At 45.0% G+C, this 461,071-nt stretch overlaps 2 protein-coding genes and 1 long non-coding RNA gene across 8 annotated transcripts; 2 read left to right on the top strand and 1 right to left on the bottom strand.

Annotated features, from left to right (window-relative positions):
* The first annotated feature begins 284 nt into the window (after positions 1-284).
* Positions 285-9,410, top strand: LOC122395515 (sodium-coupled monocarboxylate transporter 1-like). Of its 3 annotated transcripts, none has more exons than XM_043393133.1 (16): positions 286-407; positions 1,306-1,463; positions 3,069-3,271; positions 3,452-3,611; positions 3,712-3,777; positions 5,163-5,214; positions 5,287-5,354; positions 6,897-7,048; positions 7,254-7,394; positions 7,551-7,775; positions 7,846-8,029; positions 8,104-8,190; positions 8,277-8,446; positions 8,581-8,739; positions 8,803-8,914; positions 9,022-9,410. In XM_043393133.1, the coding sequence occupies exons 3-16, from the start codon at positions 3,084-3,086 to the stop codon at positions 9,073-9,075; spliced, it is 1,818 nt and encodes a 605-aa protein (XP_043249068.1). In that variant the 5' UTR covers positions 286-407; positions 1,306-1,463; positions 3,069-3,083; the 3' UTR covers positions 9,076-9,410. The 3 variants fall into 3 exon arrangements, with proteins under 3 accessions (XP_043249069.1, XP_043249068.1, XP_043249067.1); XM_043393132.1 differs by having other exon boundaries at positions 360-407; positions 1,018-1,463; XM_043393134.1 differs by lacking the exon at positions 1,306-1,463 and having other exon boundaries at positions 285-407.
* A 7,188-nt stretch (positions 9,411-16,598) lies between these two features.
* LOC122396021 (LIM/homeobox protein Lhx9) lies at positions 16,599-458,436 on the top strand. Of its 4 annotated transcripts, XM_043394097.1 has the most exons (10): positions 16,599-16,663; positions 95,300-95,352; positions 156,979-157,031; positions 195,762-195,935; positions 270,831-270,900; positions 321,920-321,978; positions 377,617-378,156; positions 388,736-388,944; positions 456,106-456,249; positions 458,274-458,436. In XM_043394097.1, exons 7-10 carry the CDS (start codon positions 377,788-377,790, stop codon positions 458,431-458,433), a joined length of 882 nt encoding a protein of 293 aa, XP_043250032.1. In that variant the 5' UTR covers positions 16,599-16,663; positions 95,300-95,352; positions 156,979-157,031; positions 195,762-195,935; positions 270,831-270,900; positions 321,920-321,978; positions 377,617-377,787; the 3' UTR covers positions 458,434-458,436. The 4 variants fall into 4 exon arrangements, with proteins under 4 accessions (XP_043250032.1, XP_043250033.1, XP_043250034.1 ...); XM_043394098.1 differs by lacking the exons at positions 16,599-16,663; positions 95,300-95,352; positions 156,979-157,031 and adding an exon at positions 241,959-241,987 and having other exon boundaries at positions 195,857-195,935; XM_043394099.1 differs by lacking the exons at positions 16,599-16,663; positions 95,300-95,352; positions 156,979-157,031; positions 195,762-195,935; positions 270,831-270,900 and adding an exon at positions 285,677-286,428.
* On the bottom strand, positions 283,567-285,255 carry LOC122396022. Its single transcript, XR_006259005.1, has 3 exons — positions 285,133-285,255; positions 284,077-284,316; positions 283,567-283,861 (listed from the first exon to the last, which is right to left on the bottom strand). It is a non-coding gene; the product is annotated as an uncharacterized LOC122396022 (long non-coding RNA).
* Positions 458,437-461,071: the final 2,635 nt, after the last annotated feature.

The raw sequence follows: 461,071 nt of genomic DNA, 5'->3' as shown, positions 1-461,071 counted from the left end.
CCGATTTAATTGGCGCATCCGGATATTCCATACTTTAACCAATAATGAATGTTTTTTTTCTTGATTGTTTGCTACTTTAATTCGTTTCCAGGCAAATTTCTCCAAGAGGAATGCGTGTCCTAGTTGCGTGAAATTAAAAATTTGCGTAACGATTGATTGAGTAAACTGTCGTTTAAATTTTGCTGAGTGTTTGAATCGAACTGGAGCTACGCTTACAATTAGTCAGATCGAGGAAACCGGTTAGCTCTGTGTCGAGCCTCGAACTTCACGACAGTCCGTTACTGGTCACGGTAGACAGTTGCTCGTGACTTTTATTGACTCTTCGTTCGACTATGTTTATTCGTTTGTGCCGTTAAAATGTTTTAAAAATAATCTGATCGTGCACGGTCACCGTGTTGTATTCGACGGTAAGAACGTTTACAGCGATTGTGTATCTCCTTTTTACGATTACCATATTCGACGTCCACGTTCCGTGTCACCCTGCGTACTTACAAGTCAAGATCGCGTTCGATAGTTTAATCGATATATGCGAAATCTTATATCGTATTGTGAATCGAGACGTGAATACACAAAGGGACCAGTGGCGGTTTTAACGATTGTTTCAAATTAATTGTTTCAATAAATTCTTATGTGATAAAAAGAATACCACCTGATAAGTATTAATTGTAAAACTTTTCGAATATACAGGCGCTGAGTATTGCGACGATTCAATTACATTGTGTCGTTAAATGGAATTATTTAAATTATATTCGTATGTTCATAAATTATTATTTACGGTCGTTTCAATATTCTTTTAGGATCCATTAAAAACTAATTATTTCCTTCGTATTCTGTGGATAATCTTTGCTATCACAGTGAATTTATATTGTTTGCTAATTCAGTTCTAATAATAAAAAGCATGCGTGAAGTTATGCTTATATTTTTTCTACTTGCTTTAAAATTATAATTAGTTATTTTATTCAATAGGTATCAATATAAGATTCGTAATATAAATACATGCAAATAATGGCAATACAGTTTTTCATTGATTAATGAGTGAATAAAAGAACAGTCTGCGTATGTACTACGATACAGAAAAAGTAGAACATTTTTATTGAAAACAACCAAGAGCATTATAAACGAATCACTTTCTAGAAGTGAACTGCTTTCCGGACAGTATCTGTTGAAACTACGAACTGCGAGGAAGGTGACTGTTAGAGAGGAAATAAAGAGAAGCAAAAGGAACAGTGATGTCGTAGAGTATACGTAATTGAAGAAAGTATATACCTTGTTTCTATTCTCTTACCGATCGTCGATCAAGATTAGCGTGATCTTAGAGAAACAATTAACAATTAACAATCGTAGCCGTGATATTCTTATATGGTGTTCGTGCAGAGAAGACAAAAATTTTGATGCAAAACGCGACTAGCAGTGGGCCACTCATCGTTACTAAATATAAAGAATCCTATTTATAAAACTGAACAGTAAGTATTTATCAGCAGTCGGTATTTATTATCCTAATCATTTTACTGATTATCAGTTGGTAATATCATTCAACAATCATTTGTGTTTTTTTTGTTCATAAATTGTGCTACATGAAGCTATATATAAATAAACAATGAAAGAGTATAACGAAACATACTTACAAAGTATGCTAGTAAATAACAGTATTACTATTACTAGAATTTTGACTATGTTTGAAAATCATAAATGATTGATTAAATTTGTGATTTATATTCTTGCGAAGATCAATGGAAATTGTTGGGAAACAAAATATCGTGTAAAGAATTTTAGGAAACTTGTGGAAGAAAATCTAATTTTTACGTATTACCATAGATAATTAGAAAAGACTTCTATGAAAAATGTTTGTCAAAAATATTCTCAAATTCGATGAAATTTCTTGCGTAATATATTTGTGAATTTGGAGGTGGAGTGATGTCATCGTCGGACAAAAGAATGTTGGCGAATAACTGGAATTCTATTTCCAGGACAAGGAGAAGTATAAAAAAAACTTACGACGCTAACGTGTCGTGTTTTCTTGAGATTCCTGTGTTATGGTTGTGTTGCAATTATTGTTTGCATTCTTGGAATTGTCTTTCATTAAATCCTTCTACGTCTTTCACTTTGTTCAACTCGAACGGTCTACTGAACTCGTGACCATTTGTCTTATTCCATGTATGGTGTTTATTCTACTTTGTCAAGTTGTAATTGATTTCTGCATAGTGCTGACATCTGCGACACATTAGACGGTACTAATGTAAATGACGTCACGCGTAATCATTTATTTAATTTTAAAACTTTTGCTCAGCATTTCTTCCAAGTTCTATGAAGGCTTTATCGAGCAAAGAATAAAGAATCTCTTTCTGTTTATAACGAAATAAAACTACAGATTACGATCGTTGTTTTATATGAATAGTTTTATATACAGTTTTTGTAGCACTGCATTTAAAATATTCGATCTTTCATAATCTTCTTTCCTTTGTATATTAGAGCAATAGGAAAACTCGATAGCTTTTTGTTGCGTTATCCTCAGAAAGTGTTAACATTTATCAAGTTAACAAGCTGTATTGGAATACTAACAGCTGCGAACCGCATTAAGGTCGAGTGTCAAGTACCAATTAGATGTGTATATGTATTATGTGTGCAGACACGTACTATGAACTGAGAAGACTTATAGTTTGTTCTCTTGATCAACAAACAGTAGTCATGTTACGATTTATTGCGCAAAACGATTGCCATTGTTCAGTTTATACATTTTTAGAATCTTGATCATTTTAAATAGCTTCATAAAATGCAGCTGTACGTTTCAAATAACAAATATGTAGACATCGGTACTATTATTTGCCTTTGCAACGATTCAGTTCTGTTTTGGCAAGGACTATGTTCAGATTTATTTCGACGGACACAATTTTTCCGCCCTCGTATGCTCAGTAATAACAGTAATAGCTAAGTACTCGTTGAAGATCCATTATGCGTATCATCGCGAGAGCCATTAAGCTTTCATCCGTGTTACTTGACTTCCATTACCGCTATTATCGGTGTTATCAAGCAAATCTGGCTTCGTAAATCAAGTTTTCGCTCGCTTCCAGTTTCTCGGAGTCAGAATGGAGGAAATGCCGGAGAGAGGATACTTTCATTGGGCAGATTGGCTGGTGTTCGGGCTGATGCTCGCCGTGTCAGCCGCCGCAGGATTATGGCATTACAGAAAAGCGCAGAAGTCGAGCACGGAAGATTATCTCCTCGGTGGAACGGGCATGAGTCTCTTCCCTGTGTCCGCTTCTCTCGTCGCCAGGTACTCATAAGTCAGATCTTTGTAATCGTCGATTAATTAAATCGGTACAAATTCTGCCGCGGTTCTGGATTTTTCTCGCTATTTACGATGACAAACCTTCGATTCTTGAAACCAAAAGAACCCAGTTTTCTAAGTTCTTGAAGGCTAGAGAAGACCTCATAATTTTCATGAATGATGTAGTTTCATATCTGGCGTAACGATTCTTGGAACTCCGGCTGAAATATACAATTATGGGACTCAATATTGGATCACCATTATTTCCATATTTTTCTCGGGACTAGTGGTGGCCACTATCTACGCTCCTGTTTTCGTCACGCTGGGGCTTAATTCTGTTTACGAGGTACAGTTTGTTTTAATACGAAAGCCATAAAAGTGAAAAAGTCCTGGTAACACGAAACTGATCTACCATTCAGTACTCTGTTTTCATAATTCTGTTTTAGTATTTAGAGATAAGGTTCAATCGCGGCGTAAGGATCCTTATATCGCTGATCTTCGTTATTGATGTGGTAAGCACTATAAGCGTGTCAACGAACTTTAAATACGGCGTGGGCTTATCTGGATTTCGTGTAACACTAAGCTCGCGACGCGATATACGCGGTAAATACATTAGAAACTTCGGGAAAAGTAATTCATCATTGACTTTAATTTCTGGGGAACTCGTTTACAATGAAGTCATGTCACGCTACGTTACGCGACAGAAACACGAAACTTTAATCAACGCGGCTTATCGAAACACTTAAAAAAGCTTAACTTTAAATATATAGTACGTAACAAAAGTAAATAAACCCTCCGGTTTTAAACAACGAATATTACAATTAATCATCGACCAAGCTGAATAACAGATATTCACAGAAGTCGATTATGCAAAGAAAGCGTATACTTTTTACAATGACTTAATTTAACTTTGTGATAGCAATCCCAGTCATTCAAGTAATTTATTACAATTGTTGGCTTATAAATGGGGACGCTATCTTGTTGGAAGATAAAATCTCTTACAAAATGTTTTCCTTCTGGAATAGTAACTTTCTTCGATAAGTTTAGGCGAACAGCAGAGTTTATTTTTCCAGATAGGATAACGATTTGCCCTAGTTACTCCGGACGACGAAATGCGTCGCCAGACCGTAACACTTTGCTCTGACGATTTTAATATCGGTTTGGCACACTTACACGATAGATACTCGTCGCGTTTTCACCAGGCGTGCATTCTACCACGACTATGCGTTACACGGATCATTGAAATTCAATGTTTTCTTACGTGGATCTTACTTATGTACCTACAACGCTGTCATACAGTGTTTAGTTTCTTTCGTTACGTACTGTACATAATTCAATAGCTTTTTCTGGCTTCTAAATACTGAATAATAACGATAACTATGGAGTCATCTTGAAAGTTTCTGTAGTTTTGATACCTAGCTGAAATCATCTCCGAGAGGTCATTGCCCTGTCTTCTGGATGTTGCATTTGCAGCTTTTGTCTTCCCCGTTGCAAGTAAGCGACTCCGCACAGCATTAGGTGAAACATTAAGCTCTTTTGGGATTTGCTTCCATTAATTCCTTCAGGGCATCGTTTATCGAATTTGTAGACCGCCCACTACATGGAGCATCTTCGAGGTTCAAGTTTCCACGCCTGAACTTATCAAATTGTTGCAAGAGCCATATTACTCGATGATCAAGTTTAAACTCACAAAGCGCTGCAAGATCGGCTATTCTTCATTTTGCTAAAAGCAAATTCGATTCACGGATAGCGTAACGACATATAACGCTATCAACCGCGTTTGTGTAATAGTGAAAATATGTTGCACCAAGCTCAGATACCACAAAAACCGCAGAAACATTCAGGATGACCAAAATATTTTCACTATCCATCCATTGTAGTAACAAACCAATTTCAGGTCCTCTATCAATCGATCGTGGTTTACGTTCCAGCGTTAGCGTTAAATCAAGGTATTACGCAGCCATATTACTCGTAGTGGAGCATTAACCGAGCACTATTAAAATCTTTATGATTGATTACAGTGAGCGGCATCGATGTACATTTGATCGGCGTCATTGTGTGCTCCGTGTGCGTGTTCTACACCGTTCTGGTAAGTTTACGGTCGAATAATAAAATATAAATAAAAGGGAACGACTACCCTTCGAAATGTTGCTTCTTCGTTCGTCCGGAGTTGCACGTTATTTTGCTTTACGACGCGCTATTTACGGCGGCACAGTCTCGTTTCGTTTGCTTCGACAGCTTAATTGGGTTTACATAGTGGGTTTACATTACGTACATTGTTCCCCCGAAACTCAATAACTCGCGTTACATATATATTAACAGCAATTTGAAGTCGTTCCCGACCGCTAGCCGGACATTCTCGTCCGCATCTAACTAAAGCGTTTAATATTTAGAAAACGATATATGTATGCTGCTGCATAAAGTCTTGCATTATTGTCGAAATTCGTACAGGGTGTACCATTTTGTTTTTAAATAATTTTAAAACAGGTACCAACGAAGATCCTCTTTCTTGAAGTATGCATTCGAATTTCTGCCGATTCTAATATTTGCAAAATCTGTGATCGAAGCGTGCGTTCCTATATGTAGCTTTATCCCCCAACAGAGTAACTTGGACTTATAACTCGAGAAACATAATTTTCAAGATATATTCCTAAAATTTGAAGTTTATCGAACGTGCGAAGAAAACAATCAAGTTTTTGACTCGTCTAGGTATACGTAGACCTTTGAGGGGTTAACGTGGTATCATAGAAAACAAGACGGATGATCCCAGAGTTTTGACGGACAGTGTATGGTAATCGCGGCGATGAACAGACAACATCGTAGCCGCTAAGCGTTTAACGCGTATCATTACGAACGTCGTTGTGTTCAGCGACGATGACGAGGCGGATTCATTGTCGGCGCTTAAGGAGTTAACAAGACGTATCAACGCTGAAATGTATGGAAAGCGGGGGAGAGGGTTCGAGCCGAACGACAGGTTAGGTGTACGCGAGCTAATTTTCCAAGGTCCCTCGTTCGGCGAATTCTCCCTGGGATAGCTCGAGTTCCTCGGGCCGGAGGACGCCGGGTAGCTCGTAGGAAACAATTTTCGGTGGACAATGCCGCGAAGAATCTCTCGCGCGGACCCGGCTACTGGAAATGTTTATGGACGGAAACTGAAAGCTCGACAATGGCCCGCCGGAAACAATGGCGTGGAGCACGTCGAGTGCTCGTTGCCGTAGTAGCAGATCACAAAGCCAGCGCCGAAGTGATTAATCGCATGCTCGCGCGCCTGTAATTATCCAAGCAATTTGTTGTACCTCCGAATTAATGAAAATTTATCGCGGCTGAGTGACTCTTTGTAAATTCGTTTATTATCGGTGTCGGGGCCCTCTGCTCCCGTACCCTCAACGATCTCGATGGCTGTGCCGCCTTTTCGAACCTAACGAATGCTATTCCAACACCTACGATATGCCTCCCTTCAGGTCCAAGACATTTTTAATATTTTGTTCCAACCCATGGCTTACGTATCTTTCGATTCTTAGTAATATATTTGATATAAGTTAAATAATAACTCACTGCGCGTGTCGCCATTATCCGCAATTTGAACTTGATCATCCCGTGATATCTTTTGATTGGGGAATTTAATTATCAGGGCGGCATCAAAGCGGTAGTTTGGACGGATGCGCTGCAGGTTGGAATCATGGTTTCCGGTGTTCTAACTGTCTGCATTTTGGGCACCTATAAGCTGGGCGCTGCAAAAATATGGAAGGAGGCATTAGCAACCAAGAGAATCGAGTTTCTGAAGTAAGAAACATTTACGAGTATTTGAGGTTTTTAATGTAAGTTGTATTCTGTATTCTGTTCTGCTATCTAACAGCATGCCATAGTTATTTTTATCCCAAAGCAATTTACAGTTTATATCATTTTAACATAGTCAGAGATCGATAAAGAAATGTTACTATTTGTTTAATTCTCGACGATATTCAGTATTGAATTGCCTTTCACGTAGCTTCGACCCATCTCCTTACACGAGGCATACAGTATGGACGGTGTTAATTGGTTCATGGCTCTACAGCACCGCTTACATTGCTGTGAATCAAACCATGGTACAGCGATACAGATCGTTGAAAGATTTGGCAACATCCAAACTGTAAGTGAGTACGCTAATACGTTCATTTGTTTCGTACCAGGTTCACTGAACGGTGAGTCGATACTTCGATAATTAATGGGTGTTCGTATTTAAGTTGCAAGTGACGTAATAAGATCACCGGTAATCATCTTCGAATAATAATCTGTGTGATTTCAGATCGTTAGCGATATTCACGATCAGTATTATGTTGTTCATTTCGTTGTGCTGCTGGTGCGGCCTTATCCTTTTAGCTTGGTGGTCGCCACCGAAGTGCGACCCTAGAGCCCTTGGCCAGATCACTGTCGACGATCAATTACTGCCTGCTTATGTTATGGAAGTCGCAGGACATTTGCACGGAGTGCCAGGCCTTTTTGTCGCTGCGATTTTTGGAGCTGCTCTTAGGTAAACATAACATAATATAAGTTTGTGTATTTATGTATGTATGCTTGACAATAGGTTCATTCTGTTTTAGTACACTTTCCGTGGGTTTCAATTCAACGTCCGTCGTTGTCTTGGAAGACTTCGTAAAGGGTTGCTTCGGTATGAAACTGAGCGACCGATGTTCCTTCATCTTCGTGAAGATTGTAGTTGTTTTCCTCGGGTCAACAGCATTGGGACTGTTGTTCTTGGTTGAAAAGTTGGGAGGAGTTTTAGTCGTGAGTAGCTTTTCAAATAGATCTCTTTGGATATCAAATATTCAGCAGCTTTTTATTACGTCGTCTCGATGCAGATTACCGGAAGTCTGGCAGCAATTGCTGCAGGTACTTCTTTTGGAGTGTTCACACTGGGTATCCTCTTTCCATGGACAAACTCTAAGGTACATTAGTTTTCTTAGTATTCCCCTGTAAATGTTAACACTTATTTTGATGGATTAATTTTAATTCATCTTTTTCTGTCGGCCAGGGTGCATTTGTGGGTGCTATTGTAGGATTTGCGGTCGCTGGCTGGGCAAGTTTAGGTGCAAATTGGTCTATCGGTGCTGGGCTACTAGTCTCTAAGAAACTTCCGGTACCCCTTTCTCATTGCCCAGCGAATGTCTCCGAAAGTTTCCTGAAGCAGTTTGAGCATCCTGAGTAAGTCGACCTTAGACTTGATTGTAATTATCAAGACCCTCATAATTCAATTTTATGTGGCCGTTCAGAGTTAATTCATCGCTATTCAAAATTTATATGTACCGCTATGGTATTTATACAATGGATTATTTCAGCGAAGAAGATATATTTCCGCTTTATCGATTATCCTACCATTGGTTCACCGGATTGGGCACGATAATTGTAATCGTCGTAGGTAGTCTCGTTAGTTGGTGCACTGGCCCCATAGACCCTTCCTCTATCGATAAGAAATTACTATCGCCAATAATTCATCCGTAAGTACATAACATTGTATAATTATCTGGAAGGAACATATTGCACAAATTTATGTATCTTAGGTTTTTACCGAAACCAAAGTATCAGAATGGAGTTAATGCGGCAACTGTAACTGGCCCTACTGACTTCCACGCAACGGCGAGTCTTTTATTAGCTGATTTGAAAAAGAAACGTGTGGGTATTCCATTTAATTTCAGCTTTACTACTTAAGAATCACCAAAGCTTAAATAGCTTTAATTTCAGTAAGTAGTTGTAATTCAGTAATTGCATTTTTATTACAGAGAGATCAAAATTTTCCCAACGGCGTTACAACGCAGACCACGTTTAGAAGCTGAGTATTCATCAAACGTTTAAAACAACCGTGTTAAACATTACCGTTACTGATATGACATTTCCATCCATGATTCCGCTCGAGATTTTAAATCTATGATGCGATCACGAAGTTTTACTTCAACTCACCTCTTTTGCAGTATTCACATAGACACTAGATAGACAATAATGAAGCGTTGCGATCAACAGGAGTCTTATAAAACGACCGATAAGTCGTGACTCTACTTAGGTAAATGCATAAACAAAGGCAACTACGTCCTTGTAAGGTTCGCTGCTAAGGCAGTTGCTACAAATATTTGTGTGCTGTTTTATAATTTGTAGAAATAAATTTTTTATATCAAATTACACGAAACACTCCCTTGACGTTGTTATACACTGCTCAAAGATTTTTTGGTATAATGTATAGCTTGTATATAACTAGCCCTTCGTTCTTAAACGACTTAAATACGTTTATCTGTTATCTAATCGCGATTCGTTGCGCAATACAAACGATTGTGGTGTCATTACTCGAAACATGGTGATTAATAATGCTAGAGACTGACGCGAGGCTACATCGAAGACGATGTACAAGGGAATCGGTAGACGACAAGGGCGAGTTTTGGCGTTTCTGTCCCCGGTTGGTTCTCACACCGAGTTCTCTAACTGAGTTTGTTCGGTTTTCAAGCTTTGGTGATTCTCGACGGTGTCCGTCGCGCGGAAGGTGAGCGACTCGAGGTAGAAAGAGAGAAGAGAGAGTACATCGAGGAGCCAAGGCCCCGGGATATTAGCTGGCTTGTTAAGGGAAAGCCAACGCCGTCAAACGTCCTTATTAAGGCCACGCAAATAGCTGGTACGCTTCTCCTCGCTTACCTCTTGACTTGGCTCCCTGGAAATTCAATTTTCGCCTGCCCGAAATGCGGTCGGTCAAAAGCACCGCCCTCAGGTTCGATATTGTTCACGCCGCCGATCGTCAGATCGATCCATACGCTTCGACAGTTATTGCGCTGACGCTTCAATGTGCGCAGATGCGATTGGACGGCACGCAGATTTCCTGGACGAAGGGTCGCTGAAGTGAGTCAGAACGGTTCAATCGGCAATACAAACAATTCGAATGTGTACCTTCTGCTGTATCCGTAAATGTCGAAACTATTAGGTCGAGTTGCGAGTCCGTTTCGATTTTTGAAGCTGCCCACCTTTCCAGGTGAATTTCCCTACAATTTTCCCAGCGCGAGTTGGATCTACGCGAGGTGCAGCGGTCGGATTTGATGCTACATCGAACAGACTCAATATATACAACAAAATTATTCCTATGCATTGGATATTTATTAAAATATTTTTGAAACGATTCTGGATCAAATTGGCCCTCGAATCAAAATGAGTTTGACATGCCTGGTTTAATAGCTCGAACCCTTCCCACTCGTCTCGGTCTCGCGAGCGGATTCCCTTCCGCGAGGGAATTAAAATCGCCTCTCTCCCTCTCTTCCCGCCGGAGCTTAACGATCTCGACCAAGACACGGGGTGTTTTCTTTTCCTTTTTTTTTATCCGTTTCGAGGGACGAAGTGCGTTCAATGCGGGTGCAGCCGCGAATTGCACGAGGTGCATGCGAAGGTTTCATTAAGAGGAGCGCGCGACACGTAGCGTCGGAAAGAAAATTGCGAGTTGCGGGCCGCGTGCGGGGCTTTATTAAGCGCGTTTCATGCGCGATTTGCATTCGTCTGGGTCGGTGATAGATTTGAAATTCCCACGTAGAACGTGCACCGGTTATATAGGGTCGAGAATTCGAATCGGGACGAATACCGGCGACGCCTAGTGGAACGTACCTATGTAACCGCGCGTGATTGTGTCGATGGGAGGGTCGAACGGAGAGGGCGAACAGGAATAAGGGATCGCGACGGAGATGGCTGCTGAAAGAGAGGGGCTCATACGGCCGTAAGGGAACGGACGGAGAGAAAAACACGGCGATGAGAGAGGGAGAAAGTAGATCGAAGAAGAGCGAAAACGAAGCGTTGCCGCGCGGCTGAAGGAGGACAGAGAAAATCAAACGGGTGAAGAGCGGTAACGATGGGGAAAGAGGCGGCGAACTGGGGAAGGGTGGCATCGAAACGAAAATAGTGGGAGCAACGCGGAAATGTATGAATGTACAAACCGAAGAACGATGGGAACCGGGTTAAACGGGATGCAGCGCCGAGAAAGAGGGCGGAAGGAAAGAAATCGTTGAAAACCTCGAAAAGCAACGCGGTCGAAAAATTGAATAGACCGAGCGAGATAAAGGATGTTAAATGGAAAGCAAAAACACTCGTTTGGTACCTCGTGGGGGGAGGGGGGGATAGCGGGGCCCGGCGGAACGAGGGATCGCGCGTCAGAAAGGATGAAGCGAATAAAATGGAAGATTACGTGTGCCGCGAAAGAGCTGGTTGAAAATTAGAGCAGGACACGACGCGCGGAAGAAACGTGCGGCAAGAAATACATCGAGCCAGAACGACGGAGGTGGGGAGAGCTTACCGAGCGGGAGGGAAAATCGCTGGGAAGTCGGTGGAAACGGGACGCGTGTTAGGAGGAAGCGAGATACGTACCAGGTGGAGGTGGAGGTGGGTGGCTGTGAACGAGGTGCGGAGGGTTAGAACGAGAGAGACACAGAGGTATGGTGGCGGATAGAGATGGATAGAGAGAGGTCGTGGCAGCTTGAATGGGGCTAGTTTGAGATAGTTAGCGGGCCTTCAGAGGCACAATCGGCCGCGATTGGCGGGCCTACAATCACACGTCGCATTATATGTCCATCAGCGCAGCGGATCTTGCAAATACGTTAGCGCGCGAGCCAACGAGTTACCATCCGCAAAAGTCTTCAATTCAAAACCGTCGTCGCTGCGGATAGAGGCCTGCGGTCAGGATAGTTCCTCAGACGCGATGCGTTTAGCGTAGGATGCTGCTAGTTCGAAAGTATTCCGGAGAAGGTGCGAACTTCGAATGAGAATCGCAGATGACACGAATCTTGGCTGTAGAAGATATCGAAAGAAAGTTTTAGCAGGTTGCAACTGCACAAGAAACTACGTATGGGTAGTAAATAAATTAGCTAAACCAATCGTTATACATGTATTGAAATAAAACGAAATTGATGATCCACCTACTTCCCAACGTGGTATCTATTATAAGGCATTTATCGAGACATGCATCGAAATGGACGGAAATTTGGAAAATGTCCATTTTTAAGCATACGTTTACTAACCGTGTTTTGTTTATGCCAAATTATTCTTTCTAATAAAATTCTCCTATCAAACGCTTAATACGTTAGTTGCGACTGAACAGTCTCAAGGAGCTTTCGGGATTTCTGGGCCTCCCGTATTCAATTCCAAGGGAGGACAAATAGTAACCGATATTAAGTGAAGGCACATCTGCGAGGCAATACGCGATTAGACTCAGAAGCACCGAAGCAAATATTGTCTTTTCTAATCTGCCGTTGGAGTCGCGCTATCTTGGAATTACCATGGGATAGGATCGAATTCTTAGGGAGTTAATTGGGTCCTGGCGAGGGATTTCGTGCGAAGATTCCGGATGCAAAGACAAACGGGAATGGTCATAACCCTTAGTCCTGTTTACCCAGGGGTAGAGTTACATTCAAAGGATGTACTCCGGAACTGTTATCCGATGATAAATGAGCCAGGTGTGCCTTCCATTAAAGCTTTTCCGAGTTAATGTGCGCCATTTACAACGTATGGCAATCTCTAACGAGCGATAAATAACGAATGACGTTTAAAATATATTTTTCCCTCGCTGATGTGATATGAAATTGCTGGAAAATCGTTGAGCATACTGTTCTCTAGCTTTTAAATATCAATATGTAGTAACTTTTCATCTCTGACACGGGAAATACTGTGAAAGTTTAATGTTTTTATAAAAGTTACAAATATTTTAGCGGGTAATCGCGGAAAGAGAATTGTATACATTCACGTAGACGGATGCGGAGCAACCTCCAAAGGTAGCCAATATAAATAGGCATGATTATTCGAAACCTCAGATCAAACGTACCTAGAGAAACAGCAGCAGACGACTGACGGAATAACTAATTTATCAATTCTTCGCTTCGGTTGGCTCCGATACCTATGGCTATATTTGCGAACTCGTGTAAACAGACCTTCGAACTCCCATGGCATGTTGTCGAATCGTCGTCCTTGTATTTGGCTACGGAAGACCTCTGGAAAGCTCGGGGGTCCTGACAGTAACCTGCAAAATTATATATTCTTGCACTTATTTGTTCGAATTATTTATAACGGGCCACTTTTAACCGCGATGAGATCGATGCCATTAACGAAATCAATCAGTAATATTTTACACGGTTCAAATGTCGAAGCAATAATGTACAGTGTGATATACAAGATAGGCGTCGAAATTTCATTTCATTTTATAACTTATGTTTTTAATAAAAAAGTATATTGAGGTATAATTCAGTAGCGAATACTGTTAAAGTGTCGTATATAAAAGCACTTTTAAGAAATGCCTTTTGAAACAAAACAATCAACAATGTACAAGTTAGAGTACAATATACATACCTATAGTGAGAGACGGGAAAGCGATTTAACTCTAAAAAACTGAAACACTACTGAACAGTGCAGTAATGACGCCAATCTGTGTACATCGACTAGCACCATCATCGTTTGTAACGGATTCCATACAGAAATATTGTTCGCGATATACGAGATCGTTAGAATAAAAATTTGGCGTGCAAACGTGACGTATAGCTACGCGAATAAGCAATAAAAGCGTATAATTACCATATCAATAAATTGCAACGGGTAAAACCCAGATTCTTTTTCACAGCTGTAGAAATTGTACGCACAAAGTGGCTTTTATTGAAATTTAACGATTCGGAAAATGATTTTAATTTGTCTACAATTTTTATAACCGTCAAAGTTACTACCTTGTGATTGGCTGTACGTTGGCAACGAATAGAAGCGCTGACTTTTTGAACACGCATAGATAGATGGCGACAATAACATTGTTGCAGTTTTCTATGGAAATTATTCCAAATTTCTTTTTTCGAATTTTAGTATTAACTACGTAATGTTCAATTGTTAAACAAAAAGCGTTTTGTACTAACAATTAAAATTTATCAGCGACATTTTTCGTACACACTCTCAAAGTTGCGTAAACTCGCGACACGTCGAAAATTATAATTCACGCATGTGGAAGCATACACGCATACTTCTGATCACTGCTCGTATGAATTTTAAAATCACGGTTCAATTTCAAATGTTTTAGCACGTAAACCCGATCAGTTCTGAACGTGACTATTATTAATAAGAATAGAAAAAACCAGCAGTTCGTGCGGATTGTACCGGTGATTTTATCGTCTGTCAAGACGAAATTTATAACAGCCATTCTCATTAATCGAACGTTTCCCTTTCACGATTATTTCACTGTTAATGCGCCCATAAGTTCGAATGAAAATGTATTTACTTACCTCACTTTTTACTCACAATAATTAATAGTACTCGTGTATTAGCAGGCAATAGATGACAATGAGAAAGGACGCTGACAAGTGGTACGTGAATCTATCTATTAATGGTTAATGACGTGAATGTATCTACTAACCGCAGGCAAAAAAGTGCGATGGTGCTGCTCATCTAGATTCCCATTAGTCTATGGCGTGACGTCACATAAGGAAAACGCGCGAGCACATTTCTTTCGGGACACGATCTGCGCGGGAGCGTCCTTTCGTTCTTTTCTTTTAGTGAAAATATTCAAAAGTTAGAGTAATTTAGTTGCTCGAAGTATGAAAACAGAGAAACTAATGAAGCAGAAATCCACATCTGTATTGAACTTAACGATGGACACGAGATTTTAGTATTCAAGTAAGAAATTCGAAACTAACTTTTTAACACGATGTATCGAAGTCAAAGTACGTCATTTCAATTTGTTAATACATTAAATGTGTAACAAAATTGTACGACTTATAAAAATTACACGATTTAACTTCAACATTATGAAAAATAAAACATATCTGAAATTTAATATTGATTGCTCGCGAAATAATTAAATTCTGCCAATATTTAGTCTTAAATCATAACGGTAGGAGTGCTAAATTCGTGTCCAATCAGAAAAGAGTATTAAATGCAACGGTTATTCTATGCTACAGATGAGATGTACGAATCAGTGTTTGAGATCGTAATGCGAAACTACGGTATGTAGCTCAAGTCGCGAAAATATAACGATATTAAGACGTTAAGTAAATAGTTTGTCTAGTACCTTTGTGTATTCAGTTTACAGCCGTAGTTTCTACGAAGGGCATTCTCAAAAACAACTTTACTCGAGATACAAGGCCTCTTTTCGGAAGATAACATCGAGAGTCGAGGCATTGGCCTACGTGACTACCTCACTTCGCCCCCCACCCCTCGCCCATTAATTCGCGAGCGTGTCAGGACCTGTTCGTCATTCCTTCTCTGGAAAATGGTGGGACGAGGTTCATTGACAGACTTCGCGTGTAACGCGGTATGTACTTTTTAATTATTGTCACCTTATGTTCCGATTCGTTCATACTAACCTCCTTTACTCTCTTGTTGGTATTTTCCTTTAATATTAACACGTTTATATAATAAAGTCAGACGGAATCGTAAAAAAAGTTGTATCAATTTCGTGCTTCTTTTCCCATATATAATCGATATCAATTATCATACCTCTGAACGAAATTACCATTTCGTAGAACATATTTCGTGTTCAATTTATATTTAATTAAGATATACGTACATTTATATTAACGCGTTGAATCGAAATGTTTGTTTTATTGCTGTTATAGACATTGCTGCAATTCGACTGGAAGGGACGCCATTATGCATGCAAACCGCAAATCGAAGAAATTGAAAATGGAGTCTTGGTAAAATTAATTTAATTATAACAAGTGAATATGTACCTATATATGTTTAGTTTTGTCTTTTTATCGATTAAATTTAATACTAAATCGATAAATAGACAGAACCGTGTGCTTATTTAATTATTTCTTATTTCTAATCCGAATTTACAGTTTTTCTTTCAGATATTTTGGTGATCGCGCGCAATGCGATCAATAGAGTCATTGTTGCGTAGATTAGTCGATTGTTTTTCGAAGCACAGCTGCTTCGAGTAGAGTTGCGTTCACATTTTAAGTACATACACGCGAAGGTCGAGTCAGTTTATATTGCGCAGTTGTAAATTTCATCCAGAGCGTCGTGGCTCTTGCTTTCTAACACGCGACAGTAGAGTCCTTTGCTCGCCGATTTTGATTTTCGGTCGCGTTAGTTTACCATTTCCTTTAATATTTTTTTAAATTATTCCTTTCAAAAGTAGAATTGCTCGTTACCGGTATTAGAATCAGTGCATCACTGAAGAGGAGTTTTGGGCGATGCTCCACGAGTAAACAATGTAAGTATTGCTCAGTTTTGAGCATGTAGATACTTTTATATTAATTTATGAAATGTTTTTAATTTTTACGGTAGATTATAATTGTTTCCTTATTCTTTATAGTTTCTAGATATCATCCCTACATCCTGGCAACCAGCAGGAACATGCAGACGATTTCGCTGATGACTACACTGGGAAACAGCTTCGCAGAGATCTACCTAGAGGTTCATCGTAGTCAACGGTTGGTGAGTCGCATGTGTTTTTGTTCCTCCGATGCCAATCATGTTGTAGATTCACAGGACGAGTTCATTATTTGCAGGATACCATTCCGTGTTCATTGTTTGAACTCGCCTAGGTGGCCAGGTGCTACCTGTATTATTACATAGTTATTTGTATTATTACTGACGAGATTGCCATGTTCAAGTTAATATTTAATGGCAGTATATATGGGAGGAAAATGTTTTTGGAATGATTTAAATGCAAAGAAACATAGACATATTTCTATACATGGTTGCTTCAATAAACTATGTACGAGTTAATATTTGTTGGGCTGATTGTTTGCGTATTATAGTAGAGTCGGGAAAGCTGCTTTGCTACCAGAAGCTGTTCTGAGCGAAGCTGCTTCAAACAGTAGCATCGCTTTTAAAGTACTCAAAAATATTTGTGTAATGTACTAATTCTGACTATGATACGCAACATTACTCGAACAAACTTTAAACATACAACACACGCCCAACCAACAAAAAACAGAACAGATATTCTTTTCTATGCGGAATCACCGCACCGCGTGTTGTGCACCTATGGAGATCGGGTATTGTTTCGAAAAACCGTGTATCGTGCAATTGAGAATTCAGATAACCGTAGTTCCTGCAATCGGCTACACATACTGTTCTGTCGATTCGGTGGGTTTTTATATTTTTCTCCCCGTTATCACAAAAATTGTTTACGTTTATTCGTCGAACGAATATTAATCCCTGAAAATTTGACATTTCCGTCTTGCGAATGATCGCTTTTGTAACTCGTGCACGCTGCCAATTTCAGGGTTAATTTGTATATGGTTTTGATTTCGTGTCCATTGTAAATAATCATGAACGTAATTAGCGCGGTGGTCACACGACTGAAAGTGTATGGTTCCGTTGATATTTAGTTTTCGGTAGAGCGATCAAACGAGTGCCATACAGCGGTGCGATTTGAATTTACGCGCGGGCAGAAAAAGAATCGATCGATTTAAAAAATATTCAAACAATATTAGCAATATCGTCAACAAATTTTAAATAAGTTCATCGCTTGTTTTCACGCCTATTTTTGCTCAGGCTATTGGTATTTAATTTGAGATTTTAAAGAAAATGAAAAGAAACTATTCCCCCGACATATCTGAACTCTTTCCCGCTGTATAGCGATCGAGTTATCCAGATCATCGTCGGATTCTTTCTCCCTCGGTTTAATATTCGATAATGGTTGAGCCTCGTTGATCGGATAAAAATCCACGCGTGTCGATTACGATTCTTTTCCGCGGAATTTTCTTTCCTCGGGCGCGAACGTTGTTGTTCTAAATGTTCAGTTGAGACTTACGCTTTCTCTTCCTACGCATTCTCCGCGCAACACGGTCCGTCGTATGCAGATCGCGGATGAGGCAATTAATCACAATAATGCTGTAATTACTTAATGCACGAGGCAACAAATGCGCCGTCGTCGTTAGCAAAGCGCGCGAGGTTCGTAAAGAGCAGGCGTTTTGAAAAGACCCGGAGGGGGTGTACGGTTTCACGGTAATTTTTTAACCCACTGGAAATCGCCTGGGACCGTGAGGCAGAGAAGTTCGCGCCATATCGAGATTACGAGGAAACGGCGCGCGTTGGGCATCCGCCAATCTGCATGTAAACTTTCAATGAGAGTCCATTGGGGATTTTATGACTTCGAGTTGGACGCAATAACGGGAATATCTTTTGCAGATTGTCGCGGGGACATTCTACGCGTTACCCTTGCCGTGCAAACATTCGACTTCGTCGTGTCATTCATGACGCGATGTCTTTCAAACAGCGTTTCTTTCACGCCTGTAAATGGAGCGGGCGACGACGATATTGCAATGTATCTTATATATTTCTTGATTAGTTGAAACGGTCCTTAATGAAATTAGTTCAGAGTGAACAGAACGATATGATTTCAAATACTTTCTTCGATGAAAATTGTTAGTCTTCATCTTTGAATATTCTGAACAGCATCAGATGGGGTGAAAGATGGTGGATCGAAATACTTTGAATATACCTTACTCTCGATTCTTTCGTTTAAATTTTTCAAACGATCCTCGTACGAGGATTTAGACAAGTTTACCTTGCAGGAACGTCCCATTCTCGTTTTCATTGGGTATAATATAACATGCACGGAACAATCGACGTCAATTAATCGTACAATTATTCGCGTCGTCCAATAAAATAAACGTCCGGGGAACGGCATTTCGAGGATCAAACAGCATTCCCGGGGACGATCGTCTGGCGAGGATCTGCTTTGTTAGAGAAAGCAATGATTCTCGACGGTGGGGCGTAGCTTCGAAGTTCGTAGTGGTCGTAGCCACGGCCGTGGTCGTGGTCGTGGTCGTGGTCGGTAATATTTCACGGTAACGGTATTTAGCGGAACCGTCGCGACTGTCATCCGCGATGAAACGGTGGAGGCAGGGAAGACATTAAGCGTAATGAATTACCAGCCGGGAGGAGTAATGTGTCTTAATTACGGGCCCGCGGCACAATAATTATGTAATTAGGCATTGTTTGCCGACCGGCCCCTAATCACAATCCCGATGTCGCAGCCTCGTCACGGCTCGAGGTGCTGCATCGCGTTATCGACCGGCTCCGTTTCAATGTCGTTCGTCCGCGTCTAGACTACGACTGACTTCCCTGGCCTTTGACCAGTCAAGATGCCACACTCCAGATATTAATTTTCCACGAAACAAAACACGCATGCCTCTATTTTTCAATTTTTTAAAACGATTTCAATTTCATTAATTTTACACCGATTATTTGCGTTGCGTAGGATCAGAAGCTACGTTTGGGTTACGGAAGCTTATTATGCTGTACAGCACGCTAATTATATTTCTCTGCTTTCCTTTTCACTTATGGTTGTCAGATCCATGTTCGGTTGTAAACGATTATGTCGAGTTCAGGTGTCCTTTCTCCCTCGTCAGAATCAGCCAGTCTGCATAACTCATCCCCGACTACCGGATTTGCTGTCGTAACTTACACTGTAATCACGAGGGGTTACCGTCGAGGTGTCCGTCGATTTTGTTCACCCTTTAATATATTGAGCACACAAATAAAAAAGGAACGTATCTTTAAATCGTGGAATTTTTAAATAGCAGTCATCAAGACCGAAGTTCCTTAAATTTCACCCCTTACAATTGAGATTGGACTTTAGATTTTGTGGTTATCGTATTAAAATCTTTCTTCGATCTTCTTCGACGGTGTGGCTCCTTAACGCAAACGTCGATTCGTGGTAGATAGAATCGGAATTCTTAAAATTTTACCAATGCTTTCGTCACGCCAGGACTTCCTGTTCGCGGAGGTCGGGTGATCACGAAGCATTAATATTTATGCGGGAAATCAAATTCCTAAGCCGCGAGGTCTCGGCCTGGCGGAAACGTAAGCAGAGGAATCGAGTCACCTAAAACGCAAGACAAACACGATGGTGTGTCATGGCCTCTACAGATTTCCTGCAAGCATTCGGGGTACCCCCGTCGCGCGTAGCGCAAACCGTTCCTCGCTATTCCAAAATTTACATCGTTCGCCATACTCTGCGCTTCCTGAGAGTATCGTAGGATTCGGGACGGCCGGATTAAGGTTCGGCTTTGTATCAAGCGCGTGGAAGACGCGCGCAAAACGCTATGTTTGCCTATCCGTAAAATAACATTGCTTTGCAGGCGACACTCGTTCCGGCTTAGCGGCGCGTTCGCGTCTCGAAAATAAACTTGGGGTCGAGTTCATAAACAAATTAATAACCGAGGCTGTCGTCCGGCCGTTCCGATAATCGTAAATAAAAGGAGAAAACGTTCGAGTTAATTGGCATCGATTACGTAATGGAGTCTCGGACGGAGCGCCGAAGAGAAATTACTCTCGCGAGGAAAGATAACGTCCTTACGCGAAATTTAGCGAAACGCTAGGCGGAACGAGGGGCATTCCGTTTTCTAATTTATTTCCTTATCTCATTTGGTGTAAACCGAGAGGCCTACACGCTCAATTATTCCTCGAGGAATAACTGCGTAAACTGGTTTGCGGAGTTAAGGCTACAGGGGAGGCAGCCCGTGCAAACCAGTTTGTGCAGTTCAGTACGCACGGGCAACACGGCGTATTTAGACGGTCCTACATGCTCGGCCTAATCCGTGCACACCAGTTTCCCCGGTTAAATACGCGCGAGCAACACTCTTGATTATGTTTCGGTACAAGGCTACCGAAAGAACAATGCTCCGGACGTTATCTTTCCACATCTTCTTTCGATCGTCGATGTCGTCTTAGCGTTAAATATCTTCTCCTTCCGCCTTCCGAATTATCAATCAACGGTGCACGATGTAAAAGCGTACTTCTGTACTCGGAACGCATAAATCAACCATGAATCTCGATGCCGTACTTGCCGTTCCAGCTGGAACTTTTACATTGGTCTTCTTATGGCTGATTCATGAAGTCCGTTACCCGTACTATAACTCTATTACGTTGGACCTGCAGCTCAAACGACAGCGGCCTCCTTAACGACGACGTGAGATCGACCATGAGCTCGCGTGGTCGTTACGCTCGGGCCATTTCTATTGCTTTTGGCCCGCGTGGTTCTTGACCAATGCTCGGCTATTATAGATTCGCGTAGAGTCGGTGAATAATCGATGACGGAGAATTATCGGGCACGTGGAAGTTGGTACGGTCGCTGGGAGACATATACGCGTCGTTCGCAAGGGCCAGGGAATTAATCTTGAACTCGGTGGACTTTGATCCTTTCACGGGGCGCCTAATGTGCTGGAATATTTTGCCGCCCGACCGGTGCAGAATAGTTCGTTTGCCCCTGCACGCGCGTCACGATGACTTAACGATTACCGAAGTATTGAATATCCCGTAATGAAACTCGAGTCCTCGGTGACGTCTTCATTTTCTTCATAGTTGGACTATTATGTCGGGCCGCGAAGGGATGGAACGGGACGGTTCGTTTACCACGGCTCGTCGCGAAGCCGAAACGGAAGGTACAGCACCATCGCGGAATGACACAATAGCTCGGAATTATTCATAATTTTAGCAAGTTAGTTTAATAAACTTAAAGCGAAGGTGAGCATTCATCAGAACGCGCGGAGAAAGCGCGGCTCGAGGGAGGGAAGGAAGGAAGGGGTTATAAATACGTCGCGAAGACACTCTTTAGCCGACGAGAAAGGAAGAATGAAGAAGATGGGAGGAAGGGGTTAGTTACACACACCTCTCGCAGCCCTGATTTGCATGTCTAAAGCTCGAGTTTAACATCCACTGAGTGTCGTGGTCTCTAGCGGGGACGGCTCATTTAATCGCAAAAAGAAACGCCAGAAAAAGAAACGAGTAGACCTTGAGTGTTTCGCGTTTATGGTGACGAGTCCCTTTTCATTTATGTTTGAACGATCAATGACGGTGGCTCAAGAATATTTTTCAAACAGTCTGGCCTTTAGAATTCCCATGGGAACGGAATCTCAGACCGCGGTTTTAATTTTACGTTTAAGACACGAAACGAGGAAATGAAACAAACTATACATTTCCACAAAAAATCATTATTACTGCGTGAGATCTTTATTACCTCGTTACGAGATCGTTTGCACATCGTTGTAGAGAGTTATTACAGAAATTCTAAGTTTAAAACGATCCTAAAACTTGTTATTTAGTTTGTATGACTTTTACGACATGTTTTGATTTGGAAATAACAGTATTTTACATTATTAAATTTGACAAAAACTGTTAACTCTCAAGATAGATTTTTCTCCGCTCTTGTTCCGGTCCAGTTGCGCAGTCAATATTATTGAATATGTATACTGGTGATCCCAGGTTAACCGAAAACAGAGATTTTGAGGGATAAAGCGGTATTGATTTATGAAAGGTCCCAAGCGTCTATCAGAGCGAAATAGGTTGCGCGAATCACAGGTTGCGGGGTAATAGATATAGCTGTGATATGAAAACGATATTTTTGCGCGTAGATCCTTTCTTTGTTTAGTTCTGGAATTTATGTCTACGTTCGAATGAATCAATAAGCGCGAACATCATTCATCCTTTTCATCTACTGAACAATATATCGCAGAATTCTCATATACGTTCAGAAACTGATTAAATATTGGATAAATTGGCTCTTGCGATTTTAATAAAACATTGTTGTACAGATCCTTAGGAAAAATTGGAACTTTGAATCACTGTTAACTTTAAAATCAAAACCGAAATAATAGACACGGAACAAATTTTCGTTATTTCTTGCTCGCGGCGTGTCTGAGAGTGTGGTTGGATTACCCGATGAAACGAAATTCACTTTATAGAACAACTCGGCAACTTTCGCGTTGGATTTGGTCGTCGCAAATGGATGTAGGGAGTCCCGTCGATCGGTCGAAGAGACTTTTGTAACTTTTACTTGGTTCAAGAGATCTAACTTTTGTTTCCATAATGTATTAACGCAAACGTTTTAACGCGATCGAAGATAGAGGACAGTTTGAAATGTGTATCTTTCTGGAACGCGTTATATTGGCTCCTCTTCAAATGTGCCCACCGAATGAGGCGAGAGATGAAATTGAATGCTTCTACTATTAGCCGTATAACGGAATTGTAAAGCGATCCCTCTCTTCTATAATATTATACATCGACGGCCATACATTTCGCCGTACAGTGACGCATGAAAGTACTCGAGAGCTCTTTAACTAAAGTTTAGTTATCGAGAAATACTTACTTTCAAAATACTTTTAATGTACTACGCCAGATACATAATAACAACAATTTAGCACGAAACTACTTTCAACGGGGTTCGAGGAGTTGGCAAAAAAGCGAAAATAACTCAATGTTGTCGAATAGGTCCGGTACACGTTTAAAAAAAATGCGACGCGGCGAACGTTTTAGTACTTGCAGCGAGTACTTTAGTAGTTCCAAAGTACACGTACGCTACAGTTTCACCGGGCTGAAATTTACTTTACGATCGGTATTAACATAACTTACCGAATGCCCGCCGCAATTTACAGTCCAATAATTATCCATTTTCTGTTTGCATTGTTCTCCGCAGAGGCAACCGACAATTTAAGGAAATTTCCATAATAAGCTACGGTTAAGAGTAATATTACTCGAGACATAAATCCCTGGCGCCCCCTTTTCTCCACCTTCGTTCTGCCTCATCGGGAACCTACGAACGGCTCCTCTCGACCCTTTCCACCTTCGGCCCCGCGACAGAACTTCGACCCACGTAGCGGATGTAAACGATAAGGAACACTTTTTATTTCCACACAATTACATCGATGATATCGCTCGTCGTGTCGGTTACACGCGATTCGTCTCCGCGTTCCCGGATTCGGTATCCCACGGAGCCTTAGGCAAATCTGAATTTATTCCGGCGCCCTTGCACGCCCTCCGCGCTTAGATTTATCGCATCGCGTTACATCGGGACTAGCTACGCTTTATTTATGAACGTTAAGTGGTTTTCTGCCGATGCGTGTAGTTACGACACTGTTGCATGTTGTAAACACCGATAACGCGAGTTTCGTGGGAGCTTTCTACCTAAGTACGTACAGGGAGAAACTTCTACGGTAGAACCGTCGTTATCCGCGCTAATAGGGAGACAAGACTGTTTGGTTAAGGAAATTTTCAAATAACAGAACGCTTTCCTGACGTTATCACGTTCGCGGGATGGAGATAAATTATTTAAAGAAATTCTTCTCTGGAATGGAGCAAGATTGTTGGTGTATGATCGGTAGGCAATTAGGAGGGCGAGATTACTAGTTTGTTGCGGAGCTCGTTGCGTGCTCGGGGAACAGGAATTCCAGGTGTTGTCGTAATCATCATAAAACGTCGTGCCTATCAGTTTTAAAAGCGAAACGATTCGCGTAGAAGCTGTCGCTATCGAAGGCTCTTGACGGGGGCAGCCTGTTACGTCGATCGCAGCCGACAATCGCAATTATCCAGTAGATAACGATTCCCGGAGGGCCGCCGCTAATTAATATAACCGGCGACGACTCGTTCGCGATTGACAGGAAAATGCACGGAGGCCCAGCTTCGTGGCCGCTAGCGTTCGTTCGCTCGCTTCGTGTCGTGCCAGCATGGCGTAGAGGGAGCTCCGCCATCGGGCGGAAGGGTAACTGGGGGGGCTCGCAATTTGTCAGGTGACAGCCGAGAGACTGGAATAAATGGACAATTACACAAATACAATGTTTGACGTCATTTCAATGACGCGAGAGACACCTGTGATTGATTGTTAATTGCCTCGGTTTGTTACCCCGACCGGCGATGGAATGGGGTGGGGGGCAGGTTGAGGGGGTGAGTGGGTGGCTACGTGGGAGTTTGGGTGACGCTGGGTGACGGCCGGGAGGCGAGAGAGGTAACACAGGGTGGGTGCGAATAATTTAATTGAACCGATCGATGCGCTGAGTGTTTTCACCGCTTTTTCCGTTACTTTGCCTCTTTCTTTTTATTCAAATCGAGCTCATTCGTCTTTGCCAGTGACCGATACCGCTTTCAAATCTCGCGTTTCCATTGTTCTGCCCCGATTGGGAACCCTTCGTCGCGAGATTCGGTCGACGAAACGCATCTTGACTAGAGACGCTCCTTAACCCTTGCATCGATAATCAGATACTATGCTTTTTTTGTAATATTGCAATTTTCTAGTTTACTGAAACCTCAATGCTCTTTTGAATCCATACATTACGTTAGAAGTATCCTAAAAGATAGTACTATTACAGAAAATTTTGCTCGAGTCTTGAAAGATCCTGTTAAAGTTAATTTAGTCCGATAATCGTTTTTTGATTCCGACACGTGCTACGCAATCATCTCGTCGCGACTCCGTAGTTTTTCTTTTTTCCGGAAGTTACGAGCAAAGAAACGAGCACGGAAATTTCGCGAGCGACGTTGGGCTGAATGTTTAAGAGGAACATAACTTGGCAGCTAAGAAGTAAATAATAGAAACGTCGTAAAACGAGCGGGTGGATTTAAAAGATGCCACGAGAATTATTCGGGTCCCGTAGGGGAGGACAATATTATCGCGACATACGTACAACAACGATCAAAATATGGCGACGTCCGCGAAACAAATGTTTCATTTCCGAACTACGTTATTAATATCCGTGTTTTCAATAGCAGTGGAATTTATTAGCAGACTCTTTGTTTGTTTCTCTGTAGATTCGTGTGTATGAATATTTCTGCCACGAGTAATTACGAGACACGCGAATAAATTATACGGTTATATTCCTTGCTTGGATTTTCCAGTATAAAATGTGCTTCCGCCAAGTGTTATTATAAATCTCTCGCATTCCACGATTATGAAATTTCTGATAATTAATTTAATCCCAACATAGTGATTTTGCTTGTTCGAATCGTCCAGTCGGTTCGCGGATGTTATTTCTATTCAGTTTTAAAGGCACGTTCAATAATTTCGGAGCGTTAAAATTTTTCCAAATTTGTTATACAGTGTTTCTTTTCTGCGAAACCGATTAACGTAGGGCATTTGTTGAATGAATTCTACGTACTCGTGAATTATATAATACGGTTCAATTTAGGGAATTGCACCTACGTTATTTATGAATAATTGAATTACAAAACGGCGGACGTGAAACGCGCAGACCCGTTGTCCGAATATTTTCGTTGCCCTACCGTAATTCGCGCAATCTTTAAGTCCGATCGCTGCACGCGAAGGAGTAATGAAAAGTTCGTTTCACGCGCGATTACGCCCGCAATTTGTACGCGTACGAACCGACGCTTTTTTTCTTTTTTTCTTCCCTTCGTCGATCTGATACGGGGGAATTGTTTCCCGCGTCACGTCGCGTCCGATCGAACGTTAAAATTTGCGACGCCCGATGATTCGGGCAAATTAATTCGTCGGCGGATCGCGTTAGAACGCATTCGTCGGGTTAACTTTGTTAAGAACGCGTCGACTTGTTCTACCCGCTCGTATCGGAACAGCGCAGCTGCTCGATTAAAACTGCCAAACACACGTTGCTGCCTGCCCACGGGCTATCTTTTCAGAACCTTCGTATCCGACGCTTATAACCGCGCAAATTAAAAGTTTCCATCGCGCAATGGAAACTTTTTCCCGACCGAATGCACGCAACGTAAACCACTGCTCAGATTGCGATCTGTTTACTTCGGAGCGATGGATGTTTCCACGGTTCCACGAACATTTCCCATTTCTTCGAGTCGTCTCTTCGAAAGGCACTTGTTACGAATAATTATAAACAAAATTGGCAGGAATTTGTTTGGTGGATAATTGCGATAAATTAAAATTTTAATTACATTTCAACTGACTTCGTGCTCTGATTATTTAATGAAGATTTATTTGCTTAAGATAAATAAACACATTAATTAGGTACACGAGCGCAAGCACGAAATTATATTATTACAGCGAATAATAAACATCAACCATGCACATACAAACTCTATCCCATTCGTCTGACTATAACCGGTCTAATCTACTTGATACTTGCCCGCAGAGTATTCAATCGCAAATAGGAACCGATCCAACAGGATATTCATTACTCTCTACGCGTATTAATTAATTAACATTAGTTCGCGAATACTCGCGTATTTCCAAAGCTAATATTTTCATTTTTGTTCTCGCCTCTCGGCAAAGATTGTCGCAGACCGACCGTAGAAACTGGAGCAGTCCGTTAAAAAGTCTGTAGTGTTCTCGAGACGGGATTCCCGGAGCACAATCGCTATTTCTGTACGTTTATCCACGATGAAACCTCTTTAATTCGCGCGTCGTCAATTTTCACCGGGCGAATAAAATCACGCGAACCGATAAATTGTACACGCTGGAGGGGAGGGAGTCGCCGGTACACCGGTATACATTTAATTTCCCATTAAAATGCATGCACATGGCCACGTTTATTTACCGGTCGATTACAATTTCGACTTCTTCCGCGTTATTACGTGTAAGCAGTGCTCGCAATTGGCCGCACGGTAGACCGTGAACGAGTGCGGACGAGTGTGGATGGGCGTTGTGGAAGGCGAATAGGGGAGCGTAGGTTCGCGTACATCAGAGATTCCTAGGCACGCCGGCAAACACAGATAGTGCGTCAGCGTGTTAATGGAGCTATCAGTCAACATACACGGTTGAGCGACGTCTCAATCAAACACCGATGCACTCCTGACCTACGTTACATCAACGGCCCTGTTTTCGCATCGCGTTCGATTCAGCATCGACCAGATTTCTCCGTCCCACCTCTTACCTCATTATACACGGTGATTACGGCTTCCCCCGGCCCGGTAATTAATGCCGGGTTCTCCTAAGTTTTAATTGGTTGATTTCGACCCAAACGGCGGGGTAACGATTGTAATTCCGAACGCGCTCGAGTGGAAACGAATCTTTTGCTGCGATATTCCTGCCGCGAGGCTAGGTCGCGATCGTCGTAAGCAACCGGATGCAACGAAATCGCTAAAATCGAGCATCGTCCAAGAGTTTTTATCGCAATTGTAAGGACGTTTTTGGTCAAACGTAAAAAGTTACTGATCGCCTCATGACATACACTCACCTAGAAAGCACAGAAAAAAATTGTTTGTGATTTTATGATTTCAACATTTACTCTTCAAACAGAATATTTGTTTCCTCATTTAATTTTTTAACAACGCAGCAACAGTATTTGAGAGCCGAGATTTTACAACTGGGAAATCAGGCGATGCAAAATGCAGCATTCACTTTTGCAAATTTATCCCTTTGTCAGGGCTCAACATTGTTGCAGAACCCATCTTGCGACCAACTGAAGTTTTACCTGTTTCTTTTTTTGCCAATTAGTGTAGTACGTGGAACCTTGTAGAGTTTAGCAACTCGTTCTACTTATGTTTTTTGATACAGCTACTTTCTTACTTAATTAGTGACGCATGTAGCAATCTTTGATATATTATAAATATAAAAAGTTCTACTATTGTTCTACTAGTTAGTAAAAGTTCTACTAGGTAACTATAGCAATAAAGCTGTTGCTCTTTGCTTGTTTTAATCACGTATCGTGTCGCGTCAAAGGCGAGTGAGGAAAAGGGTTAAATTTAATCAAAAGTGTGGGAAGTGTCGATCAGTGGGTCATCGTCGATTACCAGTACGTTTATCCTGCGCGACGTTATTAAAGGGTGATGTGTCGTTTTATCCTCGCACGTCCGACACGAGGCGTTTTAATGAAGCGCGGCGATAAAGCTTTTGCAAAAAATATTAATCAACGTGGCGTACTGCTCAAACGACATAGGTTACCGAGAAGTTTACGGACAAACGATAACGAATGCGTTATCGTACCGTCGACCGGTCGACGAAACAAGCGGAACGAAAATCGACGCGTCCATCGTCGGCGGACGAGGGAGCGCGAAAAAGACGGGAGCACAGGGACGAGAAAATTAATTTTCCGCTGTCTGTATTTTACGCCGGACAGTCTACATTGGGAAATCCCATTTAATCGGTCGTATTTCAACGTCACCCTTATTACCCGATTTTATAAATTTTCCGAGAATTTTCTCTGTAAAATTAATTAATGTACATTCTTGATTCGTCGAGCCGAGCCCCGACGGTCGGTTTTAACTCGTCCCTTGCCAATTTTCTTTCCACGTTTTCCGCCGATGATTTCGACCGGTCGCCATCTATCCGTGGAAAATCCTCTCTTTCGTTCCGACGCGCAGAGGAAGCGAGAGGACATCCGTCCGGGGACGGGTTGTCCAGTATGCAAATTCGTTTTATTGTCGCGGCACAGAGAGTCGACCAGACGCGGACCCGTGTAAACGGCCATCTTCGCTACCCGCCTTAATTTCATTCATGCCCTCTGTACCCTCAGGGTGGCCCCCGCCCACCCTCTTCCCCACTTTAATTACTGCCAATTGCCCTTGCCGCACGCGAATTATGTCATTTCCACATGAGCAGCACTTTAGCGAAATTTTCGCTAGCTAGTCAGAAACGAGACGACTGCACCCGGCTTTTCTAGCCCTCATTCTACTTTTCCGGGAACCCCTTGCTCCCTCGTCCCACCCCCTCTTGCGTGCCCTGTCGTAATAAGGGAATAATTAATTAACTGCACTTCCGTATTTCGTTTTTGCGCTTCAACCTTCCCAGGTATAAAATTTATGTGTATCCGGGACCTTAATTAAATGGTACAATTTGACGGAACTACCGTATGGAAGTTTATGTTAATTTGCGAACGTACTTGCCCGTCGGGGTACAGCCAGCACTATGAATGTCGCTAGACTACATTCTCCTTTATCCATGCTCTTAATTAACGTTCGAATGGCACCTGCTTACGTACAGCGATATTACACCGAGTAATAAGTCCAACGGTATAAGGTTGATTGGAATTTTTGGTGAAATTACAATTAATGTTACGCTTACGTATCTTCTTCGCTGAATAATCAACCTTAACAACCTGTTTTTCATTTTAATAAACAGTAGAAAACATTCCTACACTCGCGACGCTTACTCTCCACTCTCATTTTGAAAGTAAAATATTTTAGTAGGCTAAATTCATTACGAATACACGGGAAATGGCCTGCAAAAATCGTTGTAGAATCGTTATTACTTAATTTAACATCTCCTTCCTTCCCAGTTTAATTAGTGCTTCGATTCGTGTTATTCCAAACAATGGTTGGTCAGGGGCTGAGAATCCCGGCGCGAAATATTCTCCGAACGCTCGATTCTTTTCACTTTTTGTTTCCTGTTCATTGAAAAACGTATTTTACGAGCTTTATCACGGTAACGCGGCATTTCGAAACTCGGTAGATGAAATAAGGCGCGGACTTGTACTTTTTATTTGCGCGCTGGCTACAAATCAGTACCGTGCGACCCGTGTAGTCTGACTAACAGAATGCACGCACGAGAATAACACCACTAATGGAGAAAAATCACCCAGGTATGATAACATGCCTCCGAACTAATGCCATACACGATGCTACAACTACCGTTGCTGTAACACCGAAAATTTTCCCGTTGCGCTCCTTGTTTTCCCCGAAAAAAAACCTGCAGACACGTCGCGCGCAGAAAAACCGTGTTGAATTTAGAAACGTCGCGTGGCCCGTGTTCGATTTTACTCAAAATCTATGTGGACGAGGAAGTAAACCATCCTTCAACGCGCGACAGTAATTTGTAATTCTCGAAACGATGCTCCGCAGCCAGATAATTTCTTTTCCGCCGAATTTTAATAATAAATTTTAATATTACGAACCGTGTATCATAAATTTTCGTTCCCGAATATCCCACGGGATCATAAAAATGTAGACTTAACCAAGGAATATAAAAATGGAAAGACTGTTTTTACGGAAATTTAAATTCAATTGATTAATCTGCAATTAGGATTCATTTAACAAGAGTAAGATAATTTAATAAACTTGCATTCCTTGTTCGAGACTCTTAAATACTAAAAAAGGATGGATGGACTTTGACAAGCATTCGCCCGGTTCGTTTACCCTTCTTTTCCGTCCCATTGGGGTTAATACGACTGATTGATCTAGAATTACAAGTGCGCGGTGACCATCCACCTAGGAAGACGAATCGAGCGTCCCGGTTTTCTGCGAAATTAGCTCGGAATTCACTTTCAAATTTGCTCTTACGCCGGAATTTGATAGCCATGCTTATTTTAGCGGTGAAAAAGGACGAGGTTCCTTCTTCGATTAAACATACGCGGGGTTAAACAGGGTTGAATCGACACGAGGCTGAGGGAACTCGGGGATCTTTCGAATTGGTCCAAATCGAGAGACGTGAAAGTTTTATGGAGCTTCCCTTCGGGGTAGTTGGAAATGTCGAAACGTCGGTACTGACCGTTCGACGGGAACCCACCCTTCCGTGCATCCTCGTTTAATAACTCGAACGAGGGGGCGACTTCTACTCGTGGACGTCAGTAACAAGGGTTAATTGTATCAGCGAACGAATTACGTGTTTTTCGGGCATCTTTCAGTTTTTATCAACTTTGCGTTTAATTTACAACACAATAAATACAAATATTTTCACTTGACAATTTAACGATGAAAGAGGTCAAACGAGTTCACGCCGGTTGGTAATCAGAGCCACGGATAACGCGATTATTCAACAAACATTTCGTTCGAAAAAAAGCCACAAATGTATTTTAGTTTTTCCCTTCGATTCTTTGCGAGCTCTGTACGCCCATAATTTGCATAATTGACGTCACTCAGGGCAATCAAAATGAAATGTCTAATGTCTTTTCCGGGAACCTTTCAGTCAATCACGTCCACCAATTTTATTCTGCTAATTAAATCCGTATTTGAGTTCATTTTTTACGCCCGGTTAAAAGCCAGACGGTATAAATTTTCGGAAACGAAGTTAGTCTAGCCTTTAAATAGGTTCGTAATTTCCGCTCGATCGTGTTTGCAGCATAGTTATGCGTAGTCTAAGCTTTCGTACAGTCGCTGAAATGCAGATTGATACGTTAAATACAAAATTCATTTGAAATAAAGGAAAGCTTCTGTATTTAAAATTCCGAGGCGACCATCCCTTTGAAGTTCTCGTTATTTTATTTATCAGTTTCCTTCGGTGATTACATTTTATTGCGAGGTTTATTTAAACCGTCGAGTTCATAGTTTTATCGACGTAATTAAAAGTCGGATGTTCACCAAACAATATGCATCGACATAAAGGGCTCGTGTTGGTCGATAAAACTGAACAATCGTCGCATTTGAATACCAATACTTATCGGGGAGGGGCGGGAATTGCGTAAATCGGCAACATAACCCCGGAAAAGTTCGACGACAGTTCCTGATGACTGTATCCGTCGTCGTACCCGATCCATTAGTGTAATTGCAATTTATTTAGTAATTACTTTAATTAGTGAGCACCCAGCCGTGCTCGAAGAGGTTCGCGGGAGTTTCACGGAGGAGGCGGGCGGGCGTAGAACACGAAGAAGCGGCGGTACGGGGACTAACGGAATTAATTAATGAATTAGCCTTAAGGGATAAGGCGTAAAAACAAGTGGAAATCGGGTTGAAGCGGCGCAGAACGAGCGCCCGATTAAAGTAAGTGGTCTAAGGAACGTAAGTAAGCGAGTAACTAACTAAGTGACGACTAAACTGCTGCCGCGTCGGAAAAGAACGAGGGTGGGTGCCGCGATCGGTAGGGTCCGAAGATGAGAATTAATGGGGACCTTCCCAAATCCCTTCTTATCCACCTTGCAGTGATACAACGGCTCCGATTCGATGCAAATTAAACGGATCAGTTCGCCTCGCCCTTTTTCCGCAATCCTTTACCGCTTCGATCCTTTTTCCAACGAGTCGCCTCGCCATAGTTCTGTTCATAAAAGTTAATACAGATCTTGGCTTCCTGTGCCAATGATTATGTGAATAGTTTACATTTAGAATACGATAGGAGACCATAGTTGTCGGTTGTCGAATGAACGTACCTCGGTCTCTTCTTTCGTTTCGTCTAAAAATCTCCCGAATGGAACGAATCACTTGATTAACTGACAGATGAAATTCCATTATTGGGCAACGAAATATTTCAACCGAACGTGAACAGTAAAGGCAATCCGTTTTAAAAACGTCACCTGTCGCGTGCGCAGGGTCTTTTCCAAATCTCTTAACAGCCGAAATTTTTCTATGACGCGTAAAAAAAAAACATGTACGCGTACACGCAACAGAGTTTCACGCATCAGATTTTGCCCCTCGGTGATCAGTTTTTCAATTATTGGCCTGTACACGAAGGCTAGCGAGGCCTTTGATCGTGTCGTGTTGATTTCAGCCCTCCGCGGTAGGTAGAGGATGAAGAGGGGAAAAAATGGAGAACCGAAACAAAGAGGAATAAATCGTCACTCTACGGTTTGTTCGAGTCGGACTAAACAATAATGATCGGTAATATCGACTTGTTTATTGTTTCGGTCCACGGTAACGCAGTGCGTCGACGTTATTGGGAATTTTTCGCCGGACCAGACTTCATAAAAATGAATAACCATTCTCCTCTGTTACCATTTCTACGTTCACTTTGATGGATTTTGTTACAGAGGTAGTAGACTTTCTTTACAGCGATATTGGTATCAAGTTTTAGAACACGACGGGTTTATTTGTTCCTTCTCTTTGCAATTAAAGAACCTCGCGGTCAATATTTAATCTCGAAATTATATCGATCGCAGACGGTTTATTATTCGAGCGAATCACGGTCAGAAACCATTATTGCACTTTAATATTTTAATTCTTCTCCTCGTCAAATATCGCCGTGCAGTGCTAAACACTCGCAGACGGGCGAACGCATAGTTGACAATTCCGATTTAGTTTTAATATACGTTTCGATCGAATTTTCCGGTCCAGTTTATTGAACAAAAATTGCGGAAAAGTATCGTTCCGACGCTATACGTTTCATAGAGTTCGCAGCGAGCAATACGGTATTTTTTAATCGCATCCGTCGCGCATAGGTACTGTCGCACAAAGACAGAATTTTGTTATTATTTTCAGTGGGTTTCCGTTTGTTTTCGCTGATTCTTTTATATCGAATCGCGCATACCCGCTGGGTCGAAAATGCGATCGCCGGATATTTCATGGATGCTTAAAATTCAATAAAAAACATATTTCGACGTTACTTGGTGTAGTTTCCCGCCGTTCGTGGCGATCGGTAGCGCGACGATCGCGACAACGATCGCGTTTGCATTTTGCGTGCCCGCGTATGCATTATCCGTGGCCGGTTCCGCGCTTTGTGACGGCAAATGAACTGGAAATCAGGAAATATGCCGGGTGTCGGGTGCCGGCCGATTTTACCGGTGCGAAAGGTCATGAAACCAATCCCCCTGCCCGGAAGGAAGACGATCGATTTGTATGTATCGTGGTTTCGCGACCGTTTTCGAAACGTTTTTGCATTTGCGCCGCTGCACTCTGTTCCGCTATATTTCGCGCGGGCCATTTTATTTTATTACGTGCTCCGTAATCGGTATCCTGCAGCGCGATCAAACCGTCAACCGTCCGAGTGCGTTCGACCGTTCAAATCGATTAGAAATATTTTTAAATTTAAACATCGATCGTTCAGCCTACGGATAATCAGCACGCGAGCCGACGTAACGTCTTCTTAAATTTCGAAGGAATATTTTATTCAGTTTAGCGTGATTTAACAACAGAACATAAACTTCCTCGCTGCTCGCTCCGTTCGCGGAATTTTTAGCTCCGCATGAATTATTTAGTGGCAAGCTGGATATTCTTCTTGTGTTCAGCAGTACTTACCTTTCCGTTAATTGCCACTACTTTGCATTCAAGTTTAGGAACAAAATAAACGCTACAGCAAATTACAAATTCTCTTTCGCGAATTAAAAACTCAGCGTTCGATACTCGCTTCAAGTAACGGTAACACGTTCGTAGATCGCGATGATTTTCTATCGAAGAGAAATATTCCAAATATTCTTCGACATCGTTAATACCTTCGACCATATTTTCGCGTACCAGAACGGGACGTGGTATATTTACGCAACAGCTCAAGAGTGCTATCTGCATTTTTCTACCGTGGTCGGTATTCAGTTTCGTTAGACCCTCGCCGCGCCACGGTACGTTTGTCGCAAACGCGATCGTGTTTACCTCGTTTATCTCTCAAAGGGACGAAAAAGGGAAACATCCCCGTCGCGTTGAAAAACGGTACCGTTACCTCGTCGCCGTTGACCCCGTTGAAAAGATTGCTGTCTAACTCCGGCATCGCTCAAAAACTTACTTTACCGTCGTCTTGGAATCGATCTCTTCTGGCGAGGGTGGTCCCTTTCGCGTGGAATCGAAGGTGCAGACGGATGTATTGAAGAAGCATTTGCGTTCTGACACGCTCGGCTGCCATAAGCCAACTTCAATTGAAAGGTACCGTGGGTGGGAAGGTGAACGAGGACGGACGATGTGAAATGAATCGGGCAAACGGACAGACGTGACAGACATAATTCCTCGGTAAGCAGTACTTAGGGGGGTACCTACCCAGGGACACCTGTCGATTCCCACTGGGAAATATTGCCGAGCTTTGCGAACTGTCTTCTCGCGTTTGTATGATATTGTTGCAGGCCGAATGCACATGCGTCTCTACCGATAGGCCCTTCTCGCCGAGCAGGTTTTGCTCGACCGCATTATTCAGTTATCGCCCGAACGCGCCGACCTTTCAGTTTCTCTGCAGTTTCGTACGCTCCGGAGGAAACCTCCAACCATCGCGATAATTGGCTTATTATACAGGGTGGCCCGCGAGACGTATACCAACTACTTCTTAATTGTCGCCGAACGACACTGCTCGCTTACGATTATTCGACGAAAGTATAGAGAAGCTTTTCTCTTATACACAATTTAGTAAATTAATGTAACGAAGTGCTGAATACTTTTTAGCGTGGTCTAATGAATACGGCGATTCAGAAATTTATTGGCGCAAGTATCAACGACGTCGCAGGATCGTTTAAATTTTTCAAAGGAAAAGCTGCGCCTTTTTCTTGCTTAATTCGGCCAGTAAAAGTAAATTTCTCCTTAATTAAATGGCCGTGTTAACGAAGCCTGCAATTTGTTCGCATTTCGAATGGACGCCTATTGGTCGAAGCAGTTACGACAGACGCTAATTAATGTACTAGCTACAAATTACAGCTAGAAATACGATACGGCGATGCAGTTTTCGCTAATTAAGCAGTAAGAGCTGCTACGTTTAGTGTTAAATAATAAAGCGTGGAAACTTGCGGCAGATTGAGGCGTCGTTAATGGGGCATTATTAAATATCGCTAAGATAGATTTATTACCCCGCGAAAGCGCGAGGAGCCCGCCGGAGCGTTTAATTTTACGCGAAATAATTGGAAAGAACTTCGGAATCGCTGAACGCGGTGAAATCCTAGGATTACGTGATTTATATCGCGCCTTGGTTGCGAGCATCGGGATATAAATCTCTTTCCTGTTCTTCGATTAAACGCGCCATCTTCTTGTACGTGAACAGAGGAACATATTCAGCGTTATCGACACGAACGATACACGCGGGGCCGTTTTCACGACGGTAGAAGAGAAGGTAATTGAGTGTCCTTTGGTCGCCCGATGTCTGCCGGTTAAGCCGCCTCTTGTATGAATAATGTCGCGAGAAAAGGTGAAACGAGCACGGAATAAAACGCGAAACTCATGTTCTTCTCTATAATAAATGTCAAAGTTTTACTTTATGCCGGCGATTAATATTTCTCCCCCTCAGTCGTACGACTCAGATCGGTGGGCGTAATATTTGTCATATTTCGCTCTCACAAATCTAACGCGAGTCCGTTTAAATCACGCCGATCTTGATCGTTCTTCCGGTCGACATAAGTTACTTTAATATTCCAACCACACGGTACTTCGAACTTTCTCGCATTGTATCTTGGCGAATTACTAAAATATTCCTTGACGGACACTACCAGAGAAAATTATAATTGAAAAATCCAGGCTTGTATAACTTAGCGATGAACAAGTTACGATTTTCGAGAATAGATTGACGAGTAGCGAATTAAACGGATAAATCCGAGTTTTTGAAACAAAGATCCTGTAAACAAGGTAACAGAGAGAATCAAAAACTGTACTTTGATTACTAAGAAAACTTTTATAACCGGTTCACGTTTCTTCGAAGAGAAAGAAAGGGTCTACGTTACTTCTTCTACAGATCATTCTTGAAGGCTACGTTGCACTGCATTATACAATTTCTCTCGACCCGTGACTGTTCTAAGTTTGGGCAAACATTTTCCCGGTGCGGTCTTGGTCCTTTTTTTTCCCCGGGTCGTGTTTGCTTTTGAATAATAAAAATATGTTTGCCCCGGCGAGTCTTGGCGCGTACGTTATCTACAAGAGGGAAGGGACCACGAATATATTTTAAGTACACAAAATGGAAGATACGGTGCATACGGCGAACTCAACCCGGATCTCGCCACAAATGGATGTAGCTCTATGTTCTTGGGGGAATATTATATGTCAATAGCAGTATAAGCGGCTTACACCCTCGCGTCGTCGTCGTCGTGGCTGTTGCGCGAAAGGAACTCCACAATTTCTGCGTGACATCACGATTTAGACGATAGTTTGAAAAATTCGGCTAAAAATTTCCTTAGGATTCGACGCGGCAATTCTTTTCTCCTTTTTTGGTCTCTTCGTACGGTAAGAAAGTTAAGATAACGTATAGCAGGTACGTTAAACACATTTTGTCCCGAGGGCCGGTTTGCAGGTGTACAGTTATTTTATGACGGACAAGAATATTTTACTGGCCATTTTTCAGCCATTGCACAGTTGCATTAAAAGCAAAGATATGCAGTACTCGAATGAAAACAATAATTCGATGATGATACAATCTTGATACGACTTACAAAATTGGAGTAAGTAATGTCTTCGTGGTCTACGGTAGTGACGGGCAGAAATGTATACGGTGAACAGATAATAATCGTGAAATATATTTTATTCGTATAATTTGGATGGCAACTGTCCGACTCTAGAACAAAGGGGTTGTCTTCTCTTGGCCGTGTCGAATAAATTTAATTAAAATTAGCACAAGAGTTTATTTCTTGGTGTACAACAATATCTACATAGACATTTCTCCACTCGTTGCAGGCGTTCAGCCGTTGTGAAATGAACAAAGCGTAGGTAAATGGTGGCCGACTAATGTGTCTACCTCCACCTTTCACTCTCACGTACAAACACACACTTGCAAATGGTCTTTTTCTCCCTCGTTCATTGTCGATCTCCCGCGTGTTCCTCTCTATCTCCCTCTTGCGCTCGCGGCTCCGTCGTCGTCTCTCTTGTTCTTCGTAACCCTCTTCATTCCTCGGCCACGACCACTTAGAGGCACTTAACCTGTTTGCTGAAAATATTAAGCGCCGACAAATATCGTAAAATAGAACAAATTCGTGTCGAGTGCTTTCGCGTGTGACTGGCTGGCGCGAGTCTCTTTGTGGAAAGAGATTTTTTTAAGCGATATGCTGCCTTCCTTCCACACTTTTAAACTTTCGACCTAGCCCAACCACCGGCATGATTATATAGAGACGCGCCCAGACGGGTATAATATACACGTTAAATCGCTCTAAAAGAGACAACATTGTGAATTAATTTCAAGACGGAACCGTTTTGGAAATTTGGTTAAGTGGCCGCTTCGTCCCGTCTGAATATTCGACGCACGGTAGACACTTTATCAAAATTTGTATTGCTCACTCACATGTCCATCGAACCTAAAAACTGTAAAAATTGGAATTGACTTCTCGTTAACACGCGTATTCAAATCTATTTTTTTAATTAACATCTTTCCGTAAAATATTAGAGTCTACTTTCATTTCCTTGCTCTTCGTACACGGAAGTTGGGCGAGGTTCGGTCGGTCTTTGTTTTATTCCAAGCAAAGTATTATCAGAGAGTTTGAAAGCATCGAGAACCAACTGGCGCGAGAGAAACGAAGCGAACTTTGAATTTTCCGCGTAACAGCGAATCAAAGGAATCTTATATCATTCTTTACATATCGGCGGTGTGTAATATCCGCGAGAACCGAAGGCACATCATATTCCACGATTACTTTAAATCCCTCTAAGGTAACCGAACGATTAAAATATTTTCTTACAATCAATATTATACTTACAGGGAGTGGTAAAGCATACAGCGATCCTTTGATCTGCAATGCAATTTGAAAGTTCGGCGTCCGAGATTTTCTCGGATAAATACATCCTCTCTTCGGATAGATGCTAATGGGACACCAGGTATCCCACGTAGGCGGTTACGTTCTGTCAATGTTTGCCTACCCTTATGGCGTTCTGCTTGCATGGAGTGTCTTTTTAAACATAATTTTCCTTCTCGTCTAGGGCTTCGCGCGACCGTAGAAATTACGAACGTATGAATTACTTTGGAACCTTCGTGCGTTGTAAAATTCCACCGGTATGTCTGAATTTTCCGTCGCGTCCGCGTTATGAAGTTTACGTCCGTTACTTTTGTTAATCAACATAATGGTACATGCGAAGAATGTCAATAATAACATAAAATAAGTTCCTGGTTCCAAGAAAAATGATTTTAGGGGCGAGTGTCGTCTCTGATTAACCGTGTTTCGATCGTGGTTTATCAGCGACGTTCCTTTGACATTATTTGTCGTTTAGCTGGTCATTGTTTCACGGAGCAGAGCTAGTCGGAACTTGTAATTTCGCGAAGGAAAGCGCGGAGCGCCGTGAAGGGAGGGAACGTGTTTCCGGCGTGGCTGCTGCTTACAGCGGTAAGCGTTCGCAATCAATGTCCATAATTCAATCGTAATACATAACGCTGCCCGGAATACAATCCGGCTAATTAACTCCGAGACGTGCGTACATAAACGTACGCACGCTTGAGGGACTAATTACTTACTTACTTGCCCGCCATACTTGCTTAATTCGAGACACAATGGGGGTCGGCTCTCATTTGCAATCGTAAACTGGAATTCGTGCGCGAGACATTAAGCTGGGAGGGTGGGTCGACTCTCGGTCTTTCTCTCCCTCTCTCTCGCGTTCGTTAAATCTCTTTCTCCTCGTCTTTCGTTCGTTCCTTCTATCCCTGTTCCTCCTGCTCCCTCCGAGGCGCACGCTCCGGGGTTAATTGCAAATATAATTAGCGGCTCGAGTCATAAGCGCGGGCGTTCGTATTTGAATGACTGCCTCGGTGTTCTCACGGCCCCGATTGTCTATGAAGTGGATCTCGGGGCCGCACGCGGCAAAAGTAGCGAAACTCATTGCTAATTATCCGTGGAACGCCGTTTAATTAAGGCTGCGGCAATGACGGAGGGTATCCAGATGTATAGAGGTGTAGGTACGTGGCTGCATGTGGAGGTAAGGCGCGCGCTCAAATTAGGTTTCCATGGAACGAATAGCTCGTTCGTTCGTTCCTACGACTGAGACTCGAACGTCGCGTTTCGAAATTTCTCTCGTTATTTTCTTCCCCTCGACCGCTCTCCGCTCCTCTCTTACCCTGTGCATCTCTTTTCTGTTTAAATTTTCCACCGCGTTTCTATGCGCCCGCTCGCCCCTTCTAACTTATTCTTTCTTGTCCCCCTGACCTTCCGTTCGCGTCATATTTTACCCCCCGCGGGCCCCGTGCTTCTCTAACCCCCCAGTCGATATCGTTAACCTAATTTCCTGCCGCGGCGCGAATAAAATCTCGCTCGAACCGAAAAATTTAGAATCCGTATAGCCATCTGTCACCGGCTATTAGACGTCTATCCGGCTGTCTAGCTCGTTTGTCTTTTCGCGCGAGCTCCACGCTCGTTTCTCATCCGTGCGCGTTTCTTTCTCTCGTCCCGACTCGACCATTCTCTTTTATACTCTTTTATACTCTTCTTGCCCGTCGCGAATTACCTCTGTATTATTTCGTTCGATCGCTGTGACGCTTGTAGAAAATTTCCCGCGCGTTAAGCGTTCCACATTTCTATCCGTCACGGAGAAAGCCAAATCGATCACTTTTTTCCTCTGGGATTATGTTCAAATTGAAATATGTTGCAGTTCGTGCGACATTGCTAGGGGTTTAAATCATTGTTTCATTCGTTTTGAAATTATTTTGGAATTATTTATCATCTTCCTAGTCGGACAGAAAAGTGCTTTTAAATAATTTTATATACTGGGCTTTTTCCTTTCCCGATTGCGCATTTTTAATTCACCGATGCTTTAAAATTGTGATGAAGGCAAACCAAAAAAGGCCGCGGTGTTTGGCAATTCAGGTTGGCGCGCCGCGGTATGGGCCAAAGTGATACAGTTTATATAAAAATTGTAGATAGTAAGTTAAAAAGGGCGGAAGGAATGGAAACGTTGGAAAATGAAAGAGCTGCGAAAAGACAAAAGTAAACGGGGAAAAAGGAGAATATTTGGAAAGTAAAGACAGAGGAGATGGTGTTGAAAAAAGTCAAGAAAACGTTATTTTATGTTGAGCGTCCAAATTTTGACTTTGAATATTTTCAACTTCAGTGTTGCTTCCCTGCAGTTAAAAATATTACGTTAATAATACATGGTTAGATTCATAATTCTAGAAGAGATCTCAGTGAAAAAATAAACAAGATGTTACTGTCATAAGTGTAACGCGGAATCACATAAATCAACGCGAACAACGAGACAAGGCGCGTGCAAAGCATGTTTCTCGTTCCTCAGTTTCTTATCACGAATGAAAATAATTCAGAGCATAAAAAATGCACATTCTTTAAATCGTTTCTCACAATGTTCCACCGCGAGGGTTAATGGTTCTAGTGCAGAGCTAAACGTTGGAAATTAAATTTCCATCTTCGGTTTGATCGCGTCGAGGGATAGGTTTGTACATGTGGATTCTCGTTCGCGAGAAACCAAAGGTCCAACGAAGGAAAAGAACCGGGGAAGCGTCTTCGGCGAATTTAATCGCCCGGATAATTTCATAGGGATGTTATCTCACCCCCCAAGATCCTCCGAGAGTTTATGGCGATCTTCTTTTTGCTAATTAATTAGCAATTACTTAATTCGCAAAAATTCCGCGATCGCGCGGGGTAAACTCGCGAGGAAGAAGCCCCTGCGGACCGAGGATTGTAATTGACTGGTAATTAAGAATTGCTAATTATTCTTGGTCGGCGAGCGGCGTCAGCCCTCCCCACCCCGTGCACCCTGTGCACCCTTGGTCTTTCTACGTTTCCGAGCCTCCTTTGTGAGGCATCATAATGAGAGGCCGCACACCACTCGAGACTCGCAACTCTAACTCAGAGTCGTGGCACGGGAAGAGACGTATTATTATTTCCTAATTGGGCCATTATTCACGAAACTAAGACCACGTGACTGCGGCGCATTGTGCGCTGCGGGATGGCGCCGCCGGTTATGGTATTACCATTCACTGTGTTTACACGTTACTTTTACCACGATTACCTATTTTTTTTGCTCATTTTCTCGGTCGCGTTACAGTCAGCCCCGCGATCACCATTTTCATCTTCCTCTCGCGATAGTTTTCCGCCCTTCGACTTTCAACGGAGCCAACGTTCATGTTCGAATGCAAATTAGAACGATTTCTGCTATTTAAATGTTAGGAAGATGAATAAATTCCGGTTTTTAGATTTTTTTGTTTGAAAAATATTGATTTAATGGCTTAGCGAATCAAAACATGGACCAAGGTTTGCAGTGAGCCAAACAAAGCACAAAGCCCTGTACATTGAATAGCCGGTGAAAGCTGTTGGTTCGTTCTCACGGGCGCGGGCGATGAATTTACGATAGGAGCAATAGAAAATCACAAACAGGCCGCAGATGGGAACGATTAAAAAGCTTCAAATGGAATTTACAATTATTGCATCGGCAACTTTCGCTACGGTTTGGTCGTGAGCATTGTTCTCTCGTTTCCTCTTCGTCTTCGGCGAACAATTACCGGTTTCCACGAGCTCCGGGACGAATTTAGTCGTAGCGCAGGCTTAGTTTTAATAAATAGTCGCAGCGCGGCTCGACTTATAGTTCCAATTAATAATTCATACGACGACGTTGTGGGTGGGCCCGCGGGCTGCACTCTCGTATTAGCATACGCGTAAATTAAGAGACCAGTCAATTATAGTAATTGTGTAATTACGATAATTGCCGGTCCAGACTTTCTCGAGTGTGCTTCCCACCCTTCAGCTACGCTCCGTCCTATCGGCGCATAACCCTTCTTCGTATCGTAACGAGAACGTTTCGATAAACTTTCCGAATTTCCGCCAAGTTTCGACTCGGAATTTTGTCAGATTGCTCTTTTGAAAATTCAATCTAGCAGAAACACTAGAAATTTCGAGCTATTTGTCTTCCGTTTTGTCGAGTTCTTGGGGCCGCGTTGGAACGTACCTCGACGGTGGCTCGTCAAGGGCTGATTCGCAGAAAAATTTCAGGGCGGAACGGTAATGGTTAGAAATCGAATAGGAACCGGTGAACGCGTCATTGGAAATCGGGAAGGATCGTAATCAGCCACATAGAGCGCGAACGAAATATAGGCGCTGATAGATCAAACAAACGTCGGATTGGATTATTTTTATCGTTGTTAATGGGGATGGCTCGGCCAGGTTTCATTTCACAAAGCCCGGTGCTAAAATCAATTCCCCTTGCTGCGATCCCCTCTCTCTTTGAATCTCCTGCTCGATCAGCCTCACTAGGCTACACTCGCGCTTCATACCTATACATCACGTTTATATTTATATCTCTCTCTTTCTATCCACGTATGTGTGAACGTACATGCACACCTCAAAACTTCCACATGCTAGCCCGAACATTGGTAGCCATTCGTTTGTGCGATTCGACGGAATCATTTGAGCGAGCCGTTTCGCTATTAATATCGGCTTCACGCACCATCACGAACCGCATGTACTATGTAAACCGACAAATAATCGACGTTGTACAATTCCAGGAAACTATTCGCGGTGTTGTAGGATAAAAGGAAGCAAACAAGCTTGATTAACGGAATATTATAAAGACGTATATTTAAATAGCAAATATAAGAGACAATGGATATCGAAATAAAATTATTTTCTCAAGTCGTCTTAACAATGTTCACTCCTACGTAACGTTTGCGATTGTCTGTTTCCTTAATATCAAGAATCTAAACGTTTTTCCAATGCAGCTCAAAATTCTGTTGGTACGTGTTCTGTAACTCGTCTCATTTCCAAGCTTTTGGTGTTAAAATTGTATGGCATAAGCCCGCGGATATTCCTGCGTCTGCAGCAATTTCTCGTGCTGTCAACCGTCGATCTGACATGATCAAACCCCTTCGCTGCTTTGATGCGAACATCGTCCTTTGATATGGACAGATATCCTGAAGGCGGGATCGTCTTCTCAATTCAAATAGTTTATACCGTTCAAGATCAAGTAATTTTGATAAATAATTCTTCACAAAGGTTTTCTGTTGGATTGTCGTAGCCATATCTTTCTAGTTAGATAAAATTTATGGAATACGAATAGAACATGAGTTCTTATTTTGAACTATGGAAGGGGATCGAGGCAGAGATGACTGAATCATTGAAACGATGAAGCGAGAAAACGGTAAAGAATTTTATAGATGCTCGATGTCTCGCGCGAAGACGAGCATTTCTGTTTGAACGTTTTATCGGCACGGAACATCAAATAATACATCCACGGACCGTGGCCGTTTATTTTTCGGAATGGCCCTAGGGAGAATGGAATCGGCGCGTTCGTATCTGTTCCGAAAATCGATACATCGATCTCGAACGACGTCGAATAGCGTCGTGAATAATTTCGCGAAAGACAAAACTGACACCGCGATCGGGACCGCGCCGTGTCAACAGGAATCTTGGCAATGGAAGGCACACAGTCAAATATTTGAGGCGAACTGTCGAATTTCAAAAATATTGGCCGGCAGTCTGCCGCGATTCGATGGAATGTTTAATTCGCGGGGACGGGACCCGGTGACAGTCCCATGGAATTCCGCATAAATCTCTTTTCACTATTCGACCTCTCGTCCTTCTTTCGTGTTTGCACTACTCGTATCTTCCTGACTGGTCAGAGAGGCCAAAATCGGCTCTCGATTCTCATTGAGTCGAGGGCGGAGCTCGACGGGTGCTTTTGTTCGATGGCCGTTTCGGTTTACAGGCTTCCACGGCTCGTTCCCTTTTGGTCTTCTATTACGCAAATTTATAGCGGATTCGAGACCGAACAGAACTTGCGCATTTGTTTTTACTCTGCACCTTGTTGCTACATTTTGTCCACGATCTAGTTTAACGAACTGTTATTCGGTATCCGGCGTTAGATTACTATCGGATGATACAGTACCGTCTTTGTGGATTCAGCTCGGATCCCTCCTGTTATCTGCTCTCTGCTATTTACCGAGTTTCGATTGGTATAGAAAATGATACTAATTTTTTTCTACACATCCTTCATGAAACACCTAGGATCAACAATGAAGTAAAACGTTATTTAGAACTCGGAACGTAGTGGAGCACAGATAGGAAACACGTATTCCAGGTATTAATCGTTGATATTACTAGATTTGTAGAAGAGCCAATTTATTTTTAAGACTTTGCAGCAAGTTGGAGCTCTTACTGGATCTTTAAGATAACTGCGTGGTTCGGTGATTCCGAAGCGTACGCGAGCAAGAAGAAACAACAGAGTGTCGGGGGCTTTTGTTTTTAACGGTCAGTTTCGCGCGGCTGCAGACGGCACCGGCATCCTGGCGGTATCCGTGCGTCTGTTCCCGCCTAATCGGAAGTTTATGCCTTCATTCGAGGGAATAAAGGGGTCCTGGCTCCCTGGCGTGCAAGCGCCGCGAAATATTCGGCGGTATGGAACATTTAACGCCGCGGTCCCTCACACCGCGCGGAACAGTAAAAAGCGCCGACGAGGAGAGCGATAGGAAGGGAATCGGCGAAATGGAGACAGAAGTGGAAGAGCCTCCCGTATTTGTACTCTCTATACCAAACCTGGTATATTCCCTGTGAAATTCACCTGGTTTATATTTTCTGTCGTTTCCGGCGCATCGCGTAATTTTCGCTCCCTCTTCCTCCGACCGTTTTCCCTCTCGCGGTGGCTCCCTCGTCGCCAGCCCCCCTCGTTCCATAGTTCCCAGCACCGGGATTTTTATGGGGGATAATCCACCCACTCGCGGGTACGGCACTGACACTTGTTTTATCCGTCGGTGAACGACGTTCCATGCTTTCCCGTGTCCTGCCACTTTTGATACGAGAACACCCCCGGTTCGAGGGCGCTGCCACGAGGGCGACTGGCGCGTAAACGGTTTTTTTATTTTCTCGCTTTATCTCCGCGACTCGCCAAGTCCTGCAGCTGCACGCGATGCGCCATGTAATCGTTTATTAATTGCCGCGGAAAGTTTTAAGGGACATTTGCTCGTCGAAGGGGTCGCGCTCGATGGCGCGTGCTCCCGCTACGGGAACCTCGCCATTCGCGGACAATCGAATCTTATTTTCTCACTACAGGCCCATAAATCGCTTTACCGTTTCAAGATATGGAGTGAGGAATCGCGTAAACATAAAGGTTTTTGAGTTTCATCTTAGGCTCGTCAGAGAATTCTTAGTGATAGCTAACCCTTCCTTAGACGTAGTTATAATAGGAGTAGAGTCTTTATTTGGATTTATATTCTTATTATTGGTAGTAAACGATATACTATCAGTTAGCAGCCAGTCACTTTACACGAATTATCCAACGCTTTTCACGAGAAATACGATACCCTCTGTCCGGAAATTTTTCTATTCGATTTCGCAGGCTTGTAAAGTTTTGCGCGACAAGCTGCAAGATTTTCCCTGCGTCGTATTTCCTCCATTTTCCTGCCAGTGTGATGCCAGACTAAGGTGGATAATGCCTCGCGAAACCAGATTCGTGAATGGCAAATTTCCCTTCGTTCGCTATCCGGGAGAACTTTATTGTTGGCGTATTTTTAAAAATTCACGATCGCTTCTAAGCCGTCGTTTCGCGGGCACTAAACGTTCCGCAAACGGCCCCGGCGAATGTAATTCCTACTTGGCTTTAGGTGCGTTTTACTGGCCCGCCGAAACCTGTGGATATTTCACCGTTTCGTGGAACGATCGAAACGGTACGTACGAACGTTTATCGCAGGGAATTTTCTAAAAGTCTTCGGAACGAAATTTTCTGTGATAAAACGCGCCTACGTCTAATATTTGCATCAGTTTTCTCCCTTTTTTCTCTGTAAAAGAGCTTACAAATTCAGTTAACGTGGAAGGAGGGGATTCAACTTTTAAAATAATCCTAGGAAGATCTCCTTGGAGTTATAATAATCCAACTATTCATCCGTTAGAAAAAGAAGGAAAGTCTATTGGAAGCGTAAATTTCACGAAACGAATTGGGGCAAACATTGACAGTATACCGGTCAAAACGAAATAAAACTGCACTAGTTATTAGTTCCATGCACTCCAACGTTGAAGTAGAACGGCAAAATAAACAAAAAACCGGAGACGGTTCTGTTTTATAATAAAAATAAAGTTAGTGTCGATGTAGTTGACAGTACGTGTAGAAAATATTCAATTCGCGCTGGTACAAGGAGATGACCTATTTACGTATTTCACAATATTTTATATTTAATCGAAGTGGATGCTTCAATTCTGTACACAGAAAGCTACCAAAGTAAATACGGGCCAAAGATTAATTCAAACCATTCTAAATGAAAATTCGAGTATTAATCGAAGAATGGATATGGATGGTAACATTTTATTCAAAAATTGGGGTATTCGGGGTTATATAGGGTAGGTCGTACAGGCTGAGAGATCGATCAAATTTCGCTTTGTTGAAAGATTCAGTTACGTTTAATTCGGAACATTTGGCATCGCCTTATCTTATTCCATCCTTGAATCATTTATCGGTCCCAGCTCCCGTCGGAAACGTTCGTCTAGACTCTTGACTTGTTTATGATGGCGGCCTTCGTGCAGTTTCATTTCAGCTTCGCGCCTCATATGGACAGAGCAAATAAGTTTTCCCGATAGTCGGGGCTCGGTTTCTCGAAGGCGAGCAAACACAGGGGTCTGGGGGAAAAAAACGAGACAGAGACAGAGGGATCGAAAAGAGCAGCAACAGCAGGAGGAGATTCATTCGTAATTCATGAGTATCGGGCCGACGTCCCCGTCAAAACTTTGGATATTCGTCCGTCAAGCGTTTCTCCCGTCAACTTTCCGAGTGTCTAAAACCACCTATCCCCCTGGTCCTCGTCCAGCTGACGGCTCTACCCGGAGAAAATGATAACCTTGTTTCCGTCCACTTTGCGCCCGCTATGCCGCCACGTACGAGTTTCGCCAACTACCAACCTTCGCGCCGGGTACGATCCTCCTCTGTGTACCTGACGTAATTGCGTTACCTTCTACGCTTTCTTTCTCCCTCCCTGTGTTTTTTATCTCGGGGTTTTTCCCGAGCGAAACAGCGCGTCGGGATAACATCGAAATTGTTCTACGTGACCGCTAATCCGCGACAGTTCGATGATCACGTACCGTATTCCCGTCAATTTGTGCCTGTCAGACGATTTGCGGGAACGAATTGTTTCGAGATGGAAAGGAACTACGCCGTGATCGCGACAACCATCGAGCCGGGTCGCTATTTTAATGATACCAGGGGACGGGCACTAAAATTAACAGTTTTTTGCATTCGGACAGTCGATGATCAATCTGATGCAATAGGTATCGATAATACTCGAGTGTAAAACGAATATTGATCGATAGCAATATCGAGTACCATCGCGTAGATATCGATATCTTGTTAATGGAATTGGCATCGATACTTTAGTAATCCGATCGATACTAAACGTTACCTTAGCAATGAAACCAATACCGTATCGATACGTTGATCGTTTAATCGTATAAAAGAGATCGATTAGTCGCGGATTCTCGGTCGTTTCCTGGTGTCGATTCGTACGCGTGATTGCAGCGGGAACGCATCGACGGACCCGTGTGTAACTCGGGCCAATATTTGAACGAACTTCGTGGAACTCGGGCAAACGACAAGCGAGGTCTTAAACAACAATCGGGCCCGCGCCGGGAACGAGTTTGAACGACGACGGCGCGAACGTTAGCCTCGAAGATTCCCGACGAAACGCAACAGTAAAATACTCGGTGCCGCGTTCGGCGTTCCTCTCCGTCCGGGCGATGAAATCCAAACAAAAAGACCGCGAAAATGTGCGTTTGCCGAAGTGAGAATGAGATAGCAGGTATTCCGGGGGAGGCAAAGAAGTCGAACTCGGTGCCCGAGGCGTCGTTGCCCGGTCCGCTTCGGCGCGCTCTGTACTTACCGCGAAATGAATCAAGTCTCTGGTTCCAAAGCGGGCAGGTGCTTATTACTCACTCGCTGAGGCCCCACGTACCAGCCCTCTTTCTTCCACGTATCTGCCTCTGACTCCTTCTTTCCCTCCATATATTCTTACGCGGAAACCTCCCCCGCCCTCCGGCTTCGCTTCGAAAACCCCTCCCTTTATCGTTCGCGCCTCGAATGCCTCCGAAGCAGACTCTCCGCTCCGCGACGCGACGCTCTCGACGTCGCAGTTTGCACCGATTATCGGGCACGAGAGTAATGTTCCCAGCTCGGTTACCTAAAGTTACCGCGGAAACTCCGGGTCCCCAGTTTCGATGTTTCCGCTGATACTCGGAACTTCCATGCCGCCCGGTTGCATTCGTTTAACCTTCCCCCGGCGAGCCTAATGAAGCCCGTTATCTTTGTTCTTCAATTAATACGTTCCTCAGGGAGCAACGTTCCCAAAAATTCTCCGCTCTCACACGTGTTACGATTAGATACATTAATTTCAAACGTAGACCTTTAAAAGGTAGGATGAACCAACAAGCTGAGTCCCAATAATCTTGATGGTCTGTAAAAATGTATAGTTACTAATCGTTTAGGTGAAAATGAAGGATCAACGCGTAAGGAGTGAAATCTTTTCGGTTCGAATTTAAGGGAGACAGCGTAGGAGCAAAGTATATCGCGTTGCGTTCTTGCCGGACAGCGCAAAGTGTTTACGTGTTACGGGGGACTAGCGCGAAATTTGGTCGTCGGGGAGTTTGTCGTTTGTACGCTGTAAGGGAGGCACAAACGAGGAGAACAGAATGAGGGAGATGAGGGACGCGCTCCTAATGGCGGTCATCTCGAATGCCCTAAGGCGGCTATTGTCTCGGTTTATGCCCTCCTTGCGCATACCGGTCCGTACACGCCTGGAAGACCTACGACAACTACCCTTCCGTTTCAAAGGACGGTCTGACATGCACGGTGCTTACCTACACTTCAACGCCCGATCGTGTGCGCTGCCTTATATTCTCTCCAAGGCACTGCTTCGTTACATTAATACGCGCGATAATAATCGGACGGTTTGTAATATTTCGAAGGCTCCTCGAACCCTTAACAACGCGTAGTCAGGTAATTCGACGTTGCGTCTCCCGGATTATACGCTCTCCGTGATCTTCAGCGAGCTCTCTTTCTCCCTGATATTATGGACAATGTATCAGCGATCGAGATAGCATTGTGAATGAACGCGATGTTATTTGCGTCGTCAATGGAGCCTGCAATTTTATTAATTGCGATAACCATGCGGAAAGAGGAAAAAATAAAAATTGAATGGTACCGGAAGAATTAGGATTATTGGTCGATGTCGAAATTAAATTAGGTACTAATAAATCCCACGATTTGGAGTTTCTCACGCTTCGTAAGAGCGGAACGACGGTACGTGTAATTGCAGTCGGCCACTTGTACCAGAAATTCGGGGAGAGGGTGTAGCGCAGAGAGAAGTTTGAACCCCACGCGCCCGGGGGGACGATTTCGATCTCTTGAACTATCATCCGCGGTGTACCCATAATGCTAGTTTGTGTACGTATCACGTGGTACCTGCCGGGGTGCTTTCTATCGACGATGTAGTCGCGCGTAATAACCGCGAATGGTTCGTTCCTGGCATTCCGTGGATCAGATTAGAACGACCCCGGTGCGCGTCCGCGTATTAGATCCTCCTGAGCGCGCCCGGCCGAGATTTTATCGCGACGACGGTAAAGAGGAAGCCTGCTCCTGCTAGGGGCCGTAGACCCTCCGATCGGACACTTTCGGCTGTCCTATAAAACGGCTCGATTAACAGCTTACACCTATGCTACGGGATAAGACAGATAATCTCGATGTCGTCGCCGTTTCGCCGCGATCCCTTTAGTCTCGGGGACGGTTCCGGCGATAGTAAAAGTCTTGGCAATTTGTACCAGTGGCTCGGGTGTCCGAGATCCGATCTCCTTTGGATCGTTGTCGATCCAATTCGGAGGGATCGAAATTTACAAGGGTGCCTCTGGCCAGAGAAATTTTAAGGGATGATTTTACGCAAGAAAATAATTAGTAGGTTGCTGTCGGATCCAGACACGGCCGAGTCGGATTATTTTGTAGGGCAGTATTTTAACAGATTGCGAGGGAAATTTAGATCGAGTAAAGAATTAACCAGGAACATCGCGAAAGTGCTGGAGGGGCTCACTTTGACGCCCCGTGGCCGCCGAAGGGCGAATGACACGAACAAACTCGCACGGTATTATATTTCAATCACGTTTGTGCCGGCTTTGATTACTCGCGATTCGAGTGGCAACGGTAACTGGGAGACTAACGAACGATCTCTGTGATATTATTGATCGAGTTGTCTAATAATTTTACACATTTCTCTGCTTCGTTCGTGTCCTTTTTTTACGTTGCTCGGGCTACCGATCTTTTGTAATATCAACGTGGTCAAAGTATTGCGCATTTTAATCGTTTTTACTTCCTGTTGCGTAACATTAGAACAACTATTATGGAGGAACGATATAATAGTCCTCTTTCGTTTATATTATATCATTCGTTCGTTTATTGAAAATTGTCGAAAGTCGGGGTATTCTCCGCATACATTTTCCGCGCAGTTTGTTATTTCTTTTTTTTCTACTAACTATGCCAGACGAAAGCGGGATATTAAAAGCCGACTTATTTTCACGAGCACGGTACTTCATCGCAGCGCGGATAAATTCAGGAGCTCGGATATTGCAAGCATTAAGTACTTGCTAAATCTTTCCGTATCGTCGAGTGCGATAATTGTGCCTACGGTTCCCTGCAACTCTTCCTTTGTTAAGGGAAGAAGAATAGGGTAAATTTTACACGACTCCGGTACTAGAATTTACGTACAGCGCGGGGAATTTAACCAAAAAACGAAAAAAGAATTACGAACATTTATGTGCAGTTGTATCTGCACTTGACACTTCCATGCACGACGAGTGAAACAAGAGTGCAGGAAATACAACGGAAACAACACGAAGTTGAAATTTTAACACATAGTTATTTCACGAAATGACGTAGCTTGTAATTTTCTCGTTGGCAACATTGGAAGTCCGCCATGGGCTATTAAAATTTCTATCAATAAAAATGTAACTTCACAATCATAAAATATTCAGGCCAATTTTTCCTAACAAAGACGTGTAGCTTGTAAAGTTGATGATTTACTCCAAAGTTTTGCTGAAAAACTTTTACAAATCGAAGTTTATGTACTCTGCAGATTGAGTCGGAAGTGTGCTCTGGAGAATAACTAAACAAATAAAGAGAGTTTGTTCTTTATGCTTAATTTCGCATAGTGCATCCGTGGCGCCGCAGCTACCCTCGTCGATGTATCAAAGCCCCGGTTGGTTAGTGAAAAACATTTTACAAGTCCGTTGTTACGAGCCAGGGCCGTGCAGCGCGCGTGGCCTGCGAGTGCAAGAGAGAGTATGGAATATGGTATCAATTTGTTAGTGAGGTGCACGGACGAACCCGATGCAAGATCGGGGAGCCGCTAGGATAGTTGATAACGAGGACGAACCTGATGCGTAATCAGGGAGCCTCTAGGATGGAGTCACGTACGGACGAACCTGGTGCGAAACCAGGGAGCCGTAGGAGGGTGTAATGTCGTGAACGAACCCGATGCGTAATCGGGGAGTCACTAGGATGGTTAATAACAACGCAGACGAACCCAATACGAAATTGGGGAGCTGCTAGGAGGTTGGAACAAACGCAGACGAACTCGATGCGTAATCGAGGAGCTGCTGGGAGGTTGGATAAATCACAGACGAACTGACTCTACATTCCAAAGGGTAGATAAGTAGCAGGGCGTTTTCTTAATGCACGCAAGTGGTATAGAAAAATTGGGGAACGAAACGTTCGGCATACGTAACACCGTTGCCGAACCACGCTTATCAAGAAGCAACGTTTAAAAAGGACTTCTGAATAGCCCCGATGGAAAAATCTCGCGTCTTCTGTTACCTTTTTGCGCGGCCCTTCGTTCTCGCTAATTTACAGGTGAGAATGCTCGAGGAGGCAACATCCGCGGAACGGGGTATTAAGGAGGTAACCGTTGAACGTTTTTCTCCATCTCCGGGAGCATTTACCAGGCGTAGCCGCGGCATCGACGCAAAAGAAACGTTTCCCAAAACTCAGCCAGAGCCAGGCCGACTAAGAGGTAAGCCGATAGTCCTTCCTTTTCGCCGAGGCCGGAACAATAGGGGTAGATTTTCCGAGATCTGTTTTACGTTCGCGTGTAGGTACGCGTGGCCCCGAATGGGGTAGCTCGCCGGTTAGCTTCCCCGAGAATAAAATGAAGTAGAACGGTTCCGCCGACCTCGCTTTCGCTTTTTGCTCGTAATGGCGCACCCCCACATTCACCTGTATCTCTTCATGCACCCACTTTCATCGTTGTACCTGTACCCGAGATCAGAACGTCGGCTTTCGGGCCGAACATTTTCGTAGTTAAATACTGTCTCTCGCCCCCACCATCCCTCGTCCCTCCACGCACCCTTTCTTTATTTTTATCTCATCCTCCGTGTCTCCGGTTCCCTGTTTCTTTCGTCTCCTCCCTCTTATTCCCTCGCGTTTCCACGTACCTCCAGCTACCTTCGTCGCTCTCTTTCACCAGGGTTTCTCTTTTCCACGGGATGGTCCCGCTTACGGACGCACTTGTACGCTTACGCGAGCGAGAGACAGAGGGTTAGAGGGGGAGGGAAAACAGCAAGATCTGCGAGTATAGATTCGACATGGAGTACGCGAGCGAGTTTTTTAATCTTTCAATGGGCCTTCTACGCTCTGGAAAGCTCGCTCGCTTTCTCCCGATTCTGCAAACCCCTCTCGAAACTTCATCCCACTTCTACCCTACCTACGACCGCCCTGGCTGCCTGTCTCTCGATATATTTACATATTTTCGTGATATTTCGCGACGTTAATCCCTGAGCCGGCCTCCGCCCCCTCTTCACTCCGGCGAGCGCGAATTAAATGTGAAAACTCGCCTCCGGCTCTCTTTTTTTCTCTTTCTCTCTTCAACGGAGGTTTATTGTTAAATTCGCGCTCGGCTACGGCTTCCTCGCTCGACGATTTTATCTCTGATTCTCTCTCTCTCTCACTTTTTTTATTTTTATTTTTGTTTTTTACTTGGGAAGGCACGCCGGGTACCGTTATTGTCGCGTTGTTGTTGTTGCCGCTACTACTGTCGTCGTCGTCGTTGTTGCTATTGTTGTTCTTCTTGTCGTTCTTGTCGATCCTCTTTGTTTCCGTACCAGTGCCACTTTCGAAGGAGCTCATTCGCCCTGACGGTTTATCGGCGTTTATTTTACCCGCTCAGACTTAAACGTTTACGGGGAATTACTTTCCAATTGATAAGCACTAGTAGTGCAAACCGGGCGCGATAATCTTTAAAATAGGAATTTTAAATCCTACATTATTCTCAAGAAATTGAGGATAGCACACGTGTATTATTATTTCATCCAAGACTGTGTCAACGATCGTTCGAATTACTTTGCTTTACCTGTCGTAGACTCGCTAATGTAGTCTACACCGGAAGGTAAAGAACATCGCACGCCGGAACTCGCCTCGTGATAAGATCTTTTCCATGAAATATGAGGTCTCAGCGGGACGGGTTCCTAAAATATCGAGCACATGTTCTTAAGGTGTCTGCGTCTAATTTTCTTGTCGTTCATTTAGAAATTGCTAACAAATTTTCGAATATTAAAGTATTATATTATTGCACAATCACGGTTTCCGCGAGTACTGTTTATCGTCGAACGTTGGGGTTTATCTTCTTCGTCGAACAGATTTATGAAACGCTTCTCCGTTCTTCTGCTTAATTCCCTTTCATGGGACTGGCTTTTTTTTTATTATCATCCTTTTTCGTCTGGTTTTTACTTAAATAGCTGCAGATTAATTAGCTGTAGGCCGACGAGCAGAACGAGCGAAAGGCTTCATAAAGCGAGATACATAAAGCGCGGAGCAAAAACAATGCGTATCGCTGTTACCGGGGTGAATAAGAACGAAAGATTTACGTACTTATTGCTCAGAGTTTCTCAAATTTCGAGTGCGGTCGGAGGAGCGGGAACGCGGTCGGCTGAACGAGCGCAATTTCGAAGATTAAAAACACGCTGTACGGAAACTAAATGCGCTCTCTTTCCTATCCCAATACTTGGTTCGATTGTGTGTGTACTTTCGACGTAATTATGCCGACGATTGTTCGCGGGTAATTGAATCACGAACGGGGGCGAACAATAAGCAAATTATATTTTCCAAAGTACTTTTCCGTTTAGAAAATTAACCGGCCGTGGAGCGAATTGAAAGAGGTCGTTGAGCGGAATCGGCGGTAATTCGCGTCTTTCGATGGAAAAACGGTACAACAATAACGAAACGTATGCAAGAGGCTCGAAAACTTGTATTTTCCTACAGCTTTCTATCGATCTCATTCTATGTCGTTCAAAGTGAAAAAAGAAAAAAAAACGGGGGAAACAGGTTCTTTTCGAACTCGGCTTTGTTCCGCGTCATTCAACCGCTTCCGAGTTGCCGCTGTTTCACTTCCGGGCGATGATTGCACACCGGATGAACATTTTGTCCCTTGCAATTCATAAACTGAAAACTCTACTACGTAGACGGCGGAAAAGCACCCTTCGTCCGTTTGTTTCACGAAACTATCAGCCACTTACCGCTGCAAGTAGGATAGTAGCACGGAAAAAATTACGGATAATGGTGCGCTTAACTCCTCAACGAGAAATAACGCGAACGTATGTTCAAGCATTAATAAATTAAATGGAAAATAATGACAATACGATATCAAAACTAACGAGAATCAAAAATAGAAAAAGAAAAGAGTATTCTCCATGACGGACCCTATTTTTACCAACCTTATAGAAAGCAATGATGGTACCAAGGTAGCTACGATTAGGTGTCCAAAAATTAACGCGAGTCGTAACCTAGACCTTGATCGATATCGCGATGCTCGACAATGGCTTTTTTCTCGACGACGCGAAAACACGAGCGTCATCGCGACGCTCGTTATAAGTTGGTACGAAATCGAAATTGCCCTTTACACGATTACGCGACACGTACTACAGGTGGCGGAGTTTTACCAAGCCACCCTCATCCATCCCTTCCCTGGCGTAGTAAACCCGTCGGGCTTGTAGTAATCTCGTTAGCGAAGTCTCTTCAGGTACTAGGATGGCTCTCGTGCATCTCATCTTATCTCGTTGTCTTCTCCATTCGTCTCCTCGTTATCGTCGAATCGCTCGTAAATCGAGCGTGCTCGTAGAGGTCCCGTTCAGGTTGTTCGCTTCGGGGGAATCGATATCGCTCGTGTTTGCGGGACGGCGATCTCAACCTGATCTTGCCGACCGGCGGGCCTCGGGATCGCTCTTTGACTCCGCAGTCTCTTGAATCCTCCCTCTCCTAACCATTTATCAGATCGCATCACAGGACGAAAGCCAAAAGAATAGGCAGACCGATCGCTCTAGTTCGATCGCTGTCGAACTCTGCGAAAAACCGTCGTCCTGGATTATCCTCGTGTTCTCCTTATCAAAACCTAGCTTTTGCGATTAACTAGGCGGCCATCTTTCACATTTAGGCGGTCATTGGAGTTGGCCATCGAATTCCACCGAGTTAAACAGGTTCACTGCCGGATCAAAACCGTATAATATCATGCAACACTAACATTTTATCATGGCGGTCAAAGTGTCAAAAGTAAAAATCTAAGGCAGATCGCGTTAATCCGAACAAAGGCACGCTGTAGTGAAAAACAATGGCCGCGACGTATTAACTAAATCGGTCCCCGAGAACGGTTCTGTTCGCGGATATCGTGTCCCGCTGGGCGATTCAAAAATGAAAAAGGGAATAACTTTGGTCTACGTATATCCCCCGTGCAAGCGGGTATCATTGTTGGATAGGATGGCTCGGCTTATTAGAATAATACGGTCGCAGTTGGTCCTGGAGAGGGACGATGGCCGGCTAAATACGGAGGTAATTGTTCGAGGGATTGTTGTTCCAGGTTATTCTTATGTAAATCTTGACCAAACCTTCCATGAAGAGATAGAAAGGAAGAGGTAAAGGGTTCGGAGGGATGGTCCGTGGGCGCCTACGAATATTTGCACGAGGTAATTATTTCGTCCCCGGAGGAAAGCCGGATTTCCGCCGGGGAGTTTTCCACGTGTTATTTTGCGCCGCGGCGCTCGCCCTCATTATATGAGCCATTGTTCTTTCCCTTAGCGCCTCGCCGACTTAACTATGCCCCGTCAGCCGATCCAGCGGGCTGGTTTTCGTTTTGGGGGGCCATTTTATGCGTTTCAAGTGCCTTTTAACTCCTCCCGGAACGTGCATGTAAGCCCGATGACAAGATAACGTTGTAACGCATGATCAAACTTTAACACTTCTGAATAGTTACGAAATAACGATCTCTAAGAAACGACGAGACAAGAGGGATCTTTTGACATTGTATATGTTAATACGGTCCTGTATTGCTAAAAAAATTTCAAATATTTTCTTTAGTGCTATTAAAAGAATTGCGTCATAAATTCTATTTAACACTTTTTTCGATATTTTTATACGTACCTAAAAAAATGTAGTGTTTGCGTTGTTACAGTATTGAACTGATACAACGGTGTAGTAGATTGGATGACGCGATGAATGGAAAATATGGTCAATATACAATAGACCAGAGATATCCAAACCATCGCTCGCGGCAATGAATTTAGTTGCACGTGTTAACTTAAAATGACAAAGAAAAATTGAGTTTATTGCCCAATCCATTTCGTTTCCTTTCACGGACTTCGATATTGGAAACGTATCTAGTTTCGTTCGAAAATCAGATCTTATAAATAATTTTACGTCGAGAGATTAGGATCGTTGCAAAAAGGATGGTGCTTTAGTTATTTGTTTGCAATACTCCCTGTGTAATGTACCGTCCACAGAATAGATCATACGGACAAGATTACATGTCCCTGAGGCTGAGAAACATCCCCAGACTTGAATAGATCCGCCTCCCATGCTTCACTGTGGCTTGTAGCATCATTTCGCCAGTAGAACAGCGAACGTAAACTCGATGTTTTGATCTAAATAGTTGAAACGTAGATTCTGCGATCCAGGTTACTTCGCTCCAATCTTCCACGATTCCTGGTTGAATCCCATTGTTGGTTGGTCGAAGTAAAAAGCATTCTTATCGTAATTCTTCTATAACTTTATTATAGAGGATATTTCATCGCTTTGCAGTCATTGTATCATGGTAGGAATTCGCGGCTCAGTGTTCATGGTAGGAATTCACGTACCATAAATATTTGTCTACGGAGGATAATGTTTATTACTTTCTAAGGGCCAGATAACCGATAGCTTAGATGTTGATAACATTATTCGGACGTGTTGCGTGCTTTCTCGAAGTAGTCGGTGGCGGTCTGTCTGTCACGTAGGTTATCCACTGCCGTAGGTGGTTAGCTACGACTTGCGCTCAAACGAGCAAAGTCGATTACCTTGGCTCTTGCGTGGGTCGCCGGAAGCCAGTCGGACATCAAAGTGCCGCGTCTGGCTTCCTGGGTAATTAATTCCTCTTGCTGCCTGCCAACTTTCATCGTAAGCATCGTAACTGCTTTTCGACGGGGCATCATCGAATCATCTATCGGAGACAGAAAGCCAAGATTATCAATCGGCGAATCTTTTCTTCGCGCGACAAATCCAACGTCTCGATGTTTAACCGTCTTCTGCTTATTAGGACGATGAAGGGTGGACATTTTCAATTTGTGCAATTAAACGACAGACGATAAATATATTTTTATTGGGCAAATAAACGTTTTTCACTGCGCGTCTTCGGATATCCTTAATTCGACGGCGAATGGGAGGTCGTCGTTAATGAGAAGCAACAGAATAATGAAAGGTGGTTGGCGGTACCGGTTGAAAAAAGTATTAGAACACGGTCCCCAGGAACTCTATAGCGCAATCAATTAAAACTTCCTGAATGGCGCAACGGTGAATCGCGGTTCCTTCAATGCCTTCCCTCGGGGCATCAAAATATTCCTGGGATTGGCGGGAAATAGGTCGGCACATTAGGAGCCTGAATGTCTGATTATTACCGGCGAATCGATGCGCGGCGCCGTACGTGCACGCGTCATAAATTCATCAGGCCGCTGTCGTCGTGGCTTATTATTCCGCGAGCGAGTCCTCAAGACGATATGTGCCGCGCCTCGTCGGTCCAGAACCGATGCGACCGGGAGAAGGAAGATCAGCGAGGGGTATGGCGGGGAAAGGTGATTACTAACATCATGCAGGTGCATTAATAGATTCCGTTCTGGGCGCAGGAGGGGGAGTTCTGGGCACAGAGGGGGATGGATCAGGGGAATGGAGTGCAGACGGCAAGGACATGGGACCAAGCAGGTGAACAGAGTCGCCAATCACGAACGGCTCTCCAGATGGTCTTGCGTCTCGCTCCTCCCTGGCCGAGCTTGCGGAGGTGTGGTTTGCACCTGCGCTTGCGCTGCACGCCCCGCCTCCCGCACCTGCGGCTTTTCCGCGCTTCCGCGTACGCTTTCCGCGTTTGTTGGTGGGGCACCACGAGGTTTCGACCGCCAGTGTCGTCTGAACCGTACGGTCCGAATCTACTTTGATGCTCCAAGCTACTCTAGGGGCACCGTGCACCAATTCTTCAGACCTTTCGACCTTTCTCGATAGCAACAACATTTTTTAACGATCGCCAGCTGCATATGCGCGTTCCATTTAGTAAAATATTTTTAAAATAAAATACAGATTACAGAATTGTAGAATAGTATGGTAAAAGTCCCATAGCTCTCTTTGTTATAAAATAGAGAAGACGATTCAATGAAACGATTGATACAATTTTAGTTGGTATAAGAATGTTATGGATGGACACTATGGTACTATAAATCCACTGACGTAGGCATTTTTGCTACGATCGTATCACACAGTATAGATACGCGAAGAATTTAATACTGAAATTGGAATGCGGACGTATAGTAATCGCACTTTCACGTACGAAAGTTCCTGTTGTACAGCCTAGCATGAATAAAATAATCATACAATCTAGAGACCTTTATTTTGCATACGTAACACCATAGATAGTAGGGGTGGCATCTTTTCTGCAAAGAAAACAAAATCTTTTTCATATTTATCTACCCCTACTCGCGATAAAAATTGCAATCAAACTGTGTTCGTTTTAGTGTGTCGTTTCTTCCTTGTTTCGTAATTAACGATTAATGGGGAATCGAATGAAAACGCAAACAGGATCGCGACGCGTCGCGTACGGAACGATTCCGAAGATCTTCGTCATTGTCTGAAATCACACGAAAGTTTCACCGTGGCATTTAGGGAGCACAATAGCTCGGGCATTCGGAACTATTCCCCGAAGTAACAGTGGAAATGGATCGTCTTCCCCTCTATCGTTGCCCCCTCCAGCACGGCGCGGGAGAAGGGTCGCGTTTTCCAGCGGTTACCGCTAGATGGCACGTAGGCATCCTTAGGCGATCCCTCGCAGTCGCTCCGCGCTGGTCAGACCGTGCGGTTGTTCGTTTCTGCTTGAAAAAGGCCCGCCACGAGCAGCCCCTGGAATCGACGTGTTTCTTCGTTCCGAAGAACCGATAGAGCCCTTAAAATTTGCCTTGCGTCTACAGCCTGCCCTCTAACTGTCGCGCTGAAACACCCTTCGCAGAGCCGGGCCGCCGAAAATTCGGCTCGGTCGCGTTCTCGCGGGCGAAATCAGTCGGGTTTCTGGAGATTCGGAAGCGCACGCCCGACGATCCTGCTTTCGCCGTTCAGTCAGCCGCGGGCAGGCGTCGCGGTGTCACGTGCTGTTGTCGGCCGTGATGTATTTTGTATTTTGGGTCGGTGGCGCGCGTAAAAACCATCCCGGTTAGCGTTCCCGAGCTCACAGACCCTCGGAACGGTCGTTCCAAATAGAAAGAGACAGTCGAATGACGAATGCCGTTTAACGGATTCAAAGAAACCGATTTCTTTTTTTAATTCACCCGGGGCGATCGAGGCCTCGTGCACGATCGTTCGCGTTTACTCTCCCTTTCTTCGCGCTCTCGCTCCCCATTGGACGGCTCGCTCGTGATCGCCACGTGGTCGTGTCGCGATCGATGAGTGGTGCATCCTGTAACCGGCCGAGAAAGAACGAACCCACCACCACGCATTGGCGCGAAGGAGGTAAGGAGAACTGGTGCTGCTAGGAAACGTCCTGTCAGCCAGAGTGAGTACCCTTGTCACAATGAACAAACTTGTAGCATATTGCCTCGCATCTCCCTCCGCTACCCGTCCCTCCCATTTGCGGCTATTGTCGATGGTCCTTGAACTTGCTTTGCCAAGGGAATGCGTAGGGTAGGTCTTCTTTGTTGCATTAGGCTCGACACCCGTATCAGCGCACCTTCATTTTGCTGTTTGGGTAGTTCTGTTAAATTAGCCGTATTATTATCGAAGACTCTATCACGGTACCATGTCGTACCGTGACACTTTTACTCGCGGGTTTGAAAATCTTCATTTATTCGCGAGACCAGGACGTCTGAGTTCTGTACATATCAATGTCAATTTTGAGTATTTTAAGTGTACATTTTCTTCTTAAATTATTTTAAATACTCATGGAAAACGTGTCGAAAGATAGAATACAATATTTCCATGCTCTGTTTATAAGGAAATCGAGTTTGCAAATACATGGATCGCATGTAATAGCGATAGAGCTAGACGTCAATATAAGTAGAAACAGTGAGTAATGAACAGACGCGCCAGCCAAGATTCAATCGTACACGTATGCGACAAATTTTCAAATTACCTCGAAAACGAAGCACAATATAACAAAATCGTATATTACATTTTTACCTTATTTTGCTACGAGGAATTATTATAAATAAAATACCAGTAAGATTGATCTACCCATCTGGGAACGTTACAAAATAAAATTACATCCAATTAGACGAATGTTAGGATTATTAGTATCTTTTCGTAGCTTAAAAAATTTGTCGCAATCGCGAGTCATAGGTAAACGCTTCGGCAATCGCCGGTTCGTCGCTGCGAAAACACTTTCGTCGTACATGTAATCAGACGTCAGTCCAGAAACAGCCACAATTTCCAGGAACTTTCCGAACTAATTGAATCAAACTTTCCGCATATACGGGCCGAAATTTCGCAGCCTTATCGTCCCTTCAGCGGTACGCCATCGATCTAATTGCATCGATTGTCAGCAAACCGCGTGAAGAGACTAGAGCAACCTCTGCGCGCAGGCTTAGCCCTTTAAATGACTTAGCAGACAATTTGCCCATTAACTCAGCCAGTCTCTACCCGTAATGGAAGCCATTGTTCGACCTATCTTGTCAGTAATACACGGCCTCTTGTTCGTGTGTGGGTGTTCGCGCGCGCATGTTACAGGTAGCTGCCGTGTGCACGCACGGGGACATCGGGACACTCGTGATATCGGGTAGCCTACATTGTGCGTCAAGATGAGATCGTCTCATTATGATTACGTTAATTAATCTAACCCATTATGGTCTGATAGCCCCTTAAGAAGGCTTTCCTGGAGAGGCATCGGGGAACTTGAGCGAGCTGAATCTTTCCAGAACATCCGATGCAGGGGGAGGGAGGGGGAACGACGAAAGTAAGAAAGAGAGAGAAGATTCGTTGGGAAATATCGCGAGGCGAAGTAATTGCACGCTACATTGAGTTCTGGCAAGATCGTGTGTCAAAAGATACTGGTTGTGCATCAAGCGCCCGGTGTCGGGATCGATGTATTTCAAGCTGGAGTGTTTTGCAACGAAACTCCGGTTTCTATTCGTCGCTCTTTCACGCTCTTGTCGAGGGGGAAGCTTACACGGGTAGGTGTTTGCATTAGCGCGAACCACGATGGATACGAGGTACCATTTTATTGGCAAAACGTCAGTAGGAAGCAACGGCGAACCTTTAACGACATTCCGATGAATTTTTTCCATTCGTTCCAATTTTTTGTTTACCGCGGAGGATAGAGGCCGATGTGATTTATTTAGAGAAAAATATACAGAGGGATAAAACAGATTTCGCAATCCATTCGAGTGCGTTCAATAGCAAATGCATTCTTTTTGCTTTCATTCCGCGTCCATTTTCGAATCGCTTTTTTTTTTTCTTTCTCTAGGAAAAACCGTTTTTGTGGCTGTTGATGCATCGCAACGTTTCGCGTCAAATTTTACAGAAAAATCCCCGAGTAGCCGGACGTTCAATTCAATTCCGCCACCGGTGCCGTTCAAAACGATAGCCAATTGCGTCAGTACTTTAAAGAATATCAAAATCGCGTTAAAAGTCATGCGTATCCGATCTTCCTAGTTAAACATTAGTAACCGTTTCGCGCGTAGATTTACCTAATGGCTCGTCGCAATGCTACCCTTTTTTTATCGCGTTCAATTAATCGATCCGCGAATAATATTACCGACGACGATGTCAAAGTTTGATGCTATCGTTCTGTTTGTTACGATGGTCGTGGCAGGTCGCAGTAAGCCAATTACTCAACCCTTCTCTCGTGATGCATTTGAGTGCAAAACAGACGTTCCCAGTGAATATGGGAAACGCCGGAACAACAAACCGATCGATAATGTTTTAAGCGGATACGGTTATCGACTATAATTCGTAATACAAATAATTAGAATAGAGAATATAGTACAAGGGTTAAATTATACCTTTCACTCGATATTTTAAAAGAGTGTGATACAATTTCGAGTGCTTAAAATACTTGTTGGAACGTGCGAAATAAAATTCGGGACGAATCGTTTAAAGGAAAGTTGCAAAAATTGCATAATTAGTCCGCTTCCTGATCGGGGATTCCCCCCCTCGGAGGCACTGAGAGAACCGGAATCTCCGAGACGGGCCAAAGAAAGAGTCGTCGAGCGACTTTCGCGCGTATCCTTCGCCACGAGGATTCACGGGCGACAAAACTCTCGCTGGACTGGAAGTTAGGAGTTGCGGGTGGTGGGGGTGGTGCCGGCGCCACCGGCGGGCGCAGAAGGCGCGAAAACGTCCTGTCGCGATTAGGCTGGCAGCTGGTGCCAGGAGGTGGCACAGGACTAAGCTAGATGGCGGCGCCGATCACCGAGAACACGAAGCACGAGGATATGGAGAGAAGGAAAGAGAGGGAGGATGTTGCGAGCATAGTCCGCCACGGTCTTTGGACGACCGTGGAACAAAGACGCAGGATGCGCCAGGAGCGCCGATGCAGGACATCGACTTCGTGGCAAAAGAATTTTAGGAGTTTAGAGTCCTTTCGGGAACGGAAGGAATCAAAGTATAATTGATCGACAGGAACAACTACTGTACCAATCTGGTATTTTAGGGTTGCTGTAGGTCACTGTTCTTGAATGAACATTTTCTATTTGATTTCTCAAGTAGACAAGAATCGTTCGAAGGATCTAGGCTCTAAAATTGTGCCCATTCTGGGCTCCAGGTTTCCTTCTTCTTCCAGTTCAAAACTCCATTCGCACCGATGTATCGAGTATTTTTAAAGTTCGGCGAATTATGCAGAGATACTATGAATCGTTTGTCGAGTGGTAGATAGATGGAAACTCTGAGGATTCAATGGGTTACCGGTCTAATTTCACTCCCTTTAAAATGCGAGTGGCGGGTCCATTGTCCGAGGTCGTTTAAGAATTTAATAGAACGTAACTAGAAAATTATACGAGTCTGATTTTTGAGCCACGGCCGGCCGCCGGATCCTGTCACGAACGAAGATGGCGCGAGGGAAAACGAGAAGTTCGCGAATCAAGATTCTTCGTACAGCGTTTATTGGATCGTGACAAGTGGGGAATGGGATGAGGGCACGAGAGCGATGAAACGCTCGGGCGAGAGGCTGGGAAGGGCAGAGGGCACCGGCACTCCATAAGAGAAAAGATGAGCAGCTCTCATTAAAAGTCGAGTATTAATATTTTAACGGACGCTCGTCGCTTGGACGAGGGTTGCGGTGCCCAACCGAATTTTTCTTCCGATAGCTTCGCTTACCGCCTGCCCGGAGTCGGGCCAATTTTATTCACGGACAACAAATACAAATTTTGGGCTCGTTCGATTCAATTTGTGTCGTTGTTCGCTAACGAAACTGGCCCAACTTCCGTGGAAACGTTCGAGACACCGCGAACTGGTTTTCGTAGATCGATTAAACGTGCACGCACACGCGATTACCATCTGAAATGAAATAATACTTAATAAATTAGTTCACACGCGATAGTCTGAGGTCAGGGGGTGATTGTTTTAACATTTCACTGGGTCACGACCCAGAGATCGTGCATACTCGTTCGTTTGGTAGGCCAACGATACTTACGGTCGTTTGATCTTACGCTGTTCGGCCGGAAGCCACGTGGTTAGTCGTTAGAAGGAAGATTCGATGGCTGAATCGAGGGAAAATTGGCAAACAATGGGAAGCTTTCGCGGGGAAAGAAGCAAAAGAGCGTAATGGTGAACAAATTGCAGCGGGTGCAATCGCGAGATGAAATGATGCGATAATCGTTTTACGGATCGTCGGCAGAGCAACGCGACGGTTGTGCGAAAGCGTGTCGCATCGATGCGCCGCCGTCGATCCTTTGGGAGCTTGCGAAAGCGACGCTTGTGTTTCCGTGACGCTTGAGCACCGCTGCGTCCGCTCATATTACATCCGGGATTAATATTAAATTTCACACGATGAGTGCAATTTCATTACTCCCCTCCGACGGCTTTCCGTCGTCCCGCCAGCATCGCTTCTCGGCCTTTCAGCCGAACCCGTACTTGTCGTCGCTCGTAACAAATTGCTTCCTTAGAAAAATTGCGGTATAGTCGAAGAAAAGGGCTTCCGTTGTATTCCAGCCGAGGACAGGTTCTCGTTACAATACGCTAAAAGGCGGAGTCGAATTTCGACGCGACACGTTTCCGTAATATCAAGAATTATCGAGAGACATTTAACCTTTACCACTATAGCGACTTCCCCTTTGTTGACACTTGTTTATCTCGCGTTCAACCAACTACGGTATTTATATATAGTATTTACATTTTTCAAGTAACAGAATCATCTAATTCGGATACTCATCGCTTTGAATCGGATCAATTAAATGAAAAAAATCAAAGATGACCAGGATCGATAGAAAGGGTGTCATTTTCCAGCCTGATCAAACCTTTTACTGTATTCGCTTTACTCATCGGGCGTAGCTTTGTCCGATTACCACATATTTCGGTCGAAGCAAAATTTTTTTAATGGAAAAAAATTAAATTCGATAGGGGATTGCAATTGACAGAGTGGTTCGTCGCTCGGGGGGAAAAAAATCAAAAGTTCTTTGAGGAAGGGATTACGAAGCCATGCGATAGAAATAGCGCGTGTAATGCTGGATAAAAATTCCCTACGAATTTTCCAAACAATCCAACGCGTCGACAGTTTTGAAAAAAATTCGCGAATCGTGTTGAATCTTGTCGATTGTGTACGATTTTTTGAAGAATCGATCTTCCCGGATCAGGCGTGTTTTTCAGTTACGAACAAAATCCAACCGTTGGGATTTTGTCTGGCAGAAAAAAAAGGAAAGAGTCGCCGTGTTTCCATGACACGAAGCGGCAGAAAAAAGGCGCGGGGCTAATTACGCGAATTAAACAAGAGAAATGACCTTGCCATATTCATCCGGGAGGCTCGAAACGGTGCCGAAGGGGGGGATAGCGGCACTCGCCGTCGGTCTCCATGGTTCGAACCAGTTCGAGAGTGTCTTTCGAAGGGTTGTAGAACATTCCCACTAAAATATAAAGTGGCTTTCGGGGTGGCATAGCAATGGGGTGCCTATCGCATGCATTCACCCAGGGACGCAAACGTGGGGGTGCTATTGATCGACTGGAGAGCCAGTCAACCCTCTCGGCCCTACACGTACGTAAACCTTGCACGTAAAATCATATACGTGCACGCACCTGCACACGGCTCGTCGCATCCGTGCCTGTAGGTCACGCAAACGAACGCGAAAGGTGGAAGGTTTAACGTCTAACTTTCGGCTCTTCGTGTGTTTTAAGCCTCGCGAGACCTTTACGCTCGTCAGAAATTCCGGCCGATACGGTTCGCGCGAACGAAAGAATTTCCCGCCTCGATCCGACGATGAAGAGCGCTCTCGAGCGTTTAGCGTCGAGCTTCTCGCCTGGCTGAGGATTTCCGAGCGTTAAAGGGGTCTTCTAGTACCGAATGCTAAGAAGCGAGGATTTTTCATTAATTTTTTTCTCAAATATCGCCCGTAATAGCTCCTCGAAACTTCGCACATTTATTTACACATTATTCGAGAGAACGTATGTATTTTTTTTTTTACAAAGAAATATTTCATCGAAAAAATGTGCGAACCGAGAGGGGCTTCCGTGAAAAAATACGCGTTCCTGGTATTTTTATGTTCTATTAATCTGAAAAACAGAAACGATATTGCGGGGACTATAGCAGAAATACTGAAATTTGATTTTATTTTTAATTTTATGGAACCTAAACCAACAACCTATTAAGTGCGCGAAGTATTTCATATTTTTACGATTTGTCTGCTGTTTGGCTTTGTAACTTTTGATTGGTTTTATTCTTTATAGGATTCGTTGCCTCTCGTTTTTGCTTCTGTACTCGAGTTTCCGAGTCTTTTTGTTTCCACCGTGGTTATACTAGTAATAAACACGAAACTATGTGGTTTTTTATGAACATAAAAAGTTAGGGATGTCAGGTGCACATGTCTTTTTTATCGAGATCTTTCGGACGACATGTTTCTTTGATATATTAGTGCAATACAGGCGATTAAAAATCTCGCCTTATCTCACGGATTCATCGATATTTAATATATAATATGTAAAGTGTTCGAAAACATCATTTCTGACAAGTTATCGACTTTATGCGAAAGTATGATAACAAATGAGCAACATGTGTTCGTACCTGGGTGGTCTGCTTTAACAAACTTGATGGTCCACTATCCAGTTCAACAGCATTGAGGATGGCTTTTAAGTAGATGCTGTATACAGGGTGTTCGGCCACCTCTGGGAAAAATTTGAATGGAAAATTCTATAGGCCTTCGTTAAAAATTTTTCGACAAAATTAAAAAATTTCAAATCGTTAAAAAAAAATTATTTTTAGTTACAGAGGACAATTACAATCATTTTTGGTCAACAGATATACCCCCGAAATCCTACTCACTTTCGAGAAAAAAATTCATTACTGATAATATAATGTCTGACCATAACTGTCTGGTTACCCTGAAAAAAAAAAATTTCAAATCGTTCTGAAAAAATTATTTTTAGTTGCAGGGGTTAATTATATTCATTTTTGGTCAACAGACACTCCCCAAAATCCTACCAATTTTCGAGAAAAAAATTCATTATCGAAAATATAATATGTGGTCAAAAATGTTTCCTCGAAATTTCATACGAAGCAGCATTTTTCGAACTATTCCACTCTTTTAGAACTGCACAACTCTTTGCTTCATCAAGAATTGGAATCTGGTACTATCAGGGTGACCAAAAAGAAAAAATAATACGCATTTCGAAAGCTTAATTCATTAACTGTCAACTACAACGAAACATAATGTCAAGCATGATGATATATGGCTTTCTACCATCGTTCCGAAAGCAATTGCATTCCTCTGCAATGCCATTCTGGTTCGTTGGTTACAAAAAACTACGCGCATCCACGTTTGATGGCATTATAATTCTTCAATCGCTTCCCTCTCAAAATGTGCGCCACATAAAAAGAGGGTGATTCAAAGTTTGGACCATGCACAGGGCGAATTCTAGATTTATTTCCGATAGTGGCGAAAAGACATCACAAAATTGATTTTTCGTACAGTTCGTTCTAAAAGCGAACGAAATAAATAATGGAAACGCGGTCGCCAACGTTGCTTTTTGTTCGTAACGAACTGACTTGTCCAGGTTCCGTTTAGATGGAAATAAAACGATCATTAACGGCAAACGGTAGTGCATTTTAAATAAAAAATTGCTCAGAATATATACGCGATTAAATATTGGAACCAAACAACATTCAGTGACAGCAAGCAGCGGAGGTAAACTTTCATTAGCCAATGTGAACTGAAAACATTAAAGTACACATTCACTAGCCTAATTAGTAAAGGTAAACGTTCACTTGTAAGCGTATACATTTACTGACCTTCCACTTTTACGGTAATACACGTATACTACTCTTGCTCGACAAAGTTGGAGCAAGTCAATAGTGGGATACAAATTGCAAGGCTAGTTAACAAACTTAAGTTCAATAATTAACTGAAACGGGAACATTGGAGCTGCAATAACGAGTCGATGGATGGGTTTTCGGAAAAGTGGCAAAATACGTTAGAAAATTAGAGTTTACGTGGCTGCAAATATGCATTCTGACGGAATGATTTCCAAATGAAAAAGAAGGGTATCGTCGCCAGGTCATGAACAACGAAGGAACAGAAGCTCGCGCGTAATTATTCAACATCAGGAAGTCTACATACCACATCGTCGCGAATCAGTACTCTGATCGTAGAAAGCGAGATGAAGCGAACGAGATAAGTTATATCCGTGGAACATGCGACGGAGAATTGGACTACATGCTGGACAGTGTTTTAAAAGCTACCATGATGCCATTAATTATAAATTACAAACATTAAACCATATTGCATGCATTAATACTTCATTCGATACGAATATATCACTGTCAATGCGCTGTTAGATGCTGAAATATTAAAACAAAGATAAATTACACGATACCGGCAAAGGTGGCCATGTTAATGCGCACCAGCTGGAACGAAACGCTGAAAATAATTCAAACCGCAAAAGGGTTAAACCGTGCCATATGCAAGCGATTAATATTTACCGACGCGAGGAAGAATTTACCATTTCGGGTCAGCGAATAATATCGATCGACGAATTCCATCGAAACATGCATTTCGTAACGAACTCGTTGGACGTTCGCGTCGGCACGATAACCGAACTGCTTAAAAAGGTGGCCGAGTGAGGTCGAAGTAGCGTCGCTTTAGCGATGAATTAAGGTCGCAACATTAATCCTGACCGGGGTACTGGCATGCTATCACGACATGTCGTAAATAACGACGAGGACAGGGTGGGGGACAAAAGGATCTCTGAAGAAATGTAAATCAAGGAATAAATTGATCCGTGCTACTTGGTACCAGCGATAGTTAGCCCTAACTGGCCGCGAGGAGTGGCTTCTCGCCACCCGCGTACTTCTTCCACGCAATACGATCGAAGTCACGCAATAAAGTTCGCTGCACGCTTCCAGATTACGTCGTCTGACGTAATTACACGAATCTTCGAGATTCTACGCTCCCGTCCGGATAATAGCGATCGCTGACGCGACGATTTATCATGCAAGATGCAACGATAGTTAGTCTGTCGCAGCAAGAACGTGGATACCCGGAGCAGTGGTTTCCAAATTTCTTGGCAGGTGTTTCTCCTGAAAGCAGAAGCTATTCGATAATTAATGTATTAACATATGCGGGTGACAAAACCTTTGAAACAACGATGGTTTTACAAATCATGGAGAAATTGTTACATAGCGCTACAAGGCCACTAAACAGATATTGAAAAATTCATCGAAGCGTTACCGCGAGTACGCCCACGGGCCCAAGCGGGTCATAAGCAAAGCGATAAAAAAGTTATCGTCCATTGGGCGAAAGCAGAGGAAGCAGACGGGGCGAACAACACCCGGGGAATCCCAGGGCGTCTTTCTGAACGTTGACGAGAAACACGGCCGGTAGGACAGGTATCTGCCACGAGAATCATACTGGGTCACGTTTTCATCAAGACCTGGAGGCGCAGACCCGAGACGAGGTCCCAGTGATCCGGGAAGAAAAGGGGAACCAAAGAAGGACGAGGAAGAAAGAGCTAGTACAGCGGGAGAGCAAGCAGGGTGCGGTGCCATTGTTTTTCGACACAGTTTCTCTCACCCTGGTCCTCGCGAAGACAATGCTCGCTCGCTCCTAAACTTTTCTATCGCGCTTAGTCGAAACGGCTACCGACACCGTACGCTCCATCTCGCTCCACGATCTCTCACTCTGCTCATTAAGTAAATCACCGTCGTCGTCGCGGCTCGTTCCTCGGCCAAAGTGAAAATTCACCCGTGGACACGGCTGGGAAACCCTCCCGCGGCTGTGGAGACTCGCGCCGATGGGATTCCTTCGGCGCTCTTTGTGCCAGCCGGAAATCCGAGCCGGAAAAATGAAAACATCCGGACGCCGACCGACGACCGGGATATTCTCTGTGCTCCGTGAGTTATTTTTGTTTGTCCGAGCGGCCGACTTTCGTTCGCGAAACCTTCAATTACGTCCAGCCGCGTGCTAACCAACCTAGACACGCGTGCTCCGATCTTGGAATCATTTTGATTTTGTTCAAATTGAAATATGAACTTGTACGCATATTATTATAATATCGATCGGAGAGTTATTTTTGCGCGTTCGAGCGGCCAATTTTCGTTGGCGAAACCTTCAATTACGTAAGGAGAATGACGCTCGAGGGATGGAGGATACGAGATCTCGTAACGAGACGGAGCGAGCGCGTTAACGAGGTAATGAGAATAGCCGCGCATCGTCCGCTAGCGATATTAAATGGCCGTCCGGGAATCTCGTGCGCGATCTGTCCGGTTTCGAAGAAAGTATCACTCGCGGCGAGAGAACTCGTGAGAAATAATGAGCCGCCGTTGATCGATACTCTGCGCCGCTAACGATGCAATTTCGGCCAAGTTATAAACGACCGTTCGATCGATCAATGAGATCGAGTCTCGCAACCGGCGCACAGTGGGATGAAACGAGTAAATACGCGGTATTAGGTTTTCTTATAAACGAATCATCGTAGTTTTCGTGCAAAATTGGTACACGCAGACCGAAAGATCGAAAATCATTGTTACCTGTGCGATCAACTCTGAGATCATTACATTTTTAATTTAAGAAAAGAATACGCAATTCACAAAGTAATATAATAAAATGCTTCTAGCATAAGTAAATGTTAAACGAAAGCATGTAAAGTTTTGACAAATTGCGATTTCCTAGTTTTCGTATAAAATTGATCCTTCGAGCTTTTTTCATTGCACACTCATCGACGATATCGGAAATATCTGCGAGAGTTGGTTGAAAAGTTTGATGAATTTCCATGAGATGGTGCCACGATTCATTAACTTGCATCACTATTGGTAAGCATCGCTCTTCAAACGACTTCTGACAAAGTATCAGACAGATGCGACGCTTAGTTAACGTTCGATAGCCATTCGAATCGACTGTTTTCGCATTTGCCACAAAACGGTGCTCTTTCACCGGGGCAACGCGCCGTCCCACAAATCAAATCCCGCAAAATTGCACGAATTGTGCATCGAATTGATTCCTCATCCATCCTGTTCGCCGAACTTGGTCGCACACGACCCTTTCCTCTTCCTAAACATACAAATTTCATCAGGTTAACCAAGAATTACTTACAATTTCACAAGTATCAGGGTTGTCTTATCGTAAACAATGTTGCAACACGTAAGTTTAAAGTGGTTCAGCCAAAGTACGGTCAGACATGGCTCCCAAAAACAATTAATATCTCTGTTATTTTTTCGAGTTTCTGCATGTCACTAGATGGAAAATGTTTGTGTTAACATCCAGTTAAGCGAAAGAAACTTTTTTTTAAAACTTGATTTGTTCAACCTCCTATAGTGGAGTAATCCCTTAAGTACTCGCACGGATGATATTTTGCTTGAAGATCTTTCGGCGCTTTTCTTCCCCGTTCTTTCTTCTTCGTTCGGTCTCTGTTTCCCAGCCAGCGTTTGCGTGTTCGCGTCTCGCCTCTCTGTCTCTCTCACTTTCCTTCCTCTCACCTTCTGGATTTGATTGAATTTTTTCCCGAGGAAGAAATGTTTCCACCAAATGAATCCGTCGAAATATTGCATTCCGACAAGCACGATCCAATTTTTCGTTTAATAAAAGAGAGCCTTTCTCTTCGCAGACCTTTCATTTCTTTCTCGCGCCTTTTTCGTAACCTTCCGGCTAACCCTCGCATTCCCTTCGATTCCCGATTTATCGATCGCGCCTTCGACTCGGCCGTGCAAACTCCGTTCGCCCTTTTTACAGGTTTGCTAATTTCGTTTCCGATTATCTCTGACCGAAGAAGTTCATCTCCGAATTCGATGCGCGGAGGGAAGTTCTGCTCCGTTTTTATTTAGTACCTCGTGTCGATCACGCGTAAAAAACCCAAGGAACGGATATGCAAGATTCGTTTCCCTTAAATCGCGTCAATTTTTTTCACCAGTCCGGGTAATAGCGTTAATTGTAACGGTTCTTTATATCTACGTTTCGTTTTTCTCAGGATAAAAATCGGAGTTCGTATGTTTTCTAACAAACATATTAAACGTTGTTGAAAGCGTAACTCGTTTGATCCGAAAGGAATGTTTGTCTCGATCTAAACGACTCGCTGCCCTTAAAGGCCTTCTACGAAATCCGGATCGGCGAACGATGTTCAATCGCGACCAAACCTGACCGACGACGGAGTAATTTTTTATTAGTCGATGCGGCTTCTACTTTTCATCTACCCAACATTTTAATATTGCATATCGTTGCTTTCGCCAGTTTGTAAACACAGCTCTGTCTCGCTTCGTTCCTATCCTGCGGCGCGGCGGCAAATATGAGAGAGAACCGGGCTCGATAGTACTGAATAAATATAAACGATAACCAATAATACCTGTAAAGTTAATAATAATCACGATCGTATCGCGGAGGTTTGTCCTTGCGGCCCTCTTCGCCGCCCATCAATCGCATCAAAAACTCCTGGTTGGTCGATAACGTCGGGCTGGGCACGATGCGTGCGGGCCGAGGCGGGAGCGGAACTCATTTCGATGAGTTTGTAATTAAAAAATTAATTAAACGAAATCGCAGTCGCGGGGTGATTTTTTCCCTATATATTGCCGTCGTCATTGTGTACACTCACACTGCATATCGCGGGGTCATTATGGCGACTGGATTTTAACGATCCCCACCCCTTCGTCGCCCTTCTGCCCTCTGAAACGCTCCTCTTCCACCCTTCTGTCGACCAATATACACGCATAATTGCCTGTGGACGATATATTCGGGCTTCTGGGCTCGCGATTCGAACAATATTTTTCTCGGTGATAGTTTTAATCGATTTAATGTTACGAATTATTTTCTGCCCGTCCGCGAGCCGGGTTTAGCATACTGCAAAATAGATATTTTACTCTGGTCTGCAAGTTCTCCGGGCTTAAACGTGATAGAAAAGTCAGAGGATGCTAGGGAAACAATTCGATAGAAGAAAAACACCGATTATTCGCGACTTTATAACCGCGTGGGGGGCTCGCGGTATTCGGAGTTTCGGATTCATCGAAATTACAAAATGATTCGAGCGTGTCTGTCCCTAAATATTAAATTATTGGAACAGTTCCAGCCCCACGCTCGATTGATTAAACAGTGTTTGCTCGAACCTAATACGATTCGACATTCTGCCCAGAAATTGGAACGAATTTACTCCCCTACGAATACATCGAATAATTAGACGACGAAATCACCGGTGTGCTCGCGGCACGAACGGACAAAAGGGGATCTCTCTCGTCCAGCGGTCCTGGCAATTCCTGGACGGCGTAACCGTCCGGCGACATAAATTTCCAGAAGCAAGAGGGGGGCAGGTAGGGCCGACCGAAAAAGTCTGAACTCTAGCAGCGCTCTAGGATCTGAGAATCGCTTCGAAATTAAATAACTTCCCGGGGGGATTCGTCGACAGAAAATTTACGTCGGCCAAATAAATTCTACGCGGTCCGGCATTCCACGACCCGCTACTATTTTAACTATGTGTATAGAGAGTCGCGGCGGGGCGTGCCGAAGAGGGGGTCGGAGGAGTTCCGACTTATATCGCGTGAAATAGAAAAAAAAGGGAAATAAAACGGGAACAGAGGGACGCATATATCGGGGCCATTTAGAGCGCGGGTCGACAGTTCGAATTGTTAGCACCCTGTAGTAGCAGGGTGTTTAATTTACTCTTATTGGCCCCGAATGGGATTGCTCGACGAACGCTGGGAACTTATACCGGTGTTCTTTTTCCCCGCACGGAGACGAAGCCAGCCCGGATTACACGGGGACGTCTCGTTGCCTTCGATCTTCGGGAACGGCCCGTATGAGAAATTAGAGTACAACCGATACACGTCCACTTCTGACCACATTTTCGCTTTTTCCGTCGAGTCGCAATAAGGAGGATAGCGGCTGATTCTGCTCGCTTTCCCGCTACCTTACCCTTCATCATACTTCTTTTTTCTGTTTTCATTTATCCCCTGTCTTCCTATCTACTTTCTTCGTCTTTCTCCCTCCGGAACAACCACCCTCTATTTCCACCCGGTGGTTCCTTTTCCTTCTTCCAGCTCGCGTGCTCCCTTCCTATCCCCTCTCTCTTGCCAGCCTTCTGTTCGTCTCTGTCTCGTTTCTTCGTGGCCAGGAGTGAGCCAGAGGTCGTGTGGATCGAGGGGGTAGGAGGTTCGGATTCAATTATCCGATATTAAACTGCCCCTAACCACGTTCGTGTCGACCCCTTTGGCTGTGTGCGTTGAAATGGTTGTTGCTAGCCTCCACCGTCCCTCTCTTCCTCGCAGAAGTATTAGATCGAATGGACTCGGTGTTGTAGTCGCTGTTACCCGCCCAAAGATACGCCTATAGGTGGTAGTTATAGAATCGCGTTGGATTCGTTCATGTACATCGCTTTTCTTTTCGCCCGACGCTGTTCCTCTTCCACCCTCGCTTCGATTCGTTTGTTATCGCGCGACCCGGTAATGGCACGTTCCCTGTAAGCGGAACTCTATTCAATTTTGTGGCAGTTTAAAGGGTGTAACATCGGCGCAGGAATTATTACGCGAATCAACCGGTCCCGGGCGAAAACGGAGATTCGTTGTTTCGGGGCTAAATATCTGATCGGGTTTACCAGCCTCGTCGACAGACTCTTTCTTCCCGAAGCTGCACTCTTTAGCTCCGAGAGAAACAAAAATAGTAGGTGGTTCTTCAGAAAAATTTTATTTCCGTTTCGTAGCCCGAACGGTGTTATTTATTCGCCTATGAGCGAAACGGGTAAATAGAGTAGGATCTCCTTTATCCGTTTTCCATATTAGCATGCGCCGGTATAATTCTACCGTATCTCAAGTATAATACCATAAACGTTAATAACAGAAATGGAAGTATAAGTAATGGGAACGATTTTCTTATCAATTTACGAGTCTGGTATCTTCCTCGCTATTAAGTATTTCAAGTTTTCGCGCGTTTAACGACGCGAAATTACATATCTTCCAAGTTATTATTACACCATCTCTTGTTCTAATACCGTGAAGAAATTCGAGGAAGAATAGATGGAACAAAGAACGCGTGACAAAATTAATATTATTATTGTGGAAACAGCTTCTGGCGGAAGAGAGGATATTTCGAAAAGGAATAGGAGCATGGGTAATATAGTATTCGGATAATGGAGGTTCTGTACCGTGTATGCATAAGACAGTGGTGTCAACCGAACGAACTAATCGAAGCGAATTACGTGTCCCCTTGCGCCGTATTAACAACATAATGTCTTCGTACGAACCGATTGGCTTCCTCGTGTAACTCGTCGAGGCACTTGCGGCACGATGAAGCAGCCCGGAGACCACTGATCTTGCAGCTCGATGATAATTAAATTGCCCCGCGGAGCCAGCAGTGACTAAACAGTCATTACAACGACTACGTCATAATTGCTGGGGCTAGCAAACGAACATACTGGCAAGATAATCGCCGGCTGTGATATATCTATCTACCCACCTAGGTCAGCCGTTAATTTACCATTATAATTGATTTGCATATAGATTGAATCAGATAAATTCGCGAGGCGAAGCGCCGGTGCTTTCGAACGAAACAAGCTTGAAAACGTGGCCACGCTCGCGGGAACTTGAATTTCTACTCGTTTAACAGGCAACGGGGATCGAGGGTCGATGTTTTTCTGGATAATCTTCACACTCGGAGACGTCGAAAGGAATGTACAGGGTGTGCCGCGATTTACGATGCCATTGGATGACTGTTATTACTATCGTTAAATGTTTTAAACAGTCTACGTATAATCTGTATAGTGGGATCAATCGAATCGAGTATTTCAGAATTGGAAATAAATATCGTTTTTAATTTAGATCTTATTTTGATTATTCTGAAGGATCGCTAGCAGGGACACACCTTGTACATTGCGATTCGATAAATATCGAATTAATTGGAGAAACCGAGGATGGAGATTCGAGAAAGATCGCGCGCGACAGTTCGTAATGAAGACATTCGCGGACATTAATCGAGAAGTATTCTGAAAACGGACCAGTAATTGTCACGCAATCGACGCGATGCGTGTTAACAGTTAGGGTATAAATATTCAAGAGCGGAATAATCGAGACGACAAACGGCGTCGCGAGGAAGAAGCAAACACATCCCGGTTGCAAGTCGATCTTTTAATACGGGCCGAGTACACAGACCGATCTCGTTGGCCGATTAAAAGCAACGCCAAGTGTCGTCCGTACGAACGATAAATAACGCCTCGTCGTTAGAGACCTTTCGATCTATCGAATGGAAAAGAATGGCCGCTCTTAATCGCTCTTCCAATCGGTTAATGCACCGTTCGCGGCGGCGTGGTAAGCTAAATAAATGGTCTCGTTCTCTTTCCCGCTCTTTCCTCCATTGCGCGCGATACCTCGTCGTTTCAGCGTTCTCTGTGCTCCTTTCAAAGACATCGCAGAGATTCGAATCGATGCTGAAATTAAAGTTTGCATCGCCGATACGCGTCTAAAAGCCCATTGTAATTCGAATAACAGTTACCGCTATTCACGGACCAAGGTTCGCTTGCTCGCTTAAATAATCCACCGACTTTATCGGATTTTGAATATTGCTCTTCCGTCTCGCGCTGAAATAATGGCTACGATTTTTGATCGTCGTGCCAGAGAAACGGCAACTGAAACGCTTAGATACCATAATTGCAAAAGTCCAAAAATCGGAGAGATTTAGATTATTCTGTAATTAGATGTTACCCACCACCGTGTGTGTGTGTGTGTGTGTGTGTGTGTGTGTGTGTGTGACAAGCACCTTTGGTACTTCCACTTTACAGCTTTCGTTTCGCCTGGTTCTCAATTATATTGTCTTCTCTCGTTACGACTCTGGTTAATAGCGCGCGATAAATTATATTCTCTATGGCGGACATGTCAAACTCGCGGTCCGATCAATTAAATTCTGCGGCCTGCTGCGCCTTTTTATTATAAGCATTACTGCCTCCTCGAAGCACTAATCTTTTAACGATGCGGTGCATTAATAATATTGTACTTTTAACCCTCGTGCATCCGATTCCCAGCCATTTTTATTCGCCCTTTATAACTTCGAATTAGACATTTATATCTTTGCTAGTAGTATGCACTATTTAAAACTGTATTTACCAGTAAAAATATTTAAAATATTTACATACGATATTTCGAGATAAATTGGGAAATTGAATAAAGATTAAGGAAAGTGTAAATTGATCCATAGATCAAAAATGGGTTTGACATGCTCTAGATCGTGTATACAGCACTGAATACAGTGATTTATCGACGAAACATTATTAAGAAACGTGGAATAAAATTGTTCGTGGAGCGTCGAAATGTGTATTCTGTTATTAAACGCGCCGATGGGGATTTCAAATTACGGAGAGATTAAAGTCGCGAAAAAGGAGGCCGCGGCGTGATTAATTCCACGATAGGCGTTAACAAGCCATCGACCTGGGGCGTTTCACGTTTCGTCGAACCATTTAAATTTCAGCCTTGTGCCGGACCTCGTTCGACTACGATGCGTAGAGAGATTCAGAACAAAAGGTCGGCCACTATGATTTCGTGGTGCTTTCGGATCTATTAGCATCGATTAGCCTTCTTGCCTTCGGGATATCTGATCTTCCGGTACCGTTGCGTCGCCATCCACTACTCGTGAATGCTGGAAATCTCGAGTCGTATTAATTATATCATCGAGTTCATCTTTCGGACCGTTCCACGAACGGTTCCGACCCTTTGGGGACGGAGGGCTGTCGAAAATCATTATTAGTCCGGGCCCGAAAGTTTTGGACTGTCGGCGTGAAAATAAAAATCAAGAAGGACGAATTTGCATTTGCTTCTAATTTTAATTTAAACACCGACGAAGGTCTGTATTGAGTCACACACGCTCGCAGTCGCATTTAAACGTTTCTATAAATTCAATCAACAGTTAACAAACAGAATATTTTGCCGACTGTTCAAAAAAAGTTACATTGAAGTTCTGTTATTTTCCTTTGAGCTTTGATTCTCGATTATTTTTGTGTCCGCGCTGAAAACCTGCACAAAGGTATGTTTTGCGATTATTCGAATTTCGTTTCGCGCGAGCGCCCGAGCCAAAGTAACAAAAGATTAAAAAACGGTGTCCTGTGCAATAAACCATCGGGCGCGTAATATTTCATGCCATTAACCATAATTTGTCAGTAAAAGATTATCGGCTTCCGATATCGACGGGCTTTTAGCTGGATGCATTGATATGTCGTATTTCAATAGAGCAATAGCACTCGGGGTGTCGCGTTAACGAGAAAACATTTGTAGAACTAATTGATGATTGTGACACTCGACCGAAATAAATCGATCCGCGAGCACCGCGTCATTCCAACGCGAGTTTTATATCAATCGGGGCGCCGATGATCGAGCGTTATCTCGATCTTAATCCCCCGATTAATGTCCCGAGAAAAGTGACATCGATCGGTGCCTTGCATTGTTTATCTGCAATGCATTGAGATTTATTAGCGTTTCTATGTATTCTATAATGTTTGGACTTTACTTTTTGCACGCGATGGTTTAAGTTAATTGGACTCTCTGTTTGCAAGGTAATAATTATTACAGGAGGAGCTTAAGAACGAATTAACCGTTCAAGTTCGAATTGCCTGTACTTAAAACTTGAAGAAAATGTTAACCGGGAAACCAGTTTTTCGGAAGTTGTAAACTAGACTACCCCCTTAAATTCAGGGGGGAAGAATGACGACGAACCAACCGGCACGAAACACTGTTAATCGATAGCGGCGTTTGTCCCACTCTCTTCGTGAAAGCTATTACGGGTATTAAATGGCATTAATTGAAAAGCTCCATGTAAAAAGGCTCTTCTCGCTTGTGAATCAATTAATTTCAGCTACGATCGCGACAAATTCATCTTCTATTTTGTTATTTTCGGTTTCTTGCGTCTGTTTTTAACGGCACATAAAATCGCCCTTCCATCGGGCACCGAGTGTTACAAACAGCCACGCCGTCGAATGCAATGAATCGGATAATTAATCTGTGCTCCTCTCTCGCATACTCGCAATATTTGTTCGCGAGTTCGTTGGCGAAAGCCACTTTAGCGATTATTTTCCACTCAAAAAAGCCCATAGAATAAACCCGGGAGATAGGACGGCTATGCGAGAGAGATGGCCCCGGTTTAATATTTTTTAATTGCGTCGCTGGCCGTGCCGGCCGGCTTTATCACTAGCACGTAATTAAACTTTATGTTCACCTGTCATATTTGCGTTCTATCTGAACTAGCCATTTGAAAATTAAAAACGCGTCGGCGAACCTGGAGAGGAAACGAGTCAGAGGGGGCTGAGGGGCAAAAGGGGGGGGGGAGGGAAGAGGCGCGGGAGGGAACGATGCTTTAATTTCGTGCCCCGCGGTTCAGCTCGCCGGGATTGTTTACGGGGAATTTACATAAAGTTGTTCCGTGGCTATTCGCCGATATATAAACTTAACGAATGAATATTCTGTTACGGACCAACGGACCCGCGGTTAAACTGATTTTTTATTAGACGCGTTTGCGTGACGCGCGCGTGCTCAAATTGTTCACTCGCGGGGGCGGTCGAAGGAACGAACGCGTCCTCGCAAATTGCAAAAGTTAACCCGACCGGCTGAAATTTCAGATCTCCCCGCGAACGGGTTGAAAAGGGCGCGGGAAATTATGGGAGACGCCCCTGTAGCCAAATGTAATTCTCAATAAGCTTACAGACGTTCTCGAAACTCAAGAAATAGATCGTTGAATAAGATAATTATCCCGTGTTCTAAATGTAAGATTCGTTTTGTAGCCACGAATTAATGACGAAACGAACGTTGTTTCATCCCATCGCTATTCGATAGATTCGTGAAAATTCCATAAAAGTATGAACAGGTATTAGTTTACGAATGAAAATATATTTTTGAAACTATTACTGCCTCGATCATACGTTTCTTAATACTTCCTCGTTCGATTCTGTTTTATCAACCCCTACGGTTCATAGTTTAGTTACGATCCGTGCAATGCTGTTTGTACTTTTTTTATTTGCGCGAGTGCTCGTTTTAATACCCGTTTAATTTTAGTCCGATATGAACCGAGCCGATTGTCCTGCCCCTCCCGACAATTTAATATTAAAACAAATGTACAGGGAAATCACTTGAATCGCGCGGTAATTAGAGATAGAAAGTTGCTGTTGACGCTTATTTTGGTTGCACGGAACGCGAACAACTTTTAATGAGATATGTCTGAATTATAGAAAGCCGTTACCGAAACGTGGAAGACGGAAAGATTAAAGCAGCTGTAATTACTTCATGTTCATTAATTGCTTTTCCAAACCTTCGTGAATTAAATTATTGCGAACTTAGGTCACGCTACCTAGACGCTCGCTCGAAATCTATTGCGAGAGCCCTACGCCATGCATGAAACAATTTCCAGGTTAAAAACGACCGATTCCCTCTCGAATTTGAATCGTCCATGTAGTCAATTTTACACAGTCTATCTTGTAGATATTATTTATATCCAACTTCGAAAAAATATGGATTTATCTTTTAAGATACGGATATGCGTTTAGCTAATTCCTAGAGAACACATTGTAAAGAGTTGCGAATTATGGTCCGATCGTTAATTCCTAAAGTACAGTTTGACGTTTCCTTCGTTTCGAACGACCAGCATTAAACGCACCTGCGTAAATTATATGAATTATCAAACAGTTTGATGGCGATAGTAATTAAGGATCATCGTCGACTGTAATCGACCACTTAATGTAAGGAGCAAGCCAGGGATTGCTGATCGTTGTCAGAGTGGACGTCGACTGGCGTTAGCATCAACTTCTCGAAGAAGGACGAGAAAACGGAAGGGAGTCGCAGCTGCGGGACGCGTTTTATCGTGAATGTGCTAAAAGCAAAATCTCCTTGATACACCATAGAACCTTTTAGCGTCTCCTCGAGTGAAAGTCAAACGAGGTTCGAACGTCTGCAAAAGGCCAGTCACGACTAACGCGGCCGTAGACGAATGCTCTTTGCGAGTGCTTCGCTGCCGCGTCGCGTCCGCCTTTATTTTGATTCGCGCGCCATTCTTCAAAGATTCACTCGTCGAACCCCGCACGATCGCTCCGGAAAAGAAACTAGTGCATTCGAACGTTCAGCGTTCCATTAAAGTCCCTATTTCTTGCACACGTTCGCAGAGAGATGCCAGAGACTAAGCAAACGATTTCGGCCACCTTTCTTTTCCCAAATTTCGAATACAAATACTCTGTACGACTTTGAGCTCCTTCTACAATTAGTCAAATTCTTAAATCTAGGTTTTTAGACAATCCTAATAGCGTTAATTTGCCTCTGTATAGTTTCTATTTAACTTTAATAATAATCAAGAAAAATTTGATTCTACTTTTCTCGAACTTCACTGTACTGTTCCATGATCGACGATGGCGCGATATTAAACGTGCATTCGCTTTTTCAATAATGTCCGCGGATATTCGATGGAATTCATATCTGAGCTTCCTGCTGGTCATTCTAGTACAAAAAATGTTTGGGCGCTGAACCAATTTTGAACATTTTTGGCAGTGTGATTGGATCCTGGATCGTATTGGAAAGTAATATTTCCTTCAACAAACGATGTATTTTTCATAGTTTGCAGTAGATTTTGCTACATAATATTTTTGCAGACATACCGGCTCGCAATACTTTTTGTACTGAGTCGTGTTTAATAGTTTGCTGTATATTTTAATCGTAACAAATCATTCTAACATTAAGGTTTATTAATTTACGAAAATAAATGAATTAATACGTAAATATTGTAGGCATGGCCGTGCTTTCAGAATTTCTCCGAAAACTTTCGGAGTTCTGATTGTATTTCAAATATAAAGTGCTCCCCTAGCCGATACTCCCTTAATTTGGATTTAGCATTAATGAGATTGAATAATTTCTGACGGTGCTCTATTCATTTAAATAATGGACTATCTATATATCGATTTTCGTCTCCCATTGGCTTCAAGGTTGGGCAAATTTGCCGCGTTCTGTATAAACTTTAGATGAGACTTCAATGTCTATTTTTTTTTTTTGTTAGTTACTGTCAATTTGCGATGTCACGATTTCACTAGAAAGTTTCGTTCGCTGTCGTTTCGTTCTATTTTAAAAACTAATTCTCGTCGTCGGTATTACGGTTTTATAAACGAGAGGAGGTTCAACCTTCAAATATCTGGGAATACGATTCCGAATAATTTCTCGATGGATCCGTGAAAGTCAACGCGTAAAAAATCGTCGCGGGGACGGTGTTGAAAAATGGGGTAGCTACGTTCTGCTTACGTAATTTGAGAAAGGAAAGGTTGATTATTGGTCCCGGTGACAGGAGTTCGTTTCGAAAACGAGAATCCCAAACGCGAGACATCCCGGAGGCACGGCCGGCGCTTCTCTCCTTTTAATTAAAATAAATTCCGTTGCGTGGAATAGTGGCAGCGCCACGGAATCAGAAACCGAGAACGGCAACCCGGGGACAAAGGTGAGGGGGTGCGCCCTACGAGAAGACAACGCTCTCATCGATGAGACGAACGCTCAATTATCAAGCCATCTCGTTCGAGGTTCCCGGGAACTCCCGGTTGCTTTTTTCTTCTTCTTCCTTTTTTTTTTTTCTTTCTTTCTTTTTTTTTTTTACCCTTTTACCCACGAGATTCCGCTTCGCGCATTTCGCGAATGGCCGATCGCTATTAAACGGAACGAAACAGAGTAGGAGAAGGAGAGCGAACTGAAAGAGAAACAGACAGAGTGGAAGGACAAAGAGGGAAGGAGGCTACTCTGAGCGGCGAGAGAAAGAAAGGGGTAGCATAGAAAAGGAGTGGAGCGACGCGTGGTAAAGGGTGGGGAGCGGTGGAGCGAGCAAGAGGGTCGAAAAGAGAGGGAGGGAGGAAGCTCGCGCATCGTGCCGGCACTTAGGCCTGGCTTTTAATCTTCGAGCCTCGAGAAGAGCTCTAATTAGAGCTGGCTCTAGCTCTAGCTACGAGCCCGGGCTCCGTTATAAGCAGGAGTTAGAGTAGGTACCACGGGGCAGGAGGAGGTGGAGGTATGTTTAGTTTTTAGCCGAGCGCGCAGTTACACGCGGTGGTAATTAAAATCTTGATTAATGCACGTGTCCATCAGGGCTGCCTCTAATGAACTTTCACGTCGCCTGTACTCGTAAGTCCACACGAAACCGTGATCGTCTTCCCGGATGATCCTAATCGTTCTAGACGAGAAACCGTCGGCAGGAGGGCCCCGGAGAGGGAGAAACGAGAGTAGGTACCGCGAGGGAGAGCGAGAGGGAACTCGCTTCGGCTATTGTTTCTCGTCTTTTTAACTCTCGAACGCGGTATTTCACGTGTAACGATTTTTACGAGAAACGGGAAACGCGCTACAGAGACGAGCATGAATGGAACCTTGCAAACACGCGGCTGCAAGCTTCGCTTCGGTTTGTTTCGTCAGTTAAATGTCTGGGATACTCTTTGGGTAACGAGACTGGTTATGGATAAACATGATTTACAAATGTCGCCTGCAGAACGCGATAGCTTGGCTCGTAGTCGGGCAAAACGTAATCTGATTACGTTTATCACGATACGATTACACGTTATCACGCTGTAATTGGACTATAGACGCGCTGCAATTACACTAGATAGTTATTATTCGCTTTAAAGATTTATGATTATGACTACACCGCGATTAGACGGTAACTGCTGCGTGATTACAGTGTAATTACATGTAATCAGATTACGTTTCCTGGGATTCTGGTTTGAAAGCAGTACCAATGGTAAATGTATTTTAACAAGTGCTCGAGACGATGCCCGAAAGGAACACGTTATTTAGTATGTTGATACATACACAATGTACGTAAGAACATAAGTAGAAATACAACCACCGTAACTCAAGGACTCGTTGCATTTTAATTTTCAGTCTGCGTATATTTTCCTAGGCAGCTCGGAATGGCTCCGAAATTACATTTTCAAGCGAATCTCTACCCCCGTTTCGTATCAGCGATTACAGTTGTTATTTATTCCAAGGGATACTAATCATGCATTTCTGAAATGAAAAAATTCAGATCTTAACGAAACATCATATTTAATCTCCTTTCGGTACAACGTTTCGTTCTAAGTCGAGCGGCGAGTTTTGGCTAGGTTTTTCTCGATTTCAACCCACCGTGCGACGGTTCGTAATGGAAAAATGACGAGCCTATTATATGAAACGCGCAATATCGGAATGGTGTTTTAAACATCGTTTTTAATGAAATATCGTTTTAATTACCGCGCCAGGCTTTGTCGATGCTCGATGAAATTTCCCGTCGCGGGGAAGAACAATGCGCCGGAGCGTTTTAAATAATTTCAGCAAGCGATTCTTACGGCGGCGAAACGATTTATCGGATGCAAATTGATTCGAGTTAGGAACGGATTTAAATGGAATTCAAAGGAGCGGCCGTTTCGTTTATTAAACTTTTGTATGGCCGATTAAACTGTCGGCCGATCGAACAATTATTGTAACAAAATAAAATGCCGGCGTGTCGTTTGTTCTCCAGAGCTCGTTCCGCGGCCGGATCAAATAAATAATGAGCCAGAATTCGAAAAATGAGGCGATATTTAGTTCCCGTATCCCGTGGACCGTAGTTAATTAAGCCGGGTTGTTGAACAATATGCGTTCGCCCGGGGTCCGCGCAGATGAAACGAGTTTGATGGAAGTCGCGGCAAAAAGTGGACGACAATCGGTCGAGTTCTATAGTGAAAGTGGCGTTTAATAACTTCGGTGTAATTGAAATACGCGCCGTTTCGAATTCAACGAAATCGTTACTACGCCTTCTCCGCCAACTCGTTCCGCTTTCCACGATCAATTTTTAACTTCCTTTAGTACCGTGATTCAACTTTAACGGGCACTCGATACCTCATTGTTAGTGCAACCTGAATGTTCCAATTTCTAATCATTTAAGCGTTTACCCGTCGCAAAAGAAACTGATTATTTCTTTAATCATTCGTAATACGTTCATAATAAATACGGTTCGTATTTCTACTCATTATTTGTACTATCGAGTATAGTGGTAAAACTTATACGAAAACATTGTTCGACAACTTGTACAATAGCCTCGAAACAGTTTACAAATGTCGTTCAAACGCACCACGGTTCTCCAACTTACAGCGCGATAAATCGTTGCATCCGTGACCCCTGTAAGGTAGTTTCGTTCAGTCGAAGGATGAGCGCGAGAAGAAGCGGAGAATAGCGCGTTAATTAAACCCTTAGTCGGGGGTTCGTTCTGAAATCGCTAAACTAAGAGAGCATTCTCTCGAGGATCGACGCGTTCGTCGCCTTTTCAGCTGAAAAGTGAAAACAGGCAAACAGTCCGGCGGCATGAACGTTGGACGCGGAGGCAGATATCATTAAATCACAGAAACAGCCTCTGTTATTGACTCCGCGGACAAATTTATCGTCAGCCGGGTACGCGTTTCGTTGTATAGTGGTCCTCAACGGCCCTCCCTCCGCTCTACAACGTTCGCGTACGTTCCTGGTAACCAGTCGTCTCTCTTCACCCCTTCGTAACGCTCAACCCCTTCCGGTCCTTTCGTTCTACCCCCTTTCCAGAATCACCGTGCCCGCGCTACGTCATTGTTCTGGTTTATTCGGTGATTTGTGGATTTTACTGCCTCCTACTCGCCGTCTCGCCCCTCCAACCCCCTCTAGCTCTCACGGTCCTCTTTCTTCCCTCTAGTCAAGCTCCAACCGCGTTCTCGCACCCTCGATCGCTGGCTTCTTTGCTGCACGAGTCCTCGTCTACCATTCCTTTGTAAACGGCTCGTCCACATTCCAGAACAAAACGATACCACGCTTGCGTAACATTCTTGCTGTTACGCCCTATTATTTTCGAAAGAAGGATTAATAATTTATCGACTAATGTGCTATCGTTTTGTAAAACGTTCCCCCGTCAGCGGGTGACATTTCTTTTCACCCTAAATGGGAATCTGCTTTTCTCCTTTGCGACCGGGCGTCGCGAATAATTGGTACCCGACGATGGACGAATGCGTCGAGATGCTTCAGAGGAAACGACGAGGGTTCGTGATACTGTAAGCAGATTTTTATCGTTTGTATGACCCTCGGCGAGAACGCGACGTGTGATCTTGTCTCGTGAAATGGTCTTATGTGCCTTTCATTTCTTTATACTCGGAAAAGGACCTAATATCTGAGACGTAAAATTGTATTTTATGCGAACGTTTAATGACTCGAAATTCATCACGAAACTGTAAAACGGAAATATCTGCGAAGATCTGTGTGCACAGGCTGTTTAATCGCATTCTGCTTTCTGTCTTTGTCGCGATTCCGGGGATGGCGTTTCCTCCATTATCGCGCGTCACAGGTCGAAGTTTATTTTTGAGGAATGGAGGGGGTGTATGAGACAGGCTCGTCGAGAGGTGCCGTTAAAATGAAAGCATGGGGGGTGGAAGCCAGGGAGCGAGCTTTCCGAAAATCCGCCTTAGTATGGTAATTGATTTAATTTGGGGGATGAATCCGCCCTTAACGAACGCACCGCGGCGGTGGGGTTGGAAGGCTAAAGGGACCGTAAAAGCACTGCGACGTCTATTTGAGGCGAGACGAGCGAGATTTAGAGACGGAGGAACGTCCACGCGAGAAGACGAGCGCCTGATTACTAACGATCTGATTAATTCATGATTTTTAATTAAGGGGAAAAGCGGGAAAGGGTGGGGAGGGGCGCGGGCACCGTCGAAGCACTGGGTTATTTAACACTCCGCGCTAGGCGAACTTGTACGAGTAATCATTACGAACATAATTACGGAAAGTGTCGCGTAATGATTACAACCTTTTATAAGGACGCCCTTTCCCTCCCATCCACGCTTCCTCTTTACCTTATTCCTGAAAAAAGGAAGCGCAAGTGAAAATTCGAAATTAAGACCGACAGGGAAAAAGTAATAGAAGATGTCAACTGCTTTCAATGTCCCTTTGACTGATGGAATGGTTCCAGCCATCAATTTACTTTAGATCGAATTAATACTAACTCGTTCAAAAATAATTGTCAAACTTTAGGATGCATGTTCAAACAATGATAGCGAAGATGGTCTAAGCCTTGAGTAGTGACATAACTACAGTCACAATAAAACGTGGATTTAACAGATGACACAAAACTGTGCATCATTTATATGCTGTCGTCGCAATGTCGTCCTCTAAAGAGGTACAATGCAATTAGGTCGTTGACAACCGTGCCATAACTCGGATTATATGAAACAGGGATAAATTTCGAGCTGCTGATCGTAGTGGTTGGTGTTCTAGTAGCAATGTTTATGGCTCGCACCTAACATAGTAATGGGAATAGTGACGGATTTCTAACCGAGAACCGGAAAGGACCACTACATCGTCCTCATCCGTATCAAACCGCAGCTCTACGAGGAGCGTATACATCGGCACTAGTAGCGTTGTTATCTATGTGATAAGGACCTGCCAACCCTTTTATGAATGCTCCATTATACCCCTACCGCGTCTTCCTTCCCCTCCATATTGTGCATCGACATTTTCCACTTCTCCGAACGACTGCCATGGCTGATAACATCGAATGTCATCGGGCAAAATTAGTTCGAGTATTTCATCGAGAAACGACAATAGTTGGTGCAATGAATCTCGGTTAGAAATCCGATTAATTCCGACGACAAAACAGTCTGCGTTTCGCTGATACGGATGTGTATAATTTATATAAAATAATGGAGTAATTAATTTATTTCTAATGCAAGGTAAAAGCTTCTTGCCTCTATCGAACAAAGGACAGTTCATAAAGAACGATTGCAATAAACACATTTGATATTACGTGTATTACTAAATTATATAAACACGCTCATACATAATCATTTAATGGCATACCCCCTATAGCAACATGGCACATACAAAATTAAGCACTTCAAATTGTTGGATTGGAATACACGACATTTTGTTTTAGGGGCGTGAGTTGATGGTTAATCAGCCGAATAACTAATTAGGCAAAGATTAAACGCTCAACGAGTTTGACTCGTTAATCAACGTAATGGCGCGGACCGGATTATTTCGGCTAAATGATTTAGTCATTTAAATGGGAACCCGTTAATAATCCAAGTGTTTTCTTAACTAGTAACACCCTCGTTGGTTGAATTTACTGTTATTTGTAAATGTGTTACGATCCTGTCAGAGTCCTGTGGGCGTATAGCTATTCATTAGAGACGGAATTAACTTCGCTGTAAACGACAATTTAGCCTTTTCTTTACTTAACAAATTGCCACGAGATTGTGTTGATTTAAAGAGAAATTTCTGTATTCCCTGGAACGTAGGAACAGAATATACAGACGTCGGTATAAGTAGAAATAGCAAGTAATGGACAGACGCGTCAGACAAGTTGCACACAACTGTATTTTTTATCCTATTTTTCTTAAAACTTAATCAGTTGCGAAGGGCATATTCAGAAAATAACGTCTGTATTTATTGTCGGGTCTTTTGACAATCAGAAAGCGCACTACTGCGCGTACTTTGCAAATTGGCGCTGGTTTCAATGGCAACTTCATCTTGATTGATCGCTACTGTACATGTGGTCGATGGTTGACGTAGGAAACTATGCATCGTTGTCATGTCGACGTCGTAATAAAGTATCTTGATGTCGATTTTCGCGCAACGCATTGTAGGAGGCCATAAACTTACTTTTTTAGTATCTTTAGTAATTTTAGCAACAGTGTGTGCATCTCCTCGCGATGACTCGAACGAGGGAATAACAAATGGCAATCGAAAGTTGCATCGTTCTTACCGGAAAACTCGATATAATAAGCGAATAAATAATATGAGGAAGTTGTGCAGCAATGTTAGCAGTCTTCTTAAAATACATTTTGCTCATCCCTGGCCATAAGTGAAAGGATCGTGGCGTCCCTGCGCTGAGCGTCGGCATTATGCAGCCTTTTCGTTACTCTCCCGCCGTGGCGTTATCGCGTAAATGGCCGTCGTAAGTGTATTGTGCATCGAGGTATCTGCCGACGTACCAAACGATTCATATCGAGACGGTAGTCGCAGTTTTATCGGCGAGGTGCCAAGCGCGGAGTATAATTGGGCCATTGTTGGCTGGCAGGTGGTAACTAGTACCCGGCGCTGGTACCAACCTTGACAAGAGAAAGATCGATCTCAGATTAGACTACGAGCGGCCAAACCTTTCTTCATAGGAGCAAGATTTATACGCGGGAAGCATCTCGCGTCAATGGCCGGGTCGCCAACGCGATCGATAATCTTGCCGGAACAATGAGAAAGATCGTTGCTGCATCTGAAAATCTAATAAACCCGCAACCAAGACGCAAGTTGATTTATGCGGTTTATCCATTAATCGGTCGAAAGATCTGGAAACTACGGTGTAGCCTGAGCAGGATTAATGAAGTGTCCAGAGTAAATTGGACTTTAGACGGGGTGAAACCGGTAACGCGATCACCTTAGGTTATTCTGTTGTTACCGGATCGATCGAAATTTTGTCTGATAGAAAATTATTTCACCCTCTTACGATCAGGGTTAGGCCTGGGTTACTTGTACACGTCTCAGAACTATTACTATTTATTATTAAGTTACACGGTACTCGAACTGTCATTACTGTGTAAATTTACTCGAAGACCCTGCAGTTACTCAAACTTAGTATGTTGTCCAAAGTCGCGTCTCAGTACGGTTAGGATTAAAGATGTCCAATATATCACAGTGTCCTAACTAATCTCTGGTTTCCCCTAGATGCAAATTAATTTCTATAATTATGATTAGCCTATATCACAGGTGCTTCCAGCCACTTCATTTAGCTTCGTATTTACGGGGCCTTGGGTTTACGTACAAAATTAGACCGTTTCAAGTACATTAATAATTTTATCTTGTCTTTTTGGGAGTTCAGAAGTCTATTCTCTGTCTCTCTATCGCCGGAACAGCATCTCTTCGACACGTACGCACAGTTCGCCAATAAACGCGAACAAGCGACAAACTCGTCGCGTCTCCGGCTCGTGTGTATTCGACGGCTGATTTGTATTCAATGTTTCGAGCGATTAATCTCACGACTTTTGACCCTGTCGGGCTGTCGCTGTCTCAAGAGATCGGTACGCAGACTTGCCGTCGTTGTCGTGCGTCTGACCCAGTGATCGATCGCGCCGTTCGATCCGTTATACCTACTGTCAGATACAGATCTTCCGCTGCTATCGATATGGATCTCGTCTGTATGCCAATGTTCTACATTTATACTGACGTGAGAGAATGCGCGGTTGTCGATCAACCAGCCATCGACGAAAGAAACCTGGAAGGAGAATATTTACGAGAAAACAATTCCTAGTATCTGACGGTTTCATCGACGCTTAGTATATTTCTCCCTTAGTCGTGATTGGCACTTTCATCGGTTAACGTTTCGCGAGAACGATCGACTGCTTTGTTTCCCATGGTGTGTGAACCAGAGTCGTTCCTCGTTCCTTTTACGTTTAGACACTGTTGAATTTTTAAGAATATTTTAAGGAGGTTTAAAATGGCGAAGAAATCGCAGGGGTGGTAAAAGGTGAACGTAGGTGAGAGGTAGCAGGAGAAACGGGTGTCTTTGTGTCGTCGATGGGGGTGGCGAGTTGCATATGTAGTCCGAAATCGGGATATTGAATTCACGCCATTTCTGTTTTGACGTATCGCGGCCGGCGATACGATCCGTCGGGGTTTATCAGCGCCCAGGCACGAGGAAGTGATTTTTTCATTCTAACAAATAGCCTTTTGCGGTTTATCGGATTTCACTGGGATATCCACCGGCGCGAAATCAAGCGCGCGCTGCGAGCCAATCGAAAAGCAAAGCGGAATCATTGAAAGGTACACTGGTTTTCGTTCCGCTTATAATGGACCGACTTGAAGCTTTTTTCCTTTTGGATTTCGATTTACGTAGCCGCCAGCGCGTTTCCCCGACGTTTCTCGTTTCGAAATCGAAGCCCCGTTTTTACGAGCTCGCCTAGGGGATGAATATCAATCGATCGCAGTTTTAATTCGAGGATCGCGTTCGATTTTTCTACGGTGTGGTTCGAAACGTCTTTGTCAGAGTGTCGAAAGTAAATCAAGTACCGTGTATGCAGCTGTTGCGCGCAGGTATCGTCGTTCCTCACCGCTTCTCTGTAATCGTACCCTAAGATATCCTTATTTTGTACGCTTTGCTTCTGCAAAACACGCCCCGGCCGGTGAACAAGGGAAGAGAACAACGCTCGATCGCGAAACGTCGGATGAAGCTTGATTTATATCGCGTGGGAAGTCAACAAACCGGAACGAATCGTGATTGCCGCGTCGCGATACATTGTAATATATTTAAACATAATGTTTCCGTAACGGATAGAACGAATAATTGTGTTTGCACACATTACACCCGTATTACGAGTCCGCGTTCGAGTTCTGGCACATGATCCGCTGGTTTCGCTTAACACGGCTACCGACGCGAAGTGACGAGAATTTATTTCTTCGCTTGTTCGTTTATTCGACCATGTGCGCATCCTTTGGCGCAAAAGGAGAACAATAATTAATTGGATTATAATTTGCTCGATTAAGTCGTTTCTTACTAACCTTTTTGTAGTTCCCTTCTATTAATACTAATTTCAATTTTTATCTTTTACTCGCGCATAAATCAAGAACCATTTTCACGCGAAAAATTAATTCCATTGTTCAAATTTTAATTCAGAGTCTTAATCGCCAGAAATGACGTACATCTAGTCGTAGGTGGCTCGGTTAATCGTCGTGAAAAAATGAGGTATTTCGATTCCTTGGCGAGCTTTATCGCCTTCGAATTTTTCCGATTTTTCGCCACTCGGCTCGAAACGCATCGACGCGAGTTCGCGTGCAACCAATTTTCGTCGCGATTTCCGTCGCGGCGTGTCCCGCACTTCCGTTACCCGCGTTGCTCGTTCCTAGTCGTGCAGGGGGAAATTGCAGGGGAAATTCGAAAGTTCTCGCGATACCCTATGAATTCCAATCGACCCAACGACGAGGCTTCTCTCGATCGGAGAGCATCGTGCTGCTCGCATCAATTTTGTGCTAATAAAACAGAACTTTCCACGCCGGTCGTAGCGTTAAGGATACCGTTGCGGTCGAGCAAAAGCCTAACCGATGAATCGCGCGAATAATCGAGTGACAGTGATTTATGGTACAATCGACGGGAGGATAGTTAGGGTTTATTAATAGGCGAACAGACGGGCGTATCTTGCGTGTCCCGCCGTTAATTTTCATTATCATAAGCACACAACGCTCAAGTATTGTGTAATTTTATCGAAGTGGGCAGCAGTCGATGCCAATCTTGGTCCGCCATTTTTCAGGAAGTGTTCGATCAAAGGTTAACGAACCACCGAGACGAAGTATCAAAGATTTACACAGAGGAAAAGCATCGCTGAGACTTCGATCCCACCCAGATTGTTGCATTTCTCGCTGCTACTCCCTTGTGTTTCTGGAATGGTTTATCAAAAAGTTGCGATATTTGTTAAATGTTCGAGAAAGTGGGAAGATGTTGGCACACATATTTCGTATACACATAATCGGTGATAATGATTTAATAATCGTTGGAAAGCTGGCTCGTTAAGTACACCGAATAATGGCGAGGTAGCCGTTCAGTTTCTCGTAGAAAATTTCTGGCATATAGCGCGGTTGAAATTTACGCGTCGTTTCTCCGGCAACTACAATGATCGTCCGACACGTGATAGCTTTGTCCTCCTTCCGTGCGTCCTAAATCACCCGTAACGATTATTACTTGTATTAGCCGCGGTAATTGTAGCTTTACACTCGGGACGCAATTACGCGAACGGATGGGTACGAGCGATCGAAACTCGTTAAAAATTGTTCCCCTTTAATTCCCTCCCACCCAGCCGTGATTTTCTCGTTCATCAAGGGAGATTAAGAACGAGGATCGACGGAAAGCCGAAGCCGTGTTTCTTTTCCATCGGACACACGCCGACGCGAGCGTTGCCCAATCGTACTCGCTGCATCATTTGCCACGCCGCTCCTAGACATTAGTCAGTTCCACGGACTGACATTTGTTGAGGCAATCGTCTCTCATTTAAGCACGCTTTCCTCTTAAGCTGATTGCCTGGCTGTAAACAGGGCGCACCGGAGCTATAGTTTTCGATTACCTCCTTCTAAAATACATCCCGGGGTCGTTTTTACAAATTAACTTCCGAGTCGTAAACGAGTCTCCGAAAACAGTCACGACCATATTTATGTGTGCTAACGATATTGACTAACTTGCAAAAAATATCCAGACGTAGAAAATAAACATGCATAAACGAACACAAGATTGTCCAAGTTGTCACGCTCCCAGGGTGGAGATGCGACAGCTTCTCGGACAAATGGGTAAAACTGTGTCGCTGCTGTCTCTCCAACTCGTGCGCCCCCGAATATGTATTAGGGACGAGAGTGGAGGGCAGTGAGAGCAAGTAAGATACAATTATCACGGTACAAGTTGCAGGAAGTAGCGAGGATAACTTTGCAACAATTACTCGGGCAAATCTGTATGTACTTGGTCTAGATATACGCAATGCTTTATATCGCTATCAACGTTTTTGTCCTATTTTGGAATATATATTTCGTTTGTTTGGCTGTAAAATCTTGCAACAATTAGACTACATCCTTTAATAAATTTCGCAATTTCAATTTCCCGTGAATTTCGCCACTAGAAATTAATCTGCAGAAATTGCAAAAGTAAACAATTATGTACGAAGCAGTTAACGAGGGAAAGTTACTTTGGCGAGAAGCGGTTTTACTCGAGAGTCTTGTGAAACAGTGGATATATTGTATTTCAACGACGACAGTTTTATTCAATTACTCACTATTTCACTTAGGCTTGATAATCGCGTTCTGCGTAGACCGTGAAATCCGATTATTAAAATTGATCCGATAATTTACGATGAGCGTTCGCCTGTTCAACAATTATAAACCGTGTTATCTTGTTTCAGTTTCAGAGGACAGCTACTAGCCGGCACAGAGAGGGCCTCCCCGTCAAAGATCGGTGAGTAACCTTCGCTCTATAGGGCTAGACCGATAGGAAGAGGCAAAACAATTAGAAAGGAGAGGATGTATTTCCCATGAGGGAAAACAAAGGGTACTGCGACGGGTAAAGGTAAAAGAGGGACTGATACCGTAGTACGTTGGTACGCTAATGGAAAGGGCCTCGATACACATTTACCGTCTACGTACTCGTGCCGATCGATCGATACATCGATGGACCCTCTGTCCGTGTATCTGCGCTGCATGCTTGCAGGGGTAGTTAATTACGTTTAATACCCTCGATTATGTGTTTGCACCGAATACACACTCTCGACGAATCCGTTATACTTCCCGTGGTCTCCGCGTTTCGTATGTTTCTAGCTTCTCTGGTCTATCTTGCTAGTAGGCCAGTCTCCAATGGCAAACAATCGACTCGCAAAACCAGTAATTAGAAATATTTTATCACGCTAATGGGAATATTTGAAAATCAGTCAAGCTTCTTTTGTTGAGTTTGAGGTAGACTTAGGTATCTTACTCGGGAATAATAGTTTTCAAGCATTTATTATATTTTGACAAAGAGCAGGTTCAGTCTAACCCACCACAGTGTATTGTAATTACGTTCGTCATTTTCTGAACAAGATACATAGTCCACCTTTAAGATTAAAATTCTCAAGCAATAAGAATCTCGCCTTTGATCGTCGGACGACGACGGAGCGGCGTCCTCGACGATCGAGTACGCCTCCCGAAAAAATTCATATCTCCCTCATTTTGTCGAGCTTTTTCACGGGATCGGGTGCAAAACAGTCTTCAAAACGTTTACTTAAGATAAATTTATATTTCATAAATAATAGCTACTGTAGCTATAAATATAGCTATTGTGCATAGTTCAATAGTCGTCCCCTTGGTCATCTTCCAAACCCTGCACAGTACAGTTCTGTCTTTGGATGGAAACGTTCTGGTTGGTTCAACGAACGTTTTAAAATTGGAACTTCCCCCGAACGGTCTGCGAATAACGACACGACGATCCTTCGGGGAACCTTTTCATCCGCAATTAGGAGCAATCCGACGCTTGTTTGCGCGCGCGGTAAACTCGAAGACGTTGCTACGACGAGGCGAGGGAACGGGCATGCTGGGAGTAAAAGGGAAATGAGAATGAATGTAATAATATATTTAATATTCGCCGGGTCCCTGCCTTCTCCACTCTCGGTATTACAAGTCAACCAATATTCTCGCCCCCGTTCCGAGTGCTCCCTCCCACAGCCTGTCTCCTCCCTCTTTCTTTCTCGAACCGATCTCTCCCTCTAGCTCCTGCTCCTTTACCTTTTGCCATACCCCGTCGCCTTCCCGTTATTCCGCGAACCCCAGTCCCGCCTTCCCTCCCCCGACTTTCAAAATGCACCGACATTATTTCCGTTGTAACCAACACGCGGGGGGTTGGAGCGCCAGACCAGAGGAAAGATAGTGGTTTGCGCGAAACGCTCCCGATCGCCCGAAATCGAAGCGAACTCCGTTGTTTGTATCAACGGGTCCGCCTTCGAAAATTAGGTAGTGGTAATCGGGGCTGGACAATCGTCGCTCGAATTTAGTTCCGTGAAAATAATCAAACAATTTCTATACTGAGTTTCAAAAGCAACCTTCGATAAAAATCTTTCGCTGACAATGTAGTTTATTTTAGTATACGAGATGTTTGTTGCGTAGAGGGGTGTCTTTGAAATTGATGGAATACGCGACGAGATATTCTGACCCATTACGTGCCCCCCGGGAATAATAGTCGAAGAAATAGAAACCGCGCGACGCGTTAATAAAACACGTCCAAGAATACGGCGGCGTCTTCGATCCTCAGCGTTTCGCAATAGAGAAGAGAGCCCGGACGAATAAGGGTGCGGGGGTTGGCGCGCACGAGTGGCGCTGCGTTGGCATCACGTGCCACGTGATATTAGTTCATATATATCGCGGGGGTAAACATGCAGCGACGCAGAGACAGGTCTGCGGGGGTGGGTTTTGAAGGAAAGAGTGTGTGTAAAAGTAGCTGGTCCCGCGAGGCCCTGCGGAGGAAGGGCACGTATTCGATGTAAACTATAAAACGTACCCCGTTTGCGGCCTTCCCCTCCGCTTCCCGCCTTGCCCGACCACCACCAACTCCCCGCAAGCATCGTCGCAGAGTCCTCCCCATCCCAGCCTGGCAACCTGCTCGCTCGCGTAGCATATTGAATCTTATGAATTTGTGGCTCGTGTGGTCGGGGCACCTCCGGGGAAAAATTTAATTTCCAACGATTTCGGGCTTTACGCTGACGTGGGCAGCGCCTCTGCCTGGATCGGCTCGAGCATCTTGTTCGCAGGATCCTCCAATGCCACGCGAAACACGCCTTTCATTATCGATGCTGCTTATTTTTATACCGTCTGCTCGATTTTGGTAATTTGCTATGGGGTTTGTTTTAACGGGGTGGTAGAGATTTGTTTTTACTTTTATAGGGTAACTGTTGCTTTTATTTCCCGGAGGAGAAAATTTACGCACTTAAAAAAATTGAGGTTTATAGCGACAGGGGGAAAATACAGCGCTAGCTTCTATCGCGTCGACAAAGAAATTCAATTTGGGTTGCGATGAAATTTTGATTTGCGGGACGCTTGATAATAATACGCAGCGTTTTACGAGGCATTAGCATAGCCCCGATCGCATCGCGTTTTAACGTCTCTCAGAAAATATGAGCCGTTCTGCGTGACGTTCGCCGCGAGTTCTCGAAAACGCTTCATGAATATAAACACCAGCTGACCACTTGAATTCGATTATATCGCGCGATAAGGCGACACGCGATAGTAAATATCCGGCGGAGTATGCACTTTCTTCGATCGGGTCCATGCTTATGCATCGAAATATTGAATTTCACGTGTCCCGTGAAAATCACCGTGCTCGCGTCCAATTAGACGAAATACGTCCACCTTTGCGCGTGCACGCGATCATTACGTAGCATTACGCTCGCCAGTTTTCGCTCCGTAATTCGAAATTACGAGAAACTTTCTTGTATCGGTGTCGTGGATCGGGAGCATAATGCAAGGCTATCGATAGTTGATCAAGACGCTTCGAAACTCGGCTGGGCAGATTCTATTCACGAATTACGAATGCAAACTTTGGATTCGTTCGTCAATTAGATCTTATTAACTCTGCTTCGGAGTTACGTTTCTAACAACCAATTTTTTTTATAAATAATAATGACTAAGCTAGGTAATTTAGTTTCAACTTTTGAAGACTGTCTTGCCCCTGTTTTGTCACAGCTTTAAGTATACGCGAACCCACCCCCGCGAACTTCCATCGAACGAGACTAGTTTAAACGATCGACGCGCTTAATATTTTCGCAACAAGCGTCGTGCTTTCGGCGCAAATAATAAAATGATCCAACGTAACCTTATTCCGGGCGAAATCGTAATTTTTTACGTTCGCCGGTGTGCTGTTACATATTTAAAGCCGATATATGATCTAATATCGCGCTGTGCGCGATACGCCAGCGACGAGGCTGCATCGCAGGCACGCGCGCCATCCCCTCCGGTTATAAAACAAATCTGTCAAACGCAAAAGCCAGGTGAACCGTTTTATCGTTATCTTCGACGGGGACCGTCGGATGATTTTCCAATTAATTTTTTTTTTTCGCCCGATTGATATCCTTTTCGTCGGATTTTACCAGCGATCGTATTGTTCGCGCCTGTCCAGGGAAATTACCATAGAAATTGGATGAACTTCTCCTGTTTAACAAGAAAGAGCGACACCCGCCTTTTTTCCACGGCGATCGAAATTATATTACGCGGGTAAGCAATAAAGTAAACGGAGTGCCGCGAGACGGATGGCGTTTAGGGAGTGGAAACCAGTCTCCATCTGATATAACTGTAATTGCACGGCCGTTTAGACACGTAGGTAGATATACACCCAATACGTATTCGATGAGCAATAAATCACGGCCTGGCGTGGCTTATTATGACCGCTCGTTTATGTTCGTAAGTTATCGTCGGCGGAAAGATTGTAGAAATTATTGACTTTACTCGTACACCGTGTAACGACCCACCAACACCACCGAATACAACGCAAGCTGGGATTTTCGTTCTCAGCGTGTTCGATTTAATTTCTAAATTACGAGCCTAAAACCATTCGCTGTCGAGGACAGTGTTTAGTGCACTATCAACCTTGCTCCGACCCTCTTTGTCCAGCGATCTCACAATCTTTAGGTTCAGATCGTTTAGTTTTGTACCAAAGATCAATCATTCTTTATTTCTTAATTGCGAATATCAATTTTCTCTTTTAACGATGGAGTTTAAAACACTTGTTGTCGAGAAAAGAAATAAAAACGTGGAGCGGTCCGTAAAGTAAATGCACTTTATATATTTATCTTCGGGAGATATTCTAATAGCGATATTTATAGCGGTTCGCCGAGGTCCACATTTCAATAACGCCATTTCCTTATACGCGTGCAGAGCGTGTCGTAAACTCGGTATAACTTCGACGGTGACCTCAGCACGCAAAAGTAGTAAAAAACGATCGTGTAAACATTAATCCAATATGATTACAATGATCCTCTTACGGGCTGAAATATAGTATAACCGTAAGTGATTCCACCCACGCGTTTGCAACAAACATTTCGAATCTAAAGTACGATCTTGCCAACATTTCATAATCTTTACTATAACACCGTAGAATATCGTTTTGCAATGTTCTTTCTCGCAAACCATTTTTCCCAATTCTATTTTTTGAAACGCAAATAATTCTCCGCGGATTATTACCGAGGTAGACTTTCGTTACGAGGGTTTCGCTATTCACGAAGCTCGTTTCCCCAAATACCGAAACTTTTATCGTTCCTCCCCTGGACTTTTAAACGCACACCATCCTCTCCACTAAACATTGTAAAACACTTTTGTAAGTTTCTGCATTTAGAGAAGGTTCTTTTGCAAATTGAGTGACTATCCCAGCGTGGTCGCGCGAGTATCGTATCGCCGGTCGCCGAGGTCCAGCGGGATGAACTCTCATTTGCGTCGCGTCCCGCGTAATTATATAAATACGAACGATTAAACGGGCCCGCGGGTACGTCGTCCGCAACTTACCATTTATTCAGCGTCGTCTTCCTCGTTACGGATCACAATTTACATGCGCGGCGCAGCGGCGCTCGTAAAATTATTCAGGATTTGTAAATCTTTGAAATTACATTATTACGAGTTCTTATGCGAGCGAAGCATGATGGAAACGAGGTAGCGCGCGCGCGCGTATAAATATTTCACACGTGACACGTAATGAGTGAGCGAGAGTAAAGCTTAAAGTCCTCTTCTGCCCACCCCCTCCCCTTGGCTCTTCGTCGTTCCGGACGTTCATCGCGACGGCATGTCTTGATTTACGCGAGAGAGGCGTGCCTCCACGGAAGCCGCAATTAGTTTATTAATAATTAGTGAACGAGCTGCCGCTCGAATACACGCCGCGGGACTGTGACGCCTGCCGTGAATACGAAGGAACGCGCGACAACGCGTAAAAAAGAAGAAAACCGGCCAGCCACCGGGCCCTGGGGTAAAAACCGCCGCCGAGGCTTGGACCTGTATCGGTTTTTGCGGAATTAGGCGCACGTAGTTAATGAAGATATTATCCGAGATCATTCTACGAGAACCAAACGACTGGATAATTGTTCGATCGCGATATCGTGGATGGGAATCGTTTGGTACAGTATTCCCTCGCTTATTGCATCGATGGGCGCTCGGGGAACAGTAGTGTCGCGTTAGTTGACCGTAGCGCGGGATCGTGTTAAGGGCGGACTTATATTTCTTTCGTGTTTGGTACTATAGTCCGAAGAAAGTAAATCCATCATGTTCAGGGTGAGCTCTAGACTCTGGTCCCCAGGGAATCATCAAAGGGTTAAAACCCTCGCTTGCAAAAATTATTTTAGATAGTCTCCACTGCCCGTGAACTTAGGGAAGCAGTGAAAAAAAAATGGAGGAAGCGTATCTCGAGGATCGCCTCCACGATTACCCTTAGCAGCCAGCGATGACAACCGCCTTCGCCTCTTCCGTTGAGTTTTATTCATAGCGTCGTCCTGCTAATAAAAAACTGCGCATAGGGACATTAAAGTCTCGGTGGATGGCAATCCTAGCCAGCTGGCTGTGGTGTCGACCGGGCGTTTCAGCGCTGACGAGTCGCCGGAAGACAGTTCATCGTCGTACGACCGCGATACTTTGTGCATTCGCGTTAACAAGGTGTGGATTATATTGCTAAAACATACGGGAATATTTACTTGTGTACACGCGCGCGTGACCCCGCGATAGCGGTCGTAAAAAGGGTCGACTCCGGTGCTTCCTTTTCTTTTTTTTTCGCACGTCAGTTTCATACCCCGTCCCTTCTGCTACCTTCTTCTTTCCGAGGCTGTTTTCGTCCCGTTTTATCGTTTACGTACGAGAGCCGGTACCATCCGTACGACCGGGAAAGTACTCGCGTTATGTACCGACAAACTCGAATCGAGTGCGGTTTACGATCGGTTTATTCGCCCGGTGCTCGCAGGATGCGCGTTTCGGGGCTGGCGACAAGGTGTCTCTTTCGGCGATTCTTTATTTCAGCTCGTTCGCTTTATCGCCTCGGAAGTCCTTCGTCTTAATAATTGCCCGACGTCTCGTTCGCTTAACCGAGGAGCAGGGAAGCGGTTGGCATTAGGAGGACCCGTGTACCGCTTCGTGGTCGCACGTTTATCATAGCAATCAAATTATAAAGTTTAATGAGAAGTAGAAAAAGTCAGCGATGGACAGACGCGCCAGTGAAATCAGTCGCGTTGTCGGAAGCAGTGTTTATCGAGGGTCGTGCACGAGGCGTCCGCGCTCATCGATTTTATATTTAACGGGACTTAATTAAACGTAATCGCGGCGAGAAGTTATCGTCCTTTATAAAAGTTGCAAAGTAGTTTTAATAACACGGCGAATATTAATTTAACGGTCAAGTAATTCTTATCGGACGGTCCGCCAGGGTAAACTGCTTACGTCTTCAGACACGAAAGAAGGACCAGGCGGCGGGATATGCAGATGAAAGAAAACTCGTTACAGAGCGACAAGTGCCCGGCATCTTCATAATTATCACATCCAAAGTAATTACAGAGAACGTGCCTTATCCTAACCTAACTAACTCCCCAGGACTATAAACGACTTCTGCGCGCACCCGGATATCTCTTCTTTTGTGTACCCAAGAGAATATTTCAACATCCGACGCCCGTCGAAGAAAGTATTTCGCGAATTAATTGTCCTTGAAAACCCCAGAACCTTTATCACCGAAGTAAATTTTTTTTTTTAAATTGGAGACTCCCGGTGTCAGAATTGCGTTTGGTAGAACTTCTCGTTTCGATTTTGTATGCACAAAAGGAGCACGGTGACTTTTATCATTGAAAGTCTGATCAGTTTCATTATTTTTCGAACGTTCTTCCAATAGCGTCGTCTTTGATATACATTCAATAGTTTTTTTCAGCAGGACGACGCGAATTGGACGTTCAATAGCTGTTTGTACGCGCGTGAAAGTGTCTTATCGTTCTCGTTTAAATAGATGGAAATCTTTTCAACCTGGTATTTGTGACACCTGAATCGGAACGAGGATTAATGGTCAGACGACGCTGGCACGAGAACGGCACGCTTACTGTCGCCCACAGCTCACTTTTGTACAGTCGAGGATTCGTTTCTCGAGCATGTGGTTCGACGATCTCTTTGAAATCGAATTAGTTCCGATCTGCCCGACAGATACCGCGAACGATATCTTCTCTCTAGTACACGATACAATGCTGGACCGAACAGCTTCGTCATTCCGTGCTTATAATACTGCGTCATTAGGCTCCGTTGGTTCTCAATCGGCCAATTTAACCAACAAACGAGAGCTTAACAGTTTGTCCTTTCATCCCTCCACACTGGCGTCCTTTATGTTGCAAGACAGTTTTTTCTAGCTTCGAGAACCTGTACAGAAATCGAAGGGGGTTAAATTTTAGGAAAGTGAATCTCCTTGAAGCTAGCAAAATCGATTGAAATCATTTTTAAAGAGTTACTCCGCCTGTCTTGGAAACCATCCCCTATTTGTCGCGCCTGGCGAGGGATTAATTGTTAATCGGGGGGTAGAAAGTGCAAAATCTGGCACGGAGAATCGCGAATGCCACCAAAGTCGAGTGTCAATCAAATATGGCGACAATCATCTTCGCGACGGAGTGAAAGAGGGGGGGTTAAAAATACACAGCATCAGTGTCAGGCGAGGGTCTGGTTGCTTTGCAAATAATTGATATTCAGATATCAACATCCGATACGGGCTGCGCAGGCAATTCGTTCCCGACGGGTTTTCCAATTATCGTGGACGAGATGTCATTTCGTCATCCGCCAGGCTGCCGCGCCCAAATTCCCGTCAACGAATTTATTCCCAACGCGCTCCTGGACCGCGAACGCATCGATACGTCTTACGGTCGCGTTTCGATCGATATGCAAGGTCGATCACGGGTGAATCTCATACGCAAATTGCGCGCACCAAGTGTGGAACGCGTTCTTATATTCCAGTCATCGTCGGCCAATGTTGCTCGCGCCTTTCGATATCGTAAATTCCGCGCGTGTGTACGGGTTAGTTCCCCGCGATCGGTTTGTTATGAGCAATGAGACTGTCGGAAGGTTCAACGACGATAGGATATTGATGTGTAAGAAACAGGTATATGCTGGGCGTTTCGCGATATTTCAGTCTTGATAACCGGGTACAATTCGAAAGGAGTAAATAGAAGAGGGCAGTATCTTCGAAGACACCTTAAACCGTAAAAAGACTAACAAGGAAAGTCACTTAAGAGTCTTCTATTTCGATAAGCTTGGCAGAAATCATCAATTTTTCTGTTTCGGTAGATGCAGAAATTCGATCGATCTTTTTACGAAGGGTCGAACCGTTCGATGATATCGCGGCTCTCTCTTTCTCTCTTGTTCGTCGCAGTAAACCCTCTTTCTCCACTATTCTCCTTCTATCCGCCTTTCTATTTCTCCCTGTACGAGGCAGACGTTAATTTTCTGGTTTAATAACCAGGCTGCGTTTATTAACGACGCCGCTCCGAAAGCGGGCCAACCGTGAACTCTGGTTATTTGTTTCTTAATTAGAAAGAAAACTTTGACTCGCTCCGAGGCGACGATTATCGTTCCCAACTCCCATTAGAACTCGTTAACGCGGTATTGGAACGATACGTCTCGTGGGATGGCGACTCGATGGCCTTCCGTTTAATAACGGTCGGGGATACGTCGTTTTCGGATACGGCGACTTGCACCGGGAGAAGAAAAAAAAAATCACGAATGATTAACCTGGGTGGCCTAAGTTTCGTTTAATCGGGGACGCGGGACTGAATTTTCCATGCGGCTGATTCAATTAAAGCGGGATCCTTACAGTGCGCGAAAATATGGCTCCATAAAGCTGACCCGGGACTTTCGTGGATTACGGCTTAAATGCAACAATTCGTAAACTTTCTCGTTTACCTGCTGTCATTCTAAATTGAAATATTGTAACGGAACGACGCGCGTTGCTTCGGCCTCCGCTCCACATTATCGAAACAGAAGTTTTAATTGCAAGGAACGGATCGACGAAAGCACGCGCGTCTCGTTCCAAGTTTCGGGAGCAATTTTTGTCCAACAGTTTGTAGGCTGCTTATCTTTATTCATTAACATAGAGTAGTGCCTTGCTTGTTGCAAGAAAATTAGTTCTATTCCGTCTTTCGAGTTGCCAAGTTAATAATACCACGGACCTATGGGTTAGCCTTAGAAAAGTGGGCCGAAAAGATACATTGGATGCAAGGTCTACTCGTGTAGCACGTCTGTGATAAGACTTCCGCTTAGGAATCGGCTGCTCCGCCGGTCTCGTCGCACTCCCACGCTCTGTCGTCGTCCAATAACACGAGCTATTTCGCAGCAACGAAAGGGGACGCGAAAAATGATAACGCGATTGGACGTAAAGCGCCGCGTGGCTGCAAATTGCGAGAGCACAACCTGGACGTGCCCTGGCCCGGGACAGATAACGGCGTTCGATCAGTGTTTGCGAGCTGAGAAAATGCAAAGATCGTCGGGCGTGGAAGGAATCGCGGCGACTTATTCGCGGCGAATATCGCGGTTATGGCTTAATATCGTTCGCTCGTACGTTCTCGTTCCGGGCGGAAGGTGTACCTCGCCCGCGTAAATACGAGCCCGGGAATATAAATAGTGCGAAATGCGCCAGGCGGATTCCATCAGGCCCGATCCGCGCTCGATACGGGGCGAATACACCCGCGAGCAGCGAAAGTTACTTTCCCGTTTCGATTGTTGTCTATGGTCTCGGCAACTGGGCGACCATTTCCCGTCTGTCAACGCTGTTAGGCGCCGAAGGTGAACTTTCGGTAAGGGAAGGTGGTCCACGATGGTAGTTAGATTTTAAAGTCACGTTCATTTTTGAGACATCGATCAGTTTATATTTTCTCATCAGGCGCCAACTCCTGTTTAGAAAACAACGATGCTAGAAAAATTCTGCTAGCCTTTTTTTCATGGTCGGAGGCACGCATGGCGTTGTTGGGTTCATCAGAAATTCGGGCGTCGTACAAATTTCATTATAATCCATTCGAGCGAGCCCGGCCCGTTACGGTTTTTACAGTCGCGCGCGCGTCGATCCGCTTGATTTTGTTTGCCGGTGTAACACTCCGTTGATGGACCACCGTTGATGGGAGCACATCAAACTATGATTTGGTATTTAGTCACCATTAGGGACGCATTAGCACTGATTACACGCGCAGCTACTACCTACGGTGAATCCAGCGTGTACACGTGCATCGCGCACGCACGCGTGTATATACATTAACCCAGATACATCGGAGCTACAGGTCCCGCGTACACTCTCGGCGAGACGCACAAATGTTTGCGCGGCCATAATCGACCGATCCCCCCGTACAGATTTCGCATGAATTCTTCATCCGGCGCGTACTATCTTCCACGGACGTTTCGAGCACTCCCACCGCCCGTAAATCTTCTCAACGCATTCGCGGCGGCTCGTGTAATTTCACGCCACTTTTTTTCACGCGTAACTCGTTACCGTAATTTCTAAATCTAATGTCGCTGCAGTTACGAAATTTTCCATCGTTATAGCGGGGTGTAAATAAATGTCGAAATTCTATCACGCAGAAAACCGAACAATTTCTGATTCGACGCGGTTCGTCTTTATTCAGCTCCTCGAGAATTGAAACGTTTAACGAGCAACTCGGCGCCTCGCGCGAGAAGGAAGCGTCAACGTAGATTGATTAGGATGTCTATCGCGCGCGATTGCGTTCGAAGCGTTCACGCGGTATTTGCTCGCCCGAACGGCAGAATAATTCGAGTGTCATCGCGTCGGGATCCGCGCGTCCATTAACGTCTTTACGGTTCTATCGCTGAACCGACGCGCGTCTACGCGCGAAAGCACCGCGAACCGATGAATCGGCCGAGCGGATCGCGATCCACGCGGTTACAACCAGCCGGTTGACTTGTAAATCACCGATAATATCTCTGTTTGCCGGTTGGAGGGGCAACGGGTAATTATTCCTATTAACATCGCGATATAATTGCCGGTCGTTCGCGGCATGGAAACGCGCTTGTTACCGACAACCGCGCCTACGAGATGATTTTCGGGATTTATTTTCATTAATACTTCTTACAAATTCGGTGAATAATCTACTATAATCGTGGGCCTTCTTTCTGTACGGTCTGTGACTTTCGACCTATGGTCGAACTCCTTAAAATTAGTTATTTATGATTATATGCTCGCGACATTTCGCGCGTATGCAAATAACATTCTGGAGAAACGAGTTTCAATTACACGCCGCGAGGGATCTGCAGATTCGCTTTTTCGAAACACGAACACGTGAAACATGTACACCGCAGGAAACGATTAATTAAGTCGATTATCGGAGAACGGCGCGCGATGCATTTAATTAGGCACGTATAAAGTGGAGGATTTCTCGGCTTCGTTTTCGACGCGATCCGATGGCGAGAATCAAGCGACCGATTAAAAGAATATCAGGATTGAACGTGTACTTGGAAGAATCGCGTAAAAATTGTACGAACGAAACCGATAAACGCTCTGCTCCGCAATCATTGAATATTGTCAGGACTGAATCGAACACGCGTCGCTTTTATTGGGTCTATCTTATTGTTGCATACCGCGGAGAAAGTTCGAACATCGTTCGTGAAAGTCGGAAGAAACTCATTCGACAATCCCCGTAGAATGATTTACTCTAGTGTTGCAATAAACCGCATAATTTTAACGAAAGGTACAAGCCCAGGTAAAGAGGTCATGCGTTGTCTGCTCGAATAAGTTTGTTACCCGTGTCAGCCTTTAACCTTTGCTCGCCGACCGTTCGTAACAGTCGGTTTCTTTGTTGAATGTTGCTCGGTTTGAAAAATTTCGAGTCGATTTGCATGGCAACGCGAACAATGCGAAACGCGTGTAACTGTTAGGATAATTCTCGATTACGTGGAACTCCGCTAGTCGTTTCGCAGGCCGAGCAACGCTTTACGGAGATCCTCGAAAGCCGTTTCAAGATTTCATCGGATACTGTTCCCGAGTTTATCGACGTCGTTGAGCCATCGAGTAGATCGCGACGATTCGCGGCGTTACCGTTGTTATACGCAGTACGGGTAGATTTTATTCCAGAATAACGGATACACACTTTAGATTCGTTCGTAAACTAGCTCGCTGGTTTGCTCGTCTAGATATCGATTTAAAAAAACCGTTAACACGAGAGAAGAGTTATTCACATATGAAAGTTACAAGGTTTTGCGTGGCGTTAGTTATGCACGAGCAAATGTTGGAACGTTTTAAAATGAAACGTGACATTTGAGCGTTTCTATTGTCGGTTCGAAGCTGAATGTTCGGTTTTCGGAATACACGGATCCTAGTACAATGATGTATCGAAGGGGTCAAAGGTGGGTTCGCGCGCAATTCCACGGATCAGCACGTAAAACACACGCGAGCGTATAAGTGCACCCTGCGAGATGCATCTCGCACGCGACTCCAGTATTCGGATCTTCCTCATCATCCACCGCGTTCTCTCGTTCCGTCCTTTTTTTCCCTGTTGGCCGACGGAGGTCACGGGCCACGACTCAACGCTATACTTACCGGCCTCCGAGCTCATCATCTCACAGACATTTCATTATACGAATCAGACAACGGCATCCCACCACCGCCACCTCCCTCGTCCCGCGAGTACACCGACATTTTTATTCTACGACGCGTTGTTGCCGTACCAAAGTCGAAAGACTCGAAGACGGATATAGTAAGACCAGTTTATAATAATTTTCTACGTTTATAACAAGTCTTACAATAGCGTCAGTCGATGAGACTATTCAAACGACTCATCTGGTTTAGTTTGCGGAGGAAAGATTACGCTATGAATAGAAGTAACAGATAAGCGGATTGGCTCTTCTAGAAAAAAAATTCTAAATAACCGACTGTGTCGGAAGATTAACCCTAATCCCACCAGGCTGTGGCTTCGAATCGCGTATCAAGTTTGAATAACTATAGGCTCTGCGAGCGAAGGAGGCTGGGGTCAAAAGGGGTCAAATCTGTAATTCTGTAGACACCTAACATTTTAGAAAGCCATCGTTTCATGAATCCCAGAGTATCGAGAAAAGCACAATTATTTATTGCAATTGCGACGAGAGATAAAATGATCAGTCTATGCCCAGTGCAGAAGGTCTGTAGGATTAGGGTTAAATCGTACAGCGAATCGAAGGAGGTTAAGAACCACTGGTCTAGACAGAAAGAGACGGAGGGAAGAAGAGAACGTTATCCATCTCGCAATCTCCGATAGGCCCGAACTTAATTTCTGATTGGAATTGCTTCACATGACCACCGCGGCTCGCGATCATTATAGCAGGAGAGAAGGCAGCGCCGTGAGATTGGCGTCACGCGTTTTTTCGCACGCGGCGAAAGCCTAGTCCGACGATTCTGGCCCCGATAATTTCGATCGATCGATCGATCCCCGGGGGTTGCCGGGTCGTCGAAAGAATTTCGGAATCGGCACCGCGCGTTTCGATCCAACCATTGCCTCCAGAGCTCTTCGACCATTCGAGATCCTCTGATATTCCGGTCCATGTTGTTGTAATCTACTCTCTCCTTGTTCGAGGTTAAGAAGTTTCTCTCGGTCGAACGATCCCGCGTATGAAAGTTAATTTCCTATTTTCTTTTGCCTCGCACCGCCATCGTTATTAGCTGACGTTTTTAAATCAGTCTATTCCAAATTGTGAACGGTGACCAAAGAAACCTTTACTGTTACCGGTAGTGAAAGAAAAGGGGAACGAAAAATATAATTTCGATCAAGACTGTCAGAGATTCGAAGGCATCCAAGCGATGAATGATTTCAATTAACTTAATTAAAAAACTCATTCTCCATCGTGCAGACGGTACAAAGGAGAAAGAGATGCATCGACAGCTTAGAAAGCTTAATCGGTTGGATGCCCCGTGGACGTAAGATCCGGGATCGAATGCCGATCGATCGGATCCGATCGTCCGATTCCTTTGGCTCCCACGTTATTACGCAACCATTTTTTTTTTCCTTCCCGCAATCAAATAAAGAGCAACCACGTGGTCGACGGGAACGGCCTAACCCACGTAGCCCCGTAATACAAGAAAGGTTTTATCGCCGGCGAGTTGCGTTTCCCTCGTTCGCATTATTCATTCAATTAACTTGCCGGCAGTCGAGGAGTCGCATTTGTCTTCCGCTCTTTCGACTTTCTCATCTCCTCGGCACACTTTCCCGGCCATCCGAGGCGTCCCGCCGTCGAGTTTCCCGTGTAGCCCCCGTCGTCGTCGGGGTGGGAGGCTACCGCCATCAGTCGATCACCACCGATTCAACGATCCCGCCACAAATCAATCGTTAATCAAACTAGAACCGGAGCCCCGAACGAGGACCGAACGACCGCGCGTTCCAGCCGGAGAATCGCAGAGCGCAGCACGACGAGCTGCTGCTGCTCCCCGTTGTTCTCGTTTACTTTTTTTTCTTATCCCAGCGACCCACCCCTCCCGCCGACTACCGTGGCTCGTTCCTCCCCCTCCGCCACACACAGTTTCGTCGTCAAATTGTCGTCGCGTGCGGATTCCCTTCGGGTTTTGGGAAAGACCCTTCCCCCGAGGAAGGCGGTCTCGAATTTCCATACACGCACCGCAGACCGCCGCTGAATATACTCACTTCCGGCAATAGATTTCCTCCCCCCGTCGCCCTCCACGGGCCAACGGTTCGCCCTTCTCTTGGCCGTGTGCGTCGGAACTACAGCGGGATAGTTAGTTAGGGGCTGGAGGGTCGGGGGCGACCGGAGGGGTCGCGCAGTAGCGTACACAATCGGGGCCATTGTGCGCCGTGATTTGTGGGGGTGATTTTTTGACTTCCGCCCCCGGCGGGGGATGGCGCGGCCCATCAACCCTCTTCCTACTCCTCCTCGTCGGTGGTAGCCGAGTCAGGAGATACAGCTAAATTATCGGAAGGCACCGGGTTAAAGGTCGATCGCCGGATTTATTCTCCCCGATGGAAGAAGAAGACTTTTACGGGGGAGCATCGAATTCGGCGACGGAGGTGTGGCACGCCCGAAATTCCCTAGATCGTTTCGTTCCTCCGCGTTCTACGGTTAGAGACGCGGAGGGGGCGGGATTGTTTGCTATTTTACCGGTGGAATATTCTTAAGTCTATTCGTCGAAATCCTCGACGTAGCTGCAACGAGCAACTTTTTGTAACGACTTGCTCAAACTCTAGAACATTGAATGGTCAGTCGAGGAGTGTGTATATATTTTTTTTTGCCTCTTTCTAAAGGTTTTCAATAAACAGGAACTTATAAAAACATTCTTCGCGAAGGTATATCACGATACTCCTTTAACATAAATATTCCTTGTTGTCATGGACAAGTCTCCAGAATAAGGAAAGTGGCCTTTCCATTAAAATTTTACGTTTATTCTAGCTCAGTAGCAGCGACAAGGCTGCATTTCGTATAATTTCACGAGACCATATTACGTCTATTAATAAAGTCTGTTGTTTTCACAAAATACATGTGCGTCGGTGCCGCGGACGAGCGAATGTTTCTGTCCATCTCGCGCGTAATTATGACGGCATAGCTACAAATTTTAATCCCATTTTTGAAAGTGCTCTCTGTCTTTGCGCCGTGCACATAAGCAATATCGTAATTAAGGGAAATGAGCGTCGCGCGTCAGCATAACTCAACGTTACATGGCCCTCTGCACTCCGCGCCTGTGCAGACAAAAGCTTAATATAAATTTATATGCATTATTAACGTGGACTCCTGTCGAGGCACCGTCGCAAAAACACGGGCCATGAGCTCCGCAATTATGCCAAATATTCGGTTCGTAATTATCCGTCAGTGATTCGCTTCTGTTATAATTTTAGCGCGAATTAGCGGAATCCCCGGATATCATTTACATATGTTCACCGATAGAAATTCACCTTTGTACCTGTCAATTTTGTTTAATTATTTCTTAACTGTTTTTTATTGTTTATTTACGAGACGGGAGGACCCCCTTAGTTATGCAATGATATTTTGTTTTCCATCGAATTTTCTTTAGAATCGGAGCGGGTTGCTCAGCTTTACCCTAACAGAATACTATCGAGGGGTAAAGGGAACTCGTGAACCCTCGGTGGAAACGTGGAAAGTCGTTTCTAATTCGATCGGTAGGGCTCGTTTCCACAATTTTCCGCCTAAATATCGTTTCGCGTTTTTCGTTTTCCGGTAGGCGCAATCGTTCAAACAGGAAGTGTCAGTAGCGCGCAACGTGCGATTTCCATGGAAACAGAAGCGACGGCACCGAGCTGTTTTACGAGCCTGTTTTTCGTCTATGCTAATGTACGACTGTGACGATCGTAATCATCTCATCCTCCCACGCTACCCCTCGTCCCCTCATTGCGATATAATCCCACCGCTTCATAGATACTTTCGAGTTCGCAGGCCCCGCTACAAAGTAAGTTTGCACAGATTTAACGAGCCCTCAGCCAGCCACGATTCGTTCGTAATGTTATTATTGTTTTTCCCCGATCGTAAAAACAGAAACTCTTATCAATTCTCCATTCAGATTCCCCTTCTCGCTATGCTCGTTCGGGAATAGTTGACGCGAGGGGCGATCGAGACTAATGGACTCTCTAATGGAATTTTAAATCGTATTCTCTGTACTAATTCTGTCATTATTTGCAAGCAAAGGCTCGTAGTCTGAATTTATCCTTTGGCCACTCGGTAGGTAGAACTATCAGATACACGTGGATATAATAAAATTTGTTGGTTTCGAGGGGGAATGGCATTCGCTGGAGAAAGTTGGCCATTTATTTGCCCGTATAAGAAACACCCTACGCATATTACCGGAGTGGTTTAGATCAGCATCGGGACAACGCCGCGGTTACACCCAAATCGAGGGAAAAATGGGAACGTTCGAAGCCAGGGAAATCGCCAGGGGGAAATGTATCTCTTCGGCGATCTCAGATTTCTTTCACGAGTGTTTTAGATCGATTTATAAGTCAAGTTCCCGAGTCGCGTGGACACGCCTGTTTCGTGCCACGATTCTCGATTTGGTATTCGAGCAGGTCTCCGGGCGGCGACCCCTATTTATTCAAGAACGTTTCGACACCTTCGAGGTACTTAAGAGTCTCTCACGGCCGAGAGTCGAGAGCTCAACGTGGATCCCGAGGGGACACGGATCGTCTTCGAAGAAATAAATCTCGTCCGTTCGATCGCGAAATTACAAACGCGTTCTTTCTTCGTTCATGATTCCGCGCGCTACAGGAGCGCAATATTTTCTTGGGGGATGAGCAAAAAGTTGTAATAAGGAAAGCATCGCGTCACGTATTCTTACGAGGTAGCCCAGATTTTTATGAGGAAATTTCATTCGCCTATAAAGAACTGCAATAAAGAATTTACGAAAACGCAGGAAATATAAACAGGAGCGCGCCGCTAAAGTCTTCCATCCATTTTTTTATCGTTGCAGATATCGTGCACTCTGTTCGAATAATTGCTACAAATTTTTCGGATCAAATCATATCTAAATAAATTTGATCTCTGTTTAAAACTATTTCTATTTGAGAACGCAAACAGCGTAGGCGTAGTATTATTTGAAAAATGATTCGAAACCACCCGGTTCGACGGCGAGACGAAAGATAATGGCGCATGAGCGGGGCGACAAAAGAAGGTTACAAGGATTGCGAGCGGGTCACGCGAGTCGTCGGTTAAATAATGCGGAACTAATGACGGGGGCCGATTGAACGTACAACGAATTAGTTATTCTACATGCAAATCCGTGATCTTTTTGTCGCGGCGGCCGGGCTAAAGCGACGATCATGATCGAAATCCGAATCGGGCGAGGGCGTTAACGCTGGAAGCTATCCGGCCGGGTCACGAATTTACGATCGTTGCGCACCTCCATGGATGATGGAAAAAAAATACACGCACCGGGCGGGTGGGGGATGAGACACAGAAACAAAAGGGCGACGGCGTTGACGGACGAGAGACGAAGAGTGCCAGAGTGACAGAAGAAGAGGCGGGAAAACGTAAAAGCTGACAGAGTGGGTTGGAAAACAGAGGCAGAGGGTGGGGAAAAAAGTATTTGTGCGCGCGACACCCGGTGGGGAAAAAAATCCTGACAATGTGGTCGAAGAACGACTCCGGTTTTGGCGATTTTTTATATCGATTCGATCGAGCGGTAATTTTTGCTTATATTATTTTATCGGATTATCGGGTCTGGGACCTGTACACGCATGTGTGTTTTTACTCGTGTAATAAATAGACAGTTTATCACATAATCCGAAACTCTGGTAAAGTGAAATTTGTTTGCGAGACATTTCATATTTATATGGGGTAGAAGGAAATTGCTGAAATTCACAAGTTTCTTTTCCTCGTCGTTTCAACTCGAGCTACATTTTGTTTTAGATCTTTGCGATCAAGACTGCTCGATTTTCTAGTTGAAAACGCGGAAAAAAATGCAAACAATCCGGGGGTTGAAATTTTGACCGATAGCAATACTTCCCCTTGGTCGTGTTCCGGTGGCGGGGGATGTAAAAATGCCAGAGACACGCGCGAAAATAAAAATGATTACGTACCCCGTGCGACGGACGTACATACGTGCGCCGCGTGATAGCGTCGCGTACGCGTACACGGCGTTTATGCTCGCGCGTACAGATATTGGCCGGGAGAGGCGGAAGGGCGACGGACGGGCTGGGCTCGAATGGGGGTCGAGGGTGAACGCGGGGAGCCGTTACCGCGATGTTTTGTAATTTAAATTAATTGAAAAATATGCACTGTGTGCGTTGTCCGATCGCGCTCGTGTCGCCGGAGCGAAACGGCGAACGAGACCCGCGAAAGCCGGGCGAAAAAAAGAGCGAGAGAAGAGCAGACTCAGGGTGGAAGGAGAAAGTGGCGCGGGGGTTGAACGGGGATGGCGAACGCGCAGAAACGCGGGCAGCTCGACCTGCATCGCGGAATCGAGAGGCGTGCAGGTACACCGCGGGGCCAATCATTCGCGCCGCTCGGCCAATAACTTATTGGTTTTTCACGTGCGATTTGATTCATTATCATTCCGTTATTTATATTTGCTCGGCCTGCTGCGGATTTCGGGGATTTGCCGGCCGGCGGGGGCCAGCAACGCGAACCAGAGACGAATCGGGGGAGGGAAAAAAATGTGTACGCGTCGCCCCGAATGGAAAGGGTGACGCCACCCCCGCACGCGGATCGTCCATTATTTTTTACTTGATCTTTTTCCGCCCTAGAGTTTCCTTCCTCTTTCGAAGAAATTATCATTACTCTGTTACAATATTTCATGTAAATATTTTGAAGCGTCCAACTTCGAACTTGTCAATTAGGATGCATTTCTGATGCACCGTATCTTGGAAGATACCTACACAGCACGTTTCACGATTCTTCTCCGAGAAGTGGACTCGCGAGACTGAAATTTACGAGCGAAAGTAATTCAGAATCGTTTCCCTCGACGTTGGTGTTAATTATACTTCATAATCCATTCTCTTTGTTGCCGGCTGAATTTGTTCTCTCCGCGATGGCGAGGCTCGCTGGGCGTTCGGTATTATCCGAACGTCGACTGGTAACAACATTCAGCAAAGCGTTGGTTAGGTGGGACTTTTTGCTTACGACCAGAGGAAGTTCTCGAGTTACGATTATTGTTTCGTCTAAGACTTCCGAGGCCCCTTATAAATATTCATCGGTTCGCTTTCAAGCAGCAATTGTTTCCAGCGTACATAATTCCGCGATTTGTGGACAGAGTCGAATTACTGAAAGGGGTCCATTGTTGGTCAGGCCTCTCTCCTCTGATAATGCTGCCCATTCACCAATGGACCCCATACGGTTCGCGAGTATTCTCGTTTTCTCTTGTCCGCTAGTTATTCCTTTTTGTACGCCTCGTTTCTTGTTCGCGAATCGTGCTGGCATTATACGCGCTAAAAGCGAACTTCGCGAAAGTCGTAAAACGTCTCACGGAGGAAAGGTTTCCCAATTATGCTTTGCGAAAACCTAATTTTTTTCGTATCATCTTTGCGTATGATCGATAGTATAAAACCAAGGCACCGGTGTACGATGGTAGAAATCCACAATGACGAGCAAAATCTTCCCCGAAGTATATGTTTTCGCGTTATTATTCATCGTGCTGTGTTTGTCCAACGAAAACGTTTATCGAAGTTTGTGCATAAATTAATTACGGTGTTTTAGTACAAGCGATGTTATCAAACATCGCGGGAACGATGAATAATATAACTCATTTATATGTGTTTTTAATATGCGTTAACGAGCTATAAGTAAGTTAAACATTTGAGAGAAAATTAGAATTAATAATTAACGCTTCACTGCTGTTTAATATGTTGATTATCAGCGGCTTTGTACTCTATTGGAGGTTTCGATCGTTGGAAATTCATAATGTACTGATGGTAATTTGAAGCGTTTCCGCATCTTGTTCTATCAGCGTCATTAACGAACTTGATTCTTTGTTATATGCTTGAAAGGTGTTATGGGTAAATATTATAAACAAATCGTCGACCGATGAGGATTAATAATCCACCGGTCCAGTCTCCGTTACAACCGAATCTATGGACAAGAGGGATGAAAACATCCCTCGTTCGATGGTCGTTGCAAAAAAAAAAAATCAATTTTACATTCGCGGTTTGGTTGCACAATCGTTGGGGCGGAAATTATTAATGAAGACGTTTCGAGGGTGGTTGGTGCTCCGCATTCGCGTCCGCCCTGGCAAGTACAAGTGTTATTCGCTCGGTGTTTCGCACACATAGTTTGCTACGTGCGCGGAAGTCATCTCCTTCTGGGGGGCTACACATCGCCAGCCGCCGCGAGATAGACGCCGCGCAGTCGTAAGATCGGACTTCCACGAAGCCGCGTTTCCTAATTAATTAAAGTAATTAAGACCCGGCCGAGTTATTGCTCGGACGTCCGCGCGATGCCGCGTCACGAGCGTATTACGAACCGCGGAACGAGCATAGCAAGCTCGTCTTCGAGCGGTGCACCGGGTGTCCCTGGAGTTTTCCACTACCGAAACGATGTTTAATTTATTTTAATTTGTCATTCAAGAACACCCCTTGAATTTTTTCATTCGCGATCGAATAATTTTTTACTCTAACTCTACTTTAAATCCCCAAGACTGGCACGAATTATGGAAATAAATATTCCCAGCAAACTGGACGAAAACGGCTGACAGACTAACGGGGGACAACGGATATTTGCTCGAAACGACGTCGTTCATCGACAGTCATGATCAAAAACACACGGGGACACGCCGTCCAGCCGTATTTCCTTCCGGTGCTCGATCTTTAATCCCTACTTGAACAAAAACGGTCCGACCGTGCTTGTCCATCCTCGATCTCCGCGGCGGTAAAATATATGTTTTTCTCTCGTTCCTCCTCCCACGCGTCGCCCCCCTCCACGTCCCCCCGAATAATTCCTACGTTATTATATCCGCTTTTCGTCGTAGCAGCGTACCAGGGATTCGTCGACCAGATACAAACCGTTCCATCCGCTGGTCGAGTGGGTTTAAACAGTTCGTCGGTGAAAACAGAGCCCGGTTCTGTACAGATATACGAGCACGGGACGTAAAGGAAAGAAGTTACGGTGGCTGGGAGGTCGGCGGTGGGGGTTTATGTAGGTGAGCACACGTACATACGTGCCGGATGCACGTTCAATATTTGAGAGGATTTAAATTCGGACGTTGGACGTCCGGACGAATTTCAGTTGGATCGTTTAAAGGTACGCCCGCCGTCGGGCCCTCGTGAATGATTAAAACGGCTTCGTCCTGGAAAGGAGCACGCGGAGTCTGCGTCTTGGCGAGACTTTTTCCGGAATTGTCTACGTGCAAACCGTACATCCAGACGAAATATCGGTGCCAGGCCATGCTCGCGTATAAATAGAGAATTTTTTTCGGCCGGGAACGGGGATGAAGCCAACGACGATCGTCCAGCTTCAGTTTACCGCTAGCGGCCGTTGTAAATTCGACGCGCGAGCTTGACCAACCATCGACGCTCGCGAATTAATTTTTATTCTAAAACTAACTAGTCCGTACGACGTACTGTTTAGCCTACGTGGCTGGTGGACCAAGATAAAACGTTTCATCGAACAAAATGTCCTGTGTCGGGTTTAGTCGTTCGATCACATCGTCCAATTTGCGTGTAGCGAAGAAACTCGTAGTCGTCAACAGCACCCTATCGCGACGAGTGTTTTCTAAGGTAACCGTGTTCCCAGGTGACGTCACCGGTTGAATCGAAACGCGGCTCTGGTTAACCCGGCTCCAGGGGACAAGCTGCGCAAAAGAAACAACGGCCGGGCCGCGTGCCGGCGGCCGCAATTGAATTAACCTTAAAGAAATACGCAGTCGGGGCAAGGAATTTTATCACGACCGAAAATACTCCGGGAGAAAATCCCGACGCCGAGGTTACGTTAGGTTAATGCTTGCCCGAGGAGAAGGAGGAGGAACGAGGCAAAAGGGCACAAGAGTTAACAGAGTCGTTTCTGTAATTGTGTGGTGGCACACACGAAGGAACAAGGAAGAACCATGGAAACTTGGGCGCGGGAGGGTGAGAAGCACGAAGAAGGGACATACGCCTCCGTGAATCTCAGGGTGTCTCCTACCGCGAGAAGGATAAAATGTCGTCGTCGAAAGGAGTCGGTGAAAGGGCAGAGAAGGACGAGAGAGGACACCAAGGAAGAAAGAAAGACGCTGTGCAGACGACGGAGGAGCCGCGGCCGGTGGAACCGGAGGAAGAGGATCCGAGCCCAGGCCAGGAGGAGACAGGAGGAAAGACGATGTCGCGCGACGAGGACGGAGAAAATGTGGATGGAATGGAAACGAGGGAAGGTGGAGGTGTGGTGAACCGGCGAGGAACGAAGAGAGACAGCGAGTGGAACGACTCGATGGCATCCCAATAAGAGCAAAGTCGGTGGAACATTATACCGGCAGTGTTGGTATTGCAACGTCTTAAACGATCCTTCGCGTGAAGAAAATGTTAGACCCGCGCAAATATTTCGAGGCGCGCGCTCGTTCGGTCCTCGAAGGCCGATGATCCTTTTCAATGGACGCCCGTTATGTACCGAGACCAAAGTCGAAGGATCGGTCGCGATACCACCGACTACTATTTAAATACATAGATTTGCTAACATGGGATCCTCGAGGACGCAGGACAGATTATTTTATTTAATATTTTATGAACGGTTTAACAATTAAGGGTAGCAATATTTTAGAGAGTAGGGAGTAGGAAATGTTAAATATTAAGCAAAGCGATGGTAGATATGAAAATTAATAGAGACGAAAATATCTTCTGTGGATTCGATTGTTCCCGCGTCTCACCTTCGATACGTTTTGCCAGAATCGTTCTCCCCGTTAATGAAACGTTCGTCAAAAATATCGACGAATCGCGTGACTTTATAGACGCTGTCTTCGTGAACGCGAAATTAATTGGTGGCCTTTCACTCCGAACCGGTATCGTATGAAATTATTTAATCAGAAATTTACTTCATTTAAATTAACAGGAATCACGGCGACCGGGTTCAATTCAGGATGCTCCGCGATGCAATATCAGCGGCGGCAGTAATAATTCTGATATAATAACGTAACGTTTACGAAGGGTAATGCTGTTCCAATTTCTTGCAATATCGCGGGCGTATCTCATCCGGCATTATAACCTGAATTCCTCTCTGAGGCGTTGTATCTTCCTCCGGCTCGAGATTTTATTGCCACTTTTATTGTGAACGGTATATATGTAGGATTAATCACGTTTCTCTTTATAACATCGTTGGTTCGACCGAAGGAAACTTTTACGCAGTTAAAATCTCGATGGCGGAATTTCCAAGAAACCTTGTTTTATATTCAATCTAAAATAGAAGGAACCTTATCAGGATCGACGAAAAAAATCAAACATTGAATTATGAGAATTAAAGATGTCCATGCTGATTGTTTAATAATTTTGAACATGATTTTCGATCTTTGGAGGCCAGATTATCGTTCCATATTGAAAGCTCGTACTCGAACGTGCAAGTGGGCATATTCGAAGGACCCGAGCAATCGATCTCCGAAGGATCTCTGCGCGAGAATCTAGAATGTCGTCATTTTTAGCGGTTTAATACCTTTATGGCACGACAAGAACGTTATTAGCATCGACCACCGCCGTTCTTTCCCTTCCGTCGTGCCCCGTTCACTTTTGCGTTCCTAAATTTAATTAAATTTCACGGTTTTTCGCGATTAAGGGACCGCGGTGGCGTAGGAGAGGCGTTACAAAATTAGTTTCGACCAGGGATAATGAATTTCGTTAATTATGCCTTGCGAATCGCCAGTCCTCGGCGTAGCGTCACTAAGCGTCCGAATCCCTGAAGTCGCTGGCCAACAGCGTTCCCATTTTCGGGTCAAACTTTCCGCCAGATTTCGAGTTTAAATCGGTTTTATTCAAAATTCAGAACTTGGGCTCCGACTGCGTCACTTAATTCAAGACAAGTCCACCTTGCCTCTGACAATCTCTGTCGAAATCAACGTAAAACACCTCCAATAAATTTTAAAATTCGACGTATTTTTCTACGATTGATTTTAATTTGAACGGCAATGTTTGCGTGTGAAATTGAAAGGAGTTCGAATCGATCGTCTTTCTTTCGTTTTTCACAACACGGAAGGGAAAAGTTTTCTCCAGGCAGTCGCGCTCTGCTCATTAAATATAGCGCGATGATAACTTTAATTCCCCTCTGCGCGAATCGGTTTCGCGAGTCGTACACGGCAATACGCCGAGCGAGAACAAGTTCCGTACTCCACTTATGTGCACGGAGAGGCAGATTGACGTCTTGGTGCTGATTAGTTGGGAGCACCGATGGGGTTTCTCTTCCCTATGGGGAAGCCCTTACGACACCGCGTACCCTCGACCAACTGAAGGCCTTTAAGTTCTGATTAACACAGTCTGAACTCTCCGCCAATGTCATAATCTCTTTGATAAGGCCATTCTACGATTATTACGGTCCCGCAACGCGCGTTCTCCTCTTCACGATATCGATCATGAAACTGCTCTCTCTCTCTACATCGATGTACGATGTCAATTGCTCGTTACTGGCCCATGACCATCGTCGTTTATTAACCCTTTGATAAGTTGTGACTTTGCATTATTTTCTGATTGCTTTCGTTCCAAACTAAAAATGGGGGCTTTCTTAATGCCCAACCGTGTGACACAGAAAGTCCTGTAACTCGATGGAGTTATTTTGCCAATTGAGTCGTTCGTCCCGTCGCGAGTCACCGTTGAAGATGGGGTAGCGATTCCTAACGTTCAAGGCGAACGGTTTTACCGTGTTTATGTTCGTCGCAGGTACGTCTAAAATTGAATCGCGTCTTCGACCATACAGGTAGTTGGGGCAGACTCCGACAAAGACTCGCCCTTAGACGATCGCAATTAATTCGCGACTGGAGAGTAGATGGGGGTGGGAGGGTGGCCGTGGAAGGGGTGAGGGGGTGGGGGACGGAGGAGGAGGAGGAGGAGACGGTGGCGGGGGAGGTTAATGGATTTCCACGCCGCCATCCGTACGGTCGTTCCCTGGAAGCTCGTCAGAGGTTCCATAATGCAGCACTGTGTGCAATTTTAAGCAACCCTTTATCCTGGCAGCCTCTTCCCTCCCCCCTCTCTCCACCCTCCAGCGGAGCTCCACACGTATAAGACTCCGGTCCAATTACCTCCTTGCTACGCCGGCTGCTGCTGTTGGGAAGGGGTTGCATGATAGTTAATTACACCCCCTCTACACTCCCCCGCATCGCCACCGCCAGCATTACCACCACCACCGTCTCCGCCGCCGCCGCTACCTACTCTCCTTCCAACCCCTCTCGCCCCACCACCAGCCACGGTCGCCCCCTTCTCTTCGTCTACCTCCTCTTCTCTACCCTCCCGCCACCGTCTCTTCATACATCTCCACCTCCTCCTCCTCCTGTTCGAGCTTCTCTACAACCACCAACCCTCTCTCCCCCCCTCGTCCCCCCTGTTCCACCGCTCCTCCGCCTCTCCTCGTCCTCGTCCTCATCCTCCTCCTCCACCTTCTTCTTCTCTTGCCGCCACTGCTAATTACTATTTTTAAAACATTAAAAGTAAAGTTTGTTAAATGAGTGGGAGTTAATTATGAAGCTACCGGGAGAGGCCGGAGGTAATTGGAGCGAACGACAAACAAAGGCTCGTACCTACGGCCGCGGACTATACCTATACCGCCAACCCAGCTACCTACTTTATTTTCGCGGAGAATTTCTGATCCATTCGCCATCGTTAATCCCGACCACTCGTCCTCGTCCGCGGGGCTCTTTCATTCGTCCTGCCAATTACGAGCTCGAGGCGAATGTCGAACCGGTTAAATTGCGAGGCTCCTCCGCAGCCCGAGGCGAGGGCTGCACGCGAGTGTGTCCTCGTGTGCGTGCGACTACGACGCAGCCCCGAGCGTTCCCGCACCCCCGCTGCCCCGACAGCCAAGCCACCCCCTCGATCTACCACCCCAACGCGCGCCCTTCTACACCCTGCCTCGCTCCTCCGCCGTCTCCTGTTCCACCCTCGCCACCCTAGCCGCCCTAGCCGCCCGCGACACCCTCCGCCCGCTCCCCCAGCCCGCGCCGCGTTTGATTCTCTTTGCCGGCGTTCTGTGTTTCTTTCTGCAATTTTCCGGTTATTAACGCGTCCGCTCGTTAATGGAACCTGATCGATAAATTAGGTTAAACGCGCACATCGACCATTGTTCCATCTTTTCTTCCCTCACGGACCACCGGTCATTTCCGACCCACTCTTAGGAGTGTTACAAAACTTTCTCGGTATTAAACAAATAGCTTTTCTAAAGTATGGACTTTTTCAAAATTATCCCCAGAGTTCAAAAAGCGGAGCACATAATTTTATCAATTTTTTGAAATTTAAGCTCCACAGTATTATTCTTCAAACTTCTAGTTTCAAGACATTAACAGGAAGATCGGTCTTTTTAAACAGTCAAGATGATGGTAATTCTTAAATGCGCAATCGTGGAAAATCGCGCTCGTCCAGAAGTTCAGAGTGAACATCTTGCGGGATTATGGCGCGGGACCATAGTGTGCGTAGCTATTGTCGATGCGCGCGAGTGTCTCCGTATCGGGTGCATCCATCTGCCGCGAAAAGGACACGCATTATCCGAGTACTTGTATTCCGTGCATTAGCGGGGACAGAGTGCTAATGCAGAAATCTGGTATCGGTTAATTAATAACCGTAAAACTCAAACCCTCTGCCCCGGCTCGTGCACCGCGGCGCGTTATTTGATTTCCTCGAGATACAGGCGCTCTCTCTCCCACTCTTTCTCTCTTTCTCTCTTTCATCCCGTGCACACAAATGGCATGAAACGCGATGCTTTAAAAACTTGCAGGAATAATAAGTTCCTTTCGCGGCTTTTTTAACCTAATGCTTTTTCTCATTAATATAACGTTACTTACCGCAGCCTTTGTTCCCCTGCTTCAGCGAAACGTTTCCATGAATTATACGCGTCTACCAGCTGGCCTTAATTAGCGAATTATTTAATGAAAACAGATCCGTGGGTTTTTTCTGCCGACGTCTGACGTCGGACGGGCGCCTCGATCGTCCGAGAGAGACGCTGCTTTTTCCCTTCCGCGGATTTCTGACGTGTTAACGGCTTCTTTCCAAATATAATTTCGATATACATATTTCGACTCATTTTTCGGTAGCAATCAAATCTCAGTCACCTTTTATCGATCTTGTTACGCAAATTAATCTTGAAAGTAATTTTCAACAAGGTACTTGCGAAACGATAGTTAGTCGTTGATTATCAGTTATTATGCACTTATTGCATTCGTTGCACAGTGCAATTGTACTAGTGACCCAGTGAAAATCCCCGTACGTTCATTCTTCCCAGTCCCAGAGACTTGTCAGTGACTAAGTATTGTTGGCTGGTTGAATTACGATGATTTCGAGACACCTATCGTAGTTAAACCAGAGGAAGGTAATTAGAAAGTTTCGCGGGCTGTCGAGGAGCAGCGATGCACCGTCTACGGGACTCTCAATTTTAACCGGGAACAGCAGCCGTTATTAGAATACTTTGCGACTGGGACGTTCGATTACTGAAGAATAAATTTGGTGATCCGAAACTTTAACCCGCAAGTTATTATCAAGTTGTCGAACGTATTACGCGTCGTTTGCTATACCGATATGCTTACCGAGATCGATATTCTCGAAATACGTGTGCGTGGACCTCGATGTAACTCGCTGTACGAGTTCTACGTAGGCAGTAAGTGTTCAAATTTTTGGGCGAAATTAAAAAATTTGAAATCGTTCTGAAAAAATTATATTTAGTTGGAGGGGTCAATTACAATCATTTTTGGTCAATAGAGATACCCCCAAAATCCTACTCACTTTAGAGAAAAAAATTCATTGTTGAACATAATGTCTGACCATGACTGTCTGGTTACCCTGAAAAAAAAAAATTTCTAATCGTTCTGAAAAAATTATTTTTAGTTGCAAGGGTCAATTACAATCATTTTTGGTCGATAGATATACCCTCGAAATCCTACCCACTTTTGAGAAAAAAATTCCTTACCAAATTTTATATTTCCAATGAAATTAATCGTTCGATGCCCAATTCTGGGCCAGTAAAATGGATCAAAAAGTATTTTGGATGTAAGGTCTACTCGTATACCTCGTGAGTGCTTCAACGGTCGCAACAGGTAACGTTTATCGAGAATTGCCAATCGTCCGTGGGGGGAAAAGGTGAAGTCGAGGTACACGAGGTGGTTCGGAGCCACGCGACATGGCAGACGCATCATCCGCGGGGACGGTCGGATTCCCAGACGGCTCGACACCTAACCTTCGGCGATGCTTTACGTTCACGGTTCTTGCGGCGCACGGTTTCACGATATCTCGCCGCGCGGCCGTCCTTTTCGCTATTTCCGGCGCTATCCGTCAGACCCGGTTACGAAGACACCGGCGACGCCCCTCTACGAGGGCTATGCGTCTTTCACAGACGGTGTGCACCGAGTTATGCCCCTAAAGAGGTTTCTATTTAGATCGCCACTTCCCGCCGACACGTACACTCTTGGTCGTTTTCCTTTTCTTCTGGCTTTCTCCCTCCGCCTCTATTTGGCTCCTCTTCCTCGTGGTTGTCGGCTTTGTCGTCGTTCTCCCTTTCTTCGCTGACGCTACTTAGCTGCGTGAGAAAAGTCTGGGCTAACGAAGCTAACCCGGCGTCCTGTTTGGCCCGCACGTGGCACCGGGTTTAACGAGAAATTTCGTAAATCTTCGCTATGCTTCCCGGAAGGCATTCGGACGGACGAGTCGCGCGGCGCCTGTCATGGCCGGTTGCCGATGAATTACGCGTCACACAATGTTTCTATTCGTACCGACGACGCCGCGCTTCAACCTGCACTTTGGCACCGATGAATCAACACCGACTAGGCGTTTCTAATATATGACGCGTGCTACTTTACTTTGGAACGACCATACGTTTCGCGATTATTTTAAACAAAATTTAAACCAATCTTAATCGTGCATGTTCTCAGAAAATGCAAAAGTGTTCGATTTTTTTTAACTCGTTCCTCAGAGAGTCGGAGTAGACGGAATCGCAAACAGACCGCGTTAATTTTAACCGATAATTAAATGTGAAGAATTCATTTCTCGCGGGCCTTGCACGACGTTATGCGTTATGCGTCCGAAGAGGTTTCTATTTACGCTGCGGCCCCGTCGACTCGCGTATACGTGTCATCTCTCGCTTTTGATTCTCTGACAGGTGAACAACGTGAGAAAAGTCTTATTAACGAGGCGTCTGTACCGGCGACTGTTTCAGCCTCGAATGCCAGTTGACAGTTAATGACAACGACCGAACAAATTCTTCATCGCGCGGTAGTTCCAAACGCCTGAAAAACGATTAAAAAATCGGTGATCGCGTCGAACAAACTTTTCATACGATATTTGATAATTTTGTAGGGTATTTGGAGCCATTATATTCGTGGTAGTCGACCATTTTGACTCACGTGGCCTCGATCAGCGATCAGTTGATCCATAATTATCTGATTACATATTTTATTGTTGCGCGAACACTGTCTCCATTTACCGGCCGCATTTCGAATTATTTACTTACCAATTACATTAATTATATCGTCAATAATTAATCCAATTACTCCGATGAATATTGTCGTTGTCTATTCCATTAATAGCTTTGTTTCGCCACTGGTAGCGCGGTCTCGACCATCGCGATTCTGTTATTGTTTGGTATTGTTGTTAACTCTCCGAGCGAGCATTTATTTCCTATTGTGTGTATCATCGGGCTCGTTTAATTAGTCGATTTTACTTGTTGTCCCGGTTTATCACGCTGATCCCTCATCATGCCCACGGTTCGCTGTTTTTCCCCAGGCGGTATCGATCGATCGTTCTCGAAAATCAGCAAATTCGATCGAGCTTTATCTCAAACTCTAAGACGAAAAGAAGGAGGATCTCGCAGGGGAGGTTGAATAAGAGATATTTGTTTATCACTGATATTAAGAGTATTTCCCTGGAATAAAATAATTTTTTCACTGATTTTCGTAAAAATAAATACCGGAAGCCATTGTGGCGGCTACCTGGTTCTCTGATGGTTAATTTAGTTAACAAATGGTTAACGCAAAAACAGTTCGTGAGTTACCAGTCGCGACCCACGCTTTGAAAATCTGTAGTATAGTCTGTCTAATGAGAACGTGGTCGGGCAAACTTTTGTTTGAATTTACATCGAGAACTTTTGAACGAGTAGAAAAGCTCTTCCCCTATGATGCATCATACAAGGGATCTGATTTATTGTCTGACTTTCGTTAGAGACGAGTCTGTTCAACCACGACTAACTTCAAATCGTTATTTTTTTTTTTTTTTTTTTTTAATTAATTAATCTTCCGGGTGATTTCCTTCAAAAATAGACGAACAGACTTCTCCACTTGTCGTCTCCATCGACTTTCTTTTCTCGCTTCTGGGAATCTTTCGTGCTGAGTAAATCAGTGAATACCTCGGCGTTCTTTTCGTCCGGGAAACGATAGCTCACGATTCTTCTTATATTCGATTTGCCTATAGGTACTTCCATTCCATCCAGTTTACCCTTTTTCCCTGCCGGTACACAATTTTATTTACGATACACATTGAATACGGTACAAAATAAATGCACGTCGGTCGCTCCGGCGAGCATTTTCCATGTAACGTAAAAATAATACGGAGATAAAGTAATATATTACGAATTATGTAAAAGTAGAATTTGAATTTTAATTAATTGGAGGGAAAAACGTTCGGCGCACGGTATCCAGTAATTACGCGGCGGGGCGGGAAAAATTCCATACCATCGTCCGCGAAATGCACCGTGATAAATATATTTGATTTCCGCGATGTTTCGCTGCATATTTCAAAATTTTGCTTTTATTTTTTATCGGGTCCCGTTAATTGATTCATATGCGCAGCGTTTCTAATTAAAATTGTAACGATTTGCGAATCAACGCGACTTTCTGCCAATATTTAACGTTCCTCTTTTTAAAATAATAATATTTTTGCCCGACGGTCTGGAAATCCCGTCGACGACGAACCGTATTTTAATTTCCGATGAAAAAGCGAATTGTCCGTTTCATTATGGCCGTTTTTACGAACGTCTGTGATCGCCGTCAGCGCGAATTTGTTTCCATTAAAACGCTTTAATAGTCTCGCGCTTATTTAGAGACTCCGCTAACGGTTTATTCACCTTCCTCCCAACGTGACAATTCCTAATACAATTTTGCAAAGGTCTACAAAAATCTGACGATATTCATTATCGCGTATCTTTAAAATGCTAATCGAGTAGGAAAGTAAACAAATCCTCGATTCAGCGATATTATTAAAGTCTGGAGAGTGTTCGCTGCTAGTGTTCTCGCTTTATTAGCTGATAAAACAATACGAATTATCGGAACGCTGGGCGTGCCCGGGATAATTTGCCCGCCGCTCCAGGGGGGAATTTCTAATTGCGCATTGCCGAGTTAAACAAGGCTTAAACCTCTTCATATGTCGCTGTTGACGAGACGACACAAACACTATGAAATGCGCGGGCTAAAAGCCCGTGCGAGGTTGGTAGGGGCTTGGGAGGGGCGCTAGGTTTACTGCTAATTGCCGTTGTATTACGACGACCAGTCAAAGGCAGCTCTCGACTTGCAGAGTGCCAACCAAGCCTTCCTTCTGCGTCCTGAGTCCCGGTAGTTGCCTCGTATTATACTCAAAACTCTAACAGATACTCGACAATAGGTATAACAACGGCAATAGAGCAACAATGGACGTCCCTTTATTCGATTTTGATCGCCGAGCACTTACGTATAATGATTCGTCGCAAAGCATCGAGACGCACTTCGCTACCAACGTCGACAATCACCAGAAATTTTGAAAAATTCTTCCAACTCATTGGAAAATAATCGTGGCGTTTAACGCTAAGCATCGTCGTCACGTAAGTTTGATCTCGTTCGTTCAGTGTTTGTTATTTTCTTAAATTCAAACTGGTGGTCAGGTATCATCTCTCGATAGTTTAACACCGACGTAAAGAGCAGTCTAATTATTATATAAATTTATTTCACGGGATAGACCGCGCGTAATTCTACGTTTCGTTAAATCGACAGTGGAATAGCTCGCGCGTAGTCAGTTCGAATCCATCACACTCAACGTCGAACCACGGCTGTCGTTCGCAAATAATTTAGTCCCGGCGTGTTTGCAAAATGAAATTTCCTTTTTCAGCAAACCTTCCCGCCGGACAGCGTCTCGGCGGGTTTCGCGTACAAATAAACAACCAACTAACAACTATTTCGCCAACTGGTGGACGCTGAACGGCCGCCAAGATGCCGTCATCCGATAGCCGCGTGGCAGTAATTTATTGAATCTGCCAATAACATTCTTCACCTTAATCAGCCGGTGCATTACGTCTGTTCGCGTGGATGCGGCCGTCGCGGGATATTTCTTTAAATACACTGCGAAAAGCGTCCCAGGCAGGATTGCGGAATGTGGCCGAACGTTACCAGTCCGCCGGCGCAATTTATCACGGGCACGTCTTAGGCATTATGCGCCGCATGGCCGGTGACCGGGGTAACTCGAGGTCGACGGACATTAGGTTCTGACGGACACTCGATTACTTTATACGACGCACGCTAAAAATGTCGTTCAGGCCCACACGTTCGCTACAAACGACATCAAACTCGCCTCAAATTTCGGTTTTGAAACTTTCACTGCCAAGAAACACTCCCAATAGTTATCGTTTTAAAGGATCCAAGGATCCACGATTGTACAGAGCGATTAGCAATTATTTCTCTATCTTTAGGGGGAAATTGGGACAGCTGTCGGGGCGTAGCGTTAACGAGACATGCGCGATGGGGCAGTTATCGAGGCATTGAGCGTAACGTCGAAGAGCGAAATCTTAATCATCGTAAACGCTCGATGGCACGACGGGCCGAAATGAAGCTTTCAAACAAACGCCGCAATGATTCTGCAATAAAGGCTCGTCAACGGACCGGTGCCCTCGCGAGGCTTATCTCTTTATTCTCGTCGTAATTTATAACTTCGTTACACGAACCCGCGCGACTCCTGATCGAAATCTGAAACGAACCGCTTTCGGAGTCACCTGTTCCCGGCCATTGTGTTTCCGCCGTGACTTCATTGTTCCGGGGGGGCAGAGGGAGGGAAAATATTTAGGGGCCACGTCGCCGATGTCCCGGCAATTAAGCACTGATACGTTTGTCCGATCGAAGCCAAGATCGAGGCTGCCCCCGATCGAGATCTTAAAAGCGTTTGAAGGCTCACCTGCCCAATCTGCATAATGAGAAGCGTCCATTAGCCACCGCGGATTCGACGTCCAAGAGATCAGAAGTGGGAGCTATTAGCTCCGAGCTATAAGGCGTTTTAAATAATAACTATCCATTACTTTCATCGATCGCGTGGGTAGCCGGCCCGGACTTTCTTCGACTTTGTCAAAAATATGAACACTTGCTTTATTTTTACACTCGGTCTTGGGAAAATCTATTGGGGCTACAGAAAAAAATATGTTTTTTAATCTTTTTTATATCTCGTTAAACTATATTAGACTAGGTATGTGTCTACAAATTTTGATTCCAACTCGATTGTTCTTTCTCACAAAATAAATGCAGTTTTTCCCCCCAAGGTAGAAATCCATCCCCTTGATATTCGAAATCTCGTACGATTCGTACGTTTGAAATTTATATAATATCGTGTAACGCGTCGTCGTATCAGCGATATGACTTACTACCGGCACTTAGATTTAGCCATTGATCTTGTTCCAGGTACTCCCAGCCCATCTGTCCCTCCCACTTCGTACATGTTCCCCTCGCGTGCGTTTTTGTCTGTAAATCAACCGACGCGAGACGTTGTATTACACCTCAAGTGGATGACCTCATTATTTCTTTACACGGGCCCGCCCGATGCTCCCCCGTTGCATGCAAGCCAGTCCAAAACCTTATTTATAATGCAGCGGTCGGTCCCTTAAATGTTTGAAAAAGTTTCTGTCGTACGCGCGTCCTTGCGTTTCTTCGTCGTCCCCAGAAATTTATTGCGATGTAAATTTGCACGAACGAGGATGCAATTCGTGAATTGCATTTCTATTGCGGGCCGATGCACAGGTGTCGCGATTCGCGACGTTAACGACAGAATAAATTTATTCCTGAACTGTACAACGTTTCCTTGAAACACGTAAAAATGCAAATTTTTTGAGAATCGATGCAGTAACAGAATTTAAGTGTACATGACACTCAAAAGCGTATACATTGTAGTTGGAGAATGTTGCAACCATTTTTGTTAAGGTACAGGTTCTTGCAACAAGTGTAGTGGGTAGGAATAATTGCCAATAATCTAATCTGTCTTTCTTGGTAAATGATTTTATTATTTAATCAAGGCAACAATTTAGTCTGAATGTATGGGCAGGAATAATTGACAGTAATCTAATCCAACTTGTTTTTCTTGGTAACTGACTCGTTGAAAGAAGTTCCCATTTTGATAGTTGTTTAAATGTCTCTAGTCGAGCAAAGAAGTGGAAATCAATGATTCTTCGTGTAACGTATGTTGTCGTTGATGCATCTTATAGTGGAGTTTGACAGAGCGCGCAGGGATTCTTCCAACAGAGTACGAACACGTAGAACCGTGTCGGTCCCTAGTCAGACAGTAGATTCCGACTTGTGGCATTACCATAATCCAGCTTAATCTACTTGCTTCCATAAAGTAGCCATTCCGAGGCCGTCCACTTGCACCGTATTCGCCGGGCATCGGTAAAAATCCGGAAACAGAAAAGCACTTTACTCGATGTCGCTCGAGGCGAACGCGCGTTTTGTATAATTTTTCCGCACAAGCAGCCTTTGACGACAGAATTAATACATACGGAAGGATAACTTACCGTCTTGTTTCCTATCTTCGATACAATTATTGCTATTTCGTGGATAGAGATGTTCTTTATACGTGACAAGTATGGCAGGAGTAAGCGATCCGCAAAAAGAAGGTTCACACAAATATCTCCTTCTAATATCGTTCATATCGTGTTGCCTGACGGGAATCATTTTCGAGAATTTATTACTTGCCCGTGCGATTAACCGAAGCATATTACTCCAATTTTTCAAAAAGGTATGAATATTAGATGAAGTCTTTCACGTTACAGCGATCCATCAAAATTATCAGCTTTAGTTATGCGCTATCGAAGTTGGACAGTATTCAAACAGGATCGAAAAAATGTAAATGATAGCCTGTATCTGCATGCAGACGGGGATTAGGGAGCTCCGGGGTCCAATTTGGAACATTTTTTACGGGACCCCCAGGCTCACGGTCAGGGTTTGGAAATGATTTATGAAAAGTTAATTTTATTTTCTACATACCTATCCCAGCCACAAGCAAGATCGAGCTCGGAGTTTACCGGTTATTAAGAGATAATAAAATAATAAGAAATGAACGGTGAATTTTGTATTTGCTGTCCAAGAATTATTTCATAGGGTGTTCGAGCGTCGAAAGGCGAGGCAGCCGCTGTAGCACACGTCTCTCGGAGAGTGCATGCGAAAGTGCCTTAAAAGCCGAGGCATTGCCGCATTCTGGGAGTTGGGATCGATCGATCGTCGATCGGGGAACAGAGGAGGTCGCAGACAGTAGGCCTTGCGCCTTCCATTAGCTTTCATTTGTTTGGACAGCCGGTCCCGTGTCTCGATCTTAAGAGGGATAGGCGGCTACGGGGCGCGGGACGGGTTTGTTTTCTATCGATACCGTGGCCGATCGAAGTCAGCCGGAAGTCCCGATTAGCATCGTGGACTCGCTTTGAATCGTTCGACCCTGCCTTTGGGTTCTTCTATTTAGTCGATTGGCTGTCTCGCGACCACTTCGCCTATTATTCCGTACTGGCTAAATGGTTTGTTTGCGCCGAGACGACGCAGTTTTGTATTACGTTGATTGAAAACATTCCCTTGTCTCGACGAACATTGTACGAGAAACGTCTCGCCGTATAATTAAAATTTTAACTCTCACGTAACGGATTAAGAATTGTTTAATATAGAGAAAACGAATTCAATTCGCAAGTTACGTACCATCGTATAATAAGTGTCAAACGTTTCGAAATAATTGGCAAAATAAAGCGCGTAATGATCGTATTAAAATAATAATATATATCTGGGTCTTCCGACCTGAACGATCGGTAATCATCGTTTACGTCGTTATTAGACGGTCATTCTGTATTATTTTTGCCCGAATGCACCGAAATTACCGAGATCATTTGCAGTATAAAGTATAAGCTCATTTGACTCATTTGCTGCGAGGGAACCTTGCCAAAAAGCATTCTCATTGCACGGGCACGCTGTAATGCTGATTACACCTCGCATGGGCAGAGTTTCTGCACGTTTCTATTATATCTACCGCATGCATCTTATTGCATTTACACTGTATAATTACTCGATTGCGATCATTTCTTGGTGAACGGGAGGACGGGACTGTATCCACAAACATTTGTAACGAAATTGTGATTCGGGACCAACTATCGATAAGAATCCTTTTCACCAATATTTTATAAAAAATGTGTACTAAAAGACTAATTTGTGACTTCTGTATTTTAAATGGTTGGAAATTGAGAACCAGCCGATCATTATTTTTTATTTCCACGCGTTCCTCGTGAATGTTTCTCACGAGTTGAAGGAGATGCCGTGGAACGATCGCTTCGAATCCTATTTTGAGCGATCGATATCCACCACGGTATCGCCGAGCGTTTGTATGTACAAGAATAAAATGGTCCCACCGGAAGGAGCCACAGCCGGGGATAGAAAGTGGCTGCTAGAAGAGGAGTTTGTCAATCGGTTAGAGCGTCGCGGTTAAGTGGTTAACATAGGTTTAAGATTAGAGAGCAGAAGCGGCGATTTAAGAGCTGTCGTTTGCCGCTAAGATGTTTTCATTAGCAGAGGCCGGTTCGCGCCGGCGAGTGTTCGTAAATTCGATGTTAACGCTCGCGAGGAGATTGGAGGAACGGGTCACCTCGCGTGACGGAAACGTGCTCTTAATCCTTTTTTAAATATTCCTTTTTGCCCATCGGACAGATCCTTAACTAAATTCTTTTACAATATTTTTAACACGAAGCGCGATACAAAAATGTGCCATACCCAAAGTTTTATCTCTTCTGTTTAAAAGAAAAAATATTACGAGCAAAAGGCAGATATTTGAGAAGATTTCGGAATAAAATGTCCGGTGCCGCGATCGTCGAACGAGATCGAAGGGCGTGTTTGAGAAGTTAATCGATCCCTTAATCGATCGGATGAAAACGCTTCCGGCGGTGCGAGCGGCCGATTGAATTTAACGATCGCAATTAATTAGCTAAAACCGGCGATGAAACAGGATCGATTATATTGTTTCCACTTTTTTCGACACGCACACACGGAAGAACGTCACGCGTAATCGCGCGTTGTCGTTTCCCGGCGGCCTCGTCGCGAGATATAAAGCATGCTCGATTAAATCGCAGAAATACGTTCGTTTTTCATCGGGCCGCAATATTACAATTAATCGCGCGGCACATCGTTTCGCCGCGCGTTCGGGCCAATGCGTCATAAACGGAATCGATGAATAAAACCGGACGCGCCTGCCAGCTATAAAGAATTTTTACCGGTTAGGGTTATTTTTATCCTCCGCTACTGTTCAAGAATTTTCGCACGTTCCTTCGACCGAGACAACTGTTCAAAATTTATCTATTTTCGCAAGAAAATTTCAAGGCAGCCGAAGGACCCGTGCCAGCCACGAGACGAACGTCCCTTATCTTAATTCATGGATCGGCACGCTTTATCGCGGAACTTAATAATCCAACGGAACCGAATTATCTCCAAATTCATTGAGAATCCTAAGCCACCGATCTTCTCCCCGCAACAGCCTCTGACGCGTCCCCGGCTGCGGGATTAAAATTCCCGGCCATTAATTCCGTCCCGTAAAGTAAGCTTCTTACGAGCGCGTTATCTAGAAGCGGTGCAAATACACCAAAGGATAATAGAAACATCCTTCGCTTAATAACAACGGCGATAGCGCCGGAGACAGGGGCCATTTTCGCGCAAACGCTGCCGAAGGTTAGGCCTCTCGACCGGACTCCCTTCCTCCCCCACTATCGCCGTATTCCCAAGGATGAACACGCCAGGTAGACACGGCCCTGAGGCAACACCGGCGGACCTTGATAAGCATTCAGATTAGCGTGACGCCTCGAATGTGTTTACGTTTAATTACGCTAAGAGTCTCCATTAGGCTGGACCGCTGCCAGCTTCAATTCGGAGACCGGTCTGTTTTACCGAGCGTAGGTGCACCCACTTAACTTCTTTCTTGTCTCTCTTCCTCTCTCTTTCTCTCTTCGACCAACCGTGTGTCCCTCCGTGTTCGTTTTCTGCCCCCTTTTGCCAACGTCCCTCTGCTTTCTTTTTCACCGTTAGATTTCTATTCCCCCTTTCAGCCTCTGTCACGAGAATCCCGCGGCTTTCATTCCTCCCGATCCTCCGAGCATCGTCGTCGTCTCTTTCTCTTTCTCTTTCTCGATACAGGTTGCAAATTGCACCGTCGCGTTGGACGATGATTCCCGAAGCGCGTCCAATTGGACATCAGATTTCCTGCGGAACGACACACCGAGACTCTTCACGCCAAAATCGGCTACTTTGTTGCTATGCTAATCCTTTGCGGTCCGGGACTCTCTCGATGTTTCGTTCCAACAGGTTCATGAACGATTAATGCTTCCACTTAACCCTCGGCATACCAAGACGAAGACCCTCGGGGATTCCAATACAGGGGTTTATTAACCCCTTGATGAATCTTTATGATTCTCTAAAAGCGCAGAAATTCGAGGTCTGAAATGATACGAACGTAAATCATGATAATATCAAATACAAAAGGACGTGAAAACTGGGAGGAGCAAATATGTTTTTGCGTTAATTTGTAAAGAAATCGGAATTGTGTAATCCGTGGCGAGCCCGCGCCGTTGCATTTTCAAGCCAAGGTGGCCGATGGTGGGGGACAGATGGCCTAGTGGGAGCATAGCAAAGTCCAGAGGGTCGGCGCAGAGTTGGCGGAATTTAAAAGCGCTTTTAGCTTTTAGCCCGGGCGATACCGCTAAGAAAACGTTTTAGCGGATTTCATTTGCCCGTCGTCGCGCTCTTCGCAGTAGAGCCCTGAGACGATGGATCTCGAAAGACGTCGACGAGAGGGGTTGGGGGTATTGGGGTTGGGAGAAGCGCGGCAAAAGGGTGAGAAAAAGAGGCGGCGGCGGTTGCTCCGAGGGACGTCGGCAACACCGGTTATTAAGTAGATGCTACATCGGCGGATGAATATTTAAGACGTTCAACAAGTTGCGGATTTTTCTTTAATCAGCCTTTGACCCCAGCCACCCTTGCACCCCGTCCCCGCCACTTGCTCGAATTATTTTTGTCAGCCACTTTTTACACCGGTGTATACCTATTCACTGCCATAAATTGGAAAACCAAACAATACTCGTTGGAATATTTATGGTGGACGTTTAATGCGATTGTTAACATACATTCATGTAATTTTTCTTAAGTATTGGTTTGGAAGTAACTCGTGTTGCTTACGAACCTCTCCGTCGAGATGGCAGTTTCATTTCGCGCCGGACGATCCGCCCAGCGTATTTATTTATCGGCCATTTATTATTCGTCTAACTACGGGGATCATCGCGATTAATTTGCCGTTTCTCGTCCCGCGATCGAAGAAATTAATATCGCGAGTCCGCGGGCGGGGCTTTTAATGATTTCAGTAATGGAAATGGAACCGTATTTTTACTCGACGATTGTTATTGGAAAATTCTGCGCGCTCGAGAACGTTTCGCGTCGACTTTTTGAACGTACGGGGTGTCTCGAAACGAATGCCACTTTGAACAATAAATAAAGAATTTCTCTTCGTTTAGCATGGTCTGGATCACGCGTACTCCCCTTTTGTGGTTCGATATTCTCATTAGCGAAATCTCACCCCCTCGTAGCACAACCCCAATGACGTAATCCAATTCCACCGTTCAAGATGCTTTGGCTTGAGAACAAAACCGATGTTCTGCGGAAACAAATTCGTCTTCTAAACGAGATTACGTTCTACGCGAATCTGCGATGCCTACACGAGGTCTGATACACCAGATTGGTCCATAATATGGATAGGTATTGTTGTTTAATAATTTTACAAATTTTGTGGCACTTTTGAAAGAAGCAACTGGCTCTGGGTTAGGTTTATCTAAACCCTTTAGATAAGATTGATTTTTTATATAATCGCAGAACAAATTGACTCAGCATTCTTAAACAATTCTATAAAAATAATCCAAGGTCCAGTTCAATTCGTATTTTAGTTTGCCCGATCCTTTCCTTCTTAGAAGCTACAACAGGCTCGAAACCAAAGTTCCGTACTCTATTTCATACCGTACTCTCATGTTCAACTCCTTCAAACACCAAGCTAAACCCTCAACGTCTACGCACGAGACTCGGCTACCATCCCTGTCGTAACAGATTTTAGCCCTGGCTTCACCGATCCACCACTCCTTAGAAGCTATTAGCAGACTTTACGGAAACGTGATTTTAAGTACTCCGTTTCATACTCTCGTTTCCAATTTCGGCTCTGCACCGTTTAAAACTCGTATTCGATAAAAACACATAAAGCAAGGACTGGTGGATGGTAGTTTTAAAGGTACTCCTCGCAGGACAACGTTGTACGTACACCCAACGAGAAGCTCGGAGATTTTCCGAGCGCCTGCTTCTGCGCTTGGTCTTGCAGTGATTTAAATGTGGCTCGCGGCGGCCGGATCGATCCCTCGTTTCCTGTCCATCTGCCGGATTGGTTCGTAGCAGCGGATAGGTCGATGGACAATCGGCAAGAATGAAGTTTTATTTGCCCCGTGTATTACTCTTCGTGAGATGGCGTTCCGCTAGGAACGCAGCTACCCCAAACCACCCCCTCGCCGGTGGCGTGTCCCGGTGGTGGTAGCCGATTCGGCGTCGGTGATGCCGCGACCGACGCTGGTGGTGGTAGACGGTTCGCGAAACACTCTAAATCCCCAAGGCAAATAGTTTTTCTTCGATATCCGTGGGCCAGAAACAAACAAGATTCTTTATAGACGAAGCAAACCACTCTTCCATAAGTACACCCTCTCTACCCTCGTTCGACGTGCCTCCCTTTCCCTCTCCCATCGAGTGGTCCATCTCTGCCTATGCGATTGCTCGAGCTCGCAAACTTTCCTTATGTGTTGCCGCCCCCGCAGCCACCTTGGCGGGGGGTGGCACGCGTACACCGATTTCCCACGTCGATGTACCTCATACCGGGCCTCGGGATAGTCGTTAGGCTGCTCGGGACGCGTACAGGGTGTTCCTCGAACCAACTATCGATCTTCGAGTGTGTTTTATTGGCTGATTTAGGGACCATCGAATCGTCGTTATCAGCTGACGATCGCTTGGGGAATCACTGTATCGTGAAAAGAGCTTTTTTAACCTTAAATGATATGTAAGTCGCCCTGTGTTGCACCTGGATTTATATAGTCAACGATACGAGTACGACGATTGCATAACTTTCAATACACCGGTACATTGTTGGTATTATTGTTCCGAAACGATTACCGAGTGTACTTTTTATTGATCTTACTCTCACGCGAAGCGAAGAAGTCAGAAGTGAAGCTGTTGATGTTTGCTCCATACGGTTGACTTACGCTTCGAGCTTCCCCCGCCGTCGAGGGGGTTGAAGAACGTTGCCTGAAAGTGTCTTTCTGGAATAAGTATATTGATTGCCTAGCTGGCAAAAAGGAACCAACTACATTTCAAGTACATTCTACCGATTGAAGTTTTATTGATTTATCCTGCATAAATATTTGAAGTCTCTACGGTATCTTTTTATACAGTGTTTCCTTTAACGCGAGTATAGACGATATGTACGTTTCCTTCGAAGACATAAAAAAAAAAGAAAGGTATCGCGTAGTTCCTACAAAACAAATTTAACCAGACACGATACGTTGGCTTTCAAATGACTTCGAACAACAAGATACATATAGGAGGGAGAAGAAACCGTATGATATTCGCACGTTTCGGAACAAATATTTATCTATTTTATTCCAGAAAGTGTTCAGAACGATTATCGTCAACTAGCGTTGTTGGATTAATGACAGTGCAAGTTCTAATTTTGCCTCTGATATCCACTGGTGTTGTAGATTGTTTGAAACAAATATCCCGTTTTAGTTTTCCTCGCGAAAGGATCATTAGCGAGAGGTCTGAGTTAGATAAGCGACTTGGCCATGCTAAGGTACCATTAGATCAAATCCAGTAACTTGGAAACAAGTTTCACGTTTAGCTTTAAATTTAGAAATTAAAGATTATTTTCAAGCCACGTCGTACGTCTTCGGTGACTTTTGACACCATTTAAATTAATTATAAGAGATTCGAATCTATGCTATTTTGAATCGTCCACCGAACTTATCTTTAGTTAAAGTTCAGCCACTCGTTTGAGAAACACCCTGTACACTCGCATGTCCCTCCACCGCTATCCCACAGTATTCGCCGTCTTGTGTGTGTAGGTGATCGATGCGTTCGTGTGTACACTGTGTGGTTGTCGGCGCTGAATGCACGCACACAGGCGCGCGTTGTTTGCGCGCGGCCGCAACAGCTAGCCAAAGTAAAGTAAGCTTTTAGCGGAGTGGCTGATTTATCAATGTATTTATTCCGAGATATTGAATTCATCTAGTTAAGTAGCGCTACCGGTGCCTGGCAGGCGCGTTTTCTATAGCTATTTTCACCTACCGATGACTGGGGATTCCTCCACTTCCTCCCCTTCTTCGCCCCACTCTAATTTTTCAGATTCAATTATTCACCATTTATCCAGTCTCTTTCGAATCGAACCTCCTTCACATTTTTACTTCTCGACCTATTGCAAAGAAATTTTCTTTATAGAAAATTTGTCTCTGTTAATTGTCTCCCTGTTTCATCGTTTCGAAGTTTCGGTATAGCTGTTCTCCGCGATTCGAAGTCACTTTGAAACGGCACGAATCCCTCGTAGGCGTTTCTTTTACGAGGGGGCTGGCAACTTATTGGAATTTTTGTCCGTGAAACTGGGACAAAACTGGCAGTACAGTTTACAAATAAGCCCGAATGGCTTTGCAGGCGTCTCGTCTCTCGCGTTCGATTTCTTCCGAGCGTCTCCAACGCCACGGGACGCACCGTCTGCGTCGTTTATTCGATTTCTTGCCACGGTAATAGATACGTACCTAGATAGTACATCGAGTTATTTTAGATGATTGTGTCGAATCACTCGTAACGAAGATTCGCGATTCCTCTCTCTTCAAGAATAAGGAGAAGTACCAGAGAAGAAGTTTGAATTATATTTTCCTGTGACCACGTTTTTCTCTTAAGTGCACCGGGTGAGTACAATTGTACATTGTTCGCAATCTCTACGTGACTCGATTCTTCCGAATATTCTGCCTATAAGCTTTAATCAAATAATTTAGATTATCGTCGCCATGTTTCACTGCCTCTGAAGTTTTAGAACGTGTAACCTTAGAATAATTTATTGAATCTAGAGGGCCACGTATTTGCAGACCAAACAGTCAATGTTTGATTTGACGCAGTAATAAAATTGAAGCTAACGAATCGTAATTTTTAACGAGAAATCAAGTTTAATAGAGAGTAGCGGCCAGTAAACAAAAGTAAACCCCAAAGTTTGATCTTCTGGTCGGCTGGAACGAAACCCCCGACTCGCGATCGCGACGGTAATTAACTTTCCACTCGTTATCGCGACAAACGGAGCAACAAAAAGCTGCTCCGGAAAGCCGAGCGCGAAACAAGACGTGGCGGTAATCGAATCACGGATATCCGTCGTGCCCTCGGTGTCTTCGCGGAGGATCGATAAGGGGGTGGGAGCGTCCTCGAAGTTTCCCCTTGCAACCGTCTTCTTTATCCCAGGTGTGGATAATTGGTAGGCACGATTGTCAGTCGGTTACATCGGGACGGTTCATCGTAATTGTTTCGAGGAAAAGCGAAAACGCGGTTTCAGGGACGTGTCATTAAACCTGAGGTTGACGACCTTCTTCCCTGCAGGCGTCAATCACCACGTCTAATGGTTAACCCTTTCATTTGCAAGTTATTAAAATAAAAATGACAACTGCATTCTGTTATTATAATACTTCCCCGGTACGCAAGAAATAATTCTTCAAACTTTCACGGTTTTTCTCTCGTAGCAAGTCTTCGATCGTATTCGATTAATCTCGTTCGTGATCCCGGGAATACTCATCGATTCCACAGAACTTTACCGACCACTTTACCCTAATCTTCCTCTCCGCCATGGAAACCCTTCCTCGCAGGGATCTGCGTCTGAATTTAATAGTCTCTTTACATTCAGGAACACTTTATTCCCTTGCTCTTGCGCAGCAGAAATTTCTAAAATATCTTCTAAAATTAATCTAGCTCTGTGTTTAACATTGAACGACTCGTTTACGAGTGACGAAAAGTCCACCGTGCTTCTGATTGCTAGTTTCGTCGAACTCTTTGTTTTTGAGCGACGCTTTCGCGGTAAATTAGGTATGATTTTTCGTTCTGGGGACCACGCAGCACGCCGACCCTCATATTAAACGATCCCCGGGCATCGGTGGTCATCCTTGTCATTATCGCGACGCACGAAGGCATCCGTTCGACGGATAATTGCAAGGCAGCCGCGGGTTCCTGACACCTGTGCGCGGCAACTTTGTTACAATACACCTTTCGACTACGCCCGAGCGAATTATTTACATAATTTTTAAGCAGTCGGCGATCGGGATCATTAATTGCCGGCCACGTCTCAATTGGTGAGCCTGGCGTAGGGCGTACGGGCGCGAACGAGTCCTTTCGTACGCAAAATTGATGGCTAGCCGCTTCTCGAGACACGTTTGCGCATTGGCCTTAAGCTGTCGCGGAATAATTGGGTTAAACAACCGATCTGTATCTCCACGATGGCTCTTTTTCGCTCGTCCCCTATCCCTCCGTCCTTACACCTACTCCAGACACCCATGTCATTGTTATTCTTTCCCGGATAATTACGCCGAGCAATAATCAACGCCCTATCCGACGATCTCCCTCTCCGGGATCTACCAGCAGCTGATCCACGAAACACGCGAAGAACAGTCGAGTCATATCGTCGACGAGCTGAATTATTGTCATTAACCGAGACACATTCTGCAACGTCTCGGGCAGCTATCGTTTAATCGTCTCCCGTTGGCCGCGAGCAGTCGATCTCCTCGTTTCTCGGTTCGTTGGCATTTCGTGAGCGGCATGTGTCACGGCATACCTGTCGTCTAGCGGCCAACAGCTGCTTAATGGCTGTCCTTAGGGTAAAACCGACTGCACACGAGCCACCGTTTTCGCGGCTAATTTCGAACCGTACGCGCCTTTCTTCTACTTTTGTACGCCTCTTCTTTTTTCCCCCCACGATTATCTACTTATATACTTATACTTATGCGCTCTCGTTCTCCCATCGTGCAACCGGCTACGCTTCGGTTTTTATTTAGCGAACAGAATCGCGAAACGGATAAATGGAAAATCACGCTTTTGGAATTTTGGAGTTTTTCCCCGCCGTCGATGATATTTTTCCCGCCATCGAGTATGCTCACCCCCGACGGCTATCGAACGCGCGGCTACACCTGGCCTTCATCGAGATAACGAGAATGGTCCCTTACGAGCGGCCTTAGAGCCACGTTAATTCACCGGCGCGCTATCGGTCGCTCGATTAATTGAAATATACGTTTTAAAAGTCGCGGACGAGATAGCTCCGCGAAGAGGTACGGGACGGACCTGTTCTCCACCCATAAAAATCGAGTCACCGACCGACCAGCCTCCCTAAGTGAACTGTAAAACAGAGATGAACAAAAGTTGTATCCAGATAACAATTTCTGACGACGAATAAAAGACGAACGACCGTTGAATCAAAATTGGAATATTTCGCGCGGGGCAATTACGAATTTAATCAGGAATTTTCCATACGTATCATTGACAATATAAAATGAAATTTTTTCCCATCGGTGTTGTAGACTGTTGATTCCATCGATTTATTAATAAATAAAAGCGCTATCCAATTTTCACGCACGAAATATTTTTAGCCGCGCGGTGGCGCGATAATAAAGACGCGAAAGCGTCGCTAAATCGTCGGGCAATTACCACTCGTTTCTCTCATTAAAAGACGAGGCCCCCGTCCGTCGTATATCAATTAAATTAATAACGATCGATAATTAGACCGCTTTGCCGATAACTTGGCCCGCTTTCCGCGAAGATATTGCCTTACACTCGAAGCAACGGTGCCGTTCGACCCCCTTCTCTACCCCCTCCTCCGGATAATCGATAATGTACAATTATTATCCTCCGCCGCTGTAATTACACCCGGCTCCGATTTAGGGAATTAAGCCGGCCGTGTTGCCACGACTCACGGACCCGTCGAATTCCTAAGTCTTGTTATTATTTCACCGGGGATATTTAAAAAGTCATAATCTCCTTTGCTTTTAATCCGATTACGGCCGAGCAGCACGATAAAAAGGAGGACTGGCAATCTGCGGTCGCAGCCGAGACAATGGACCGCCCGCTTGTAAAGTCGAGTTCATTGTGAGCCCCACGGAAACGCGTTTTACTTTCGCGCTGCGTGCGTGTCCCGATGATTTTTCTAGAGAACGTACACCATCGTTTAGCAATAATCCGAGTTCAACAAGAATTTATATAAATGAAACTGAAATTTTGCTTCGACTTAGACGTAGAGTTTAAAGAGTATTTACACATGGATCTTTGCACCCTCCCCTCACCATTCGCTTAAAATAATTTATAAACGAAGAGTCATAATTTTAGACGAATATGATATTCTGCACGTATGAAATTTTAACACAATGCACGAAAGCAGCTTATTCCTGGATATTTTTGGACCTGTCGAGGCGACGAACCCTCTTAATCAGAAAAACTTGTGAAAAACGACAGCCTCGGCTCCTCGAGTTCTTTTTCGAGCCCGTCGCGACGTTCCGTTTCGCGGTATCGATCTGTCAAGTGACTTATTTCATGACTGTACGTCGTTTTGACGTAAAAACCTTTTGCATGTCCGCGCGGTGCACAACGTAGGAGAGTCGGTATGAATAAATGACACGCAGTCTGGTCTTTATAGCATCCGAGCGTACCACTATCCATTAGTAACGAGTCTATGTACAGTTTGATTAAGTAAAACTCGGACGACAAAAGAAATTCATTCCAGTTCGAATCGGTTGTTTGTAACATTGTTGTTGGAGAAGAAACTTTGCGACGATTAGGGATCTATAGGGTAGAAAGTAACTCTAGCACTGTTAATAATCCATTAGCTTAGGTAACATGGGGTTATGAAGTGGAAACTATTGTTTCTCGGAACCAACAAAGTAGTAAGTGTTCAGAAACTATTTAGTGGATATTAGAAAAATTAATCAAAAAGTCGTGGCATTAAATTATGGCCTTGTACCGGAGGGAAATTTATTCTCAGAAGATTTTTTTACAGCGTCCGAGGATTTTCCCTTTGCTTTCGTACGAACGAAACTTTAACGTTTGCGGAATCTTTGAGAATAAAAAATGTTAGGATCCAGGAAGCAACTACATGTTGATCCTAGATCCGACGAGCGCAAGAAAATTATTCGCTCTATGAAAGAAGCGTTCTAGAGTCATATAGTAAAAGGCGAATAAAAAACGTCTAGTTACCATAAGACTCTAAATCAACCCAGTCGGAATAATTTACGACTTTCTGTTCGAGTAACGCGAGTGACCTGTTTTTCCTTGCATCATTTTTACGAGTACTACGTAATCCGAAATTCTAAAGAGAAAGTTTCTTCGCGTCGTTCTGTATAATGCGAGGTTTGGTTTGAAAACGGCACATTTAAAACAGCTGCGCCTCGTCTCTTTGCGCGCTGCATTTTCTCCGGTATCTCGTTTCTTACAGTAAATGTTTAATATGTAACTTAATACGTATAATTGGCATTGGTTTGCGCAATAAAGTCATTAAAAAAGAAAAGTATATCGCGAGGTGAAAAAAGCGGTGTTCAAGAAATTTTCGAAATTGATCATAACTTGTTCCTTTTTCTTTTGTCATAATTGGGGGTCTCTATGCTGTCAGGTCCACTCGTGAAACGTCTCGATCACACCGACTCGCGAAAAAACTGGTGTATGCGCCACGAACACTCATAATTATTATAAATGCTGCGAGTCAAATCTTTGCGAAACGAAAAACATTCTCGATACATAGAGGACTGATTGATTAAAACAGTTTGTTATTAGAGTAATCTGTAATGCTCGGTGTCTCCAATTTAGAATATCTTTTTTCTCTAATGGGTATTGAAATAAAAAATCCATGTTAAGTGGTTCTGCAAGATACTCGAGCTTGCATATAAATTAATAATTAAAGGTTGCGATCACGCATATCGTGCCATGATACTTAGTTGGTTGTGGTGGAAATACGTGTGAAGTATTCCTCTGTTATCCAGAGAGGGAAACGAGTTGTAGCAAACGTCGATTTTTATCATTCGTCATTACTGATATTGCGACCTGCTTTTATCTTCGTTCGGTTAATTAGAGTAATTGTGGCGGTATCGTTGCGCGCCGAGACACGAGTTGCCTCGATAAATGTCACTGTATGGCTTTTTAAGAAGAAAAGTCTTCGAACGCATGATAGATCGTCGAACGAGCGAAACAGAGAAATCGAACAGTTTCATTTCAGTTTCAGCCATTAATAGAACGAGGTTGCATTTTTGGTACTTTTCTTTTTTTCTTTCTGTAACGTAAATAGGATTTTTCTGCAAAAGAATTTTATTTTAGAGGGTGTATAATATCGTCAATATTGTTCTTGCTCGGATGTTTTATCTCGGTTGCTTTCAGACACGGTCTGGTCTAATCTCAAGGTCGGGAGGGTTCGATTCGTTGAAAAATTCCTTGGAATCCGATGTCTCCGGCTTTCTGCGAGCTCTCCCTCGGTCAGCCATTGCCTGGTCCCGTTTCCCCGCGTCAGCCGGTCGACCACCCCAAACCAGCCCACCCCCGAGCCACCTCGCTTGGCCTCACCTCTCGCTTCGCCACCAACCCCCGTCCGCCCTCTCGTCTCTCTGTTTAATGCAGTCCATTAGAGTGCATTTAGATCGAGGGATAGTTAAAGCGCGGAGCAGGTACGGCATCGTGCGACCGCCGCGTCGCCGCCACAGAAAATAGTGTGTTGTGCCGCGTCGATAGCCCCGCGTGTGTACTTAGAAATGAAATTAGCCGCATGATCGATCCCGTTCTTTCGCTACCAATCGTTCTCTATCCTCTCGCGTCCATATCCGTTCCTCTGTCTCTTTATTCGCCCTGCATATCGAACACGAGCGATTCTGGGAGTCGATAAACAAACAACGTTCTATGAAGGGGTAAAAATAAATTCGCTTTAATGCTAGAAAATAACAGAAAAAGAAATGCGTCGAAAATTTTGTGGATACTCGACGACTTTACGATCTTTGCACGATACTGTATGTACTCTCGAAGTTTTCTTTTTATTAGCGATTAAATTTACAATGTTTCTTAAAATGAACACCAGACGCGATTCGTTCCTGGAAGCAGAGCGTGAACGAATAAACAGACGATCCCTGGCGCCGATAAAGAACGAATCGAGCGATGATCGCCGGGCTCTCTGCACACGGGGGTGCCAGGGGTGGCTCGAGTGGCTCGTTGATGATGTGGCTGAGCAGTTACCGCTTCGGGTATTAATTCGTACCAGAACGCCGGCGTTAAAGCCGTCGAGAGTCGTTTCCCGGATCGCGCGGTCGCGTTCAGGAGACTCCGGCTTTTTCCTCGATTAATTACGGTCTCCTCGGAAGGGGTGGGAAGCGTTGTCGATGGCCGAACAGATTCAGAACATCGTTAGGGCGACGGTAATGCGAGCTCGTTGTTACTGCTGATAGGGAGAAGAGTCTTTCCATCGTAGTTGCGCAATCTCGACTTTGTTCCATTAAGAACTAGCCATACGTATTTGGAAATATGGGTGTAAAGATGGAGGAAGTTTCCAAGCTTCCGAAACCTGAATTTCGTGAGAAAAATTTACGATCAATCGTGTTAGTCGTTCCTAGTGGAAGGGATTAGTATTTCCGCTGGAATCGTACAAAGTTAACCGGTGGATTGCAATTTGTAGACCAATGGAGGGGCGTGAAAGCAGGTGGCAGTCGGGAGAACGAAGTGTAGCTCAACAAGTTAGCTAAGATCCCTGGATTTAGTTCGACATCGGTCCTTGTCATCCTTCCATAGTCTTGTTTTAAACAGTATCAGATGACGTTAGCTAGGCGATAGTCTAATCGCCTGATCTCACTCCTGCCACTCACTTAACCACGCTCAAGCAACCATCTCGGGGCTCTTATTAACCATCAACGAACATTTATTGACGGTTCTTTTGGCTGAAATATACAAATAAAAGAATAGTAATTTTGGGCAATTTATAAACATTATAACAATGTTTTAACATTGAAAACAATTCTGATAGATTAATTTTACGACGGTGATCTCAAAATATCAAAACGTCAAGAATTAATTATTTTTTTACCGTGTTCAGTTATAATTAGATGGTTATTCGCGTTCGTAAATAAGCCGTTGGATTCATTTTGCAATAAAATCGATCCACGGAATGCAAGATTTTACACCGAGCGTTGTATCGACGCTTCTCGTCGTCTCGCGGCCTTTCCCATTACCATCGTCCTTGGGTCATTACGCTGAATAATTTCAACGCACTACATAAATCACTTTAATTTTATGGTACGCCAAAGTAGTGCTCGTAAACTGTTCTCTCGCGAAAGAAGCGGATAGTGGTTTCGCTCGGTCATTGGCGGGACGTCTTTACTTTAAAGAGCAATGTGCCCTCAAATTACGACGATAGTTATAAATATCTCGTAACCTCATCGAATCGATGTATCTGTCAAAGTAATAGCTCAAATCTCTCTATTTAATATCAAAGTCGTTGATTTACGCGATCGTACAGTCGGAAAACAAGGATTTAAGAAGCCTAGACATTGTTAGGTATACTTGAAAATTTTTCAGAGTCGCAAGCGTAGCAGAATTAACTGGATTTCATTGATACAACTCTTTGCGAACACTCGGGAACAAATTGGGTCAATCTTTATCTTGAAGAGATTGCAATTACGAGACCAATCGCGGCGAGATTCAATACGAAATCTGCAGAAGGGAGAAGAATCTCAAGCTCGATGGTTCTTAAAATTATTAATCTCGGATAGCACATTTTAAATGGAATTAATTTAATCTTGATCAGTGTTTTAAAAGCATTCCGTACCGCTTCGTTCTTGATACCTTTATCAGATTTCTCGAGTAATAATTTTTTCACTGCTCGCGCGTATGAATTAATTTTTGATTTTAATATTCCCTGAACTCATCAGGGCGTAGTACGCGCCTCGCCTAAATGATCCTCGGGGCGACGATTCGCGAGAAACGAAAACACAACTATTTACGCGATCGATAGATTCGAAAACGATCAGAGAAATTTTTATCCAAGAATTTTGCTCGACTCCGTTCGATGCTCGCGTCTCGTTGGATCGGCGATACTTGGTTTATTTCTTTTAATTAGGATCGAGGCGAGGATCGAGGCTCGCGAGGAAGTCGGGTCATCGATTGCCAGCCCCGTTGCACGCGCGCGTCCTCCCGCGGGATCGATGATCCATCCACGGGCACGGTATCGTTGGATTCGGCTCGGCGCACTCGAGGACGATACGGTTTGATTACGCCGACAACGGCGGGGCATTAATTAGCGTGCATAATTGTTTACCGGCGCTAAACGGAGCTGGATCAATATTTAATTGAATGCCTGCTAAATGCCAGCTGCATCGCCGCGGCTCTCAAATCGAGCTAGCTCCTCTGAATAACGGCCTTCGGGATACAATGGCCGGGACGGGAGGCCTGCTGGGTACCTGGGGGTGTCCCCTTGTCGTACACGATGTTCCGCGTCGTACACGCCATACCCTCTCGTCCGTCGACTTCGTTAGCGTCAGACTTCGACTCGAACCGCGTCCCAGTAATGGTTTTGCACCGGCTGTACCGTTCTTCCGGTTCTAGGAAAATCCCAATGTCCGATTTTTACGAAACTTTGCAGAATTTTTCAGTGGACCCACCCTGGGAAAGTTCCCATATTTGGTTTAGCGCTGCTTCTCTAACTTACAAAAGTGTCTTGTATTTTATTGGGTATAGAAATATTTTCCAAGTACGAAAAATCCGTTCGTAAAAATGTTAGAATTGAGACACGTAGTCGAAACAAAAAGAATGACTAAATATGACCCACCCTTTCGACCAACGGGGCAGGAACCATCCCTTTTATCCGATTCCCCCTTTTATTTATGCGCCCGTAAGTCGTACATTTGGAATGATATCGGAAAACAGATTTAACAAATGTTATATCGCTTCTAAAGCCCTACGATGTATCCGCGAAAGAATTTCCGAAAAATATTTTTATCACGAAAATTGAATTTCCCGTTCCGTTTCGAACATTTCTGCACGAAGCAAAAATTTCTGAAATTAGAGAAAGAAGATCCGCGGAGCGCGCGGGATTATTTCAAGATTACTTTAGCGCTGGAATTGTAAGAAAAGCAATTACGGTAGAATTCATCTTCCGGTTGTAATGCGTAAGGACCTCATCCTCGAGGAAAACAGTTTCCCGCGTTCGTTCAGAAATGGAGCGTTTCATCCCTTCCCCGTGTCGGGTCGTAGCGTCTCGCAGAAAATTCAACCACCGTCCGGACGCCCGTGACTCGATCGCGCGAAACTTGCTAACCCAGACTTAACCCTTTATACCCAACGGCTCACGCTCCCCTGTATTGTCTGTTTCGCGCGTAGATTCGCCCGCCATCTTCGGCTTTAATTCTCCAGAATGCAGCGAGCGAGTTACGCGTCGGAAGCTGCAACTTCATCCACGAACGAAATCTCCGCAGTTCCATTTCAATTCCGCGAATCCGCGAGCCTCGTCGAATAGCTGCCAGGGTTCCTTGGAAAATGAGGAGCGCGCAAAATATTGCCAAGATCGGTCGTTGAACTTCTATTCCACTGCAGATGGTTGCTAAATTTTGTTACACTCTGATTTCTCATTTAGGGAAATATAATTTGGTCTCGATTGGTATCGAAAATATTTTTTCACGCTCTGTAAATAGGGCACCGGTAGTTGAGGGGGTTGAAAGCAAAATTGGCTCGTTAAAATAAATATTAAATAGTTCCGATCGAGGAGGAGGAAGGAAAGAAAGAAGTCGAGAAAGGGAAAGTATCGCGGCACGCGCCTCCTTTGCACCCTCGGTTTTCACAACTCGGTGGCCGCTCGAAGGACGCAACAGGGGTGGGAAACGATCCTCGGGAGCGCGGGCGGCGCGGCACTCTTATTTCAGCCGCGCGATAGAACCGCGACCATAATCTCGGTGCAGGGTAGGCTAACTCGTTGCAACGAGGTTAATCACCGTATATGTATACGCAGACAGAGGGGTCGCGCGCGTGCGGCGAAGGGTTTGGTTGCGCGCGGGGGGGTTAGTCGCGGGCACCTGTGCATATCCGCCAGTTCGCCTTCCGCGCCGTCGGGCGGCGCACTCTTCGCGGGCTCGAGGGTTGATTTAAAATTGATTTATGCAAATTGGCGCTGCACGAGCAATTAACAATTCCTTGTAGACCGGCTCGAGTACCTATAGCTTTTCAAGGGTGTGGAAGAGCGACGGAGGCGATGGGCGTCCGTGGGCCAGGGTTGGCGACGAAGGGGAACCTCCGTCGCGGGAGAGGGGGGGTTTGGTAAGGCACCGAGCCAGAACTCGAGGCACCGGGGATGGCGGATGGGAAACGGAGACGCGGAGGAGCGAGTAGACCAAGGGAAAAGGGGTAGCTGCGCATAGCCGAGCTGATGAAGGGCGAAACACAGAGAATGCGCGATGCTCCGAGAAAATGGAATTAATTTGCTAGGATTAAATCCGCCTAGCGCCGCTACAGAACGCTGAATGTTTCTCGCGTACGTGTGCGGACTTATATCAAGAGCACACGCGCGGAAGGGGGCGAGTCGGGGAGGGAGGGTAGTTGGGTGCTCGAGTGTGCTTTGCGCCAGCCACGAGTCCGCTTTCGCCGCGTTAACGTCGCGGCCTCCGCCGCGGCCCTCGGGCTCAAGAAAATGCTCCTCGGATACAAGCGGGGATGAAGAGCGCGGTATCCTTTTCAAACATTAATTTAATACGGAAAACTGGAGGAAAAACGAGCAACGGCCGGGGTAGGGACGTTAAACCGTGCTTCGCGGTTTATTAACGTCGCTATTATTAAGTTCGTCCGGAAAGATGCGTTGAATTATTTTCATCGGCGGCTGTTCGCTCTCCACGGGCGCTTTGCTTAAAGTGCGTTGCATTTTTCACGCGCTTAACGCGTTGAATGCCGCGCGGGTCAACGCCGGCGCGGGGTATTTATAGGGAACACAACTTGTTCGAACTGTATTTTTACCCTCCCGTTTTCAAATATAAAAAACAAAAGGTAGTACGTTCGAGACTATATTAAAACGTAGAACATTGCACGGTCTTGTATCGTGGGAACGGAAGTGCTAGAAAAATTCGGGATCCGCGTGGCCAGGAGTGGATGAACAGTATCTTTTACAAAAATTAATTAAGTACGGAAACGCGAGGAAACCAAAAAAAAGAATACATACGAAGGTTGGGATTAAGCTCGTTACATGGTGTATGAACGGAAAAAGTTTCCAGCGCGGAGAATTGAAGCTTCTGTCGGAAGATTCGCATTTTTCGCGAAAAGCAATCGTATCTCGTGGCTGATAAAAACTCCGGGCGCAACGAAGCAGCCTTTTAATCGACTTTAACAAGCGCCACAAGACAGATCCCAAAAGTCAAAGGTCCTGACGAGCCTCGGGGACACGCTTATTTTGGCTGTCTGCGCGGCCCGCTCTCACCCTTAAACTTTTCTGCTCCGCTGCCGTCTACGTCGATGATCGGTTGCTCCTTTGCTTCATGCTTGCACGCTCGCGCTTGTGTCCCGACATTATTCTACATTATTCTAACCTCGTGAAGGAGAATCCTCCGGATGGAGTTAGCCAGCTGTCTGGCCGGAAAAAGTCGCCAATCCCGGGCTCAATATAAAGTCGATAGCTCCGAAACCTCTCGATTCTATCAGAGAGATCACGGGCTCTCGTTTCTTGCCACAGAACACCAAACGACAGGTGTTGAACTCAATTTGCAGTATGCAATTCGCGATCCACTGGTCAAACATATTTTAAAGATACTTGGATTCTTTATAAACGATCGGATAACTGCTAGGTAACACAGACCTACCCCATGCTTCCCTTTTCCCAAAAGTTTACAGACACATTAGAGTTTGTATTGCACGTACCATCGCGTAGGAATTTTATTAAAATCGGCTCGCGCCACCCTCCCGGCGTCACGCGTAAAATTTTCATCGTGAAATAAAATTTTCGTCGTCGAGGAACGAAACAACAGGCCGTGTCCTGAACCGAGCGAGGACCGGGTCTGCGTTGAGGTAAGACATTTAATGAAATCAGCACGGTGTCTGTCTCCTCTCGCAGACTCTCCTCGGCGCTGTTTTAATTATACCAGGGCTCTCTCGCTAGTTGCACATCTTCCCTCCGTTTCAGCCCTCCTCGGGCCCCTCCACACACCCCTCTCTCTCTTGTCTCGCCCATTCCGGGTGTCTGTTTGGTGTGGGTGCAGGATAGAACCGGGGAATACACACGGACTGGTCCGCACACCGCGGGATCTTTAGGATGATTAGACGAAGACGTTACGAAATTAGTATCCCCGCAGACAAAATTGTCGAAGGAAGGCGGCTGTTAGGCGCGTGTACGTGCACGACCGACGGATCGGGGTGTGCGTGGGGCTCGCCGTCAGCCGTTATTGCGAAATACTCGCTGGAGACGTTTGCCAAGGCTCCCGGTCGCCGCGTAAACCCCCTCGTCTCTTAAACAGACGCTCCGCCGAGGCTCGCCACGAGAATTCCCGATTAAAACATTGTCCTTTCGTACTTCTTCCTCCCGTATCTTGCTTTTGCTTTTATTCCGCGCCGATGGCCCGCGCTATACCCGCCATTTTGGCCCCCAAGCGTTGGGCCTCTCAACGATATCATTTTTCATCCACGAGTCCCGCTCAGATTTATTCTCTTTAACACCTTACTTTGAGAATTTTTTAATACTTTTACAATGTACTAAGTTTAAACAGTAAAATAGGAAACTCGAAACGAAGGGGTTGATATGCTTTGTCTTCCAATCGCAAATAAAATAACGAATAATTTAATTCACGCTTTATTTCGCTAACGCTGAACCCTGCAAAGGGTTAAAGTGATGTCTTTGGGGTATGAACGTGGACAGGGGATCATCGTCGTTTCCGTGGAAATTGTAAAGAACGATTCCCATCGAAGTTCTCTAGCCCCGTCGTCCCGTCTGGGATTGCACCCGATTCTCGTTGGTTTCTTTTTCACCCCCTCGGGTTTCGGCGGGCAACGAGATCAGTGCCGTCGTTGACTCCGCTCGTCGGCAGCAATAAAAGCGTACAAAGCAACGCCTTGTCTTCCCTCTGAGCGTCGATTCTCCGGGGGTCACCAAGAATGTAATACGGGACCAATTACTCGGGGTACCTAACCTGACCCACACCTAACGTTTCGCCACGACTCTTCGGTATACTGTATCGCCAGAGACAACAGGTTCCAATTTTCCGTCGGGGACTGCGGAGTGATTTCAGTTCTTCCGGGGAATGTCAATCCTACGGTCTTCCTATACGTTACTTCTATCCACTTGCCTCGCGAAGATGATTTCGTTCCAAACTTTTAACAAGATAACCGCCAGAGGTTGCAATTCTTCCATTTAGAACCGAATCTGGTGAACGAAGATCTAACAGAAAAAATGGTGAATATTTACGCAATATCGATCACACGACGATTGAATTCTAGTAAACTTTTGTGAAGGGCTGTACAATGCGCTGCTCACAAGTGATTTTACGCGACCGTTTGAAAAATTCATCTCATAATCCGGCGCTATTTCGTTCGACGGCGTGCTATTTTGCAGAATAATCGAATCCCGTTGTAACACTGTCTCTTTCGTCGCGAATTTCCCGCGCATTTTTATCCATTCATCGTATATTGAATCCCGCCTGGTCCCGGATTTATTGCATCTTTAGATTTTTCTAATACCGATACTTCTCGCTCACAAGGCCTCCCCCAGGGGGTCGGAGTTGCGTAGTGAAAAGATTGCATGACTCAGGAATCATAGTGCATCCAACTTTGATATTGAATTCTTCATGCATTCTTCTTCGTTAAATTTGAATTCTTCGAGTCCTCTTTGTTCGACGCGATCTTCGTAAAGAGTGCATTCGTACTCGCCTGCACCCTTTGCATTTCCCTCCCCTAATCTACGAAACAATTTAACGTCTCATCGTCGATGCCAGTTTTCGGAATTATGAATCAGAGACAAGTTACTCGATAATATTCGTAATTTCCTCCTACCCGAACCTTTTTATTTCCTAAATCATATTTTCTACCATCATCATTTAATAATTAGTATTTTTGCCCAGTGCAGTGGTCGGATAATTGTTTCCATAGCGAAGCTATCGATTTTTTCGCGTATTTTCCGCGCACTGCAGTCGCGGAGTGACCGACTTACAGTTAGAAGGGATATTCAAATAATTGAGACGCAAACGCAGAAGCGCCAAGCGCGTAATTTTTCATGTTTGCCTTGCATTTGCAGGATAGTCGCGCAAAATACATTAAAATTTATGCCTTCCCGGTAAAATGTAGTCGCGAACCCCGTAACTGTACGCGCACGTCCCGTCCACCTGTATTATATCCACTCGATCGGGAGCCAATGGCGGAATGGAAAAATGTTTCAGATAAAAGTTGCATGATTTAGAGCTCGCCCCGTACCCCCGGCAGGTCTCCTTTTTTTCGCAAATTCGCTTTCGACCGAAGTTTCGTGTGAAATATTATTTTTTTAACAGACGGCTACACACTCGCAACCCCACTGCGTTCCCGTTGCGTGTAAGATTTACGGGAATCCGATGACGTACGATTACGTAACGTTTCGATAACTAAATTGTAAGTTACGACTACGACTTAGAACGGATTACTCCGGTTGGCGTTCGTCGATACGAATTTTCACTCTCTCGATGGGAGTTTAGGTCAGATTTATGATGTCGAATACTCCAAAATGGATTTGATGCGTTCGAAATACTTCGTATTTTTAGTCATTTATTTATAATTGACGTCGGTCTATGGATTTCATTTTGTGACTGTTATTTACATCTCTCGCTATGTTGGGAATGATCCCTAATTTGGGGTGGTAACTTTAATCAATTCATGAAACATAACAATTCGAAGAGATTGAACATTCGCTGTTTCCAACGATAGGGTTGAAGGCAGAACGCGTTGCCATCGAAAAGTTTCGAGCAGAAGTTAAGGGGGGGTTGGTGAAGCTGGGAGCGTTCGTTAAGGCGCCTAAGCAGCAGATTATTTACATGACAGTGAAGTCGTCGTCCCGAAGAGTTTCGGAGGGGTAAGGCCGAGTTCGGTTGACACATGGCGAGGCCGGTCGGCCAGGAATGTGCTAATGAGATCATTTAGCTGCCCCTGCCCTCCCCCTTTACACTCTTTAGTCCGCCTTCGCGTTTACACCGGAGTCCAGGACCAGCTTGCTACCGGCTTGATTTACACTGGCTCCCTCTCTCGCTCGCCCCGGGAGCGGGACTTCTCTCGGAGGTTGTTAAAGAAGGCTCTCGGGGCCAACGGTGTTTCTCCTCTCCTCTCTCGCTCCTGCCCCACCCCCTCCTTTTTAGCCCTTTCTTACTTGCGTTTTTAACGAGTCGATGCCTCGCGAAATGACTTTATGCCTTCGACTTCGTAACGACCACGGGGGATCGCGCTCGCGTATATAAATTAGCATCACGTATACGCGATATTAATGTCAGGTGGTGCGGGATAATTATATTGTCTATTCTTCCGGCGGACAGCCGGCGCCGGTGTTAGTTTTCCCGATAAGATAAGCCGAAGTTGGAGTGCATAGAACCGGAGGATTTTAATTAACGGGCGTCGCATATTATATCGCGGAGATATTTAGACCGGTCGGGGGTATAATGGCACCCCGCTTGAGAAATTAATTGGCCCCGCGGTATAATGTAACGACAAATCTCGCACGCTGTAATTCCGCCACACGACGGACCGTGTCTCGGGTAAATTATCGCGGCGCGACACACTTTTCCGACGCCTTCGCCTTCGAACGTTACCCCGCCAGCTGTCATGGTCGCCATCAGATCCACGGTACTTAAGCATCACGTTCTAGGTCAGCTAATTCTGATCGGAAATTCGAGCGTTTCAAGTTCAGTGTTATTTCTAGCCTTTGTAACGCGTCTGTCCATTACTGGCTGTTTCTACTTATATTGGTATTTATAAGCACCGATACGAAAGCCTCGTACCGCGATCTGAGTACGCCTAAGTAGAAATAGCGAGCAATAGACAGACACGTTGACCAGGTCAAACTTTTAAATTCAATTTTCTCGAAGACAAAGAGTCCTGTTGGAAAAATGTACTCTACATTTTCCATTTATTTTTTCACATAGAATATTATACAGGTATTTCATGGATCGACGAACTTTGGCTCGACCGGAGAGTCGGACATATGCGTACTTGGAACGTTTCGGCCGTTCCACGAATCATCTGGTTCCACCCCGAAGCGTTTACTGTCCTCGAGGACCCCACGGCGGACCGTGGATGCAAATCTCGTCCAATAAATTGACGGGAACGCGTTATTGGCCGGGCACAATGACGGAGCGCAACGGGCACGTGTCCACGCGGCCCCGCGAACCGAGAAACTTATAAATTTTCCGCCGCGAGGGCGCCATTAACGAGGGACCCTTAATGAATTTCTCAGCGGGCAATCCGAGGACCAGATCCTTTGAACCCCGCTCTCGAAGGTCTCATCGACGTTCTGATTTACGCCCGGTGATCCCTGAACTTCGACTGACGGCGCGGGATAAAAATCTCTCCTTCTCCCTCTCTCGTCCACGGGTTTCCATCCGCCTCCTCCGTCCCGTACCTTTTGTCCCGGCGCTCTTTATACGCAGCCGGCATAAATAATCCGAACAAATTTATAATGACAATTACCATAAAAATTGTCACACAATAAAATATTCGGAGAAATTTATGACGCGAGCCCCGAGCAGGATTTTCTGCAGGCACCGCGGAAGGAACGAAAAGGGAGGAACTACGCTCGATCCTCCCCCTAGCCCTCTTCTACCCACGGCTTCCCTCCACCAGCGCCCTTCGTCCCCCGTGCAACTTTACAGCCAATTATTTTATACGTCGCTTTATTGTACCCATATCTTGTCCGTCGAAGGTTCCAGGCCGCTCTCGGCCGTGCACTTTTTTCCTGGTCGCCGAATTGGCCCGTCGATCGGTCGGAGAAGTCGATACGGCGACGCAGAAACGCACGGATTGGCGCGTTTCGAGGATTCGACCGATCGACGATTTCACCATCGAGTTGGGGCTCGAGTGGCTGCGACCAACTTCAGATTTCTGCCTCGAATCCGAGGGTCTCTTTTGTTCAGCTTTAGGATTTTTTATAGAATCGTTAACCCTTGAGTCAGAATTCCTGAACCGTGAATTTTTACTTTAAGGGTGGGAGGGGATTATAAGATATTTATAAACGATATCGTAACTAACGAATACACTTTTTTTCTGTTTCAGGAATAACCGGAAGGTACCATAGAATTGCCAGGAATAAGCGGACAATGCCATAGGTGAACTACATGTTTTGTTCTTAACTTATATTTAAAAGTACATGTCTTATTCTACCTTTTCACATCTCAACTTCCTTAATTTCCAGACTTAAACACATACATCGTACTAGCGAGTGCACCAGATGAAGTTTCTTTGCTCGTGACTCCCTTTGGCAAGACGAAATTATTAACGACCCCTAATTTTATAAAATCTATAGGTACTGTACATTCAACCATCGTATGCAACGGCAATATTAGGAAATGATACATCATTCTTGACGCGCGGAGTAATTTGGTCTATAATATTCGAATATTCCGATGGTTGGGGTGCAATGAAAATTCGATGAACGTTCGAGGCCAGAGGGCTCGAAACTGCAACAACGTGATTAGAAACAACGTGAGTTTTAATTTTCAAACGGGTTTTTACGGATATTAAGTGTCCGCGGAAACACCTTTGGCCGATTACGATCGATGCTCGCCAGCGCGCCAATTTCAAAGGTCCTCGGTTACGTCGCGGAGACACTTAAACGAGAATTAAATAGTTTAGGACCAACGATCTTCAGCCCGCGAGCTGCGCCTGGATCGTAGCGATTTTACGAGCGGGTGAAATTTATCGTCGGTATCGTCCGACGGATTATTAGAATTTGTAAACCGATCGTATCGTAGGACGCGTAGTCGTCGTGCCACCCTCTACGGCGTTATTCGCGTTAGTCCTGTACTCGACAGCTTGTAATTGGACGCACCACACATGGACGTTTGATATGTCAGTTACTGTGATATCATTGATGAGTATAACACGCTAGAACCTCGATAAATGCAGCGTACGCAGCGTGGGAACCTCGTTCCTTGCGTTGTGTCGACAAGTAGAAAGTAAGGCCACTTAGCAACATGTGAAATTGCTAGTGGACACCTTCTATTTCACGCAATAGCAAATGGTTAAATATTAATTTCAGAGCTCGTGGCATAACTGTCTCGATTTAGAATTATCTTCTACCTTAAAACGAACGTATTATTATTCAGAGTAAAAAGCAAATATAAATGATTACAATTTTGAAAAACTAAAAGTGGTCTATGCGAAAATGACCGGAACAAAAGCTCCCCAGCAGAACACACCGAATATTATACTTATTTCCTTGGAACGGGGAAACGACCGTTGCATCGGAACTAATTAAAAATTTGACGCAACCCGCGCAAAAATCGCGCACAGATGTTTGAACCTTTCCCCTCCCCTCAAGCAGACGGAATGTATCGGAAAATTGTACACCCGCGGAACTAGCAATTCGTTAATTTTTGGTGGATACGAGACGTGGGCGGTTTTTATACCGAAATGCGGAACGCTGGGAAATTACATTCGGAAATTGCGACGTTTAACGAAATCCAAACGCGCGGAGCGCATTGCGGCATGTAAAACACCGTCCCGAATAACCGGGATCGATGGTATTTCAAATAATAAGCGAAACAGAAATAATGTTTTCAATTTTTATCATCGGATCGGTGAACGCGGAATGGAAAGCGCGGCGGCGCGCGGTCCGCCGACGCATCGAGTAATTTCAAAAAATACGGGAAAAAGTGGAATGTAAATTTCCGGGGATGCGCTTTGCATGAAATGAGCCGCCTCATAAATATTGGAATTTTATTCAGTAGGTACATTTCGGGAACCGGACGGTCCGACGCTCGTTATAGATCGCCTCTTTCACAAGATTGCCAAGCATCTGTTGTGTTTCCGCTTTTTCTTTTCGTCGCGCGAAATCCATCGACCGTTTCGCTGCCCCTTTTAACGGCACGACCCTCGCTTTCCAATTTCGTCGTTCTTCCCGACATCGTTCGTGTTTTAAGTCTATCGATTTCTTATTCACGATATGCTGGTGTCGCGAGAATTCTTGAATGGTCCGAGGCAATGGTTTTAAAACTTTTTATACATTTTGACGCCGGGCTCCTTTCCCCCCGCGAACGAACAAAAAAAAAAAAGAAAAATCATACAACATCCGGCACTTTGGATAAACCGTAAAATAACACGTCTTTTTTACGAGTTTCACCCCGGTCTAAAATATCCCCGCAGTTTATCTTAACATTTATCTTAAAAATGTACGGGCTGTTCTAGTAACAGCTGCAACCGGAAGTGTGCTTTCATTTTCCGGGTAGCTCTTATATTCTCGGTCGATTGGACGCGTCGTTTAATAAATTTCAACGAGGTTTCAAATCATGTGGATATAACCCCTTGGATAATCGCGCGGGATCCATCAGGGACCCTAACCTCATTATTCCGTTAATAACTCATTGACTTAATTGAATTAATAATTGCCATTTTCCTCCCTTTTAACCTCTTTAATATCCCATGGTTACGTGTTTCAAAGTTATCTTAAATTCCCTGAAATTAAATAATTTAGGCCTGAGGTCGGTTAAGGGCGCCACGTGGTGCTTTATGTGTTATCGCGTCGTATGTCATTTAAAACCACCGCAATTACGAGTTGCAATTTGATAAACGAAGCATTTAAAAAGTTTCATCCCCTAATTCAAATAGGAATTCTCGTTCGGTGGGTGTAAACAGTTTGTTTATTCGAGACTTTTATCCGGATAAGAAGTTTGCCCATCTCTGGTTCGACGAGGACTCCGGAAATCGTTCGCGTCTCTTTATGGAGAACCTTGCATCCGTCGTAAGGGTAGGTGATATTCGCTCTTACGCGAATGATCAGCGACGCAGCGGAGCCCGGGGGTGTCGTTTCATTTTAGAGTATGTTTGTTTAAAGAAGTCACACGTTCAGGGCACCGTGCATCCGGCAGCGAGTTCGCCAGTTTAGTGTCGTTCCATTTTGCATGCGAACAGACCTTCCGACCGAACGTGATGACGGTGACAGCGTTCCGTTCGTTTCGAGTTTTGACGTCATAAAAAGTCGCCGTTTTATGCGACGACGAGGACCGTTGGCGTCGCGACGCGCGTCTCCCACGAGGTATTAAAGACCTTAATAGTTATTTCGTGAATATTCACGCGAGCTTTTGCGGTCTCGCGGCTCCTACGCAAGATCGTCGCGCTCGGAATTGCGGTTCCTCGGACCCCTCGGTTACGGAGCCATCGACCAATTTATTGATTACGCCAGTTCGAAGGAATTATTTAGCTATTCGTACCGAACAAAATATTCTTATTCCTGTTGCACGTGGTTGCATTTTAGAGTCGATCGTCGTGCGGCGTAAAAAACGGCTCGATGGAAGAAGGGAAAATAACGTTGGATAACGGTACGCGATACGATCGTGATAAGTAACCGCGCTAGAGCTGACAGAGACATAATTGAACGCAATTCTTTCGGGCTGGAAGATTGCACGTAGTCTCCCGGTCCTGCTCGGCGATCAATCAGTAAGATGACTTCGCGTTTTCGACTTTAATTAGAACACTTCCGCGCTATCGGCCCGGTCCATAAATAATGCTCGCGTTTTTGCACCGCGTTTGAACGCGGTAATCAAACGCGGATAAATTCGACGACGATTAAAAATCGACCACGAAATTGGTAATATTTGCAAACGCAACGGAACTATTAATTATAGATAGGAGATAAAAGAATTCAAATCAACTTCTTATGTACGTATATAATCTAGAAGATATTTGTTTGGTTAATATCTTCGTGCAGTAAACCTACTCAGAAGAAAGTGTAAATGAGAGTATATGTTTTATTGCTCAAAATAAGACGAAAATCAAGGCTTCGTTAAAAAGTTATAGAAACATTTCCGGCCACACAGTATATCTTCGATAAAGAATTTTTTTCTCGAAAGTGGGTAGGATTTCGAGGGTATGTCTATTCACCAAAAATGATTGCAATCGGCCCCTGCAAATGAAAATAATTTTTTCAGAAAGATTTGAATTTTTTTTTTTCGTCAAAAAATTTAGGCACCCCCTGTCGATTTTTCTTAAAAATTCGTTTTTGATTTTTAATAAATTTGGTTGGCGCTGTATGGAAAAGTTGTTTAGCACTTTTTTGTAGGTATCCATGAGCTCTATTTCAGAAAAAAATTGGTGTCTCGATACAAGAATCTCTGTTTTTCTCGTGGAATGAATATCTAAGTGGGCTAGATCGTGGAGTGGAAAATATTCTGCGCTACAATGGGACGTTGGTTACAATAGATTCGATTCGACCGTGGCATCCGAGGCACTTCCAAAGTTCGGTCAGTTATTAACGGGGGCCCTTTGTGTAGCAGTTAAGATTTATCGCGGGGATTAATAAGTGGAATTGAAGAGAAAATCGAGCAAAGGTCGGTAGATTTGATCGTCCTTTCTTCCGTGGAGGCGATCGTAGCAACATACTAGCACAGGGAGGTTACGCAGTATTGCTGGCGTGTAAAGGTGGAACGTTCCACGTCTTGAGATGCGCATACATTACGGACACGCAATCCCTCGTACGGAGGCTCGTACTGAAAATTACAATTTAAATGGCCGCCGTCCGTTCCCTCGTGCTCGCTTATCTCCTTGTTTTCATCTAAACATCTCATTTTTATGCGCCATTCAAATTCCGCGTCCCTTCTTTCGTCGGGCACATCGTTCCACGGTCACGCGATACACGTCGTTGTCACTTTGCGAAACTTTTTCGCCCTCTGTTCGGCCGCCATTTTCCCCGTCTTCGACCCCTTACTTTCCCGAAGTAACGTCCTCGCGACTGTCGAGCACCCTTTATCGTCCAGAATTCAGGAAATGAATAATAATACCAATTTAGTTAGATAACACATCGTCGCAGAAATTTCAAAAATTTAAAGCAATATTTTAATCATTCTTGTTCACAATTCCAATTCATTAGATTCGTTGAAAGTTTGGAACATCGAACGAATTGGGGTAGAAAAATAAGAATGGCGTTTCGTTCGGGTTTTACTCGCGGACTCTTAGTGAAATTGACTCAGCGAACCTAACCTTCGACGCAACCCGTTCTGGCTTCAAGAGTTGGGCAAAGTTTCCTGTTTCATACATTCGTCGCCAGATAGTTTGTTGATAAGGTCTTTACCTAGCTGATGAAGTTTTGAATTAAGTACTCTAAAGCCCGGAGTCAGTCAAAATCTACTTGCATCTAAGGCAGTGGTTTACGAACTTTCTGGTACCACCCTTTAAAAAAAAGAAGGAAATTTCTGTGGTCGAAATAAATGATTCTATATTAAAAATTATCTTTCATTCCACCCCAAGTTTGGAATGCTTCTTTCTTCGTTCTGCAGTCCGGGAAAATGTAGAAAATTATTTATGTTTACGTACGTGTACCGCATAGGTTATGCTCTGCCAGTGATTATAATTAGAGATAATTTTCTGTAATGCTGCCTTATTTATTAATTAGTTGATAATATAATTCCAAGTTTATCCGTACGTTTCGACCATTAGGTTTTACGGTATTCCTCATTGATAAGAAATTATTCATTTTTGTAGAGCTTTTTATAGAACACTTATCAAAAGTAAGTAGTATATCCCTGACCATGTCAGCCATCCATTACTTCTTTGTATTTCAATTATACCATAGACGAATCAATACCTAATTTTCGAGGAACTATGATATAAATAAACGAACAAGTAAAACAATATTCATAAATAATAAAGAAAATAATAATCGAGGAATATTATTATTATTATCTTAGGCAGAAATGGAACTGTCTCGGTGATACGGGTAGCAACGAACAGCTGTTTGAAATTAGTTTCTAAGAACGCTCTGTCCGTCATTATCGCGTATCTGCGAGTAAATAATATATATTTTTTCCCTACTTCTTGTAATTTTCAACCGATTACACGGCGGCTCAAATTCATTGTAACGCGTCACAGTTACTTGCCTCCCGGAACTGTAATTTTTGAGATAATTACGCATGATATACAGCTCTTGAACACGCGATCTTGCCGTACATGTTACGCCACGCAATTACCAGTATTGACGGCGAATCACGCGGCGTTCTAGCGTTATCAAATTGTAGCTTTATTGCGACCGATAGCGGATAACCCAATATGTCGATTAGAGATAGTTAGCCATAATTAATAACGCTTATCGATATCCGTGGCCGTAAAACCCGACGACGGAACGAGGCACGATTTTAATATCCGTGTAGCCTAATCGATTGATATGCCAGCGCGAAGTTATGTTCCGTGGATAATGCGTTTCTATTATCGTCTATCGCCTCGCCCGAATTGTTCTCGTTCGGGTCGCTGAAACCGCGAAAAAATGCAATCGGAGAAATGGGTTGTTAATAGGTTCGATAAGCAATTAAATTCCACGTTCGTAAGTTACGCGAAATCCAACCCGGAGAATACGAAATTATTTCATTTCGGAATCAAATAACGAAATAATGCAAAAGGCGATTTGACTGTTCAAACAAACCGACGCGAGATTGTTATTTTAACGATCGTCTCTATAATGTCTTGCGTGAAACTATCGCCACTTCTGCTCCCAGTCCTCGTTCCGACGGGGTTAGAAGGGTTAATGGATGTTTAATCGAACGAAATTAAGAGACGTCGTTCAGTTTTTCTAGAATAACTCCCATTCGGGGTCGATCGACAATTACTCGAGAAACGAATGGCGGTTTCGCGTCGCGTTCCCATCGTCGTGTGTGTCCTGGCACGAACGACTTCTGCGATCCGTCGGGGAAGCGCATGTTTGTACCCGTAACGGTAATTACCAGCGAATAGATTCTCTCCGGGATTAATCGCGCTAGTATTGATCGATCCACGCGGAACACCGGGTCGCTCGAGGAACGAGACCCGCTTTCTTTTCGTTGGGAACCGCCGCGTTTCGAAACGAGCTTAACGAAACAGTGGAAATCGGTTGACGGAACGGGTAGACTTAGGAAACGCACCGAGCTCGATTAATCGACGCCTTCGATAGGACAGAGGAATCGAATCGCTGAGCTTAGGGGTACACTTTGTAAATTCGGAGAAACCTCCAAAACCGTTCTAAGTTTCCAGCATCTTTTTATTATTATATTACCCTGATGTTTTAATAGTCGAAGGATCGTTACTTTTTCGCAATTTGGATCTCCGGTATTATTTGGCAGGACGACTAAGCAGCTTCTACCGATTAAACAGCCGATATGTACTTTCCATTTCCAGGTACATTCCGAATCCTTCGGTAAACATCGATATCGAATAGACAGTTCCGTTCACTCGGACCGAAAGCGTCCACTCGACGTGGACGTTTAACGCTAAAAGGACGAAATTCCGCGTGAATTTCCTCGGTGTACTTGCACTCGCGGTGAAACGTTCATTAAGTCAGTTCGCGTAATTGACGAGGGAGAACGATAGAAGCGTTTTCGATTCACGGGCCGCGAATAAATGTTACGACCAAGAACGGAAATATTCAGGAACTGGTAACTGCGAGATAATAAATTTTTCGACGATGAAAGTAGTTTCGGTTTTGCAGAACGTAAAAGTAAATCGAGTGACTACGTACCTTGGAGTTATCCAAATTTGATTACACGCGTTATTAGGTATCTCTAAACGGTCTCTATGGTCGTTCGCAAATTGTTCGGGTCAATCATTCTCTAGAATAATTAATCTGTTGCCTGGTATACCGCAAAGTTTTCATTTAGGTCCCTTATTATTCATAATGTTCATTAACACGTTCGTTGCGGTCCGGGGGCATGTATGACTCGTATTGTATGTCGGTTCGTGTGAGACACATTACATTAAATCTTCATTACGCGCTAAAACGATATCTTCGTAATTTTTCCATTATTTTCGTTGTAATATGCGAATGGTAACTAAACCTACCTGGTACGGAGCGTGAGATTGAAAGAATATTTTTCACTTATACGATCATTTGACTTCCTCCTTATATAAAATAAATTGGATTAGGTAGTCAGTTGGAAATAGAAATATGATTAGTTATTAGTTCTTGTTTCGTATAGTTGTTCGACGCCGATCAGCCGAGAAACGCAACGGTTAGTAAATATTTTCGAACGCGCGGGATAATTTTTGGGAATCTAATATAATAACAGGAGCGATAAATCGAAGGAAAATATTTATTTCATTCGATTGTCGCGGCTGTCACCGCAGAAAGAGGAATATCGATGGACGAAAGAGACGAAACAATCTCTCGCGAACGACAATAACGCAGTTGGATTAAACGTAATCGGATGGACAATCGTCAGCTCGGCAAACCTGGCCGGCCGACGAAGAGTGGACATTGCGGCCGCGTTGTTCCGCATAATTAATTTTATACAATTCCCGATTGTCCCCTGGCGGCGACGTTTCGTCGCGACAGGAGAGCCGCCGGGGCGAAACTTCCGCGATTGTTTTGAAACGAAAGTAAATTTAATTTACCGGCTAATTATCGCCGGTGGAAAGTTCCGAATTAAACTTGTAATTGGCTTTCGCTTGATTCGAAGAAATTGTACTAAGCTCCGCCACCTGGCTGCGACCCGGGGACTTTTCGCGTAATCCCGCGTGCAGACGTCGACCTGTGTTTCTGCACACACGCTCGTCACTTTTCTCCGATGGATCAACTTCGTAACCCATAAATTCCTACGTTCGAGTATCGCTGAGAATAATTACTAAAATATTAATATCAATCGATGTTTAATGGTCTTTTTAGCTTCTGTGACTTCAAAGCATGGGTAGAAACGTTACTAGGAATTAATGATATCATTTTATTACCGAAGTTCGATTCTCGCGTGCGATCCCATTGTCTGAGATCGATCGAGACGCTCTGTCGTGCGTTTACATCCGTTTCCACGTAAACCTGTCAAGCGTTCGCAAGGTGCGTCAATAGGCAGACGCGTAATGGGTTGAAATGGCTGAAAGATTATTACTCGAAGGCATCCTCCGCGACCGGGAAGGTGGAGAATCGGTTCTTTTGGTTGTACTCGAAGCATAAGACCGTGCCACCGGCAATCTTCTATCTTCTGGTAATTAACCGCTTCCTTAAACCGAACCGTATCTCCTCTTATCTGTCCCGACGCATCTACCTTGTGGGTGCGTGCACGCACATGCCGCCCAACACGTACAACACACACACGGACAAACGTTAGAGTCTCAAAACAAAGAGTTATTTTCCCAGAACGGGGTCCCTGTTCGTACGAATCTGAACTCGCGTTCGATGCGTGAAAAATTTACTTCGATGGTACTGCTGGGACCAGAAGAGATGGGACCCGAGAGGAATGTGCCTCCTATTGGTCAGAACTCTTGCACTGCCTTTGAGACAACAGTCTCTCTCGATAGGCTTTAAATAGGAAATCGTGTAAAGAATTTTTGAAACGCCACGGATGAAATGTGGAAAATTCGATATACTAATCATCACCATCCACATTTTCCTTAATCCTGATCCGATCTATCTTCTTGCAATACCTCACGGTACCCCTTGGGACGCGTTTCTTCAGCTCTCAACACTACATTCGAATCGTTCGACAGTTATCGGTGCGAAAATTCGCGATTCCCCCGAAATGGAGATCGACGTGTCCTCAACCGGCTTCGAGCATATCCTCCTGGTACCCTTTCCCGCGGGAAAAGCTTGCCCCAGATGTGAGTAAACGCAAATCGACCAATCGTGTGTCGGATTCGCCGAGGAAGTTGAGGATCCATGGATTCGTTTGCTCGCTAAAAGCAGGAATAGAAGAAGTATCATGAGATAAAGCGAAATATTATTAGGTCTATTGGAAAGTTTTAGCCTTAGAAAGTGTTCGTATCTGGAGTCTCATCTTGCCTGGTTAGTTATAAAAAATGGATATTTATAGTGGAGATGGGGTGCAATTGCTCCGTTGCAGCCCCCTGGGTGCGTTACTGCCTAATAGGTTAATAAAAAGAGAGACTGCGAACGGTTGCTACTTCTTCGAGTATGCTTGTAGCGTTAAACAATAAAAGAGAACGGGAATAATTATTGCATATGATATATTCTGGGTTTCGGGTACCAAAATGCGATTGTTATCGATACGTATCTTCAACTTTCAATGTATCCAGTAATAAAAAGGTCGACGACGGCAATATTTCGACCGGTCCATCGATAATAATCGCGATTATTTATATCGACGTTCGAATATCCTTGATAATTATCGGGACCAATGGATCGTGAATGCCAGAGGTGCGTGCAACCTTTTCTTTTCATCGTTTCATTCAACCTACGACTTCGACACGAGGGTTTATTACATTGATAAGCGAATGGATAATGGATGTTATTCTCGTTTTTTTCTTTACGCTACTAATGCACCCATTCCGTTATACCTTTGCCCGAACCTTCACCGGTATTGTTTCCCAAGTCATTTATATTTTACGACGGCATTAGCCGAGCACATAGAAAACAGATAGAGGCCATACCTCAACTCGCGACACAAGTAGATTTCCATTCGTTCGCGAATAAAACCAGGGTCTCGATGTAGGTGTGTTACGGTAGCTCGTTACATGTATCGCCTTCCTCAATAGTTCGTTTCCAACGTCTCATAAATTTGCAAGTATAGATTTACAATTCGAATACGGTGGACCGTTCTCTGCTTAAAATTCACACGCGCCGGAAAATTAGAACGGCCCTTTCTTCCTCGACGTTTATTCTAAAATTGGTAGATTCTCGAGGATCCATCGAAATGTTCGCTTTTGTAATTAGCATCGCCAGAAGAGTATATTTCAAGAGATTTGTGTCAACATAAATTCCGACAACTTTGATAGTTTCTCCAACTTCAACTTGAAGTATATTTCAAACGCTTTCTGTGCCAGCAGGCGTTCTCGTTTCTGTCTTTAGAAAAATCGTACAAGCTTCCAGGCGTGATATACTCCATTAGAGGTTGGTGAACACTGTTCTAGAGTCACCCTGTATGGTTTCGTATTGCTGGTCAGCACGTGTCCGTGCAGCAATCGTTGTCGCGTCACACGCGTCGCATGCGCGGGATTATTAATTTCATTTCGGCGAACAACGAATTACAAATGCAGTAACAAGTGTTCGGCAATAAGTAGAAAATTAGGCAAATTTGCGCCATTACGGTCCCCACGCTGAATGGACGAGTAGATTCCGGAATTTAGACTGAATTACCATCAGAAATTCCGGACGCCTGCCGCTGCGACTCCGGTTAGTTGATGTGAATGCGGCGTATGCTGGAGATTTGAGGTCTACCGTTTTAATCGATACTGCGGTTATTATATTTTCGTCACGCCATTAGCCAATTAAAGCGCATATTACTTCTGATTATTATCAATCCGGTTAAAGCGGCAAGGATAATAGCCGACGGTCCTTTCGCTGTTTTAATCGATTATTCTGTTTGCGCCTAGGCCGTTGGAAAATTTATCCGACCGTTCCCGTTGTTTTATCTCGCGATCGTTTTCACGGTATCATTGCTTGTCGACGCGTTCCTTCGAATAATCGGAATACAAAAAAATTTGTAACTCGTACAACTCTTTCGTCCAGCTTTTATTATGGATTTATGAAAAAAAAATTATACCCGTTTAACTGATCGATAACAGAGTATACTTGGTGGAACACTGACCCTTGGAAAGTGATATACCGAGCGTGGAACGTCGCACGATAAATGTTTCCAAGTTTAAGATACTATTATAAGATTCTTGTGGGCTAAAAATTATTCCCGGCATGCAATTCATAGAGAATTGGTTTCTGCACAGCGTAAAAATTCCCCGGGCAGCCATAAAAAACGAACGACCCGAGAAACTAAGGAGGAACGTGGCCCTCCTCCGCGACAATGCTCCTCCACATTCTGCGGTTACAACACAGGAAATGTTGCGTAAATTTCAGTGGGAACAATGGGAACATCCACGTTTATAATTCATGCCTGTCACCGTGCGTTTTTCCGAATGAGAAAAAATATCACTCAAATCCTTTGGAGACGCAATCTACAAAAATGACTACTTTTTCTTTTGCAATGTACTGTGCGGAGCAGAAATGTCGGCACTTTGTTATTTTCCTTGTTTGCCACGCTTTTCAATCTATAAAGACAACACGTGTGTTAAAAATAGGTCTACAGTGACGAGTTCGTATCAGAACCAATCAGGTTGTCAATTTTTTCAGCAACATTTCAGCTCTGCACGGTATTTATGGCTCATGATAACGTCTCGATGGAAAGCCAACCAGCAACAGGCAAATATTAACTTCTCCCGCCAGTTTTCATTATTACCCGGGCTGTTGCTCTTAAACCTTTCATGAAAACAGGCAAAGACTCCGGGGTTTTCTTTTTTTATTATTATTTCCACCCCGATAACATAAAGGAGAACGAACGAAGAACGCATAAAAGCCCAATTACGCGGCAGCTCGAAAAGCGAAAGCTTGGAAAATTTGTGATTATTTAACGTTTCGCGTATGAAGAAAAAACGGCACGGGGTGGGGGGCACGGAGGGGCGGGGGGCAGAGAAAAAAGTCGAACGGTGAGCGAGCGAAGCCCATTAACCGGCGGCACAATTTTAAAGTCATTTGGCACTGTTAAAAGACCGACCAAAGAACTCATTACCGGAAAATGAATGGCCGTTGAAATTGTCATTGTCTTCGAGACTTGCTTCGAAATGTGCAATTCGCGCGCGAGCGAACGAAACCGGTGGATAGAGAGAGCGATGAAGAGCGCTAAAAGAGGGGTGGGACACGGGGGGAGGGGGTGGGGCGGAGGGGAAATTGGAACGAATTCACGGCGAGCGAGTGTTGCCGCGAAAGATATTTCCAACCACTTGACTTCGATGGCGATTCGGTTGTTTTATTTACCTTAACCCTTTTAAAATTCCGTCGATAAATTATTCCCGGAGAGGACCTCCGCTTTTAGAACATTCTCGCTACGAAATTTATCGTTTTCCAATGTGACGCGACTAACGTTGCCTTTCGCGAAAAACATTTGTTAACCCTGTAAAGACTGATCTACGAGCTCCTACGTTGAAGACCAAAGGGGGGATGGAAGCTTTCCACTTGTACAATAAAACGCATCTCCTTCCTCATCGAATCAAAAAATTTAAACACAACACGAGGGAATCTCGATTTAAATATCGATCAAAAATAGAATGTTTTAAGGACTTGCTGGCTTGTGTGCTCCGTGGCTTCTTCCTCCACGCCCCCAACCTGTTAGTCTCCCTGTGGTTAATGGACCGTGGTCTGGATGGCGATAATTTCGCCAGTCAATTCGATTCGAATCGAAGCGTAGGGTCCTTCGATTGTTGTTGAAATCCGTAACGCGACTCGGTGTCCGTAAAACAGAGGATCGTGTTGTGCTGACGTCACAGGACACGTCGCTCAAAGCCCGAGAATGGCCGGAAGTCGTGAAATGGGATTACCTGTTCCTACGTATGCAGCCGTTCCAAGGTGATAATTGAATAGATAGCCGCGTCGTCGTTCCTTCCACCGTCTCTTCTTCGATTTTCCTTCGTTAGCGGGCCCCGTGGCTGTCCGTCCTCGCTTTTTGCAGCTGCTTCGGAAGAAACAATGGAAAATCTTGTCGTTTCGTCCGCGACAGTGACTCTCAACGAAAACCCCACGAATCCCTCCGTCTCTCACACTTTATTTCAAATCGATGCTCGGTCAGTTCGATTGCGAACCCTTTTATTCCCGAAATTGTTAGCCTCGGAGTTTATAATTGGATGCACAATATTGCGTATAGCTTTCAAACGATTCGCTCTGACAATAGCCACTATGGACCGAACTCGTCCGCAGATTTCATGAACTTCTGCAGTCCACTTGACGCTAATCTAATACGAGGATGCTGGGAAATATTTTCCGTGTGCTTGTCTGATTTAATTTCGTCGTCGATCGAACTGCCCTGCAGCGAAACTCAATTACATACACCGGAAAAGTAACTCGAAATTCCGTGGAGTTCGTCTTATTCGTGGTACTACAATCTGCACTTCGAAGTAATTAGAGGTCGATTTAATTGATCGGTTATGACATTTTGTTGGATGTGAAACCGGTTACAAAATTCAAAGTATTGGAAAAGAAGCCTTTTGAAGTTCTGCAATTCGGTTAGTCATGTTTGGGCCAGGTCGCTCTCGACGCTTACCGACCGTGAAAGTGTTAGATGCATAAAATCTGCAACCTACTAAATACCTTACAGGTACAGCCTCTGGTCCCCGACGAATCCGACTGTAATTCCGAGCAAATGGTAAACGTCAAATTGAATTCCCACCTAAACGCGGGAACGCAGGTCAGCAGGAATCGAGACCAGCAGGCGTAGCGGACGACAGGGTATGCATCTATCTTCGTCCGTTCGCCTACGACGCCGCGTTATCAAATATTCAACCGCCACACTGTCCGTTGGCCGCAATGTCCGCCCCTCCCGGTCCGCGGCGGCCTTACACCTGTGAGTTTCGATTAAACGACCCTCCCGTCATTAGAATCTCGTCACCGAGGACCAGCCACGTCCAAATTGGCGTTGGCTACGGTTTTTCTGTATGCCGAATTCATTACCATCCTCGACGACCGCCCCAAGGACGGAGGATGACGCTCGTCCCGACTAATGCTACGAGCACTCCAGTCTTCCACCCTCCCAGACTCCCTATCCAGAATCAGTGTTATTTCGCGCGAGAAAACGGAATCCATGCCCTCTTCCCCGGTTACAGCTCCTCCATTCCTTTTAATTTTGGCGTACAAAATTTATTCTTGCTCTGTCGATTTAACAGAAGAGTACAACAGTGGTTTCCAAACTCTTTGGACGATGTTACGTCCAAAGATAAAGTAGAGAGCTTCCGAGCTACCGAACTTTCAGCGACTTTGGAAGATCGCAATCCAAAGGGGTGCAACGAGGTGGCTCGAAAGTTGCGAACCATCGAAGAAGGTATTCGCCATTACTGTATCAAATGCAACCTCTACGCATCGTCTGAGCAAATCCATCGCGGAAAAATAAGGGATGCTCGGTCGTTCCGCGTCATTTGCAAAAACCGCGCTCGTCCCGACCCTAACCGCGGCGTTTTCGTTTCCCCCGGTTAGGATCCGATTAACGAGGATGGTTTAACACGCGTCTCCTGGCTGCAGACTTCCCCGATCTCCGTGGAGGCGCGTGTGCGTGGGCGGGCGGCGGTACGTGTGTCTACGTAGACCTTCTCCGTCGCACCAGCGCGCGTAGATATTTCTTGCGAACGCGGGAGGCTCCTTTTGATCTCTTTTTAGCCGTCGAGTGCAATCGAGACACCCGTTTCCGCGGGTTTCAAGCACCACCGGCGGCTCGAGAGGGAAACGGAGGGGCAGAGCAAAGAGATGGCCGCGGGGGGCGGGGGGCGGGGGACTCGGGACGTTTTGCGTGTGTTTCGACTAATTAACATACGTGAAAATCCTCTTAATTGGGTGATTAAATGTCTGCGGAGACACTCTAATGGGAAACAGGGCACCCTCGTCCACCCGCTGCTCCCCGTCGTCCCTCTTTCTTTCTGCTTGCTCTCCCTACGCCGAACTTCCTTTTATTTGCGCGACTTTCGCAGTTCGAACGCCCCTGGGGACGACTTCCACCGGATAGAGGACGCAGAAGAAGTCGCTGATGCGCTCCTGCGGGCAGGATCTTGGGCTCTGAACGAGCCTACTCGAGGTGAAGGATCATTCGAGTCTGTGCTTCCGTATCGTGAACACTTGGCAGCCGAGATAGGCCGATTGTGGAATTCATATGTATAAATTGCTGATAGCAGTTATTCGATAAGAAGCTACGTTCGCTCCTTGGTTAAATTAAAATTATAGGGGTAGTGGTTCTAGGAACATTTTGGGAGCATAAATCTTATGGATGTAATATTTCTCTAGCTAGATTTAATTAAATGGCATTATATTTTTTAAAGTTTTTAGTAAATCGATTTTGTTATTTTTGGAGCGAATAAGTACCAGCGTTGAGTCGAAGCAAGTTTCGTCCATCAAACCATTCGTTTCTGTAAATCTGCGCGAGTCTTGCCGAGATTGTCTGAAACAGTTCCACCAAGACCGATAATTTCCGGTAGTCTTCTGTTTTTCTAATTAAATTGCCGCATCGGTAAATAAAGTTGAGGTGGAATTTACGTCCGCTCGCAATTACCGGTACAAAGTTACCGGGAACGAAATCAGCCCGATGCGGGGAGACTTTCTTTCTCTTTCATCCGATTGGGATGGTTCCTTTTTTCGGATTAAATAATCAACTCCCTATCGCGTACAGCGATACGAACGCGTTTACAATAAGCAAGCAATTTTATCGAACCAATGAACATTTCATTTCACCGCAGAGCTAAAACTTCTAAGGTCTATTTCAGAATCGATTAAATAATTTCTCGGCTAAAATTACAAAATAAAAATTGTGGAGAACGTTAACAATTAAGGTTGTAGGTTATATTAATTTTATAGTTATATTATCGGTAATATATAGTTGGATTCTATGATAATTAAACATTCATTACATAGAATAGCCTGCAGAAGTTTTCAGGTCTCTTTCACTAGCCAAAACAAAGATGAATTTTGAATTACATAGAATTGAAGTATAATGAGGTGGAGTACAATGAGCTACATGGTAGAAGTATGTTACAGAAACATTTGGTTCATTTTCAAGGGATACACTCCGTACAGAATGGGATAATAATTGTCCAGGAACTTTCGTGCGCCATTGTGTAATTCTTCTTGGGTCCCTAGTTCTATTTAGTCAAGTTCGTAATTAGCTCGAAATAGATTAATAGGCATTTAACATTTATTATACAGAACGGTTTGTTTAATTAAGTAAATATTAATATTGCTCGATGCAATCATTACAAAAAAAAAAAACGGAAATTAAAAGGGATATATAAGTTTTTGCGACAATGTTCTGCGAAATGGTCAACTGCTGGTACACTTAGCCTGTAACGAAGTATTTGCGCAGCTCGGTTTACTTGGCTCGCGAGGCGGCGTAATTAGTAGAGTTGAAGAGACTTCTGATGGGACTTCGGCTATCCGAAGTATTTACGGAACGAAGACAAATGGAGATTATGATTTCTTGTTCGCGAGACGAGACGGGGACGGAGGGCGGGCGCGGAGGGCGCGGAGACAGAAGCGACTTTCCGGGCGATTTAATCGCGAAATAAAATATTTACGGTCGTCTTCGTTAATTTCCACTTTCGAAAAGTTTCCCCCGTGGGGTTTTTGCAGGGAACATTCAATTAAACCGGTTTTGTTTACCAGTTTACTTTACAGCCGGCCGCCGCGTTACAACGACCGTGTGTGTTCCTTTGTTAATTGCATTCCCGTTTTAATTTTCTTACTTCTGTTAATTACCGCCGCCTCCTTCGCCGTCGTATCGCGTGATTTCGCTCCGAGGAGCCTTCGCGCGGCAGTCAATTTTCGATTCCGCGATTTCGAAGCGAGATTAATCGGGACGCTCGAGTATTTGCCGCAATAATGAGGGAGGAAGTTTTGTTCCGCTTTTTAATTTGCAGAACTCGTTCCTCGTTCCCCGAATCCCCGCCACTTGTAATTATTACCGTATAAAATTAATGCGTCGCCCCCCCCCTCTCCCCTTCTCTCTAATGGTTTGATAATATTTCCGGAAATCAATTTCAAGATAATTCGATTCGGCTCGAAATTGTAATTCTTTTTAACGATTACCAGTCCCTCTTTATCTCACCCTACGTACGGGGTGTTCTGTTTACTTCGATCGTTTCAACCCTTAAGTGCATCGCGTTGGCAACGTTCCAGCATCTCCTAATTTAATTAGTCATTTATTCCGTCCAAAGCAAATCGATAATCGTGTTCGAGACAAAATGACGATTTTCTGCGCGAGTCGACGTAACGAATTAATGGAGGAAGCATTGATCCTCGATCAGAAGCATTCCGTCGCTTTATTCTACGATTACAATCACCCCCGCGAGTTCGAGGGAAGTCAGGGTTCGATCGATCCGACGTCGCGGAAAGTTCTCGCGAGCTTCTCCAAACAAAACGCATAGTTCGATTTGTAATCTAAGCCCGGGCGTTCTTTTAAAGCAAGTTCCTTCGTTGTTCGGATTCCTCGCCCGTGTCTTTGAGCTCTCTAATTTAAACTGCCTCGACGCCGCGGGCCTGTGCGCCGTTCCGAAGTATTCTCTGCAATTAAATTGACATCTCGTATATCAACCGAAACTATGATTCGCCTCCTGGACGCACCGTTCGGTATCTAAATTGGCCGCTACGCGAAATTCGTGGAATTTTGGCAGCAACGATCGCCCGGACGGTATTCCCGTGGCTCGTCAATCTTTTGTCGTTTCGGTTTGCGCCGCAGATTCGAAGAATACGCTCATCCAGACGGGCAAAATGAGGCATTTGTACGCGGAAGATTCACAGGCGGAAACTCGATTCGACTTTTCCTTCGTCGTTTTAAATTCGGGATCCGATACTGTCGAAGATCGAGTTTCCACTTTACGCATTTTTGATTAGACTGATTCATCCACGCGATCGATGGCTCGGAAATATTTGGGAAAGGGTTGTATGAAAATGTGAAACGAAACTTATATATTTCCAATTTTATATATTAACTACAGTGAGTAACAGAAATATTCAGTTTAATTGAAATAGAATAGAGGAACGATTTCCAAGATTCGAAGTTGAATTCCTAAGTGTAAAATTCGACGCCTCTGTCCGGGCATCGTAGGAGCAGTCTGTCGAAAAATTACGTTGCAGAATGCATTAATTTCGAGCGCGACGCAATTGTTATCACGGTATGATCACGGTCGTCGGAAATCGGGGTTGGTTTGGAATGCTCGGGAATTACAATGAAAAAGCAACCGGGCTTTGATGTGCAGAATCGATACGATATCGGGTCAGAACGTCGCAGAGGGACGGTATTAATTATGATTTAATTAGACGAGCTTGATATCGAGAGCGTTCAAAGGAACAGCGCGACTGAAAAACTCTTTATTCATAATTATACTGTTGGCAGTTTTAACGATACAACAAACATATCGTATTACCAATTATGCTCCCGCATCGCGGAGCTGGTACGAATAAAAAGGCTGGCTTTGATTTCGTTCGAACGAGACCCGACAATCCAATCGAACCTTTTCCTTCCGATACGTTTGTGATCACCGAATTTAAATGAATTATTCCGCCGCTACGGGTGCGAATCTCGTCGCTTTCATTCTCGCCCTTGCAAACTATAATCGAGTGAAGTGTAGGAACGGTGGAAAACATTTAGAAAATTTGAGAAATACTGTAATTGTGAAACAATCTGGTGTAGAGGAAGACAGGAATGCAGAGAAGGGGTGAAAGTGTTGATAAAATGAAATTCAGAGTTGAAGTGGAAGATCCATCTTTGTGACATGTTGAGCCAGCTGGAAGAATATTCGTGTACATGCTCGGTGTTCCAATTATTCAAATTTCTAAATTTCACGAATGAGACAAATCCTCAACAACTAAAATTTAATAGTATATACCCAATTGCTTACATTTTGAAGAATTTATTTCTCAAAAACCAGAAGATGGGTGCTCCTACTGCTTTCCAGGATTATTCCAGATACCTTACCTTACCTCGAACTATAATTTGTAGATCTTGCAAGGGAATCAAGTTAAATGAAATAAAATCGTACGTTTCTCGCGATCAATTTCGTCTGGTTCCCAAGGAACCAGTGCATGGGTTCTCGGTGTACAAGTACGTAATAAGAACGGTGATTCCGTACGTAGAAAGCTAGCGCAACGACGTACACGTTGTTCCCGGTTCGTCAGGACGAGGATCGAGCCAGAGGACAAGGGGCCGTCGATCTTCCCGTATCATCGGGATCATCGTTATCATTATCGACGGGTCCGTTGTATCGGTGGTCCGAGGTCGCTCTGGTTTTCGAGGCCAGGATGCTCAGACCACTCGTGCGCCCGTATATTTGACCACTTGTTAAATCGGCCTTCGTCCCTTGTCGGAGAATCGTATCGCGTTCGTGGCCCGAGGTCCTGCGGTAATAACTGGACGCCATTATAAAATCTCCTGAGGGAAACCAGCTAAGGGTACCGTTCCCTTTCCCTCCACCCTGCTCGTTCCTCCCCGTCTCTCTCGCTCTAGAGTCCGCTCTTCCTCCTCCCCGTCGCCCCCGTTCCACGATTTCTTTCTCTCTGGCTAGCTTCGCAGGCTCCTCGGGTCCCGTTCGTCCATCCCGGTCGTTACTGCCAGGATACGGATTTTCTCCGTTGACCGACGATATTTCTTTGCCGCGATTCGACTCTCGTTTTGCTCCATACGTGTATGGCCGCCTCGTTCGACCTTACGATATTCTCAGATTCCGCCCCGTGTTTCCTCGATGGGGGTTTTTTCTCTCGTCGGGCCGCCATGACTTCACCAGTGAAGTCCAAACCCCCGTGGCTCGGCACCCAGTTCCGCAATCACAGTTGTTTCTAACCAAGTCCAAGTAAAGACGTTTTGAGTCACCAGTAGTTTCGAACTATTCTTAAATTCTTGTGTCAGTGATGGAAAGGTTTTACAGTTTAATGACTATTCGATCATCGTCCGCAGCCCTTTCTCGCGCCGTTCGGAAGGAAGTCGGGATTTCCTGTCGCGCGACAAGAGGGAAACGTAGAATGATAAAGGAGGGTGCAGGTGGCGGGGGTGGGTCGGAGGGAGAGTACGGGGGATGCGATTCCGCCCAATTTATAGCGGACCGGATTAAGCCGTAATCCCCTGGTACGGCGCGCGTGCGGTGCCGCGTAATAATGATTCGAGCGAAAATATAACAAATATACCCGCCGGCCGAAAATGTCTAAATTAGAGTGGACTCGAGCTGATCCGCGAACGAGTCGATCAGCGCGGGTTTCAGCCAAATCGAACGGATTTTCCCGAGCCGTTCCGCTGCTACGGAGGCGGGGACTCGTCAGGTCACTCGCGTAATTGTATTCCCGATTTACGCACCCTGGGGATCTTCGAGCGTCTCGTTTTAATGAGACCCCGAACGAAATTCTGACTTCGATGCTCCGTTGCGGCGCTTGCTAGGACCGAGGTACAGAAAAGGCGTTTGAGCCTTCTCCATATGTTATTGCTTCGAGATTTTTGGATTAATTTTAACTCCATCAAATACTAACATTCGTTCAGATTTGTATTTGATATTTTACGATTTAAAAACACAGTTGATAGACCAATTGTTTTCTAAGAAACCCATATGATGTCTGACGTAATCACAGGAAGTATCGAGCATAGAATAAATAGAAAATGGAAAAATGTTTACGTCACAACAAAGGTGATATTCAATACCATAGGCATAACTCATGACTTATCAATCGCGCGCAAACGAGCCTTTATAAGATTACATTCTTTCGGATTGATACTCCAAAGGGTTCTCGGAATTGATACGGAGGCCTTTCTCCGTAACATAGTTTTTAATCGAGGGTCCTCAACATCCGCATACCGTTGACGTTACGTAACGCGCGGGCTATTTATCTTTCGATCCGTATTCGGTGTACGTGTTTGCGAGCCCTTGGTTCGCGTGTAGCTTACAAGTTTGATTAACTGTATTTATTTAATAAAGAGGATTACACGGTATCGCGACAGGTGAAAAAAAGGAAGCTTAAAAAAGGATTACAAAACGACACGGATGTAAAATTGACGGGAAATTCGTTCGGAGATTAAGCACGAGATTTGTCGCCTCATTTTTTACGTCGCCGTTAAACCGTAGCAGTTGTCGCGTCGGATAGAACCCGGCCAATTAGAGTTCCCATTGAGACGAACAGTTATCACCTGCTATTTATTACACAATAATCGTATTTATCGCGAACCCCTGGGACTATCGTGATATCCGTTATTTAGGCCCGGACGATTCCTATCCAACGAAACAGTTCCACCAACGCGCGGGACTCGCGTTTCAAGACGCGTTCCCTCGACTTCCCCGACATAAAGAAGTTAATTATCGCGACGTTTAATTATGTATTTATTTTTAGAGTCCTTTGTCGAGCTTCGAGTCCTTTACCGAGAAAAGAGTTACGCCGATTCTCGGTAACCCTTCCCCCGTCGTCCATTGCTAGCTGACTGCTAATGAATTTTCACCTTTTTTTCGACTTATTTGCTCATTAGTGCCTTACCTTCGCCTCGTTCTTATTCACCCTACCACTTTCGCTGTTTCTCCGCGCACCGCGTCCACTTTCCGTCTTCCTCCCCCGCCACTTAATCCCGGCCAGAAGGAGCTCTTTTCTTCGTCCACGAACCAGAATGGGAATTCACGTACGCGTGGCTGTTTTACGTCGATCTGTCGTTTACGAGCAAAGCAACCCTAACCGATCGCCTTCGATTTTAAAATTACTTTATACAATCGAAAGTCTAATCGTTCGAACGAGAAAAGGCGAGGACAAGTGATCGAGATTAGAGACGAAGCTTCGATAAACCGACCGTAACGAAATATCGCGATAAAGGCAAGGCATTCCAGGATGTGTTAAACTCACAATCTATACCGAAAGCACAGATAGCTCGATCGGTTAGGATAGTAGTTCGATAACTGAAATATCCGAATCCGTATACTGGTCCAGCAAATCTACCATGCCAATTGCAGATCGCTAATTAACATGTTCGTCCCTGTATCCAATTTAACTCGGATAAGCGAGTCTATACGCTGTGGACCGTATCCAAGTTATCTCGTTGTAACACGATAAGTAAAATGTAATTTAATATACGCTCAGACTATCTCGACGTTATACATCACATTTAACGCAATAATCACTGTTGCTTTATTTCCAAACTAAATATTCTTTCTGAATAATTTTGCTCCGAGAAGTGTCTCGTTGAAAAATTCTGAAACCACGATTCGATGATGCACGCTCCGAAATTAAAGGGACGACGGTTAAAAAGAGTCGACGCACCGAGGACCATTTTACATGGTCTCCAGATTTCCCAACAGTGTATCACGAAAAACACGAAATACAAGTTTCGAGCATCAAAGGCTACACTGTACCGCGTCTCGAGTGTATTCTAAATTTAAACAAAGTCTCCCGAAACGCGGCCACGGTTGACCCGCGTCTCCGTGCTTCCATTTTCACCGCGACGAACTTGGCTACAACGACGGGGCTCATACTATCTACTATCTGTCGCGCGACAGTTTAATTCAAGAATACCAAATAAGAATTAATCGGGGTACAAGACAAGACTGTTAGTAGACGATATAACTAAATATATATTTATATTTATACACTCGCCAGTTCCTTTAAAAAGTACGTTTCGTATTAATACGTTCGCCGGGGTCCTTTAAAAAAAACAATTCTCGAAGGTTTCATAATTTTTAGCGTTACAAGACCAGAATCCTCCCTTAACGAGGGAGTTGCGTAACCCTGTGCGACGGCCGTCCGTGAAAAGAGCCGCGAAGAGGCGAATCAGGGGCTTTGCAGAGGGTACGACATTATTAACAGTCTCTCGTTATTTATTCCTCGTTAATCCCATGCATTTATTACGCGACCGTACTCTGCTTTCTCTCTAAGTATTCGAACTCCTTTCCCTCCCTGTTCTCGCCCTCCACCTTTGGCTCTACGTTTGAACCTTCCCGCGCCATCGAGGAAGCATAATTACTCGGCCGTTAAGATACGCTCGTCTCGCATGACCCACACGTAAGCTCGGACCTGGTAATGAACGGTTAGGAACAACGACTTCTAATGGCCGAATGAAAGCCAAGAGAGAGAGAGAGAGAGAGAGAGAAGGGGGGAGGGAGAGGGAGAGAGAGAAGATGGCGCGTCGTTTCTAGCTTAAAGGTAATTTATTATCGATCGCGTTTGTAATCGCGTGTTACCTTCGCAATGCGCCGTCTCCCTCTCCACCGGCGCTCTCTTTGTCCTTCTCTCTCTCTCCCTCTCTCGCCCAACGGCTGACCCCTCCGGGCGAGCGCGATGAACGCGCTTAATTAGTGTGCTTAATTAATAATTCCAGCGGCGGGGCCACTCCTCTACGCGGAGATGCGTGAAAACGCTCGTTATGCCTTCCTGAATTCCTCGGTCTCCGGCGCGCGGCTCTTTGTCAGAGAATTCGCGGGGATTCTCGGGGATCTGGTTCTCGATCTTCGAGGAGGCTCGCGCGTTGACGCAGAACCGATGATTCTTCCTCTCTCCCCCTCCGATGCCAAAAAAGGTAGATCCCCCTTTCCCCCGATACACTCGTCTCTTGCTACGAACACCGATACTCTAATTAGCGTACCTTTTATTTCCCACGAACCCTTCTTTAAATAATTTAAATTCCTAAATCTCGAGAATTTTAAGTCGTTGATAAAATTTCTTCGCGGTGGGAACCGTTGGCCGCAAAGCGGAGCCTTGAATTTTCGACCGATCGTATCAGTCGCCTCCCAACTTAGACAATGTTATTCACGACGCCGAGACAAGGTTTGGAACGGTCTTCCGGAAGCGCACGATTTATACCTCGGAAGCTCGGAACGTTATTAGTTCGTTGACTCCTTGTTTCTCGGCCTAATATTCGAAAACGGCTATCGCCTGCGGAACATCCTGACCCTTGCCTCGTTTCCTTACCATCGTGTTAATACTAACAGCAAGACTTCGGTAGCCAATAGTTTTGCCAGGAAGCACCGGGCTCTCGTTTGATAACCAAAGTTAGACCGCGTTGGACACGGCTGGTGCTCACTGGGGGCTGTTGGTATCGGTTGATCAAAGCCCACCTGAAACTGTGGTTCACCGGCCAACCGATTACTCTTCAAATTCCTTCCCTTTTTCCTTTAAAAAATTAATTTCATACGGATCTATTGCCCCGTTTAATTTCAACCACAAACGTACTTCTCCTTAATTCTTTCATTTATTCGCCTCGGGAGCGATATCCGACGTTGGTATCATCCCTTCCGAACGACGAGACATCGGATTGATCTAAACTTTATTCGCCAGTAAAAAATAAATAAAGAATAATGGGCGTTTCGGGTTAGTGTGTTTGACGTACCTGGTTCGGATGCATTGCCTGGCATCTCGGGGCCGCGTCCCGGCCGTTTCCTGGGTCGTTCGCGACGAGTAAAGGAAAGGGAGAAATGTAAATGGTGAATTGTGGCCCTGATAGCCCGCGCGGCTACTTCTGCTACGGCAAACAAAGTCTTTGTTTCGAGAAGACAGCGCGGCTGGAATTCTGCCACAGAACATTAACCAACCAGCCAGCATAACACGGGAACATCGTAATGTTCCGGCGAGCGGACTAGGCGCATAATGTGACGTAACGTAATATAATGCGACGAGACCGTTCTATTCGGGTTGTTGCATGGAGCACCGAAAGACCAAAAGCAGAAACCACGTGGAAAGACGCAGCTCGAGGGGAACGACACCGGGGATCATACGCCCGACGAGCAATTCCATGGTTACAGGTCAAAGGGACCTCCCGCTTGAAACAGTAGTCTATCATTTTTTTAAAAGCTCCGACACGGTCGGAAATCACGATGCTCCCTTTTCGTTTCCGGCAACTCGTAGAGCAACGCGGAATTCCGAACGTGGGACTCGATCTGGGCACAAGTTGGAACAAAATTTCATTTCAATTTTTAGTTAGCTGAAATATCAACATATCCTTGTACTGTATCAGTACCATAATTCGAAGATCAGAGATTGCGAGCTATTTTGTTTAAAAGTGTCGTTTGGGATTTTTTGGGTTGCTGCAAGTGTGGCATAATTCGAAGGGCGGGAGTAAATCGTAGGACGATAGAAATCACTTTCCATTCAATTACGGAACGTAACCCGGATTCGAGGCGAATAACACCCGGGAGCTTTTCTGACACAACATTCCTCCGACCCCAATAATCGTTCTTCCGGTTCGTCTTGGAGGTTGCGTAGGCGGTCGGGCGCACCGATGCTCGTCGTTCTCGCCCCGGTTAGGGGGGATCGTTTTCTGTTATTTCCATATTTCAAATTTCAATCTCGAAATTCCCCCGTCCCCCTTCCATCGCCGGGGCTTCCGCACACGGACACACACGGAGGCCAGCGCACGGATGCGCGAAATTTAACTCGCGAGCGAGCCCGGCGACCAGCGTGTGCGTCCAACCGAACTCGGGCATCGGGCGTACGTGTACCAGACACACTAACTCGATAGACCGTACAACTTGGACCAGCATCGTGTATAAACGAATCAAGGGGAGTTCAGAGCCCTGTACACGCGTCTTACCGCCGTTCGCGCGGAACCGCCGCGTAGAAACATTGGAAACGCGCCGGCTAAGTGGACCATGTAACTTGTTTGCCGCGAGTGTACAGAGTGATTCGTGGCTGACCTGTTTTCCGCGCATTCAACAATTGTTTCGCGGGGAGTCGGGTGATTTTTAGTCACAGGCGTTTTTTCAGATTTATTAGCGGTGTTGTTTCGAAGTATCCACGAGCGCCTGCTTCCTATTTAATTGGAGACCGACCCTCTGGAAAAAAATCATTCGATCGCGATCGTTTTGCAAACTGGCCAGAATCCTCCAAGCTACCTGAGCCCTCGATTCGCCCTATAACACACGCACGCGGTCGCAAAAGGGGGTTGTAGCCGCGAAGAAAGAGCGGGACGTATGTTTGCGCGTCCGGGTAGTAGAGCCAAGGGTTGCGGGAACGTGGAGGGGTAGGCGAAGCGGTAATCCATATATGCAGATCCAAGATTCGCAGCCCGTCGGATTCGATTCCCCGGCTGGAAGTTATTATCACATATATTAGACAACTGACCCTCCCATCCCTTCCTGCCACCTTTCTCGTATCACCGTGCGTCTCTCGTGCCCGCCCCTCGCCCTCCAACCACCCCGGAGCGGTTCTCCGGCCTCTGGCAGATACAATATCGCGCCGGCTCAACCGCGCCGGTTATGGTAAGAACCCTTTATTGTTTTATATTGTTTCCGGGCTGCCTTTATTATATGGCCGAGCCAGCCTCCACTCCGCGGCTCGGGGAATCGAAATAAAATTGCCGCGAACGCGCGCCCGGCATTATACGAAGGATTACGTGGGTGGGGAATGCGCGTGGTACCTGGGACCTGGGGCAAGGAAAACGTTTCTTTCCAAAATTGCAACACGCACGGAGTGGAAATATCATTCTAACGTAACACCTTGCTGTTATAGAAAAATGTGGGAAAGGGGTGGCTTTTTGAGCCTGCTGTAATAAGCACAGATCGAATGTATTCCTCTGATATAAATAAAAACAACAGATATAAATTGATATCCCGGCAGAAAGAGATTGTAGTGCCCCCTCGATGGATGGTCGAAAATTCGGGACAGCCGCTTTAAGCAACGCGTTGCAACGGGTTGCATTAAATGTGGGCGAATTTCGCTAACGGCCGTGAAATTTGTCACGGAGAATTAATACGGGAAAGCGTACGGTCATCGTACGTATCAGGTTCGACGATTAATTCTTAAGTAGCCGCGCGCGATGCAATTTGTATTTATTAACCGGGTTTCGATTTTACGCGCCGGGCGCGAAAGCAGCGGCCGATAAAGGGACGCCGGAACACGAAATTGACAATAACGGCCGACGGGTATTGCGCTCATTGTTTGCTTGATGCGCTGCCATAACGTAACGTAAACTCATGAAGTGGTTCCTCGAAAAATGACAATGATTATCGAACATTTTAATTACAATATTTACACACCTATCAACGCGGACAAAGCTGTTTGTTCGCGGCACGCTTGTTCGAGCAAATGGACGATTACACGTCGATTATCACTCGCTCGTTGCAGCGGTCGTTGATTGAACGCGAACACTCTGTACCCCTCTCGTGACGTCGAATACTATGCAGTTGTTAATGGAATAAGATAGCGTGTCCCGTAACAATAGTTGCAAATTCGACGATGGAAATGGTCTTTCGACGATTATAATCGAATCGTTACATTAAATACTGTGGAGACGGAATAGGAAGGTTGACAAGTTTGTGGTGTGGCGTATACTCTTTCACAAGTGCTCCACTTATATAGTATACTTTCTTCGTGCTAATCGAAATTCGAGCGTGATACCAAAATCCTAAACTTTCCAAACGTCATGGTACTCCATTCAAGCGCTCCAGACGACTCAGGTCTCTGGAGGAATTCAAAAGTCTGGGCAGTCTTGTCCGTTTCATAGTCTCTGGTGGTTCCTGAAGGCCTCAAGGTTCCTCAGAGGATTCTAGCAGACTCTGAGCTCTCGAGGATACTCGAAATCTAGACAGAAAGGGATCCTTTGAACGTCCCGAAATCTTTGAGGCCCCCAAGCCATTTCTGAGACATTGATTCCTACGGATTTTATCGTCCGGATAAAATCCGTTCCTATCGGATTTTTGGTTTTGAAAATTAGTATAGATTTGCTGATTTGGGAATCAATTTCCAAAATGTCTAAGGTTCGATCGATATCCCGGGCATTCCTTCCGGCAGAGATCGATCGTTCAGCGTCTCCCGATGATCGAGGATCGAGCGTCTCTTCCGCCGCTAACCACAACGCGATCGAATGTAACTGCGATACCACGCGAAAATCGCACGCACACGCATCCTCGTATTTACCTTGTGGTTTCGATCGCGGCTTATTTAAATATAAATTATACGCGCGCGCAGCGGGCCGCGGCGATTATCGCCGGCGATCCAGCGCGCATGCGCCCCGCGGACGTTCGATCGTCGGTCGAAAAGGGGGGGCCCCCGATCCCGGGTATCGTTCGGATCATAATTGCGGCCGAAGTGTGATCGTCGCGTTTCGAACGGCTGCCACGAAGACGCGATAAATCGACCTTCTTCGCTGAGCACCACTGTTGAACCCTTTGTGCTCGCGGATAACGATCATTATGCGATCGTAATGGCGCGAGATTGTCGGTCTACTCGGTCCAGTCGTGTAAAGGCACCACACCCGATCTCTGTAAGTGTGTATCCACCTCCAGTGTACCGATGTATCAATTTCTCAGAAGACACGATCAGCGGACATAATAATCTGCGGGCAACGTCGATCGATATCGACTGGATATTGCACGGTGACGTGGCGAAAAGATGATTACTGCCGGCCATCCTCCGCCATTCTTGACGTGTCTCGTGAAAACCCCTGCATTATATTCTCGTAAATTTTCCGAGTCGGTCGAGTCGCGATTTCGGAAAACACCGAATCGACGATGTCTCGAAACGGAAGGTACGCTCGCGGTACTGTAATAACCTTTCGTTAATATCCGAGGCGAAACCGAAACATCATCTTGCTTCTAATGACGGTTAATTTACTTCCAGTGAATCCAAATCGTCGCAAATTATACGGGATTGTAGCTGTACGTTGCTCGCGGTCTAAAACAGCATTCCAGTCTAAATCTACGAGCGTGTTCTAATACAACCGTAGGCTCAAAGATCCACTTCCGCCGTGGATGCGATCGATAATTCCGCGAATGCACAACAGCCGCGGAAATTTCCACGCAAACGATAAAATTCTTAGAAATGCAAACCGTTTATCCGAACGGATAACTTCGGCTCCCTTTGTGCTCGTACGTCGTGGAATCATTTCTTCCCCTATCAAACCGTGGGCGTTCCGAATTAAACTTTGCGTTGTAAATTCCATACGTTATCTTAACCTTTTAATTCCTCGTTTATCTCTGCTTTTTAATACACTGATATTTTCAAATTTGTTAAAAATATATTATAATTGTGCCACTTGTTGTTTCTTCATTTACGTGGATGGCTGAGGAACATTTAATTGCCCTACTTTCAGGTCGCCATAAAATTCTCTGTTTAAACACGAGTATAAAGCAATTATTTTCCTAATATGTCCACTCATTTTCCTTGTATGCCAAGTGTGTCTAACTCTACTTACTTTAGCCCTCTTTCGTAACACAACTATTTCAAGTCTGTAATTACATCCGAGGTAATAGAAAACCTCGCTGGAAAACATTATTTCCCGGTTGGAAAATACTGCCTTGAAACTTTCTTGGAGGAGTTGCCACAAACTTCTCATTTATCATGTAAAATGGTTGTCAGAGATTATGTACACACGAGTCGGTGATGCAATACAAAGCTCCGCTAACGATAACCAGTGTTCCCGCGTTTCTTATTTCCAGGACCATTAGCGTGACAATGTCGTCGGCGATTCTGGATAGTTGAGCGAAAGGGTGTTTCTATCGCGGAAAATTGAAATATCGCGGAGCAGACGGAAAACACAGGGCGAACGGGGCACAACGGCGTGGGCGTGAATTCTATTTCGCGATACCCGGGGACGCGATGACGAATCGTCGTGCTTTTCGCGAACGAGCGTAAGAAGCAAAAGTTTCTTCGAGGCGCGACCTCGATTAAGGCCGCAACGAGTCGAGGGGACTCTCCTTTCGCGCGGGCAATCTTCTCGAGGTCAGGCCCGATGTCCATCGAGGGAGTGCAGCTAGTTAATTCGCGATGTCGGGGCATCATGGGACCCCCACGTGACACGGCGCACAATGCCTCAGAATGTGACTCGAGCGCTCTGGCGGTCGCTGTCCGGGCCCCGCGGCAAAAAGTTAATTCATTTTCAGCGTTTTTACCTCGATACCAGAATAGTACTAAGCAGGGGCTCTCAGTCCCCTCACGACGAACGCAATTACACTGTCGGGTCTCACTTTCTCTCCTTAGACCTTTGAATTTCTTAACAGGAATACGTCTTATGTACATTGAGTATAAATTTATTTGGTTACCTTTGACAATCGTCAAAGTGTCATATAAAATAAGATATTCTAAATAGTATTCTACAATTGAGTCGTTCTAATATTCTAAAGAATATTTGACTTCTTTGAAAAATCCTGACACGTTCGAGGATGGTCGCTAATCTTGTTTCAAAATAACCGTAGAGATTGGGTGCTTAGAGAGCTGATAGGGATTCGCCTGGGTAGGGGATCGAGGTTGAGCAACGCGATTCGAGTGCTATTGTATTCGAGAAGAAAATTATATCAGAAATGCTCGGGAAACCGAGTTCCGGAACAGTCGAGTAGATTCGGAGCTGTGGAGTAGAGTTAGAACAAATCGAGCCTCTTGCGAACAAGTGGATATATCGCTGTTTAGCCTCCCGAGCCTTCGAAACGTTATAGCTCGACGATCGACGGGAACGATTCCTCGGTTATTGCGATCAATCTGTTTCGATCGATCGCGTACGAATTCATCCGCATTTGGCGGGGATCCTTTTTCAATCGGTACTTGCGTTCGCTGAAAAATCGATTACCAATTTTTCAGCCCTAAATAAGTGACATTTTGATGTTCTTTCTCGTTCTGGTTCTCCATCGTGGTTTGAGAAACTCTGGTCTATAGTATAATGCGCCAGTGCGGAGGCAATCTTTATCGTTCCCGCGCAATACAATGTCGTTCTTGCCGAGCCACTGTGTCGCGGGAACAATAACAAAATCCATTGTCGTGTTTAGCCGTGCCATCGACGTATTTCGCGTGGCACAAAAGCTAAGTAAGACATATTATAGATCTGATTCGTTTTTAGCGTCCCGTCGAAGCTCACGGCGCGGTCGTTTCGCCATTGGAAAGGTTCGCATTTTAAGGAGCTTAATGCGTACCGTGCAACCCGGGTAATATAGGTAATAGCTTTTTAATTGTTTTGGGGTCGGCGGCTATCATTTCGTAAATTAAATTTCGTCAGGGCTCGCGGAACGCACGATGCGTCATAGTTTCGAGTTTCGTGCGCCATAAGGTGCAAGGGACCGAAAGCGCAGGTGTAGCGAACAGATGGTATCAGTTCCTGTCGGTCGATTGAAGTTTATGGGAAATTGTTAATTCCATTAAACGCGGCGTCGTCGATGTCTTAATGAAGTATGATAATTGAATCGATAGAAGTACATCGCTGAAAACTATTTTCGGTCGCGTCCCACGGGGTGTTTCGAAGCTGCTGGAAAAATACTAATTAACGGCTTCAGTACGGCACAATAGCAACGAGTCACGGCGCAACTTTTGCAAAATTTTTTATTCCCGACTTCCTTTCGCGCGTTAATTAATACGACACAATGGAAGTTTAATGTTAATTAATATCGGTTAGTGGCATTGTCTGTGTGTTTGTATCGTACGTCGGAACAGTTTTAAATTGTCGCACGCATCAATCCGGCTATTGTTCGGTTTATACATAATTGGGAAACGTAGGTATAATTAATAATTAACTTAGGACGCCATTTAACGTTTCATTCTGTGGGTTCTGTACGCGTTTCAGAAGCAATTTTTTTCTTGCGCGAGGGTTTGTAGTGTATGTAATTTTATGGGGACCGACTGTTCGGTTTAACATTGTCTATTTTATGGTAGGAGGGGCAGACAAACGGTTCGATGGCGGAATATCGGGGACGATTATCGCGAACGGTTGCGCCGGGGCGAAATCACGCGATGAATGGAATAATAAACAGAGAAATGCCGGCGCGCGGAAGGAAACGCGGCTCCTTCTGGCTGCTTAAAAATCCCAAAGAGTAAAACAAACCGTAAACAGCCACATTAATTCAACGATATGGCCCTTAAAATGCGCCCGCGTGGGAATGGAGTGCGGTACTAATTAAAATCTCGAGCATAAACTCGCGATTCAAACGCGTACAACGAAGAAGGCGGGAAAAGACTTTTGATCGGCTCCCTTCGTCCTTCGTTACGCGAAATGAGGGGCAAGCATACAGCGCGGCCCACACCCTTTGTTTTCCGAATGCAAATAAGTAGCCCTCCGCCACTCGTCTCCCTCGTTCGCCGTCTCTCTCGTTTCCTACCCTCCCTCTGTCTCTCGTTCTGGAACACCCTCTCGTTTCCTGCCACCCTCTCTTCCCGATCCTCTCTCTCTCCCTCTCTCCCTCTGGCTCCCTCTTTCACTCCGTTTCCCCATAGTTTCTCCACCGTCCTCTTCCTCTCCCCCTTCGTGAATACACTCGGCACTCTCACACCGCGAAACGCACAACAGGCCGCATGCATATTCATACGTGGGCCACGGCTATGTGTGCACGAGAGGTTATTAATTAACCGGAAGCCTAATCAAGGCTCGTAGTCGAAGAGGGTAGCAGTCGCTCCGCATCGTTGAAACCCCTTCGAAATTGCGAAGCCACCGTGCAGGTGACGCTCTGGTGTTTGATCGACTCGGCCGAATAGATATGCGGCGAACGCTTTCCTGGTCGATCGCTGCTGCATCCAACAATCTCGATCTACGATTTTTCGTCCTCCAAATCTTCCAACAAACTCGCTAACTGGTCACGAAAGAACATTAGACGCGTACGTTTTCTTTGCTCGTTCAGATTCATGCTCGAGGAGTCAAAACTACCCTCAAAGTTGTGGATCTAGATTTTCTTAACATCTTAGGGACTATTTCCAAAGGAACTTTTCATTGCTTTGGATCTTGAAAGTAACTTTGTACAAAAATTGGGCGTCCTTAACGTGTTGTGTATTTTTGAGAGTGTCGTCATCGACAAGACTTCAGTTTTAATGAGAAATTTGATCCCAGATAGGCGTCATGGACTTCTCCACGGACGATAAACCGTGACGAATCTATCACCATACCGAAACTATTTGTCTCAGGAGATAGACAATGGCCACCGAGTGGAAACAATATACGTCGACTTCCATAACCACCGGCTTTTGATACCATTAATCATAAACATCTGATTAGGAAGTTAAATGCCTTGGGCTTTGGAGGTAGCATCATTGCGTGGCCAGTTATCTTTGTAATAGGTCACTCTTTGTCAAATATAACAGCCATTTATCCAAACCGGTATCTGTTGTATCTGGTGTGCCACGAGGATCTCAATTAGGCTCAGTTTTATTCAACTTCTTTATCAACAACGTCTGCAACACTTTTTAACAATGCAGATTTTTACTTTACTGGGAGATCCGTTCATCTCCAAGTGAAATGTATAATTAAATTTTCACATCCCATCAATAACACCGAGCTAAAAAAAAGTATGCGAGTTTGCGATCGTCTTTATCCGCGTTCTCTTCTTTGCAACGCGTCCAGTACATAAAGAATGCTGCTTCCGAAGCTCGGGGCTTTATTATTCGACACTCTGTCGACTTTAAACGCCATCAGACTTTCAAAATTCTACGTGGCTCGTTAGTTCCTTCGCATCTTGAATATGCATCCCAAATTTGTAACCCTTTGCAACTTTGTCATACTAAATTGCTACAGAGTGTTCGACATAAATTCTTAAGATACGTCTCCTGTGATATTGATAGAGATTAAAAGGGTTGCATCGTTTCCTTAAGTACCAACAAATTATTTTCCCCAAAAATTCACTTTTCTTATATTTAAATTGCAATTTTAAATATCCCTCTATGATTGTATCGAAAAAGAAAGTAAGCGTGCCTCGACCGAGTTAAAATCGCGCTATAATCGATATCTAGGGTTCCCACCCCCGGGTGAATGATTATTATTATTCTATAACGCGTAAGTTTTCCCTAATAAATTATCCCCCGGGGTCGCACGAACCATCCAATTAAGAGAGAACCGTTGCCGCCATATCCGGACGGCATCATTCGATTGGGATCGGGCAACGGATGAATCAGAGAACCCGAATTCCTGCTTTCCAATCGGGCCAATTGGCCGTGGCATTATTTCGATCGATTAGAAAGCGGGAGGGGGGGGGGCGGAGGTTTCGTCGTAGTCTGGCACAGGGTAGTGTTCGGGGGTGGAAGTAGGGGTAGAGGCTCTTTCCCGTGTAATCCGATGGATTAGTCAATTATGTATACCCGGTGCGTCTCCGTACATTTGGACAGGTCACTGTGGGACAGGAGAATAGGGGGAGGTGGTGGGTGGGTTGGGTGGGGGGTGCAAACACACGAGAAGAAGAGCAGAATGCCACGGGAAAGGATCGTCGATCCGCGGGACGACGGCGTGCGGGGGTGAATCGGCGTGCCGTGACGACGACTAAAGGAGGGGGTTGGTGAGTAAGGGGTTAGGGGCACGGGGGGAAGAAAAACCAAATGAAAAAGAGCCTTTGTGTTTGGGATTCCTGCGCAGCGAGAGTCGAGGGACCGGGAGCGAACGGGGGATGCAACTGCAATTTGTACCTCTTACTGTCCGCGGGAAGAATAGGTATTGTCTTGCAGGAGAGAAACGAATTGAGCTTCTATGAAGCCCGGCGTGCGAATGGGAATCGATATTTTTAATTTCAGTAGAAGCCAAACATCTACCGACTCCTACCTGCCGCCGACGCGCCATCTTCCTTCGCCAACCATCGCGCTCCTTCGTTTAAGTCACCCCTTTGTACACACTCGCCCGTTTAAATACCTGCAGTGCTTGGCCTGTGCCTGACCCATCGGCCGACATCCGTTAACACGCCCTACGCCACGCTTAATTCACGCTCAAGTCCCTGTATCCGTTCTTCCAAGCCGGGATAATAATTTTAAAAACATGAAATATATAATTAAATGTCAACGAAGCCTCGCGGAATTTTTAACGAATTTTAAATCCCTTAAACGATCCTGAAAACACCCCCTCCGGAGGAATTGCGAGCTTTCACGTTGGTTGCGAATATCTGGGAAACCATAGAAGATATCGAAAAACATTTTATTCAAAACTTTATGGTTTCTGATACCTGCAATGCGTTTAAAAAGGAAATGAATTGTTTCCACCAGCCTCCCTTTTCTGAATCCACCCCTGTCTCTCGCGGACGAGACTCGGATGTAAACGCGTCGTTTTGAAAATTGATAGATCGAACCCTGACGGAGGTGGATCGAATCGTTGCGATTAAAAATACCTGACGACTCTCTACGGGGGGTGATTCTCTTTCCGCGTCTCGTAAACGCGACGCTCGTAGCGCGCGGCATCGTCCTGATTGCTCGCCAGCTCTCGCCGGGGAAAGTTAAGCAAATTGCGAATGAATGTTCGCAATTTAAGGTCAATTGGAGTTCCAGCTTCATTGAAATATGGGACAATTCCGTCTCGTTTCGCAGCAGCTCCCGATATTAAGAAACTTGGGAAAACGCGTTTCCCTTTCTTCGCCGCTTCATAATGGAATTACTCGCGGCGGAATTGCGCTTATTGCAGTAACTCGTTTCATCCGCGCGCTCGAGTGTAGATTAAGCAATTGTGTCCCCGTGAATTACACCGAAACGTTTCTGTTAATCGAGTCTCGTAATGAGCGTCTAATGCATCCCGGTGCTAGGCGCGAATTTTCCTCCGCCCTTTCACCCTTGTTTGTTACCCTCGTCCAAGCGTTCCGCGATGGTTCGTATGCAACGGTCTGATAAATAAACATGGCATCGTGTTATCGAGAGGCTCGTTGGAACGGTCGAGGAACACGGGAATTATTCGTTTCGTTTCGAATCTAAGCCATAGAGAGAGAGAAGGATTCGGCGTGGGCAAAGACAAGGAATACACGGTTTCAATAGGGCGAGCACGAACGGTGCCAGGCTGATTTCATTCCCCATAACTGACCGTTCCCCCGGGATTATTATTTTTTCATCAAGCCACGGAAGGAGCGAGAAGGACGAGGGTCCGGACGAGCAACGGACCACCCCAAGAAATTGCATCTCTAGGGCCGGGCTGCCGCCCCTCTCGCCTCCCACCCTCCGTTGGCCGACCTTCGCGAAATATATACGAGCCGGCAAATTGAAAACTAGCGATCGGCCCGCCTGAATAAAATATCGTTTAAATTTATCGTAACACCTGGTATATCGGGACTCGACCGCGCCACAGGCTGAGTGCCTACGTTATATCGACGCTTTTCCAGCTACGATTGCACTCTAAACGTGACGGCGGCCCGGCGATCCCCGGACTCGTTTGAGGATACTTGCGAAATTTTATTCGAGCCCGGGCATCGATCCCGTTAAAAGATGCAGCCCCCGAATCGATCGTCCCGCGGTCGGAACGAAACAACGCGTCCTCGATCGAGGACGTCCGGACATCAAGGCCTTGACCGCCAAGGCGATTTTATCAAAATTTCCCTCGAGATCGCTCTCCGGGCTCGCTCATTATTTATTTCGATCTTACGCCGCCTTGGATAGCATCGGATCATTTTTGTACTTCGATGCTTTCGATCCTCAAGAATTAAATAATCTGTCTACCTTTAGAAGAAATAAATTTTTTAAACGACGGTTTCAGCCGTCAACTACTATTAATCGCATTAACTCTGTGTTTATTTTGTTTTTATCGAGAAATATTGGAAAAAGAAATAATCGACTCTTGACCATTCGTGAAGCTCGATGATGACGTGTCTGTCCATTACTCGCCATTTCTACTTGTACTTGCATTCCCCAGTGTTGACACTATGTTTTTCATTGTTTTTAACGTCTAAAGTTTTGAGGCAGAGGGAGGGTTCTTCCCTAGACTCGAGTACGAACCAGTAGATTAGGAACAAGAGTACCTTTGAATAGACGATTCATCAAAAAGTGCAAGTATATTCTTGGTTCTCGACACTGAAATTGTTAGAGAAGGAACGAGGCTAATGGATACCCGGGACTAAGTAAATCATTAAACGATATTACGCCAGATACCCAACCATTAAGCCTTTAAACGGCGAACCCACATAATACCATTCTTATTTCCGTTACTACCTGCAATTTGATACTGATCTTTCCATCAGCTTGCATATTGCACGCACTTAAGGGCATTTGCTTCAAGGCTGCCACTCCGAGTCGCGAACGATGCCATCGTTAACTAGCAACACTATTCGGTCGATGGTGAAATCCCACGTATATTTTTATTATTACTATCTCCACTGTCGCTTTTCACTTTTAAACATGGGCAGAAACCTCATTATATTACACATGTAGAATACCGAGAAGATTTTGCAATAGATGCACGTAAAAAAAATCGTCAAAGTGGACAAATCGTTATTTATTTTCGAATGCACAAGTGCAACGCACGTTGTTAAAAAATACTCGCGACTCCCGACGAATATTCAATACGCTCGCGAGCCTGAGCATTCGCGAAAAGTTGTCCTGACAATGATTATGATCGTTAATTGCGCCGGACGGGGTTTTATTAACGGGCGCGGGCGAACCTTAATATACGCGATCCATTCGCGCGGCCTCTCGCCGGTGTCTTTTCTTCTTTTTCGCTCTGGCAGAAGAAGAAAATTACACGGGGAACGGCCGCACGATGAATTAAATCAGATTTTCAATCTTACGGCACACGCGTGTCCTGACCTCGGCTCGCGGTCGCGAACGAGAAGACCGTGAACAAAAACGCGGTGCTCAACGAGGTCGAGCCACGCTGAATTACTGGCATTAACTGCGTTGTACCTATGCCGTATAATATAACACGCTCATTAAGAAAATACATATCGTTTAAGCGAAACATATTACAAATTACTCGAAATCGAGCAATTGTCTAGCGCCCTCAATACGGCCTCGAGGCTGGACAACATCATTTCAAGTGAACGAAAAATTAACGATTGCATGGTCGTCAATTTTTACTGAATTTATTTGTACATTCAATGTTTTGAAGTCTCGAGGATTTTTATATCGTCCTCGCTGTATAACGTTTCTCAATTCTAGAATTTTGAGCTGTTCTAGGTAGAAATAAGGCTAACACAAGTTTAGACATTCAGAAAATTGGGTGAGATAAGGGTGAGAGGGTGAATGATATATGTGGCTTTCTTTATAAGAAAATTGAGGCTTTTGATATCGTTCAAGGCTTCCTGATGTGACGTTTCGCTTCTTCAGAAGGTCCAATCGCCAGCTAATATCTGTATGTGTCGTGTGATTCAAGTCTATTTCGACTGAACAATTAAAACAGCTCCGATTGGTGATCAGCGACCCATGACACGAGCTCGGCGATTGGTAACCAATGATCCATGACGTGGCCACAGGCAGCTTAAACAGACTTAAACCACACGACACGCGCCAATATCAGGTGTCATTTGACCTCTAAAGAAGCTATGATACTGATGGAATATCGGAACATTTTCCTCAAAGAACACACACACACTTTACCTATATAAATGCAACGATTTATTTTAAATACATTTACATTTTTGATACAGTCTATATTTCCGGTTTACATATTGCATATTATACCTATTATGCACCCTTATGATCTTAAGATAGAATCAACTTGCATACGATGTTGTTCACTAAAACTCTCGAGCAAACAATTCTCCCAACTATTTATGTTTAATGTCGTCTATATTCTGGTTAAGACTGTCTACAATTCCAACGGGGTTTTCTGTTCCAGATCCTTGGACCCTGAAAGAAGCATCGTCGAGTGTCTTGAGCGAGTTGGGCACCGCTTCAAGGAGTATGTGTCGAGGGTGGTTATTTTAATTACTGTCCGGCGGCTTTAAATTAAAGAGCTGGGTTATTCCGGTGCCGACCAACCCCTCTACTCTTCCTTCTGCTTCGGTAACTGGTAAGCACACAGCCTCCCTCGGCGGGCTGGAACACCTATCTTTCTCCCTCGCGAGCCCTCTTCTGCTCCGTGCGTGGACCGACATTACGGCCGCCATTCTTTACACCCGGCCAAGTGGCGAGGTTATGTTTGACGCTAACCGGGTAACCGCGCTAAATTGTCTAAACTGCGTCAGATTAAGCGAGGCTGCCACCCGTTCAAACACTCCGCCCTCGGCCCACCTCGGTGTCCAGAAATTAACCGACCCTCGGCCCTTGGCCCCCGTCCGTACGGAAGTCACGAAGAATTCCAGGAATTGTTTCATTTAACTGCGAACGACGCGGAGAGTCCTCCCATAGAGCACGCTTTTCAAGGAAACTGCCCTGTAACCGTGTTTTACGCGTTACCGTTCTTCCTGCCGATTGGAAACGTTCGACCGTTTAGGCAAACTGCTCGTGGAGCCACATCTGGGAGGGGGAGTATATCTAAAAGTATACTTTCGAACCTTCTGACGCATACACTGGACCCACTGATAGGAGTTTGTCCAAACGAAAAGTCTCTATACAGATTTAGCTATTTTTTTAGCTATTCTCGTGGCTCGAGAATAGTCCAGGCTAATTTTTTTAGGATCCTCCGATTTTAAATTGCCGTTTCTGTGGAGTGCATACCGCGACCGATCGGGGAATAAATTTTTAGGGCCGTGACCTCGACAGGGTTAATAGATCGCTGGATATACAAAGGCGCGAGGACAGTTTTCTGTGGCAGTAAGCAAATCACCGTGGCCGTGCCGCCTTTACCGTTCCATGCACGAAGTCAGACGACCACGGCGATATTCTAATGTATTGTAATAAGGCTCGAGGGGAAAGCTCCTCGCGCGAGAAGCCATTGGCCCATTTTCGCTTAAGACCGTCGCCGATTGGTCGTCCGCAGAAGAAACACTGCATTATGTATGTTCCCGTTATCTCCGGCCCAGAACGCTTCAACACGCAGATTACCAGCACCTTTCGTCCCTCTCTTGCGTTTTGCTTCTTTCTCTTGCGTTGTTCACGTTCCCCGTCCTTCTCTCATCGACTTTCAATCAGGGCTGCCAAAGTTGGTAACGTCGTATCTGATACTTATTACGCCTCTTGGCACTTTTGGCACCGCGACGTCGAGCGTAATAAAGCGAATCGCGTCGGGGGGACTGCCCAAACATTTTCTTATTTTATTATTATTCATTCGTCTCGAAAATTTCCCGTCGAGATCTCCGGTTCACGATATTCTTGCAAAATGGTCCGTTTAATTAATAGTTCTGTTATAATTAACGTATGAGCTCGGAGAAGCGTGGGTTGCCGAGGAGAAAGCAACATTCGCTTACGTAGCAATTAATAACGATCTCAAAGATGCCGTGTTTGCTCTCATTTTCATTAGAAAAATTTCTAGAATCAGTAGGTAAAACTGTTATGAATAAATAATATTAATTAACGGTTATTCTACTTTGGTTATTTTAGAATCGTCCAAAAACAGAGAAAGAAGCGTTAACATATATTATTTACACTCTTCTTTAGTAATCAATGAACTCCCTAAAACTGTCGAATATATAAAAATACATTTAGTAGAATTATCACAAATTAAATGATCAAAATAATTTACTACTTATTGTAAAAAGACTCTATCAACGCGTATTGAAAGTACATAAACTTTACACACGTGCAGTTCCGAAGCCACTCATGTTTTCTGCATAATTGAACCACTATTAGAAGCGGCAAAGCTTCCCCTTTAAAATGGTTTTTGGTTTTTGTCGATCTGACTTTCCGTTTTCGAGATATCATCGTGTAAAGACAAGCGTAATTTTTAAAGTTCCGCTCTCCGTCTTACGAAAGCCTATTAAAGCGTATTAAAAATACTAAAACTTTGGACGCGTGCAGTTCCGAAACTACTAGTACTTTATTAATTTTTAAGCCACTATTAGAAGCGGTAAAGCTTCCCCTTTAAAATGGTTTTTTGTTTTTGACGATCCGACTTTCCGTTCTGGAGATATCGTAATTTATGTAAAAGGTAATTTTTTTAATTCGACTATCTCTGTCTCCGTCTGACGCGTCGCGTCGTACCTCTTTGTCGCACGCGCGTGGTGCTGACCTAGCCCGCGTACGTGACTGTCGTGACCTAGTTTCGAGCGTAGTATTTCCAAGAATTTACTACGCACTGTTTACTATTGACGCGCGCGCGAGTTCATTGATCTCAATGAAACGTAAACAAACTTCGAAGCTCCGTATCTCCGTAACTAGCCACCGCGTCGACTTGAAACTAAAATCGCCATATCTCCGGAACTAATTACGCTATCGACTCGTACAAACGCTCATTTTAAAGGGCATTTCATCCTCTATCCAATGACTATACTAACTACTATAATTTAATCTCCCTTCTATGTTTATTTTGAGATTTACTTATTGAATTTTATTTAATTTCAAAAGTAACTTTACTCTAATATCCAAATTCTAATTTTCATTTAACTTTTCATGCAGAAAACGTTGTTCACGTTTTACATATTAGTAAAATTTATACTTTAGGAGATATTATTAAACTGACCAGGAAATCATAATATGACGACCTAGTATTATTCATTGATTACTAAAATCTGAATATAGTCGGCTACATTGATCTTCTTAAAATACCACCGTCATTTCCATTATTAAACAGTAACTGAATAAATGAAATATGATGGGAAATATAAGTTACTAACTATAGTATGATGGATCTTCGAATAAATTGCTTCCCGTTGGTATCATTAGTCATCTATAATTCGTACAAAGTTTCCCCGTTTCTATTTTCTCGTCATTCTCGTCGCCCGTTTTAAGGGGAAACTTACCGAGCCGGGGAGTGGTTCCACGCTAATTTTAACCCATTCCCGTAGCAACCGGAAGCGCGTTACTCCCGCGACGCCCAGTACCCGCGTTTCCTTTTCCCTCGGAATCGAATGGAGCCTCCAGAGATTCCCGATACGGTTGGTAAACACGTTCGGGATTAGTATCGTCGATTCCATTGTCCGATTGCGTTCCTTGGCTCGGATGAACCGGGATTTACGATTCGGGCTTCGAGCTGGGACGGGATAAGTGTTCTTTATTCTATCAAAGAACTTCTGGCGAGGCACTCTCCACGGTCACTAGATGTTTTCTCTGGGACGATGGCGTCGGGGTTGCAGCGAGGATTTCCTGTAACACGGGTCCTGTTAGTTAATTGTTCATTACGAAATCTAAGTCGATTTTTCAAGAAAAACGAAATTTCTGCTACGCATGTTTGAAAGCCATGTTGAACTCGTCCATAAGTATTTCACTGTGAAAGTTCTAGGTCTCTGAGAGCGTTGCAAAAATAATATTGACTCTATTCGGAAAGGAACACTCAAGAGAAAGAATTAAATATACTTGAAGTCAAGCAGAGTTATTTCAGTACCTTTCTTCCGTGATTCGGAAAAACACGGAAGATAGCTGTTTTGAATTCTCGTTCTGATTTTCTCGTTTCACTTAAAATGTGTCTCGAAGCTACTGCATGGTAATATTTTATTTAGTAAATTGGTAGGAGGAGGATTGGCAGTTCGGGGAGCGATCAAAAATTTCGAGAGTGTAAAAATGATTATAACTCCGACGGAGGGTCAAATGGAGCACGTGTTTGCACGAAGTTCGTCCATTGTTTTCGTGGCCCCAATCCACAGCCAAAGTGGGTTTCACGCGTAACGGTACGGCCTGTATATCGCTCGCTTTTGTCGACGAAGGGTTACTTTAACGTGGTCGAAGTCCGTCCGAGAGAGATTTCACGAGAGGGGCGGCTGGCTCGCTGGCAGCCACCCCCGTGAAGGAGGGGTGGGCACTCGATGTTTAATACATAGGATAGCGGCGATATTGCAACACATAGAGGGTCTCGCAGCGGCTCCGTGTCTCGGTGACAGGGTGCGAAGTCGTAGCGGCCTCCTAGCGGGACGCGGCACTCAACCAGGGAAGTGTTGTCGGGCTTTTCAGGAGCTTTCAAGTGCTTTCGCAGTTGCCTCGAGTGCCGTAAGAGGCTTTCAGAAACGGAGGCAGAAACGGGCTTTTTAATAGGGCCGAGAAGGGGCCCTCACCTCCACCTCCACCTCCTCCCCCTCCTTCTTCTCCTCGTTCCTTCCGTTTTTCTCTCTCATTTTTCCCTTCTATCTTGTCCTCCAGCTTCTACGGCTGTTCCTCCGCCACCCCTTCGCCTCTCCGACTCCCGCTACACCTCGAGCACGCGGCCGAACGATTTCGAGGTTATCGCTTGATACGAAACAGAGCGTGATCTCGAATCCCACGGGAACGCCGATGAACCCGATAGGCGTTTCGTTCACGTTCCTCGAAATTTTCTCGCGACGTTGTCCATTTTCTTCCAAGACCATCGAAAGTCTACGCGTTTAGCGATAAAATAATCTCAATTTATATTTGCAAACTGCTAGCTTCTGCCAGCAGCTTGAGTGGATTTTATTTATAAGCCCTGGCCACCGGTGACTGCCACGACAGACGAGAGGAAAGACTGACAAAAATAATCGACTAATTTTAGCGTAAACCGTAGGTGATATTAGACGAGTGCAATCGGTGAATTTGTTGTTCTCTTCGCAGATAAATACGCGGGTGTATCTTGCATCATTCGTTGCCCGATCTATTTTTCTCCCGCCTATAAATCTAGCGAATTCTTTGATCGCGAGATTTACGAGATTCCTTAAAATACGTTGTTTATTAGACACCCATTGACAACACTGTAACACCTTGCTATTTTATGAAACAAGATTCGCAGTAAATCCGCGAAGCATTCGGTATTCTAAAACAGACTAGGAGATTTACGAGGAGACATTTTCTGGCTTGCATTCAAACGCAAAGTGAGAATTTTAATGAGCTCTTGTAATGGAACACAAAAATATACTTGGTAGCACGATGAGGAGTTAGGGTATTATAAAATATTACGAAACGCATAGGAGGCGTTTCTGTTTGTTCTTGGACAATATAACGCGAATAAAATGACCCAATCTTGCGACGCCTAAGCAAGCAACTCGTTCGACTTCTTCGAGGACTCGATTGCTCCTTCCTGTTAGCGAGCATTTACATAATGGCACCATCCGTTCGAAATCAGAAATCAAAAAGTGTGCAATCACTTTTACGACTCGCTGCGCGTATTTTATAGCGACTCGCGGAACCTCATAAACCCCCGGATGACCTTTCCAAACCGCGATTTATCGACGCGCGAAGGACAAAATTATAGTTCGGATACAATTTTCCGGTTTCATATCTTCTCGACGAAACCGTCGTTCATTTTTTCGCGGGTGCAGAATTCGCGAACCCCTCTTCAAACAAAATTCATGCGCGAGAACAGGGAATATTTCTTAATTACGTTACGTGGCGGAACAGCGCTCCGCGTTTATTATTTAAAAGTACTTCCCTAGGCACCCTCCGGCCCAGAATAAAATTATTGGACTCTCGATGCAATTATTCCATCGAATATTATTAACAATTATTTCACGAATCCAATGCCAGAACTGTTTTTTGCTAGGTCATTTTATACTCGTGCATAGTTTCGATCATAAAAATAATTATCACGTTTGCGTTTTAGCTAAAAAAATTGCCACCTCCTCGAAAGAAAATTAATAAATTCAGGCTGCAACAATCTTTTTCAAGGTTAAAAGCAAACGAATATCCCGGGTTGGCTGTCTCAGACGACCCACCCCGCCTGTTTCAAAGGTAATTGCGCAATATATAGCAGACGGCGCGTAAAATGCGCACTACCGACCTATAATTGTACGGAATATGGAAATGTATAAAGTGTCGTATCGTTTTTCCCCCGGCTCGCGGTAAATTCGCGCGAAACTTGGGACCGAGTGGCGAGAAAACGTTCGCCATTCTTCGCCGGGGCGCGCGTTACGATAAAACGGCGGCCGGAAATGTAACGCATTGTTTGACACGGCAGCCAGCCGGGGAATACAGAAGCTTCGTTCTTTCTTTAATTAATTACGATCTCGACGCCGGCGCCAGTGCATTGCGAAAAATTATAATTAATCGCAATTTTCATTAACGCGCCGGCGCGGAATTCACCGGCGGAACAAGAGAGGAGACGAGCAAATATCAAGAATGGCCGACTGCTTGCTTGCCTGCTTGCTCGCGAAACGGTTTCGACGAAGAAAAGGCATTCCTTCGCGGGGGGGGGAGGAAAAAAAAACATTCTCGTTGCGCGAAAGACGTGATTAAAAATGCTGTGTAATGGCGAACGAGAGATTTTTTTACGCGGTTCCCGTCGAGGCCAGGGCCCCTCTCGTCAAGCGTATTCGACGGATAAAAGCTCCGCGGGCACTTCGTCGTGTTTGCCGCGCTCCATTCCGCTGGTTTATGTAACTGCGTCACGTGGAGTGAATTTAACGTTATGGTTCAATATTCTTGCGGAAATTTCTCAGAAAGTAAAACGCTCGTGAACGTACCCCTTCCAGTCCGCGTGTCTTCTTTATATTCGGCGCTCCGGAACAGTCGATGGGACTTTGCAACTTTTTTTCAAAGAAATTAGTTTAATATCGGCGTTGTATTTCGCGCGGAATTCCCGGCGAGCCGGGCACTTTTAATATTCTGTGCGGAAAAGAGTATACTTGGGAGTCTCCGTGGAACAATATCGTAGCGAATTTTATAAACTTTCGTTTGGTCACTCGTATACAATGGAATTTATTCAGATTTCTCTATCAGAACACGTGGTATCGTTCTCTAGGTCTCCTACTCTGCGCTACTGTCGGCCATTTTGTCCAGGTTGCTGGCAACTCTGTGCTCAAACTTGCTATGGAAGTATTCTCTAGTTTATTGGCTTGAAATCAACCATTATAGAGCTCCATATTTAATATCGATGCAGTTTAGATTGAGAAATATTGGTGAATGCATACATTAGAATATTTTGTATGATTTCATATACATTTATGGCGTGAAATCCATTTCAGCGAAAGAACGATCGTTATGGAATAGTCCCAGGGAACAAATTCGAAACGTTTCTAAAAATCTGCGCACACCTAATTGGGACCAGGTGTATCGTTTCTGTTCGGTTGGAAATGTGATAAAGTTGAACGAAATAACAAGGCTTATTTCACCGCGACTTTGTCACTTTTTTCAAAAAATGTAACCACCGCACGATGCACCGGCCAGGGTACTGTTACACGTTTTTTACTAATTGGAATTATTTTTCTTTGATCAAGCACAATAATTCTACCAAATGTATTACGTATACAAATTAATTCGGTGCCTCTGCGTTGAATTAATTACAACTCTGTGACAAATTTAAAAAATATTCTATTACAAAATGGTGTCTCAGGCCTTTAAACCACTGGGCCAACTTGTTAGCAATATTTCTTGATCTATATTATTTGCACGACACTCGGAGTTGGATAGACAACAAAAATCCTTAAAAAATCAGCGTGCAGCAGGACCGAATCGACGCAAAAAAAAAAAAAAAATACAAAAAAAATGAAAAAACAAAAAAAAATTGTATCCATTCTCGACGAGGAGGTTCCAACCGGGACGAGGAAGCGGCTGCGCGGTGGAAACTTTCCTTTCCGTCCAAATCTGGTACCGTCCAGCCACCATCGGAAGCTCGTTTTGATGGTACACGTTGTCGCATCGCGAGGCTTCAAACCCTCCGCCACCCCCTCGCAGGGCTCTCGCCGGGATAAAGTTAGGGCTCAAGCCAGTGAAATGCGAGTTTAAAATGTTACCGGCGGACGTGCACGCCGAATCCCTGGTCCTAATACTCTGCTTGGCCAGGCAACTTTATTCGAATTTCGCGGAAAATTAAAAGAGAGTTTCCGCCGGCACGCCTGCCGACCAAAACGTGCGCGAAATGCCGAAAATCGGGAAAAGTCGCCCCTTTGTCGCGACAGCCGTCGAGAGTCTCGGGAGTTTCCGCTTCTGGGATTTTCGATTTTCGGCCTGACTTCGCCCGCCCATGGTTTTTACGGTTTTGATGCAGTGGACGCAGAGGGAGGAACGATATCCCCTAACAATAACCAGTGCTCGTTGCTAGTTGCATCGTAGACTTAGTCCCTTCCACGGAATCCTCGCGTGTTCGTTCCACTCGAGTTTAACGTCAGAGAACAGATTTTCTATGGTTTCGAACGCTCAACGAGTGCTCGTTAACGGATAGTTTGACGGAGCGATTTTCTTCGGTATTCCACGTGACATTTACTCTTCTTTATACTAAAAATCGAAACCTCAATTTGCGTAACGAAGTACCTCGGCAGCGAACCAATTGTCAACAAAATTCTACTTCAAATTAATACAAAGAAAAGTTCCACCAAATTGGACTCCGTTTAATTTACTCTGGTTTGCAGCAGAGAGGACCGAAATTGTTGAGACTTACACGCGACAGCCAGAGAAATCCTATATTGATAATGAATCCAATTTTACTGTGTTCGATAAATAGAACGACACTCTACCAGAGGCACCACTGCAGTTTTCATGTAATCGTATAATGTTCGCGGTGAGATTTAAAGTTTTCCCAACATCCGCGATAGCTTATTACAACTTGAATAGACGAGGTCTCGTTTGGAAGATACTAAAGACATTAATGCAGATAGAAAATTATGCTTTTCGTTTCGAACTCCGCGCGGATGATGTATATTATAATTCACGTGTTGAAACTGTACTTCGTATTATTTAGAAGAATAATAATTTCGCTCCCCTATAATTATACTCGAAATATTATTACGACGTGGCGGAGAATTACCTTTGAATTTCTCGTTTATTACTTTGACCATATTTGTCAGATAAATATCCCTAGAATATCACAATTACAATTTTTATATCATACATATAGTCTCGATTTAAGGGGATTTAATTAATATCAATCGTATAATTCGTATAACTCTCATTAATTTACATTTTTTCAAAAGCAACAGGGCTGCAAATTGTCAATCGTCGGGGTCGTTGACCGTAGGACTCCTGCAATCAATTTTTTATTCATAATTCCGTTCTAATTCCGCGTTTCACGAGTCGCGAGAAACGACGTGGAGCGGTGTTCCGTCCGGTGGGAGTTTTTTGCGATAGATCAGGATAGCCGTGCCAAATTTTTATAGGCCGTTTACGATGCCGCGAAGCGATTTGTAACACGAGAAGCGCTAGCGTTAGCACGATACCCGTCGGGCAAAAGAAATGGACGCTCGTATTTACCGAATTGTTTTCGACTCCATTAACTGCCGCCACTCTTTCGAACGTAAGAATGGGAACGAACCGATTAGTTCTGTTGAATGCACCTGCCTTCGAGCTTCCCTCCGTACACGCAATGCTAATTACATTTCCGCCGTGGCGTAATGTAATTCGAAAAAACGTTCGTTGATATTCGACTCGATTGGGAGTTAAATTTGGGAGATAATTTCCACGGTTTTCGAGGAAAATTCATCCGTGCGATTTCAGTTTGGGCGACGAATAATTTTCATTGCTTTTCTACGTGCGATCGATCGTTGAGGTAGCACCCACGCGTTTAGGTGCGCTCTGTATCGCAGGTGCAAATTGTTAATGGCTCCGGCCGGTCTATCGTGGCGCGATAACGCGCGGACGCGGACGGTGTTCGTCGAGAAAAGATCGCTCTTCGAATTCTCATTGACGAGCGCGTAAGGAGGTTCGTCCGGCAATGAATCGGCGGTATCTGACCGCCACTCGCCAGATGCTATAATAAACGGACGTGTGAACGGTGCCTTAAAACGTCGGGTTATCTGGCACGCTGGAAACCGAAAAGCTTTCGAGTGTCCGCGGAGATAGTCGGTTAAGTGGCACGGCAGGAGAATGGTTGTACCGCTAATTGCCTTAATTCGATAAACTACTAACCCGTTCCCGTGGGCCACCTTCATCTTTCAATCTTTCCTCGACCTCCTCTTCCTGACGTCTCCTTCCCCCCTTCCCGCCAATTCACGCTTTCCCTCTATCTCTCTCTCTTTATTATACACGGCAAAGGTCAGCTAGTTATTCAACGTCCCCCCTTTGTATCTAGTATTCTTCGCGTCCACTTTCTCGTTATATTTCTTCCTCCGCGTGACTAATCTCCCTCGTGCCCCGAGGGGCCAAATACCCCTGGGGAGGGTCGATCCTAGGTCAATATTAGACCAACGCTTGTAATTCCGTTCCAACGATTACATTTATTAATTTAAGACTTCGTTTATGAATAATTCGAGAATAGCCCAGTACTAGCCTAGTTTACGAATGACCGAGACTTGTATCTTCCACAAAAGTGTTACAATCTAGTAAAGAACACCAAAATAAATCGAGACAAATATCTCGAAATAATCGAGAATATTTCAAATTAAAAATAGGAAAGTTTGCCCCATATAAAACAGTGATGTATACAACGTCATTACTATTTCCAATGAATGTACTTAACAGGGTTCGCGAAAAGCATACAAGGATCCAATTAACCCTCATCAAGATTTTCCCCGATCGATCGAAACGCGAAACGCATAACGAATGGCTCAATTATAAATTCAATCCCGATCGGGGGTACGAAGCGTCGGTGGAACGCGACCCCTGGTTGGCGTCGCGGCGCGGCGGCGGTCACGATCGTCCCCGATTAATCTCCCGTTAAAGGCTAGAAGTAAGATTACACGTTTCTCCTGGGAAACAGAAAATTTCAGCGTCGTTTAATCACTCCCGGAAGCGTGCAAAAATCGAGTCGGGGGGCTCGTTTCTCTCGCTGGCCGCCGGGACGGCGCAGGGCGTCCTCCGACAGGGTTAGAAGTGGGAGGAAGGGGGGCAGCAGGATATAAACACGTACACGAACGCCAATTTAATTCCGCCTCGTCGGTCCCCCCTCGGTTCCCTATCCAATTACACATAAAGCACTAATCACGCAATTAATCTCAATCTATTTAATAACACCTTCATTACCAGCCACTATAGGTACCGACCCAACCGGAGGATCTTTCTTGGCTCTTTTTTCTCTCCTCCACCGGCTCGTGCTTTCTTCGTTTCTTAATTCCTTTCGCTCTTTCCGCTCCGTCCAGACGCGTTCCGCCGCGTAATTTGTTTGTCCGTCGTTGTTTCTCCCGCCCCGATTCGCGTTCACATATTCTCGAGACTCTCCCTCTCGTCTCTGCCATCTTTACGTCGCGTCCACACTGTCCGCGACCAACGAATCGCTCAACGAACCAGAGTAAAAAACGTTATCTGATCAAATCTTTCCTTAGCTACAATTCTTATTCAAGAATTTACACTCTTCTTCGATTGTTGTGCCAAGTAATTGCTTAATTTTACATTTAGACAAGTAAATTTCAATCCTTCTGTCTACCTTATTGTCAGGGACTCGTCGTAAGGAGTTAAATCGTTGTATTGTGCTCGCTCGAAAAGAAGGCTAGCCGTCTTCTCGAGTAAACACAATACAAGAGTGTAACAATGTTTGAGGTGAATATCAGTGATGAATGATCAAATTAACAAATTTTATTGAAGAAGAATCAAAGGTGGGCGACGACTAAGAAACGTGGAAGGGGATGAGGGGTACCTAATTTATTTTTTGAAGACTTTTGCTGTCACGTCGAATCTCTCAGCAACCCTTTACGCGAATATTTCCGATCAATGTGGACGTGGCATTACGCGGCGTTTCTCTCGATCCTTGGCCGCAAATCGTCGACACGCCCCTGCTATTCGCATTCCTGTAGAACGCGAGTTAGCTCGCACCGGGGCCCCCGATGTACCCGCGGCTGAACGCGAGCCGGATTACACGATTCCGGTTAATTGAAACGGCCTAAGAAGCGCATCGGCCGGGACGGCGATTACACGTCTAGATATCTTTGCCCCGCCGCGAACGGGGCTCGAATATAGTTGTCACTTCGCCTCAACCTCCGCTGGAACACTTTTCGCCCGAGAAATTAAACTGGTCGATAACGGGGAAGCTCCACGTTATGACCTAACGACGACGAAATTGCGAAAAGAACTGCGACGGGGAAAAAGGAAACTTTCTGCTTTGAATTTGTTGCGAACGACTAATTGGAAATTAAAAAAGTCTCTGGTGACGATCTTCCTTCTTGCAGACGATGAGTGATATAATTAATATCTAAAAATATAAATTGTACATCCTTCGGAAAGACCTACAAAATTCTGAGTAATCGGAGGAACAAGGGAACTGAAATCGCCATTAATTTTAACGGAAGGAATTCCAGATTAGCTTGATCAGGTAGTAGGGTCTCAGCGTGGAGGTCATTCGGTCGGAACTGGCCGTGATTGCTTTTGAAAGAAACTGGAGGAAACGGACCCGATCCTGAAAAACGCAACAACGCGACCAATCAGAATTATCCGTGTAACTTGGGAAAAAATTCTCGGGATTATCGTGCGTTCCAGATCGTTAGGAACAAACGCGCGAGAGCAGAGATAGACAGAGAGAGAGAGAGGAAAGAAACAGAATAATGTTGCATCGTTTCGAGCGCGGATCTTGCGACACCTGTTGGCCTCAGGTTTTTTCGGCGCGGTGGTTCAACGCTCAATTTGATCGAAACCCACGAAATTTTTCCCGACGGCCGCCTTCCCTCTTCCCTCCTCTTCGCCGCGGCGGCCACTTCCGGTCGGCGATCTCGTGGCCGCGCGGCGAATCCAGCCTGGGAGACTTGCGCCGCGGCCACAAAAGTGGCGTCGGTGTCCAGCGAGGCGCAAAACTGTTATTGAAGAAGAAATTAATTCCTCGTCGATTTTGTCCCGGCGTCCTTGTTTCTCGTCTCACGCCACCCTTCCGTTACGGATTCCCCGCGATTTCGATTTTCCGGTCGTGCATCGACCGGAACACCGATTAGAACGACTCGAAACTTCTTAGAATCACTCGTACATTTGGTGGATCGAAACTCACGAAGCAGACATGGGTGAAATTCTTATCTAAATTATTTTACTTTTATAGGAAAAGAATTTGTTTGGAGATCTCGAAAATATTTTAATCAGCGTTGCATGCAATAATGTATGGAACTTCTTGGAACGAATGTTTCAGAACTTGCAATAGCGCTTGATGTTACCGTTTCCTCGCCAAATGTATTACAGGGTAAGAAACGTATCGCGAGTGGCACGATAATCAGTATTTGTTAGTATGATAATTTTCTCCATTAACGACTCAGCCTGAATCGCGTAGTTTCACCCGAAATTACAGTTATTTTAAGGGACTGTATAATATCCCCCGGCGAGGTTGAGAAACACAGAAACGGGGCATGTTATGATTGCATCATACGTGTGTTGTAGCTGCAGTAATAACAAAATTAATACTTGGCTGCTGCGCCCGTATTAAACAGACGTTAGCGTCTGCAAATGAAAGTCAAATAATTTCGCCCCCATGAATTACATCCGCAAGTTCTAATGGCCCTTCCAATTTCGTCCACGAGAATCGACCGAGTTTTTCTGCCAAATCAAATATTACCATGTTTACGTTAATTAAAATATCAATCGATCGCTTCGTCGAGCGTCCAAGATTCGCTGAATCATCCATTACGGCGTCTCCGACGATTTAAAAGTTGATAAACACCCGGCGAAAAAGATCACCGTCGCTAAAAACAGCATCGAGCATGGCCACATCAGTTTCCGAATTTCAATTACCGAGGGTAAATGGAATTAGAATTAAAATTCGCAACGCGTCGATCGCATTGTTCGTCAGCCAGCTTATTACCGGTGGGGGAGAGTGGGGGCTTGTCGTTAATCAATTAACAGGGATCGTTAATAAAGAGAAAATAATCAATCAGCGCCGCGTCGATTCCGTAGTTTGATTGATTGTTCTACGAACGCAAATGCGGTTTTCCTTTTAGTATTCGACCGGCGAATGTGTTTAAATAAAACGTCATTAACGGGAAACTGGGTTAGCGGGCTGCGACAGTAATGGCCGTTCGATGTAACCGAACGAGTTAATAGGAAATCGAATCAACTTATTTCCGCGTATTGTTTCGCGCCATTGAATGGTCCGCGTGGAAACGAGCGGCCCGCTATTTTCCGCCAGGTGAAAATCTAGCCCCGTCGGTTCTCCCGGGCCGAAAGTTTATTTGTTCAAATTTCCGAACGCGGGCGAAAAAAATCATTTCCCGGCCACTTCGATAAATTCGTGCCCCGAACCTGGGGGCAGAGGAAAAAAGTCCGCAACTTTCTCGGCCGGCGTTAATTTTATAATGGCGAAACTTCGTTCGTTGTTTTCGACGAAACTGACTGGCTGTCGGAAATCGCGAAGCCGCGAACAAAAGTTTCCTTGTAACGCGTTCTATGGTATAATCGCGACGGGCAAGTGTTAACGAAAGCCAACGATCAGATTAAGGGATTCCCATTACGAAGTCGATCATTCGTGTGATTATTGGAATTTTTTTCCCCCCCCGTGGAAAAGTTTAAGGAAGCCTGAACTTTCATAGACCGATTTATTTACCTTTAAACGCACCGTTTGAACCCTTCCGGCCCTCGTCAGGACGCCGGGTCGCTTCTGACCGACGATAGAATTTGTTCAAGTGTTGGGAAAAATCTAAATCTCGTTCCGAAGCCCGGTACATCGATCTGTTTTCAGAGTATCCGGCGAAAAGAAGCCTGCACACGTTGCGTGAACTGGAATATGCACTTAAAACCCGAAATGCCACTTTTCCATTAATGAAACCGTGTGCAACCCTTCGTACGTAGAAACGCTCGGCACACCCTCTCGCGCTTTGCACGCCGCCAGAGTTACCAGAATGGAAAAACGCGTGTGTGCGACTCCTGTACGTGTACAGAGGCTCTATCGCGAATCAATCGATTCGATCGGCTTGCAATTTGCCAGAGCAAGGAGCGTCGACGCGGATTTCCTAGACTTTTTTTTAATTCGCGCGGATCCCTATAATTACAGCGGAACCGTCTTTATCCGAACCTCTGCCCCCCTAAAACGCTCCCCCATCGAAACACCTTACTATCCGAAAATTCGATTATTCCAACGATACGTACCCCTGTGTTGGACATCCTCGAAACAGTCTTTTATAATAGTTAACAGTGCAGCATAAAATTAAAAGAACATTGATAGTAGTGGATAGGTACAAGAAATTATGCACAAGGAAATATCATAAATATTGTATGTCTTGTGCAATGTTACAATTATTTATTCATATAGACATCATGCTCGAAGTCTTTCAACAAGTGAAAAATCGTTTCATACAATTCTGTACGTGAACAATATTAATATGTCGATAATGTTAGGGAAACGTAGAACTCTGATGCGAGAGGGACGAGGGAATCCTTTTGAAGCACCCTGTACATGCCAGTCCGTTCCCAAGAGCGAGATTAAACGACGCGATCTTTCGATGCGAAGATCCGCCGGGTCAAAAATAATTCTTGAAAACTCGTCGTCGCATCAAGAACCATGCCGCGCGCCGGCTCGAAACATATCCCATTAACACCCCGCTATCCCCCATAGATCTGTCTTCGTGGCGCTCATAGCTACACCGGCGCGCGTGTGTCCACCCACCCACTCGCGCTCACCCACACGATTCGATCCCGTGCTGGTTTCCACGCACGAAACCGTCGTCGGTGATGGTACACACGGGGAAAACGCGCGCGCAGGTACGCGTGTGCGCCATCCGAAGCTTGAGTGGTACGAAGCGAAGTCGTGGAGGGGGGGTTGCCGCGTAGCTGGAACGGGGCAACATATCAGAACGACTATCTATCGCTGCCTTTTACGCTAATTGATAAATCGTGTTACGTTAATGAATGCAGCGGACGAGGCGACCGGCCGGGGAGGGTTCGATATACTCGTGGACCTCGGGGAGGCCACGTAAGGATAACGAGGAAATTGAAAATCTTTGCGGTTATGCGACTACGCTATCTAGAAGGTGCCGCTCGCGATGACGCGATTATACCAGCGCTAGACGATGATACAGCTCTTTTTCTTTTCTGGTTCGATGAACGCTTCCTGTCTGGAAGACGTCCTACGCACGTCACACAACGAGCTTATAGATTACATTGATCGTAACTTACAGCATTGAAATGGCGGGAAATTAAAAAAAGAAATAAAACTGCAGTGTCTACTGTGTGCGTGCGAGAAGTTGGCTAGTGAAAGTGGGGATAGGGTAGAGCAAGCGAAATACTTCCACTTGTCAACTTGTCAACTTCTCACAGTATATATCGTTGCTGTATCATGTGACCTTAATATTAATTTTTGAGAAAGCTATATCCTAGTGTCCTCGAGCCGAGTTGAAAAGGGAGTTAAGCTCTCTCGAACGCGGAAAAGGTCAGAGCGTCGATCGGTTCGATTCGAGCAACACCTTTTCTCGGGCTGCTTTGTTTCGAGCACGTGGCGATCTTTTTCCCCAGGTACCCGGGGCGGTGGCCACGATTACCCGTTGACAGCAGCGAAACGAAAGGCAGAAGGCAGAGTCTGCTTTGTGCCGGACGGCGGACGTGTAATTTAATGTACTTTCGCCGATTTTGCAGATAACCGGTGACGGGCGTAATGTTGCGCCGGGTAAAATGTTTCCGATGTCCCGGGAAGTGGCTTTGATAGTCTTCGTCGTTTTAATAAGGCCGACAGTTTCGGGGGTGTGGGCGTGCGTTGACTTCGGCCGCTCTGACGCGTTCTGAAGTTAATCGCGTCGTAAATTTAAGTCACGACACCGCGGCACCGACGGTGCGTTCCAAATTTGGTCGCTATTGCGTTCGTAACCGCGTGTAAAAGTTCATTTTCTACGGACAAATTTGGTGCTCCGATCTGAAGAATGTCTTCTGCGTCTCTTTCGTGCCGCTGTCTACAAAGATTGATTATTTATTTCTCTTGTCCCCCTCCGGTAAATATTTCTATTCGTTATAACTTTCACGGAAGTAATTTAGTTTTCGAATATTCTGCCCAAAATTTCGTGGAACACGTCCCGTTCTATATACTGTGAATTTTATTGACGCACGCGTAATAAAATTAAAGGAAATCGCTGTTTGCAAGTTAATCTACCGACATAAATCCAACGCCGCGCATTTACGTTAATTGATCCAATATAATGAAACATGATCGTTGCATTTATAATGTTAATAGACACCCTTTCTATCCAGATGCGGGTCAGAAAAAACGTTCGAGAACCATGCTAATCATTCGCTATTACTCTTGTTTTATGCATTGAAATTACTTGCTTAATTTCCTATGTCCTCTTCTCATCGTGACTACTGCTGTAAAGTTGAATTAAAAGATTTTTGAATGACTAATGAATCGAGTAACATTAACATTTCCTATATTTTAAAATATTGCCGTGTATTATACTTGGTGCGAGTGGTTGTAAATGTATTCGTCGGTGGAAAATAAAGTTATCAAACGAATTAATAATCACACGATTATAATATGGTTAGAATTCGTTATCGTTCGGGTAATGACGAGTTACGGCGGCGAATTTAATGGAATACGGATTTAATGCAGCAGTAAAATCGTTAGGAGAACAACGTCGCGGGAAAAATATTTACAAGTAATAACAGGTATCGCGGTGAACGCGGGTAAGGTCTGGGTTCGATGTTTTCATAGATTGCACGGTGAAGGTACGTAATAGTACGCGGGTCATAGTCGTCGAAGGGGAACGTTTATGCGAGCTTCAATCGGGCCGCATTAAGTGGTTCGCGTGAGAGCACGCACTATATAAAAATGGCTGGTCGCACTCAACTAAGATTAAACCACCGGTACGCTTCTTATGGGGTTTAATCGAATTAATAAATCAACCGTGCTCACCGACCAATTCACAGCGTGATATTTTTATTTCGCCGCGGTGGGGGCAGATACCGGTGTCTTTACAAGCCCCGTCGATCTCGTCATTCCCTTCTTTTTACACGTAATCAACCGAAAAAATCTCGAACCGTTCACGGAACGTTCATTAGCACGACAAGACGAAATTTGAATTTTTAAACCCCGTGTCCGGAGACCCAATTAATTTTCATTTCGTTCGGATTCAACGATCGACCGAATCTCGGCCTGTCCGGATCCAACACGCGATAAAATCTGGAGACGTATGTGTCGTTGCTCCTCCAGAAACGAATATCCGAACGGACGTGATTCTCCTACGATCTACTGGGTGCTCCGAATATGTTAATCTCGATTTAATTCGTACCGAAACTTTATTAAACCAAATCAAAATAAGGTATTTTTATTTTCTCTCGAGCAGAATAATCTCTTGAAACGAAGCCCCAGCATCGGGCTATGAAAGTTGTTCGACGCAGGAGCGCGATCCCTCAACGAAACAAAAGTCAGACCCAACACATGTCGTTCGACTTGGAGCATAATTCTCGTCCCATCGCGTACACGGGCTAGCAAGGAAACGGCTTATAATTCACGACCGCGGCGCCCATTCCTCAAATCAACAATGCCCCTGGAACAACGCAAAAAAATGCGATCGAGGCCGTGGAACAGACCCGGAGAGCGTGCAACGACGGGGATCGTCCTCCCCCCGACTGCGATGTTAACCCCCGTTGAAAACGCGCGCATTTGTTTAAGCCAGGACGTCGAAAAATACTCGGTCCTGGCGGCTCTGGGAGCTCCACCTACGCCCACGCGCGAGACTTGCTCGCGATCGGCCGAATATCGAGCGAGGTCCGTCAAGCCGAAACGTATTAACAGCGTACGAAACTTCTGTCGGTTCATGCTCCAAAAATCCCCCATTATTTCTAGCTTAAAATTCCTCGCGTACCGGTAAGAATTTTTTTCGACGCGTTACGAACAGTTTTCAATTTTTTTAAAATACATGAAAGAGGAAGACTACCTTTTCGAACGCGAGACGAGGGATTGGGAAGATTGAAAAGTTTATTTGAGATTGCTCGAGTATGAGGCGATCAACGTGGAAAAAATTGGTATCTGTCGTACGCCCACGCGATCGTCGAGGTTGTCGTCTTATACTAATACCCGATCGGTCACCGCGATTCCCAATGGTCCGCGAGATCTCTTCCACTTCCGAACTTGTGCCCTCCCCCACCCGTTTAGCCTCTTCGAGCGCGGCCATCCACGAGCGTTATGCCCAATCCATTCATCAACCCCGTACCATCGCATGTCGGTGCGCCCAGCGGGGGAGAGTTAACGCGCAGCAAGGGCGCTGCCCTCTGAACTCGAAGAGATTCCTCACCGAGCGAGTAAATCGCTCGATCTCGGACTTCCACGTCGAGTTATCGTTATTGGCCGCGATTGTGTTCGGATCCGTGGCCCGGGAGATACGTTCTCCTCTCGTTTACTCCCTCGTACGGTCTCTCCTCGTCTCTATCCAAAGCACCCCGAGAACAGAGATATACACCGCTTTCACGACTTCGCGTCGAACGTTCGCCGCTTGCTTTTTTATCGCGGCCGGGAATCTCTGGTCCGCGCATCGCACGGGGATTTCTCCGGCTTTTCGCGTGAATCACGCGGACTTGTCCTTCGACTTTTTCCTCCTCTAGTTATCTCCCCGAACCTCAATTATCGAGATTTCGCGGCTAGATTCGGTTCCATCAGGGACCCACCGGTATCCGATCACTCGCGCTTGATCTCCTTCTTCCAGGTTCGGGGGATTTTTATGGGGTTAGCTTTCCACTCTCTGACCACTCCCTTTTTGCGGGAACACTTTGACAAATACACTTTTGGATACAGATTTTAATAATGAAATGATTTTTCTTCAAACGTTTCTTCGCTGTTAACCCTTTGCACTCCGAATTATATTTCAATTTTGTTTACGTTAACTAAAATATAGAGCAATTTAAACAAACAGAGGAACAAATAAATTCAATTGAATATCTGTTTTATTTACACTATTGCTGTATTTTGTAATTTTTAATGTATGTCTTTGGTTTGGACTTGATAAAAGGTCAGGTGGGACTCGACAAAGGAGAAAGGATGTCGAGTTATATTCGACATAGGAGTGCAAAGGGTTAACTGATAAGGATGATGGAATCCAACGGCTTAAATTTGATAAAAATTTCGGATAACAAATTGGCAATGATCGAAGGGGATTTTGCTCCTTAGGCGACGACTTGAATGAAATCTGCCAAAGGGATCAACAAGTAAGAGTTTCCAACTTTAATTTAGTTTCTGTCGCAACAGTTTTGGATAAACTTCAACACAGTTACCGGAGTTTGATGTATGACAACTTTTCAGCGGTATTCAAGTAAAATTTGACAAGTTCTCGGTTAGAGTTCCATGGAATCGTATAATTCATCATTAGAAAAAGCGAAAACTGGTAAAATTTGCACATTGTCTAGAATTTTTAAAATCTTGCAACGAAGTATTCCATAATGTATTAATTTGACCGTTCTTCCGAACGAACCGAATTGTTTTTATTGGTTGTCCGTTAGTCGAATAAAATTTCACGGGTATCTGTCAACGGGGAAGTATCGGGCGGGAGAGAAATTCTCTCGTCACGAAGGGAACAACGCGTCTAACTATTTTGGTCGGTGACAATGGGGAACTCTAACAAACGCTCGCTGTCTGCGAAAACAATCCGCGCCAACACCTTGTTATCCCGACGCCGATCGCTCGAACGATTACTATTCTCGTTGTACCGGGAGCAAAATTTTTTCTCAAATCCAGGCTCCGGCCGCGTTCGTTCCCGCTGTTCGAGCGCATTCACCGTTGCTCGAACTGTTCGAGTAGCTCGTTATCGACGGGCTGAAATCACTTGCTTGCTCGAAACACCTCGAATTTGGCGCAGACCGTGAAAAAATTTCCACTCCGAGTCTCTCGATGCCCCGTAAACAGAGTTTCCTAAACTTTATTGAAACTAAATTACAAATTGGTGCATAGGCATTTTTAGACTAATAACATATATATTCGTTTAATATTTCGTGCTTTACTGGCTCCGAGGGGGATCCCCCACAATTGTAAGGCATAGAAACGTTAATTTTACTTGGAAAGACAACCGCGACGTGCAGTAGTATTTTGAAGGGGGAATCGTGGTCCTTTCAGCTACTTGACCCCCATTTATTGTTCTATCGGGCGTAGATTGGAAAAGGTCGCGTCGAGGGGGCGGATGGTCGCGGCGGGGCCAAAAGTCCGGATCCAGGCGACCTTGGATACCCGACGAACCGCGCGTTGTTCAGGACAAACGGACGTGCACCGAACCGAGAGAGACTGTGGACCGCTAACAGAGAGGCTGTATGGCGTCTCTGATTGCCCATTGTCCGACTAATAAGATATTCTATCATCTGTGTTCGTGGCGGCGGTGGCCGGCCGGCCGTTTCGTGAGACGAACTCTCCGACCGGCACCCACGGCCAATCACCTTCGAGATTTACCAGAGATCGGCCAATGGTATCGCCGACCGCGCCGTAAGTGCTCCCCGTCGTTTTTCTCCGGCTGGTCGTTTTGTCGGGCAAATGAGCCCGGCGTAAGTCAACCGATAAATAATATCCGACTTCGCGACCAGCTGCGAGCTTTAATGCGGCCCCGTGTAAAAGTGTAATGGGGGCTTAATTGAACCCACCCAGGACATCCACGGACGTCTACGTAGGTAGCCGTCTATTTATATTCGTCCGTGCATACGTCTGATACCCCGCGTACGGTTCATTTCGTACCCCGAGGATTCCTCGTCTTTCCACGAAGAAATTAAATACCGATCCGGACAAACTGTTCCCCGCTAAGAGCAACGTTTTATCCCCAATTTTTCCCTTTTGTTCTCGTCCCCCTCCCCTCCAGGTTCGGTGTTCAATCGCGTTTTAATTGCCATCTACGGCGACCGTATAGCAGCAATAGCACTAATGCCCGGGATATCGATAATTAGAGTTAATTGGTTTTCGCGATAGAAAATGGCCGGCAGTGAGAACCGGGCAGGCCAGGCTCGAGTAGTCGAACCTCGCTGATTCTCCGATCTCTCGATGTTTACCGTTCCCGCGTGCACGTAACGTTCGCCTCTCTCTCTCACTCTCTCTCTCTCTCGCCCCGTGATACGGAACAAGAATTACAGCCGAATGATAAATTAATTCGATAAAGATGTTCATTAGGGAGCCGGCAATATCTCATTTTAGAGGCTGCGTCTATCTGGACGCGCGTATCTACCGAATTCCCGTTCTCGTTACCGGGCGCGTTTTAAACGCTCGTCTATGCCTTTCCACGCGCTCCGCTCGTAAATATTACGACACTCGGCGAAAAACAATTCTTCTCGATTCATTCCACCATCTACTTTCGTATCTCAAATAAAAAGGTAACATTTCAAAGTCGTATTGAAAATATTTCCCAACTCCGTGAAACGATTTATTAAATTTATAGCGGTAGCTTATTACTCGTTGCTATGACTCGATAGGACACGAAGGCCAGGGTCGTCGGTGTTCCCATTTACCGTTCGAATTTCTAACAATAATAAAGTCGCCGGTGAAAAAAAGGAAGCCAAGACAGATTTCATTTACATACCGGTCCGATCGCGGCCACTATAAATTCACAGCGACATAAGGGTTAAACCACCTGCAACGACGTCCACGCATTCTGGGAACGACGCCCCGTCTTCCCCGCGAAGGATCCTGCTCGACGTCGCGCTACGCCGCGTCGTGCAAATGATTAACGACTATGATAATCTCGCGTCACTTGAGGATTTTTCCGGCTCCGGACCGGCTGGCCGAATGGTCATTTTGCAACGTCCATTTCGCTTCATCGTGGCCGGCCAATGAGTGCACTAGAACGCGAAATAAATGCTACTTTCTCTGGCAACCGTCGACTCGCCACCCGGAGACTTGATATATTGCTTCTGAATTCCAGTTCGAGATTTTCCCCACCCTCCGACGTACGCGTCTGCATCGCGACCGGTCCGCCATTGTTCGCGGAATATTTTGGACAATGTCCGAGGGAAATCCATCTTGACCGCGGAGAAGGGCTGACTCTAAATCGAAGAATAATGTTCTCGTTGCTCTCGACAACTTTGCAATCTTTCAGACGATTTCCAACAGAATGAAAATCCCCAAAAACAATTGCAATTGTCATCGATCGAGTCTACTTAACGAAAACAAGACGAAGTGGACCAGGTGGCAAGACACACTGGTTTCGTACGCCAATAAAGGTACGCACACCCCGTGTATCGAGAGCGATCTTCGCCCTGTGCTCGACAACGCCGCGGTACAAGAATAAATTTCGATTAATCTGGAGGCAATGGAACAAACACGGATCCGGTTTTGTAACTGAAACCTTTAACAACCGACTCGTAAAACACGTCATTCCGTGCTCTCGGGGATTAAACGCGTCTCGTACAGGAAGCTACATTCAACGAATCCTTAATTCGCGAACAGGGGCCCGCCGCGATTCGCGTGCGTTCCGAGATAACCGCCGGATACCCCGTGCTAATTGAGCGATAGTCTTCGCCGATATTTATAATCCTCTTAATGCCCTCCTTCTTTCTCCTTTCTCTTCGCGTTACCCACCTCTCGTGCCCGAAACGAGAACGCATTCAGAGAGGGTTTCTCCGAACTGTCTGCCAGGGTATTAGTCAATCTCGCGAGTACAATAGAGCAAAATTATTATTTTGACGTTTCCATTCCTGGCGCGTTGGACGCTGGCGGGAATTTATTTCGAAGCGTGCCACGAACTGACTAATATGCTCTAACGCGTTGATCGCTGTAGCGAGATCCACGCTTTGATTTCAGACAATTGCAGGCTGCTAGATCTTTTACCGGATATACCTTGCCTCCGAGAATTAATTCGCTTAGCATCTTCGCGAAAAGCCATCCGCGTACAGGCGATATTGCAGTCGACGCGTTAAGTGCTAGTTACTACTCGACCGTGTAATATGCAATATGCACTTACGCTTGTTTTTTTTTTAAATCGAACCCCGTGCAGTTTTTATCGCATAAATCTGCATTCTAAGTGCGCGGTTACGCGCGTAAAAGTATCGAGGCACGATCATTGAAAACGCATTTCACATTACGATTAACCTGTTACTATAAATACTGCGCGAGATATTTCATAGTTTATGTTAGGATATTGCTTCATCCCAGCAGGTGTTCAAACGTACCGACCATAAACGCTCAAACATTTTATTACCCCGCTTTCTTACATTTTTCGCCGTTCCCGAGTCGCGTTGCAATTACTCTCGCTCAATTAGTTTTAGCTTTAACTTTCGTGTCGTCCGTTTAAACGAACTCATTAGAATATAGTTCAAGCAAATATTAATTCTGCTTAAAAATGATAGAAACGATTGTTTCGTTTCGTATTTGGGGGTTAGACCACTTCACTTGCTTATTTAATAACGAAATTAAATTTCAACGGTCTCGAAGGACGTAGCAGCGACAAAATTAACACCGTTTCCCCGTTATTTTTCAATGCTTTCGGTTGAATTTTCTCTGTTCGAAGTTTGGCAAGTTTAAAATTCGCCGCGCGACGAATCGCGTTCCGCGAAACGTTACAATAACCGATGCAAATAAGAGGAACTTTCCCCATCGGGAGGATTTCGTTCAGGGAGGCGTAATAATACGTCGTCGGGTAAAGGAACGGGGTTTCGTTATTTACACCGGACGATGTAAACGTTTAACGCGAACGAACTTTAATAGCGTTGTAAATAATATTTGTTCCAGGAATTATTCCGCGGTTTCGAGCGTTTCATTGTTACCCTCCGCTCGTGTCTCGTTTCGAAACCCATTTCCCCCGTGAACGGGGTTCATCGGAAAAGGAAGAAAAACACGAAAACGGGCGAGAAGAACGCGGAGAATGAATTCAAACATTTACGAATTCCAACTTCCTTGTATTACGCGCGCGAACAATCGGAAAACCGAATTGCATTAACGGGAACCGATGGAGGGGGCTGGAAAAAAATATACGTGCGCGTCGTTGTGGATGCTGGGACCCCGGGAATTATAAATTCTAATTTCGATCGGTCGCGACGATGTATTTATATTCCTACGGAACGTTTTAATGAAAGCAAACAGCGATTTTTGTCGCCGCGCGTCGATGGAAATTTGTCAGCTGTACGTTGTAAATAATAACGGTACGCAGCGTTGCAACAAATTCGTGAAAAATATGGATCGAAAGGAATTCCCTGGGCCTGGATATCCGTTCATAAATATTAATCTTCACGGGGGGGAGTCTGGACAACCCTTTTAATGTATCGAGTAGTCTGTAAAGTAATTACACGAGATTGTTTATTTTATTATTTAGAACTATGGAGTAGATTGACAAGGGTTGAAAAGATTGTTTTCGTATCGAGAGGCAAAGAAACGTACGTGTTGGAAATATTATCGATAAGTGGACGGGGAAGGTGATGTTTGTCAACATGTCGGGGGCCATAATCGTTGGTAGCAAGGCCCGTGCGCGAGAGCCAGTCGGAGGCCAGGGTAATGAAATTGATGAAACGCAATAAGAAAAGGAGGAAAATGAGGAGACTCGAATCCGAAACCGTTCGGAACGGTGAATCCCGGGTTCTCGAAGGGAGAAAATCTCCCGTAGTGGCAGTTTCTGGCTCACACGGAAAGGGTTGTCGCATTTACGGGCTGCTCTGTCGGCGTCGGTTGCCCGGGAAAAACGTACCGGACCCGGTATATAAAGGCAGAGATCGTTCGGGAAAAGAAAGAGGGAACCGAATCGACGGAACGTCGAATTGAGTACCGCCCTAATCGTGTCGAGATCTGGTCCTATGGTGTGATGCACGTGGGTATATGGCGTACTTAGTCGACAGCGACGAGAGATCAACGCAGAGGCAGAGGGGATCAACGGAGATATAGAGAGGCAGGGTTAGGACGGCCAGAGAGGAAACAGGGAAAGCGCCACAGAGAGTAACAGAGAGAGAGAAAGAAACGTGGAACGAGGTAGGGAGGGTCGAGTTGGAGTGAATGAGAGTTCTGATGGTAGAAGGAGTATCGCAGGAGGGTAATATCGGCGAGGGAAGGAGAGAGGGCGAGAGAGACTGCTGACGGTGGTCGAGAGAGTCGATCGAGCGTGGGTTGCGGGGCTGGCTAATGCGAATATGCTGTCGTCCAGATAGAAAGAGATACCCGATAGCGAATCTGTGTCCGACACGGATGTCGAATTAGCTTGGATTTAGGTTGCCCGGGGAACTGACAAATAGTTATTGCTTGATTAGGTGCTGGTACTACCGGCACCTACCATACCGACGGGCCAAGGGAACCCCACCCCCCAACCCCACGGGTTCCGGACCAGGCCGTGAGCACGATTTTTCGGCTAAGGAGGGTGCCTCGGGGTAGTTTATCACCCAAGTCTTTATCGTTCAAAGAATACGGCCGAGGGATTTTCGAGCGAAACTACCCAGAGATACGTCGAGCTGCGACTTCCAACCAACGCTTCCACTCATCGGCGAGATCTTTCCTCCACTCCCCACGCGAGAGATTCACGTACTTTTTTTCCATGGGTTTCTTTCGTTCGGTTCAGTTTCTTACGATCGTTATAAATTTTGTGAAATTCAAGTATAAATGTGTGCACAGTCAAAGTACGGTCAAGTAGCTGCAAAATTGATTATTTCAACAAGATTCCACTTCATCGATCTCGAGAAATGGTCAAGCGTGTTATTCAGCCATGTGTCTGTCTATGGCTGACTATTTCTACTTACGCCAGTGCGCCCAAACATTACTTATAACATAATATCCTTTACTTTTCATTGATATTACTGCCCCACCTTCAGTTAGAAGTCAACACACATTTAGGAACACGTTTAATCCGTCGAATAATCATTTGGACAAACCAAATCTGTTCCACAGTTTAGAATTTTGTCTCGACGCGACGCCAAGCTAGTTTTCTCTTGGGGAATTTTAATTATGTAATTTACGCGATCGGTAGAACGGTGAAATTTTAAAAAATAACCAGAATGGCGGCGATACGCGCCCGCGCGCGTACCGTTAATGCGTTTTAATTTCGCCCGACGCGTTTAGCCCGCGTATCGAACGTCCATGGTTCCGGGAGTATCGTTAAACGTGCGTCGAAAACAACTTTAAAAAATATTAATAAACTGATAAAAAGCGGCGCGGCAGCCCGCGGAAAAATAATCAACGCTAATTGAAGCGCGACGCCGCGACGACGGCGGGAAAACAATGCACCGACACGCTCGCGTCCCCGTGGCTGGTGCGTGGGCGTCGATTAAAAATTAATCATCCCAATTACAACGGGCATTTTTTTCTGTCGCGAGACGGCGTGCAATTTGCCGTGCTGTAATTGAATCTCGAAAAATTCAATGCATCGAATATCACTGTCTGTAATACAAGCCCCCCCTCCCCCCTCCCCCCATGGTGGCCCGTGCGCTCGGCCGTGATTTACAATATTTACGCCGCCATTATTATTACACATTTTCATTTCTACGAGTCGCCGTATAACTCTATTCCGCGCGCGTATTGTGTCGCGGGAATTACATCGAAAACGCGCGAATAAAAAAAGAAAGTATCTTTATTACCCGTTGGCCGTGTATAATGCTTCGAGATTTTCGCCTCTATTTACTTCCTTTATAATTTATCTGCGAAAAACGCGAGCCACGAGGGCCGCCCCCCCGTTGGAATCCCGGCGTCGCTACTTCTTTCCAGTTAATTAGCAGAATTACGCCAATTTGAATTTCATCGTCTAGGAGGAGCATTCAGCCCGCTCGTTTTCGATTCTTTTTACTCGCCGATGTTCTTTTCCCCTTTTGCCTTCGCAAAACTCCGGGACTCGTTCCGGAATTTTTTTCTTGGCTTCGTTTCGCGGTCCGTTCCCTCCCTTTCTCGCCATTTTAATTCGCCCACGAATTTGACGCGTTCTGGCGTTCACTTTTTAGAAAATATTTCTTAAGACTCTTACTAAAGCATATGCAATTTATTTTGGCAGAACGAACGACAATCGACGGCTCGTAGACGTAATATCGTAATACCTTAACCGAACGTAAACATTTTAATTTTCACGTTGCGACGGATAAATGCAACGAACGCGGGTGTTATAATAAAAACGTGAATTTAACAAAAAATCGGGATATGCGTGCCGCGAGCCATCGATTTAGAACGAAACGGGCGTCGAGTCACGTACGAAGGGAACAATAAAAATTAATGGTAATAACTCTTTCCCGTGTCGCGTGTTACGATCGGCAGAAACAACTGCTAAACCCGAATGTCGTTCTCATCAGCGATCCGCGACTGTGCCAGTCAGCGCGTAATAGGCCCTTCTGAAACAGTGGCCGACATGAGGAATGGATCGTACGTGCGCAATTGGGAATACAATCTGGCCGGGGAACCGTACAGGATTAAGAATAATTCGTCCTCGACGAATAATTCGTCGTCTCGAGGCCGCGCTTAACGACCGCCTAACAGCGCCCGGCCGATTTAACGATTTTATTCGTTAAATTGCGCGTGATTAATGATTAATTCCCTCGTTAATGGCGAACGCGGGTGTAATTGCCAATTACGAATTAATTTAGTCCGATCCGGCGCACAGTATAGCAACCGTAATTCGAAATTAATTACTATATGATCCGTGATTTAAATTTATAATCCTATTCGGGCCGCCATTCTAATTTCCGAGTTATTACCGTTGCTGTCCGATCATTAATATGTTCATCCTTTTGTGCGCCCGATCGAGCGAAATTAGGGATTTCCTTGCGTCAGAAGCTGTTTAAACAGAAGTCGATAATCCTGTAACGTTCCGTCGGTTTCGATGCCGTAAGTCCCTTGCGGTTCGTTTTCGCTACCCTCAAAAACTCCCACGATTCTTACTGGTTGATCGTTCGAATTATTTTCTAATGAGTGTTTCATTCGTTAGTCTGATTTCTACCCACATTTCCAGTCTCCCCACTCCGTGTCCCTAACACTGGCGGATATCGAGGATGAATCTATACGGGATTCGATCGAGCAAACAATGAAATGTTGACAGTCGTTTGTTTTCCTCGCTCCCTACCGGGGTCTTCAAACATTCGGCGATAGAACGAATTTCAGTCGACAGCATAACAAAGAAACGATCAAGGAATTGCAATAAAATTTCGTTATTCGTTACTTGAATAAAGACTTTGCGACTGTTTTAATTCGATGGTCACTCGAATACGCGTGAGAAAGATAGAGATCGAGTGTATTCGAAACATGTTCCGAGTAATTGCTCGAAAAATATAAACGTAGAGCCTTGCAAAGGGTTAATTCACAACGGGTCCAATACATCGAGACCCGTCTCGAAAATATACACCGTTTCCCAAGCGTCCCCTGCAGCGTTCGGGGCGGGTGCGTTAAGATCGGATTTTCGGAACGACGTGTGGCAAACAACAACAGCAACATCAACAACAAAAAACACGAAACAGAGAAAAGGGACAAATATCCGCACGGAAAGCCGGAACGAGCGTACGGGCGAGCGGCGCGAAATCCGCCGTTATAAAACAACATCCGGAAAATTTGTTTCCAGTGTAGCAAAACTCCGGCAGCGAGTGCCGGCGACATCAAAGCATCATCCTATTCTTTTCTGGCCCCCCCCCCCCTCCCCCCTCCCTCGATCGCGGTGACGTGTAACGAAAATAAAACGAGAGGGGAAAAAGTGAGAGAGGAAGAAAAAAAAAGAATTTTTTTCGAATAACCGATCCTGGACGCGAAAAATCGAGACGCGTCGTATTACCGAGTCGGAGTATCCTGGAGGCTCGTCATTTTTCCCTCGATCGGGCGTTCCATGCATGTCTGAGTGGCGTCCTACAAGTAATGATTACCGGATTACCAGAATTTCCCATGTGCACGCCGCGGCAGGATCGTGTACGTGTATCTCATCAGTCCGCGGCGGAACTTCTCGCGGAGATCGATAACGAAGGGCGGACGAGAAAACGAACGAGATCGAGTCCGATCCCGTATTACCTGAAGCCATTCCGGGAATCGTTTCGTTCGCGGAATTAACATATAAATTAGGCCTCGACGGCCATCGCGGACCGCGTCGTTCCCCGCGACGACGCGCCGGATATTTTCAATTACTTCCACCGTCCTGTTGACCGATCCTCCCGATTGTATCAAATAATCGTGGGAAATCGATGGATCAACGCTACCTTTACTAAGTGTCGCGCGATCATGCTCGTTAACCAATCTGGTATACAAGATCGTAATAAAACTTGATATGCCGGATAATTGGACTGTATCTACATACGAAGTGATAAAAACGAGGAATGTAATCATAGATCTCTGGCCACACGTTATATTTGCGGTAAAGAATTTTTTTCTCAAAAGTGCGTAGGATTTCGAGGATATGTGTATTCACCAAAAATGATTATAATTAACCCCTGCAACTGAAAATATTTTTTTCAGAACGAATTGAAATTTTTTTTCTTCAGGGTAACCAAACAGTTATGGTCAGACATCATATCTTCGGTAATGAATTTTTTTCTCGAAAGTGAGTGGAAATTCGGGGTTATGTCTAATGACCAAAAATGATTGTAATCGAACCTCCTAACTAAAAATAATTTTTTTAAAAGGATTTGAAATTTTTTAATTTTGTCCAAAAATTTCACCCCTACTCGAATTTTTTTCTCGAAACTGGTTAGGATTTCGAGGGTATGTCTATTCACCAAAAATTATTGTAATTAACTCCCCCAACTAAAAATAATTTTTTTAGAACGATTTGAAATTTTTTTTTTTCGTCGAAAAATTTGTCCACCTTCTAGTATAGTTATTCAAATAATCTGAACACTATTATACCAGTTTTCTTGATTTCAAGGAACGTGAAACATATCGTGTTGTCACGTAACAAAGTGTTTGTTTCACTTGTTTGTTTATCACGAAGATCAAGAGGATCGCGTGCAAATATTTAACAAATCGTTCGATTGGTGTACATATTTATATTTTGCGCGAGTTTAACTGTTACCCCGACCGGAACAATATTTCCTTTCGATGTGTATTTTTATATTCAGGTGTTGAGTAAGCGTCAAGTGGTGCGTATTAAAAACACGTGTGCCCATTTTTATTAATTTAAACGCAACAAAATGTTTGTACCTCTCTCGAAATAACAGGGCGTAAACGCGTATTTATTTTGTTACAGCGTTACGAATATTTAGCGCGGAGAGCAAAGACGACCGTGTTTGATCGTTCAATAAACGGTAAAAATATGACCCACACACGGCGGTATTTAAATTCAACGCCAATTTGACGTGTTTCGATGGAATTTTCGAAATTCTCGAAATTTCTGATTTCGTCGTCGGGAAGGCACACGGCGCCAGTGCATTATAGCGTCGCTATTTTCATTAGCATCGTTTGATCACTGCCCCGAAATTTACAATTTAAATTTAACTCGAAACGCTTCGACTCTAGCTCGAGTCATTTTTACTCTTAATTTCCTGTATTGTACAATTTTAAATATCAAACGATCGGAACGTTTCGGGCGAAATTTAAATTTTAAATTTAATTTGATTCGCTTGTGACGGGAATAAAAAAAAATTTAATTTCTCCTCGACCGTGAAATTTCGATATTTTGCAAATCTACTACAACGAGGATACTTTATTATTTCTGCTCGGCTGTCACCGCAAAACGTTACATTCAAAACACGTTACACCGCCAGTTCGCAATACCTTGCATTTTCATAGTTCAGCGAAGAATGTAATTTGTTGATATTAATTCAGGAAAGTTAGATTACCGAAATGATGCGCTCCGTGTGACGTCGTGGATCGTTGATACTTTTTAGCCGCTTCAAAGAGACCGCGGTTCCAGTAAATCTTTGTATCGCGTCTAATCAGATTACCGGTCGCTGGTTTTTGTAACCTTTGATTCGGCTCGCGATCCAGAAACACGGGCACATGAATTACACTCGTGCAATTTCGCGTTTTTTTATATTTTATGAGCCGGGTTTGTGGCTTTATAACCGAGCCCGCGTTCCTGCCGACCCCGTGATTTAATATGGAACTGCCTGAACATGCCGTAAAACCGATCTTCTATTACTTCGCTCTCATTTTGATGCTCTGTATAAAACTCCGAACAGTGCCGCGCGCTGACACTTTCTATCGAACGTTTCCACGAGTCTTAAAAAACACGGCGCGTCCCGTTTTTATTCGTTCGTACCCCCCGTCGGAGGGGGTGTTTGCCGATAAAATTCTAATTAACCACATTACCCGGGAACGAACGCGTGCAACGTCTTTTTATTAAACTCTTGAGCCGTTCGACGGAACGCCCGGGAACTAGAATTTCATTTTCGCCAGGGTGTATGGTAACGTTTCCTTTTTTCTGTTCGCTCGTACGCAAACATTGCTTACTGTTTAAACCTTTGCTTGCTGGTACGTGCAACGTACCACCTCCTCGCGCTCAGTTTTTAATTATTTTAACGAATTTCTTGACGTTAAGTACCGGGGCGTTTTTTTTTTTTAATTTTCGCGGCGCCGTACATGCAGGAATGCGAAGAAACGGTAAGCGTACGTTTCTGTTTGCACTATTGCAGCAGATAAACATGGAGGCAGAATTTTATGGAGAAGACATTACTTCTGAATCGATGCTAATGTTACAATGGGAATTTAGGCACTGGGTTGTCAATTATTGACAAGTGCAATAGATTTATGTAATCTAATGTTAAGTACCGATGAAACATTGTACAGAGAGTAGTTTAAAAAGAATTTCTGATGCCTCGTGCGATGATCTAGAAACGAATGGTGTACTGGACGGTATCGTTTGGAAATATTCTGATCGATATATTCTCTGCAACGAACGTCGATAGTCCGATTTCGGGGAATCACAGCGCCACTAATAAATCTCTAATGTTCCCTATTACGATCAAACCGGGTTCAACGTTCACCGGCGAACCGTCAGTTCATTTAGTTTGCCCGGGCATCAATAGGCAGTGTGTAACGAACGTGTAACGTAAAGTTTCCATCATGTTGCACAAAGCACACGCGCGTACGCGGAACCGCCGTTGCGGTGAAGCAGTGCGGTTCGTATCCCTATATGTCATATTAGCCTGAAAGGTTAACCCCGACTGTTTTACGAGGTCTACGTTCCGGTCTGGTCGTCGATAAATAAATCGTCGTGATTGCCCCGGTTAATTGTAAATAGCAACTCCGTCGCGATATTATATTGTCGTCGCGTTGGCAAAAGCGCGCGAAGCGGCCGAAACGCCCCCGTAATTAAAACTCACCTACGTCGAATATTGTGATTTCTCGCGAATTAGCGGTCGCTTTACCCTCCCCGGCCAGCCAGTTGCCAATCGAACGATTATGCGAAGTGGAGAAACCCTACCCTCTGTTCGCTGTTCTCGCGTCGAATGTAGCGTGCAATTAACTCAGACGATTAAATCGCAACATTTTATGGGCGCCTCGCTTCGTTGCCGTTTTAATCGAGGATAATAATCCTGGGAACCGATGAATATTTTTCTGAATATTCTAATCACAACGTTCATTTAATTTTTTACTCGAAATCTAACTCTCATTTTTGTAAATAACGAGATGCTTGCAGCCAGCCAGCTATAATAAATCTAACATAGTTTCATTCGCGGACCAACGATACAAACATTAGAAATACTTAATTTGAACGACGTGACGCTTTGTCACGAACGATGGTTTCAATTGTGGCAATAATCGAACGTAAATTCCGGAAATATCTGGCGATCTGTCCGTATTCTCCCGTGGATCGAACGATGATACATATTTGTGGTCCTCCGACCCCCTCCGTCCCCTCCCAGTTTGGTCCGTGTAATAAGGTTATGTCGACGTGAACTTGTAAAAGTGGAACGGTAGGATACGAATACTTTTAGTAGTTCAATTTATTCCCGTTTTTACGGCCGGTCGGAAAAATGAAATTTTGAATAGATCCAATTTACGTTTTCAGAGCTATCGCGTCGCGATAAGATCGAGCGTGTTCCCTGCCCGGATCGATGTATGAAAATTTTTACGTTCCATCAGCTTTGTTGGCATTTACTTTCGAAACTGCCCCCGACTCCGTTGCCGATGCTGAATTAATATTATTTTTCATTTTCGTATCCGATCGATCGATAAATCTTTCCCAAAGCTCGGTTTTGTTCGTTCCAAAATCTTAGAAACTCTGAATTTACATATTTTTAAACAAAGGGGGTCATCGAATCAAAATTCTCGCTTTATTACTGTTAAATCAATATTTGGGAAAATGACAAAAATATAAATATAAATGTATCAAATAGTGTTTTCTAATTCCCTTATATTTGCATAGTTTCGGTGTCCCCGAAGTCTAGAGGCGTTTAGAATCCGCCAGATCCAAACTCGTTTGGTTTTCTCGTCTTTTTGCGTTCGGTGACGTTTCGCAAGGTGTGAAACAGGCTCCCTGAAAAATGCGCGGCCCGGTATCCTTGCTCTTTTTACCGTCGTGTTCGCGTTCGCGTATCGTCTCATTAACGACGTATTGGTTTGCTGGTATTTAACAAACAAGTGCCTAACGAAGGCTCCAGTTGCGGTCGGTATTCCGTCGTGTATCTAATTTAGAAGGTATTCACGTCCATGGTCCGGCGCGGCGAGATCGCGATGATTAGGCAACGCGCGCGGTAACGTGTCTATTCTGCGATTCTATTTCGATTCGAAACTCGACTCTTACGTCACGGCCACGCAGCGCGTAAAACCAAAAATCTAGCCAATTAGATCCAGAGGGGGGAAAAAATGATCGATCTAGTTAAAGCTCGTTGGAAACCGTATCGATGATAGAAACGTTTCGCGCCGATGAAACGGAGCCTCGTCAAAGCTGACCTGCGTTTCGCAAGAGATGTTGCTCGAATCAAGGATAACGGGTCTTTATTGGATACTGCACTTTGAATACGACTTCTAGAAATATATACGGAACTGTGTTCCGATGTAGGACGCCGGACTTAATGGAACATGCAACGTGACGTTTCTCGAGTTTGCCAATCACGCGGGGAATCTAATCCTTGGGATGCTTAGTTTTTATTTCGTTCGTTCAAAATTCAGATTGCGTGTACTATGGATGATTCTCAACTTCTTTGCGTACTTGACAACTGAACAGAGGCCCCCAATAATCCACTTAAAGGATAAAATAAATCTAAAAGATTGCTCCAATCTCGGTATTTTGAAAGTTCACTACAACTCAAAGTGCAAGTCCTCTATCAAAGGAGACGCTTACGTTAAACAATAGCAAACACTCGGAATATCTAGTTTCACCGGATATAATCTAGTTTACCGGTGCAGCCTCCAGCGTGGGTGAGAGGAACGGTGAGCGATCTGGTGGGTCTCTAAACGGCTGTAGCGGGCCAGTTGGTGACGGAGGTGTCCGCGGGGCACCGGTGGAAAGGTGAGAAAAGCGCGAGGTGGATGAGTGGGGGGTATGGGGCGGGGGTGGCCGGGGTAACGCCATTAATCGCGATATATTCTCGCGAAAACGCGCGTGATTTGGGCAGGGGGTGCGGTGGCAGCGATGCGGGCACACGGAATCGATGGAGCGCGGAATCGGTCGCGGAGTACCGACCAATTAGTTGGCCGATGATTGGCGCGTGTAAACCGAAACGATGACGTCGCTGGCGAACCAACGACCGACGCCCTCCGCCGTTCGTAAACCGGCCGGGACCGTTCGGCTACCTATCGGTCTCCACCAGCTGCCAGCGCACCCACACCCTCTCTTGCCCGTAGGAGCGAGCACGCGCACCCAAACAGCCCCGGCACACTCGGTCTACCATCACGAGCACCGTCAAATATCCGTGTGGACGGTTACAGGCCGGACTAATGGAATTGATTAAAATGTGTTCGATCAACCGAACCGCGGGCCCACTCCCGACGACCATCCACCCACCGTGTTCACCTACCTAGCCTCCTCCCGCCTCCATCCATCGCCTCTATCTCTCTGTGTCCTCGGCTCTGATCCGCCCCCGCTTCGGCGCTCTCCTCTCGCTCGCGTCCTGTCGCAAGCCCTGACCCTAGAACCAGCCGGGCGCAATCGAATATTTGCGTTTAGGCGGGCACGTCGACGCGGAAAATGCTATCTTTGTCAATTAATTCAACCTGTTGTCGCTCGTCGCCCCGACCTCGCTTCTCTCTGCCCGGACCCGGACGGACGACGATCGGGAAAATTGGCGGTTTCGCGGTCGTCGTCCGCCGGGGAAGGACTGCGCCTGGGAAATTTGTTTTTCACGAGGCAACTCTTCCTCTCTGCTCTCCCGATCGTGCTCTTTTCCACTTCCTTCGCACCCCTCCGGGGTCTCGATGCCTCCTTCGTACGCTATATTCTCCGCTCCACGCTTGTGACACGCATCTGGGGCTCTAACTCGATCGTTGTCTACTCGATTATGATGGCTACCTATTGTGGGAAGAAACGAGTGTCTAGTGACTGCCTCGGTCGAGCATTTGCTGGAGACTTAAGAACACAAAAATATTACTTTGTGTAATTATTAAAATTGTAACTTTGAGTATCAAGAAAGATCGACGCCTCTAAGGTATATACAGAATAGAGAACCCGTTCTTACCACGAATGTTCAGGAAGTTGTGATCAATGTTGCGGTTGCAAACGAGCGTTTATTTGTTGAATAATCGACGAATCCCGTTGGCTGTCAACGTCGTCCAAGTTGTACTTGTTTCGAACAAGTTTCACGATTATCGTAGACGGTGCTCGGATGACGGTGGCAGAGGGATGATCGAAAAGCGTGAAACTAACGCAGCCGGCTGAAAGGCGAAGGTGGTCGGGGACCGGAGGAGGTGAAAAATAAAGGAATAAATAAAACAGATGTCTCCGAGGCAGGCCGTGAGTGTCGCTAATGAACTGGTCTCTCTCGTCTCTGTTCAGCCGACATGGCAACCTACTGTTCACCTTCGTTCGCAGCTGTTCCTGGACAGTACTCGACCGGTCTTCATTATACTCGGCCCTCTGTCGTTAATTGCGTACGCACCTACGTAAGCATGGCGCCGCGTCGTTCCGCCAGGAATTAACCGATATCGCGTGGACGCGTTCTCGATAAATTTATGGTTGTTCCGCGTACTTTGCGACCGGCCAACAGCTCCGGGCTTGCTCGCATGTACCGCGACTTGTCCGTGTTCGACCCGTTGGATCTACTTTCTTCTGCGACGAGAATTATCCGTCAATGGTATCGAACCTAACGGGCTGTAATAGCGATCGAGTCGCTCGACGCTTCTTTGCAACCTGGTTTACAGTATAATCCTTCAGGGCACACAACTCGTTTTTTATCAACTAACGGATATAGAAAAGAAAAAGAGAAAGGTGGTAAATATAAAGCAATTGGAAATGAAAGGAACTGAGATTTAGTTAAATTTCTTCTTTATTGAAGGAGATAAAGTTCATTTAGCTTTGTTATAAACTCAGACTGGGCGAAACGGAAATGAACGTTTCTGAAGAGTTCGTATAATTGCACTGACTATTTTGATACTAAATTTGGTTTTCCAACTCGCAAATATTGACTTTAATTTGTTCATCTAGTAATGAGGTCCTGCCGCCATTAACATTATACGTAGCAGAATCTGCAGCAATTCCGACGAATTTTACGCCACTCGAAAATGTTTTCTGCGCTAATAAAACTCTAGTCCGATTTTAATGCCCGTAATCGTCGTAATATGTAGTAACGAGGTCCCGCCATCATTAACGATAACAGTGCGTGTGACGATATCTCTAGCAATTTCAACGATTTTTACGCCACTCGAAAACTTTCAGTCCTACCTGCCGCGCAAGGGAATTAACAACTTTTATTACTGTTTTCGCTGTATGCACCGATTTCACAAAGTTCTTATCCCAGTTTTATCAATACTTCGTACCGTTTCTAATTCCCAAACGAATCGGACGCATAATTTGGCGAACCCACGTAGAATCCTGTATCTTTCGTTTACCGAAACGCCGCTGTAGCGAATCGAATCTATCTAGGCCATTCATAGATCCTCTTCGATCCTAATACTGAAATGGCTACAATTGCGGATTCGCGCTTATCAATGTATAACGGTGTAATCACTTGCAAACTGCTCACCTCTCGGCATAAATCGCATAAGAGGATTACGCGCCACTACAACATCGACAGCTTCAAGTTTTTTTTGCGAATAGAAACGCGCGAAACTGTGTAAACGATCCACGTATGTATCGATCGTGCAGAAACATCAACGATCAAACGGAATAATTCTAAAATCGTGATTTCTTTTGCAATAAAATTATTGTATTCTACATTCTCGGTTTTCCATATTCACTATTCGGGTTAATGTCATTCAACATCCTTACATCTACCATCTTTTGACAAAGATGGCGTCTTGGAAACTTTCAAGCATCGGCTAGTGTTTTTCCAAGACGCAGTCGAGATTCAGATTGAGAAGGGCTTGAGAGCAACTGGAAATCGACGAAACGAGACATCGTGAGGTGGTGGGGGGACTAAGTTAGCGACAATCTGACGGGGATCGTCGCGTAGTATGCATAGAGAAGCGATGGGGGGGCCAAGCGACGCTACAGTCGTCACCATTCCCACACGTACGTCGCTCGGAGGAGGATTTATCGTCGTATCCGTGGATAAGAACCGCCAAGAGCGTCTCTGGTCCAGTCATAGCGACGAGTACGGAGGGCCGCGGGCCGAAGCGCGCGGATTACAAATCGTCGCGAAGTTTCCAGTGCCAACCTGTTACAGACGGTGAAAAATCTGGCAGGTACTCGCGCTGCAGGAATTTCCTATCAATTAGGGACAGGTTTCCACGGTACGCCGGCGTCGGAGGACGTCTTTTTCCCCCCTTCGTTCTTCGTTCGCCTCCACCTCCTTCTCAGCCTATCCCCACTGTCTTGTTTCTCTCATTTGTACAGTTAGCCGGTTAAACAGTCCCAGCCACGAATAAAAGCGTCCATCTTACGGGTCGCTCTTCTTATTTACATTCCCACGAGCGCGGCAACTTCTGCACCGGCGAATTAATTTACCGTTGGGAAAACCGCCGGCGCCGCGAATTAATTTCTATCGTTCGTCCGCCCGGGCCCACCGGCCTCTCGATTTATGGAAATTGATTTTCCGTTAGAAAGTGCCGCGTGGCCGGACAATCGAGCGTTAGAAAGCGTTCCTAATGGAATACTTGTGCCATTGATCCTAAACGGTAGACGGGGTTACCTATATGGAGGATTCCGTAGGATTGGCAACCGTCAAGGATCGAAAGGAATAGGCTGCGTTTCGAGAAGCATTGCGGTGTTCGATGTTGGTTAATGCTTGCGTTTGAATAAATCTTGTTGGTCGTTTGCGAGCATTTCGGTCGAGGTTAGGTTAATCGCCGCGTGTAGCTGTACCTCGCGTTTCTATCCAACGTAGGCGAACCGTCGTGTTCTCTGGAAATTAATTAATCCTTTTTAGAGTCGTTTCTGCAACGTCTATTTAAAAAAATTGTCTTTTATTCAACGCAATTCGAGACTCGTTTATATTTTGTTCGAGAGCGATGCAAGATTTCCCGAAACCGGCGAAATTAATTGCAAAGTACGAGATTCTCTCTGCGCGGCGGTGTAAAATTGAACCCCGTGTGGAAATATTGTTTAACTCAATGTAGAAACTCCGCGCGGCGGCTTTTCTATAACGAACGAACAATAATTCCTTACCGCGCCGCCTCGAATCAACGAAATCGCGTTTACACGACGGCGGCGTAATAACGTAACCCTCGTATCGCGCGAAGTGGTCGCGTTTGTGGCGCGAATTTGCAATTCGAATCCGTCGTTATTTATCGCCGCGCAGTTTTACATTGCCGCAATTTAATTATTCCCCTCTCCGCGCCTCCCTCCGCCGGAACTTTTTGTATCCCCGTTATTAAATACAACGGAGGGAAAGGGTGTTCCTGTCGATCAAAATTTAACCTTTCTCGCAAACTTCGAGGAACGATAACCTGTTTTCCAGTTAGCAGTTTCGACGGTTCGGGATCGAGGAAACTTGATACGTTCAGAACCAATACCGGTGGGGGGGTTGAAGTTCCGCAACAACGTTGTCAGCGTTCGTTTTATTCCCTTTTATTCCCCGGGTCAGCGAAATTCGCGCGTGTATAAATATTCGAGGGCGAGAGAGACGGTGCCCGTTGCCGAAGAAACGACGAGGTTGTTCAACGACGACGCGGAGAGAAAGAAAAAAAAGCAAGAAACGAACGACGTATTTACATAGTAACAAGGCCGGCGCGGGATAATTTTTTTAAAAGGTCGACATCAAAGCGTTCACCGGTTGACGGTGTCCCAGAAGGGCGAACACGCACGCCATTTTATGGCGTACCCTCGGCGAACGAAACGCTTCGTATCTAATTGGCCTTTAATTGGCCGAATGTAAATTATACATTAATGTCCCTTTAACATTAAACGGACGTAGCGTGGCCGTCGGGTTTCTGCGGCGCAGCGGGAGCCGCGGGCACGAATTTTTCGAAAAGCCCTCGTAAATGCCACACGCGGTTCCAGTACCTTTTGATAGTTCCCCGATGCTCGTTCCCCTCTTTTCTCATCGTAATTGCGGACCGTCCGGCCGCTCAAGATTTACGCTTCCAATTAGCTATACTTTACGGTTATAATGAATTTACATTCGTCGCCGGGCATAAATTAATCGCGACCGTTTGATTCCGCATTGAGTGATTTAAACGCTGCGACTGAATGGACAAGAACCGCGCTCGTACGCCTTCCTCTCGCGCCGTCGCTCCTTTCTTTACTCTTCGTGGAAACGCCTGAGGCTACCTCGACGCCAAATCGATCAGTTTTCTTTATCTTTTAGTCTGTATTAAAACTTTAGGACAGTTGAAATCTTTCGCTTCTCTAGTTTCGTGATTTAAAAAATATCTATCCTCAAAGTTTACTTCTTCAAATATAAAATTTCACCTATTGAGTGATTCATTCGGTTTTACATTCATATGTAAATAGGAAATGTATAGAAAAGATGAAAGGAGAGGATCTTCAGTTTCCACTATCTTAGAACAGTCTAACAACGCGTATTAAAAATAGTTAAACTTTACACACGTGCAGTTCCGAAACTACTAGTGTTTTATTAATTATTGAGGTATCGTTAGCAGCGTCAAGGCTTCCCCTTTAAAGTGGTTTTTGGTTTTTGTCGATCCGCCTTTCCGTTTTCGAGATATCGTAATTTATGTAAGGGGGTAATTTTTTTAATTCGACTATCTCTGTCTCCGTCTGACGCGTCGCGCCGGACTTCTTTGTCTCGCACGTGACTCGCGACCGAGTGACCGAGTTACGTCACGTTTACTACTTACTACGATCACGTGCGGTCAACGACCTTATAAGGCCGTAGTGGAGTTCATTGATCTCGCGACGTAAACAAACGCTTCGGTCTCATCCGATCGACTTGAAACTAAAATCGCTATATCTCCGGAACTAATAAAGCTATCGACTCGTACAAACGCTCATTTTAAAGGGCATTTCATCCTCTATCCAATGACTATACTAGCTACTATAATTTATGTTTCCTTCTATGTTTATTTTGCCATTTAATTTGACGTTACACACCCAATGAAATTTCAGTAATTCCTATAGACTGGTGTGCGATAAAACTGGATTATAAATTGTTTATTTAATTGAAAATATGAAAGAAAAAAGGAAAGACCGATCATTTGACCGGTCATGGTAGGAATTGGTGTACATGAAGTGTCCATAGATTTAGTGCTAGTACAGAATGCATGAAAATTTAAATTGAGAATTATATAACTCTTTAAGAATCAGATAAGGATGCTCAAAACCTAAATACACATTTCTTAAATTACAATTACAAAAATATAATTGTACCCTGAAAGGTCAGCAGAATATTTCCAAGGACTAGGGGACGAAGCTAGAGAAGTTCTGGGCCATTATCGGGGCCAGAAAGAAGTATCGTCGAATCGATGAAAATACGGATAGTGGTAGTTGGACGATTCGTAAGAAGCTAAATGCCAAGGTTACAAGTTTCCATCGCGGTCGCATTATAGCCCCACCGAGATGATTTTCGTATTTGGACCCGGTCCAAAGTGAAAGAGGACGAGTGGCGGCCGTCTAATGTGCTTTTTCGAATAAAGCTACTCGCATGAAAGACGGAAATATAAATGGGCGAATACGCGTCTAGCCGAATGCCGCCGGAACGTACGACCGAGGAAGGCCTTACGATGCAGAAACGCTCGTCGTTCCAAAGACACTATTCGCGATTTACGCGACAATACGCGGCTGTTACGTTACGAATTTAGGGTGCGTCGATTCTGCCCGTTTAACCCCTTCGCTGGCAACAGCTCACCCCCTCCGAAAGACGCGTTCGCGAATTGTAAAAAGTGTACTCGCGAATATTATGAGCCGAGCATACCGCATGTACCGTTTCTCACGTAGAACCTGGCCTGGGCGAGTAACTTTACTGCGCTCGTTTTCCCCCGGAAGTAAATTGGACACGAAACAGCTGCTTCGTATGCACCGCTCGTGCCGTATCTGACACTTTTCAGTGTTTTCTTGCGGCAATCGCACCGAAGGAACAACGCGTATGTTCTCTGCGTGGAAAATTTAATTGACGTGCACGATGTATGATATCTTTTCGAGCATACCTTTCGCAGAACACGACGTTGCGTCCCTTCTTCGGGCGTGAAAACTGAGTAACATTTAGGGAAAATTGCCCCAAATATAAATTTAATCTATGACAATTTGAATTTTATATTTAAAGCTAAAGAAAAGAGAGAGTTTGATAGTTACTCGTTTTAGAAAGGAAGATCGAGGTACGAGCTAGCGAGAATGGCTATTTAGCCTTATCAATTCACGGTGGATTTTTCATGGTGAACGTTGAATCGGTCCCGGCGAAGAATCGAGACAAAAAGACGGTTTTCAATGGATTATTTGTATCTGCGGAAACGGGAGCGACGAGTGAATACGAGAAAGCGGACGATCGCGGCCGTGTTGCGTTAATTATCATGGTACCAAGTCGCGTTTCAATTTTCCTACGCTTTCTCAATGGGCCGCGAAGGAAAAAAGGGTGAAAGAATTCAGTCGTTGATTGGATCGTAATTATCTGCTTTATTATTGCACTTTGTTCCAGCTAAACTGATCGTATTATCGTCGGAAGTGCCTCGTTTTATATTTACAAGTAGCATTATTAACGTTTCCGTTATCTTCGGTACAAGTTTTTTTCAGGAAACATGAGTACGAACACAGTTTATCTTCCGTTCTATCGTTCGTACTATCATTATTCTATTTTTACTCGTAGCATGTCCTTCTAAAACAATGCCACTTTTTAAAGCAGAAGAAAAGGTTAGTTTCAGGTTGTTCAATAACTCAAAGTCACTCGAGTCTTCGGAAAATATTAATGTCATATTTAAAAAATTTTTAAAGTCACTCCATCGAATTAATGGCGAACAAGTGAAGTTTCATCCTTTCGTTCGGTCAACTACTGGCTTGTCGTCAGCGATTAGATCGCTATATTTCGCCGCTAATTAAATTCAATTAAACTGACCTCGATAAAACGATCCTTTCGAGTAATACGAAAAAGTTCCCGGAAGCATTCGTCAACGAGAATGTTTGTTACGCGATGCTAATTCGTATAACATTATACGATTCTTTACTCTTCCCGTAGTCTCTAATTCCCAGAAACCTTTTTATCCATATCCTTATCCATATCCTTCTTACCATTCGCCATTTTCTTCCGCACCCCTATTTCGTAAAACACTGTGCTAATTGCTTCTTCTTCCTGGCCGTAATTTTTTGCTCATTAAATTCAACGCTACCTTGTTTCAGCAAAATGATACAACTTTCGCGTTGTCTTCCAATCCTCTATGCAACTTGAAAAACTGCATAATGTAGAGGACTCGGTTTCTAGGAAAACCATGATTACATTTACACTACGTTGCATGTAAAAAGACATTTCTCGTGCGCTACAGGTTGCACATTCTCGCCATAACGTTTCAGAATGCGGGCAATAAACAAACTGCTACATTTAGTATTTATTTATATGCATAACTTTGTCATCTAAAGATCAAGGAAGACCTACGCTATTAAGATCGAACGTTTATTTATTACAAACGAGATAATTCTTCTTCGACGGGAATTAATATTTGCAAGGCACGGCGAGAAACTTTCGTGTCAGTGTTACAAACACGCCAGGCAGTTTCCAGACTATATAATTCCCAGCTTTTCGCGACACAGAACGCCAATAAATATCTCTCTCAGGGCAAAATCGATGCGCGGGAGAAGGACCGTAAAAAGTGACCGCGTCGATTTTTATTCCCGACGCGTGCACCAAAATTTATATTGAAATCTCAGCGATCGTGCCGTGTTGCGTACTCCGTTTCATTGAATATCGACGAAGTAGCGAACGCAACAAAATCCGCAGGGAAGTGATTTTGCCGTTTCGTTTCGCCGCTCCACGGTTGTTTCCAGCCATTGGCTCTGGACGCTCGAAAGCGAAAAACGATGGGATTCGAAGCATCTCAAAACCGTCGCCAGTTAAGTAACGAAACCCAAAACATCCTGCAAAACGACTCGAAAGTCCTAAGAGATCTCGTAGAATTTGGAATTTGTTTTAGAATTCTTTTGGCTACGAAATGAAGTCTCGCGGTAGGAGTAATACGAATCGTCGATTTAAGCAGAAAATATGTCCCCGAAAAATTCTAATTATCGAATCTGAATTCCATCCAATCTCTTTGGCTGGCCAGTGCGCACGGAGAAGCGTAATAGGGAGGACGTTTGGCCGATTAGCATTTGTTTGGGCTGCGGCCGGATGGGGGATAATGACGCAATTAATAATGTCGCGAAACGACGAGACAAACGTTTTGCCCTGTGTATAGGAGGTTGGCCCGGCGTGCAGCCGTTGCACGAGCGTGTTAACACACGGACGGTCGCGCGTACGCGTCGTCGTCGCCTATTTGCGACCGGCGCACAAAGTGCATCTCCAGATTTATCGATGGTTATCGATGCACGGCTCGTTTAACGGTAAGTGGGAAGCTGGCTCTCGCAAGACGAACACTTAAGCGATCCGAGAGTTGCATAACGATTGTTTCTTTATGGCCAATTAAATTTCGACGGCCTCCCTGGCCTCCGCGCTCGTTCGAACCAACGAAATAATTAATGGCGTTTCGCGGCCGTTCCCCCGGCTAATTACACCAACATTTTTCCCGGGGCTCTTCCAAACTGACGCCTTTTCTTTTTTCAAACTCTTTTCTGTCGCCAGCCAGACGCATCATAATAGAATTTTAGTCACAGAGTTTACCAGATCATCCAAAAATAGGAGCAGTCTTTTGTTGCAAGGTAACAGTACGTAAGAATAAGAATCATAGCAAAGTTTGATATCGTTGTAGCTGGTTGAGATTAGTAAAAACATCGAATCAGATCCTTTCAAAGAATTCAATGGCTTCGTAATTTTCATTGTAGACGATATGATTTGTACCCCACCTGAAAAGTATGGAGTTTCATACTAGACCCGTAGATATGGATTACTATGATATAAACGACGCCGGTGAGTGCTTTAATCTTCGAAATGCGCGCGCGCGCAGGGGGTGAGTTTGTACCGTGCAGGATCGCCGGACGAAAAATTTGGTTTCACGATCCTTTTTGCTGTTTACGTTGATTGCGCCGGTCCGTTACGGCATTTATGCTCGTTAATGTGATCCAATAAGCAATGAAATTCCCGCGACGTTGTCCAAACGCATGGATATTTCGGTTTCCCGTAATGGTACGTAATCTCATTGCCCGTGTCTGCGCGAGGAAACCTATTTACAGAGAGTGTTTCGGGATTATGATCACGAACACAAGTGATTATATCATAGGGGGCATTTAATAGCGTCTTCGACATCGTTTTTCCTTCAGGTAACGCTGGAACAGCTTTATCTTGGGAACGCCGATATTTCCACCCTCTGGCCTGGAGTTTCTCAAACTGTGGCACACGATGTTCTGGGTCGAAACTTCTTGAAAATTATTTATTAATCGAATAGAATTCTAATATCATTCGGATGCTTTATATTTCAACTTTATTCGTACTGAATATTGGACGAACGTTTCCAACTCTGCTCCCATCAGAGTCATGTATAGTCAGGCATTGTAAATCAAAATTACTAGTCAACAATGTTTAAAAAGAACAAACAGTCTTTTTAATGAACACCAATTTATTTCGAAACAATTATTGCAATTATTATCCACGAAATTAGATTTTACCGCGCAACAAATCAAGTATTCCCGAATATCAAAGCCAACCACGCGCCGTAATATCATAACAACGTTGAAAACACATTAATGCGCTAATAATTCCATTAATGTACTAATGTCAACTATTTATCGGTACGGTCCAATTTGTACGACGTTCCAAACAAACCAATATTGATCCACCCGAATCTCCCTGCATATTTACCAAATTTAAACTCCACGATTTTTTACGAATTTTTCAAATTTTGTTGCAGATCCAGACCCAGGTCGAGAAACAACTTTGGTGAGTGAAGGAACCAAATTTAAACCTTACAGCCTATAAATACATTTTGCTCTGCTTCCAAAGACTTAGTATCGAATCATATTTAAAAATGGACGATTCGCGAGCCTCCAGAAGCCATGGAAGCTCGCTACGGTCATTTCTAGCGTGTATTCCGACGGAACACAGCCCGGTTTCCGCAAACGTTTCGTTTCGACATCGCGAAAAGCGCGCGAAGTTGCATCTAGAAAGCGGCGCACGCAGATAAAGGAAATTTATGCGGAAGATAAGGCGACTGTTCCACTTCTCCGCGCGCCGAGAACCAGTCAAATCGACCGTTTGATATCAAATACGTGTATTCGTTCGATACGATCATCGTGAATTATTACCGGGTCGAGGTAGCTTGTCACCGGGTCCCTGACTCGACGCTTCTTGCGTGCGGTTATCCTCGACCTTGATGCCTGCGAGACACCGTCCAGGAACGAGGCTCGTTTTTCACCGAGCAAAACGCGTAATCGCGGCGCGAATCGCATCCTTGCTCGCCCCGCGACTCTTACGGTACTCGATACAATGTCTCGCGAGATGCTCGATAAGAGACATTTCTGAATTCGTTCGCTCTCGCTTCGAGCGTCGTCCCTTTTCATTTTTAGTTCGACGCTTGATTTTCGCGATAATTGCAACGTTGGTGTTTCACTGACTAATTCGCAGCCCGAGTGAACCTTCGTTTCCGGTAAATCAGTGAACCTTGCGTCGCCAATGGGGCACCCCTTTCCCCGGTCAGACGGACAGCTAATCTGAAATGCATGTAACGAACGTAAGTGCGCGTTTAAATAGCGGAACCTCGTAAATACGAAACCAGGGATCGCTAACCTGAAACTACTTACGAGCTCTGTTCTACCGCCTGTGTAACGCGTTACTCGCGCTTTCTTATCGAACACCCGATACCGGAAAAATTGTGTGCTTCCGGTGCCCTGGCGCGACAGGTCTTCGCCTCCGATTTGTCAACACCATGATCGATGCTCGACCACTAAACTTTCGCTCGTATCTATCTTGAAATTAAATTTATTTCCGAAAGATAATCGTCAACTCCACGATCGTTGCTCTAAACAGAAAATAATCATCATCTCTTTGCTCGAATTGGTTCTATTCTTAATCATTTCTAGAAAGAGTAATTGCAAGCCTGATTCGATGAATCTACATTTAGATTAACAGCGGGTTAAATATTAATGAACGAATGCTTCGGAGGGTGTGCAATTAGAAGAAGCAATTATTAATTCCCTTAATCGTACTCGATTGCATTAATTTCGAAAAGAAAATTAGTTCTCGGTCGCTTACGTATTCATGAATTGATTACTGCACCGGTAATTAATGTCCACGTAAGGAAGCATCGTGCATTAATCCTGTGGAACTCGATCGGTGAATTTTGCAGGTGTTGTTCCGATTAGGTACGTCATTCGACAGAAGATTACAGATAACATTAAAGAACCTTATTAAATTAAGTGCTTTTACAAATCTGTTAAGGATCCTCACTTCGTTTATTTCTTGCCCAGGCTCATGGGAGATTTATGTATCTTGATCGTTAAATGTAGAAATACCATATACATACAATGTATCGAAGTTAAGTTTTAATAGCAGCATTTTATTTACACCTCGTTTCTTACGTACCTGCGTACCTTGCTTCTTGTTTTATTCATTTTTCTATCGTGCATTCGTACCCTTAGTCCTGCGTAATGAAGACGTTGAATTAAAACTGGAGGAGGAAATAACTTAACGAACCGTTTCAGCCAGAAGCAATGGTACATGCTAATTAAAAAATCGCAACGGAATTCTATCGACGTCTTCGTTGATATTTAATACACAGGACAGAGTTTCCCTTCGTTTCCTTCAGTTTACGCGCCCGTAACCAATTTTTATTCATAAAATATTATTACCCGTTCGCGGAAAAATATTTCTTCTGGCAACGCGTGCATGCACGTAACTTTCGCAACGGCGGGATCGATTAATCGATCATTTTGCACGTTTTTTAACGAAACCGATATTGTAAACGATTTGCAGAGTGGTCACGGTGAATTTCAGGCGAACGCGTACGAAAACAATTCCGCGGATGCATGCGAAAGTATCAGGTTAAAATGAAACTTCTGCTGGTTCGATTTGTTTTCCTTTCATATTCCGGGAGCTACAAGATTTCGACAAACATCGAATCGAAAAAATCGCGGAAACGAGAAAGCTGCTCCCGGGTAATTAATCAACCGTCCGCGATGTAAATTGAACGTATCGAAAATTTCGTAACAAAATACCGATGATTGTCAGGCAAAATTTCGATTAGCGATTGAAAGCTGATCGTTCGCATTTTCTATTTTCAATCACTTTTTGTACGGTCTGTTATTACCAATTAATTTTAATTACAGTCGAAACACGTTCTTCGTTCACCGTTGAATCGAAGTTGTCGGGATCGAATCGACGGAATTAAAAGCCAGACGATCCCGAGGTATTTCGGTCGCCCTCGAGTATCGCGCGTTCGTTAATAAGTTTGGTCGTGAAATTAATTCGAAGTGCCTAATCAGGAGGGGGGGGGGAGTTAGGCACAAAATAAATAATCGAACGGGTGGAAATCGGCTCACGGTAAACGCGGAATTCTGACGAGTCGGAATCGTAGACACTACGAATGCCAAGCGAGAATCGAGTGGCCATCGGGCCGGGCTGGGCTCATTTTCATAAATTATATTAATTCGCCACGCCAGGGGCGACCGGTTGATTGGGTGACACGTAGTGGGATCATCAGCTTTCTTCTGTCCCGTCTTTCCGGCTGTCTTTCTGCCTCCGCCGTCTCTCTCCTCTTCCCAGAAAATTCTTCGGGGCGTCCGCGACGGGTCCAAGTTTTTACGGCGTCGTTAAAACCGTGAAATATGGAGTGTCAGCGGTATCGTGATTATTACAAGTGGCCTAATCGGCATAAAAAGGCGTTAATTAAGAGCGACGCGTCGCGCGGATACGAAAAAAAAAAACAGGCCGCGTCCGCGGGACCCCGACGATCCGAGGAAATTTCAGCGCGAACGGAATCTGTTTACGACCGCCGCGGCGTAGAGACGCGATTTTATTAAACGCGCCCATCGCGGAATTTATCGCTTAATTGTTTCCGAATCGGTCGAGCGGCCCCGCCACTACCGGCAAATTGAAAATTGTTTCCGCGCGTGTACATACCCGTCTATAAGTATTAGGTCACGCGGTATCTTTTTTAAAAAAAAAAAACGCTTCGAACGGATTACACCGAAATCAGATCTGATAATTTACTAAACTTTGCAACAAAACATTAAAGCTTGTTAAATTAATCTGGGAAATCAGAGTTCCTTTGCAAGTATCCAGACCACAAATTTGTCCAAGTAGCGAGGCAATACTGTAGGTCAACTTATGACAGAGATTTCAGAGTAGAAAAATGGCTACGACTCTAGAAAAAGATATTTTTTTGTCAATTTTCTCTGTCTCTTTGGTGCATTTAAACACGAGTCTAAATCATCACAAATTCTTTACGCCAACCAAGAATTCTTTTCTCGTGGTATTCTCACAACAATCCTGCTCTTTTTCGCAAGCATGTACGAAAAATAGCTCGTGTCTAAATCGCGTATCAAAGGGTAAACGTGGAGAATATTTCTTCCAGCGGTCGAGTAATTTCGTAAGTAGTTTTTGAATGCGTTTCGCTTTGGATAAGAGCGGTGATAATTATGAAGTAGGGTGTACGGGTCCCCCTGCACGGCTGGTTGACGCGGTTCGGAAAAATGGGAGGCCTCGCGCTAACCACCGGTACAACGCTATTTAGATAAAACCGGTTATTTTCGCTTAGATACCTCCTAGGCTTACGCTTTCGGGTAATATATGGCCGCCGGTATAAAAATGTTGTAACGCGACAACGGTGACGCCTGTTTCGCGTGTAAACCGGGAACGTTAACTTAATTTATACCGTTTTATCTGCGCCCGACTCCGGGCCCGAGTAACGCGAAAAAGAAGCGAGGGTCGTTTGTCAATTCCGAAGTTTATTTCCTCGCTGTCTGAAATATTAATTAACTCGATGCAGCGCGCTTGAACGTAATTAACGTTCCATTGACTGGCCTTCTTCTTCTGGTAGTTGCCACGATGATACTATTCTGGCCAGTATTCCCAACCTGGAATCTTTCGTACGGAACTTTCGCGCAAAGTTGCCGCGTAAGTACTGCCCGCCCCTTCCTACGACCATAATCTATCGGCGTTCTCGTTTTTGAGAAACTGTCGTCAGGAAACCCAACTAACATTCCCTTTAAAAAAAACAAAATCTTCCATCTGAATTGCAGTGACTGAGAAAACGATATAAAATATGCAATATTAAAAAGTAAAATACTTCGATAATTCTGGAGGTATTAAATTGTCAATTAAAATTCGCCAAAAATTAACCCAGGCTTATATTTAACGTGGCGTATATTTATATTTAAAGCAAGTTTGCTCTCGATCGAAAACAATGCCAAGAAGGGATCGATAGCAAGATCCAGTTATTACCAATTGCTTCCTCGAAGGGTAAAGTAAAAAATCTAACGATCGAGAACGATCGACCATCGCCGCGGCAGGTCCTGCCTAAGAGACTTTTCTTCGACGTCCATCACGGCGTCAAAAAGCGATATCGAAAAACCGAAGACAAATCGAAGTACGAGCACAGAAGGATTCTCCGATCGGACGATACGCGTGCGTTTTTTCGGGGCCCTGTCCGTGATCAGTTTTTTTTTGTTTTTCTCGTACCAGTTACAGCTCATCGACGTACTTACGAGTCGCGGGGACACCGTGACGTACATATACGTCGCGCAATGCCGCGCGAGTCGTCCGTCTTACGGAGGGGAGCCAGAGGCTCCCTTTCCACGGTTTTTTCGACGCGCTTCTGTCGGCCCCCGAAGGTGGCGGGGTGGGAGACAACGATTTTTATTTCACATCGCGAGAAACCAGTTTGTAAATAATGTAAATCCATAAAAAACGACCATCTGGAATCTCCACGGGCCCCCGCGCGAGTCTTTAAAAGCGGAATGGCTGGTGGGGGGGCATCCACGAACGGTCGCGGAGGAAGAAGAAGAAGAAGACGAAGAACTCGCGATTGCTGGCGAGCAACTGTGGGAATCCTCCGCGTATGAAACGCTGAATCATTTCTGCAAAAGGGATCCTCCGTGTCGCGAACGATTTCTCCTAAAATTTCCATCGATCGTAATTGCCCCGGGGTTGAAAAATATTTTTCTATTCCATCCCTCGATACCTCGACCCCTCTGTTTTAGTAATTCTTGCGACTTTTAGATTCGGATAAGTTGATTAAACGGGCGTAAATCAGTCTGCGCCAGATGCTCGCGAAAATGTTCTCGAACGAGAGGAAATCTCTCGGATCGATGGCGAGGGGCAAACGCGACTGCATCGAAATATATAAATAAGCTTGACCCCCTTTTCTGGAGTATTTGCATATGCTAATCGAGTAAACGTTCAAGGAGCAAACTGAAAGGTCGAAAACGGAACGACTGTTCTCGACTGTTACGGTGCCCGTTTACTGCAGTCGTCTAAGCTCACGGAGCACTTGATGCCGTCCATTGTACTTCGCGTCAACGTTCAACATGGTTTTACGTTTGGCTCCTTGAAAATCGTCCTTCGTGAGCATTCCTCCCCTGCGACCGACAACAGGAATTTGATAGGAGAGTACAACGATGATTTCTAAACTCTTTGGACGATTCTTGGGTCAATGACCGAGTCGGAAGCTTCCAGAAACTTTAAATCAAAGATTGCAACAAGGTAGCTCGAAAATTTTGAAAATGAACACTTCTATCTCTCTCAACTGGGGGGAATGATCGCTGTACTCGATTCGACAGTTTCCAGAGTCCTCGATCATCTCTGCTCAAAGTCTAAGATTAACAGGTGTTCCTCGAAGTAGAACTCGTTTTATCCACTCGACTCGATTCGAATGCCCGGATGGCCGACATGTTGGAACCGTCAAAAGTCCCAGATACTCGGGATCGCGGGAAGAATAATGTCGAAGTGTCGCGGGTAGGAAAGCCCGTAGATTTTCAGCCCGCAAAAAGACCGGTTTCTTGTCGGCGCACGACACGGCCATTGTAACCTTCCTCGTTCTCTTCATCTCCTTCGACGGTATCTTAGCCGTTCGAGGCCCACTCTCCCCCGCCACGGGCCGCCTCTCTCTATTTGCTCTGCTTTCCGTTAACGGAGGTTAGTGTTTCGAGGAGCGGCGAACAGGCGAAAGCGGGCGTCGAGGGGGCTGGAGAAGAAGGGGGTGGCTGGTGGACGTGGACGGGGAGAAGGGAACCAGAGTGGCTCTCGACACGATCGCGAGATTATACCTACACCCACGCCAGGAGATAATAGATAGTAATTGCAGGGTTGTCCGGTCCGGCTCGGAATCGGCTCGACAGATCGATCGCTTCGGAGAGAAAAGAGGGAGATAATGATGCGCCCAGGAAGAAATCGTTCTCACATTATTTTCTCGCCGCGCAAGCATCGCCGCCATTATTATTATACATATGCATGTGTACGTGCCGGAGGAACGGGTACGTGTGTGCCACGGTTCTCGCGATGCCAGTCGATCGAAAATCGAAGCCGGAATTCGCGCCACGGGGATTGGGAACTCGCGTGCGCGTCTACGAAGTTTCGATCCACCGAGGTCGCGGGGATCCTCGATCCCCGGGGAATTCGTGATCTCTCGTCATCGGTGAAACGCTTCCTGGGTCCTTTGCTTCGACGAACCCAACCATGTATCTTGGAGCGACTGTTTCGTCTTGGTTTGGTGCAGATCCGTGGCTGACTTGTGGTTTCGTAATTTCATTGTTTTTTGTTACGAATTCGAAAGTGATAGATTATTGTTCAGTTTGGTTTAGTGCGTGGTATATATACAATAGTTTCGATCAGTTGGATTACTTTTGGAAAATTTTGATTTACAAGGTGTGATCCACGAGACTAAAAAATAATCTACCAGTGGAAAGTCTGTTTCTTTGAAGACTAGTAAAAGATACTGGAATAGGTCGAAACGTTATTAAAGTAAACATTTGTAAGTGGAGTGCAGTTGTGTCTATTGGTAAAATTCGTCGGAGCGGGGGTTCGCGATTATTTCGTATCGCGGTTCGTAAACACGCGATTCCACGTCGACGGGATGGCAAATTATTATTTATCGGGCGATTCTAAGGCGCAGAGCCTAATCGACTAACGGAACGAATGCGCCGCGGCCAATAAATTTCGGTTTTGGCCGGCGATCTCGTTCTGCCTGCGATTGTGGATCGCCCACGCCGCCCGTTCCCCGATCGATCCAGACGATTAAAGATACTCCAACCAAATACGGGTAAGACATTTTTAGTGTTATCGCTCGAGAAGCATTGTGTTACCTTCTATATTTTCCCATTGGGACGTTCGCGGTCGCTATTCCTAATGCACATGCAAATGACGTTGATTCGCGCGTCGCTAATTCTCCAGTCTCCTTGAAATTCAACGATGCATTCTTACTTGCAAAAGAAACACTCGTTCTTTGCTCGTTGTGTCGTTTGCGATCATTGTCACTTGAATTTTTTCAACACATCAACGCGTTTATAATTAATTGGTACCAAACAGGAAACAGAAGATAAAATAACTCAGGTAAAAAATGTGAAGTATCTCTATGTCTACTCTGAAGACGTTCATTCTTTCTTGCAAAGATCCTATTCCTCTAAATTCACTCAGAACTTTTCTCAGATGGAAATAAAAATCTACGTTAAAATATATGTCTACCCTAATATTACCATACTAGAATATTGTTAATGAATCGAATAATTTAACCCGTCAGCCTGGTTGCAATAAAGGTTGCAGTCTCGAGAACAGTGTGTCGATTGTGAATCGTCTAATTCGTACGGACGAGGGTGTCGTATCGAAGGGACGCCAGAGGCGTCGCTACGCGATTGTCACCGGACGAAATACACGGGTCCCTTTTCCTTTTTCCCGTGGACCTATCGAACTGTGGAACCACTACTTGACGCTCGTACGCGTTTCCCGCTCGTCGAGCCCTTGGATGTCGTCGTCCCGCGTCCCCCGTCGCGTTTCCGCGGCGTGTCGCGTCGCCGTCTCTTTATCACTCCACCCTTGCGGCACGAACGACGTTACGAGGGCGATACCGAGCAACACGCCGCGATACCTGCACGAGCGGCTCTTTGTTCCAGCGTGTCCGCCATTGTGCCGCTTCCCGTTCGCCAGACTATCGCGATAAACAGCCGGAAAAGCCACGATGAATGACGCGCCGTGCTGTAACCGTCGCGCCTCGCGACTTTCGCGTGTCGATACGCTCGGACTCGAGGAATTTTTGCCCGAGCGTCGCGGCGGCCACTCGACGACCCGTGGAACCGATTTTCCGAAACTCCAACGATCTGTAGCGGCTACAAAAGTAACATTTGGCGTGCAAACGGCTAGCATGGTTTACGACAAGCAGAGTCGAAAAGGCCACTTTCGAGAAAGCCGTTCTCTCCGTATTTTTAACGAGGCTTGTTTTCTTGGCCTCAGTGGCGAATTGCACATGTCATAAACCATGGATTTCTGAAGGGCTGCAAGGCGGGGTCAAGCGACCCTCGACAAGTGACATCACCAGGCCTGAACCTGGAGGAAATTCCTCTGCATTGCCAAACTTCCATCAGCGAAAGTACACCCCCACTGCGACACCCCGTCTTCCCGAAAAAGCACAGACATAGGAAATACCCAATTGATTAACTCTGATAAACAAACGATTCATTCCTTTCACTTTTTAAACAAACACTCTGCAAAAGGGAAAGTCCATACCTGCACTCGTTTCTTTGAAATTATTTTAAAGGACAATATCTCATTAAAAAAAAAATGTTGAAATATTCTAAGATTCCCGGTTTCATATTTATTATACTTTCAGTAACTGTACAATTAAATGGTAAAATGCAGAAAAGTTGCTACTCGGGAGAGGAGCTTTAATAAGGAACATTGTTTTTACGAACATGTTCCCCGAGCTACCTGTTTGGTACCGCATTTGAAATTAACCATGTTTCATTTTAACGTACGGAGAGTTTGCGCACGGGGCGAGGAGTTCCTTCCGATTTAGCTTTGTCGGTGAAATAATGGCGTCCGTAAATTTTCCACCAATCTTCAAACGCATTTTTCATTCGTTACCTCCGAATGGGAATTCCTAACTCGTTGATTCGGAATTTAGATTTCAGATCACAGTTATCATGCGCGCGCAAACATAAGCCGTGGTACTTTGGGCTTCGTACACCGCGTTGCACAAATATGTATCCCGGGTCTAATTAGTCTAATAAGGCTAATATGGCCCGTAATTAATACAAATACAAGCGCAACGACCATAAAAGTTTAACGGTAAGCTATCCGCGGGGCATTCGATTTTAACGACCGAGATATCAAACCGTTGGTTTGCTGAAATTTTAATAAGCAACGCAGGCGTACGTACTTTTCGTTAACCGTTTCGCTAGCTTCCGTGATTCCTCGCGGAAAGGTGAAAATATCTTATTGCGAATCGTTTCGTTCAAATACGACGGGCACGAATGCATCTAACGAGATTGAAACGTCGCTGTTAACCAGTCGTGTCAAACACGCAGCCCCCCCTAACGACTCTATTCGAGTTTGCCTGCTCAAATTTTTTCCTATTATGTCGAGCTTTGAAAGAGTCGTCCTCCATGTTTTATAAAATTACTCTTCTTTAATTCTGCACGCGTCTGTTCATGGTAGCTGGTGTTTGGGTGGTTGGAAAATTGCGTTTGATCCGTTATTGGTAGTCGTAAAATAATTATACATACAGTAGCAGAGAGCAAACTAACCCTTAGGGCCGAAACGGGTTCGGCGTGGCTGCTGTAAGCGTTTCAGTTTGTTACAGCCTCTGGGTAAAATAAACATCGTTAAAGTGACGAGCACGCGACTCGAATTGGATAAGTACCGCTTCAAAGAAGGTGGAGCCGAAATTAAATCCTCGATGGTATGTAAGTTGAGCGAGCATTGTGTACACTGCACAGATAGCTCAGTATGTAATGGATCCGGTACACTTCGCGGGTTTGCGTACCCTCACTTTCCTCGATGATACAATAAGGTACAGTCTAGGCTGTCAGGCACATTCTCATCGGCTAAACAGAAGTGTATTAAGGTTGTCAGACGCATTCCCGTCGAACGAACGAAAGAATACTCGAAATATGTCGTAAGAGGTTTCTTTCCATGGACGGGATTTCGAAATAAACGCGACACAGAATTAACGTATCGTTCTTCGAACATCCACCGTAGAGTAGCCATTACTTCCACTTTTTTTAATTGACTCTTAGAACAATACTACACAGAGGAATTGATTAATTTTTAGAATCGATAGAACACGCATGCAATAGAGTGCAACTTGGAGATCGGTGTAAGTAGAAACAGACATATCAGACAGACAGATATGTAAATATTCGAACTCAATTATCTCGAGAACAGAATACACTACGATAAAATTTTATTCCACATTTTCGATTTGTTATTCCACGTAGAATCAACCCTCTCTCGATTTTTTGAAGGAACCCTGTTCTCCTCGTGAAATAATAGTTCCATTACCGTGGTACCCAATTGGTCCGACGAGCAATTACTTGCACACACGAGTGCTGTAACGTGGCATCGCGAGGCATGATTCGTCGTTAAAGCAATCTTACAATTAGATAGCAGCGATTCGTCGAGGAGAAACGAAACGCTTTACGGATTCTCTTTTGACCCCGGTCAGGAATAACGTTTGGGGTCGTAATTACTCGGTCGGAAGGCAGGTCGTGACAGAAACGTCGGAGCGACTGCTCCTCTCTCTCTCCCTCCCCCCGACTGGTTGCTTGTTTTAGCAACAATTTAAACTCATAACGTTACAATGTAGCCTCGTCGTTTCGACGGCGCCCGGGCGCGTCTGTGCGCGGAGGCTTTGCCATAATTACTCGACCGGTAATACAGAACGGCCCTTGAGTGGCAGCTCGTATTACTCGCCTAACCCGCGTGAAAACTAACCCCTTGGGGAATGAGATGGAATGGGAGTTGCTCGTGGGTCGCGGACGCGAGGGGTGGAGGCAGGTCGCCCCGGCAGGGGTCCGGGGCGAGCGGCCACCGAAGGAAAAAGAACTCGCTACGGCCTTTTCAGCGGCCCTCTCCTTCCCGTCGCTAACGTCCTGCTGGATTTTTTACGAGTATCCTCCGGTGCCGTGTCAAAATGGACAAATAAATTGCGAATTACTCCCGACGCTCGCATCGTAATTGACCTAACCGCCGAAGACATATCGGGATCCCCTGAAATCCATGCACCTTGCAATTCGAGGTGTGTTTCATTCTCTGCAATAGTGGAACAATCATCTCAAAATATACCTTCACGTTTCTCTTTTATCGACTAACCCTTAGTATAGAATTTCTATTATTACATGCATTCTGTGCAATTAATTTGAAAGTGACTTGTCTAGAATATTTTTCCGTGGAAGCCAAAGAATTAATAATATCCAAAACAGTTCTAATATGTTCATTATAGTCACCAAACCAGAATAAGAGTCTCAGATCCCGTGTAACACGATTAAACATTTTTTAGAAACGTGACTATCGTGTTATACGCTATGACAAACCTCGTGGTTCCACGATACGGGCTGAAATAACCATACTTTTAAAAAATGTATCTCGTCTGGAACTAATTCGAGCCGTTGTCGCCGCGTTAATTATGCCCGCGAATAATCCAGCGTGACGAGGCGCGACGAGCGACAGGGAACACGACGAACGGGAAGAAATTAATTCTGGGAAAGCGAGCGGAGTGGGGGTAGGGCCCAGACGAGCGGGGCCAGGTAAATCATTCTTATATAAGGGCGGCCGCCTTTTTAGGAGGGGGGCAGGGTCGCGGTCGTCGGTGACGCGTGCGATCTCCGGATTTCGCAGGGCCCCGGTTGTCGGTTCGTGCAATAAATCGCGAGTCGGCCGGAGATTACGCGGCAAACGTAATTCTTGTTTGTAGTAGATAAGATAGGGTCCTCGATGAGCCGGGGAGCACGAGTGTGGGACGAGGGGCGAGGCGGCGGGCAGAGGAGCTTACGCCTCTATCGGTGCCGCTTATCTCAGGAAGTTGTCAAGCAGAACGTCGGGGCAGCCCGTTTAAGGCCGTGGGCCTGTTTAACGTGCAAACTTCTTCTCGGAAACGTGAAAAGTCGCGTCCAAAATCTACTGGTCGTTTCAAAACGCGCCGCTAAAGTGTCAGGCAGAGACACAGTGTGGTGGGACTAAATTGGGCCCCAGAAAGTCCAATATTTATTTTCTTATTTCTAGCAGAAGTATTCGTTCGAGTGTGAAGCAAGAAATTTCGGTAGATTGTAACGTAGAGTTGTCTTAATCTTATGGCAGAATATTCAAGTACGAACGAGAGTTAAATATTCGCTTTTTGCCGACTAATCTCCCGAGGATTATCAGGGGCTCCACCTTAGACGATACGGACTTAACATTTTATGCGAACACGAGCCTTGAAATTTTCCACACCTTGGCGACGCAAATATCTTCGACAATCGCAAAGATTACGCGCACCAAGCCCGATACGGGCACTGGTTATGCAGTCGCTATACACTTTATATGAAAGTCGAGATTCCCAATCGATTTACACAGGAATTAATAGCCATTATCTGCAGAAAAGAATATCTACAGAAAAGAATGCAGTTTTATTAATAGAAAAAGAAAATTTTCATTTGCAAACCCCTTGATTTGCAAGGCCCTCCGCCCCCTCGAAGGGACACACCCCACTTTGGAGGACACTGACTTAATGCACAACGTTCCTGAATAATTAATAATTATAATACTTTATTATGGGGGGGCATAAACCCTTGATATCAAGCACTTTAAGAATACAAACAGGGGCGAGCACACCTTTACAATTCAAATTCAATAGGGGTATGCGCATAATTGTTACACCGGGATCTCTCAATGCGGAAGTCGGACCGTGAAGAAACTTTATGGACATATTGAAATCGTTTACTGGTAATGGACCATCAAAATTTAATTATACCTTTCACCGATAGAAACGAACGATACGACATTTGAATATGTTAAACAGCGACGCGCTACCCTTACTCCATTGCGTCCAAGAGTTGCCATCGTGAATTGGGACGTTTTTTAACGAGCGTACGGCGATGTTTGGAGACTTTGCGAATTAATTATTCGAATGTTGACGATGTTCTACTGTGCGTCGGGACGGCGACCGACGTTACGTGACTCAACAGGTTCCTATTGTGGAGAGCGACGGTGGTTATCGGTCGGCGGCCGCCCTCACCGCTGACGATCGTCGTTACTCTTTGATTGATCGGGCGACGTTTCGCGCTACCTTGGATTCTTGTTCGCTGGAACCTTCTGCTGCCGACGATAACGTTCTCGATAAACATCGTCGAATATCGGTAACCTGTGCTATCGATAAGTTCAGTTTATCTCCAGCCAAAAGTGCACGAGATCCAGAACGGTGCAAAATATTTTTCAACCCCCTGTTGGTCCCATCAAAAACAGCCATTCTTTGCTTACAAGCTTTAAACGTAATTACGAACCATGGCGGACCTTGGATTTTTATTTGAAATTATCGATGAATATATTACGTCTCCTTATTAGAGTGGATCAAGTTTCATGGTCCACCGATTAGGCACATACCTGTTCTCCGTGAAACGAAACCCACGTCGATGTGTCCAGAGAACTGGTAAATCATTAAGTTCAAAGATTAAACTCTCTATCTGAATAGAATTTTAATAAATAAGATATTAGATATACGTCTCTTCTCATAAATGACTCGAATGAAGTCTACTCAAACGTCGCTATAATTAACCATTTTGTGATACGATTATTTATCGAACGCAAATAAAGGGTGTAAACTCGCAGATATCAATAATAAATAATGTGTACCGTATCGATCTATCCACTTATCTGGTTTTCGAGTAAACATTCCGCGAAGCCTGCGTCACCGTCTTTCTTCGTTATCTCGAATCGCGGACCAGAGGACAATTCTTTGAACTTTGACCCGGCGCGTCATCCTCGCGCCAAAACCCTTAAAAATTCAAAGAACGCAGATTCGAGTTTTGGCAGGCGGCACGGTCGCGTTGGTAAGACTGCCTTGATGGCCGACTCGTGTCAGTGCATACTTTCCTCGACTCGATGCTCCTTTTTGAAATGTCCTTTTTCTGATGTCGCTAACTGTTTGCGGTTTCGTATTTCACGCTCCGGCTGAACCGTCGTCGTGCCACTGCAATATCTTGGATTTTTCAGAAATCCTTTGGACTTTGTATCGGGCCACTAAAAAGTTAATCTACCAACCATAGATCGTTCCACAAAAATTATAGTCAGATACAGATTATCTTTGATCTCGCACAATTTTCATAAGAATCGTGTGATTTCCGGTTCGTATCATCAAGTAAAAAATAATAACTGGAATAAAACTTGACTTCTGTATCTATCAAGTGTTCGAAAAAAATTCCATAGCACTTTATCTAATTGATCAAACTATTAAATAAGCTCTAATTTGTCTAATCTGTCTTCCCCGATTTAAATCTACCAAAGTGGCAATTAAAAAATGATACGAATGCGGTTCTACTCGTTGGGCACAAATTGTTGCTGCATAAATTATTCATCAGCAGAGACAAGGTTCGATAAATCCAGTTTTAAGAACGCTACGCGTACACCGGCGAACGCGGGGCGATTTTTCACGCAACAAAAACAGCGTTCCCTCTTAAATAAACCTCAGAATTTATTCGTCGTTTCTGTTTTATCGGAGGATAAAATTCGCCCGGCCAGATACCCCCAGAAGAAATAACGAGGCTCGTGTTCCCCAAGGTTGTTCGACCGCGAACATTGTTGCGCGACGCGACTGCGTCCGAAGTGGATCGAGGAAGCGTTCTTGCGCGGCAAAAGCGAAAGCAATTACTCGAATCCGCTCTCGCGAGATCAGCCGCGGACCGATTCGGTGTAATTACACGACGAAAAGAATATAAGCACCGGTGGACCGTTCGGATTTAGGAAAACGAGCTTGGGCCGAGGACAAAGGGGGCCCGGAGGCGCGTAGTTCGCGGCGGAGGATCGCGAGAGAACGTTAAAGGGTCTGATCAAGGGGAGAAAAAGCAGAAGAAGAACGGAACGAGCGGGGCAAGAAAGGCAGAAGAATAAGCAGAAAGTGGCGGAGGAGCCAGGGGGGGGGGCGGGAGGGAGGGAGGGAAATGGTTGAAGAGGAGCAGAAGACGAAGAAGAAGCGAACGGTGGAGAGCGAGAGGCCGGTGTGGTTCTCTGCCGGAGGTGGGGGAGTAAGTTGTTGGAAGAAGGGTTTGAGGCGAGTCACCGAGCCTAACCGTGCACCACTCGAACTCGAACTCAAACAACTTTAAGCCGTGTGTACTCGCGCAAACAAAACAGCGCACTAATTGCTTACGTCACTCGGCGAGTCAATGGACTTCTTGACTGAGCACTCTGAGTCATACAACGAGTCCCGGCGAGAGGTGCACCGCCGAGCCACCTCGGGTTTCAATTAAATCACGTCCACGCACTGTTTACCTCGTATAAACGCACCAACTCCCTTATATATACCCCGTGCGCCGGCGGAGCCTGACGCTAATGACGATGACAGAACGAAGACAGCGAGGAAAAGGTACAGGCGATAGTCGTTATCCGGGCCCGGGGGGGATCGGTTTTTCTGCCCCGCTTCGTTGATCGATGCACGGTTTAAACATAATTAGAGGCCGCCAAGACGATAATTTGCGCGACGATGATATTTTCGAGGGCAGGATCCGCGAGGACGGAAGTCGGGCTGTCAGTGACTTAATTCGTCGGAGGTTCGTCGCGCGCGAGATCCGCTTATCCCCGCGACCACGCGTTCTCGCGATCGATTCTAAATTACCCGTGGCAACGGATCCTGTTCCCCGGGACACGACCATGGGGCGATGATGACTCTCCGGGGCCACTATTAACCGTCATCGGTCTTATTTTCTTGCGTCACGGTAATCGCTGTCGCCCGAAGTATAGCCGATGTTAATACAAACGACTGCTCATCGACGCGACGCGGCCGTGCGTCGTCCAGGTAATCCGAAGTTCGACAAAAACGTTCGGCTTCGACGTCTGAACGATGAAGTCCCGCGTGGCAAAAACTCGGAATTCTTCTTTGAGACATTAACGACCTGCGGATGTCTGAAAGAGTGATCTCGCGAACGGAGGTTTCAATGCCACCGATGTCACTTCTTTCGACGGTGCAAGTTTATCCTTGACGAGACCACCGTGTGCAACCTTCGACAAAAATATTCAGGTGTTTATGGGCGATTGTTCTCACCGTGGCCACGGAACAATCGTCGAAAGTGTCCGGGATAACGACTGAAACTTAGAATTCCTCTGGGGGCAAGCATGAGACATCGTAGCAGAATCTTCTTCATAATCGGATAAATCTAGCAAGCTAACTGGTTATGCCAGATGCCCGAAGATCGATAGAAAGTCTCAGTGAATTTGAAGCCTCCATTGAAACGTCATCGAACGAAAATTAGAAACATTTACGGACGACGAGGGGATCGATCTGGAGTCCAAGACGCGAGATCGTAGGATTTTATCCCTGAACGAGTACGGCCAGAAACTGCCAATTAATTTTAATGGTCTAAAAACACGTGATCGAATAGATCCAAGCGGAGACATAAGATTGAACTTGGACTTTACTTCTGACCGAATGCGCCAGAAATTGCCAATTAATTCCATTGCTCCGGGAAAAACATCGTCGAAGCGACTAGATGTTTACGGGAGAGACTCGGAAATCATAAACGCGTCGATGTTTGCAAACTTGAAACATCACGGTTTCTAAACAACTATCGGGAGCACGAGGCACGAGGCAGGTTTGCCGGCCAATTGGGCGTAGGAGCTGGCAATTAATTCTAATTTTCCAAGCGCACGTGATCGAATAGATCTCGTAAACGACCGGACGTTAACAGAACAACTGGAAATACGATGCATCTCTGGATCAAGCCCACCAAGAAGCCCCGGGTCGAGCTACGAGGCCAAGCGTCGAGGGGAGTATTCGAGCATGCAGCACATATCCCCCGCGGTATGCAAGGTTAGGAAGGGGCTATAGAAGCTATCTTAGATCGAACGGAGTCCAATTACCGACGTTATTAATTAATCCCCTACCCTTGCTAGCCGGTCCATCGTCTCTCGCTTCCATTCTCAACCCCATCGTCGTTGGTCTGTCCAGCAGAGATACCTGGGCTACGGATATCCCCTCCAGCGTACTCCCTACTCCATTACCCGGTCTTCGAAAGCTCAGGAGGTCCTTCGACGCGTCCACTTCCCAACCCAAAACCGTGCAATTCTTCACAAAATCAAAATTCAATTGCAATTTGCCTTCTCAAGAGGCCTTCCATAATCCCTCGTCCACGCGACACGTGTTTCTATTTTAAGCAGCAAGGAATGCTCGGCTCGCGCGAACATTGTTTTATATCGGGAAGACCATTACGCGATGGGAGTTTTTTCTTTACGCGCGGAGGCGTGAACGTGACTTCAAGCTTGCCTGCGCTTCTTTTCTAATTGACTGCCACGGATGCAACGACCATCGACGGGAGGAGCACGATGGGCCCAGGTCGAGGTCAGTCGAGGTTGTAAAACTGACGATTGGTTTATTCGAGAGATACTGCAAAAGGGCGACACGCAGTCGGTTCGTGGAAGTATTCGATTCCGGTAATTATATTAATTAGAGAAAGAGGATCCAGGGGGGTAATAACGCGTTCACTGTAACCGTGAACCGCCACTCGAGTGATCTTTTGATAAAGATCTTCGTATATTCTACTTTTCTGGCCTGCACTTTGTGGCCAGTTGGTTGAAGAAACAAGCGAACTTGTTAAATCATTTCCAGAAGCTTAGATAATATTTCTCCGTTTTTATAATTTTTCCTCCCCTGAAAAGTGTCAGAATTTGACCAAGAGGGTAAAAGAAAGATCATTGTTTCGACAAAAACAAAGATTAGGCTTTCGATGAATCATGGTGAAAGTTTCGCGTAGTTCGATTACTGCAATTCGGTTCACCACAGCTCGGCCATCGCGGAGGATCGTTTACGTCGCGCAGCCTTGACGCGGACCCCTCGAGATCTTTATTAACTTTTTGCGATCTCGATCGAGCAAGCACCAGCGGGCAATAATCACCGACCGAAACGTTCTCTTCGGCGCATAAAGACGACACTTTCTTGCCGCGGTTGCGCTTATCGGCGTTTACCATCTACCGGGCGTTTCGCGCTCGAAACCTGTCCGCCTCGCCGTTCTAACGGTAACGCGACGTTTTTTCGCGCTCCGGATCACGACCAGCGGTTTTTCAACGGGCCACGAAAACGATGAGTTTGACAAATCGAGCCCGACCGTTTCGCGGCTATCGGAGATCAACGGGTCCCCCCGGGGCCGGAAGAAAAGAATAGAATCGGTTCTCGAGGGGGTCTTCTACCTTGAAACCCCGAAGAAAGCCATTTCTACGTGCTGACAGACGATTAATAACAGTTTCGTCAAATTTTGTACATGTGAAAGACACCCCCATCGACGAGACTTCTCTTTGTGAAAAGTCTTACTGTTTTCGAAAAGAGATCCTGGTGTTTAAAAGGTGCTGGAAGACACCCTTATCGACGAGTTCTCTCTTTCTGGAAGCGGTTGCCCGAGCTACGGCCAGAAAGAGGGGGAGAGTGTGAGACCCGAGGAGTGACGGAGAGACGGCGAGGGAAGTTAGAGAGCAGCTAGTCGCTTTACCGGGCTGGTTTTTTGCCCGCGGCATCCTGATTGGTGTTTTTGCCCGGAGCTCGATCAGGATCGAGTCAGCGCGGCTATGGCAAGGCAAGAGGCTGCACGGTGTCAGTCAATTACGCCTTAACAATGGGGTTACGTTTCAATTACATCGACGAGGAATTGGGTATATCCAGGGACCCTCGCTCGGAATACCGGTCATTCGTCCGGGGCAAGTATCCCGACAGCCATGATCGTTAGAGTCGCCTTAGACATACCCGTACTTGGCCTTTGCCGCCGAATTAGGCTCGTCGTTTATGGAGCGTCTTCTTCTTGCTCGATTCGCGATTTCTCGACCTGAAGATAGGTGCCCCAACGACACCAGAAACGCACAAGGATTAAATCAGGTCGCTTCGACGCTTTGATGACCAGAAATATTTGTTATCTTTCATACCTGTGAACATCGAGGAACGCCAGTTTCTATTATACCTTTTTAACGCGTAAAAATCGCGTAGAAGCCGAGAAGGCAAACGCGACCACGACCCGTGACCGATTGCTAAAAATCGACGAGGGTGAAATTCGCTGAGGATCGACGTCAGCGAATCCACGCAGTCGTTCGACACCGTTCTTTTCCATACGCTTTCGATCATTTACTTTCACACTGCGAACAATCAATCTCGTTCTCTCTTATTTGCTCCGTATACAAGACAATCCCTGTCCCCCCTGGCCCCACCTCCCCCGTCGATAATCCCAATTTCATACAGTTCCCCCCGCGTTCGTCCGCATCGCGCGAAACGACGTCCAACAATCAACCGTGGATCGAATGTCTTTTAATTGATATTCCCCAAGAATGCGGCTCGGGTACGAACAAAACCCACCGAATCACGTCGCGTCCGCCGGCAACAATACCCGTGTAACGAGTCCAGCGGGGAAAAAGACGCCGTCCGGGGGGAAAAAAGCACGAAGCTCACCAACGCTCTGGCCACCGACGGCCGTTTTCCGTGAAGTTCGATCAATCGGTGGGAGAAGGGGGAGGAGGAGAAAAAATGGCGTAGCATGACGTGCCGTTGCGTGGGCCCGAGATAAGGCCTCCCGAGCGGCCGTAGGTGCGGGGCATAAGGCCCCGGAGTCGTCGAACCGGCAACGTCGAGACGCTGTGGTCCCGCGGTCTCTCAGGTAAGGAGAAAAAGGGAGAAAAAAGGCCGCCCAAGGGGGGGCAGGGAGGAATCGCCCCCTAGAATGTCCTTTGTCGCGGTCCCCTCCTCCTGTTCACCCTCTCCTCGACGGCCTGGCGAGTCCTGGGGCCTGTGTTCGGGCCCTTCGCGTGCGTGGAATGCGTGCTGAGACCAACCGACGCTATTGCCGGGCCATCTTTGTACTTTTCGTGCCTCCCGTATACCGGAGTATGCCAGTCCTTTTTTCCACCGACTCCGGAATCGATGTAACGCGTGTCCGCCTATCGTGATGTTTCATTTTGCAACGGTTGCTCTAGGGCTAATCTACAGGGTGTATCGTAACGCGATTCGGAAGTGGACTTATTGCATAAGTCTAGTTTCTGAGATCACCTCGTGTAATATTAAAGTAAATAGACATTTCCTCCTGTCGCGAAGGCACGATATTCCTATAAACCGCGAAACTGTCGGCCCTAGTTCCGCCATTTTTTCCGATAACGTTCAACTTCCTCGAGTTGCCGTCCATCTCCGCTGTTATATACGAAATCTACGAATCTTGATCGCGTGTCCGGTGCATCGTAAGCTCCGTGAAGAGGGATTATTGAAAAGGAAAGAAGACGAGAACGACGGAGAGAGGGATAGGAGGTGGGACGACGGGGGGAGACTATATACGAAAGCATCCTCCGAACTGTCGAATCGAATATCTGGGTAATGGCTTTCTGGGTCTCCCGCTGCCAGGAACACGGTCCCATCTACGGCGAGCTTAAATTAAGGGTGGACCCCTCATTTTCTTAAAATATTAAATCATCGTCCTGGTGTCGCAGCGGGGCTGCCACGGGTCCCGGGATCCGAAGAATGAGGCTCCGGGCGAGGAGGAATTAAAATTCATTGGTCTCAGAAACCCATGTCACCGGTCGAGTGCCATCGTAAATACCTGAGTCTCTTCTCGGTTGAGCGAGGTCACCGTAAAAATTATGCTTCCACGGTTCACCAAGGCCAAGGCCCGACGATCCTCCATCGCGATGACGACCACGGTACACGAATTCACCGCCGTGTATTTGTAAACAATACTCGATTCTCTGAAACAGTACCGTTAAAGGCTATTCAACATCGACGAAGAATCTAAATCAACGGTTAACCCATCCTCTATACTATAAAATTTATTCGTACAATTTTGTTTATATCCCTGAAGAATTCACTGTTACAATATTGTTGTTTCATTTAATCATCAAGACCACAGAGTTTTCTTCTTATTTCGTTATTAAGAAGAATAAAACAAGAATCACTAATGACTCCGAATAAGTGGTAAATCGTGTAAATTAAATATTGGGGCTATAAATATGCAACATAAAAATGATACCGCCATTTAAAATGTTCGTAAGGCGGTAAACAGTCGTTTCTGGCACCTGTATCGTCGGCACGATGCGTTCGACGCGAATATTTATTGCCCCCGCGCACTAAATCGAGATTAAACGTGTAATTGTGGAAGGAGAGAAGGCTCGTCGAGGGAGAGATAGGTCGGAGCAGGTGCAAAATACGATTTCCTGTTAATCTTATTCCAATGACTAGAGGCGGCCATTCTCCCCTGCTTTGCAAACACTCGGCTCGCTCGACTGCAGCATCAACAGGCTCCTTTAAATCGTACGGCAGATTCGTTAGAAGTCGTCGGGACGCATTAGTCGCCCCTTTAGCCCGTTTCCAGCGGCCACGTTACCCCGATACGATCTTCGGTTCGCAAGACGAGCAAGAAAACGGGGCTCGGGGCAACCGGGAACGAAAGAGAAGCGCGACGGACGCATGGCGGCGACTGGTTTGCGTTCGCCGTGTGAGATTTTCATCTGTTTTCTTGGAAATTCTGGCGAATAATCGCGTTACGGGGAGGGGGTGGAAACGACCTTAAAGAGGACAGGAAGGTATCGCGCTGGGACCGACACCGGCGACTCTTTGGATGTCCTTAGCCGGTGAAGATCGAGAGTATCGCGAGGCTCATTGGACGACTAAAAAGCGTCCTCGAAAATGGAACACCTGGCTCACCGCGGCCTTTTCAGGTGCTTTTGTCAATTATTTATTATTTATTAGAAAGATACGAAGAAAGTGCAGAATGCATTGTGCACCACAAATTGACAAATGGCACTTTTACTTTGAAGAGTATTAAATTACTTAATTAATAATTAGTGACTGTCACGAACTTGCACGTTGAATAAAAATAAAATCGTTGTTCGTTAAACGAAAATAAAAATGTCAGTTACGAGATGAAGCATTTCGCAATGAATTGAACTCATCGATAAAATAAACGTCACATATAAATTGCTGTAAGTTGGTTTTATCGGTTATTTATTAGCGAAATAAAATTTTCCACGACTCTGATCAACGAGCAAACCATTGTGCGCCGGAGTAGGAACTTTTGCCAAACGACTACGATGAGCAGTTACAATTTTCTAAATGGTACGTGTAGTAAGAGCACGAGAACAAGTTATAGTTCGACAAGCCAACGTTAAAAAAAATTAATGTATCGATACTGATAGTTCGCCGAGATATTATTGGCATTTGAAAAAATTCTAGTGAATATCTATACGTATATCTGATTCGAGAAGCAGCTTTTCAACAGCGATTTAGGTAACGTATGGGCGGGCACGTCCGACGACGTGTTACTTGGGCCTCACTTCGTACCAGAAAGGTCGACTCTCCTCGACTTTGTAAAGAATGATTTACCAGCACCGTTAGCAGTTACTTCCTTGTCTCTGTGTTTATGTATGCGAATACAATTATGTGGATGTCCGACACGTTATGGAAGACAAATGCGACAGTGGCCAGACATTCATTATCGTTAAAGACGGATAGGTCGCGGAGAATTAATTATTTGACCCCTCGAAATCCCCACGTAACAAGTCGAATAGTTATGAATTTTGTATCAGCCTTGAGTTCTCTCGAGGATGACTGAAACTAATCGTCACGTTCCCTCGTTCCGAGCCTACGATCTAAATTTGTTGTTCGACCAAAAACATAGAATTTTCAATTTCAGAAGAGTGCTCTGTTATCTGAATATTAATACGAATAACGAAGGGTGTAGTTAGTAAAATGGGAACAATGCTTTACTGCACTCGATCTAGATACCAGCGTATCTCGACAGTTTTCGTAACAGGTTAATTTTCGTTGCAAAGTTCCGCGGAGTTGGATCTATCCCTCTTCGTAAAATTCTACGTTATTCCAGAAACGACCAGACTCTCCAGCAGGTTTCGAATATCGTACATTAGGGTCAGATCAAGTATGCACCTAAATCTGGACGGAACGTAGATTACATTCGGATTAGAGTCCCAGTCGGGTTTGAATCGTAAACTGGATTCCGCTCGAGTGTATTTTGAGTTTGCTTTCGCGTCGGATTAAACGCGACGATTCGACTCCGTGGCATCTTCCATCGGAACGGATCGCGACGAACAATCCCAGCGAACCAAACGTTGTCTCCGCGATCACCTACGAACGAGTAATATTAAATACTTTTACGAGGGCCCCGGTATAGTCGTCTCCTCGTTCCAGGCCGACGAATCAGTATTCCTCTCGAGTAAAAAGCCTCTTAGCGTAAGAAGGGTTAATCGTTTTTAAAATTTCCGACACGTGAAAGAGGAAGAGCGGGATGACCCGGGGCTTCAAAAGGGCGTATCTCGCGTAAGCACAGAACAGAGCTGGGTACCTGTTGACAGACATTTGCATCTGAATGGAGCGCGCTGTTCCACTAAACGACTCGCCTAATCTCTCCCAGATTATTTTCTCGAGGACACGAGTTTCCTGCCCATTACCACCTCTTACGCAGCGTTATTATCGCATCTCTTTTTCTTCATTCTTTCTCGCATGCCCCTTAATCCCGTCGAATCGAAGTTGCCGATCTGAGGCGTCGAAGATATCATTCCCCGCACGATACATTCTATCCCATACCTGTAATAATACACCTAGAATCCTTCTACATGAGCTAACGTACGTATGAGCCCCAAAAGACTTAGAATTCTTAGGGTGGGAGTGAAAATAAAAGTATCTCAAATAGTTGCAGAGTTACAGATTCACTCATTATGGCGGTGTGGCCAAAATGTGGAGAAATCATTCTGGAAAAATTATTTTCGGTTGCAGGAGTCAATTGCAATCATTTTTGGTGAACAGACATACCCCCGAAATCCTACTCACTTTCGAGAAAAAAATTCATTACTGAAAACATAATGTCTGACCCCAACTGTCTGGTTACCCTGAAAGAAAAAAATTTCAAATAATTCTGGAAAAATTATATTCGATTGCGGGGGTCAGTTACAATAATGTTTGGTGATTACACATAGTCCTGAAATTTTACGCATTTTCGAGAAAAAAATTCTTTACCGAAAATCTAATCTGTGGCCAGAAGTGTTTACCTGTGTCTTTGAAAGAATTTACGAAAATGGAAAATTCGTACGTGTTTCCAATATTGCAAATGGAACCCGATATCTAGTTCCATCGTCGGTTATATAATGGGGTTTATTTAAAGAATTTGATAATTACGCATTCTGGCCACGTTTCGGGGATTCTGTCTCGCTGCACGGACCCGGGTGGAAACAATCGCGCAACCGTCAATAATTTCAATTCGAGCGTCCCCCGTAGCTTCCTATGCAACGAGACGTATGATCGTCCGCGAGCCGGCGACACGACAATCGCGTAATTAAATTTACATAACGAGTCGTGGTCGGATATCGTATCGACGATATTAAAAGGAGGCGGTGTCCGCGAGGCTAATCGATCAACTCGACCGAGAGAGAAGGGCGCACGATATGGTCCCGGACAATTTATGTCTCCCTTGTTCGCAAACTACATTCTCATTCATGAGGCATACGCGGCGGGCACCGGTCCGATTCTAGGTCGAACCGATTTCGTCCGCCAGATAAAAGAATCTCGGACATAACCGTACGTACGACCCGGTTTCTATTTATCTGTGTCAAAAATTTGATGACTTTTCGGTCCCGCGAGCAACCGCGAGCCGTGTCCCTCGAGATCTCCGAACAGGCATCCGAAAGAAACCTAGATAAACCTAATTTAATTAATAGGATCCGCGCGGACCGAGCATTATACACGCACGTCGGGATTAATGACCGGATAAGATTGTTAATTTCACGTCGGCCGTCCATCATGTCAATGCAAAGATACGCCACTGACAACGTGCTCCAGGTTATAGCTTATGTCCGTGCACCGTGGACATGCAACTCCGACTACGCACGTGCACGGCTCTGCGCATATGTAAAGATCTCGGCGAACATAGGCGTCAGTTACGGAGCTTTTTATCGAGGTGGTCGAACAAGTCGTCGCATTATCCACTTTGATGTATCATTGTGTGTAATTGATTATTTTTGTACGGGCTTCCATTCGCGGAGCAATCCATTGTTTAGCTCTTCGAGATGATTACGAGTTGCATCGTTTCTGGTTCTTTGCGAACGTTTCTATTTTAAGTCAAATCTCTATACTGTTGGTATATTAGCACTGAATTAATATATCCTACTTTCTACTTCTCGATATAGCCGTTCTACTTGGGGCACATCCAAATATTACCTGACATACTTGCTCGTAGCGTCTACCGGTAGATGTTGATGTCTAGCACCTGGTGCATTAGGGTTTAGTATCTACTTGATACGCTATAATACCTGGCATCTATTATTTATCACCTAACATGCTGATGTATCTAATGGCACTAGACTAATCTACTTCAGTCTTCTACTACTCGATACTCCGAAGCATACGTTGCTACAATCTGGTGTTACGGATAGATTAAAAATTAAATACACTGTTTGCAGGAATAGATTATCGAGAGGATGCTTGGCTGAAAATCGTTACTCGAGCGACAGAGCGGAGTCAATGGCGGGGAGTTCTCGTTTTGTTTTTCTTCCTTCTTCCCAAGAGGTTCTGCGAATTGCTTTTTCTTCCTCCCCCGAGATGATCGTTGTTGCCTCTATGTATCTTCCGATAAACACGAACGATGACTTAGTGTTAAAGAACTCGACGTCCGAAGTTCATAAGCGAGACACGGAAGATGAAATAACGCCACTTTAACCGAGCATGGACGCTCAAGTGGAATAAAAAATTGACTAATTAGACTTTGCACAGCTCCAGCGTTGTAGATATTAATATTAACTTTTCAAGGAGCTCCTATTATATTTTTAGGTTACGTACACACGCGTTAACCGAACCGACCACGTCCATAATAATATTGTTACAGCAAGTAGTGTTGTGTATTTAACAAAATTGTGCCAGTATCTGTATTAATTATACCGCTGCTCCCGTGTTATTCGAAGAAGCAAATTATGAAACGGCGAAGCACACGCGTTCAAAGAGGACGACCTAATGGAAGGATCGCAAAATTTTTATAATAACCAGCGATACGGATCTCAGAATATTTCAAGCCGCTCGACGTTTGCAATTCCCCGATACGTCGGGTCTCATTTGGAGCGAATTACAAGCCTCGAATAACCGAAACGCGTCTTTGGGTCGAGCCGCGTATCGGCGCACAAAGGGCCATCCCTGCAACAATAAGATAATAGAAAATTCTTTAACGCCGTCTTTTATTATGTTTCACATCTCGTCTGCGAACGGGTCCAGGGCTAGAGAGTCAGAGAACCGGACGCGCGCTGAGGGAACGGGACAGAGTAATGGAGAGAGCGAGAGACGTCTCGAACGGGGAGGTGGAGGGAACAATTAAAACACATTTATACACCGGCCAATTCGTGATCACCATTCTCGTCGGCGCTGGGCCCTGAATAGGTCCCTGGATGACGTATTAACTCATATTTGTCTCTTGACAATACCCGGCTAAACTCTCTGCCCAGGTGTCCGACGTTTTACACTCTTCCATCTCTCTGGAGGACGTACGGACGACGAGCGTGCATGCTCGGAATTATAATGGGATAGACCATAACAGGACGAGAGACCAAGGGCCACGGAACAAGCCGGGGGAGTCCCAAAGGTAACAGGATTTCGTGAAAGGAAAAATTTCATTTGACCGAGAAAGGAGCGGGAATCGTCAGACGAAGTAGAGGGCGGGGGCGTCGTATATAGATCGTTTCGAGCGTAATGACAGCTCCTCGCGTCGATCTCGATCAAAATTAACTGCGTTTTCTCTTTTTCTCTTAATGACAACTGTTGTCACTTGTCATGTTGGATTGTTATAAATCAAATTTGGGGTTTAAAAGTATAATGAGTCTGGTTAGAGGGCATCTCCTTGAAAAATATGGGAGAATTGGAATTTTCGAAGGTGTAATAAATTTAGTGAGAGATGGAGGGAGACGAGTGGTGATCGATAGGGGGCGAAGGGACGAGTATTGCCGGCCCTGTCGATACAGTTCCACATTCCGCGTTCTCGACGGGTGGCCCGTTCCTCGAGTATCGCTGTCTTCCTCCGGTTCGCATTAGAGACACGACAGTTCCGTTGTGTGTTTTTGTGATTGATCACGTGATCTCGTCATTCGATATAATAAGATTCGCTTTAATCTGCCCGGAGATGGAACGATGCCGCCTCGGTCGCAGATTACCGCATACCGAGATAAAAACTGTTAAGCATCGTTCCTGGTACCCGACCGCATATTATTTCTCTGATGCAACGTAGTAATATTGCTAACATATCGCGGCGTAATACGTTTAACCTGAATATCAAGTTAATTAACGAAGAACAACGTGGGTAGAAATCAATCTGACGGGATGGAACGCTCTGATCTCGTATTAACATTACGATCAGAGTCTTCTGGTACCAATTGATCCAGGAATTATGCAAAGAATTTCGTAGTCCCTTTCCAAAACGAAACATCGTCTAAATTGACGTTCGAGGAGCAGGGTAGGAAAAATATCGAGCCACGGTGGCGCGGTGGAAATAGGAGGCGAGACATCGCGTGGTTAAGATTCATTAAAATCGCAAACATTCACCGGTGCCAGCGTCAAACCAAAGGGAACAGGGCGAGCGACACGAAGAACGAAGAAGGCGTAAAAGAGGCGGTGGAAGGAAATTTGTAGAGCCAACCGTATTTTTTTCCGATGCGACGGTTGGCCGGCCGGGAGAGCTTAATTAGCTGTACATCCTCGCCGCGAGAGCGTTACATCATGAAATGTTTCGAAGCAGCCGCTGATTACGTCGGTCCGCGTTTACACGGACGAGAATACTTCGGAATTATTCTCGATTATTCAAATTCGCAACCCTTGCCGCGAGCCGCGCTAGGCCCGATTCAAATTTATGCAAAAATCCGGCAACGCGAACCGCCGTTCTTATTAATATGGATCAATTTGACGTACCCCCCTCCCACCATTTACGTCTACCCCCTTGGCTCGTCCTTTTTCTCGTCGCGCTACCTCAAATTGGACCACCTGACCGACGGGGAGTCGCTTTTGTGCGACGGGCGACGTCCTGGTCGGCGATTCGCGAGCGTTTCGCCCGCGGCGACAGGGTATAAATGTGTATTTTCGGTTCCAACTTTAAATAAACATGCCACTCTAGGCGAAGCAAGAACGTTTAACCATACGTTTCGAGGTATTCTGCCCTAATAGCGCGGAAAATAGTCGATTTTATTTTTAATCTTAACAACACAGAGTATTTTTGTATTTTTTTCAAAGGGTTCACAATTTAAGATGTCGAAAACCGAGTATCGGTCGAAGCATTATGTAGGTAGAACTTGGGCACACCGATGACCTTAATTGCAACATCGTCTGCAGTCTGAGGACCCTTTAGATATCGTTAAGTGGATCCGCGGCAAAGGCTTCGTATCGAAAGTTAGCGAAATTCAAATTCGATCGCGATGTGGCTTGTTACTTGCGCGTTAATCTGTAATTCCGCTTTTAGGAAGTTAATCGTCGAACTTCCGGGTTGGATACGAAGAAAGTTATCTCGCGAACTTCGCTGCTAAACGTCGAAGTTTGCCCCCGGGGCAAAAGGGAACGCGTTTTATTTTTCAACCCCCGCCAGCACCCCAGTCACCCACATATCAACCTCCTTTTTATTTTCAGATGTGCTTTCTCGAAGGGAACGGGGATTAAACGACCCCTATCGTGATCCAAATTCATCGAAGAATTGAGGGTGAGTTTTTATTACGATTCTTAATCGGCTTAACAATGTTCGAATCTAATTCTTTTTTTCGAATACATGGAAGGTTAATGTTTGACAAAAGTCGCCGAGAACGGGCTGCTAAGAAACAATCGCACGGTTTGTCGACGCCCGTTAGAATTGGGCACAGTCTTGGGGAAAGAAAATATTTGTAGACCGCGTCACGCGTCCTCAGAGATCGCGCGCGACGAATGGCGGTAAGTTGAAGGCAGGAATATCGCGGAAACCACCGAATTTCGTATTCCCCGATGGTAGGCTAGTCAGCTTCTGACAATACCGCCCCAAGTGACGTCGTCGTATGTATGTGGTATGTACACCTAACTGTGCCATACGAAATGTCCGCCTGACCCTATTGTAGCAATGTCTTCGAGCGCGCTGGAAGAAATCTGCATCGAGCAAACGCCCCGGCACCGTGGTACTTACAATTGATATTTCGCCGTTCGAGAATCGGGTATTTCTCTGTTTTTTTTTAAGCGCCGTTGGAACCGCCAATGAATTCGCATCAAAAATTCGCGTGGAAGACAATGCGAGTTGATTTGGAAGAGCGCGTATCGATGGGCCGGTTCGGTCAGCGGATCGCAAGGGGCGTCCGCGGCCGAAAGAGAGAGAGAAAGAGACCCGGGGAGCCGAAAAAAAGGGGTCAGGGAGAGAAAAAAAAAGAAAATCAACGGCCGAGGCATTTTGTTTCCGATCGTTGCACGAATGAGCCGGCAAATTGGAGTCGAATTTAGCTGGCTTTTGCGAGCCGTTTAAACCTTTCGCTATGCCGCGGCGCGCTGTAGAGTTTGCTGCACGCAAATGAAGAATTGTCAGCCAAATACGGTTCGAGAGCGGTAAGGGGCGGCAGCAGGGGATGAATGGGGCGTAATGCCGGGTCTACCCTGATTGTTGCCCTCCTCTCCCTTCCGCGACCTCTCGAACCCATCGGAATTTCCAGTACGAATTTCCGTCGGTGCCTGCGACGTCACTTCCGTCCCAGGGACAAGCGGGATCGTCGCGCTGCGGCCGCGTTTCGCGTGACTTCGAGGCTCGCCTAAGTGTCGCGACGTGTTAGGCGATCGACAAAAATTATCGCGAGTTCCGACCCGTACTGGCGTTCGATAGTCACGAACTGCTCGATGTTTTTTAACTTGGAAATTAGTTTGCAATTGTCTGACAATAAGATTTCGATTTTGTGGGCAATTTGAGAGGTTTGGTGTGTAGTAGTCAAAGTGGTAAATGTCCTTTGACTGTATTGCAAATGGAGTCATCTTGACTGGTTAGGAATTTGACGAAAAAGTGGTAAAGATTGCCTCGGTTTCCGGCGAATTAATGAAGCGTTTCGTCGATTCGTCCGCTGACCGCTGTCGTACTTATTCGATTACCAAGAGCACCGTGATTGGTAGCCAGAGGCCAATGAAATCGTCATACAGTATCGTCCCATGTCTTTCACAGTCCGATAAACTTTGACGATCGGGCTCTCGGTTTTGAAAGGGAACGCGGTCAATTTGAGCCAAACGATCGCTGACAGGCAGAACTCTGACCACACCGGGATCCTCTAAAAACCTCGAAAACGTCGAATAATGGTCTTAAAGACCGTGACAATCTTTTTCCCGACCGGGAGCCTGCGTGCCAGCTGCGCCCCTGGTCTCTGGGAAAGTACCCATGGATGGAAATTGCAAACACCGTGAGAGTGAGAATTAACTTTCGATTACACACCTGTTGGCTATCAAGAATTTTCTAACGAGCATTTGATAGAAGTTATTAAAATTCCAAGGCTGACCACCCTCTCGAGACCATCGACAATTTAACTCTCGGTGATTAGTAATATTTTCTAAATAAACTTCGAACGATTACTTCGAAGGGTACTTAGAATTCCAACCCTTTTGAGACCATCGACGATTCAACTCGAGCAGCGAACGAAGAGTCTAGCTTCTAATTCTGGTCCAGCGTGTCGGTACTTTTTCTCCGGTGCAATGGTGGCCCGATTTCATTGGCTTTTAACAGAGCCACCCTCTTTACGAGCTGCTCGACGATAATACGCGCCGGGGAACGAGGCGCGCGTATCAACAGACAAGAGCACCGCGACGGGGAAATCGTTCTTTCTGTTCTCGCGTGAAGTGTGTCGTTTCGGTGCTCGCGGGCGCGATAACGGCCGTTGGATAATGATACGCGTAACCATTCGCAATATTGTATTACGTACGCGGTGTCGCGGCATTGTTTCCGGGAGGTGTTCCGCGCCTCTGTCATCCTCCGTCGCGAAATGGCCCGACACGTTTCCTCGTTTCACCCTCGTCGCGCGCAGAGGGTTGCTCTGGCTCTTCCGTGTCTCGCGCTACTTTCGCGTTTTATTATCGTTAACGCGCCCTACAACGGCGGCTAATTCGAAACGGGGGAGGCGATGACGCGTCCGCGTCGAAATTCGATCGCGAACGAGCTGGCTTTTTTTAATCAAACGAGACCACGTTTTGGGCTCCATCCTTTTATTATCGGACGAGAACTTTGGCGGGAAATTACCAACCTTGCTTTTTAAATTATATTTCATGGATCGCTCAAACTTTATACATAGTGATATATCTAAGTAATAAAAAATTATTCACGGTATTTTATTTTTGCATTTTACACTTCTCAGGATATTGTTTCGTGTAGATGAATATTGTCTTCGAGTATTCGTCTGTGTTAATTTCTATTTTTAACGGTATTGCATACGCGACACCCTCGGTATTGTTTCACGGGGGCGTTCCGTTTCGAGTTTTACGCTCCTCTCTTTATTATCGTTATCGTCATCATCGCGGCGCGGTTTTAACGTCGAATCCCGACGCATATGTTGCCTTACTTTTCTATAGCCGTCGTTTTGCCGTCGTTGTAACGAGAACAGCGGTGCTAACCTTCGACGTGATTGCGCGTTGAGATCGTGCGATATTTTAATACAGCCAATCCCAACGCAATCCTCTAGCACCAATTGCAGAATAGCAACTTTGTTCGTTGCTCTATCTCGCCAAGGAAAAAATTCGTAACGCCATTGCAAAACTTTCACGATATTCTCGCTCTCTGTACTTACATTTCTGCTAAAGGAAGATTAATTTTCTATTTTTCAAAACCTTTAATTCCATCAGCTTTATATCCAATACTAATAGTGCTTGGAAAATATATATATATATCTGAGTACGTCAGTATTTTTGGAGATCCAAGGGTGTTCTTCAGGAGGTAGCTTAATTTTCCCGAGGGTTGTCCGGGTGCAAGCAATCGAGTCGCGATGCTACTTTGTAGAACGCTGAGGCTAGAAAGTTAAATCAACGTTGAGTACCAATTAAACTTAGCGGGAACGAAAGACGAAAAATGCTACGTGAGTTTAGTGCCACATCGTGTTTTCTGGGATCTTTTTCTCGTCGCGATGGTTGGTGCAACAGGAAACGTTCTTCGTGCGAACGGAATTGATGTTATCGGATATCAAACGGCGTAAACGGGTTAAAAATTGTGGAAAATGAAATCCAGAGTCCCGTAGTTTAATCAGTCTCTCGTCTCTTTAACCAGACGCGACGACCGGGTTCGAGATTGACGTGGGTGCACGCGATTGGGCGAAACGATAGTACGCGTGGGATACGCGAACGATCTGTGGGTAGCGAATGATAAAACCGATGCGATTGCGCGTAATTAGCTGTGGTAAACACCGAGAATGAGAAACTAAATTCATAGAAATTGATAGTTCGATACACAGATGGGAAGAAGAACAGCATGGCTAAGAGAGTTTGCCACACCTTTATTTCGCAAATGTAGTCTCACGTTTTATAAAATCGGTAGAGAACAGCATAGATAAAATTAGATAATATTATTCCTTCCTCTTCATGCTGGGAAACATTGATCTAGTCCGAGTTTGATTAAAATCCATTCCACCGTTTGTGAACCCTGGCACACGTGCACGGCCGATCGGGAAAAGAGCGAAGGGTGCACCTCGACGTAGCCGTTGAGGATCTCGCAAAACAGATTTAGCAGGTGAGGTCGGGAGCAACAGAGGGTCCCGTAAAGAAAGCGTTTAATTAACCCTTTGATCTCGAAAACAGCGCGGCAGCCGCGCACTTAGCTAACGGGCGACATTGATACCGAACTTCGTTAAGCACTTTAACCTTTACGAGGTTCATTTTCGAATTAAACCGCCCTGTCGATTCCACCGGCAGTTTCCTGTCTTCAAAAAACACGCTGCTTCCGCGACGTTCGCGCAAAGAACCCTTTTCCCTGAGGCGATCCACGATCCTACGGATTTCAGTTCCTGATTAACGCGACGACCATTTATATTTACATTTAGAATTTCAGCAATTCTCAGAGACGATCTCGAGACAGAGGGATTTTTAACATTCACAGTATCTAAACGATATTAACATTGCAATCTGATATATTACAGAACTGTATACCCAAATCCTGAATAACGAAAACAGCTTTTGCCTTACATTCCATCATAAAAAGCTCCTTTAACGACAATGTAAGCTTTTTAATGAGACAATTACCAAGCGTACGGACAGAAAACAGACAAATAATCGGGCATCGTGCATGGTCGATCGGCTGGCGAAAGAAACGCGAGGAGCACCTGTAGATCGTTATCGGTCGCGCGACAATATTTGCTCGATAATCATCGCCGGTGAACTCGGGAGCTGCGTCATTGATCAGCGCGGAGAAATGCGGGCCGTCAGGGGGATGGAGGGGGCCACGTAAGGGGTCGAGGGGCGCCGAGCAACCCACCAGCACACGGCCCCGTAAATAATAAAACTGCGAAGGTAAATATAATTACCTAACTGTGTGTGTAACGTGTTTGTAAGCGGGCGTGCCACGGCGGAACAACAATCGTAAGGTTCTCTTGGAAACGAGCCGCTTTTGAAAGGGTGGCCCCCGTATCCAATGGCGCGGGCGGCTTGAATTAAGATTTCAGTGGCCGCAACCCCCGTCACCCCCTCGCAAAGATTGCGCCACTGGCCAATTGAACCCCCGCGATCCTTTTCACCGGGCCTCCTCCATTTTGTTTTCATCCGGAAATTACAATGCACCGTGTAAACATCCGTCGAATAGACCGCCGATTAATTAATCGACCACCCCCTTAACGATGGCGTCGCGTACTTTGGGCGCCTAACGCGGAGAACGCTCCATTTTCGTCGCGAACTTTCACGGGGAAATACAGAGACAGGTGGTTCGTGAAATTTTTTACATTCTTGTCCCTTTTAGTATCGAGAAATTTTTCAGTAGCCTGCGGGCCACCCTCAGCAAACATACGACTGCTATTGTTAAGATTTGACCGCCCCCTTTTTAGATTATTATTGAATTAACGTACCGTTTCCGGTTTCTTCGTTACAACCCCCGACCGTCGTTTACCATTTCCAGCGTACGCGAAACGGCTGCGTAAGAGACGAAAAAGTTTCTCGTAAAAATGATCTGGCTGTAAAGTTGATCGGATGAATGTTCCCAACGACAGTGCTCCGGGTACCCTTAACTGGTTGCCCTGCCCGTAGGACGCGTGGGGGCTCGATCCGTACAATGGGACCGAGCATTACGTAGCTGGCAGGCATTATGTGTATCTGGCTCCTCGAACCAGCGTACGAACGAGCAGGTAAATTCACAGGCGAACGTTCGAATGCGCGGCTCGTATGCGAGCACTCGCGGCGGCTCGAGTGTGCTTCGAGTATTCGTGTAAGGCACGTAGATAAAATACGCTCGATGCACGTACGCGGGGGTGCCACCCCCCCTCCCCAGGGTAATTGGCCCTCTTGATCGCGTTCGTAGGACCGCTTTTCAATATTCCCGTCGGTCTTCCCTTCTCCGTGCCCTGCGTCTGCGTCTTTCTTTCCGACATGGCTCTTTTTACGCGAGCCTTCGCCGTCCTCTTCGACGTCCCATTTCCTGACCGTTTCGTAATTCCGCTGATTGATTTCGTCCTCTGCCTGTTTCCAGCCTTTACAACCCTTTGACAGGTCCTCCTCCACATCCTTCGCAGGTGTTCCGCCGCCCTTTGTTGGATGGGCTTGTTTCAAACACAGGGGTGCGCTTATTTTCATCGAATATCAATTCTACGTTTAATAGATATCACTGACTGAACCGAATAATAGGAAAATATTTTTGTTATCAACGTAGAAATATTTGATTTAAAATATAGTATTCGCTATTTGAAATAGTGTACTCTGTTCTGCTTTCGTCGATGTTCCTCATTTGCACTGATTAACCTTTAGTCGCTCGGTGGATGTTTCGCCACCTGCGGTAATTGCGAGCAAAGTCACGCGTCCGACGAATCGTGATCGATTGTTTTTAATCTTTTAATTCGATCGGTGGATCGTTTCTACGTCCGCGTAGCTCCGGGAATTCAGGAGTTTCCAAAAGAAAGAAAAGCTTGCTACATAGTGGGATAAAAAGCATGCTGTAGCATTTTATTCTTATTAAAAACACCCTTTAAAAAGTTTTCTATTGCCAGTAATAAAAACATCGGGATGAAACTGGAAACTAAACTTACAAACTTTGGAACGGCTGAAATTTCTTGTTCATTATCCGTTGCTTTTCATTCTGCTTTCGTTTAAAGAAATAAGAAATATAATATAGTTAATGCTCGTCCTAGGGATTTCTACCAATATGCTTGCAAAAATATGTGTCTTGGAATCTCTCTCGCGAGTACAACGCCGGCTGAGGGAGTAATTTTAATCTAATCGGCGGCGATAGTTTGGTTGCTAGGTTTTGGGTACGCTTGTACACAGTTGGAACTCGGAATAGGATTTTTTAAAGTGGATGGGGACCCCACGCTAAGGCAATGGGTTGTTCAGGGGACAGGTCAGTTTGGAATTCGAACAGGCTGCTACCGTAGGAGCTGCTTCGGGGCGGGGCAAACGTCAGGCAAATGGAAAGCATCTCTAATTTGAAACTGAGAAGAGAGAGCAAACAAGTGGCGAAACCCTGACCGGTCTTACGGTGTCGATTTTTCAACGACGAACCCTCGGTTGACTCCAACCGGGCCCCAGATTTCGAATTCGATGCTGCCCAACTTCAATCTCCCGCAAATTTACAGATTCAAACCTCACCCAGACAGAAATAGATATTAATTTATAAATTCTAATTACATCCCTTCGTCTTTCCCTTCTCATGGAATATTAACACATGGAGAAAGACCTAATTAGACACGAAATTTATTCCTAAACGCGAAACTCTGGTATGGATAAAAAATGACCCAGATTCGACGTTGGAGAGTTAAAGAGAATAAATCCTATCTTGCTGCAAGAGGCATTTATTTAAAATACAAAGAACGTAAAGTATTTATTTTTTTAAGCTGAAACAATTCTCATTCCTTATTCCTACGTCTTCGGTATTCTCTCACGGAAGCTCGTTCACATAATTTCCAGAAATAATGTGTTCCCCGTTCGAAATTTTGAACAACTCCTCAAAATAGAATTGACAGTTTAACGTACAGCGACGTGACATAGTCAGCGACCCGTCCATCGCCATTATCAACCATTACGAATATTTTAGATGCAACGCCACGTCATATTGAAACGATTTCTGAAACTTGTGCTGGAAGTTTACTCCTCTAAACAGGACGGTAAAAATAAGAAAATAGGAAAAGTCTAAATTTCTAGTGAAATGTTTTATTAAAGATTGCAGCACATTAAAATTTGACAAAAATTTTAAACGTTGCTCCATTAGATCGAGTATCTTTGTCCACGCATATGTGGCTATAATAAGTGCCAAGATTGGTAAATTGAACGCCGTGGATCGTGACGAGGATTCCCCGGATCGCCGGTAGCGTCGAAGGAATCACTATCCGTTGCGTTCTAAATATGTATGCGATCTCGTACGTCAGCTGGCCATACGCGTAACGCCTCCGAGTTTATGCATGGTTTCTATCGGGGCCCCGTAGGTATATCCAGTAGTATTTTTCTGCCCACGTGGAGGTAAACGAAACGTGACGAAATAAATTGCGCGCGAGCGGCTAACGACGAGGTAGCCTCTCGCCGCGAGAGCCTCGTGGCCGTTTATCGGCGACCAGAATGCAAATAAGGAAAAAATATGATCTTCCGCGTATCGAAACTCGTTTCCGATGAAAAGAAGGGCCCTGGCCAAGAGCCCCCCCTTGCCCGTCCATGCTTGAAAATATTCAACGCCCCGCCGCGGATCTCGCCGACTCGCGTCACACACGCCGCGAATATGACCGTTGTAAATTTCCAGCGGAAACCTCTGATTTTTAGTGGCAATGATTTTACAGGGATATGACACCCGCCTACGCGACGCTACCATGTAAGGTGCCTGTATTTTGGCGATTTTTACGAGCCGTGTTTACGAGTCTCGCGCGCCCTCCGCGGCTTTCGTAATGATCTTCGGAAGTTTGCGGAAAAAAAGGCGTCCCAGACGTCGATTCGAGCGCTCGAGCTGGCTCGGAGTGGGCTTGACGAGGATGTGGACGTTCTACCTTACGATCGCGTAAATATAATTGCCTTTCACCCACCCTCATGCATAAAACCATATCAACCACTCGGCCGAATTTTTTATCCGTGAATTGACCAAAAATGACCAACGTTGAAGATGGTAATAAGCCTCGACCATCTGTCCATGCTCGAGGACTCGGAAAAGTTCGGAACCTTGAAAGACAATCCGTCCGGAGCCGGTCTCCCCAAGAATTTCATCCTTATTGGATTACGAAGAAACAATCCTAAGTCCTCCTAACGAGTCCTCGGGATCGCAGGATATCGGTACTCGCGATAGATATCCTAATGCTTCCTGACAAGCGTGCCCGATCCTCGGCCGGTCGGCACCTTTTCGAGCTCTCCGTCGCAATTATCCGAAACCGCGGTGAACCTGATCGTGTTATTGTTTTTTCTCTCCCCCCTCACTGCCGTCTTCCGGATCCTTTCCAGGGGCTCGCCCATTGTCTTCGTCCGGAGACTGCACCATGGGATCCTTCGGGGCTCGCTGTTTTCCTGCTGGTTGATGCAACCTCAGATAAAAGTTCTGACAAGCCCGGGACCCAACCGTACCAGGCTCGAGAAAAACCTGGTAACGAGAATTTTAGACGGTCCGTTGTACGATCCTTCGTTTGCTCGGCCCGTGTTTAACTTGGCGATTAGATACCAGGCGTTAACAAATACCGACAGTACGAGGACTGTTAATGGGGGCCTGTAGGGTCGTTGAAACGATCTGCGTCCGATTACGGGAATCGGTATTGTGCTTGTTTCGTGAATATTGCTTGTGGTACAGTAACTGCTCTTTAAAAATTTATTTGGATATCGTGACGATTTGACGAGTTGACGTATAAGTATTCAGGAACAGTGCTCACAAGTGCTCGACCACTTCCTGCTGTAGTTGACACTTACTTTGCGTAGAAATATTAGAGCGTGAACGTTTACTAACAAATTACTTTCGTTTGATCTCCGGTGAACTCGTGATTTTTCATCGCGAGAATAACCTTGGATCAGAACGACGGAGACGTTTAACACGGTAAGTGTTCATTGTGGCGCCTACGAACGATCCGCGACAATGGCGCGATTCGATAAGCGTGTTCATTGACACGAGTTCCAACGATACGTAGATTGAAACGCGTAACGGGATAAGTCGCAGGGATCGGCGCAGGTTCTCCGTCGATCGCGATCGCGAGCCGGTCGATACCAAACGTGTGCCAGTCACTTTAAAAGTTAAGGATCAATCAGTCGCGGGCATTGTTCCAGGCCATTGTGCAACGACGCCGGAGTTGTTTATGGGCCGAAACGCGCGGAGAAACGATAATAATAATAGACGCGCTACCCGGCACCGGCGAGAGAACAACAATGTGCCGCTCGATCGCAATAGTTCTCGATACCGAAGGCAAAAAAAGTTCCGGGCGTAAAATATCCCTCCGCGCGAAATTAGAATTTCGTCGAACGAAATACGAGAAACGCCGTTTTGTTTCGCGTCCTCGTTGTAAAACATATTCGAAATATTTCGCGCTCCTCCGGCTGTGTGCGCCCGGCTCGATAAATATTTCATCCCTTCTTTGTTTATCGGTCGTCGATTCCCGTTTCTCACCGATTTTCCTTCCTTTGTCGGCCTTTCGCGTGGAACGGAAATAGCAGATCTGCGGCTTAACTTACTGCAAACGGTATTGAATAAAATGTTGATAGAAAATCAAAGTTTTATAGTGTCGGTAACCGTTCAGAGTTTTCGTCTGGCTCCTAATAAATTCGTGCCTCGTTCCGATCGTTGCGATTTTACAAATTGCACGGTTAAATCGCAACAGACACTAGACACCCGCCGCTTCGATCACGCCACTCGACGAGAACGTTATTCCATAGTGTACAAACAAATCAATCCCCTCCTCGATGGATCGTAAAATATAAATTTGACGCGCGAGGCACGCGTAGGCTATCGGGCAAGTGGCACTCGAAAATTACGCGTGCACGAAAAACGGTAAAACGGCCCCGGGAAAAAAACTCGAGTCACGCGCATAAATAGCGCGACGCGTGCCCCGGGAAAATTATACGACAGTTTCAAGCGCTTCCCTTAATGTAGGATAAAATGATTACTCCGTTTACTGCCGAGACTTCCCTCTGTCTCTTCTCCGTCCTCCAGTCTCTTCGTTTTTCTGAACGGATTTCACAAACCTCGCGGCAGATGCGGTTACTTGTGCTTACCGGAGAAGCTAATAACGAAATAACGACCAACGAGAGCCCGCGCAATTAAGTTGGGCTCAACGGGTACGTTTTTTAAAAGATCTCGGTTCTTCTTGCGCCGATCAAACACGAAACATTCGAGCTTCGTTAAAGCACCATTCTAATTGTATCACAAAAATCGTTGTTCCAATTATCGTCTGTTAAGATATTTGGAGACCCACAGGCGCTGTTGCAATCTGCCTCTATTAAACTCAACCCCTGTTTCCCCTAAGCGAGCGCAGCGTAAAAGTAGGCGTCTCGTCCGACGTGATTCATGAGTGGGGGTAAGTGGCCTTGAGCGGCCAATTGAATTCGTTCCGACTGCGCCGTTAACCTCTTGCCTTACGATCGAATTTGTGACTCTGTGTACCCATAGTCGGATGCTGAATTTCTCACATTCAATCTACTCTTGTCGATCGCCGGAAAGACAACAAGGACAAATAATTCCTACCTACTCTAAAAAAGAAGGAATGAAATAAAATCTCATTTTCTGATTTAAAAAAAATATTTTATTATACCTACACAATTGTTGTCTTATATAAATAGTAATTATCGTCGATCGAAGTTGTGTTAAAGCCACGTTGGTCTCCACTGATTTTTTCACCCGCGATCGATCGATCCGCGCCAAACAGCGAGTCGAATCGCGTTTTAAGATCGTACGGATCGAAACGCGTAACTCGTCGCAGGTCAACGACCAATTACAATTCTCCTGGCTTGCGGCCACTTTTCATTTGCTCGTTTTGTTTGCGGGTAAACAAAGGAGAACGCAGCGCACAACAGACGCAACGGCCGCGCCGCGCAGAAGTGCGTCCCGACTCGTTTATCCAAGGGGGCCGCGTTTAATTCGTTTAATTATTTCATTATTAATTACTTCATTAATTGCGATCGCGCTCTACTTATTCCGGGGTAGTACGCATTACGGGGATTCGCGGCGTGGAGGGTACGGGGCGCGCGACGAGATTGTGATAATGCACTTTTAATAATTAACGCGGTAAATAGTAACGCGAATGAATTATTTCGTTCGTGTCTGAAATGATTAAAGCATCGGGACGCGGCGCTGTTGCTTTTTCAACAATGCCCCGATCTCGAATCCGTCGTTGCTATTACAGGCGTTCAAAATAATTAACGAGCTGCCCGTTCAAATAATTTCATCCCCCTGTAAACCGGAATTTAGCGATGATTCAAAAATTCGACACACAATACAATATTTTCGATTCACAAGGAGTTGTTAAAACTTATGAATACGAGAACAATTTGATTCCATATCAGTGATAAAGACAGAAAGCAGCCTATGTTGTACACAAAAGTGCAACAGAAAAATAGTAGAAGCCAACGTGTCTTGATTTTCGCGAATGAATTTCCTAAATGTTAAGAAGAAATTCGACCAAACGTTCAATTACCGGAGGAGCTGACCTGCTAATGGTTGGATCCATGAATTCCCCGTCTTCGCTGCTAACGACGAACGATTTTCGAGGTCGTTGTAGCCCGGTTTAATTTTCACCGCAACAAGTGCACTCGCTAAAGCCGAACCACTCGGTGGATGAATATAAATAGATGCTTTCTAGCTACCGGGCTGCTCCAGAAGTTCCGACATACGCGAGAAACGGGTCCTAATTTCCATTCTAGACGCGCGTCATCGAATTCGCGGACGTGTTTCCGCCCGGGGCGCCGGCAATCGGAAGTCGAGGAGCGTGTTGCGTCCAAGTTTTCAGCGGTACGTACCGCTAAAGTAAGCTGCGCGACGGCAAAAACGAATTAGCTCGGCAATTGGATTAGATGGAAGCCGACTGAGGCCGTCGTTCCGCGAAACGCGCGTTCATCGCGAATGGAAGAATGCTGTTCCCCTCGATGACCGCGCGACGATGACGAGGATGAGCTCGAACCATCGAGACGTCGATGAAACGAACAGGTTGCTTACGATTTTTTGGGAGGGAGGTAAAATGCAAGAAGATAGCGATTTTAAATTTTATTTTCCACAGAAAATTTAGCTTCCCAGCTTGGGTGAAACCGAGTGGTGTCTTTGGGGGTGTTGTACGTCATTAAAGTTGCACTTTGAGATTGTAGTTTCGGTGTCTCTTGTGTCAAAGGCTTTCAAGGTTGCAAGACCTGGAGGACTGACTGATTTAGAGACTGATTTCCACATTCCTGTGTGAGTGTAGCCACTCTTGCCAACACGTAGTTTCTCATCTGCACCAGAACTGTAAACTAGTTTCTAGGTCACCCATACATCCAAACACAGAGTCATTCGCGTCCTACGAATCTTGCGTCATCTTAGCTTCCGCGTATACTATAGTAGTACTCCAAAATCTTTGTAACTGAGAGCAACATCTTTATCAGTGAAAAAAATTTAAATTGTTGAGTTTCGCGATCTAGGAGGCACATTGTCCTCGCGTTAATTAGTCGGAACGTTTGTTACCGGGTTCTCGCGTTAAAGGCTTTGGTGGCCAGCACCCAGAATATTGAATCGTCGAACGAGTCGAATATCGCGTTTGATTGAGCATGGGATCGAGTAATAATATTTGGACAGTACCTCGGATGACCGGGAAGGTTTGCCCGAAGGGTCCGATTGAACGCCTGTCGCTCGAACATGGCTGCATATGTGTCCAATAGTGTCTTCGTCGAGGTTCATTGAATACTGCAGCGTCAGAGTGTGTGTAACCCCGAAAGATAATAAATGAGTCGCGAATTCGTTGATTCGGAATCGCTCCCTCGGTCGATTTTACAATCATTTTGTAAACCGATAGAAATTTCCGCTGATCCTTGGACGAGGCTGTAATCCGTGTATCGTAGATCGAAATTTACCGGTAACTTACAGCGAAACGAATTGTCCATTCACCTGGCAGGCGTTTGTGTTTCATCGAGCAAGATCAACAAGGGTGAACGGGAAAGACTTGAACGAACGACACGAGCACGGGTGATTGTTTACGGAGGAGTAACGGGGAGGGGGTGGCGTTTCATCGGCGACGATAATTAGTGGGAGGCACGTTTAAACCCGTGTTTTGAAGTGACGGTAAAAGGCGAGATACGTATCGAAGACATCTGCAACGAAATATGGTGGTCCGTGGAGGACGGGGGCTCGTGGTTGGCCAGCGATAAGTGACGTCGCGCGACCGATGGGAGGGGCAAAGAGGCTGAAAGTAATAAAAATAAGTAATTACTCGGAGTAATCGGCCACCATTCTGGATTCCCGAGGACCGTGGTCGTTCAATTAGCTGAAAGTGTTCTTTCACTTTCGCGGTTACCGCGGCGACCGTTCTCTCGTACATTTAAGAATTCGTAACCGTGAAGGACGCGATCCGATTTCGCGGAACCGGAAAGGACACCCTGACCGGCGTTTTCGTCGCGGCGAGAGCCGGGGGCCAGCGGCCGCAAATAATCGTAACGAGAGGACCGGGGGGTACCGGCGTAAACGTATTACAGATTGGATAGGCAAAAAAAGGCGGTTTAATAACGCTGACCAACGACAAGCAACGACCAGCCCAGCTGTCCTCGTCGTCATCGTCGTTCTCGTCGTCGTGGAACACGGACAGGGAACGATGGGTGGGGGAAGGCAGAGAGGCGGAGCGTAATAAAAATAAGTAATTACCGCGAGTAATCCTCCCCCTCCGTCCCTGGCCACCTCGTCTTGCCGCCACCCCCCCTCGTTCTCTACGAGAGTCGTTCAATTAACGGGAATACTGTTGTCTTCCCTCACTACGTTTCCCTTCCATTCCCCCTCCGGCAGCCGGAACCCCATCCCACGCCCAGCGTCCGCGAAACCCGCGAAATGTTTCACTCGCAAAGTCGCGTGGAGAGTGCGGAGTGCGCTCTCTGTACGCGGAGCTAGAGCGAGAGAGGGGAGATATCGATGCCCCTCCTTCGCTCACGCCCCTGACGTCCATCTATCCTTCCCCCACCGTGGTCACCCTTTCCGACGATCGTGCGCCATCCCTCCCGCGCTTCTACGCTCCCTTCCCCTACTCCGCCGCGCGGCCATCCCCTCTCTCGATGGTCCGCGTCGTCCCTCTTCCCCCCGGCTCCGAAACTCTGGGCGACGCGCCTCGAACGCTCGCCGCTCTCTCTCTGTCGCGTTGCTCGACGCGACCAGTGGTGGGGGAAGGCTCCGAAGCCCCACTCGCTCGTCTGCCGTCGTGCCGTGCGGTTCGTGTCGTGGCTCGTACGGGTTCTGCGTGTCGCGCGGTGTGCTCACGTTCGACCCGATCCTCTCGCAGCTCTTTTGACAGCGGTTCGCGACCTTCCGCACACGATCGACGGTGTTCCGCGCGACAGTGTGACCAACCATACCACCGGACCGAGTGACACGTCGCTCGTCGCGGCGTGTAGTGTGTTACAACCCCGGAGAGAAGGAACGAACGGAGTGGAATGGAACTGTTGCCCGCTGGTCGCCGGGGCTGCCTCCGTACGACGTCGAAGACCGAGTTCAGTTAACCGGGGATCCAGCGCCAGGGTCGGGAGGCACCTCCTCCGTTCGGAGCGTTACAAGAGTCGTTAGGTGCGGGATTCGCGATACGAAGCGGAGCTTAAGATCAATAATTCGACGAGGAAGACGCGGGCTTTCGAACGAAAGCGAAGGCCTTCGGTGCTCCGGGGCCAAGGCGTCGTCGAGAGTGACAGGACACCCCGAGCGAGGGACGCGTGCCGCGAGGGGGTTTCTCTGGGTGCCGGGTGCGTTGACACCTGTCTCTCGGGCTGAGCTGGACCACTCTCGATCCGTCCCAACGAGGCTCCTAGGAACGATCGGGAAACTCGTGTCGTTGCCGTGGTGTCGATATTGTGCGTCGAGTGTTTGTTTTGTTGTTGTCGTGCCCGCGGGCAGCGTCCACAGCTTGAGGGAATATTACTATCGGCCCGAAAACACAGCCTACGCATGCCGTGGATCGAGGTAAGTGTCCCTGCCACGGACAATCCGTCGACGCGTAACACCGTCGCTGTCTCTATCGTGTTTCCGTTAACCGCGGGGAAGGGAAAAATATGTCGATATCGGGCAGATAACGCTTCGAAAGCCTCGCGCTCGAGGAATTTTGAGAGGCTGCGAACGGTATCGCGGGAACCATCGATCGTTCAGGTGTCCGTTGACAAGTGTCTCTCGCTGGGTCCACGCTCGATCGTGGGCCGAGCGTGTGCGGCTCGCGATTCAACCGGGGTCGAAAGCGGCCAGGAGTCGAACCGTTTTGCCAATGTCGGGGTATATTCGTGCCAACTGGTGGGCACGGGAAGACTGAGAGAAGAAATTTCCGTGTAAGGTCTCGAGGCTGGGGGCACGCAGGCGCGTCCGTCGCCACGTGGTCGAATGGTGATCCGCGGTAGCCGAGGTGTTAACCTTTTTCGAAAATCGAGGATCAGCCGGCTGGCGGAACGAAACTCCGTGCTCGCGGGGGAGGATGTACGGTTGGCAAAACAAGTAGTTAGTTACGTGAGCGCTGGCAGCCCGCCAAACGAGCCTCGAACTTTGAAATTGCGTTCGCGAGGCTTTCTTTCGACGGCGATTATGCGCGCCCGGAGATAGGACAACGAGACGAGAGGGCGAGCTTATATCCCTTTGCCCGTATATACCCGCCCCCTCCCGTTTCTCGTCCTCTTTCTCGCTCCCGTTTCGACCTTTCTACCGTCTTCTTTTCTGTAATTCGCGCGGCTATCGCCGCTGTATCTCCTTTCTGGCGCGGCCAATTAGTTTGCCGGCGCTATCGCGGCTGGTGGCGGAAAGATACCATCGGTTAAAATGTAATTGGGTCCTTATCGAGCCGCGAGCTTACGATTTCTGGACCGACCGCCGCACACGGAGACCCCGATTCGATATCGCCCGGGCGGTTTTTTGCTAACGACGAACCCCACCGCGCCTCCGCCAGGGAAGATCCCCGAAATCAAGGAGACGGTCTCGTTCCGCGAGACGTGGACCAAAGTTCGTCAGCGGAGCCTCGAAATTGCCTCCATCGGGTTTCCACCGTTAATCTCTGGAGAGAAGCTCGAAGCGCACCAACAAAGTGGAAGGAGCGTAGATCGTTCCTTTTATCGAGATTCTACTTTGTTTAACGCGTTTATTTTCCACATTCTTGGACCGTTGGTTCTCGATCTCGCGACCGGGAGAACAGGAACGTTCTAGGCGTCGTTCGCCTTTCGAACGACGTCCAACGCTTGCCAGATCTCGTTTATATTATGTATTTATTTATTTATCTGTGAATTGGAGTACCCTTTCCACTCTGAGGCTATTTGCTAGATTGCACTGTTAATCACTATGAGCTACCTTGGCTCTATACATCTTTGGTCTGAATAAAAGATTCACCGGGAGACCTACTCAGGACAAATGACCTTGGCATTTAAAATTTTAAAGAAGATTAAGTGTTAGTCTCTGTTTCTATACCGAGGTGCCAAGAAAAAAAAGATCTACAGAGACATTTGAATTAATATAATTTTCTCCAAAACGGAAACAACGAAGAAAGAAGCGTAAATTAATCCACGAATCAAATTTTTAAATGGTTGAGGCGAGGTGCATCGAACGATAGAAGCGCGGTGGGGGGATTACGCGATTGGCGATTATATTCTAACAATACTACACGTCTTCGATATCGATTAATTGGATCGCAGATATCCCCCGGGTTATTACAGAGGATATCTGGTGGCGTTTTTTTCGCCAGAACGGTCGTCGTGCCGGACTATTTTTGACGAGCACACGTCGTCGCGACACTATCGATAGCATAATTTACCTTGGCGCGAACGCGGCGCGATAAAGTATTCCCGCGGCGGTAATATCTCGACTCCGGGGGGGTTATTTTGGTTTGCCGAGCTTTGAGACGCGTTGTTTCGTCGTGGCTGAGTATGCACGTGAATTTAGAGCGATCCGGTTGTCCGGGACACGGGCATCTTGGTGAACGATGCCTGAATCGAGGCTGCGGTTCGAATTTCCGCGACACGATTGATAGAATAGTGGAATACCAGAGCTGACCCACTGCAGTTTCCCTTCGTTTCATCAACGATTCATTTACATCATCCATAAGAACCAGGTTTGTGATATAAAATAAGATGGATTTATGTGAGAAGACTGGAGTCTGTGATTTCTTAAAAATGGTTCAGACGTGAACGAATTTTGTAAATAATTAGTACGTAATTTATAAACTATTTAAACATATCTCAAATCTCTTTTGAAATCTATGTGTTATGTAATATAAGAAGATAAGAGTAGATGTAGACTAGCAGAAAGTGCAAGAGATATTTAAATCATGTCAAATTCATTTGGTCCCAAAGGCCAGTTTGCACTTTGCAATGTATAGCAATTTTACAGGCAATTAATAATACTCCTAAACTGCGTCCAAAAGATATCGATTCCCAAGGTTGCAAGACTGTAGGAACGAATGGCGTCGAATTATCTCGTTTGTTTTGAAACTCGAAGGACACTATGTTTTTGTTTGCACTGTAAACTACGTTCGTACCATTCGAACGAAATAATTGTTAGCTCGTAGCATGCTTCTGTAGATTAAAGTTATAACGATGTCTCTGACAATAATTACGATCGCGAATAGAGCAAACGTGGGAAGAAATTATTTCCAACGAGATATTTGATAATAACTTTCATTCCTTGTTCGAAAACGTTCTCCAGAGAGGACTTGTGTTTGTTCGTAAGACTCTCCGCAAGGACCGGTAGGTAAAAAATGTTTACGCAAGTAGTAAATATTCAGGGAACGTAGGAAATTTTTTCGTCCCGACTTCTAAGAATATTTTCACTTTCCCTGAAACGAGTTCGCCAGATACTTGAAACGAGTCGAGCGTACGCTCGCGTGTATACACTCTTGATACGTCCAGGAACCAACGATGAAAAAATAACTTTGGTATCCATTTCCTTCCATCGTAGCCAGAACGGGCCTGCGTGAACGTGCAAAAGTCGAATTCGCCGACTCATTGTTCCCCGTGTCGTGTTCGTTAATTGGAAAGTTTGACACCTGAATGAGATCGTAAAAATGTAGCCCCTGCCGGACGAAAAAAGGCGCGAAAATGGTCCTCGGGTCAACGGAGAGGAATGGGGTGGGGGAGACCAACGTCGTAAAATAATAAATTTTTGTCCTTGGCCACCCTGAAACCCATAACCAGTCCCTGTAACCTGTCAAACGGTCGACCCAAATATTTTGGAAGCGTGAATAGAGCTCGGGGTACCTGCTGGACCCCAGAAACCAGAGATTTTGTCCTAGAAAAGCCCCATCCGCGTTTCTCGTTACTGGATGATCGAAGAAATAAAATTAAATAATTACTACGACTCCAAAATTATGATTTTAGATAATCAGAAACTACCGCAAACCAACTCGATTCGAATGTCTTTTAAATGCAAGTTATTTCGAATTAAAGTGTTGTCAAAGTTCTTCCAAAAAAGAAAAATCCCCGCAAGGTAGCCAAGTATTAAGGACTCTTGTTTGTCGTTCGATTACTCCGCGAGGCAATAAATATCCGCAGGGCGTAGCAATAACAAGCGATCTTAATGCCAACCGAGTTGCACGAGTCGATATTTATTGCTTGATAAATTACAAATTTCTCCCCGCTGTACGTATTTCGGTGAGGTTCGAGAGTCAGTTTTTGCTAGGAGCACGTTTCGTTTTGTACAGCCGGGCAACGCGTAGCGAAATAAAATGTCGGGCGTACGAGTAATCGCGGAATTAATAGGAAACCGGTGTGCAAAGTCGCGACCAGTTTTTAAATCCCACCCGTTCGCGTTCGCGCTGGTGCAATTCAATTTCGAGTTACGTCTGCCGTCTCGTAGGGCGCGTTCGCGTCAAATGAAATTCAACAATGGGTCCAATTAAGTCCAATTAGAAACGTATCGCGGCATAGAACAGCTGTCGCGCGAGATAAGCCGTAGCCTCGCCGCGCGTCAGATTAGGCGTGATTATTGCTTCGAACTTGATAATATTGGAAGCGTTGCGTACGCCGTTCCATTTGGACAATTTGTTCGCCACGATTTGGCATTTCGAAAGGAAACGTCCTCCATTATCGCGACGTTCGATAGATAGAGAAAATCAATATCGAGATTTCTAATATTAAGAGGCTCGTCCATTATTCGATTTCAATTCCCGTGTATAATTTATAGCGTATCTAAACCGAATTATTTTTAGAGTTTTTGCTTATTTGTTTGTTCGTTCCGGGCAGCAGAAAATCTACTGGACCGATTTTAATTAAACCACCATTCTGGTCCTGTTCTGAAACTTTTTTGTTCCGTACCAATTTTCGATATAATCGATAATAACCTATATATCTGACCCTTTCGACCATTAATACCATAAAAGGGTAGGCAGAGAACCTATTAAAACGAAAAGCATTGTATAGTAGACGATATTTAAATTATTTTTGTATTCATATTGAATTCGTGAGTTCGAGTATTTGAAATTCGAATGTATTTTTAGAAAAATGGAAACTTAAAGCCATTATCGTGAATTTTTTGGCTCCCCGAAGGTTCCGTGAATGAGTAGTCTCTGCCCTAGCAAATTATAATAACAGGACACCCCGTGCATATGGCAATTTCAATCTCCCTCGACCTAGAACGAACATTAATAACATGGTTATTAGTTTCATCATAACCAGGTGCATCGTTTGATGAGCTTCTTGCAATGGAATTCTTATCAGGCCACTTCAACGCAGTCATGTGCTACAAAGTAATAGTACAGTTAATTGTTATGGTAATACTGTGGATCTTTTGTTCGCTAACGATGACAGCTGTAGACGTGGCTCTGGATCTTCTGCACTATTGTGTGATACCTTTCACTCCGCCATTGTTGCTACCTTTAACAATCCTAAGACTGAATTTATCAAGTACCGCTTACCGTCCTCGTTTTTCGTTAATAAATACCCTGCAATTTAACACCCATCCGAATACGAATCAACAACTTCTTGTACACGTTGCTCGAAATCACAGAATTAAACAAACATACGCGAAAAGGTATCCTACATCGGTCGAATAAGGAATCAAAATAGAAATGTATGAAGATTTAATTAGCAGACGACATCAGACAGGATTCAATCTATCGAGATATTGAACCGGAAGTCTCTATATTGGACGATGTATGCGAAGTTATTTGGAAATTTGTAGCTATTAAATCGAGGACGATATTAGATTCGAATCATTCTCCTTGCCCGTTACCTTATCCTGATTTAGAAATTAATATTAGTGAGTGCTACGTGGTGAGAATAACCACGAGCACTTTCGTATCCGGAACGTTATCGTTTGTTTTGGGGTTTTGCTCCGTTTCCTGTCCCTCAGGTGTTGGTCTCATCAACATACGGAACAAAATGGGGAGAGAGAGAGAGAATCGGGGAAAAAGAAGAAAGGTTTTTCGCGTCTCGTCCTAGACACGCCGGAGGACTCATCGATAAAGCTGCCTGGCGGTAGTGATGGGATTCGAATCTGTAAAATGGCGGAAACGTCGAACAAAATTCCGTAGTCTAACACACTCGAGTCTTGGTAGTCTCTTTAAAATCGACAACTACCTTTGCTGAATTCTAGTCGTTTCTAATTTTTCTTTACACGATATATAAAACATAAAGAAACGCTCGAGTGTTGGATTTAAATAGCGAATATCTCTGACTGTTCAAGAGACAACCGTCAGGCATCAAAACTAAGGAAATTATGTACCCCGGGAGACTCTCCGGACGGCGATCAATTTCACAGGGAACGATTTCTATTCTCGGATGGGGCATATTTTTCCCCGAACCGCATCTTACTGGCCACGTTTCAGCGACTCGAACTTATTATCCCGGATAGTGGCGTTTCTCTCTCTCTCTCAGTCTCTCTGCGGGCTAGAGCAGACGTCTTGTCGTACGAAAGTGGCAGTTTGCAATTAAACGACGATGTTATCGTAAAGGACCTGTAGGTCGGTTGAATGTACATGGCAGCGAATTAAAATGTAAATACTTGATTAAAGTTAATCCCAGCCAGGTGAATAAACCTGCTGTACGGGAGACGGGAGAATGAGAACGGCACGGGGCGAGGGGGATGAGGGCTGTAGATGCCGGAGGGAAAGGATGAGGGCCAGAGGGAAGGGGGTGAAAAGAGAACGAGACAGCCACGGTGCCGGCGGTCCTAAGGGGTGGTTTTTATTGCCGGTTTTTATTAGCTGAGTAGGTGTACTCCATTCTACCCCTACCGTGTCTACGGGGTTGCCCCTCTGTCTTCTCCTCCGGCTGTGTCTAACTCCCCTCCCCCCCCCCTTTCCCCCGTCTCTCCGCGCCCTCCTCCACCCACCCCCCCTTTTTCCTCCCACTCTGCGGAACGAGGCCGGCGCGACGCGAGGGGCGAAGGGTTGATTAAAACTAACGTTGCGCCAAGAATTACCCCGTGAGATTGAAAATTAAATTAATATACAAAACCCCTGGCCACCGGGGCTAATTAGTTATATGATAGTAATTAAAAGTTAAGTATATCTTGGGAGGAGGAGGAGGAGGGGACAAACATCGTTCCTGCGAAGCGAGAGCACGCGGGTTGCAATCGGAGCTGGGTAATCGATATAGGCGCTTGCAAATGTGTTGGCTCTTCGTTTCTTCCATCGATTTGCCCTTTCGGGAGATTAATTATAGCTTTTTTTAATTGAATTATACGAAGGAACATCTTTGACCTCATCGAGTAAAAATCGCCAGCATAATTTGTATTAAAAAATGTTTAATGAAAATTGAACTATGTTGTGTGTTAAAATAATACAAAATAGCTAAAAGACCGAACGTAATCGTACGTGCCAGTATTCCTGGAGGGTTGGAAGAACTGATATTATGGTGGTTGGTGGAACGAAGTTAGCATTGAAGCACAGATCGATACCATGTGGGACTCCAAAGTATATCTGCGTGTACATCGTGCTTATGGAATCTCTGTGTAGCGCAGAGTGCTTCTGAACACATCGAATGCCATGTCATTTATTTACGAATTACATTAAATTTTCAATTTGCATAGGAAGCCTGACTATTCCTACGCGATTCCATGTTTAAAGTTTAAATTACTCTCGATTTTCGTCTTATTTTCGCACGACCTCTTAAAAATTTCTCCGGCAACCGAACACCTTGCGAAGTCACGGGAAACGCGAAAAAGAATGGATCTTTTTGACAGGAAAAAAAACGAATTCGCCCTTAAATCGCGGACGAGAGCGTTTTCGTAACGCGCGTTTAATGGGTGCTGGGATATTAAATACGCGCTTAATGAGAGTGTTGTATTATGGTTGAAACGTGGCCGGCTAATAAAAAATTTCGCAGCGCGTGTTCGGTCGCCGCGGAAACTTCGACAACGTTCTGGAAGTAATTAGAAAATAGTTGAAGTCTCTATAAATTTTCATTAAGCGCATAAAAGGGAATCTCGTTCTGCGGTTTCGCGGTTAAATTTCGCGCGGGGAACACGCACGCTTGTACAGTATCGAACAAATAATTTTCTCCGGGCATTTTCGATATGGGATTCGCTGACGTTAAGCCAATCCAATGGAATACCTTGTCGGATTTAACGATCGAAAAATGAGTTTAACCCTCCCCCTCCCCTAAAAGAAACTCGGGGAACCATTCGATTTTTTATTTATCGAAAAATTAATGATTCCTTTCAATTACGTTAAGCGCGATTCAAACAAATAATCGAGTATTTCGCGTTCGCAGTTTCATTACGTTTAATGAATATCCATTATTTTTAATGAATCCTCTAGAGGAGTCGTTCAGGGGCTTGCGTCGATTCGACAAGTTTTACGGAACGTCGGCGAGAAACGTCGATAACGCGCACTGTAGCGGCCATTCATAATACTTACGTGCAGCGTTTCGTCTAATTCGGACATCGACTCGCAAGAAATATTGCTCGCGACAGCGCCAATCAGGCTTAGAAGCAAAGTTGGGCGAAATGTTTAATGCACGAGCTACGTTCGTAAATTAGAATTCGTTGATTCTACGCGTGGTTCAAAAGGCGTGCTTTTTACATCTGAAATTTTTGAATGACAAAATTTGTAAAAAAGAAATACCTTGAAAGGGGAGCCCCCGCGTAGAATCCTTTCATCGGGCCGCGTAACGAGGCCTGGCTCGACGAATGAAACCACCCTCGCTTTGAAGTAAGATCCTCCGCGTCGCGGAACGCAGTTGCTCGGAACGCGTTTTCAATATCGCAAAGGCCCACCGTCCGCAGTCGATTATTCCCGTTCGATACTTGGCAGAAATTTTTAAGTATATTAGGAATACACTGGCTGCGCCTGAATTATTCGAATGCTTTCAAGAAATTGCAGGATGCATTAGCTTACATTACGCCGCTTCCATTACATTATGAATATTACTCCCGCCGTATATCGACGAGGAAGCGGATCCCGCCCCCGCCTTGCCGCATCGGGTTTTATTATTTCTTGCGTTTCAGACGCGCCATTCGCGAATTACCGCGTTAACGGACCCGATGCGAGATTTAACGGGTCTATTCCGAGCAACGCGTATCGCTACCAATTATTTAATCACCGCTTTCCACCGTATCGCTACGCCGTAAAATAGTATTAAACGTTACCTTTCCACCCTCTTCGCGAGCAAACATTACTCGACATTACTCTTGTCGCGGGACTGATTTTTCCTTCGCGAACCAATTCACCCTCTATTACTCGACTCGCCTGTTATCTACATTTCATTTTAATTAATATCACTGTACTTGACAGTAGGATGGGTTGAAATTTATATTCCAAGCTATATCTTATTATTTTCTTTTAAAAGCCAAATGTGATGTAGTCCAAAAATTGGAATATCATTTTTCTCAAGCGAAGGGGGGTTGAAAATTTGGGAAACCCTAGCCTAAATTATTCTCAAAGCGTTCCAGCGGCGCAATCAATAACGGAAATACGCGGCCGGTGGTGGCTATCAAGATATTTCTGTCCCAGAAAGTGTGTCCGGCAAAGAAGGCTGTCCCGATTTAGGAGTCGATTTAAAATAAGTACATTGGCAGAGTGTACGGCGGTTGTGTGCTTTCAGGCTGCTTGGACTGCCCCCCCTCCTTTTCTTCGGGATGCCTTGGTGCATTAGCTTGAATACATCCATGAATATTATCCCGTACTTTGGCGAGGCTGAGAAGGGTGTCTGGACACGTAGGGGAGGGGTAGAGGCCGTCGAGGGGTCGGACGGTGTATAAGGTATAAGGTAGTCCATTAGCGTTAATATTATAAACGTTAGCTGCCCTCTGGCCATCCCCGTAACATACTCACGTGCGCCTGCGCTCTACCTTCTCCGTTCCTCTTGCTCCCTCGCCAGCGCCACCACCACCCCCTACATTCTCCTCCTTTCTCTCCTCTCCATTTCAACGACCGTTCGTACTTTCTGCCCCCCTCTCTTCTCGCGACTCGTTCCCTCTTCGTCTCATTCATTCACCCCGATCGCCTCGTCTCGTTCCCTCCGACGTCCACGGTGTCTCTTTCTCTGTTTCCCCTCGCTCGTTCGTCCCCCCTCTCTCTTTCTCTCGCTGCCTATTCTCGTCCTTACGCTCATCGTCGTGCAAACAACACACGCTAATATACCTCTCGGCTGCATAGAGGGGCGCGAGCGAGCGAGCACGACTATACACGACGAACCTCTTACTTAGGTGTTCTGTTACCTTACTTTATCCCGGAGCCACGGTCTACAGGGTGACCGGATTGAGATCCGACACCGTTCGCCTCGCGACAGGTGGCCGATCCACCGAACGCGTCGACCTTTTCTATTAGGCCAACGTCGAAGCGGGATCCTCGGGGTTGGGATCCCACCGAACGCATACGAGTGTGTTAACCTCTTAGAAACGGTGCTCATATACTGGCAATTCTTTGGACATTAGGAAAATCGATTTCTTTAATATGTGTGTAGCAATTGGAATAAGATTTGCACGTTGGGGGAAGTAACTTTTAGGTACACGTTAGTTTCCCTGATGATCGTGCTCCAAAAAGTACTTTTCGTTAATGCTTCTATATTTTTGAAAAATACCATAATTTGAACGAGGTTGAAGGAGGTTCGCGTAACAGATATGTAAAAATTATTACATCGATGGCTTTGCAATCCGCATGGAGTACATCGATTTCTTGTTAAATTCACGTTTCCATATGATACAAGCAGCCCTTGGCTGTTCCTTTATGCTGTACAAATATCATACCTTCATATACTGTATAAATTTGTTATAACGAATATTTTTGTTTACTGTATGTCTCTAGATTCAATATCCTGTCTGCACAAACGTTGTACATTCATGCCAAAGGACGTACAATATTCGTATAGAAATCATCTGACCCCATACACATAGCATGTCCATCAATGTAGTATATCGGTAACAATTTGTTTCTCTGTGCTTGGAAATAAAAGATTTTCTTCCAATTTAAAGAAGTTACACAGACCTAGGTAGCTTTAAAATAATAGAAATTTATTTTGTGAGTTATTATAACACTTTTAACAATTGCTGCGATATTGCCTCTTTAAATGGTTTTTGAACGCGAAGTTTGGCCTTGGCTACGTGACAGTTGTTTTCTTCTAACAAATACTGGTGGCAATTATCCATACAAAGACGTCGAGCCTTTGTTAAACACAGACGTTGCAACATAAGCTGCAATTTAACTTTCTGTTATCGAAGGTTTCCAAATTTATGTGCTGTTATCGTTAGAACCTAGAATTTAACGACTCCAAAATAGCTCGTACGAGTCCAAGCGAACACCGAGTCCGGTTGGGGGTAGGTTTAAAGAGGGTTAACTTTTCGACAGCTAGCAGTGTTCATCGATCCGACCAATTTCCACGGTGGTTGTGTCAGGTTTCGCGCAACGTTTCACGATTCCTGGAGGATCGTCGGTGCGCCTTTCTCGATTTCAGGCCAGGCACGAGCAGACAAAGCCCAGGTTCGCGGTCACGGGTAACGTGTCCATAACGATGCTCGACCGCGTAAAGAGGAATCAACGCGTACAAGCTATCGCGAGCTCTATCCAGATAATCTGTGCTTACGCTCCTCTCGAAAAGCTTCTCCGAGGCAGACTTTGTACTCCCATTTCGCGCTATGATCCATCGTTAGAAGGCGGACCCTGGCCGCTGAATTAGCGAAATCCTCTCGAATCGGAGTAGCCTGAAAGGTACCCGGCCCCTTAGAGCTCCATTAGTATACATAATAATAAACAACAATCGCACGGTTACACGCGAAATTAGGAACCTCTTAGCCAGAGAGCGTCCGGGGATAGTGGACAGTGTTCTGTTGCGGACGATGTCGCGCGGGTATTCCCCAGAAACGTCTAAAAGCCACCGCGTTCTTATTATTCTTCCTTTCTTTCAGCTGGGAATGTGGTTTCCGAGGCGCTTTGAAAGCTCGCCGTTGCCATGGCGATCGCCAAATCTGCGAAATTTAGTCTGCTTGCTTGTTTCGAAACCAATCTAGACTTACTCGACCGTTATAAAAATAAGCAAAACTAGAATTTAAGGGTCTAAACATGGTTACTATCTCGTATCGTGAATACTAATCCAAATGGGTGTTCGTACGCCCAGAGTTCGCGAGTTCAAATCCCCGTGTACCGAATTACAGTTTGTACTTTCTTTTTTTTTAGTTTGTTTTACTACTGCACTGCACAAGATGCTAAACATTATACATGCATTGGAAACACGAAAACACTCAAGCCCACGAACACGCAATAAATTCTTGCTTGTCGCAATCACGCTGTTCCCTTTTTAATTCTTCCAGGGGAAGCAACTTCGTTGACGTTACAAAGCATTTCCCTGGACGAAATTAATTTTGCAGCATACAAAGTTGTTGCAGTTAAAAATTAATTCCCCCTTGCAGACGAAAAAAAAGAAATTCCCTCGCGAAGAAGAAGTAATAAAATGATCGTGGAACTCGAGCCAATAAAGTTAGATCTAAAGACGGTTTTCCATTAGAATATTAATTGTGTTTTTTTTAAATCGCTTTATTGTGTTTGTGTGTCGCGCGAAGGTAGCAGAGTCTCTGTAAAAAAATGACTCGATAACGTCGATCTTCTTTACGGCTTGTCAGACTATCAATCATCATTTAATGCTAAACAGCAATTAACGCTGAACCTCGTCTGTGTACCATGATCTAAGTTGCTTGTCCGTGGACGTTATTACCGTGCGACTATCATTACTCTGTGTACGGTGTAATAAAGTCAATATTGTTAGTGTCTGTCAGTTAGATTTAAGACTGAAGTTAGCTTTTAAACATTAAACACGCTTGAATATTTTACCCAGCGTAAACCCATGCCCGAGTTGCAACGTCGGTATCGAGCTCTATCGCCTGTCTAAGCAAACGTGGCCGAGTAAAAAGAAGTCTTAATCTCCGATCCGACGCGAAGATAAATTTCACGTGAAAATTCCACCTTTACGAACGATCATCCACGATCGTTTCCCCCCTATTAAAATAGGGGTTTCACGCGTTATGAAACGCCCTGTAAATTAATTCAAGGAACGGAAGGCTATCGAGCTGGGGAGAGAAGGGTCGGCTCTAATAGCAATTCAACTTGTATGTCGTTCGGTGGCCAACGACTTTCGTCTAATACATATCCATGCTGTCAGTTTCAGTTGCAATCGTTTTCAATTCCTTGTTCTATTTTTCCCTCCGTTCGTGGAGCGATTACGTGCGTCAGTTCGATACCGCGGCAACGTTAACACACGGAGGGTTAATACCAGAAAGAATCCAACCTCCCCCCATCCCCACCCTCTGTTCCTTATCGGACACAATATACTTCCGCTCTCGAGGCGCATTCACGATCGCTATAGCCACGCTATCGGAGCCACTCTCAATCCCCTTTTGCTCGGGCGCTGGGAGCTTCCACTATTGGGAAAAGCGAGAAAGTGGATTGAAACGCGGGGGAAGAACAAGACGGATAAGCGTGACGCCACTCGGAGCAATAACGTTAATTGCTGTAATTTCAATTGCCACGGATTCGCCGGCCACTCCAGCCATTTTACCGATTTGACGGGAATCGAAATACCGAGGAGGACGCGTCGTCTCGTACACACGGTCACTCGATACATTTTCAGAACGTTTCAATCGCTAGGCGGACGGGGTTCAGTTCGCAGGCGCGACGCGGATCGTTAGCGAGAACACGGTGTTTTCATTTTTGTATTTTTATGTCGTCGCTACCGATCGGTGTAGAAGTAATTGCTTAGAAGCTGTCGCAAATAACGACCGGCGCCTGTTAGACATACATACGCGTTAGGAAGACTGCGAGGAAATTGAAATATTCTTGAGATCCATCGTACACGGTCCCGGGCATTATTATCGTCGTCCGCCATTTAATCCCTAGGGTCTCGAAAGAATATAATATCCAAGGTAATGGTTACATTTTATTCCCATAATAGATACCGACGTGTTTGTTCGATGGAACGATTATTATTTTCTCAACATTTACGTGGCAAAATAAGTCGAAAATGTGGAACACTATTTTTCCTCACGATGCTTCGTTTTCGAGATATTCGAAAATTTGTGCCGCGTCTGTTCGGTACTGTCTGTTTCTACTTCTACCGGTGTCCAGTCTACGCTGCACGCGCTGCCCATATTTCCTTAGGCTCGATTTTCTCGGGAACCAAGCTACGTAGAAAAAAGTTATGCTTTTTCTTTTCGACTTATTTTTTCACGAGGAATCATTCCCTCGTTGGTTGTACCACGAATAACGGAGGTTATCGAATTTCCAGCAAGAAAGTTGGAATTCTACCGACTGTTTTCTTAAAATAATCACGAAACAAAAATCTACGGTTCCCTTTATCGAAGAATCGGACTCTCTCGTTTACCGGAATCCCGAAGCACTTGAACAACGATCCGACGTTACGAACAAAACCAAAACCGCCCAACACCCCGTAGACGAACACGGTCGATCGATAGACCGGCTGCGACCTTGTCGCCCGGCAAGAAGCTGCATCGAAACTATACATCATTCTTGTTGGAAAAATCCTATTTTGAGAAGCACTGATCGCATCCTTGGGGCGGAGAAAAAGGTATTGGCCGCGGACCTTCTCCGCGTCAGAGGGGGGGGGAGGGCGAAAAAGGACGAATCAAGGAGGAATCGTAATTTATGGATTCGTGTGTCGTCGACGAGGTACGACCGACCAGCTCGAGTCCTTCGCGTTATTTATCGTTCGTCTGGCCGGAACGGTTTTTGCCTGAGAGCAGTCGTTCGGTCGGTCCGTCAGCTTCGATTTCCCGGGCGATGTCTGCGCGACCGGAGAACCTCTGGCCGCGCGTAGAATCCTAAGATCTCCTCTGACGTCTGCTTAATTAATTACCATCCGCGGTTTTAATTAGCTGGGGCTTCTACCTTCTCCGTCCTCTCCCATTCCCTCGTTCCCTGGTCGTGGAAAACCATGCGGAGGGCTAGCTACGGCCGCTCTTCGACTCTCCTCCACAGGCAAACGGTCCCATACACACGGACGCGAACCGACCGTGACATGTCCACACCTTCAACACGCGCGCCAGGTGCCGTCGACTACGCTGTCCTTCGCGTACGCATAAACGCGTAACCTGCGACGCGGTTGGCGCACGCAACGCAGATACGCGGCAACGATAAACGTCGAAACGTCGGGGTAAGTCGAGGGATACAAGGAGGATTTAGCTGTCGTCGTGTTCGAGCCGCGTGTGCACCGTTATCCGGGAAATAATGCAGTTTTGCGAACTTCGCCCGCGTCCACTCGACCGACACCTTCGCCAGGTGCGGGTCTGATCGGCGACAGACTTGTTCCTTGACCCGAAATTATGAAATTTCAATTTAACATACGTCGAAATATCTCTGTGCATTTTTATCGTATTTTGCATCGTCGTAAACATCGGAGGCAATATCAGCGTATTCTGTATGGATTAAATGAAACCCGTTTGCAAAACACACGGTGTTGGGAATATCGTTATTAGAACTTGTAAATGTAGATAGTACGATACAAGACCCGAGCAATAAGTTATATGGTGACGTATGGGTTGAAATATACGATGGTGGCTGATAGCCACTGGTTGACGCAGTCACGTATGCGTGACCGCGGCCGTTAACGTCTCTGTTTACTTGTTTCTTCACTGTCCAAACATCTTCCGAGTAATTAGTCGACTAATAGATTATCAAAGGCCTGCACGAGTCTAGAGATATGTGCTTGAATCGGAAATCTGTCCCGGTTTCAAGCGACACAAATTTAGTTCGCCAATTCACTTGGAAACCAAGATAATTCCGTTACTCAAATCCGGGGTAAAAATCGTCGCTCGAAAGGGGGGTACGAGCGATTTCAAGAATCCGTGCGGTGAATAGCAGCAGTTGGTCCGCGCCAGAAGCGGAGGGTCGGTTCGAGATCGATCAAATCGAAGGGGGCGGCGGAAACGCTAACAACCGAGGTTCATTTACCGAAAAAGGTAACCGAAAGAGGCGGAATGAGACCGCGTAGGGGACGAGCTAGGAAGAGGCAAGAAACGGTTTTGAGGGGGGGGGGGGAGGTTGTGCGTGGTGGAGGGGCCCGCCCGGTAGAAAGGGTACACGGGCACGCAACAATACAAAGACAATGTGTTTGTTGCCGATTAGCAGAAGGACGAGGTGAGGTTTTTACGAGAGCTGGAGGTAAGGTCCGTGGACGGGGGGGGACAGGGGTGAGGGTAGGAGGCACGCAGTCGTTTACAGCCGAAGAGAATCGGGGCCCGTGGCTTAAATGACCCCTCTCTCTCCGTCCGCCACCCGCGGCTTCCCCACCTGTGTCAAGATTTACGGCAATTCGCTTTTTGCCCCCTTTAAGAGCTTTCGTATTATCTTACTGCCTCTGTTGCTGCTTCCTCCGCGAGCGAACGTACTTTGCCTTTTCCTTCGACCGGCTACGCCCCTCTTACCCCCCTCGTACGGCTGTCTCTTCTCTGTATTCGTTTCTCTTCGTTGTCTCCACCTCACCCCTCACCCCTTTGCACCGCCGCGTCCTCCTACTTCTCGTCTTCGATACGAACGAGTATATTTGCTCAGGTAAGAACCAGCGGATACAGGTGTAACGCAGACGCGGACACAACGGAACACCTGAGTCCGTAATTATTTCGGGACAACCAGGCCTTCGAGGCTCTCTCTCTCTCTCGCTCCCCCTCCGACGCACGGTGACTTTAATTACGTCAAATTCGATTTTCAGGTTTTGATCGTTCCCAAGGATACACGGGCGCCGTTCGATTTAATTACAAATCGGGTTTCGCGGCGACGCAGGGGTAATATTTCTGCCACGTGTTCGAAAAGATATCATCGGCTTCTTCGAACTCGTACAGCTTCGGTGCCTGGAGGTCTTTAAAATCGGCCTACCTGCAAAATTGTTAATAAATCCACTTTTGAGTGGACAGTTCGAGCAAGTATCTTACACATTTTTAAGAATTTTCTGCTACTGTTTGAGCCCCAGAGAAGCTAACAATTCGTAGCCTCCTCTCGTAGAGTAATTGAATAAGAAAGAAACGAGATTCTAACGAGAGATCCAGCGGACAAGTGTTTTACGTTTCGTTTTAATTTATAGCTCATTGTTCATTAGTACGCGTTTGTTCACTCCGTATAAACGATCCCGAACGTTGTGTAATTCGTAGATAAAGGAACGAGGAAGAAATGTAACAAATGTCGGTCGAAACTCGTAAACGGTGAACATTTTGTTCGTTCTTGGCGGTCGGATTCCACCTTGAAATCTATCGTTTGATGGTTCGTTCCACCCAATTCCATAATATATCGTTAACACATCCACGTTTCTCGGCGTTTAATTACTATCGCAATTCCTTTCAACGTTATGGTAATGGCAGCGCTGTAAGCATCGCGTTATCGTCTATCAGCATAAATCTTATTATTCTAATGCTGTTATTACGATCCTAATCTGCAGGCATCCGAGCGTAGACTCTGTTTTTCTGTCTTTCTTCGTTCGGCTCGTTTACGGGGTCCCTCTCTTTTTGCACTTCCCCATCTCTTTTAGTTCCGTCTCCATCACTTTTAACCTTGAACTCCCTCGTTACCGTATCACGCTTCAGAGCCCACGGTTTCAAGAAGTTTTAGAGATCCTCGGGGAATCCCATTATGAATCCTGCGCGGAACTGGAGGCACTTGTAAAAACATACGACAGCGATGAAACGAAAATCGTCCAATCAGTCCGCTCCGAGTATTCGATTCCTTCAGGGCGGTCATCGTTGATGATCCAGTCGCTCGAGAATGCACTGCGTGCCATTCTTATTAAAAAATACGAAAATATTTAACAAGCGTAACCGGCTGGGCGCAATATTTTTACATTCACCGGAGGAAAAGAATCGTAAAGTTGGATCAAACTCGCGGAACTAGACCAGTTACTGGTAATATACTCAGAAATCAAGGATTTTGCTATCCAAAGTTCCCCCGATGGTCAACGGCTGCACGCCATATTCAGCGTTCACGATGGCACAAATGTTGGGTCAGTTTGTTAAACAACACTCAACACATTCACCCAGCGTGGTTAATCTGTTATTTATCCAACGCTGCAATTGACGCGAATTTATCGCGCGAGTGTTATTTAACAAATAGGTTTGTGTGAACATAGCAGTTATGCCATCATGAATGTAGAGTATGACAGCACTTCCAGCCATCAGAGGAATTTGCATCACAAAATCCTTGTTTCCTGTAAGCTCTGGCCTGGCTATCGATTAATTCAAATAGATCAACCTTCGGAGCACCAAATGTTCCCGCGTCCAAGGTCATCAAAATGCATCACACTGGTAGCAACGATAGCAGCTAAATGAAAGGGCCGTGTACACAATATCAATTGTGAAGCTACTAAAAAGTATTACACGAAAATCTAAGTGATCTCGTGGTTTTTACCAAATATCAGTCTACGTTTGAGTCAGTTCGAAGCAGTTGTAATATCGCAGGGTAGAACTTGATTTATCGTCGCTCGACAAACCTGAAAATTTTCATCGGAATCAGGGTTGACGAATCATCCCCGATAAAGCCCGAAAATGCCCTACGAGGCATAATTGTCGTTTCCATTCCGATCGCGATGCACCCCCCGACCGCGGCGAATCCCGTCGGACACAATGCTGCGAAGGATACGGGGGACGGGGACGGGCAAAAATTTAATTAGCAAAAGCCCGAAAATTAATTGCGCCCGGCGTCTTATTGTGCTCTGGCCCCGTGCCTCGAAGCGTCGCCGGGGACTCGCGGCGTCTATATACACGGGGAATGTAATATTCGCAACAGCCTATATTCGGGTTAGCAGTCAGGGTGGCCACCCCTTACGTCCACCACCCCCGGACGAGCCATCCCTGGCTTTCTCTATCGGCTTCGCCACGGTACACTAAGCTGTACGTGGCTCCATAGTTCTCTGCACTAAGGGCTACGCTAGCATAGCGACGACAACGACGGGGGTGGCGCGTGCAGGGGGTGGAGAAGATTCTTGGCCGGTGCGCCTCTGCGACAAACGCGCCGGTCGTGGAAGATTTTGACCGTGGGAGGAAAGAGCCCTGCTCCGAAAATAATTTTATCAGGCATCGAAAACAAACAGAGGAACCTAGCGATTTTCCTAAATCCATCATTGTCCGTTGGGCATTTTCTTACTGCAAACAGAAATGGATAATCACACGTTCGACGGGAAAGAAAAACGTGAGAGTCACACGCCTCGCTTCTTGCATAAATTTGACGTACGGGGTACTTGCAACGGGATCGCAATCCTATCGCTTTTTACGTTCTCTCGACTGAAGCGACAGCCTAATTAACTCGGCAGCCATGTAATTAAAAAGCCATTTGAGTTCGACCAGTTTGGAGAACAAAGTCTCGTTCAAACCTCTTCACACGAAATCTGATGGCCCCGATTTGATTGCAGGAAGAGAGGTGGGGCTGTAATCCGAGTCCAATACCTGCCCCTCCCTACTTAAGCTAGCGTTATTCAGGGGGGGAGGGAGTTCATGTTCGTGATCTTCAAATCGAGGAGGTTATAGACTCAAGCCCCCCCGGGTACTCCTGAGCGCTACAAAGCGGAACGCCATTCTCTGACCGTCGAAGGACGTCGATGTGCGCAACGCGTTCGCTCGTTGTTGACGTTGCTATATTAGGCTAGTTCGTGGCGCGTTTGTCCAAAGTGATAAGAACCACGGACACGCGGAATCCTCGACTACATTCAACATTTTTAGTTAGAGTTAGTAACTTAGTTAAGAATCACCTCTCAAAGTTCGTTCGCTGAGCGTGGGTCAGAGGTGACCCACGCCGAGCTTTTTTACCGACCGTTGGTCCAACGAAATATAATTTCGTTTAATAACGAGATCGTCTAAATTCTTCTGGACTGTTTAGCGACGCACGGGGGATGGAAAATAGCTAAGAAGGGGGCACTCGCGTTTCCCCTCGTGGCAACGGTGGTCGGTGACGTTCCCGGTCGCCATGGGGGCTTTGGGTGTTGGTGGTCGCGTGGGTTCGACCTGCCGCGATCGTAGTTGTAATGGCGCGACGGCCGGTGTCCAGGACGAGGGGTGCAATATGACATTATTAATTGCTCGACAATGCCGGCGGGCGTGCAGGCACGGGTCATAGGAGGGGCTGCTCGGCGATCGGTGGCCGCACAGTCGTCCAGCCACGGCGGAAATTTCATTAAGTGGATTCTTATAGACGCGGTTTTCAGATTAACCGTATGATATGTGCCCCGTCCCGGCGCGCTACGCGATATTAGATCGGGGACCGGGGTCTCTCTATGCTCGTTGCCCGATGGCTGGCTGGTTAGACGCGCACAAAGCCTAATGTAAACCCCCTGTCTACTACATCCCCCAACCCCGAGCCCTCTAATATCTGCAGTCTCCTGGTGGCGGTTTCTATGCGAGGCGTCTCAGGAGTTGAGAGATCGCTCCCGGGTGTTCTGGACTGGCCGAGAGCGGGGAACTTTGAGTCCTGTTTTCGGACAAGATGCGCAACGATCGGTTAACACTGCGTTCGCCAAACTTTTTCATCCCCCTAGTCCTTTACAAGCTTGTCATAGAAGCAATAGTAAATGGGGGAAAAATTTAACTGTCTCGAGGGATGCAACTGAGTAATATCTGGCTCAGCTGAGGACTGAATTTCTGGAGGGTTTATTCCAAGTTCCTTTAGAACCCATTTAAATATCGCTAAACTGTACAACATTTCGTAGACGTACGATTTAATATATAAATTTAGTATCCATCCATGGCTAAGGACCATTTTCGTCGTACTTTTTCAATTGAAGAGCGTCCATTGACGAACATATCGTAGAAATTGGAAGAATCGGCGAAGTTATGAAACTTGTAGCCCAATTGTCTATATACTTGAGTACCGTGGGCCGGAAACTTTGAAACCGTTTTTCTCGAAACAACATTTTTCAAGCTGGTTGGCACTGCATCCCAAGATGCAGTTAACCGTATCGCTGAAAACTTTTCACAGATATAAAGTAGAGTTCGACAAGTTAAATGAGATCCCTGGGACTGGGTACGACGTCAGTCCTCGTCATCCTTCCCATAGTCTTACTTCTTTTCAGCAATATCGGATGATACTCGCTGGCTAAATAGACTATAGGCTTGGAGTCTAATCGCCCTGTGTCACCCTCCTCCATTCGCTTTTCCGCGTCGACGCCACTGCCTCGGGGATCTTATTAAACTTCTTGAGCTATACATGGGACCCTCTATCGCGCGAACTAGGATTACCTTTATATAATGAAAACTTCTATAGTTATTGCATAATAGCGGCGTAAATTTCTGTCAAAAAACGAACTCCTTTATCGGGAGAAATACCACGCTATCAGTTCGCGCGATGGTCGTAATTATGCTGAACAAGTTTCTTTGGACTTTTTGGTGAACAGTTTACGCGACAGGTATTTTTAACGATTACGGAAATCGATTAATCGCTAATCGAAATATTCGAAACGGCGGTTGGGGATTGTTTCGTTGGAAAAATTGCTTTTCCCTTGAGCCTCATCGAGCAGTTCGATTAGCGTTAACCATTCGAGTATGCGGAATATTCGGTAAATTTGGCAAATATGCCGAGTACCAAATAGTTGCCGAATATTCGGTGCATCCCTAACAGCAATTAAAGGCAAGGAGATTAACCATGAATGCAGCAACTCGGTCGGTCAAAATTGATTCATTATTGTCGGATTCTCGGGCGGAGAGTACGTTCTACCTAAGATAATGTACACGAACCTGTAGTCCTGTTCTGCCGTCCCATAATCGTGGTCTTAAGTTCCCTTCATTAATGCTATTATTATTATCCCATTAGTCCTATTGTTGCACGTCTGGGTTCTAATAGAGCGCGTCGTGTTTTCGATTACTATTATTTTCCCTCGTAACTCGAGCATTTTACTTTTACTGGCTTCGATAAATACTACATTTTTGTTAGAGTCCCCACGAATATTTTAATAATTATAATCCTTTTTAAAAATACTTCTTTAACGACTGGGACGTTACGCGTAATAATTGTCAACCTCAATTCCAAGCATCGTTATGCCTTCCGTATCTCACGCAGTCAAACGAGACTCAAACCTCAAACGTCCACCGCGCGGTGAAAGACTTGAACTTCAAAACCTTCGTCTTCCTACAGCGCGCCAAAAGATTCATACAAATTTCTTTTCTTAAAGCCCGAGAGACAGTTCTGAATATAGTTTGGAGAACGTCGGTGGATGTACAGTCACAAGCAAAACTGAACGTCACGAATCATACCAAACCCAACGATTTGCTCCAAACCGTACCATACTCGATCAATATTTCCAATTCTTTTATTAAATTTACCTCGTGGACAAATCAGAATTAATCAGCGATCCAGAAATACCTTGGACCACGAAACTGACTTTCGTGCACCATAACTTCCAGTAACATTACGATTTCAGCATACGCGAATGTATTTGGAGGTCTCCGTGCGTAGCGTTCAGTTTTGCTCATCACTGTACCAGCGGTTTAGATTTTTCTTCATTAGTGTGTCCGTCTATATAGCCGACGTTCTCGGCCGACAGCTCGCCGGGGGTGAGTCGGCTAACGAATGACGGGGTGGAGAAGGGTTAGAAGGCCTGCGACGGGAGGGGGCTCTCGTAAGGGGTTGAGACGGCAGGGGGAAAGTTGAAGGTAACCGACACCCTTTCGCAAAAAGTAATTGGTTAATGCCTCGGAAATGAGTTTAGTTCCTTTTTGCTCGGGCAGCGTGTTGCTCCTTTTTCGGCACCTTCGCCGTCCACTCGCCCTTTTTCTCTCTCATTCGGCCTTTTTCTACACACGTACGGCCAGGGCCGCGCGCATGAACTTACAGGACCGGTGTACCCTTGCACGAACGGAAATCTCTCTTTCTTCTGGCGCTCTCGATCCCTCTCGCGCTCGTGTATTTCTCCGCCCGTCCTCGTCCCTCTCGCGCTCGCCCTTTCACCTTCGAAACATTTTTCTCTCTCCGTGGCACTCGTGCCCTCCTCCCTTCGTTCTTCTTCGTCCTCTCTTTCTCTCGCCTTTCTTCTCTTTATGCACGCGTGTATTTTTACGCTCGCTCCGGGGCTCCAGTCACGCTTTGTGCTACATTGTGCGTGCCTTTGGAGCCCCCATTATCCGCGTGTAAAAGTGTCATTATGGCCCGCGGCGCTCCAAGACGCGGAGGAGGAAGAGCCCCACGGAGCTGTCCCGATCCAAGGGCGCGACAGAGAACGAAACCTGCTTAAAGGATTTGTCCCCGTGTCTGGGGCGATTCGTTAACCCACCCGGGGACCCGGTTTCCTTCGATCGCGCTTTAAAATTGGACGGGCGTATCGACCACGCTCGCCGGGGATCATCGCGACCGCCAGATTGCTTCGCGAGGCTCTCGACACCCGCCGTGAGTTCCGGTAATCACGACCAGGGACCGTTTCATCCGGAACTTCTCCCTTTCTTTCGTCCGCGATCTACACGACTGAACACGGATACCGGCCGTTCGCGCGGAAAACAATACCTTCGGAACCGTCTTCGACCTCTTCCGGGGCTTATTACCGGACTTTCAGATTGTTTTTCGCTGCAAAATATTGATCACACCACTCATTGTTAGATTTTAGTTTGCTCCGTTTAGAAATTACTACCGTATACATTTTAAGGGTCGAAGCTAGTGAAAGTTGATTTTTAATGCTCAAACAAGATTTTAAATCGTGCATAAACATGAATACACAAATTTGAGGCTGGTTAATAAGCAGAGACGCCAGAAAGCTTCTTCGACTTAATATTTTCTTGAGCGTGGAACGTGGCGGTCGCTCTGGGAGCCACATCGGTAAATCATGACACGAGGTCACGCGAGATCAGTTATGGATAATAAAGTGCTCTTTAAAGTACAGGCTGTCGATACGTTGATTTAGTCGAGGCAGACGTTTTAATTACTCGCTGTCAATATTAATGACAGAAACGTAATTTTCGAGACAGTTTCGTAAGCGTTCTCGACCTTGACTTGGGGATTGAACTCTCTACGAAAGAAGTTGTCACGCTACGGTCGTTATGATATTCCGCTTTTAAAGGAATGAAGTCGACCTTGGGATCATCTTAACATCTCCAGGCGCAAAGAAATCGTGTCCACGGCGCGATATCCTTTTCTGAATCGTAACGAACGCTTTTTCTCGATATCGTAGAGGATATAAATCACCTCGTATGATATCTTTGTCTGCCCAACGACGTAACCGATCCGTGACACCGGTGTCCAAGCTACCGAGCAAGGCTACGAGCGTGTTAACTCGGCTTTCGAATTTAGCGTCTTCAAATTGTTTGGAATTTATTTCTGAGCTCGTAGTTTAAATTTGAAAAATGTCGACTATTTCGTTCGAGTGGACGTGACGAACCGGGAACGTTGAGAAAGCGCTACAAAGTCGCTGATAAGCTAGTCAAGCAGAGATACTGGGTAAGGCAAACAAGTCTAGAATAAAATTAAGATAAGTGAAACTGGTACTTCAACGAAGAAGTATGGAATTTCTGTACCGTACAACGGATATATAAAACATAGAAAATCAGTATGTTGATTACACTCATATCTAGAACCAGGCGATTGTACATAGCACGAAATAAATTGTTTCTCGTAAAAAGAACGTTCCGAAGTTTCAGAAAATCGCCCAAAATGATTGCCTCGAAGTTCCTATAGGCTCCTATAAAAAAAATGATAAAGGACGACAAAGAGAAGCGAAAGAAAAATGTTTTACGGATCGCAGGGGGCGAAGAACCGTGCAAGGGTGGCAAAAACGGAACTTCATTTTCCCCGTAAGTGTAACGACGTCGAGACAGCCGACGTGACGCGGGACGGATTCGTTAACTTCGTATTTCGACGGAGTCGTTTCCCGTTTTCCCGCGGCCGCCGTCGCCGCGATACGATCGTCATTAGCAAGGAAGAAGCAGCCCCGTCGCCCTTTGTGGATTCTCTTGCGCCTCGTGTGTCCCTCGGTACTAATGGTCTTAACGAACCCGACACTGCGCCCGGTCTGCCGAGGGTTAATACATCAACCGCTTCAGCGTTGGAGCTTGATATTCCACGGCCGCCGCGGCTCGCAGCACGAAGACTTCGATTATCGCCAATTTACCGGCTGGTTCGTGTTTATTCGGTGACCACCGGTTGTGCCCTCCGGTAATGCGACCACCAGGAAATACCGGTCCCCGACGATCGATCGCTCGAGATCGCTTGACGAAATTAGACGGTTAACCGAATCCATTGAACGGCCCGAGCGACGCTTTTATTCCACGATTAATTTGTCCCGTCGATTAATGGGGACGTTGGTCCCGGGTCTCCACGGTTAATTCGACTTGTCGATTCTTCTCTTGCGGCTCGACGTGCACCTGGATCGGTCAGGAACCCTCTGAGAGGGGAACGGAAAAAGATAATCGTTCGTTCCATCGTCTACGTCGAAGGATGAAGCGTTGATAATAATCGCTGGTCGATTTTGGTTCTCGACCTGTGGACTAGCTCGTCAAATTTTTAGTATTAACTCTAGGATCGATAGCTTTTGTACTCGTTATGGGAACAAGATTTTATTCAACTTTATTTGTGGAAGGTTTTCGATAAAATGAAAAGGTTCAGTCACGCAACTGATTTAGATACAATTCTTCCAGATGTTACAATTTTTATAAAATGGAGGCTGCTAATCTTCGTCCATTGAAATTATATATCAAAATATATTTCTCCTTAAACGTATTTCAAACACGTTAACATTCTGAATAATGACAGAAAGATCAGTCTTGGAAGGAATTGCGAATTGGTCCACCTATGTGAACTTTTCTAGTCCGTCCATATTTTTCTTGATCCAGAATCTCTCTTGCTCCACCCTCGGAATAGCTTTCGTTGACAGATCGTTTCGCCTCCTTTCGATCAGTTTGTACGCGAGAGTCACGGACCAGATTTTCCGCGCGGAAGAAGGAGAGGCTCGACTGGCAGCGAAATAATGAAAATTAATGGACACGTTACGGGCGTATCGGTTCGTGGCTGGGTATTAATTGGACTGTAACGAAACAGGTTAAGCCGTTGGAGGAATAATCCCCTGATTCTGCTAATCGATCCAATTCCCTATTCGATTTCGTTCACCCGGCTGTCTCGCGGCCAGTAAAAACGATGGCAACGAGTTAATTAGATTGTGTCAGGAGCGATACAATTTCGTGGGAATTATTAGAGTATCACGATAAGAATTATGGTTTTTGGAGCATATCTTGGAATACGAGTTTCGAATCTCTTTCACGCTTCGTACCGGATCTACTCATTGGACTCGTCTCCGAGACCCTGGCTATCAGATAAACGCGATTATTTTCTATGTTCGGAGCCGTCTAGTCAAACTTACTTATCTAAACCTCGCGTTCGATCTGTAACCATGAATTTATAACTGAACCATAACAGGTTACATATCATGTAGAGTCGTTCTGAGTAACTTTCTGTGTAACTTAGATTTTAGACCCTATAAATACATTTTTCTAATTTTAAATTTCCCCATTGTCTCTCTGAGAGTTTAACTTCAACTTTAATTGAAGGTCCATACGGTTCATTTTTGATCCCGTTTTTCGCGTCCAATCGGGAGCACGACTGTTGCGTGTCCGTAATTTCGTTTACACCGGAAAACACCAGTAAATCAGTGACTTAATGAACACCAGTCGAGAGGTCTCGCGACGCGTAGCCGTGGCCATTTAGAAGAGCGACGAGTCTGGCAGAGTCAGAGGGTGTTATTCGTGGTTATCTTTACGAGTCGAAGAGATACGCCTCCCTTGTCTTACTTGTCCCAAAGGCGGTGGCCAAGAATCGCCGCGGAGGGTTGGGCCAGGAAGTCGACGTTAAATCTTCGCTGATGTTGACCTGCCGACGCCCCCCCGGAACCCCGGAAGTTCGTTATTCGCGTTAACATTATGATCATTGCACGGTGAAACGTGCAATTTGGGATCGACGGACCATCGAAGCCATCTCCCTTTTCCTCGCCACACGATCGATTGAAAACGAATTTTAGTTAGATAATTTTGGAGTTTCTAAAGATTGGCTGACTTCAATGCAAGCATTAATGGATTAAATTTGAAAAAAGTATTGATATTTGTGATACGAAAAGTTCCAGCGCTGTTCTTTTATAGGGACGCGCTACCAAACGGTTTGGAACGGCACTTTAGAATACTTCCGCGTTTCCATCGTTCGACGATCGTTTAGAATATGTTTGCCATTGATTGCAACGAGCACGCGTCGTCTATTTTTGCACAAACGATTATATCCAAAAGAATCGCTGTACCTAATTGGGGGTCGTTCTAATTGGGTCGTGTTAACGCTAGGAGAAACGAGCGTAGATAAGGCTCCTCCTAGGAACAAGTTATCATCCAGCCTCTCGGGAGTGATTTCTTGATTCGAGGCGGTTCTGCTCGAGATAAACTAATAATATTGCTTACGTAAACCTGTTCAACGTATTTATTACGCGCGGATATGCAAATCCCTCGCGGGATGATCGGTATTCGTTTGACAGAGCGGGAATGTAAAATATTGATTTAATCAATCCGAGTCGTTAAAACATCGAGGCGCTTTTATTTCCTTGCGGCGCTCATTATCTCCGTCGAGGAACGTTCCCTTTTCTCGAATTATTCAACTCGAAGAAGAATGGAACGCTGAAACAAGACTTGCGGTGCACAGGGTGTCCCGTGAACTTTGTACCAACGTTTTTGGTACGCCATTTTTCAAACGACTGTTCTAATCTTTGTGTACATTGATATCGAACCAACCAAATTCGTATATAATAACAGATTCTGGCTTTTTCATCGAACGATCGAAATCTTTAAAAGATTGCACCCATCGTCGAAGATTAACGCGAGCGTCTGATTCGTTAGCAGAGGGCAGGTACTTCCAGGAGCACCCGGTGTTTAATTTCGAGTCTCCCGCGCTTTCGCGTGAAAAATGTCGTCGGAGCATAATCTCGATCCGGCGAAAGGGTGACCCCGACGCCCGTTGGAAGAGGCTGCCGCGTCTAAAAGGCCGTTGCACAAAGCGGGATTCCCTTGAAAGGGTGTTGTTAAAACCTTCCTCCGTCGTGTAAGACAGCCCGCGTCGCCGCCTTTAATTAAACCCATAAATCAATGTCAATTAGTCCGGTCGCCGGCCGTCTCGTAATTAATTACAATTAACAATTAATAATAGAATAATTAGCGACGGGAAGAGAAAAGTTTGGCGAGTCACTGGACCGTAGCCGCGTTCTCCACCGGATGACCCCGTCGCGGGACGGGCAGCCATTTTGAAATCCATTCTCGACGATCCCTTGCACTTTTGTCAACCTATTCGTACCTGAAATAATTATTTTAGACATCCTTAAATGTAAACCCCATATTTAAAATTGAAACTCGAGGGACACCCTTCCACTTCAGTCTCTGATCGATACGATCATTTGCTAGCCCATTACGAAAGCTATCCATCAGAGTATCCAATTAACGAAGTGTAATCGAGTGGATCGAAAGAGCACGAAAAATTCCTTAAATATTTTTTCGACGGTTTCTGCCGCCGCTGCGATCAAGGACGCGATCGAAGAACGCGAGGATCGGTTGTGGCCGCTGGAGCGTCCCGAGGTCTAACGGCGCAAGTTTCGGACAGTACCGATGAAATTCGAATAAATTTAATGGCAGGGCTTCGTGTCAAGCTGAAGAGGCCCTACGGGCCTCACTAGGCGAGCAGGTGGCCGACGTGGTGGGGCAGGAACGACCAGACTGACCGGTTTACATGGCTGGAGATCCGAGAACGCCTCTTACCCCCGGGCCCTGAGAGCAAAAGAGGCGAAGAGAGGAGCATCAGCTCTCGAAGGTACCAGTCGAGACTCGACTGGACCAGGGTGGGGGAACGATTGTGAACACACGCGTGTTAGTATGTGCGTGAATCGAGGAAAGGTACGAAAGGGCAAAATCGCGAGGACGAGCCGGAGGATTTGAGACTTCGGCGTTGTCGCCACGCTTGAAAATTGCGTCGATTACATTTGATCGCAATTGTAATTATAACGTCCACTGTTAGAATTCTGAAACGAATTCATTCTTTGAACTTCGGGCACCGGGTAAAATTCGAGCAACCGGAAAATGGTTTCGAGTTCAGAAGTTCAACGGTCCTGTCGTTGGTCGAACGGTTAGTGATTGTTTTTACCCAGGGGATTTTCAATTACGCGAACCTGTTCGACTAAAATTTCAATAGCCGCCACGGGTAGGGCATCTGAAGCGCGAAATTCGATTTACTTGATCGAAGGAGTATCTCGCGTGTACGGCTAATGGCCGCTAAAAAGCTGTTATTGTATAGAGGGGCGAGCAGAAGCAACGGAAAGAAAATAGATAAACAAATGGAATATAACGGCAGAATAAATACGGGATAGCGGGGGAATAAGAAACATAGAATTCTGGTCTATCCACACAGCCGGGACTCTGTTTCTCCCTCGAAGCATCCTCCATCTTCTATTCCGTTTCCCGTTTTTCTTTCAATTTTGCATTATGTTCGTATCGCGATGGGAAGGCATAACGATGCAAATGCAAGCAGAAGAAAGAGGCAATTTATCGAAGACGGAATATAAAACTGCAAACACACGCTATCATTCATAATTTTTTCAAACGTATTTATCCATTGGGGAGAATGCAGTTTACCTTTCATGCGAATCGAGGTAATTTTTGTTATTCGTCGTTACAAAATTGTTCTGCATCATTTAATACACGTCCACTGGAAATAGAGAGCTAGCTCTGCTAAATTAAAATCCGTAATCTCTTCAGAAATTTACAACCATTAGAATAGTATCGAACAAATATTTATCGAGATTTTAAACACAATAGATTTCGCAAATTTAAATAACAAAAATGCTTAACCAAATTATAAACTTGCACGAAAGTTTTAATCACGACTTCCTCTTTATTGGATCTTTTTCTTCTTATTTAATTTAGTCTGTTTCCCGAGTGCTGCCGGGTTCCTCTTTTATTTTTTGTAATTTAGTTTTCCCCCCCTCATCTTTTTCCTTTTTTATCTTTAACTTTTCTAATATGAAACGTTTCTTCCGTTTGTTCCTCTCTTTCCCTCCTAACAGCAACTTTTAATTTATCATACTCTCTTCACGCGCCGGAAGTAGCCGCAGCGTGGAATTTTCTCTTACGCGAAAACGCGGCGTTGACGGTAATTCACTTTATTCCAAGCCTACTGCGCTTGAAAAAAATTAAAGAAGATTCTGAATGCAGAACAGGAGCAACAATTCGATGCAAAATCATAACCGAGCGCTTCTTAGCATCGTAAGATCGTAATAACAGTAAACGAGTCGAGAGAACTATTCGAACGCTCGTGCTCCAATAACCAGTCTTTAAATAGCCTCGTTGAACACGGTTGTGATTAGGGAGTGCTAGGAGATTCTTCCGTCTGGGACGGATTTATTAATTTCACGGGTATCTACGCGATCGGGACGTAGTTTGAATACGTGATTATCAATCGAGTCCAGTTTTCCCGGCGATCGTCCTCTCGAGCGAGACTATCGCGAGGATCGGTACAATCGCGAACGGTCCGAGCCGCGATTATGATCACGAATCGCGTGTCGGATCGATCGCCGGAAGTGTTGGTCCAATTTGCAAAACGCTCCACTCGAGATGGGCAAGGTGGAACGCCGAGCAGACAGATCATGTTAAGGAGGCTGAGTGGAATAAACAAACAAGACGTTCGAAAGGCAGAAGAAGGAGAGTAAAGACGTCGATACAGAAGGAACGCTCGAGCCGAGGATCGGGGCTCAAGAATAGTGGAACGAGCGGATAGAGGCGGGCAGCGGCGGGACAGGGGGAGCCAACGAAATGGACGAGTCTTGTTGGGGGTTGAAAGGGGGCGAGCGAGAGGGTAAATCTTAAATAAAGTGATATGGAGTACTTTCGTATAAAAGCTCCATTTCCAGTGCTCCGCCGACGAATACCTTCAACACGGTTCCAGCGTGGAACTTTGTAAGGATTTCGTTCCTTGCATTGACCTCGTAAGGTATCCTTCCTTTCTGCGCGAGAGCTAATGTTTGCCCCGCTGCCACTTAAGAAATTAAATGACCGATCGCCTGGGGACGATGGATACGCTTCCATTAAGCTCTTTGTCGATCCAGTAATTCGCCCCCCACCACGCTTTAAGGGGGCCAAACCAATGTGACGGATTCAAGAAATCGAAATTGCGAAGTGGTGTCTCTTAATCTCGATGTTAGGGCTCGGGGTAAAAAGTATAATAATATCCACGAGTTAACGTTTACGGTTTCCTAGTGGAACAGTGGCTGATGGCAAATCCAAGCCTGTGTAGTTTCAGGCAACTCCGAGTGGAAGTAAATACTAAGGTTAAACTGAATTAAACTATATCAAACTGGACCACGATAGACAGAGTGTCGGCTCGTGTATTCTTGACGGTTCGATTCCATGCTTGGACCCTTGGGCGGGTACTCTTGTCTCAGCCGTTTGTACTGTGCGTGCGTCAGAAATTGGCAAGTGAAAGGGACGTGGGTCTGATTGGTAGACAAGAGTGGGGATAGATACAGCAAGTACTCCCCTCTGTCTCCTATCCTCATCGTTAGATTCTTATCTAATCCTTGTGGACGTGATGGACTCGTCGACAACTTTCGATCTTTGCATAATAGAACTCCCTTGTCATCGTTTTTGCAGCTCCGTTCAGTGGACGTATTTGGGTTTATCGGTCGGATCGTAGGTGGCTCGCGTCCCCGTGGCCTTTATCTCTCTCCCGAGGATTATTATCAGCGTCCATCGGTCGGGTGTGTAGGTACACGCGATCGGTCCGAGTCGTCGCCAGTGGCCGCTCGTTAGGCCCGCGCCAGCATCTTTCTCATTACGTCTCCACACTTCTTTCCCTCTTTCCTTTTTTCCCTCCTCCGCGTCCCCACGTAACCCCGTCAGATTTTTCTTTTTTTTTTTTTTTAATCGTCCTCGCGGCGTCGCTGCGTCGTGTCACTTGGCCCCCGGTAATTGATATCGGTACGCAGTATGCAAGCTCGGTGTAGCGTGGCGCGGTTTAATTGGGAAGAGGAGAGAGAGGCCGAGCCGGCGAAACGACGGGGAGGTCGTCTCTTATTGGATCCGCCGAGAGGATTACTGCGTTATAAATACAGAGGGCCTGGCATTATTCGGGACCCCCGCTGCTAATTGGAGTAACTTTGCCTCCTCGAGCGCGATTGTTTACCGTCCCCCGGAGAACGCGAAGAGGGATTGACGCGTGTCAAGCCTTTGAAACGTCCGTTCTTTGCCCGGGCAAGAATAGCAATTATCGTGGAACGCTGCTTCAGGGCCGTGCCTTCGACGTCTCGGCGGCGAGAGTGCCCCCATCGCCCGGAATCGCGTTTTTCCAGGGTGTTCACCGACCACTGGAACGTCCTTTTCCCGGGCCACGGAGAGGACCTCGTGGCCTTTATGAATAAAAGAGCCCCGGCGATCGTGGTAATTGGGAACGGTTGATTGTTCTTTTCCAAATGACACGAGCTTCGTATATCTGATGTCCAACTAAAGAGTTTCGCCGTCAACGGGTGAGGGAGAGTATTCTTCCAGACGGTTAGCCCCTAGTAACAAGGCAACTTGCACGGTTCTTATCTCGATACCAACTTCGAAGAGTGAAACTCCTCGGGGAGTGGACACCGGTCTTGATATCCCTGGCGTCCTAATCTCGGAAAGAGAGTGTCCGTTTAAGACCCCCTTCTTTGTCTCGCTAATCGGGAGGAGCCGCCCCGAAATTCGAGCAGCGACGCGGATTCCGTGAAATCGGTTTTCGGGGGACGGTGGTGCACGGTATAAACCGGGGGGGCTTCGTTTTAATTAGCAGTAAACAGCCTCCATTAAGCCCGAAGCAGTAAATCACCTGCACTTATACCAGCTCTCTATCCCTCGTGGCGCAACGGCGTCGTCTTCGGCCGCTCGTGGGGGCCACGGGGACGGGAAACAGAGCGGATAGAAAGAGGTAGGAGAGGAACACGCCATGAACGAGCGAGGGGATCCCGGCGATCGGGAGGGGCTGGTGATGGAGGGGGAGGGGGGGGGGGTGTACATTACATTTCAATTTGGATCTGTCCGTCCTTCTTGCGGGAGCGTCGGAGACGAGCACTCTGCCGGGCACGGACCAATGCGCTTCGCCAGAAACGGGGGAGGTGGTGGAAGCTTTCGAATTTTCCTGGTCCTCGAGCATCGGTACACCGGGAGACGCGACAGAGGTCTCTTCTCTCCGTGCACCACCTCCTTTTCCCCTCCGTTCCTCGAGGAGAAACAATAGGAGCACGTGAAAGTTGCCGTCGCGCTTCACGGTTCCCGGAAGAAGCTAGCGGAGCAGAGCTTATGTTTTAACTTCGATTATTGATTCCCGCGCTCCTGGCCGTTTTTCCCGCGCCCCGATTCCTACCATCGATCCGCCATCACGAGATGCCTCTAACCTCTGTACACCTTCGAAAACTTCATCCTCTGATCTTTTTATTCGCGATTAACCATCGAAGCTACCGAAAGTCTTGTAGAAACTATCCTTTTGTAGCTTGCTATGATAGAAAGAGATATAGAGGAGTTCTTGTGAGAGAGAAAGGTCGAGCGTGGCCCTCTGCTGGCGAGCGCGGGAAGCGTCACTTCTATTAAAAATAGAATAAAACAGTGTTTGAAGGGTACATGCAAATTTACGTTTGTGTAACAAAGACCCATTTAGATGGTCGATTTTCCTTTCCGCGACGAGAACAGTGTATCCCTTTGAAACTTCGCCGGAAAGTTTCGTCGCGATCGTCTCGATCGCGAAGTCTTGGAACGTAAACTGTCTCGCGAAGATCAATACAGAGAAAGAGAGGAGAGAAAGAGAGAGCCACAGGTTGGTCTACTGCGAGCGAAGCGACGATATACGATCCTGCAACTTCATCTCGACCTCTTCCATGAGCCACGGAGGTCGGAGGTCGAGGGCTTCGTCAAGTCAGGAACCCGTCGATCCAGTTTGTGCTTGGAATCACGGTCCCGTTTTCACCTCAAAACCCTTGAACTCGACCTGGGAACCTCGCGGCATCATTCCACGCACGTAATCGTCGAAGCTCCCGAGGATCATCGTTCGTTTGGAGATTCACCCGCTAAAATCTACCCGTTCGGACGCGCGATAATTAAATCGAGCCGGTCGAGCTTTCGTGTTTCCATTCGACGAGAGAAAAATAGCGTTTCAGGATGACTGAGATCGAAAGAAACATCGCCGGTGAAATTAATATTTAACATCGGAGGGTTTCGATTTCCTCCGATAGCTGTAAAGGAACGAAAGAAGTCGTTGTTGATTTGTTCGACCAAAAAATGTGGAATGCTTGGTCGTATAAGTATAGTGAATCGAGCGGATTTTTATTGGTTTTTACGCACTCTTTGATGCGAGAATAATGAATTCCGGTTCTTGCGGCGCAGTACTGTTGTTTCATCATAATGTTTTGCTCGAGAACGGAAGACTAGTAATTTCTTGTGTGTCTATAGACGAGTGTAATTAGTATTGATATCTCAAGGTTATTTTGCGCAACGATAAAATATTTTTCATATATTGTACGCCTTGTTTCGCATGGACGAACTCGAAAATTAAACATTTTTATCATCTATTATAATTAACGATTCAATTTTAAGTCTTCGTTTTAATAATCGAGGGGGATTTAGTCAATATCAATTTGTAGTAAAATGGAGAGCATATAAAATTGGAGCGGGATAAGATTTTACTATTCTTTCGACACGCTTTTCATATTCTTCGGTAATAAAGTATAAATTCAAAGTGCTTGGACGATATTGGAGACTCAATCACCGTTCGAAGATTAAATATCAAATATGAAACGAAAACTGTTCTCATCCGCGATACAATTTCTTCCAATTTCACGGTAACACAGGGTTACAAGGTTGTTCCTCTTGATATCCGCGGCCGCAGAAAGCGTCAATGTAGCGAATTCTTATTACAAGCGGAATCGACGTGTTCGGAGAAAGATCGAGAAGAAGGAAGGCTCTCACAGGCCTGTACGCGGCCGCATGGCTGCAATGGAACCCTTTGTGAACCCCGGGGGCCCAACAAACGGGCCTTTGTCCTCCGCCAGAGGGGGAGAGAGGTACCGTAGAATGGAAAACGTCCGCTCGAACGAATCGAATCTATCGTTTGTTTAGTTTCGAGATTTCAAAGGTTACCCCTGTTCAGCGGTGCCAATTTTGTTAGTTCAGTTGGCCTCGAGTGTTTTCAAACGCGAACGGGTCGTGAACCTTTTTTCCACCCCTTCCCCTTCTTACATTAATTGACGATGATTGTCGTGAAACTCCTGGAAACGATATCGATGCATTATAGAACTTACAATGAAAATTAATCAGGTTTAGTCAATAGATTCTAAGTTTACAATTTTTAACAGAATATTTCAGTCTTATTAACGTAAAATGAAACGTGATATAAAAATTCGAAGACAATGCGTTTGCGTTGAGTTAAAAAAAATTTTGACAAGTTCTCGAAAATATTCCGCAGCATCGTGAAGTGTCCAGGTTTCGGATAGTTGAGTTTTCCTAAAACGTACACAAATATTTCTCGTATTTTTCGATCCTGAACCCGGTGGTTATCCCGCTTAATGCTACCCGGGCTCTCTGACGCGTTCAAATTCCACTACATGCTTCCAGGACATATTCGATTTCGATGTTACACCGTCCCCGATGAATTTGTATTCCCAAATTCGCCGGGAATCCTGCGTCATTCGATTTCGGCGAAATCTATCGGCCCGGTATCGGCTTCGATTAAAATTCCGCGACAGCCGCTTCGTTCGAGAGGCTCGAAACATTCGCAGATTTTCGGAAGCTCGTAGGCGAGGCTTGGCGCGCAGGATTTTGTAAACGATGTAAACCAATTGCAGAACGTACACTGGCACGTGACCAGAGTGATCCAGAACTAATTAACACGGGAACTCCATGGGGGTTGTAGACGAGGCTTCATACACCTCCAAAAGACAAATTTCAAGCCTCCAATCTACTTGTAAACTTTAGAAAATTGCTATGTAACGATTGCAATTTTTGAATAAAAGGTTCTAAATGAACCTAATCGAAGCTAAGATTGTTTTGTTACTAATTTAATTTTTCCTTGTTTCAGGTGAGTCACGAGTTATAGACGAATCCATGGCCGATTCCCAAAGAAATTTCTCATCACAGGTATTTACATAATTACCTATTCTTTATTAGAGGGGGATTAGAAAATGTAGAATAACGAATGAATCAATCTTAATTATATTTGAATTTCGTCCGTCTCTGGGGCAGGCTGGGTTCAATGGTACCGCCCCTGAGAGATCATTCTTCCGTCTCGCGACGAAAGCTACGAAAACGTCCGCAGTGCTAATCAATAAGCGACTTTTGAGGACGTCGAACGCAGTCCCGTTCGTTATCAGTATCGTAATTGGTTGAATAACGATACCGAGAATACACCGTGGGGAGGCAAAGGACTCGTTATTAAAAAAAAAAAGAGGGGGAAAAAAACACGAGAGAAAAAAAATGGAGGGAAAGTAACAAAGGACAGAGAGGGAAAGAAACGTCGTCCGCTTAATTCATTCCGCGTTTTATTAAACGGCGAAAACACAGCCGCTTTGTGCTGTAGTAATAATTCACATGGGTTCATTGTTCCTGCTCGTTAAGATTTTCCTTTGAGACGACCGAATCTTTTGCATCGGCTCGCCCTCTAATTTAATGGCGTCTTCGTTAAAATTACCGCGACGCGGAGGATCCTCGCCGGGCGCAAGAACAACATTATCAGATCTCTTCTTGCGCCGCGAGACCGACGGGAAAGTCTCTTTTTTTTCCGGGGGAACCCTTCGTAGTCGAGAGGAAAAGCTCTCGGTTCCTCCTTCAGTCCTCCCCCTCCCCGCCTCGTCGTCACTGTTTTTACGCCCCCGGAGATCGAAGGTTTTCGCGACGCGGGGAAAGTTCCGCGAAACACGGGCGCACCTTTAAGTCGGATTAGGTACCATTAGGTACCATGAAATTACACGACGGGGGCTGATCCTGCTAAATATTCATTGCGGGAACTCGCGAAATTCATTGGCGAAACTATCTTAAGGTATTAAATCCTCCAGGTTTTCGAGGTTGTTTGTGACGTTCCGCGACGGAGGAGTTTCAGAGCGATACTCTCCTCCTCTGGGGAAAAGCTCGTTTTTGTATGAAACACGTAATAACAGAAATATCGTTTCCGGAATAATGGTAAATTATATCAGGGACCACGCTGTGAGCCATACGGTATTGTTGTCTTCATTATTGCAATCGAAATTGCAATGCAAATGGTGATCAATAGCTTGGGTGTGATAAAATAAACCCAAAATAAAATAAATTATATTTTTTCAAGGCTTTGTTTTCAAGCTACTGAACATTCGTCTGATATGTAGCTTGTCTCACGTGTTTGTCCATTACTGTCTGTTTCTACTTGCACCAGAGTTTCTAATATTGATGTAGCAACATAGTTTGATCTGTTTTAACTGCTTCTAATGAAAGGTAGAATACCACTATTAACGTTTATAAACAGAAAATTATTAATAATTATCTGTGAAATTATATTAGTGAATATGCTCCTGTAAAATATAACCTAATGAACGGACATGTCAGACGAGTCTTAACAATAGTACGTATCCCTCGACAAATTCGAAAATCGATATTTTTGAAAACGAAACCCAATGCCGGAAATCTTTTATTCCAGATTTTCGATTTATTTTCGGCGTCGAAACCGTTCTGAAACGCCCATTCATACTGTTTGGACGCCTGCTGGCCTCCATTGTGGATTAAAAATCTTCTTTCGAATGAAACATACTGAAGATGAAAGAATGCCGGATATTTTTCAGTTACATGGTATCAAATTATTAACGAGGTTTAAAAAAAAAAATAGAACATGTTCCGTCGAGAAGCAAACATCGTTCTATTTCCTGTTAATTATTTTCTTGTTTCTTTATTTCATTTTATAGTAATGGAAATACTTCTTTATTATATGGTCAAATTTGTATTTTAGATAAAATATAATTATATTCTTTTCTGAATATTTGAGAGATAGTAAATTATTTTAAAATTTATTTTTAAACACTTTATCGTTGATTTACAAAATCTGCAAAAAGGACAATGCTAGACTATTTATTCGGCTACTTTCGTCGCTATAAAAACAAACCTGACTCAGAAAGTCTTTACTGTACAGTTAAAGGTTAAAGATTGTCGAAGAAAGCCACCCCCTTATGGCCAGCGTAAAGAACGCGTAGGAGCGATAAACAATACGTCGCCAGGTCCGACCTCGAACCTGACCCTATTATCCCCGTGTTATCGAAGCATGGCGGTAGCTCTATGCTCGAGCCATAGCGCCGAAAATCGCCCTCTCGCTCAACTTTCCAGCTCGTCGAGCCTCTCTCGGTGGCTGGTAATTCCCGGCCGAGCGGCGTCGCGACGTGACTGCTAGGAACCCGTGCTCCAGGGGGGTGGTGTCTTTTCCCCGGGAGACCGCAAAATCCTCGCTCGGAAAATACAAGGCCACTCGAGCGTCCCGGTTGCGGAAGCACGCCGAGAGTCCTGGCTGAGAATCGGCGTCGTCTTCCAGCGAGCGCACGTGCTGCTAGCAAAGAGCAAGTTTCTTTCGTTAAAGGGGCGGCCTTGGCGAGGGAGGGAAAAGCCAAAGAGAGAGAGAAAGAGAACGGTAGAAGGGCGACGGGGGAGGGTGTATCCACGGCCGATAATCCCTCCGGTGTTTTTCTTTTCCGTTCCCCGACCACGACCCACTTATCCCGGCATCGTAGAAGACCTCCAACCCTCTCTACGGCCCGTTTTATCGGGTGTCGCCGCGGGTTATCGTCGTGGTTGCTGCCACGGAGGGTGAAAAAGGGGTTGAGCTGGCTGGCTGAAGCAGCGCCCGGTAGTGTGAGGTTGCTACCACCTGTTGGCAGGACAACGTCTTAGCCCCCCTACGCTCCCGCTCCTACAACCCCCGTCCACCCCATCCACCTTCCCAGACACTCTCGTTTCCTTCTTCTTCGTCGTCGTCTTCGTTTTTTTTCTCTCCCCCCCCGTTCCCGTCTTCTTCTTCCTTTTGCATCGTTCTTCCGCGATCCCTCCGTGCACGCTCCCTCCTCGTGGCGCGAGCCATCGCCACGATCCTCGCGAGCACGTTCTTGCTTGGGGGATTCTCCGGGGCGCAAATTAATGTCGAGCACTGTCGCGGAAAGGGGTTGAAGAACGTTTCGGGGGAACCGTTCAGCGGCGCTCGTTTGAAGCTTCTTCACTTGTGTCTTTTAAAATAATTATACGTCACTGGTCCCACAGAAAATGGTAGCATTGCGTTGACCAGTCGAAAGAGACCGGTGCTAGAAAAAACGAAAAATCTTTACAGTGTGCCTCGTTTAAATTAAAATCGTTCCGTCTTAATCTAATACCGGGTTGTTTAAAATAAGTAAAAGCGTCCGTTAAGATCCGGCGTTCAATTATTTCCCGCGTAATTGAATTACTCTGCTCGTCTAATTGCGACACGAGTATTTAGCATAGACGGGGACGGTGCTCTTGGTGCTCCATCAAGATCTATCAACCTGTTTGCGTCGGTGTTCACTGTTCTGTGTTCCGCGACGGAGAAATACGACCACGGGGTGGTTGGCGCGGGGGTTCGAGGCGCCGTGGCCCGCTATGAGGTCCGGTAATGACACCACTCGCTTCTCGACCGTTAGTATTTGACATCGCGACACGGTAATGCTCCTGTGCATCCCAGTCCGCAAATGGATCTTGACGGGACTAGAACGAGCACGTCACCTGATAAATGTTAGGCATGACTATTTTACGCTCGTGCTCTTCGCCGCGTTAAACGATCGACATTCCGGGACTTTTTCTGGAAAATTGATTTCTCTCGTCGTCGAACCCCTAGGACATTTTGGTCTCATACTTAGGTAACAGTCAACCCTCAGTGGACGGGCGCTCTTTATCGATCAATATAAAATTTTATATAATTATTTCTGTTCTTTAGTTTATTCAATTTTATTATGATCTTAGTACGTCGTGACGATCTAAATTTAAAGTAATTTCGTTCCTGAAAGTCGAGTGGCACAATAATAATGGCCACCATTATATGGCTGCAATTTTACACCTGGAAAGCCACTACATTACTTCCTAACGTACATTAATTAAGGTTAAAACGTATTTCTCCACCTGTGCACGTGGTACACTAACCTTAATACAGTCTTTTCTATTCATACATCTTTTGATCTTGTATATATTTGATTCCGTCTACCGTTAACGAATGCAGAGTGTAAATAAGTTAATCTTCAGGCTCCCAAAAAGATCTCGAATTAATTATCTCCCGATAATAGATGCTACTATGTGTTCTCAAAACATCAAACTCGTTAATTAATACACTTTTCACTTAGCAAACTTAATACCTCAGCGCGTTAATCGAACGTTCGACAAAAGAGATGACTTGACAGTTCTCCAGCAAGCATTATAACTAGTTAACGAAGATGCAGTCGAGTATTTTACACAATTTCCAGTCTGTTTTCTGCTGACTGTAATTACGAGCGATTTTTCTACAAGAAAATCATAGTCACTCCCGATCAGGATTTCCCCGAAGGCCACTGTTAGCACGTTCAAGATGCTTTCGTAAATATTAAAAACGCGAGAATTGCGAGCGTTCCCAAGATCGATATCCTTTCGTTTCAAAGGATCGCGGACGCAAAATTTCATACTCTCCGGTGTATTCTTCCAAGGGATTCGACAACCGCCGCTCCCTGCCAGCTTTGGGGTTCCCCGAGCCAAAGAAAGGGTATCGATTTCAATCGCAGAAAATGCCATTGTCCAAGCTGGGAAGGAGAACGCGATCGTTTATCGTTACCTGTCCGTCGTTCACCCGCAGCGGATCCCGAAGCGAAACGTTCCACGTCATCGCCGTTGACGTCGTAATAACGATCATTCATTATATCCCTGCCACACGTTTGTCCGAGTGTATCCACGGAGCACGCTGAACCTCCGGGAACGGTATCCGCCAGTCATTCCTGGCAATGAGCAGTCGACGAAAACGCGCGTGGGGGACCGTTTCTTATTTGCCCATTTTTCTGCCGTTTACCTCTTCATTCTTCCTGCCCGGTTTTTTCTCCTATCGTTACCTGCCGTTGGTCTCAATTAAACCGAAGGAAACCGTTGAACCGTCCGTGCGTGGGTTTTACGAGGACCCCGGACACGTTGAAATTGATTTGAGGAAAAAAAAAGTTCCTCTCACGATTGCGTAACGTTCGAAGACGAGCGTGGGCTGTCCTCGAATCGCCCGTGTCCTTGTTAAAAACGGAGGCCTCGCGCTCCGGAATAAGGACCGAATACATTCATTAACGCCAAGGTACGCGACGTTTGTCCCCGGTATTGGATAAGGCGATTGTCGTTAAAGATAATTTCCAGATTACTGATTCCCGGTTTACGGAGTATATTTATATCGGGAATAATTCGCGTCCTTGTTCGCGGTGGAGATTGAATCCATTAATAACGAGATGCACTTTGTCTTTAAAATTGCACGCGAAGTTCGTTACCGTCGTCCTTGGGAGACTTACAAAGTAACGAGTTTGATTTATAGAATTTTTATTACACAAAGAATCGTGTCCTCGTTCCGCGAGGGATCAAAACACTTCGTTTACGAGAAGGATTGAATTCATTTATCAAGATACGCGCACTTTGTCTTTAAAATTGCGCGCGACGTTGATTTATGGAATTTAATTATACCGGGATGTCTTGTCCAAAAAGGAAACCAAAAGGCAATGGTAAATTTGGTAAATTAATTATATACTTTGGAGATTATATAAAAAGTTTGTGAATCGAACGAGAGGATCGAAATACTTTTGTAGAATTTAAATCGGCAGTGCAGGCTCTGGGGAGTCGAATTTACCAACTGGGGTACTCGAAACGATCGCTGTGAAGTATTTTCACGAACGTCTAGAACTGTCAGGTTCGTTTTAGTCACTCTCGCCGGCCATGAGAGCGAATTCCATCGCTTCTGTGTTCCTCATTGTAAACACAAATAGAAAAGCTCGGGGCCCCGGGGCACGCCATTGTGAGGAAGCGACGCTTTGTTGTTTTTTCATCGAGCCACGGAGGACCTTAAGGCCCACGGCTTTGGGACTATTCACGGGCAACCGTGTGGAAGTCCCATTCCCTGCGCCGTCGAGTGCTGTTCGTCTGTCGTTTTTCCTTCCTCTTTCATCGTCGTAATCCGATTCCCCGGGGCCCCACGCTTTTAACTGCTTCCATGGTCAACCGTGGAATGGATAAAGTATTCCCCGATACCGTTGTAAAATACCCGCGAACGATTCGGGGGAAAAAAGGTAATGGTAATTCCTCGTCGATCGAATAACAGATTCTTTGTGTTTTGCAAAGTTCAAGCATGGACGTGTTGTATATTATTGGAATAAAATTTTGCAAGATCGTTAAGTGATATTCCATTCGACGTAATTATAATTTTATTCCCGACTTCCTAATGAAAATATTGTTTTCGAGCGGCCTTTATCTTAAGAGCTATTCATTAATGCTAACACGAACCCTGTAGCCTGAATTTCTTTATGGCGTGTTTTATTGTTAGAGAAAACGAATTGCCATTTAAAATGTTTTTTACAGCCAAAGTGTGGCAATCGACGACGATTACAGTTATTTCGATAGCTTTGGAGGTTTCTTCCTCGATAAAGCATGCCACTCGACGGTGATTTACAGCCACTAAAATTGCGTCGGATGTTTACAACGCTCGGTTGCTAGTTTCATACTAATTTCTTTTTTTCTATTTAACGTTATTCTAAATCTAGCATTAATAAGCGTTGTTTATCTTTTTCGTGGATGTTTTATCACATTTTCTGTAATTGAGAGGAACGTAGAGGCAGTGGGACGTATAACCCGAAGTTTCGAAATGCAAAATATGCTTTTTACGAGCATCGATGAGAAAGGTTAGTAACAATATCGAATTCTCTCAAGGGCGACACGGAATCTAGATAAAAATGCTAAGTTACACAGGCGATGGTATGTAAATAAAATAATTTCCGTGAGACCGCGCAGATGTTACAACGACGTTCGGAAACGGAGGGTCGAAATAGTCTCGGCGAGCATCTGATTCCGACCATCTGGTTCATCCGCTCCAATTTATGCATAATTGTCGCGCATAATTCCGCCCGGGCAAATGAATTTCTTCGCCACTCAGCCATCGAGCGGTTTATCAGGCAACGATTATCGACGCGATATCCGTAATTACAACGGCCGAGAGCTATCGTCGCACGAAAATTATTAATTAGTCGCGACGTCGGAGAAATTTTCGATCCCATCCGACAACTGTTTTCCCTTCTTAAACACGGTCCAAATCGATCGCTATAATTTATTATAATGACGCACGTAATTATAGATAGATCGACGCGACAACGCGCGGAGTGGAACTTCCGTCAAACGTCCAATGTACACGGAAATTTCGATTAAATGCATTTTATCGAAGACGTCGATCTGAATATTCGACGAAAACGGTTTGCAAAATTTGTTCTTCGAGTTTCCGATTTATTTGTGTACCAGAACTCATTGATATCTATAAAAAAGAATTAAACAACTTTTGGAGGTGCCTAAATTTTTCGACGGGGAAAAAAAATTTCAAATCGTTCTAAAAAAATTACTTTTAGTTGCAGGGGTCAAGTACAATCATTTTTTGTGAATAGACATACCCTCGAATTCCTACGCAGTTTAGAGAAAAAAATTAATTACTGAAAATATAGTGTCTGATCGTGACTGTCTGGTTACCCTGAAATTGCATGCGTATGTTTAAAAAATCATAACTCCCGAACGGATTGGACGATTTTAATGTTTCAAGAGGCAAACAACGCGTATTTAGATGGAGAATATGTAGAAATACCAAGAATGTTCGTGAAGTTGTTCCTTATCCCCATAAAGTAAGAAAAACTACTCGTATAGCTCGGCTGTGGTAACACCTTGACCCACTGAGCCTTTCAGTTCTTTGTTAAGGCGTTGGTGCTTGTTATTCTTGCAGCCGAACGATGCAAAGAATTGAGATATTTACACGTTCAGCGGAGCATTCACAATTCCGCGGCGTTAAAGTTGCAGTCGAGTGCACGAACGGCGGTTTCTGTTTGGGAATCGTATGCGATTTAATTAGCCTGGTCACCGGTGTTAAGCGTGTAACGCCGGAATCTACTCCCGTGACTCATGTTCGTGCCGTGATCCCACGATTTCTACAAGAAGTTTCAATATATCGGCCGCGATGATAACGCTTTAGTGGGCCGTAAATCATCTCGTATCTAAGTGGCTGAAGGAGGTGATCCTCGAGGAATGCCTGGTTCCAGGCGAAGCATTAATGAATTTCCATAATGGCGCGATAACAGTGTATACAGTGGGGCATTAATACGCACTCGTGAGATCTTTACGGCCGTTTTACGTTTCTCGTAAACTTCGCTCGCGTACAATTTGTCCTTCCTCCTTCGCGTGGACTATGCTGCGCGAAACCTGCGACCAGGCCACCGATTTCTGGGAACGGGTTACCTCGCGGTGCTTATCGCCGATGATCGGTGGCAATGAAATTACTGTCGTTATTCACCGTACCATCCGCCGAAACGGCCAACCTTTAATTCCCCCGAGTTATAATTAACGCTAAAGAAAACATCGAGGCGTTAATGCATTTTCTGTCGTTTCAGCGTAAATGTACTTAGCCACCTCGGCGTTTTATCGCCTCAGATAGGAGAAATAAACGACAACCAATTGCAAAGTGACTAATTACTTCATTAATTTGCTCCGCCGACGAACAGAAATTCTATTACATATTAAATCTTTCCATTCGATTACCAGCCGCTCGAGACGGCTGTCTCGCCTACGGTACGCGACAAAAGATAGCGATCGTTGTATTTTCAAGTTAATTTTATCGAACGTTAAAGAACCTGGACGCTATTTCCATCGAGGATGCTTTATCGATAATAATAACGTAACTTCTCGAAAAGGTTGTCTCGTTTTTGCAGATAATTCAATTTAATTTTTGCATTATCGTACACTTTTGATTTACGATCAATTTTCTGGAATATCAGTGCCTGCTATCGAATGTCCAGAACGAGTTAATCGAATTCTTACGAGTGGAGGAAAAACGGAAACCGTCTCAGCGGTATCGTGCACGATTCGATCGCGTACGAAAAACACATATCGACCGATTAACGGTGTCCATTATCGTCGAACGGAAGATCGACGTCGAGCGTTCGTCGATGGTATATCGAGTAACAGCCACTTTGCGACCCGGTATGCGCAGGTATTTCGGCACTTCCGACAGAGTCGTTTGTCAGCATTAGAGAGAGAGACGGGGCCGGTCGATCGGAATAAGCCAATTTTCCGAGCGATTTCTTATCGACCGCGGTGATCGGCCCCTCCAGTGATCCAGCCGCTTTAACCACTCCACGAGACTCTCGTCACGTGTCGTCTCAGTGTCGAGGACGGTTTTATCGGTGGTCGTTAAACGCTTCGCGCGTAAGTCGCGTTCTTCCGGTCTCTGTCCACCGTTACTCCCCCAACGCGCCACTCTCTTCCTTCACCCTCCAACGAAATTTTCCCTGTTAAATACTCCGGTTCGTATTGCATTTTCACTTAACAGTTACATTTAATACACGTATGCATGGTTATTCCATGACGTGCTCAGTCGCCATGTTGCTTCCTCTTCGCGTCACTTTGCAGATCTCATAGAAATTTCAGCTTTGTAGTACTAGGTAATATTAACCTACTTAACAGTTCTCGACTCTATGATTTTAATAGAAAACAATCTCTCACAAATGTTACACGGAACAACCCTTAACTTGACCTTGAATCTAGACTAAAAACAAATTTATGACTATTTCTAGGCAATATTAATTTTATTAAATGTCCTAAAAAATGTATATTTTCCAAGTCAAATGCCACGAGGGTAATTTTCGTATAGAAAAAGGTATCGTACGAGAATTTATTACCAAATGGTAATGCCATACCACGAAACCGATTATCTTGAATGGAATCAGGTTTGTTTCCTCGAACAAAATAATTAGAAGATTGCATACTGAAATGATTCCACATGTTGCTCGATGACGTATCTATTTAAAGCATCCGTTCCACGCGTATAATTTATTGCGCGAGGCGTACGGTACGTTCGGCGCAAATAATGTTATTTGGAACACAGACCGTTCCTTTTATCCCCGATCGCGATGATCGTCGATAACCCGGCACCTTCGAGGCAATAATTCAGAAAGAAAAACGACGCGGTTTTACAATGTAAAAAGAGGAAGGGCCGCCGCGCTACTATTAATCTGTAATCGCGACAGCGTTGCAGCTTGTAATCACGCGTTACGCTCGACGCCATAAGTAAACCATTCGAAGCGATTACCGACGGGGCCGAAGAGCAACTTCATCTCTAAAAACCTCCACGCTGATTTACGCGTCGATTTTCTATCAACAGTTATTTTATTAATGAACACAGACGGTATGATCATACTTAGTAGATGATTGTAATCTATTCTCGAGACCTACGTACGATATACGCAACACTTTGCTTCGCTCCACTTCGAAATTAACAACGTTTCTTGCCCGATTATTCTCCCCGATGCGATGAATTAATCATTTTTTTCAGCCCCTCGTACGTTCTGCCCTGAATTCATTCTCCCTTCCTGCTTCGATTCAGTTCCTTTTAATCCTTTTAATCGAACACCTTCTTTGGGTCTGAATGGGAACGTTAGAGGCTTATAATTTAGAACGATGTAATGTACTTTGCATAATATTAGCGACCACGTTTCGGAATCCCTCGATCTCTTCTCAGACACTGTCTTATACAAATAATCGCAATTTCTGCTGTTATTATCAAAAAAGTCTGACCACAATTTTTCATTAGATTTATTTTGTCCTAATTTAATACCACCGTTAGGATATTTATCGACGCGAGGAATTAATAATTTTTGTGGCCCCCCGTACCTTGCGGAGCCGATTTAATTAATTCTGCATCCTCTTTTCGATTTAGTTCCCGATTGGAAGCATTTAACTTTCCAAGTAACAAATTAAACACGATCGACTGGTTGCGTAAACGCTCCGGGACGAAGTTACCGAGAGCAATCGGGTGGTATTGATCCCACGGTGTTGATTTTTTAATTTTATCGAAGAGAGTTTTTTTTTCCAGCCCCCACAACAGGTGTATTTTTGGGCACCGGCGGCACCGTTCCAAGCGAATTTTGAAAGGTGTCGTCACACCTGCAGCCCCGCGTAAAATCAAATTTTAAGCTTCGAGTATTCGCGCTTAGATTTATAAATACTGGATTGGCCAGCGGCCAGGTGACAGCTAGAATTATCAACGAGGAACATCATCGACGACTGGACGTTCGAAACAGTCGTCCAAATCATCGATTGCATCGATCTTTCGCGAAACAGTGGACCGAAGGTTACTGGAAAAATTTATACTCGTTTCTCGATGACTTTCCTTTTATCTATTTTCTTTTTATCGGACACGCTCCCCGCGAAGGGAAAGGATTTTTATTTTATTTTTATCCCTTTTCGCTTATGTCTTGAAATTACGTTCCCGTTCGTTAAAGTTTTGTTATACCGGCGAGAAAGGGCAACGACGAAACTTTTGTCTTTACGTTCCTCTCGAGACCTAAATTACAGATTTCAGAATTTTCTAAGACTCACCGGGGCACAAACTGTTAGTATGTTTTGAAACTCGTGTTTCTCGAATCTTTCCACGCGGTTTTCAGATTCATTTATTTCTATCGCGTCGATAACATTTGTTAATAATTTTGTGCTTCGTTTTATGTTCGAAAAATATAGTCTTGAAAGCATTTCGAGTTCTTCTCGAGGATGTTCGATGGTTTGGAAATACTTGCCACGTAGCGTAATCGAAAGGACATCAGCGAAGTTTTATCGTCTTATGGCAAAGTACAAATTTCAATCGTGCGTTACACAGATACGTGCCCGCCATTAAACCTGTTGCGGTTACTGCCGGGTTTCGGGAGCTTTGGAATAGCTTTATCGTGTCTCGGACAGTGCAGTTTCTGATGTAAGATAACACTATCCACCGACTCCGTAAGATAATCTTATTGTTGGCGAATATCTAACTATTGTTGTACCAGTTAGCGTGCTCGAATCTTTGATATACATGGCGGGCGCAAAAGGGGCTTGCGACGACTAATTGAAACAAAAACGTAATGAAAATTCCATACCAGGAACAGAGATTTTGTTCACTTTGTTGCCGATGGAACGATCGTATAAAAATTGTACGATTGTAAGCGCGCTGCAGAGCTTAAAATAAAATATCTCTCATGGTTCCAATTTATTAATGAATTTTCGTAGCGCAACGATTCATGCGTATTTCTGAAAATAAATTAATGCACCCGTGTGTGCCTTTGGAAATTGGCGGAAATGGACATGAAGAAAAATTTCGAGCTTTAATACTCGTGCATAAAAATATTAATTCGTTAATTATTTTAACATCCGGCGGGTTTTTGCATTCGACGCGCAGCCGCTTTGAGCCTTTGTGACATTGAATTTGTCAAATTGTCTGTTGTGTCGCTTGAAATTTTTATTCCACTCCCGCCCGGGAGGATCTTCTTTTTTTTTTGTTGCAGGATACCGGAATATTGCAACGTTTTTCGGCGCCCTTTGTGGGACCGTCAAATTTCATTCGGCGCCATTTTACGCAATATTTATAGTTTAAGGAATATTTGAGGTACAAACGTTGAAACTGCTCGCGCCGTACAGCGAACAGCAATCCCGAAGCTTTGGCCAAAATAAAGTCTGCGCGCAAATTGGACGGGAATAGAGGGCGCGTATAGTTTTGTGCAAACATTCCCCGGTTTACTTTCCTTCTCGTAACACGTATCAAATGATACTCGAAACAAATTTCCACCGTCTATTTTCCGACAGATTAAATTCGGTTTTCGATACAGTTTTAACGACTCCGGCCGGCAAACGGAACGATTTTCGACTACACTTCATAAGCCCCGGGAATAACGGCGTTTCGACCCGGTTACGTCCATGAAATTTTCGATTATAAATCGCAGCTTCCGACCTCGGCGTACCGTTTCGCGAAACGAGCGGCTTCCGTGACACGTGCTCGACGAAAGAAAACCTGTTCGCGGGAGCGGGCCCGGGGATGTAATTAAAACACGATTTACAAAAAAAAAAAAAAAAAAAAGGGAAGAAATAAAAAACGAGAGAGTTTAAAGTGTCCCGTGGCAAAGTAAATACCTTTCGCGAACGGTCCGCTTTTACGGGGCGGAGGAACTCGAGGATCGAGCGGACGATGAACGTGAAATTCCATTTTGTCGGGGAGATGTTGCCGTCGGGACTCAATCACGATACATTTTTATGAAACTCGTAAACAAAGTCGAAACGCGACGCGTACATTGGAAAAATTCAATCGTCGAAGAGAAACGTAGACGTCTAGTTATTTGCTGACATAAATGGTTCCTGGGGGTAATCGAATATCTTACCCCTGGACTAGCGCTTTTTGGACTTCTTGATTATTATTAACACTCTAAGGATTCTTAGAGTGTCCTATAGTTTGTGACTCTAAATATGCTCTATTATTCTCTGGCTGATTCTATTAATCTATATTTCTTTTACTTTCTTTGATTATTACCTGCTCACTCTAAAGATTCTTAGACTATTCTATATTCTACGACTCTCTAAGGGTACTCTATACTCTTTGATTCTAATATCTGTCTGTCTCATAGTCTGCACTCTGAATCCACTTACTACTTTATCTCATTTCTGAAGAAGTAAATGAGACAGCAGAGAGTAAAGCGTTTCACATTGAATGGTAAATCGATCGCTCGAGCACTAGCGAGAGAGTTAGGAGCGTAGCCCTCTACTGGCGAGCGCGGGAAGTATCACGACTGTCCCTGCAAACTTTCTACTCGTTGTAAGTGTTAAAAAATCGTTGACCAGCCGAACGATCCATTTAACCAGATTTCACTGGCCTGCTGTGTCGGTTCATCGATCCTTTGGCTGTTTCTGCGAGAACAAAAGAGCGCCCGCGGGCGAAATTAGCGACACCCCGCGAAAAGCAACGAAGAATCCTCTCGGTCGGGACGTCTGGCAGCAGGTGTGTCGAGCACACAGTGGGATCATCGGTCCCACGATCCGAAGCTCGTAGGTTTCCATCGAGAATTCCTTGAGCGCCGCGTTAACGGGCGTCGTTGTCGCCGTCCCCGTCGCCGTTAATTCCGCGTTACAGTGTGCATCGTCGATTACCCACACTTTCGCCATCACACCGACGAGAAACGTACACGTGCTCACGTGGGAGAGCCGGACACGCCAGATGCGGCGCGCCCACGCGGTGAAAGTCGCGGTAATTGATTCCGTGCTCTTAAGACATCTCGAACGGAGATCCTGCGGCGAGATTAAGCGCGAGAGAGGATCGCCTGAGAACACCGTTCTTGCTCGATAGAAATCTAATGGGGGGGTCCAGAAAGGGGGGATTCCAGCGACCGTTATGCGACGTCCCGTTCCGAAAAACGAGCCACCAGAGAAAAGGAACCACCCTCCCCCGCGATTCCGCCCTCCGTCTTTAAATCTTTCGTGCTCCGCGAAAGCTTTGATTTCAATTTTATTTATCCCGCGCGCCTCATCGGGTCTAAAAATATCGCTAGTGGCGCCATTAATAACGCGTGACACGCGAGAACAGAGTCCGACTCGAGATGGAACGAGAATCAAAGGTTTTAATAACTATGAACCGACGGCCACGGATGATTTTTCAAACAAGTCCGCCGCCCACGCGCGCAACGCCACCGATTTCTCCTTTGAAGTCCTATCCAAATTTCTCGTCCGGATTCCGGCGTCCTCGTGTTTTCGTTCCCCTTCGATTGTTCGCGAAGTCAAGTGGCCGCTACTGCGAGGGGTCGGAACCCTGCTCGAAACGGTCTCGGTATTTTTTATAATAACGATGAGTCAACCGCGACCACCAACCAGGAAAGATACGAGATTCATCAAAGTGAAGCAAATCGAGGAGCTGGGGGCAAAAAAAAAAAAGCACAATGCTGTTTCCTCGCGATGTACACTTGGAGGATATTTGCTTTGGTCCGGGCTACGGGAGCGTGGAATTGTTTTTCTCGAACCGATTTCTCTTGATCGATCTCGAGGAAAGAATTTTAATCGAAGACTGCAATTGTATTTTTATTTCAAGTTTCATCCAGTTCTGGCCATGTGTGTTGTTTGGCGGAAATGTAATCTGGGAAGGAGACGATTTAAAATATTCAGAGAGGCGTTTATTCGGGGGGGATTTCATTTCTGTTTTCCCGTTTATGTAAAATAATAGTGTTGACGATAATCGAGATGGTAATTTGAAGCGCGCCATCCCGTATACGCTGAATATATTACATCCAATAAATTTGACAGTAGGAGTGTCAAAAGAGTCGATTGAATGTGGCCCGTTCTCTCTGCTCTCGCACTTGCGCCCGACTATTCCACAATAGACACCAAATGTCGCGTTCAAAATTGAAAGCTAAAACGCGTTAACAACATTCCGCCCATCTGAATCGATTTCGTAACGACAACAACGAAACGCGTATTACAAACACTGCAGGAGGACGTAAATTTGGCGTGTCGCGGCTACGGATGGGATTTAAAGCATTTCTAGTGACGTCGAAATCCGAATGGAACGGGTTCAAACTCTGCGCGAGATACATCACGTTTGTTAAACATAAATTAAACTATGATAACGCTCGGTCCTTTAAACAGTGATTTTATTCTGTAACCTTCTATCGGTAGACATTGGTGTACTCTTTATTAAGATCGATCTAACAAAATTCCAAGTTTTTTATATAACAAACTAAAGGTTACGAAACACGGGGAAAATTCTTATCCAAACAGTCTTGAGAAACAGTTCCAACTTTCTACGATGCCACCTTTTCCGGAATCGCAATATTGTATAGACAAGATCTAATTGCACTTTCTTCTACGCGTGAAAGGGAGAGTCACAAAAAGAAGCAAACGTCTTGCTGCTATAGAAAACAAGTATACTTTTGGTATAGTAAGCAGGGAGAGAGAGATGAGTCCTGAAACTGACTCTGGAATACCAAACTCGAGGCTAGTGTTTCTTTCTCCGTACAATACATTGGCGTAACTCATTTTACGAGGTATAGATCGTAACCAGAAGCGAATCAAAACGGTTCTTTTCCTCGGTATGACCCAGAGAGCGCCACCTCCCCTCCCCGGTGAGCTCGTTAACTGGGCATAATGATCATTCGATTACAGGCATCGCGGATAATTCAATAACGATCCGTGCGCGGTTTAGGCGTAACGCTGCGACGCCATCGTCACGTTGTCGGCCATGACGATGACACTCGTCCCGCGTAATCGGTCATTACGGCCGATGACGTGCGTTTTGCGTGAGACTGCGGCCACGGCGTTAACTTTGTTAACGTTTCGAACGAGATTCCCGTTGCATTAGCGGCTGATGGACTGCCCTGACCGGCCGCGCGCATTAATCTTGCCTCCGGTGGGGGCTGGTCGAGATTCGAGCCGGGAGGACGACGTGGAAATCCTTTGGCTCCTTCCAGGGACGATGCACTTGGCTTTGCTCGAAACGCCGCCAGGCGTCGCGGTGCCCTATCGACGAGGATCGCGTTACATTATCCCCCCAGACCTCGTTTCTTTGGATTCTGCATCGAAATTGCCTCAGTTTTCCCTCAATTTTCAATATACGCCGTTTGCGATCGTGATCAGTTCACTATGGATACGATCAAGGTGGCAGGTCCTAGTTGTCTCAAACTACCGTGATCACCAAATTAGTAAAGACACGTCTAACCAGTGTGATAGCTTAAAATCTAAAGATGGGGGATTACCAGAGCCTTGGGGCTATTATATTTCCTTGCCTAGAAACATAATAGTCTAGATCTGTCGAGTCAGGTCATGTTCGGAATTAATCTTGCCATTAGCCAAGCCTCCCAGTGTGGGCAGAGGCTCACAACCTCTATCGTGTGCTCTGCTAGTGTCCTCTGATAGTACCCCATAAACGGACTTTTAAAAGATCCGTGTATGGCAATCTAATCTAAATTCTGGAGCACTTAATAATTTCTATTTTTAAGAAAAGAGCAAATAATATGATACCATAGATTATTTTTTTGAACCATGTCAGTGACATGGATCGCGCGTCGATGTATTCGAACGACTCGATTCCAGACTCGCGTAGAATTGATTGGAAATGTTGTTCAGCGAATGGCGTTAACGATCTTCTTCGTCTTGATCCAACACGAAAGAAGTTTCTTAATCCAATATCCCCCCCCGTAAGTAATATTGATGAAATTCAAGAAATTTATATTACAGAACTAATTCCGATCCAAAGACTTTTAAACTTGTTTCGCGCTGGATCGAGACGAAGGAGATCATTAACGTCATTCACGGAATAACGTTTCCAATCAAACGCGGAGAACGAGGCATCCTTCCTAGTCATCTTTCTAAGTTATACCCTCGAAGAGAGCCATAAGTCGGTCGAAACGTCGGGTAAATATACATTTTCGCGTGTCCGGGACCGAGTTGCTCGAACGTGCCATAGAACTGTCCATTCCTCCGACTTTGTTTGAAGGCTCAGAACAAAACAAGAAGACTTTCCTCCGTTTATCTACCTTTTCTCTTCGTTCGTTTCCGTTAATCGAGAATCGTGCACCGTGGGCGAACTTTTACTCCAATAATTACAGGTAACAAATCAGTGTACAGCAATTTATTCGACGAGTGAAATTATTACTTTGTTTCTAATTAACTAGCAACACATGAACGCTTGTTTATCTCGAGTCCGTTATTCGAAATTTTTAGATGTTAATTTTGTGCTCGGTGATTTATTATTTAGCCACGTATTATTTACTAACTGCAAGATAAAGTGAATTTAAAATATCTTTTAGATAGCTTATCTCGACCCTTAATTAGGCGTAAGTGGTGCCAGGCATTCGGTGAAATTGATGTGTGCTTTCAGGTCGTCGAATAGACGCAACTTTATTAAAGATCTACGTTTAATTTATGCACATACATTTCGGACCACTCGTGCCAAAGTAACGGGACGTTAAAGTGATTTTTAGAGAAGAATTACATCCTCACAATTTTTATAACTTCAAAATCAATGAACTCATTCGCGTAAATAGCCAAATACAGCACTCGAATGAATATTAAAACTAGACTATTAGGGAGACTATTTTTTCCTATAATAAATTTTGAACTGTATCTAATACTTGGTCCTTTATGTTACAGGTAAGGAACTTGTGCAATTATCATTCCACCTTCTTCAATGAAAAATTCGTACGAGTAAGTAAACTCAACAAGTATCAGTATACGATATAAAATTTCTAATTTAATTGAACTTTGATCGTAAATAACGAAAGAAAGAAAAGATGAAAGTAACCATTTTTCGTTTAGCATCTCCGTTCCTCGAAACCATTTAAATTCGACTGTTCCTCGAATTCGCTCAGTATAATAAATATTCCTCGCGGTATTTAAATGTCCGTAGTGGTTATGCATGTTCATTGGACACCATAGGTGGCCGTTAATCTTTCGAACGTGAAAAGGTGGATGAACATTGAGGAAGTGATGTATAAACTGGGAATTACTTCTCTACTTTTACTTTGCAAAGAAACTGGTTTTACTGCGTGATACGTTCTTCGCTGGCCAATAGTTTTTTGCTACAATTATCCTTCGTTCGTTGATTTGTCCCATCATTATTGAGTCATTTGTTTAAAATAACGGGGATATTTCAGGACTACGGTTATTCGCGCAATCTGTACACGTCCGAAACACTAGGAAGCGCTGTTACGCATAGAAAATAAAATGCCCGTGCGTGAACTGTAATTTACTGTCTTTTTGTTTTAACCAGAAGAAAACAAGTATCTAATAATCGAACCTGTCGCAAATAGCCATAAATCTATCGTTTGTAATCTTCGATAGATTAAAAAATTTTAATAAGCACCGTTGGTAAAGTAAAAATTTAACAAATTAATATTTCCGAATCGTCCTATACCTCGCCGGATAATTAATCAACATCCACCGTAATTAGAGTTCGATTATATACAGTGTAAGTGAAAAATAAGAATTTGGAACATACCTTTTGATCTTTCTCGGAACGACGCTCGTAAATATTACAAATATATGTGACATTTAACGCCGGAGCTATAAATTACATTATTGATAACGATATCCAGCTGACGAAACGTTTGTCCAGTCTTTGATCTTTCTCTTCTACACATGTGGCCATATTGTCCGTATTATTTATATCCTCTACGTGATTTATCGACCTGTCGTTTGCATATTTTACGTCACTCGTTCGACTGACTTCGACTGACTCTGTTTTCTTGGGCTTTGAGGAACGAAACATTTGTACCGGGATGAAAACCTTGGAGCAATCATTTATTCAAGTATGGATATATTGTGTTTTCTAAACTAGAGAGAGTGGAGATGTATAGACGAAGTATTTTATTCTGTATTAATATTTTCACAAGCGTACAAATATAAGTATCGCTTAATTTTGGAAATTCTTCTTTTCTTTAGAAAGAATTGTCAGAAGGTTTGGTAGTTTGTGACTTTATTACATTTAAATGTTTCGAGTATAGTACGAAAGCTGCGAGCGTGTGAGAGCTCTGAAAATCAATGCAAGAGAAGCGGGAAAACACATCTAATGGACAAAGTAAGAATCCTGTACATCAGACATGTTAACCTCATTTCAGCCCGAGGGCCAATTTGCACTTTGCCGCCGTGTCGCGAGCCGTGGATGTACAATTATTTTAGAACAGAGTACGCTTGGTGATATAGTAAATAAGTAATTATATTTTTATTACGATTTCTCGCAAAACATACGATGAAAATTATAATTCTAAACTTATTAATTTTCTTTCGCTAAACATCGATTACTGACGTGCAAAATATAGGGATTAGTAACATGTACGGCGATAAACGTAACGTATACTTATGCGTTATATAATTATAGTTGCTGGGGAAGATTAGTGAAAATGTACGAGTTGTTGATAAATGCTCGTTATTTATTTTACAACTGTTAAAGCTATTTTTCATAAATTATTGTCCATACTACGTGCAGACTGAGTGAAATAGTGAGAGGAGAATAATAATTTACACAAAAATACACAAGGAAACATATTTATTTAGTTTGACACTGTTTGATGCTGTCTGACAGTAGATTATAAGAAGTATCAAACAGGTTCTTATACAGGGTGAGGCATTTTAAACAGGTCACCTGAATAACTCGCTTGTTTTTGAAGATAGGAGAAAATGCATTAGACCAAACTTATTTGGTATCGGGGGGCTCATAATCTGGTATTACCAATTTTTTTGTAGGTGGAGGCGTCAAGGAGATATGAAGGTCAACTTTGTTTTTTTAAATGGAACAGTATATTTTATTACTTACATTCTGATAGAGTGTTTCAAGGCGAATACAATGACCTATTATTAAGGTCATTCAAGGTCACCCAAAGTCAACTGCAATAGAAAATAAATTGTGTCAGAGTACATTTCGAATACTTGTGTATCACGTGTGTGTATTGCGTGACACGGGTCACAAAAGATAAACAAACATTCAATCACATTGTACGCTTATCCGTATCCTCAAACATTATTGGTAATTTTACTACCGACTAGAGCACAGCTTCGTAACATTTATTCAGTCTAAGTGTTTAGTTTTCTAAAATGCGTTACACGATAGCAGAGAAAGTAGAAATGGTTCTTATTTATGGTGAATGTCATAGAATTATGAGGGAAGCGGTACGTGTGTATAGTGAAAGATTTCCCGATCGTAATAATAGACCTTCACTTTCTGTCTTTACAAACATTATAAAAAAGTTCCAAGAAACTGGAACTGTGGATAACAAAACACGTAATCTTGCCAAACGAGCAACTGATGATGGAAACTCGATAAATATTGTAGCAGCTGTAATACAAGATCCACATGTTAGTACAAGACAACTGGAACGCGAAAGTGGCATCAGTCAACGAAGTATTTTACGAATATTACACATTAACAAATTTCATCCGTTCCACATATCACTTCATCAACAATTAACTGAAAATGATTATACAAAACGTTTACAATTTTGTGAATGGGGCTTACAAAAACTACAAGACGATGAAATGTTCTTGAGTAAATTGTTATTTACCGATGAGGCCACATTTACAAACCATGGAGCAATTAACCGTCACAACATGCACTACTGGTCGGTAGATAATCCACGATGGTTGAGAGAAGTCGACAAACAGAGACCTTGGTCTGTAAACGTCTGGTGCGGTCTTCTTCATAATAAAATAATTGGTCCATATTTTATTGATGGCACGCTAAATAGTAGTAAGTACCTGAGAATCTTAGAAGACGTTTTGCCAGAATTGTTAGAAGACACTTCACTGGACATACGACAATCCATGTGGTTCCAGCAAGACGGATGCCCTGCTCATTCAGCACGCAATGTTACAGAATTTCTAAATAGAAAATTTGGAGATTCTTGGGTAGGTCGATCAGGAAGTAACAAATGGCCGGCACGATCCCCAGACCTGACACCTCTCGATTTTTATTTGTGGGGAAAATTAAAGGCAGAAGTGTACCGCGAAAAACCAACTACCAAACTTGACATGCAAGAACGTATAAGAAGAGCTTGCTCTGTAATAGATACAAATGAAATTTGCCAGGCAGTGTCATCAGTATTGCAACGATTTAGACTATGTATCCATGTTCAAGGTCGCCATTTTGAACACTTGTAATAGCAGTATCAAAGTATCCAAGTGTTCGAAGAGTGCTTTGACACAATTTATTTTCTATTGCAGTTGACTTTGGGTGACCTTGAATGACCTTAATAATAGGTCATTGTATTCGCCTTGAAACACTCTATCAGAATGTAAGTAATAAAATATACTGTTCCATTTAAAAAAACAAAGTTGACCTTCATATCTCCTTGACGCCTCCACCTACAAAAAAATTGGTAATACCAGATTATGAGCCCCCCGATACCAAATAAGTTTGGTCTAATGCATTTTCTCCTATCTTCAAAAACAAGCGAGTTATTCAGGTGACCTGTTTAAAATGCCTCACCCTGTATAACCATGTTTGACATAGTTTAATAGTCTCTATACTAATATCAATAGTATCCATACTTTCGTGGAAGTACCAAATGGGTACAAACTGCGTTCGATACCCACAAGTTTGACGCTGTCTGAGCGTTAACAGTATCACTATTTTCAAAATGAGTACCGATACTATTGCAGAAGTATCGAATAGGTACGGATACTATTCGATACCTACATGTTTGATGCCTACAGGTGGATTATAATAATGTGCAGACTGGTATCGATATCATCGATTCCCGGTATCAGTTCCATCGCTGACATTAATTCACCTCTCCCAGACGTTCCTGTGCCCCCCCCCTGTAAAACGGTAATAACTTGGAGTAAAGAACGCGGAGGTAAATGAAACCCTAAACCCGATGTCCGCATTCGTTGGAGGGCAGGTCCCAGGCACAAGGAGAGGACGCGTACGACTCTAACGAACGCCTCGTAGCAGCGAGACTTACGTTCACCTCGGCAACGAAACCGTAAATCGATAACAGCCGTCCTAGGCACCAGTTACATAATATCGAGCCGAGGCACGGGCACAGTATCCATTAATTAATTGGCATTATGCGCAAGATAGCGTACCGTCTCCCTTCATCTCGCTGCCTCCTTTCTAGGGCTTTTTCCCTTCCCCGCGTCTACCCCCACCCGAACGTCAGCCCGTGTCTCCCACGCGGCTCCATCTGTGTCGCCCCTCCGTCCCCCCGTCGCCCCTCGCCACTGTTTCACCCTCCCCTACCAGCATCCCCTTTCGCTCCCCTAGCCTTTCGGGCGTCTGTGCCAGCTCTCTCGCGCCCGAACCACTCTCCCTCCCTGACGTCCATTAGAATATTAATGCGAATTGATGCACACGTGTCATTACCGTAATGAGTTGGTTGGTGCTGTCCATGGGTGTACAAAGTGTCGTCTGAAAAGCAATCACGAAATTGCGGGTGTCTCTCCGTACCATTCCTCTCTTCGGCCTCGCTACGCCCGATCCTCCTACGCTTCTTCCTGCCTCTCGCGACCTCTCCGCAGCGTTTCTCTTCCCTTTCGCGATCCTCGAAGAATTCAAGTACTCGTACCCGTGACAAGGATTCGCGTTCCAGGTGCCAGAGTACCTTGGATACCTGTCTCCGTGGCCATTTTACAAACCAGTCGTGAGATATTTTAAACTTCGTTTCGCGTTCAGACGATTTCAATTTAGAAGCCTTCGATGTCTGAGGATAGTTCGTGGTCCTAGAGTCTTTAGGATTTCTTCTGGACTTTGAATTTAGAGTCTGCAGCTCAATGTGGTTGTCGAAGAAGTCGAGCCCAGGTGATAGAGTGTCGAGGATATCTGTAAAGAGTTCTTTCGATGTAGGACACGAGGGTATCAGGTTCGAAGTAGTTTTTCCAGCGGGTAAATTGCACCCCATGGCTATCATGATCGTTGATCCAAACATCTTTGGCGGGACTGGTCGATGTTGAACGGAGACTCGGGAGGCACGACGATGTTGGTTTACGAGGAGTTTATTGTCTTAATCCTGGTCATTGCGGTGCTGGGGTATTGTGTTTCACCGCGTGCTTCGGTGCTTTATGGGCGAGCAAAGGGGACGGGCTGCTTGGGGAAGTTGTCCTTCTTTTTTTTTTGTTTTCACACCTTTGAGCTAGAAGGCCTCGAGGTTTGCACGGGAACGGTAGTATTTCATTATGCATGTGGAGTAACAGCAATAAACATTCCAATCTAAGCAGAAATGATAGAAAACGCGAGTAATAATTCTACGTATATTTGGCATATTCGACGAGATTCGATGATACGTCGATAGCAAGCATAATCGCCCTACTTTCTTCGAGTTGAGGTTTTCTAGGCTTAAAGTATCGTCATATTGCATCTTATTGCGTGATCCATATTTACATGTGGATCGATGTTCACGACTTGCCTGGAATACGTAATAAATTTAGAAAATAGTCACTCCAAGTGAATAATTCTTTCTTTCGAGATCGGGGAACAGTTTGAGAAACACTGGTCCAGCAGGTTTCGCCTGATACGCGATTAAATAGTTGTTTCGCTAATCGGCCCGATCATTATTCATTGGCTTAGACTTTCTTAAATTAATTAAGAGTGGATTCGCAAGTAGGTCGTAGTCAAACAGAATGCAAAATATTTTTGTGCTCCTCAGGCAGTAGGACAGGTTTTGAATTAAAGGTGAGGGAAGAAAATGCGGAGGAGTAAGGGTAATGGACGCAAATTTGAATCCACGAGAGTACTGGAGGGGTAATAGAAGTAATTAAAGAACGTTCGGTTGTCCAAGTCGTAAAATTTTGAATAGCAGCACGAAGCGACCGGCACGTCGACTTTATGGGGGGGGGTACGTAGCATGCTGGCTTCGTTAATCCTCTGTTGGGGTTGCTGCGGACTCTCCTGTGCACGATTGTCGTTCAATCGTTTCAGGAACATTGGTAAATACATACGTGTACATTCACGTTTTTTTACTTATCCTCGTACGGCAGCAATTGCTCGAAATTACGTACAAATATTCATAATTAAGCCCAGATTCAAGCTCGAGTAACCGCAGATTCTTTAAGTAAATTCATATTGCAATGCAAATAAATATATAAATTTACTTCCAGTCCTTACTGTTAAACAAGCTGGTCAAATCTTGATAATCATGTCCAGATGTTTGAAAAGGTTTGAAGACGAATATAAATTCGAGTAACTCACGTACCCCAAACAGGATTCAACACCCCTTTTTTCGAACCCTGAGTCTCCCGCGAAAAAATTTTATTTTACATTTTCGATTCATTTTTGACCGTAGAATCTCTGCACCGAAGACTCTAACAAGCATTATAAATAGCGGAGGGTAAAGATTCGAATTTTTGTGTTCGAAGAAAAATCCGTGGAGGCTAGGGGATAAGATAGCTCGGAACGCAGTCGATAGATCGTATCGTGGATCCGGAGGGAAGATTTCCAAGATATTTCAGCGCGAGGAGGAACGGTAGCAGGGTTTGAAAAATCGAAAATCGCAGCGGCGAGCGGTCCGCCAAGACGGGAGGATCGGCGAAACGAGCTGTAAAGCGATCGTTAGAGAGTACGGGCCACGGTATATACGATCGTATCGGCGGCTAATGGACGTACAATTAACGTGCCGCGCATCTGCGATTGGATCTCCGTCAAACGGCGATAAATTAAGTTAATTAGCTCGTTACACGTATCACCCGGTGGCTCTGGGCTCGGTTTGACGAATGTGACGCTCGTTAATCGTCGACCGGGCCCGCTCTCGCTCGCATGCTCGGCTTCCTTCGCTCGAGCCTGGCCTTTCGTCATCCAAGATCCTCGACTTCTTCAAGGCTGGACGACGGGTCCGCCAACGTTGCCTTCTTTCCACCGGGGACTCCCTTTTGCGCTCCGGAATCCGCTTTTCTCGCCGCGCGATTCGATTTGCATTTCGCTCCCGCGCGGAATTTTTGCGATCGGTTCAAACAAGGCTCGTCCCCGTTGATTTCGGTGGCCTTGAATCGCGTTTTCTAGGTCAGTGTTCATTTAAAACTTTATTTTCTGGTATCGTTGTTAGTTTCGAAGGTATTCGATAGGATTTAAATTGGAGCATCCTGTATATGGAACGTAATCAACGAACCCTATTCAATAGACGTTCAATACTACCTGTCAATTCATCAGATATCTGTCTGAATTAGCTACGCAGAATTTCAATCCGGGAATGAATTCTGTATTATACTTTAGCTTGAAATTACGAGCAGTTATTTGGACAGTTTGTTCTAAGTATTCATGGTACAGTTTACGAAAATTAGAAATTTCTGCTGTTATATTTGCATCGACGGTTATGCACTCTCGCTGTGGCACAAAATTTTGAAGAGATGGTCGTGCAATTAGGGACATAATCTCGAGAATTCATGGCCCCCGGAGACCACTCATCCAATGTAAACAGAGATAAGAGAGTGTCCGTGCAACTATTCATAGTACATAAAAATGAATTTCTCTAATTAAAATCTGGCCTTATCACAGATGAGTCCGGCTAGGCCATTTGGCCCGAGCTTAGCATTTACGAGGGTTTCAAATATACACGAAAGAGCTTATTTTAATGTACTGGGTTAGGTCTGGGTTGTTCGTGCTTCTTTGGAACTCGGTTATAATACAAGATTTAAACTGGATAAAATTTTTTATCAGTCGGAAGCATTGAAACACATACAGGGTATAATTGAAATTAAGAAATTTAGAAAATAGTATTTCGTTTGAGTTTAAAAAATATTTTGCAGTTAGCATGTTTCGTTCGTTTTAAACAAAACGCGGTAACCAATCATTGAGCGACGCGAGGGAAAGTTGTAATAGCTGTGCTACAGAATATCTACTATAAATCCCCAGGACATGCGTCCTAAATAAAAAGGGACTTCTCGTCCGGGGGTTGGTATATTGCAGTACGAAGTTTCATCGAAATGAAATACTGACAGTAACGCTGCCCATACGAGGAAGCATTTACAATGGACCTACTATGCTATACACGATCAATAAATGCTACGAGTATAGACCCCATTAATATTTTCCTTTATCTCGTCAGACTCGGTAATACGGGCAATAATAATGCGCAAGATACTGGCTAATAGTATCATACTAATACCGTATATACTGGAACACGCGTTACAAATTACGAGAACGGAATTATGGTTATTAAATATTATATTTCTAAAGTTGTTCCGTAAACATACGAACGGCACGCTGCCGGCAAATAGAAACGAAACGGAAGCGAATCGAGAAAGTGGAACAAAATTGTTTTATACGAGGTTTCTGTTTCGAGAATATCGATTTCAAAAGTTCGTTGAGTAAACGCGCGCAAGACAAGTGTTTCTGTTCGTGTTTGCACCGGATGATGCCGAAAGGAATCAAATACTTCCAAAAATATATTGTTTGCCGATCGAGTCTTTTATAAATACGTAAACCGATCCGTGAAAGAACTTTCGCGATGTTTGGTTGTTTGAATTTTCCTAAATTTTATTTTCTGCTGTCTCTTTTACCGAGTGTTTCTAAGCTCGCCGTCGGATCGATATTTAAGCCAAGGTATTTGACCTTATCAGCCATTACCATCGCTTCGTTGTTTAGAAGAATTGACGTGCAAGTTCTTCATCGTGTAGTCGACATTATCCTTCGCCCCATCGTTCGTGTGTTTATTCTTCTGCCGCGAGGGTGTGTCTTTTTAGAGCCTCCCTCTTGCAGAAATATTCTTCCATCGTAATAAAATTATCACGAAAAATATTACGGGTCAAGAATACGGGGTATCATAGATATAAAAATGTAACTTGGTACAATTTAAGTAATTATTTAATTTCGAAAAATAACACAATTCAGAACCGTCTAGTCGTTTCCAAAATTAACAAATAGTAAAAAAGAATCAAATACTATTTAAAAACGTGACTTATTACCGCATATTCAAGGCATCTGTCCCACTGTGCGTGCGATTGGGGTCGCCTGGCGCTGGCCCTGTTCTCGAGACACCCTATATAATTTCGAAATTGTACCAGAAACGCGTTCCAGAAGACAGACACTGCGCACGCGAGGAGTATCCGCACGAATCACGCATGACCGCGGCCCCCAGGCAAAAAGCCAACGTCGTTATCCCCCGAAAGAACTCGAAAAGGTGCTCGAAAGTTGGCGGTAATAGGAACGGAAATATAGCGAGGCTTATCGGACACGGCACGTCTGTTTTGTATCACGCGCTTTTCCTACCCGTGGCCTTTTTTCTCCCCTCCCTCCGGCTCTCCTCTCCACCTTCTCGCTCGATTGTACGAACCCGTAGGAGAAACGAAGCCCCTTTCATCCCCCTGGTGCACCTCGCTCAACTTGGAAATTGTTCTCGGCCCCTCCTCGATCCCGGCCCCGGTCCTCGTCGGCACTCGAACTAATAAGCTCTCCGGATTAATTAAAATTTTGGCCGATGTTACTGGCCGCCGCGCGAGCCCCGGCCAAGACCAGTCGAGTTTTCAACGTATAAACAAGAACGCGCTCTCGCCTCTCTTGTTCCTCCTCTCGTGTTCCTTTTTCCTGTCTTTTTCCTCGCGTTTCACTCACTCTCTTCACCCGCCCCCTTACTTCTCCCCTTTTTCGTTTCATTTTATTTTCCTTCTTTTTTTTTTTGTATTTTATTTTTTTTAATTCGTCGATTCCAACTAATTACGACGCGCACACAACCGCAGCACCACCGAGCCCCGTATTGTGAGCCTCGACGGTTTCGATGGCCGGGGTCTCCTCTCGCGGCGCCACTCGTCGTCGCGACGCCACAGCCTTCGTTTTCGAGCTATTTTTCGGAATATTTTTCTCCACTCGTCGTGCACGCTCTCGTCGCTAATTGCCGTTCGAGCGCTAATTACTCATTAACGACGCAGAATCGTAGGAATCGGGGGATTTACGGATACACTCGGTAATTTCATAGAGCTTCACGCGGTGATCGAGACAGAGAGACAGAGAGCGAGAGAGAGACCTGGCGAGCGAGAGCACGAGAACGGCCCGTTATCGAGGTGAAAGGATCTTTTATTTAGTAATAGAAGTTCGAAGTGGAATGGGTTTAAAGATAAACATCGTTACGTGCTCTCGAGGCCGAGGCGGATAATTATTAACCATTAAGCAGCCCCGGCGTAAGGTCGTGCTGTTTTCCAGCGTGCTTTATGCTCTTAATTCGACGAGGTGTACCATAATACGTTCGCGAACCTGTTCGGGAACCTCGTTTCTCTCTCGACTAAATACGATCCGGCGAATAGGAATAAACTACGCGACCAGAAATTCCTGCGATACAAATCAACCCCTTGAGTCAGGCTACTCAGTCGTCGTCAAGACTTATATATTAAAATCACCACATTTTTACATTTATGACGTATTTGAGAATCAAAATTAAATCGTACGTCAAGGGGTTAACAACGCCCTCAAATGCACGCTAGCAACTTTTATTCCATTTTCAATCTTCGAGAGTCGAATTAAAATATAAATGAATTAATGATCAAAAAGAATTTCGAAACATTTTTCTGCAGGACAAATGGGCGACGATCCGGCTAAATGAGACGCAATCGTCGTCCAAGGTTCGCACCCCTCGACGACTCCGTCCCTGCCCCCCTCCGCAATTTTCCACGGTCTCTTGAATGACATTTCAATCCGGGATAATATCGCAGCTGCCGTTGCTAATGCGCTATTATTTCCTGTTTCGTAAGCGAACGCCGCAGGATGCGCGAGTGCACCCTCGACGTGCACGCGTGGTGGCTCCTTTCCTCAACCCCCGCGCTTCTTCCCCCTTACACTCTCAATTTCCTCGACTTCCTTTGTCCCTGTTTCTCTTTTCTTTGCCCCGCCACCATTGCACCCTCCTTCCGTTTATTGTTCCTTTCATTTCTCCGTGATTCGAGTCCTCAAAGCGACAAGAGAACTTTCGTCGCTCCGAAGATCAGGACTCGGGACTCAGGACTCAGGACTCGGTCCGATCTCTTGATAACTCCACCTGCAAACCTTTCAACCCTTTGCGCTCCGAGAAATTCTTCTCCACCCTCTTAGCTTGGAACGGATAAATCCTGGGTCGTTTTTTACCCATCCCTCCTGCAACGTTCATGCATAGTTTATACATAGAGCGTTGGAGATTGATTTTAATCATTGCATTTTCTGTGTGTGTGTGTGTATAATAACCCTTTGCACTACGGGAAATTCTCCACCCTCTGGCTTGGAACGAATAAATCCTTCCTGCAACGTTCATGTATAGTTTATACACAGAGTGTTAGGGGTTGATTTTAATCATTCGTGTGTGTATAATAGTTCCTTTTTCGAAGTTGTCTGTCTCAGTGACGATTTTGTTAACATCTCGGTGATGTAATAGATTATTTTGAGTCGTAAATAACAACTTCGAGGCAATTTTAAAAATGTTTCTTTCCCCGCAGAAATTTGTAAATGTCAATTGTTGTCGCTAAAATCTCACAGAAGCGCTCGAAGTTCGAACGATTCCACTCGTACCGACAATTGGGCGATTAAATATTTGCTCGCCTACGGAATTACCTGGTTCCAAAGACGTTGCGTTCGATGATACTCGCGATAGTGTCCGAGGAGGTCGAATCGTCGAGATCTCGTTCGATTTGCGCCCCGATGGGACAGACAAGGGAAAAATTTTAGCCGACAATTTTCACCCCGAGGTATGCGGGAAATATTCGCCGGCGAATTACAGCACCTTTACACGGTGCACATATTTACGCACCGTAAATATTCAAACTTCAGCAATTCGCGTCACGTACATGGAGTGAGAATTAACGGCTGAAAGTTCGCGGTAATGCCACGCCGTGCCAGAGGCACCCAGAGAAAAGAACCACACCTTTCGAAACTCTGATTTTTGAAAATCGCAGATGGCTCGATGCACCCTTGCCATTACCCTATGTTCCATTTGGGTTATTAAATTAAAACGGAGACTAGATTTAAACAAAATTAAAAAATGTCTAAAAAGGATTCAAAGGAACTGATTAAGAGTGTTATTTCTCCTCTATTTCTAGCCCTTTGAATAGAGTGATGGAAACTTAAAATCGTCTTAAAATGGAGTCTTCTTGCAAAGGAATCGATCCCGGAGCTTAGCTGGCGCGTGAATCGAGGGTCCTGGGCGTGTTTCGCGATCGCCAGGGCACGTTATTCTTTCGATTCGAGCATAATTCGTGCGTCGAAGGGGGCACGCTCGTTGTCGCGAGCGCGTTCGCGCGCAAACCGCAGCTAGGTAAGCTGAGAACCGACAAATGTTGGCAGCCGCGACCGAGGAGCGTCATGCCGGATTGCATCTGCTGAAAGGATCTCTTTTCGTTATTCCCGAGGAGGCAGATGTAAAACGAGGGGAAAGAGGGGGGATAGATTGTATGTATTGCCGAGAGATAGAAAGGGGTAGGGGGGAGAATTGCATTAAGCGACGTAGAGAGTTAGCGAGAGAGAGAGGGGGGGAATAGAGCTGTGGAACGAGGAACGTCGAAAGGGGAATGCGGAAAAAGAGAAACAGTGGTTAGAAGGGGTGGTTGCGGGATAAGGGTAGGGAGGAAGTCCTCACTCTTTAAGGACTTCGGTCCTTTGTCGTCGCCGGGCAAATTAATTCGATGAAGGCACGTTAAGGATCCCGTTCTCTTCGTCATCCTGCAACAGCGAGGGTAACAACGAAGGAGGACTTTTTTGCCCCGGAGGGGCGATCACGTGAATTCACTCGAGCGTCGTTAGAGGGATTTACAATTAGCGTGTCATTGGACGGGGATGCAATTAGCGCGATGCACGTTTATTAGTCACGGGACGCGCTAATTAGTTTCGCTCGCGATCGGTCTGCGCCAGACCGTCCCGGCTTACATGATCCCTGAGAATGTCAATGGCGATTGAAATTCTTGGCAATCAAACTATTTATCTTCGTTGGCTGTCGATATACATTTAAAAATTTCTTCTCAAAGATTTTCAGTCCCCCGCAATTCTGCATTTTTTAGAAACTATTGTGTTACCGAAACCAAATAGTCTGAATTCGCCGGGTTGATCCGCGCCATGGATCGTGAACTGGAGGGTTGATCGTCGGGGTGGGCTGCGGTAAGGAAATTAAATTGGGTTCGGTCCGCGAACGAGACCGTGATAAATCTGAAAAAATATGTGTTTGACAGATATTGGTCGTCTTACCCCCGGTCCATCCCTCTCGCTACCATCGGACCCCAATTCGTTTCTCTCTTTCCGCCCTGTTTCGCTTTCTTGCAACCCCCCGACCTTGTTCTCCGGTGCCTCTTCCTCTTTGTAAAATTGCCATACCTTCGGGTAACAGCTGTCCCAGCCGCCCTCAGCATCTGATAAACTGATAGAAGTGACACATGCCAGGACCTGGACGCGCGGAGGGTGCGAGATGCAACCACTCTCGGTTTTCGCGGAATAAAACGCGGATTTTGGACCTTCCCGGTCTCGTCCTTCGGAGTCCCTGCCCCGTGGAATGCGTCTGTTTTGTCTCGCGTGCATCCGAGGGTCGGTTATAAATTCTGATTTATGGACGGATTTCCCGGGGAACGTTCGCGGCACCGTCATTACGTTTGTAAATTATCGACGATGGGGCATCGCTTCTGGCGACGAATTGTGACCAGGGGTTTATCGCCACCCATAACAGAGCTGCTAAAGTGATTTCAACGTAGGTGTCGATATCATCGAATGCACCAAATCTTTAAAAAAACATAATAATACAGATCGTTTCGGTAATTGCAAAACCACTGATCTAGCACCTTTATTTTCTTTTTTTAACGGACAGTGAAACGCGAAGAATTTTCTGAGGACGTGTATTCGCGAACACCTGAAATTCTTTATACTCTGGCAGTCTCTTTGGGCTATTTGACAGGGAAAAGTAAACAGTTTGAGTAAACAGGCTAGTTCTTCCAAATGAAGCACAAGCACCGAGCAAGCTTTAGAGGCATACAGGTGCATAAAGTGGCAAATGCAGCAGAGAACTTTCAGTTTTAATAAAAAAAAACTGAACTCCACCTTTTGCCTCCATCATGACACCAGTCGCGTGCATCAGGCCATCGCCTGAAAGTTAATTAAGTTTTCGAAGCAAATACTATTCCAATAAATCCAATGCAGTGATTTTGTCGTGAAAACAACCTCTTTTCTAAATATAAGGGACGGCCATTTCCTTTGAGTAGTAGCTTTTAATTTATCCAGATGTGAAACAGTAGGTCCTGTTACCCCTTTTCTCTCCGTCTGTCCTCGTATTTCTCGGGCGGAAAAATTTCGAAAACCGAGAAAGAAAATCGTCTTTGCGCGGCGGGGCCTCGACGATCACCGGAAACGTAATAGGGGCCTCGTATTTCATTAAATGTGGGCGGAGGGGGTGGCTCGAGGTCGCGGCGGCCCAGCAAATTTCGTCGAATTACGCGGCGAAACGCGCCGGGAGCCAATAACCGAATCATAATCCCTTAGTTTTACACGGAAACGCGGCGGAGGGAGGGGGGGACAGACGCTGACTGCGGGCGTGAAGGGGTTGGAGGGGGCGTCGGGGGAACGGGACGGGGAACTTTACTGCGCAAATTAAGGCGAAGTGGCAGTCAGTAATTTTATGTGCCCATCTCAGCCACTGATATTGAATTTCCTTAGTCGCTTAATCCAAATCCTCGAACGGGCACGGGCAGAGAGAAAGGGGCTGCCATGGGGCGAGGGAGGGAAGACGCGTGGGAGAGGGGTAAACCCTACGTAGCTGGCGGCGGCAGCGATCTCGCGAAATTGAAATCATTACTTTACGGGCGCACCGACAAAATTGGCTACACCCGGTGGATCCCGGTTGAATTTCTAAAAACCGACGCCGCTACGTGCTGAAATAAATAGTGCCTAATCAGTCGCGTGGCTGACGCGACGTTTCGTGACAGATCGCTCGATCCACCGTTTTTGGGGGGTGGATCGCGTCCGACGCGCTTGTAAGCTCGTTCTTATGGCGGCGGGAAACACAGAGGGTGGGAACAAACGCGTAATATCGCAGTGAAGCTATTGTATTTCAAATTTTAATAATAAGAACGAGGAACTAAAAGTGTCTGTGCTCGATTTTTGTATTAAACACAATTAGGTGGAGGGCGTTGACCCGCGCGAGGAGTAAGGGGATGAAATCGCCGTTTAAAGACCATGCATATTTTACCTTCTTTGATAGATCTCATCAGCCGTAACAGATAGAGGGAAACTTTTCATTACAGAGATTATTATTTCGAAAGATTTATGGGGAACGAGGAAAGAAAAATTTAATAAGATTTAAAGAGATGTAAAGTACATAAAATCTTGCTGGATTCGTTCCTCTTTGGGCGAATTTCCGCTCGAGAGGGAAAAGAATTTACTCGAATGCGTTCTATACGCTCGTGACGATTCGTTAAAGAAGATTCTACCTAACTCTGTCACGTAACTTCTAAACAGATATCAATTTTTGATAATAAAAACCTCCAGCGAAGTTTCACATATAGAAATTGGCAAGGAATTATAGATGACACTAAATTCTAGAATATTGATTTACTCTTTCTAACAAATTTTCGGGGGCCTCTCACGCTGGGTCCTACTGTGTCCATAATAGTTAATATTTTCATACGAAATTTTTACACGAAGCAGTCCAAGAAACGTACTTTCGAGAACATTAAACATTCATCAGAAAAAGTTTCACAATTATGGGCAAAAAATTCGTGAAAATTGATTTTATTTTTTGTCGTCAGTGGTTTCACCTCTTAAGGTTAGGAAGTTGGAGTGTATTTCTTGGGTGAGAGATGAAAAGGAAAACGGGTACGCGATCCGTTTTATTGGGCCATCGAGCTCGACGACCCGGAGGACTCGACCGCGACGGCGCGCAGAAACCGCAGCGCGTGAAACGCGATTCCATCGGCGGGCCAAGCAACTCGACATTTCGATAATCAGCGGCCACGTGTTGCGCCGCGTTGACTCGCCATAATTACCTCGGCCGAGCCGTTGCCGTTCGCAGGCCGATACGCGCAGCAGGAGTACAACCGAGCACTCCTGAACAACGCCACGGTGCAATAATTTATAGCGAACCGATGCCCGGTTCCCGCGCGCCGCTCGAAAATCATTGATCGTTCGCTCAGAGGTTCAACATTCTTATCACAAAAATGTCCAATAACCCATAAAAGGTAAAGAACTTCGTTAACATTCTCAAAGAATCTACTACAATTGAGCAAACTCTGTTTCATAGATTTCCAAGCATCAAACACCAAAATTAAATCGTACATCAAGGGGTTAACTAACAACCCCCTGGATTCCATTTTCAATCTTCGAGAGTCGAGTTAGAATATAAATGGCTTCTAATTGTCAAAAAAATCATCGTCAAACTCTGTCTCATAGATTTCCAGTGTTATATTTTCTTTTTCTTTGTGGGAGGGGGTGGGTTCTCGGAAGAAGTTCGAAACCCGATGATTCGCTGTTGCATGCTCGACCGTGGCTGAAAAGAGGGACTAAGAGCAACGAACGCTGGCGGAACGAGCGTGAAAGAGCAAGAGGGAACAAAGAGGAGGACAAACGAGAAGGATGGAGGGGTGAATGCGTTGCAGTTGCCCGCGGGGGCACGAGGCAATTACAAAATTGCAAAAATTAACCATAAAACCTGGCCGGCATACCGGCGCGCTACCATAAAGCTGGCCGGCCAATCGGCGCATATTTTTGGCGTTTACGACCAATCACGTGGCGGTCGAGAACGCGCCGCGCCGCTGCCCTTTCCCCCAGCGTTGTTGCCCGCCGCGGATTCTCTCGCGGAAAGAAAATTGCTCGGTGATTTCGCTGCGCCACTCGAAACGCCGCTGTAAAACGATGTTGCCCCGTTCCAACCCCCCATTTCCGCCATGTTTCGCTTCTTCGATGATCCAATCGGACTCGAGGGCAACTGGAAACGGTTACGTTTCGAACTTTCGAACCAAAACTTATTACCAAGTCCGGTTTCCGAAAGTAAAAGCAAAAGAATCGATCGCAGATTAACGAACTGATAAAATAGAATTCTATTATTAGGTCGTTGAGTGCAAGTTTGGTAATAAATTACAACACACTGTTTCCTGGCGTCTTCCAAACTAGAAACACGTGTCTAACCTTATTTTACTCCTCTCGGTTCCCAATTATCCGCTACCATCAATTTTACTCTCCGTATTTTAACCCTTTCGCTCGTTGCTAAATTCAGCACAGTGTATCCTATTCTCTATCTATCTCAGTAGAAATAAATAATGCTTCGTAGCTTTTAATTGCCCACATTTTTCATATATAAATATCGTTGTTACTGTTTGAATTTAAAGATACGCGGGCACGTTGAAGCAAAGAAATATGATCGCGCTCGAAACAAATCGATTCACACAGAAACGACATTTTCGGGAAACGATTTTACGTGCGTCGTAAAGGGACGGTTATGCGTAATTTCGAGCCGGGTCGTCGGAATTGATCCAATTGGGGCCGGCCAATTCGAACAGGTCCAATTTCAGGAGGCCGTATCACAGATTTCTTATCGTGGATGTTTGAAAACGGAATTATTGCGAATGGCCTGGAACGGGCGCGGGGGAGTTTATAATCCCGGCGAAGTACGAACTCGCCGATGTTTCGACGACGCTGATCGATCGACGTATCCGTACCAAATTGGACATTTCGTTCGTTCTTGACGCGGGCGAATTTGCGAAATTATATTTAAAATTAAAATTTAATTTAAAACTTCTCGACTACGGATCGAGTTATCTTCGTCTCTTGCAAGGAACCAATTCGTATTCATGACAATAATTCACGATGTCTAATTTTATTCGTTCAACCCCTCGCTTTATTTTCCTTTCTCCTGTCATTTTTCAACTAAATTTGTTCGTATCGAGGCTGAACGAAAAGTCCAATTGTTAATGTCACGGTACCTGGGATCGGTTGAATAATAAAGGCATCGCGTAAGGTTGAAAAAATAAATAAACGAATGAATATCGCGGAACAAATATTTAAATATGACAACGTTTTGAAATAAAATAATAAAACAAATAAAACTTCCAAAATTTCTCTCGTTTTATGCGCAATCCGATTGTATAGTTGCACGACGATTGTTGGTTTTATCCAATTTTTGATAAACGCATATCTTTGCATATCTCCAATTCTTCGATCACCCAGTCTCGTTTAAATCTGTACCCAGTTGTAGTATTTCTATATTTCAAGCTTTACTTTATTACGTGCCCTCCTATTATTCCAACATTATAGCTTCCTCAGATTCTTTCATTCCTTTTAAACGCGCTGTTCCCTGTTTTATTCTCTTCCATTTCCCATAACTCTTCCCCCTCCCCTTCTCCCTTGCACTCGGCAATATTATGACGTCCGTCTTATTTTCAAGTTAAGTTCACAGGTTTAGAGTTAGGTTGTAAAACAGCTGTTGCTGAACCATCGTCCGTTCGCCGTGGCGCAACCAGTACGCGGTGTATATTTTGTATTATTTTCTCATACCTTTCGCTCCGTACCCTGTTTCGTTACAGTGTAATAACGAATAAAACAAAATCCATCACCATTATCCTTAAGACCTCGTTCCATCAAAAAACAAATTCAAAAATTATTCGATCGACGCTTGAAACCTGGAAGATCGATTCTAATTTCACATTCGCAGGAAAAGTAAAACGGTGGTAGCAAGAACAGTAGCAACGAGGAATCGTAAATTAGATCTTCTCGTGAAAGAACGGGGCAAACGTAGACACGAGGGTGAGGACACGGGGTAGGCTAATCGCGGGTCACCGTCTAAATTGATCAATATCCTTGGCCGCCCTCTTCAACCCTGTCTGACGGAGACAAGGGCGTAGAAAAAAAAAAGAGCATCCGTACGAATTGATCCAGCGTTCCGTTCGAGCGCACAATACCGCAACTCGCATACAATTCGTGGCAAACAGCTTTCCTAGGGGCCCCTCCGCGACCAGCGACCCCAGCAATCTCCTCTTCGGGGTACAATAAATTTATGGGTCCATTCAGCGGCTGTACTTAGCCCCCCCTCTCTGCTCGTCTCTTGCGTTCTCGACGATACACGCACACTCGCGCGGATACGCGTTACAATAAGTCCGCGGCCTGTTTAATAGAATAATTAAAGGCCCTCGGTACGGGCAGCTGATGCCCTCGCGTTTCAGCGCGACGATACGCGCTAACACAACGCTCGTATCGACGTTAATATAGCGCTCACCGAGGACCGGTGAATGCCTCGGGATAACGCGCAAACGGAGAACGCATTGTTGATCGGTGGGGTGCACAGTTCGCAGCACAATGGGGTCAGGAGGGAATTAATGCATTGATCTAAATTCTGCGCGGGATTAGTCCCGGGGAAAAGTGGCGCGCGGCCTCGGGCCCCGTCACGAGAAACACGAGGTCGCGAGAACCGTGTGTGTGTTTTTTTCTTTTTTTTTATTTCGACTCGACGACGGTTGGAATCCAGAATGCAAAAGGGTTACGACAACAGGCGCGCCAACGTTCCCGGAGTTATCGACGCGAGGAAGGAACGAGGGAAAAATTGACCGTGGTTTATTGGATAGTTGAACTTGGACCTTCGTTGTCGATGGATTTGCTTGTTTCCGAGTTTCGAATCCTAGAAAATAACATGAATATTAGCAGGAGTTTCTTTTAGTCTTTTTTACTCGCGCTCCCCCTTGAAAGCAATATAATGTGGCCCGGTGGAGGACCATATGGTCCCCGGTTGAAAGTCCCCGCTCCACAATTCGTCCGCTGGAAGTCATCGAAGGCAGGAAAAAAACTGTGACCGAATATCGCGATACATCCAGTGTGCATGAATAATTCTGATACTTTGCTATTCTTAATAGATCTATTCGTGCGATCCAAAAGTAGGAAATTATCGAACGATCTATGTATGTTCGTCTTGTGTAACTTTCTGGATTTTGTGCTGGAACGAAACAGGTGAGTTCTAAAATTATAAAGTTTATTTCGAGTAGTCGGTTTAATAATTGATCGTAGTCTTGTCAGTCTTGGATGTCTTTTATTAGACATTATGAGATCATTGTAAATATTCTTCCGCAGAACAAGAGCGTCTAATAATAAAATATTAATTCAATTTTTGATGCTTTTACTCTATAGATCGAAGAGAGTGTCGCTGAATAAATAGTATGTATTATAAAAGTTTCTAATTTCTTGGAAAGTAGGGTTTAGGCAGGATAATATCGAATATGTTCAGTGGCATTTCTTTGAATATCGAAAATAAGGAATCCACCGATGGTCTGGATAGTTAGAGCGCTGTTATTGTAAAACGATCTCATCGGGGTGGGCACCGGTCCAAAAGTTGATTAAGATTTCATGGTAACTACACGTATCGAGGAGACGTTCGTTTGCATCCTGACCTACTAGACCACGATAATACCATTCGAACGCGAGGTATTATCATTGGCGAAAAACGATATCGCGAAACATGTTTAATTTGTTCTTCGGGATGATTGCCTCGCGAAAACAAACGCGAGTCGAAATAGAATTTTTCTGTCGCGTGTCTGTTCGATGCCCATCGAGTAATGACTTTATCAGTCATCGCAAACTAAGCGTAATAGCGCTCATACGCGTGTCGAAGCACTGTCTAAGAGCATGTGGGTAAACATGTAGTCTTTCGATAACTGTACAGGAAGTATTTACTTAGTCACTCGGTACGGCGCAGTGTTACGGAGTTCGTATGCATACTTAGTTGTTCCGTTTGCCTTGTTTCAATAATGATTCGTTCTTACACGAATTCCGAAGTGGCAAGCATGCACTTCGTGTTCGTCGAGGCAAATGGCGATACTAGAGAAGCAGCACGCCTGCCTCGAACCAGTCGAAAGCGTGTCGATGAACCTGAGGAAATTATTTCTGACCCCTCCTTATCGTGTCCCTCTTATCCGTTTCAAAAACGAATTAGATCACAGATTCCTTTATCTAAAAAGCATTTGCTCGTTTGCCTCGGAAGTGGTATAGTCTTTTATGGCATTATCCGTACCAACAAACGATTCGTTCCACGATGCTTTCTTCGGTACCGGTTACCTTTTTTACATCTTTTCTTTGACACCGTGAGAGGTCAATTGCTGAATCAAGAGTCAAGCACGGCTCAACGAATTTAATGAGATCTTTGAGGGTGGAGAAACCGGGCGATTAGATACTGTCGATACTTTTAAAACATTATCCTAGCATATATTTATTTACAATGTATTTTACAAATTCCTGCACACCTTCGTGGACCAATCTGAACAGGTAGCCCTTAAACGCGATCCCCGACCATAACGAGAACCAACGTTCATCCCAGTTTCCCAACGAAAGGCAAGAAGCCGTAGTTCCCCGACCGTAGCGGGTACAATTAAACGCCGTGTATCCATCCCCCCCAAAAAAAGTTCCACGGGCAAGTTGGTCCAGGTTTTGAGGGGGGGGTTGGTGGGGGGCTCGAGCCGCTCGAAACTGCGGTAATACGGTTTAAATACACGCGACGCGTTAAGGCGTTGATATCGCGGCGACGGTAAGGTGTAAAACCGCAGGATTCCAATGGAAACAGTTATTTGCGGTCACGAAGTGCTTCGTGACGTATCCCAGGCTCGCGTTCGCGTTCGCGCTCGCTCGCTCGCTCGCTCGCTAGTTCGTTGGCGCGTGCAAACTTCCCCGTAGTCGCGCACGTGTGCGCCGTGTATATCCATCGTACGTGCATTTATATGCGTGCAAACGTACACAGACACGCACCCACACAAGGAGCCCGTATCCAGGCACCGCGTAACCGATGGTAGGTGTACACACCTTCCTTCCGTCCTTCCTTTCCCAGGAAGTGGAGTCAAGTGGACCCACCGCCACCGCCGGAAACTCCACTAATGACTAAACTTGCTAATTTCGACCAATTAGGCTCCTACCCGCCCCCTTCTGCCTCCCGTTTCACCCTTACAGCCTCTCTCCCGCCCCCACCTCGTCTCTCTCTCTCTCTCTCTATCACGTAGGTGTATGTGTGTGTGTGTTTGCGTGTGCTCCGCGTCCCAGGCAACTCGCAGCCCCGTCTAATGCGCCCCGCATTTACCTTGACCGATAGACGCTCGCTCCTAATTTCGCGGTACATTGCGCACTGCGGACCGGCTGCGGATTAAATATTTTCTTATTAAACATCGCGAGCCTCCGAACACCCACCCCCCATCGCGTCTTTGTACGTTCCCGTCGCGTGCTCGTCGCCGATTTCACCCGTCACGACTAATTTCCCGACGATAACGGGGACAGGGGATCGATCCGTTACGGTTCGATCGTCATCGGATATCTCGACGATCGATTCGGGGGCGCGAGGTACGCGTCAACCCCTTCGCGGCTCGATACGCGGAGTTTGGCGACTGTTTCAACCCTTCCGAACGCGCTCCCATCTGTGGAACGATTCACAGAGCGTTTCGGAGTGGATAAACTGAAACATGCATGCGCCCCTCGCGGGTGGAGAAAGTTCTCAATTTTGCAGTCTGTGTTTCGACAAAAATTAGGATAGTGGACTTGTGGTAATTTAGCGCTAATGTCGTCACGGAACCTAGTTTACCATGTTACTGAGCTCCTATTAGGCGCACGAACCAATAAACAGTGGCGGAAAGGGGTAATCCAGAGACTAGAACCGTCTTGTCCCCTAATCTGTTCGGATAAATGGATTTCTATCGCTTTGGTTTTTAAAACGTGGTCGATATCAATTAAATCTCCCACCCCCGTCGTCGTGTTTAGAAAAGTCTCGAGAAATCTGGAATGGTATGAGAACCACCCTGCACGCGGGAGGGTTGAAACGGTCGGTCGTCTTCGGTCGCTGTGTCACGTGATCGCGTCTAACCGTAGGTGGATCGACCGTGCAATCGATGCTCGGCCAGTTTTAGAAACAAAGTTAATATCCAGCTGTCCGGCGACCGCTTCTCGCAGGGGCTTGGAATATGCACCCTTCCTATCGGCGCTGAAGTGCTCCATTATCGTTGGCCCGTCCACCCTCGTAATTTATGCACTCGCGTTTCGCAAGCTCCTCCGAGCGGCTTTCTCCGCGTGTCCCCCGCGAATTTCCCCCCTCACCTAGATCGTAATAATAAATATAGTTGACGAACGGTTCCGAGAAACGAGTCAATTTTTACCTAAATTTTCCAAATCAATTACCAGAATCTGAGAGGGTTGAATGCAACGTTTTTAACGTAGCAAGTATTCTGTAGCTTCTGTTTTTTTTGTGGCTGGTGTGGATTAGATGGCGAACATGAGAATTCTTAGTCAAGTCATGTCTTCTTCCATTAATATAGAAATCGTATAGCATGCCTTTATTATAGTATTATTTTTGTTTGTCTGTGTATAAGCTTGAATAGCATGAGACATGTCCAGATATTGCACTGCGTAAAATATAATACAACAGCGCTTTAAAAATGAAAATGACGTGTTTTAGTACGTCGTCGATAGAGATGGATTTATCTTCCGATCGTAACGTTTAATTTAAGGATTCGGAGTGGCGCGTTCGCAGCACATTTACTTAGTTTTGTTTCAATTAATGAAGTTTCGGGGAACAACTTGTATATATTTTCCCCATGCAGTTAGAAGTTAGCAGTTTGCATCAACGTCGGGTACGTACGATGGTTCAACTCTTCACGATCGATGAAGTTCTCCAATTTCACGTCGGGTTAGGCGAACCAACCCGGAAAAAACAGTAGGAAACGCGTGCGTGGTTCGATCAACGGCGAAACGAATTTCCAAGGATGGTCAAAGGTAACGATCAAAAGATGCTATCGTAAATCTTCTCCCATCGCAACGGTATCGGAACTGTTTAACCGTGGTCATCGACGGTCCTGTCGAGGAATTACGAAATTCGATTACGGTCGCGACGTCGCGAGTTATTGTCTCGAATTTCTCCCTTTCAGACACGACTGTAACATAGATTTATGCGCATCGTATTTTAAAGTCAAAAGTTCCGTGACTCGTAACGTATATAACGTGTACAACTCGAAACGTATACATTTGTATTTATATAACTGTCCAATGATCTCCCTCAATATATCACCGATCTACAATTTCTCTAAAACTGAAAAAGAAATTGTAGTTTCTTGTTATAGCCTTACAACCTCAATCAATTTAAGAGGAAATCAAAATTTTTTTTTTATGAAAACCGCGTCAAACTCGGATCTTCCAGGATTAATCGATTGGCCAAATGAGCTTGAAATGAAGACAGCCGCGTTTCGAAGCTCTCTGACGGTCGTAATCGCGATAAGATAGCCAGGAAAGTAGCTGTCTCGCAGATTATTTGGTAATTTAACGGCGGTGCAACGCGACGGATAAGTAGTCGAAGGATATTGAGCGTTGTGGTCGGTTTGATGTTCGCCTGGTGTGGAGTAACAAGCTGCCACCGTTGGATATTTATGGGGGCCGTCAGGGGTCGAAGCCTGTACCGTCCAATACGCTGCAGCTCTCAGCTCGCAACTCGCAGCGCAAATAACAGTTTTACACTTTATCTTTAACGCGCGATTCTATCCGCGATGGCTGCGAAACCGTTCCTACCCTTCTGTGCCCTCCGCGTTTCTTTCTTCTCTCACCCTCCTCTCGTCGAAAATCAATTTTCCCTCGGTGGGCCGCGTAAGCAAATTCCGGCACCGTTCGAAACCCCTCATGGTGATTTATGGGATGTGGACAAACTACCCGTGATCTTTGGTAACGAGCGCTCCTCGACGTCGAGCGTCTCTTCATCCCCCTTCTCCGGAGTCGTCGAAGGTGACTCTAGATTTTCGCGGGGCGAGATTAATGGATCACCGAACGAAACTCGTAAACCACTCGCGTCGATTGGCAAGATTGTTCCCAGATACGAGTGGATGATTCTTTGATCCGCCAGTATCGACGGATCAACGTTCATTCTTATCGAATGGGGTGTATCGGTTCGAGTATTCAATTTAACCACGACAATGGTGGAATCTATCTATTTAAGGAAAAGGTCAAGAATTTTAATTTAAACGATCTGATTTGATATTGGGTTCTGAATCTTAATCCTTTAAATTCGACTGGTGTGTGGAATATATAATAGTAATAATAGAGAATTTCGACTGCCTTGACAACTCGAGAAGTTTGAATCTTTAAATATCAGTTGTCATTACGAATTCTTCAGTCTCCTGTACTTTCCAAGACTAGTACAGAGATAAATAATACATATTTATTCTATTGCATTTGGGACACAATAAGAACAGTATCGATAAAGTTTGCCGAGGAAGTTTTACGAGATTTATGCATGATGTCTTCTTATGGAAGCATCTAATGGCCCTGCAGGTACAGCCATTTATTGTTCAGTTTGAGTATTAATCAACTCACGAACTCAAGTACATTGTGTGCTGAAATGGATGGTCTAAACTTTGAATGCGTATAGTATTCAAGAGTTAGCTGAATACGTATTCAAAGCTGAAGCCTAAGAACTACGATATGAAGAACTACTCTTCGAGCACAAGTGGGATCTCAGTGAAATCCAAAGTATTGCATCAAAATTAATGAAAAGAAACGAAATTCCAAACACACAGCACCCTTTTGAGCAGGCAAACGCTCTTCCCAAAAACGTTTCGTTCTCAGTTGTAAACTAGATTCATGCTTCAAGAAGAACGCCTACACTTTAATGTTAAACATCTCGAAAACTATTAACCGTTCGCCCTGAAAACCATATATCATTGGCTTCGGTATTTCAAACGCGATCACTGTGCACAAGCTCGCTAAAAAGTAAGAGTTACACATAGGAAGTTCTGCTAAGCCTTTCGAGAAAACATTGAACGTTTCTTGACACAATGTCGGGAGGCCAGAATAGACAAAATTTGAATCGAATAACTACAAAACTAATCTCTAAAGATCGTTAAGAGCAACCTGTTTTCCAGCTATTAAGAAGAAAAGTATACCAAGTGTTTAAGTCTGAGTAGTTTAAGGAAACGCCAAATAAAATTGACTGGTTTTTACAAGATCAGAAACGGCCATTAAGGGTAAATTGAGGGGGTCGAGACGAAATCGCCGGTAGGCTGTGTCGATAAGGGGCACCGTGCGTTCGCTAGTGACCGTATTAAGGGCCCGCCACACCGAAAGAGAAACGAAAGGGGTCCTCGAGGGCGATAATGCGCCGAAGATTTATGTTGTAACGGCCAGGATGAAATTCCATCGCGGTAGGTACGCGTACATAAGTGGCGGTGGTGCTGGTGGAGGCGCGAGAGTTATGGCGGCCCATACTGATACCCGCTGTATAAACCCCGCCCGGCTGCGCGCGACCTCCGTGTCCCGCAGCCTCGCTGGGCATACTTAATTAAATACGTATTAAGGGCCTGAGTGTGTTCCAATGTACGTCCGTATCGTGGCATAATGTATGTTCGCCTAGAACCACGAGAGGGACAATAACGTCGCCTCCGAATCACTTTCGAACTGCTACTTTTCTCGAACGCCACGCTCGAACCGCGATCCTCCAAAATAATTCGCTTTTTTGTTCTTGGTCTACCTCGTTTTGTAAAATAGGGTGCAAATATTAAGCACAGAATTTTCCAATTAATAAGTGATCACTCGGTGACCATCATCGACGCGTTGACCTCCAAAAATATCCACTTAAGGGTCGTGCACCCTATTTGGAAAGATACCGAGATACTGGCTGAAGAACGTATGAGCGGAAGTTACGTAAGAATGAGTTCTACAGCACTTTCCTCGAGATTTGCTTCTTCCTCGAGCCTTCGTTCGACGACCCAGAGCGTGCAACGAAATACTCGGTACGTAAACGCTTCGAGGGAATGTCCATAATGATAGTAAGGAGTCCGTTCTTCCTCCTCTTCCATCTTCGACCGTACCTGCCTCCGCGTCCACCTTCGCAACGAATGCTCTACGGGGTATCGTCCGGACATTCCTGAGCAACTGGCCGGCGACAATAAAATAAAACATTACTATCTCGGAGTGGAGCCTTCTCACTCGCCATTCTCACCCCCTTGCCAGAAGATTTGTTCTCGCTAATAAACGTCGTTTTCACGCGAACTCCCTTCCAGGGACAGACCGTCGCCATTTTCGAATATCGTTCCAAAGCTTTCCTGAGAGGCGTAATGAAAAGAACATTTGGCGGTAAAAGAAACGTGTTTCTTACGATGAATCGTCATTAGCGAGGCACGAAACGTGTCGAAAAGCAGAAGAGGGTGGCCAGGAAAAATTCGTGGATCGAGAGAACGAGACGCAAACGAAAGTAGGCGGTCCCAAACAGCGGGTCCGACGTGTCCGGGGCCCCCCGGAGGAATCGGGCAGATATAATGATAACTTGGACCCCGGGTATAATGACCAGCGAGGGACAGCGCTTCTCGAAGACACTGAAAATAATCTAATTATTAGCGGAGACGATTATAGTAATTAGATGCAACGGACCCGGGTGGGGGGGCAGGGGAACAGGGTCCTCCGTGGCGATGTCAGAGTTCCCTCGCGCGACCCACCTATTACAGGTATACTCTGCCTATGAGAGCGTTCAAATGAAAAGGTGTACACTCCTACGGGGGCCTCCTTTTCGAGGAACCGTGAGCCCTCGGGAGGACGGAGCCGGACGAGGCGGAATCGAAAGAGAGAGAGCCCGAGCCGCGTTCCCGGCATGCAATTATGTAGGAATCCTGACGGCGGAAGAAAGCTTCACCGATCGGTTGGCTATGCACTGAATGCAACAACTTCGAAACGATCGCTGTCGGAGGAGCTGGGCCGCCCTTTGTGCGCCGGGGACGATTTTCTTGCGCGCGACGTTCTCTGATTTAGACGCCCGATTCCCGGAAAACGGACATTCGTGGTCAACGGTTCGCGGTATATTCCTTCACCAGAAGACGCGAGTTTTTCGACCGGTTCGGCGATTGGGTCGCTCTGCAAGAGGTTTCAGATGCGCTCGTCTTCGTGAACAAATTTTGAAACGATCACATTGTTTTTTTAAACGGAGTTACGTATCTAATCATATTTTCGATGAATTTTGTAATATAAGAAATCGTAGACTATCCTGGAAGAACGTAGAGGATCGTCGCGGGTCGTAGTTGACCCTTAGGAGGGTTGTTAAAGAGTTTCGTGCAGTTTATTGGAAGGGTTGTCGCGTCCGCGATTTTTTGAACGATCTACCGGAAGCATAATAATCCAGGCGCGGATCGGGGCTCACCCTCGCGGCTCCTCGAGCAGAGATTCTTTTCGTCCACTACAAGCATCGGAACGGCGTCGTTATTGTATGGAACGAGGCGTCCTCGTTATCGTCGCTTATCGCTAATAAGATCGCTGGACCGCTCGTTATCGTCGTCGTCGCACTCGCCCTGTCCTCATTTTCGTACGATTGCGATCGTTAATTATCCCTATCGCAGCTGATCGTCCTCCTCTTCCACTTCCTCTTCGCCCTACCCTACCTCTGGCCGTCGTTGTCCTCGTCCAGCTTCTCGTCGCTGTCGCCGTTGTTGTCGTCGTCGTTCTCCTCGTCATTATCATTCCGGTAATTACCGGTGTATTCCCTCGTTATCATCTTGTTATCGCTCGGCCGTCGTGCTTCCGCGGCTGATCGAATTTCGAGAGATTCTGCCGGGGTCGTGGGTCGTAAACAAGCCGCACTCCCGCGTCTCGCGATTTTCGTCACCGACCAGCCTTCCGACGAGGTTCCTAAGTTCTCACAGATCGACGATCGTGACCATCCAAAGCTCAGAAGTGCCATTCCGTGATAATGGGGGCTAGCAAATCTCCCACGAATTCGGGATGATCTTATTTATTTAATCATTTTGTTCGGCTCGATTTTTCTCTTAGCTTGTACCAAATTTATCTGTGTTCCTATTGCTTTCTATATGTATATTTAACCCTTAAGTGGACTCCCAATCTCAACCGAATTATTTTACTTAACATTGATTTTTACCAAATTGCTAAATGGAAAACGAAGCAGCGGCCCCAATGATCCACTTGAGGGTTAACCTTGCAAGAAATTAAAAAAGTGAAAAAATGAAATTACAAGTAAGAAACTTGTATCAGTTGGGATCGATGGATCGTTGCGTGTGCAGGATCGTCTACGGTGGCGTCTCCGACGGATTTTGTTCCGCGAAGCAAAAACGAATTGGGTCAAACGGTTCCCAGCTTCCAGGATAGAAGTAATTAACGAATCGAGCGGGGCTCGCCGATCTCCGATTCCGAGTTGTTTAATGGCAGCAACTTTTCCGATGGCTGATACACCCACGGCTAATGGAATTTTTATTAAAAGGCTTTGCTTGCTCGGACTTTGCTGCTACGAAGTCGAATCGTGTTCGTCCACGTGGGATAGAAGTTGCTCCGTGCGCATAAAATTTTCTCATTAATGCTTCGACTCGATCTCGATGATTTTTATCCCTTTCTTCATCTCACCGACGGTATTAAAGATCGTATAATTCTTCCGTAGATCATTCTCATATTTTATTAAAATTTTATGTTACATAGTGGCATCAACAAAATTCAATTACTTCTAAAATGGAGGAGATCATTTTTGCTTACATTTTCGTGCACCGAATGAATAGCTGCGGTGACACGAGGATCTAAAGCTGATTTGTGCCGATACTTTGTTAGCGTTCCATTTGCCTCAGCTTTTCTCCATTCACATCACCTAGACCAACGATTTTTAACAGTTTTTCACTCGCTACTCCTTCCCGTAAGATGAAATTATTATCCAAATTAAATCGTTCGGATAAAATATTCTGACAGTTCAAAAATAAATGAATTTATTCCATCGAACAGTTAAAATTTTTATTTAACGGAGTAAAAATTTTTGTTCGTATGTTAAAATAGCTCCAAGCCCGACGTTCCTCGAGGACGATTCTCGTGCATTTTATAAAAATAACGTATATAAATTGTGCCAGACACACATGTCCAATTATTTCTATTTATTTGCCAGTCCGTAGAAATGACTTGTCAACCAATTTGCCTCCGAGCTTTCCTTTAGCACTCTTGCTCCTCCAATATTCACATTCCTTCCAATATAACGATTTCACTTCCAGGTCAATAATCTTCCCTTTATAATATCCAATTAGAGAAGATAAACTCTGCAACGATATAAAATATCCCTGTTCCTGCTAACTGCCGTACGTGTTTCGCGATATGTCGATACTCACCATGCGCACTTAGGATTAAAGCGAAGCATCGATTAACGGAAAAAGAGTTTCATTTCGATTTCTTTATTCTTTCCAAATATGGCGTGGCCTCGGTGGATGAGGTCTTGGGATAGTTCTTACGAGGCCTCAATTATTTCCAAACGATTCTTCGAAACTGGAAACGATATACGCCCTAACGTTTAGAGATGTAGTCGATCGACCTGAATTCGACTAATACGCACTCCGACTTCGCTTTAAGTATAGCGTTACCCCGATCTCATCGTATCCAAATGAATATCTTGCTGTCGAACGGCTCCGTGTAATTTCGTGGCGCGAGGGGGTACGGAATCATTTCGACGAAACGTGGAATCTCGAGAAAAATGTTTCTCTTGGATGAAACGAAAGAGTCGAAGCGAACAGGTTACTCTGTCCACTCTATTTTCCACTAAGATCATAGGAAGCTTGTAATACAAATTATTCTCTTCTGTACCGTAAGCTGCAGAAATTAATTTTAATGAATTCTCTAATTAATTAACTTGCGAATGCTTCTGATAAATTGTTGTCTGCCTTTTTCCTGGTGTATAGAAAGAATCGAGGCCATCTAGCATTCCTCTAATTTCCACTCGATTGTTTCTCGATCGTCGGTTTCTTAAGCGTTCCTTCCGCGTTGACGAAAGTGTACAAAACGTGCAATAAAACTAAATTGCGTTTGAAATTTTTGGTTAATTATTAATAACGTGCTTGCACGTGGAAGGAAACGCGAAATAATGGCTGAAATTGCTTTTCAATCTGCTGGCGAAACACGAAATTCATCGTGCTAAATTTAACACTTCGCGAGCATAAAGACGAAGCGCAGAGGCCTCATTTATATTCATTGAAGCGTAAATGACGCGTACTTTTAATTCGATTCGAGTCTTCCATTTATAGTTACTCGAAAAAAATGTCCCTTTTAACCCCAATTCGTATAAAATTACGTTCCATTCGCCGCGGGCTCGTTTTATGTTCGGGCCATTGTCCCTTATTTTTCAAATATTATAAAGCCGGTGTTGCTTTAAACGGCGAATGGAAATGAAGTTATCGACGAAACAAAATGTTGTTCGTCGCGATGAATAGAGTCCGTAGCTATTGGATCTTTATAGCGTGGAAAGCAGGCGCTGCGCGTCTCCAGAAATAAAAATTCGCAAACATTAAACTGGAAGATCGCGAATAGCTATGGGTCTATAAAGCCCATATATCGTTGTAGTAAGACGTTAACCAACTGCGAGACCACGTAACGACTCGGACTCGTGATGCGTAACTCATGTCTAAATATAAAAGCAACGAGTCGGGATCGTTATGACTTTTCGGCCGGCAGTAAACATTAGCGCGTTAAAGGCGGTATTTATGCGTCGTAAGAAATAAATACTTTGAAATTAACGGTCAAATTTTTATCGCTTTCCGGTTCGTTAGCACGTCAAAATAAATTCCCTTTAACGTACAGTCGCAGCGACGGTGTCGCATAATAAACATCGAGACGCAAATACGTAATAAGTTTTCGTTGAAAAATAAATCATAATCGCGGAATAATTGAGTTGTATCAGCGATTCTTTGTTTGATTCGTGTTCGAGCGCATAGAGTGGAACTGTTGCTGGCCGAAACAAGCTAAAAAATTGATTCGTACGGCGCCCGGCGACCTTTGAACTCATTTCCCCCGAAAAACGAAGGTCCGGAAAAATTTAATTCCGCGCGATGGAAACCAGACTCGATGTTCCATTGTGCGTTTCCCGAACCCGTCGTAAAGACTTGGACGCGATTGGCTCTGTTGACCTTCGTTAAATAGAACGTAAGTCACCGGACTCTCCTTTATCCGAGCGAATAATCATCGATCGTAATGAACAAACCTCGCCAACTAATTGGAACAGATTGCACGTACGATCGTATTGTACGCGACGATCTACGCGTGGCGTTCCTACGCGATTAACCTCTCCGGGTGCTTTGGCTAAAAATTTCGTAATGGTCACCTAAACTCAAACGTGACTTAGGTGAAAAATTGTACATTTTCTTGGCAAATTCCGCCGACCAATTTGAGGAAGGTGGTTCCCAGAAAAACGATTTCAGAGTTTCAGGTAGTAATAAAAGGTACAGCTGTTGGTAATTAATTTACTGTAGCAGCTCCATAAAGTGGTTCTTCTAAATGCTCATTTAGAGTCGCTTGTTCTCCTCTGCTTGCCTTCCTGGCTTCCTCGGACCTCTCGTAAATCACCCCATCTTGATTTTCCATCCGTTACGATTGACCCTGTTCAGATTTTGGGAACGTGTTAAACGTCTCTCATTGAAACGTTCTGCGGTTGAATAAAAATTTAATTATGATTTAAATATGACGTGGCACCGGCGTCTTAAGAGATATCTGTACGACTTGACGATGGCGATGGTCGTGACACACGCGTGGCTGAGTATTTCCGGCGCTTAGGCGTGGACGAGTATGTCAGTTCGTTGTGCGTTAGCGGTTAAGTATCTTCGGCCTTCCAACAGTTTTATTAGTGCCACTTATTATACAGCCACGTGTTTCTTTTCGGGGCAGACGGTCGTAGACCCTCCTTCAGTCACGTTTAGACTAATATTCCATACGCTAAGAGATTATAAACGTGTATATTTAGATAGAAAAGTCAGATACAATTGATTCTATCGTGGACTTAAATATCGACGTTATTATGGGTGAACATGTTGCGTGAAATATTTTTTATTTGAAAAAGGAAATCGATTTCTTGAACTTGTTAAACTAGAATTCCTCCTTAATAGGGGTACGCTGCATCACTCTGCGTAACGATTGCAGCGTCCGTTGCGCGACAGCGTCGTCAGTTGCTAATCCCCGGAAAACTCGTCTCCCGCTCTCTTCCTAATTAATATCTTGCCCCTTGCCTCCCCACTCTTTTTCCCCCCTCGTTTCTCTGTCGTCGTGGTCGGTAATGAAATGGGTCCATTCTTTTGAATTTCCATCGGAGAGCGACCGACGCGCTGCCGAGCGTCGACGCCCCGATGAAAGCCTGTCGCCCAGATGGCCCGATAAGCCGAACCGGTAATTAATAATTAACGGTTAACAATTAAGAGTGAAATTAGCGCGTAACACCGCCAGGTTTAATTGGACGTAACACAGAGAGGCCGGGCAGGTGGTGCTCGACAGGACGACGCGATTCCTTCGACGTCTCGGGTCTGAATTTAATTTCCTTCCTGGATTATACACCGCCCGCTGATAAATATTGGGGCCTTTTCGGACAGCCGCGAGATCCTCGAACGTCCGTATAATTAAATCCGGTAAAAATGGTTTTCAAACGCGACGCTGTCCGCCATCCCGCCATTATCCTCGCGTCCGTTTCGATTGCTTTCTATATAGATCGATTCAAGAGGCTGCACGAGGCGAAGAAAGAAGGTCGAGCTTGCCGATATTTGCGTGGAAAACGTGCGTGTTCTAATTAATCGTCCACCTGTGGAGCCGGGACCATTTTTATCGCTACTGTTTCATTTCAAAATTAAGATATGGTTGACAAAAACGAGGAATATAGTCACAGATCTCTGACCACGCATTATATTTACGGGAAAGAATTTTTTTCTCAAAAGTGAGTAGTATTTCGGGGTTGTATGTATTCACCAAAAATGATTGTAATTGACCCCCGGAACTGAAAATAATTTTTTTAGAACGATTTAAAATCTTTTCTTTTCAGGGTAATCAGACAGTTATGGTCAGACATTATATTTTCGGTGATGAATTTTTCTCTCGAAAGTGAGTAGGATTTCGGGGGTATGTCTATTCACCAAAAATGCTTGCAATCGACCCCCGCAACTAAAAATAATTTTCTTAGAACGATTTGAAATTTTTTAATTTCGCCGAAAAATTACCAGTTTTCTTGAATTCAGTGCCAGCACATATCTCTCCTATGGCAGGAATAAACAAGTATTCACAGAAGTGAACGCGGAGGTATTAAAAAATTTCTGTTGTAAAGTTTAATACCTCGGCTTCCGTTTTACCGTATTATTTTTATCGCCGTGTACGATTCCACGTGTCCGTTTACTATGTTGGCCTAGTTAACTGGAGCACGGCAGTTAAGTGGTTAATAGACGCGTGGTGGTTTCTGTTTCGGCGATCCCCGGAGAGAAACTCGAGCGAATTCAAATGGGTTCCCGGCGTTGCGAAGTAAATTCGGAACGGCGCGCCCGGCGACGACAGAAAAGTTAAGAAAGACAAAACACGGAGGTAGATTTAGGCGGAAGTTTTAATACGGCCTCGTTACTTTTCCCGCGATATTAAGGCGTCTCATTAATCTCGCTGCATTGTTCTGCAACTTCTACGCATCTTACGTTAAACACACTTTGCAACGTCGTAAATTAATATAGGGATGGAAGCTACGTATTCAAAAAAAAATAAAAAGCATTGTACGAACAATTTTAGTAAGTCACATTCAAGTCTACTCGCTTTGATTATTTTTCTAGTATTCCTTTTCACATTGTACTTTAAAGTTTGAACAAATACCACCTGTCGCGTAGGGATTGTAGAAATGTTGTCAAACAGGACGAAATCGACCAGGTTTATGACTCGTGCAGGCCAACAGACTAATTTAAGAAGGGAATTTAGGCACAGCTGTACTTTCCCGAATAATAAGGTACAATTAAGTTATAAACCTGGAGCAATCTACCCTTGGATGGTTGGACTGGGTTGCCAGGTCTACCAGCAGGACACCTTCGGTGGGCAATTTCCAATATCAATATAGATATTTATCTCCTGGTACAGCTAGTCGAAAAGTCGATAAAAGCTTTGGATAATTAGATATCGCATTCAATACGGTTGCCTCGTTAGAACAAAGCTTTGCAACAGGATTCCACCAAGTAGATCATCCAACTTACGTGGTAACTCGCTCTTTAAGGTCGTTAACTATTAACTTAAGGATGAAAATGACCAACGCAAATCGCAAAGCGACGAGAAACAGCGCACGAAAACAAATACACGAACCGTAATACGTTAAATTGGATATTCCTGGTGTCTACCTGGGGGCGCAGGTTATTCTGCGAGCAGTTTCCCTCGAAAACGGTCGGAACGGGGCACCGTTATGTCCCCGGGAACCCTTAATGCCCGGTCTGAAATAAGGCGACGTCGGAGCAGCCCGAAGAAAAGGTACTCGTTACTTGGGTTCTCCTGGACAAAAAGACAGAAGTTTCGGGGTCTAGGTCGGCGATCGCGTCCCAAACGGCACCCGCTGAGCTACCAGGAAGGACGATTATTGTTAATTAAGGTGGGCGTGTCGGGCAGGTCATACGCCGGTTTCACGGCCCTTAACGAAGGGACAGGTCAGCCCGTTTTATGAATTCTAATGCCATCCTCGGTATTCGGTGGTTCACGAAATTTCTCTCCCGCATTTGCATTTCACCAGCAGCGCGAGAGAGAGAGGGGCCGAGCAACCTCGTCCGCCGACGACTTTTAACCTCGTTCGCCGCTTTTAACGTAATTAGCCCGCCTATTCACCGCTGCCACTCCGGCGAATTATCAAGTGTTGACGGTCACGAGGTATTTGATAACCAATCAAACGCCATTGTCCACCGAAACTGGGGCTCCTCTCGTTAACGGCTTCACGGGCAGCTCGCGATTTACCTGTCCTTACGAGGCGTCTGGACACTCTACCGAGAAGGAATCGCCGAGCATTCCATTCGGACGCGTGTAACGCGCATTAATGTTTAAATGCATAAAAACCGTGACTGTTTATAGAGTCACCTCGACGGTAATTGATCGAATAAACCGTTCTCCGCGTTTTTAATGGCTTTCCGTAAGCCGGGTTTTATGGTACGGACACCAGGAACACGCTACTTAGGGAAAACAGCTGCTTCACACCTCAGTCGAACAACCGAGGGATTATAACCATAAAACTCGCCTCATTGTCACGAATTTTCCAGTCCCAACTCGTGTGTATATTTATCGATGCAGCCATTAGTTCGTGTCTTCGTCCCTAAAAATTTTGTAAGGATTCCTGCTCGAGGTTTAACGAGATCGTGGGAGTAGTTTCTATTTTGAAACGACTGTATCGCGTGTCGAATTGTCGCTGGGAGGTGACGACGAGTTAACGAGATTACTTCGCCGAGGAAAACGAGGAAATCTGATTGGATGCCGGAAAAGATCGCGAGGGGGAGTAATTAGAACGGGCTTTGTTCGTCGTCGCCGCAACGCGCGCTTCGTTTCCGTCGACGACGTTCCCGTTGCCACGCTATGATCGAGGAGACGATATTTCTCGTCGATTACGACAGATCTGTGCTTCCTGGGGCTTCGGTTCGATCCAGATTAACTGGAAAATTAGACCTTTGATCTTGTCGCGCCTACGTCCTTTCCGATTTTCTTTTTTTTTCGAAGAAACAGCCGTTATTCGTCGGCTATTGCTCGAACAAAAACTACTTAAAACCCTTATTATAAATTTGTAAGCATTCCAAACGTTTGAACACACGAGATCTAGATCCAAGCTCGTAGATGCTGGGCTTAATTACGCGGAACCAGGATAAACAAATAAACCGGTCGCATCGATCGTCGTAAAATGTTTATTACGGCAATCGTTCTGCCTTCCCCTTTGTTGGTCACGGCAACAATCGAGTACGTCTTTACCGACGCGAACCAGAGGATCATGGGAAACAAGCGTAGAGAAGCTGAGAGGGGTAGTCTCCGCGAACAAGATTGCGTTTACCATCCCCGTGGACCTTTCTCTCGCGATCCACGGGCGCTTTAATGCCCCTGCATTCGGATTGAATTTAAATATTTCTTCGGCCGACGAACTCTTTCGCGAATTGCTCTGTCGTAAAAGGTCCCCTGCACCATCCTCCCCCATCCGCGGATCGTTTTGCCGCGAACCGCTGTTTCATTCGGATCGGCGGCATTATGAAATCGTCTTGAGGACCAATAAAATTGCCCCTGCGACTCGGACCGCCGGTGAAATTAATATCAGCCGGCACAGTTTCGTCGCTAAATCTAACGCGATAAATACCCCGTAGTCTCGAGATTTTCGTGAAGCTTATGAAAGAAGTTTCGACGGCTGTTTGAACTCTGGCCCTCGATCGGTATCGAGATGACTTCCTTCGATTCGACCTCGATTTACAGGTTAAACGTTTGTATGTAGGTGGCATATTTGATTGTTCTGTTTATCAAACACCAGATCAAGTGCTGGACGAAATCACAAAATAACATTTTTTAAATTTACTGTTTCAATTTTTAAATATAAACACCCCCAATGTTGCGGGCTGGTTTCATCTGGCAAACTGATAAATGATAAATGTTGGTTTCTCTTGTTACAGATATCAGCAGAGAGCCGGAAGAAGAGAGCCGGTTCTAGGAGAGCCGGGATCCAATAAGCTTCCAGTTAGGTAGGCTTAAAAAGCTTTTGTTTTTCGTCGTGGGAAGCTGTTGGTGGGCTCGTCGGGCCCACCCTCTCATCGGTCAAGCTGGCGAGCGCTCTAACCGCTGGTATGAACCCCCACCATCCGGGCCACTCCGCAGCGTACCCGCATCATCCCTCGCTTTCGAGCAGTCCGCATCATTCCGGGCCTCATCACGGCTACAGCACCGGCGGCGGTGGTGGTGGGGGCGGTGGCGGCGGCACCACCACCACACCAGACTTGCCAAGTCCCCATTCACCGCCCCACGGACCGGCCATCGACCCAGCCACCCCCTACGCGTCGCTGCAACAGGGCCAGGGGATGGGCAGCAACGGGCATCATCACGGCGGCGCTGGAATGATGGCCGATCATCCACATCACCCGGGACATCCCCATCCTCACCTACCAGGACACCCCGCTTACCCCCCGGTCAATCACAACAACAACTGTACACTCAAGGTGAGCCACCCCCACTTGCAATTTTATTCATAGCATAGCATAGCATAGTAAACTCGTTTTAGGCCCACGAGACAATTTTTATACCTCACAAATCAGTTTGATATATTATTAGAATTTTTGAAGGGATGCTTTTTCTCAGGCGAGACTCTCTCTGCTTAAAATTGATACGTGTGGTAGTTTGTTAGGTTGATTCGAGGATGAAAAATGGTAACAGAAAGTTTGGAAATGTATAATTACGATCGTGGCTTTTACTTAGTTTCCTGCACTCAAGAACTTAGGCAGTCTCGAATACGACGGCAGCAGGGGGGCCAGACTTTCACCATTATGCGCTTGTTTACGCTTCTGAGATAGATGGTTACCAATTGCATCTTGAAAACACGCTGCTTCGAAAGTTTCTGATGCTTAAAACTACAATGCTAATTTAATTAGAGTTCGTGACTCGTATAGGAAACCTTGTTTGATTTTCATCGCGAAACTTATACGTCTTGCACAACTTAAAACATTTTCCGTTGATCAGCGACCGGTTGAGGACTCTAAAATAAAAGTAAATTGGTAATTATTTATTGTAGCATTCACATCATATGATCTTTTCAAAATAACACATATCGTCTCAAGAACAGAGAATCCCGTTCCATAGCTGTTAGGCAACCGAATCGACGAAACAAATTAAATTGGGATCTCTCCCCTCGTTGACCCCTGTCGAGTGCCCCGTCATTTTCCGTCGCCCCCGTCGGAGGTACGCTTCGTGTGACGTCTCGTATCGGGAACGGTGCCCCGTGTACGATTAAAATGCACTTTCTACGCTGGCTCGTCGCGCGAGGATGATCACGAGAAAAAGTTTTCAACCGGAAGCACCTGGAACGAGTACGTACCGCATTGTTCGCGTAATAACTGCTGTTGGTCGTTTATTACGTAAGCCTACTTCGCGGCCGTGTAATTTCCCACCGACTAATACGCGCTCGTGATCTCTAAAAATGTTAATCGCACGGTGGAAATCGCGCGCTACGACGCAGACATCGAGGATCGACGAGAGAACGTCTCTGACGTTCTTCTTTTCATTCTTTTTTTCATTGCCAAACGAGAAGTCATTAATTGCTGAAAAAGTTCCTTACGTTACCTTTAACCGTGATAAAGATAACTATAACGTTTGTTTTTTAATATATTCCTATATTCTTAGCAGTAGATAATGATCTATACAAAACTTGTGATTATTGGTTCAGTTGTGCTGCTTACTGTAGATCGTGCATGTCAAACACGTGGCGGTCCATGTATTTTTTGTTTCCATTATTATATTTGTTGAGATTTGTAATATTGTTTATGAAAGTTTCCTATCTCCGAATCTTGAATAGCCGTTTGAATAGTGCATATATAATGTTAATAAGTTCCGAGTGTAATATTACGTTTCCTTAGAGCGATTAGAGTTCGCAAGGCGGTTCGGAACGCTGTCGTTTTATCAAACGAAAGTAAATTTAACATTTTTCGATCGGATAACGTGTCATCCAGTATGGTGTGAACGTAAAAACTTACGACCCATTGTTAAACACGACCAAGTGTTGTCTGTGGCTGTATATCGAGCAAGTTGGGGGATTAGTTTTCATGGGTGGCATTATAGCCACGAACAAATGCTCGAATTTATTACGAAATAAAATTGAATGCAAGAAAATGCACTCGAGTTATCCACATTTTTCAATATTTCCAATTTTCTTTGGGGCCCCTTTGGTCGGTAAATCAACCCTCTCAGATTTCACGCCCCCTCTTGGAAACAGAGGGTCGAGGAAAAACTTTGTCGACTGCTTCATCACTGTGGCTTGTCCACTTGCTCGGACAACTGCTCCGACACGCTGGCCTAAATTCCGGTATCTGGAGTCGCGATGATACTGTCAACAAATCACCGTGTCGAGGTCGGCTTTTCGAAAATCGACGCACAGGTGGGCCCACCGAGTTTGGGTCGTAACGGCAGGTCGAAAAGCGTCGCGAGAGAAGCTAGAGACGCTGTTAGGGTCTTAGGCTAAAATTCAGAAGGCATTACCCGTCCCGCGTGACCCTCACTTAGCTCGCCATTGACAAACGTAACAATATAGGCATTTACCATGGAGAAATATAATTGAATAGGGGCGGAGGGGACAGCGAGGAACCCGGGGGTCCCCCGTCGTCCCTTTCCCCCGGTGCTGGCCCCCTTCCCCGTCGCTGGTCGCGTCGTTTCACTCCATAATACACCGTCCGTCTCGGTCGCACGCTCCCCTACCACCGTCACTGCGTCCTCGTCCGACCCAGCCGGAGCCTATGGATGGGTCCCGTCCCCTTTCAACGTTAGTTAGGTCCTTTCTAGGCTCACCTTTTTATTCCCCCCACCAGGGACCCGCTTCTCCTGGCTGACCGGGGTACCTGAACCCCGGGGCCTCGCGAGGCATTCAGGGGCCCAATGCAGCGGCGGACCAGTCAGTTCACTGTTGACTTCGGTCGGGATCGGTTCGCTTTTTCCTGTCCTCGCGCGCCTCCGACGCTCTATCCGTACGCTCTCGTCCAATCAGCGCGTGGCTCTGGCCGTTTTTCGGGGCCCGATCTCTCTCGTCCGTCGCACGGAATGTTCGCTGGACGTCGGAGGCCGGAGGAAACGCACGCTCCTCGTACCCGACGGCAACGCTGATCCGTCGCGTCGCGCAGGAATCTCGGGTCTCGCGAAAGGTGACGCGCACCGTTCGTCTCGTGGATCGACGAAATACCTTTTTTTGGATGATTCGGGGACCGACGACACGCCACGGTCCCGTGCAGTGGTTCGGTGCGCAAGGTGTGTGACTCTCACGCGAGTGGGAGAAACGAGTGTGCCTCGCCCGAGGACGAATGATATCATTGGGCGAGTGAATTCGCGGCGAGAAGGGCACAAAGTCGCCAGGTTTTTCGGGCAAACGTTCAACGTTCGGGGTCCCCGCGGATCATGGAGGTTCACGCGCACCACTACAACGCCATCGCGACGCGGATGAACCAGATGAAGTGTTTCCCCGGAGACAAAATCGTAAGCATCGAGCGATCCTCTGTTTTAATACCGATCGTTACGCGTGGAAATTTTGGCCCACGGCGGGCCCCCCAACAGTGTTGTACCGGCGAGCACGGGGACCCGTGGCGTCACTTGGGAGATTCCAGTTCTATTCGGGACCTTCCGTTTTTCTACATTTGTCGAAATTTGGAGACCGTAATCGCGAATTTTCTGTGCGAAGGATTCATGATGATCTTCGGTAATAGTTATGTAGAATAGAGTGACTGAATTTCTTCCCAACCTTGAGAACCAGAATCAGAACCATTGCTATTACATTATAAGAATATAAACTTCGTGAATGAAATGCAAAAGAGAGGAATATAGTTAAAAACAAACTGATCAGTACTTGATAAATAGTATGGGAATATGTGAACGTAAACACGTACACCGTGTATTAAGGTGCCTTAGTGTGTTTCTCCTTCGGTGCAATCTCCAGAAATTTATGATGCAAGTCATGTTCTTGTATCATTAGGGTATTAAGCAGATTCGTCACATGTCGATTCTATTGAATTGTAACAAAAATGATCTTTTATTTACCAACAAACTACGCGATTACGTTCGATCAATCATGCAACCTTTATTATTATTTATGACAATTTACCATCTTAAAGGCAACTTGTTAATCCAAATAGAGTTTTAGAATTAAGATTGATGGCCACTCGATGATTCCAAAAATATATTTACCAAAAAAATAATGTTCGCGCGAGTTTCTTTGGCGATCGAGCCTGCGTGGAATAGTGGAATAGCGACTCTCGGATAATCGTTAGATATTTACCCCTTTTAAAGTTCCCGGCTACAAATTTCGAGCATCGTCGTTGGAATTTCGCTGCGTTTCCACAGGACCCGTTCCGTATCGGATTTGACTTTAGCCGAGGCAAATTGCTTAAACGACTCCGGTAGTTTCGATTGACTTGATTTGTCTCGATACTCGACTGTTTCCGATTACAACGTTGCATTAATGGTATCAGCGTCGATCGAAGTTTGCACTGGCCGCATTGTGCGCCGTCGTCCCGCTGAAATACATATTCATCGTCCGATGTTGTTCAATGGAAGACAATACGCGTCTCTTTTTCCCCTCTCTCGCCCAAGACGATTACCATTAGATCAGTCGTAGAGGGCTAATTAAATTTTTTCGACCAGCGAACTATCGTTTGACAAATACGTGTACACCTCGAACGATAAGTCTGTGTGCTCAACTACGAATCAGGCCTGTGGTCTCTTCGATTCTAACAATATTCTCCATCTTTAATATTCGGGACACAATTCTCAATAATTTTAAAATAATTTTATTTCAAATAAAATCCTGCTATCTTTACTCGAATGCGAATGAAACGTTTTCGAGCAGTGCCCGAAGTGCAACAGTATTTAATTTGAATACTAATGGATCAGTTTTAAAAATTAAATAACTTGCTATTTAAAATGCATATTTTATCGATGCCTGCTGCATTATTTGAAAGATAATTAAAGTCAAAATTTATGTAAATAACTGTTCGATCAAATAAATTGAGATTTGATTAAAAACATATTCCAGAATTTTTATATTCTTTTTCGCCGTATCGGATGGATTTTATATCGGGTTATATTGAGAAACGTCGTGGAATACAAAATTTTCTTCGAACAATACATTTTCGTCGAAATACAATTGGAGTTATTTAAGTTGATCGTCTCTCTTTAAACTCGATTTCCATTCAAGATATTTTATTACCAATATTGTATGTAACACTTCTATTTTAATGAAGGAAAATTTTATTACCTTATTTACATTTTGCATTAATAAGCAGACTGGAAACGTTCACTCGCGATACCGTGTCTTACCATACGCTAATGTGAAATGAAAATGCGCGCCTCTACTTGCACGTTTATTGTATTCGTGACCCGAATCAGCATTCCAGGATGTAATACTTAAAAATTCACATCGACTTAACGAATTAACAATTTTTGTATAAATTATTGGGTCGATGGAAAAGTCCAGACAATGAGTATCAACAAACCATTTGACAGACGTCAAAGACTGGTTACGAATAATGGACATTAATATTTAAATAAACGTTTCTCACGGCGATTCAAATCGTTTCTATAAAATACGACAGAACTTTTCCACCGACCCAACATGTCCTACAGCGACACGTTGACGCGTGGACCCTTTTCTTCTTTTTTCTCCAAAAGGTTCCCCTCCTCATTTCTCTTCTCTCAGAGACTCTCGTTTCATCTCCCGAAGTCAAACCAGCTTCCAATAGCATTTTAAAAATTCTATTTCCGAGGTTCTCATGATAAACTCTGTCGAGCCGCGTATACCAATCTGTGTGATTTTATCATTAATTAAATAATCTTGCTAGTAAGGCCAGGTGCATACTATCGACTTTCCGTCTACTAAATTGTCGTATGACAGAAAGTCGATAGTATGCGTCCAGCCTAATTGCTCGATGAATTATCGCCGATGCATGCGTTGTTTCGTCAGGATCAGAGATTGGCAAAATTCTAATTTAGATAAAAAAATTTTAAACATCTCGTGGCACACGAGGAATGATAATGAAACCATTTAACCGTTACTCGTTAAATGTGTTGACTCGCGAGGCAATCTACGTCGAGATATTCAATTTTTTTAATTCGTAAGTCAATAGTTCATTGCACGTGTTGTATAATGTCTCGCCATCTTCTGGATGCTTTGCATGTTGCATTAGGGAGAAAGTTTCCGTTTTCGCCGCGGTGGAAACTTGGACATTGATGTTCTACATCGTCCGTGGCCTCAGATTTTTCATTCCGCGAACTTTGCGAAATTAAAAACGCATATCGTAACGATACAAAATCGGCGGCAAGCGATATACGTAATGTTTTCGATATAAACGCGCGATAAAGGAGATTTTCACACGTGACGTCAATTTGTTGAAGTTTCTATAAGCTTATGCAATAATATTCGCCGTGTCGGCAAAGAAACGTGCGGTCTGGCGTTGATCACGGTGAAAGGCGATTTCTTTCCTCGTCGCTAATGACGGTCGTGTTTCATTTATTCCCATATTTAATTGATTTAATTTTCAGCTGCGTTTTGCTATCTGATTTTCTAATTGGAGTCTATAACGAAGGACACTCGGTCCCACCGTGCGGGCAGAAATACTTTCTTGAATTGCAAATCGACATCCAGAGTTCTTAAAGATCGCCGCTCTAATCTAAATTAAAGATTTCTCCTTCGTAAGCAATTAACTTTTTACGTGTTACCGGACGCCCAAAACGAGAATCAGTCTCGTGCGATTGTAACGAAGAATTGCCAGCCGAGAATTTAGCGTGTAATTTGTCTTGGAAATTTGTTACGCCTGAAACTCGAAAATGTAATTGATATATTTATGATAATATTATTCAAAAAATGAAGTTGATACCTTCAATGGTTTCTCAGAAACCAGGTTGAATTTAAAAACATTAATAATTTATGTTGCAATATAATAAATCCAATTAATAAGTAGCTACATTTGGAAGTGGAAAGGGCATAATTATATAGTTACCAGTTGGATTTATCGTATCGTTTTGAGTTTATCATATCATGAATTATTGATACGAATCTTTTTTCAATGTGATTCATATTTTCAGCGTTGCATTTGTTACTGATTATATATTATGCTTCTTTATGCAATTCGAAAAATCGAAAAACGTTCGTTGCCGTTGCAAATAACATAAAAAAGGCTCGTACAGATCGCAGCGAGATATTTTCATCGGTCAGTTTTATTATTCGCCGGGAGTATTATTAGCCATCTACATAGTACCTGTTTATCGTGCCTTCTTTACATGTAAGAAAATGGATTTCTGCGAAATGTTTAATATTCCTGGCAGCATCCCGAGTCCAATACCGTGGATTATTTTTAATTAACGTGAATATATCATCGCAATTAATCTTGATTGACCGTCTGTTCCGCTCTTTACCTTCTTAATTAAATTCACCGCTTCTAAACTTCTTAAACCAGTTTCGAACAGTGCCTTCGTTATTCATATTATTATCGTACACATGACAATCTTCATTCCGCCATCCGATGAATTCTGCATTAATATACGGACGGGAATGAATATTTAACTTATTTATATTCGGACGAAACCGTGTGTCTCGATCATAAATGAGTCACGATCGCCGCGTCGCGCAAAGTATTCCATAAATATCAATTATTTAACAATTATTTGGTTTATAGTAATCAATCAGTTTGATACGAACGCATTCGTTAATTAGATACCATTACGGTACGCGTCGCAAATTCCCTCGACTATCCATTTATTTCGCCTCGTTCCTGAAAGTGAGCTGCTAATGATAGGCGACAGGAATAGTCCTTTTATTCGAATTTTAATTTCAAGTTAATTAATCCTTTCGTCTTCAGATTATTCGAGAGCTGCACGCAATTCAAGTTCGAATTTTTAATATCGAGGGAAGTTTTAAAGTCTCTGCTGTTCGTTGCGCTATATTTATTCGCGTATTATACGTTATTTCATACACGCGTATGCATGTATGCAGTTGCCTCGAAATAGGTAGTTCAATTTTGGCAGCGAATTGTGCTCTCCGTACCATTTTTCTCGATACGTTTCCGTTCTGTATTGTGTCACGATCCGCGCGTTATGAGTTGCTGTCCCATCCCGCTTGAAGTATTTTAAATTGCATCGAGGCTGATGCGGGACGTCATCCAATAGAGAAGACAGCGTGAATTCAAAAAAATCCCCAATACCATTTTACTATTTAAGATGTTATACGCGGAGCAGCGAGGACCGATAATACGTGTATCGAGGATTCCACGCGTTGACGCTAAATCTCATTTGGCTCTTAGTATTCTTGTACCAATGCAGAAATTCTCCGCGACCCACTTCCATATTCCCCTCTGCACGTTCCATTATCTTCAAAAATTATTCAATCAGTCACCGAAGAACCCTTTCAATACAAACTAACAAATTTACAAATCCAATCTGATCAGTTTATATTTTAGAAAAGGTCTGATATAAAACAGCCATCGACTAGAAAATTCTTATTCGTTGTTTTCTATGGTTGTTACAAAAATTGTTGCCAGTGGATCGCCAAAGAATTTCTCACGCGACTCGCCAGTGGAGCCCAGTGTTTTTCGAAAGATTTCTTTTCCATTGCGCGCGCTCGTCCCGCAGCCTTCGCGCGCGTAATAACGCTCGACGCGTTACAAAATAGCTCGGTTACGAGCGTGTTGTAAAAGAACAGGCTCCTGTCGGAGAGCACACGGCGAAGAAATTGCCAAACGAAACGCGCGGGAGTGTTCTTCGTCGTTAAAACCCGGGGCCGCGGAATCAATGTTTATTCCGCGACTGGATCGTACGGCGAAGATCTCTTGTCGCGCGTCGGCTCCGAATTTTGTCCGTGTAATTCGACCACGGTCGATCGAAATTTACGAGATCGTATAAATTTTTCTGCGATTCGATTCAAATTTCCGTCGTCGTCGTCGCGTAGGAATATTTTCTCGTTTCGGGGCCCCGGCGAGAAATTCGACGCGTTTCCGGCGCGGTTTCGGCGACGATTTCAGCGACGTTTATCGGCGAGTCGTATATTTTAATAATCAGCCACGTCGACCGCGATTATTCACGCTTACCGCCGTTTACATAATCGCGACTAAGTGTTCGCCGAGATTGCTCCGGCTGACGGTGCGCGTTGATTTATCGCCAGTTAATGACTTTCGATTCCGTATTAATTATAGGAATACGCCACGGTTCCTGTTAATAGAAGCACGCGGTGGTCGCGGGCACGATGACCGGCAACCTGTTATTATTTTCAACAATTTCGTTGCATAATCGCGCGAATGGTCGCGAGCTGTAAATCCCCGAACACTTTGTGTGTGTATCGTTTCCGCGGAGGTTCTTCCGTTTTCGGCCATAACAGTTTAATCTGGGACACGGAGGCGCTACGTCGGGCGCAATAGTGCGCCCTGTTTTCGTTTCGTTAATTGGAAACTGTAACTCGCCGCTTGTAACGATGGCAATATCTTCCTATATTTGTTTTCTTCTTTATTCGTTCAACGGTAGATAATTTTACGGTATCCGTAACATCTATGTTGTTGCGTAATATTTTCATTTGTTTCTCTTAACGTGTCGAGGTCTCTGCAAGATTCGAAAATTTCTGAGATATTGATCGTAGACTAAAATGATAATAAGAATAGTAAAATTGAAATATCACGAAATATCGGAGTAAATAAGAGTAGATGGAAACGAATTTTCTGTAGACTTTTATTGTATATTATATCATATCTTTGGTTCATTTTTAATATAAAAATCTAGGACACGAAGGAGTGTTACATTGGAATAATAGTGTGTCCTAGTTTTCGTTAATTGGACGCGACTACAAGTCAGCGTTTCCAATGGATAATATCTTACAACAGGTATTTTGTAGTCATTTAACGAAAGATGTTATATTTTATCATTTTTATCCAACGTGGATGCTAGTTTATAGAGAATAATCGAAATTGTTAATTTTATTCGGCCAATTGCGCGACTGTATCTTTGCTGATGATAGCTAAATTTATTATTATTACCGGGAACTGCAAAATTAGTGTAGGAAATTGTCATTATGCGATGAATTAAAATTATCACCCATGGTAATTTGAATTGTTTTCTACCTAATGAGTGTAATTAAACTGGGTGCACAAATTGCCATTGTACGATAAATTTCAATCATTATTTCTGGCAATTTGAACTGTTTTTCTCTTTACTCATATTTCGAGATCAGAATTTGGGTACACAGATTAAAATAAATAACTGTTACAGCCCCACGAACAGAACGATTTCGAGAGTAAAATAATTTGTTCCATTTTTATATTTTACATATTAACTCTCCGTTTCTATTGTTGTGGTCAAAGAACTTTAACGGTACCCGGTGTATTAATCGACGTTACACTTACGAAGCGAAAATAATCCGGGTTGCAACAGAGCCAAACTGCGTCATTCGCGAATCAACACGAAGTTCTAACAACGCGATATGCAAAGCACTTTAACGGCAACTTTTTTATGATCCCGAAAGCAGTGTCCTTTTGTTTGAGAACATTTCGTACGGTCGCAAAAGCATTTCTGCGTACCTCCAACGTTGGCGTGGAAAAATACACTGTTCAGCAGGTTATATCAACAAATTAGTTTCCACTTTGTTGCGTCGGTCCACGAAATTCACTCGTTGCAATCTCACAAAGAGGAGCAGTTGAAATTACCCGGTAACTTTGTTCACCTACAATTACCCGAAGCGGGCATTCCTCGAGAAGTTACTAGGAAATAGAATTATGAGATCATGTAAATATTAATTACGATAGTCTTTGAGAGTATCCGCTGTCAAATCGAATAGTTTTTTTCACGTCTTTATTACTCGTGCATTAAGATACATCGCGTAATATATAATTTCTCATTTCATTAGTACTGAAGTCGAGATCAATTTATTCGAATATTCCTGCTCCTTTGAGAAATTTATTGTGCAAAGATATTAACAAGAAATAAATGCTTTCTCGATCCTCGAAATAGGTATCGGTGGATTTTGGAAATTTGTAGCGGATGTTGAAACGTTTCTTGTTTTTTCTGTTGCAGCAAGAAGGTGGTCCAAGCGGACCGACAGGAATCCAACAGTGCGCCGGTTGCGGCGGTCAAATAGTCGAAAGATGGCTGCTGTTCGCGATGGATCGGTATTGGCACAACAGTTGCCTGAAATGCTCCTATTGCGGCGCAGCATTGGCGGAAATCGGCCACTCGTGCTACACCAGGAGCGGCATGATCCTCTGCAAAAGCGACTACAGAAGGTAGGACTTCATTAATCTTCGATAGAAACTCCTTTTACGATTGCTTCGAAATATCAAGAACATCCAGGTTCATAGTTAACGATCGAAGGATCCAGTCGGTCGAAGTCACCTTGCAGGCTGACGATTACTTAAGTCCGTACACGTCGGAATTAATCCCTAATTAACGACGATAGAGTGCTAGCTTTGTTGCTTATGAACGTTGAAATTGCACGCGCCACTTCCTGCCCATCGAGGGTCATCAAGTCGAGACTTATAGGCGCCAGGTATCAAGTAATGACCATTTCGTTCGTACAAAATGGCTGCAATTTAGGATGCTGTAACTATTACGGCGACGCTTAACCATTGATTACACGCCACTGTTCAAATATTGTTTGTAATAACTTCTTTAATTCGAGCGTGTCGCGCACCAGCGTCAACATTCCCCATCGATTTTCCACCCTCGAGTGCCGGATGACTCGTTAATTCGTTTCCTGTTTGTCGTTAATGAAATTTAAGGACACGAGTCCAAAGTAAAATTGAAGAAGTTTATGATCGAGGAAGTAAATTTAAAATAATATCTAAATTAGAGATGGATAGAGTCGAGGGCACGAAAGGAGTTGATATAACGAGTTTCTGAAAAATGTCCGCGTCCATCAATTTTCTGTCGAGATGATTGGTCGTTGGCTGGTCGAAGGCTGTTGCAAAACATTCGTGGAACGACTCTTGGACGTGCTGGTTTCTACGAATGAAATTGTACCCGTTGAGGAGCTCATTATCCAGGTGGCACGTTGACTCGTCTCTTCTTTTAAACGTCCGAGGAACTTTTTCGATCCACCGGGCGTCGCGCTGAATACACCTAATCGGCGGGGACCGTTCCAAATTTAGAAGATTCGAGGTCGAAGCGCAATTTAATGAGAAACAGACGCAGAACTTAGTTAGCATCTCTGGAAATAGATCGGCACAATCTGGCCGCGGCCGTGTGTACGGAATCTAATGGGTCTGTCCATATTTTTTTCTTCATTGACCTGTTAACTCTCCACGAAACCGACGGCTCCTTTTCATCTCTGATTAAAGCCGGGTAATATACGAGCCGGGGCCGGGAACGGCGAAAGAAAGAACGACGAAAAACCCCCGGCGAACTTTCGAACGTTCGTTTTCGTTAATGATTCTCGTATAATTCGATTAATTTACGGTTAATTGCGTCGAGAGAGCGGGATAAATCGACTCTACCTCGACCCGTCTTACCTGTTTCGGCGTTCAGGCGAAGGAGATAATGACGGAGGTGGATTAAAAAATCGTATCAGCCGCGGAATGGAAATTGGCGATTTTTATGCGCGAGATTTCGTGCGCTAGCGGGAAACCGATGGACCCAGGGCGCGGAAACGAGAGGCTCGTCGCCGTAACGCGGGAACGAAAATTCGTCGGATTTTTGTCCACGGAATGAACTAATTAAACACACCCGACAGCGAAATATTCGTGGCAGTTCAAAAGTTCAACTATGGCGGATCTTCGCGAAATGTTACGTTTCGTTTAATTAATTCCCTCGGTGCGCTGGCGCACGAGTGCTCTACAAAACGCTCGAATTTCGGATCATTTCAACCCTTAAAACAAAATTTTTATACGATGTCGTTACGGAAGCTCCAAAAAGAAAAATCACAAAGGCTTATAAAATATACTCAGCGTTTCCCAAAGTGGGAACAATTTCAAATATTTTGAATATTCAGCATTCTTTTTTACGTCACTGAAATTTCGAGGAGTGTTCGTAGGGGGTTGGGAAGCACTGGTCCGGACCTGCCGCAACGTTCTAATCCGTAAACGCAAATGGGAAGCGTTATCGCGAATAACAAAGTTGGGTCTCCCGTGGGACGTCGGCGGTTATAAGATTTTCCCGGTGCATTTGTATTCTTCGTCGACGTCGTCTTTCTCGTCGGTACGATCGACAGAACTCGTCCGCAGCACACGTACGCCCTAATCTGTTAGCACAGTCGAACGATTTAGTCTAGCGTAGTATCAATATTTGATTACGAGGCGTCTCCGTCCCGCATGCCAGAATTGGAGACAGAATCGTCCGTCCTGATGTCCAAACCGTCGGCCCGGGCTCCTTCGTATTTCCGGAAGTCGGACGTCGCGGTGGAAATCGATCCGTGCACACAGCGCGAGAAAAACGTCTCGTTAATTGCGACCAAGTTCGTTCCAACCCTCTCCTCCTCGTGTTTCGACGCAGATACACAGGCGTTGATTTGTCTGTTACTAGACACCCTAGATATTTAAACCTTATTTCCACCTTGAAACAAACAGAAACCTCCCTCGACGCTAGAACTATCAAATTTGTAATAAAAATTGTTTCAAATTTATTCAACTGGATTTTTGCAAATTTATCCAGGCCCTCTATAAGAGAGGGAATAAACATTTATTTCCCATTGCATTATACATTCCTTCAAGTATCTATTTAATTTCTTTTGTAGAAATCAATACACTATAATTGTCGGTAGTTCTAGCGTTAACGATAGTATCGTGGATTATTATACTATTGTGCTGCATTCTATTGTTCCAGTAGTATATTTTGTGAATTATTATATATAATGCACTAGAATTTGTGTAATGTTGTGTATTTTAAAATGTGAGGAAGAGAACGCGGAGAAAAGGAGAGCTGTTTATTCAAAGACGTAGGATGGAAGACCCCCCTTGAAGCGTTGTCGTTAGAGAGACCCCGTTTGACGCAGTGCCGCGAAAAATCGGTCCCCTTTGTCGGAATCAGCCGCGACAACGTAGGCGCCCCCCTCTTCTGCCCCGGGAGTGGTGGCGTTCCACCATCCTGGCGGAGAAACGTTCCCCCGAAATTTCGATCGGAAAACAAGCCGCTATCCGAATTGAGAGAAGTAGCACTCCGAACGGAGTGACGCGACAGAAGCATCGACATCAGGCTTGCGGTAGGGGTTGCTTCAAGGGGAAAACCCGAGAAAGAAGGACGGACTGGTTACGGAAAGAGAGACGGTCCCGTGCATCGGCACGGGGGTGGAAGGAGGAACGCGTATCCGGCTAGACGAGGAACCGACGATCGACCGTAGTGAATGGGGGAGTAAAGGGGCGAGAGAGAGGAAACGATCACGGAGACAGGGACGACGGCGAAAGAGAAACGCACGAGAGAAACAGACCGGGACCCTGTAGCAACGCGGTAGGGAGAGAAAAGAGACAGTAGAGAGGCAAGCAAGGGTAGGAGGTAGTGGTTCGTTTCTTTTGGATTCAAGGAATGTTTCAATCAGTTTGATTGAAGGGCTGAGCCACGGCAAGAGGGTAAACTCGATTTACAGCCGTGCAGGAGAGGGGCACGGGCTGGAGGAAGATGGGGGAGTTTGGGTAACGTGGGTATGGGAGAACGGTTGGTGCCGCGGCGGGGGCGCGGCGGTAGTTTCGGGCGGGGGGGTGGAGGTGAGGGTGGCGGGTGCCACAATCACCGAGATGCGTCCAATCACCCCCAGCCTCCAACGCCATCGGGTTTCGGGCGCACGGACGAGGGCTGAAGGGATTGAAGGTGTACGGAGGGCGAAGGGGCTGGGGTTGCGGAGTGAAGAGAGCGGCCAATCATCGCTCGGCTTTCCGCTGGAGCGACGTCGTCGTGGTGCTGGTTTGGCCTAGATGTGCAATCAGACCGTTTCAGACCATCTCTACTGTCTCTCTTTCTCTTCTCTCTCTCTCTCCCCTCTCTCTCACTCGTCGTCTCGATCTGTCCGTCCGCGTTTCTCGCTCTCGCGTTCATTCTTTCGCTTTCTCCGCCTCTGTCTCCGGCTGTTCCTCTGGCCTCCCTCCTCGCTCCGTCTTTCTGGCCGAATACCAAATTCCAGCAATTTGGTAGGTGGGTACTTTGTTGAATCAACATGATTGGGCTTGACGGAGCCCGGCGACAGGGCGCTTCGTCTGGTCGTGCCGCGATTCCGACCGCCTGGAAGACGACGTGGACGTCGGGGAACCCGCAACCCCTTCGCGGACCGACCGGTCTGCGGATCGCGGATCCATTAACCCCGTAACGTATGCAGCCGTCACAGTCGCGGCGACCAACCGGGACACCCAACGCCAGGCAGCTTCTTTCTTTAGATACCTACATTCTTGGTCTTTCTATTTCTGTTTTAAGAGTCTTCTATCGCAACACGCGTTTTTTTTTTATGTCTTTTTGGTATTTTTTTTATAAAGAAATATACAAAACCCACAGTGAGGAAAATTAACCCCTTCGTAGCTGACTCGTTATTAGTTCTTTGTGCCCAGTTTCACAGCAACGATGAAGTTTAATATATTAAAATCAACCCATTAAAGTGTGTTAAGCAAAAATTGCTTCTGATTAAATCGTACGTCAAGGGGTTGAAACACGTTACTCTTTGCTAGCTTGCATACTTGGAATACTCCTTCGAAGACTGCAGCGATGAATTTAGTATTCTGTGAAGAATACTTAGAGACACTCGAAACACTATTTTACTTAATATTCAAACTTTTCTTTAATGTATTTAAAAAATAGTGAACTAACGAAGGATTGCATAAATTTTCAAATAATTACATTGACATATATTAAACATTAATTTAAACTTGCTCCAAAAATTCACTTACGGATTAAAATGAAAAGTTCTTTACGCGACGCTGGACTATAAATGAAAAATCGATCGCCTTTCGTCGGTAAAGAGGAAAAAAATCCGTTAAGGGGTCGCTCCGCCGACAAGGGGTAAAAACGAACGTGGACACTGTGCGTGGTTTCCATCACGCCTCCGGGAAACGTCCTGCAACCAGGCTACCGCGATCGATAGCGCGCGAAATCGATGTAGAAGTACGTACAGGTGAGAATCCTGTATGTGCATCGCGATACACCTGTGCACGCGTCACGTGTAGCCGTGAAAATCATCGTAATACGGGTCGTAAAAATGTTCTGCGCTCGCCTCGAGTCTAAATATGCAGCGATCGTTGTTATTAAACGTTGGGAGCCGCGGAGTTCTCCGCTGGGATGGTCGATAGTTTCGCGCTGTAACGTGAACGATCGTCGTCGTTCATCTCTCGATCAAGGAAAATATTTACAGTGGCGAGCATAATGGAGGCTGGCACGCGACGGCGAAAGAGGACGAGTTTTCCGCATGACAGGAATCGCGATCGACGCGGTAATGGTTGTTTTATCGCGATTCACGTGACGCGCGGCCGGCCAGAGTCGAAGGGGGGTCGAAAGGGGCGAAGAAAACAGTAGGGATCCACGGGGGAGGGTGAAAAAGTTTTCGAGAGACGACGAGGGAGGAAAAAAAAAAAAATAGACCAGAAGAGAGTAACACTCGCGCGTCCAACAGGGCCAAGAGGGGGTAATTGCAACCCCCTGCGGGCTATAGACATCCACTCTGTGTTTATTAAAATTTTTGTTTCAGTCAACAACGTAAGAACACTCTTTCTAGAGTGTACATGAGTGACAGGACTCTTCATCGAGGAGCTTTTTGACATGGTTGCAAATCTCAACCAAATTGTTTTACTTAATGTTGACTTTTACCAAATTGGTAAATGGGAAATAGTTGCATCTTTTCCAATGAGTTTTCGAAAGTATCGAGAGGTGCAGTGTTAATCTTAAATTGCTTGTTAAATTTCCTGATTGCGCCATTGGAGATCGGTGAATTTCAGGGGCCTCGATTCAGCCCGCATCGTCGTCGCTCGGAACGCGAGCGGACACGTACATACACGGCCTCCGGGACCTCGGTAGGTGGTGGTAGGTCGCTGAAGAAGGTGGAGGGTGGTGGCAGCAGCGATAAGGGGTTCATTAGAGGCAGTTTATTACTGCCTTTGAAGTCTCTCGCGTGTTGCCGTTAAGTCGCTCGATATCTCGTAATATCTCGCTCTAATCTCGCGAGGAGAAGTTAATTGCTACCCTCCACCTCTGCCACCTTCTCACCTCCGACCTACCTATATTCGCCTCCCCGTCTCGACCCCTGCGAACCCACCGCTCCCCACCCCGACGCCACGACCTTCCATACTTCTCTCCGGCCGGTTCCAACCACCCCTTCAGCCCCTTCTCCACCCCGTTCCGTGCCCGCACGTGTCGCCTTAATAATTAGACGCTTAATTCGGGCCACCATCGGGGCGAAATTTTCACCCTCGGAACCACCCCTTTCTCGCCTTTTGCACGAGTCGAAAATTTCCCTGTCCTCGGTCAACCGCGTAACCCCCCCTCCCTCGACTACACGCAATCCGCGATCCTCGAAAATATTGTAATTTTCCGAGCTCGAGCGTTGGGGTTGGTCCGTAAGTGCGTCGCGACGGCGCAATCGAATCGGACACGGAGGCTTCCTCTAACGAGAAGATCGCTGGATTATTGTTTCGGGGCACGTACAACGGCTTCGTGTCGGTAATTGGCACGATAATTATTTTTTTCCTAGGGGGTGGGCACGCTTCGTAGCGGACCAACATTTTATTCGAACAGCAGATAAGAAATACAATCAACGTGTAATAATTTACTCGATGAAAGGGTTAAAGTTTTATTCAGCATGAGCTACGAGGTATGTAATTCTTTGTTCTTGATAATCTTTCGTCAGATTGTTTCGAGCGATCGAGACAGGGCAGAAAATAATGGCGTGCGGGATTATCGTTTCGATCGAGGCGGGCAAACAGCTTCGAACCTTTTTTCGTTTTAATTTAAAACTGTGACGTACGACGAAATTTTGTCGAAAATTCCGCCGGAATTTGGAATTCCTTTCGACGCACGTAATTCCGGGCTTTGGGCAACGAAGTAAACAATTTGCTGGAAAACTTGATTCGCGGCAGAGGTCTTCTTTTATAGATTATGAGCAATTCTCGGAGCACGAGTGAGAAGGAGGTCATAAATTCTATCGATGCTCGTGGAAAGTAACACGAATCTATGGAGAATGTATCGTAATTAATTTTACGTTCCTTGAACTGGTAATCCTTGGAAACGACTGTCTTAATGAAGGCAATATTTCAGTGCTTAGCAAATAACGTCCGCCCAGCGCGTTGTAATTTACGAGGATCCTGTAATAACAGTCAATCGTTAGCGTGTAATTGTAATTCGAATTAATGCATGGAATAGAGTGTCTCTAGTCAAATTGATCTACTCCTGTTATTCTAATGTTAAAATCGCTTTAACGTAATGTCGAACGTGTATCGTGGCGCCTGATATTATTACGTGATTGCATCATCGATATTTTTGCTTCGATCGATGTCTCAAGCTGTCGCTAACAACTTAGACGATTTTCTTTTTTAATAAATATTTTTATACGATTTTGCTCCTAGGATAATTATATTTGTGGACGTCATTCGTGAAAGCTTTATGGAAACTTACGTAACCACAACAACTGGCCGCGATTATAGCCTGTAACAGCCAGATAATGTTCGATCGAACATTATGAACGCGAAAGGTTCGCCGGTTGATTTTATTATTGGCGGAACCGCGGATTTCGATATTAAACTAACGCTCATTCGAGTGGCCTGGAATTTCTGGCGGCAATTTAGTCGAAATTCCGGACATCTGGCTAATAACGGCCGATAACAAACGCGACATTATTTCTCTACCTTTGACGGTGTTTAAGCTTTGTGGTTGTGTTTCGACGGTGGACAGATACACACCGAGCAACCCAAATTTTGTACCCTCGTTGATTACAAGATTACACGATGGAAAAAATATTTTTCGCCCGGTTTAGAAAATTCATTCGTTCGAGAACATTATCGAGCATAGCCCCGGAGATTATTTCCTCGATAAGAGCTATTTCAGCTGACGTGCTTCTTGTTTTATTCGTTCCTATATCGTGTATCTCTGCCCTTATGTGCGTGTAATAATTACGTCGAACGAGCAAACGAATAATTAAATTAATTTATCTAACTAAATGAATAATTAAATCAATTTAAATTAATTTCGCTAATTAAATGAATAATTAAATTGATATTACTATGCGCACGGTATATTACCAAGTTCTCACAAAGATAACTTGCATACTATCTCTAGCATTATACAATATCGAAACGAAAAGATGGGCCCAATTAAAGTCGAAAACTGAAAATATTTTCTCCATCTTGCTTTTCGAACGGAACAAATCGTTGTGCAGAGTTTCTACTCGTCTATTGTTAGAATAAAATTTCTTGCCATCTCTGATAATGCCGAGCCTACGCAACAGCGTCGATAACTTTCTAACGAATTCTTACGCTAGGACTCGCGATTGTTTCTCCGCAGTGCTAATTGAAATGTTCCTCGAGACGGACTAATTGACGCTGTATCTCTCGTGGCACTCGCAGCCACGTAATTGCATAAGCAGTTTCGTGTCGAACGTTGAGCAATAACAACGAGTGTACCGCGGCAACGGAATATCTCCCGCCACGATCGGGAACGTTTCAGAAAACACGCCACGAAGGTGAACCTCCCCCACCCCCACAACTTCACCCGACGCTCGTTGTTCCCTGACGACAGCAGAAACGTATGAAAATCGATATTAGGGGCTCGAAAGATCGTGACGTCGATCGTACAAGGAACGAGAGAACGAGCGACTAATTGCCTCTTCGACGGGGGTTGCTTCATTTTTTCGATCGAGTGCTTAGCAATTTGCCCTACAGGCCCTCCGGCGCTGGCGATTGCACGCCGGGAAACGTGAAATCGTAAAATATATGGAATTGTGGCGCTGAGACGTCTCGAATGTTGGTACACGCCTAATGGCTATGGAAACGTACTTACGGTATCGTGCTGAAAGATTCATGAAAGAGACGACCGGACTTCTCTTTTCGCGGAGGCAGGGAAATATTTCCAAGGGTATGACCGTGTTTCTCGGAGGAAATTCGCATGCAGATTGTAGCCGAGAATTTTTCTTAAACAGAACTATGCGTTTTCCATCAAGTGAAATCGAGCTTTCTCGTCACTCCACGGAGAAAGTTATTTCAAGCATATTTCCTGGAAGACTGTATCACTCTAGGGTAGGTTCTAACATACAGGTTAATGACTGCGTGAATAAAAAAAGCAATTTGTTTAACAAAAACATTTAAAGATCTCGAAAAAATTTTGTTCACATCGTTACATATACCTCTTGGGGTAATCTAAGTTCAACTTACGAATCACGTTCATTTTAAGAATCATCACTGTATTTAGTTGAAAGAAGGACTTAAAGATATTTAAGAGACAGTCGAGTGGCTCAAAGATAGAAATGTTCAACCAACGAATCACGCCTGAAGGTTCATTTTACGAAGCTTACGAGACTTCCAACCCAATTTGAACAGGATATAAATTTCATTGGTGCAACTCGAACCGCGCGAAAAAGCTGTTACGCGTTTATTTTCGCCGCCAATAAAGAGAAATGTGTTTTTAAACGAAACGCGTCGCGTAGCCGCGCGTTTCCCGCCCGGTTTTAGCCGGTACGTGGTTCTTTGCTCGGTTTTAGCCGGTACGTGGCTGCGTACGGCACGTCGGGATATGAGTATCGACGTTATCGAGTGGCCACGTCAAAGGAGCTCGAGCAACGCGGGGACAAATACGTTTCGAAGCACGACGATCGCGGCGGCATTTATTATTCAGCGGCTCGAGGGGGTCCGGGGCGGCGCGTGTGTGTAGTTCGATCGCAGGTAAACGTCCCCGGGAACGTAATGTGGGCTTTACTTTAACGATTAGGTTTTTCGCGAGCATGCAAGAGCGCCGGCCTGTGCACACTCGTCGTCGTCGTAGTCGCGCGCGCGACAGGACGGCTCACTTGGAATTGATTCGGGGAATAATCAATGCCGGGGGAGTAACGTCGTTCGCCGTGTACGCGACGGAATAAAGCGTCGCGACGAGACCGTGTTTGCTTCCGTTTTGTACGTCGGACGGCTGCTCGTTTGCTTCCGTCCGCAAATTCTTCTTCGCTCGGACGCGACGCGACTCACTCCGACGATCTTTACAACGGGATTTCTACAGATCGATCCCCCTACCAAAACATTCCACGGCAACTTTGTTCCCTCCTTATAGTTTCCTGTGAAAATTTATTGCCTGGCTTTTTCAATAATCCTCCTACGTGTGCATCGATCGTCGACACACGAATCTTCTTTTAATTCATATAAAATAGAAGCATTTTTAATGTTGCACGAATGTATCGATCAATTGTTGTTCTTGAATTTAGAGAATTTAGAGAAATCGACAAAAGACATAAATTTGTTTTCTTGTTAACAGAGTCATTGATATTTCTGTCAAGTTCTCAGCCATCACTGAACAATAACAGCTATATTTGCGTTAAAATGACCCCGCATCCGCTTCACGAGGGTTAATGGATTCTAATTTAAACACAAGTTAGTTTGCGAATGAATCTGAAAGTTTGATGCGTTATTTGCGAATAGAGTTTGCCCGACTCCGATGTCTAGGAGCATAGAAAATTCCGCTAAACAGCGTATTTAACTTGGAGCAACTATTAATAAAAAGTTGACAGCCCGGCGACAAGTTTTTTCGATGTTCCCGATTTTCTTTTCTTGCCGTTAACCATGCCCACTGTATTTCTCTATTTAGACACTTGGCTCCAACTTTCCTATCTAATTAGTCCCACAATTTCTTAATTGGATCCGGGCGACAGCGGGGCAACTTCGTAATTTTTATTTCGTTACAGTCTTCTAATTGTTCCAAATAGTTTCTACACACTTTTGCGCAATGTCTTGGATCATTGTTCCCTATAAATCTTTCTACAGGTAAAATTAAATTGGAAGAATTACTTCGAAGATTCTTAATTATTACTTTTCATAAATTTATTCCAACCTGAAATGATTCAAGACGAGAATGTCCCTTGCCTGTTCATTAATTTTTCAAAGGAATCGAAAGCCAGGATCACCCTGTCTCGAACGCATAGTCTATAGGGGATAATTCTGTTTTCCAAGGGTTGTTTTGAAGTGTCTCTTTGTAATCGTGGTACTTGTCGAGCAATATTTCTGACTTTTAAAATTATCACGTAACGACAGGTCGATGGTTAGCAACGAAAGAGGCACCTGCCACGAGTCCACATTCCGAAGAGAACAATTTCGTATCGACAAGGGTTGTTTTCAGCTGATTTCCCCGGTAATAGTTGCGGCCGTTTTATGCGCGGCCAGAACAGATGCGTGAATTTTCGTAGGCGGGACTATTGAATATTTGATGAACATCGATGGCATCGTTTTGCTAACACGCGATCCCGAATACAGTGCGCATCGATCGATGGAAACAACATTTTGTTCGGCCGCGGATATCGACTGGTCGGGGTCGTGCGAGCGGCCGGAAGGAGGAGGAGGAGGTCCTCTCCTTTAATATCCAGGGGGTGGGCAAATGTTCCCGACGGAATAAATTTAAATATTAAGTTTAATCTCAAATTAAATCTCTGAACAACATGAATTTCAAGTCGACTGTCCCTTGTTGGAGGCCGAAGGAACACGAGCGACGCGCCAGAAGACACGAACGAGCCTCGAGGACTCTGGGAAAACGCGAAAACTCGGAAATTTTCCCAACAAAAAGTCATCAAAATTACCGAGAATCTCACAAAAAATTCTGAACCCTGGCAAACCATATGGAAGCTCGAAGTCTATAATTTTGTCAAATAAATTCAAAAGAAAATTCAAAATAAAAAAATAGAACGCAGTTACAGATTTCGATCGAACGTTTTGGCGCGAGAATTTCGAAAAGTGCGCGTTTTTCTCGTTCCCCACCGGCATAAAGAGTGTCTTGAACCAGCGCGCGGATAGAAATTCACTGAAACGCTGGTACCGCATGAATTATGGAACGCCGTTCGCCGAAGGACCTTCTTTTTTTCGACTATGCACGCTGAATGCACGTAATAGCGGGGAATAGAGTAATAAACGATTCATCCGAGTCCGTGGGAGCAGCGCGCATACCTTAATGATCGGGGATACAGGGATTTGCATAGCCACACAAGCACGGCTCGGTCAATCAGTGACCCTCCGCGGAACCGTCATCTGTTTTCATGGTTATACAGGGTCATCGAGGAATTCGTGTCGTTTCGAAGTCTCTTTTATGGTGAGGGAGTTATAGTTGTTCGCGAACTGCAGTTAATACTGTTTTATGCTCTCGATTTCCACGTTCGAAAATAAGTCGGGACTCGGTATTCAAGATACGAATCGAATGAGCGTTGCATATAAATCGTGACTCTCTCGTAACAATTTTTCTGATACCTGGCGTATTAAAGTCTAATAGATTTATTATCAACGTTCACCGCGTGTCCTCCCCTTGTCAGTCGCAGTCACCGATCATGACATCCCCGACGAGACACCTGACAGAGTCTTCGAAACGTCGATTCTAACGTGTTGCTGAGTTGACGCGAACCGCCTCGAAGTAAAGCACCCTTGTTGCAATAAGTCTTGTAGACACTCCGGTACCTGTGTTCACCTGTCCGATGCGCGAACAGACACTCCCCGATTTTGCTACGATGATAGGTCCAGTCAGTCTCTTTGGAATATAAAGTAGTCGTTGAAGGATCGAGGCTTGTCAATGAGAAATCCGTGGACTCGAGAGAAAGCGAACGAGACGAGCGATCGCGGCGATAATGGCTAGTTCGATGCTGGCTGCGTTGACTCGAGTAACTCGTACGTCAAGATTTATCTAAAGGTCGGAGGTTTTTCTCCGGTGATATTCTAATTTGCTCGAGGGAGCGTGGCACGGTGTCCGGATATTTCCAGCGATCAAAGATCAAGCGTCCAGGCGTTGCGTATAAAGTCGAGCGGGTCGGGCCGCGGCGATTACTGAAATATTAAGAACGTGCTTAGGCACCGCGGGTCTATTATTAACCTCAAAGGGATCCTGTCAACGCGGACTGCGCGTAAATACCGTCTTAATATGTTAGCGGTGACAAACGCGGCGGGCTTCCTCCTTGGATCGCGGGATCCGCGAACGCGTAAAGTAAAGTCTTCCCCCCGGGTTACCGACAAATCGGCCAAACTTGCGCCTGGCGGACTTATTAGCGGCGTTAATTGCGAGCATCAACAGTGCACGTGACGTGTGAGACGTCCACCGAGTCTGAGGAGCCTTTGCATGTTCGAAAACTACTGAACAAGGCAAACGGAATCATCCTTAGACCGGGGACGATCGAGTCAAAGCAAAGGAACACCGTCTGACTTTAAATAATAAAAATAAAAATGTAAATGGCAGAGCAAGTAAAAATATACTTGAAACGAAGTAATCTTCGGTGTAAACCAGATGTAAAATAGGAGATTGATTTAAAATAGTAAAAGTAGTACAACAGGAGTGCAACGATTGTCTAAAGTATTTTGATCGATGGATTTGGAGAATAGTTTTAATTAATGGATTTGAGCTTCCTCGTTGGGGAGGACGTAGTCGTACGAGAGTATCGTTGGTTAGACAACGGCGAAAGGAATCTTGGAATATGGCGGAGATATCGGCAGAGGGATCTGAAACGAAACCGAATTTATGCATCGATGCCTCGGAGGAATATCCACGCCGACGAAAATGTTCCCCAAGTCACGAAATAACAGAGGTGAGTTCGAGAACCGGTTTCAGAAAGGAAAACGATACGCACCGCGTTAAGGGGTTAATACACTGTCCGAAAAGTTAGTATTACAAGAAAGTCAGCGAATATCCCCAACGCTTTCGAAAGTATTTCGACCAGACATTTGGAATACAATCTTGAGATTGTACGGATTGAGATTTTATAGCTTTTTCGATTCTCATTAGATTTAAATAGAATTTTAGTCGAACTTCATTTTTTAAGGAGCCATTTTATATCGGATATTCCGGCTTAGAAAGTCGCGGGATTTCGATCATTTTGCCGGAATAAGTCGGGGCAAATGAAATTTCCCCCCGCATCGACAGTTCCTAACGAAGCCAATGAAATAATGAACGCGGAAAAAAAGATTCGTAAATGACGTTCGCCGGTTGAAATTTTCAGCGGAAACTGTTAGCGGAAGTCGTCGTTAGGATAATAGCTGCAACGAGGGGGAAAATAACCGCGAACGAACGATCGGTTTTCCGTTCGTTCGTCCAGCGCCGTGTTTTCTAATATTCCTTCGCTCGTAGCTGGCTTTCGATGTGATTGCCTCGCGCCACGTTCTCCCAACAGCGAATGATGGATTGACGGAGGTTAATTAGTTACCGGGTGTTGCGCCGAACATCCGCCGCAGTTTCCTGCATGCGATTAATTAGATTTTCGCGATTTTGAGGTTCGATCGCGCGCAACGACGGGCTCTCAAGACGCCCGAAAACCTCGAAACAACTTTCAATTTCCAAGTTCCTTTCCTAGAGGGGGACAATTTTACGAATTACCAGTCTTATTGAGCTAAAATTGTCGCAATTTCAATTTACGAATCATCATTGTATTTAGGTGAAAGGTATTAAATATTTAATATTTAAGAGTCAAACGATAAATGGTTAAAAAATACAGTGAACAGGCGACTGTGGAACATCAATTTTTGCAATCTTATCGTGCAAACGAGAGTTCCAGTTTTCCATTTCTGGAAAATTTGCCCGCGAAGTCAGCTCGCGGAACGGTCTTTCCCGCGATCTAGAGATCATTTCTAGTTAGACTGTCGGCTTAAAGGGTAGAGTCGAGGCGCGCGTGCCGCAAATAAGCGTCGATAAATCCGAGACGGAATACAAGCTGGTCGGGCCGCGGGGCAACTTAATCCAGGGCCAAATTAAATCGTGGCCCCGACAAATCTGTGCTTTCCGAGTGATTTGTGGCTCCGTTTGATGCCGCCCCCATATCGGAAATAGCTCGAACCGTTCGTGGACCGCCCGATGGTGCCTCTCACGAACGAACGACCGTGGCTGGCGGATTCTTCTCCTTGCGTTTCCCTTTTATCCGCGTCCTTTTCTTTTCGTTCACGTTTCGCGGAACACTACGCCCCGAGCGAACGTGTGTTCTCTGCCTCGTTCCATCGATAGGGACTCCGAATTCTTTCACGCTTCGTTAAAACTTCTGGTCCATCTTCCTTCGTTACTTTCGCCTCTCATGATTCGGTTTCTTACAACCTTGGCAAAACTAATAAAATATTTCGGGGTCAACCCTTCGATCGTAGAAGAAAATCATCCACGAGTTAAATCTTATTTGCGATACAGAGTGAACAAAATCGGTGTGTCTGTTTTGCTTTCAGAAAAATCTTTGTAATTATTATTGTTATTAAGTATATGAGTGTGTAGAGGATCCAGGGGTCGTAGAAGGGTTAATGATCGTGTTCCTCCGAAGAAAGAGAGGAGGATTTGGAGTCGCTTAACGTCTCGTACCGCGGATCGATACCCCTTAATGGCGAACAAATTGTGAACGTTGACAAGGGGATTGAAACGCGAAACAGACGAACCGAAGTTCGCTAATTGCCAGGTATAATCGAAGCTAGCGGTCCCGAGGAGCAATTTTAACGGTCGCGAGATTCTTCGCGGTGAGATCATCGCGAAAACGCGCATCGGGAGGCCGTGACGGTTCGTTTGCGTCGTTTTCCACGTGCCACGCGTTTCCCAGCCGGCTTACCTTGCGACCACGTCTGCCCGGGGACTAATTAAGGGCCTCAAGAAACCTGCGGGACAACCTTTGACACTCTGGGAAGACGTACATTACCGCTCGACGGTTGATTGCTAGGAAAAGAAATTCGTTATTCTTCCGCTCGGCGACTTAAGCCGCGTTCCCACGTGTTGGAACGTCGCCACGCGGAACTGGAAGATCGAGTCTCAAAGTGAATATCTCCCAGGATCAAATCCACGCCTTGTTTCAGACGTCAATATTTTTTGTGGACGATTTTTCAAAGGAACGTCCTCTCACCATTTTTCCAATTGTTTTTTGTTAGTCATCGCGTAACTTTTGTCTGAATAGGCGAAATATAACAAATATGGCGGACGTCTTAGTAAGGCTATGCCTGCGAACCTTGCCTCAACTCGATATAGTGATTGATCTCTATATAAAGAAGTGCTTGAATTCAACTGCTTCCCGCGGTTAATATAAGGTAGCATTCCTTTATTCCGGAGTTTCATTAAGTGTTTGACATTTGAGTTAACTTTCACGTAATACGAAATGGACTATGATATATTAGTTATCATGTTTTCTCGAATCTTTGCGTCCCACCGAGTTTTTCTACGTTCACCACAAGATTTGCGTAAGAATAGAAGGAAGTTGTAATGAAGAATCTTTCGAATGGGATTGAGTTGAAACTACAGTCTGGACAAAATCAATTAACCGCTCACGGTTAGTCCCTCGACTGTCTGGTACGTCGTGAGCGTGTGCCTGGAGGTTTACGCAGAGACCAGATATAATAGAGTGGAGGAGTATTCTCTCAGTGGCCTGAAGCGACCAGTTGAATCTGCGCTGATTATAATAGTATGTACTCTAGGTGCACTTGCACGAATTAACGTTTTGTTTAACGTGGTACATCGAACATGTGCTTGCACTCTCCACAAAAATATATTCGACTCGAAGAAGCGCGTTGCAATTAAAAAATCGTAGTCAGCTTCGTTTCTCAACTCCAGAAACGTTCTGTTTTTTCCAGTTTCCAGTTCGCATTCGATCGATTTTTATTTCCATTTTAAGGACATGCTCGAAACATTGAACGAAGATAATTAAACCCGGACTCTATTATTCTAAATTGGATTTACATCCCCACGAGCAATCAGCTTCGAAATTTTAATGATAATATAATGTTCCGTCCCTTTTCTTCGATCCGTGGCCGCTTTTTATTTCACAATTTACTCGGCGGACCACGCGAGCAAGGGGGGAGGGGAGGTAACACTCGACGAGAGCGAACAGAGGGATCGGAAAAACGAGGGATCGATCAGAAGTCGCTAACGATCGAGAACGAGCATTGTTGGCGGGCAGGGTACGAGCGTCACGGAGCCACTCTCGTTTTCGACGACGTCAGGGTTTATTCCCTTTATTCCGACGAGACCGTTCGATTTTCGCGGTGTTTCTTCTCCGCCCGTCGGATCCGACAGGAAGAATTAAAATTCATGGGCGCGCAGCGGCGCGGTTCGTAACAACCCGGGAAGGGGAAAAAGAACAGAAGCAAAAGGTACGAGGAGGGGACAAATAAAAAACAGTTCGCCCTGTGGACACAAGCTCTCTCAGCGACTTCATTTCTTCACAATAGTTGCGCGACATTTTTGTCGCTCGACGATCAAGTTTATCCGACGTTTTGCGGCCCGACGCGTGGAAAATAAACCGCTCCGTTCAAGGAATATTCTTTTTATTTGTTGATATTCAATGCCTGCACGAGATTTATAAATTCGATGATTGAGAAGGCACCCCAATTATTGTCATCCGATCAAACACTGGAGTAAAAAATCCAATTACTGTCCCCTAATCAAGTGTCTTGCAATACTCTTGGTCATAAATTTCCCAAAATTCACAAACTCGACGAGACACCCTTTCATCAAATTCCCTGGACGCGATTTCTGCGTATCTTTTTTGCGCGACGCGGAAACTTTGATAAAAACTTGGGTAAATTATTCGATCGAAACGATTCGGGTGTCCCGACAAGGAGGGCCGTTTTTCTTTGAAACGAAGGACGAGCCTCGGTGCGGGCAGCGTGTACACGCGCCAAGTCCCGTCAAAGCTCGCGGCCAGGGTAAACCACCCCCTCCCTGGTGGACGCGTTTACCCTCACGAAACGTAGTCTGCGGCCACGTCGGAATCGTTTGCTTGTAAAAATAGCGGCCGCCTAACGGCATTTCGGGAAAAACTGCCTGGCGCGAATTAACGGGTGTAGCTCGCCCTTAATCCTCGCGACGATATGCTCCCGGTGTTTTCCCCTCTTTTTTGCCCGCTCGCATGTCGGCCCTTTTTGGCTGTTTCATTAACGCCGGTCCGCCCGGTCTTGCGCAACTTCGTGTTGATTTTTCTTTGCGTCGGATCGAGACGACTCGTTATCCGACGATACCGGGCGTCGCGCGGTAAACCTAATCTGGGGAGGGAAAATATTCATCTTCGTTCCGGGGAAACGCCCCTCGCGAGGGGTGGCTCGCCGGGTCTAATGAAAAACTAAAATTGAAAAACATTGGAAAGATTCTATAGCGGTGCCTTTAATATTTACTGTTCGTAATAGAGGAAACGCTTCCAGAGGTTTCGATCTCGAATAATTTTTAAACTATTAATCAGGAACGACCGGGACCATATATCATTGCGTTCAGGATTCCAAGCTCTATCACTGTGCAAAAGCTCATTTAAATATCTGCGAGGTCCGTGAGGAATTTCCCTCGTGAGTATAGTTCCGCGCCGCGGCGCCTGGAATACCGAGGCCAGACAGCCTATAACCTCCTGATCCGAAGATCACGAACTTGTTCTACCCCCTGGCTCTGCCACTACCAGGGGGTTATTGGTCTCGGAATAACTAGCCTTCTCTTCGTTATCCGCGTCATAAAAGGAACGGGTCTCGCGAAGATCCACTTGACCCTAGCGTGCAATGGCTGCGAGGATGTATTCTTTTGGGTCTTTCTCACCGGCAGAGTCTACGGATCAAATCCTCCTTGAACGCGACCCTTACACTAGGGCCCATTAAAAACATCTGCGAGCGTTGCAGATTTCATACTCAGAAAAGGTGGCTCCTCAAAATTAAAAAAAGATTTCTAGAATGAAGAGACACCAGGAACAATAATTCTAACGAATCGTCAACCAGCTTACGGATACCCAACGTTGCACCAGTGAATATCGTTACTGCGGCTGGTACGATTAAATTGAAATTACGAGGACGTCGAGGGGTTGCGAAGGGGTGGACAAGAACACGGTCCAGCGACGAAAGAAACTTTTAATAGGTCGACAAAAGGAAATCTGTAGAAAAACTAGTACACAGACGGAACGGGGGGAGGGGGTTCGAATGACAAATGGGGGGATTCAGTTTTACAGGGCGTGAACGGGGTTCGAGCGCGATCGACGTCCAGGAATTCAGGCACCCACCCCCCTCTTTCCACGTCTAGCGCACGGTGGTTTGTCATTCAAGGCACGCTGCCATAATTTGATATATTAGGTACACATAAGCGACGGCTGATCGCGGTTATTAGGTTGGGTACACGGTATAACCACCCCCGGACCCTGTTCGAGCAACCCCTGACCTATTCGCCGACAGCCCAGCCACCCTTCGTTGTCTCTGTTCCTGGCAGACCCTCTGTCTCGCTCTCTCTCGCCTCCCTTTCTGCCTTTATACTATTTCTATCTCCTTGTCCCTCTCTGTCGCTCCCTCTTACGCGATTCAACCCCCTCGATCCGTACACGGAGACCCACACAGAGCCGCCCAGGACTCGTGGAGGTGCTCGCGCGCACGTCACCCCACCTCCACCGCCCCCCCTTTTCGAACCGAACGTCGTGCCCGGCGATCCTGCCTCTCTTAGCGTGGAAATTCGCATCGCGGGGCTATTTGCTATGCGGCTCGTAGCCGCAAAATAGGATTATTATTGTAGTCGTGCGTGCCCGGCCGCGCTGACAGGGCGGCCAAAGCAGCAGCGCGCGAGAGTTCGTCCACGTTGGGAATTTTAAGGATCATCGGGCGGTTCGACGAGGAACCCAATTGGTACCAGGAAATTGAGTCCCGCCGGTTTAAGGGATGATACTTATTTTTTTCTTTTCTTTTTTTGCGGAGGGTACAAGTGGGTGGAGCCGTCTCCTCGCTACGACGCAGATCCCGCCGGAGTGGGGGAGTGGGCTCGAATAATTTAATTTAAACACATCGGAAAATTAATTTATCGATAAATGTGCAACGAATCGTTCCAATAATAAACGGTAATAAATTATTTTAATAGTAAACGGTAATATATTGTTTCAATAATAAACAATGATGCATTTAATAATAAACAGCAATTAATTAATTTAGCAATGAATTTCAAACGATGATTTCGATAAATTTATTTCTACTTCGTACCGGGTGAACCGTTGGTTATGTGAACAAGAAAATAATACGGTTTATTCTCCTTTGATATAATGTCTGTGTTAGAGATCGGAAGCGGAGGATGGTTACTTCGTGCACCTGACTACTCGTACTATTAAAATAAATGTCTTTTATGATTAAATTATTAAGAAATACCATGGCTTTCAATTGCTGTTTTCGTTGAAACTAATTGGTCATTTGGGCAGCTTCTCCCGTAAGAAAGTTTACGTTTCAAAAATGTCGCGAGACAAAAAAGGTGTCACAGAAGCAGCCGCGAGACAAGATCCGATTAAGCGAGCCATGTTTCACGGTGGTTGTTTCTTCTTGTTACGTTAATTAGAATGTATGAAGGGAAGAAAGGTATCGATGATTTCCAAGTCCCTTCATTGCCTGTCGAATTCTAATTACCGTGGCATTCCGACGTCGAGTCATCGGTCCGTCTTTGCACGGCCATCGAATTATAATCGGTCTCGAACCACGGTTCGACGATTAATTAATCGCGACCATCGAGGCCCGTCCATCGCTTCGACCAGCCTCTGATCGTTTCCAGCTTCCTTACGGGGTCAGGGAATCTCGATTAAAAACGAATACGGCCGAGAGAGCGCGCATGAATTATGTAAGAAATTGGCGGATCGAGGTGGGGGAGCTCGATTAATTGGCAAATCTACAGGTTCACTTTCGTTCTCGCTAACGAGTACAGTCGCTTCGAATTTTTCGGCACTTTTTACGCGTCGTATTTTTCCATCACAATTAGATATTAACCCCGAAAAGGGTAAAAGGGTGGTTCCCCCCGAGCCCACCTGTTAGTACATCTTTAATGTATGCCACATCCAACGTGTAAAACATTTTCGAGGCATCATTTATTGTCGTGTAAGGTCTCCTAAAGAATATCACTAACTAGATTTTTCCTTTTTGTTTCAGGTAAGCCTCCCGGAAATTTAACACAGTTGATCTCCTACGAAATTTCTAAGGTATTTATCGTGATTAATAATATTCAATTTGTTAGACGAGGAATAATATCTATTATTTCGTAGCGGGAAAGCTCGAGATAAGCGGACAGTGGACCGTATATACTGTTCGAAAGTTTAGAATTTAGAGTTCGATGCAATCTCGTGTTGCTCTCGTCAGATTTCACGTCGAATTATGCCGTTTTCATGAAGTTTCTAGTCGCGTCTAGGTTTCTACGTAAACACCCGGGGGTCGAAGGTCGAAATTTTCAGGATAATCGTCGAGAGGAATCGGTACGAAGGAGCATTTAGAATTCTGTGCTGGTTGTTGACGACGCTTAATGATACTCTCGCTAATGTTTACGCAGTTCAGCCACGCAATTTAAACTCCACCGGAAAGTGGCGTGCATAATTGGATCTCGTAGCATCGCTTGTTTTCTCTTTCGCGGCGGAAAACACGCGAAAATTGAATTTTGTACGGCCGACGACGTTTTAAGGCATAGAAATTGCGAAGAACCTTCAATTTATTGCAAACGGGGTTTCCCACTTTTTTTTTTTCTCTTTTATTTTCAATTTAACACCGCTTCACCCTCTATCGTTACTTTTATTAAATGAATCCAAAAACGAAGATTGTTTCCTATATTTTTCATTATAATATTATCACGTACGATGCGAATGATTGCTCGTCTGAGCGTATCTCTCACGAACGATTATTTGGACGCTGGAAATCGTTAAAAATTTCTTTTAGGCAGACAATTATTGGGGCGCGCGGAGTCTTCGTCGTTTATTCTTTGCTGGTACGGATAGAATCGAACGAGCAAAAACTAATTAGAGGGGAGAGAGAGTCCACGGTACATCGATAACGCGAAAAGAAGAGGGGGGATGAAAAGGACGGATTTCGTAGGGGCGAAATCCAGCGAATTCGGGACGGCTAGAAATCGAAAAGATTCGGAGGCTGGCGTGTACGCGACCGTATCATTATCCCCGGTGCACGTACAGGCACATCGGTGTGGCCCGGTCAATTAAACACGAAAACGGTCTAGTCCGTGTGCCCTGGCCCCCGTATTTCCGGTTGGCGTTATTTTTCTCTTTATCTTTCGACCGGTTGATTTCAAAGCGAGAGACACCCCACCTTGCGCCACGGCCTCTCGTTTCGAGTGTATCGATGAGCGCGTAATTGGACGCGGCGGATAATTGTTTCGCTGTCCAGCTTCTCGTGTTAGCGAGCCTTTTAGACGGCGGACTCATTACCATTAAGTGGCGCGTCGCGTCGTTGCCTGTTTATTGGGAGCAACCTGTACCCCGCGATTCGTGCGACGAAGCGTCGTTAATTGCGTCGAAATATTTCTTTCAAAAAGTCGTCTGACCCCGTCGAACGCCATTCGTGTCTCACGGATCGAGAATCGAAGGAAATTTTTCAATACGAATAGCTTTGGGGACTCGATGCAGAAGTAGACTCTAATGGTGTTCCACAACAGTGAATGCAGTACAAAAAGGTATTAAACAACATTTCCATAGAGCGTCAAACAAATTTACTACAAATCAAAAGTGAATTTTTAAAAAAAATCGTGCTGAAATTTTTCGGCGAAAAAAAAAATTTCAAATCGTTCTAAAAAAATTATGTATAGGTAGAAGGGTTAATTACAAGCATTTCTTGTCAATACAGATACCCCCGAAATCCTACGCATTTTTGAGAAAAAAATTCATTACCGAAAATACAATGTCTGACCATATATTGAGTAGTTCCACTGAAATTTCATATGAATCTTTAAAACATCATAACTTCTAAACGGATTGGACGATTTCAATTTTTCAAAAAGCAAACTACGCGTATTTTGATGAAGAATATGAGGAAATCGCAAAAATATTCGAAAAGTTGATCCTTGACCCTGTAAAATAAAAAAAACTCCATAAACTTGGTCCAATTTTCAAACAGGCATAACTCCTATAGTCGTGAATATATTGCAATGAAACTTTTTTCTGAAGTAGAGCCCATGGGTACCTACAAAAAAGTATTAGACAACTTTCGTATAGGGCATCAAACAAAATGACTAAAAATGAAAAACTAGTTTTTAAGAAAAATCGACAGGGGATAGGTGCCTCAATTTTTCGACGAAGAAAAAAAAAGTTCAAATCGTTCTAAAAAAATTACGTTTAGCTTGGGGGGTCAATTACAATCATTTTTGGTGAATAGACACACTCTCGAAATCCTACGCACTTTCGAGAAAAAAATTCGCGTAGGTAGATAAATTTTTAGGCGAAATTCAAAAGTTTCAAATCATACTGGAAAAATTATTTTTGGTTGCAGGGATCAATAACAATCATTTTTGGTAAATAGGCATACCCTCGAAATCCTACGCACTTTCGAGAAAAAAATTCGAGTAGGTGGATAAATTTTTTGGCGAAATCGAGAAGTTTCAAATCGTTCTGGAAAAATTATTTTTGGCTGCAGGGATCAATTACAATCATTCTTGGTGAATAGACACACCCTCGAAATCCTACGCACTTTCGAGAAAAAAATTCGAGTAGGTGGATAAATTTTTTGATGAAATCGAGAAGTTTCAAATCGTTCTGGAAAAATTATTTTTGGCTGCAGGGATCAATTACAATCATTCTTGGTAAATAGACATACCCTCGAAATCCTACGCACTTTCGAGAAAAAAATTCGAGTAGGTGGATAAATTTTTTGGCGAAATCGAGAAGTTTCAAATCATTCTGGAAAAATTATTTTTGACTGCAGGGATCAATTACAATCATTTTTGGTGAATAGACACACCCTCGAATTCCTACGCACTTTCGAGAAAAAAAATTCTTTACCGAAAATATCGTCTGTGGTAGAATCTCCAGAATATCGTTTGACATAAATTGTGTTCGAAGGACAGATCATTTGCGGTCTGTCGATACATGTTTCCTCGCAGGACAGTGTTTTCCAAAGTAGGGGACGCCTCGTGTCCCAAAGGGGCCACCATTATACAGGGTGTATCGCCTATCTCTATCGCCTGAAATATGTCACTCGATTCACATAAAAGTTAAATGACTTCGAGGGTGACATAATTTGACGCGATTCGAGAGAACATTTTGAAGGCCACATCGTATATTCCGTTGGAATGTTTAATATCGTCGATAACATCGTCCACCATTTGATTTTTCTACGACACGTTGTATTGCCGCTATCCGGAATTTTCCTAGTCGAGAATGCATTTTACGTGTTGGAAGCGGTTGTGTTTGAGGATTTTTGGCAGCCACGTGTGACTACGGGTGTGCCTCGCTGCGCTCTGCGTTGCCCATGGAGGGGGAAGGTTTCCGCTTTTCCCTTCTGTGTATTGTTCTGGGATTCCTGGGAATCAGCCTGCGACAACTGACGGTCGAAATGACCCATGGTCTGGTTTATGCACATGCGGTGTCCTGCTGTCCAAGAATCCCACTTTATGATGTTCCGTAGGTAGCGATGTTAGGTTTGAAGTGTGCAAGGGGTCGTCCTGGCCTCCTGCTGTTTAATTTGTCGGGACACGACGAGCGTGTAGTATTTTTCCACGTTGAACTTCACGAGGATCCAATTGTGTAAAGAAATTCAGCCCTGAGGAGACTTTTCCATTGTCGTGATAGAACGAAAACCCCAAAATGCAATAATTGATACATCGGTAATAACAATTTATAATCGTTTCACTCGTTGACACGAAAATCCTTTGTTCGGTGTTTAAATTATACTAATGTCTCTTTTGAATAACATCGTTAAAACCTCTTGGTCTGTGTTTAAACATTCACGGGTCGAGAGGTTATCTACCTTGTTCCGACAACATTCCAGCACACTCTGGTCAAGGATTTTACGACTAACCCTGTAATGAGAAGGTTAAAGCGATAATAACCTGGCAGTCGCTCGGACAGCCAATAAATTGTTCGGGGGAATCAATAACTTATCGATTCCAGATGAGTTTCGCAACATTTCTGCGGATGGACTATTAAGGTTACGTGGATGTAGCAATCGCGATTCAGGAAAGCTATCCCATTGCGATGTGGCATCGTTTTTCGACGATCGAAGTCAGGCATTTTTTCCTTAACTAAACCAGTCGATACAAGTATATTCAGCAGTGCGTGTGTGCATATCTTCTAGCGTTACAACGAACCGAGAAGACTTAGGATCACTCGTGAAGAACAATCGTCTACAGTCCATTACGTAGTCCTCAAATTTCGTTTGAACTCGCGTCGTAGTCACAGTATATTTCGCGCCGGGAAATTTTCGACGGAGTAAGGTGAATCGGAAATAATTTATTGAAAATACTGTGTACCCACTCGCGTCCCTCTTATTTCCCTCAAGTTCCATCAGGGTACGCTGCCTGGTTTCGTCCCTGTCGCTCGCCCCTTTGCACTTTCTCCCCCTCTTTCTCTCTCTTCATCCCTCTGTTTAGATTCATACAACCTTCTCTCAGTCCCTTTCTCTCCCTCACACTCCCCGTTCTCTCCGCGCTGCCTCTCGTTATACAGGTACACAGATGCGTCTCGTTTCATCCCTGGTAATTGCTTATTAAATTCCTGGAGGATGAGGCGTAACCCCCGTCGGCCCGCCGCCCCCTACACCGCCATTCCTCTATCCACCTAGAGGTATGTACCGGGCCAGAAGGGAGACGTCCGACAGAATTGTTTTCCCGTTACCATGAAAATATGCCGGAGAGCGGATCTTGCCGCGTAATTGGATTATTAATTAGATTGTTAATGAGACAGATTTCCCGTTAAAAGGGATCCCCGACGAGTGGGCGGAGGGGGCGGGCGACCTGCTCCGAAACCAATCGTGTGAAATCCAGTTACGGACACGCGCCAACGTACGTTATTGTTCCACTGTCGCGTCAACAAACCGCGAACAAACTTCTCGAAAGAGATTCAAAAATTCGTCTATGCGCCTCGAACGCTGCAAACAAAACACGGCGATGCATCAGCTATTTATTCCGCGTGAAATATAATCTCGTAATCTGAATTGCATTTTTTTTTTTATCGGAACTCGTTTATCTTTTATTCATTATTCAAAATTCGTATCTAGATGAGAAGCAACGAGCGAGGTCGAAAAAGGTAGCAGTTAGTATAGATACCGGGGCGTAAGTGGGGCTATTTACTAGATCGATTATCTCGATCAGTGAACCCTAGATCGTTGCACGAGTTAAGAACCCCGTTCTCCTGCAATTATCGAGGTTGCACATATCTTTTTAAAGCTGTTATTATTAAAAGACTTCTGGGTTCAAGTTCTTGTTTACGTTGACCAAAAGTCTATGCTTTCATGACGCGTAAAATTGCAGAATTAACGGATGTAATTATGAGTCGCGGCGACGGATCTCGACGCTACGAAGGGTAACATTTAATAGTACGCGATTGGTTTTCCACGCAGTGCTTCCCCACGAGCGTTTCGACAAACGACAATGGTCTCCCTGAACGGTTTCACGCTCAGCTTCCGTTCGACGATCTCGAGAGCTGGCATTCCGAGACTTTCGATCCACCGGTGGAAATTCGATAATACGCGTTCCCTGCAGTCGGTAGCCCGCAAGGTTCGAACGCCCCTCGAAACGCCACGCCACAGGTGGTTGCGAAGTGTCTCATCCCGCGGACCCTCAAATTTTCCACACGCCGCGCCGATTATATTCGGATCGAGCGTTTTCTTCCGGCTCGGGTCTCCGATTTCACCGTTTCCGAACGTAATTCCATCGACGCGTGCACGACAACCGCGCGACGGTTCGTTTCATTGTCTAATTCGGCGATTCTCAACCCCCGGGATATCGAAAAGACCACCCCGAGTGGCTCCAGGATTTCATTTTTACCAAAATCAGTACAAGTTTAGAAGATTCTTAATTTTTGGGTGGCTACTATTAATAAGAATTTTTAAAACTGCCTACCTAAATTACCTAACCACCCTGGATGGCTTCAGGATTTCATTTTTACGAAAATCAGTACAAGTTTGGAAGATTCTTAATTTTTGGGTGGCTTCTATTAATAAGAATTTTTAAAACTGCCTACCTAAATTACCTAACCACCGTAGGTGGCTTCAGGATTTCATTTTTACCAAAATCAGTACCACAAGTTTAGAAGATTTTTAATTTTTAGGGTGGCTGCTTGTAACAAGAATTTTGAAAACTGTAGAAAATTTTGTGGAACGTCGAAAACAGTCGAGCCAGTTTCGTTAACCCTCAAGGTTTTCGGATATATGTATAGTGAAATTGCCTGGTCCACCGGGGAACGTGTTCGAGGAGATGGAATTTAAATTGTACGCATAATTTCGTGGATCGTTTTATTAAAACCGCGCTGACGAGCTGCTTTTTGTCCGTCCGTCTTGAAATCGCACTCGAATGCGCGTAGCGGAGAGACAAACCTGTTTTTAAATCGGAAATTAGCTAAATAAATATTGTTACCTGGCAGATTTTAAATCAGCTTTCGAAAAAAAACGAATTTATTACTCCGTTTAAAATTGAGTGGCCATTCATTCCACCGTAATTAATTCGAAATGGTGCTCTTGTACTATTTTGGATAATAAACTTCTGTTTCTTTTTCTGCTGGTCACGCTCCACAATTTCATAGATTTTTAAGATCGACTGTCAGGTCAAAACTAATTTCAGATATTCGTAAACTATAAAGCTTAGAATTTGCCTTGGTACTTATCGCTATGCAACTGTTAGTACCCTCTTCTATATGAAACTCGAATCAATTACTGTCAGTTCCCCGCGACGAGCAATTATTTCGCGCCTAAATCGGTTGTCGTTCTTGGGAGTCGACGAACCATCGTGTAGCAGCTAAAACAATAACAACATCGTCATCGTCGAATGGGTAGGAAAGTGCAGAGCGAGATGAGGTGGGTCTTTGAAGCTCGCTGGGCGGAGGCCCGGGGGGCAGAAGCGCGCTTTTTCCTCGCGTTAACAGGCAATGCGCGCGCGCGGTATACACACGCTCCGGGGCGGCAAAAGGTGTTAATTACTATTTACCGGCTTGATTGACTCGCGCATAAATTGCCGCTCGAACCAGTTTTCGCGCGGTGACCGGCGTCCAGCGTCCAGAGTCCAGCGTCCAGCGTCCAGCGTCCGGCGTCCGGCGTCCGGTCACTTTCACATGGTCTGTGGGGGCTCTGTGTTCGGTGGATGCGGGGGCGGCGGCGTCGACGCCGGGGAACGGTTGGATTAAAACGAGAACGACGAGCGTAGAAAGAGGGAACTGGTTACGCGTAGATTGTCGCTGGTAAGAGAAAAGGAGAGGCTGTTCCTCGTAACAAGCGCTGCTAGAAAGTATCCCTGTGTGCGTTTTGTCGTTGTTGTGTGCGTGTAAATCGGCGGGCTGGTTGGCAGCGCCGAGCTAGGCGAAAAGGTATTAACAGCCTCTTAACATGCAGATTGCCCCCTAAAGACTTTGGGAGTTGCTCGAACGTTGATTGGACGATTATTTAATACCTCGTCGGGAAGCCTCCGTTATTCCACGCACCACGTGTGCCCCAGTGTGGATTCACCTGCGCGATTCGTGGCCCCGGTAATTTCTGCGGCCGCGTGACGGCACGCTGAAAATTATGCAGCCTCGTTCCTGGCGAAACGGACGATACGGTTTCGTCCGAGGTTCTTTTTTCTCTTTTTCGCTCGGGCCTCGGTTATCCTCGAAACGATCGCGTACCTTCCGCCTGTCGTGACCTTAATGATCCAACCAGACGGAATACATGGACAGGTCGCGATTACGATCGCCGGGTTATTGTTCGACGATGCAGATGAGCCTAACCTCCGGGTCCCGTTAACGTTTCGATACGCCGCCGGTGCTCGATCGGCCGTCCAAATCGAAATCTGTCGGAGGCTACGGCGAGAAAAAATGAATTTTGGGAATTTCACGTACGGATCGTGTCCCTCCAAGGGGGCTTTCTTCGCGCAAATGGCTTCCAGAACATTGATATGCAAAAGAAAATCCCGCAGGGAGGCGAACAATAAAGCGAAAAGGAAGGACACAGGCGACTCCGTAGTCCGAAAGGACGATCCTATAGGTTGAATCGTGAATTCGAAACCGGTAGGGGAGAGGGTGCTTAATGCCAACGCAGAGGGGGCGGGCGGGGGAGCTGTCGGAGGGGGGAGTCGAGGACAAGCGGGGTCAGGACAGAGGAACGAAACGAGAGGAGAAAGACCCGGGGGTTCAATCGCGTTTAATAGCACGAAATTACACCGAAATTGGATTCTAATTTACCATCCGCGAGCCAAATGTATTCAAATTAGCCGGAGGGGAAATAACGAGTCCTTCGGCCGCAGGATTAAATAAATTTCCTTTCTGTTAATGATTATGTAGATTGAACGACATTTCTTCCCGCCGGTCCGGGACGACTTTGCGCCTTTTTTACGGGGACAGGGTTGTATCGCGACCGCAGCCCGTCGCGGCGACCGGTCGGGACGGGACGCAAAGCGTCCTCGCCGACGCCGTAGGGAGGAGGTGGCGGAGTGGGACGAAGAGCGGTTCCACGGGACCGAATTAAGGATAATTGCCTCGCGGCGAAAGAACGAAAGAAAGAAGTCGACCTGCGTGGGGGGAGAGGTTAGGGGGGCGGCTGGTGGGGGCGAGGTTGTAGGGGGAGGTGTGGTGGAGGGATCCGGAGGGGAAGATGGTGAAACCGGCTGGACGATATCGGACCAACGCCGGGGACGCTCGTAAAAGCTGCCGGTCACTCGGCGAATTGATTTTCGACGACGCGTAAAGGTCCCCTCGATTTTTACCATTTTCTCCTCGCCCCTCCGCACCCCCCTGCCCTCCCCTCGGAATCCCCACTTTAGCAGTCGCCATGCTCGTTTTCCGTTTTCCGTTTTCCGTTTTCCTTCCGAACCGTCGGTGACCGCGATTTGCATTGGTGATGCCGGGAGTGGCGGCGGCTTAGAGTCGCATAAATAATGTCCGCGCGATATATTTGCGCGTCCCTCGCGAGCAGCACGCGAAGCGGACGCGTGTGCTTTCCTACTTAATTTTCCAGTCGGATTTTTCGCCGGTCCGGGACAGTCGGCCGCAGGTCGGCCCGCCGCTGATTTATGCGAATCGCTGCCGCGCGCTGTGGTAATAGATACGGAAGCGGCCGCTCGAGTCCCGACCACCCCCCACGGGGGTGGTTTTGGATCGGGAGCGACCGTCGCGTCGCTCACGCGTTTCTAGACGCGTTTCTTCCAGATTTTTTTCGACATAGTTCGTGGAGACAGTTTTTAGTCCTGTTGGACGAGATCCATGAACTCTAAATTTTGCTGAAATCGTCCCTCAGAGCGCACACACCGGTGCAAAAATTCTAAAAGACTTCAGAAATAAATTATCAAGTTTTTTTACTTCGGTCCTGTCATCGATAAGAAATTTCAGAATATAGAAATTGAGTATTGCAGAAATAATAATAGTCCATGAGCTGTAGATTTTGCTAAAATCATTCCTCAGAGCGCACACCCCAGTGCAAAAATTCTGACTTCGAAAATAAACTATGAATATTTCTGGCTTGGGTCCTATCATCGACAAGGAATTTCAAAATGTAGAAATAAATACAGATGTCTACAATGGGACTGTTTTAATTAATTTCCAAGGGGCGGAGAGTTTTATTTTTCCGTGCCTGTTCGATTACTGTGACGTTTATTCGTCGACGAGAAGAATGGAAACCCCGGGAAACGTAAGGTCTGTTTAGCGAGGAGCGTAGGAGGAATAAAACTTTTTGCTATGATCCCTCCCCTTGCCCGTCACGTCGGTTCGGAGACGTAATTGTTATGTAAAGCGCGTCCGCCGGGCGCTCGGTTGATTTTCATCGTAATTCCATTTCAGTAATTAGTTATAACGCAACCGACTATCGTTAATGGTTCTTTTTTCTGCGGGAACAGAAGAACCGTGATATAGTAACCATGAACAGGCGTGTGTGTGTGTTCGGTACGTATACTTGACGCAGCACGAGTGGTTTTATATAACGCGAATGTGGCATTACCAATTATAAAGCCTCGACCAAGCAGTTATAGTAAATTCATTAACGAACTTTTCTCTCAGCGCGGTACAACGAAAACGAATGCGAAGGCAATAATAAATGTAATGGGCTCTCAACTAGAGTACCTCGTTACTTCCACCCTTCGGTAGAGAAACAAAAAATATATATATATATATATACATACGTATAGATACGCACAACGCGTCCATGTTTCTGACAAAATGGAAATAACCGAGGAACGTATTGTTGCACGGCGAAATTTTGTTCTCCTTGCCCTCCTCGCTGTATTAATTTCGTTTTATCGCGGGCGAACATCCGCTGGATTGTCGCACGAAGAAATTAAGTTGCCCCTGAACTAACTGCGCATATAGATACTATAACTTTGAACAGCTATCTCTATCATAGTACGCGCGATGTGTCTAGAATAAATGCCAATTCGGCCGAGGCAATCGTAACCTATATTTCCAGTCCACGTACAGACGTATGTATCTCTTTCGTGTACCGTGGTCAAGAAAAATTTATCAGAATGAAACATTGAATTTTTAAACGCTGCCAAAATTGAAACGTCAGCGGGGTTTGTCACGGGGAGAAAGATAATAAATTAATCAAGAAACGTTATAAACTTGTTGATTGTGCCATGATTATTATTTATGATTGTTGATAATAGCTATCGACGATGGAAACGTTACGCTCGAAATTGTTTTGTTTTCCCTTGATCAATAGAACAGCTTTTGGTTCGAATTATTGATAACCGGGTATGATATAAAATGAATCATAGCGGGGTGAAGTCCAACGGATCGCTTTAGCGTAACTGTTATGAGCAACCGAAATAAATTTCCCTCGTCGACGACTGTTATGAGCAGCCGAAATAAATTTCTCCCGTCAATAACTGTTATGAGTCGTCGAAATGAATATCTCTCCTCGATAACGGTTACCGGTGACCGGTTATTTGTAACTAAAAAACATTTTAGCCGACAAAGTAATTGTTATCCTGTAATTCTCTTATTTTACTTAAACGCTCTTGAAACGAATCGAACTGTTGAATCAGATTTTTAATAAAGAAATAACGTAAGATCTTTAAATTAGCTACAGGTTTAATTGAGACGTATTTACAGTGTATATTCTCTCTTCCATATGATCCCTGAACACTTTTACCAGACGAAATGTATTTTTCTATACGTTGTACAATTTTGTCCGCGGCTCGTAAGTGGAATAGAAACGCCTGTCTGGGAACCGAAGGATCCGTTGTATTTTTCGGTACGAGCTGATACACGTCCACCATTTTGCCATTCCCGTGCGTTACCATTCCTGTACCATTACCGCGTTCGATAGCGAACGCACGCGTATCCCTTTTATTTTCGCGCAGACGCCGATATTTTATTTTACAAGCCTCTACCGCCGAATCGATTTTTCGTGTAGAAGATAACAAGGTGGCACGACGGGGGAGAAAAAAAAGGTTGCGCCGAACCGGGCCATTTAATAACAGTTTAAAGCGTTATCGATGCAAACTTGGCCGGCCCAATAAAGGCACACACGGGGTCGCGTACGAAACCCAGCCGTGAATCACTCGCTCGTAACAATTTAATATCGCGACTTGCCGCACCAGGGGCGGCCAGGGTCACGGGTGGGAGGAGGGCGATAGGGGGTGGAAATGGAGGCGGGAGGGAACGAAAATTAATTGCAATTCGGAAAAGCACGCGATTAATAATATTCTCGTTCGGTTTTGGCGGTGCAACGACGCGTTTTAACTGATAACGATATTCCCACCCTTTCTGAGACAACTAATTCCGACAAATAAGGGGCGTCGAGCGTCTGCCGCGGCTACGCACGACCGGCTGCCTTTTTATCGCGAGCCGTCGTGCTCACAGCCACCGCTGAGCGTTGTAATTCAAGCTATAATAGCCCGCTACATTGTATCTCACTGTTTTCGCAAGAAACCGCACTTGTCCCAGTTCCAAAAGTCGCTGCGTTTTATCACTGCCGCGGTCGCCCGTTGCCATATACCACGTCCAATTTGCAATAATTCATCGCTTTACGGGAGATTCGTCAGGGACGACCGGCCTGGGCGGGGGGAAACCTCGTGAAATTGTACGTTCCCGGGGTTGGACAGTTGTCTAAATCCAATATTGCAACGCTCGATGGAGATTAACCCTTATGGGGGATAACCAGGGCGCCGCACAGCGCGACAGAACGCGTTCGTAGCGCGACAAAAATCAGCGACCGATGTCACTGAAAGCTGCTCGTTTGGGAAATATTCTACGTAATTGTTTTCGTTTTTCTTCTATTTAATCAGGATATACCCTAGAAACCGTGTGACGTAAATTAACAGAAATTGTCTTCTTTAATACATGTACAACAATTTATTCAAATATATACGTTGATATTGATTACTATATAGTTTACAGTGTCTTGTAACAGTCTTAAAAAATAGTCAAACTTTGGACGTGTGCAGTTCCGGAACTACTAGTGTTTTATTAATAATTAAGCCACTGTTAGAAGCAGCAAGACTTCCCCTTTAAAGTGGTTTTTGGTTTTTGTCGATCCGACTTTCCGTTTTCGAGATATCGTAATTTATGTAAAGGGGTAATTTTTTTAATTCGACTGTCTCTGTCTCCGTCTAGCGCGTCGCGTCGTAACTCTTTGTCTCGCACGTGACGTACTACTTACTACGATCACGTGCGGTCAACGACCTTGCAAGGCCGTAGTGGAGTTCATTGACTTGCGGCGTCACAATGAAAACGTAAACAAACTTCGAACCCTTATATCTCCGAAACTAGCCACCGCGTCGACTTGAAACTAAAATCCTCATATCTCCGGAACTAATTACGCTATCGACTCGCACAAACGCTCATTTTAAAGGGCATTTTATCCTCTATCCACTGACTATACCAACTATTATAATTTATGTTTCCTTCTATGTTTATTTTGCCATTTACTTTGACGCTACCCATCCAAAAAGGTTTCAGTAGTTCCTATTGATCATATGACCGGTGTGCGATACAACTGGATTATAAATTGTCTATTTAGTTGAAAATGTAAAAGAGAAAGGGAAAGACTAGTCATTTGACCGGTCTTGAAGTATACATAAAGTGTCGATAATTTATCTAAGTTGGAAAGAATTTTGTTTAAGAGGCATATTAAAGAAATTGCTTATTGAATGTGTTTCGACGCGTATTGCAAGGAGACCGTGATTAAGGAGAATGTGAAATGCCGAGTAATTTGCCATTCGAAGGCTGACTGTAACGTCTGATCCAATACGACTCGGTCGCAAGGTCTTTCTTCTCCGCAGAATAATAGTCTTCGGTAACCTCTGTCGCTCATTTTTGTCGTGCTACGAGAGTGCTTTATTTATTAAACTAAAATAACGATAATTACGCTTTTCTATATCTTCCGTATATTTCCATACGTTTCCGTTGCAAGTGGGTCGCGACGAATAAATTTTTAATTCCGCGAGGGCGTTTCGTCGAACCGTAAAGGGCCCATCGTGCAAATCAGAGACAAATACGAGCCGGCTGCCTGCCATTTCAAGGATTCTCTCGAGCGACACGCGCCGATCGAACGCAAATAAATCAGAACGAGTCGCGGCGACAAAGCAGAAGCGCGCCGCAATTGCGTAGCGACGCTGTGCGTCGCGATGTAAACACGAGTGCACCGACGTAGCCGCGAGATACACCCTTATCAGAAGGGTGGCACGCATTCCCTCATTACCGTGGCCCCGACGAGCACCCTTCTTCCCTCTGCTCCCGCTGTTCCACCCTTCCTTTTATCATCGTCCCGTTCCCCATTGGCGTAGCCCAACGGGACGAATGCCACGAAGATAACGCACGCCGGCGTGTCCAGCAGATAGGGCTTGAAAAATTCATGTTTTTTTAACCGTTCCCGTCATTTTTGCTGCGAACGTACCTGCCACGAGTTCTAGTCCAAATTTATTACGCGTATCAATATTTATAAAATACAAGCCTTGCGTAATAAAAGCTTGGAACGCAAAAGTCAGCCTATAAAAATATTTTCTTATTTTAAAATATCAACGAGCTATTGCATTTATATTTTATTTATCATTTAGGTCCTCCCACGTCTGATCTAACCTACATCTTAACGACGTCGAAACATGCAAAGATTACATACTGGGAAACATGTGTAGCCCAACAAGCTGTCCACCCATCTTGTCGAGTTGCAAACGCAGTCTAGTAACCCCAAAATGTTCAGGAACCCTCCTAAAGTGCGAGAAGGATCGAAAGTAACGCGACGGTCATTAAACGCACCGTTCTTCAGCGAGAAAAAAGAAAATGATTACGATAGAGGGGCTAGCTGGGAAACGTTAAAGCAACTGCGTATCATCGGGTCTGGATTCGTGGGTTTCGCGAGTCTGCACTCGTTTATATAATACTCAGCGTCGAGTGAGTATTATACTCGGCGGCTGGCGCAGAGATAAAGCGGAGTCGTTATCTCGGTTAGGGGTTTCAACGGTGCCGGCGGTGGGGTCGAAGGGTGGAAGGAGGCTCGAAGAACGTTGCTTAAGGGTTGTGAATCGTAATGGGCTGCGCCCTCGGGCAGGAGTTGACGATGTCATTGGAATATGTAACGCCCCGCTCCGCTTTTTAGTTTTTAGCGATAATAAATCCGACACGAGTCGACTCGCCCACCGTTTTCATTCGTTTCGAGGTTGACGCGCGACACTCGCGGTTTCTAGTCTAGGAGGGTGTACTTTAACCCTTGCTGCAACGTGCAGCGATGTTTTAAAGTCACTAAATTCGACAGGTATAACACGTGGATATATTTCTAATTGCGAAGAAACTATTTTGTTAATAAAATCCTGATCGAAAACCTACATTCTCGAGTCTCAAGATCACCGTCCGTGATAGACGATTATTTCTTAATGCCTTGGTGGAAAGTTCTATCTATATGTATACGAACGATGCAGCAATCAATGCGTTAATGCGATTCTTGTGTTTTGGTTTTAGTTGAATGTTACGAATGATACACCTGGTAGTAGAAACTACCATAGTGAAAGCACGCCATGATACCGATGGTCATATTTCAGCCGCGTATAAACAATTTCAAATTAACGAGCTGTCAAATTACTCGTTTAATGCGCACTTATAAATAACCAGAAGGTAATTTAGCCTTTAAAAAAAAAATTGCAAATGTAAATCTACGTTTTTACTCGCCCAGGTGTATTTACTTTCTTTAGTCTTCTGATATGTCAGATATTTGTTGGATATATTTTTCACAGCGAGTGTTTGATTAAACTAATTGCCAGCCCACGCTGCTACCAGCTTCCGAAAGATCAAGTATTTCTTGTCCCGAGTCTAGAACCGGAAAATGGATTACGGGATGTTAATTTTTTTAATGCATGTCTGGTGAACGAGTTACTTGTACTAAGTAACCGGTATGAACAAAACCAAAGGAACTACAGAGAACTAGCAGATCCATACACGGACGTGTCTCATCGCGAGATACACGTTTCCTCGCGATCTAAGATGGCCTGAAATTTTAATTGAACGCGCGAACGCATCCATTAAAAATTTCAATACTTAATGCAACGTGGGCATGTTAAACTCATTTTTGCCAAACAAATTTGCACTTTCACTGCCACGTTGCAGGAGACAATTATTTTCTTTCGAATAACATTAGTCTTACCGTTGTTAATTAAGTTCGTGGATGTTCCTTGCACCTGTCCCTCAAACACACCTCGTATTATCTGATTCTAACCGTGTTTCTCATTTTTGTTGCAGGTATGTACACCGTCAGTCCATACTATATAAATAATTCCTGCTGAATGACACGTGGGTAAGTGTTTCTGTGATTATTGCACGTGAAAGGTGCAACGATCGGTTATCTTGATTACGAACCTCGATGGTCTCTTTGCAATAATCGAGGTTGTAAAGAGTACTCTATTTAATATGTAAATGCATCCACACCTACGTTCTATCTACAAGGACATAAATGAAGACTTCTGTAACTCGAAACTTCTACTTCCAAGCGTAGATATTATACAAGGGACGAAATTATGCGTAACGAAGTAAAAGAAAACGAAAGAAACGTGGAGTTTAAGTTGGTCTCGTGTTCGACATGCTGGCTATAGCGGAAGGACGCGAGTCACCGTGTAATTTCTCGAAAACAGGTCGCGGGTACCGGTTGACAGTTTTCGAGAACGCCCGGCGAACAGATTCGTTCGATTTCTCAGCGTCCGGACGGCGAATCAATTACCACCGGCGACTCCCCGCGCGCGTAATATGCAATTAACGGTTTATTAATCACGAGCAGCCGGTGTAATCGCGACGCGCGAGTAATTAACGTCGCCAAACTCTGTTTAGCCGGCGAACTGTTAACATCATGCAAATGTTCCAGTAATGACGCGTACTGACAACGCACTTTTGTTTCGCAACCTTCATTTAGCCTCCCGTTCATTCCCTGGCGACGAGCGTCCCTCCTCCTCGACCGCGAACAATATGGGAAGTGCCTTGCGAGACTCACGTACCGGGTGTTCCGCGCGAAAATGCCGCTTCCCCCTTTTGAACCGCCTCTGACCATCGTTCCTTGGCTGACTGGTTTCAATTGGTGGTCAATTTTTTAAAATTAGTTCCCTTGGACAGAATTCCAACTAGATTCGTTAGAAATTCGAGAATTTATTGTGTCAAATTTTGAGGGTAAATATATATTTAGAGGTTCCATGGGGAAACAAGAGGAACGTCAAGATTTATTTCCGAGACATCAGAATAAATGTTGCATAGTATCCTGGGGGATTGCATTGATTGTTGCATGGGGTTTGTGAAATGCATCGAAGCTAGAGCGGTTATTGCTAAAGTACGACGATGACTCAGAAACAGCTGTGAAAGAAACGCAAGTCAGGACCAAAATATTGCATCATTGACTCTCGTCCACGCAGACGTATCTATTTACGGTCTTAGATTTCATAGACGGAACCGGGGATATCGATCCTTGTCCAATCACAATTCTCAGAGGTATTCTTTCCAGTTCTCTGATTCGATTTAATACAATCTTGCAATCTTCCGCGTTGCATAAATTACTTTGGGGCGAGGAGTCTTCGAATTTCGTTTGTCAGATCGACAAAGGGTAGTTTTTGCGTTACATCGTTTTCTTAGTTGCTCGTTGGAGCTCGTCGAAAGAAGGTCATCGATTTTTTGGGGGAGAAAAAGTGTATCCCTAAATTCCATCGCGATGTATTTGCAAGGACTCGGGGGGGGGGGGGCGTCCGGTGGGTCCTTTGAGGGGGGCAGGGGCCGCGACTCTCGCCGCGATAATCACTCTCTTCTCGAATCCGCGCCATTAGGTGCACGCGATAGTTGATCCGAGGCATCCCGCGAGCGCGGAGTTAAACGAGCATATAACGACGCACCGAAAAAAAGAAGGTGGAGGAAGTGGCGCAGCCAAAGGGAGAGATCGCGGACGAGAGAAGAGGAGCGTGTCGGAGCCGCGGCCACGAGGAAGGCGGGAGACACTGTCGATGAAGGAGAGAGGGTGGGAAAGGCGGTCGACCGGGGGGCGCGAGGGGGAGGCAAGGGGGAACGGAGGTCGGAAGAAAAGGAGGTCTTTTGAATCGGAGGTAAGCGAAGGTTTGCAGGTGTGCGCCGGTGCACCGACCGTGAGACCCGACCGGTAGGAAGGACCGAGACAGTCCGGCGTGAAACAAGGAAGAGAAATGCAGCGGGTGGGACGGAGAAACCGGCCGGATGACGGGTGGAAGCGAGACGGAGGGAAGTGGAGAAAGTGTACTAAGCAGAGAAAACGAGCGTGCGAGCGGGGGGACAAGAGGGTCGAAGTGGGCGGGGGGGGTGGTGGGGTCGGCGGGGTCGAGGGGTGGAACGGGAGTGGGTGTGCGACATCGCCTGCTGCAAATTGCAATTTTGTTGTGAGATCATTATAAAATACATAATGCCGAGTCGCCTACTGCCTCGCTCTGCCCTCCCCCTCCCGGTTGGCGTTTCACCCCCCCTCGTCGTCGTCCCCGCTCGCCGCGGCCGAACTCGCTACTTTCCGTCGCGTTTTCTCTGCCGGTGCACCCGTCGTTTCAGCCCGCGACGGTGCTTCCCTCTGCACGCCTCCGCAGGCTTGCCTGGCTTGCATCCTCCCCGGTTGCACGGGGCGAGCTTGTACGAGGAGCGAGGAGAGGCGCAGCGTCTCGTTAAAAGTTTCTAGCGACGCGTATTCTTAATAGTCTGCGCGCGGACACGCCGTCATTAAAATTATAACCAACCTCCTGTATCACCACACCCCCCCACCCGGTCCTCCGTCGTCCGCCGACGTCGTATCGCCATCCACCCGGAGTCCCCGTTTCGTATATTCCACCCCTTTTTGCTCCGGGGCCGCGACCGGCTCGCTCGATCCGTTCACTTGATCGGGCATCGACGGCCTTTGGAAAATCGGGCGATTAATCCAGACCCCCCCCTGGAACGCTAAAGGGTGGCTCCCGGAAGTCGTTGCAACACCAGATTACTACCAAACGAAAGCTTTTTCGGCCCTCGCGATGTTCCCTTTCAAGATATGTTTCCTCTCTTAACGCGTTCACTGTCAGATCGAAACAGTAGAATATTCCGCAAAACTAAAATTTGTTTCAGTACTAATATTCGAGAATTAATTTCTATAGCTGGCATAGTGTTAAGGTTATATGTCTGTGCTACTAGAAAAATTGTCCCATCAGTAGGCATACGATTTTATATCCTACACCGGGAGTTGCCAATCAGTGGTTTACAGCTACTTACTGGTACGGGCTGCGCAATTCGAATAATTTTCAAATCAATTATATAGAAGAATCGCTAACTCGCATGCATATTATCGCGCGCTTCATGCAAACTATCCGACGACGATTACCGTTAATTGCGAAAACCATTCGGTTACGCAAGAAATAGTCAAAGAAGTACACGTTGCTCGTTTAATTTAAGATCGTCGATATATATATTTGTGTTTGATATCGTCTTCATCGTAAGAGCCTCGCGAATCCAATTAAAACAGTTGTATAATTATACGAGGGAGAAAAAAAATATAAAAATTTTACTTTTCTACTTCGATAACTCATTAGTAACCCGAGACACGTCGATCGCGTGTCGGATATAACTCGCTCGGTACGAGTTCCAGGATGTGGTGAAGATAACTTTGTGCCAACTTCAGAGACATTATAAAGATAATCCTAAAGAGGATCACGTATTCCACATTTGCAGAAAGCTTCAGATATACTTTTTACTAATTTTTAATAACGTATCTTTCGCTATTCTAAAATAAATACCCTGAGCTACCCTTAACTCTGGAACTATCGAAGTGGCCAAAGTGACCCATTCGTAACTCCTAACAAAAATTGTGAAATATTTACTCGATTGGATTTTTGAACATTGCATTATGCATTTCGTCAAGTATCTATCATTTTAATTTCTTTGGTTTTTAGCGTCAAATAAGAATATTATCACCTCGAGACGCCCGATAGAGAGAATTAAATCTCCAAGTCTGGTAACTTGGCAAACTTTACGTGCTCCGTATGCCCGAAGCTCGAGCAAAGAAACGACGATTTTTTTCCAAAGTTGCGGACCAAACTACCCGCTTAACGGGGGTGTAGTCCAGAGGCATCCGATCGCGAAACGTAGGGTGGGGGTCTCGCCGCGCAAGGAACCGACCATGCGGGAAGAAGAGATACTTTCCGTCCGGGGATAAAGGCAGATTTAACCGAAACTTACGCGAACTCGTGGGCTCTGTAAATATGTAAATATGAGACCAGCGGATGTTATTACGCGTACGTTGCACGCTCGCAACCCCCGGAGATAAAGTAAAGAGCCCCTGGTGTGCCCAAGCCTTGGACCTAGAAGAAAGTCATGGGACCTGGTAATCGTTCGATATTTAAGTAGCGAGTTTAGGTACACCGGGTATATTTAAACGCGCTTATTATCATATAAATACAAGTTGGACGTTCAATTTACGCGTCGGTGAGCCCTGCCGCTCCTCGAGCCCCGGACCTGTTCGTGGTTTGCGCTCGCGCCTCTCCTCTCTCTCTGTGCGCACCGGCAGAGTTACAAAAGTTATTATTGTTATTACCGTACCGTTTAGAAACTTTTGTTGCTACCTACCCGAGCCACCCACGCCCGTTCCACCTACCCGTCTTCCCGACCTGGTCGATCCTCATCCTCGCGCATCTTCTCGCGATCCCCCTGTGCCGGTATCCTTGGGATTTCAGTTGTTACGCCGTTGAATTTATTGGTGGATCTGGCCGCGGCGACGACCTTTCCGGACGACTCGCCAGCCTCCCGGGTTGTCCCGTTCCCGTGCACGACTCGTTTCTCGTTTCCACCGTGAGTCAGTTCGAACCTGGCGACCAGTTGCCATTTTTCCGACCGCAGTCCTCCTTACAATTCGGATCGAACCTGTTCCGCGACTCCGCGGGATCTAATTAAATCGCGTCGAGTTTTTGCACGCGTGCACGAACCATATATTATCGGGTTATTGTAATCGCGAGGTATACAGCTGCTACCGGAAGACGTACGATCGCGTTACGCAACGTTGTCCGTTTTGTTTTCGACGGTATTAATAAAATTGCGGCGCGATACGGGCTTAACGCGGGTCCCCTGTAGCGTCAAATTGCGTCTGGCAGATCTTATTGACTGGGAGTCCCTTGTCCCGCCTGTCCTTTGGCCCTTCTCCGCGACATCCCATCAAATCCCGAGAAAGCTACACGGTTCTTCGATTGCTTTTAAGATGGACTCGACGGCGGGATGGGGCTTCATGAGAAAATTCACTTAATAGAACAGATCGATATCTGTGGCTCGCATGTTTCTCGCCCCGGAACCGTTTCACTTAAGAAATAAGAGGATCGCGAAGACGAAGGAGGAGATAAGTGAAACGCGGCTCGTTTCGTTCGATGATGTTGTCCTATTTGCGGTCGTGGAAAATTGGCGCCCTCCTACGATTAAGATAAGCAAGGTATACGTTCTGTCTCGGTGCCATTTGCGATCGCGGGCAAAGTTTAAATATTTCGAATTGACTCGCCGACATTATCGTTTCATTGGCTATTCAAAATTGAAACGAATTTTACCCGTTTCTGGATGAAATCAAAATTCTACCTCTCGATTCGATAAAATTCCATATTCAAGAGTAATTTCATGATATCACTTTATTCTCGTCGCCGACAAAATTTCGCGAGATTAAATCGAATCGCGCCAAGGGTTTAAATCTCTTAAATCATAATTAAATCCCGTTTAATATGGGAAACGAGTGGTCGTAGTATATTTGCACGACAAAATTGAAACTGATAACCCGCGTGGTGGAATATTCTCGGAATAAAATTAACGGGAACTTCTTTCGCTTGGAAGTAATTGCAACGTTCTGCAGCGCGATGAATGGGAAACATCGAGTAAAATATCGATTCCCGGAAGCTGTTTGATGTTCACTTATTAACGAAGCGTTTAAATATTAAATCGACAGGGCCTTTATTAACGCGAGGGTCATTTCCCCTGTCTTATTGATATACATGACGTGTTGAAATGTATAACTAGAAGCTGTTGAAACGCGGAGGGTCTCACGTATATAGGCTCGACACAAGGAAACCGTGCGTTCATCGTAATATCGAGCGTGGACGGGTCGACCTCGATGCTCCAGCACCTTCAATTTCTGCTGAAAAATCGCGTGCATCGTGTTCCACCGGTGTTGAGGGGTTCAATCAAGCCATACACGGGAAATCTGTTATCGCTGTTGTCAGGTTTTTGGTGGAAATTACTAAACTCGTGAGAAACTTTGATGAAAGAATATCAATCTAAATCACACACGTTTTTCCGGCCATACGCAACGACACGCTCCAATTAGACCAGCCAAAAGTTATCGAATATTCTTCTCGGCTAATTATTCAATTACCAAATGATATAAAAAGTTGGTGAAACGTTGATCACTTCCCTTGACGTTGAATTATTTTTATGGGATTCTGATAATTTTGGTAGGTAATGAGTGTGTTTAGAAATTTTGTGGCCTCGATTTCGTTCGTTCCTGATTGGAATTGATACGCGCGATCTACCTAATCCGCGCGCGGAAAAATTATTTACCGGTTCGATCCCTCCCGCTGGATTAAAAAAATCTGGCTAGTAGGTAAATTCGTTAGCCTCTCGCGCTCGAGCTCGGAAATCCGCTGGCAATAAACAACGCCAATTAGCGCGCGATCGCGAGAAATCGTGTCCGATCGAACGAGCAGGGCACAGGGGGAAAAACGGAACGACTGGGATCGACAACTGGCGGAGAGAAAGCGGAAAAGATTCACGGATGACCGACGGAAGAAAAGCGAAACGGACTTCCGGCGGAACGGTGTGATTATCGACCGAGGATAACAACATTAGCCTACTTAATATCGCTCGAACTCGATGGGAAAAATACTAAAACATTTGTGTTTGATCTGGTCGATCGACGGGCTCGAAGATTTTACATTTTCTTTAGCTTTTATTCGATCCATCGTGTTTAGTTTTTACTGTGCTCGCCAGATAAGAAACTGGACGTCTGGTTGTTTGAAAAAAAATGTAATTTATCATACTGAGTAATTTATAGTTAATTGATGAAAGGTTATGGAAACGAAGAAACTCTTAGCCGTGGTGGAATCGCGAAATCTTGTATGTTTGTCGAAGATGAACGAGGGAAACGCGCAGGAAAGTGTACGAATCGCTGAGAAGCAATCAAGACGCATTAATCGCGGCATGTTCCGTTATCGAGCGGTCCGTTTGCAACGTTAAACGATCGCCTTGAGCGCTATTGCGAATCATTTAACGAGTTTGCATGGCCCGCCGCGAACTATGGGACGTTATTCGTGTACAAATATTTGCTGTCCTGTTGTTGGCCGGATTTATCGGATGCGATTTTTAACGCGACCGCAACGCGGTTTAATGAACTCGCTTTTAATTGCATCAGCGGCCCCGTGATTCTTCGCGCCAACAAGAAATAGAAACGAAACATCGCATCGAAAAACAACGGAATTGTCAGAGACGATCGAAACGGAATAAACATATTTAGCGTACAGTATTTAACAGAAAAGAATTTATGTTTCCTTTGAACTTCTTCAGAACTTTCGTGAACCCGTAATGCACGTTTTATATATGGATTATGTTTTTCATATATGCTTCATTACGGAGGAAGCAAAACCAGTCTTTTTATTAAGAGAAACGATGATGGTTTATGGTCGTACGGGAACGATTCAGGAAACCTTGTGGTACTGCTAAAACGAAAGTATAAAATACAGGTAAAATATTTTACAATGAAGCTATTTTTAAAAGCGTATAAACATTTTATGGCTCGCATAAATACGGTCGAAAATTACACCAATCGTACCTGTCACAGAACATCGTCGATTCTTATGTTATAAACTCGGTAATAAGTAAAGAAATCGAAGAGTTATGATTTAGGGGACCAGTTTACAATTTATAGTTTTATGAACAACTTTCTCGTGGAAATAAATTTTCATTTGAGTAATGTAAAGATTGCTAAAATACAGATTTGTATAATTATGCGTGTATAGGAATGGTGAAGGTACAGGTCGAGAACCAACAGAATTGTTTAATAAATATACACGAGATCGGTTTTTTACTTAGCAAGTCAATCAATTTAGCGATTACACGTGCTGTAAATCCCACGATACACTTTCACCGTCGTGTGCTCAAAGCGTTGGCTATTCTTTCACTTTTATTTCTTTCACTTTCTGGCTAGAACCGTGATATATGTACCGTCTGCACGCAATATTGCAAGGAATTCGCCGACTTCTGCAAAAAAGTTCCACATCCACGGGGAATCTGCGTTTATTAAAACAATTTCATTTCTTGCAATCTTCAAATTTCGCGCCTACGATTCTCCAACGCTTTGTACGCAAAATTATACGATAAATTTAATCGCAATTTTTAAGGAACGTTTCGAGAAAATGTCAGAAAAGCGTGTTTAAATCTATTACGCAAGAAGATGGCTCGTTCCACCCTAATCCCCGTTAGAGTCAACAACGAACCAAGGGGTGGCGATGCTTGGGACTGGAAAAGGGAAAGGGAAAGTTCGTCTTACGGGTGAAAACAACTTCCTGCCGATTTTCCGAAAATTCCGCGGCTGCGATTTCCACGATCGACTCGCCGGTCGGCGGATCTAATTTCCGGGAGACGTTGGCGCGCGATGTCAGGTGAAAATTGATCAGAAAGCTCTAACGGGAATGAGACGTTGATCAACAACCTTGATGGTATCTTACATGGAATCTTAATGGCGATTCCGAATGACGGTTTAGCAACGGTCGATGAACAAAAAAGCGATGTTATGTAAAATTCGAGTGGATAGTCTTATCGGGAATCAGGCGTCGATCAACAATTTCTATGCTGTCTCGCGTGGAATCTTAATAACGATTTCACGTGCTCTTTAAGCTGTGTGCAACCTCGGCGAATTCCTCGGGTTTCGGTTGAGAAAACATATTTGTTTCAAAACCATACTGCGACTGAAAATTATGTACCTACACGAAACAGAATAAATAATCTTGGCAGGCGTTGTGGGAGAGATAACATTGACAAAAGTAGTGCTTATTAAATAGCAATCAAATTAAATATGTAGGTAAAGTTACTGATTTCAATCTCCATCGAAAACTTGGACTCGTATTTACCTCGTTTGCGGATCGATTTTCATGAAATTTGAAATCCAGAACTTTGGCTAGGAGCCCTTAATATTTAAGAAGAATTCATGCCCACATTGCATTTGAATCGATACTGAAATGATCTTTCTCTGTATTAAACTGAGAGAAACAGCGTTATCGTATCTTTCACAGTTCATATTTTTTATTTACAACAAAGCATCTATGGATTTTGTTAAAATTTTAGTCTTAGTTTTGCTTGTAGAACACACTGCTGAATAAAGTTGTAGGAAGATAATAAAAAATAAAGTGCAGGGGAAAGGAGAGTCCTCGATGAAGAATTTCCATGGGAGATTGAATTTTAATAGGGGCGCGAAACAATGCTCGAGTGTCAAAAGATGCACCGGGCAAAGACAACGCGTAGCCTGCGCTCGAAGGTGCAGAATGACAAGTATAGGAAAGTGAAATTGTGTTGACGCGTGTGTCGAAGCGTGTGCGGCGCTCACACACGAGCAGAATGCCAGTCACGACTGATCGATCCTCCTGCTGCACGGTCCCCTTGTTACGGGGGTGGATTCGACTGCGGCGGGCAAGGGGCGGTAGACGAACGACGGAGAGGAAGGTTAGACGAGGAAACAAAGCATGCAATCAAAACGTTAATTACATTAAAATGAGTCGAAGATCAGACCAATCAGAATTGCCTGACGATGGCAGCGAGCGTCGTTCGAGGAACCGGAATCGACGGAACTAGGAAGAGCCACCCTATCGCGAAAAATTAGACACATTGTTGAGAACCGACCCCGGTGGATTCGGGTATACGGACCCGGCCAATTCCCCGCGATCGAATTGTTTTACGAGCGATATATTATGATCGTTGGACTTTATGGTTCGGCTGTAAAATCGCGATTTGCTAAATTGAGAAAGTCTTAACGGGCCGAGGGGGAACGACTGACGCGCGATGGAACGAACTTGGGCACGAAAAAGTGTAAAGTTTCGAAACGGGAGTTGCGATGCAGCGGGAAAATTCAATGCGACTCGTTCGAACGCGTTCTTAATATCGGATCTCCGCCCTTGTATCGTGTAACGAAGAGAGGGAAGATTTTTTTTTCGCGATTGGAGGATTGACTCGAACTCGAGGGCGGCTCGTAGCCGTCGCTAGACCCATCCAATATCTCAGCCAACTTCTAATATGAGCGCGATGTTCGGTATATCCGGCCAAATTGCGCTCGGGAGCTAATAGGAATTTTGATTGACTGAATTAAATAGTTATTGGAAATTCGGGCTTTTTGTATCGATTAGCTATATTAGGTCCGAATTGTCGGGTGGGGTTGGCCTCGGACGAGAGGATCGACGAAACGGTGTCGGTGGGCGGTGGTACGGGGTGGGGAAGGAAGAGTTCACCGAGGTAATTTGTTGTTAAGTCGGAACTCGTTTTCTGGAACGCACACTAGCTGACGGTCGGGCCCCGGTGGCCCACCTCATTACCGGACCTAGTCAATTTCAATTTAATTTGCCAGTCGGCCGTTTCGTCGCGAGAAGAAGGGGGGAAGGGGGAGGGCGTACGAACGAACGAACCGAAGGGACGCGCGGAGGGCTCCGGTGTTCGTCATATGCCGTGTCGCTTTTTAATTAAACCGGCTACCAGCGGCTCCGGGAGCCACGATTAATCGTTATTATGTCAGGAAAAATGAAAAAGCGCGGGCTCGCGCGAGCCCCGTCTCTCGAAGACGCCTTCCGGTTGCGCAATTAGCCTACGCTGCGGCCGGCCGTCGCCAAGATACGTCGCTCGCCGGTTGCATGCTCGTGCGCGCGCCTTTGTTTAGCGGAATTGGAACGAACGCGATTCGTAGAATTGGCGGCGTAATTTTCTGTAGTTAAATTAGCGCGATTGCAGTCGCTCGGTATTTAATTTCCTCATTGGCCGTCTCTTTCCCGCCGCGTCGCGTTACGTACCGTCGCGCGATTCTCTTCTTTCTCTGGCCGTGCCGCCCCTCTGCAACTCCCCCCCACCGACTACCCGTTCGTCGAACGCTCGGTTTTTTTCCACGTTGCTGCAGTTTTTATTTAATTACTACTGATTCGATACGCGACCCGTCCAGTATGTTTGCTGTTTTAATATAATTCTCGTCTCCGGGAAAAAAACGCGCCCCTGACTGGATTAATGCGCACCGCTGCAAAACGCAATCGGCGGTTTAAAACAGAGGAAACGCATTTTCTATTTTTTTCTTCTTTTTTTTTCTTTTTTTTTTTGACGCGTCATCGATTCCCGGACACCGTGTTTCTTTATTCCGTTAACCCGTCCATCTGTTCGCGATTTAGCAAAACCCCATTTCCGTTTCCAGCCGTCGTTATCGCGAACGAAGCGTCGTATTTAATGTTTATATATCCTCCGGGCGCTCGTTCATAAGGAAGAAGCGATACCATCAAAGTGGACAAGTAGCTTGATTATATTCGAAAGCCTTCAGCGGCTTATACATCGCGGCAATTATATGCAGATTAACTAAATTGCGCTCTCCGGGGCTCCCGTGGTGCGCGATCAAAATTTATAGAACCCTATCGCGTTACACGCGAAATTCGACGGACGCCCGAAATCGCCTCCATTTTATCTCGAGAATTAACCCATTTAGTCGGGCACCGGGGTTCGTGAACACGCCGGGGCAATCTGAAATACGAGAATCAAGAGTTCGTCGAAGAACCGCGTCTTTAATTATCACGTGAAAGCCCTTCTTCCACGCCGGTACCGGAAATACACTTCGCTTCAAGGAACACTTCGACCGCTTGTTTCAATTAAGCTGCTCGGAACAGAGAGCCGTTCATTCAAATTACGCTATCGTTCGGTAAAATATAAAATAAGTCGCTAATTAGGTTCTCGACGACTTTCGGAAGGTAGAACCTAATCATCTCTGAATACACACTCGTCCTCCGTTAGAAGACAAAGCAATAAATGTTTTTTACCATTGCTGAAACGAGTCTACGAGATATTGCGTTAAAAGAACAAATGTCCTGGAAATAAATGATCATCGGCAATTACGTATAATAGGTTATTTAACCGTCGACGTTTCGGTCGTTAAGTCACGTGATTCCCAGGAAACGTTAATGAAACTTTAATACCGATATACTAGTATAAACACGGATTAAAATACGTCGTGAGAAAATTGGATAAACGTAGAAAGTATTATTACGTTGCCTTGAGATAAAGTATGGCGTAAATCAGGATAAAGAACTCCACAGGATGCACGACCACCCCTGGGAAAAACTTTAATGGGAGATTCTAGAGGCCAAAACAACACCAAAATCAAGAATATCAATTTGTCGATTGAGGCTTCGTTAAAAAGTTATGAACGTTTAAAGTGCTGCTTGTAGAACGGCAATCTGCGAACAGCTGCTAGTGGTTCTCACTCACAAATTTGCAAGGCTTTCGATATGTCGCTAAGTGGAGTTTCTCATGCTGAGTGAGAACCACTAGCATGCATTCTCTCCAATGCAAATTTGTCTCTCCCCCTGCGGTGTTTTTTATGGTTCGATATTTTTAGATAGATACCCCGTGTCCAAAAATACAAAACGTATGAATTATATCCCAGGAATGATTTTTCGACCGGTTATCCGAATAACTATAATAGAAGGTGGACAAATTTTTCGACAAAATTAAAAAATTTTGAATCGTTTAAAAAAAATTATTTTTAGTTCTGGGGGTCCATTGAAATCATTTTTGGTTATAAGATGTATCCCCGAATTCCTACGCATTTTCAAGAAAAAAATTCTTTACCGAAAATAGAATGTCTGACCACGAGTGTCTGATTCCCCTGAAATTTCTTGAGCACGTTTAAAAAATCATAACTCCTGAACGGATTGGAGAATTTCAATGTTTTAAGATGCAAACAACGCGTATTTTGATGAAGACTCACTGTAGGCCTCGATTTGAAACAGTAGCAAATTAGTAATGTATTAAAAAGTATAATACTGTCCCTTGATTTTTGAATCGAAGAGCGTATCTATCATCCGCGACACTCTGTCCCTTCCATCCAATCATCCGTAGGGAGGTTGTTAATATGTACATCGTTCAGGAAGAATTACCGGGATCGTTTCCACGCGCAACCGTCTACGGTGGAGGAAGGAGCAAGAGGGCGAGAAAGCACTCCCGGTCTCTCGTTCAATTCTGTTGTTTCACGGCGCACGAAACAACTTGGTAGCCCCCGCCATCTTTTCCTCGTTCCAGGGGTTTCTCGTTCTATCCGTCCGTCCATCTGTCTGTGCTTTCCCGTACCTCGGGCGGGGACGGGTGATCGCCCCTGTCGCTAACAAGAGGGAATAAGAGGGAAACATGGAAACGCGCGGGCGCGTTGAAACGAACGCATTCACACACGCGTCCCACGGCCTGCACACGTGTGCATACACTGGGGGGAGGTCGGGTAGGGGCGAGGGAGGGGTGGCAGGGCTGTTAATGAGTTAGACCACCTTACCCTCGCCACTTTAATTGTCTAAAGCGCAAATTGGGCGGCTTTAATTAGCGTAATTATTTGGTTCGTTTGTCCGTTTATCCAAGATCCCTGTATCGAGCGACGGAGAGGTTTACCCGGGACCCAGGGCGTACGCCCTCCTCCTACGAGGCCGTCTAAATAGATTCGTTAGTGCTCGGGCGCGATTAAAAATCCGTAGTTCACGGTCCGAACGCTGGGGACCGCCTTCCACGGACTTGTCCTATTTGCTCGCGGGGCCTCGATTTTCAGGGGATGGCGTCGTACTCGTTACGGGACAGGTCTCGCGTTAATGAATACGCGCGATTGTCAGTGTTTCCGTTGTTTCTCGAACCTCTGTTCCGCGATGACGAGTAGATCCTATCGACGATCCCGCGCAAGAAGCGTTTTCAGCCTCTCGGTTTTTTCGTTGCATCGTTACCGGAGAGAAGAATTTATTTGGCGATGCCACGGAGTATGTATGTTAAGCGTTACGGTACTTCGACCCAGATTTTAGTCCCCTATCGCTCCGTGTTACGACAGAGATTTAGTTTTCGTAGGAGCGCGAGTTGCTCGGGAGAAAGGCACGTTGCATGATTACAATTTGGACGAGCCGTATTCAGGTCCTTCTTAGACAGATACCGCCAATTTGCATCGTAAAGAATTTATTGTGTGTACAGTAGGAACGATCGAAGTTGTTTCTTTATATAAATACTCTGTTTTTGATTTGCTTTAGCACGTTTGCAACTCGAATATTCCTTCGCGTTTGCAAATACCAAACAGTTCACTGTCTATTTGAGGACTATCGTACGTTCTATTTGTCCGCACATTTTCTCATCGTATTCTTCGTTACTCTCGTCGGCCATTGTGGAGTCAAACAAGGGAAAAGTGTAACAATAACAACGTATATTACGTTATCAGCGTCGGAACAGGGTCCATATCGATCGAGGTCCCACCCTTACCCCGTAAATGGATTCAATGCTTCCGTGCTTTACAATTCGTTCCTCGTCGAAGGGGAAACGCTGGTCACCGGTTACGAAATACGAACTATCAAAGAATAACGCGATATTTGCATTCCTAATTGGCGCACGGTAAATATCTGGACGGTCGCATCGGTGTTTATATGCGACGATTTCTGGTTAAGACGCCAAAGCGTTCCACGCATAAGTCGACCCAATAAATCAAGCACCGGCGAATCGAGAACGAACGCGTATTTATAGAGCTCGTTCAGTACTCTCGTCGCGATTTGTTACATCCTCGTTCGACAAGGTATGCTCGAAACAATTAGGGGATCACGTTTCTGGACAATTCGTAAGAGCGGATCAAATATCGAACATGAAAGAAGATTGCGTGCAAGGCGGAGTAACTGTTCCATCGAACGTACGAGTACTGTGACTTGGAGTCTACGCGATTGTTTGCTGTGGAAGAATGAAGTCATAAATAATTATTTAGAAGGCGTTTGCAAGTCTTGTACAGCGTATGGTTTGATTGTGTAACTACGGAGGCTCTTTTTAATGCCTTACGTAAGACGCGTTTAACATTTTCTATTACGTGTTATTGCAACGTGACGTAAGACTGGAAAATTCAAATTGAATTTATCCGATGGTAGAATCTACTTGACAAATATCTTCATCGTAAGTGTTTTAAAAAAAATATATAATGATCGACGTGTATCTTCCCTGCGTTTGATGTCAAACACGATTCGCTGTACCAAAACACAAGCCACGTTCACGATAAAGCTCCAAGCGATTTACGAGCGCAAGAACTACAAGGATCCACGCTGACGGATACTTTTTGCTAATTTTAGGCTCTAAAACACGCCTGGGTAGATTTTCTTGCACGATTCTAGAAACACCCAGTATATACCGAGCTGCATAGTTGCTGCAGACAGTCGGTCCAAACTAATTGGAATTACGTTCTAACCCTCCCCTTCGAGTTTCACTCCCCTTACACGCAACCCCCCGCCGCCATTGGCCGTCGCTGAAAGCGGTACTCATTTTCCCTACCATGGAATGTAATAATTCGCTATTCAATTTGCTCGATCCGCGCGATCTATTCTTCCTCGGCGGGAACATGAAATATTCATTCGTTTGCTCGAATTCGCGCAAAGTTTGCCGCGTTCGAAAGAGAACCGCCCCCCCTTCTCCCCCCTCCTCGTCCCTTATCGTTGGTCACGCGCCAACGAACGATTAAAAATTTCGCGGTGTTTCTTTTGCTTTCGCGCCGCAGAGCGCTCGTTTTTCCCCGTTTTTTTCGGATTTTATTTCCAACTCGAAGGAGAAAAGGGAAAGCGATGTTGCACGGAGCCCCCCACCCCCCGTCGATCGAGGGGAATTATCTCGCGATATTAATCGAGCGACTTTAATTCCGGCAATGAAAAGAAGAAGAAAGTATAATCGCGAAAATGTGTTCCTTAATCGTAAGGCCGTTTAATAACACAATGGACGAATTTCACGCGGAGATGGAAGAGAGCCCCGTTGCAGAGGCACTTAATTAAATACGTCTCTCTCTCTCTTCCTCCAGATGCAATCAAATTTCAATTAGAAAAGGGACTTTTTGCACGAAACGCACCGGTATCCCGGTCGTGCAATTTAATTTAATGCCATATTATTACACGGCGAACGTGCTAGTAATAATAGGAAGCTCAAATTGCCCGTAATAGTAACATACGCGTGGATACAATATGGATAAGACCGCGCGATACCGTTTAGCTAGAAATATATTTCACGAACGTTATTTACATAACGGTTATTACATCGTCGTCCTTAAACGTGACAAAACGGGATCGGAGGGGGGAAAAAGCGTCGCGATTTTTCTTCCACTCTCCGTCACATCACAATTTGTTCCTCGGTAAATCTTGAGATCCCTTACCGTTCGAGTGGTTCTGGAAGCCGGGACAAGTTATAGCCATTTTTTCCGAGCGAAAGTAAAAAGAAATTGATACAGAAAATAGCCGAGTCCCGTAATGGGGACTGTCTTTCGGTGATGCAAATTTTTTTTTTCCTCGGTTTATTCGCAAATTGCATTATTTACCCGACACCCGCAATCGCGATGATCAGAGTTGCGTGATCCAGCGCGATAAATATAATTTCAACACGAAGATTGAGTTCCATAATGCAAACATAAAATGCGAGATACCTCGCGGAGTATAATAAAATTTATTTGACGTGCCAGCTCGCTCGGCTAATTTAAAGTAATTGCTACGGTTAGGAATAATTAAATTCTTTGTTGCTTTTCGGGCGCACCGGCGAACAAAAATTAAAACGTTTCTATCGACGTTTTAGGAAACACGATGATGCGTGGAATTTCTTTATCTTTGAAAAAATGTTTCTCTAGTTTTTATATTTGATATCTTCGTTTAAAAAAAAAATTGCAGCCTGTCCCAGTTTTTGGAACTACCGTGTACAGCTGATAGCGGGCTCGCAACAGAAAATTTTAAGTGCTTTATTCCGTGAAAATAAGTTTAGTTTCGTATGCCACTTACTCTAACCTGATTTTGAGAGAGTGCTCGAGTGAATTTTCGTAACAAGCCAGTTGAGAGTGAAGCACGAGCGTGGGAAATTTGAACGATGAAAATAATTTCTTATAATCACGTTTATATCGTTTATTCGGCTTTTATTTATTCGAGGGGAAAAAAATTTCTCATTCGAACGCGATACCAAATAATTATCGGGCCGACTATGCGCCGTGCTTGAAACCTGTTTCAGCAGTTGACACTTTTTGTTTCAGTAGTAGACAGTCGGGGGGGAAAAGAGCTAAGAAAGTAAATTGCATTAAATGGTAGAACGAACTCTTTAATTCCCAGGATAAAAGGTAAAACGATAACAAAAGAAACGGGTTATCTTGATTCAAAGCAACAACAGATAAGCGCATTAGAATAATAAGCCGTCATTTATTTCCATCATGCACTTTTCGCTGGTAGTAATTTGTCGTAACTGATTGCCGTCTGGCGTACGTGCACTGGCTTAGCAGCATAATAAACGATAGAATTGTTCGCTGTTGTACAGGGTGATCCTAAAATCTACGCTCGAAGAGGATGGTAGCTTTCAATTTTTTCGAGAAAGCACTAAAGATATTCTGTAAGTTTTCATCTACGGAAATACTTCAAGGAATACTTTGCGCCGGGGATTTAATAAAAATCGTGTTCAATTAAATGACAATATTATGCAGGCGTTCGAAGAGACGAAGAATTTAAACGAATTATGAGCAGCTCACATTCTTTAATGCGCGCAAGAATTTATCCGCGATAAGAAGGGCGACATTTTTAGCATTTTGTAAATTATTAAAATACATCAAGCATCGAGACTTGCTGCACTATTTTAAATTATACCAAATTCTGAACGACATGCAAATGCAAATTGAGGTCATTGTATTAAGCCTGCAATTTTTATATACTATCGAACAGGTGTTTAAAATTTGATTTATTTTGTGTGCATTTTGAAGCTTTCGTGGCTGATTTCAAACTGTTCGAAGTTGGTTGATTCTTTGGACAGTCTTTGGAGGTCCGGTATTTATCATTTTTCGTATCGCGAAAATCCTAATCAAAGTGGGTGGCTCCTCGCCGGGGCGGCGGGGAGCAGCGCGTTCGAGGGGCCGCTCTCAAACGAATCGACGTGGCAACTTTTAATTGCTCCGACCAGCAGATCCGGCGCGTCCTTTGCGGCGTAATGAGCGGAGATGCGAGCCGCTTGACCGAATCGCTCCATTTTCGATTTCTCCTTAATTACTAATTAGAGGCCGACGGTCGCGTCGATCGACTAGAACGAGTAGAAGAAATTACACAGACCAGACGGTCGGAGATCGCGCATAAAAATCTCTTCTGCCCCCCTCTCTCCCCGCCCTTCGTCAACGTCCTGGCCGCCGGTCGTTCTCCGCGTCTCCTTTTTGCCCCACGATTCTTCCGTTATTATGCTTTTTCCCATTTCTTTCGTCTCCTAATTAACCTCTGGAATGCCCGGCCCGGCGAACGTTCGTCTTTGTAACTCATACGGATCGCATGAGACGGTTTTTTCTTGCCCCCCGCGCTCTTAACGCGCCGTCAGAAAAATGATTTAACCCGTGGCGAGTCCAATAACACACGAGGTGTGGAAAAGATCGAAGCACAGAATCCTGATATCGCTTATTAAAAACCGAAACTTCTCGGCAGGAATTGTCAATTATATTTTGCTGATATTTACTTTGACACGTATCGATCCTAACGAGTGTGTTGTTAGATTAAAAACCATTACTAGCCTACGAGAGGCACAGTTAAAAATTGATTAATATCCGCGTCTGTATTTTGGTTTTCAAAATCTAATAACGATCTTAACCGAACGATTTTCTGGAGAGTGATCATGCTTCTCCTCAATTTCGTCGAGACGTACAAAGAGGCTCGCTGGCACGGCGCCTTTTCATCTCGGCCGTTCCTCCGCACGGCATTTGTCCGTGTCTAACGTGTTAATCACTCCCGTCTGATTAGATTATTAATTGTCTTGCGTGGCAGATGGGGCCCCGGCATGGACGTAATTACGGCTATTACGGATCGCACAATCGCTCCGATTTAGGGACGCGAGGGGGAGCATGGAATGGATTACGCCCCGAAAAAAAAGAAAAAAAAAAATGAAACGCCAGACTATCACGAGCTGTCCAATTTCGATGCACATTGTTCGTTTTCTCACTCGTTTAGATTATCCTTGCGCAGATTATTCGAGGAAGCGTTTCGCCAATTTTGAATCTTCGCGTTATCGAGCAATACGATTAATTTCTGCCATTAAAGCGTCGCGAAGTGCAAACGCTTTGGTGACTTCGATGTTATTAAATTTACGAAACGAGGATTGTTCGAGGTCTCGTGTTCTCGAAAGAGAAACGATTTTTTAAAGTAGAAAAATACCGTCGCGTGTACAGAAATAGCAAACGCAAAAAACGAACCACCATCCTTTGTCCTCCGTAGTTTTAAAACTTTTGGTTAGAAGTTCTGACCATTAAAAGAGAAAATTTGGTACGGTCTGAACTAATACCAGGAATGTTCTACAGCAACGTTGCCAGCTTTTTCTCATAAAGGAGAATATATATTCGTTTAACTTGGATTAACTTTTGAAAGTAAGATTGTATGCCAAATGTATTTCAGGAGGAAAGAGAGATCGCTCCTGGAAGAGATTGCAAATCGTATTGGGTCAGACCTTTTAGTCAGCCATCGTAAAGCTCGAGGATAAACAAAGATTAATCGACACTGTCTGCGTTCCCTTTATTCATGGTACCATATTCTTAACCCGGGAATTATATTTCTTTCCCCTGCAATATCACCCTAATGACGACTACTTAAAATCACAAATTTTCTCATTCAATTAATTCGTGCCATCGTTCATAGCCAATAAAAAAAAAAAAAAAATAGAAAAACGACAAGAACTGCCCCCTCGACGAAGAACTGCCGTGCACGAGTGTGTAACTCCAAAGTTACATGGCGTAATAGAGGGTTAACACGGGTGCTAAGAAGCATAAACGCGAGCCACTCGAAGCTAGTTTCACCCTCGACCGTTCACTTTTCTCCCGGAGAACATTCAAGTTCCAAAAGATTCGACGAAACGTTTCCCAGACCCCCACAGTGATCGATAATCCAGCATTTTGGCGCGTAGTAAGGGGGGAAACCACTATGACGGGTTTTTGAGATTCTTCCTTCATTTTACAATAAATAATTATTTCAAAAAATCCTTACATGCAACCTACTGTCTTATAGTTTAAGAAAATTTCACGATTTCTTGTTTCGATTAGTTTGCAACAAATTTTTGGAGGCCTCTCGCGCCGGTTCCTACTACGCCCATAATAATTAATATTTTCCTACGAAATTTTTACGAGAAGTAGTTCAAGAAACGTGCTTTCGAACACGTTAAACATTTAACGGAAAAACTTTCACGGTTACGTCGAAAAAAATTCTTAAAAATTGCCTTTATTTCCAGTCACAGTGGTTTGCCCCCTTAAAGCACAGACGACCCCGTGGCGTTCCGAGTTTCGCGACCTTTGTTCCCGCGGCCTGGATCTCTCGCGCCGCCCCCTCGATCGATATTTTTTTTCTTCCCCGTACCTCGCCCCTCGACGCAGCCCGGATTGTATGTAAATCGGTCGTATTAATTAGCGACGCGGCCGTGACAAACCGTTCCGCGCGGCACAAATTCTCGTTAACCGCTGCAAGATTGACACCGCGTGTATAATTAAGACGCGAGATTGGTGGGGTCGGAGACACGAAATGAATTGCGTGCGAGACGGACGACGGAACGGCGGGGCTGTTGGAGAGGCCGGGATTCGCGAGGGGGGGGGGTGGCGGTGCGGGGAGGCGAAATGCCGTTTCGCGTTATTATTAGTGAAATCAACTAATTAGAAATAGCGCGGATTGCTCGTTAAAGATCGACCCGCTGGCTGTAATCACCAATTACTTCCTTAAGTAAGCCGCGCGCTGAACTTTGCTCATTAAAATTATTAAACGTTCGCTCGTATAGAGTCTGTATTTAACCTTGATACGGGCTCTCGGCCGGATGAATTTCTCCCGCGTGCCGTGTATTTTCCATTAATCAATCTGTCCGTGTCTTCGTTAACGGGTTTCTCTGTCGTCTTTCGGGCTAACAAATCGACGGAGTCGTCCGGTCTCGAAACCGTCGCTCTACCCTGCGATTTTTGCCCCCGATCCTCTCGTTAGCTCTGAAAATCGACCATCGCTCTTGATTACCAGAGATTTCCAAAATTCTTCTCCACCGTAAATATCTGGAATTTTTCCCCCTTGCATTCTTTAATAGTAGCTTGATAGTTTCGAGTCCAGGAGTGCATTGATCGCACAAATTACCTTTAGTAGACTTTTTTTATTTTAAATAATCACTCATATCCTGCTGTCCAAAATAAATACACCACCATCGATAACAGTCCACTTTTTATTTTCATTTTATCAATTAACTCCAAGTTTCCCAATCACGGAGACTACACACTCATCATCAAGTCTTATATGTTAAAATCAACACATTTTTGCATTCACGAGATATTCGTAAAACAAATCTATTATTTTTCGTGACCATTCCTTGTACGAACAAATTTAAACAAAATTAAATAACGTTTCAAAAATTATTTGAAATTAAATCGGTCGTCTACTCGACTAAAATAATAATTATGTACGAAGATAACATCTCTCTGAAGCCATTTACCAGCAAGAACCACCATCGAACAAATATAGCGTTTGATCTGAATATCTCATAAGTTTCAACGATATAAAAAATGAATAATGTCTGACATAATTGAGAACAATTGTCGACTAGTTGTGCAGCGATTCTCGGTTCGTTTCTTTGTCGCGTATCGTCCTGAAAGGAGGTAATGAGATGTTTAACGGGCAAAGATCGAGGCTCGAAAACCGGGTGGTCTTTCTGTTAGTCGAGCCGCATTCCGTTTCTCGTCGTTTACCGCCTCCCTATATAATTAATTGCATTTCGACGTACCGATCGACGATTCTTGCCGTGACGTTATAACGGACCCCGGAAATTGCCGGACCCGTTAGAGGGACGGCCGCAAAGTATTTGTCGAATCGAAACGCCGCGACGCGATCGCCGATCGCGATAATAAGTTCACGGTACGGCGATTGGGGATCCTTCTCGATCGGGAGCGCGATTTCTTCGGCTAACTTGGTCGAATTGAATCCGAAGAAAACGCGATTGAGCATGTAATGGGAGCATGATAAACAGTTCTGGGCAAAACCAGTTATACGCACGGTACGTTATCTCGATCTTACGTGCTTCCATAGTAACAACTTGCACCTACCCTTGGGGGGGCGTAAAAATTACATTTTTAATAATACCCTCGTGTTTTATCGTTGCCAATATTATTTCGAACCTACCACTTATACTGGCGTAGGAATTCTTTTTTTTTAGGAAGCCAGGTGAAGTTTGGGAATCGCTGTATTAAAAGGAAATATCGAATATCCTGGAACTTCGAAGCCTCGAAATGATTTATCTTTCTTGGAATAATTCAGAAGTTGAAACGTTATCTCGATCTCTCGTGCTTCCATAGTAACAACTTGCACCTACCCCTGGCGTAGAAATTACATTTTTAATAATAGCCCCCTTTTTTTATCGTTGTCAATATTATTTTGGACCTAGCACTCATCTTTACGTAGGGATTCTTTTTTTTAGGAAGCCAAGTAAAGTTTGGGGTTGCTTTAGAAGGTTCTGTCGAATATTCTGAAACTACAAAGTCACGAAATGATTTATCTTTCTTCGAATAATTCAAATCTTGGACTATCATAACACTTGATATTAAAATGAGAATATTCTTTAGCTTTTTAAATTGCTGGGTTAGAGAAGGATTGTTTGGCGTTAGAGATTATTAAAATTTCGAATCTACGCGTCGAAATTCGTAGTAATTATCGGAGCGTTCCTCGGCATCGACGCTCGAATCCTACATCAAAATCACTATCGCGCGTTCTCCCGTTGTTAAACGAATCGGGTATTTATAACGTTCCTCCGCACGGTTCAGCGGTCGCTCGAAGAGAAACAATGAGAAAAAGGCGACAGAGATCGCTGGAGGGGGAGAAAAAATGAGTGGAAGAGGAGTATAGGGGCTGTGGGGGAAAAAAAGGAAGGTAGAAAATTGGAGGAAGAATTGAAACGTCATTCCGCGAGCAATCATCGAGCTGCCTGGCGCGCGCGATCGGCCAGATCCTGGACAGATAAATTAGCAATTTAATTATGGAACTGTCAAGCGGTAATTAAATTAATAACGAGAAACCTCGAATCCAATCCGATCCGTCGTGTAGCAACCTTTCGAGCTACCCAGACCGACGATACGATATCGATATATGCGCGTGTGCACGTCGTTTTGAAGGCTGTCAGAAATTGCAGACAATTTTCTCCGGCATTTCGCGAGCGTTTCCTCTGTCGATCGTATTATTTCGACTCTTCGTTTTTCCTCTCCCTCCGCGTTTGTTTTGTCTACGCTTTTAAATGCCCCGCGGCGTCGTTGGGGAAATTTTTAAACAGATGAAAACCCCGCACGAAATAAAATATCGCTGCAAGAAAATTCAGTTCTTTATTCATCGGTATTATCGAACCTCGCTATTGCCCACGTGTAATTTGCACAAAGGTGAGTAACCCGAGTTTCTTTGCGTATCAACTTTCTCGTTATTAACCCATTACGATACGTTTCGAACTAATCGCGGTGTAACCCAGTTAATCGACAAAATCTGGAAAGCAGGTGCATGCGAAATGCAAATCTATCACGAACCGAATGAAATGTGTTTACAAATCGTGTTGTTTACCCGGCACCCGTGATCACGATCGGTGTCGCGTGATCTAATATGATGAATGCAATCTGGACGCGAAGATTAGGATCCTTGATGCAAACGTGAAATACGTAATAGCTCGTAAAGTAAAATTTGTTTGACATGTTGGCTGGTATTTAAATAATGAGCAAACGAATTTTATTATGAGAAGATTTAGATTTTTGTCTGTATCAGTATTTTATATCTTCGTTTGGGGAATAAGTACGGTTTGTCCGGGTTTCTGAAATCACCCTGTATAGTCTTCGATAAAGTATCACGGTATCCACGTTGCGCGGACATACAGGTGCAGTATCTGTGTCCAAGTCGTTACGCTTGAACGAATACCATCCTGCATACACCGGGAGGAAAGCCACGTGTTCCACGTGCAGGAGATGGAAACTGTTCAGCATCGTTCCGCTGAATCGAGACCGAGTTTACCATACATTTTAACCGCCGGTGGATGCCATACTTTTGGAGCGCGATATCATGCTGGAATTGTTTTGCGGCGAGGAGGAACGCGCGCATCGAAGAAATCTGTTCCGATAAACTAACGGTGCACTAAAAGCCAACTTATTATTCGTTCGCGAAATAGTTGCAATCAAGGATCAAGCGATTCCGGGCACGAAAGTGACACAAAATAGCGAAGCGAAATATTTTTCTATGGGCACCTCCGAGGAAATCGATTTTCGAGTCGCGCGAGCGTGCCCCGAATAGTTTCAAAATTGATTTCCTCCCGAAAAAAGGAACGTCGTATGAAAAAGTTTCATTCCACATTTTCGACTCATTTTTACGTAAAAAAAGGCGCGAGCATCGACGACCCTTCGAACGTATTTATCGAGTACGAGGGATAATCGTTTTCTTCGAGTGAAACACACGTCTTAGGGAAACAACGTTCCCTGTAATCGGGGGATCGCCGTAATTATTACCGTGCTTGATTAATCAAGCAGTAAGCCGGGTGCATCGAACTCGCCGTGGATCGATACTCGCCCCAAACGTATCGAAAATCGACTCGACCGCAGTAATTCCGGCGACTTCGATCGATCCTTTCGGAGGCGGACAATGTCGTCGCGTCGCGTACACATAGATCCATTAATTTCATGCCTTTTTGGGCCGGAGATGTTCGATTTTTAATCCAGCATTTGCTATTACTATTTAAATAAGACTTTTTCCCATCTCTGGACGTGGCGAGCGAGCCCGATTCGTGTGTGTGCGTCCCCGTCACACGGATTTGCGCGAATATGAATGTGGGAGGCCTTTCACATTCCGGAGAAAATTCGCTACGGCACTCGTTTCGCGATCACTGCCTGGAAAAAGTTCGTTTCGACAATATATAAGCTATTTACTTGCAATTTTAATTTTAGATGTTAGAATAATTGGAAAATCAATAGAAACATAATTCTATTTTAAATTTTATCAAGTTTTAAAGAGAATTACATTCCCCATAGACTTTCCTTCTGTCTTCGCTGAAAAATTGCAAACTTCCAGGCAAAGCCTCGTCCTGTTTTGGCATGTACAAAGAATAAACTTCGAGAAGATGGCCCACCTGTGGGTAAACATCCTGTATAGAGGCGCAGGCTCTCGCTGGCGAACGATTACAGGTGTTGCCGTTAAGAGGCTCGGTAAATTAATGAGAAAGCACGGGGACAGAATCAACCGTGGAGAGATTTCCTCCTATCTCGAGCCCCCCGCCTCATCTCCATCGTCGTTTTTGTCTTGCACCTTTTTCCTCGCCCGGTTCTCGATCGCAGTCGATCTCCGCCGCGTATGCAAACCCGGCCGCCGTTGTATCTGATGCAATTAAACACACAACCACTCCCAAGATATGTATATTCCGTACGCAAGAACTTTGTTTCATTTTCTCCTCGCGCGCTTTCTCGTTTTCACTTCCCTGTTATCTGGCATAAATAAGCCGGCGAATAGAACCGCATGCCTGAAACGCCCGGAAAAACGCGGCCTCCATGGTTTTGCTCTTCGACGAGCGCAATCACCCAGAGAAACTATATTATATTTATATTATATAAGCGTGTTACTTTGCGCAGTATATTTCTCTAATCAAATATTCCAATTCGGTATTTCGATACGAGTCTATTGATATTTGGAGCATCGAGTGCTCGCAAGTATACAAAGTAGCGATTCCAAATACCTAATTGTAAGTGGAGCGAGTTAGGCTGGCTCAATTTCAGAACGGAGAACGAGAACAGTAAGTGTTTTATAATTCTCGAACTTCAGACTCGAATTTGTCTACTCTGTACATCGGACTAAAGTTCAATCTGAAGTTAACTATTTTACAGATAAGAATTTTCTACCCGGCGAGACTACTTTGTTCAATTGAGAATCCGTAGAAAAGGCGTTCGTAGAATTCAGGGAATTCAGAAGTACCCGGAGCTTCACGCAAATTGAATTCGTAGTCGTACGACTAAAAGTGCCCCAATTCCAGTAGTAAATACTTCGATTCGAAGAAGTTACATCTCATAAGATGTTTCGCGCATTCCAACCGAATAATTATTCTATAACTCGACTGGAAATCGTTGACCCAATCGTGGACCGTGACCCACTTATCCCTTGCAATTTCTGAATTATAAATAATTGTCTAATGTAAAAATGTATGATTTCGTAAACTGGGATCCAGATAAATTTTTATCGATGGCAGAGGGAGTTGGTCGACGCGAGGGGAAACGTTGGGAGGAGCTGACCCAGTGATACGGATCTGTAAATCGAACGGATTAATTAGGGTGTAGGGTTCTTTGATCCCGGAGGGCGAAGACCCGCCCGAAACGTCCCGTGAGACCCGAAGAAAGCGACGTCGCGTTCGTTTCGACATACCAGCGTATCGTAACATGGCTAATTGCGGTATTAAACAGCGGACTTTACGAGGCAACGGTACGCTGCTGACAACGTTCGGCAAACATTAGCCGCCATTAACGAAGATACAAGCCACGCGGTATTGATGCGTCCACGCTGGAGATCCGCAATGTCAAGGGGAAGGCTAAAATGTTAAGATCGCCGGCCGTAATCGAACACCTGACGCGAACATTCCAGGAAATTGGCCCGAGATAGCGGCGCGCATAATGCTAATGGATGGATATTAATTTGGCCGTGGCGAACACATTTTAACTAATCTCGGGGATATCGGGGAGAGGTAGGCCGCGACTAAGAGAGGCTGGCTACGCGTCTTCGGCCGTGTCAGGTGCTGGTAATCCGGAAAGTCTCGGAACATCCTCGATATTCACGATAAACATAATGCTCCGGGTGATGTTGCGCCGCGGAAGATAGAAGATTCCGCGAAAACCATTCTATACGCGCGAATTTATGTACGACGGAGAGGATTTCACGCAGGAATAGCAATCGAGGGTCTAATAGGAAGGACGTATGTTTAAAATTGCGGTTTTAAAATTTTCCAAAAACGCAATGTGGATAGATTATGTATCGTCGGAAGACGCGACGTTTTACCGAGTTTGGAAGTCCGAAGTTAATCGTTGAACGAGATAATACTATGTTTTAACGGGTATTTTTTACCGCGTGGATATATTTTCGCGCAATAAAAATGGCAGCCGGCTGAATGGAACTATTTTTTTTTTTTTCTGAGCGCGTCCTTTCGCTCGTCGCGATAGAAATGCCTATTAATTCGGCGTCGGTGCCGATATTTCATCGACTCGATCGAACGCCACCAAAGCGTTTTCGACGTTCTCACGCTTGCACTGCTTGGCTTTTCAATTTCCCTTCTTGCTTTTTTTATCACGCGATGTTATAGCGAGACGCACTTAACCCGAATACATTGATTATTTTAATTGCACCGGTTCGCGCGGTTATTAATAACCGTTTTCAAAAAGACCGTCGGGCAAAAACATCGTGCTATCGATCGGTGTTAATTTTCTTTGCACTTTGTTCCATCGAAAACCGTAAGATCACGCGTGGGTGGTAAGAACCAGAGAATTATTAAGTTTCGATCGTATTTTGCGTTTCAAACGTTCCCCAAAGCTCGCGTCGCTGTGCTTTTCAATTTCCTCCCCCTCCCCCCTTTCTCGTTTCTCTTTTTTTTTTTATTTCTCAATTCGCGATGTTAAGCCGGGACACACTTAACCCAAATATTTACATTGATTATTTTAATTGCACCGGGTCGCGCGACTATTAATAACCGTTTCAGAAAAGGCTGCTGATCATAAAGCGTGGAATTTTAATGACGCGCAGTCCACGCTCGCGAATTCCCAGGCGCGAGCGTCGCGCGTGCACCGCCCTGCGTCCGCGGCGGTTCCATGCATTTAAAGATTATAGGAACCTATAAAGCTTTGGCCGCTACGCCGGTACATTTTATAAAGCCGATTATTCGCAATCTCGAGATAGCGCCGAAGCGCGACGGGGTCACGGCTTTATTCGCGATGTTTCGACCCCCGGGACCGGAGACCTTTTTGGAATTCCAGGCGCGCACCGGAAACGTTTACAACGTATTTTGTAACGGGCGGATCGACGAAGGACAAATCATTCTTCCCGGACGAAGTTCCTCGGCGTCTCCGCTTTCCCTAATCCCGCCATTCTCTCGTGCCCCTCTTTTTACGGGAATTCTCGTTGTCGGAGAATTAATGAAAAACAAAAAGAGTCCAATGAGATCCGAGGAAATCAACCCCCTGCCCTACGATGATGTGTCTGATGTCAAGTTTCATAATACTCATAAATTAAAATCAACAGACTTTTACATTCACGAGGTATTCGTAAAACAAATCTACTCTTATCACAATTAAATAGTCTACATTTGAAAAATTATTTGGAATTAAATCGTAAGTCAAAGGGTTAAACGACGGGGAGTTCCTCCATAATTTGCACACCTCCCATTTGTTTCATTTCGTGCGCGTTTTTGTCCGTCAAAATGGGTCCAATCATTCGCCCTTATTTGTTATCGTAAAACGAAACAAGCCTTAACGATGTCCCCTCGGGGTAACCGGCGGGGTTGTTCACCTTCCCGAAGACAATCTTACGATTCTTTGCAACCTGCTTGTCTTCTCGAACGGGCACAGACGTCGCGATCAATTATGTCGCGTATATTAATTGCGACGGGAACAGAGGAGCGTACAGTTTATTAACTCGTCGGCCGGCGCAGCTCGCGAGCAGCGCTTGCTAACGACGCTTAGCCTGAAAGGAGGCGTGCTTGTTTTCAAGGGATCAAAAGCCCGACGCGACAAGCGCCGAGCAGCCAGAACGCGCGGTTCCCTCGTTGAAAGCAGCGCGAAATCCGCCGCGAATTTCTCCGTTGCGCCTGTCCCCCTCCGCGATTTTATTTTTTTAAATATTTTCCGCGACTAGAGCGTCGCGAGCATGGGGGCGGGAGGGGGCTGGAGAACGCTTAGGGAGGACAGGTGTTGGGTAGTCCCGTGTGTACGAGCCGGGTACGCGCGAGCGAAGACGCCGCTACGCGACAATTATACGCGACGCCTTATTATAATCGGAGCAGCTCTCGTTTAAAGCGGCTGAAACGGCAGCCGGGACGACGGGCATAATAAGGGAGAAAAGAAGAAAGGAACCGGGCGCGGTGAATATAGGATTCTACACGGCCGCGCGGGCTCTCTGTTACCACTGCCCTAACCTCATTTAGTTAGAAAGTGTTTGCGCGACGAGACCGGCGCAAGATTTAATTGGAAACGCCTCGTGTCTATCGCTCTACCCGGGGCTCCGGCGTTGAAACCGCTCCCGTGAATGTCATCCACTGAGCCCTCCGCTCGCCCGTAATTGGTCGCCTTTCTCGCTCCATCCGACCGCCAGGATTTTCCGGCCGTACCTACGAGACGGGTACAACCTTTCAACCCACGGCGATAAATTTGTATATTCGGATTAATAGCGAGACGCGGTCTAGTTCGCGATCTGAGCTACATTACTCTCGCGTTGATGCGTTCGTTCGACCCCTAGGGCCAACCAAGAACCACCGGAAGTGTCTTGCAAGTCGCCACAGCCTAACTGGTACGCAAAAATTGATCTTGTTTTTCCACTTTGTACAAGGGGAGTTTCCAAGTACCGCACAGTAGCGATATCTTTAAAGTGTGAAACGCTATACGATCGCCATTTCGCGTAAACAATAGCAAGGATGGAATAAACAATGGTCAAGTTTTGCGTAAACAATGTTCTAGTCGTGCTTGCACAGTTAAAAAATCCTTCGTATTTTTTTGAAGTGTGTCTTTTTATGGCTTTGCTGACCCCCGTTTCCGGACAGATCATCGTCCTCTATTATCGGACACTGCAATTCTAAATTTTGCTTATTCATATTCCTATTAAGGGTTAAACCCCTGCGAAAGAAAAGTAATATCCTTGATTCCCGAACGCAAAAGTTTCCTATTGATTTCTGCCTAATACGTACCTATTGTTTTACATGTAATTTACTTGAATTTTCTAGCCAGAAATATTTTTGAGAATTATTTGCTGGCTTCCCCCAGCCCGAAATTCATAATAAGTCAGGATTGGCGTATTGTTTCAATAGGTTAAATAAATACGTCCATTTTGGACGAATGCAGCGTTGTTAATGCCCCGATAATGTACGATAATATATATTTAATATCTGTTTAGCATACGCGTCCATTTACGTTTTTGCGGAATATAAGCTTTCAGTCAACATTGTTGAATTCATAATACGCGGCTGACATAAATCTAGACTCATTAGAATATCCAGCTGGCCGTGTAACTCAATGAAGCATCAATACAGATAGCAATAATTAATTTCCGCGCACACGAAGTAATAAAATAATAATAATTAATATTATTATTTATTTGCGAATATGAACCTCCGTTACCAAATACGTTCGGCATACAAATAGGGCCGGAGTATTCGCGTCCAAACAAATTGTTGAAAGCTACGATAACCAACGAAAGAATGGAAATCGTAATCACTTGGTACACAATGATTAATTAGTGATAGTTTTACAATTTCCAAATTTTACCCGACGATTAAACCCACGGGAAGCAGGAATATTCCCTCGTCGTCGTTCTTGGTGAACCTGAAATCGCGCACGAAAACTCTGACCAGCCAATTTTGCGAAGTCGATCCAGATCGACGGTTCGATTCCGTCGAATTAACCTTTTATTCGAAAACACTCGACGTCCCGGCTGTCTTTTGCGAACGGTTCTGCAAATTAGAATCGAACGGGGGCGTTTCCATCGAACCGTCGCTCGTCTTCCGCGACGATAATAACGCAGAGGTAATCACTGGCGGCCTAATTAATCGACGCTATTCGCAATTGTTCCAGGATGTTTGGAAGCAGCGGTGCTTGCGCGGGCTGCGGCAACACGATACCTGCCAGCGAGCTGGTGATGAGGACGGGTGGATCGGTGTTTCACCAGAAATGCTTCACCTGCAGCAAATGCGGCAGCCAACTCGTCTCCGGCGATAGGTAAGACCATGCATCCACAAATCGTTCATAAATCGCTCGAAAAACACATTACAAATAAGCGAAAGAGATGATCTATTCAAATACATCCGCATTGTATGGTAGAATTCGATATATTTTATAGTTTCATTTTTTGGGGGGCTAAGAAATGTAAAATAAAATTTGCTTTGTATAATAGTTTATTCACGAGACGATAGAATTTGGCTGGCGCGTCTGACCATTATTTACTATTTCTACTTGCAACGATGACCAAGTTCGTAAAAACAGTGTACCAACAAGTCTTATTCTACATTTTCAACTTATTTTTGTACGTAGAAGCAACTCCTGCTTGGTCCAATCCTGGGACGATGAATGTTAAAAGAAATATATAGAAAAGTGTCGATCTAACAAAATGTGGAAGAAGGGGGTGTCTCGATATCGACTTGGGGAAGAATTAGGGGGGTGGGATCGCGACTTGGAGCGGGTCGACGAAGGAATCGATACGGGGGAAATCGGCTGAATCGATGGGAGGGTTTCGCGCTCGAACGGGAACCGGAGATATGAGTCGGAGAGGAAATGCGGCAATTAAAGGGTTGGAAAAGAGGCGTGTCACGCGGGGCTGCCGGTTAATTGGTGTGGGGCTTGCAATTGGGGATTTTGTGATAAAAGAGGAGGGGAACAATTATTCCAGACCTGTAACGAAGCAAACTTGTTTATGAGCATCGATTTCGTGAATACCCGCGCGCCGAATCGACGAAAACACTGTTAGCGGTTGATTATGGGACCTTGTTTCAAAGCTCGACGGAGAAATTTTATTCCCACGAACCAATTATCAATGCGCGCTTTTACGGATCGCGTCATTATAAATTGCAGTCGATCGCGAGCGCAGTCCTTGTCTTAGTATACAAATTTAAATTCATTTTCAATTAAATACATAATTTATGATCCAGTTTTATCGCACACCGGTCGTATAAATCAATAGGAATTGTTGAATCACTTTTAGGTATATAGGGTCAAAGTAAATGTAAAAATAAACATGGAAGACAGCGTAGAAAATAATAATTGTTACGTGCATCGGATAGGGGATGAAATGCCCTCTAAAATGAGCGTTTGTACGAGTCGATAGCTTTATTAGTTCCGGAGATATAGCGATTTTAGTTTCGAGTCGCTGCGGTGGCTAGTTTCGAAGATACGTCGCGTGGTCAATGAACTTACTACGGCCTTGTCAAGGTCGTTGACCGCACGTGATCGTAGTAAATAGTAAACGTGACGTCACTCAATCACTCGGTCAGTGGGTCAACGTGCGACAAGGAGGTCCGACGCGTTAGACGAAGACAGAGACAATCGAATTAAAAAAATTACCTTTTACATAAATTACGATATCTCCGAAACGGAAAGTCCGATCGTCAAAAACAAAAAACCATTTTAAAGGGGAGGCTTTGCCGTTTCTAACAACACCTCAAAAATTAATATAGCTCTAATAGTTTCGGAACTGCACAGGTCTAAAGTTTTATGATTTTTAATGCGCGTTAATAGGCCTTTCTAAGGCGTCGAGTGAGATCGTAGTCGAATTAAAAAAATACCTTTTACATAAATTACGATATCTCAAAAACGGTAAGTCCGATCGACAAAATTCAAAAGCCATTTTAAAGGGGAGGCTTTGCCGCTGCCAACAGTGGCTCAAAAATTAATATAGCACTAGTAGTTTCGGAACTGCACTCGTCTAAAGTTTTATGATTTTTCTAAGGCGACGAGCGCGATCCCAGTGGAAATTGAGAAATTACTACTTCACTTAAATTACGATATCTCCGAGACGTAAAGAAAAAGGAGAGAAAGATGGTTAAATTTCGACCGTACACATGAAACTGCCCCCTCAAACTTTTTTAACATGTTGTCCTTATGATGTTTACCCTGTTCGCGTTAAAATTATAGTTGTAACCTTATCCTGACTATCGAGTTCTGTTGCTAATGGGTGTTCCCGTTTATCGAATAATGAAATAAAGTCTTGGTTGCAGAAAGGACTGACCAAGGGCGTTTTGTTGTTCAAGGTACTACCTGCTGTCGGGTTCGCCGGTCTGCGAGACGGATTGGCACAAAATCGTCAAGTCGTCGAGCGTCGCGGCCGCAGCGGCCGCCGCGGCGGCCGGAAACGGCGGCGCCCCGGTGAGGAAAGGTAAGGTCGGTCGGCCTCGAAGGAGTCGCGAATGAGGCGGCAACCCGGTCGGTCGCCCGAAGAAGGTGCAAGCCTCTCCACAGCCGACGCCCGCCGTTGTACCGTCACAGGTCGACGTGGTGGACGTCGCCGTTGGGGGGGATCCCTATTCGCCGCCTCCGCCGGGTCATCAGCAGTACAACCATCACCACCACCACCATCACCATCATCACCAGATGGGAATCGTACATCCGGGACTGGCGGTACAGCAAACGCACCTGCAGGCGTCCACCTATCAGGACTGGTCTCCGTGGGCCCAGGACACCTGCGACTGAGCTGTCCCCGCGCGTCGACACTCGAGGTCACGGGGTCCGTCTCTCGGCTGACCCCTGACCTCTCACGACCGCCGGTCTTCCGTTTTTCTCTCAGCAGAGAAGAAGATTCTCCCTCTCCCTCGTCGATGGACTCGCGACTATGGACTCGTTGTATGCGTTCGAGTGACTCGTGCACGAGGCGAGAGGGGGTATCCCGGTGGACGAGGACCGTGTTCCCGGAGAATGGTGGACGAGTTTTCGTGGTTTCCGCAAGTGAACGTTTCCGGGCGTCCCCGCCGATCGGAGACGATTTTTCGCGCGAATCAGTGCGCGGATCGAACGACCGAGACGAACACTCTCGAACTAGCGTACCTCCGTTGAGAAGATCCGCTCGCTGCAACGCGGGCACGAGCGGCGCGTGCCAGTGCTACGTGTCCACTTAAAGAGTTTTTACTCTCGACAGTCGCTATGGACGTTACGGAGCTCTTTCGCGCGGGTATACAGAGACATCAAACGTTGGAAGCTGCTTTTGGGAAGCTGTGTACCCGCGCGGGGGAGCCCTGTCTCTCGATGCTGTGCCCACTGGAGGGTTTCGTCCTCGATGGAGCCGCTCCGGTGGACGAAGTGGCATAACGCTGCACGCATCTTCGCTTGGTCTCCCTTAATCAATAATCTTTGCTCAATCGCGGTGAATCGAGGATAATCGAAGTGTCTAAAAAGCACGGGCCGCGTGCAAGTTATCGTCGCCCGCCAGCGGTAACGGCAGTTTTCTTCGGCTTCATCCGATTCTTTGATGCTCATCCGCGCTCAATCTATCCGGTAATCCTGTTAATCGCACGTTAGACACCCGGCAATCACTTTCGCTCGTGTTTCCCGGCGTTTACGTTTCCCCTCCCGGTAACGCGTGCATCTGCGCCCCGATACTCTAAGCTTCTTGCGATCGAATAGACGATTAAATGTACACCCAACAGACGCTACGCCCATGGAACGAATAGGTCGTTTTCAGTTTGTCGCGGAGCGCTCGGGCGGATCGCGTTCGGCTGTGATTTCGATGATCTTGATTCGGTTTTTCTTTCTCGAGGAAATAAAAATCGGTGCTCGCGAGGCAGAGGACCGAATCAAGTACCACAAATAATCGGTACAAGCATATTATTATTTATAGTAAATTATTATGAATCTTGAAATGGAATTTTAAGATAGGTTTGATGTTGTTGCTGCGTCGAGTATCGTTGATAGTTGAATTGGAATTTATTGAGATATCCAGAGTATAATTAATGTTACAAATTGCATATTTTTCTCGACCTTACGACAGTCTTTTCGATCAACGTTTAGTTATTTTAATACAACGTTCATTATATTGTTAAATTAACAGATACCAAAAATATCATTTAGTTATCGTTGGACATTGTAGAAATTAACATTGAACGAGCAAGAATTTAATTACAGATATAGCAAATTAATTAAACGTCAATTTATATTGAGGCTACGAAGTCAAGAAGAGAAACATATTTATATACACGAAATGATAACTAGAAACACATAGTCTTGGATTCAGAGACAGAATCAAATATATAGGAAAAAATTGTATCGTTGTGAATCCAATAAAGTAAAATTATTTTGACTTCTTGCCTGTCGATTTCGGTTATACGTGCAATTTAATTTTTACCAGTTCGATGTTAATATCAGTACAAGTCTCGTTTAGATTTATAATAATTTCTACCAAAGAAGACCCAAAAATAATAATAAGCTTGTACTCGCTATTTTAATTTTTATTTCATTATCATTTTTTAGCGAATTTCACTAAATGGGTGAAAGGTATAAATTTAGGAGAGTGGTTTAAACAGAAACGATGCTTTTTTAAATAAATTTTTCTTCCAGAAATCTCATCATTCTATTTTCGAACATTGTCCATTTCGTTGAAGCGTGAGTCGGTTAAATGACGCCATAGCAACCGAAACAGATTGTAATTAGACCGGACCAAACCCAGAGAATACTCTGTGTGCCGCAGAAGTTCCTAACCCAAGCTGAAGAAGACCTCCTTCGCTCTTGAGCGCCGTGGTGGCCAAAATTTATCGCGTGGTAGGATGACCTGACGGTTTCCTTGACCAGTAAACGATCTCTTTTGCTCCAATTAATCGTTCAAATTGATCAATTGGCGTTCATAACGATCCATTGTGACCGCTTCACCTTGTAGTTTATAATAGACCGCATCTTTCGCCTCTCAGCAGATGCATCGTCAAACTTTTGTTTGCATAGATATTATTAGATAGGCAAGATCTACCCACTATTTACAATTTTCATAAGGAACCAATTTTTCTTTGACCATTGCAGAAAATAACCAACATGTCTGATCTCTCCGGTCTCTTTTTTGATTATCCAA

Source organism: Colletes gigas, unplaced genomic scaffold, assembly GCF_013123115.1.
Source record: "Colletes gigas isolate AHSC1104 unplaced genomic scaffold, ASM1312311v1 Colletes_gigas_Sc00006, whole genome shotgun sequence".
Taxonomy (NCBI): domain Eukaryota; kingdom Metazoa; phylum Arthropoda; class Insecta; order Hymenoptera; family Colletidae; genus Colletes; species Colletes gigas.
This window is presented reverse-complemented; position numbering and strand designations above follow the sequence as displayed.

Coding starts and splice junctions, on each gene's coding strand:
- LOC122395515 (XM_043393134.1), top strand. CDS start 3,084: ATGGAGGAAATGCCGGAGAGAGGATACTTTCATTGGGCAGATTGGCTG. Junction 8,447..8,580: donor AAGCAGTTTGAGCATCCTGA/GTAAGTCGACCT, acceptor GGATTATTTCAG/CGAAGAAGATATATTTCCGC. Junction 8,740..8,802: donor CTATCGCCAATAATTCATCC/GTAAGTACATAA, acceptor TATGTATCTTAG/GTTTTTACCGAAACCAAAGT.
- LOC122396021 (XM_043394097.1), top strand. CDS start 377,788: ATGAACCCCCACCATCCGGGCCACTCCGCAGCGTACCCGCATCATCCC. Junction 378,157..388,735: donor ACAACAACTGTACACTCAAG/GTGAGCCACCCC, acceptor TTTCTGTTGCAG/CAAGAAGGTGGTCCAAGCGG. Junction 388,945..456,105: donor TGCAAAAGCGACTACAGAAG/GTAGGACTTCAT, acceptor CAATTGTTCCAG/GATGTTTGGAAGCAGCGGTG.